The sequence below is a fragment of the Urocampus carinirostris genome, chromosome 6 (assembly GCF_059441175.1).
Source record: "Urocampus carinirostris isolate Australia breed hairy pipefish chromosome 6, RoL_Ucar_1.0, whole genome shotgun sequence".
Taxonomy (NCBI): domain Eukaryota; kingdom Metazoa; phylum Chordata; class Actinopteri; order Syngnathiformes; family Syngnathidae; genus Urocampus; species Urocampus carinirostris.
The window spans coordinates 21,165,397-21,703,822 of record NC_142354.1 but is presented as its reverse complement, the minus strand read 5'-3'; the positions used below and the strand labels follow the sequence as shown (position 1 = coordinate 21,703,822).

The window sequence follows — 538,426 nt, the reverse complement described above, 5'->3', positions numbered from 1 at the left end:
CACATGTTAAACTACATAAAGAAAATGTTTGAAAAAAATATGGTGTAAGATCATTTTGTATTTTGTAAGGGAAACTACGACAGTTTGTAAGAGCATGGAGCCGTGGAGGTTGACAGGTATGTTATTTTTCATTCCCTGGGTTTTTGTCTCCACCTATCACCTTTCTGCCCTCCATCGTACCTTACTTAAATACCGCCGCTCAGAAGTGTTTGGGAAATAAATCCATCACGAACACTCTATTTCATAGAAAATCTCTACCACAAATGCAAATGTCATGATAGTTGTCGTTATCAGTGTCCAGAATTGGATTCTGCTCCTGAATGTCACCTCAACGAATCAATTTGCAGACGCACTCCTTAAAGCAATGGCCTAAATATATATGATCACGATGCTGTTGTAGCATTTATGTTCCTACAGTGTGACTGAGGCTGCATTTACACGCTCAGTTGTGTACAAGTTGGAAGAATGCACAGTGAGACTGCTGAGGTTATTGCACTTGAGAGAAGGGGTTGGGGTGGAAGGGCGGGTGGCGGAACCCTTCGCTTATAGTGACGGGTCGATCGTGAACGAAACGGCTTCATAAGCTGTCTCTTTTAAGTGAGCCATGAGAGCCGGCTCCCCATTAGTCTCTCCTCTCGGTTTCTTTTCCGGTCCCGCTCTTTCTCTCCCCCTCTCTTTCTTTCTTGCTCTGTCTTTCTGTCCTTCTCTTTCCATTCTTTCTCCCCTCCTGTCTCTTTATCCCTCCCTCTATCTTTAGCTCTTCTCTTTGTCTCTCGTTGTCTCCCTCTTTCCCCTTTTTTCTCTGTCTTTCTTCCTCCCTTTCTCTCTCTTTCTCTCTTTCACTTATCTCTTAGTCTCTCCTTTCGCTATCTAATTCTATCTTCCTCTTTCTCTCTCTTCCTCTCTCTCATTTTCTCTCTCTTTCCCTCTATCTTTTTCTTTATTTCTCTATCTTTCTCTCCCTCTCTTTCTCATCCCTCCCATCTCTCTGTTAATCTCTCTTTTTTTCTGTCTCTCTGTCTCACTCCTTGTCTCACCCTCTCTCTCTTTGTCTCTCTTTCTCAATCTCTGAATGTGTCTTCATTCCTCTCTTTATTTCTTCTCTTTTTAACCATCTTTTTCTATCTCTTTTTTTGTTCTTTGTTTTTTTTCCTCTCTTTTTTTATCTTTCTTTTTCCCATTCTCTATTTATTTCTCCCTTTCTCTCTTTCTCTCCCTATTACTTATCTCCTTTCATTATTTATCTCCCATTACTTCTCCCATTCTCTCATTATTTCTCTCGCTTTCCTCTCTCTATTTTTCTGTTTCTCTTCTGTCCCCCTTTCTGTCCCTCTATCCCTCTTTCTATCTCTTACTCTCTTCATCTCTCTCTTTCTCCATTTTTTCTTTGTCACACTCTTTCCTTCAACTGCTTTCTCCTCCCTTTTCTCTCTCTCTCTCTCTGTCGTTCTTTCTCACCGTCTTTTTTATCCGTCTCTATTCATCTCTCCTTTTCTCTCTTTTTTTTCTCTCTCTCTCACTCTTGCTTTCAGTTTCTCTTTCTTTTTTGTCCCTTTTTCTTTCTCTTACTCTGTCTCTCTATTTTATTTCCCTTTCGCTCTTTCCCTCGCTCATGACTGCTGTATATCAAGAGTGTTATTTCTGTGTTGTTTACTTAGTCTAAACAATTTGAGATTTTATTTTATGTATAAGTTCATTGTATACCGCAACAATGAAGGTTATTGTAATTCAGTAGCCCGGTGTATTTTTAAATGTATTGGTTTGGTACATAAGATTTTATTATTATTGGTAAATAATATACAGGGTGCCCTGCGACTGGCTGGCAACCAGTTCAGGGTGTCCCCTGCCTACTGCCCGAAGATAGCTGGGATGGGCTCCACCACCCCCGCGACCCTACTGAGGATAAGCGGTGCAGATAATGGATGGATGGATATACAGGGTCGGGTAGGGTTACTTTAACTTGATTACTTTCAATTACTTTTGGATTACTCCAATACCAAATATCCTAATAAAAGACAAAATAAACTAAATATGAATAAAATTATGACTCACAACACTTAAGCTTTCTCTCCTGGCTTTGATCTCTTTGATCTCCGGTAAAACTAACATAAAATGCGACAGAGACAAAATGAAAATAAATCCAAACAGCTTGCCAACATCATTTTTGCCGTTCCATGTATTCCATTACTCCCCAAGCGTGCACAACATTTTGTAATTTTATTCATATTTAGTTTCTTTTGCCCTTTATTAGTATGTTTGGTATTGGAGTAATCCAAAAGTAATTGAAAGTAATCCAGTTAAAGTAACCCTACCAAACCCCGATAATATATCATTGAAAACAAAACACAAATCGGAAGAACCGTTTGGGAACCAAAAGAGCACTCACTTTTCAGTGAGCCGAGCCGAAAAAGCCAGTTCTTGAAAAAGAGCCGGAACTCCCATCACTATTCGCTACAGCGCCTCCATTTTGAATAGCCATGTAATAAGGGATTGGCATTGCTGTGTATGCGCGTGAGGGCTTGTGCACGCGCGCGGCTGTCGCCCCGCTGAGCTGCGTAGTGTCAACAAGCCACAGCCGAACATTCGTCGACATGGACGACCTGTTCAGCCCGCGGAGGTAAATAACTTGCTATTTCATTTTTGTCCAACCATTTCCACTATGTTTTAACTGCATTCGCTTCGTGCTTTTGCTACGCTAGCGCTCACTTTGCACGGAGCTCTCGGAGTGTCGGCAGTCACGAAGTTGTGGCTAACCAGCTAGCCAAAATAACAGCGCAAATGTCAGCGGCTAGCTCGACGTTGTTTTGATGCCATATTGCGAGGCAAATGGCGACATAGTGCAGTTGGGTAGCGTCGTGCGGCTTTGCGTTTTGCTTGCGGGCGTGTTTGGCTACGCCGCGGTTGTAAACGCCATTTGCTGCCGTGTATTTACATACAGGGGGTCGTCACATACAGTTACATTAGAGGTGTTAAAGTGCTCGGATGACGAAGAGAACGCTCGCGAGATTTGGGATGAGGGGACGATGGCTTCGGGGTTTGGTAGCAAACTACAATGGTGACTCCCGTTCTAGTGCAAGAATTAACAGGCTGTGTGCTCGCGTGATTGATTGACGGGCCTTCGCGGCCGCCGGCGTCAGGTTTCGCCTGGCCTAATGTCAGCGAACGTCAGCGGGGCGAGGCTCTCATTGGCTGACGCTGACGTGTGGGCGGGGCGATGCCTTTTAACGAGATCAGTGAGCAGATGAAGCAGATCTAATCAGCTGAGAGCGGCGATCGCACGATTGCCGCCCTTAATTCCTGTGATTTTCCTCATATGACATGAATGGGTGATTGATTGATTCACTTGTTATTTGTTTTTTTCATGGCTTCCAGGAGTTTGAACAACACTCAAGGCGAGATACGAGTTGGGCCAAGTCACCAGGTATTGCTGTGTTACAACTCCATTTACTACTATGTTGTAGAACAGCTTTCTATTGTGGCCAAGAGGTACAAAACACTTTTAAATCGTGTAAAACACTTTTACGAATCATAAAACAAAATTTAAAAAATTAAAACAAATTTACATTTCAGATAACTACTTGACAAGACACAAAACACTATTACAAATCCCAAAACACTTTTACATCTCAATTGACCGTAAAGGGAATGTCCCAACTCGCGGGCTGAACCGGAAGCGACGACGAGAAGCGGCTTATGCGAGGAGCTAATGTTGATGCTGAGACACGAGCAGCGAGGACATGCTCAGTGAACGCGTTGAGTTTTGCCCGTTTTGCGGCGAACACATGAGTCGCGGTTTTGCTTTTCGTGTGGTTGGTCCTTGGAGGTTTTAAATACTGTCACAGATCGGAGTGAGAAACTGGACATGATACAGCAGTGCAGAACCCATGTTCCGGTCCGGAGCCTTCGCTCTGAAAATGTTGGTCTACTACTGTTCCTAAGAGCCAAGAAAAGATCTGCAGCTTCGAGAGCGTTCTCCATTCGGGCCCCGGTGCTGCGGAATGCTCTTCCCCCCCGAGATTCGATCTGCGACCTCAGTGGAAATGTTTAAATCTAAGCTTAATACACACTTCTATTGTATAGCATGTGAATAACTTATATTTTATTTTGGCAATATTTGTGTATTATTTGCCCTCATATAGGTTTTAGATCAGGGGATGGTGTCATAGTAGTCTGTGGTTTGCAATAATCTGTAGTCCGTGACGCCCTTTGAAACTCTTGTGATTAAGGGCATCACAAATAATCTTGACTTGACTTAACCAAAATTATTATAAAATGACACTGAACAGTATGTTTAATTTCTATATAATTTATAAAACCCCCAGTTTATACTGCACAGACACTTGACAATGACATACTATTTGCAGAAAATGATTCCTAAATGTTTTATAAAATTTTAAATTTTAAAAAGTGACATTGGATAATTTCTCACGGCACACCTGACGATCTCTCTGCACACTAGTGTATCACGGCACAGTGGTTGAAAATCACTGCATTAGAAAGGTTAATTGGCAGACCACCAAATGCACACATACCTACTTCTGAATAGTAGTTCATTTTAAAGACATCAAAATACTTACTGCGCATTATACTTGTGATTGTGTTTAATAATTTACTCCACCCCATTATGTTGAACAAATCTTAGCAACATATTGTAAACACTACAGAGAAGGAATAGGTTGGAATATTCTCTTTTGGTTATTTGTTTGAAGGCAAAGCTTCCTGAGCTCCAGCCTCGACCCGCGCCAGCTTCCCATTCTCCGACCGAGAGTGAGGAGCTTATGTGGGCACCTGGCGTCAATGACTGTGACCTCCTCATGTACCTGAGAGCAGCCAGGTCAGTGTCTCTGAAGCACTTGCGTTAAATGAGAAGTCTCAACTTAGTGTATTTACATTTCATTGTCTCATCAAAAAGGAAAATGTTTTATTGAATTAAAAACATGATTTTTAAAACGCCATTACTTTTTATTTTCCTAGGAGCATGGCGGCGTTCGCTGGTATGTGTGATGGAGGCTCCACAGAAGACGGATGTTTAGCTGCTTCTCGTGACGATACAACACTCAACGCTCTTAACATGGTAGTGTGCCCATCTTGATTCTTTGTTATAATCATGAATTACTAAAATGTGGCAAATTCTTGTGTTCCACATCCCTATCAGTTGCATGCAAGCCATTACGATGCTGCAAAAGCGCTCCAGCGTCTTGTGAAGAAGCCTTTGCCACGGCTTATTGAGAAGTGCTGGTCTGAGGATGATGTGGTGAGTACTTACTCTGCATTTTCTCCAAAGTTGAATTATGTCTTTTCATATATGTAGGTAACATTATTAGAGGGTATTTCTAAAATCCATTATATTTATAACATTCTTTATATGATTTTCATTTTTCAGAAACGCTTCATTAAAGGACTAAGACAGTATGGAAAGAATTTTTTCCGGATCCGAAAAGACTTTTTGCCTAACAAAAAAACGGTAGGGAATACCTATACTTAAAGTAGATAAAGTTCTCAGGTTCAGTCTGGCAAATAACATACCATGGTAACAAAATGGTTCTGGATTCATCAGGGAGAACTGATCACGTTCTACTACCATTGGAAAAAGACTCCAGAGGCCGCAGGAACACGCGCTTATAGACAACAACGCAGGCAGCCATCGTCTCGGAAGGCAAAGACTCGCTCTGCTGCTCCTCCTGTGAGCGCCCCATCTCGAAATTACTCTGGTAAGTGTGTGCATTACAGCTCTCTGTCTCCATGCTTGGAAAAGTGGGAGTTTACATTTTGGCTTTTCTCCTGCAGTGGATGCAAGTTCAGCCAGTGAGGATGAACTTGACAGTGAAGACAGTGAACAGGAGGCTAAGAGCTGTAGCCACTGCGGTACAACACGTGCGTATGACTCATGTTTGGACGGAGTGCAGTGTTAATTTATATGTATGTTTTTTTAAAATTCATTTTTTTAATAACAGGTTCTAAGGATTGGCATCAAGGAGGAAGATACAACCCTTTGTTATGCACAACCTGCCGCATGTATGAAAACAAGCACGGCTGCTTGCCACCAGCACATAAGTCTTCAGGCACGTCATTCATGTTCAAACCTGTAAAAGAGGAAGAGGAGGGGAACAATAAACATGGCATGAGGACACGGCGAAGCAGGGCCCCTGTAAGCACGACATTATCATCAAATTTGATGAACATTTGTGCTCAGGCAGCGGTGGTAATGAACTGCTAATGTGTGGTCTTTTGGTAAAGTAACCAGATTTTTTCGTTTTGTAAATATAGCAGTTGTCATCGCTACGAAGCGGCCACAGAAGACTCACTGGTTCTCCCACAAGTGAGGATCAGCAGCCCATCACCCAGAATTCCCAGACTGGGACCAGAGCATCTACCGCAGACAGTAAGAATGAATCCGCAAAGAAGAATAAGGTAAAATGTTTCCTGTACTTCTGAGTTAAATCAGCACTTTTAGTTAAAATGCTTTTGAACTTCACACCACCAGAATTTCCACTTTTCAGGCATTTTTTTTTCTGAGTGTTGTTAAATATGAAAAAGAAAATAACCTTTGGAACCCTGTAGAAAACTCATCAATATACCACTATATTTGGTATCACTTGCATGACTTATTTTAAAAAGGATTTACAATAAGGAAGCAGTAGCTATTGTAACCCAAGCTTATTACATAGCCACAATGCTGGCGTTTCATTGTGATAACTAAAAATGGTTATTGTTTAATGCACAGAAGAGACTGCATGATTGTAATCAGGTTCTGATATGAACACATTTTCAAACACTCAATATTAAATTGATTCTGCAGAAGGTCAAGGAAGAGGCAGCCGCACCAAAGACGATGAAGCGGGTTAGGGAGAGTCCTCCTCAGGAGCAAAACGAGCCTGAAAAGATAAAACCCAAAAGGTCAAAGACTCGGGTAAGAATCAGGGAGAAGTTGTTTAAACCCTGAGCCGTTTCATAGCAAAGTATCAATCTCAAAAATGAGTTTATCAACCGTTACAGGAGCTGCAGGATTCTCGTTCCGAGGTGGAGGCTGAAGTGGAGGAGGAGAGCTCTTCCGAAAGCCGTAGCGCTCAGGACGACGGCAGCAGCGACACCAAAGACATTGATCAGGACAACCGCAGCTCCTCTCCCAGCATTCCCAGCCCTCAGCAGGCAAACGAGAGCGACTCTGACTCGTCCGCCCAACCCGGCGCTGCACCCACGGAGCCTGCAGCCCCGCCGCCTGTCCAGCCTGACGAAGCGACCCCGCTGGCCCCTTCGGCCTCTCCCACTCAGTGCTCAGCTGTCATTCTGCCTCAAAGCATTCCCACCGCTGGCTCGCCTCCTAGCCTGCCCCCTACATCTCCAGAACCGCCTCAGCCAGCTGCCAGCGAGCCTGCTGCCAATTTGGGCCCCAGCGGCCGTCTGCCGCCCGCCCCTCATTCGCTCTGTGGCGCCCCGCCGCTTCCGCCCGCAGTGCCGCTAGATTCTCCGCTCTCGTCTGCATTTCAGGTGCCACCTGCTCTCAGCTCAGCATCTTCCCAAATGCCACCTACCCAGAGACCCCTACCCTTTTTTCGAGAGTCACAGCTGCCCCAGCCTTCTCTTCCTGGCCCCCAAATTAAGCCTCCACCCACCACCCCGATTCAACCTTCACACAAGCAGATACAACAACAGCCTGCTCCACCCTTCCCGCAGATGCCCTCTAACCTTCCTCCTCCACCTGCTCTAAAACCTCTCAACTCTCTACCCAATCAGCATCCTCCAGGCGCACCCCCTCCACCTCTTCAGCTCATGCCCCAGCCTTTGGCAGCACAGACACTTCCAAGCCAGCTTCCGGTGATTTCTCAGGCTCAACCGCACTCTGGAAAGGGTACAAGTACCTCCTATCCATCCGCCGCATCTTCGCAGTCTCTCCCCTCCACCACGTCGCCCTCGGTCGGCCCCGTCCCTAGCCTGCAGCCGTCGTTCCCTCCGAGTGGACTGAGACCATCGCCTAGTGTCCCAGTGGGAGGGCCTCAAGTTCAAATCAAAGAGGAGCCATTGGATGATCTGGAGGAAGCCGAGAGCCCGCCGTCACCACCACGCAGCCCCTCCCCAGAGCCTACCGTCATCAATATGGCAAGCCACGCCAGCCAATCTGCAAGGTGTGTGTTTTGTTTTTCTCAGCAGTTCTTAAATCAAAGCTGAAATGGACATGGAACCCAAAGGAAACTAGTTTTAACAAATGCACCGTTGTCGTTTATTCTAGGTTCATTAAGCACCTGGATCGCGGTTACAACTCCTGTGCTCGGACAGACCTATTCTTCACACCACTCGCCTCCTCTAAGCTGGCCAAAAAAAGGGAAGAAGCTCTCGAGAAGTCTCGTAGAGAGGCGGAGCTCAGTGCCCGGCAAGAGCGGGAACGGGAGAAAGATCGAGAACGTGATAGGGAGTTTGATAGAAACGCTGTAAGTGGAAAACAGTGCATTCATTTTACTGCTGCTGTCAGTCCGTCACCAGGCTGAAAAGTAGCCCTGTCTGTTGTTAATTGAATTTTTACGTGTTTTAGTTATCTATACTTAAGTACTTAGTTTTCTAGCAACTCTTATCTAAAGATCCCTGAAGTAGAAAACATGAGGTTACTTGGTCTTCAAAATAAGCTTTTTTTTTTTTTATTACCGTATCCAGACCATGACATAATTTAGGACACTCAAACAGTTTGGAGCTTGATGAATTGAGATTTTAGTGTCCTAGTATGTGATAAACCAAGAGTAACAGCAACAAAGAAGGATGCAAATGACAACAGCATGGTCTCATCTTTTCATTTTTTAAGAGTTGTACAGTTACCAGGCCATTATTAATCTGTAGAAATTGACCAACTATTATTATTTAAATATTATTATGTTTATTATCGATTGTCGACAATTTCCAGAGTAGTATGTGCTGTACTGTGGATTATTTTCCTAACAGTATTGTTTTATGGGCCCCTACTAGTATAAACATGACATATTGTTTGTAGTATGTCACTTAAGCCGCTGGAAAGTGGTGGCCATTTTGACACCTGCTGTCCACGGACGATGACATCAGTGTTGCTCAGATTTGCGTTACAAACCCAACATAGCTTTGCTTAGGAAAAATGGCTTTCAATGAGTGGGTGTTAATTGAGCCCTGGGCAACTTGGTGTAATTTTCACTTGGCAGCAAGTCTCAGAACAGCCCCCCCCGCCCTTGTTCGAAAAAACCTTAGTAGTTTCTTACCTCCTCAACAATCCAAATACTTGGTCCATAGTTGTAGGGGCCAACGTTTCATGTAGGGAAATTATTTGGGTTAAATTACACGTAATGCACGACGGTTAAAGTCAAAACTTTGAAATTATATTCCTCTTGCCGACTTTGTTTGGTCAAATTATTTGCGTTATTGTCTGCATTCTTTGTCTGCAGCGAGCATCAGGCTCCTCCCATGACATCCGCATGAGTGAGGTTCAGTTGACTGCTCACGGGCGGTCCCTGTACGAGCATCCACCAACCACTGTTGCTGCCGTGCCGCCCTACATCGGCCCCGATACGCCGGCCCTGCGCACCTTGAGCGAATATGCCCGGCCCCATGTCATGTCTCCCACCAACCGTAACCACCCGTTCTACGTTTCCCTTAGTCCTGGTGACCCCATGCTCGCCTACCACATGCCAGGCCTTTACAGCGCCGATCCTGGCCTGAGAGAGCGCGAGCTGAGGAACCTCAGAGAGAGGGAGCTGCGCGAGAGGATGAAGCCGGGCTTCGAGGTCAAGCCCCCTGACCTAGAAACCTTGCATCCCTCTGCTAACCCCATGGAGCATTACGTCAGACATGGGGCCCTAGCTCTCCCCCACATGCCCGGACCTCCTCACCACTTTGCGCCCTTTCACCCGGGCCTCAACCACCTGGAACGGGAGAGGATGGTGCTAGCCGGCACTCAGCTACGCCCAGAGCTGAGCTACGCTGAGCGCCTCACCGCTGAGCGGCTGCATGCCGAGAGGATGGCTTCCGTGGCACCAGATTCTGCGGCCAGGCTGCAGATGCTCAATGTGACGCCACACCATCACCAACACTCGCACATCCACTCTCACCTCCACCTGCACCAACAGGACCCCCTCGGGCAAGGTGAGCATTTTCACGGTTTCCATATGATTCTTAGCGTGCTTCTGGTTGGTTGAGACTTTGATGTTGTCAACCTTTTTCATAGACTGCTGCTTACCGTATTTAATTATGTCCAATGTGCACTTGTTTATTAAGCACACCCCTAATTCTTTTAATGAAGAAACTTTATAAAACTTTGTTAACTTTCTCAGCTTAACTAAGAATTGTAGGTCACCAATCAGATTTGAACCCGGGTTGTGGTATTGAGAGTGCCGATTCTTGACATGACATTTAATTTCATCTCATCATCACACTATTTTATTATTTTGCTCACAGTTCCACGTTGCTGAATGCGTGGGGCCATGATTAAAATCTTTTATTGAAACTGAAACAAACTTACTTAAAATACATGAAATAGATTGTACGAACGTTGTACCATGAGTAAAAATAGTGGGATGATGAGATAAAAACCTAAAGCCTTTTCCTATCTATGACCCTTGTGGTCAACCAGTGTTTAGGAATTGGTGCTCTCACCGCTACGAGTTCAAATCCCTTTGCATCAAATGTTGTGCAAATGTGCTCAGCAGTATTTATCAATTAATCAATCATTGGTCGAATACGATAATGTACAAGTGTTTAACCTCTCACCTGAACCCAAGTTATTTTTTTAGGGTACAAAAAATGTTCGTTATAACAAATATATGAATACGGTAATTTAAATTATTTTGAAGGATGGTCGGAGTGGTTTTGGATCTGCTTAGCCAAATTTAATACTATTTATGTCAGCTTAAAGTTTTGCACCTACAATGCCATGGGTAAGGCAATTTCAAAATGTTATTTACATTTCCCCAGGCTCAAGCCCTCATCCTCTGGTGGACCCACTAGCAAACGGACCGCGCCTGGCCCGCTTCCCCTTCCCTGGAGGTCCTCTTCCTAATCCTTTGCTAGCTGATTTTCCGCATGACCACGAGATGCTACGCCACCCTTTGTTTGGTATGTCTTAGACTGCCATTAACGGTTTTAGTTTGTTTACCTTCTCTCAAATTGTTATCTTATTTTATATGTAAACTACAAGAGTAGATAGGAGTATCAAACTCATTTTAGCTCAGGGGCCATATGGTAGAAAAACAATTCTTACAGGGGCCGGACTAGAAAATCAACAGCATAAAAGTGTACCATAGCTGGGTGGGGGTCTTTACTATTAAATTATGATTCAGGGATGTAAGATTTGACTATACAACGATGATTGAGGCTGTTTTTTTCCCCTCATTTCTTTTTCCTTCACTTAGATTCAATCTTCTGTAGTGTTTATCAAATGTGCATTGGAAAACAAGAGTGCAATTGCACTTCTACTACACTTGGGGGCAGTGGTGCTCGTATTGGCAGTGTTTTGCTTACATTTAACTTCCATGCATATAGCAGAGAGTTATGACTATGATATTTATATACGAAGTGGAGCAGACCCTCAAGTGACCCCATGGAAAAATAATTCACCCGAATGACGAGACTGATTTCTGGGGGGTGCGATCGGACTACTTCTTCCGAGGGGAAGCGTGACAGAAAATAATTGAGAAGCTCTGCCTTAAACAGTGCGTCCGTGACTTTTTATTTAAAGTGTAATAACAAAAGGAGGGATTTCCTCAATATTCTCTGGTTAGTTAATCGTAAATTTGAAGCACATGGTAAAGCGCTTTGGGAGGTCTTCAGTGACTTGAAAAGCGCTATTTAAATGCAACCCATTGACATTTACATTCAGTCAGTCAGTTGCATTTTGACCGCTGACCATGAGTTTGACACATGTGAAATAGATATAATGTATACCATTTCTAATTGAGTGCCAGGGCACTACTACTACCTGCACGTCATTTTTTATTTTGCACTGGAGCTTGTTCATTTGTTTCCAAAGTAAAGCAAGCTGTTGTGGCCTACAGTTATATGAACTGATTACTCATAAAGTCCACATTCAGCGCCAAAGAAAGCTTTTGAATATTTTTGAATTGGGAATTGGGGGCTGCATACAGAAATGGTTATATAAATCAATAAAATTTCTATCAAACAGTTTTGTGTCAGAGTTGATGATGTATATAGTTTTGGATTTTAAATATGTTGTCCTCTGGCCATAATAAATCAGATTCCAGTGTAAAATGTTCACTGGCTGGGACTTATCCACCTGTGCTTTGTTCTTTCAATAGGTGCTGCATATCCCCGAGAGCTCCAGGGACCAATTCCTCAGATGTCCGCCGCACATCAGCTCCAGGCCATGCAGGTTCAATCAGCAGAGCTGCAGAGGATGGCCATGGAACAGCAGTGGCTTCACGGCCATCACCTGCATGGAGGCCCACTGCCCAGCCAAGAAGATTATTACAGGTAAGAACTGTAAATACAGTGGTACCTTTGCATACGAGTTTCATTTTTTTCCAGGATCGTGCCCCTACTTTGAATTACTCATTTAACAAGCCAATCTTCCCGATATGAAATAATTAAACAAATTAATCTGTTCCAGCCAAATTAACATTAAATAGCCTTAAAACACTTCTTGATGATTACTAAAACCACATTCAACTAATGATTAAACATAAAAAAACACTTATAATATAGATACTTTATTCATCCCGGCAGGGAAATTCCCATTTCCAGCAGCATCCCTGCGCTGAGAACAGTACAATATAAGATAAATAAGGTGATATTAACTTAAGAAAATGCGAGTGTATTATGAGACCCTCCCACAGAGGGAGTCAGCAGTGGTGCAGGGTAATGGGAATTGGTGCGGGAATAGTGAGGGACACGAGAGATTGTGGATGATTGTAAGTACTTAACGTACACTTGGAATTAAAGTTACTGTAAATTTAAAAGAACATACAATCATTTTACACCATGCATATACACTCAATATGACATAATTCCAAACTACAGAGTCACATAGCCTCCTCTTGAATTTCTCAAACTCCTCTTTGCCAATTATTTCCCTCTTAATTGAAAGAGACATCATCCTCTTTTTCTCCTCATATAAGTTCTTATTTTATTTTCTAGAACTCACGGTTAGGTTAAAAAAAACCATAAAAAGGAGATGAAATAGGATAAAAAAGCTTGCGCAAAGGGGGACGAGCTGATGAGCGGTATTGAGCGGTCTCTAGTGGTAGCCCCTGGAAATGCCCTCAATTTGTATTTTTCTTCATATTTTGAGAAAGGTTCCAAATAAATCTCGATTTTCTCTTGTCAAGAGGTAATCGTATATAGAAGTATGACTGTACCAGGTATTCTTTGTTCATCAAAGCTCCAGATAAGTTGGTGAATTAAAACCAAAACATTGGTGTAGTTTGTATACCTGGCTACCACTGAACAGCACTTAATTCATATTGTACCCTGTCATTTCCCTGTTTTTGCACAGCCGTCTGAAAAAAGAAGGTGACAAGCCATCGTGAGATCCATGTGGCACAAAAGTATATAAACCTGAACGTAACACCCAGTAGAATACTGTAAGAGAATATTTGTGTCTTTGTTTTCTTATATTTTACAAAAAAATGTGTATTAATAAGCGCATTCCTACTTCAGCACTTCACAGTTCTGCAAAAGTCTGGTTAGGGTTTTCACAACACTTTCTACTCCTTTTATGCGCCCTTTCGCACTTTTATTACGCTCGAGTAAGAGATCTAAAGTGATGGACTTTCACCAACTGAACTGTTTAACAGTTTCATATGCAACACAACTTTGCTAAAACACAGCGCTGAAAAGATTGAGAAGCGGACTTTGGCGTGAACTTAAAGTATATTATCGTGTATAAATACAGATTCCTTGTACAGAATTGCATTCAAATCCGTGTTTGAAAGCGTGTTAACGACAAGAGCATGACTCAATCTAGAGTAGCCAGTGGCATTGTCTTGTTTAGAATGGAAACAAATAGTAGAGGTTGGTTTAACTCTAATTATTCAAAATATTTGTCTAAATTTGAAAGTTTTATATATCAATATATCTTTTCACTGTATGACCTAAGCTTTATTCACTCCTCTTTGAGCCTGTAATGATTACATGTTCACGATATACTATATGAATGAGTATTATTAGTTTTAGATGTAACCCTTGTTTAAGCAAGAAACCATAAGCTGTAAAACTAATATTCTGAATGATATAATCATTGATAGGAACAGGATTTACACAAATAGGAGAATTGGGGACTAAATATTGACCATTTAAAAAGCTGCCTATTTATGTGTATCCATACTGTTTGTTTATTGAATATTTAAATAAATATTCTGCAGTGACACATCATCTTGAGTTTTTTGTGCGTGTGTGTGGGAATGGAACAACCTGCAGCTACTCAAAGTACTTATGGCTTACTAACTCCTTTATGTGTGTGCCCTTTACATTACTTTCTTATTTATTTTAAACGATTTAGCCTTTACTTAGGTGAGATTGTTCTTTTGGTCATCATTTGGTACTTAAACTTACTTCAACATGGTTAAATGGCATTGACGTGCAAAAACGTGCCAGATAAAACATTTTATATATATATATATATATATATATTGGCTAAACTGGGGAATGGGCAAACCAACAGTTCTTTGGTGCTCCTTAATGGCTCACTAGCACTTTTTCAAAAATATTTGATAATGGAAAATTATATGGTTTCTGTAGGACAAGCGTGACGCAAACATTCTCAACATTTTCCAATTGTATGTAATATATATAATCAGTATTGCCTTCCTTACAAGGCTTATATAAAGCTTTTCTTTTTTGTTGCTACAAACATTTTTGTCTGTGTTTTGGTCCAATGTGGCCCTTTCAACAGTTTGGGTTCCCTTTGCTAAACTAAGCTGCAATATTGAAGAATCCACGTGCAGTCTGAATTGAACTGTTTGATAATGCTCAGCGTGTACCTTTTCTATTCCAGGGTGAATAATGACAATATCAGAATCACAATTTTATTTTATTCCTGTAATCTTTCAAACTTAGGTCTTCTAACCATTCATCCATCTTCAATAGAACCCAAATACATCCACTCAATAATGGTCCAGTAGATGAAAAAAAAACAACACTCAGACAACCATTTCAACATTCCCTCAAATTCCTGTCACACTGCTATGATTTAAAATATGTGGAATAAATACATCTAATGAATGCTGTGTTGATTCTTCATCTTCACTTGATCTGCCGCAGGTACTGGATCGCTGATAGTGCGCTCACGTTTGCAAGGAGAGCTAGAAAAAAAATTGATCTCAATTGAGTATCTTGTCACTTAATCTTTCGCATTAACTCATTCAATGACATAACGTATAAATATGTGGTCAGAAGTGTTGTGTTTGAGTGCCAAAACATAAAAATGTGTTTATCCGGTTTTATTAAAAAAAAAAAAAATTGAAATAGTTTGGCGCAGCTGCTCATCAGTAAGTATCAAGCCTCTGGGAATTACACTTTTAGGAAGCAGCCACTTCCTCGTCTTGCTCCCTGTATCCAGCAATTGGGAGTGTATAGGCCTCCCAAGTAGGCATAGTGAAACAGCGTGGTGAGAGTAGGAAGTATATGAGTATACAGACAAGGCTTCAACAAAGAGGTGACTTATTCAATTCGTCATCGTCTGGGTAGAGAGGAACAGACATGGGGACTTGAGACTTAGTGACTTGGACTCGAGTCGACTCGAGTCGCTGTTTTTATGACTTGTGACTTGACTTGGACTTGGCAATCTAAGACTCGGGACTTGACTTGTGACTTGACTTGCCCAAGAAAAAAATACTTGGGACTTACTTGGGACTTGAAGGTGAAGACTTGAGACTTACTTGAGACTTGCACATGTGTGACTTGGTCCCATGTCTGGAGAGGAATGGCGTTTCATGCATGTTCGGAGTAATGCGAGCTTCATGGTGATCACGATGGAAGCAAACTTCATGCCTGAGTTCAGTATTTTTGAAAGAAAATTTTGTTTTATAAGCGAAAAGCCTTTGTGCTCTTGGAAAAAATGCGAAAAGAAAAGAACCGACGTGAAAGTTCTGCTTGAAATGCATCCTTTCACAAAAAGCAGTTTATCTCAGAAGTGTTCTTGGAAATGAGTCATTTGACATCATAGGTGCCACAGCCTTTCCAGCAGCTCCGTGTTATTTCGCTTTTTTGTGATTTATTGTTTTAAGTGTCTGCTTCTATCCTCTGTGTTTTTCGTCCCGTTCGACAACTACACTTTGGATTACTTTCTATCCTATCGTTATGGGTTTTAACGCACACAAATGCGTTTATTTGAGCAATCAACTCCTTGCCCTGAAGAATTCTTGTGCCGGCGTGATGAGGGGGCCCTATTGTGGATGCAGAGCCGGAGCTAAGGTGAAGTCTAAGCGGCTAGCGGCGTAATAAGCCTTCAGTTCCGTCCGTAATCATGGTAAATGTGAACTCTCTACCAAATAAAACCGCCAAACTGGCTGTGCTGGTGAAAAACATCAACTCGTACGGGGAGTGCAGTTTGCTGTGTTTTACGGAAACATGGCTCACGTCTAGCATTCCGGACGCTAACGTGGAGCTACCCGGCTTCAGTGCTGTTAGGAAAGATAGAAACACAAAAGCCTGTGGGAGGCGGAGAGGAGGTGGACTCGCTATCTACGTGAATCGAGGTGGTGTGACCCTGTGCACAAAGATTTCCATCTACTGCAGGGAAGTCGAACCTTTGGCCTAGTCTGTGACGTCATCCACTCCGCTGTTGCTAAACTACAACACAGCACCCCGAGGCCATCCTGTTAATCTGTTAATAAACAACAAAATGATACTGCTGGAAGTGTGACTTTCCCTACGGGGATGAATAAAGTATCTGTATCTATTTCAATAAACACAGCAACGTTTAACTGTTGTTTACTAAAACATTGGTAAAACATAAAAACAACCATTATTTTCTAATAAAGGATGAGAATTCATGCTTTCTTTTGATATGTCCTCCACCTATATGACTATAAATCTACATTTTCTGTTGGCCTTCAAGAATGAGTCAAAATGGCAAAAACTGGCCTGCATCAACTCTTCCCATTTGAGAGAATCGTCTGGCATTGAATGAGTTGATCACACGAATGGCCTTTTCTTTTCATCGTACCCAATAAAGTGAAAAGAATCATTTTTTACCTGCTTTCCAGGCATCAGCAGACTCTGGATTTGACGACGTCAGTATCCAGGATGCAAATGCGATACAAGCCAAACACATGTCAGACTGCTGTAGCACAGACAACACGCCCTCTCGCACTAGAGGAAACATTCATTATTTATATGATCGCTACATTTGTTTTCACTCTCTGCTATAATTACCTGGTGTTAGTACTGTACCCACAATCCTTTGCTGTTGCTGTTCAGGTGCCATGGGAACCATGACACCCTCCCCACTTTGGGTCAGAATCTCCATATTAACAGACCTCCCGCACAAGAATTTGTCTTTATCTTGGACTATTTTCCCGAAAGAGTGTAAGCTCCTCATATTTTGCGATTTCACCACCTGCAGAGCTTGCGAGGCAATTCGGATAGGGGAAATGGAATCCTTTTCTAACATATTCCATCTGGGGAGTGGGAGTTCAACGGTCGGATGCGAGCAGGAGAAGATGGGGATCGGTTTCCATTTGTGGCTCTGGGTCGCGAATAACATCTCATTCTCACACTCATAAAATATATCGCATGCATGAGGCAATGAGATACCTTTGGGCTCATAGACACAAATGATGGTCTTTTGACTCATTCCCTGTGTAATGAGGGAGTCAGGAAAATATTCCTGTGCATCTTCTTGGTCAAGTTCTGTGACTATAGATCTCAGATTGCATCTCTTGGTCACATCGTGTACGTTTGACTGCAAAGACCAACAATCTGTGTTGAGAGCCTGAACATTCTGCAAACTTTTGCTTTTCGTCATCCTTTTTGGAATTGGGCTTCGAGTTCCATAGTCCATTGGTACTGGAGTCTGGTTCCCAGTACCTCCTTCCCCCTCGTTCTCCACTTGCTGGCTTTTACAGCTAATATCAGGACTAGGGTTTCTGCTAATACCCAAAAATTGCCAGTAGTCTTCTTCAAAGTCGCCAACAGAGAAATCCCAACTAAATCTGTCTGTTTTGGAGTCATCTGTCTGTGTGTAATAATCCGAGTCGGCAGTGTCGGATACATCTGTGAGGCCACCATCCGTGGAATGAAGCTCCTCGGGGTCCACCAAGGAGCTTTTTAGTGACGCGGCGTCAGATATTTCTGTGGGTGACGGGCTTTTTGCCATCTTTAGCTGTAAAATGTCATTAATTGTTAATTTTTCCATTTCATCCCAGAAAGCCGAAATGGCGTAGACGCACGGTGCTTGACCTGCAGCTTTTGCATACGCTTCTGGGCCATCCGGAGCGGGTGTGACAATGACATCGGGAACCGACGCAGGATCGTCACCATCACTTGGTGTTAAGAGCGGTTCTGTTTGGACTTTGGTCGGTTCTGCTTCATGCAGGACGGAGATTTTGAGGGGAGATACAATATCTGTTTGGGAAATCGGCTCAACAAAAGCTTGGTTACCAATAACCTCACAATCGGGATCTGATTCTGGTGTCTGCAAGCTCTCAACAGGAGAACTTTGAATTGCCTCACAGTTGCAAGATGAGTATGATAGACACTCTTGTATTTGTTTTTCTATTAAATCCTTCTCAATGAGATCTTGATCCATCGATTCTGCCGCAGAGAGATCGACTTCGGAACCATAACACTGAAGGGTGAAGAATTGAACATTGTCCTCAAACTGATCTGAGACCACTTTTTCCAAATTAAGGACTTCATGGGGGTGGCCTTTTTTGTCTTCTGTTGTATTCGCCATTTCAGCAGTTCCTGCATTGCTTTTTGGTATCTTACCCTCAACCAGTATGCTTCCTTCATTTAGCATGTTCTCATCCACACCCGGGGTTCTCTCTATTTTTCCTTGCTGTATGGTATTCACTCCATGTAAGGTTTGTTTACCATTGTTCTGCATTACATCATTATGCAAGATTCTTTCTGAAACGTTTTCAAGCTTTCCCTTACAACATACTGGAACATCACACTCCATTGTTGTTCCTCTTTTACAATCATTCTGAGATCCTTCTTTCTGCTTTATCATTTTACTACTGTCATACGGTGTTCTTTCTACATCGTCCCAGGTTCTGTCATAGTTTTTCTTTATATTTTCATCCATGATTGCTTCTTCAAGCTGTTGCTCTATAGCTTCACCATTCAGGGCTCCTTGTGTCTGGGTTTTTACCGTGGTGTCTTCAAGACTGGTTTCACAGCGTGTTTTCATATCAAAAACTTTCCGGCCTTTTTCTTTACGTCTTTTTTGCTTTGGATTCTTAATCACCTCGTTTTCCTCATTCTGAGGACTCCACCTGTGCCTGGAAGGGTTTTCTCGCAGTTGAGTCTTTTTTTTCCAAGCCCGGCGACGCATCGGACACAGTGAGAGGGTCACAAACCAGCGCTCTTTCTCCTTTTTCTGTGGAACTTTGATGCAATCGTCAGGCTCATGTCTTACATTTGTTTCATGCTCTCTTGACAGTGACCTTGCCCCGTCATGGACTGTGCTTTCCAGTGTATGTATGGTGCTTTTTTTGGTCTCCTCTGGGATATGTACTTCCGTCTGAAGAAAGGATTCTGTGTCATTCCATAAATTGGCCTCATCTTCATTTTTATTTTTTTGTCTTTCTATGACACTATGAATGACCTCTAATTCATCTGTAACATTGCCATTATTGCTCTGCGGGGTTGGATTGGATGAATTCAAACGGTTCGGAAGACGGAATCCCTCAAAGCAGGCGAGTACAGGTAGCGGCAGACAACACTCCTCACTCTCCCGGCAGAAGTTGGACCAGTCTTCTGCTGCAATTTCAAAGCTGTGATCCAAGTCATCCATTCTGACACCTCACATGCTTTCCTGTGAGTAGAAATGGCAAAACAAAGGTCAATGTGCACGTGTTTATTGTGTATCTGTCCTCTTTTTATCCTTCATAGCTTTGAGCTGTCTGGGCCACAACCTGTCTGTGCTAAATATAGTGCACTTGTATCGCGGTCTTGGAGGCAATATTGTAAAAGGGTTTAAAGGTAAGCCATATTTCCAGGGAAGTGGACAAATTATATACTTAAGTTACGTTTTTTTGTTTATTCAACCTAAATTACAGTGTTTTAGGGTCAAGTGCTAGACATTTGCCATTGTCTCCCAGTTCTGTTGTGGATTTCACAATGACAAACCCAACATGATCAAGTGAATCATAGAATATTATGCATTTTATGTGTGTTCCTCCAAGGCATGGAATGCAATAATAACTTAAAAGGTTGTGATTAATTATTGGAGTATCTTTTTTCGCTACAGCAGTGTCTTCCAACCTTTTTGATTTTCATTTTTTAATGAAAGATTTCCAGACACACTGTTGAAAACATTTGGAAATGAATCCCCAGAACTAGTTTCGTGCTGTTTTTTTTAAAAAAAAACTCTTGTTGTTTAATTTGATAGGATAAAGATTTTTGTTACCATTTGTGGTTCTCCAGGGTTAGGAGGTAATACACGTTATTTATTTTGGGTATGAATTTTACTTTGATTTTGGATTTTACAATATTTTTAACCTGTTTCACGATATTTTCATCTTGTTTTTCAAAGTAAAACAACAATAATAATTATGGTGAGCAAAATATCTATGAGTACTACACATTCTGTGACTATTGATCTCTAAAATTCAATTACTACATTCAAAATCTTTTTTTTTTTTCATTTTTTGTATAACAGCAAAAAGATAAAATGTGAAGAGTTAAGAGCAAGATTTTTCTATCAAGAAATATACAATACTAAATATATTTTTCCGGTACTACCTCATGAGTAGATAGATTTTTATAAAAATTAAAACAAAACAGTAATCCGCTGCCACATGGATGAATATTACAGTTATTCATCTGATCACGGGAAAAAAGAAAGTATATTAAAAATAGTATGCTTTTTTTGCAAAGATAAAATTTCCTGTGGCACACTCAACAAAGTCTCACGGCACACTGGTTGCATTGAAGAATAAATATTCCTTCCTTTATTTTATACTCTTGTTTATCAACTAACATGTTACTGTTCCTGAACAAAAACCTGTAAATTCGTTGTCATATGACAACAGAACCAATCCTGTTGTTTTTTATTGTCAATTGTTTTGTTTTACTTTTTTGTTTCTCTCTCTCTGTCACCTTATTTTCTCTCTACTTCTCACTCTTACTCTTTTTCTCTTTTCTCTCTTGATGTTTCTCTCTTTCTTTTCTCTCTCTCATTTTCTCTCCCTTCTCTTTCCATCCTCTCTCTCTCTCTCTCGCTCAATCTCTTTACTGTTATTTCTCTCTATCTCTCTGTTTATTTTTATTTCTCTTTATCATTATTTCTCTTTATTATTTCTCCTTATCTTTGTCTCCCTTTATCTCTCTTTATCTTTATCTCTCCCTTTATCTTTATTTAGCTTTATCTATTTATCACTTTTTCCTTGCCCTCATGTAGGTTTTAAATCAGGGGATAGTCTAATAATAGTCTGTGGTTTACAATAATCTGTGGTCTGTGCAGCCCTTTGAGAATACTTGTGATTAAGGGCATCACAAATAAACATGACTTATTTGGGAACTTTTGTTGCTGCTAAATCTTATTGCACAACTTTTCATTGCACTATTATTACAACTCGGGCCATTTTGTGAGCATTAGTATTGATCCTGACATTCTTTTATCTTATTTTTGTCTCTTAAATCTTTACTGGGTGTTTACCCTGTAGTGCCATGTCTAATCTCATTACAAGCCATTTTCACTATGCTGTGAACAATGACAACAAAGACAATTCAATTCACTGGTTGAAAAACACTGCACTGGAGGATATACAAAATAAGGTTTGCACAATATCATGGACGAATGGCCGGCAGGGCTATCAAAGTCTCCGTCGCAGACCACCAATCTTCACAATCAGGCTGGTTAATGTGAGGTCAAATGACCGCACAATCTCAGATTACAAAACAAAGTCACATGATGTGAATACATAAATTGAGTAAATCAAACATTTCTGATGCATTACGTTAGTACTCTACAATCTTGAAGTACTGTATAGTCAACATATTCAACCAATGTAATATTGTATTCCAAAACCACACATTAGTTCTTTGGCATTCACCAGTTTCTTGTAGTAATCTGCCATTTGAATCGCCCAACTGGGGATAGGACGCATACCTGCATGAAGACAATGCCAAATGTTCCAGCCTGAAGGTTTCTGCAAGAAAAAGTTCCCTTCTCTGGCGACCTTACATATGTCAGCCTGGCGTGCCTGCTTTTTATAAATAGATGTTCAGTCACATGGAGCTGCAGCTTGTGGACAAACGTGTCCTGTCCTCCAAGACCAGAGGTGTAATGTTTCAGTACTTTCAATCATATGACATTGAACAAAAATATTACACTACAGTTCAAAAGTTTGGGGTCACTCAGATAATTTTGTGTTTTGCTTTAAAAAGGTCACACATTTATTTATGAAACAAGTTGTCCAATGTTTGTGTTCTTTTGCCCATTGTAATTGCTTTCTTTTGTTGGCCAGTCTCAGGTAAGTCTTTTCTTTTTTTTTTTTTACCACTCTGCCATGAAGGCCAGCTTGCATCTTCACTGTAGATGTGGACACTGGTGTTTTGTGGTTACTGCTTAACCAAGTTGAGAAGTTGTAAGGAAAATGATAGACTCTAATGTATTTGTCCTCTTGCTTGGTTGTACTTTCCAATTCTCTTTCTACTCTGGTTAGAGCCTGTTCTGTTCTACGAAGGGAGTAGTATACACCATTGTAGGACATATTCAGTGTCTTTTTAATTTCTTAGAACAAGGGCAGAGTGTCGGGTTTCACGTGAAAGTTTTCTTTTTCTGGCCATTTTGAGCTTTTAATTACACCCTCAAATGTGATGCTTCAGATACCTGACGACCTTAACAGAAAGTCTGTTTTTTAGCTACTTATAATAAATGAACAGATATTTCTATTTTTACAATTTGCACAAGGGCTTTCTAATAATCTATAGCTTACTAACACAATTAGCAAATAATGTACTCAAAAAACACTGAAGTGCTGATTGCTGGAAAGGGGACACCTTTGTAGATGTTGCATTAAAAAACGGACATTTCCCACTTAAATAGTCAATCACCACGTTAACAATGTATGGGGTGTGTTTCTAATTAGTTTCATGTTATCTCCGTTGAAATAAACAGTGCTTTGCATTTAAAAACAAGTCAATATCTAAAAGACACCAAACCTTTGAACGGTTGTGTGAGTGCTTCGCTAATTACACGATGACCCAGACATCAGATGAGAAAACATTCATGAGTTTTAACAGTACACCTTACAAGAGTTACATAAGGTATTCCGTTTTTTTCAGAATACAAAAAATAAAAAACATTTGGCAAAAAAAGGAAATTTTGTTTTTGAAAAATTGACCTATACCACATGTCAAAATCGAGGCCCACAGGACACCCTTTATCTCCCCCTGAGGTTTTCTTTGGCCCCTGAGATGATTTTCATTCATTATTCTATCATACATTTGTTTTCACTGTACTTTTCTTCTTGCACTTTTATATAGAAGCTTAATGGTTGATAGAAAATATGCGATCATTATTTTTTTCCTTTGAAGTTTTAACCCATTTTTGCTCAAATTTAAGCTACTGATGGCCCCTGAATAATATTGGCTTTCTACAATGTTAACGTTCCTCCGTTCTCCATTTGGGCCCCCGGGCTGTGGAATGCTCTTCCCCCTGAGATTCGATCTGCAACCTCTGTGGAACTGCTTAAATCTAGGCTTAAAACACATTTCTATTCTATAGCATATGAATAACCTATAACTGACGTTGACAATATCTGTGTAAGATTTGTTATTGCAACATCCATTGCAGCCTGGTCATCCTGGAAGGGGGATGACCTCATGTGCGGTCCCTTCTCAAGGTTTCTTCATTTACCTCTTGTTGAAGTTTGAGTTTTTCCTTGCCCTCATGTAGGTTTTAGATCAGGGGATGGTGTAATAGTAGTCTGCAGTTTCCAATAATCTGTTGTCTGTGCAGCCCTTTGAGACTCCTAGTGATTAAGGGTGTCACAAATAAACATGACATGTGATGGGGATTTAATATCAAGGAAACTTCAATTACTGTAGGTTCATTAGACGGTAGGAGTCATTAAAAAAAAAAAATCAGCATTTGATCGGTCAGGCCCTTGGCGTGAAGCTTAATTTTTATTTGTCCTCTCCATTAGTCTGATTTACGTGATGGGCCGGACATTGTTCATGAGAAAACAGACTACTTAGAAGAAAAATACATTTTAATTTTAAGAAAACATACAATTTTGAAATTAACATTTATAGCTACTGAATTGGAATTAATATGGCTGGCAACCAGTTCAGTGTGTCCCCTGCCACTGCCCCAAGATGGCTGGGATGGGCTCCAGTACCCCCGCGACCTTACTCAGGATAAGCGGTGCAGATAATGGCTGGATGGATGGAAAAATGTGTATTTTAAATTGGATAATTTTTTAAATGCACATTTTAAAAACACTTTTTACATAGTATATAAGAGTAAATCCTAATTTGGGGCTATTTTGGAACCTTATTAATCCAACATCAACACAAATCTATTTGTATGTGGCATGATGTAACAGGACAGGATATTTATGCAATTGTAGCACACAGTTACAGCATTGAACTGCTGTTGAATTTCCGGACTGTCACAAAAAATAATATTGTGCGAATGTTATTTTCTGTAACGTTATTTTTAAAAAGTCATCCATCCTGGATTTATAAAAAAATCTAAACTCTTGCAATTAATTTTGTTTAATAGTGTTATGACTTACGGGCAGCACGGCGGCTGACTAGTTAGTAAGTCATGAGAACGAACCTTCCAGTGTGGTGTTTGCATGTTCTCCCCATGACTACGTGGGTTTACTCCAGGCACTCTGGTTTCCTTCCACATTCCAAAAACATGCAGGTCAGGTTAATTGTCTGGTCCGAATTGTCCCTAGGTGTGAATGAGTGAGTGAGTTGTCTGTCTCTGTGTGCCCTGCGACAGTTCAGGATGATGACTTACAGCCGACTAGTATAATTTTTAATTTTATTCTAATATTTTCAGATGGGATGCTTTAGTTTTAGCTATAATCAGCAATATTGAAACAATAAAATACTTGTAATACTCTAGGGAAACTGTAATGAATCCATAATAATCATTATTTTAATTGAAAGAAAGAGAAAGCAACTTCATCAAAATATTCTAATTATCTGAGACTGCTGTGTATGCAAAAAAACCTGTACCCCTCTAAAAGTGAATAGTCAACAATTCTGATCAAGCAAATAAAAACAGTGCAATGCTTACTAGAAGGTGCTTTATTCCCTGCAAACATTCGTTGCACCGTCCCCACAATCTTCATCACAAGTACACAGTTATAAAAACAATATCATTTGTATAAAACCTGCACATGTCTTTATTAAGCTACGCATCAAGCACACCAGGCAACATGGAAAACTGCTTGATTGCTTCTGGTTTAAAAAGATATACACTTTGCTTGCACCACATATGCGCTTTCAAATCTGGAGTCATCCTGCAAATAACTTGAAGGGCAGGCTGCTCTTTAAATAAAAGGCCACTGTATTATGCGGGAGCTCAGAATCCAGCATTTTTACCTCTCAATGGCACAGTTTGGTTCACATTCGATTCATAATATAATTCATGGTAAATGAGAATACAGGATGTGAATTCATTATCATTGTGTGATATTGAACTGAAAACATAGCAAGATCTTCTCCGGAAGAATTTGGCATGACATTTCTAAAGTGCACAAAGATTCCACTCCAAATTCAACATCGCTTAACTTCAAACTTGTTTTTTTTTTGGGCTCTAGGACCACAAATAAATATATACCAAACCAGAATCCACTCGGAAGTCAACCCAGATAAATGTTCTTTACCAAAATATGTTGTGCAGGACCTCTAGCGATTGTAACTATTGTGTTTGATGAGTTAAGAAAAAATATCCAAATCTATCTCTAGAGGCGGACATTTTGACACTCGCTGTAGAGATACATCTGCTCACGACTTTGAATCATTCGGGTGAGCTACTATCGATTGTTACCTGGATTCTGGAATTTGATGTCATTTTCAGGAAATAACAGCCAACACCACAGCTGCCATTCATGGAAACACAGGTGGATATTGCATTTTAACACACATTCTACACAATTTTCCTCAAAACACTGTGTTTACACTAGTGGTCCACACAACATAATATCGGCAGGGCATTGATTTCTAATTAAATACAACCCAGAATCAAAAGGGAAAAGGTAGCAATTTTCCACTTTTCTGTTCATGATTCAACCTTACATTTAAAATGTGACCATGGTAAAATAGTTTTATGCTACACGCTGCATACACTTAACTGTGCCGTGTGGCTTGTACAACGCACATACATTCACTTTGCCCAATTGGATACGAATAATGAATACAAAATATTACTCGTACAGTCACCCAGTATAGACATAAGTCCAGTTGACAAAATCAAATGATATAATGAACCCGCCCATTTGTTTCCTAAAAATGTGATTACTGGAACATTGACGTCACAATGAGGTTGTTATCATAATATATGTTGTTTCGGAATGATAGTCTCGCCCTAAAAATCGGGGTAACAAATAATAGCAATGTGTCAGTGCCAAAAGTACCTGAAAATGCAGTAAAAAAAGAACCCCAAACTGCACAAGTCTCAAACCATGAACTGACCAACACCCGTGTGACTGTGGACACCGTTTGGTCCTGAGGCGACACGGAATAATGAGTCAAATGCAGCTTCCCAAAAAGTCCAAAGTTAACATTGTTCCATGAGGAAGTCCCACGTGGCCCCTTTATTTGTTTCTACACGTTAAAGGCCCTCGCAGTGGATGTGGCATTGCTACTTGATGCTGCGGAGGGACGCTCCCGTCTGACGTATCGCTGCTTTCTCGCTTCAAAAACAAATCGCATTGTATTACGAGACTTCATTCGACAGTTAAACCTGTTTGGCGATACGAAAACAGACGCTTACCTGTCGAGGAGGGAATCATGACGGCCTAGAAGAATAAAATGTTGCCAGGGTGACACAGTTTGCGTACGGAATGTGACTAATTAGATTCAGGCAAATGAGCACACTTACCGTCTCGCTGGGTTGGAAAATGAAAGCTGCAAGAAGACAAAGCAATTGTGTTTTTTGCCAGTTAAATTTATAAAAGAGTACAGATGCAGTTTATCATAAATAGTATTTGAATGCAGTTGAAAGGACTTCACAATTGCAGTGCAATATTATAGGGGGCCCAAGTCAGGTTATGCACCAATTTTAATGACCGTATTTTCCGGACTATAAGGCACACCTAAAAAACACAATTTGGCCAGAAATTCGGACGAGCGCCTTATGATCATTTGCACCTTATACACCACAGAATACAGACACTCCCCTACTTACGATCGTTCGTAAGTTGAATTTGTTTGTAAGTTGCTTCAGTTCCATATTTTGTATGTTTAAGGTTTATATAAGTATGTTTATAAGTAACCTGTGTTGTTGGTTTTTTTATACTAAAAAATAAACATTTAATAAAATAATATGATTTATAAAGATAAAGTGAAGTTTAACCGACTTTCGCAAGATGGGATTCAAGAGTTAGGCGACTTCCTCCTCCGTGGTGATAGTGGCCGAAAAAAAAAAAAGCCATCCGACCATTTTCTCAACCGCATCAAACTTTCTTATTCTACTTTCATTTCAAAAGAAACGGCTCACCTCTTCTTTACACTTTACACCAACCATATTGAATGGTTGCACGAGATATTAAACAATAAAAATGTCAAAGTTGGAGATACAGTACACGTAGTATGTTAACACTAGGAAGTAGAAGCCTGATTTCTTCTTCGGGGTGGATTCTGGGTGAGCTCTCACAGCGCCACCACACCCTGGTAGCAGCAAAAAAAAAGCACTACAGTACTGTCCTCTACTCGGTTAAAGGTGCACAATACAAAATCGAACTTACAACAATGTCCGGATATTTTTCACATCCCGAAAAATATGTTCGCATCTACCGTTTTTCGTAACTTGAACGTAGCAGGGGGAGCGTCTGTATAGGGCAATTGTAGGTATGTGTTACCATACAACAATATTTGAGTAATGATTGTGCAATGACTGATCAAATCAATAAACATAGCTGACCTAAACAGCAAAACATGGAACGGGAATCGATCCTGAGTAGTGGCGGTGAGAGCGCCGTCACTTTACCACTAGACAGCAATCGAAAATGTTTAAAGAACCATATTGGGCCAAAAATACAAAAATTCTAACAGAAAGCTTTACATAAGCCTTATATTGGGGCAAACCTACAAGCCACCTGCCTGGCTTGTGACGCTGCCCCTTTAAAATGGGTGGGGCTTAGGCTACACAGCTCTTCTAATATGTGTCAGTGGAGAGAGAAAGAGGAGCAATGCACTGTACTTTAGCATTGTAGCCCGTGAACTCGTACCAGCTCTTAGTTGAAATGTTAAATTTATTCTAAACATTTTACAGCATTGGAAAACGTTAAAAGTGTTTGTGTCATGTTTACCCTCCAACAGAAACCTTTTTAAAACAAAATTATATTTCCCCATCTTAGCTTTTTCAATCTGCAAACATTTTTGGAAAAGCGCCAGGGAGCCACAGCTGCATGAGGCTCCTGAGCCGCGGGTTGCCGCCCCCTCAGACTACCAGAGGTACAGATAAACTTCAATGCCTTTTCAAATGTTATTTAATTATCACACCATTTTTACTCGCGAGAAACCATGTGTAATCTCCACTTCTTCATAATCAAATGTTCAAGAACGGAGAAAACAAAGTCATTAAAATACAATACAAGCTCTTTCATGTACGTATATGGTACGTATTGAACCACAACCTTGTTGATGCTTAGTTGAAGTGGAGAGATTGTTGAACCTATCAAAGTGCAGAACAAAGCATTTGGATGTTGATTGAATGAACCTTCTGTTTGTCACTGCTCACACATAAGCCACTCACATGTAGACTTGCTACTGTTACACAACCCTAATAGAGACCATTCCTGCTACTGTGTGCAGTACTTTCTATTAGGACCCAATAATGTGGAGTTATCTTTTATGCTGATGCCTGTATTTGTAAGAAAATGACCAATGATGAAATGTAGGAGTCTAAACACAGGATTCCGATTAATATTGTGTTAGAAATTAGATCAGTGGTGTCAAACATGCGGCCATCGAGTCGGATCCGGCCCACCAAAGGATTGAATTCAGCCCAAAATACAATGCTGAAAGAAGAGCAAGAGAAGGTTGAAGGTTGTTGCAAAAGCCAGGTGTCACTTGTAAAGACGATGTAGTTGTATTGCTTTCTCTCTCCCTCTTTCTTTCTTGTCTCTCTCTCTCTCTTTCAGTTTAATTTTTATTCCTCTCATTCTCTCGTTCTCAATTGCTCTCTCTCTCACTTTCTATATTCCTCTTTCTCTATTTCTATATTTTTGTCTCTCTCCCTTTTTCTTTTTTCTTCCTCCCCTTAACTACTAGCCCAGCCCCTGAAAGAATGATTTTTTTTCACCATGTTGCCCCCGTGCTAAAATGGGCTTGACGCACGTAAATTAGACTAATTTTTGCTTTTAGTTTACATTCAAGAGACAAAATGAAAAATAAGTTGTAATAAGTGATTCAAAAATGCAAAAAAATGGAATGTGAAGTGTAAGAACAGGCTTACCCTTGTTGCGGCGGTAGAATATATTTGGGAGTCGGTGGGAGCGTTTGAGGTAGAAGAAGGAGGCGACGGAGAGGATCAGGAACAGGCTTATCAATAGCGTTCCAAAAAGAAGCGAGGCCGCCACGCCTGCACCTCCTGCTCACAGACGGAACCAGAAACATAACTAACTGAGCTGCAACCTGCACCATAAAGGCTGATGCCAATAATAAAAATATATATAATTTACTCTCGCTGTCTCGCGGTTTACTATTGGCTGTTTCGATACTCCACAGATTTTCATTGTGCATCGTTTTCTGCAGCAGACAACACACAGCAAATGCTATCACGGGGAGTGTATGTTTGTGTGTTGCATGGGTGTGACTGTGAGGGCGACTGTGATAGGTTTATGCTGTCAGTCAAGTCATAGAGTCCACGCACCCAAAACAAACTTCAAAGCACGGCTACAGCTAGTCTCTTAGAGGCTTGTTCCATTGAAAATAAATTAATAAAAATAAAACACTCATGGTACAAAAAATAACTTTTTTGGTTCCAATCGATCCTATGCACATTGAGATGGAGAAGCGGCTAGTATGCCATGTGTTGTGTGTGAGAGAAAAAACAGCGCCTTTGGATCCTTTAATTAGTTCTGCAGGACCCTGAGGCATAACATACACGGAGATCACAATTAGAGAAAAACTGCTGTAAATGACTTCAGCACATCTGCAGCCACAGGATAGCACTAATCTTTCACACCTTTCAGGTGTGATTTTGGTCCATTCTTCTTCCAGCCTCTTTCACAGTTTGGAGATTGTAAAGGGTTTTTTGACTATAATTTTGACACCAAGGATTTTCCAGAGGTTCTCTATTGGGATGAGATCAGGACTCTGGGTAGGCCATGCCATTAATTTAATGTTTTCATCTTCAAGGAAATTCTTTACCTGTTTTGCTGTGTGACATACAGTATTGTCCTGCATAAATACTGCAGGCTTATTGGGTGATCAACGCAAGTACGGAACCATGTGCTGTCGAGGTAGGTTCTTATACACATTTGCATTCACTCGGCCATGTTGCTGTACAGAAGACACAACTCCTGCTGCAGCAAACATGCCCCAAACCATGACACTTTTCTCACACTTTGGGTTTAGTCTTTTTCCAATCTGTCGAAGAACATCATGCTTCCCATAAGACCTAAATAAATTACATTTGCTTTTATCACTGAAGTGAACTCTGGACCAGTTCTCCTCTGTCCACACAACATGTTCCTCAGCAAAGCTCAGTCTAGCCTTATGATTTTTTTTTGCTAGTGAGAGGTTTGGTCACTGCAGTGTGGGGCTGCAGTCCAAATGCTCTTAAACATCGAGTATGGCAGCATATGTTCAGCACTGAAATGGCGAGCAATTCCAGCTGCAGTGTGGAAACGATTACCCATTGACATCCTCCGCACTGACTTGTCCTCTCTTGCATTTGTCTTCCATGGATGACCAGCCTTGCTGGGCGACTTGAATGAGTGTGACGTTTTGTAAAGATTCAATATTCTTGAAAACATAGATTTAAAATGATCAACTTGCTCTGGCTGATAGGGTCATCCGTTTTGTTTTCATCTGGACAACCTGCTGCCGGAGGCTTTCAGTCAATTTAGAACGACCCACCATCTAGCAAAATCAGTGGAACTGGCAGTTAGAATGCCAGTTAAAATCGGGGTTGATATCCAAGGAAAGTTGCACCATCAACTAGATTAAGTGGAAAACACTTGAAAGTGTGCTTTAATTTTGATCAGTGCATTTAAAAAAAAAATAAAAAATTTTGTTGAAAAGCCTTATCCATGTTGTGACATTGTTGTAGAACCATGGTATGGACACAACTAAATGTCCTTAACGTGTTGAGCAGTGACAATGGCATTTTTTTCAGAATGATTCAACTGTTTGTAAATTGTTCTCCAATTTTGATCCCCAGTGAAAGTGTGGATCAAACGGTTAGTTTAGCCAATCAGATTTCAGGCGTGAGGAAACGTCAGCGGTTTCTCCAAACTGATTGGCGTAGTAATGCAAGTATCACAACAAAAAGGTGAAGAAAAATAAGGTATCCACGTGTATACTGTTTGTCGAAAGTTGATTTTCAGTCAAAATCAAATAAAAAAAATGATGCCAGAAATTTGACAGGAAAGACTCGACTTTTAGCATTAGCTTCGATGGTCTTGATAAGTCTGAAACGCATAGATAATCTGTACAACAGAGTAATTGGAATCTCCTTGAGGAAAAATATGAGGATGGATTTTGTGTAGAAATAAGAATGAGTTTTGGTGAGTAAAATGTGGCCAAAGGATAACTTACCAATTTTAGGCATGACGCTTGTGACTGTAGTATGGTTTCTTCTGTCCAGAGTGGAGTCTAATGGTAAAGACACAGGCGTAATATATGAATCAAAATACTTTGCCCGCAAAAAAAAAAAGTACAAAATTACTCAAAATTGCCTACTGTAGGTGCAAGTTGTCAAGTTCAGCGAGTCAACAGCGGCAGGCTCACACATTATGCAAACAAGGTTGCTGTTCTCAAGGACACGGAGGAAACATCCTAAACAAAATAATATGAATTAAGAACATTTTCACCACAAAGGTCTAATTGACAATCTGGATTGATCTGACATTCATAAACATTTGACGTCACTGAGATGAGAAACTGGGCGAGACGTTTTAGCCCTCATCGCCATAGCAACACTGGATGACCTACTTTGTAGTCTATAAAATATGTTGTCCAGTCCGGAAGCCTTTCATGATGTGATAAGTTGATAGTGTGCATCAAAACAAAGAAGGAAAGAGAAAAAAAACAGCACGACTCTGCTTATCTTTTCATGTCTATGGCTTTTCTTCGTATGTTATCTTTGTTTGCTGCCGGTGTTTTGAACCAGAAGGGCTTCAAAGTAAATTACGAAACATCTTACTTACGGAAAACGGGTCATGTGAATCTCATACAATTTCTGATTTTTTTTCCTTTTTAGGTAAAAAGTCCTTCATTGTCATTGGCAAGATGAACGAATGACACTTTTATTTCAAACATGACAAAAGCAAAAACAAAACGACAAATTGAAGAAAAAAAAACACAAACCATGGCAACGTACATGTTCAACAGGAAGTGGGAAGAGTGTAGGAAAGGAGTAGGAAGAATTGATGGCAACATAGTGTATGTTATTTACAAGCAGATCAGATATGGCACTCTAGGATAAACACAGAATACAAAATTAAAAGAGTAAAATAAGACAAAAAGAATGTCAGGATAAATAGGCAAACAAATTTACTCTGGCCGAATTGATTAGTAGACAAAAATTGATAATAGAAAGAAGTCAAGAATGATTTCCATTGTCGACTATTCTCAATAAGATTCGAGTAACAATAAAGTTTGGATGACATGCATTTACATTTTATATTCATATATATCACGATAGGGCAGCACGGTGGAGCTGTGGTTAGCACGTGTGCGGCACAGATCTGAGGTCATGAGATCGAACCACCTGTGTGGAGTTTGCATGTTCTCCCCATGCTTGCGTGGGTTTCCTCCGGGCACTCCGGTTTCCTCCCACATTCCAAAAACATGCATGTCAGGTTAATTGGCCGGTGTGAATTGTCCCTAGGTATAAATGAGCAAGTGAGTTGTCTGTCTCCGTGTGCCCTGCGACTGGCTGGCAACCAGTTCAGGGTGTCCCCTGCCCGATGATTGCTGGGATGGGCTCCAGCACTCCTGCGACCCTACTGAGGATAAGCGGTGCAGATAATGGATGGATATTTCACTATAAAATAGAGCTCAATCATTATGCAACAAATGCATTTGAAATTAAATGTGTGCAGTTCTAAAAACAAATATCAGTTGTTAAACGTTAAAAAGAACACATGTCAGTTTTTAAAACTGATTTCAAACTGTTCAGAAATGTTTAGTACTTTTGTTACAGACTTTGCGCTTGACTATTGACTGTACTTCACAAAATGGACATCATATTTGTTTTATTTACTGTTCTACTGCCGCTAATGTCCCTCCTATTGGTTTACAGGGATAAAACATGTTTACATCATTTAAATTTATTTGCATCTCCTTAAAGGTTTAATTATGTATTTATGTCTACTGAAAAAGCAAAGTGCCTGGTTTTAGATGGGGCTCAGGAGGAAAAGTGCTCGTCTTGGGATCAAGAGGTCGCAGGTTCAATTCCCGGCTCCAATGTGTTATATGTCGAAGTGTCCTTAGGCAAGACACTGAATCCCTAATGCCCCCGATAGCAGGTAGTTGCCTGGCTGACGCTGCTATCGGTTAGTTAGTGTGCATACCTGTCAAGCTCAAAAGCTCCATGCCCTTACAAACTGTCGCATTTTCCCTTACAAAATACAAAATAATCTTACACAATATTTTTTTTTTTCAAACGTGTTTATTTATGTAGTTTAACATGTTATACTGTACATGTATGTCGTTATATTATATATATTGTTAATTAACATTTTGTTGTGAGATACGGAGTTGCTCGACATGAATGAGGTTTATTGTAAAAAAAGTTCAATAATTAAGTAGTTTGGACGTTCACTGTAGAAGGAAAAACTACATGCAAATATAATTAAGTAGGATAATACATTTTCTTATTCAAACTATTAATTCATCAAATTACTGTTGGTAATATACCGATTAAAGGGATCATCACAGACCTGTCTTTTTTCATTTTCTCTTTTTATACTTCCTTTTTTCCTTAACTTCTTTATACAACATCATATTTCGTAATATAATGCATCAAAGCAAGTGAGCCGTTTGAGGGCTGGGTCTCTTTAATGAGTTAAGCCGAAAAAGCTGGTTCTCTAAAAAGAGACGGACTTCCTTTCACTACACAACTACCACGTAATGATGCATGATGGGAAATCCCCAGGCGGCAGACGCATGCGCACAGTAGCATCAAACGCTCGCTTTGTTTGCGACGAAAAAAAACGATACAGAGATAGAACTCGTTTGACTTTATTGATTTGCTGTTTCGTGATAGTCGGTGTATACCGGATTGTACCCATAATTGACAAATTTGCATTTTTCCGTACAGATCTGCTTGTTCGTTGTACAGGTCTTCAAATGCATAATAAACGTACTTTGTACTGCAAAAACGTACGGGTTGACAGATATGAGTGTGTAAAAGGGAAAAAGTGTGAAGCACATTGTAAAGCGCTTTGGGAGGTCTTCATTGACTTTAAAAGTGCTATGTAAATGCAGACCATTAATATTTAGATGCATTTTTCACTGTACCCATCTTTCTTGTGTATCATTTGCTACATAGTTAAATCAGCGTCATGCTGGATTTAAGAATATAACAATATTTCGATTATTCGACTAAACGTTTCAATAGTTGGTGACTAGACAACTATTAAAAAAGTTGTTAATTGCAGCCCTAATATTTACAATGTAGTGCTAGGAGACTGGCCTAAATTGTGAGTTCATCAGAATTTAAAAAGCACAAAGAAAATAGTGCAATGACATTCGGCAGCAACATAATCCCAAAATATAAGATACGAATACCCATTTTTCTGTTAAAAGGGTGGCTGACCGCAAAACAATCAAACCAAAACATCATGAAAACATCTCACACATCACATGCTACCTGGTTCACAGCGAGTATCGTTAGAACACGAGCCGTTTATCTTCTGTTTCTCACTGCAGCACTCAAGTGAGTTTTGATGTAAGGCCTGCGGACAGACAACATCCTTTCTCGTGAGGTAATCGGCCAAAGGTGAACAAAGCACGGAGTAACTTTCTACCTTGGTTACAGGTGTTTCCGGTCTGATAAGAATAACAATTGCTGCCAAGACCAGAAGGAATGACAGGGCCATGTCGCAGCCCTTGAGATAAAGAGACAAAAAAAGAAATCAAACAAGGGCTGGCACAAGGGTGCCATGAGGTCTAGTAGGGAAGTTGTCCTTGTTCGTAAATTTTATAACCCCTAAAAATAGATCATTATTCACTTATGTGTGGTGTTTAGTAACTATTGCTATATTCCAGTGATCAGCAGTTAATGTAAACCATTTCAATATCAGTAGGTAGCATCATATGTAGGATCCTTACACCTTTTTCATGGCCAAATTCAAGTACTTTTTAAGGACTTTCAAAGCCAATTTCCCAATTTTTCAAGTACCATTAAAAGAAGAAATTCAGTGCCTATCAAAAGAATTTTTTTGTTGATGACTTTGAACACAAAAGTAAAGTCGCTATGTTGTTTTGTGCTTTTTTGGGATGCTACCATCTATGATCTACAATCTTTTTGTGTCAATGGGGCGGGTATAAAGTGACATAAATTACGCGCTGCCTCAATAACGCGTGTGCAGCTTGACTACGTCACACTTATTGACAGACACAGAAAGTGTTCTCGGATAAAATTGAGTTGACTACCGAGGACAACAAAGAAAGAAAGTATTGTACATATAAAAGGCAGGATAGTAGGCCAAGTTTGGACTGATTTTAAGTATGTTGATGGCTCCAAAGTAGAGTGCATTCAATCTTCCATAGAGACTGCCGATCTTATAATTTAAAAAAATATATATATTAATTTATATATTTTCAGCTTTTTTTATTTTATCATGTATCTATAGTAATGTAAAGTTCATTTATATTTTTATATTTCATTGTTTTTGTAGCCCAAACACCAGCTCCTAGCCCTACACCTAACTAGCTGTAACCCTAGCCCTAACCCAGTTTCAAACCGTAACCCTAGCTCTACCTATTTTGGAACCCTACATTCAGTTATGAAATCCTATTTGGAGCTAAAACCCAAGCTCCTAACCCTAAACCTACACTTATCTGTAACCCTAACCTTTTCTAGAACCCTAAATTAGGTTTAATACATGAATAAGGAGTATAAACTTTAGTTTCTTGGGCAGTTGGCAGGGGACACCCTGAAATGGTTGCCAGCCAGTCGCAGGGCACACAGAGACGGACAACTCACTCGCTCATTCACACCTAGGGACAATTTGGACCGGCCAATTAACCTAACATGCATGGGGTTTTTTTTAATGTGGGAGGAAACCGGAATGTCCGGAGGAAACCCACGCAAGCACAGGGAGAACATGCAAACTCCACACAGCAGGTTCGGTCATGACCTCAGAACGGTGCCACACACGTGCTAACCACTGCGCTGCCCTGTTATTATTATCAATTATTTTTAATATTATACAGTAATCATGAATTGTCTACTCATAATGTAGTACTGTATAGGGAAATACCTTAAATAACATATCTCCTTTATGAAGCAGTTTAAGACTAGACTACAAAAAAAAAAATAGAGTAAGGTCAAAATACTGAAAGTAACTTTGCTTGTTCAGATTATTTTTTCATTTTACAAAGAAACACTAGTTAGAAACTAGGAAAACATATTGTTGCATTGGCAGATAATACTTAAAATCAGCTAAAATAATTTTGATTACGTTTCAAGAAAAGACAGGATGAATGTTAATGATAAAGTAGAATCCCAAATAACAGCAACATTATTGACACAAAATGAATAACCTAAGTTGCTTCCTGAGCCATGGTGACCACAAAAACCTCTACTGCCAATTTAGGTAACAGGATAATTGAAGCATTAAAAAAACAAAATGATGAAACTAGTGTCATGAATTAATTTCTAAACATTTGACCGATGGAGTGCCTTGATATTTCGAAAACAAGTGTGCCTTGGTTCAAAAAATGTTGGGAAACACCTATATAAATCACAAAGAGACTTAATTTTACTGTCAATGCAACAATGTGGAACCAAACCAGTATTACAAAGTCTCTTGATCAATAAAGGGACAGTGTGTGATTTTTGACCACTAGATTTGGCTGTATGTGTAGTGACACGAAAAAAGAAACGAGTTCTGAAAAGCATGAGGTAAAATACAAACTACGGAGACTCAAAGTGACCAAAACGCACCGCTTATCTTTGTTATTTTTTTTCTATCCGAGTCTTTGTAAATGAAAGAGAAAAAAGAAAAGGATAAAAAACATTAAGGAAAACATGGAATAAAATAAAATAAACAAAACAGCAGACATGGGACCAAGTCACACATGTGCAAGTCTCAAGTAAGTCTCAAGTCTTCACCTTCAAGTCCCAAGTAAGTCCCAAGTATTTTTTTCTTGGGCAAGTCAAGTCACAAGTCAAGTCCCGAGTCTTAGATTGCCAAGTCCAAGTCAAGTCACAAGTCATAAAAACAGCGACTCGAGTCGACTCGAGTCCAAGTCACTAAGTCTCAAGTCCCCATGTCTGCAAAACAGTACAAACAGTAAAGAGTAAAGTGGAAAATGAGAAAGGAGACAGAAGAGAGAAAAAAAAGGAAAGGAACACAGAAAACAGAGAAAAATGAAGAAACAACAAATTTAAAAGAAAAAAAAAGAAAAGAGAAGAGAAGAAAAAAGGTTAAAAAGTGACAATTGGAGAAAAAAGTGAGGGTAACATTAATAATGAAGATGAGGAATAGAAATAGTCATAAAAGAAAGTGAGTAGTGGGGGTAGTACATTTAGCAACAAGATAACTGACCAATATGTCAGCTCCATGTAGGTGATCTTCATTTTATGTTGAATAAAAACACCTTTGAGTATTGAAAAAAAAATATTATGATAGTTTATGTATGTTTAAATACATTACGTTTTGTACAAGAAGGAGGCGCTAAATAATACTCGGTCCCTTTAAGAAATTATCAAAATGTAAACAAAAACAATTGTATGTTCTCCCACTAGGGGGCAGAGAGTACAGCTACTTTGGCCACCTGTTGTCATTCAATTCCCATTACATTCATTCATTCATCTAATTATGGAGATTTTAAATCGAGGAAGGCCATTTAAATCGAGACATATTTATATTACTTTAATAGTACTTTTTCAGTCTTTTATTATGTGCTGAAATGCACCACAGCTCAAAATTTGCAGCTTCGAAGCTTGGAGCACATAACTCCTGTCGGTCATATTCCGTTTTAATTCGCATTTTAGTTGATCAACATGTGCCAATTGATCGCCATGCGTCAATGCAATTGGGCGACATCAACTGCATGACTGAGCTACCGGTCTGTCGATGTAGCACAAAACAGCTACTGCTTGCTTAATTCGAGAGAGGAGTTCACTCACCGGCGAAACTGAAAAATTTGTCCGATTCAGCCGACGTCAGACGTCATTTGTCAGGAAATTCGAGCTAGTCTTTTTTATTATCGACACACCTCCGCCTGTCGAAAGAGAAGCACTTTGCTGCTCCATTTCAATCACTGAACATCCGTTGATAACTTTCAAAATAAAAGTAGAAGGTGGTCAACATCCGACTGATTACGTCAAAATAAAGGTTACACAGTCAGTTGCCAGTGTTGATACCGTTGTTGAAACGCAACCGCCTATTTTTCGATATTCTTGGATTTCATACCTGTTAAACTCCAGGGCCCCATGCCCTTACAAACTGTCGTATTTTCGTCGTAATACAAAATAATCTAACACCGTATTTTTTTTCAAACGTGTTTTTTATGTAGTTTAACATGTTATATTGTACATGTGTTTCGTTATATCAGATAGATAGATAGATAGATAGATAGATAGATAGATAGATAGATAGATAGATAGATAGATAGATAGATAGATAGATAGATAGATAGATAGATAGATAGATAGATAGATAGATAGATAGATAGATAGATAGATAGATAGATAGATAGATAGATAGATAGATAGATAGATAGATAGATAGATAGATAGATACTCTATTCATCCCCGTAGGGAAATTCACAGATATTAATTATAACTATATATATTCATGTACAGTATATTGTTAATTGACATTGTGTTGTGAGATACTGAGTTGCTCGACATGAATGAGGTTTATTATAGAAAAAAGTTCAAAAATTATGTAGCTATGACATTCACTGTAGGAGTGCAGTTGTTTTAGTGCAGTGTTACTGTAGTTTTATGTTTCTAGTATTTTTGTGATATCTCCGTAAGAAATTATTTGTAGTATCATTTTAGGTGTAGTTTGCAGTATTTCTGTTGTAAACCCCTTGTTGTAGTATTTTTGTAGTAATAATTCTGGAGTAGTTTTTTGTATTATATTCATTTGTATTGGTATTTTTTTAGTATTTCAGTAGAAGTACGATTGATGTATTTCCAAAGTAGTATTTTAATAGTATTTTTGTAGTATTTCCATAGCAGTATTTTTATCATATTTCTTTAGTATTTTTGTAATATTACCGTATTTGTCTTTTTGTAGTATTTTTGAAGTGAATAATTCTGTAGAAGTATTTGGCATTATGGTATTACTGTAGTAGTATTTTTGTAGTAATTCTGTACTATTTTTTATTTTCAGAATGAAAGCAAAGTAATATATGAGGCATTATATTTGATATTTAGTTTTGTAGTTATTGTGTAGTATTTTGGTTCTATTTCTGTAGAAGTATTTTTGAGTGGACACACAAAGTGACAATGGGGACAATGTGGGCACCAAAAGAGATAACAACTCTTGGGGGCCTCCTTGTGGTTGCGGGGCTCTAAGCAGCTGCTTAGCTCGCTTATGCCTTGGGCCTGCCCTATTCGGAGGCCCAGAATGGTATATTAACAGCATGAAAAGTGTGCCTTAGCTGGAGGGCTGGGGGTCTTTTCAGAGTCTCCCAATTAAATTAGGATTATGATTCAGGGGTGTTATAAAATGATTATTGAGTTTTTTTTCCTCAGTATATTTTTTCTTCACTCAGAATTAATCACTTTTAGTGTTTATCAATATGAAAACCAAACAAGCGAAACAACTATTGAACTCATCGTCACGACAGTTTAACTCGGGGAAACTCAAGCAGAGTGGAAACTGACCAAATAGCGTACAAAATTTAAATGATTGATTGAATTATTTAAAAGTCTTTCTGCTTTTTATAACTTATAAAAATATTTACCAGAATATGGGAACTTATCTGTTAGATTTCATATCTATTATTGAACAGAGCCTGAGAGACATTCAGGTGCTATTCTTTTGTTTTCTGTATATTGCCTTTAACAGTGGGTCCGTGACTTTTATTCGAAGTAAAAGGGTACTGGGATGGGTTTTCTTAGTGTTCTCTGGTTGATTAACAGCAGTCAGCAAATACACCTTTAGGAGTGGCGCTTAGATTCCAGTCATTGTTGACCCATTTTTTTTTTTTGGTGCTACTCTCAGCATTGTCTCGCAGGCCACATAAAATGTTCTGCTCGCAGATCATAAGTTTGAAATGTGCGATCTGAGGGTCATCCAAAAGCCATTGTGCCACGTAAAAAGGTAATTACATTTTTGAATTATTTTCTTGATGTTTTTAAAAAGGTCCATATGTTTTATTAATATTCATTAAACACACCAAACAAATATACTATGTATATTTTTGATACATATGCTAAGGGGAATTAATATCTTTAAACCTCATGCGAAAAAGGTATTACTGACAATAACTGGTTTTCGAGATTTTTTAAAAACAATAGTTGCACTTAACTAGCGACACGGCAGCTGAGTTGTTAGCACATCAGCGACACAGTTCTGAGGTCATGGGATCAAATCAAGCTACCATCCTTCCTGTGCAGGGTTTGCATGTTCTCCCCGTGCTTGCATGGGTTTCCTCCGGGCACTTCGGTTTCCTGCTTCATTCTAAAAACATGCATGTCAGGTTTATTGGCCGGTCCAAATTGTCCCGAGGTGTGAATGAGCGAGTGAGTTGTCAGTCTCTGTGTGCCCTGCGACTGGCTGATGACGAGTCCAGGGTGTCCCCTGCCCACTGCCTGAAGATGCCTGGGATGGGCTCCAGCACCCCTGCGATCCTACTGAGGATAAGCGGTGCAAATAATGGATGGATGGATGGATGGATAGTTGCACTTACTTAGTCTTATTTTTTGAAATCACAGCTTAATTAGTATTGCAACCACGTAATGAGTTTGTTGAAACAATCATTATATTAGTAAATAATTAACTAAAACACATTTTATGCGATCGTGGCCTCACTGTTTACAGATTCCTCAGGCGATAATGGCCTTATAACATCTAATGAGTTTCTAGGACACAGAAACGAAAAAAATACTAGATCTCAAAGTAATGAATGATATATTGTGCGATAACGGCCTTACGTCAGTGCAGCCATTATCACTTACTAGGTATGTAAGTAGTTAAGGCCATTATCGGATGCCAACAGTTAATTTAAGGATTTAAGATATTTTTAACTCCGATATTGAAAAGTTAATTAAAGTAATAATCATTGAGGTCTTGTTACATCGCATGCACAAGACAAATATCAGAAAAACATTCAGTTGTGAATTTTTGCAAGTGGGTACCGAAATTGTTTGATGTTATAGGAGTCACTAGCGGTATATTTGCAGGCCTGAAAATTATTTTTTTTTCCTTTTGATGGTAGGAGCTTGTTTTTTTTTCTTCTTATTTTCATTTTGAATATGTCTTACCTGTAGGACAGAAATAGAATAAGGTTAGGCACTTAAAAGCTTCTGAATCAACCTTCTCTACTTGGGCACGTACTTATGTATATTATTGTATTGTATAGCCGTGTGTGTGTGTGTGTGTGTGTGTGTGTGTGTGTGTGTGTGTGTGTGTGTGTGTGTGTGTGTGTGTGCGTGCGTGTGTGCGTGCGTGCGTGCGTGTGTGCGTGCGTGCGTGTGTGTGTGTGTGTGTGTGCAAATATGTTTTTGTTCCCTATTACTAAGTATTGGTTGATGTTGTTTTTGTGCTGTGCCTGAATAACAAAACACACACACAAATAAACAAAGAAACAAATAAATAAATGGATAAATAAATAATTACATAAATAAATACATAAATAAACAAAGACACAAAGAAAAGAAGAAAGAAACAAAGATTAAAAAATAAACACACAAACACACTGACGAACAAACAAAGAAACAAACACACCCGATAAACAAATAAGCAACAAAAAGCAAATAGCAAAACAAACACACAAACGTTTGCTGGTAGATTTACACAACTTTTATATTTCTTTACGAATTGCATTTCGGGTACCTATCTCTTTTCCGAGGACACTTGAATGCACCTCGTCTACGCCATTACAATGACGAAATAGGGGCGGCAGATTTAAATATCTTTATCGAGTTTTCCCGAAAAATATGCTCAATGTGAGTCTTTTTAACATTACTGTCAAGTGTGTAAGCATGTGAAACGATTTAAAAAAAAAAGACCACAATGTGACATGTTTGATGTTGTTCCCTGTAAACAACAATATTACCTAATTAAATATGGCTAAACCGATGCTAACAAAATGTTTAGCTAAAGCACCAAATGCAAATTCTGAGCTTAATTTTATACATATAATTGTTATTTAAATTGAGAAAAATCAACGCGATACGGTACGTGTCATGTTTTATAGTGTTTCCTGAACACAATAACGTTACCTGATAGATATTGATAAACCAATGCTAACTAAATGTTTAGCTAAACCACCAAATGTCAATTCTTAGCTTAATTATACACATATAATTGTACTCTTAATGGAAAAAAAAATGAGCACGAATATTACCTGGCATGCTTTATATGGTTTCCTGTAAACAATAATGTTACCTGATAAATACTGAAAACACAATGCTAGCAAAATGTTGAGCTGAACCACCATATGCCAATTCTTAGCTTGATTATACATGGCATGCTTGGTAATGACTCCTGAAAACAACAATAGCCCTGATAAATGCTGCTTAGTCAACGCTAACCGAATGTTTAGCCGAAGCACAAAATGCCCTGTCTTAAAGGGATAATGTGTATTTTTTAGTGGTGTGTGTGTGTGTGTTGTTAAAAAAAAAACAATTCGTTGAAGTAAAAAAAAACAACATAGTTTTACTATTGATTGAAATGATAAGCAAATAATCATGAACTACCATCTCATCTCATTAGCCGTACCGCTTATCCTCATTAGGGTCACGGAGGGGCTGGAGCCCATCCCAGCCATCTCCGGGCAGTGGGCAGGGGACACCCTGAACTGGTTGCCAGCCAATCGCAGGGCACACAGGGACAGACAACTCATTCGCTCATTCACACCTAGGGACAATTTGGACCGGCCAATTCACCTGAAATGCATGTTTTTGGAACGTGGGAGGAAACCGGAGTGCCCGGAGGAAACCCACGCAAGCACGGGGAGAACATACAAACTCCGCACAGGAAGTCTGGAGCTGGATTTGAAACCACGACTGGTTCCCATGACATGAACTGTGCCGCACAAGCGCTAACCACTGCTCCTCCGTGCTGCCCATGAACTACCATATTAACATATATTTTCTTAGTGGGTCGATAAATGCTTATCTATTTAACATATCATGACCCTTACCTAAAGAGAGCTGACATGATTTTCTGGCACTTTGCTGCTGCAAGTACCCAAAGACGCTCAAAACACGGCAATGCGGTTTGAATGTTGGAAAAGATTGCGGCACAACTTTCGATTTTTCACAGGATTAATTAATACGTGTAAAACAAAAGTGGTGGACTTACTTTATCACTTGAGGGAATGCTGAAAGTTAAATGAGATGACATGCTGTGTGATGGAGAAGTCATACAAGGCTCGGCAAGTTTCTGTTGGTTGTGACCTACCTTGTTCTTTGTATCACTCGTTTTCGGTTTGCTACGGCAATATCTAGGAGTCAAATATTACACAGTGTTCTTTTAACTTAAATTCTACATATACATTTTTACATTTCGTCTTTAGGAACAACTGATGCAATGAATCACAAGGTGAACTTGAGGGAAATGCTGAATACACAGTCAATTGGAGCCAGGTAATAAGTTAACACAAAGATAGCTTCCCCCACTCTTCTTTTTCTTTTTTTATTTTAATGGAGTGATAATGTTACACTTAGACATTAATTTGAAGTGCCTGTGATCTTGCGTGCCATAATCATACCTGTCAACTCATACATTTCCCCTGTATTTTATACGTTTTGATAGTTTTAAATTGTATGAGCAATATAACATTTTTTGTATGGAAAAAAATATATAGAAAAATGTTTTTGTTCTACGAATCTCGTCTTGGCCGCTTAGGCTTTAATCCGAATCATCTTGGTTACTGTCGGTCACTGTCGGTCACTCGGTCATCGTTGTTTGCTAATGTTGTCGCGGTATTCTTCATAGTCTGTCTTGCTATGAGTAAATAGTTCCATTCAAGTCATGATTATTTGTGTAGCCCTTATCATAAGAGGTCTCAAATGGCTGTACAGACTACAATTATTTTTTTACACCATCCCCTCATCTAAAACCTACATGAGGGCAAGAAAAAAATCAAAAACTTCAGCATATGGTAATTAATTAACTTGGAGAAGGTGCCGCACATGAGGTCTTCCCCCTTGCAGGATGACCAGGCTGCAATGGATGTTGCAAGAGCATCAACAAACAATATACAGACATCTTCAACATGAAACATAGGTCATTCAAAAAATATAGAATTTAAATGTGTTTTACGCCTGGATTTAAACAGTTCCACTGAGGTTCAAGATCAAATCTCATAGTGCACAGTATTCCACAGCACCGAGGCCCAAAGGGAGAACCCTCTCAAATTGGATTTCTTCTCGGCTAGTGGGATTACAGCTAGACCTGCATTTTCCAAGCGAAGGCTCAGCGCAAGAAAGTAGTAGGAAAATAAATTTGAAAGTCATGGGGGGGGCAGGTCCATGCACAATTTTGAATAATAATCACATATTTGCCTGATAGGGAGCCAATGCAGGTTTGCTAAAATCAGGGTAATGTGATAAAACTTTCTTTTTTAAATCAAAAGCCTCGCTACAGCGTTTTGTACCAACTGCAGGCTCTTGTTGCTAGACTTCGGGAGACTGGAGAGTAGTAATAATCTCATCATTAGACTGGGACTGCATAGGGCAAATTTTTCCAATGTTGCAAAGATGGAAAAAAAGTGGTTTTAGTAATCTTATTAACGTGTTACTGGAAAGACGGATTCTGGTCAAATCTGACACAGAAATGTTTGTCAGAGTCACTCTGGGTGATATTACATTTGTCTATGTTAAGAGCAGTGTTTGAGAACAAGTCGCGACATTTAGATGGATCAATAATTAACATCAGGCTTGTGGCGTAAGAAGTTTAGTAACATCCATTTTTTTATTTCAGTGAGGCAGGCCTCCAAATTTCCACAATTATACTTGCAAATAATAACACCTAACGGAAGCATATCAATGCTGAAAAGAAGGTGCCCAAGTACTGAGCCTTACGGAACGCCACAGGTTACACTAAAGGGCTCAGAAATTATATTGCATTACCCAACACAATGCAAATGCGTTCTATCTGAGAAGTACGATCCAAACCATGAGAGGACAGTTCTTGAGATACCTAACAATTTTTCCAGCCGATCTCGTAAGATACTATGGTCCACAGTTTCAAAGGCAGCACTGAGATCCAGCAGCAGCAACAGTGAGGAATCTGCAGAGTCCATTGCCAGGAGAAAATTGTTGGTTACCTTAACCAGGGCTAACTCAGATGGTGCTACATTGTGTTTATAAGGTTTATCATTGCTTAATAAGGGGAATTACAATCATTAATAAGTGGTACAATTGGATGAAGTTGACAGGTAAGCATAATGAGCACAGTATTTAGACAACCATTCTCCACTGAGTCGTTTTATGTTTTTGATACAACCAACAGAAATACAGCTACCAACTTTACAGATTCCCAGTTTTTCTTTGGGTCACAATTTTGGCGGGAAAATTCCCAAAGCCTTTCTCAGGATGTGAATTTGTCAGCTAAGACCTCCCAGCAAAGTTCACAAGAGGTAAGATGATTCAGTAAATAACCTGTTATATGTGACACGAGAATTGCGTGTAAAATGTCTACTAATAGGATAGAGGACCACTAAATTATGTATCGGTAAGTCATTCCTAGAATCGGGAATCTTAGATTTACCCCTAAACACATAATAACCAAATTCAAGCAAATTACTGAGCAATGTACTATATGTGCGACAAGATAAATTACATTTCCTAATAAATACTTTTAGACAATTGGACCTTGAGCTTTCCTTTTTTTTTTTTTTTTTTTAGTGCAGTGATCCAAAATTTTCTACCCGTTACCAGTCCAAACCTCTTTTATTTGGAGACCCAAAAAACACTCAACCATTCCTTGACTCTTTCGAGGAGGCAAAGAAGAAAGCAAAAGAAAAAAATGACAGGTAAGTTTAAGGAAAACACAGAGCTTGGCTGTAGTTCATCATTCTTTTATTTTTAGTAAGATGTTTGCAAACGAATGCCTTCAAATTCGCGAAACTCTAACAAATGTAAGTAAAAATTTCACTTCCTATGTTTGGCTTTTTTTTAATAATCACTAATAACAACACAATATTTCAGATCCAGGAACTTGTTTCAAACAAAGAAGATAACACATCTCTATGCGAAACCATCGTTCACAAGTTAAGCAATTTGTCTTCAACATGTATGTTGTTCCTAGTGAACACAATGTTTAACTTTTTGTTTTAAGTGTGCGACAACAGTCTAGCATTTTTTACCATTAGATGGTGCTGCTTGTTCACTACTAAACACGTAGCAAACATCATCCACCTTCCCTACTTGTTCATGTGTTATTTTAATCAGACATTTGTTACCTAGATAACATTGTTGTAGTCTTCTCATGCTACTATACCTCTCATCCATTCAGTGCAAAATCTAAGCAGTATGCAAAGCAACTTATCTCAACAATTTGAAACATTACTGAACACAGTCAACTCCCAGAAAGAGCTGATGACTGAACTAGGGGAACATGTGCAAAAGGTGAAGCCCATGTTGTCAGCTTACATTGCAATGCTAAATAACATATCTGTACAAGCTGATGTTACTCTTTGTGTGATTTTCATCAGAATGGAGACAGCGGCGCAGATCTTGGCACAAATGTGCAAAAAGACTTTGAGTGTCTCAGACGGGAACAGAATGATGTCAATTTGAAGCAACAAAACATGCTGGGGGAGGCTTTGCAACTGCTTAATACATTAGTGTCTGAGCACCCGGGTAAGCTCTGTCCTGTTAAAGTTACTGACAAAGCCATACAGACATCTCCCGGAGAGGACAAAGCAGTCCAAACGGCACATGATACACCAGACAGACCAGATTCAGCTCTGGACTGTGTAGTCAGAAAGATTAAAACGAAACCCACAGGAAGGTACAGAAGGAGACCTCTGGTACGCCAAAGATCTAAGCCCACAGTCAGGAAAGAAAAGAGTCCACCTCAAGGTGACTGCAGAGGACAACCAAGTGTCTTTACAACTTCTGAAAATTCTTCAGGCATCGGAAAAGCGAGCAGTTCTAATCTAGAGATTTTGCTGCATCCTAACACAAAGAGAAAAGGCAGTATAACAGCAGGATGTTTTATCAATCCTTTCAGCTGCTGGTCTCAGGAGAGTAACAGACCCGAAAGCCCAAAAAATATCAATCCTGCTTCAGAGATTGTGATAATTGATTCCAGTCCTCCTGATGTCCTTTGGAGGCTGTTTGAAATGAATTAGTTGTAAAAAACAGTTTTGTATAAAAATAAGTCATTGACGTTTAGTTCCTCCTTTGTTGTCAAACGCATTTTGTTACGTTGTGTTGACTTTTCATGTTTAAATTATACTATTAGTTTTCCATTGTTTGGAAAACAGTAATGAATCTTCACTTTTCTCATCAAGTTTGAATTTAATATATTCTGGACTCTGGTACAAAATAAAAAATGTCAAGTCAGCTACAAATTTGTGATTTTTCAAAGGTTAGGCGATTGTAGCGTTATATACTCTCTGCTGAATATTAGCTACAGTATTCATGAATCCGTAATAAATTGTTAAAAAATTGCTCATCGAGAATATTGATCTCCATTTTGTTGGTATATATATTTTTAGTGTAAAAAAAGGGTCCATTGATAACCTGAAGAGGTTAAAAATAAAAAAGGAGATAAATGGCATTCAGAATATGTGTGTCAACATTAACATGAACATCACTCATTTTTTTCTCATCGAAATAGCTTTAACAACATTTATAATGTGTTATATCTCCCATGTTGCAAAAAGCATGCATAGATAAAGTGCAGACATATTCATTTGTGAGTTTGAAAATGTGGCAAAAGTGCTTAACAGTTGCATACATTCAAAAAAAACCTTCCTGTATTTCGTCTTTTACTGCAATAGGTCTGCAGGTGGAGAAACGAGTCCCCTTGGATTTAGACTTGCCACTAAGCAAACGTCATAGTTGTCATGCATCAAGGCGCGCCGAGCAACAACCGTCCATCTGTTCTCCCAGGCGTCTAGTTCCAAAATGTCTTTTGTTATATCATCATGACGATCTAATAGTTTAAAAACAGAAATAAATAATCTACTTTAAAACATTCTGCACACATTTTGTATTCAGTAAGTCGTTTTCAGAAAAGCTCTAGGACCGTAACTCACCTGCTCCTTTGTAGTACCCACACACATAAATCTTTCCTCCAACCACACCAGCGTTTGAGGCGTTAGTGCGCAGTGACAGTTGAGAGCACGGTAGAGGAGGTCCATCCCTCCAATAATCCCCATCCGGGTTGTAGATTTCCACAGCATCGAGACAGCGCCGAGACTGCCCCCGGTCTACACCATGACAGCCAATCCCTCCTACAGAAGCAACATCCCAATTAATAGATTCGACAGTGCTTGTTCTCAGCACATCAGAATGTGAGCATGACGACAGCAGGTGGCCTTATACGCCTTAAAAAAATCCGGAATGGGTCCGTTCTGTCGTAGGTTATAAACTTTTAAGGTTATCTGCAAAGACATCCGAAAGAAAACCTTATAGCATTAGATGCGCCAAGAAATAACAATGAGGTGACATATCTAATACTCATACAGGTCTGTTAGAAGGGAAAACAATAAGTGTACATACCCTGCCATTAATAATTGAGACCCTTTCTTACTGTCTTTACATTTTGTCTTTTTAACCCACCAACTGGCTGTGCTGGTGAAAAACATCAAAGCGTACAGGGAGTGCAACTTGCTGTGTTTTACGGAAACGTGGCTCACGTCTAGCATCCCGGACGCTAACGTGGAGCTACCCGGCTTCAGCGCTGTTAGACAGAGACGCAAAAGCCTGCGGGAAGTGGAGAGGAGGTGGACTCGCTATCTACGTGAACACGTGGTGTTGTAACCCTGGGCACAAAGATTTCCATCTGCTGCAGGGACACGTCGAACTTTTGGACTAGCGTGTGACGTCATCCACTCCGCTGTTGCTAAACTACAACAAAGCACCCCGAGCCGATCCTGTTAATCTGTTAATAAACAACAAAAGGATAAAGTTGGAAGTGTGAATTTCCCTATGGGAATGAATACAGCATCTCTCTCTCTCTCTCTCTCTATCTCTAGCTCTCTATCTATAAATTTGCAAAATAAGAAAGAAATGATACGGCTATGCTATCAGGAAAAGCGACCAAAGAGTCGATTGCTGTAGTTTCGGCTGCTCGATTTTCTCTGTGTGTTATACACGGATACCATATCTATGGTGGCCGTAGCTTAGCGCTATCTATCGAATCTATTAATTGCATTTTGGAATTGTCAAGGATTTTTCTTTTTGTCTGTTACTTACACTTTCCTCTTGGTATACTTACCGATGACAAATATTTCTCCATTAAGCACAACCGCACTACATCTGTACTTTGAATACTTCATTGGACCCAGCTCTGTCCACTTGTTTGTGTTTGGATTATACTCCAGAAGACGATTGCTAAGACGGTCCGGCTCGTCATCCGTTCGGTATGACTCCTTGGTCCAGAGGGCGGAGAGGGAATGACAAATCAGAGCAGGTGCATGTTTATAACAGATTCAAAGGCCTAATACAAAAATGTATTTTTTTTTCAACGTTCAAAATATTGTTGCACTATTGCTAACTTTTACAGATTGATCTGTAGTTAAGACAATTAATTATGTTTGATTTTTACATGTTTCTTTTATCATTTGTAAACTGTACTGAGGTTCCATTCAACCTGGACTTTTCCTCCTAAAGTATAAAATGATTCAAGGGCAAGTGGGATTAAAATTTAATCTGATATAGATCAGCTCTGTTGAGGAAGGTATGATGCAATACTTTTTAAAGTCAATTTTCATAAATTCAAGTTAATATATCAGTGAGGTAAACATTAAATTCCTTTTGAAGATATGTCTCATGGATAAAGGATGTTTACGTCTGCATCTCGATACATTTCAAGTGAAACTAAAGTCTTTTCAATGTGATGCACTCGCACTTTTTAAAGAAACATTTTTTTCTGTTGAAACAGGGAGTTTACCTGTAAAGTTTTACCACCAATGACGTACAGGCGATCTTTTAATCTGACTACGCTGTGATAAGCCAGTGGAATTGGTAAAGGTGCAGCACTGCGCCAAGGTCCTCCTTGGAGGGACCATCGATCAACGCAGTTCGTGATGAGAAGCTGATTCTTCAGCTTCATCAGCCCGCCAATCAAGTATAAGGTGTCACCTAAAGAGCCTAGCCCATAAGAATCACGGTACTCTGCTGATGCCAGGCGTTCCCAAGTACCTTGGGCTTCGACTTTGTACCTGTCAAACCAAACAACATTCAATGCTTGCCATTGTTGTTGAGTCAATGTAATACAATACTTTCATCAACCCTACCTGTAGAGCTCTACATCCATTTCCTTTTGTCGGGACATCCTGCGGGCACCAGCCTCTCCTGAGACTATAATGTTATTGTCTTCTGTTACTATCCCTGCGCATACATACCCTAAAGCATCGCCGTATCGTGGAGAGGTGATAAAGTAAGTTCGACCTGTCGTGGGGGCGTAACAAAAGCTGCGTTCACTGTAATTTCCGTATCGTGACCGAATCCCACTACCATCATTACCCAAACAGAGCAACAAATCTGTGGTTTCCATCCCGTACCGCAACTTTAGCTTGCGGGGTACAGCAGAGGGATGCATTTCTAAAACCTCCAAAGCTTGCCTCATAATCATCTGACATTCTGTGTCAGCAAGCAAGACTGCATTTCTCTTCATTGTCTCTTTTAAATAGTTTGGGTTAATTAAAGGTAGTCGAACCTTTCTAAGGAGCTCGGGGAGGTGCTTGCTACGGACTCCTTCTGCACAAAAACTGTGATTGGCCCAGCGAAGAACCACATCCAAAATAGTTTCTTCTCTTGAAATATTGAGGTCATCTGAACTGATCAACCTTTCTAGTTGATGCGCCTCAAGATCTAATACTTCTTCATTCTGGCACACCTGGACAAAATACTGTCCCAGAAAGCGCTGGGCTTGATCGGCAAGCTCTTCGGCACCGAGATCTCGGGCAAAGTAAAACACACCCAGGCAGTTGGAGGCATCCATGTTGTCGGTCATGTGTTGTTGGCATTGATTGAAAACATCATCCATCTGAAAGAGAGAAGCTGCAATCGAGATCCCTTGCACGTTGTTGTTTGTGAGAGGAAGATCTGACGTATACATATAGTTCAGGAGAAAAGCTAAGCTCTCAGCTGGGGTGTCTTGAAGGAATATTTCTCTATTGTTGCACTCTCGGAGGCCGCACGTAAACATAACATGGAAATAGGGGCTGAAGGCAGACAGGACAAGACGATGACAGGGAAAGCTTATGCCCTCGGCAACCAGCACAACATCAATCAGGTGCTCTGTTTCTCTCATCTTGTTTAATTGCTCAAGCAGAACCAGTCCGTGTTTTGCTGTGAAATCCATTTTTTGCTTCAAAGTGGAAGTGTGCAAAAAAATAAAAAATACACACACAGAAATTTGTCTTGTGATGGGGATTTCACTAAAACAGAGAGGAAATAAGAGAAATAATCAAGGGTCGGTTTTAACAATAGTTAATCGCATGTTCTGAGTGAGCATTGAATTCTCATGTTTCATTATTATACTATTCAGCAAAAACATTTAGCATGACAACAGTCGTCACACTCAATGATTTCCGTGGCAAAGAGAAAGGTTTTTAAATGATCTATAAAATGTATGCTTCCTCTTCATCTTGTAACTAGTAGCATGTGAAAACAAAGAAAACCTTACCTATATCCTCAGCTTCCCTCGCTGCCTGCCATCTCAGGAGATCAATAAAATCCTGTTTTTCTTATATGCGAACACATGTTGTTGTGATTATTCGAGAGAGGGTCTGAGTACAGGAGGCAAAAATATGTAACCCCTCAATGCTCTGGGCCTCTGAGCTACTGACCCCTAAAATAGATTTGTGTTTGAGTGCTGTATATCTTGAAAGGTAAAGTTTGTTAGTTTGGTCTGTGCAAAGATCACATTTTAAAAGCATACTTTACTTAGTTTTCATTTATAATTCAATTTGGATACATAATTCATTTTGGTGAAGATTATTTGTTCGAATTTGAAAGATTGCTTCAGTCACATGCACTCTGCTCTGGAATGACCGCAATGAAAAGCTCACGGCTCGGATTCAGATTTCATGTTTGCACTTTTTTAAAGGCCCAGTACATTGGATGTGCGCATGTGTACAAAAAACATTGCATACTACTTTTTCCAATTCCGTTCACTTTTTTGGGTGCAATCTCATATTACATTTTGAAAATATTTGTGAGGTTCAATGTTTGTTAATTTACTTAAGTTAAAAAAAATGAATATGTTGTTTGAATGATTCATGGCAGGGACATGATCCTAATATGTTTCACTTCATACTACTCCATTTTAAACTAGCAGCCGATGGCCACTTGAAAAACTTAAATTCCTTTTGTTGTATGATTATTTTATCCCTTCTTTCATATCTATTTTTAATTTGCAACTTGTTCTAGTATATCACGATAAATTGGTTAAAATACATTTCAAACGTTATTTGTTAATTTAATCTTTATTATCATGTCATACAGATAATTTGCAATACCCACCTGGTTACCTACGGTGATTAAAAACCCACATGTATATTGTAAAACATTACCCCTCTAAATAGTCTGCCGTACTAGTCTAAACTTAAAAATTACATTTAACAGGTCATTAGCCTAAATCAGGGGTCGGCAACCTATGGCACGCGTGCATGCAGTGGCACGCATGGGGTTAACCAGTGGCACGCGAGCACACGGCAAAGTAATAATGATTTTTTTAAATGCGCATTTTTTCCTAAAATTTTGACATTTTCATTGCGCGCTTTCATTGTTTACGGTGAGCGTGTGTCTGCGCGGTGCCTCGCAGAGGAGGAGAGATCTGTTTTAACCCTCCCACAGAAACACCAGCGCGCGATAAATGAACAAATCACGACAGCCAAATCATGACGGCTCGTCAAGCGGAAAAATCTCGTTCTTTCCGGCCAGCGTGGACAGAGGAATGGGCCTTTGTGCAAAAAATGACTGTTCTGTTTGTGCATTACGCCTCGAGATTGTTGTACCTCGCACGTCAATATGAACATGTATTCAAGGACCAGTCTGAAAAGCCAGATACATTAAAAAAGTCCTCCTCCCCCCACGTGAACGTGCATTCTGCTGTGCTTCCGACAAAAGCGTTCGCATTCTCTATAATAAGTTTATTAAAACAATAAAGCTAGCTAACTAAAACAATTAAGCGATCGTATTCTATATAACGCGTTTATTAAACCATTTAAGCGTGATCGTTTTATACAAAATGCGTTTGTTAACGTGGAAGAAAAAGTCACCAACACCGGAGACGAATCAATGTAAGCTATGATATCCACGATTACAACTGATTGTACACAAATAGCCTTTATTTGATGTACTATAATAGACATATGTAATGTATTTTATTGTGAATGAAACCCTGGTTGCATTGGAACAAATGTTTTGGGGTTTTTTTCATTTAAAATCGGACTTCTCTGCCTATTCTATTTGCAAAGTAAGACACATTTTAAACCTATTATGTTTTTTTGGCTTTGGGATCCAACCACAGAGGAATACCTCCACCTTGTAATGTGTTACTGAATGGGTGTTCGACAAATCTAGTTCGTTTTATTACTACTACTGTATTATTAATATTATTAATAATAGTAATATTATGAGAAACGTTCTAAAGCTCTTCAAAATCATTGTGCTGACATATTTATGTCACAGAAAGTTACCCTAGAAGGTACAAGTGTATATCTCAAACAGGGTCCATATTAGCAGGTAAAATGCCTGTGGATTTCGGTTCATTTGAATTGCAGGTGTACAATCCCCAAATGCAAGCATGGCGTTTTGAGTATGTTTCCTCTGTTCTATTGGCTTGGCAAATACTCAGTCTGGGACAATGGGATGTCAGGTCTCATCTCTGGAACTAGTGTTTGTATAATTCACCCGCGACAAGATTGAATGTTCATTCCTTTTTTTAGACTTCTGTCCAACCACACATTTGACCTCAAGTATGGCGTAGGCAACAGTTCCTCCTGTGTTTGGTCCCTAAACTTCTCCTCTATCCAGCGTCATTATACTTCTTTTCGGAACATCACGTCATATTTCATTTGGTTGGTTGATAAAAAAAATCAACATACTGTAATGGCCAATAGTGATTGAAATTGCACCCGTTTGTCTTGTAAGTTCATTCACTGTGCTCAGTGTCATGATGGGCAGCTTTACTAAAACTCTCCAGTGTGCCAATTTCCTGAAAGTTAACAAGACCAACATCACAAGAGAAGTGGACACTGCTGCTCGGGATTCAAACAGTGTGCAAGTGGCTGCCACTATCACTGTTCTTGGGGGCCTAATTCGGGTAAAGAAAACACTACACGGCAAATACTCTTATACCGTTTAACAGTTTAGACATACAGGCATACTGTAATACACATACGTTTGTACTCAGCTTGTGCTGGGTTTGGTTTTGTGGGAACATACTTGCCGGAACCTCTTGTGCAGGAATACACTTCAGCTGTGGCAGTGGTGGCACTAACATGCTCCAATGGCCCATTGAGACTAGTAAATGTAAATAAGATGTATTTGGGCATCAGTCTATTCATTCAAAAGTGATTTTGAGACTGTTTTTTGAAGGTTCTCTTCGATGAGCAACTGGAAGCCTACCACACAGATGGGAGAAGGGATTTATTGTAAAAGTAATTTAAACTGCCTTTTATACATACTGTATCCTTCCTTTAATCTTAAAATGATATTAAAAAGGTTGTGTTTTTTTTCCTTATCCCTTTTCATGAAGACTCTGAAGGATGTTTGCCCCCTGCTGCCGCAGACACATCTACCCACACTCGGTTTGAGTGTTGTATCCCTGGTGTTTCTGAATGCGGAAAGCTCAACTCCTCTCTGAGCCCAGGGCTGCCAGATCCCATCCCAGTAGAGCTCATCACAGTCGGTTGACACAAGGACACACTTTCTGGAGTGTTCATGTTGGCACATCAGCGGTTTCGCTTGGTGCTGATCTTGCAGTGGAAACATGCAGAGTCAGCCATTGAGATGGGGTTCTCTGGATTTGCGCATTAGACAAGAAAAAAAAGTTTTACAATAATTCACTTAACATGTTATGTAAAACATGTATTATATTGATAGTATTCTGACATTTTTGTGTTAAAATGTATTACCGCAGCAACACTAATATCAAATTATGGTCACATAAATAGAAAATACACAATTGCAGTTGTTGGAGCAATCCCAAGTGGGTAAGCAAAAATGCTTATTCCCTTAATTTTTTTATTGGTCACGATTCCCTTTTGGTTATTTTTGACTGTGTCTCTCTTTTAAGTTTCCTTTTGTGTTAGCTATATTAATATCTCCAATAGCACCAGACGTGAAAATCTTTGAACAAGTTATTGCATATGCTTTTGCATTGGCTCTTGTAGGCTATGTCATATCAATTTCTCTTGGAAAAACATTTGCACTAAAGCATGGATACAATGGATCAACCCGATTTCTGAGCAAAATGTATATATGGTGTATTCAAATGGTTTTGCGTGTATTAAGGGATGATGTCATTGTAAACATTATTATGACTAAGGACCAATAATTTATGGCCCACTGTTGCGTCACTTTAGTTGTTGATTACATTTTGGGAAGTTATATTTTCCCTCTGATAATGGTGATGTAGGCTTTGTAGCGTATTATGAACTGACCGATAACGGATAATGGATAATGAATAACGAAGATAGATCAATAACCCTTAAAAACCCCAAAACCCCAGAAAACACAGAGTGACACAGACACTTGATTTACTTTTATTATTCATGGGAAATATATAGTGCAGATTATAGAAAAAATACGACTAAAATAGAAGATCTGATCAATACATTATGTATTACAATCGAAAAAAAATAAAGTATCGCAGGAACCGAGACAAGGCATCATGCGTCACACTTTTTTTGGTCATGGCAGCAATAAAGAGGTATAATAAAACGTTTTAGTTTCAAACAAGTGCAGTTGTATAGCAACATTAAATTACGTGTAGCTAGTTCATGCAAAAGGATCTTGCAGCTCCTTTGGATGACTTTTAGTGCAACATTCTCAAACTAGGAAGTCTAACTAACAACACACAGTCAATTCAATAAATAGAAGGATAACATTATCAAGCAAAATTTCATAAAAGTGCCTTAAAAGTTGCATAAAACCACTGTGACCTCATTCCCTGATTACATCTTGTGGTCACCAAACATTTCGTGTGCAAGAGAGGAGGGGTTGGGGGGTTGAGGCTGGATACTGAGCTACAATTCTTGATGAATATCGGAATTCAATGTCAGATCTTCATCATCCTCATCCTCTGGCTGATGGGACACTAGCTGCTCGTAGCGAGCCTGCCGCTGGTAATCTGGATCAATATTGATCCATTTATTGGCAACCCACTTAGTGCCGTGGGTGACCACACAGCCTCCGTGCAGAGCGTATTCATCCTGCTCTCCAACCCATCCTGCAGGGGAAGAATGACATGAAACTAAAGAGTTCGGACAAAATGACTCAGTACCTGCAGGATGACACCTTTACATGTAAACATAATGAAAGAATGTTTTCCCCAAAAAGTAGCAATTGAGAATTATTTTTTTGGAAAAAACATATATAGTTAAATGTCGGTTCTGTATTTTTATGTTTATTATCAGTTCCTTCATAATACAAAGTACTAGAATGTTGCAGCGTCAGCGTTTCAGGAAAACTGAACTTAGATTGTGGCGCAAAGGCAAGAAGTAGCGTCGTACCTTTCCCATCAGAAAGGTAGTTGTACCAGAAGACAGCTTTCCCTTTGGTCGGTTTTACCCTAAGGTTACTCTTGTCGCAGTTCCTTCTGGTGTCCAGGAGATCGACATTGTTCTGAATGAGAGACTTAAAAAAAAACACATGCTTCAAGAAAGTAGTGGGAATGAATTTGAATGTTTTCTAACAAATGCACAGTTGATAAACACAAGAGTTAATTAAATCTGTGTGTTCACATTTACAGACTCATAGACATTACTCACCACTTCATCAAAGGTCCTGTTGTCTGCCACAGGAAATGCAGTCTCCCCACCCCCGTCAACAGAGTTCAGGTAAAAGAGAACAGTGATGTACCTGAATGTGCGAGGCACAAATTTCAAAACAACACAGGTGGGTGATTCAAACACACATTTACGTACTCCTACTACTGAGCGCATGTGAAGTCATACAAAACAACATGCGAGTTGTTGCAAAAGAATACAAAAAGCAGACTTTTGACAACAAAAGGATGCATGTGATTCAAGTGGCCTCACCTGCAGGATGTCTCAAAAGGGGTGGAGGCGTTGGCTGCAAGACGCGTATGAGTGCAAGCGGTTTCTGGGTAAAAGGGACCGCTGTCGTGATGGGCGTGGTAGTGCCCGCCCTCCTCATAGCGTACCACCTGCAGCGGCTCACTAAGGTCCACCAATGTGGTTGGCAGGCCGGTGAGGAGAGTCACCCTTAACATTCACAAATTTGGTATACCCTCAGATCAGAACATTTAAAAGTTAGAAGTGAATCTGAATGTGGGCTTAACTGCAGGTCTGTAGTTCAGTACAGACATTGCAACAAATCCCTATTGCAACTAGAGAAGGCCTCACCTATTCTTAATATCTTGAAGGACCTGATGGGCTCCTTTTCCTTGGTATAACCAAGTGTGCCTACTGTTTCTCACCAGCTGGCTCCTTTTAACTCCCTGTTGCAACAGAAAGCGCTGGAATGCATCAGGACTCAGGAGCCTGAACTCTTCTAAACTCAGCAAACCTTCAACACATAAAAATCATGTTTCATTTCATTTTTTAGATACACTTGCAGCATGAGAGTCAATATAAGGGCTTTGTTTTTAAAGTAGTCTCTCATTACTCTTATTCAGTTATTTCCACGATGTCATAATTCTTGGTTTAATATACATGGTATTTTCTTAAGGCTAAAAAATGAAACAATTTTTTTACACATATGTCTGATTTTTTTTTATGTGACAGTGGATGTTAAGTCAGTTTTTTAATGTTATTTTCAGAATACATCTCCTTAAACCACATTATTTGGCACCTTGTCATGCATTCTAAGAACAATTGGAGAGAAAATAACCCAATTCGTGTAAAAGTGGGAATTATATACATAACATGAGTTTATTGACCCACCTTCCTGGTTTTTATCTCAAACACCTGAAATTGAGTTCAACCTCTCAAAATAGACAGTTTTTTTTTCCAACCAGAATTTAAGTTATTTTAGTATAAACCCCCAGAGAACGTGTTTTAAAATGTATTTAAAAATAAAGTAAATTTATTTAAAAACAAAACAAAACAAAACATTGGAATGTCAAAATGCAGGGAATAGTCCGATTACGATCAGAATTCTTCTAATATTTGTATTATGATAAGGCATGTAAATGGACACAAGAATCTGATCCTGGTTTTATGCTGTATTCCAGAAAAGTGGCAGTTATCCAACCTCCGACTAGGATAATATCGATAAAATGACACTCGAAGTGGGAGGTCCTAGTCGCAAAGTTCGGAGAAAAAAATATGCACCCCGACTTCATCGAGTACTTCAACCTGACTTCACTCTACAAAATGGTGATGCCAATGGACAAACACACCGTGGTAAAAGATGATTAACACGATGACAGTGTGCGCTATTGACCTCAACCGCTGTTTTTCCTTTTCCTTTAATGAACAAAATACTAACAACTTTTCGCGATCAGCCATCTTGATGTTTACATTCACGTGGAACGCTTTGAGTTCGGATCTGGTACCATCCGACTTCCCACTTTTCTTAAAGCAGCAATGCAGCATAAGTCTGCAAATAGTCCGTTAAAAATGTTTGTTAAGTCCTTTCATTTTTTTGATTAATCATGGAAATAAAAATATTTCACTGATCGAATACTTGTGCATGTTACTGCGCATAATCAGTTCCTCTATTTGGCCTGCCTCACTGAGATAAAAGAATTGATGTCACTCAACTTCATGCGCCTTAACTCTGCAAAGACCGAAGTGTTAGTTATGGGTCCATCTAAATGCCGTGACTTGTTCTCAAAAACTGCTCTGAACATTGACAAGAGAGTGACTCAGTCAAAAATGTAGATGACACATTTGACCCCGATCTGTCCAAACATACGTTAAGGATATTACTAGAACAGCTTTCTTCCATCTTCGCAACATTGCTAAAATTCACCCGATGCTGTCTCAGTCGGATGCGGAGATTATAATTCACGCGTTTGTTACCCTCCGTCTCGATTACTGTAATGCACTACTCTCCGGTCTCTCGAAGTCCAAAATCAAGAGCCTTCAGCTGGTACAAAATGCTGCAGGGAGGCTTTTAACTAAGATAGAAAGTTTGATCACATTACTCCTATTTTAGCTAACCTGCATTGGCTCCCTGTTAGCTTAAGATGTAATTTTAAGGTTCTGTTGGTAGTATACAAAATCATGCTTGGACTTGCTCCCTCATATCTTTCAGATTTAGCGGGGAAATTACATCTATCGGTATAATTACGACACTCGTGCTCCACACATTCCATACAGATTATTCACAAATACAATGTAAACAGGGTTGTTCATCTGCCACCGGTCAAGTAAACCAGTGGTCCTCAACCTTTTCTGAGCCACGGACCGTTTTAATGTATAACAAACTCCTCGTGATAATGATAATTTGCCCAAATCCACTGTGTAATCACTTGTTGTTATGGCTGAAATCTTTTCCATAAGCCCCATCACATGGTTGTAAAAACTTGAGTCAAAATAGTGTAATGATGAGATAAAATCTAATGGTCATCCTAAGTTAACTACAATCCTAGTTGTCAAGTGGTTAGAATTGTATTGATTGCATCCAATGATGAGAAAATGTGGTCGGAGGTAATTGTCAAATGATCTATCATTCCGTAAATCGATAATGTACTAAAAAATGCAGACCATTTACTACCATAAAACTTATGATGCGTATGCAAACATGTACACATAGATCCGGTATAAACACAAAAATATAAGACAACATTTTTTTTCTTTCTGTTCGGCTTGGTACTGGTGCACGCCCGAGGGTTGCTGACCACAGATGCAAAAGACTTATTCGGATTGGCACAAAAATCTAAATTCTGATTTCAGTCGGTCTATTCCCTGCATGTGTGATCAAATTCATCCAAGAAGGAATCGGTCCATTTGTGACCTCATTTGGCTTTTTTTTTTTTTTTGCATTATCCAACAGTGTATTTACTCATGATTAGTGTGACACTAAACAAATCAAATTTACTGGAAAACTTCTTACCATTCCCATCTCTGTCTGCATTGAGCCCAGTATAGATATCTTGCAAATTCTCTGGAGTAAGCCAAATGCCCTCCCTCACTCGGGAATGAGTCAGTATCTGTCAATGTTAAATCACAGAACATGTTTATCGAGCCAGGATGGAGATATTTAGAGGCTTGTGTCCTCCCCACCCCACACATTGACATGCACCTCATGGAGCTGCAGCTGTCCATCCTGGTTGAGATCAAGAAGGTTGAAGATCTCCTCCGGGCTGAGGTTGAGCTCATTGGCTAACTCCTCCTGGCCATCATGCACCATTAACTGACTTTCCATCAGACCCTTTAGCTGTGCCAGCTGCATCACAATACGACACTCATCTTCTGACAAGAACCCAGGGATCTCTGCACAATGACGCACACATTTGTAGCAAAAAAATAGTTAAAAATTAATATATTAGAGAAACTTTACAACAATAGACTAGAACGATTTGTAGATTAACATAAATTGATTAAGGAAAGTCAATATGGTTTTAGAACAAACAGATCAGCAACAATAGCTATTATTGATGCAGTAGAAGAAATCACCCATAGCATAGAAATAAAGAGATATGCAATCGGGGTATTTATTGACTTAAAAAAAAGCATTTGATACCATTAATCGCAATATACTAATAAATAAACTGGAAGGATATGGCATCAGGGGCGTGGCTTTGCAATGGATTCAACGTTATTTGACAGGGAGGAAGCAATATGTGAAAATGGGAGAGTTGTCATCTAAATACTTGGACATCTGTTGTGGAGTACCACAGGGTTCTATCCTGGGTCCAAAGTTATTTAATTTATATATTAACGATATTTTTAATGTTTCAAAACTATTAAAAATAGTAATATTTGCAGACAACACTAACATTTCTATTCATATTTCTATTCAAATTATAACTACATTGATTTGGTAACCTGTATTAATCGTGAATTAATTAACCTAAAAGTATGGATGGATATAAATAAATTATCTTTAAATTTGAATAAAACCAAAGTAATGTTCTTTGGTAATCACAAGGCAAATCAAATTTTAGAGGTAAAAATGGATGGTGCTGCAATAAACGCTGTATCAGAAATTAAGTTTTTAGGGGTCATAATAGACAATAAATTTAGCTGGAAAACACAATTTAGACACATACAAACTAAAGTATCTAAAAGTATTTCAATAATTAATAAAGCCAAATTCATTTTAAACTATAATGCATTGTATTTATTATATTGTTCTCTAGTTCTGCCATACTTAACATATTGTGCAAAAGTCTGGGGCAATAATTACAAAAGTTCACTACAGCCCCTTTTTATCCTCCAAAAACGTGCAATTAGAACCATACACAGGGTAGGATATTGAGATCATACTAATATTTTATTCCTGCAGTCCAAATTATTAAAATTGGATGATAGTAAAAATTTTCACTGCACAACTGCTATTTAAGTTCAACAAAAACATAGTGCCAGAAAACATCCATAAATTATTCATTTGGAAAGAGGGAAATTATAATTTAAGGGACTGTAATAAATTCATAATCCCAAAGGTGAGAACCACCCGGAAAAGTATGTGTGTGTCTGTGTGTGGAGTCAAACTTTGGAAGAATTAACAAGACAAGATCAAACAATGTCCAACTATTCACTTGTTCGAATTCAAATGCAAAAAAACATTCCTAGCGGAATACAGAGATGAAGAAAATTGGGTATGAGTGATACGAGAGATTGGGAATAGTGCGTCTAGAACTATGGTTAACTTTGTGATATTGTTGCTATTGTTATATCATAACTGTTATTATTAATATTAATACTATTGTTGTTATATCATTGGTGTATTTAAGGGAAGGTGAAGGGTAGGGAATATATGCATTTGCTTCTTACTACCCCTTTTCAAACATATTATGTAACATTATTTTGTTATTGTTTTTGTTCTGTTTTTATTTTAATGTTCGAATAAAGTTTTCATTCATTCACTCAAAAGTGTGCTTCAAGAACCATGATGGGAAAAAAATTGTCCACATTTTTAATAGATTACCCCCCCTCCAAGATATCTAATTTTATTTTCATTTTGTTCTAAATCTTGTTCTGCATCTCATTTTTAAGCTCCAATGTGGAGAATTATCTAACTAAAGAAGCGCTGGTCCATCTTTGCTCCAGGACAACTGACCCACTTGACTATTTACTCACGCATTGCTGCTTCTGTTCCTTCAACAGATGCACTTATGTCATCTGGGTACCTAAATTGGGTCAGATGTACAAAGAAAGTGTTTTTTTATATGACTGGGACAGTTACATTGCAATTTGAGATGGCGAATAAAAAGTACATATTTACTGTTATGTCAAATAAAAACATGAATGAGTGCTGTCATGTAAAATGTGAACCCTATATTTCTGGACAACAGAGTCAGGGCAACCATACTGAAAACAGTACCTGATTGCAACACAATGGAAGTGGTTTTTTTTTTGTGTTGTCACTGCTCATTGTTGCGGTAATGGCCCAAATTCCGTTCATTTGTTATCGTTCCTTGAGGATTCAAGGAAAATTCAGCGCCCGGATATTTACACCGATGATACGGAAAGAGAAGTGTAGCGTTTTTGATAAACATGGATTGAACTGCTGTTCAATTCAGATGTTATATTGGGGACTTGATTTGTGTCTGAAAAAGTTTAAATATAGTGGCTTGCAAAACTATTGGCCCCCTTGAACTTTGTGACCCTTTTCCACATTTCAGATTTCAAACATAAAGATATAAAACTATAATTTCTTGTAAAGCATCCACAATAAGTGGGACACAATTATTAAGTGGAACACACTTTATTGGATATTTTAAACTTTTTTGACAGACAAAAAACAAAAAAGTGGGTGTGCAAAATTATTCAGCCCCTTTACTTTCAGTGCAGCAAACTCTGTCCAGAAGTTCAGTGAGGATCTCTGAATGATTCAATGTTGATCTAAATGACTAACGATGATAAATGGAATCCACCTGTGTGTAATCAAGTCTCTGTATGAATGCACCTGCACTTTGATAGTCTCAGAGGTCTGTTTAAAGCGCAGAGAGCATCGGGGAGAATGAGGAACACATCAGGCAGGTCCGAGATACTCTTGTGGAGAAGTTTAAAGCTGGTTTTACCCACTTTTTTGTTTTTTATTTGTTAAAAAAGTTTCATATCTCCAATAAAGTGTGTTCCACCTTATGAATGTGTCCCACTTATTGCTGATGCTTCACAAGAAATTACAGTTTTGTAGCTTTATGTTTGAAGTCTGACATGTGGCAAAAGGTCACAAAGTTCAAGGGGGCCAAATAGTTTCGCAAGCCACTGTTTAATGAGTATAGTGTTGATATTATCTAAAAGTACTGTCAAACTTCCCATTTAAAAAAAACTCTGTCTAGTTTCTCTCCAAGCTGGTCATAAATGTTTACAGACCTCCCCGCGGTGTTTTGTATTTAAAGCATGTGCGTTGTGGAAAAGAGCAGCTCGCTGTTTTCCTCGTTGTGGCCACAAAAAAAAGGAAACCGCACAGTACTTAAAGCCGCAGTGTTTAAAAGGTACAATAAAGTAGCAGCACGTAGGCCGGAATTTGCAATAGTCAAAAGATTAGTCTTTGCACTTCTACTTATAATGCTTTTTTGCACGCGCCATTCCAATAACTACTGTATCGTGCAAATGCATTCCCCAAATTGTGGATCATGAACATTGCTATTATTCCAAAAACAGAGTCTGTTGGTACTGCCCTTGCATTTGCTTACCAAAGAGCAGAGGTTTCATACTCAAAGTTCTCATTTCATGGACTTTGAAAGGTACCAATGACACCTTGTGAACGTGTCCCACCTGTCAGATAAATAAAGCAGTGCTGTTTTAGAGTTTCACATTACACATTGGTAAAAAAATACATACCGGTCAACTGAGGTAGACGTCCGCAAGTTCTTCTCCTATGTTCTGTAGTATTTCCATAGTAGAATTTTTAAAAAGTATTTCTGTGGTATTCTTTAAGTATTTCTGCTGTTTATAATATTGTAGTATTTCATCAGGGGTATTTTTGTAGTATAATTTTTGTCGGATTTCTGTCCTATTTTTGTAGTATTTCTGCAGTAGTATTTCCGTAGTAGTATTTTTGTAGTATTACGGTCGTAGGATTTTTACATACATTTTGGTACTATTTATGTATCAGGATTTTTGAAGTATTTCTGCAGTAGTATTTTTTGGTAGTATTTCCGTAGTAAAAAACGAAGAAGGGTGTTGAAATAACTGTTTGTGTTGTTTGTCTGGTAAATAAACTTGTTTATACAAATGATCTTAGTTTTTATTCTGCATAGTCTGTCTTGCTGTGAGTAAATAGGTGCCGCTTTGTGTTTGTAAGCCTCATTATCGTTTCATATGGTGAATTGCAGTCATTAATGATGAAGACATTAGCGTATTCTTGTTGTATTTCTGCAGGAGTATTTTTGTAGTATGTTTTGTAGTATTCCCATAGTAGGATTTTTGAAGTATTTCTGTGGTATTGTTGTTGTATTTCTCTAGTAATATTTTTGTATTGGAAATTTTGAAGTAATTCCACAACAGGATTTTTAAAGTATTTCTTATGTATTGTTTAGTATTTCTTTAGTAGTATTTTCTAGTTTTCTTAGAATATTTTGTCGGTAGTATTTTTATTGTAGTATTTTTATAGTGTTTGTGTCGTTAGATTTTTGTCGTAATTCTGTAGTAGGATTTTGATAGTAGTTTTTGTACTTTTATGTAATAATAATTTTGTGGTATTTTTGCAGTAGTATTTCCTTAGTATGATTTTTGTATCATTTCAGCAGTAATATTTTGAAGGATTCTTGTAGTATTACTGCAGTAGTATTTTTGTAGTATTTCCATAGTAAAGAACTAAGGAAGATGCTGAAGAACTTTGTGTATTTAGCTTGGTAGATAAATTTCTTTACACAAATAATCTTTTTTATTCTACATAGTATGTCTTGATGTGAGTAAATATGTGCTACGTTGTGTTTGTAATTATTGAAAAAGTATTTTTACAGGATTCTTGTAGACTTTTTGCTGTAGTATTTTGTAGTACTGTACAGTATTTTCATAGTGAAGAACTAAGAAGGATGCTCAAAGAAATGTTTGTGTTGTTTACATGGTGAATACACTTGTATACACAAATTAGCTTTGTTTTCTTGTTCTACATAGTCTCTCTTGCTGTGAGTAAATAGGTGCCGTGTTGTGTTTGTAGGCTTTTTTATTGCTTAATAAAGAAAATTAAATACGTATTTTTCTATGATACTTGTAGTACGTAAAGTATTCTGCATTTTTTTAGTACTGTACTGTATTTTTGCAGTAAAGAACTGAGAATAATGCTGAAATAACTATTTGTGTTGTTTACTTGGTAAATGAACTTGTTTATACAAATGATCCTTCTTTTTATTCAACATTATCTTTGTTGCTGTGAGTAAATAGGTACCACGTTGTGTTTGTAAGTATTGTAATCAGGGTTGGGTAGGGTTACTTTAACTGGATTACTTTCAATTACTTTTGGATTACTCCAATACCAAATATGCTAATAAAAGACAAAAGAAACTAAATATGAATAAAATTACTACATTTTGTGCAGGCTTGGGGATTAACGGAATACATGGAACGGCAAAAATGATGTTGGCAAGCAGTTTGGATTTATTTTCATTTTGTTTCTGTCACATTTTATGTTAGTTTTGCCAGAGATCAAAGAGATCAAAGCCAGGAGAGAAAACTTACCACTTGTTGTGAGTCATAATTTTATTCATATTTAGTTTATTTGTATTTTATTAGCATATTTGGTATTGGAGTAATCCAAAAGTAATTGAAAGTAATCCAGTTAAAGTACCGGTAACCCTACCCAACCCTGATTGTAATGGCTTAATAAGAGCAACTGGCATGATTAATAAGGGGAACAATTGGCCGTGGTTGACAGGTATGAGATGAAGCGAGAACTCACTCGGATGCCCTCCACGCGTGGAAGAGAGAAGTCGCGCGGCAAAGGTTCCTTGCTCGGCGGACGCAGCGAGCGTGTATTCTGTTGCTCCCCGCTCGGAGGAGGAACCGGCCTGGCGTCCTCCTGTTCATTGCTATAGTGCACGTACAAGAGCAGGGCGATCACGTTGATTATATAGACGTGGAAGAACACCATCACCACCACGAAGTAGGAGCGGGAGCACACACTGGTCTTCGGACCGGGGATGAGGCGTTCGTCGGGCGGCCGGCCAAGCCGCGAAGGCGAGGGCGCGCTTGTGTTGGTGCCCTCCTTCTCCTCGGTCATCGCGGCACTCAAGTGGTCCTTAACGTGCCCATCGAACGGAGGGAATTGACTTTTTGGCGACCCCAAATCCGTTACCGATCTTAAAGCTAGAGCTCATAGTTAGTTTCTTGCGCATTCGGTTTGTTTACACTGCACCAATTCCCTTTGGTGGAGAGCGTAATGCGCATCCTCAGCACCGTTATGGATGAGTGCACTCCCCACCCCATCCCGTACACCGATAAAATAATTGGCACCCAATGCGGAATAAACTGAGGTCTCGGATTGTTCTAAAGGATTGGACACACAACAGGCTTGTCCATGTGCGAATATGTAGTAAATCGTTGGAAATGTAATCGCGAGTGCGACAGTCCGAACACGATGCAATGCTGCCCTCTTGTGAAACGAAAAGGAATCAACGAATGGCCTTTTTTGTCGTTATACAAGGACAGTGGGAGTAGCTTCGACACCTGAAAACCTTATTATTTTAAAAGTGAAAGCGCTAAGCCCCGCAAAAGTACAGTACATATTTTTTAATAAATCATAAAAGAGCATCAGAACACGAAACAAATGGGTTAAAATTTGATGACCGCACAAAAAACTAAATGAGAGGCACATAATATAAAAAACAACAAAAAAAGAAATAAAAAAATATTCATTTATCTTTTTCTTTGCGTTTCTTGTAAAAAAACCCAGATCCAAATACCTCTGCTTTTGCCAGCTTTTGACAATCAGGCAAAAATGCACAAGGCAGAAGTAGCGATAGCCCAACTTGTCAACATTTTTTCTGGATGATTCCTTTCCACATATTAACTTAATGGAATTTTTTTCGAACGTCTTTAATTTTGGCTGATTGAATGATGGCTACGTCCACATCCCCGCTATCTTGCCCGGACCACTCCTCTTCCTCGTCTCTGAACTCGGCACTGTGATGGTGACACGAAGAGCATGCTGGGAGCGTGTATGCACGCCGGGTTTCCTGGCAGCTTTTATGAGATAGACAGTTTTTTACGTTCTGCGAATTCTCAGGGCGGCTGATAGCAGCGTGTACATACCTGTATTTTTTGACTTTGTATCCTGGAACGCCTTTATAACTTGAGGCAATATTTTCCCATTCACGTGCTTCGTAACCTGAAACTTTCGTATGTAGAGACATTCGTAAGAAGAGGTACCACTGTATAGCAGAATTGGAGGGCTTCTGCATTCATCTATCCATTATCTGTACCGCTTATCCTCAGTAGGGTCGCGGGGTTGCTGGAGCCCATCCCAGCCATCTTCGGGCACCCTGAACCGGTTGCCAGCCAGTCGCAGGGCACACAGGGACAGACAATTCGCTCGCTCATTCACACCTAGGGACAATTTGGACCGGCAATTTACCTGACATGCATGTTTTCGGAATGTGGGAGGAAACCCACGCAAGCACGGGGAGAGCTGGATTTGAAGCCATGATCTCAGAACTGTGCTGCACACGCGCTAACCACTTTTTTTTTAACTTGTTAAAAAAAAACAATATATTAACTCATTCAATGACGTATGTTTTTCTCAAATGGAAAGAAAGAACTGGTGCCAACTAAATTTTGACATTTTCACTCATTTTAGAAGGCCTACAGAAAATTTTGTGTTGTAGCTATAAAGGCATTGAAAGCTTCAACCCTCATCTTTCATTAGAAAAAAACGTATGTCACTAGCTTTTACCGTTGTTTGTTTAACAACAATTGAATATCGCTACGTTTCTTGAAAATACTCGTTTCCAAGGAAACTTCTGAGAAAACAGCTTTTTGTGAAAGGTTGCATTTCAAGCAGAACTTTCACTTTAGTGCATTTTTTTTGTATTCGTGATACCTTCGATATTTAAACCATGGGTCTCCAAACTTTTTCAAAAGAGCTACATTTTGTTATACTTACCGATAAGCTGCACTGAACCTTCTCTAAAAATCTTTTTAAATAACACAAGAAAAACGTTTTTTTTTTAGATTTTGGCACCCAATGCCTCTTAACATAAACATATCACTGAATGAGTTAATAATATATTTAATTTTTGCATATTCACAGTGGTAGTTGTAAGAACATTATGCTCATGAAGGCTGTAGATGGAAGTTCAGGGTGGTATTGGCTTTCAGGAAGAAGCTTTTTCTCATTTTGTTGCAGAGAGCAGCAGTTCAAACAGCCGGGCACCTGGATTTACTGTAACATGATATTTTGGGCTTTGCTAAGGAACTAAACCATCACGGAGAGGAGAGGAAGTGATGCACCGTGCTGCTTTCACTGTCCTCTGCAGACTACCTCTATCTGCCTCAGTGCAGCTCCCGAACCATGTGGAAATGTTCTAGCTCAGCAGGATCTCGATGGATGTGCGATCAAAGTCCAGCCTTTTTATAATGACTGTGGTGTTTGCTGTTTAGGACAGACTATTGAAAACTATGACGACCGGGAACCTGAATGCGCGGACTCTACTTTTGGTAGATGTAGAAGGGGAACAGGTCACTCCTGTTCCTTCGGAAGTCCATAATGATTTCCTTTTGTTATGTGTTCAGGTTTAGTGCACCAGGTCGTTAGCCTCCACATCTCCTGTCTGTGGGTTGCTTTGAGAGATCAGCCCCGCCTCTTTGACATCAGTGAACTTGATGAGGTTGTCCTCACAGGACAAACTGTTGTCGTACATATTGAGGAAGTGCAATTATAGCGCAGTTTGTAATGATTTTGCTGTCACATACTTGCTTCTGCATCCCTGTGTGCAGGTTTTTCCTCACTGCATGTTTGCCAAGTGCACTACTAAGCCCTATTTTTAACTGCTGGATTCCCACTAAGTCATGTGGCAGGAAAAAAATGTTGCATAACAAATGACCTCTTATCTCAAGGAACGTTTTCCATCCTCCGCACTAAGATGTATAAAGTCATTTTCAATAGAAGCCACAAGATGGCTGTAACGCAACACTCTTGCTGTTGCATAAGTCTTTAAAGATTCCACAAGATGACACCAAAGCGCAAACATTTTCAATTTGTGGCGTCTTTTACCAGTGCAGCTCAAAGTAAATATTTTTAGCTTATTAAATGGCACTGCCCAGTATTATGATTTGTCATTTTTATTTTTGTTGATAAACATATTTGAGTATTGAATGGCATGATTTCTGAATTTTGTTAACTGTCTTCAATAGTTGGTTGGTTGGTCTGTTGGTTGGTCGGTCGGTTGGTTTGATCCATTAACCACACGGGTGGTAAGGGCACCATTTCTTGTGGTGTGTCTTGGGCAAGAACAGCCTGGTGGTGCCCATACTGGCCTTTATTTTTTTCTCACTCTACACCGTAGAGTGAAAAAAAAAAGGCTACTATGGAGAGTGTACAGTGAACTTTAAAATAATTTCAACTATTTTATATTAAGCGACTTGAAAGTCAAGCAACACAAAATCCCTGTAAATCAAACTACACAACAAAATGAAATTTATAATTATTAACTATTCAGTGTTATTAAAAAAAAACATTTGAAAACAACAACTTTTAACTACCGGTATTTACAATTCAACCTCTAACCAATGTTGACTGAAACAACACAGAACCCCTGAAAAACATGTAAAAATTTGGCATTAGGGAACAAAAAGTGCAAAGCTTTGAGGGACTGATTCAGATTGTTCTGTCAGTGATTGTCAACGTTAAAACTTGAGATTGTAGTAGAAAGAAGACAAGAACACACTCTGAATCGGAAACCTTTTGATAGCCCCTTCCATCGGAGGTACACGCTTCCAGAATCTGCTCAAGGAAGAACACCCTACTCCTTTTTCAGGAAGCTCATTTGTTTTAAAACACAAGAAAGAAATTACACATCTGATTGGTTTATATGAACACAGAAAATGAATCTGATTGGTTTAGACCAGGGGTGTCAAAGATGCGGCCCGGGGGCCAGATCAGGCCCGCTAAGGGATTGAATCCAGCCCGCGAGACAACGCTCAGAGAAGCGCAAGAGAAAAAAACGAGCTGCAGGTCTAAATATGTCCACTTGATGATGCCAAAGACAGGTGCCTCTCACAAAGACGGTGTACTTGTATTTATTTCTCTCTCTCTCTCTCTCTCTCTCTCTCTCTCTCTCTCTCTCTCTCTCTCTCTCTCTCTCTCTCTCCCTCTCTCTTTCTTTCTTTCTCTTCCTCCCTTTTTCTCTCACTCTACGTGTCTCTCTCTTTCACTTTCTGTGTCTCTCTCTTTCTTTGTTTCTCTTTGTCTCTTTCTCTCTCTGTGTCTTTTTACCTTCTTTTGCTCTCTCTTCCATTTTTCCTTTTCTCTCTTTCGCTCTCTCCTGCTTTCCCCTTCTCTCTTTCTCCCATTCTCTCTTTCTCTCCTTCTCTTCTCTCTCCTTCCACCTTTCTCTCTTTCTATTTCTCTTTGGATATCATTCTTTCTCTCTATTTCTTTCCCCCTCTCTCACTATTTGTCTTTATATCTTTTTTGTTTCTCACATTCTCTCTCCCTCTCTCTTCTCTCTTTCTCTCTTTCTCCCTTCCTCTCTTTCATTGTCCCACCCTCTCTCTTTTCTCTCCTTCGCTTTGTCTTATTTTTCTCTCTCTTTTTCTTTCTCTCTAATATACTAGTCCGGCCCCCGAGAGAATGTTTGTTCTATCGTGTGGCCCCCGAGGTAAAATGAGTTTGACACCCCTGGTTTAGACAGAATCACCTATTTAAATGCAGTGTTAATGTTGGTCGCTAGACAACGTGAGAGTAAAATAAATGATATATCATAGCAGTTCATTGTTTGAAAATAGATAGGACACTTGAGAAAATTGCCAGTGGCCTTGAAGTTGTAGATGGGTTAGCAAAAGGAGTTTGTGCACCTGTTTGATAACAGATAGGAGTCTACCAGTGGCCTCCAAATTGTAGAGACAAAGTTTGTCTGGCTTGGTAAACGTTTGCTCTTGATCTTGAAGGTGCTCGCTCCCGAAAACAACTCAAAAATGTAACTACACACTTTTTGAGTAAATATATATAAACGTATAAAGATATAAAAGTCTAGAATATGGTATAAAAGGCACACTTAGACCATAATTTCCCTCACAGTGATAGAAATGCATAAATACATGTTCCTTTCCTTCTGTACTCTGTGTTGCAATCTCTCTTGAACCGTTCCTGTGCTCAAAGTGCAGGGTAACCTCCGAAATAAACGGATAAAAACGGATACAATACGGGGAAAATGTATAATTTGACAGCGATTTTGATTTAACAGAAATATTTCACATACGGTTCATGGATCCCTTACACATTTAAGCCTCTTGGCCCCTTAACAACACCTGAGTAGTCTGCTGACCAGATATGAAAATAGTTCAGCAGTAATGACTTACTGTGTTATCTTAGAAAATATGATGTATAGCTGAGAAAATGTTAACACAATCAGTTTCTTGAAATACATGATGAGTTTTTATCAAAATTAGCCCGCAATGTATGCATACTTCCGCAAGGCAGATCTTTTAGTCTTTGACTGAGCCTATTTAAATCCTACTTCTAATGATTACACCTAGTAATGCTAGCGCTGCTCTCAGTCCATGTTGTGGTACTGTTCATCTTTCAAGAGGAGGACGCTTTACACCAATAACAACGGCAACCAAATGATGTAGGTGCTGTATTTGAGCTACTTCAGGAGAAGCATCTACCCAAAAAATTTGCGAACTATAGGTTTAGCAAACTGTTGTTCACTTAACCATCTTCATTATGGTCAAGTATTTTGTTGGTGGAAAAGTGAGAGGCATTTGAGGAATGGTTGCAGAGTGATGATCAGGAAGTATATATAAAATGTAAGGAAATTGTTTAAAGTGAGTGGTTTGAGATGCAAAAAAGGATGCGAAGGATGGATGGGGAGGAAGTTTATAGCGAAGGGAAGAGAGGTGTATTGGGCATTTATGGATTTAAAGCACATGACAGGAAGGATGGGGAGGCTTTGTGGCAAGTGTTGAGGATATATAGGGTGAGTGGCAGGTTGCTGGTTGGTGTGCAAAGCTTGTATGAGGACAGTAGAGCTTGTGTGAGAGTGGAAAGTGAAGTGAGTGAGTAGTTTCTGGTAAAAGTGGGTCATGTCAGCTTGGCTGTTCAATTTGTATTTGGATGGGGTGGTGCGTGTAAGAGCAGGTATAGTGTGTGAGCGTGGGTTGCATGTAAGTCAGCTGTTTTTTGAAGATGACACTGATGTAGTGGCTGACTCTGCAGCAGGACTGCGTGCCTTAGTAGTGGAGTTTGATAGTGTGTAAGAGAAGGAAGCTTAATGTGAATGCAGAATGTACATTTGTAAGAGGTAGATGTTTTTAAGTATTTGGGTTTGTATGTGGCAGCAGTTGTTGGGTTGGAGGAGGATATAAAAAAACAGGGTGGGCAAAGGGTGCAAGGAAATGGGTATGCTGAACAGATTGTTAAACTGTAGAGATCTGCGAATTGATGTAAAGTGAAGATTTTATGATGTATAGGTGTGGTGCTAACAACAGTGATATGTGGCTCAGAGGCATAGGTTTTAAGAGTAAATGACCGTATTAGGTTAAATGTCTTTGAAATGAGATGTTTGCGTAGTATGTGTGGAGTGACACGACTTGATAGGTTTAGGAATGAGAAAGTAAGGAAAAGAACTGGTGTGGTGAGAGACCTTTCTGAGAAGGGTTGATGAAAATGTTCGGAGATGGTTTGGACTTTTGGAAAGAATGGAGAATGGAAGAAGGTTGTTTGACTAAAAGAGTATGTAGCTCAGAAGTGTTGGGAAATAGAATGAGAGGAAGGCCCAAAAATGGTTTAACATGCTGGAAAATGATAGGGAGGAATGATTTTGCCGCATTTGGTGCGGAGGGGGTAAACCAGTGTATGCTGTCAGACCTTTCTCCTGATGAAAGGTTGCATGGCACAGCAACTCACCCCTTGTTGTGCTGTGGGCTTATTGTTTGGTATCAGGTTGGAAAGAGCAAAAGGGAAGAAATATTTGGTCAATGTGTGTGTGTTTTTGACTCTAGCCACCTCCCACTAGAAGAATATGGCTTCGGAATATTGATTGATTGATTGATTGATTGATTTTAAAAGCAAAGTTACAGGTGTTTTTGCATAGTTATACCATGCTAGTACAAACACTTGAACGAGTTATTATTAACAATAAATTAATGAATAAATAAATAATGACATGCATATAAGGTGAGTTGCAGAGGGGCTGAAATTAAATATAATTAGTGAGTCTTGTCTGAGTAAGATTTAAAATTTATCCTCATGACTTGACTTGCCTGTTGACTTTTTCAATGATAATTGAGACTTGTTGAAACATTTGATTAAGATTCGGAATACAGCTCTGATTTAAGATTTAAGATACAGCTCTGACTTTACCATATAGCGACATCTTCCACTCATGGAGTACAGGCACTCATGGCTGCAACTTTATCATTAAGAGAGGTAAAGTGTATATTGAACTAATGTTTGGGTACTTGAGGGTATGCTAAAAGATGTTTGACTCACCACTCAAATTTGTGTAAGGAAGCAAAACGGACAATGACAACTGAGAATTTTCTTCAAGCCATCTTTTATTGACAGAGTCACAACATGTAATGGGTATTACAATGTGGCAACAAGAAAAATGATTCTTGCTGCGTCAAGTTGATTCCCTGCTTACTCTTCAGCATCCTTACCCTGAAATTATAGTTGCAGAAACTGGTCAGATACTGAGATGAGATTTTGACAAATAATTTGTTATTACCTTCACCATTTCACGGCTCTTGGCCCTCAGCTTGTTGACCTGGGACTCAGCAATGTCAGCTCTCTCCTGAGCCTCCTCCATCTCGTGCTGAACCTTCCTGTACCTGGTCAAGTGAGAGTTGGCCTGCTCCTCCTGTAGCAGATTCCGCAGTTGGGTTATAAAATTGCTAATTGATTAATGATCAAATTACTTTGAGAGAATCCTTGGCGATACTTACAGCCTCCTCTGACTGCCTCTTGTAGACCTTAACCTTTAGCTGCAGCTTGTCCACCAGATCCTGGAGTCTGTGAACATTCTTCTTGTCCTCCTCAGTCTATATTAGTTGACAAGGCTAATATTAAAACCACTTTCACCTCGAGATCTACTGTATTTAGACTTGAGGGACTTGAGACCAACCTGATAGGTAAGCTCCTTAACTCTTCTCTCATATTTGCGCACACCCTTGATAGCCTCAGCACCACGCCTCTGCTCAGCATCAACCTCGTTCTCCAATTCGCGAACCTTTTGGTCAAAGAGGTTTAATTTGGTCAAATCGCAAAACTTTGAAAACAAAGGTAAGACATGTTTAGTTTTTTAGGACAACTTACGCGAGCCTCCAGTTTCTGGAGCTGCTTCTTGCCACCCTTCATGGCCAAGCTCTCAGCCTCATCCAGGCGGTGCTGCAGGTCTTTGACTGTGACCTCAAGGTTCTTCTTCATCCTCTCCAAGTGAGAGCTTGTGTCCTGCTCCTTCTTCAGCTCCTCGGCCATCATGGCAGCCTACGAGGCAACAACAATTAGCTCACCAAGAGCTTTTCTTTCTAATGAACTGAATGCCTGGGGTAAAACTCACATCAGTGATGGCCTTCTTGGCCTTCTCATCAGCATTTCTTGATTCCTGAACAGCATCTTCAACTTCACCCTGGACCTGGACAAGGTCGGTTTCCAGCTTCTTCTTGGTGTTGATCAGGCTGGTATTCTGGGTAAGGAGTACGATTTGCATAAGGAATGGTTCCCATCTATTAAAGTTTTAGTTTTAGCTTGTATTTATTGCAGATTTACCTGCGAATGCAGAAGTGTCACACGCTCACTGGCATCAACCAGCTCAGCTTCAGCCACTTTGCGGCTCCTCTCTGTCTGCTCCAGAGCAGCTCTGAGCTCCTCGATCTCAGCAAGCATCAGGTTGTTCCTGCGCTCAACCATAGCGACCTGCTCTCTCATTTCCTCCTGACCTCTAATTGCGTCATCAAGGTGAAGTTGGGCATCCTAAATGATTATTAAAGGCAAAGTTTCTATCTAGTTTGAACTTTTTTAAAGTAAATATCAAAGAACAAAGGATGTATGTACCTTGAGTTGTCCCTGAACGTTCCTCAGCTGTTTCTGCGCTTCAGCTGCCTGGCGATTGGCGTGGCTCAGCTGAATCTCCATCTCATTCAGGTCTCCCTCCATCTTCTTCTTGAGTCTCAGGGCATCATTCCTGCTCCTGATCTCAGCATCCAAAGTGGTCTGCATGGACTCGATGACACGCTGGCTGTTCCTCTTGATCTGCTCCATCTCTTCATCCTTCTCTGCCAGCTTCCTGTCAATCTCTCCCTTGACTTGGGTCAGTTCAAGCTGAACACGAAGGATCTTGGACTCCTCATGCTCAAGCGTTGCCTTGACAAATGCAAACAGGATTTTTTGCTGTGGCCCCTTGAACTAATTTTTATCGTTATATTTCTATGAACAATACCTCTGCCTCTTCAAGAGATGACTGCAGTTCAGATTTCTCTGTCTCCACAATCTTTTTGCCCTTTTCCAGTTCGTGGATGGTCTTTCCAGTCTGACCGATTTGTTCCGTAAGGTCGGAGATCTCCTCTGTAATAAAAAGGTACAATACCGTTTTTTGGTTCTTTTGGAGTGCATCCTTCGATTTGGTTCACTGTGTTTTTGGCTTACGTTGAAGGTTCTTGTTCTCCCTCTTCAGGGTCTCCAGATGGTCCAGAGCTTCTTCATAAGAGTTCTTCATCTTAAACATTTCAGTGCTGAGAGAGCGTGCCTCCTTTTGAGCGCCCTCCAGTTCTGCCTGGCTCTCTTCAAACTTCTGCTTCCACTCAGCAAGAACCTAATTATAATTCATAGACACGTTTGTTAATTGCTTGTTTTGAATGCATTCTGCATAATTTATACAAACCTTGTCAAAGTTCCTCTGCTTCTTGTCGAGGTTTGCAGCCAGAGCGTTGGCTCTCTCAACATCAATCATCAGATCCTCCACTTCGCAGTGAAGTCTCTGTTTGGTCTTTTCCAGGGAGGCGCATTTAGCATTCACTGCCTCAATGGACTCCTCTGCATCCTGGAGACGCTGAGCAAGCTTTTTCCTGTACAAAACGTCCGATGCAAATTTCATGAAAATGGAACATTTTAAGTGATTCCTCATAACTTACTTGGCCTCCTCAAGCTCCTCAGTGCGCTGGATAGCATCAGTCTCGTATTTTGTCCTCCACTGCGCGACCTCGCTGTTGGCTTTGGACATGGCTCTCTGGAGCTCAGCTTTGGCCTCCAGTTCTTCCTCATACTGCTCTCTGAGCAGGTCACAGTCGTGACGAGAAGATTGAACAGCATGGGCCAGGGCGTTCTTGGACTTTTTTAAAAATAAACATTTTAATCAAATGTTAGAACACACAGAACGTGTCGTTTCATGAAGCTATAGTTGAACAGTAAACTGAAATGGTCACATACTTTGACTTCCTCTTCAACATGCCTCTTGAGTTCTTCGATCTGCTGGATGTGAGCCTGCTTGCTTCTTGTCAGCTGAGAGATGAGGGCTTCTTTCTCCTCCAGTTGGCGACTGATTTCACCTGAGGGAAAACATTGGCTCTCATTTAAATCTGACATATTTGAAACGCAAAGAACCATGGATGTAGATACTGTAGTTGTTTCTCACCATGTTCAGTTTGAAGTCTTGCCCTCTGGACACCGACGTCATTGAGCTGTCTTACATGCTCATCATTTTTGGTCTTCAATTCACTCAATTGATCCTCTAGTGAACGGCACATTTTCTCCAGATTTGTCTAAGATTATAATACAGAGGAAAATTTGGAGTCTTTAGCGAACTAAAAAAATTATATTTTTTTCTGAACCGCTGTCAAATATATACAAGTTCTCAACCTTAGCTTTGGAGACATTTTCCATGTTGCTGCTGAGGTCGTCAATCTCCATCTTGTATTCACTCTTCTCCTTCTCCAGCTTCTGTTTCACACGCTGAAGATTGTCGATCTGCTCACCAAGCTCAGCCACGCTGTCGGCCTGCTTCTTGCGGAGAGCAGCGGCAGTAGCTTCATGCTGCAGGGTGGACTCTTCAAGGTCACGACGCAGCTTCTGGAATTCAGCCTCACGCTTCTTATTCATCTCAATCTGGACAGCTGTGGCCCCACCGGCCTCCTCCAGGCGCTCACTGATCTCCTCAAGTTCTCTGGAGAGATCAGACCTCTGCTTCTCCACCTTGGCGCGGGCTGCCCGCTCAGCTTCAATCTCCTCCTCAAGTTCTTCAATACGGGCCTGTGATCACAAAATGATACCGAAACCCATTTAATCCTATGTTGTCACCCCTATGGCAAGTTTCTACCCCTTAACTAACCTGAAGTTCCTTGATTTTCTTCTGATGCTGAGCACTGAGGGATTGTTCATCCTCAATCTTGGCAAGAAGCTGGCTTGATTCAAAGTCCTTCCTGAGAACAAATTCACAGAGTTAGGTTACGCTAATCCGTAGATTACTAGAGCAAACTATATTTTTTCCTAACACAATCCAAACAGTTTTTGGAGTCTATTTGACTTCAGACAAAAATTCTTGATCAATAATTAAGTAGCCTAATGTTTCATTCTTAGACATTCTCATCTCATGGTTTGTTATGAAATTTAACATCTCCTTACTTCTTGATTTTCTCATCAGACTGCTGCTTGTCATTTTCCAGATCCATGATGGTCTCATGGGCCAGTTTGAGGTCTCCCTCCAGCTTTCTCTTGGATCGTTCAAGATCCATACGAAGCTTCTTTTCCTGCTCCAGGGATCCTTCAAGCTGTTTTGAATACGGTGTTTTATTAGTACTATTGTTATTAAAATATATATTCGGTTGGGAAACTTCTTCTTGACTCACATCATCCACTTGTTGCTCCAGCTTGGTCTTGGCCTTTGTCAGAGTGTTGACTTTATCTTCCTCTGCCTGAAGGTCATCCAGGGTCTGCTGATGGGCTTCCTGTAGGGCTTTCTTTTCCTTGCTCAACTTGGCAATGGATTCATCGAGAGTGGCCATTTCCTCTGTCAGGTTTTTGACCTGCACAATGCAATTTATGTTTGTTCAAATGAAGATAGTGTTCTAAACACAGTGCAGTGGTGAAGTTTAAGAGCTTGAAAAGAGCAAACCTTGTTCTCGGTGGCATGCTTCTCCTTCTCAACTTTAGCCAGAGTCAGTTCCAAGTCATCAATGTCTTTTTTCAATTCAGAACACTCGTCCTCCAGCTTCCTCTTTTTTGCTGTCAGCTCAGCGTTCACCTCTTCCTCATCTTCTAGCCTCTCAGAGGCCTCTTTGACTTTAGCCTCGAGCTGGATTTTGGCTTTGATGAGCCCCTCGCACCTTTCCTCTGCATCGGAAAGGGTTTCACCATCCTGGAGTCACAATAATTAATACATTTTCATTATGAAGTAACTACAAAAATAAACAATTTTCTGTTTGACATACGGATTGAATCTGCAGCTGCAAGTCATTCTTCTCCTGCAGGAGGGAAACCATTTTTTCCTCCAGTTCCTTCTTCTTGGCCAAGGCCTTTGAGAGATCATCCTTTGTTTTCTCAAAGTCTTCCTTCATGGTGGCCATTTCCTTTTCAGCTTCTGCACTCTTCAGCAGGGGCTTGATCTTGAAGTACAGCTTCATCCATGGCCAGTGTTTGACATTGGTGAATGAACGGATGTTATACTGGATGGAATAGATTGCCTCTCTGAGAACAACAAGCAAAATCAAACAAACTGTTAGAATTATGCCGTTTACCAATCACTGCTATAAATAATTTAAATATTTTGTACCTCCTCTCCATCATCTTAACAAACTCCTTCCTCATGACGTAGCCTCTGCAGAGAGCTTGTGTCATGGTGACCAGGATAGCAAGTTTTTCATCTCGCATCTCCTCAAGGGTACCCAGAAGACCGGCTTTGAAGAACACCTAAAATATAGTGGCCTTGCATTTAAGAACATCTTAGCCTGAGTACTGGGTTTACACCTTCACGTCTGTCACTGAGAAACAAATTACCTTGGTGTGTCCAAACTTGTACTGGGTATGGTCAACATCAATAGAGCCCAAAAGTTTCTCTGAAGCCTTCTTGTTGTCAATGAATTGTCCCTCAGGAATTACACTGGCATTTAGCACTTTGTATCTGATTAAACGAAACTCAATGGTAATTATCATTATTTGATTTTTCATGTTAATACAATCCTTTATATGTTACCTCTGTTTGAAGTCACCATAGAGGATTCTGCTGGGGAATCCCTTCCTGCAAATCCTGATACCCTCCAGCACACCATTACACCTCAGCTGGTGGATAACCAGGAAGTTTTCCATCAAACCTTGAAAAAGAGTCAAATTCAACTGAATTTTGCTTGCGCATTGCAGTTTCGACCAAATAATAATAGTACAGATACTATACCTGGAGTCTTGGATTCATTTGGAATCAAGCAACGCACGAAATGCGGGTGGGTGCTCCTCAAGTTTGTCATCAGCTTGCCCAAATTCTCCTGAAATGTGAAAAATTTATTTTTGAAACGTAAGTGGTAAAATTCACAATTTTCAATCGACATCCTCATTGTCATAGTGATGCTTACTCTGAAAAGAGCAGACACCGTCTGGAAAGAGCCACCCTTCTTCTTGCCCTTTTTGCCACCAGCTTCAGCTGTAATGTGAATTTGACATATGAGTTTTGATTGTGGGTGAAATCCATGCAAGTCTAACAGTGTTATCTAAACTAAATACGCAACATGTACAATTTGATGACATCTTCTTACCTTCAGCTCCTGCATGTGCAGCGTAGAGGAGAGCCAAAAGCTTCACAGAAGACTTCTGGTAGAGCTGAACAACTGTGTCGTTCAGGGGGTCCTTGTTCTTGTCAAGCCAGCCAGAGACATTGTAGTCAACAGTGCCAGCATAGTGCACCAAGGAGAAGTGGGCCTCTGCCTTGCCTTTGGCCGGCTTCGGCTTCTCAAATGATTTGTTTTTACCAAGGTGCTGGTCGTACAGTTTGTTCTTGAAGGTTGTGTCGGAAGCCTTGGGGAACATGCACTCCTCTTCAAGGATGGAGAAGATGCCCATTGGCTGTAATAACATTTTGCTCTTATTATTTTGTAACATATAACATAAATCACAGTTGTTGTGTTTTTAATTTACCTTCTCAATTAGCTCAATGCAAGCAGCCAAGTCCATGCCGAAGTCAATGAACTCCCATTCGATTCCTTCTTTTTTGTACTCCTCTTGCTCCAGGACGAACATGTGGTGGTTGAAAAACTGTTGCAGTTTCTCATTGGTGAAGTTGATGCAAAGCTGTTCCAAACTGTTGAACTGATAAAATAAGAAAACATAAACGATAGTTTAAATGTGAACTGAATTTTGACTCAACTTTTGAATGTATCACAATTCGGACTTACATCAAAGATTTCAAAACCAGCAATGTCCAAGACACCAATGAAGAAGCTTCTGGGCTGCTTTGTGTCAAGCATCTCATTGATTCTGACCACCATCCACAAAAACATTTTCTCATAGACTGATTTGCTAAGGGCTGACACGGCATTGTTAACCTGTGGCACAGTCTGGCCCTTAGTCACATATTCATTTCCGACCTTCACCCTGGGATAGCACAGAGCCTTCAACAAGTCAGCAGAGTTCAGACCCATGAGATAGGCAATTTTATCAGCCACTGAAAGTCAAAAACAATAATGTTTAAAAATGTTAATAAAATCAAATGTGTAGATTTTGATAGGAGGTATTATATTTCCTACCCTCAGTGCCATCAGGCTCAGCCTGCTCCTCTCTCTGCTTTTGCTTGAACTTCATGTTGCCATGATGCATGACAGCTCCAGTCAGTTTATACATGGCTGCCTTTTCATCGGCGTTGAATCCCAGAATGTCAATGGCAGTCTGCAGAGAATACACATTCAAATTGGAACACGAACTCCTGAGATATTTTGATGCCAACCTTTAAAGTTGTTACTCAACTCAGAATGTTGTTTACATTTGTGAATTGGAATGCAATCTAACACTGTAACTCTCACATTGAACTACACCGATAAACTTTGGAATTGAAAGTTTCCATTGTCCACTTTAGAAACTTTAATTTGTTGCGGGAATTACTCCAACACAATGGTTTTAAACATCGCTCTTTAGATGAATTAATACACTTACATCAGTCGCGATGAATTCTTCAACGTCATCGATACTCTTGACAGTGATTTCACCCTGACTGACCATTGGGAAGTCGTATGGGTTTTTGGTGATCAACAGTCCCTCTGTAATAATAATTTTTGTTTGTTTATGCAAGGATAGAGTTAATGACAAATAATCACTAATCAAATGCACTAATCCATACCAATAAGTTCGGGTTTGTGGCCAGTCATGAGCTGGTAGAAGATGTGATAGCTCCTCTCAGCAGACAGTTGGAAGGTCACACGAGACTTCTCCAGCAGGTCTATACAAAGTAAGAGTATTATTCCCTGACATCACCTCTAGTCAACACAGCAGAGTTTTGAAAAGGTAGCTTACATGTTTCAATATCAGCTGAAGCCAGCTTGCCAGTGGTTGCGAAATGAATCCTGATAAATTTACCCTATGCATGAAGAAATTCACAATTTCTTTAGTGATACAAATGTTAACAAAATTTAGTTGATAATTTTAATATAAACTGAATATTCATCAAACAAACAAAACTTACAAAACGGGATGAGTTGTCATTCCTCACTGTCTTGGCATTACCATAAGCTTCCAGCAAAGGGTTGGCTGCAATAATTTGATCTTCCAGGGAACCCTAGAAAATAAACCGTAGTTGGCGGTCACATACAAAATAATCAGTGACAGCCAGTGTTATGTTGCATAGGGAATGGCTCTTCACCTGCATTTTGCTGGCGGATTTTTCTTCCTTCTTTCCTCCAGACACTGCAATTGTTGCAAAGTACTGAATGACACGTTTGGTGTTCACAGTCTTTCCGGCACCAGATTCTCCGCTGGGTTCCAAAAATAGATTCAGAAGAATTTCATTCAAAAGAGGATAAGTAACTGTAGTTTCTATTCAAATAAATCAATTTCACTTACGTAATTAGAATTGACTGGTTTTCCTTATCTGAAAGATATAAAAAAATACATCAGTTGACCTGCTTTGTTTGCACTCTAATTAATATGAGTCTTATTAATCACTTTTACTGTTGAGCAGAGCAGATTTACAAATGTGCACTAATTTGACCGCCCAAGAAATGATCAGTGGTAAGATTACAAGAACAAAAAACAGCTTTTTAAATCTACAATGCAAAACTGCTTAAGCAATTAAAGCAATTGAAAAAAGCTATTATTTGTTTCATTGAAATATACCTTGGAGCATAAACTGATAGGCATTATCCGAGATGGAGAAGATGTGGGGTGGAGCCTCAATCCTCTTTTTGCCTCTGTACCCAGAAACGACAACTGCGTCGTACACTGGAAGCCATTTGTAGGGGTTCACAGTGACGCAGAACAGCCCGGAATAGGTCTGCAAAATCATGCCAAAAATTGAAAAACGATGAATCTCAGATAATTTATCAACCGTGATCCATTGTTCCTATAAACTAAACTCACGTAGATCATCCATGCTGCGTAACGCTCTTTGAGGTTATACAGCACAGCGGGCTCACTGAGGTGGGTCATCATGGCCATGTCCTCAATTTTGTCGAACTTGGGTGGATTCATAGGGAAGATTTCATCCTCCTTCACGGTGAGAGTCTGCCAAATAGATGCAAGTGCACAGAAATGAAATACTAGGCAGGAAATACAAATTTGGACTTAATGAAACGTATGTTAATATCTGAAATTTAGGTTTTTAATGGAATAGTATTAATGCACTTTCTTTGCCTGATGGGAACCAAGGAGTTTTTCTCTGAGTTTAGAGTTTTTGTGATCTCACCTTCCCAGTGATTGTTTCCACAGTAGCTTTACCACCCTCTTTCTTCGTCAGTTTTCCCTTGAGGTACATTTCAGCGGGCTCCGTCACAAAGTAGGCTGTTTTGGCATCAAATGGCGTGTTTTGAGCTTCAATACGCTCACGTTCTGTCTTCCGGAGGTAAAGGGCCGCCGGTCCAAAACACTCCATATCTGGGTCGCCCATGATGACCTTTTACTGTAATCAGACAAAACAAATAAAAGTCATTCATGTCTGTTAGCGAAGTAGTTTTATCTTCAACAAGGATTTCCATTATTCAAGCAATACTAGTACTCAATAGAGACATTACAAAAGCAATTGTGAAAACACATTTAACAACATAAAGCGAGTTGGTAAATTTTTATATTACTGCATACTCCACATCAGGGATCTCCAACGAGGTGCCTCCCTAAGGACACCTGAATAACTCGCAGACCGTTTCAGAAATTAGCTTACGCGTGTTGTGTTATTTTCATTTTCTTACAAATGATTTATTTAGTGGTTAACTGAGTCTATTTAACCATACTTCCAATAAATAACCTGATAATAACATAGTGACAACATAGTAAGAACATAACAAGTTGTGATTTTAGGATTTCTATTGTTCAAGCAACAGTGGTACTTAATAGAGACATTAAGAAAGCAGTTGTGTTACAACATAAAGGTAGATGTTAGATTTTTATGTTACTGCATACCCCAGACCAGAGGTCTCCAAAATACTACCCCTAAGGACACCTAAGTAGCACGCGGACCAGTTCTGAAAATAGCTCACCAGTGATGCGTCATTTTGATTTTCTTGTAAAACAATTTTTGGGATGTTTAACTCAAGTCTAATTAACCATAGTCCCAATAATAAACATGGTAATAACATAGTGACCACATAGAAATAACATGGTAAGTTGTAAATTTAGAAATGCATATCAAACTAGTAGCCTTTTGCACTAATTAGTCACAACAAATAGCTCTCAGCTTCAAAAGGTTTGCAGACCTCTGCTTCAGATGTTTAGCTAATTTACCTTTGAGGACACCACCACGTATGAAGAAATTCAGAGAGGCTTCAGAGCAGACTGTGAAAACAATGGAAGAATGGTGAGACTCACAGAGCCTTTTGCAATACAATACACAATTAACGTCGATAATGACAAGTGGAATTAATGTAATCATTTATTTAAACTTAATTTTGTATGCATTCTTTTCCACTTAACACAATTATGTGATGTACATAATTGGTAACTGGAGATTTTACAGGGCTCTTGTAACATAATGGCTGTAGCTTAGTTTTTGTGCAACCTACCTTCGATGGACGTCTGTAATGAATGGTTCCTTAGGCTGCCTTTTATACTGTAGGCTAGAACGCCTTACATGCACCTTTCTCTATTTGGTCATGCTGCTTGGCATGCTACTTGAGAAGTACTTCCTACATCTTGCTGCCGTAGGAAATCTGTATATGTCTTCCTTGTTGGAACCATGTCAGCATTTGGGTTCACCTAAAAGGTGTGCGTGGTTGCAAATGATCAAATTATCATACTGTTATGATAACAATAATGGTGTCCCATTTCATCTTGAGGGACGAAAGCATGACCAACTTGGGTGCCGAGGTGCCTAACTTCTTGCTTGTCTTGCTGTCGGTCACCCCTCTTGAGGGATATGACCAAGGTAGATAGATGGATAGATAGTTATGTACCTTTTTTTGCTATATAATTTACTACACATCTTTCCCGAGAAGTGCTTGCAATTGTGTTTAGTTAAAACAAATGAGTTATTTCGAGTGAAATGTGTTCATTTTTTAATCGGAAATAAAGTGCATGTAGACTGGTGAAAAATGCTGTATCTGCAGCTCAACAACATGAATAACAGAGCATGTGTAGATTCTGCTTGGGGTTAAGTGAGCAGGTGCAGACAGACCATAGGTGTGACTGATAGCTCTGTTTAACGCTCCCTGGCACAGCAGTCGCTCCTTGGTATGCTTTGGTGTAGCTACAAAATATAACCCATATACTGTTTCAGAGTCCATACAAGTCGGGAATTTTTCAAAATGAATCTGTGTCATCGAGCTTTGAAAAAAGGGGAGGATTGCCAAGGGATCCATTCTAATGGCAGTGCCAGTAGCTATTCTCGTTGCTTCCTCTTAAGGTTTGCACAAGGCAGTCCCTGACAATCCCTGACAATCCCTAAATTTACCTAACCAAGTGCCCTTTCCTCTTGTGCTCCCTAAAGACAGGTGTTATATGTTAGCTTTTGCAAGTATCAACTTATTTCCTTCAACATACCGTAATAACGGGGGATGCTGTCAAATGTAAGTGCTTAGTGTGGCATTTAGCCAGCACAATTGAAAAAGCTTTAGAGACACACTAGGGATGGCTGCCATTGGAAAGTGGATCAGCTTACAGCAGTGAAAATCAAGAAGAGATTCTAAAGAGGTTACCCACAAGATATACTGAGCTTCTGTCTCCAATAAATGTGTCACGCGATACCCACTCCAAAATCTTGCTTCTTATTAGGGCAAAACCCAAATATAGCACCAGGCCCATGTTGCTGCTCAAGCCAAAGCCACATTCCCAAGACGGGTATTGTGTTTTTATGGCCTTTCGATCTTTGTCCGACAGTTTCTTTATTTGTCAACAACTGGGTTAAGTTTAACGAACCAAGATGAGCATTGAGCAACATTCCACCTGATTTGCCTGCGTCATCCTCTTTTAAGTTTGAGTGGAAGACACTCCAATTTGGCCACAATTTAGAAAATATGGTTATTCGGAAACATTTGAAAATCATATTAGAGAGAGAGAGAGAGAGAGAAAGAGAGAGAGAGAGAGAGAGAGAGAGAGAGAGAGCAGACAATCCTAACTCCGGGTGACCTATTATGTTCAAGAATACTAAAAGTTTGTCTTTGGATACGGACAACGGCTGGATGCCCACCTTCTGGCAGTTCTTTTAGGATTAGAGTGTGAAAAGACAGGAGCTTAAGGGGTGAGGAGGTGTGGTCTTACTTGATACTCTGAAGGCTGCTGCTTGATTTAGATGGCAACTGGCCTCAGAGTGCGACTGGCGTGTTTAAAATAACGACGATTGCCCATAAGACAGTTTAAACAATGTCACTCAATAGAAGTTGTTCCTAAGAATAAAAACAACTTCTAATGATCACACTAATAGCAATATGGTTTGGTGTCAATCACAGACGAACCGTGTGTGTCTGTGTGTGTTTGAGTTCAGGGTCAGTGGCATCTTTATAAACACCAGAAGGGCGTCAAATGGGAGAAGTGCAAACACGCTTCTAATGTTACCAGCTTCAGTTATTGAAATGCTGCGGCGCCATAAGATTGCACCTTAACACTCAGTGAGACTGTGTATTAAGAAGTCACACTTGCTACTGTCAAGACATTTTTACAAACCAGGCACTTATACTTTAAGGACTGTTGGATCATGTGTTTTCTTGTTACATTTTGTTGTTAAAGAGGTGCTGCGGTTAGCCCCCATAATGACTTGCAAATGTGTGAACATTCATGTTCATGATAATGATGAACCGCTTCTTGAATCTGTGCAACCTAACTCTAAAAATGACTTTTGCATCCATACTTTTTACGCATTAAATGAGATTTCTTCAGACATGCATTACCTGGATTGCAATTTTTATTTTTCTAAAACTACAGGCCATTATTTTCCCCTCCATCCATCCATCCATCCATAATCTACACCGCTTATTCTCACTAGGGTCGCGGGGGTGCTGTAGCCCATCCCAGCTATCTTCGGGCAGTGGGAAGGGGACATCCTGAACTGGGTGCCAGCCAGTCGCAGGGCACACAAAGACAGACAAGTCACTCGCTCATTCACACCCAGGGACAATTTGGACCGGCCAATTAACCTAACATGCAGGTTTTCGGAATTTGTGAGGAAACCGGAGTGGCCGGAAAAAACCCACGCAAGCATCGTGAGAACATGCAAACTCCGCACAAAAAGGCCGGTACCCAGATTTGATCCCATGATTTTGGAACTGTGCCACTCTCCCGCAGTGCTGCGCCAATATTTTTATTTCACTAAAAACAATAATAGAACTTTATATGCAGTATGAGCAAACTGTAAACTTAAGTTCCTGCTTCATACCAACCGAATGAATGACATAAGGCCAGCACGGCGGCTGAGTGGTTAGCGCATCCGCGGAACAGTTTTGAGGTAATGGGATCAAATCCAGCAACCGTTCTTCCGGTGTGGAGTTTGCATGTTCTCACCGTGTTTGCCTGGGTTTCCTCCCACATTCACAAAAACGTGCATGTTAGGTAAATATGCCGTTCCAGAAAGGTGTGAACGAGCGAGTGAGTTGTCTGTCTCTATGTGCACTGTGACTGGCTGGCAACCAGTTCAGGGTGTACCCTTCCCACTGCCCGAAGATAGCTGGGATGGGCTCCAGCACCCCCGCGACCCTATTGAGGATAAGCGGTACAGATAATCGATAGATGGATGACATAAGGCTGTTAATTGCTACTCCCAGGTTAAGTTTATTTTCAAAATAACAAAGTGAATAGTATTTTCCAAACAGTAAAATTTAATGGGAGTTAATATAATTTAATACATAATATTTGGTTTCAAAGGATACTTTTTAATTGAGTTTTAATCATTGAGTTAAAGCAGATTTAAAGCTTTAACACAACATTACTTAAAAACTCTAAAGTTTTAACATATTACTTTAAAAAAATGTAACTTCCTCTGTCATTACGCAAAGGTTGAGATTTTGTTGCTTTCCTTTTTTCCAACATCTAAATTCAGACCAGAGTGTTTTTTTTCACTCCCTTCCTTTGTTGTTTATTGCTTCTCACTGCGGCACTTGTAAAGCCCGCAGATGTCTTTGGAGCTGTTGCAGAATGTGTGTCTTGTGGTAAAGATGTCGACTGTGATAAATGGGGGATAGGTGGTCAGATAAAGTTAGTGCACTTGTAAAATATTATTACAACCTCCTCCTGGTTTTGGAAATAAAGATATTCAAGTGGAAATTTTTTCTTACTCTGCCAATGGAATACATTTGCTTGTACCTTTAACAGGAGATAAAGTAAAATAATGTTTATGGAATTGTGTTGAATGTGCATGGATATTATTTGTTGTTATTGGAGGATGTAGGCTACAGCTCTGCACTCTCCTGCGACAGTTTGAGTAAGGATCACTCACTGCTCAAGTACTACTCCGACAAAAATGTCATTGTTTCGACAAAGAAAGCTTAAAACAAATCTTAACACAAAATTGTGACATATTCAACCATTTATGGAAAGGAGAAGGGGTTGGATAAAATAAGGCATATAGAATTACATTTGTGTTAGAGACAATTAATATCTATCTGTAAATTATGTTCTACAAAGAAAATAAATGAGAAAAAAATCTTACCACAAAATGGTGAGATGGTCAAACCTGTTTGTGCAGAAAAAATGGGTTTGTCTGAAAAAAACATACAGAATTACTATTGTGTTTAAGACAATAAATAGAGATTTATTATGTTCTACAAAGAAAGCAAAAAGAACATCTTACCACAAAATGGTGACATATTCATCCCTGTTTGGACAGAACAATAGGTTGGATGGAAAAAGCATATGGAATAACAATTTTGTTTGAGACAATGAATAGTTATAAATAGTGTTTACATACATGAAAAAAAAAACTATTTTAGAAAGATTTCATATTTTGATTTGACTTCAAAACAGCTTCTCCCTTGCCCACAAGCGAATAGCAGTTGCACTACTTTTCTCCGCATACTATTTTAACAGGATACTTTGTCACAGATAGTTAAGCATCTCAACTGACCGCAACCAGTATAAACAGCCCAGCATGAAGGACCGCAACCTACCTTTTGTCCCGATTTGCATCTTCTCCAATGATCTGTAGAAGTCTATGCACTTCTTGCACTGATTATATTGAGGACTGAAGGAAAACATTGCTGATTTGACTACTTTACCTCTCACTCATTATTTTCTACTCCTGAAGATGTTCGTTCAAACAGAGACTCAAAATGGATAACCTGTACCAAGAATAGGAGGCTTCACCGACTGGACCCTTGTCAAGTGGGGTCCGCGGTGCTGGAATACAGCTGGCGTGTAATTAGGCAAAGCCTTCAATGAATTCATAAACAATTGGAAGAGTAACCTCTCGGGCATTTGTAAATTGTGGACGCTATTTGCGTTAAATCCCAATAAGACCCTATAGAGAGTCCAGACATATAGAATATCAAAATTTATTGCAACCTAATCGCAGCACATGGGAATATTTGTGCAGTCTTTTGGGTGTCCTCTTTCTTTTGGAGGGAAAGCACAACAGCATAATGTACCATAATGGGATCCTAAATTAGCCATGACAGAGCGCTTGGCTGTGCTCGGTAAAGGGATGTCTGAAACAATGTCACAGCCAAATGTCTGTTTGATGAGATAGCCAGCACTTTGATAATCACAATGAACAATGCAATGTGAACAATGGAAATGTTGTCATGTAATCTGATTTCAGGGATAGCAAATATATGATTTTATGCATTGACACTCGCAAAAAATGTTTCGTAAATGATGTAAAATGGTTAAAATTCTTCAGTTAAAACGTGCAAGAAATTGCATTGTATCATTTATCACAGTCTGTTGATCCTAGTGCATACTTTTTCCTGGACAGGAATTTGCAGTTTTGTTTTCCTTTCAGATGGTTTACCCTCCTCATCATCACAACTGGTGCGATGATGAGGTGGGGTAGCCATATGATACCATTCTTCCAAGACAAGCTCATTGACCTAAACAGGAGAGCTGCTCCTCCTTGGTGGCCACAGATAACAGTATAAAAGTCCAACGCCTAGGCTTGTTTAGACGTTTGGACTGATAGGCTGCCAACCCAAGGTGAGAGCTCCATTATTTTATCCCAATTCATTTTGACGGATGATGCAAATATCGCAACCTTATCTGATTTGTTCTTTAACAGTACTTTACTATCTATAGTACCCAGCAGCTGCATCACTGCAGGATAAAGGTGGGTTAGCGATGATTTGTTCTTAAATATATACATATTTGTTCATCTGTATTTCCTTTTTCTCAAAGAGGCACCATGAGTGGGGACCCTGAAATGGAGTGTTTTGGCGAGGCAGCCATTTACCTGCGCAAGCCTGAACGGGAGAGATTGGAGGCTCAGAACACTCCGTTTGATGCTAAAACAGCCTATTTTGTGGCTGAACCTGCTGAGATGTATGTGAAGGGCAAGCTGCTGAAAAAGGAGGGGGGCAAAGCTACAGTTGAAATGAAGGGAGGGAAGGTAAGCGGATAATTGCCTGATATCAGCTTATTTTGATATTGCATTTGTATTCTTGTACTATTTTTCGGATGTAATGCTTTCTGACAGAATATCACCGTCAAAGATGATGACATCTTCCCCATGAATCCACCCAAGTTTGACAAAATTGAGGACATGGCCATGATGACCCACCTCAGTGAGCCTGCTGTGCTGTATAACCTCAAAGAGCGCTATGCAGCGTGGATGATCTATGTGAGTTGCAACTATTTGATACCCCGGTTGGTGAAGGATGCACTGGTGGTAATAATCCCTCGTCTTTCAACAGACCTACTCCGGGTTGTTCTGTGTCACTGTCAACCCCTACAAGTGGCTCCCGGTGTATGACACAATTGTTGTCTCAGGATACAGAGGCAAAAAGAGGATTGAGGCCCCACCCCATATCTTTTCCATCTCTGACAACGCCTATCAGTTCATGCTCCAAGGTTTTATCTAGCATTTATTCATTTTTGTATTGTTTACACGGACACACAGATACACGCATACATAAACTGTATGTCAGGGGTCGCCAACCTTTTTGAACCCGAGAGTAACTTTTTTGTTTTTGATCAGTACGAAAGGCTATCAATTTTAAATTCATTTCCAAAATACTAAGTTATGTTTAGAACTATGTTATTGCAAAGGTATTATTATGTTATTACCAGGTTGTAATTATTATAGATAGTGTTACGATAAGCACAGCCAACCACTAAAACATTGTTTGTGAAGACAATGATCATGTGAAAATATTCTCTTGATAGTTAGAAATCAAATTTCCCTGAAAATCATTATGGTGTGGTATTTTGAGGACCAGTCCACAAGTTACTCAGGTGCTCTTAGGGCGCTACCCGGTTGGGGACCAGGTTGGAGACCCATGCTGTGTAATATGCATATTTACACATACACGCACGCACACACACTAACATACACACACACACACACACACACACACACACACACACATATATATATATATATATATATATATATATATATATATATATATATATATATATATATATATATATATATATATATATATATAAATATAGATTTTTTTTAACTGTATTGTCTAAACAGCAACAATATGTAACAATGGCACAATTCTCACAGATTTTTGAACAAAATAACGTATTTAATTTCATTCTTTCAACAGATCGCGAGAACCAGTCAATTCTGATTACGTAAGTGGCTTTTACTACAAGTAATCCCATTTGCTTTGAAATTGAACATAAAACTAAAATATATGTACGCACCGTTCACTGTATTTAAAACAACCCCTCTACATTGTGTTCAGAGTGACTTGCTACCTTAAACTTGTTAGGATGTAAACTTTGGGAGAAAGATGTAAAGCCCCTAATATTTTATGTATTAATAGTTTTGCTTCTATCTCATCTTATCTTCGTACCTTATCATCCATCTCAGCGGAGAATCCGGTGCAGGAAAGACCGTCAACACTAAACGTGTCATCCAGTACTTTGCAACAATTGCAGTGGCTGGAGGAAAGAAGCAAGAGCAATCCGCCAGCAAAATGCAGGTATTTGTTTGTGTGTGGATACATTAACTAATGCAAGATGAATATTACTTAAATTAAATGCTATATTAAGGGCTCGCTGGAGGATCAAATCATTGCAGCGAATCCCCTGCTGGAGGCATATGGTAATGCCAAAACCGTGAGGAATGACAATTCATCCCGCTTTGTAAGCGTTTGTCTCCAAATTTTATACATCTTTAAAAATGTGTTTTAATCTTCTTGCTTGAATGTATTTCTATTATCCTGTAGGGTAAATTTATCAGAATTCATTTTGGAACCACTGGAAAGTTGGCTTCTGCAGATATTGAAACATGTGAGGTTCCTTCATTTACTATCCTATGTGATTGATCACACAATTGAACTATTTGGAATGGTCTTTCTTCTCTTCTTGTTATGTAGACCTGCTGGAGAAGTCGCGAGTGACTTTCCAGCTGTCTGCTGAGAGAAGTTACCACATCTTCTACCAGCTGACAACAGGCCATAAACCAGAACTGTTGGGTTAGTGGAACTTGAAATATTTCTTCAATTGTGCCATCCAAAAAGGGACTCATGCTTAGTATAAATTCCAAATATTTTTAGAGGCTCTGCTCATCACCACCAACCCTTTTGACTATCCCATGATCAGTCAGGGTGAAATTACTGTCAAGAGCATCAATGATGTTGAGGAGTTCATCGCCACTGACGTGAGCATTATGAATATTCTAAAGTCCTCACATTGAAGACATTGGGTATCATTTTACAGTTTGAGGGATTGACACTTTCTGTGTGTTTGATTGTTCTGCAGACTGCCATTGACATTCTGGGCTTTACTGCTGAAGAGAAAATGAGCATTTACAAGCTTACTGGAGCAGTTATGCATCACGGAAATATGAAGTTCAAGCAAAAGCAGCGAGAGGAGCAAGCCGAGCCTGACGGCACTGAAGGTAACAATTGAATTTCACATACAGGTATGTGCGTTGGCTGTTCATCAAAGTAACAATGAGCAGATAATAGCCCAAAATATCTTGTGACACCCTAAATCATGTCAGTATATCGATTGTCATTGTAAAAACTTTATAAGGGTTTGTCCAAACATTTGACGCCTACTGTATTTTCCATTCCTGTTGTCAAATTACGTTTAGTATGAAGTTGGGTCTTTGCATAGTCTGCAGCCCTGTGGCAGTCAGCCAAATATCACCTTATGATCCTTGGCACATTATATGATAATCTTTTGCACTCTCTATTTTCATCAGTTGCAGATAAAATCGCCTACCTCATGGGCCTAAACTCAGCTGATATGCTCAAAGCTTTGTGCTACCCAAGAGTCAAGGTCGGCAATGAAATGGTGGTTAAAGGTCAAACCGTGCCCCAGGTAATTTGGAAATTAGAACTACTAAAAATAATCTGAAAGGACCCTTTCACCAACGTTTCTTGACTTCTAGGTCCACAATGCTGTAATGGCTCTCAGCAAATCAGTCTATGAGAAAATGTTCTTGTGGATGGTGGTCAGAATCAATGAGATGCTTGATACAAAACAGCCCCGGAACTTTTTCATTGGTGTGCTGGATATTGCTGGATTTGAAATTTTTGATGTAAGTGCTCATCAAACAACTTCATCTTTCTTTCAGGGAGAATATAAAAAACATTGTTCCGTTTGTCTTTCACAGTTCAACAGCTTGGAGCAGCTTTGCATCAACTTCACCAATGAAAAACTGCAACAGTTTTTCAACCACCACATGTTCGTCCTGGAACAGGAGGAATACAAGAAAGAAGGAATCGAATGGGAGTTCATCGATTTCGGCATGGACTTGGCTGCCTGCATTGAGCTTATTGAGAAGGTACACAAGAAAACCGCCATTACATGTATGTAATATCTTAATAAAAAATGAACGTCTCTGCAGCCAATGGGCATCTTCTCCATCCTTGAAGAGGAGTGCATGTTCCCCAAAGCTTCAGACACAACCTTCAAGAACAAACTGTATGACCAGCATCTTGGCAAGAGTGCCCCCTTCCAGAAGCCGAAGCCAACCAAAGGAAAAGCCGAGGCCCACTTTGCTCTCGTTCACTATGCTGGCACTGTTGACTATAATGTCAATGGCTGGCTAGACAAGAACAAGGATCCTTTGAATGACTCCGTCGTTCAGCTCTATCAGAAGTCCTCAATGAAGTTGCTGGCCTTGCTGTATGCTTCACATGGAGCCGACGGTACAGTTGGTCTTAATTTACTAATAAAGTCACATGCTTTCATTAGAAAATCAATTCCATGTAACATTTACCAGAGTATGTTCTTGCTTCGTATGGGCATCAAGAGTAATGTGTGTTGTCGTTTATATCCGTTACAGATCCTAAAGGTGCAAAGAAAGGTGGCAAAAAGAAGGGAGGTTCATTCCAGACCGTGTCAGCTCTCTTTAGGGTAAGTCAACTCAGGAAGTGACATCTCTCTGTGGTATATAATTGAAATATATTATGTGTTTCTTGATTACCTTTTTAGGAAAATTTAGGAAAGCTGATGACCAACTTGAGGAGCACTCACCCACATTTTGTGCGCTGCCTAATTCCAAATGAGACAAAAACACCAGGTGGAACATCTCAAAACAGTAGCACTGCTTTGTCATTTGGGCTTTGTTATAAAATCATGATGGTTGTTTAAGGTCTGATGGAGAACAGCCTGGTCATCCATCAGCTTCGCTGTAACGGAGTGCTGGAAGGCATCAGGATCTGCAGGAAAGGGTTCCCCAGCAGAATCCTCTACGGTGACTTCAAGCAGAGGTACTGTAGTTGGCAGTGTGCTGTAAACATGTTTTAGCAATGTTGAGTATGTTTTGAAAATCCTCAAAATTGCATTCTTGCAGATACAAAGTATTGAATGCCAGTGTCATCCCAGAGGGACACTTCATTGACAATAAGAAGGCCTCAGAGAAACTTCTTGGCTCCATCAATGTGGATCACTCACAGTACAAATTTGGCCATACCAAGGTGAACTGAAATTGCTTTGTTGAACTTTGCAGTAGAATGAAGTGTACCCTGAGAGTATTTAGATTTGAATTTCACACCACTCAACAGGTGTTCTTCAAGGCTGGACTACTGGGTTTGCTTGAGGAAATGAGAGATGAGAAACTGGTTGAGCTTGTAACCATGACTCAGGCTTTATGCAGAGGTTACGTCATGAGGTGTGAATTTGCAAAGATGATGGAGAGGAGGTATGCCATGCAGTTTATTTAAAAGCTCATTGCTTTTATCAAACAGTCACTGCCCAATAAGTATCATTTTTCATGATTTTCTGTTATCTATAATCTTAATTATTTTTTCTCAAAAAAAGGGAATCGATTTACTCCATCCAGTACAACATCCGCTCATTTATGAATGTCAAACATTGGCCATGGATGAAACTGTACTTCAAGATTAAGCCTCTGCTGAAGAGTGCAGAGACTGAGAAAGAGATGGCTCAAATGAAAGAGGACTTTGAAAAAACCAAAGACGAGCTTTCAAAAGCTTTGTCCAAGAAGAAGGAACTGGAGGAGAAGATGGTTTCCCTCCTTCAGGAGAAGAATGACTTGCAGCTTCAGATTCAGTCTGTATGTAAATAGGAGAAATACATATTTATTTAACCTTACAGCAAAAATGATTCACATTTGTTTTAAATGCAATTACAGGAGGGTGAAACTCTTGCTGATGCTGAGGAAAGGTGTGAGGGGCTCATCAAAGCCAAAATCCAGCTTGAGGCTAAAGTTAAAGAGGCCTCTGAGAGGCTAGAAGATGAGGAGGAGGTGAACGCTGAGTTGACAGCAAAGAAGAGGAAGCTGGAGGATGAGTGCTCTGAGTTGAAGAAAGACATTGATGACTTGGAGCTTACCTTGGCTAAAGTTGAGAAGGAGAAGCATGCCACCGAGAACAAGGTTGGTGTTTATTTTGAATGAAATTAGATGCCACCTTTTATGTATACAAATATGACTGAAAGTGATATTAAAAATATACAACAAAACAAAAAGAAAGACAACTTATTCCAAAAACTATCTTCATATGTGACAGTTAAAAATGGTGTGAGCAAAGATGCACTAGTAATTCAAACACATTACAAATATGCAAAATTAAAATGTTTTAGGTCAAAAACCTTGTTGAGGAGATGGCTTCTCAAGATGAGTCCATTGCCAAATTGTCCAAAGAGAAGAAAGCTCTCCAAGAGGCCCATCAGCAAACTCTTGATGACCTTCAGGCAGAGGAAGACAAAGTCAACACTCTGACAAAGGCGAATTCCAAGCTGGAACAGCAAGTGGATGATGTAAGGGATGAAAATGTTCCGATATTTGAAATAAGTTGATATGTTTCAAAATGTTTCTGGCACACTAGCTCGAGGGATCCTTGGAGCAAGAAAAGAAGCTCCGTATGGATCTTGAGCGATCTAAGAGAAAGCTGGAAGGAGATCTCAAGCTGGCCCAGGAGACGATCATGGATTTAGAAAATGACAAGCAGCAGTCTGATGAGAAAATCAAAAAGTATTTGACAATCACATCAGTTGTACTTGTTTTCATATTCAACACAAAGTTTATTGTACTTCAAAAATGTTACTCAGGAGGGACTTTGAGATGAGCCAGCTTCTTGGCAGAATTGAAGATGAACAGTCAATCGGAATTCAGCTTCATAAGAAAATTAAAGAACTGCAGGTAAATTAAATCCTAGCCAGAATTCAACAGCTTAGATTCAAAACAGAGACATCATACATGACTCCGATTCCAGGCCCGTATTGAGGAGTTAGAAGAGGAGATCGAAGCTGAGCGGGCTGCTCGCGCTAAGGTGGAGAAACAGAGGTCTGATCTCGCCAGGGAACTCGAGGAGATCAGCGAGCGTCTCGAAGAGGCCGGCGGTGCTACTTCGGTCCAGATTGAGATGAACAAGAAGCGCGAGGCCGAGTTCCAAAAGCTGCGTCGTGACCTAGAAGAGTCCACCCTGCAGCACGAAGCCACTTCTGCGGCTTTGCGCAAGAAACAGGCCGACAGCGTTGCCGAGCTTGGCGAGCAGATAGACAACCTCCAGCGGGTAAAACAGAAACTGGAGAAGGAGAAGAGTGAGTACAAGATGGAGATTGATGACCTCAGCAGCAACATGGAGTCCATTGCCAAATCCAAAGTAAAGTCAATAGCTAGGCCAAGGAACACTTAAAGATTTTCGTTGTTTCTAATACAATATGAGAAGTTGATAACTTATTGTATTTTTTTTTTGTAGGGAAACCTGGAGAAAATGTGCCGTTCGCTGGAAGATCAATTAAGCGAATTCAAGTGCAAGCATGATGAGCATGTGCGGCAATTTAATGACATCAATGTTCAGAGAGCAAGACTGACCACTGAAAATGGTGAGTCAGAATCGAATACAATAATGTCATTTTTGCTGGAAAATGGAAAAAAGTTTAGCTTCCATCTTTTTAGCACTTCATCATAAAGAGAAGTAGAAAATCACACACACTTACATTTATTACAAACCGTCAATAAGTATTGTACGTATTTTTAATTGCAACTTCTCATTTTTCTTTTTTGTTACTTTTGTACAATCCTCCAACACCAAAAAAAATCCTAGCATTGGCCAAAGGCTGACAAGTGTTACAGTTACAAGCAAATATCTATATGCAAGAGCCACAATTAATTATTCAAAGAGCCCATATTTTATCTCTTTCAGGGGAAATGGGCCGTCAGTTGGAGGAAAAGGAATCTCTTGTTTCTCAGCTTACGAGGGGCAAGCAGGCCTTCATTCATCAGATAGAGGAGCTTAAAAGGGCCCTTGAGGAAGAAACAAAGGTTTATTGTTTTGCCATTATCTTAAATGTGTCACCGATTGTTGTTTTTTTTTTTCTCTTGACTTTTCTGTTTATTTTGTAAAAAGTCCAAGAATGCCCTGGCCCACGCCGTGCAGTCCTCACGTCATGACTGCGATCTGCTCAGAGAGCAGTATGAGGAAGAACTGGAGGCAAAGGCTGAAATGCAGAGAGCCATGTCTAAGGCCAATAGTGAGGTGGCTCAGTGGAGAACCAAATATGAGACAGACGCTATTCAGCGCACTGAGGAGCTCGAGGAGGCAAAGTAAGCCATGGCAACTACAGCTTTTAATCGTTTAATTGTATTTGGAATGAAGTTAGGCACATCCTCCTAATAGTTCCCCAAGAAATAATGGCCGAATTGTCTTTGCAGGAAAAAGCTCGCTCAACGTCTCCAGGATGCTGAGGAGTCCATCGAGGCAGTCAACTCAAAGTGTGCCTCTCTGGAAAAGACAAAGCAGAGGCTGCTTGGTGAAGTAGAAGATCTAATGATTGATGTGGAGCGAGCCAATGCTGTTGCCGCCACCTTGGACAAGAAGCAGAGGAATTTTGATAAGGTTAGCTTTAATTTAATTCAAAACAGAAAGTTGATTTTTTTTTTGTTTAACATGATGTAATTGAAGGCACTACTTTGGTTTTAGGTTCTTGCTGAGTGGAAGCAGAAGTATGAGGAGAGCCAAGCCGAACTGGAGGGAGCTCTCAAGGAAGCTCGTTCACTCAGCACGGAGATGTTTAAGCTGAAGAACTCGTATGAGGAATCTCTGGACCACTTGGAGACCCTGAAGAGGGAGAACAAGAACCTTCAACGTAGGATTATTTTAATGCTTTCTTATTCTTTTAATTACAAATATATATCATACTGTTTTGAATTTAAAAATGTATTTGCATTTTTATTCAAAAATGAATCACTCTCTCATTTCCCAACAGAGGAAATATCCGATTTGACCGAGCAGATTGGAGAGACATCAAAGACAATTCATGAGCTGGAAAAAGGCAAAAAGCTCGCAGAGAGCGAAAAAGCCGAAGTCCAAACCGCTCTTGAGGAAGCAGAGGTACTCAAAACTTAAAACACGTTTTAACATCATCATCATCCATCTCACTCGTGATAAACAATTTCTTAAACGATAACAGGCCACACTGGAGCACGAAGAATCCAAGATCATCCGCATCCAGCTGGAGCTCACCCAAGTCAAGGGTGAGATCGACAGAAAGCTGGCAGAGAAGGATGAAGAGATTGAGCAAATCAAAAGGAACAGTCAGCGCGTGATCGAGGCCATGCAGACCACTTTGGATGCTGAGATTAGGAGCAGGAACGACGCCCTGAGAATCAAGAAGAAAATGGAGGGAGACCTGAACGAGATGGAGATTCAGCTGAGCCACGCCAACAGACAGGCTGCTGAAGCCCAGAAACAGCTGAGGAATGTTCAGGGACAACTCAAGGTACGGCAAAGGAGGACTTGCTTAATAATCCTCTTTATACCACAACTGCCACTTTGTAATCAAAGACCATCAAGTGAAGTGAAAAAAATCATGCAAAATGTGTTCCTGTTAAATTACATTCCTGAATTCCTGTTAAAAAAGTAAGCCCGTGCTTCTGATCCTATTTAGGCACAAAACAATAACCAAAAAAACGTTTTGGATGCATCAATAATGAGCCATCTCTTTTTATTAAATATTAAAATTTACAAGATCAGCCATAAGAGGTTTAAAACTAAAATAACAGCAACATGATTGGCCAATAGTGACAATGATGTAACAGTCAAAACAACGAACACCAGTGTGCAAATATCGTCACAGTAAGGTACTGGCATTCTCTAAGATCGCTTTTGCAACAAACTTATCATTTCCCCCATTTTTATAAACAGAAACCAAAAATTAAATAAAGCATTACTGGATGCCAGTAAGACAGAATACATAGCTACAACAGCACGATGAGGAAACAGCCTTCCTTATTAACAGTCCCTAATCTTATACAGGCTGCCCACCACAGCAGTGGGGGGCGACTTAGCCTCACCAATGTGCCAATTTGTGACCCAATGGTCTTAAGTGGTCCCGGATAATGTGTGTGAGAGTGCTTCAAGATCAAAGCCAAGCAAGGACAAGCAACACCAACCTAGGGGAACAGCTCAAGTCTTATCTCATATCTGATAGACCTAAGCTAAGAATCTCCCTGATTGAGTGGCATTAAGAGTCATTCAACTAAACTTGAGCTTTTTATTAAAAGTTTGTAAGTCCCAGCTTATTCCACCTTACTGTTTATGTATGCATAAACCTGTGCCTGTGATACCCTACAATACAATATTGCTTGAAAACATTTTTTAAAATTGAATCCAGGATGCTCAGCTTCACCTTGACGAGGCTCTGAGGGCTCATGCCGAGATGAAGGAACAGGTTGCCATGGTGGAGCGCAGGAACAACCTGATGTTGGCTGAGATCGAGGAACTGAGAGTTGCACTGGAGCAGACAGACAGAAGCCGCAAGGTCGCAGAACAGGAGCTCATCGATGCCAGCGAGCGCGTAACACTGCTGCACTCTCAGGTGCCGATTGCTTTTTGTTTTTTAGAATGCAGCCGAAGCCTTTTTAGTATAACGTTTGCTTTCATTCTTACAGAATACCAATCTCATTAACACTAAAAGGAAGCTGGAGGCAGACCTTGTTCAAGTTCAGGGTGAAGTGGAGGATTCAGTCCAGGAGGCAAGAAACGCTGAGGAAAAGGCTAAGAAGGCCATCACCGATGTAAGCACCCGCTCACAGTTGTGTCGAAATGATGTAATCGAATGCTTGCTAAGAATTGTCGACGATAGAGAAAACGCTCAGAGAATTCATTTGAAATTATACATTTGAAATTAGAATACTGCAAAAAAAGTAATTGCTTTAACTAAAAAACTTCATTCAGCTTTAAAGCTTTAACTCGCATAGATAGATAGATAGATAGATAGATAGATAGATAGATAGATAGATAGATAGATAGATAGATAGATAGATAGATAGATAGATAGATAGATAGATAGATAGATAGATAGATAGATAGATAGATAGATAGATAGATAGATAGATAGATAGATAGATAGATAGATAGATAGATAGATAGATAGATGCAATGTGGGGTAGTGGTTTAATGTGGGGCTTTTACTCCCCCGGGTGAAGTTAAAGAGCCTCATGGCATGAAGAAGAAATTATCTCCTCAGTCTGTCCGTGGAACAAGACTGTGACAGCAGTCTGTCGCTGAAGTTGCTCTTCCGTTGCGAAGCCTGCAGGTCAAATCTGGCCCCCGAGATGGTTTTCTTTGTCCCCTGATATGATATTGATTCATTACACCATACCCCAGAAATTGTGTATTTTTTCACTTGACGTTACTTCTCCTCCCACTTCTATTCTAGCTTCGGGAATAATAGAAAAGTGCAATTGTTGTTTTCTTTTAAGTGATTTTAGCCCACTTTTTTCTAAATTAGAAAATATAGGCTTCTAATAGTGCCTGAATATTTCATTCAGTTAATGTTCAACTAATGTTTATAGATCGTGAAAATGTGTCTTTTTGCTTATTGATAATGAAAGTCTACCCACAGAGCCACCAAAAAATATTGCTTTATTTATCTGATCATATTTGAATATATTTATTAACTTTTCAGTTGGTTCAATTAGGTCCAACAGACCATGTGCGTTATTTTGAAATATTTAAATATTTGATCAGTCCGGACCTCGGCTTGTAGCCTTTATTTTCCTGGCCCTTCCGGCCGTTTGAAACCCCTGCTTTGACTTGTCAATGGTCAAAGTTAATCACAAGCAGTTTTTAAGGGTTAATTACAATTAAAATTTTTGTGTTGAGAGAAGTAAATAAAAGTAATAATGATTTAAAATCAAATCAGCATCAAAGCTTGAACTTCAATTTCAAGTTGTTTAAATGCTCCATTTTGAGTTAACTCAAATTAAAGATTTAATTTGGATAGCAATATATGTCCGTAGCCATAATTTTGATTTCATAATACTGCATCCCTGTCAATATCACTATGTCGAATGTTGTTACTCATTCGCATATAAATCTTACTCCCTTTGTAGGCCGCCATGATGGCAGAGGAGCTGAAAAAGGAGCAGGACACCAGCTCTCATTTGGAGAGGATGAAGAAGAACATGGAATTGACAGTCAAAGACCTGCAGCACCGTCTGGATGAGGCTGAGACGCTGGCACTCAAGGGGGGCAAAAAGCAGCTCCAAAAATTGGAGGCTCGGGTAAGTCTTGCACTCTTCTCTGTTGGAAATCCTTTTAAATTTGCAAACAAAATAATTTCACATCATAAATTCTCTTGAGGTGTCCTCTTTTGTACTTGTTTATAAGTGGAATCTAGATCTTAGTCAGGCATGTCACCTTCTTGTGAATTACTCCAGTCAGCATTTTAATCGTTTTGAAATCTGAATTGCTGAATCATTTACGTAACTCAACCATTTTCTATGGAATTTGAAACAAGTTCTCACGACCACACTTCTCCTAAACCAGGGGTGTCAAACTCATTTTAACTCAGCGGGCCATACGACAGAAGAAACATTCTCTCAGGGGCCGGACTAGTAGATTAAGAAGAAATGAAAAATAGAAAGAAATAAGAGAGAGTGTTGGACAAGGAAAGAAAGAAAAGGAGGAAGAGAGAAGGAGGGACGGATAAAATAAAGAGAGAGAGAGAACATGAGAAAAAAAAAGAGATAAAAAGAGAAATAGTGAGAGACGGGGAAGAAAGAGAGAGAAAGAAAATAATTCAAAGAGACTATTTCTCTTTGAATTTGAATCAACAAGAAAAGGAGAAAAAGGAGGAGAGAAAGTGAAAAGGGTAGAAAGAGAGAAGTGGAAAGCAAGAGAGAGAGAGAGGGAAAGAGAGAAAAGAGAGAGAAAGGAAAATAAAGAAGAGAGCAAAAGAAGGTAAAAAGACAGAGAGAAGAGAAAGAGAAAAAGAGGAACAAAAGAAAAAGAGACAGAGAGTGCAGGAGAGATAGATAGATAGATAGATAGATAGAGAGAGAGAGAGAGAGAGAGAGAGAGAGAGAGAGAGAGAGAGAGAGAGAGAGAGAGAGAGAGAGAGAGAGAGAGAGAGAGAGAGAGAGAGAGAGAGAGAGAGAGAGAGCGAGAGAGAAAAAGAAATATACCCACAGCGTCATTGTGAGAGGCACCTGGCTTTGGCAACATCAAGTGGACATATCTAAACCTGCAGCTCGTTTTTCTCTTGCGCTCCCCTCAGTGTTATCTTGCGGGCCGGACTCCATCCCTTAGCGGGCCTGATCCGGCCTGCGGGCCGCCTGTGTGACACCCCTGTCCTAGACAGTTCTCGCTCTCCTCTGTTTCTCTGGCACCACCTCGCATGCTAATTTCAGGTGTGATATTTAAAGAAGCAAAAAATCAGACGCTGTCTTTGTCTCAGTTTTGATAAATCACATGGCAGATAGTTCTCCCATAGCCATATTGAGTCAATTCAGAGAATCTGCTTCCACTGTTGTTTGTTCACATTGAGTCAATCAGGTCCATAAGAATATTAACCAGGACTGACACAGGAACTACACTTGCAACTTGAGCCAACTGTTTAATTCGAATGTCACACGACCACCCACCAGCCCCCGCCTCTTGAATACGTGCCACGGAGTCACACTGCAAAAAACGTCTTGCCTGAATATGTATGACGTGGAGAAGATTTTGAGCAAAAAAAAATAATTTAAGTTTCAGTTGAGTTTTTGTCAAATCTGCCTGTCAACTTATAAGTTTTCCTTATATTATATATATATGATTTTTTTTTGGATCATTTTAAATGCGATGGCGGATAGAAATTTTATGGGAATTCTTTTTTATTGTTATTATTTTTTTTTAACTCTTTTTCTTTTTAATTACACCCATTGCCCATTTCAGCTCCAATCCGTATCGTTTTGGTCACTGGTAACTGACAACAATGTGTCATGAACCGGAACAGGATCAGGACCCAAATGCGTGACGTTTCTCACACAAGCCTTTTATTTTACGGGAAATGGGGAGTCTAGCTTGGAATGACAGGAAGCCAGAGGCCGACGAGATCGATACCAATTGCCTGAGCATGTATCGGACGGATGGGGTTGATACCAGACAGGACTGGAAAGACAGGATTGATATCAAAACAGGATATCAAAATTAAACAGGACAAACTAGACGGGAACAAAACTGGAAACCGATATTAAACAGGACAAAATAAATGGGAACAATACCGGACAGGAAATACCAACAGGAAACAGAACCGAGTCAAAACCCACGTCTTGTGGGGCAGAGGTTTGTTGACGGACTGACCAAAGGTTAGTAAGAGCACTGAGCTTCAATGGAAGGAAAGCCAATCTGTCAACAAGCCGCAGCTGGCGCCACATGGGCGGGGCCAATTGGGCGCCCTGGCAACTGTGACACAATGTCATTGTAAATTGCTTAAATCGTGGTACACTTCCAAATGTTATCCTCGATCAAGCATTTACCTTTTGCTTGAACTGATGAAAATAAGCCATGTGGCAGAAGTACAGAAGTACATACAGGGTATAGGAAGACAATGGGAACTGATATTCTGACATCTTTGTTTCAAATGAAACTAAATTGTTACAGAGTTAAACCATTTCCAGAACAAATGACTTTGAAATCCTCTACTCCTATATATAACGAGCAACACTAAACTTACTGTAAATGGGAAAAGAACTAAGAAAGATAGTAATAATTATCTGTGTTGTGTATTTGGTTGAAATTAATAAACTTGTTTACACAATTTTTTTTCAATTTAACAGTCCGTCTTGCTGTGAGTAAATAAGTGCTGACTTGTGTAAGTTTTATTATCACTTAACAAGTGGAATTGCAATCATTATTAAGCAGAGCAATTGGCTGAGGTCGGCAGGTATCAACAAACATTGTTCTCATTTTCTTTTCTTCTCTTTTACTGCTGAAGGTGAGGGAGCTGGAATCAGAGGTTGATGCTGAGCAGAAAAGAGGAGCAGAAGCTATAAAGGGCGTCCGCAAGTACGAACGACGAGTGAAGGAGCTGACATATCAGGTAACAATGGACAGTACAACAGATTGTATGTAGAGCTTTGTTCGAACCTCTAGAGGGCATAAAACACCTCTGTGTCTCAAGGACCTTGTCAACCATCGCTAAATATAAATCTATAAATAACCACATGAAATCAGAAGAGCGTACATGTTGAAGGTCTGAATTTGGTATGCTTATGTCTGCATTCCTCTGTTTGAGGTGTCAAACTAGAACAAACTATCATTAGTGTTAAAATGTTGTCTTAAATATGCCTCCTTTAGACTGAAGAAGACAAGAAGAACATTGCAAGGCTTCAGGATCTGGTGGACAAGCTGCAGCTGAAAGTCAAGGCCTACAAGCGTCAATGCGAGGACTCTGTAAGTGCTCTTTTTTCCATCGTAAGGTCAAATAGGAGAATTTGGTTCCGTATTTTCCGCACTACAACGCGCACCGGATTTTAAGGCGCACCCAAAAGAAATATTTTGTGATATATGCTGCAGAACGCCAACAGCGGCGTGTCCCCCTTGGCACACCTGACGCGGTTTTCATCGGTGCGGTTTTTCGCGATCCTCCGGGTTGTTTATGTCACGTCTTTTTGGATCATGTCACCATTCAAAATACCGACTACCATACAGTTAGATAGAAATTACCAATACAACATCTACTACTGAAACAAAAGAAAAGGCTAAATGGTGAATGTGACAACGTCGCAAAGGAAATGGCTACCCACCAATCGAGAGCCCGTTCCCTTTGAGACGCTATTTTTGTCTTCTGTTTGGTCTAAATGCATTTTTTTCAGGGATTCTAGCTATTGACTTCAAAATTATTGCGTATAAAAAAGGTTATATTGTTTTAGTTTATCCTTTTCTTTATAGATTTAGAGATATTTTTCTTTGTTTCCTGTGTTTTAGTGTTAATGTTTAAGTGTTATTTTGGCTTTATTTTTCCCCCTTTTAAAAGCTTTTATATTAATACATAATAAATGGTAATATATGGATTAAACAAAAAACAACAACCTGAAGAGCAATTTGGAAGCCGAAAGAGCTGACTCTTTTTAGTGAGCCAAGACGAAAAAGACAGTTCACTAAAAGGAGTTGCAATTCCTATCCCTACAATGAAAAATTCGAGTTAGATTTAAATACTGTACACACTTTATATCGTTTGCCACTGAATGTTATTTTATTATATTGTTTACTTTTTCTTTTTTTGTATTTCAAGTTTTTGATAAATCTGTTCCTAGTGAGGGGCAATAAATATTTCATGGTTCTATAACTATATACCTGTTCTTTCTTCAACCGACTCGAATACTGCTCAGAAAATTTCAAATTCTTTGACCTACAACTTCTTCTTAAATTAACGGAAATAGTTACTCTCCCCAGTAATTAGTTACTTTTACTATAGAGTAACTCAGTTACTAACTCAGGTACTTTTTAGTGACTAAATACAACTAATTAATGTTTTAAAGTAACCTTCCCAACACTGTATATAAGGTGCATGGTATTAAAACTACAGTTAAATCTAGTGTTGCATAAAAAAAACCAATTTAAATTAAAATAATTGATTTTAAACTATATAAACAACATTATGGCATCTGGTTTCACCTGTAAATTCATTTTAGCAACAAACAATTGACATATTAACCACAAGAAGGTACTTGTAGACCACTCTTTATGTTTTTTAAAGGCAGAACAGTTACTGTATGCAGTGTCAGTCAACAAACATAAAATTTGTACAAAATGTTACCTTCATTCAAATAATCACAATAAGTTTGATAGACAGAACAGTTACCATATGCAGTATCATTTAATTATAACTATGCATTTCCAATTTTATCCACTGTATTTTGTGGTATATATAGTGTACCGCATTATAAGGCGTGCTATCACATTTGTGGCAAATTGGTGTTTTTTTCGGTGCACCTCATAGTCAGAAAAATACGGCAGTTTACGCGCTCTGTTTTGGCAGTACTTCGCCCTTATTGTAAAAATTATCCGAATTTAATTTAGGTTAGGTGGTGAATGGGTAGGATTAGTCATTTGTGTGATTTGCTGAAAACTATATAAAGGTAGACCTGCCACTGGTCTTGAGGAAGTTTGGATTTCTTTTCAGCTCCAGAGGTAGTGGGGAAATAAATGCAAAAAAATAACAAAAAATAGTAAATATTTGACTAAATATTTTTTCAAATGCATTTTAATTGTCTATTGCTGGCTTTTGAACTCCAATGTTCCTTTTTCTTTTTTTTTTTTAATCTGGATGGATTGTTACTTGTGTCAGTCACATATCCCCTTGCCTTCAATGCACTTGTGAAACATGTGATCTGCAGGAGGAGCAAGCCAATTCCCACCTTACCAGGTACAGGAGGGTTCAACATGAGATGGAAGAGGCCCAGGAACGAGCTGACATTGCTGAGTCGCAGGTTAACAAGCTGAGGGCCAAAAGTCGTGATTTTGCCAGGGTAAGTTTGATGACTACCTTCATCTTGCAGTAAATTCTTATTTCATCAGCATCTTCATCTTCATTATCATCAGAAATGATTCAATTCAAGTAGCGATACAATGTACAGATACTGTACCTGCAGTCGATTTGGAACATACAGGGTCTCCCTAAAACAATACAGACTATGTTAAATAAAGACTTATAAATCCAAGTGTTAAGTTAGGTTCCAGGTTTGGATTCGTCTTGTAAGACAAAATGATAAGTTTAAACTTTAGTAGGCATTCAAAATAAGGAGAGAACACATCAATGGATTTTGAACTTGCAAGGAGGGCAGGGACAGAAGTCTGAAGATGAGGAATTCCTTCCCTGCGCTGAACCCCCTCTTTTTTATTAAATCTTCAAGGTTACAAATAAAAAAAGCCGTGCGAAAATCAAAGGACAGCAACATGATTGGCCGATAGCGACAATGATATTATAGTCCGGACAATAAACAACCGTGCACAGAAATAGTTAAAATAAGGATCAGGTTTCCTATGACATCTCCTTTGCATTCATCCAATACCCCAAAACAGAATAAACTCATCACTCAGTCTTAAAGTTTCCCTATAAAATGCATTATGTAAATGAAATGAAATGATCTGTATTTATATGGCGCTTTTCAAGTCAAGACTTCCCAAAGCGCTTTACAGTGTGCTTCACATTTCCCAATAGCGCTAACCTGCTTATTGGGGGTATTAAGGGTTCAGTGTCTTACCCAAGGACACTTCGACATGTAACACGGAGGAGCTGGGATTCGAACTGCGATCTCTTGATCCCAAGACGAGCGCTCTACCTCCTGAGCCACTTCTGCCCCAATGTGTATCTTTAGTTCTATTTCTCTATTTCCTGAACATAAACCACAAGTGCCAGAACCTAAAACGAGGCCTTGGTAATGTACGTACACCCGTTGCCAGTACTCGCCTACCCCGAATTTCCATCACCGTCATTATCATCTTCATCATCCTTTACAAATGACTTTAATGGCCGGGTCTCATTATCTCCTCTCTGTTGTTCCGAAGGGAAAGGATGCTGAAGAATGAACATCAGTTGCAATAAGACACTACGAGAAATCATACAATATGATATCTTTGTCAAATGTATCAAGTGTGTAACTAAATAAATTTGCCAGCAAGTGACTTTTGTTCAGTTTGTTGTGTTTGATGTAGTAAAACTTAATATTTTAATTGATCATCAGCGAGCTTTTTGAATTCCACGTCATATATGATATTTTGTTGTATAATATGTTGTCATAGTTTTTGACATTCTCCAGCAACATAGATGAGACTTAATAGGAGAATCAAATCTAAATTGAACAGCAGATCGTACTCAGCACATACATCTAATTAAGTAGGCGAGCCCCCAAGTTATAAGGTGATATATACTGTGTCAAAGTGTGAGCTGTACGTAACAAGCCTCGAAAATAACATACCCAACAAGTGTTGCCTGTTACCACGTAAGAGACGTCCAGGTCAATGCAACCGTAAATCTTGCCTGTGTGGTGTTAATGTTAGTGACAGTCAAGTAACCCGACAGTTTGCCTCCGATAATGTCAAGGGCCTTTAACGAAAATAGACACATTAGACACAGAAGCATGTATTTATTCGAGTTATTTATTTTATTGGTTTTGAAAGAAAAAAAACGTGTTTTTTTTAATAAACAAATAGCATTTGATGTAATTTCAAACCATCCAATGAGAGTGGAATTGAAGGTAAATTGCCAATAAACAAACTTATTGTCACCAAATCTTTAATCGTAATATGTCAACTGCAAATAAGTTACTCCCCAAAAACTTCTGTTCTGTATTTATGATACATTGTGTGCTCAGAAATAGTGATTGTACTCATGGTTAGAAGTGTGTGGGAATTAATAATGGCCTAATAGATGTGTAATTCTCTCCGAAGTAAGGTAAATATAAAAGTTGCTTGGTACATCATGTAAATTATCACCAGAAAGTAAGGAGGGAGGAAATTCTATACTATAAACTCACTCAAGAAGACTCCATTATATAACCCTGTATAACGCCGTCCCATACACATACACACAGCTCCAAAGTGATATCTCCTCATCGACTTTTGGACATTTCGGTCATCAAGATTGGAGATGTTTACTCTTACATATATAACTTCTGAGGCAGGGGTCCTGTCTTAGCATAAGCCCTTTTATGAAACAAGATCCGTCTGCGGGTCTCATGGCGAAGGCCGTTTCCACAAAAAGAGCCGAGACGGGAACAAATGTCTGAGCTCACTGATGAACGCTCAAGGCTGGCGAGCATTGCTGAGGAGACATCTATATTTGAACTTCCTCCATATAAGCGCCGCCAGGCAACAGAACAGATCGAGTGTCACATTTTTATTTAAAATATCGAACTATTTTCTAGGGTGTGAAGCCCGTAGCCTTCATCCCCAAAGCCCCCTCTTCGGCCCTTTGTCACTTGAGGGTCATCTTCCAACAAGGAAAGAATGCAAACTACCAAATGTCGTATAACACGATCCCCTCCTTGCCTCGTATGGGGAACAAAGGCTCGACTTGGGAGAAGGTCAACGGCCAGTGTGGCCTTGTCTTCACTTCATCTGTCAGCCAAGCGATGCAACGAGACCATTTAGAGGAAGGGTCCAAAAATAAACCTAAGCCCTCAAGACCACCTTACTCAGTGCCTTACTAAGAACCGAGCAGATGTCAAGTCACTTGTCGACCTCAGATTTCAAAATCGGACGATGGGGATTCGCTTGCCTAGCTGTGATTGTATTGATTTTAATAGATTATCTGACTTTGATTATGACAGTGGAGGTGGGTCGTCAGGGTCTGCAAGGCCTTCTCATCTGACCTTGAAAATAACTGATTTATGTGATGTTAATCATATTTTTTCCATGAATACATATTATTCATTTCCAAATTGTCGGTCAGCTTCCGTTCATTGCTTTTCCACAGGTTGCTTTCAGATGTGTGTTTTCACATTCAAGCATTTAACCAATCACGTTTTAGCCATTTTTTGTTGCCAGTGTCAGAATTAGTTTGCAGGCTTCCCGCGGATTTGAAGGCATTAAATTAATTGATAAGTTGTTACTTGGAGCTAAGCAGTGTTTGGACTGTCAAGGGTTTCGTCAGCCCTTTCTTTCTTTCTTTCGTTCTTTCTTTTGTTCTTTCTTTCTTTCTTTCTTTCTTTCTTTTTCTTTCTGTGTTTCCCTCTTTCTTTCTGTCTGTCTGTCTGTCAGTCCTTTCTTTTCTTTCTTTTTCTTCTTTTCTTTCTTTTCTTTTCTTTCTTTTGCTTCCTTTTCTTTCTCTCCCCCTTTCTTTCTTTTTTCTTCAGTTTTTCTTTCAGTCTTTTTTTCTTTAACCCTATTTATTTCTGTCTTTCTTTTTCCTTTCTTACTTCCTTTCTTCATTATCTTTTCTATCTTTCTGTGTTTCCCTCTTTCTTTCTTTCTCTCTTTCTTTCTTTCTTTCTTTCTTTCTTTCTTTCTTCCCTTCTTCCCTTCTTCCTTTCTTTCTTTCTTTCTTTCTTTATTTATTTATCTATTTCTCAATTATTTCATGAACCTGTTCATTTTGTTTTCATTGCAGCTTTCTATTTGGATGAACAGAGTAAAAATTGGAAAATATCAAGACATATTTAAAGCCAACACTAATTTTTGGAGTTGTGTTTACTGGAGCTGTACAGTAACATAAATATCCACAAAAATAAAGACACACATAAAACAACTGTATTGTTGATATTTTATTTGCGTGTGAGTTTGTGTACATTTTTGTTTTTGTATTCATTTTTTATACCCCCCCCAAAAAAAAATTTACCCCAATTTTGATCCTTTTTTTCTTATATTTGTATATTTTTGAGTTTAACATCATTTTTAAAAATTATTTATCTATTCCATATGTGATTTTCTGATGTTAGTATGCAACTTTATATAATATTCTGCCATCTGGTATTCCTATATATTTGATAACTTGGAGCCACACTATAATATTACAAGCCGACACTCATTATTGGAGACATTTTTATCAGACCTGCTCAGTGTTGCTGTAAATGTTTACAAAAAATAAAGACACATGATGATATTTTGTGTTAGTAGGTGTGGACATGTGTTTGTGAAATCATGTATTTTTTAATATACTGAAAAACAAATTAATCCCAATGGCAGAACATGTTCATTTTACAGGGTTTGTATAGGTGCTTAAAATCCTTAAAAAGGTTGAATTTTACTAATGTATTTTCAAGGGTCGAAAAGTGCTTGAATTTTGGATGAAGTGCTTGTAAACGCTTGAAACTGTTGCCATGTTTCTCAACAACTCCGATTAAAAACGACGCAGACACTGCTCTCTAGTGGCTTTGCCATTGGATTTCTTCTTCACTCGTGATTAATGGCATTTGTTTGTGTGGGGTTGTCTTATAATGCGTCATCGCTCCCTACAGAGCAGGTGAATGCTACACATAACAGGGTACTATGAAGTGTATATTAGTGCAAGAATGACATATCATTTAAGACAATTTATTATGGGCCATGCAAAAAGTCAAGGTAGCGTTTCCCAGGGAAGAACTTCCTGCAACTGAAAATGTAAGCTATAGACTATAACTTTTACCAATATGGGTAGAGATTTGTCTCAACAACAAATATATATTTGCGATTTACTCAAGATTTACTCAAAATCATATGTCTCGATAAATGCACATGCAAGATTAAAAATCACATATATAAATCACAGATATATTTGCGGCTCTGCAAAATACATGATTCACAACATGTATTTTTCTGTTAATGGTACTGGAGAAATTCGAAAATTGGCTTTGAAAGTCCTTAAAAAGTTTTCGGATATGGCCATTTAAAGGTGTACAAACCCTGATTTTAAGGATCGAGTCAAGTCAGATCATATAGCCCTTAATCACAAAAAGTCTTAAAGCCCTGCACAGACCACCATTAAAAACTCAAAAACCTCAGTATGAGGAAATTTAAAAAACCTTTAGAAGGAGTTGCACTTTTTATTACATTATATATTTAATTGATTCTCTTTGTTTTTCACCCACTTCTCTTGTAAAATTGGTTAATACATTTTTCATATTTTGCCTTTTAATACGTCGTTAAATTCTGTTATGATTTTTAGGTGTAGTATATTCCTATTGGCCAGGAGAAGAAGGACTTTAACAGTTGGGGAAAGAACAGTTAATCTTATTTCTCAACCAGGAGGGAGAAGAGTCTATCTGAAAACAAACAAAAATAAGTAAATGGTACTCAAAAAGTGAAGAGAAAAGTACTCAAAACAGATTCCCGCTTTATTGATCAGTCAACAACCTTCAGAGTATTATTATTTCAGTAATATGTACAGTATTGAACCTTATTCATTGATAATTTCTCCAGGATGAGTATAGACATGAGCTGTTCCTTTCTATTTTATGGCAAGGATGCAGAATTAGCACTGGGGTGTGACTTATGCCTTATTTCAAGATGGTGTCATGTGTTTGGGCATCTAGACTAGCACGTCCCCAAAAACACAAGAACAACACAAGTCAGTCATCATGTCTGAGCAAAATATGATAGGGACACTGTGTATTATTAGATCGATAGATGTCGCGGTATTGTGTAATGGAGACTCAACATGACCAACCCATATCATGTTTCTCATTTTTCTGCCCAGCCTTTCACAGTTTTTGGTTCTTCCCATACCAGCAACATGGCGAAAAATCGTGTCAGCTCCCTCTAGATGAGTTTCATGTTAAGTTAAACAAATGCAAATTTCTTGACCGACGAGTATTTTGAAAAATGCATCTTTAGATGAGAGTTCATGTATTTTTGCTTAATATTTAAATCAATATCGTTTTTTTGCCGCTGGGAGGCATTAAATAATGCACAATATTTACATTTTCATTTAAACAAGTTGCCCACTCGTGGAAACGTACTCCCGCTTATTGCATCATCCAAGTAGATGTCAACGAAAATAAACATGACATATCACTCCCACTAATAAAACAATGGCATGAAATGACAGCAAAAGGAAACCAGAATAAACCCCAAAATGCTCAAAGCAAGGCAAACCCTGCAATGACAGATACTTAGAGGTAGAGTGCGTCATTTGAGGAGGCATTAAATAGTTGAAAGTTAAATATTTTCTCCATTAAGTATGTGTTATCAATCCCCAAATGAGTTCAAAGAGCCCTTATGCTTTGTTTCCCGCTTCGGGTATCTGCTTTTATCTTACTTATATGAGAGCTGTTTAGGGTGGGACACATTAGATTGAGGAAAGGGGGCTGGGGGGAGTGCTGGAGGGTGGCATCATGCCCGTACTCACAAAATGTTCTTATTTTTTTATTTGTAAGTCTAGTATGAAAATGGTGAAAGTAGTAAGAGGCCTTCTTTAAGGACAGTCCAAGCACCAACCCAAATCCCCAAAAAGATGAAAAAGCACGTTCAAGAAATGCACGCAGTTGCACGCGCATCATAAATGAGCTGACTAAATCTGCAATCATGACTAAAAGAGATGGCGGCATTTATTATCATAGATCCAATTTCCTGGGAAACTCCCCAAAATCAGTAAGTTATTGGCATGTTTTTGGATTGCAACTGTTCTAATTACATTTTTGCTCAACTAATCCAAATTGGAAAATCAATTACAATGACACTCCTAGGAGCTTCATTATCACTACATTGTTTGGAAGAATGTCCTCCAGTATATCATCCCATAATCCTTTGACCGGATGCTCTTCTATTAATACGAGCATTGTTACATTCCCTTTTGTCTCCTAACAAATCCTATTAAGTTTGGGATTTGATCAAGCCCAGCTCGCCACACCATTGTTTTTGCAAGTTCCTCATTTTGCTCTTTTGTCACAGGAAAGACGTGCAAGGCTTCTGTAACAGAATACCGGGGACACATGAGCGCTAAAGTTGGATGCTCTTCAGTGCCAAAGGTGTATTAAGGAGATTACCGTAAAGACCCAAACAATGTCGGAGCTTAAGGGACACAACATGCGTGCCAGAAAAAATAGTTACATGAGGTAGGCAAAAAAAGAAAGTTTTTCTCTATGGCACCTTATTTATTCCAGTCAAATTTACAACCTTTACATGTCAAGTATTTAGAATTAACCATGCTTTGGGAGGTTTTGTAAGTTTCTATTTAAAACTAATTCATTAAATGAGATGATTTGAATTTCTGAGCAAAACCCTCCAAGCCTGTTTAATCCCCTGCTGACAGCAACAGTGTCCATCCATAAAGCTTAAATGAACAATTAACATTGTTGTCATATAAACTTTATTCTATTTGTTCAGCTATCATAATATTCCCCTCGAGGATCCTTAAGTCATCAGGCTGCGATCGGCTATTGATCGGCAATGAAAGGTGATACCGGACAAAAGGCGCCTAAGAACATGCCCAAACAGAGCAAGTCACGAAAGGCCCAACTCTATAAAAGAAGACTGGCTGGCTGCCCTCAAGGAAAGACGGCCAACGGGTCAAGGTGAGGTTCTCCCTGTCTTATTTGAGGCAAGCCGACGGCTTCTAAAACAATGCAGAGCATGACCGCCCACTGCCAGACATCGTAAAGTCTCAGCACAATTCGGCAGGCATTCGGGAGGAACGCTGGCTCCTTTCTTTGTGGGCTTCTTAGGAATTTGTTCAATTGTTTGTGCTTACTTTGCTCCATCTTTTCAGAATCATCATCCTCTACCAGCATTCACTGCTCATTCTACTGAGGGAGGGACAAGAGTAAGTTGCCGCTGTTATTATCATACGTCGCCCTTCATTTCACTTATCCGTTGTTGGATATTTGATGTCGATTTGAAGTGACATTTAACATTTGTTCTTCTTCAGACACCATGGATCAATATTCGTCATGTTTTCCATCAATCACATGATCCATCCATCCATACACCCATCCATCTATCTATCCATTGATCTGCCCATCCACCAACTTTTTTAATATCTATCTATCTATCTATCTATCTATCTATCTATCTATCTATCTATCTATCTATCTATCTATCTATCTATCTATCTATCTATCTATCTATCTATCTATCTATCTATCTATCTATCTATCTATCTATCTATCTATCTATCTATCTATCTATCTATCTATCTATCTATCTATCTATCTATCTATCTATCTATCTATCTATCTATCTATCTATCTATCTATCTATCTATCTCACCATACACAAATAGTACGCAGAAAAAATATAGTAAGATAATTAAAATGATATTTAAAATAAGCAACAATATCTTCCATGAGCGCAAATAATTCTATGTGGAAATGGCTTTTGTTTTACTTTTTTTCACCTGCATTTTTTTCAGTTTAAAAAGAAATGTTACTGAAAGATAAGAGCTATTTATGGTATGTGTTCATCCATCATTTTAGAATACTATAAGCATCCATACTTCCATATTTTATTATAATCTACACAATGTATAAAATATTGATCTACTGTGTAGATTATACATCCAACTACACAGTAGTCTAGCATATTCTGTACATCATATATCCATCAATCCATCCAACTATAAAAGGGGTGCAAAAATTATTTTCGCTGTCCTCATAGGGCCTGATTTCTTATAAATGTAACTACTCCTTAACGTAAAATAACATTTATTGCGTATTCATATCACAAACATTCCAGTTGTATAAAAGAAACTATAGCTATACCTATACAATAGGTTAGTAAATAAAAATAACAAAACCTACTTGAATTTCTCAATTCCACGTGGTATTGAGATGGAAACGTTGCAGTGTAGTGGCACTGAGCCATCAGATCGTAGGTATCATAGTCGACGGACATTGTTGGAAATTCAGTTTTTGGTCAAAGAAGTCTTGAACCATTAAATGTTTTTGAGATTAAATGTTTGAGGAGTATGTTAGGAGTGACAAGATTGGCTAGATTAAGAAATCAAATTGTGAGAGACAGAACTGGAGTAGCCGTAGAACTGAGCAGGTGTGTGGATGAGAGTACTCGGTTGGTTTGGACACATGGAGAGGATGGATGAGGAGCAAATGTTGAAGAGGATCTACAGAGCTGAAGTCAATGGAAGGAGACCAAGAGGAAGGCCGCGGTTGACGTGGATGGATGGTGTTATGAGTGCACTGCAGGAAAGAGGTCTAAATATAGTGGAAGCTAGAGCTCTTGTTAGTGTTATTAATGAGTGGAGAGGTGTTGTAAAAGGATAGTGGGGTATTTGGACGCATTCTAAGGGATGGGCAGGGCACCTGTTTGATGCGGCAGGGGTAAACCAGTGAAAACTGTCGGGACCTGCTGTTAAACAGAAGAGTATGTTGGGTCCCCCTGACCCGGGTGACATGGCCGCTTTCTTGTGTCCCGTTTCATCTGGAGGGACGAAAGCATGACCAACTTGGGTGCCGAGGTGCTTAACTTGTTTGGGTGTTTGGGCATTTGGGTTGGCCATGGTCCAAAGATTTTTGTGTGTGTTTTTTTCTACTTTTTCCCTTTTTTATTTTCTTTGTTTTTGTATGTGTTTGGGATACGACCAGGGTAGATAGATAGATAGTCTTGAACCATTTATTCCTTGATGCTCAGACATTGTATGCCCCTGTGGGCCCTGTAGAATGATGTTGCGGGTCAGATGTGCCCCACAGTCCATGAGTTTGAGATTTGTGAACTATACAGTTTTCAAAATAATATTTAGACAGCATTTATCGATTCATCCATCGGTCTGCTCATGCATCTATCCATCCATCAAGTTACGTCTTTAACCATGTATTTAGCTATCTAGCTATTTTTGTGTGTGTTTGGTGTAATTATCCATTCCTCCGCCAATCCATAAAAGCATCATTTACAAAATATCAGAAATTACATCAGAGTTCATTATCACTCAAGCTAACAAATGTGGGCCGGTTGCTTTCCAGTAAAACATCATCATGAGTGGGGACGCAGAGATGGAGTGCTTCGGCCCTGCGGCCATTTATCTCCGTAAGCCAGAGAAAGAGCGCATCGAAGCCCAGAACACACCATTCGACGCCAAGACCTCTTACTTTGTGACCGAAGCCAGCGAGATGTACCTCAAGGGCAAGCTGTTGAAGAGAGAGGGTGGTAAAGCCACCGTGGAAACTCGATGCGGAAAGGTCGGAACTGTGGTATTATGAATGAGGAGAACTATGTTTATTCAAAAGAAGAGTAATTTCATTAGATTTGCACATTTTTGTCATGTGCTCTTATTTAAATTATATTTAAAAGATCACTTTTCTTGTTCTGTGATTGACAGGGTTAATAAAAGCTCTTGCTGTGTGACATGTTCACATAAAAGTGCCTCAACTTTTTCCAAATCACATTTGCCAGAGACAATCATCCACCATTGAAAAGGCATTTTAAAAATGTGCTCCTTGCCTTCAATTTCGCATTTACTTTTGCTAGACTCTGACGGTGAAGGAGGATGAAATCTTCCCCATGAATCCACCCAAGTTCGATAAGATTGAGGACATGGCCATGATGACGCATCTCAGCGAGCCCGCTGTGCTGTATAACCTCAAAGAGCGTTACGCAGCATGGATGATCTACGTGAGTTTGGTTCAAATTGGACAATGAATCCAAAGTGTTAAATAACTTGAGATTTCTCAACAGCTTGAATCGTTTTTCAGACCTATTCCGGGCTGTTCTGTGTCACTGTGAACCCCTATAAGTGGCTCCCAGTGTATGACTCCAAGGTTGTGTCTGGATACAGAGGCAAAAAGAGGATTGAGGCTCCTCCTCATATCTTCTCCATCTCCGACAACGCCTATCAGTTCATGCTCCAAGGTATCATTTAGCTGCATACAGTCTTCATTTACCTCGTTTACACTGGAGTGGCATGTCTAATCGCGTTGCAAACAGTGTTGACTATCTGGTTATCAATGACTATTATTTTCTAGTCTTACTATTAAAAATGCATTTCATTGCTTTTTTGCAGATAGAGAAAATCAGTCGGTTTTAATCACGTATGTGTGCCTCATTACTTCTAAAGAAATGATCTTATTAACAATGAGTAAACCATTGATAATTGTTATTAATTCTTCAGCGGAGAATCTGGTGCAGGAAAGACTGTCAACACTAAACGTGTCATCCAGTACTTTGCAACAATTGCAGTGGCTGGAGGAAAGAAGCAAGAGCACACTACTGGCAAAATGCAGGTACAAAAATAAAGAAAATCAAATGTATAAAATAAAGGATGTAATTTCTCAGGGAATTCCTCAAGAAGTCAATAAGACTGAATTGAAAAAAGGTATTATACAATGAAAATTATACACACGATGCATTGAATTAAAACAATGGCAGTTTTTTTTTCAAAATGATTTAATATTGGCCATCTGGTTTCTCATTAAAAATATTATTTTAGCAGCATATGATTTTTTTATTTTATTTTGTAAAGATGGGTAGCTTCATTTGAGGTTTCATTAAGAAAGTTAAATATTTTCTATTAAATAAATGCCCAACTGAGCTTAAAGAGCCATATGCGTTATTTTCCACTGCACTTATATGTTTCTATCTTACTTGTAGCTAATCTGTTTGGGGCGTAACCCCATAGGTAGGAAGAATAGGGGTTGGGGGGGAATTCCTGGGACTGACGTCATGCTCGTCCCCACAGGTTTTTCTTCTTCCCGTTTGTTAGTGTAGCTTGAAAATGGTGAAAGTAACAGAAGGCCTGCTTTGAGTAGAGTCCAAACAAGAACACAAACCCCAAGAAGGATGAAAAAAGAGTTTATTCAAGTGCATCTAAGAAATGCACGTACTTGCACGCCCATCATGAATGAGCTGAACAAGGCTGCAATAATGTCAAAAGCCAGTAGATGGCAGCAGCAAGTAGTAAAGTTCCAAATTCTGTACAGCTCCTTTAACTCCAGTGATTTGCTTTTTTACTTGAAAATGCTTCATTTACCAATAGATATGAGTGGGATTTTACAATTAAAGTAGTATAACCTTGCTGTAATTTATGTTTACTTGTCAAACACACAGATTTAGATATTTTTTCTTCTTGTAGGGATCACTGGAAGATCAAATCATCGCAGCAAATCCCCTCTTAGAGGCTTATGGTAACGCCAAAACTGTGAGGAATGACAACTCATCCCGCTTTGTGAGTGTTTATGTTTCTTCACACGATGATTTCTCAAGCTGCTGAAAGCCTAACTAGCTCTTCCTTGACAGGGAAAATTCATTCGAATCCACTTTGGCACCACAGGAAAGCTGGCTTCTGCAGATATTGAAACATGTAAGTCTTGGCACAATGGCCGAGTTGCTTGTGGGATGTTTTCTAAAATCATTGAACTTCAGACCTGCTGGAGAAATCCCGTGTTACCTTTCAACTGAGTGCTGAGAGGAGCTACCACATCTTTTATCAGATCATGACGGGACACAAACCCGAGTTGCTTGGTATGAAGACATTTGGACTTTTGAACTTTGCAGTTGGAATTTACACCGCGTTTTGTTTTCACAGAGGCTTTGCTTATCACAACCAACCCTTACGACTATCCCATGATCAGTCAGGGAGAAATTACTGTCAAGAGCATCAATGATATTGAGGAGTTCATTGCCACTGATGTAAAACAATCTATTTTTCCCCATTGGTGATTGCTATTTTGCTATGAAATCAATTCATTTTCCAGACAGCCATTGACATCCTGGGCTTTACTGCTGAGGAGAAGGTCAGCATGTACAAACTAACCGGGGCTGTAATGCAACACGGAAATATGAAGTTCAAGCAAAAGCAGCGAGAGGAGCAAGCCGAGCCCGACGGCACTGAGGGTGAGATGCAGATCGCTTCACCTTACCATATTTGATGCACATGATGACCAAAATTTTCTTAAATAGGCTAGAAGTGAATGACTTGTTCCCACTTTTAAGTCAAAATTTGTATCAATGTGTTACAGTCGCTGATAAAATCTCCTACCTCATGGGCCTGAACTCTGCTGATCTCTTGAAGGCCTTGTGCTACCCGAGGGTCAAAGTTGGAAATGAGTTTGTAACGAAGGGTCAGACAGTGCCACAGGTATCAAGGAGAAGTTTAGCATGCTGGTTCAATATAACGTCTTGAAATCTTTCCTTATTCATGTTTAATCGTCTCAACAGGTAAACAACTCAGTTTCTGCCCTTTGCAAATCAGTCTATGAGAAAATGTTCTTGTGGATGGTGGTCAGAATAAATGAGATGCTGGACACCAAGCAGCCTAGAAGCTTCTTCATCGGTGTTTTGGATATCGCTGGTTTTGAAATCTTTGATGTAAGCAGGCGGTACTGTATAAGCTTCATTCATTTTCGAACTGTACTCGATGATTTTTTTTTGTTTGGCAGTTCAACAGCTTGGAGCAGCTTTGCATCAACTTCACCAATGAAAAACTGCAACAGTTTTTCAACCACCATATGTTCGTCCTGGAACAGGAGGAATACAAGAAAGAAGGAATCGAATGGGAGTTCATCGATTTCGGCATGGACTTGGCTGCCTGCATTGAGCTTATTGAGAAGGTAGACAAAAAAACCTTTGTCACTTTGAATACTGAAATTTGATACTAACGGTATGTCAAATGTTGTTGCAGCCAATGGGAATATTCTCCATCCTCGAAGAGGAGTGCATGTTCCCTAAAGCTTCAGACACAACCTTCAAGAACAAACTGTACGACCAGCACCTTGGTAAAAACAAATCATTTGAGAAGCCGAAGCCGACCAAAGGCAAGGCAGAGGCCCACTTCTCCTTGGTGCACTATGCGGGCACCGTGGACTACAACATTGTCGGCTGGCTGGACAAGAACAAGGATCCGCTGAACGATTCTGTTGTTCAACTCTACCAGAAGTCTTCAACCAAGTTGTTGTCCTTCCTGTATGCAACTCACGCCTCAGGAGAAGGTATAAAGTGTTTGACAGCACATATAGAACTGAAATAAATCTGAGTGATGAGATTATAATGCACCGACAGCTGAGGGAGCAGGTGGAAAGAAAGCTGGCAAGAAGAAGGGTGGCTCTTTCCAAACGGTTTCAGCTTTGTTCAGGGTAAGATGAAGAAGCTTGATTGGAGGTTCATATATTATTTCATTTATCTGCATCTGGAAATGTGATGTCTTCCCAGGAGAATCTTGGTAAACTGATGACAAACTTGAGGAGCACGCATCCTCATTTTGTGCGCTGCCTAATTCCTAATGAATCCAAGACACCAGGTATGGCCCTTTTAAAATTATTTTGTATTTTTAAAATAAAATCAGTCTATCTATCTAAGCCAAAGATTTCTTACTTACTACTCAATTTTGAAAAAAAGCTTACAATATTTCCTATTCTTAATAATAAATATTAGGTCTGATGGAGAACTTCCTGGTTATCCACCAGCTGCGCTGTAATGGTGTGCTGGAAGGTATCAGGATCTGCAGGAAAGGGTTCCCCAGCAGAATTCTCTATGGTGACTTCAAGCAGAGGTGGTTAGCCAGATACTACTGGTGACACTTGTCTTTTAATACAAATCCTCCAATGAATGACGAATTTGCTTTCAGATACAAGGTGTTGAATGCCAGTGTGATTCCTGACGGTCAGTTTATAGATAACAAAAAAGCCTCAGAGAAACTTTTGGGCTCCATAGATGTGGATCACACGCAGTATAAATTTGGCCATACCAAGGTGGAGTACGATTTACTCTTTTCTTAGGGACTGTGAACAAAGTTGAGGCAAAAGACAATCATTGTCGTTGTTTTCAGGTTTTCTTCAAAGCTGGCCTGCTTGGTACACTTGAGGAGATGCGAGATGAGAAACTGGCTGAGCTGGTAACAATGACTCAGGCTCTGTGCAGAGGTTACCTGATGAGACGAGAGTTTGTCAAGATGATGGCGAGAAGGTGTTTACTCTGTCCTGATTTTTCTGAAGCCCTCCATTTTCGTTATACTTTTATAGTGACGATAAAGGCCATTCATTCATAAAAGACATTTATTCATAAAAAAATCATCCTTGATTCCATTTTCTTTAGGGAGGCCATTTTCACTGTCCAGTACAATGTCCGTTCATTCATGAATGTCAAACACTGGCCATGGATGAAACTCTACTTCAAGATCAAGCCTCTGCTAAAGAGTGCTGAGACAGAGAAAGAAATGGCTCAAATGAAAGAGGACTTTGAAAAAACCAAGGAGGATCTTGTCAAGGCATTAGCCAAGAAGAAAGAACTAGAGGAGAAGATGGTTTCCCTCTTGCAGGAGAAGAATGACTTGCAGCTGCAGATTCAGTCTGTATGTGAATAAGATAGAAATGTATGTCTGAAAAGGCACGATGAAAATACTCTACACTTTATTCAATTTTAACTACAGGAGGGTGAAACCCTTGCTGATGCAGAGGAAAGGTGTGAGGGTCTGATCAAAGCCAAAATCCAGCTTGAAGCAAAACTCAAAGAGACAACTGAAAGGCTGGAAGATGAAGAGGAAATCAACGCAGAGCTGACGGCAAAAAAGAGAAAGCTGGAGGACGAGTGCTCTGAGTTGAAGAAAGACATAGACGATTTGGAGCTGACCCTCGCTAAAGTTGAGAAGGAGAAGCATGCCACTGAAAACAAGGTTTGCTTTTATTTTATATCTCCACATTCACCTAAACCACGGTTTCACTGAAAGGTATGAATGATTCCGCAGGTCAAAAACCTGACCGAGGAGATGACTTCTCAAGATGAGACCATTGCCAAATTGAGCAAAGAGAAGAAAGCCCTCCAGGAGGCCCATCAGCAGACCTTGGATGACCTTCAAGCAGAGGAAGATAAAGTCAACATTCTCACAAAGGCCAAGTCCAAGCTGGAGCAACAAGTGGATGATGTGAGTGGTCCCAATGGTGAAAATAACAAAGTGAATGTGAAATGTTGAACATATTAATTCCTCACAGCTCGAAGGATCTCTGGAACAAGAAAAGAAGCTCCGCATGGATCTTGAGAGAGTTAAAAGAAAGTTGGAGGGTGATCTGAAGCTGGCTCAGGAATCTATAATGGATCTTGAGAATGACAAGCAGCAGTCTGATGAAAAAATAAAGAAGTATGTTGATATATTTATTGTACTTAGCAATTGAGATAATGAATTTAATACATTCGTTCGGCCAATGACAACTTTCAGGAAAGACTTTGAGGTCAACCAATTGCTATGCAAGATTGAAGATGAGCAATCTCTTGGAGTTCAATTACAGAAAAAGATCAAAGAACTTCAGGTGTGACACAAAAAATACATTTCAATATTTTGAGATGATAAAAATTCACTTTTGTTTCTGTCAGGCACGCATTGAGGAACTTGAAGAGGAGATTGAAGCTGAGCGGGCTGCTCGCGCCAAGGTAGAGAAGCAGAGGTCTGATCTCTCCAGGGAACTTGAGGAGATCAGTGAGCGCCTGGAAGAGGCCGGAGGGGCAACCTCCGCTCAGATTGAGATGAACAAGAAGCGTGAGGCCGAGTTCCAGAAGCTGCGTCGTGACCTGGAAGAGTCCACCCTGCAGCATGAAGCCACTGCCGCTGCTCTGCGCAAAAAGCAGGCCGACAGCGTGGCTGAACTGGGTGAGCAGATTGACAATCTTCAGCGGGTCAAACAGAAACTGGAGAAGGAGAAAAGCGAATACAAGATGGAGATTGATGACCTCACCTGCAATATGGAGGGAATTGCCAAATCAAAGGTGAGAGATTTTCAATGACCTTCAACTGACTGATAGTCTTGCTCATTTTCACTTTTATTTATCTTGAATTACCATATATTAAACCTGTTTTTGCAATGGGTTAAGAAAAAATAACGACTATTAATAAAATTATCTCATAAACTTTCCTCATGTTGAGGTTTATGAGTTTTTCCTTGCCTTCATGTTGGTTCCAGATCAGGGGATGGTGTAATAATAGTCTGAAAAAATAGTCTGTGTAACAACCTGTGAAGCCCTTTGAGACTCTTTGTGATCAAGGGCTATATAAATAAAAATAACTTGACTTGACTTGTCATAAAGCCAATGGTAGACCAGTTGGACTGATTTGAAAAAAAATATTTGTTATAAGTCCAGATGGCAGATGAGCAGTCAGCGCGACTGCAGAACAGTTTTGAGGTCATGGGTTCAAATCCAGCCTTCCTGTGCAGAGTTCGCATGTTCCGGGGACCCCAGTCTCTACCCCCATTCCAAAATCATGCATATCAGGTTAATTGGCTGGTCCAAATTGTCCCTAGGTGTGAATGAGCGAGTAAGTTGTCTGTCCCTATGTGCACTGTGACTGGCTGGCTACCAGTTCAGGGAGTCCCTGTGACCTTACTGAGGATAAACGTTGCAGATAATGATATACAAACGTTATAATTATTCATATTGCTCCTTATTTTTTGTAGTTTATGATAAATCTTTCTTAGATAAATAATAGCAAACATACTTATTTATAAAAAGTTTGACATGAGTCTTAAAATTCATGTGTATTTGTGTTCATTTTGAGTGTTTTTATTTTACTATTTTTTTGTATACTAAGTAATTTAAAAAATGAGAAATATAATTTATTTAGGAATTACATTTTGGGGAAAAAGAAGAAAAAAAATAAAAAATAAATTAGCAAATCATCTGCCAGTGGAACAAGAACATTTTACATGAAATGTTATTTTATAACCCTTCCCTGACTCTATGCAGTCTAGTTGAACCAAGAATGTCAAATATGATCGGCCCTTACTTAAAATGTGTTTGTCCTTTTCTAGGCTAATCTTGAAAAGATGTGCAGGACATTGGAAGACCAACTGAGCGAGCTTAAGTCCAAGAACGAGGAAAATGTGCGTCAACTCAATGACACCAGCGTCCAAAAAGCGAGACTTCAAACAGAGCATGGTAGTCGTGATCTTACAACCACACAAACTTCTGTTATTGCCTGAATTTAAACAAAACATCAATCCACACAACATACTATGTCGATCTGATCAGGTGAACTTGCACGCCAACTGGAGGAGAAAGAAGCTCTGGTGTCTCAGCTGACTAGAGGAAAAATGGGCTACACACAGCAGATTGAGGAGCTCAAGAGGCACATGGAGGAGGAATTGAAGGTATGCAGGAAAAAAATCAACCTGACGAACGGCGCAAAATTTTCACTTTTGACTCCTTCTGAATGGCAGGCCAAAAATGCCCTTGCCCATGGCCTCCAATCCTCCCGTCATGACTGCGACCTTCTCCGGGAACAGTATGAGGAGGAGCAGGAGGCAAAAGCTGAGCTGCAGAGAGCCATGTCCAAGGCCAACAGTGAGGTGGCTCAGTGGAGAACCAAATATGAGACCGATGCTATTCAGCGAACTGAGGAACTCGAAGAGGCAAAGTAAGTTTTGGCTTTTTCGGTATAGACGTTATTGGAAATTACAGTAATTGGGTGATTGCTCGTTAGGAAAAAGCTTGCCCAGCGTCTCCAGGATGCTGAGGAGTCCATTGAGGCAGTCAACTCAAAGTGTGCCTCTCTGGAAAAGACCAAACAGAGGTTGCAAGGTGAAGTGGAAGATCTGATGATCGATGTGGAGCGAGCCAACGCTCTGGCTGCCAACCTTGACAAGAAGCAGAGAAACTTTGACAAAGTATTTTAGCAAACACCTACTAGTTTGTTTTTCCATCTCTAAACATGCTCTATTATTATCTTGTTTAGATTCTTGCAGAGTGGAAGCAGAAGTATGAGGAAAGCCAGGCTGAACTGGAGGGTGCTCTGAAGGAGTCCCGCTCACTTAGTACTGAGATGTTTAAATTGAAGAACTCCTATGAAGAAGCTCTGGATCACCTGGAGACTCTCAAGAGGGAGAACAAGAACCTTCAACGTAAGACCCGTATCCTGAGTCTCACAATAATCATTTTAATTAGCAAAACCAACTTTCCTCTGCTCCTTTCAGAGGAGATTTCTGACCTGAGTGAGCAAATTGGTGAGACTGGAAAGACAATCCATGAGCTTGAGAAGGGAAAGAAGACCGTGGAAAGTGAGAAGTGTGAAATTCAAACAGCGCTGGAAGAAGCAGAGGTAACAAATAACTTATTCCATACCTAGCCCTACTCTTGAATTTTTGAAAATACACAATACGGTTCGAAATGTTTGGGGTCATCCAGCATTTTTGCGTTTTCCGTGAAAAGTCACACTTTTATTTATCATAGAAGTTGTCCATTGTCTGTGTTGCTGGAAATGGGCCTTGATGTACCTATGAAGATATTGCGATAAAAAGCAGACATTTGCTGCTAGAATATTCATTCACCATGTAACAATGCGTGGGCTGTATTTCTAATTAGTTTCATGTTATCTTCATTCAAATATAAGGAAATTTCGACCCCAAACTTTTGAACGGTAGTGTATTTAGGTACATAAGTTAAGTTATAAGATTTTATAAGTTTCACATGTCTTGGGCAAAACCTAAGCCAAGTCTTGCTTCTACCCAAGGCTACTCTGGAGCACGAAGAGTCCAAGATTCTTCGTGTTCATCTGGAACTAACCCAAGTCAAGGGCGAGATCGACCGAAAGCTGGCAGAGAAGGATGAGGAGATGGAGCAGATCAAGAGGAACAGCCAGCGCGTGATCGAGTCCATGCAGAGCACTTTGGATGCTGAGGTCAGGAGCAGGAACGATGCCCTAAGGATCAAGAAAAAGATGGAAGGAGACCTGAACGAGATGGAGATTCAGCTTGGCCACGCCAACAGGCAGGCTGCTGAAGCCCAGAAACAGCTGAGGAGCGTTCAGGGACAGCTTAAGGTTAGACAGACACAGACAGACAGACAGACAGACAAACAGACAGACAGACAGACAGACAGATACTTTTTCAGCTCAAGGTTGAGATGCTATGAGAGATTTCACAGCAAAATAGGAAAAATATATCGATTTGTTTTTGTTTCCTTCATAAAGGATGCCCAAATTCACCTGGATGAAGCCATAAGAGGTCAAGAAGACATGAAGGAGCAGGTTGCCATTGTGGAGCGGAGAAACAACCTAATGTTGACTGAGATCGAGGAGCTGAGAGCAGCTTTGGAGCAGACGGAGCGTGGCCGCAAAGTGGCCGAAGCTGAGTTGATTGATGCCAGCGAACGTGTTGGTCTGCTGCACTCTCAGGTACTCGGGTTTTAATCTCTGGTACAGGATACCAGTGTTTGGCACGTTACAGAAAAAAAATTAGTTACAGGTACTACCATAACTACTCCATTCAAAGAATAGTTCAGTAGTTCATTACTCTGAAAGTAGCTATCTAGTTACAATTACCGTGTATACTCGCAGAAAAGCTTAAAGATCTATTCCTCCGTTTCTGGGTACTGTCCAAGACCGTTTTCTTTTTTTCTCCACCTATAACGAATTGCAAAAATAATTTTAGAAATTAAAAAAAAAAAAATTCTGCACACTTTTACAGTAAATTCTGTGCTCACATTTGCCCCATTGATTTCCCGTAAGTTTGTGGTTCCTCTATAAGCCATGGCCCCCCTTTCCATGCACTACCTAGCATCCGCTATGGTGACACACAACCAAATATGTGCATATACACTGACTTCCTGATTTGAATAGTTTATTTTATAGTTGTAAGTTTGGCTTAATTGAGAGCAAGAGAATATCTACAAATTCAGCATTCTCGTAATCTGTGCTTGAAACGGCGCTACCATAACTAACCAGGTGTATTTTGGAGTTAAATATAAACACCCTTCAGGGACCGCTTGATCAGATCAAGGAATGTATGTGACATTTTTAGTGGAACAAGTACTCAACAATCAGAGGGCACCATAATTGAGGACCTGGGTTTAAAAAACCCACTGACAGTAATAGATCACTTCCTTCAACAGAACACCAGTCTGATCAACACCAAAAAGAAGCTGGAAGCAGACCTTGTCCAGATCCAGAGTGAAGTGGAAGATGCTGTGCAAGAATCAAGAAATGCTGAAGAAAAAGCCAAGAAGGCAATCACGGATGTGAGTTTCAGTTATCCACCTCATTGAAAATGTTTTTAGTGAGCTCACGGCCGTTGCCTCCTAGGCTGCAATGATGGCAGAGGAGCTAAAGAAGGAGCAGGACACCAGCGCTCACCTGGAGAGAATGAAGAAGAACCTGGAGGTGACAGTCAAAGACTTGCAGCTTCGCCTGGATGAGGCTGAGAGTCTGGCCATGAAGGGTGGCAAGAAGCAGCTCCAGAAACTGGAAGCTCGGGTAAAGATGGCTTCACACGTACATACATTATCATTTGGTAAACCATTTTGTTTCAGGTGCGAGAGCTTGAGGCGGAGGTGGAACTTGAGCAGAGACGAGGGTCCGACGCTATCAAAGGCGTCCGCAAATTCGAGAGACGTGTGAAGGAACTCTCCTACCAGGTTGGTGTAAAAATACACTGCAGTGGAAACATGTGAAAGAGCCACAAGAAGACCAGAAAAAAATCAGTTTCCAGGTGGCCCTGATTTGGAAGAGTTGTAGAAGTCTACCACGAAGTAGGGGTCGGCGGAAAAAAAACACATGAAAAATAAATTAAATATTCACAGATCAAAACATTGAAAATTACAACAAAAAGTTAGCTTTTTAAAAAATGAACAGATTTAACGTAAAAAAAACAACATAAAATTCCTGAAAATTTTAACTCTGCAGTGCAATGAATAAATGATAAAATGGACAAACACAAAAAGCTATTTACAATTCTATTTTAACCAGGTCAGACACAGATCCTCTGAAAAAACACGCAAAAAATATAAATTAAAATTAATAAAACAAAAAGCAACAGATCAGCAGTCTCTAATATTGAAAGATTGAATACATTCTGCTTTGGAGCAATCTATAGAATTAAACAAAGAACAAATTTGGCTCATCAACAAGATGGCGGAAAATTATGTTACCGCCCTCTCCAAATACACAAAGTATTTGTTTGCAGCAAGATAACAACTTTATTTTAAACATTATTTTGATCGGAGCTGGATTTCTTCCTTATTACTGAACTAGAAACATTGAAAAATGCCTTGAAAGTGCTTGAAAAGTGCTTGAATTTGGCCATGAAAAAGGTGTACAAATCCTGGCAAAAGAACCAAAAGGGCTTCCTACTGACTTTATTTTAAAATGATTGTGCAATCGAAGATATTTTACTTGACTTCTTGACATTCTTATAAAGTATTTGTATTTTCATTACATTGCTGCTCTTTTTGATTTGAATCTCTTGTCACTTGTTGTGAAACAGATTTAATAGGATTATTGATATGATTTATTTAGACTTGTTCTAGTTATTTGATAAAGAAATTAGCCTTTTAGTGCCTAGGAATGTCGTGTTTGTGGTCATTTTAAATTAACTTAAGTGGGAAAGGGTTCTTCTGTTCAGTGATCATGATGTTTGGTAGCAAAAAGTATCGGTATTGTGTCGGTATGGATCGGTTCTAACCTGTAATTACTTGGATCGGATCGATACCAAAATTCCCGGTATCGCCCACTCCTACCTGGAAGAAAAGGATCAGATTTAGCTGCTGGTTAAGGTCACACCTTGACAAAATGTCTTGTTTATTCCTCCAAAGAAAGACCTGACTTTGGTTATTTGTTGCCTGGGAACTGTTGGGAATTATTTATCAAAATGTATCGTTTACCAAATTGTTCGAATTAGTTATCTGATTCCATCAACCAAACACAACCTACATTCACCCAACAATGTACACACGCTCGTTTCTTGATGGAAAAGATGAACAAGAAGGCCGACATTTTCACTTGGGGGCAGATTTAATTTCATTAACAATTTAACTAAGTGTACTCCATCGAAAACCGGCCGAATTAGTGTCGTTGGAGTCTCTGGGAAGCCTTCTTCTCAAGTCCTTTAGCTCTCTCTTCTTGGCCGACGTCTCCCCGCAAGATGGCGTCTCGACTCCTCCCATTGGCGTGCCAAGGAAGCCACCCCTGGGCGTCACGATGTCTGGAAAACTCAAAACAATACCGAGCATTTCTACGTCATCCGGACCTTGTTCTCAAAAGTCTTGTTATCAAATTTCCCTAGTAAAAATATTCTGCATTTGGAACAGCGTGACCTGAGGCCTACTCAGTGTAAATCTTCATTGCATTATAAGTCAATTTTATAAAATCCTTTATAGTCCAATGTATAAAATGCTTTACAGTCAAATGTAGAAAATCCTTCAGATCACTCTGGTTTAAACTCAAAACCCAAATTGGATGAAAAATAAATGGGCCGATCCGCAACTTTAACAAATTCAGTTCAAATATCTGGATTGTTTTGTGTAAAGCTACCCAATATTTTGGGATTTTTAAAACACAAAGATCCCATTTTGCGTTTTTTTTTTTATTGGCCCATTTTCCGATGTTTCCTTTTCCTATCGGGACAAATTGAGCCAAGTTGTGGTTTAGTCCACACTTAACTCCAAATCTTTGATTTTTTTTTTGGAACAACCAAATGACCTTGCTAATTGAAGTATGGATAGGGTTTCCTTTTCCTATCAGGTGAGCCGTGCAAAAAAAACATGTGTAACTCTTTTTTTCCATCAGACTGAAGAGGACAAGAAAAATGTCAACAGGCTTCAGGATTTGGTAGACAAGCTGCAGCTGAAGGTGAAGGCCTACAAAAGGCAATCAGAAGAGGCGGTAAGTATTTCGTGCCCCTAAAATGCTTATGCAACAATCTAATTGCCGGCAAGTGTGTAATCCACATCATGGTAAAGAGTTTACACAAAAATCTATTGGAATCGCCTTGAAGGAGGAACAGGCCAACACACACATGTCCAGGCTGCGTAAGGTTCAGCACGAGCTGGAGGAGGCTCAGGAGCGCGCCGACATTGCGGAGTCGCAGGTCAACAAGCTCAGGGCCAAAAGTCGGGAAATCGGAAAGGTGAGCATCGTTTTCCGAATCAGAAAACTTGCTGTCCGTGACGTTTACATGCAGGTGATGTTCCAATTTTAATATCTGGAGCTATGTAAACGAATCGTTTGAATACCTAGAAATGTCACAGGATTACCAGAACAGAGCAAGAGACCCCAGAGCGTTCGTACAATTCTTTATTTGGGGAAGCGTAAGGGTTAGCGGGAGACGTGATCAATCGTAGCGTGGGACGAAGGCAGGTCGAGTTTACCAGGACTGAAGAGAAGATCGTAGCGTGGACGGAAGCAGGTCGGATCGAAGGCAGACGGGCAGAATCAAGTAAACAACAAGGCAGGTAATCGGGAGTGTCTTACGAATACAGGAGTAATCCTCAGACACCCATGTCTCGGTGTAGAATGCTTAAATAGCGAACATTACCCAATCAGAAGGCGCACTCCAGCGCGCCAGATGATTACCCCAGGTGGCTCCACTTAGGTATTCATGACAAGAAATAAGCAAATAATCCTGTATTCAAGGTGTTTGGGAGCGATGTCATTCCACAAAAAGACGCTGTTTCCACATTTAACTTCTGAAAATCAGTAAAGGGTAGCAGTAATTTCATTCGTAGCACATCAAATTCAACATAGTGCCTTGTTTGTTTCCTTAACGCTCCGAAAGTGAGGCCCTTTTCTGCGTCTCGAATGTGTACAAGAAGTATTCGTACATGGCTAGCCAAAAACATAGACTTACACCATATGTTAATGGATAAAACTGTAACATCCACAATATACAAATGGCATGTTTGTCATGGGGGAAGAAATACAAAAATTAATAAATGAAAATGTCCAATACACATGAGGCTTTTTTTAGAGAGTAAGCCCGAGTTTACATGTATCATTCATCTCTGTACTACAAGTCCCACATTGCTTTGGGGCATGAAATATACCGGGTGAGAGATTATGAAAATAAAAAGATTAACCCACGGGTCAGCAACCCAAGTGTCATTTTAAGAAGCCTTTTAAAACAAAATAAAAGGGATTCCAACCTTACAAAACCTTAATAATATTTGTTTTGTCTGTCCTACAGAAACCAGATTTAAAAATCAATATTTCACTCCCTCTTCTTTTTCAGTTTCCAAGTATTTTTTTTAAAAAAAGCTCAGAGAGCCACCAGTGTGGCGCTAAAGAGCCACATGAGGCTGGAGACTCGCGCTCTAACCCAACTATTGCAATCGGAATACTGAAAGTCAGCATACAACCTTAATCGATATATTGTGTGTCTTTCCATGGTTATACATAATGGGAATACTGGCAATATATCGTTTCCAATCAGAATTCAGCCCGCATGTAAACGTACCCACTGTCTCGTAAAGTGAAACTAACTTCATCTTTTCCGTGCAGACAAAGGACGCAGAATGATGAAATACAAGCTCAGTGAGTTTGAAATGAAAATCATAAAATATGATATTTCATTGGAAAGCTCTCCTTATATATTGTAGATGTAAAGTCAATAAATCTATTTTGCAAATTGGAATATTTTTGTTGTCTTTGTTGATATACATCTTTGTTCTTGATCATGCACAGGAAGTAAGTGTGATTAAATTAGAATAAGAATTGTATTTATTGTCACTGATGACAATATAATTAACATTTTTTATAACGAGATTAGACATAGCACTCATGCCAAAAGTGTATCATAGCATTGGTCCAAAAAAATGTGATTAACAATTAAAGTGTAATTAACAATAGCACAGTGAAACATATTGCAATAACTTAAACAGCAAAACACTTCCAAAAATAAGTCAAAAATAGGCACAAAAAAAAGGCAAGATACATATTTTTACAGTCTTGTGTGCTTGTTAAGGGTGGTGATGGCTCTAAGAAATAATCTGTCGCTAAGCTCTCTAGTCCTTGTTTAAAGGGACTTGTAGCGCCCACCAGGAAGCAGAAGGTCATAAAAGATGGTGACCTGCCTGACAGTCCTCTCTAATGTTTTTGGCTTTGCTGCAGTATCGCAAGACGGGGATGTACTCCAGTCTGGGCAGACAGCAGCCATTGATTTTCTGGGCTGTGATGATGAATATGTTTGTAGTTACTGAACGTGCAATATGTCTGCTTCAACCTCGGGATTGGAATCCAGGAAGTGACACTGTCCATAAAGTTTACTTAAAATAAATATTAATAGTACAATTTTAAAAAAGCAAGTCCTTCCTTTGTTCCTGCCTTCCTTCCTTCCTTCCTTCCTCCCTTCCTTCCTTCCTTCCTTCCTTCCTTCCTTCCTTCCTTCCTTCCTTCCTTCCTTCCTTCCATCTCAAAAACCTCAAAATGAGGAAAATGAAGAAACCTTAAGAAGGGACTGCACATGAGGTATTCCCCCTTCAGAATGACCAGGCTGCAACGGATGTTGCAATCACAAATAATACACAGATATTGTCAACATAAGATATAGGTTATTCATATGATATAGAATAGAATTGTGTTTTAAGCTTAGATTTAAATATTTCCACTGAGGTCGAATCTCAGGGGGAAGAGCATTCCACAGCACCGGGCCTGGATGGAGAATGCTCTAGAACCCACGGATCTCTTCTTGGCTCTTGGGATCACTAGTAGACCAGCGGTTTCAACGAAAGCTCCGGACCGGAACATAGGGGGAAATTAAATCTGAAAGCTATGAGGGAGCAAGTACATGCATGATTTTTTTACAATACCAACAGAACCTTGTAATCACATCTTAAGCTAACAGGGAGCCAATGCAGGTTATAAGTTCCTACCGACTATAGGTATTATTGGCCATCCATGTGTCCAGAAAAGAAAGCAAAAAAGACAGGAGGATGGTAATAAATAGCTGTAGAGCTGTGAGCCGCTGCGTCCATGCGCGCCGCCATCATCATCAAAGAGGAAAAGTAACACTGTACAGAAATATCCAGTCAGCGAAAAAACGGGAAAATGCGAGAAGCCTTTAAAAAAACAACACCCAAGCTATGGAAGAAGCAAGTTATAAATAAAGTTGTCAAGCAGAAGATGGAACGTCGCCATCTGAAGGGGCGAGCGACACATGCTCCGATTGACGGCGGGCGACATAGCGAAGGTTGGCTATTTTTTCCATTCCTCCTCAGGGATCGTGTTCGAGTGACTAAGTGACAAACGAGAGCTGGCCTTTGCTCCCTGCCCTGCCCTTCCTATGGCACCTGTTCGCACTTGAACGGTAGGCATGCCGAATATTCCCCCCAGTCCAACGCGGTTGACCCCAACACACCGTGACGCGTTACGTCTCTAGACGTCGTCGGTTCAAGTTTTGTCACCGGATTGAGTTTTTCCCCGAGCAAGGAACATAAAACCATCCGTTCCTTTCACGGTAGTTTAGCTGATACTTTGCTATTAACAGTACAGTAATCGCTCATTTTTAAACTTAAACTTCCCACGATGGTCGAAACCTGAGAAGTGGAAACCTTTATTTATGAAAAACTTTTTTATTCATAGAAAGGAATTAACAAACTCAGTTTACTGACTCAAGCAGTGTTGGTAGTACACTAGATTACTCTCTGGGCAGGACCCCCTCCAAGCACTCCCCTCAGGCTTCTTCCCCACCTAAAACATTACCAAAACACATTTTTAACACAAATAAAAGAGGTAAATATATTTGTCAATTGCACAAATGCTTAAACAGTGTCTGAAACTCATGAGAAAAAGTTACCGGACACCAGAGCAGACAACTCTGAAAAGTTGCCTTCCCAGCCATAAAGTTGCCTGCCCCATTTTTCACAACTTGAAACACAATAAGACGACTAATCGCGAAAAAAACATTGTTGCAATGTATTAAGGATTGATAATAAGAACATGTAACAGAACAACGCTTTAAAATTAAGTATGTTATAAATCTACGTATAACATTCATTGCATGGATATGACATCACTGTTTTCCATCTGCCATCAGTATGTACCTGTATTTACTCCTCTTCACTCATGCAATGTTTGCTTTCGTCGTCTGCTACAAGCCCCGTGAACTCCTCTTTCCACGATGCTTTTAATGTACGTTTACGTTTTGTAGCGTCATAAATTTTGTTTGCTTCTTTCGAATCTTTCTTCTGTGGCCGAGGTTTTGGCTTGATTCCTAACCACTTATCCATTTTTCTTGTGTCCTCTGTGCGTCTACTTTGGAAAATGATATGCAAATGCGCAACCTTATAACGCTCGGGAGAGTCCGGAAGCACAAAGTAATTCAATGCAGGCTTCTGATTGGCTGCCGAGTATGCAAATTGCCAAACAAACCAAAATCCCGAAATTTCCAAGCTGAACGAACATTTCGAAATCGGAATAAAGAAAATGTTTGATTTGAAAAAAATAAACAAAAAACAACAACAACAAAAAAGAACCCGGGCGGAGACGTTTTGTAATTTGTTCACCCGGCTTAAAAGATGCACGCCCTGGGCCTCCGGGAAGACGTTATTTCAGACACTGGCTTAAATAAAAATACAAATACACTATATAAATAAAAATGGCAAATATAAAAAAAAGCTTGAGTAATAAATAAGAATACACTTTAAACATAAAAATTGCTAATATCTATCAAAAAATGCGTAAATAATAAATGCAACTACACTATAAACATAAATATGGCAAATACTTATCAAAACATGAGAAGAGAACAATAATATAAAATAATAAAAATGTACTTACCGTAATTCTTATACAGCAAATCACACACATTTGAAAACGCACTGTAGTTGTTTAATCAAGAGGTCACAGGTTCGATTCCTGGCTCCTCTGTGTTATATGTCGAAGTGTCCTTGGGCAAGACACTGAATCCCCAATCCCTGAGATAAGCCGGTAGGTGCCTTTCCAGCCTGACGCTGCTATCGGTATGTGTGTGTGAGTGAATGGGTAAGTGTGAAGCACATTGTAAAGTGGAGGTCCTAGTGGTCTTGAAAAGCGCTTTATAAATGGGATTTTAAAGACAGACTTACCAAAGTGAATTTAAAAAATGTTTACTTTCTATTTTTAAGTTGATGCTTTCTTCATTTTACCCTAAAAGTTACCCCAGTACTTCTACTTTTATCAGAGTGGTTCTTGTTTTTCCACAAATATTTTTCTGTCACACCCGACTGGAAGAAATAACGACAAAGGGCTACAAATGGAAAAATATCAAGAGCATTTATTCACCAAAGATATAAACATTGAAATACTCGTTTTTTTCTGTAAGGTGACTGACAAAAATGTTTACAAAGTTAAGCTCGCTGTAATCTGCAGACCGCCTTGCGTACAGGGGGGAAAAAGCTAGGCAAGGCGACGGGAGGTTGGCACAAAGAGCGAGACGACATACATCATCCCAAGATGACAGAAGCCAAATGAAAAGTAACAGTAGTGCAAAAAACAGGAAAACATTCTTCATACTTCTTGTGAAGGGCTTGCTGTGCCTAGTTAAGCATCACACACATTCCAAACGGTTCAGCTTTAAAGATAAATGCGCAGGTAAATAAATAAGCAATAGAAATCAGCAACACATATATACCTTTCATTTAAAAGAAATGAAATACCTTAAATGTCCCTGCTTTATTATAATCTTGTAACTTTTTTTGTCGAAGGGACAGTGTGCAATATTTAGCACCTCCCAGTGGTAAAAAAAACCTGTCAGTCATTAAAAACAAAATATAATAAAGAAATAAGCATTTTTTTTAATACTGGTAGGTTTAAATTTAGCATTAATTTAACATACAAGAGCCTCACTTGGAGGGAGCTGACGTGGTTGTCCGCCATCTTGCTGCTAAGGGTACCCTCAAAAACAAAAACCTAACAAAAGGCTGACAAAAAACAAAAGAAAACGAGAAGCATATTTGTGCCTTTTGGCCACTTTGAGTCGCACCCCGCGACCCTACTGAGGATAAGCGGTGCAGATAATGGATGGATGGATGGATGGAGTAACCGCAGTTTGTATTCTTCCTTAGGCTTTTTGGTGGTGATGTGTAGTTTGCAAATGTAATGGCTCTATGAGCCGACTCTTTGAACTAAACTCTGTATGTATATTTTGTGTGTTATTCAGGGATCCTGTTATTTACCGTACTTTGAATGTGTTATAAAAATCTAAAACTTGGTTAGTGTGTGTCTTGCCACAATCGTATTTTATTTGTATTACAGTTATTTTGTTTTTATTGTATTTAACCATTTCGTGTTTCAAGTTGATTGGTGGGGATAAAAGAAGGTATTTTATTGTTTTATCGTCTTATTGTACACTTGATGTCATAATACTGCACTTTGAGTGGCAAGTTGTTGCCTGAAAAGAGTAGTTTATTTGTTGTTGCACTGAGAGTGGATTTTAACATACATTATTTTTGTTGCGTATTTTTTAGGGATTCAACATTGCTTGACTCTTAAGTTGAAAGTTTACAATAGGTACAAGTTCATTGTAGATTGAAAAACAAGTCTAATATATTGTAATAGTACAATACTGTTTTAATATTAATTACAAATCTATTTTGTGCATATTGTTTTAGTATTATAGGTAATATATTGATTAAAGAGCCGTTTGGTAGACGGCTAATTTTAGTGAGCCAAGCTGGAAGAGCCGGTTCTCTAAAAAGAGTCGGAATTCCCATCACTGATTTTTAAAACTTGATTGTTCCCCACAATACATCTTGTGGTCAAATATTACACAATGTCCCTGTGAGGTGAGGAGTGAAAAGTTGAATGTAGAGTATTTTTTCTCTTAAGTATATGTTAACAATGCCCAGCTTAGTTTAAGGAGCCTTTATTAAAAAAAAACACTGCACCTATCTGGTTTTAGCTTACTTTGAGCAATGCTGCTCCCGGATTCGGACAACATTAGTAAGCAGGAAAGGGGGAAAGAGGGGTGGAGAGTCATTTCATGCTTGTTCCTGTGTTTGTTTGTTTTTTAGTGTTGCCTGAAAATGACGAAAGTAAGAAAATGACTGACTGTTTTTAAATACAGGTTGAACGCAGATTCAAACCCCAAAAAGGAAACGTTTTTTAGTACTTAAGGAATGAGCCTACTGAGGCTACGCTCATGACTTTAGGCCAGGAGATGGCAGCAGAGAGTAGTAAAATTTCAAGTTGTGGACACCACCTTTAAGGAATTTGGTTGTATTTTTATTTTCTTGGATCCAAATCCTTAAAATGAACTGATTTAGCAGATGAAAGATAATTCTTCCCAAATAAAACACACTGTCCTTTAAAACGAACCGATTTAACAGACGAAAGATAACCGTTCTCAAATAACACACACTGTCCCTTTAATAACTGCGATCTGTGCTTCAAACTTGCAGCACAAGACAAAAAATTCTCATCAACTTCACTGAAGTCAATCATCGTTCCTCATTCCAAGATATTTGCCGAGAGGAATGTTGCGAAAAATATGTACAGTACACAAAACCTGTTTGAAAAACATGCAAGTAAATACAGCTGCTTGAAAACAAAACCACAACACTGAACTTTATACTTTGCGGCTAATCGTTTGCTCACATTTACAGCCGTGTTGTTGTATTATATTTTGAAAGCGACGCTTGGCCAACAAACCCCACCTGACCATGCTGGGGGGGTCAAAGATGCACATTAATCGAGTGCATCCAAACAAGTTCAATAGGTTCAGTCATTCAGGGCAGTAAAGACGCCCTAAAAAGGGGCTCGGGTCTCTGTGTTTTTGGGGGGATCCCCTTAGAAACGATGTCATGTCCAAAGGAGTGCCAAAAGGCACCGCGGGCTGAAAAAGGAGGTGGACTCGGGAAGAAGTTAAGAGCATCACAAGTAGTATTTTTTTCTATTAATACTTCCAAAAATACTATAAGTGGTTCATCAAATTATAAAGGAACAAAAAATCATGACTTGAGACTAGTATTTTAGTCTACTGCTGCTTTTTTTGAAGTCAGACTAAGTCTTTATGCGTGAAAAAAAAAACGCTCCAACGTTCACATTAGATTCCCGTTTTGGTCAAATTTTGCCAATTCTGGTTTTAACCCTCTTCTTGTGTTAGCATGTCGGTGACAATGATTAACTGAAACTAGCTGAAAAATGTTCTAAAAACGATAAAACATCGCCCAATATTTTTTCAGATCTGTTGGTTACCTTGTTAGGCTTCCTTATCCATGAAAATATTGCTTTATCTATTTTTGTTGTCAGCCTCTAGGCCTTTTTTCCATAAGTGTACCCCTTAATTTAGATTTTTGTCAAATGATGAAATGAACATGAAGATAATAATCTAATTAAATAAAAAAGGTTTTCTGTAACCTGATATTTATTGAGGGGTATTACAACACGTCTGCTAGACACTTTTGTTTTTTTAAATAATTTTAATAATATAAAATATACGTTAGTATACATTATTATTAACACAGTGATGGCAGCTACAGTTTAACCCATATAATTTAAGCTTATCCTATCCTTTATTATGGAAAAGAGAGTTTTAAAAATGCTATAATTTTCGGGGGTGCATGGGCTCCCCAAAAAACGAGCTGGTTACGCCCATGGTGTACGCCATATAAAAATCTGTGTACCGGAAAAAACACAAATTAAAGCTTGTTTTTTGGTTTGTTTGTTTGTTAGACCGATCTCGTTTTGCAAAATTTCGGCTCTAATCCGATTCGTTTCGGTTACAGGGAGGAGACGACGAAATAATCAAGTATAGGAAGACAACAGGAACTGATACTCTGACATCTTTGTTGCAGATTAAACTAAATTGAAACCGTTTCTGGGGGGCCTGGTGGTTAGCACACAGCCCCAGGGTGCAGAGGTTCAGGGTTTATGTCCAGTTACCACAGCCTCCCTGTGTGGAGTTTGCATGTTCTCCCCGTGCCTGCACAGGTTTCTTCCTGGCACTCTGGTTTCCTCCAAAATCCCAAAAACATGCATGTCAGGTCGATTGGCCGGTCCAAATTGTCCCTAGGTGTGAATGAGCGAATGAATTGTCTCTCTCTGTGTGCCCTGCGACTGGCTGGCAACCAGTTCAGGGTGTCCCCTGCCCACTGCCCGAGGATGGCTGGGATGGGCTCCAGCACCCCCGCGACCCTACTGAAGATAAACAATGCAAGTAATGGATGGATGTAACCGTTTCTGTTAAGAGTAAAGCCATCAGTAGAACAGTTGACATATATGTTTATGAAGTTACTTATGCTTTTGTCAGAGAATATTAAAAAAAAACAAAAAACGATTTCCTATATATTGCCTGAAATTGTGCAAGCATAACCAAAATAACATTTTTTGACAACATTTGTAGCAAAGAAATTGGATTGTAAACGGCATTTTTTTCTTTCCTGAAATTTAAAACTACAACTAGGTATTGTAGTGTAAATTACCGTGTGGTATTAAGGGGGGAAATGCAAACATTTTGCATCAGACCTACAAACATATATTACACCATTTTTTTCACTTTCAGTGAATGCAGCAAAGCGAGTTGCCACGCCAGGCAGTGTATTTTGGGTCCATTTGCAAGCTGATCTGTATATCAGCGACACCCAGCGGATGAAAATAGAAAGGTTCCAATTTATAAAAATTCCTCTGCTGCTTTAATTCCTCAGTTTGCTACGGTATTGTTATTTTTAGTTGAAACTTGCTTGTGACTTGTATACATGTAATAATCTAATACAGAAAAATCTTGCCTTAGGGACGAGTCGCATTAAAATAGATAGAATGAAACTCATTAAATAAAATGGTAAGAAATTCCATTTGAAATGAAATACAAATACTTCTTTATGGTTATCTTGAATTTTGGTCTTGGAAAATCAGTTGAATCAGGCGACCAATGCATTGAAGTTTAACTAAATTGTGAATCAAAAGTCACAAATGATTACAGCGTTACTGTATTCCAATGAAGTTTATCATCACTCCTACTTTTTTAAGGGACATCGTGTATTATCTAGCGCCTCCTTGTGGTAAAATTAACTTCATTCGTTACAAGAATAATATTGATTTGAATAATAAGCGAAAATACATAAATTATCACACAAACGTGCTTTTTCTTGTGTTCAATACTCGAAGGTTGAGAAATTTGTATGTATTTGCCGTATCATAGGGCTCACCTAGAGCAGTGTTTCTTAACTGGGTAACGGACCTTTTTTTGTGGGTCGCAAAATATGATAAAAAGAAAAAAATGAGGTACAATTACACTCCTGAACAGTAGATCCCGATAATGCTTCTTCTTCCTGATTAATCAATCCTCGCTGTCCCGTTTGTGTTCGAGAGGGACCACATCTCATTTTAATGTGATTTTGTAGGTATTTTTCCCTTTTTCTGTGTATGATAATGGATCCAAGAAAATTAGTGGTACGGGTGAAGGAAATGTGGAAAACAGTGACGCCAAGGATTGAATCGAAGGACCTTTTGAGAAATATGCGTGTCTGGCATTAAAGCACTGCTAGGAGGTACAGTAAATGGTTTACAAAATTTATATTTTTAGCTTTTTACCGGTATATTAATCTTTATTGTTTACAGAATTAGAAAGTTGTTTTTTGGGTACACACTTTTTTGATATTGTGAGTTTCTCTCAGTACGTGGCTGTTTAAAAGCAGTTTTAGGGGTCGGCTTATTTGCGATGTAGGCTTATATGTGAGTATATACGGTACTTGAAGTCATATTAGTTTTGCGGGTCGTTTTGATTTTTGAAAAAGGTAAAAATATTCGACAATCTCTGCTTTGAACTGCACAATCCTTTCATTTGATAAATTTAAGAAGTGGACTTTTTTTCTTTATCTGGCTTTCGGCTTGTAATTAGGGTTGTTGTGGGTCTTGAAGTCAGACCAGTTGAGAACCACAATTTAGAGAGAGCTGGCAAAATTTGGCCGCCATCTTGATGCTAAAGGTACCCTCAAAAACCCTAAACCTTGTGAGCGGCTGGACAAAAGAATTTGAGAAAAAGTTACGGTTTGGTCACTGTGAGTCTACATACTTTGGGTTGTTTCGTGTGCTTTTTGCACTCGTTTTCGGTTGCACTACACAAAACATCTAGTAGTCAAATATTACACAGCGTCTCTTTAATTGATTTCAGATAGAAACCTGTGCTTAAAATCTAAAATTTGATGCTAAATATTTGGTCACTAATGCACGTGGTCCTTCCGAAACGGTAAACCGTTGTTGCTTTTAAAGCGTTTAAAATATCACCAGGAAATTGTAAACAGGCCATCATGTGACCAAATATCATATTTGGAGGTCCGGTTGGTAAAAGATTCTAAACGAAAATGCTCCGTTTTTGTCAAAATTGAGCTGCAAAGTCTTGTTAACTTTTTCCCATTGAGACATCACAACGTGAGGATAAAGAAGGGAAGGGTTGACGTTATCTCGTTTGGCCCCAAATTAGCGAATCAGGTTCCTGTAAAACAGTCCGTTCTCCACTTGAAGATTTCGACCTGCCAGCGGGGACCCTAAAAATTGATCCAGGAGATACTTGCTTTGGGTGGCACGCGTCAGTGGTGGACGAAAGGCAAAATGAGCTGAAGGACGACAAGGATTCCCGTGCAGGGCCGCACAAAATGCGCCCGTCCACACTCGGAAGTATTTTCCTGCAATTGTTGAAATATTTGAGTGATGTCCTTTTTCTCATCGTGTGTTGTTTTCTACTCACTAAGGCACTGAAGTCAAGGCAGGTCGTCGGACCTCTCCGATATCGTGCGTTGCTCAGTACCTCGCAGGGATTCTCCTCTTGGACTGAGTATTGTTTTAATCAAGGAAACCATTGCTAATGCTAACATGTACCATATTTTTCAGGATATAAGGCACGCATAAAAACCCCAAATTGACCAATCGACCAAAGATTATGTTAAATAAAATTGGAAATGCACAGTTACAGTGCCCTTACAAAATACAAAATAATCTTGCACCATAATTTTTTTTCAAAACGTGTTTATTTATGTAGTTTAACATGTTATATTGTACATGTGTTTCGTTATATCATATGTATTGTTAATAAACATTTTGTTGTGAGATACTGAGTTGCTCGACATGAATGAGGCTTGTTATAAAAAAAAGTTCAAAAATGAAGTAACTTGGACGTTCACTGTAGAAGGAAAAAATACATCCAAATATAATTAAGTAGAATAATTTTTTTTTCAAATTATGAATTCATTTTCTGCATTAAATTATTGTTGGTAATATACTGATTAAAGGGATAACCACAAACCTGTCTTTTTTCATTTTCTTCTTTTATACTTCCTTTTTTTCTTAACTTATTTATACAACATAATAATTCGTAATATAATGCTTCAAAGCAAGTGAGCCATTTGAGAGCCGGCTCTCTTTAGTGAGTTGAGCCAAAAATGCCAGTTCTCTAAAAAGAGACGGACTTCATTTCACTGCACAACTACCACGTGAAATCCGATGTTTTTTAAGACCACATGTATTTCAAATTTACTCAATCAACCCCGCCTGATGTTTTCCGATCAAAATGACTTACGGTGTTTTAATTCAGGTTCGGCCATTGCGACTTGATGATTGTATCCAAAGAAAATTCAAAACAATGTTGTAATGTAGGCCTACTGCTCTGCTTTCGCTTTGTTCACGTGTGATCAGAATGATGCATGATGGGAAATCCCCAGGCGGCAGACGCATGCGCAAAGTAGCATCAAACAGCTTAATTTGCAACGGAAAAAACAATTACAGAGATAGAGGCTACCGCGGCCAACTCGTTTGACTTGATTGATTTGCTGTTTCGTGATAGTCGGAGTATACCGGATAATACCCATAATTGACAAAATTGCGTTTTTCCGTACAGATTTTCTTGTACGTCGTACACGTCTTAAAATGCATAATAAACGTACTTTGTACGGCAAAAACGTACAGGTTGACAGGTATGAGTTCTTTCTTGTGGTTAACATGTTATAAAAGGAAACAAAAGAGAAGTGTAGAATTTCGACAAGAGCTCATGTCAAAATGTTAATTTATTTTTTATGAAAAAAAAGATCTTAATATAAATGTATCTATTCATTTTTTATGCAACCCTACCACTCGGTGTAGTTTTAATGCTATGCGCCTTGAGGTCCAGTGCGCTTTAAACATCCAAAATATTTCGCAAAAGATTTTTCAGGAGTTGCGCCTAAGAATCCGGTGCGCCCTATGGTGTGCAAAATACGGTACAATTGTCAGTGAGAGCCAGTGTTGGGGCTGATGTGTTACAATGAAATGTGTTCCCTGAATGCAATTACTTTATTCAGTAACGAGAACTGTTACGCGTTAATAATACAATTTAGTAACTCAACAGTTACTACATGGATCATTACTGCCTTACTCATTTAATGCAGATTAAGAATTGCTGCTAAATGATACTGCATCTCTCTTATTATCAAATACAACGCTCGATCCAGTCAGAAGTGTGGGTGGGCCTGTTATACCTAGAAAGTACAAGTGAAAACATTTATATTGGGGTTGTCTCAAGCACAAAGACAGAGAATTTCTCCTCACACAGATATTCTCCCTACCGTACCTACTCGCATCTAAGCAAAATTTACAACTACTCAATAGAATACTCAAATTAAAGGGTCTGCTCATATGCGCATATTTGGTTGTGTGTCACGGGTAGCAAACGGTAGGCCGTGCTTGGAGAGGGGGGCGTGGCTTATACAGGAACAACAAACCTACTCAATTCATGGGGCCAACATGAGCACCTAATTTACAGCAAAAGTGCGCTAAAGTTTGATCTTTTTGTTTCAAAAATTTTGGGGGGAGAGGGAGATCTTCAAGTGGTTTGAAGCCCAGAGACAAAATGGATATGGAGTGTTTCGGCTAAGTAACCTCTCAAGATTGTGCAAGCCAAGAAATATGGAGGGTTCACTGCTTCCACAGGTTGATGCACGTTTCATTCTATTTCTTTTATTATGTGGCTATTAGGAAGCAGTTTTAGGGGGTTGGCTTCTATGCAGGTATAGACGTTACTAAATAGTTACTTTCGGAGTAACGCGGTATTTTGGGGGTTCAGTCATTTGGGGGGTAAGGCAATTTCATTAGAAATGAAGTAACTGCTAACTCTGACTAATTGCTGTTGACTGACCAAAGGATACACTCGGTCCTGACTTGGCTCAATCGCTCTATCGCGCAGGAGCTGCAGGGGAGCGTCTCGGCCACCACGAAGAGGAGGTTGGTGTTTTCTATGCGCTTGGCGTGAAAAAGCCTGGAGAAAGGAAATGGACGGGGTTCATTAGTTGCAGCAGATATGTTGATCAGTGGCGTGAGAAACATAAAAGGAAAGGGACGGTTAAGACACAGTATGTAAGTAGCGATGCCATTAGGTGACGGGAAAAACACACCGCGAGCAGTTGCCGCAATCCTGCAGCACGTTGTAGGAGTTGGTGGTGTTTGTAAAAAAGAACTGGCTTTGGATGGTCACGCAGCTGCTCGTCTTGAGCTCGAATCCTTCGGTCATGATGTCGCCTGTAAATGAGAACTCATTGTAACGCCATTATAAATGATACTTCTTGATATACGATAAGGACGTTCGCACAAAAGAGAAACCCACCATGTTGGAGCCAGCTAATGTGAGCCATTCCGTACAGCAGCTGTTGGATTAAAGACCTGAAGAAGAAATCAACACAATAAAAAGCCTTGTTGAATAATAAGGATTTTAAAAAAACCCTCAGTAAAGCATTTTGTGAAATAGAACAGTTTCCTCCGACATTCCTAAAACAAGCATTTCAGGTTAATTGGCCGGTCCAAATCGTCCCTAGGTGTGAATAAGCGAATATTTTGTCTGTCTCCGTGTGCCCTGCGACTGGCTTGCAACCAGTTCAGGGTGTCCACTGCCCACTGCCCGAAGATGGCTGGGCTGGGCTCCAGCACTCCTGTGACCCTACTGAGGATAAGCAGTGTGGGTAAAAGATGGATGGAGATACATGAACATAACCCAAAAGAGTAAGTTGTTGTTTTTGTCGTTTATTCTGAATATGTATTATAAGTACTGCAAGGCTTCTGTTACAGGCCTCACACGGAATAACCTGTACCTTGAAGATTGTTTTATCTGTTTTTATTTTAGGGCGAGGAAAAGACAAGAGTCGTGTCTTGCTTGTGGGATGGCATCTTATAATTGCCCGAAGAAGTCGTTACACCGCATACCGTACACAGGCGACACGCTTCCTCTAGTGGTCAGGTTTGCAACCTGCACTCTCCAAACCGAATTTGGCTTCTTTTCCATATCAACAACAGAAAAAAAACCTTCAAACTTGTGAACATAAATATGAATATTTTATGCGTTACACTTCCTGATTATCGTCAAACGATTTCTCTAAACAAAAACATGTAAAATAAAAAGAAATGAGAAAGCTTCAGGGCAGCGCGGCGGCGCAGTGGTTAGCGCGTGGGCGGCACAGTTCTGAGGTCATGAGATCGAACCTCCTGTGTGGAGTTTGCATGTTCTCCCCGTGCTTGCGTGAGTTTCCTCCAGGCACTCCGGTTTCCTCCCACATTTCAAAAACATGTATGTTAGGTTAATTGGCCGGTCCAAATTGTCCCTGGGTGTGAATGAGTGAACGAATTGTGTGCCCTGTGACTGGCTGGCAACCAGTTCAGGGTGTCCCAGGACCACTGCCTGAAGAAAGTTGGGATGGGCTCCAGCACCCCCGCGACCCTAATGAGGATAAGCGGTGCAGATAATTGCTGGATGGATGGAGAAAGCATCATAAACCAAAAAACAAAGGAAGTGAAAACAAGTAGCATGCTAAATACTTCATGAATGCAGTAGAGAGAAGCAGTCGCTTAAATTTAAGGCTTGGGAAATTCTGTCGTTTCAGTAAAAAAAGAACAAAAAAGGAAGTCTTACCACGCTGCTGCAGACGTCCACCAAGCTAAACTGAGGATGTCAGCAACAGACGGCTGCAAAAATCAGCAAATAGTTAAATGTGGAAATAATCTTCATCGATGCGTAAATCAATGCTTGCAAAAATCATGATTTCACGTTGACAACACATCAGAGGTTTTTTTAATAGTTATGTACCTAAAAATGGGCAGCAAGACTGTATTTCAATAAAGACATGTACTGTAAACAATTGTCTAAAAGATGCTCATAATTGTCAATATTTGTCGATTCAAATAAAAAATATATATAATTCCAAAACACTATACGTTACCTGTGAAAAATGAAAAGCTGAAACGTATTTAGCTTACAGGCATTTTTAGCCAAACACAAACATATTAAGTCCGTTTAAATGAGTGATGTGTCGTTCGTAAAAGGAACAGCTTTATTAGCCGACTCTTTCAAGTAAATAGCATGGGCCGACTCCCCACCAATCAGAAACTCAATCTGTTAAGTGTCTAAAAACCTCAAATTGTTTAGTATTTTGTCATTTATTTTTGTAGATCTGTAAATATTTCAAATTGTGTTTTTTGTGGTTTTCAGGAATCCTGTGCATTATTTTGATATGTGTAAAAAAAAGCTAACATTTATCCATGCATCTTAGAATTTATTTGTTTTTATTTACACTGAAAAGTCAATATCTTCAACTCATATTTTGTTTTGTTGTGTTTTCCAGGGATTTTGTGTTGCTTGACTTTAAAACTGCTCAATTTAAAAATGTTGAAAGTGTATACAGTGGGATCTCGCTACTTCGCGTTTCGATGTTCGCGGCTTCAGAGCTTCGCAGATTTTCACTTTTTGCAGGTTTTTTCGGCGGAACGTCAGCGGACGCGGGATAAGGCGGCCGGCTGGATGGGACGGGGGAGGGCGGGGGGCAGTCGCGGAAGTCACTCCCGGGCCGCGCGACGGAGCGAGTTCAGCGGACGCACCGTCACCCTAATAAGGATAAGCGGTGCAGATAATGAGATGAGATTTTTTTTTTTTTTTTTTTGAAAGGGCGTCGCTACTTCGCAGATTTTCACTTTTAGCGGGTGGTTTTGGTCCCTATTAACCGTGTCTAAAAAACTAATAATTAAAAAAAATAATAAAAACTTTTTTTTTTTTGAAGGTGCGCCACTACTTAGCGGATTTTCACGTATCGCGGGTGGTTTTGTTCCCCATTAACCGCGATAACCGAGGTCTTACTGTATTAGTTAAAAGTTAACTGTAGATAGAAACAAAGGCTGTTGTAATAGGATACATTTTCAAACAAAACCGAATTAATTTTGCATTATATTTCATCATTTATGATCATTTATGGATTAAAGCAAGAAAAAAAAACTCTAGAGCCGTTTAAAAACCGCAAGAAACAGCCCGACTTTCCATCCCATGTTAAGATAAATGACGTCAATTCGTCTTCTCTAATTGATGGCACTTAATTATTTAGAAAGAACTTTGGCGTTATCTTGTGGTAAAAAAAGGGTATTACAAAAGGCACACAAAATCATACATACTCCCCAAAACAATCGTTTTATGCGCTAGATTACTTTCTTTCCTTGAAAACGCCAACCAAATAATTTTTTTTTTAACTGTTTTTTTTTAAAGTTAAACAAAAATAATACTCGACTCGAGACTAGTACTTTATTCTTTAGACTGCTTTATTTTGAAGTAAGACAGTGTCTTAGTGCATGAATAAACCGATCCAATGATCAAATTGTTGCCTGATAAGTTTATTAAGTGTTAACAAAAATCCTGGGGGCTTGAATCTGTTCTTCCCTCAGTTATCTCACCTGAGCAGACAGGATTTAAATTCCTTCTTCAACTTACGATGTTTGTTTAATGTCTTATAAAATCCACAGGGAAATGAAACCTTTGAAGCGCTGATTTCACTAGATGCAGAGAGCGTTCGATTGATTTACTTCAGAACCCGGCTGAAAGTGAACGATTGTAACTCGAAAGTTTGTCCAATATGCTTCACAAGGCTGTAGTGTCAAGGTCAAAATAAATGCGTGGTTGTGTTTGAAGCTAAAATAAAGCTAAAATAAAATGGATTGAATTGCCATATTCAGCCCCCAAGCTGCAATTAGGACAAACACTACTCTGACTACTTTCTCTTACATATGTCAACACGTACTGTCAGCTTTGGCTATTGAGCCTCTCACGGTCTTCACTCTGCTCACAAACTCTGATTAATGGAATATTTAGGTACAATTTTGAAGACAGTGTCGTTATATGCTGATGATATGTTGTTATATGCTGCTGACCTTCCCATGTCGATGCCTGTCATTCTAACCACACTGGCATGATTTGGTCGACTATCAAGTTACAAATTGAATTTTGATAAGAGTACACGTATGCCATTTAAGAATGCTGCAAAAACATGCCCTTTGGGAACCTTTCCATTTGAAATCATAGACACAGATACATTTGGATCTTTGTTTTGGGAAAATTTCCTTCCTCTAATGAACCTGACGATCTGGTGTGCTAGGCTGAGCTAAAGCTTTGACCGACTGCTAGACTTTATTCAATTAAGATGAATACTCTCCCATGTATCTATCTTTACAGTGTCTCCCATTTTTTCTAACTCAAGCCTCCTTTGGCAGGTTGGATTGACTGATAATGCCTTTTATTCGGGACAAGAAGACCGTGAGAATACGAAAAAAATTACTGCAGAGTACTAAAACTGCAGCGGTCTCGGGCTCCAAAATTTTCTATTTTTGGGCAGCAAGTCAAAAAGTTATTCAGTATTGGTTTCAATGAGCACAAATGACTTCCCCTCCAATGTGGCTATGGGTGGAAGCAACTGCTGTCAAGCCAGCATCACTTAGTTCTCGACTGAACTCCCCCATTTCGAATCTTGATGCATCTTATACAAAAAACACATCAGTTAAAATGACACTCGAATTTGGAATCAATTCAGATGCATTTTGGTCTTCAGGGAATCCCATTTCCAACACCAATATCATCAAACCCTAGCTTTCAACCAACCATAGATGACAATACCTTCTCTCTAATAAAAGCAGACTTAAGGATCTTTATACAGATAACGTATTTGCAGATTTTGAGCAATGTATGGCCAAATTCAACATACTTCATAATAACATTTTTTTATTCCATCAGATCCGTCTGGAATATTAATACCCGTTTCCCAACTATTGTGTTTTTTCATGTGAAAAAAAGATAAAATATGTCTGTTTTTATTGTCAAAAGGTTGGCATATAGTCAAGTCAGGTCATGTTTATTTGTGACGCCCTTAATCACAAGGAGTCTCAAAGGGCTGCACAGAAACCTAACCATTGCAAACCACAGACTGTTATTACACCATCCCCTGGTCTAAAACCTACATGAGGGCAAGGAGAAACTCAAAATGTCAATATGAGAATCTATCCATCCAACCATCCATCCATCCATCTATCCATCCATCTATCTATGTATCTATAAAAATACATTAACACAAGATTCTCTTGTAAACTAAATGTAGATGCTTTTTTACAAAAAAGGAAAAATATAATACTAAAATGTGTGTATTTTAATTATTTTCCGCACAATAAAAGCCGAAGTCTCACCACAAAGAAGCGTCGGGGCGCCGCTCCAGTGTGGCTGCTGCTGATTGGCTCACATGCCGACTGGAAATGAAACGTTTGTCGGCGGTGGAAGATGGAGTTGTTATACAGAGCGTGCATCAAAAAGGGGTCCACATCTCCGAAAAATAGCCCAATCTGTCAGAAAGTAAAAGGATTCCTCACTACATTTTATTTCGGTATTCATTTATCCGTTAATTTTTACAAATACCGACCTTCTTCCAGTGATCCCTTTGATTGGACATAACCAGGAATCCACCGTCATCTATGAGATAGCAGAGAAGGTCCTGGAGACCGAAGACACCTTGTCATGATTAAAACTTTGTTTTCATGATGATTTCATCATAGTTCGTTATGAGACCCTCAATTCAAGGTTTTGATGATGCTTACATCAGTGTTGACTTCGCAGTCCATTTCACAGCTCCTGGATGGTCCGCACTGCGATGTAACAACGATTATTGAGAGGTCGGGTCTGAAGAAAAATGCAAAAAAATGTTGGAGATATCGTACTTTGTTCGAGCCTTGTCGGCTGTCTGACACGTTGCTGGCCAAGATCTTGAACTTGTCCACCCATGCTTCCAGGTCCAGCTTTACTCCCACCACTGACAAATGCAAGCCAAGTAAGTTTAAAAAATATATAAAAATATAATGTGGTTTTTAACATCATTTTGATTTACCTGCAGGTTTGAGAAGCTTGCCTCCTAAATTCACCTCTACAGCAGAGCTGACCAGGATTCCGATGGTGCCATTTTCTGGTACGAGCATGTCATCTAAAGCTGTTCAGAACAACCGTGCATAAAATTATTATACCATGGACACAATTAGAAATGATCAAAAAACATACAAAGTACAGGGAAACATATATGTTTAAAGGTATGGACTTATAAAGTGCCATTGTTGGCTACAACCATCAAAAAATCGATTTTTTAACTTTTGGCTGGCAGGGAACTTGACGCAAACTCCTCAAAAATGTTCTACTTGATCACATATGACTTAAATTCATGTTTTTTCTGCAAGGGGGCAGTAGGCATAAGATCACCTTGAAGAATGAGGATTTTTGAAGACAAGCTATTGTTGCCACACGAGGAAAAATACATATAATGTATAAATAAATTAGCCATAATACATTATTAAAGAATCATTGTCACTTTTCTACATAATAATTATTACCGGTACATTACAGCATGAAGCATCCAAACGATCATTCCAGTAAAACGTATTTATGATCAGATAATAGGATGATTAAATAAGTAGTCATTTTCATGTTTATATTTAAAACCCAAAAAATTCTCGCACAATTTGTTTTGATCATGTGCAAGGCTGCACAGCTGCATACAGGAAAACCTTACAGAAAGTAATCAACACAGCCCAGAAAATCATCGGCTGCTTTCTGCTCAGTCTGGTGGATATTGCCGGCTCATAAGCCAACAACATTATAAAGGGCTCCTCTTACCCAGGCCACCACCTCTAAATAAATGTGTTTTTTCATGATACATTTCATTTTTTTGCATACGTTTTTACAAGCTCAAAAGTAGGGTGCATGGTTTTGAGGTGTCCTTAAAAGGTTTAAAGTAGAACATTTATTAAGTATGTGTTACCAACCAGTGTTGGGAACGTACAAAAAAGTAATTTGTTATTGTTACTTCCTAAAAGTTTAGTCACTGAATTACTCTATAGAAAATGTAATTAGTTATCAGGGAAAGTAACTATTTTCATTAGTTTAAAAAGATGTCAAGAGCCAAGAATAGATCCGCAGGTTTGAGAGCATTCTCCATTTTGGCCCTGGGGCTGTGGAATGCTCTGCCCCCTGAGATTCGATCTACAACCTCAGTGTAACTGTTTACATCTAGGCTTAAAACACACTTCTATTCTATAGCTTATGAATGACCTTTAGTTCATGTTGACAATATCTGTGCATTATTTGTTATTGCAACATCTGTAGCAGCCTGGTCATCCTGAAGGGGGGTTACCTCATGTGCGGTCCCTTTTCAAGGTTTCTTCATTTTCCTCATGTTGCGGCTTTTGAGTTTTTCCTTGCCCTCATGTAGGTTTTAGATCAGGGGATGGTGTAATAATAGTACCAGTTGTTGATTGGTACTTTCAATAGACGTTTCTTAAGCAAACCACACGAGTCGGGTGCTGTCAAAACTCAGCCCCTCATCGCATTACTAAATACTGTATTTGTAATCGCTATCTAACGATATGGTTGTCACTATTTTCAATGGTGAAATGATCTAAAAAGACGTGACGTTAACAACTTGGTGGAGAGCAAAAAAACACGCAAATGAACATGGCATCAGGTTTGCGAGGGAACACCGCCAAATTAACGCACCGCTTTTGACCGTCAGTAACGGTAACGGCGTTGTAACCGCAGATAATATAATTAGTTAGATTACCTCATTACTGAAAAAAATAGCGTTATTCCCAACCATGGTTGATAATGCCTAACTGAGTTCAAGGAGCCTTTATAAAAAAATAAATTCCACTGCGCCTATCTGCTTTTAACCCTACTTTTACCAATACTGCTCCGGGACTTGCAACACATTCGCTGGCAGGAAAGGAAGGTGACTTTCTGCTTGTCATCGCAGTTTTTTGTTAGTGTAGCAATAAAATGGTAAAAGTAAGAAAAAGCCTGTGTCAATTATTTTAATTTGGGGGCGGCAGTAGCTCAGGAGGTAGAGCGCTTGGGATCAAAGGATCCCAGTTCGAATCCCGGCTTGTCCGTGTTACATGTCGAAGTGTCCTTGGGTAAGACACTGAACCCCTAATACCCCCAATAAGCAGGTTAGCGTCTTACATGGCTGCAATACAAGGCCGCTATTGGGAAATGTGCAGCACACTGTAAAGCGCTTTGGGAAGTCATTGACTTGAAAAGCGCTATATAAATGCAGATCATTTCATTTCATTTCAAATACAGTACAAACGCCAACCCAAACCCCGAAAAAGATGAAAAAAGGTTTATTTGAGCGCGTCTAATAAATGCACAAACTCATGAATGATCTGACTAAGGCTGGGATCATGACTTTAAGCCAGTAGAAGGTGGCAGAGAATAACACATTTTCCAATTTAGGACAGCAAATTATTGCTAGATGATATCACGTTTTTTACCTGAAAACTAAGAAGTTTTACATGATGAATATTACTTTTGATGTGACAATTCTTTCATGCAAATGACAAAATAATTGAGCAGATTTTGAATTTGTTATTCAAAAATGTGAATGCTTTTGTACTAAACATTCTTTTTTTGAGATTCATTCATTTCATTATTGCTCCAGCGAAGGTCGGGGGGTCCCGTCCCTGTGCGTTGAGCCGACCAGATGAACCAGGTTTTTCCAATGCTGGCGGTCTTGTGCCAGCTGTTCTGCATCCTCTACGGCAACTCCGTGTTGTTGGAGGTCGCCCGCAACGACGTCGAGCCATCGAGTGCGGGGTTTCCCTCGTGGTCGTCTCCAGCCTGCGGCCTTTGGGTCAAACTGGAGAATGGCTCGTGTCGGATGGTTTGGTGGTAGACGAAGGACATGGCCAAACCAGCGGGTGCGGCGTTGTGCGACCAAGGAAGATGCTTGGGGCTGGCACGTGCGGGCTCTGAGCTCTTTATTGGAGACTCGCTGGGGCCACCTGATGTTCTCGATGGTTCTGAGAGCCCTGCTATCAAAACCGTCGATTCTTGTGGCCAGGGTGTCGTTCAGGGGCCATGTTTCTGAGCCATAAAGCAGGATAGGGAGTACGGCGAGGTTGTAAATGCGGAGCTTCGTCTTGCGTGCGATGGTCTGGTGCCGCCAGAGTGGTTTCCAGAGAGACTGCAGAGCAGATGCTGCCAGGGCTCTTCTGCGGAGAATCTCTGGTTTTAGGTCCCCATTGTCTGTCACCATGGACCCCAGATATACAAAGCTCTTGACAGGCTCTACAATGTCGCTACCAATTTGGATGGGAGGTGGATCTGGTCCATCACCGACATACATGAACTTGGTTTTCGTCCAACTCACTTGCAGGCCAAGCCTCTTCACTGTAAATGCCCAGAGCGTCTCTCAGCTGGCTGTAGGAAGTGCTGAGAATGATGGTGTCGTCAGCATACTCCAGGTCAGTCAGGTGGTAGTTGCCGAAAGACACTCCGGGGATGCGCTCACTAACCCTGAACATCAGATGGTCGATGATGCAATTAAAAAGGTCGGGAGCAGCCACGCAGCCTTGGCGAACGCCGCTGGAGATAGCAAACCAGTCGGAGTCAATGCCGTTGATACGGACACAGCTCTCTGCGTTGCTGTAGAGCAGCTTGAACAGGGCTATGATCTTGGGTGGTGCTCTGAGAGCTTGGAGGATGTTCCACAGTGAAGAGTGGCAGACAGTGTCAAAGGCGGCCTTCAGATCAATGAATCCGATATATAGATGGCGATCTTTACGGAATTCACGGGTCTTTTCTATCAGCAAACGGACGGCAGAGATGTGGTCCGTTGTGGAGCGGTTGGGCATAAAGCCAGCCTGCTGGGGACGGCGGCAGCTTCTGATTGCTGGAAGGGCACGGCTGAGCAAGATCCTGGTAAAGACCTTGCCCGGGATGGAGAGTAAGGTTATGCCTCTGTGGTTTCCACAGACAAGCCTGTCGCCCTTGCATTTCCAGAAGGGCAAGATGACTCCTCTGGTCCAGTCGGTGGGCAGCTGCTCCGATTCCCACACCTGGTTGAATAGGCGGGTTAGCCACTCCACCATGCCATCACCGCCGGCCTTGAGCATCTCGCCGGTAATGGCACAGATGCCGGGGGCTTTCTTGGTGTTCAGCTTCTTCAGAGCAGCTCTCACTTCCTCGGGTGTTACAGGGTCTGTGCAGCAGGTGTCGTTAGGAGGTGCTGTGCTCGCAGCCCCTAGGAGGGTGGGATCAGCCGGGATGGTGCTGTGCTGCAAGAGGAGGCTAAAGTGCTCCTTCCAGCGCTCGAGGCAGTTGGCTTCTGTCATGATGAGGTTGCCGTCTGAGTCCTTTACCAGGGCTGTCTTTATGTGTGGGCCGCTACGGGCTTGGCGTAGTAGACTGAATACGCGGCTCATGTTGTTGTTGGCCGCGGACTCAAGCTGTTGGGCTTCTGCCTGCCAAAACCTCTCCCTATCTTCAGCAATGGCCACATTGCGCAGGCGATTCAGTCTCCGATACTCTGTGAGGTCGCCTCGGAGTCGGGCCTCACGCCGCTGGTCTATGATGTTTAGTGTCCTCTCTGATATCCAGGGCTTCCTCGGGGAGGATCGCGGGCGTCCGAGGACATTGTGAGCAGACTGGAGGACACTTTCCTTGAAGGCCGCCCAGTCTGTCAGCTTGTCAGGAGCCAGGGTATCAAGAGAGCGGCGGATGGAGCAACTGAAGTCTCTGGCAATGTTGGGGTCGCTGAGTCGGGAGGAGTCGAGGCGAGGCAGAGTCTTGTGCTGGTTGGCTCGGAGCTTTAGCTTGAGCTGGGCCACCAGCAGACGATGGTCTGTGTTGCCAAGCTGTGCTCCTCTGAACACCCGGCAGTTGGTTACAAACGACTTCCAGCGTCGTGATATCAGGATGTGGTCCAATGCCTTCCTGGTTCTGCCATCTGGGCTGTACCACGTCCAGTGATGGATGCATTTCCGGGGAAACCAGGTGTCAGCAACACAAAGGTTGTTTTGGTGGCAGAGGAGGAGGAGGCGGTTGCCATTGTCGTTTGTTGTGCTGTCAACGAAGGTGGTGCCGACAGGTGAGCCGGGGGACCGATCATTGCTGGATAGAGTGGCGTTGGCATCAGTGAGGATGATGGTGACGTCGTGTGGTGGGGCTTGGTTGACAGCCTGGTGGAGTTGGTCAAAGAACGCGTCCTTCGCATCCTCATCAGCGACATCGGTGGGGGCGTAGGCAACGATCACTGTCATCTTGCCGTGATGGTGGAGGAATCGAGCAGACAGTAGTCTGTCGCTTATTGGTGTTCAGCTGATGAGGGACCTCCGGAGGGCTTTTGGAATGGCAAGAGCCACACCGTAAAGGCCGGTCCGACTCTCGGGGCCACTCCAGATGTAGCAATGGTTGCCAGCTGTTGTTTCACCATTGCCTTGCCATCGTACTTCACAGAGCCCTGCCATGGTGATGTTATAGCGACAGAGCTCTCGGGACAGCAGGGTGGCAGCTCCGGGGCGAAGGAGTGTCTGGACATTCCAGGTGGCGACACGGGTCTTATGACGAAGATCGATCCGTACTCGTTGGTCGGGGGCAGGCTGGGGTCCGTTACCGTGTTGGTCAGTCCGGCTTCTTTCTCTGGTCAGTTTCGTAACAAAGTGTGTTTCTCCTGGGTGAGTTGTTAGCCCTCCGCAGGATAGTCGGTTGGTGGGGCTGCCACCTCACAGCGTACCGACACGCTGGGGTCTTTGTTTGTCTGGAACCTACCCCTTTTTTTGAGATGCAATCGTGTTTTCTTCATGTATGTTTCCCCCTTTCTTTTTAATACATGTTTGAAACAAATACGTTTTAAAGGAATCAGTTAATGTTCTTACAGTCTCGGGGTGGAGCTCGGAACATGTAGCCTTTGTTGTCAAGGCTCCTTCGGTAGTAGTTTGAATGGAAGGGTTCCGGGTCCTCGTCCCACAACTCAGCAGCCCTTTAGAACAAAAAAATACATTATATATGTGTATATATATATATATATATATATATATATATATATATATATATATATATATATATATATATATATATATATGTGGTCAATCTATTTGAAAGATAATGATAAAATGTATTTTTTAAACATAGAAACACTTTAAAATGTTGGTTGCAACACAGTAATCCCTAGTGTTTCATGAAGGTTGCATTTTAAAAAGGTTCCACGGTGGTCAAATCCAGCCAAATAGAAAAAAAAAGATTCATTATTTTTTAATTATATATTATTCATTGAAAAAAAAAAACAGTTTACAGGAAACTATTTGATGAACAGATCAAAGTATCGTGCTTTATTAAAGTTCTTTTTTTTCAGTGTAATTACAACCTGTGCAGTTATTTGAAACATTTTGTGATTAAGAGATATACAAATTAGCGCGCCTTTAATTCTAGGATGAAAATGGTGAAAGTGAGAAATGGACTGTTTCAAATACAGCGCATTTGAAAGAGACACATACATGCATGCACCATACGAGCAGCTTGACAGAAGCTGCAATGTTGATTTTAGCCAGAAGATGGCGTCAGCTAGTAGAATAATATGAAGTTACGGACACCACCTTTAAATAAGTAATAACAGGTATTTTATAGTAAGGAGTAGTTATATTTATGACTTACATTAGGCCCTTTAAAAAACTAGTTTGACACCCCTGCTTAAGGGTTTCGAAAAATCCCCGGCCGTAAAAGGTCCAGAGCATTTTGTTGACATGATGTCTTTTAGAGAAACTTGAAATTGAAAAAGATTTATGCCTACGTAATGTAGGTTAACTTATTCTACATAAGTGTACAGCTTAGATCTCAACGGCAAAAAAGGGGCGTGGTGACAGCTCAGCCAATCAGAATGCAGAACACAATACACGATCAAAATCCACAAAGTGGCAAAACAGCGAAAAGTAAACTGCGAAACAGCGAGGGATTACTAAAACCATGGACAATTATATTTTTGCACCGTTCAGGGTTCAAATCCAGCTACCGCGCCCCCCCCCCCCTCCCCGTGTGGAGTTTGCATGTTCTCCCCATGCATTTGTGCGTTTCCCCTGGGCACTCTGGTTTCCTCCCACATTCCCGAAAACATGCATTTTAGGTTAATTAGCCGGTCTAAATTGTCCCTAGGTGTGAATGAGCGAGTAAGTTGACCGTCTCTGTGTCCTGCGACTGGCTGGCAACCAGTTCTGGGTGTCCCTTGCCCACTGCCCGAAGATGGCTGGGATGGGCTCTAACAACCCCACGACCCTACTGAAGATAAGCGGTGCAGATAATGGATGGATGGGCAAATACATTTAACACTCCGTTTGTTGAACTCACAAATTTGGGAAGACTCTCGTTACGCCTCCATCGGTGGAAGCAAACACGGCCAGGAGCCCGTACCTGGGGCACAGTGCATCATCATAACTCAGGAAAATTTAGAATCCTGCACCAGATTCAGCATGCAAATTCCTCCATCACTCACGAATGGAGATCTTTGTTCTTCCACACACGTGAGGCAAGCTGCCCGATGATCCTGGAGTCCAGTATCAGGTTGTGAATGAGCCCTTTGTCGCCTACAATTTCCAAAACAAACACTGACATCCTCCCCGTATTGACCGCCGTCCCCACCACAAATTGCGCCACCTACACTCATCCGATTCCGGAGATATTTCCAGCATGAGCGAGAGGAAGTTCTGCAAAAACTGGGTGTTGTTGTCCGAAAGTTGCAGACGCTTGCAGAACTCCCTGCACCCAGGACGGAAGATGTTAGCGTCTATTTTTCATGTTCCAAACCCCAAAAACCAGAAGGTCACCTTGGTGCGAGGAAAACGTGTCCTGAAGATTCAAAGGAGCTTGGCAGTAACGACTGCATGTCTGTGAAGCACAAAACGTGTTGGAAAAAAACATTTTTAAGGGATAGTGTGTATTACTTGAACACTAGATGTCACTATGACGTGTCCTGCAACCCATCCAAATACAGTAATCCCTTTACTTTACTTTTCCCGGTTTAGCTACTTTGGGTCCTTTTTGGAACACAACCCCCGCAAAAAAAGAGGGATTACTGTACTTAAAAGCACTCTGAATTATACAAACTACGGAGACTAAAAGGGACCAAACCTCACCATTTTGTCCTTATTTTCTTTGTGCAGCCTTTCACAAGGTTTTTGGTTTTTTTCGGCGTACCCTTATCAGTAATATGAAGGACTCTCATGTCAGCTCCTTCAAGGTGAGGCTTATGTTATGTAAATAAAATAATAAAAAATACAAATTTATATGAATATATTAAAAAATGAAGTTTATATAGTAGCTCATGATTTTTTTTGCTTGTAATTTAAATCATTATTCCAATTATTTTACCAATATAAGGCATTAAATGCACGGGTGGACAAAGATTTTGAGTGGTGGGCCACGTTGGGTTTAAACGTTTGGCAAAAGGAACGGGGGGAAAAATAATTGATTTTATTTTTTTTATCTACCGATAATCTTCACTCCAATACCTCAATTCATGAGGAAAGACAGTAATGTAGGCCTATCCAAAAAACATACTTATATTTTGGGGCTTTTGTTCCCATGTTTTTGCAAATTCCATGTAGCATATACTGTGTAAAACATGACAAATCTGTCAGAACCAGAACAGGATCAGGACCCAAACGCGTGACGTTTTTCACACACCCTTTTACTTTATGGGAAAAGGGGAGTCATGCACGTTACGCAGCAGTCTGCCGTGAAATGATAAGAAGCCAGAGACCAACAAGATCGATACCAATTGCCCGAGTAGATATCGGACGGATGGGGTCGATACCAGACAGGACGGGACAGACAGGATTGATAATGAAACAGGATATCGAAAATAAACAGGAAAAACTAGACTGGAACGAAAACTGGGGAGAATAATAAACAGGAAGAAAATTGACGGGAACGAAACTGGAAACTGATATTAAACAGGAAAAACAAACACTACTGTAGTGCTTCTTTCCGCCGCTACTGGCGTGTGGCGCTGTGAGAGGTCACCCAGCATCCACCCCAAAGAAGAAATCTGGCATCTACTTCCTAGTTCGTGTGTAAAATTACTCGCTGGAGTTTCAGTACATGTAGTACTGAATCTCCAACGAGCTCATAACTTTGACATTTTTATTGTTTAATATCTCGTGCATCCATTCAATATGGTTGGTGTAAAGTGTAAAGAAGAGGCGAGCTGTTTCTTTTGAAATGAAAGTGGAATAAGAAAGCTTGATGCCGTTGAGAAAATGGTCGGATCGCTTTGTTTTTTTGTCCATTTTTTACCACAGAGGAGAAAGTCGCCTAACTGTTGAAGCTTATCTTCCAAAAGTAAGTTACATTTTACTTTATTTATCTTTATAGAGCATATTTGTTTATGTCATGTTTATTTTTTAGTACAAAACAATACAGGTTACTTACACAAGCCTTAAATATACTTATATAAACCTTAAACATACATTCCATACAAAATATAGCACTGAAGCAATTTACGAACACATCCAACTAACAAACGAATGTCCGGAACATATTTCGTTTGTAAGTAAGTAGGGCAGCATCTGTAAAGTGAGTTTAATAAAATCTATCTTACTCAAACGGTTTGTTGTTGAGCTGGGAATTCCGATTCTTTTTCGTGAACCATCTTTTTCTTCTTGGCTCTTTCGATTCCCAAATGGCTCTTAAGGTTGTTTTTGTTGTTTACTCTAAATAACACAATTTATTATGTCTTATTATGAACCACTTTTAAAAGGGGGAAAAAAGCTAAATTAACACTTAAATGGTAACAATGATAAACATAATATTTCAATTTATAAATTCACAAATAGAGACATAAAGTACCAAACGTTTTTTTTTTAATACTTAACAAATTCAAGGTCAACAGCACAGAATACCTGAAAAAAGGCATTTTGACCAATCACAAGAGAAAAATATCCTCTCGAAGGGAACCGACTCTCGATTGGTGGTTAGCCGGCTCCCACTTACAAAAGAAGGCTCATAGAGCCCTTTCGTTCGTGATCAACATGAGTTGGTTGCAGTGTTCACCAATTTGCCTTTTCTTTCGGTGCATTAGTAAGTACTGCATTCGTGATCATTATCTAACCATATTATAAAATTCGTGCACATAAAATTGGCGCCAGGTGTGCGGGGACACTCCTTTGTTGGCATTCCGCAGCCAAAGTAACGCACGACCTTTGACCGTCAGTCCGGGAACGGTGTTGTAACCGCGGAAAGAATAATGAGTTTGATTACCTTGTTACTGAAAAAATAACACCGCTACGTACAGCTTTTTTTTTAATTACTGTTGATAAAAATCTTTATAAATAAAATAAAGACATGCGAAAAATAGCAAGTGAAGAAAAATCTAGCCAGCTATGTGGATGTAAAGAACACTGGGGACAAGAGTAGCACCAGCTCAATACTTATTAGTAGTACTTTTTTTAATCATTTTATAAATATTATCATTAAATATAAACATTTTTATTTGGCAGGCCGGATGAAAAAGCCCAATGGGATGCGTGTGGCCCGCAGGCTGTCGTATGCCCACCCCTGGGTTAGTTGCGTTCAGGGACTTACACTGAAGTTGAAGCATCACATCGCTGAGGTCCGCCTGGATGTAGTACTCATTGTAGGGAGGGAGAACAAGCCCCAGGCTTCAAGTAGTGAGGAAATGGAGACACACATGTGTGGACATCAATTGTTATCACCTGAAAATCCAAACCGAAAAACTAACCTGTAATCCGTTCCATTGATAGGAGTCCAGGTGTAACTTCTATACACCTGGTCGATGTATTGCTGCAGCAAAAGAATATAATTGAATCAGTCTGGCGCTGAAATTTTTACTCAAGTACCAGTACTGTATTAAAGAGGTAGAAATCAAAAGTTGTCATCCAAATAATTACTTAAGTAAAAGATAAAAAGTACTTGGTGAAAAAATTACTTGTTAAGTACTGAGTAACTGTCGTCAAATGATCAAAATCCATCTAATCAACTATAAATTACATTCAAGACATGTCAAGTCACATTTATTTGCATAGCCATTAATCAAAAGATGTCTCAAAGGACAGTACCGTTTATCTTTACAAATCCACTCAAGTAAAAGTAAAAACTATAATGATTTCAAAATACTTCTTAAAATACAAAATGTCCCAAGACTTACTCAAGTAAACGTAGCACGTTACTACCCACCTCTGGTTAGACGTACAAATAATTTACTTACGTCATCGACTGACTTGATGAGCGTTTTAATCCGCATTTCTCCCGGTCGGCCGTCAATCATCTGTCGCCGGATCTGTGCAGACATAAAACACAATAACGCACAGCTAAAATTTGCTAGCCAAAGAGAACACGCAACAACACGCGGACAAGATGCTCTCGCAGCTAAAACATGAGTTGAATGGGGGCTTTTTGGGGTCGCTCACCTCTTCCTTATTGCTGTCCTCCACTTCAGCATCCAAGAAGTCCAGTGTGACCGGTTCTGGTAAATGCACCAGCTGAAAGGTATATAAATGCCTAAATTCCAGATGACAAGGTAACAGTTTTTTTGCTACATTGCGAACACCGCATCTTTAAATACGAGGCGGCTTGTTGTTTTTCTTTAACGGGGCGCCGTTAAGGAAAAAAACGAGCTGATCTTTTCCACAACTCATGTGCTCGCGATACAAAACACCGCAGTGTTGGTGGTAACATTTTGGATGCCCTTCTAGAGGAGAAATAGTAAAGTAGATGTTTTTGACAAACTTACAGACGCTCCCCTACTTACGACTATTCGGCTAATGAAAACGGCGGATATGAACATTTTTTTTCGGGATGCCGAAAAATATCCGGACATTGTAGTAAGTTTGAAGCGCAGTGGTTAGCGCGTGTGCGGCACAGTTCTGAGGTCATGGGATCGAACCTCCTGTGTGGAGTTTGCATGTTCTCCCCGTGCTAGCCTGGGTTTCCTCCGGGCACTCCGGTTTCCTCCCACATTCCAAAAACATGCATGTCAGGTTAATTGGCCGGTCCAAATTGTCCCTAGGTGTAAATGAGCAAGTGAGTTGTCTGTCTCTGTGTGCCCTGCGACTGGCTTGCAACCAGTTCAGGGTGTCCCCTGCCCACTGCTTGAAGATAGCTGGGGTGGGCTCCATCACCTCTGCCACCCTACTGGGGATAATCAGTGCAGATAATGGATGGATGGATGCACCTTTTTCAGAGTACAGGACGTTACTGTAGTGCTTCTTTTTCACCGCTACCGGGGTTCAGCGCTATTAGAGGTCACCCAGCATCCACCCCAAAGAAGAAATCCGGCTTCTACTTCCTAGTTCGTGTGTAAACACACCGCACTGTTTCTCTAGTGCGCTAAGAACTTTTTTATTGTTTAATATCTCGTGCATCTATTCAATATTGTTGGTGTAAAGCGTAAAGAGGCGAGCCGTTTCTTTAGAAATGAAAGTGGAATAAGAAAGCTTGATGCGGTTGAGAAAATGGTTGGATTACTTTTTCGGCCACTAGGAAGTCGCCTAACTCTTGAAGCTCATCTCCCAAAAGTAAGTTAAACTTAACTTTATTTATCGTTATAGAGCATATTATTTTATGAAATGTTTATTCTTTTAGTACAAAACAGTACAGGTTACTTATACAAGCCTTAAACATATTAATATAAACCATCCATCCATCCATCCATTAGCTGTACCGCTTACCCTCATTAGGGTCGCGGGGAATATAAACCATAAACATACAAAATATAGCACTGAAGCAACTTAGGAACAAATTTAACTTACGAACGATCGCATTAGTATTTATAGTATTTGCTCCAGTATTTATACAGTATTTATACAATACATAACAGGAGAAGAAAATAAGGTTTGACAGTACTGTATTGACTATTTACAATGTACTCACGATATTTCAACTTTTTTCCCACTAATCAAGTCCTCAATTCATACATCCGAATTTAGGTGGAGTCAAAGTTATCTACAGGGTTCGTACACCTTTTTCATATCCACATTCAAGCGCTTTTTAAGTACTTTTAAAAGGCAATTTTCCAATTCCTCCGGTAGATTTAAAAGAAAATATCCGGTGTGAAAAATATATTTTGCAGAGTCACAAATATAGCTGTGACTTACATATGCAATTTTTAATCTTGCGTGTGCATTTATCACCACATATGATTTTTAGATCTTAAGTAAAGCATGAATATTCTAATGGATCTCAACAATATGTGTGTAAATGTTTTTTGAGACAATTCCCTCTCCATTTCGGTTTTGGCTAAAAATAATGGTATCATGTAGCTTACATTCTCAGGTGCAGGAATATCTTCCCATTACTATTTACCAGTGGAAAACGCTATCTTCATTTTATTTCAATGGCCCATAAAAATGTCCATCACGGATACGTACTCCTTGCATTAATATACAGCACATTTCATAGTGACCTGTTTAGATGCAGCATGAACCTGTCGTCTCGGGTGTGACCAATAGAGGGCAATGACGCTTCATAGGACAATGCCATAATATTTAAGGTCAGCTGCCATTAATCACGAGTAGAGGTAAGATCTTGGGCCTGGTCCAGAACCCGACCCGAACCTGGCCCGGATTACGGGCTTAAAATAGCAATCATTAATTCGGGCCGGCTGGGGGTCTCTCTCTCTCTGTTTTTTTTTTTTTTTGTATTTTTTCCTTCGTGGAGGATCTGAACAGCATGTACTTACTGTTACTTAAGAAATTGTTTAGATAAAGAACATGCTTTCCAAACCATCAGCTTAACTCCAATTTAGTTAATCCAAAGAAATTTTCATCCTCGGTGTTAGGGTAAAAGTTGCGCCGCTTCCTCCTTTCACCTCCCTCATGTCAGACGTCATTTCCGCTTCTCGCCAATAGCTTACAAGCTTGACAAACTTTCTTTCTGCTTTAGGGCCAAATGTTTAAGTATTTGCATCTTGTAATCTGTAGATTATTATTTACTTTTCAGTGCCAATTCGTTTAGTTTCACTTTCACTTTCATTCACTGCGCCTTGTCGAAATGAACGGTTCGGCGCTGAAGTACGGACGGCCGAAGTAAAGATTGGTGTTTACTTTGGCGGAAAAGATTAAAGCTTTGAGTTTATTTTAGGCTCGGTTATCAAATCAAGGTATTCTGTCGAGTTCGGGTTTATATACCCATGACTTGAGTCAGGTTGGGCTGATTTTTTGAAGAAGAAATGCAATACCAAAGCGAAGCCCCCAGAGAGCAGTGTCAGAGTCAATTTTAAGCAGACTTGTTTTATTTTTCATCATTTAACACGCGGTCTATGGAGTTAATGGATGGATAAAACGACATATTCAGGCACCAGGTGGGCGGTGGCTTTGAAATATTTAACAATGGATGTGAACTAATCAATTTTTATGTCTGTTTAATCCTGCGGCTTCAAATCCGGTGCGGCTCGTACAAAGACAAAATTGAGTATTCTTAAATTTGAGCATGCAGCTTCTAATCAGATGTGCTCTTTAGTACGGAGTTTATAGTAGTAAATTAACAGCAAAAAAAAATGAGGTCCGCCTGGAGTATTCCCCGGCATTTGCCTCACCTTGGGCAACAGATTGGGATGGAGCAGAAGATATCCATTCAGGTCTATGGCGAAGATGTAACCGTTGGCGCCGAGCTGATAAGAAAACCAAATTATCAGAAATTTTACAGAAGGGAACAAATACAAACAAGAGGAAATCAAATAGTCTAACCGTGTACTGTGGTGTCAGGCGCTTGATCTCATCGAGATGCACATCTACTCCCATCACGCCTAAAATCAGCTGGTTCTGAAAACACAATTTACATTATTTGCAGCGATTGAACATTTTTATTTCTGCCATGTGGGACTATCAACACTGCAAGTCCCAAGAAAAAAATGGTAAAATGAGTCTAAGTGAAGTACTGCATCTGTTTTGCTGGCACAAGCGTAGGAAAACTTTGGGAGTCACAGGCCGCATAAGGTAAAAATCTGTTTTTTCTCATTCCAAGTAAAGCAGGAAAGAGTTTAGATATGACCACGATCTTTCATAGGCAGTCAGGTAGGTTACCCTAGATGTGAAAAAAAGCTGAATCAGCTAGTTTTGTTGACTCAGCATTTTTCCCAGAAGGAAGTTCCACTTTCAGACCCGAACAACATTTAATATCAACGCCATCTTTTACAGGTAATCAGGTAGGTTGCCATAGATGTAAAAAAAATTCAAAAAACATTTGGTTTTGTTGACTTAGCATTTTCCCCCAGAATGGCATTTAATATTGACACCAATTTTCACTGAAAGTCAGGTAGTTTACCTTAGATGTGAAAAATACCTAACAAGCTGACTCAACACTTTTGTTCCTGTTGACTCTTCATTTCTTCAGCAAAAAAGAGCAAGAGGATGACTGAGCAGCTACGTTTCAACGTTTAGTCTCCAGTTTTCTTTTGTCCCATCCTTGAAATTTTTGCATCTTGAGGTTAGACAAATACACATGTGGGCTGTGTGTTCCCAGATTTCAGGATTTTAGTCTCCATCTGGACTCAATCTCACTCTTTGGGTTTTCCATTGTCATGTGCCAATGACCGTGCCATCCAAAAACGGTTTCTCGTCTTAACACGGGTGATTCCTCTTTTGGCACACAGTAATTCTAGCTTGCTATTATAAACATTGCCATGGTAAGTTTACCATTTTTGTTCAGTGGGCCAGATTATAAAGTCTGTTGGGTGGCATGTGGCTTGCGGGCTGTTGTTTGCCCACCCTCGTGCTGACAGATATGTACCGGTATGTTCTTTTTAATATATTTTTTCCCTATTCTTATTACTTATTAGATTAAACAAGTAAAAAATAGTAGTGTTGTTAATAGTGAATAATTGCAGTAAAATTGTTGAATGAACGCATTCTTTTGTTTACATGTATTAATTAGATTAATTAATTCACAGTTAAAATATGAAATAAATATGTCTTGTTGTTAAGAATGTTATTACCTGTAGTTCTCCATCCATGGTGCGATTAAAAACGGGCAAGGTCCCAGTTACCACCATCCCAAGACCCTGCATAAAGACACAACCATTTGGGAAATTTGGGGGAAAAACACTTAATATACAAAGTTAAACCTAGAAACTACTTAATGTAAATATTTTGTTGAGATATATACAGTGCATCCGGAAAGTATTCACAGTGCTTCACTTTTTCCACATTTTGTTATGTTACAGCCTCATTCCAAATTGTATTAATTTAATCTCTTATCTCAAAATTATACACAAAATACTCCATCATGACAACGTGAAAACGTTTTTTTTTTACTTTTTTTGAATTTATTAAAAATAGAAAACTAAGAAATCACATTTACATAAGTATTCACAGCCTTTGCTTAATACTTTGTTGATCCACCTTTGGCAGCAAATACAGCCTCAAGTCTTTTTGAATATGATCCCACAAGTTTAGCACACCTATCTTTAGGCAGTTTTGCCCATTCTTCTTTGCAATAAGTCTCAAGCTCAATCAGGTTGGATGGGAGACGTTTGTGCATAGCCATTTTCAGATCTCTCCAGAGATGTTCGATCGGATTCAAGTCTGGACTCTGGCTGGGCCACTCCAGGACATTCACGGAGTGGTTCTGAGGCCAATCTTTTGAGATCTTGGCTGTGTGCTTTGGGTCGTTGTCCTGCTGAAAAATGAACCTTCGCCCCAGCCTGAGGTCAAGAGCGCTTTGGAGCAGGTTTTCATCCAGGATATCTCTATATATTGCTGCATTCATTTTTCCTTCTATCCTGACTAGTCTGCCAGTTCCTGCTGCTGAAAAACATCCCCAAAGCATGATGCTGCCACCACCATGCTTCACTGTAGGGATGATATTGGCCTGGTGATGAGCGGTGCCTGGTTTCCTCCAAACATGGCGCCTGGCATTCACACCAAAGAGTTCAATCTTTGTCTCATCAGACCTGAGAATTGTTTCTCATGGTCTGAGAGTCATTCAGGTGCTTTTTGGCAAATTCCAGATGGGCTTCCATGTTCCTTTTACTAAGGAGTGGCTTTCGTCTGACCACTCTACCATACAGGCCTGATTGGTGGATTGCTGCAGAGATGGTTGTCCTTCTGGAAGGCTCTCTTCTCTCCACAGAGGAACGCTGGAGCTCTGACAGAGTGACCGTCGGGTTCCTGGTCACCTCCCTGACTAAGGCCCTTCTTCCCCGATCGCTCAGTTTAGAAGGCCGGCCGGCTCTAGGAAGAGTCCTGGTGGTTCCAAATGTCTTCCATTTACGAATAATAGAGGCCACTGCGCTCATTGGGACCTTCAAAGCAGCAGAAATTTTTCTGTATCCTTCCCCAGATTTGTGCCTCAAGACAATCCTGTCTCGCAGGTCTACAGACAGTTCTTTTGACTTCATGCTTGGTGTTTGTGCTCAGTCATGCACACTCAACTGTGGGACCTTATATAGACAGGTGTGTACCTTTCCAAATCATGTCCAATCAACTGAATTTACTGCAGGTGGACTCCAATTAAGCTGTAGAAAGATCTCAAGGATGATCAGTGGAAAAAAGATGCACCTGAGCTCAATTTTGAGCTTCATGGCAAAGGCTGTGAATACTTATGTAAATGTCATTTCTTAGTTTTCTATTTTTAATAAATTCAAAAAAAGTAAAAAAACTTTTTCACATCGTCATAATGGAGTATTTTGTGTAGAATTTTGAGATAAGAGATTAAATTAATACAATTTGGAATGAGGCTGTAACATAACAAAATGTGGAAAAAGTGAAGCGCTGTGAATACTTTCCGGATATATATATATATATATATATATATATATATATATATATATATATATATATATATATATATATATATATATATATATATATAGAGAGAGAGAGAGAGAGAGAGAGAGAGAGAGAGAGAGAGAGAGAGAGAGAGAGAGAGAGAGAGAGAGAGAGAGAGAGAGAGAGAGAGAGAGAGAGAGAGAGAGAGAGATAGATAGATAGTTGTGGTCAAAAGTTTATGTTTGGAGGAGAAAAGGTGAGACCTTTAACCCCAAGTACACCATGCCTACCGTCAAGCACGGTGGTGGTAGTATTATGTTGTGGGGCTGTTTTGCTGCCAATGGAACTGGTGCTTTACATAGAGTAAATGGGATAATGAAAAAGGAGGCATCAGCCCGAAGATTGGGTATTGGGCACAGTTAAGTGTTCCAACAGGACAATGACCCCAAACATACATTAAAAGTGGTAAAGGAATGACTAAAACAGGCTAGAATTGAGGTTTTGGAATGTCCTGACTTCAGCTTCATTGAGAACTTGTGGACAATGCTGAAGAAACAAGTCCATGTCAAAAAGCCATCAAATTGAACTGAACTGCACCAATTCTATCAAGAGGAGTGGTGAAAGATTCAACCAGAAGCTTGCCAGAAGCTTGTGGATGGCTACCAGAAGCGCATAATTAAAGTGAAAATAGCAAAAGGACATGTTACCAAATAATAGCGCTGCTGTATGTATAATTTTGACCCAGCAGATATGATCACTTTTTCTCTTAACCCCTAATAAAGTCATAAAAGAACCAAACCTCATGAATGTTTTTTTGTGACAAAGAACTATCTGTTCCAATCACTCTATCAGAGAAAAATCTGAGTAGTAGAAATAACTGGAAACTCAAGAGAACCATGACATTATGTTCTTCACAAGTAAATGTAATCTTTTGACCACAACTGTATACTAGAAATCACTTTTGTTATGGGCTCACCAAGGCATCCTGGTACACATTGGTCCACTGTACTTGCTTGGCCTCATTGCCTGCTAGAACCATGGGACGTCCCAATACATCCAAGTACTCCTGACATAGCACACACATACATAAGAAAAATAAATTCGCATGTGACCGGCTGCAAGTGTGTGCGTGTATAATGTGTGAGTCACAAGTAAGAGGTGCCACGTTGAGGGAGCTACCTGCGTGTTAATCCGAATGGCGCACAGGGAACGGATCTCAAAATAGTAACCTGGCAAGAGGAAGAGTAATACCATGTGTAAAAGAGTTAGACTCCACATCATCAAATGGAGATGCTCCACCCACCTTTATTTGTGCATGCGATCCACTGCAAGGGCGTGACGTCGTAGTTGTGTTGGCCCACGGAAAAGGTGAAGACTCGAACCTTCATGAGAACGGAGAGCGTTAAGATTTAAGATTGGGATCACGGCGGCGAGTCAACGGACCGTTTTCTTTGGCCAGTTGTAGAGCACAAAAACATCCTGAGCTCTGTCCTCGCCTCCGTCCGTGAAAAGCATGATGATTTTATTGCAGTTGGCCCGGGGTACGTTGGTTTTCTGAGGGTGGAGTCAAAAACAATTTGAACAAAACGTTATTTCGTTGTGATGTTAGCGGGTCACTTACATTGAGCAGCTGGTTGAAGGCAAAATGAAATCCGGACTTGTAGTCGGTGGTGCCTTTGGCCTGCATCTGCTGCACGGCTTCTTTGAAGATCTTCTTGTTGCGCACGTTGGCCTGGACCAGATGTTTGAAGCAAGGGACCACAGCCTCGGCCTTTTCGCTGAACTAAAACACAGTAGGCATAATACGTGAACCTGTAAGAATGATGAAGATAATAATAATAATAATAATAATACATTCTACTTCAAAGCGTCTTTCAGGACACCCAAGGTCTCTGTACATATAGTGACAAACAACAATTAAGCAAGAATATAACAAGAATAAAACAAGCAAGTAATATATAGCAACCCTAGAGTTAAAAGGGGGCAGTATGTTAGGCGGATGATCAAGAAAAGGCAAGTCTGAAGAGGTGAGTCTTGAGTCTGGATTTGAAGGAGTATAGGGTGGCAGAATTCTGGAGGTCAGGCGGCAATGAGTTCCAGAGCTGGGGGCAGAGCGGCTGAGAGCTCTGCTCCCCATAGAGCTGAGACGGGCAGCGGGTATAGTGAGAGGAAGGGAGGAAGATTATCTGTGGGCACAGGATGGTGTGGCAGTGTGAAGGAGGTCGGGGAGGTAGGGAGGGGCAAGGTAATGACTGGCCATTGAGGTGTAGAGAAAGAATTTTCTAGGTGATTCTATTGTTGATTGGGAGACAGTGGAGTTGCTGAAGGACAGAGGTGATGTGATGGCAGGAGGCGGGTGTGGTTATGATGCGTAATGCAGAGTTAGGGACCAACTGAAGTTTATGGAGGGACTTTTGAGAAAAACCGGAGAGGAGGGAATTGCAGTAAGACAAGGCTATGGACGAGGATGGCAGTGGTGTGGGTGGTGAGGGAGGAGTGGAGACGGTTGATAGAGAGCAGGTAATTACAGACGTAATTGGATTACAAAGGAATGCGTTGACTGAACACAATTACTTTTCTCAGTAACGAGTACTCTAACGGATTATTCATCAAAATGTTACTAAATAGTGTGTTACAGTGTTATTTTAGCGACTTATTTTAATCCGATCATTAATTGTAGTGTCATAAACCCCCGATGTACTAGCCACGTGGTCTGTGATGTGGGTGTTTCTATGTTGTTTATGTTGTTTATGAGGTTCAACAGTTTTGGCAGCGCTGGTTCCCTACTGAATATAGTCACATATAAGCCAAATTTAGACATATGAAACAAAATACTCACATCAAGGGGGCAGCTCATACGCACATATTTGGTTTTGTGTCTCTAGTAGAAAACCATAGGCAGCATGTGGAAGGGGGCTTGGCTTACAGGGAACAATAAACCAATGGGAAACCAAAGGGGCAGACGTGAGCACGGTTGAATTCTGATCATTTTATTTGAAAAATTATCTTTTTAATACACCATGCAACCTAGAGGTAGCAAGAAAATTTGGCCTGGTAGAATATATTAAATGTCTATTTGTTTCACTATAAGGCTTTTTAAAAGCAGTTTTAGATGGTTGGCTTATATGTGCTGTAGGCTTATATGCAAATTTATATGATAATCTGTTTCTATATACTTTCAGAGTAATGCATGACTTTTGGGTTCAGTACTCAGGGGGTAAACAAATTACTTTTTAAATAAAGTAACTACTAACTGTGACGAATTACTGTTTGAAGTAACCCAAAACTGCAGATACCCACCCGGGCCACGTTAACATAGTCGTCATCCGATAGAGTGTCCAGCATCTCCATCACGGATGCCTTGATTAGCTTCAGTGTGAGTCCGCTAACGCTGCCGCTCCTGGTGGGTGCGAGGTGAGGGGATTGACAAAAAAAAGAAGATTAGTTTTTGTTCTTTTACATACCAAACAGGAGCATACCGTATTTGCACGTTTTCTTTTACATATTAAGATTTGACATACTCATGGCTTACATGTCTGGAAGAAAATAGCTTATTGTACAAAATATATGTGTGTGTTTTGGGGGAAGTTAAAGATATTGTGGGAAGAGATCACATGCAAGTAAATAAATCTTCACCAAAGGAGGTTTGAAACTGGCAAGGGCCTTATCAAGGTGACAGGCCAATCATCCAAAAATGTCCAACAATGTCATGACTTTGTTGTTTGTTATCTTCAAAGTAGCACATAATAAAAGCAGCATCGAGAGCCTTAAATGCGATGAAGAAAATTGGGGGATCTTGCTCCATTATTTTGCTCAAGTGTGATTTATCTCATTTTACTATTATCGTAAGTTTTTGATGCTGGGATTATAATTCATGCGTTTGTTACCTCCCGCCTCGATTACTGTAATGTAATACTCTCCAGTCTCCCAAAGTCCAAAGAGCCTGCAGCTGGTACAAAATGCTGCAGCGAGTATTTAAACTAAGACAAGAAGGTTTGATAGCAATACCCCGATTTTAGCTGACGAGCATTGGCTCCATGTTAACTTAAGATGTGATTTTAAGGCTCTGTTGGCCGTACTTGGTGCCCCTATGACTGCCTGGCCGGTGGTGATATGAGGGAGAAGAACTGTTTTGAGATGAGTCAGCGGACCAGCGTCTGGACCTGAAGCATGTCAACGCCTGCATCAACCAACTGGCAGAGATGGGAAGCTGCGCCGTTGCTGTTATGGACTTTTTGGACTATGTTACAGGCTTGAGGCGTTGTTGCTGTCATGCACTTTGCGGACAAATTTCAATTTGTTACCTACTGTTCTCTTTTATTGATGTTCACTCTGTTTATGTACTGCTACCCAAAGCTAAATCTATTCCACCCTGGTCATCCTGGAAGGAGGATTACCAATTGTGAGGCCCCTTCTCAAGGTTTCTTTTTTCCTCACGCTGAAGTTTTGAGTTTTTCCTTGCCTGCATGTTGGGTTAAGATCAGGGGACGGTGTAATTGTAATCTTTGCCCGTCCGTTGAGACATTTTGTGATTAAGGGGTATACAAATAAATATGAGTTGATAAATGTGACATGACCCAGGTGGTTAAGGGATCCATGAATCCTGAACTCTGAAAAAGCATTTTATGGTAAAAAATAGTAAGTAATGGGAGATACCTACTACTTGTGCAGCCACGGGCATAACCAGACAATACCACAGTCATTGTTATATGACTTAAATGTGCATTTTGAGGAAGAATAACTAACAAAGAAGTTTACTGACACACTTACTGTCGTTGTAAAATTCTTCTTTGTCTGTGTTGGCATGAATATATCATCCTGCCAACTGGTAGCCAAGCTTATGCACAAACTGTTTGAATTCTATTAATTCGTGTATGTACATATGATTTCAATTATTTACACTTTATAATGTTATTGACATGGATTTACTGATTACAAAAACATATTAATGGTATTTAAATTGATTTCAAAAGGAAAAAGATCATTTGCAATACCACCCTGCTCCTTTCGCATTAATAGGAAGAAACTCACACATCGACTAGAATGACCATGTCTTTGGGGGAAGAAGCACCCTGGATGTACCTGTGGCAGAGAAAAATGGAAGGTCTGTAACTCTGAGCTGCTTAAAGCATTTCCAACGTCAGAGATGACTCACCAGGGCCTCCTCCTGACGTCGTACAGGTCGATTTTATCTGGAGCTTTCCACGGGGAGGCTTCAAACGAAAAAGCCAGAAAGCATGAATGGCTGGCTCAAGAATCGCACAGAGTAGTACCTCTTAATATGAGTACCTATTGATACGGGAATTTCACTATACGAGTTTTATTCAGAATAAAAATGTTGTTCCAAATACCACGGAAAATCCCGGTCACGAGCATTCCCAGAAGCCACCACTAGAGACAGCATTCAAACTGTGCAGTAAAAACCTTTTGTGTGTACGTTAGTTTAAAGTTACAGTTACTTTTACGTCATTCAATGCCATAACATGTAAATACGTTTTCAGAAAAATTGTCCCTGTGTGACAGTTGTAAAAATAAGTTGTTTTTGTTTTATATTAAAAGTCTGTTACAAAGGGTTTCGTGTTGCTCATTTGTAACTATGAAGCCTCTGGGAAGGTTTTCAGTATGATAAATCAATATTAGATGGCAGGAGTGGCTTTGATCAGATCTTTGTCCACACATTGAGTAAGCCCAACTTCCTAGTATTGCTTCCTGTATCCAGCGAATGAATGTGTGTGTGCAGCCCTATACGGCGGGGAGGCTGAGAGAAGCAGCATAGAGAGAGTTGCGAGATATGGACAAATAATAACAGAAAGTTAACTCTTCAACATATCTTATTTTTTTTTAAAAAAGTCCTCAGCCTTATAGCAGCTGAAACAGAATTAAGCATCTGTGCCTCTTCCTTTTGCTATTTTATGGTATAAAATGTCTTAATAAACCTGACACCTAATTGGTCCTTTGAGCCGGTTTCCAATATACCCGAGATTTCTGAGCTAACTTTCAGGAACGACAGTGGCTACGGCGACTGAAACAGGGTCATATTGGGAAAATGTGCTCATTACACGCTTGTAGCTGCAAGCACGATACTGGAACAAATTAAGCTCGTATGAAGAGGTACCACTGTATTCCAGACCTACCCGGGTAATAACGGGTCACCCCGGTGGCGCTGCCAAACGCTTGCCACAGCAGCGAGGGATCTTCCCGACTGTTCTCCATGAAAACTTTCTCCAGCGCCTGCGTCCAGTTCAGTTCGTTGAGGATGACCGGGGCTGATGGGAAAAAACTGAGTCATCCTCATGAGGGTTGCGCACACTTTAGAATACAAAAGAAACTTCAATGTAGTGCTGATGCGCAGTCAACTCTGCTTGCCTCCTTTATAAATGTCCGTGGGAATCTGGACGGCAGTGTAGGAGTAGTTGACGTTGTTTTTGAAGTTGGGGTCATAAACAAACTCCAATTTCAAGTGTGAAGGGTTTTCTTCTTCACTCTCTCCATCCATGGAATACTGAATAAAACGTAAATATAATTTCAGTTACAATACTGTTTTATGTCAAACTAAATCAACAAAACTGCACACGTCGAATAGAAAACAATACATTCTCTACTTACATGATCCAGCTCTGCCTTTGAGTCATAATAGGCCATGTCCAGCTCCTAATAAGACATAAATAAATGCATGAAAATGGACTGAAAATAGTATAATTCTAACACATATATCGCATTACATAAACAAAGTTGATCTTTGTGAAACAATAGCGACAAAATCCTGTAATGGAAATCATTCGAAAAGTGTTCGGCACTTGCCATCTGTTAGTGTCGTCTTTTTAAACTTTACAATAAGCTTGGCAGAGTCTCAGAGGCTGATCCGTTTCTATTTTCGGACCACATCTGAGATCTGAAGATATTTTCATCTCTCTCTCCCTCTTTTAAAAAAGAAATCCTGAGGCTTTTGGCATTGAAGAATGTTCTCATTACTGGAAATACTTTAGTATACTTGGAGAGCTGTATATCCCTCTTACCAGTAGTCACTGTAAAAGGTTTTGTGGACGAGCTTATGGAAGATGAATTAAACTCATTTTTATAATTTGTATGTATATGGAATTAAGTACCTTGATACCATCTTGCCAAGGGTGCTCTAGCTGCAGTCGTTCTGCCTCATTGGCTAACCTCTGTGGAAACAAACAAATGATTAGTGATAGATAGATAGATAGATAGATAGATAGATAGATAGATAGATAGATAGATAGATAGATAGATAGATAGATAGATAGATAGATAGATAGATACTTTGTTCATCCCCGAAGGGAAATTCACATTTCCAGCAGCATCCCTGAGCTGAGAACAATCGAGAACAATTGAAAATAACACGGGAGCTGCTGGGAGTGGCTGCCATTCGTGACGATGTCCGACACTATATTTTTTCAGACAGAAAACTGATACTTTGAACAGTCGTTAATATTTATAACACTAGTACAAAGGTTTCCTCCTGTTTCTCCCACAATGACTGAAAACTTTGAAGAAAAAGACTTTATATATATATATATATATGTATATTTAAAAAATAAATATATGGATAGTGTCACTACTCGCCCATCCTGACATGACAATCATACCCATACAATTATTAAATGTACTCGTATATGAGCCACCTCTAGAACTACAAAATATAATACTGAAATAAGGGCGTCGCCTTATACGCGCAAGAAAAACACTAAAAGGCACACCACCCAAGACAGGCTGTCGGTTTAGCTCCGGCTGGCCCCCGTATTGCAACCTCCATCTTGTGTGCACAACTGTCCGTGGTGTTCTCATGCTCCCTTTCACCTGATCGCTTCTTCTTGTTTAGTCAATCCGCGCCCATTATTACGGACAAAAAAGCAAAAATAAAACACACAAAATCACAATAAAATAAGATGTGGTCCCACACAAACATAATCAGGATGGGTCAGATTGACTAAACAGCAAGAAGAGATCAAGCAGAACATTAGTCGCATCTACTGTTGCGGAGTGTAATTGACCCTCAAGTTTTATTTTTCATCTTACCATTATTATGTCAAGGCCAAAGCCCCCGACCCACTGAAAAGAAGTTCTCACCCACTTTTGGGTGTCGACCCACGAGTTAAGAAACACAAGTTTAGAAAATATACAGGCAATCAAACAGGCAACAGAATCCTAAAAAAGCACATATTGTATACAAGGAAACCAAATCGACTTACCTCAAGAGCTTTGCGTTTTTTAGCCAGAAGCTTCTCAATATCTGAGGCCACTTTCTCCACAATGGTCCGGGGTTGATTTTTCAACAAGTTGAAGCGCCGTCTTTCTTCATTGTAAATCTGCGAAGCGTTTTCAAAGGAGACACTTGAAATGTTCCATTATTTAAAAAGACATCCACTTCAATATCCAAGCGTGCTGATTTGCATCACAAAGTCACCTTAGATATTAAATGATAAAGCCAAAGGGGAAAATATGCGATTTTTCATGTCATCTTCGCACAAATTCTTTTAGGCGGTCGGAAAGAGGATTTGCCCTCCTGAGTGTGAATTTAGACTACACGGCAAAGATTCCAGTTTTTGATTTTTTTTTATGCTTTTTTTTTTTAAATTCTAATTACTATTTTAAAAGTATTCATTAATAAGATAAATCATATTTATTAAGTCATTGTGCAAACGCTTATTCTCACGAGGGTCGCGGCGGAATTGTATTCGAAATTCTGTAGAGGACTACACTGCAACAGTGCACACAAGAGCATGCACACCAGGGCCCCTTCACTCACAGGACCAGTGACCAGACACTCAAGCTGTATAATAGTTTTGAACCCCCAGAGTGTTCATTTGTAATCAAAAGAATAATGGTTTACTGTATATATGTGTGTCATGTTTCATGCCAGAGTTTTATTTCATTGCGTTTCCTAACAAAATGTTGCCTATTATCATTCAAACAACCAATTGGAGAACTTTGAAAAGCATCAGCAGGAACTGGTCACAGGACACAACTCCGGTGACTGAAGACATCAGCAGCATTTAAAAGGCTAATGCCTGCTCCCCTATTTTTTTTCACTCTTGCTGCCAGGACCGCGACCATCGGCGAGGAGGCCTGGCGCACTCCAGCCACGAGGCTGTGTTTGCCTATGTCTATTTTTCTCCTCTTGATCAGCAGAAAAAGTCACGATGGAATTCAACCAAGGGATAGAGAGATTTTTCTGTGGAGGGGGGTGGAGCGGGTTATGCGGCAATCCCCCACTTTCACCCCCACGTGATGCTCGAGCTGGACAAGGTACTCAAAGAAAAAATTTTGCAACAAACTGTCTTGGTGCTGGGTACAAATATTACATTCTGACATGCTATAAAATAATTCCTGATTATTTAAATGATTTGATTACCTTATAACCAGGCTAATTTAATCAGTACTTCCAACCGCTATTGAATTTCTTCCCCCCTCTCACCTTTTTAACACCGCAATGTCTTGTGTCAACAATGTCCTTTGTTCTTCCCTTGGATTTTATTTTCCTTGCCATGTAAACAAATCATAGTTTGTTTAGAATCAAACTACAATGATTATTTATTTGTGTGTCAATATATTTTCCCTCAAGACTGATCAATAATGATCAATATCAATTAACTGCAAAATTGATAATGTAAAGGCAAAATTCAATATGTTTGGAGTGTTGCTTCCTTCATGATAGAGACAAAAGGAGGCTATTTTGGGAACTAATTCGGGTGGGAATCGTGAGCACCATCTGCTGGTCGAATTGGTAACTACCAAATAAGATTCCAGACCAAATACATTTGATTTCAAGTGTTTCCCTTCTACAATACGCAAAATGATCTTCCAACTGTGGAATCAGATACGTTTTCTCATTTTAAGATTTTTTTTCATATCGTATTAAAAAAGTTAAAGATAAATGAAAAAAATAAAACTTAACATTCAATTACGACTATTTTAGTAACGAAATTTAAAGTACCTTTTTACCACAGTTTATTTGTTTCATTAGTTATAACACTAATCTTCTGCAAAAAAACAGAGCTTCAGCAGCAATCCTGACGAGAAAGTACTTATAACAGCAAACTGCATTATTTATTACCATTTTGTCTGGGATAAAAGATCAAGCGCAGTCTCGTGAGTATGTCTGTATCAATTTTGGGACTAATGCATTGGATAGCAACATTTTGTTCGACTACTTGTTAAATGGATCATGGATTACAGTTCCCTATAATTGCTTATCATCCACAAATCACAAACGTACGATCCTCGATCCGCCAGCATCATTCTCTGGAGGGTGGGCATGTTTTTATTTACCTACTAAAACAACAGAATACAGTTATGGTGGTGCCGTCTGAAGCGCAGAATACGAGGGGTAAATTTCTCCTCATGGAGATATTCTCCCAACTGTATGTACTCATATCTAAGCTGAATTGACAACTATAAAATAAAACACTGAAATCAGGGCATATTTCATTGTGTATCACCAGTTGCCAATGGTAGACAGCGCATGGCTTACATAAGAAAAAAAAAAAAAACTGATGGAAAATTAATGGGGCAAAGGGGAGCACAGAACTTACGGTAAAAGTGTGCTGAATTATGTTTTGGTTTTTCTTTGTAAAATTATTTTTGCGATACCTCATGCCTGGAGAAAAAAAGAAAAGGTTTTGGACCGTACGCAGATATGGAGAAGGAGATCTTCGAGTGGTGTTAAGTCCAGGGGCAAAATGGTATTGGAGTGTCCCGGCTTAATGTTTGTTTGCAACCTCTCAAGATTGCTCAAGCCAGTAATCTGGGGATTTACTGAGTTACTTTTAATAAGAAGCAAAGAGCAACTGAAAGTAGTTACTGTTTTTCATTAGCGATTATTTGATCATTTATTAGTTTTTTTGAGGATGATCAAAGGCAGTTCTGTGTGTAAGTTTATAATATCTATGTACATGTGTTTTAGTTTATAAACTCAGTGTTTTGCTATGGCGTTTTTTATTAGTCCATCTGTAGCCTTCTTGCTTTTTTGTTACTATCTTGTCTTGGTATTGCATTATGGCATTGATGAAAACACGCTCGATTCTGATTTGAAGTCTCGTTCATAATCGGACGAATGATTAAAAATGGGCTTCTAGCCTTCATTTTTGTCCGCGCAAGGAAGGCAGTCCCAGGGAGCGAGAGAATTTCGCGTCGGGCCCGGGTACAGGCTGCAGGCTTACCATCTGCTCTCCGTGACACGAAGTGGCCGTGCACCCACGCAACTTCCCCCCAGCATGCCTGGTTTGCTACCGCGCCGGCCGCTTCCAGCCAACACTTAATCACAATATAACAAGCCATTCGCACGGATTCAGCCGGCAAATACGAGCTAAGAAATTGCTGAAAGAAATCATGCAAGCGTTGAAAATGGGAATGTCATTGCTTTGAGTTGGGATTTTTTCCCCTTGACTACATTTATTGCTGATGAAAGACTTCAATATAAAACAAGCAGCATTTCGGGATTAATGCGTTACAAAAGAACGCCATTGCTTTTCTCGGTGGGAAAGACAGAATAGTGGTGTTCCAGCTGGGCATTTTTGCCTGACGCGCCTTTGGAATGCTAGTGTACCCTGAACACTTGGACCTGACTGGGACATCAGCTGGAGACTACTGGTCATTGATGTTTCGCTCCTTTAACCCCAGGACATCTCCTGGTGGCGAAGCGATGTCTCGGAAGTCTCCCTGCCAACCTTACTGATGCCCTAGGTGTTTCTTGAAGGCCCCCAGCCCCTATTACTCCTCCGCAACCACAGCCAGAAACTGCCTTTTTCGCATCTTCTGACAGCTCTTTTGTTGCTCTCCGGTTGCTAAGTCCTGTGCATCCAAGGTCTCTGAGTAGGAGGGAGCTTGACGAGCCCACAGAACCCATTCACCCCACTTCAAGTGGGCGTACTCTGGTTTTCCAGCCCAACTCGGCTGCCAGGTCTTCATACTACGTCCGTCTCCTCGTATGTTGCCTCTATTCTCTCCTCCCAAAGGACAGTGAGCTCCACCAGGACGACCGCATTGCTGGCTACAGACCATAGCACGATGTTTGGCTTCAATGATTTTTCGCCGATCTCCCTGGGGAACTGCAACTGCCTTCTGAGGTCGACTTTCATTTTAAATTAACTGGTGGGGAGTCTTCCATAGTTTGATGGGCAAGGGGCATTAGTGTTTTTGCCAGAGTTTTCGCAAGCACTTGTAAACTGGATGATGTTTCCTGATGGAGGAGCTGGGAGACTGTTTGCTTCCTGCCTGCAAACTCAGACTATCTCTGCCAGCTTCTTCAGGACAGCATCATGCAAGCATCTGTGGCGGCTTTGTGACAGTGCCGTCTCACAGCCCGAGAGGATGTGCTGAAGGCTGGCATCGATGATACTGAGGAGGGGGCAGCTCTCATCAGTGCCAAACCACAAGTGGAGATTTGGGGGGCAGGGTAATGTATGGTAGGTTGCCTGGATCAAGAACCTGAGCGTGGCTTGAGGGATCTTCCACAGGTCGGGCCAAAACATAGGCCTGTCTATGACCCCATCCCTTGTTGTCCTGCTTCCCTGTCTGCTCTGGAAAATTGCTTTAATGGTTTGACGAATACTGTAACGCGTTATTAATACAATTCTTGCTACGCTACTCATTTAGTGTAGACTATACAGAGATCCCTCGCTACTTCGCACTTCGTTCGTCTCTGGATTTTGAATCAAATTGTCTTTGTCATTGATAGCAATGTATTACACATTGTTATCTGACCAAATAGCACACAGCAAATGATATCACGGTGGCAGATTAGGGAGGTCTTTGTGTGTTGGGTGGGTGTAACTGTCTGTGTGTGCTCCTGTACTCGTCTGGTGTATGCTGTCAGTTAAACAGAGTCAAATTGGCCGCCAAAACAATACGCCAATGCTGGGCTACAGATAGCGACTGAAATTCTGTGCTCTGTGTGATTTAAATTGTTTGACTTTAGTTATTTTGTTACAGTTGTATACTCTCAGTTGGTAATGACGTCATCTTGAGGTAAGTTTGCCGCTTGGGGGCTTTTATCAAGGTGTGACGCTACTTTGTGGATTTTCCCTTTTTGCCGGGGTTTTGGTCCCCATTAACCACTGATTGCTAAACACTACTATAAATCTTACGTTGTCACATACAACCCATAATCCGCCGGCAGCAGTGTTTATATTACCTACAAAGTACAACTGAATACAGTAAGAGTGGAGCCATCTCAAGCGCAGTTTGGAAATTCTGAATTTGTCATCATGGAGATATTCTCCATAACCTATATACTCGCATCCAATGAAACAACAAATTTACATTTAAAGTAAAATACTCCAATCAAGGGGGTCAGCATACATGTGCATATTTGGTTGTGTGTCACCAGTAGCAAATGGTAGGCAGCATGTGGGGAAGGGGGCGTGGCTTATACAGGAACAACAAACTGATGAAAAATCAATGGTGCGAACGAAAGCACAGAATTTAGGGTAAACGTCCGCTGAAGTTTAGTCCTTTTGGTTAAAAACATTTTTTCCAATACATATGCCTGTAGAAAAAAAGAACACGTCTTGGACAGTACCCAGAAATGGAGAAGAGCTCTTTGAGTCGTTTGAAGTTCAGGGATAAAATGGATATGGAGTGTCTCAGCCAAGTATTTGTTGCAAGCATTCAAGATTGCACAAGCCAAGAAATATGAACACATCACTGTTTCCGCAGTTTGGTTTACAAGTTTTCTTCTATTTCTTTTATCAAGTACTCTCGGAGTGACGCACTACATTTCATGTCAGTGGGAGGTGACGGAGTTAGTTTTTAAAGAAAGTAACTGGTAACTGTGACTAATTACTATATTTCAGTAACACATCCAACACTGAAAACAAGTAATCTGTAAAAATATATATATATATATATTTTTTACCATTATCGTCTTATTTCTTTAGTTTTTTTACCTAAATATTATGCTATCAATTAACAAATATTTTGTTCAACAACAAAACAATCAAATCTGGGCCCAAGGGCTACATGCGGCCCGCTCCATTTTTTTATATATATATAAATATATACAGTGCATGATTGAACGAAAGTCCTTCAAAACTTGTTTCCTTCATTTGAAAGACATGGATTTATTTTGATTGTTTTAGTTTGTTTGATTTAATAATGTATTTCATTTTAATCATAACATATATGTATTAACTTACCCTATATTTTTACAAATATTTTGATTGAATTTGTCAGACATTTGGTAATTCGCAATTTTCTTATTCATATTTTTACAATTTTCATTTTAAGTTTTTTTAATTTAATAATGTATTACATTTGAACCAAAATACATCTGTATTAATTTACCGTATATTTTTATTAATTGAATATGTGATTTGATTTTGTCAGATCTTTAAAATCTCAATGTCATATTTTTACATTTTTATAATGTATTTCATAAATTTATATTTGATACATTTTGTATATTTTATTTTTGATTAAATGTATTTATAATATTTGTCAATTCTAAGTGTCGAAATGTTCTTTTTATATTTTTCTATATTTTTTACATAAAATTCAAACAAAAAGTGTTGGGAATGTCATCTATTTTAAACGCTTGCATTTCCTCATAATAACAAATAAATTGTTTATAAATTATGATTAAATAAGAAAATCAATAGCCCTACGACTGGCTGGCAACCAGTTCAGGTTGTCCCCTGCCCACTGCCCGAAGACAGCTGGGATGGGCTCCAGCACCCCCGCGACCCCCCTGTGGATAATGGTTGCAGATAATGGATGGATGGATGGATAGAACATCAATATAACAAGGATAGAATGATCAATATTAAAAAATCCAAAGATTGAAATAAAAACCAAGTGAGTCAAACTGTCCCATAAATTCACTTTTGGAAATTAAAAAAACTCAATTGAACAGTTCAATTCAGGGTTATCACATCGATCTTTTTCCTGTTTTTGTCGTAGAAAAGGCTATGCAAAATTAATGTAACATTGCATTTTCTTAAAACACTACATTTTTAAGCTTCCACAAAGGATGTATGCTTGTTCAGGCAAAGTGCTACATCATTTCATTAATAGGTGTTTTTTTTGCACTGCAAAGAACATCCGAAAGGAAAGAGACTAAAAGGTTGCCATCATGAGACATGCACCTGTGATTTGCACTTATTACACTCGCGGCTTTGGCGCACATCTTGTGGACTTAATGCATCTTGAATGAGCACGAGCAGAATCTTAAAATAAGAAAAACGCTGGAGTAGGCGACTTACTCCTTTCAGCTGCTGAGCTCCACTGATATGCTGAAAGACTCTGTCGATCTCCTGCTCGATGCGCCACGCCCAGTGCATTATCCTGCAGAGAGACAACACACACTGAGTGCAACCTCAATGCTTGTAATTCTATAAACTGTGCAAGCAGGGCCAACCCCAGGTAAAAATGGGACACTTTTTTTTTAATGAATATTTTGTTATACTATAGAGCCTTCTACATACGAGCTACTCTGGTTACGAGAGGTTCAAGATACAAGATGTTTTTCAAACAAAAATCCGTCTCGGCCTACGAGGGAAAGTTCAAGTTACGAGAATTTTTAAATAATGTTTCTAGAAAACGCTCACCGCCAGCATTAGCTTATTAGCATGTGAGTCCAATTGATGTTGCACTCTTGTGTCGTGTTTTTTTATTGCATTTATCATTTCTCGTGCTCCTTCACTCCTCTTCTCTTTTTTACTACTTTACAACCACGGATACACTTCCGTTAGCAACCGCCGACTTCCTCCATGGAAAGTACTGATAATAGATTTGCATTTCAATTCATTAACTCATTGAGTGCCATAAGATTTAAATATGTTTTCAGAAGTATCTTCCCAGAGTGCTAAAACATTAAAAGTTTTTTTCGATTTAATTTTTAAAAAACTATTATAAAGGGTTTGGCGCAGCTCATCATTTCAGTCAATCACCATTAGATGGAAGAAGTGGCTTTGATCAGCTCTTTGTCCACACATCGTGGCAGCCCTCACTTTCTAGTTTTGCTTCTTATATCCAACAATAGTGTCTAGGTGGCACATATGGCGAGTAGGTGCTGTGAAGCAGTATTGTGAGAAAAGCGGAGCAATAAGTACAGTTATTGCAGCATAAAATATTTATTTTTTCTAAAAAAAGATGACAAAGTCCATTGGTCATTGGTCAAGTTGAAAGTCCATTGGTAAACTTTCAACCTATTGTCAAATATGCAATATGCACAACATCTGAAAAAAATATGATTAAATTATTCACTTTCCTTCATGCAAACATAAAATAAATATGAAACGTTACAAATCATACGTAACAGAAAAATATATAAAGATAAGGTTTAGAATAGAAAAAGTATAGCCTGAATCTAAGTAGAGCAGTTTTGCAATGATTTGGTTGAGGTGTGTGAGGGAGTACAGCAGGGAGGGAGTTCAGAATCCAGACAGCCTGATAGAAAGAGCTGTCCTTGAGCCTGTTGGTTCTGGCTGTGTCTGATAGTAAGAAGTGAGATTTCGATCCACAGCTCCCGGCGAAATGGCAACCATAACACAGCGTCTAAGACCGCTTGGCCATCCTGACTACAGGATAATGACTATCATTCGTAAACAGGGCTCTATTCAACCGTGGAACCCATTTAATGTTTCCCTTTGTAACAGATTTGGTTGGTTGGTTGGTTGGATCCCTTAACGACCAGAGTCATAGAGGCACCATTTCCTACGGTTCGTCTTGGGCAAGTAGAGCCTGGTGGCTCCCACCCGATCTCGAACCAGGGACCTTTTGTTTGTAAAGCAAATGCACAAACCACTGCACTACAGAAACAGAAGCTTAGAGACTGACATGTTTCAATAAGAATCATAATAAACGACCTCAGTATTTACATTTGTGAATTCCTACGGCCATTGCCTGTAGCTCATTTAAGCCTAGATATTCTCTTATAAAACCCTCGCAAGAAAAGCGCATCTCCCACTCTTTTTTTCCCTAACTCATTCTCATTCCTTGGATATAAGAACAAACACGCAGAGGAAGAAAAGCTATTCCTAAACATGCACTAAAGGTTTTTCTCCTCTTGCTCACATTTCAAAAACTTCTGCCAAACGTGCTTGATGATTCCCCTCTATTAACCAATACAAGTGTGAAGTACAAACGCCACTAACACGGCATCTGGCCCTTTTTGCATTCTTCACTTTTCTCCGTTGGGTTGCAAAATGCCATACTTTTGTGGGAGCAGCGTTATAATGATAAGAAGAAAATTAATTCAATTTATGTGGTCCCCTTAGGGAAATTCATTTTCACTGACTGTACCGAAGGTGTTCAGTCAGTGCTGTCGCAGCACAGCGTGCGCCAAATGACCTATTCACAGCATCTGGTATTCCTAAGCGGTCTCTCATCTGAATACTAATCAGGGCCGACTCTGCTAAGCTCCCCGAGAGTGGGCGTTTTTTCAGGGTGGTATGGCCGTAAACAGGTCATTCAGGTGTGTTACGATAACAACAGCCATTAGTTCACTAGTGGGTGTTCAAGACCAGCAAAAGAACTGTTTGTGATAATGGAAGCCTGACAGCACAAGCGCTGTTTGAAAACGGAAGACATTTACGTAAGGCGTTATTTAACAAATGAGCATCTAAGGGCATCGGTGGCTCTAAAATTAGAGACGTTTATCAAAGTATCTCTTCGGTTGAATGTCAGCATAGAAATTCAGAAACCCGCACGAGTCTCAAAACATTTATCAAATCTAAACCTGAGTAAAAAGGCTTCCAATTGCAAAATTTAGCCGAGAGGGAAAAAGATAAATCCCAAACTATGTTTTGTCTGTCCGCATGCAACGCATGATTGCATACCTGTCAACCTGTATGTTTTTGCCGTACAAAGTACCTTTATTATGCATTTTGAGATGTGTACGACATACAAGATAATCTGTACGGAAAAATGCAAATTTGTCAATTATGGGTACCATCTGGTCTACACCGACTATCACAAAACGGCAAATCAATCAAGTCAAACGAGTTCGCTGCGAAAGCCTCTATCTCGGTATAGATGTTTCCGTTGCAAACGAAGCGAGTGGTTTGATGTAGTGAAAGGAAGTCAGTCTCTTTTTAGAGAACCGGCTTTTTTGGCTCAACTCATCAAAAAGAGCCGCCTCTCAAACGGCTCACTTGCTTTAATGCATTATATTACGAATTATTATGTTGTATAAAGAAGTTAAAAAAATAGGAAGTATAAAAGGGGAAAATGAAAAAAGACAAGTTTGTGGTTATCCCTTTAATCAGTATATTACCAACAATAATTTCATGCAGAAAATGAATGAATAATTTGAATAAGGAAATGTATTATTCTACTTAATTATATTTGCATGATTTTTTCTTTCTACGATGAACATCCAAGCTATTTCATTTTTTAACCTTTTTTATAATAAACCTCATTCATGTCGAGCAACTCAGGATCTCACAACAAAATATTAATTAAAAATATATATGATATAACGAAACACATGTACAATATAACATGTTAAACTACATAAATAAACATGTTTGAAAAAAAAATATGGTGTGAGATTATTTTGTATTTTGGAAGGGAAAATACGACATATTGTAAGGGCATGGAGCCCTGGAGCTTGACAGGTATGTGATTGCTTATTTTTAGAAAATAAAAGCCATAAAAAGAGAAGGAAAATGACTAGCTCAATGACTGCTTCCTGATCATCTTCTTAAAGGTCAGGAAGTATCGAAACAATCCCAAAGTGAAGAGTGTCGTGTTTATTTAATCACAAATACATAAAAGATTAGTTACTGTTCAGTGCCTCAATTAGTAATAAATGACATGGCGCACAATCAGCGGTCGATCGCCAGATATTGATGAACTAATCTGAGACTAACGATTCGTTAATTAAGCCGAGTCGTGCTCTCATGTAAAATAGTATTGTTCACTACAGCGCCCACGATTCTGCACTTGAAGAAATAAAAGGTCCCTGTCTGGCTGATGGGTGTTGTAATTTATCACTAGGGCTAATTATTGGACTCCAATGCAACGATTTGTACCGCTTCGGCTCCTTTCCAAGGTGCACGTATGCCTCAGAGCAGTGAATGTGTCAGCGAACAGAAGAAGAATTGGTAGTTGTAATTCGGAAAGTGCAGGAGAGAGCTGTTGCTGGTTTGAATGAGTCACACAGGAAATAATAAAGACGCTGCAAAAAAGGAATTCATTACTCCGTGTTGAAAACATTTGCTCAAAAAAATGTGTAGGATGCTTCTTCGTCCATAGTAGGTGCAAAGTAAGGAGTAAAGCGGGATGAGGGTGTTTAATCACTCTGACTTCGTAGCCAAAATCCATCCATTCATTATATGCATCACTTATTCCCAGTAGGGTCGCGCGAGGTGCTGGAGCCCATCCCAGCTATTTTGGGGCAGTGGGCAGGGGACACCCTGAACTGGTTGCTAGCCAAGGAGACGAACAACCATTCACACGCCCATGTCATGATATGCATCACCTGTGCTCGCTCCTTTAGCACCAACTGCCTCATACTCTGATTGGCTCCCTGTCCCTATTTAAACCCACTCCTATATGTCCCCTTTGGTCAGTCCATCTACGGACCTCAGTTAACACTAGGCAAGCCTTTTTTGACCCTGACTCCCACCTGTTTTTTGCTCTCGTCTGTCACCTGGCTTCGACCCGTTTTTGATCCTGACCACGTCTACTCTCACGTCCCGGCTTTCGACCTCTTTTTGTCCCCGACCACGTCTACTCACTTTCCTGGGTAACGATTTGCTTCCGACCCGACCACGTTTTTGCTCTCCTGTCCCGGCTACTGACCCGTTTTTCCGTTCCTGACACCTCCATCACTCGCAACGGAAGATCCACTTCCCCGTTCAGAGCGACCTGCTTCCCGCGCCTAGCAAACACTGGATCGTAGGCGCAGCCCCCTCCTTTCCTTTAATAAAACTTGAGATAAACGTAATGCAATTGGGTCTGGTCCTGACAGCTCATTCACACTTAGAGACAATTTGGACCGGCCATTATAGCCAATATGTTAACCAAATATTGAGAGTGTCATTGTTTACTGTGAGTGCATGCATGTCATATAAAGAAACTAGGGTGAGTAAGAGGGACTGGTTTGGCTATTTTAGAGCACCTCATTCTCATGCAAACCTCTATAAGATTGAAAAGTGAGTTTAAAAAAACAAATCCGCTGTTAAGTCAGAGTTTGATATGTCGTCTCTAAATACTGTATTAGAGTGCCTTATTGTTGAACCCAGGAGTATTTACGTCAGAAAGAGATGTGGGATTAATAACAGAAGGGGAAAAATACACTTAGAACTCTTGATTATAGACAGAGTGTTGAACTTTGGCATCCCATGGCTGCTTTAGAGGGCCTCATTGTTGACCACAAGTGTATTTGTGTTACACAGAGAAAGATGGAGGAGCAAAGGGGCAATTGGTAATAAATAAATCAAGACTAACTCCAGGCCCACATCCTGTAGTGGAATGGTGCTCCACACAGCTGATTTTAGAGCGCCTCATTGTCCGCCCAAGAAGCACGCATGTCAAAGTGAAAAAAGCAATTGGTGATAAATTATTTTATTTGGTAACTTTACTGCCCATATATTGACAGCAACTTTGCAATTGTATTGACCACTAGTGTATGCACATCACGCAGATAAATACAACAAAAAAAACATACAAAACATGAATTCAAAAGTCTGCCTATGGCTGATGAAAACAGGGTTTCAGTTCATCCTGGACGCTTTAGAGCAAAGAGGTAGAAGCGCAGGAAGGAAAAAAAACTCACGCGTGTTTACTTATGCTTTAGAGTGCCTCGTTGTCTAGGTCCAGAAAAAAAAACATGTGACAACCTGGTATGATTCCTCTTTTGTAGTGGGCCATACTGAGTTAAAAACTATGGGGCAGGAGGATAAAAAATGATTTATTGACTCGATTTATTTCATATGGCGATTCAGAGTCTTGATCCGATATAATGGCAATGCATTAGGAAAAAAGATCAAATTTTTCTAATGTGTATGTATACAATAGGTACACACGGCATTGGCCTGTTCTTACCCAAGGCACACAGGAAATGCTGCCTGTACGACCCTAGTGGTTAAGGGATACCCAAACGTAACCAATTTATGAATAAATATGCATGCAGGCATATGTAAATGTTATATTTAGCTTTATACACTTAATATGTATTTATCAATAAACCATTTCATCAAATTTGTCATCCAGAATTAAAACATAGTAAATATGTTTCCACCTTTTAAGCATTAAATGTAATAATCCGAATAAAAAACTCAAAACGCAAAAGTGCTTTCTTTGATAACTATCTTGTTAGATAAAATATGTACGTGATTTAAAATAGCATTGCAAAATGAGACAAATTAACTAACCAAAACATTTCATAGAAAATCACAATAACCCATCAATGATAAGATATTTTCATAAGTTATTTAAATTATTTGAATGTATGCAATGCAGGACACAATGTTTTATGAAAAACATGGATTTACGAAGGAGAGCCACAAAGGGAAACTGGGGACAAGTCCTTTTTGTTCAGCGGGCCAGATTAAAAAGCCTGGTGGGTTGTACATGGCCTGCGGGCTGTAGTTTGCCTACCACTGTTCTAGAATCTTCACCGTATAAAGGTCTACAGTGTTCACAAAACTGAAGCTACGTTTTTACGGAAATGGTCATTGATTTTTATTTTTTTCTCAGTACGGAATAATTTTTTCTTTCAGTTTGTGAATTTAATAATTTGTTAAAGGAACTGTACGAAATGCAGAACTCTGTAACTCGCTACCGGCATCTCCTGGTTTATGTCATCATCGCAGCCTCAGTCATTCATGATGCGTGTGCAAGTTTGTTCATTTCTTTGACACGCTCAAATAAACTAATCTTTTATTAATCTTTCTTGGGATTTGGGTTGGCATTTGCGGCTGTACTTGAAGATGGCCTTTCCCTACTTTTACAATTTACATGTCACTGTTGCAATGGTGCCCAATTGGCCCCGTCCGTGTGGCGCCAGCCGCGGCTCGTTGACAGATTGGCTTTCCGTCTATAAAAGCTCAGTGCTCGCACTCTTCCTTTGTCAGTCCGTCAACGAAACTCTGCCCAGCAAGACGTGGGTTTTTACTCGGTCCTGTTCCTGTTGGTATTTCCTGTCCGGTATTGTTCCAGTTTATTTTGTCCTGTTTAATATCGGTTTCTAGTTTCGTTGCCATCTATTTTGTCCTGTTTATTTTCGATAACCTGTTTTCATATCAATCCTGTCTGTCCCGTCCTGTCCGGTATCGACCCCATCTGTCCGATATCTGCTCGGGCCATTGGTATCGATCTCGTCAGCCTCTGGCTTCTTATCATTTCACACCAGACTGCTGCCTAACCTGCGTGACTCCCCATTTCCCGTAAAATAAAAGGCTTGTGTGAGAAACGTGACGCATTTGGGTCCTGATCCTGTTCCGGTTCTCAAAATTACATGCTACGCTAACAAATAAAACTGAAACCAAAAACCTGTGGGGACAAGTTTAACGTCACTCTCCAGCACACACCATAGCCCCATTCCTGGGACCTAAGATGTTCTTCCCCGAACAGCTCAGATAAAAGTGATGAAAATCGGCGCAGTGGAAAATAAAGCATAAGGGCTCTTTGGACTCAGTTGGTAATTGTGTAACACATACCCAAAAGAGAAAATACAGTAAAACTCGGTACTCTGGATGATTTCTAACGTATGTTTTACAAAAAAATCTATGCATGTTCCAGATTTTATAACCCGGATCTTTAGCTATTCCGGTTCAAAATCCTAATCTTTTCTATCCATTCCTATGCATATTTCCATGTCTATTCCGGAGTCGTATTCCAAGTCGACATGGCGTCTTTGAAAACTTCCCCGGAAGAGGCTGGATGACACAACTTTCCCGGAAAGTGTATGCCATCCTTTTCTCCATTGACAAATAATTTCTTTATGCATTTTTCTTCGTGGGACGTCTGCCCGGTTATCACTGACTGACTCTATCTGCCTGTGCTTCGATTCAAGTTGTGATCTATTTGTGCAAAACAACACTGAAAGAGACTACGCTGAGTGTCACATCATGGCATCAGTGAAAAAGAGGAATCGAGAGTACCTGACATTAGAAGAAAAACTAAAGATCATACAATACTGTAACGATCACGCTGGTATAAGGAAGAAAGATATCGCAGTTTATTTTCAAATGAAACCTCAAACATTGTCAGATCTTCTAAAGAACGTGGTATGTATGTTTCATTAATATTCTGGAGTGGGTTTACATAATTCACCCACCGAACACTATTGTTAAGAAGAGTTCCAGTGGGACAGGTTAGGAAGATGCGCTGTCCCTCATTCCGGTTAGAGAGATAGCAACATGCGATTGTTGTTGTGCCCTGTTTTGAAGAGCTATGTCAATAAAGCTCCCATTTGCTCCTATATTTATTACTCCGCCTCAGGCTCCCATTCTTAAACGCAACAATTCTTATCTTATCTGTGTGAATATAAACGCGTCAATTAATGTTCAATCGAAACCAGATGAACTGGACATCGGCTAATCCGGATACTCGTATAATCCGGGAAATTTTCCCGGTCCGTTTGAATCCGGATGAAGCGAGTTTAACTGTATTCTATTATTGAAGGACACCTGAAACAACACACGCAGTATCCAAAACATCCAATTGGCGTGAAAACTACAAAAATGTCCGACCCTAATGATTTTCACGGCCTAAACTTCAGCGCTGAATTATCCTTTCCTAATTGGAAAGGGACGTTGTCATTCTTAAGCCGAGCCGCTTGACTTGAGCAGGCTTAAAAGCAAGGGGAGATCCGGCCTCCAGGGCGACTCTAACACATTAGCTTAGCAAAAAAATCCGCACTGAGAGGAAAAGGTTAATCGCGAAGAATCAATTGATCGAGCAATCGGCCTAAAGCTCAAACGAGTGTATGACGGATATGTGTCTGCTCTCCAGCTGCGCCTGGTCAGGAGATGAGAGGGATGAGAGGACCATCTGGCCTTTCTCTCTTAGAAGGGCCTGATTGTTGATCGCTGGGGTGGGGGTATCATAGCTTTCATGCTCGAGTTGGAGACCAGCTGGACTGGACCACGAGAGGTAAAAGGTTACAAGTTCAAAGCCCACATAGGGCCGTCATCACGCTAAAAGAGCATGTAAAACTGTGAAAAAAGATATATTGTGACTTAATTGTGCTGCTAATGTTATTGAACTACTTTTCATCACACTATTGTGACAATGCACTATGTTTAAATTACATAACTATTATAACTTGGGCCAGTTTCTAAGCAATACGTTGTAAATATTTTTTGCCTATGTATTCTGACAGTCTTTAATTCTGAGGTGGGTAAAGTAGCCAAAAGTTTTTCTCAAGTATAAGTGCTGTTACATTAGAACAATATTACTCAAGTAGAAGTAAAAGTAGTCATCCAAATACTTACTTGAGTAAAAGTAAAAAAGTACTTGGTGAAAAAATGACCCAAGTAACTTTAGCAAAGTATTGATGTTTTTAAAACAACCAATCAGATCATCAAATTATCAAAGTACATCCTATCAACAAAAAATACATTTAATTTAAAAGTAGATCAATTAAAAACAACAACTATATATACATATGTATCATATGTACGCATGTATATATATATATATATATATATATATATATAACGTATTTTCCGCACTATAGGGCGCACCGGGTTATAGGGCGCACCCCCAAAAAATAGTTTTTGGTCCAATATCTTCCATAGATAAGCCGCACCGGATTATAAGGCGCTACAATGGGAACGTCGACAAAACAGTCAGATGATTCAGTCAAACTGATTACCCCCTTAACATTCCCAAAGCTTGCAAAGAAGCAAATACGTGCCTGGTTGCTGGTGATACGAGGTAGAAGAACCATTTGAGAAGAGTCAGCGGACCAGCATGCCCCTTCTCAAGGTTTCTTACTTTCCACATACTGAGGTTTTTGAGTTTTACCTTATTTGCATGTTGGTTTAAGATCAGGGGATGGTGTAGCTGGAACCTGTGCAGTCCTCTAGGACGTTTTGGGATTTAGGGATATGACCTAAATTTCACATTTACAATATCTGAATATTATTTGATATTGTAACATCCATTGCAGCCTGTTCATCCTGGAAAGGGGATTAGCTGGGGATTTGGGGCGGCAGTAGCTCAGGAGGTAGAGCGCTCGTCTTGGGATCAAAGGGATCCCAGTTCGAATCCCGGCTTGTCCGTGTTACATGTCGAAGTGTCCTTGGGTAAGACACTGAACCCCTAATGTATATAACCCCAATAAGCAGGTTAGCGTCTTACATGGCTGCAATACAAGGCCGCTATTGGGAAATGTGAAGCACACTGTAAAGCGCTTTGGGAAGTCATTGACTTGAAAAGCGCTATATAAATGCAGATCATTTCATTACTCCAAAGCACATTTCAAGTCACCCAAGTTCGCTGTACACAGAATATCAAACAAGAATAAAACAAGCAATTAATAAAAAGCAAATAAAACCAAAGTGAAGTTAAAATTTGAATTTAGGAAACTGGCCACTACATGTTTACTCAAGTTTAATGTTGAATTCTAGAATGAAGAAATCTCCATTTGTTCCGGCAGATCAAAGGAAACATTGCATATTGTAGCTGGTGTTTGCTACCCTTTTTAAGGGGAACATGCTTTTGATGTGAAGCCAGGGTGCTCCTCCTCTTCTGTGTTTTCATAGTCAGTATTGCTAGGTGACATTATCGATCTGTTTCATCCAAAAACAATTTATCCCCCGCTAAAGTTGAATATAGTCACGTGACAAGGCTGCTACGTTTGATTGGTTGAACATGGTAGAGCCTGCCTGAGTTCCTTGTCAAAATAAATGCGCCTTACCAGCAGGGTTGGGTAGGGTTACTTTTACTTGATTACTTTCAATTACTTTTGGATTACTCCAATACCAAATATGCTAATAAAAGACAAAATAAACTAAATATGAATAAAATGATGACTCACAACACGTGGTAAGCTTTCTCTCCTGGCTTTGATCTCTTTGATCTCCGGCAAAACTAACATAAAATGCGACAGAAACAAAATTAAAATAAATCCAAACAGATTGCCAACATCATATTTGCCGTTCCATGTATTCCGTTACTCCCCAAGCCTGCACAAAATTTTGTAATTTTATTCATATTTAGTTTCTTTTGTCTTTTATTAGCATATTTGGTATTGGAGTAATCCAAAAGTTATTGAAAGTAATCAAGTTAAAGCAACCCTACCCAACCCTGCTTACCGGAGACAGACAGACGCGCACTTACGTGGAGGGGATTTATTAAGTAACGAGGTAACAACTTGAATGATGCCTAATACCTGTATAACGGAGTAAATGTACATTTTTTTTTCTTCACAGATTTACTCAGGTAAAAGTAAAGGTATAGGGATTTTAAAGTACTCCTAGAAGTACAACATTTTCCAAAACTTGCCTCTTGAATGTTTTTGTTACATGTTTTCCAAGGAGTGTCATGTCTACTAATCTCATTGGATACAATGTTTCACCACATGGATATCAATGGCAATAAAGACTACAGGCTGTATTCTATTCTATCCAATCCCATCCCATTTCTATTCTATTCTATTCTATTCTATTCTATTTTGTTCTATTCTATTCCATCCAAATTCTATCCTATCCTATCCACAAGCATTGTGAAGAAAAAAAGAAACATATTCAGCAACGAGTGTTTTCCAACTACATTTTTGGTTGATGTCTTTCTAGCCCCTTAAGACTAAGTCAAGTTGTTCAGATCCAAATCAGGGCCTCACTTTGAAAGCACTCGGGTCAAAAACAGCACAAAATGGGTCAGAAATGGACAGGTCCGCTACTTTAAACTTTGGGGTTCAATCCGGAAACATTTTTCAGGGGTTTTTATAAACAAAAGAAATACCATTGTAGGGCGTTTCTATATCTAAAAAATAACAATAACAATGTGTTACTTTTTTGCCTACGGGTTTTCATGTTTTAAATGGATTCAAAAACGTTTCAAATTTTGATTTTGTCTTTTTTTGTCACGGTCGCCATGACGACCAGTATGCCACGCCCCCGAACTCAAGCTGAAGCAGATCAGCTGATTGCTGTTCTGCTATTTAAGGCTGGATTTTGGGTTTGGCGGGTGCTGGTTCATTACTCATTATTCACAATCCCGGTCTGTTATGCCTTGTCCTGTTTTAGTCTGTTATGCCTTGTCCTGTTGAGTTCGTGCCGGAGGAACTCTGTATTGTTCTGTTTTGCCTCGGAGTATTGGGCGACTTTTATTTTATTAAATAAAACCTATGGATCGTCAACGCATTTGAGTTCTCCCTTCATGCCTCCTGCCTCCGTTCTGGTCCGGTCACCTTCCACGCCACCACGCCTCGTGACAGAATGAACCAGCCAACAAATAGAACTCAGCGAACGATCCCAGCGCGACTTGGGAGAGCTGGAGAGCGCAGTTCGGCAGGCGCCTACTGAGTTGGCCTTCCCTGCCCGTTCGAACCACGGCCCCGCCCGTCGTGGCCCTTGCTGTGCCTCGAATGGGGTCCCGGGAAGAATTGACGCCTGCCTGTTCGACTCTCATGCCTGCCTGCCCGACTCCCGTTCCGATTGCCTGCTATTCCGTCTCCCCTGCGTGCCAGCCCGACTCCGACTCTGCTGCCCGTCGGGCCGACTCCGACTCCGCTGCCCGTCGGGCCGACTCCGACTCCGCTGCCTGCCAGCCCGACTCCGCTCCTCCTGTTTTGCCGGTTCTGATTTTGACTCTCTCATGTCTTGTCTGTTCTGATTTTGACTCTCTCATGTCTTGTCTGTTCTGATTTTGACTCTCTTATGTCTTGTCTGTTTTGATTTTGACCCTCTCATGTCTTGCCTGTTCTGATTCCGCCTGTCCTGTCTGAATCGCCACTTCTGAACCTGAACCCCTGAGCCTGACTCTTCTGAATCTGACCCCCCTGAGTGCGACTCTTCTGAATCTGACCCCCCTGAGTGCGACGCTTCTGAATCTGACCCCCCTGAGTGCGACTCTTCTGCATCGGCCTGTCCTGAGTGCGACTCTTCTGCATCGGCCTGACCTGAGTGCGACTCTTCTGCATCGGCCTGACCTGAGTGCGACTCTTCTGCATCGGCCTGTCCTGAGTGCGACTCTTCTGCATCGGCCTGACCTGAGTGCGACTCTTCTGCATCGGCCTGTCCTGAGTGCGACTCTTCTGCATCGGCCTGTCCTGAGTGCGACTCTTCTGCATCGGCCTGTCCTGAGTGCGACTCTTCTGCATCGGCCTGTCCTGAGTGCGACTCTTCTGCATCGGCCTGTCCTGTTTATCTGTCCTGTTCTCGTCGGTTCTGCCTGTCTGTCATCCCCTGTCCAGTTGGCCACCAGACCCCCCCCTGCCGAGCGCCGATTCCGATCCGCCCGACGCAGATGGCGCCTGCCTCTCCCCGTTCCTGCGTGTTCGGAGGAGGGAGCAGGGTTGCCCCAATCGCGATCGTCAACATTCCGGGGCGCGAGGTAGTAATTTTTTCTTTTTTGGGACCTCGGGAGCTGTCCCTTAAGAGGGGGGCTCTGTCACTGTCGCCATGACGACCAGTATGCCACGCCCCCGAACTCAAGCTGAAGCAGATCAGCTGATTGCTGTTCTGCTATTTAAGGCTGGATTTTGGGTTTGGCGGGTGCTGGTTCATTACTCATTATTCACAATCCCGGTCTGTTATGCCTTGTCCTGTTTTAGTCTGTTATGCCTTGTCCTGTTGAGTTCGTGCCGGAGGAACTCTGTATTGTTCTGTTTTGCCTCGGAGTATTGGGCGACTTTTATTTTATTAAATAAAACCTATGGATCGTCAACGCATTTGAGTTCTCCCTTCATGCCTCCTGCCTCCGTTCTGGTCCGGTCACCTTCCACGCCACCACGCCTCGTGACATTTTTTTACAGAACTGTTTAAAACAAATGACACATTTTGAGAGGGGTTACAAAGGTGGGGCCGTGTTTGTTTTTTACAAACAATCCAATTTTAGAGGTTGAGATTTTTTTTTTTTAAATTTAAGAATTGCCATATATAAATGTGTGTGTTTTCTAAGAGCATTAATAATACCAATATAACCAATTGGATTTTTTTCTTTGTTCCGAAGAAATTAGGCCTTTTTCTTTCTCCATGTGTTTCTCCATGTAATTTTCCAAAGTAAGAAAGGGTTCTTGGGTTCTCCAGGGTTAAACAGAAACTGCTGGGTCACAAAGTAAAAAGCACATAAATAAAGGTTGAGAAAAACAACAAAAAGCATCCCATTGATCCAAAAATGTCCATCAGCCCTGGATTCAAAATCCAGGTCTTGGTAACTTACTTTAGTCTATCCAAATGTCTGCAACCTTCAACCAATTAAACTTCATTACACTTTCCAAAATGGCAGCCCTAATCAAACTTGGGTGGGTTGGAAACAGTTAACTCAATCTTCTGAAAATCTGCAGCTATAAAACAACGCAACTCAAATGTTGCCCCCTGGCAGATTAAGCTAGCTGCAATCCTCAAGTGAGGAAATCAACTGTCAAGTTAAGAGGAGCTTTATGGAATTTGGAACTTTCTTACTCGCTGATGCCATCTCCTGATTGTGTCATCATTGCAGCCTTAGTCAGCTATCTCACTATGCGCGTCCAAGTAGGTGCATTTCTTAGATGCGCTTGAATCAACTCTTCTTTTCTTCATCGTTCTTGGGGATTGGGTGGGCGTTTGGACTCTACTTGAAGCAGGCCCTTTCTTACTTTCACCATTTTCATGCCACACTTTCAAATTGAAAGAAAATATACCCACGGGGACGAGCATGACAACAGTTTCCATCAACCCGCCACACTCCCCTCCCTCCATTTCACATACCTAATGTGTTCCGCCCCATACATTTTTGCTAAAAGGGAGATCAAAGTAGTTAGGCGCAGTGGAAAATAAAGCATAAAGGCTATTTAAACTTAGTTGGGCATTGTTTACACATACCTAATATAGAAAATATTCTTCTCTCATGCTTTTTTAAGGACACCTTCCACGCCACCGTTCACCAGAGGGTGCCTACAGACAATTGGACTGGAGAATTTCCAACGCGCCTCTATTCTTCCACACTTGACTCTCATTATGGACCCAGTATAAATGTACTGCACCAACAGCTTCCTTTATCAGGTCATCAGCAATTATCAACATCCTTACCATCACACTGTTTCCAGTTCCACCCTGATTTCTGAGTTTTTTTTTTGTTTTCTTGTTAGGACAGCTTTGCTAATTGTTAATTGAGAATTTGTGTGTTACTTTGTTGATTATTTTATTAGAATAACAAATTTCTAAACACCTTGCCATGGTTGCTGCTTCCCTGCCAGAGTTCCTAAGGCTTGAGGCAAGTTAAATTCAAGACTTTTTAAGACTTTTTTGATGCATTTTGAATTTAAAAAAAAAACACACAATTGAAACGGACTAAACAAAAAAAAAAACACGAATACTTCTTGCACACAATTGATTGTGCCTTGTACACATTACCTGGCAAAGCTTTTAGCCATAGCGAGTAACGATTTTTTTTGGACAGCCACTGCTCATTGAATTTACGCTTTTCCATGGTTCAACGTAAACGTCTCCGTCCAAAGATACTACGTGTATTGTGGGTAGGACCTAAGACATGCGTCTGTTCTGAAAGGTCGGACTAAAACCGCATCAGCTTTTTAATAGTTATGTTATTATGGTCGCGCAATGTTGCCACAAAAGTAAATCGGTGAATAATTAAAAAAGACAATAAATAAATGTAAGTAAAACTTTTTAAATCAAACAAATATAAATCTTACGAATATGTTTACATTTTTAAGACTTTTGAAAATTGGATTCAAGACATTTTAATGCCAATTAAGGCCTTATTTTTAGACTAGCGAATTCAATGCCTTTTAAGACTTTTCAAGGATCAGACGCAAATGACAACATGGCTTACAGCCCCTTTGAGACTTCTTCTGATTAAGGGCTATACAAATAAACATGACTTGACTTCAAACGTTGCATCCCATGCAGCTTTAAACTAAACTGGCGAGTGACAAAATAAATCGTCCCAAATGAAATGAAGTCGCCAAAATAAATAAAAACACATTACATTGATCCCGAAAGATGCCTGGTCCATTGGCACTGGATCCCAGATTTAAAGCCCATCCACATCTGCGTGACCTTCAACCAATTCAACTTCAGTACACTTCCTAAAATGTCAGTCCTAATCCAACCTTTAATAAAACCGAATGGGTCCGGGAACAGTTAAGTCCATCTTGTCAAAATCCGTAGCTGGAAAACAACGAGCGCTTGAATCAAGTGTTGCCCCGTGGGAGCTTAAGCTGGCTGCGATCCTCAAGTGTGGAAAACAACTGTCAAGTTGAATGACGTAAAACTTCAAACTGTGAAATGCAAAAGGGGTTTTAAAACGCTGCAATCTTTAAAAAGTAATAGGAAGGAAGCAAAAAAAAAACACTCGAACGTGTTTCAAATACCCCCCCAAAAAAACGTGCAAGCAAGTCTCTCACCACGCACAATCATCATAATCAGCACCAGAACACATTGCATAACATGGTAACGACATTGCCAGGATTTGGGTTTTGGCCCGGCCGAGACCCGAAGTTGCTCCGTGGCGACTTACGTGTACTGCTGCGGGAAAGTGAGCCCTTCGCAACCGGGCCAAGCGGCGCCGCCGAGCATCAAGATGATCTGCAGTGATAACAAACGGACGCCGCCGAATCGCCGAGCGCTCCTCGCCATCTTCCATTCAAATGTGGCTAGCAAAATGAATGAATGCGAACAAGAAGGAGGAGGGGAAAAAAGAGAAAGGGATGGCAGCGAGTCCGAGCTTGACCGGTGACCCGCGGCTCAGTAGTCGGGCGAGTTCATAATCATCTCCGCGTCTGCACGAGCGGACACGGGGGAGGAGCTGGAAGCCTTCGGCCGTGAAGGCATCACGGGCGGTGCGAGATGCACTACGGTAGAATGCTGCTGCCAAGACACTGATGGAGTGTCGTTCGAGAACCAAACGGCTCTTTGAGACGGATCTTTGAAGTGAGCGACGAGATCTGGTTTACGGAGCATTTTTAACTCTCTCTCTCTCTCTCTCTTTTTTTCTATCCTTTTCCTTTTCTCTGTCTATCTTTATCCAGTTCACTATCTCTTCCTCTAGCTTTCTCTTTCTCACATTCTTTCTTATTTCTCTCTCTTTATCTTTTCTATTCGTCTCTCTCTTTCTATTTTCCTTTCTCTATATCTCTCTATTAATTTCTTTACCCCCTCTTTCTCTCCCTCTCATTCTCTCTCTATTTTACCTTTTCTTTCTCGTATTCTCTATTTCCCCTTTTCCCTCTATCCTTTCTCTCTCCTTTCCCATTATCTTTCACTCACTTTTTTATCTCTCTTTCTGTTGCTCTTGTTCTCTTTCTCACTATCTCTTTTTGTCTCACTTCCTCTTTTTTCTATTTTTCTCTCGCGCTATCTCTCTTTTCTCTCTCTCTTGGTCTCCTTTTTCTATTGGTCTCTCTTTGTTTTTCACTATCTCAGTCTTTGTTCTTCTTTCTCTTTCTCTCCCTCTCCCTCTCCCTCGCTCACTTTCTCTGTCTTCCTCTCTTTTTCATTCTCTCTCCTGTTTTCTCGGTATCAATCTCTCCTTCCCTCTTTATTACTCTATATTATCCCTTCTCTATTAACCTGTCTCTCTCTCTCTCTCCCTCTCTCTCGAAGGTGCTTGTGACTGGTCAATATGACTGGCATCATCACGGTGTTGTCTGCTTACTACTGTATAAACAAATTTGAGAGTTCAAATTAGGTAAAAGATTACCCAGCCATCTTCGGGCAGTGGGCAGGGGACAACCTGAATTGGTTGTCAACCAGTCTCAGTATAATGAAACAATAAAAGTTATTACAAACTAGTAGCATAATACATTCTCAGATGGGATTAATTTGGTTGACAATCTTTTATTATTATTGATAACTGTTTGGGAGCCAAAAGAGATGGCTCTTTTTTTGTGAGCCGCAAGAGCCGTTTCTTTAAAATAGCAGGAATTCCCATTACTACAAGACACTGCAGAGTCTTTGCTCCCGTTCCCACATAAATAGCACCTCCTCCTTCACCTCCTCCTTCTGCTTCTCCTCCTCCTCCTGCTACACCTCCCTCTCCTCCTCCTCCTCTTCCCCATCCTCATTAGATTCCTCCAACACGCTTGCGCGTGCACGTCGCCCGCTCTCTTCTCTCTGGACAGAGAAAAGCGCGTTCACGCTCACCAGGCAACAGCGAAGCATCAAGTTGAGGTTTTATTTTTAACAACATGGCCACGTGGGGTTTGCATAAATTGAGGGGTTTTTTTTCCACGCAAAAAGCTGCAAGGAGCTGCTTTGTCAGTGTCAAAAGTCCGTGCAGGCAGCGTGAATAAATGCTATTAGAAGGAGCTGAAACAATACTCCCTACGTTCAGTTCATTTTTTTACACCAGAATATATTACAGTGGAGTACCTGTACTTACGAATGTCTCTACTTATGAAAGTTTTAGGTTACAAAGTACCTGAACGAGAAAACATGGCCTCTAGTTAAAGTCAAAAACACAGCACAGTTCGCGCTGCTATTCGCCGCTTCCAGAGTTTAGCGAACATAAACAAACAGGCTATCGCTTAAAAACTCCCTGACAACCCAGTGCGCGTGCATGTTCCCAGCATTCTCTTTGTTTCACCATCACAGTTTAGAGTTCCAAGGCGAGGAGGGGGAGGCTTTCCAGCAAGATGGCATGGAGGACACAGCCGTTATTCAACCAGCCTTGTCTTTCATTTGGGCAAAATCTGATGAAGTCTCGGAATTTGTGGGAAGGAATCACTCGGAAGAGTGTTGATGGGTCAGGCTATTGCTACGTCTGCCTAGTTGAAAGCCAGAAAAAGCAGACGTCATTGGATAACTTTTTCAACAAACATGAGGCAAAAAGATACATGAATGTTTCTATTATTTCCTTTATTCTTAGTTTTTTAACATTATGTACCTCTCATTGTATGTTTATTTGTCAGAGACGGGACCCACTTGTTTAGTTTACTCAGCTTTATTTAGAAGGAGGAAAGGGCTTGCACCCCGATCCGGTGATCGTCGGTCACAGGTAGCAGATTGCTCGGAACGCGGAAGTGGCACATTCTGTGGCGAGTGAAGACAGTGTCGAGAGCGGGGGACGAACAGGTCGATGGCCGGGACGGAGGAGCAGAAACGTAATCAAGTTCAGAAAAGAGGTCGGCGCCAGGAATCAAACGGGAAACGGGACAGGATTGAGTCAGGGGTCAAAAAGTGCTTGCCTAGCGTGGGGCTGAGGTTCGCAGATGAACTGACAATCGTCGACAGGAAGACAGGGGTTTAAAAAGAGTTCAGGAACCAATCACCGTCCGAGGCCGTTAGCGCCAATGGATCAGACCGAGGTGCCCCACATCAGTAATCATGACATTGGAGGGTCACCGACGGCTTTCCAACTGCCAGGAAAAATGCCAAACCGGTTTGTGCCATCCCGAGGGGGATACCTCCCACCATCTCAACGCCTTCACCTATCCAACTTCATTACGAATTGAAGGTAAGCCGGACCTGTGGATAGGATTGGATGTGCTTGTTGGTTTTGATGTACCTGCTACCAGGCCTTTTCTTACTTTCACCGTTTTCGTGCTAGACTAACAAAACTGGAACATGAATTAAACATCATGCACTCTCCCCCCATTCCTACTGATAAGTACCAAACAGAAACAAAACAAAACAAAAAAACGCAGGGCTGAGCATGACCACATTCTCCACCAATCTCTCTGTTCCTCCATTCCTCTTACCTAATGTGTTCCGCCCAAACAGCTTTGCTAAATGTAAGACAGAAACAGATTGGTGCTGTGTTGTGATTTTCCCGGTGGACCCAAACGCAGGTAAGCAGGAACCTCACAGTGCTCAAAAATGACTGTGTTTAATCACAAAGATGCTTGATAAAGTAACAAACGGTCAGAATCAATAAACAATAAAACAAATCTCAGAAAGCAGGATGAACTGGAAAATTGTAATGGGAAAAACAAAAGCGAAAATGAAAATCACCCAACACTGAATGCTGTCCCAAAATGTCTATATAAAGGTTGAGGCTAATCGGGTGCAATCACCCCACACCTCCCAATTACAAACAAATTAGGCGCCCTCTTGTGGACAGAGGCACGCCAGACCCTAACAATAAGAACTCTTCAAACTCAGTTCAGCATATTTAACACATACTCAACAGAGAAAATAATGACATTTCAGCTCTTTTAAGGACACCTCAACCGATGCACCTCACCTTTAAACATCCACCTTACTGCATAGAAATGTTTTAGGAAACATCAGGAGATCTCACAACTCACTGTCATTGTACCCGAGTGAGACCTTGTCTAGAGAAGGGACTGCACAATACACAAAGAGGTAAGTATTAGTTTCAGGAGCGAGCAGCAGCAAGTCAACTGCAGGAGAGAGAGTGGGAAAGGTGAGAGGAGAGAGAGTGGGAAAGGTGAGATGGCACAACATTCATTTGGACAGGTAACTTAAAATTAGTTTTACCTGGTTATATCAGTATTATTTTCCCCCCATTTTATTAACACTCCACTTATTGAAACATGAATATTTTGTTTGTTTGTTTGTTTGTACATGATTCAATTGTTTGTTTGTTTGTACATGATTCAAATTGAATCTTTTCTTCCGGCGCCGTCACGAATGGCAGCCACTCCAGCAGCTCCCGTGTTATTTTCGATTGTTCTCGATTGTTCTCAGCTCAGGGATGCTGCTGGAAATGTGAATTTCCCTTCGGGGATGAACAAAGTATCTATCTATCTATCTATCTATCTATCTTATTATGGGTAATCTAATTTTAACCTGTGTTTGTTTCATGTTCTGATGCTCTTTCATGGTTCATTAAAAAACAATACTGTACTTTTGAAGGGGATGGAACGGATTAGTGCAATTACATACAAAATGCGTCTCTACTGTTGGGTTTTAAATATTAAAATTTATCGTTTACCAAATTGTTTGAATAAGTTATCTGTCTCCATTAACCAAACACAACCTACATACACCCAACAATGCGCGCTCGTTTCTTGATGGAAAAGAGTAACAAGGATAGCTGACATTTTATCACGGGGTCAGATTTAATTTCTTTAACAATTTAGCTAAGTGTACTCCATCGAAAATGGCCGAATTAGTCAAATTAGTCGAATTAGTGTCGCTCGAGTCTCTTTCAAGCCTCCTCTGAAGTTCTCAGCCTTTCTTCTCTTGGCCCACGTCTTTCCGCAAGTTGGTGTGCCGGCTCCTCCAACCACTGCACTGCCGTGCTGCCCCATCACCCACCAATTGAAGTCAATTTTGACCTATTTGGGTTTTGGTTGAGGCTACAGTGCCATGAAAAAGTATTTGCCCCTTTCCTTATTTCAGCGTTTTTTTTGCACATTTATCACTCTCAAAGGTTTTAATTTAAGTACAGTTCTGTATCTGCCATCATGTACAAGCTTGGTTAACGTCAGTTAAAAAATATTTCAAGTCCGGTGTTTATTTGTGACACCCTTAATCACAAGGAGTCTCAAAGGGCTGCACGGACCACAGACTATTGCAAACTACAGACTATTATTATCCCTTGATCTAAAACCGACATGAGGGCAAGGACAAACTCAAATAACTCAACATGAGGAAAATGAAGAAACCTTGAGAAGGGACCGCACATGAGTTAATCCCTCTTCCAGGATTACCAGTCCAAAATGGATGTAGCATTGACAAACAATACAGAAATATTGTCAACATAAATTATAGGTCATTCAATAAGCTTTAAAATATACGTGTATTTTAAGCTTAGATTTTAACAGTTCCACTGAGGTTGCAGATTGAATCTCAGAGGGAAGAGCATTCCACCACACAGAACGCTCTCGAATCCGCAGATTTTTTTCTTGGCCCTTGGAATCACGAGTAGACCAGCAGTTAAAAAGAAAAGGCTCCGGTTAGGAACACAGGGGGAAATTAAATCTTAAAGATATGAGGGAGCGAGTCCATGCATGGTTTTGTATAATACCAACAGAATTTCTGTGTTTACAATCATCAACTTAACTCTTTTTGTTGAACTGAGCTGAAGACAAACTTTTGACCATGTATGCAGGATTATTTTCAATAATTCATATCTGTTTTGGTTCACCGCCAAAAAAACATGTTGAAAACATGTGGCATCGCTTGTATTCATGAATTTTGTATTGAATAGAGGATATTTAGAAGTCTCGCCAGTGTTCATTAATTTAGATTAAATGGCAGCAACTGCCTTGACGGGTTGATTAATGCAACAGGGAAATATTGCGGCGCAGGGGTTGGGATTTCTTGCGCTTTGCGCAATGGACTCCAAAGAAACCTGCAAGGATTTGTTGTGCAGAGACGTGCCGTCCGAGGAGCCAGTTCAGGTTGTGCCTCACTTTTCATCATGGAATTACATTTGAACCTACCTCAAAACTCACCTTTTCAGTCTTGTCTGTATATTATAAGCTAGTCACAAGGTCCACCCTTTTTTACTGTACTTTGTTTTTCTTTTTTTTGTATTTATTGTCTGTTTTTATTGATATCACTGTTTTTATTCACTGTACAGTGACCTTGTTCTTCCTGAAAGCTTACTTTAAATTATATGTATTTGTCATGATTACTCATCACACTCACGTGTGCTCGCTCGTTTGGCACCAGCTGCTGCTGGTTACCTGATTGATTCCCCCTCCTATTTAGGCTCTTTGAGTCCTTTCACTTACCTGTTGTCAGTCCGTCAGCGAACCTCTGTTTTCACAAGGCAAGCATTTTTGACTCTGACTCCCGTCGATCCCGTTTTGTCACCTATTTTCCACTCGTCCGTTCCTGATTTCCCCGTTTGTCTGCTGCACGACCTGTTTTTTGACCCCGACCACATTCTGATCTCCCGTCCTGGCTAACGACCCATTTTTGACCCTACCACGTTCTGATAGCCCGTTCCCAGCTAACAACCTGTTTTTCCTGTCTAAGCATGCTACGATCACCCGCTCCGGAAGATCCACCTCCGCATTCGGAACACACTCCGATCCAGTGAGAAGCTTGCATCCCGCGTCCAGCGAGCACTGGATCGCTGGCGCTGATTTTCCTCTATATCTCAATAAACTTGTGAGTAACGTTACGCATCTGGGTCCTCCTTCTGTTCTGGTCCTCACAGTATCAACATAATTGTTATCATTAAGTGGTTATATTTATTCACTGTTGAAGTTCATCCTTACTTAACTTCACAATTTTGGACTTTTCCTTTTCAAAAGAATATTGACAGTGTGAGTTGTATTAATACAATGAGTATGTAACATATTAGTGTGCTGAGGCATGCAATTCTCTTGCTTAATATTAGAGGATGATAGTAAAACCAAGGATGGTATTAGCGCCCACTGCATCCCCTAGCAAGTTAATAGCAAGTCAAGCTGATAAGTTCATAATTTTGTACAGTGCTTCTCAGCCGGTCTGACTTCGGGACCCATTCCACACAAATTACAAGCTGCGACACAAACCAGAAAACTTGTGTCCAGTGAAAGGATTGAGCCGTTTAAATCAGAAGTATTAAAACATATCCATCTTTAAAAAGATGACTATCAAACCAATATGACTTGAAGTACCATATATACTCGCATATAAGCCTATGTCCGATATAAGTGACCCCCTAGAACTGCTTTAATAAAGCCGCATGCTAAAATAAATTCTAAATATTGTGTGTACCCAAACATAATACCTAAACATTACTATAATTTAATCAATAAAGAGTAATATACTGGTAACAATTTAAAAATTTAACATTTGAAAACCATTGACTGTACCTTTCAGCACAGCTTCTATAAAACACACTTACAACATCACTTCATTCTTTACCTCAATCGTTGTTGTCGTTATTTTCCACTTCTCCTTTCCCTAATCACTAATATTCTAATCAGGTCACTGACGCCTGTTTTGAAAATGATATTTCTGTCAGAATAAGGAAATAAAACCAACAAAATCGAAATAAAATGAGATGTTGTCCCTCTCAAACGCACCGATTGACTGAACAGGTGGAAGGAATCGAGAAAAACACATTTACAATGCCAAAATCTGTTCTAAAAGCCCTTCCATGTGCCCCTTATTTTTATCAAAACTCCTAGGTTAGGAGAAAGCAAATACGCCTCAAAGAATGTGCACCTCAAAGAACAGCAACATTATTGTCCGACAGAGACACCAATGTAAACAATGCGTACTAGTCAGAATAACAAACAACAGGATATACTAGTCAAAATCCCTAACTGACATATTATGCAATCTTTACAGGTGTCCAATATTAAAGACATCTGGTATTTTCTTTTTCCATAATGGAGATTTAGCTATTTATTGGTGCTTTAATTCAAAGGAGGAGCAAATAGACTTATTGTCAAGAAGCCGGACCGAGGAGGCAGGAAGGGTGAACTCAATTGCGTAACGATCAGTTACTTTTATTTAGAAAATAAAAGTTGTCCAACACGCAGGGCCAAAAACAAAACAAAAACAGGCTTAGAGGCAAACAGGAACTCAGAGTAGGTAATACTCACAAAACAGGCTTAAAGGTACTAACTCAGACAAACGGGCGTGACAGGTCTTCTTCGAGTCAAACAAAACAGAACAGAGCCAAACAGAACAATGCAGAACAGAAAAATGATCTCGCAACCGGCAGTCCCAAAACGAGCCCTTATGAATCACACACGTCATTAAGACAATCTGTGTCAGCCGGTGTCAAGGGGCGGGACCAGATGGTTGTCATATATTTTTGCTTATAATTCAAATCAATGTTTTTCTTTTACTAAATGAAGTTTTTTTTTGCACCACTAAGAGGCAGTAAATACAACACACTTTCCCTTTAAGGTTAAAAATCAGGCAGAGGGAGTAACGGAATACATGCAACGGTGTTAATTGGGATTGAAAAAAAGAAAATCGAATTAAAAGTACGTTTTGGAAAAATAAGGATTGCTTTGCAGGATTACAATTTGATTTCAAAGCAATTTTATGCTACACACAACAGGGGACAATATTAAAGTCCGGTGTCACAATAGCAGTTTGCTCCCCTCTGTCTCTGCAGTCTCAATCCAACACACACTCGCAAGTAATACACAAAAGTAATCTAGTAAAATTACTTGAATTTTATAGTCTTCAGATTTTGTTACTGATTACATTTTAATTTGTAACTGTATTACATTTTCAAAGTAATCCTCCCGAGTCCCAACTCTGAAGACAATAAAACATTTTCTTCTATTGAAAATGCTGGTCTACTAGTGATCCCAAGAGCCACGAAGAAACCCGCAGGTTCTAGAGCACAGGTGTCAACATCAGGCCCGCTAAGGGATTAAATCTGGCCCGCGAGACAACACACAGAGAAGCGCAAGAGAAAAACAAGCTTCAGGTTAAAATATGTCAACTTGATGTTGCCTAAGCCAGGAAAGACAAAGACATTGTACTTGTTTCTCTCTCTCTCTACCTCTTTCTCCCTCTCTCTCTCTCACCCCCTTTCTCCCACTCTCTGTCTCTTTCACTCTCTGTGTCTCTATTTTTCTCTTCCTTTGTTGCTCTTTGTCTCTTTCTCTCTCTGTGTCTTTTTAACTTCATTTGCTCTAACTTCTTTTTTTCCTTTTCTCTTTCTCTCTTCCTATCCTTTGCACTTTCTTTTCTCTTCTTCTGTCTTTCTATTGCTCTTTGGATTTCTTTATTCCTCTCATTTCTTTCCCCCTCTCTCACGACTTCTTTTTTATCTCTTTTGTTTCTCACGCTCTCTCCCTCTCTCTCTTTCTTTCTCTGTCTCACCCTCTCTCCTTTTCCCTCCCTCTTTCTCTTATTTCTTTATCTCTCTTTTTCTTTCTCTTTAATCTACTAGTCCGGCCCCCGACAGAATGTTTGTTCCATCGTGTGGCCCCTGGGTTAACATGAGTTTGACATCCCTGTAGAGCAATCCCCAATGCTGTAGAATGATCTGCTCTCTGAGATTCAACCTGCAACCTTAGTGGAATTGTCCAGATCTGGGCTTATAATACGATCATATTCTATAGCTGATGTTTTCCTCATACTGAGGTTTTTGAGTTTTTCCTTGCCCGCATGTCAGTTTCAGATCATGGGATGGTGTCAGGGTAGTCTGTAGTCTATACAGACCTTTGAGACTTCCTGTGATGAAAGGCTATACAAATAAAGATGACTTGGCTTGACTAAGCTACAGTTTACATATTGCTTTCTTGCTCTGCCAATCAAATGATGAATCAAATGTAGTTTCATTAATAAATATGACTCACGAGACACGTTGTTATGACGTGGCACTTTGGACTACCGTACCGGGCAGAGGTTCGTATGAAACGGAGGAAGGAAAATAAAATAAAAACATTTGCTCCAGTTCCAAACCCACGGAGGACACAGGAATAAAATACCGCAATGTTTTTTAATGGATGGTCGGTAGAAATTGTCTCTTTACCCCCTTCAACATCGTGGCTGATCTCGTCTCTAGCAACCTTTATCACAAATAACGTTCAATGTGTGCAATTTTTAAGTTTCAATTTTGCAAGCCGATGCAAATGTCGAAGCAAAGCAGAAGTCGAGAGAGTTGTTGCAGCAAGTGCCTGACATTTCATGGGAAACATTAAGGCAATTGTAAGCGACGACGCCCAGCGAGGCCTAGGAGGGGAAGAAATTCTGCTCAGTGGGACGACTGGTACATGCGCGTAATCTCCTAAGCTTCATTTTATGTAAACTTTCTCACATATTTATTGTCTTATCTCATTACTTAAAATTAGTGTAATCCATGTCGATTTTTTCTTTATTCCTCAAAAACAAGTGCAAAAGTACAGCCTGGAATACACACAAAAGTAGGGTGAACTTGGAAATACAAGGGTTTGTTTTCTATCGTGTGCCACAACTTCATGAAATTGTTATTTCAAATCAAAATGTATTTGTAGAACTTTTCAGAGAGTGAAATAAAACTCAATGTGCTTTACATTTATACAAAAAAATCCAAAGTACAATGCTCAACTTGTCACAGTTGCCATGGCGCAAAATTGGCCCCGCCCGTGTGGCGCCAGCTGCGGCTAGTTAACAGATTGGCTTTCTGTCTATTTAAGCTCAGTGCTCTCACTCTTCCTTTGACAGTCCGTCAACAAACCTCTGCCCCGCAAGGCGTGGGTTTTGACTCGGTCTTGTTTCCTGTTGGTATTTCCTGTCCGGTACTGTTCCCGTTTATTTTGTCCTGTTAAATTTCAGTTTCCACTTTTGTTCCAGTCTAGTTTGTCCTGTTTAATTTCGATATCCTGTTTTGATATATACCCCGTCTGTCTGGTATCGACCCCATCTGTCTGATATCTGCTGGGGCAATTGGGATCGATCTTGTCGGCCTCTGGCTTCCTATCGTTCCACGCCAGACTGCTGCCTAACGTGCATAACTCCCCATTTCCCGTAAAATAAATGGCTTGTGTGATAAACGTCACACATTTGGGTCCTCATCCTGTTCCGGTTCTTGACACAACTTATGATTAGTGACTGATTCAGATACCAGATACTGAGACATATTTCTACCCAACTTTAAAAATGTGGGCCTAAAAAATTACAATAATGTAAAATTTCCATTCTTATAATTGTTCATTCACAATACCTGATCTTATCAGCCAAAAGGAAGTTACAGCAGTCAAGTCAAGTCAAGTCATTTTTATTTGTATAGCCCTAAATCACGAAGAGTCTCAAAGGGCTTCACAGATTATTACACTATATTACACAGACTATTTTTTCAGCCGACGAGAAGAGTAGGTTATTCATATGCTATGGAGTAGAAGTGAGTTTTAAGTTTAGATTTAAACATTTCCACTGAGGTTGCAGATCGGATCTCAGGGGGAAGAGCATTCCACAGCACCGGTGCCCGGATGGAGAACGCTCTCGAACCAGCAGAACACTTCTTTGCTCTTGGGATCACCAGAAGACCGGAACTCTCAGATCGTAGGCTTCGGACCGGGACGTAGGGGCAAATCAGATCTGAAAGATAAGAGGGAGCAAGTCCATGTATGACTTTGTACAATACTAAGAGAACCTTGAAATCACATCTATGGCTAACTGGGAGCCAATGCAGGTTAGCCAAAATCGGTGTTATGTGATCGTACTTTTTTGTCCTAGTTAAAAGCCTCGCTGCGGCATTTTGTACCAGCTGAAGCACTTATATCCTTTATATAAAGGTGAGTTTAGTACTGTTTTCCAACAGTGCGACACTAGGTGAGAACTCATTAAGAAACAAAGCAGCCTTTAAGGAGCAGCCAAGTATTGAGCAGCCAACAAGAAAATTAGTAAGAGCTTAAGAGAAGCAAAGAAGGAATGGATCTGCAGAACACACTGGTGACAGGAAGCAGCACTACAGAACAGATTTTTTATCCGCGCATCCTTTGTGAGAAGTTTCACCAACACCAGAGAAACCTTTAATAGCATCTTCGTGGATTTAAAGAACAGAGAATCGCAAGCCTCCTTGTGGGCCACCATTCGTACGTACAATATGGGTCAGAAACTAGTTCAGATCATTCAATAGCTGTGCGCCACTGGCACCAGTGGAGCATGGTTCCAAACCACAGTCCATGTAAAACAAGGCTGCATTCTCTCTCAGACTTTATTTAATAGTTTCCTGGAGAAGATCATGACCGAAGGCCTGGACCAACATGAAGGTACAGTCAGCCTAGGGGGATATAACTTCGCAAATGTCTGTTTTGCTGATGATTTTGCCAGAACAGGGACTCCGATCTGGTCAAACAACCAATCCACTTGGGATGGAAATCAGCACATAAAAAAGCACAAGTAATGACCAAAACCCCCTAAGGTATCACAATAAACATCACCATTAACCACTAGAACCACAAATTTATGGCCACAATAGTTGAAACCACAGCCCCACATGGCAGATTTACAGTATGTCAGAAAAGTGTTTACACTCGACACATTTCTGCAGAGATCTCATTACAGACGCTTCCCTACTTACAAAGGAGATCGTTCGTAGGTTGAATTTCTTCGTGAGTTGCTTCAGTGCTATATTTTGTGTGTTTAAGGTTTATATAAGTATGTTTAAGGCTTGTAGAAGTAACCTGTATTGTTTTGTACTAAAAAAATAAACATTTCATAAAATAATATGCTCTATAAAGATAAAAAAAGTTGAGTTTAACTTACTTTTGGAAGATGAGCTCCAAAAGGTCCTTCTCCGTGGTAAAAAGTATCCGAGAAAAAGCGTTACGACCATTTTCTCAACTGCATCAAGCTTTCTTGGTCCACTTTCATTTATACTTTACACTAACCATATTGAATGAATGCACAAGATATTAAACAATAAAACCGAAAAAGAATAGACAACAGATATGGACTGGTGCCAACTTTGCTACAACCAAACCTCAGGCCAGGAACCATATTCAAGAGCTGTCCAGAGTTGTGTCATCAGTGGTGCCCTGACGACCCAGGCAATTAAGGGACTGGCTGGCAAAAAGTCTATGGCACACTGCTGTCCTCTGCCCACTGCCCGGAGATGGCTGGGATGGGTTCCAGCCCCCCCCGCGACCCTACTGAGGATAAGCGGTGTAGATAATGGATGGATGGATGGATGGATGAACAGTACAGTACATAAAATTATCTTTCCGCTTCAAAACGTCTATTGTGATATTTTAATATTGACGTTTAAATAATGACAATATTGCTCTGATCTGTTGCTCTTGATCGGGAAACCGCCACGAGAGGGCAGCTGTCCATATTACCAATACCTTGAAGAAAAGGATGCTACTAATACAGATATGGTGGCTAATATCGGTACTCACCCGTCCTCCCAAAACCCTAGAGAACTAAATTACAAATTCAAGACAAAAGGCTAACACTATCATTATGGAGCCTCGGGTAAGCAGATAGCTTAACAGTGATGGGAATATATTTTGCCAATTTAAAAAAACAGTTGGTCATGATCATTAACATATATAATCTATCATGTCACAAAAGCAAAGGACGTAATGTCGTCTCCACAAACTTTATATTGCAATAAAAATATGAAATCCCCAAAATAATGCAATGCGTAGTGTACTATGTGATACACAAAATATCTGTACCAAACAGTTTTACCCAAGTGATTTAGAATCTCGGGTCGGTATTGTCAAACAAACACAGCCAGTTATTGCCAAGGTCTAGCTCATTTTTGAAAAGCAAAATGATGCTGTACACCCAAAAACAAAAGTGACCAGATGATGAAGGTGCTGTAACAGAGTCAGATCAGGAGGATTCTCCTGCTACTGGTAACCTCAGAAACCAGTACTGTTTCATGTGGGGGGAGAGCAAAACCCAACCTCCCAAAAACGCCTGGTTAGGGATGGGCGCTGCCAGGCTGTACTTGCCCAAGACACACCACTTGTGGTGCACTTATAGCCTTGGCAGTTACTGTGAGCCCTGTGCAAATGTGATTATACTTTTTCTTATTCATTCCATTGTTTTTAGAAGGTTGTATAAGAGTGGTATCATTTTCACGAATCAATGTAGTAGTTCTAATAAAAAACGCGGCAGACCTGTGTATTGCACCATTAATATCGCAGTGACATTTCCTCTTTAAGCCAATAGCTGCACCTATGTTTTGCCCGCTCGGTCACGTCCCTGCCGGCTTCCCCGGTTGTTAAGGCAGCTGTCATGTCCTGGGGCGAGCCAAGACTAATTACTGACTGCGAAGCTCTCCCGCCAGTTTCCCTCGGAGAGGCAAACACTGTTAATTGGACCACATCTCCAAAGGGAGCTGAACTGTGAAGGAGAACTTAAACGTCACGTAAACAGCCGTACTGATAAAATAAGAGAACATTTCTCACTCACATATCATTACCATACATCACATTTTGTGGTTTATCTTATAGTAGTGGGTGTTCCAAAAACAGTGAGTTAACTTCAATTCCTGTAACTGTAAAAGCATTTTTTTTCTTAATTTGAATTAAACTAGTTTTCAAAGGACACTGTAATTTTTGACCACCAGATGTCACTGTATTGGGTAGTGTAGTGCAACCTAAAACGGGTCCTAAAAAAAAGTGCAGGGAGGATTATAAACTAGGGCGACTCGACATGCCCAGCCTCTGACGTTTTAGGTAGGTGGTGACACGGCGGCTGGTTGTCCAGCCTCCCCGTGTGGAGTTTGCATGTTCTCCCCATGCTTGCGTGGATTTCCTCCGGGCACTCCGGTTTCCTCCCACATTCCCAAGAACATGCATGTCAGGTCGATTGGCCGGTCCAAATTGTCCCTAGCTGTGAATGAGCGAGTGAGTTGTCTATCTCTGTGCCCTGTGACTGGCTGGCAACCAGTTCAGGGTGTTCCCTGCCCTCTGCCCGAGGATTTCTGGGATGGGCTCAGCACCCTCACGACCCTACTGGGGAGAAGCGGAGCAGATAATGGATGGATGGAGGTATCGTAGGCAGCAGCAAGATGGCTGACAATTTAGTTTGCTCCCTTTAGGTGAAGATCATGTTGAAGGCTGCAACAACTTATTGCCAGAATAGATTGAGATTGATTATCAAAAGAGTTGGCGACAAACTTTATTATCAATTCGTTGTGTCATGCGACTTATGTGCCACTAAGCATGTTAATTCAATGGAAAAAAAATAAAAAAATAAAAAGAGAGTAGTGTTGAGGGGACATGCTTGTAGAAACACTTTGTTCTGGCAGGGGGCACCATGAGACGTTTTTTAAAAGATTGTATCTTACTTGTTTGCAAATGTATAGCATATATTTGTATGCATTGTTTATTGTTAAGCTATTAGACAAACACTTGGATTTTCTTTTGTTTTATATCACAGAATACTTTGTTTTGTGCACCTTTTTTTCTTTCTGTCTAAAACTTAAATGTCTAAATAAAGTGGAGGAAATTAAAAATATGTTTAAAAAATAGATTTATCGATGAAATAATTGACTGGTTCATTGATTATTAGAATATTCGTTAGTTGCAGCCCTAATCATGTTATGTAAAAGAAATGCATGTTTATGTAATAGTTCATACATTTTTGCCAATTATTTGAATCAACACTGTTATTTTTGTTTGTTACCAATCTGAGGAGCCAACTGACCCCTTAAAAATACCTATGTGTTATAATGGGCGGAGAAGATCCAAATTCAGACAGGCATGTCAAGTTGCCAGTTTTCAGTGGGGACAAGGGAAGTAACAAAAGACGCTGCTTTTACATATTAGAGAAAGGAATTGAATAACGGGTAACAAAAACAAAGTACAAAAAATGCAGTCACAAAGTCTTACTATTCATAAAAGAGATGTCCAGGGTTCTTAGAGAGTGGTGCAGACGTTGGAGTACAGTTTGTTACGTCATTAAATCCTTCAGTTTAATGCACATCAGGTGCACCCAATCAGGTAATCAGTCCCCCAGCGCCATCTAGTGGTGTTGGCACGCCACAGATTGAGAGATATATACTTTATTGATCCCCGCAGGGAAATTCACATAGATTGGGCCTTTTTTCTGCAACTTTTAGGTAAGATTAAACAAAGAAATGAAACAAAAACAAAACACAATTATTTTATTGTTTGTAAACCTGACAGAACTAATAACAAGTGGTCATTGATGTTTACAAACCCTGTTATTTGTGTTTATTTGAGTTATAAACATCTGCCATTTAAGATTATTTTTCAAAGGGAATATATCTTTAAAGTTCTAACTGATCGAAAACATATCAATAACTTGCAAACAGGGAATTAAGAAAACGGCATTAATACCTTAAAATGCTTTAAATGTAACAATGAGAAGAGTATTGATACCAGCCCTGTTTTATGTTCATGCAATTTTAAGGAAAATTGTCACATTGTTGGTTTGCCATTAAAAATTCATTTTTGGAGGGAGGCTACTTTACAAGACATTGGTTTAATTTTGATCACAACTCATGACCATTGCAAAAAAATGGTTTGCACAGGGAAACTTTGGGATAAGTTTGGCAATCGGTCTGGTATTTAAACCAGCTCAATTTTCTCTGGATAACTTATATTCGTAATTTAATCAACTAACTTTTCAAGATGTCACAGGTCGTTTCTTGGTCAGGCAGAAGGGAGTCGATCCAGAGGAGGTGGGTCAGGGAAACGTACTTGTGGAAAACAAAACAAGCACAGGAGACAGTCTCAAGCTGGAAAAATTACCTTTCGAGGCATAAGATTGAAGGTAGCAATAATAGAGTCCCATTGACTCGCTGGAACCAGAACCACAACGTTGGACAACAAGACCAAACTAGAGGCGAGGAAGTGGTAGGTCTTATTCATTTTCTTTTTTTTTTACCCAATGGTGGACTTCTGGCAGCATGCATTAGCCTTTCAGTCTACAACCCTGTCAAAGCAAACTGCATAAGCAGTACGCAGACTGCTTAGGATTAATAAAATAATAATAATAAAAATGGCTAGCTTGTGCCCGAGAAGCTATTTGGCACCCAACAAAACTGAGTTAGCAAGGTAAGGTCTACTTGAGCATCAGCTAGGCAACGCCCGTAGCAACCGCTTTTCAACCTTTGTAAAGTTCGGCTCCAGTAGTAAATAAGTATTTTTATCAGGTATAGTTTTCTGGTTGGCAGCACGGCGGCGCAGTGGTTAGCGCTTGTACGGCACAGTTCATGTCATGGGAACCTGTCGTGGGTTCAAATCCAGCTCCAGACTTCCTGTGCGGAGTTTGTAAGTTCTCCCCGTGCTTGCGTGGGTTTTCATCCGGGCACTCCGCTTTCCTCCCACGTTCCAAAAACATGCATTTCAGGTGAATTGGCTGGTCCAAATTGTCCCTAGGTGTGAATGAGCGAATGAGTTGTCTGTCCCTGTGTGCCCTGCGATTGGCTGGCAACCAGTTCAGGGTGTCCCCTGCCCACTGCCCGGAGATGGCTGGGATGGGCTCCAGCCCCCCGCGACCCTAATGAGGATAAGCGGTACGGCTGATGAGATGAGATAGTTTTCTGGTTAGAATACTCGCTTAAAATTGAATCATTAGGCACAATTCTGAAGGCAAATGTTATGACGTCATTCATTATTTTGACAGATTAACAGATCAGACCTAAAACATTTATTAAATTTCTGTCCTTTTCATGTCCTCTGGAATCCAGTAAGCAAGAGAAGAGAAAAAGGATACAATGCAAAAGTTAAAGTTTTCTAAAGTGGTATCAAACATTCTTTCATATTCTGGTCAGGGGGTGGTGGGCAGGGTTCCCACAGCTTTAACCAAGTTAAATTAAAGACTCTTAAAATAATTTGTTAATACCTTTTTAAATGAAATTCAGGATCTAGACAAAAAAAAAGACAAATGAAACACACAAAACAAAAACAAAAAAGTATTTCTTGCGCACATGTTTTGTGCCTCGTACACATTACCAGGCACAGCTTATGGCTATAGCAAGAAACGGTAATGGAACAGCCCCTTCTTTCTAAAACAGACTTTTCCAATGTCCAAAGTAAACGTCTCTGTCCTAAGTTACTATGTCTATTGTGGGCAGACACAAGATGCGTCTGCGCTAAAAGGCCCGACTGAAACTACATAACCCTTTTGATAGTTCTGTTATAGTTGACACGCCATGCTGCCACAAAATTAAATCAGTGTATTATTAAAGAAGACAATTGATACATGTTATTTAATCTTTTGAGTTCAAACAAATGTACATCTTGTGTTCACATTTTTAGGACTTTTGAAAATTAGATTCAAGACATTTTTAATGCCAATTAAGGCCTCATTTTTAGAATAATGAATTCAATTTCTTTTAAGACTTTTCAAAGATCTGCGGGAACCCTGCTGGGGCTCAGCTCGGGTGACTTTGGGTTGTCAGTCAATTGAAGAGCATGTTATCAAACATTCTTATCAAAATGATAAACTACCAGTCTTGACATTTTCTATATATCACCAATTGACTGCTTGTCTTAAGCAGATAGATGGCTGCAGGTTAAACATCAAATCTGCAATTCGCCATGAAACCTGCTCAAAGTTAATGTCAGTGTGAACAATAAATTGCAAACATTTGACTGTTGTGATCAAATATATTTAATAAATTATACAATCTTAAATGAATCTTAATGATGAGAAGTTCATTAACTTATTCACCCCTAGTAAAAATGTTACATCTATAACAGTCTTTGGCAATAGATAAGTTTAAAAAACCTTGCCCTCGGATCAATGCCAAAACGAATGCCTTTTTAAGACAAAGCACACACAAATTAACTGTGGAAACTCTTTAAAAAAGAAAATTACCGTAAATTCTGTTACTTTTTAACTGTACCTTTTAAACATTGAAGCTTATAGTACGATATAGCTTATTCTTTATGTTTTTGTGTGGCGAATGTTAGTGAGGAACTGCAACTTCTAATGCCCGCCCTTCCTGAGGATCTTCCCAACTAAGGTGACATCAGGGCCCCGCGTCAGCGCTCCCTGTGTGGCAGCCTGTTCCTGGCAGGCAGGTGGCAGAATCAGCGGGGAAATGTCCAGTACAGAAAATTAACACATTATGCCTTTCCTAATCCACTAGCGCAGCAGTCAATTTTTAATTAAATTGGGATTGCGACAAAAACAGTCTAAATACAAAACTCAATGTCCTGTACCGACTAAAATTAGAAGCCTTTACAATCACGACTGCCTGTACACATGAGCCATGCAACTGATCTTAAACTCTCCCATCCCTTGCGCACATAACAAATTGACAGAAAGGAGACCAAGTATTGATACTAGCTGTACTACCATATAAAAAAAACGTTACCTATGCCAACACTAGTTACGAACTAAGGAGGCGGACACAATATTTATCAGGCTGACAGTTATTGGACTGATATCTCAATATTGCGTCAGTTTTCGGCTCGTTAAGAAAAATATACGCAATAATTTGTCACCTATTGCCAGGCTAAAATATTGTCAACCGGTAGTACTTTTTAAAAAAAGATTCCATGCACCTATGTATAACAATTTTTATGTAGTAGTAGTAGCAGCAATACTTTGTCTCGTCTCTATCACCTTATCATTTGCGTAAGGAATGGGAGAACTTGAAATCTGTCGCATCACTTAGCTTGTGTACATCCTGGTGTGATCGTACAGTGTTCGGAATTTTAGTCAGTAGAGTACATCAAGTTTTGTTTATAAGAGGTTTTTGTCACACATACTTGCGTATTTGTTAATGCCAATTTAATTCATATTGTAAGATGCGGGACTTGATTCAAATGGACAGCTGCAGACAAGAGTATGCAAACGAGTGTCTTAATCGCAGCAACCTGTGTTGTTTTTCTGTACTAGACATTTCCCCGGCGATTTATTTTTAGAATTCAAGAAATGGCCATGAATGAGTTCATTGTTATGGCTTCACTGCATCAAGAACATAAATAAAGTTGAGTCTCTTCTTTAAATTTGAGCATGAGTTGTTTTTGTTGTGTGAGCCGTCGTTCGGAATTACCTGAGAATTAGGAAAACAATCAAAATAGCCAAGGCCTGATTTATGGTCCTCATTATTCTTTGGTATTTGTAAAATATGAGAATTTAATCCTCATTCGGAAAAGCAGCTACATTGGCGAGAGCTGGGATGAGCTTCTTGTACACGTCAATGCCCCTCAGGAAGACGCTTTCGTTCAGAAACTCATTGTGGTCGTGCAGCAGGATGGGAGTGTTGTTCATCGGGGAGAAGCCGATGGCGGGAATTCCCACCTGGAGGGACATGAAATGGGGAGGGAGAAGAAAAGAAATCACAGACTTGCTAGAAAACCAGACGGAAGCTGGAGAAATACTCACAGCACGGATGAAACGGCTGTCAGTGGCAGCAGGAAATATTTCCTTCTCCAGAGTCATATTCCTGCAACAGGCCATTTTTAATACAAAATATAATGGGCCGAATTTCACCAAGCACATAAATACAATCAATATTGTCACCTAGTTAAGATGAGCACAACAAACTGTAAAAACTACTACTGTGAATATGCACATACATATCATTCAACATTAACATATATATATATATATATATATATATATATATATATATGTATCTTTTTTTTAACGTTTTTTCCTTTGTACATTTATTTTACATGCACTTAAATTTTGTTATACTATTGTGTAATGACAACAAAGCCATTCATTCAATATGGATTTGTGAAAATGAAACATACAAAAGGTATTAGGCAACATTGATAATTATCTAATTGAACTTTAAAAAAGTAGAAGCAGGTGAGGATGTCCCTAACCTGTAATCATGGAAAAATCAAATCAATATATATTAAATGGTTATATTCATTTGATGCGAGTTGTTTCTCATTTAACTTTTGTGTCAAAAAAAATCTGATTTTGTTTTTTAAGAATCTATCAATTTAGAATTATAAATATCATTAATACAATCGCCATAAATTCCGGACTATAAGCCACGACTTTACAATGATGCGGCTTATTTATGAATTGGTTTCTAAAGGCCGCAGTAAAAATGAGATTTAGACATGTGGAAAGTATGTGTCAAGGAAGACGCAAGTTTAATGTTACTTCGGGCTTTGTGCATGAATAAAATGAGCATGAGCAGACTCTCATCATGGAAAAGGTGTCAATCAAAAGGGGAATGCTAACTATCATATTGGGATTAATTTTACCAGTCTTTTTATTTGTAAACAGAAATAATTCGGCAAAACGAGTGGATTACAAGAAGCGGCCCACTGGCGGGCCATTACGGGGTTGTTGTTTTCCCTGGGTGCAGCTTATAATCAGGTGCGCTCTATAGTCCGGAATTTATGGTAGTATCTTGAGCATCTACAGATGCAGAGTGAGACACGCAACTTTCTTGCCTCATGGCAGAGGGCGATGGTGAGACCAAGGATTCTGATGTGGCTCACACCTCAACATTTGATTTTGGACAATGGGAGTAAGATTTCTCCCTTTGTCACTGTTGTTTTATTCGTTTTCTGGGTGTAACTTGGCTAACAGAGGGCAAAAAAAACAATTTTACAAAAAAATGGTTTGACTGCTTTTGCTTAGCTGCAAAGAGATAGAGTTCCTCATATGACGCCTCTTTCTAGCTCAAAGTGGATGGTCATGCTGAAATTCAGGGAAATTCAGCAGTGTGCCAGAGATGTTAGAAAATGGGGAAAGAAAAAAAACAGTCGTCCTGAAAGACAAATAATGCCAAATACAGCATGACCAGGAAAACAACTCTTTGGTGTATCTGATGATGAATAGGACTTTGAAGGACATGAAATGAATATTGTGAATGTTATTTTGGTGTTGTGTTCATAGTTTACGATGTCAACAATGTTTGCCACATACAATGCTTAGTTTGAAGAAGGAAAAACTAAAACAAAACTTCATACAGATTTCTCATCTAAAATTAGGGGTGTGCGTTACACACAATCAAATACGGAATTTATAAATCTGACTCTGCCTCCCCAGACATCAACCTCACCGAACTGGTTAAAAGTGTTGATCTTGCCTACCAAATTTTACATATTGGGGCGGCAATAGCTCAGGAGGTAGAGCGATCGTTTTAGGATTAAGGGATCCCAGTTCGAATCCCGGCTTGTCCGTGTTACATGCCAAAGTGTCCTTGGGTAAGACACTGAACCCCCAATACCCCCAATAAGCAGGTTAGCGCCTTACATGGCTGCACAGATCACGGCCGTTATTGGGAAATGTGAAGCACAATGTAAAGCGCTTTGGGAAGTCATTGACTTGAAAAGCGCTATATAAATGCAGATCATTTCATTTCATAGTGTCACACAGGTTTTGTCCTAGGTTGAACATGCACCTTACATTTCTCTGCAGGCTTGACTAAATGCACGCCACCAGGGGTCGCTCTCTTCAGTGGATGTGATGTTCTGGTTCATGTGTTTCTGCAAAAAAAAAAAAATTAGATTCCGGCAGATTATAAAGCTTTTACACAATAGCGATCACAAATTTAAGAGGCAGCGTATTCACCTGAGCGAACTTGTATGTGACATCATCGCCTGCTTCTTTACACCAACCTTTAATCACTTCCTCAAACTCCTGATGACATAAAACGTGTTAGGTTGAAGTAAAGAATTACTAAACCCCTGAGAATGTGCGAAAAAAACCTCGATACTTTGTGCTTCAGTTGTCCCTTGTTCACTGTTTCATAGATTTTAAATTGAATTGTTTTTATTGTCATTAATAGGAACGTATTGTGCATTTTACTCTGAGCAGACAGCAAACAGCAAATGCTATCATGGAGGCAGGTTAGGGAGGGCTATGTGTGTTGGGTGGTGGTGACAGTCTGCTTGGGTGACTGTGATAGGCTGTTGCACACTGTCAGTCAAACAGGTGCATGAGTCAATGTGTTTATCCAAAAAAGACTAGGAAGCATGGCGACCACTAGCTTTTAGCGACTTGTTAAAACGAAAAGAAATTCAGCAATCAAATCGAACTTATAGGAAAGTCAGAAGATCGCAAAGTAATGGTTATCACCAGCATGTCCGTGACTCTGGGACTGAAGCAGCGTCGGGAGAGAAGGCTGCAGGTCCAACCTACTGATATGTAAATAGTCAGCCCTACTGAGCCTGTGTCTTACCAACGCCAGACCCATTACCCATGAAACGGATGACCTAGGGCTACAAATCATAGGGAACTGCTAAGTTCGGGACGGTTGTATTTTAATCATAGCGGAGACCTTGCTCATCTTGACGTTAACTGATGCTAGCGTGAAGCTAGCCAGCTGCTTTCTAAATCACTTTCTTGCATAGAAAGGAAAAGCACTCCAGTTTTGTTGTACTTTTGTATAATTGCAATAAAGACCAATAATTTAACAGCAATCCTGAAATTTGTATTTGAAGATCTATATTATTTTGTTACAGTTGTATACACTGGCTTTTATGAAGGTGCTACGTTACTTAGCGGATTTTTGCTTATCGCGGGTGGTTCTGGTCCCCATTCACCACAATAACCGAGGGATTACTGTCAACACTCACCTGTAGATTTACAGTCGGTGGGATCCGCAGGTCAAAGCTAACGTCCATTTCCGCTGGAATGACGTTATAGGCCACGCCACCTTTCACCATGGTCATATTCACCGTGGTGACATCACCGAGTGTGAAACACTGGCTTGTGTTGAGCCTGGAATCGACATACACACGATGAAAATAGTATATCCTTAGCAACAAACACAATTGTATTTTGGGCGATAGGAGTAAGGCTTTCCCCTTTTGTGTCACTGTTGTCCCATTCGTTTTCATTTAGCACACCTGAACTATAATACACCACAGGAAATGGTTCCCCAAGGACACTAGAGTTGAAAAGATCCAACCAACCAACTATACATCATTTAACATGTTATTTTCACACTAAAACCCAAGGGGGTGCTCTAAGCCTGTGATGACAATTTCATCCTTCACTTGTTGTGTGTGGGACAATTTTCAAAGTGGATGCAGGAAACAGATTATCATTTACCTCCCAAATTGGAGTTGTATACCGGTAAAAGTGACAGAGAGGATGAAAATTTCACTAAGATATGCACTTACGTATAACTTTAGATTACCAATTTGGACCGGCCAATTAACCTGACACGCATGTTTTTGAAATGTGGGAGGAAACCGGAGTGCCCGGAAGAAACCCACGCAAGCACGGGAGAACATGCAAACTCCACACAGGAAGGTTCGATCTCAAGACGTCAGATCTTTGCCGCGAACGCGCTAACCACTGCGCTGCTGTGCTGCCCAGTCTAAACCAATTGAATACAATAGTCTGTAATATTAGTTTGCAATAGTCTTTGATCTGTGCAGCCCTTTGAGACTCTTTCTGAATAATGGGTATACAAATAAACATGACTTGACAACTTATATAAAAATGAGCTTCATACGAAAACGTCAACTCTTACCTGTGTTTCTCCTTTTCTCTGAAACCCAAGAAAGAGTTGATGATATGGCGCTGCAAAAGAGACAACCTGAGTTTTTTATGTCAGCTCGGACAAAAGCAAACACAAAACTCGGGACCTCACCAGCTTCTCAGCTGCTGTATTCTCCACAAATCTTGATCCATGACCGGGACTCCCTGGACAGTGGATTGTAATCCCTGCAAAATTGTCAAAAGATGCACTCTTTTGATTTAATATCAAGTTCACTGATTTCTATTTAATTTGAATTAACATTTTTTACTCACACCATGGATTCCTTTCTCCGTAAAAGACAGTGAAAGCATTGCCGGGGTTTGCTAGACCTAGGGAACACATGCGGAATATACAGGGTGTTTAAAAAAATGTTATATCCTGCGAGATGTCAATATCACCGTAAGTATATGATAAAGGCAAATGAAATTAAAAGGTATTAATGTTGAAGATCATTACATTTATTCTTCCAAATCTAAATGAGATATTCAAAAGCATATGTATTATCCTGCCAAACACTCTCAAGCATATCTTGAGTAAGTCTCCAGCAGATTACCCTTTTTTATTTCTGTATACAAATGATCTGCTCGTGAGATAGTACATCAAAACATTTATGTATCCATCCATCCATCCACCGCTTATCCTCAGTAGGGTCGCGGGGGTGCTGGAGCTATCTTCAGGCAGTGGGCAGGGGACACAGACAGACAACTTACTCGCTCATTCACACCTAGGGACCGGCCAATTATGCATGTCTTTGGAATGTGGGAGGAAACTGGAGTGCCCGGAGGAAACCCACACAAGCATGGGGAGAACATGTAAACTCCACACAGAAAGGTTTGATCTCATGACCTCAGAACTGTGCACGCACGCACTAACTGCTGTGCCGCCCTGCTGCCCAAAAAAAACCATATGTATAATGGTAATTATTAGTAATCAAAGGCTATCATTCTATTAAATGGCCTGTAGAGTAAACTATAAGAATGGGGGGTATTTCCACAGAAATTGATGCAACAATGATAAATATCTATATTCTATCTCTTAACTTACACAACATTTGTGCATTTTTGGCAGCACCAAGTATCAAAAGTGTTGAAATTATTTTATGGAAAATTATAGAAGTCAAATACAATTCGGTTAAAAAAATAAAAGTATTTTAAAGATTATAAAGAGTACCTAATCATAAGGTGGACTTCCAAAAGATTTTCTTATATTAATTGCACCCGTTGATAAGGTGCACCTGCAAAAACAGTCTTCCATGGAATTTTTGTATAAAGTTTTTACTCAACACCTAACTGTAAGGTGAATTAAATAAAAACTGATTTAAGAATTATAATTGCATCCCAAAAATATTCTTCGGGATATTAAAATATCTTTTTTTATATAACAAAAACCAACATAAAAAACCTGTTTTGACTGCTAAAATGATTTCTTCATAAATGGTTACGTATGTGAGCATTTCATTGTAATTATGAATTTCCAATTTATTTCACCTCTTTCTAAAATATAAGAGTTATAATGCACACTGGCCAATTTCCAGCAAATTTCTAGTTTGTGTTTTATGTGCGCCTCGAGGTACTACAATAGAATGGGCCTTCCTGCCAGTGATGACAACGTAGTGAACATTGTTTTCGACGATAAAACACATAAGACTCCAGCATAAACAATCTAATCACGTAATACAGACTGAAAAGGGAAAAAGAGAATATGCAAAAATATTTATGAGACAGTGCTTGGAAGCCTGGCCTAAATTGTAATTGCAATTTTCTTTCGTAATAATAGTGCAACGAGAAGCAGTGTAGCATAACAACAGTGCAATTAAAAGGAGTGAAATTATATTAAGCAGAATACCCATTTTTCAATACAACCGGCAAGATATGGCCTCGGGGAAGAAACTAAATTTGCAACTAGGATAATTATGTGAAATGATTAGAGGAGCAAAGGGACGCATGACAAATTTAGCACCCTGGTGACACATTAACCATTTTTATTTCCCTATAATATGTAACCAATCATGCTCAGGGGTGTTTCCTTTAAATGTCAGCTATTTACCTTCATCTAGGGCAAAGCCAATGTTTAGTTTCTGGAATTCGGGATGAGTCACAAATGTTTCCATGCCTTTCTCGCCTCCAATTTCCTCGTCTGCAAGACAAAAAAACAAAATGAAGTTCTTAGAAATCTTAAAACCACATCCGAGGAAAGCCACAATGGAATCACCTACCGGGAACGAACGTTAAGTGCACGGTGCGCATGAATCTTTGCCCCTCGGCCTTCAGCCGTCTCACAGCCTGGATATACCTGCATGTACAATGCAAGGAGAAGACATCTGCAGGGGATTTTGTTATTACAGTGGTACGGAAACTGAAGAAGAGTAATCATTAAGTGTTGTCTGTAAAAAAGTTTACTGTGATGTCTCTACCCACTGTATTGTCACACATTTCATGTCCTGTGAGCCGCGGCCATAAATATTGCCTTCAGCATCTTTGATTGCGCTGAAAGCGTCGTACTTCCAGTGTTCCTGCGGAAAACAATGACGGATCTGCTTTTGGCTAGTCTTTAACAAAAAGGCCAATCAATGATTTATACGTGTATTCAGTGTATCCTCAATTGGGACTTTGTAAGGGATCAGACACTAAACAAAATGCAAAAGATGACACAAACAGTAAGCGGTTATCATCGTAGTCACTATTGAACAGGGTAATACCTGGAAAACTGGAACAACGTCGGTGTGGGAATTCAATAAAACAGATTTCAAATTTGGGTTGGTCCCTTGCCAAGTTAAGATGGACACCACTTTGCCTGGACAGACCTGTCACGAAAAAAAGAATTGTGCTTGCATAAACAATGTCATTGACAATTACAAGGGGGATTTACAAATAACACATTTGTAGGGGTGTCCTGCTCGGATAAAGATATCAGATATTGGCCTTAAACTAGGGCAAAAAACAACTAATCTCTGATATTGGCCCTTACAGACGCCGCCCTACTTACGAATAGGATGATTGTAAGTTGGATTTTGTTCTTAAGTTGCTTTAGTGATATACTTTGAATGTTTAAGGTTTATATAAGTATGTTTAAGGCTTGCATAAGTAACCTGCATTGCTTTGTATTAAAAAAATAAAATAATATATTCTATGAAGACAAAGTTGAGTTTAACTTACTTTTGGAAGATGAGCTTCAAGAGGTCCTCCTTTGTGGTAAAAAGTGGCTGAATAAAAGCAATCCAACCATTTTCTCAACCACATCAATCTTACTTATTCCACTTTCATTTCTAAAGAAACGGCTCGCCTCTTCTTTACGCTTTACACCAACCATATTGAATGGATGCACGAGATATTGAACAATAAAAATGTCAAAGTTCTTAGCGCGCTATAGATAGTATAGACATAGACAGTATAGAATGTTTACACACGAACTAGGAAGAGGAAGCGGATTTTTTTTCCCGGGTGGATGCTGGGTGACGTCTCACAGCGTCACACGCTCGTAGCGGCGGAAAGAAGCACTACAGTAATGTCCTCTACATGGAAAAATGTGCACACAATGCAAAGTCTAACTTACAGCAATGTCGGGATATTTTTCGACATCCCGAAGTAAATGTTCGTATCGTTTTACGTAGGTCGAATGGTTGTAAGTAGGGTAGCGTCCGTATATACAAGCAGCCCATTCGCTTTATGACTGGGCGAAGTTTAGTAGGGGACTAAAAATCTTGTTGATAATGTTACGTGAACAGGATCATCCAAATGGAACAAATCATCCAGATTCAAACTACAGTACTTTGCGGCCAACTTTGAATTTAGGAAAAAAAACAAAAAAAAATTATCGGGTTAATCCTACTCAATAGTTAACTTTTTGTATTAAGTTAAGTTTTAGGAAAATGTCAAAATGACGTAAAAAATTTCAGTTAATCCAGCAGCTGAAAATATTGAAGCGCACCTTAGTTAGGCACATACAAATGAATTCAAAATTTTACTCTCAACCCGTTTGCTATGTCTTTATAGTAATATATGAAATCAACACAGCATGATTCATTTTCTGAACGTGCAACTGACAAAATGTGAGATTCTATAAACACACCTCAATCTTCTTGATCGGCAGTCCAAGTTCCCCTGCGATCCGGTCCAGAAAGCTTAGTGCACCGTCTATAAATAAGTCCAAACGAACACAGTCAAGATCAGGTTTGTTCTTGCACTTGCTGTTATCATTTTACTTAACATTTTCTCTCAACTGGGGTGCTCTTTAAGCAGGGTTCGAAATGTATATGAGTTTTTTTTCTCAAAGTTTCTTCATTCTTCTCATGTTGAGTTTTTTGAGTTTTTCCTTGCCTTCATGTAGGTTTTAGATCAGGTGTAATAATAGTCTGCAGTTTGCAATAATCTCTGGTCTGTGCAGCCCTTTGTGATTAAGGGGTATACAGATAAGAAAAACTTGACTTGACTTTACCAGTACCGCATTGTTTTAAAATCATCATCAAGCTGACATCAGGTCAAGTCATCTAGTATTTTTTTCGTTGCATGTTTTTTTCTTCACAATGGAGGATTACCTATCTATTGATGTTTTTATTTAAAAGGAGCAGTGCATAGGCTTTGTTTATAAATGAGGACAGTAAAATATGTATGCTTTGGTCTGTATATTTGTTTCTTGCTCTGCCAATCAAATAACAAATACGATGTAGGTTCATTTTCTTACAAAATTACACAAACCTCTCCGCACGTCACTGATATTAAGTTATCAGATCTCCTGATGGTAGCCAATACCAGTATTGGCTGGCTTCTCGTGTCCTTTTAACAGTGGCGGGGCATAAATTACACACCTAGACCTTCAGTGGGATCAATCAACTAAACCTTGAATAACTATTTTATGGCCAAAAAACAATAACTGCAGCTACAGACACAAAACAAAAACATAATCAATAATAACCTTTAAAAAAATTGCAATATTATTTTGGAATATATCCTAATTTTACTCACCAAAAATAATTCTTATTTGCACAAAATCTACCCTCCTTTCTTTTCTCAAGATTTCAATGACTTGTTCATATTATGTGAGTTTCATTTCGATCAAGAAGTCATTTTCTATCGCTACCAAAGCTAATGCTGAAAGTCCAGCCTGTCTTATTGTATTTCTGACATCGTTTTTTTTCTGATTTAAGGCAAAAAAAGTCTATTTGACAGAAGTAGTGGACACAGGGATTTGTCTTCATGTTTTCGCTTTAATACATCTCTTACTACCCACTAGCCAATTTTATTTTCTGAGACCGGTGACGTTTCCCAAAGCCCTCCAGCAGGCGCAGGGACCACCAACTGGAAATCTGATTGGCTAACCCAACAGATTTATAGGACACTGCAGTTATCAATCAGGGCCTTTAGAAGTCTTTGTGAAGGATTCTGGGTTGTGAAGGATTCTGAGCAGATTACTGACCTATTTAATAAGTATTTATGGATAAAATTAAAAAAGATCACGATTCTGACATTTTTTACGCCAGCGGAAAAGTATTTAACAAACAGGAATGGTAAGTTGTCATAAAAAAGTACAATATTTTGGAAGAATATTATTTAAGTTAGATTTTGTATTGTGTGCAACTTTTTCCGGGTACAGAAATTTTCTGTACCCGGAAAATTTCTGTAGTACTTCTTTCCACCACTACGGCGTGTGGTGGCGCTGTGAGAGGTCACCCAGCGTCTAACCTGAAGTAAAAAATAAAAATCTGCTTCCTCTTCCTAGTTTGTGTGTAAACATTCTATACTGTATCTCCAGCTTGCTAAGAACTTTGACATTTTGTTGTTTAATAAATATCTCGTGCATCCAATATGGCCAGTGTGAAGTGTAAAGAAGAGGCGAGTCGTTTCTTTTGAAATGAAAGTGGAATAAGAAAGCTTGATGCGGTTGAGAAAATGGTTGTAACGCTTTTTCTCGGCCACTTTTTACCACGGAGGAGCTCATCTTCCAAAAGTAAGCTAAACTCAACTTTATCTTTATAGAGCATATCATTTTATGATTTTTAATATTTTAGTACAAAACAATACTGGTTACTTATTCAAGCCTTAAACATACTTATATAAACCTTAAACATACAAAAAATAGCACTGAAACAACTTAAGAACAAATTTAACTAACGATCGTCCGGAACCGAACTCGTTCGTAAGTAGGGCAGCGTCTGTACATTGTAACTATTCATTTATATATATATATAATTATATTTTGACCATTTTTGAAATGTCCCCCCGAGCGCAAACTTCACTAAAACGACTTCGAATTTAGTTTTTGGAGGAAAGGAGCAGAAAAGCACGTAGCATTTGTATAACTTTGAAGAAACCACTTGTGGGCAAGTTGAAATATTGGAAATATTATCATTGCCCGGCATTGAATGACACCCTCCTCACTGAAACGTCTATAAAACGACTTCGCCTTTTCTTATGAATTGATAGACACGCAAACGAGCTGATTTAATTGCGATTAACCAATGATTCAAAACATGAATCTCCTGACTATCAAATGTATTGACAACTTTTATGCACTCACCATAAAGCTGAATGACCTCAACAATTTCTTTGGTAGGTTCGAGGCACAAAACAGCACCCCTGCAGTGAAAGCGGCTCCAAATCAGGACGAAAGAGCACTCCACCTGGACTCATCTGACGTGAGGAAGACCCTGAGAAGGGTCAACACAAGGAAGGCTCCAGGCCCGGACAACATTCCGGGGCGGGTACTTAGGGAGTGCGCCGATCAGCTGGCTTGTGTACTAACAGACATTTTCAACACCTCGCTAGACCAAGCCAAAGTACCATCATGCTTCAAATTTGCCAACATCATCCCAGTGCCAAAGAAAACCCAGATCTTATCACTCAACGATTACCGGCCCGTTGCACTGACTCCTATCATAATGAAGTGCTTCGAGAGACTGGTTAAAGAGCACATCACCTCCAGTCTCCCCTCTTCATTCGACCCCTTTCAGTTTGCCTACAGGACAAACCGCTCCACCAGGGATGCCATCTCCTCTGCGCTTCACCTGAGCCTGACACACCTAGAGGAGAAGAACACCCATGTGCGGATGCTGTTCCTGGACTTCAGTTCAGCATTCAACACCATCATCCCACAACATCTGGTAGACAAAATGGGGCTTCTGGGTTTCAACACCCCCCTGCGGAACTGGCTGCTGGACTTCCTCTGTGACAGACCCCAATCTGTGCGGATAGGTCAGAACAGTTCAGATGTCATCTACCTCAGCACGGGCTCCCCCCAAGGCTGCGTCCTAAGCCCCTTGCTGTTCACCTTGATGACACACGACTGCGTCCCTAGGTCCGCCACAAACCACATCGTGAAGTATGCTGACGACACAACGGTGGTGGGCCTCATCAGGGATGACAACGACCTGGCCTACAGAGAGGAAGTGGAGCAGTTGGTGGGCTGGTGCAAGGACAACAGCCTGGTCCTGAATGTTGACAAGACTAAAGAGATCATTGTCGACTTTAGGAAAAACCAGCCCAACCATGCCCCACTTTGCATCAACAACAAGGCTGTGGAGGTTGTCAGCAGTATCAAGTTCCTAGGGGTGCACATCACAAACAAACTCACCTGGTCCGTGAACACTGCATCTCTGGTTAAGAGGGCACAGCAGCGCCTGTACTTCCTGCGGAGGATGAGGAGAGCCCACCTGCCCCCACCATCCCTCATCACTTTCTACAGGGGCACCATAGAGAGTATCCTGACCAGCTGTATCTCTGTGTGGTGTGGAGGCTGCAGCGCTACCGACTGGGGTAGTGTGAGGAGGGTAACGAGGACAGCGGAGAAAATAATCGGGACTACACTTCCCTCCATTCAGGACATTGGCCAGAAGCGCTGCTTATCCCATGCTAAGAACATTACCGGGGACCCCTCTCACCCCCATCATTCACTCTGCTAGCCTCTGGGAAGAGGTACTGCAGTGTGCGGTGCAGGACCACCAGGCTCCGCAATAGTCTAGTCCCCCTGGCCATTAGACTGTTAAATGGTCAATCTAACATATAGTTAACTTAAATCTAAACGGCTGCTAATTTGACTTTTGCACTAGTGGCAGTTTTTTTTTTTTTTTTTTTTTTTTTTTTTTTTTTTTTATAGCTTGCCACTCCTTGCACATTTGATCTCTGCACTATTGTTACTTACAGTGTTATTACTTACAGTGTTATTGTTTACAATATAATGGTACTGTGTACCTGACTTGTTAACCTGACTGCCCATCTTGCACATCTGGTTAGCGTCTCTTCTTGCACTATCGGCACTATGGTAAATAACACAATACAGCTTTATTTATATCTGTACACTGAAGGACACTGAGGGAAACTGTGGGAGTCAGATCCATCGACATTTCGTTCTGTATACACGTGTACTAGAATGACAATAAAGTAGATCTGAATCTGAATCTGAATCTGAATAAAGGAGAAATTAACTGTCAACTTGTCAATATGTATAAAATGGGAGAAAAACGTTCACATTGTAAGGTGTCATTTCGCCAAAGTCAATGTTTTCAACTCGCTCAAATGGATTAATATAGAAGGTGCAATATCTCTGTGCTTTATGGTTCTATTACATTCCCCAAAATTTGAGATACGGAGTTGTTTTAATAATGTTTGTGCGAGGGGGGACATTTCCTGCTAGGGGGACAAATTTCAGCACAACACCAACTGTAGTTTGCCCACCCTGGATCGGGGTGCTCAGCACCCCCAAGCTCTGAATCTTAAATCGCCCCTGCTCATGATTTAAGTATGTCATATCATTATCGATGCGGGTGGCACGGCGGATGAGTGGTTAGTGCGTCAGCGGCACAGTTCTGATGTCATGGGATTAAAACCAGTTACCAGCCTCCCTGTACGGAGTTTGCATGTTTCCTCCAACATTCCAAAAACATGCATGTCAGGTTAAGTGTCCGGTCCAAATGGTCCCTAGGTGTGAATGAGCGAGTGTGCCCTGCGACTGGCTGGTAACCAGTTCATGGTGTCCCCTGCCCACTGCCCGAAGATAGCTGGGATGGGCTCCATCACCTCCGCCACCCTAATGGGGATAATTGGTGCAGATAATGGATGGATATCATTATTGATGATTACTCAACATAGCTATTTGTCCCTGTCTGAAAACAATCTACCGATAATGCCTTCTGGTGTCTGTTGGGTGAGATATTCCCATTTTCGGGTTCCAAACTGACCATAATCTGGTTCTGGATGAACAGTCCTGAGGCAGAGGTACTCTCTGAACAGGCTGACGGAAGGATCTTCTCCTTGGGGGGACTTTGGTCCACCTGCTAGCCCGGGACCCTCGTCTTTGTCAGGTAGCATCGTGACGTCCTGATTGACTGACACCTTGAAATACACAAACGTGCAACGCGGAAGCTAGTTTATGCTAAAGCTGATAGCCGTGCAGTTAACACTTGACAGAAAGAGTGAAACAACGAGTTGTGATTCATTCTTAGTTTTTTTCCTGCTGTTGTTTGGAAGTCTAAACAAGTACTCACCTCACAGCCTGATTGCCAATTCACAACAGAGTGTCTTTTCGGAGCAGGAGGAGAAAAAAGTTGGCACTTCTCGTGTAATGTTCATTCCAGAAGTACTATTGTGAACGGTGTTCTGCCGAAACCTCCTACCGTAGGCTAATCTGACAGCGATATTTTTTCTTATTAAATGAAAGTAGCAACTTTGAAATTCAGTTTTTTTCGCGAACTGAAATTTTACTCTTGATTTATGATCAAGTTTAGCATGCAAACATACAGTGCGTAATAACCGTAGTTAACAAACACCATAATAAAAAGCTACCGCAGAAAAACACGCCAGGCTTAAGAGCTACGTCACAACACGGTATTTTGAAGCAGTTAAAAAGCCGAATAAGACTAAATCAAAACGAAAATTGTAAGTGCCCTCCGTAGGAAATCGCAACGAGCTCTGTGCGCCTGCGCACGAGGCATTGGTAGGACGTCTCGGCAAGGTAGGACGTTTCGGCAGAACACCACACCGGGCATGCATTTCAAAATAAAACAAGTATGGTTTATTTCCAAATACAAATTCTATAAAGAAAAAAGAAGAGACAAAAAATAAAATTAAAAGGGCTTAACGTATCTTGTTAGTTCTGAATTAAAAAAACAAAACAATAAATAATGATAAAACGTGATTACATTTTCTTGTGAATATTGTATGAAACTAGTACCGGGCCACCACCCTGTTGTGTGTCTTGGTCAGGTACAGCTTGGTGGATCCCATTCCTCACCAGGCTTTTTTTATTGGAGTTTGCTCCCGGGCATAAAACAAATAGTACAGGTTTCCATGGTTACTATTAACAGGAGGAGCCTCCTGATCTGACTCAGATTCAGCACCTTCATCATCTGGTTCTGTTGTTTTTCGGTGTAAAGCGCTCTTTAGCTTTATTATTATATAATGTTTTATTATATCAAATAGAGAACTTTTGAACTGTATCAGAAATGTAATTGTCCAATTTTCCGAATTTTCTATACTTGCACAGACCTGTGAGATTTATGTTTGTAGGGATTTACTTCCAAATCCTCCAGAAGAGGGGTGTCCAAACTTTTCAGAACGCAAGCCAGATTTGGTAAGATGAAAATGTGTAAGGGATGACTATGCAGCCTGGCATTCTTTGAACCATTAACTAACACTGACACCCAAAACATGAATGAGAAGCTAATTGGACATTGTAAATTGTCAGTAGGTGTGAATATGAGAGTGAATGGTTGTCTGTCTCTATGTGGCCCCTCGGTGAACTGGCAAATCAACCAGTGTACTCCGTGTTCGCCCAAAGATTAATAGGAAACGCTTCAGCAGACCTCGTGACGCTGAGCTCAAGAATAAACAGATAAAGAAAATGAACACAGTATTACTTTTATTGCAAATGGCACACTTTTTATTTATAGTTTTTATTTTAAATTACAAAGCGAACACAAAACCTGTCTGAGAAAACAATATTTATTTCACTCATAATTTAAGTTGCTTCACCTTTTCGTTTCCAGTTAGCTTGTCATACACAGTCAGCATTTTTTGTCTGGCAGTGCCTCTTGATATTATCCATCCATCCTTTATCTGCACTGCTTATCCTAAGTAGGGTTGCGGGGGTGCTGGAGCCCATCTTAGGGCAGTGGGCCTAGTTGGCAGCCAGTCGCAGGGCACACAGTGACAGACAACTCACTCGCTCATTCACACCTTGGGACACACCTAACATGCATGTTTTTGAAATTTGGGAGGAAACCGGAGTGCCCAGAGGAAACCCACGCAGGTACGGGGAGAACATCAAGACTCCACACAGAAAGTTTCGATCTTGACATTATATATGTTTTTTTAAATTGGCAAATTAGGCAAACGCAAGTGTGTCGGTTTTCGGTGAAAAAAAAAATACTCCGATTTCCACTTGGCAGCCCTCACAGTCAACTTTCCTTTTTTTATTTACATCGAGAATGTCGGGAGTGGGGTGGGCTAAAATTATCCTCCTTTTTTGTACAAATGTATCTTAGACTGCAGTCAACATTACTTGCGGGCCACATTTTATTGATTTTCTGACAGAGGCCAGTAAAGATTTGATCACCAGCCATAACTGGCCCCCAGGCCAGACTTTAAAGAGACCTGCTATAAAATTTCTCCAGTTGTAGTGTCCTATAAAGATTGGAGATTTACTCTCAATAGATTTCAAGTTCTGTGAATCCTTGTCTTAAATGTGGTCATCTGCATCTTTAAAATCACCTTTTGTGTCTTAAATTAAACTTTATATGGTCTATAAGTCTGCTGCACGCATCATCACCAAAAAGCCCTCTCGCATCACATCATCCCTGTCTTTCTGCAACTCCACTGGCTCCCAATCAACCATAGAATCAACTGAAAAATCTTTCTCTACACCTACATGGCCATTCAAAACCTTGCCCTTCCCTACTTCTCCGACCTGCTGCACTGCCACGCCATCCCGCATCCTCAGATCATCTTCCTCCCTCCATCTCACAATACCCCCTGCCCGCCTCAGCTCCGTGGGGAGCAGAGCTTTCAGCTGCTCTGCCCCCCAGCTCTGGAACTCATTTCCGCCTGACCTCCAAAATTCTGCGACCCTGTCCACCTTCAAATCCAGATTCAAAACTCACGTCTTCAGGCTTGCCTTTTCTTGACCATGTGTCCTACTATATGTACAGCGACCTTGGGTGTGCTGAAAGGCGCTTCGAAATACGATGTATAATTATTATTATTATAAATTCCTGGAGAACAGGGAAAACATTAAATCTGCAGGGTTGGGTAGGGTTACTTTAACTGGATTACTTTCAATTACTTTTGGATTACTCCAATACCAAATGTGCTAATAAAGGACAAAAGAAACTAAATATGAATACAAATTACTAAATTTTGTGCAGGCTTGGGGAGTAACGGAATACATGGAACGGCAAAAATGATGTTGGCAAGCTGTTTAGATTTATTTTCATTTTGTTTCTGTCGCATTTTATGTTAGTTTTGCCGGAGATCAAAGCCAGGGGAGAAAGCTTACCACATGTTGTGAGTCATAATTTTATTCATATTTAGTTTCTTTTGTCTTTTATTAGCATATTTGGTATTAGATTAATCCAAAAGTAATTGAAAGTAATCAAGTTAAAGTAACCCTACCCAACCCAGTAAATCTGTCTTTAACTTACGTAATGTGAGACTCCCACTGTGTAATTATAGTATTGCATTTGACTAATGGGTTGAATTCATACTGTGTGATATGTGCAACGTTTGAATCAATGGTAATGTAATTGAACTATTGGTTCAAATTTGTTATGCAACGTCTGCTGACACCAGCAACCTCTCAACTGAGGTTACCTTCAGTAAAAGTGTTGTATCAGTGGAAAATTGCTGTTAATTATTTATCCAGTTCTTGTTTACAGCCACACTTGACCCAAGCATACCATGTAGGTTTCTCCTTGAGGAAAAGCTAAATCTTAATTAGGCCAGTTTTTGCAGGCAAAGACAGGAACATTTATTTTTATGCTTATCACAAGATATAAAAGCCATGTTGCAATCAATATGATCTTACTCTTATGTCAGCCAAATACTTAGCAACCTGCAATACAAAGTTTAAAAGGACAGTGTGTAATATTTACTGCCTCCTAGTGGTATTTTTTTTAATTCATTACAAAAAAACAATATGGATTTAAATAATAATACATTGATTAGAATATAAACCACATTCTTACATTAGTTGTAGAAGTATTTAGTCTTTTTTAGTTTTCTTTCTTTTTCCTTTTTCTCTTTGCCTCTTTTTTCTTATTGCTTTTCTACCTTTTCTTTTTTTTCTATATTTTTTCTCTTTTTACTTTTTTTACTTTTTTGTTTTCTTTTTGCCTTTTCATTGATTTTTATGAAATTTTTTTTTTGCATTTTTACTTTTTTTGTTCTTCTTTCGTTTTCCTTTTTCTCCATCCTTTCCTTATTCATTTCTTTGTTTTTTCTTTCATTTTTCCTTTCCTTGTAAAAGGCTGGCCAAAAAACGACAAGACATATGTGACGTTTTGGTCTCTTCGAGTCTTGCAGTTTGAATTCTACCTTGTGCTTTGTGGCACTCGTTTTCAGTTACACTACCTGATGAGTGATATCTAGTGGTCAAATAATACACACTGTCCCTTTAAGGAAACATACCGTATTTTCGCACTATAAGGCGCACCTAAAAGCCTTTTTTTTTTTTTTTCAAAAGCTGACCATGCACCTTATAATACAGTGCGCCTTATATATGGATCAATAATAAGTCGCAAAGTCTTGCAACTAAAGCAAGCCGCCGCCGACTAGATTTTCCCCCGAAGGCGAAGTCGTCCGCGGTGTATGCTGGGATTTATATACCGCCGTTTCATTTCCTAACCAATGTGTCAATCATCATTTGAATCAGTCACTATTGGCTAAAGTTATTCGGAGGTAAAGGAGGCTAATCCTTTTTATCATTTACAGGCTCGCATAGGCTAAAGGGGCGAAACAAAGCCTGCAATTGGCCGAAAAAGATGAATGTGAATCACATATTGGGTTGCACTACGGCATAGAAAAAACATGTTTTAATATTCTGTATTTGTAAATATTTTGCTCTCCTGGATTTACTACACTCACGGTTGTAAGAAGACCATGGTTACGTATCATTAATGAACGTGAAGGCTGCAAGAGAACTTAGGTGAGCTATGCGGATTTATATTTTCCCGGTATCTTGTTTTAGAACGATCTTGATGTTTCTGTGATGAGTCTATTTTTAAACTAAATTCAATTCAAAGTGTTTATTGTCATATGCACAGTAAAGATGTTAGACAGGACGAAAGGAAGACTGAGATCACTTGCGCTCGTTTCTTGGTTTTATTGAAAGGAAGGAAATGACAAGGTGGGATTCTTCGATCCGTTGGTTGGCCGATTGACGGAACTTGACAGGCGGGTGAAGGCTTGGCGGGAATGGTCGCGGACAGGCGTAATCGTAGTGTTGTTGGCCGGGGCTGGAGAAGAAGGGCGTCGTAGTATTCGGAAAAGAGTTCAGGAGTCAGACGGGCAGGGCAGGTCGTAGGCAATTACAGAAACGGGTCGTTAAAGGAGATCAATCAGAAGAAAACAGGCCGCAGGCAAAGAGTCAGAGGTACGGGCTTACTGAGCTGAAGGCAACAGGTAGCGTGAGTACAATCAGACAACTTGATTCCGGAAGCTGAGAAGTTAAATGGACAGGGTGCGCCAATCAGCTGTCCTGGCTGTTGGCGCCAAAACCTGAGCACAGGTGTTCCCAATCCAGGTGATTGTGACAAAAGAACCCCGTTTCCCTGCACAATAAAATTCTTACTTTGCTGTCCACACAGTTGCCAGCAAAAAAAATAAAAGGGAAACTAAGAAATGTTTGTTTGGTGACATCGTACGGACACCGCATCCGCACGTGTCTACGACACGTATTTTCTTCTTTGCAAGCTTTCCGAATGTTAAGGGGGTAATGAGTTTGACTGAACTATCTGACTGTTTTGTCGACGTTCCCATTGTAGCGCCTTATAATCCGGTGCGCCTTATGCAAGGAAAATATCGGACAAAAGACTATTTTTTGGGGGTGCGCCCTATAACCCGGTGCGCCTTAAAGTACGGAAAATACAGTACTTACCTCACACTCAAAAGGAAATCCTTAGTCGGCTTTCTAACCACATGTTTTAGTACCAAACGAGAAAAAAATTGAAACTTTTGATCGACAAAAAAACGCTTTTAGAAACGTAGTGCAAAAACTGGACCTCAGACGTTACTTTATTATCACCCATATCCAGTACATAGACACCCTTTTAAACATGAAGTTCCTCAAATTTTCAATGGCAAACATACATTTTTTTTCTTAAGCTACTTTTTGTTCTCATTTGGAATGAGTGTAATAAATAATGAAGTGAAACAAATAATAAACATTAGCGTTCTGCCTGGACACATGCCTCTGCTGCTGCTGCTGCTTCTGCTACATTTTGCACACTTTACAACAATCAAATCGCATGTCACCTACAAAAATGGCAACACTGATGCACACTTCTTTTTTGCATGCAAAAAGCAATATCACTTTACCGAGTGTACAAGTGGGGTATTCATATTGCACATATCGTTTAAGGGTGAATAAATTCCACCTTGAAAAATATGATCTTTGTAGAGTTGTGACAATGACTCCATTTTGCAAGAGAAAGCTCAGTAAACTCACACCAGTGGAAAAAAAGTCCCTCCTTATTTCAGCTTGCCCAGGAAGTCGATCAGGCCTTGGTGAAAAGCTCCTGGTTTGTCCATGTAGCAGGCGTGGCGAGCTCCTTCCAGCTTGAGTACAGTGTGGTGAGGTAGCTGAGCCAAATTCTTGTGGGACTGCGCTCCCAGGTTCGTGTCCAGGGCTCCAAACACAATCAAAGTGGGCGTCTGAAGGGTCAATATATAGTTAGCGTATTTAAGTATGACGCAAAAAAAAAACTGGGTTTTCATGGCCAAAATTCAAGCACTTTTCAAGGCCAGTTTTTAAACATTTGCAGTACCTTTAAAGTAAAAAATCCAGCACCGATCAAAAAAACATTTAGTTGTTGTTGATCTTGCTGCAAGCACATAACATTGTGAGCAGTTCCTATCTATGATCTTTTTGTGTCAATAGGGTGCTATAAACGGACATGAATTCTGCCATTATGCTTCAACAATGCATGTGCAACTTGGCTATGTCACACGTGTTTATAAACCGGGTAAGTGTTGGGTAATAATGGAGTTCAATAAGGAAAACAAAAAAAAGTACTGTGGGACTGCGCTCCCAGGTTAGTGTCCAAGGCTCCAAACACAATCCAAGTGGGGGTCTGAAGGTTACATTAAATGATCAATATATAGTTAGCATGGCCAACTTCAAGCACTTTTCAATCATTTTCTAGGCCAGTTTTTGAAAATGCCCAGTTCCTTTATGGTAAAAAATCCAGCAGCGATCAAGCACATACATTATGAGCAGTTCCTATCTATCCACGATCATTTTCTGTCAATGGGCTGCTATAAACTGACATGAATTCTGCCATTATGCTTCAACAATACATGTGCAACCTGACTTTGTCATACTTGTTTGGAAACAGGGTAGGTGTTTGGTAATAATGGAGTTCAATACGGAAGATAAAAAAAGAGTAATGTACTGTATCTATAAATAGCAGAAAAAAATCTAAATTTGGACTCATTTATTGATATTGATTGCTGTGAAGCAGAGTGCATTCAATCTACGGGGATGAATAAAGTATCTATCTATCTTTCAATCTTCAAGAATGAGGATATTTTGCTTTTTGTTTCACGTATTTTATCTTTTTTTGTGTTTTTTAGAGGATCTGTGTCGAAATTGTTTAACATAGAATCGTTAACACTTAATTTTGGGGGAATTTAACATTTATTTATAGCATTTATATTAGCAAATTATATAGTAATTAATTTTTATTTTATTGTTATACATTTTCAGGGATTTTGTGTTGTTGTTCGACTTTAAATCTGTTCAGCGTGTAAAAAGCTAATCAGGTTTTGTATTTTACCATTGTTTTTTTTTTTTGGTAGAGCTGTGATTATTTCCACTAAATTTCATGTGTTGTTCAGGGATCCCCTGCAAAACAATTTGAAATTACTAATAACTAAATAATTTGGTGCATAAAGTTTTACTATTATTGATATATATATATATATATATATATATATACTGGACTGTCTCAGAAAATTAGAATATTGTGATAAAGTTCTTTATTTTCTGTAATGCAATTAAAAAAACAAAAATGTCATACATTCTGGATTCATTACACATCAACTGAACTATTTCAAGCCTTTTATTATTTGAATATTGCTGATTTTGGCTTACAGCTGAAAAAAACTCAAAAATCCTATCTCAAAATATTAGAATACTTCCTCAGACCAAGTAAAAAAATAATTTTATAACAGCAAAACTAAATCAAACATTTGAAAATGTCCATTGATGCACTCAGTACTTGGTTGGGAATCCTTTTGCACGGATTACTGCATCAATCCGGCGTGGCATGGAGGCAATCAGCCTGTGGCATTGCTGAGGTGTTATTGATGCCCAGGATGCTTCGATAGCGGCCTTCAGCTCATTTGCATTTGTAGGTCTGGTGTCTTTCATCTTCTTCTTAACTATACCCCACAAATTCTCGATGGGGTTCAGGTCAGGGGAATTAGCAGGCCAATCAAGGACAGTGATGCCATGGTCAGTGCACCAGTTACTGGTGGTTTTGGCACTGTGGGCAGGTGCCAGATCATGCTGGAAAATGAAATACTCATCTCCATAGAGCTTTTCAGCAGATGGAAGCATGTAGTGCTCTAAAATCTCTTGGTACACAGTTGCATTTACTCTGGACTTGATGAAACACAGTGGACCAACACCAGCAGCTGACATGGCTCCCCAAACCATTACTGACTGTGGGAACTTCACACTGGATTTCAAGCAACTTGGATTTTGCTCCTCTCCAGCCTTTCTCCAGACTCTGGCGCCTTGACTTCCAAATGAAATTCAAAACTTGCTTTGTCTGAAAAGAGGACTTTGGACCACTCTGCAACTGTCCAGTGCTTCTTCTCCATAGCCCAAGTCAGACGCTTTTTCCGTTGTCTTGAGTTCAGAAGTGGCTTGACCATGGGAATACGGCTATTGTAGCCCACTTCCTGGACACGTCTGTGAACTGTGGCTTTTGATACCTGGACTCCAGCTTCAGCCCACTGTCTTTGAAGCTCCCCCAAATTCTGGAAGCGGCTCTTCGTCACAATTTTGTTAAGGCTGCGGTCATCTCTCTTGGTTGTGCAGCGTTTCCGGCCACATTTTTCCCTTCCAACAGACTTTTTGTGGATATGCTTTGAAACTGCACTCTGTGAACAGCCTGCTCTTTGAGAATTTTCCTTTTGTGTCTTACCCTCCTGATGGAGGGTATCAATGATGGTCCTCTGGACAGCAGTCTTCCCCATACTTGTGATTTAGTTTACTGAACCAAGCTGAGTGTTTTTAAGGCTCAGGAAACCCTCGCAAGGTGTTTCGAGTTAATTAGATGATTCAGGTGATTAGTTGAATAGCCTACTTGTATACTTTTTCATGATATTCTAATATTTTAAGATAGGATTTTTGAGTTTTCTTAAGCTGTAAGCCAAATTCAGCAATATTAAAATAATAAAAGGCTTGAAATAGTTCAGTTGATGTGTAATGAATCCAGAATGTATGACATTTTTGTTTTTTTAATTGCATTACAGAAAATAAAGAACTTTATCACAATATTCTAATTTTCTGAGACAGTCCAGTATATACCACAGCCATATCCCCCTAGTGGGAGGTGGCTCGAGTCATTTCTGACTCTTTTTGGGAGATTGATTTAGAGGAGGGGATTCCCAGCCCCCTCGCTCAACCCAACTGAGGTGTTGGGAGTCATTAGGTGACCAAACCCCCAAATTCCAACCCCTAATGCTGAACACCAAGCAGGGAGGCAACGGGTACCAATGTTTAAGTCTTAGGTATGACTCGGCCGAGGGTTGAACCACAACCTCCCAGTGTCGGGGCGGGCGCCATACCCCCAAGGCCACCGAGCTTATTAATAATATATCATTAAAAAAAACAAAAATCAGAGGAGCTGTTTGGAAGCCGAAAGAGCTGGCTCTTCTCAGTGAGCCGAGCCAAAAAAGCCGCATTTTTTTAAATGGAGCTGTCCTCTTAGGTGTGACCAGTAGGGGGGCAGTGATGCGTCATTTAACAACACCATAATGACATCACCAGAGCATGTGTGTCGGGTTTGTTTTAACACACTTTTAAAAAAAATGTTTTCTTTATTTATTGTGTGGTCTATCGAGCCAGACTACCAAGAAACAAGGCAATGGCAATATTTTCAAGCATTTTGACGCATTTCTTGCAAAATTTAAGCATTTTCCCAACCATAAAAACATAACGTTAAAATTTAAGCATTTTTAAGGATTTCAAGCACCCGTATGAACCCTTTAAAGAAAAATCAAAGTTTGTGTGTGTGTTACAAATGAGGTTAGATGTAATAGTATCGTATTTTCCAGACTACAAAGCGAACCTTAAACTCAGATTTGGCCAGAAATTCGCCTCATAACCTAGTGCGACTTTTATACTGTTGATAAGATTGAAAATGCATATACTTGTGAGCACGCTATACTCGAATAAATAAAGTAGCTTGGATTTGAGAAAAATAAGAAACAATTCATCGGAAACAAACCGGTGAATGTATTATTATTGACTGGATTATAGTGGCAGAATTTCTTAATGGATCTCTTACTCCATGTGGTGGCATCTTTCCTCACCTGGATATTCTGATATTGTTGTGCCGTGTAACTGCGAGTCCCAACTGGCGCAATAGGAATGAAGCCCCGCAGTTGTGCGTTGTTCTTCATGAGGAACGGAATGGAGTAATGGCCGCTCATGGAAGGACTCACAAGCACCGCTGCCCTCACACCTAAAGACTCCATGAATCTGGAAAGTAGGTCCACTCGACTCTGATCTGTTTTCAAAGCCTCCGAGTCGGGTGATTTACCATAACCTGGGGGTAAAAGGTGTTGAATTATTACAATTAGGGATGCGATAACCGATAAAACCCAACATCTGGAGACCAATACCGCTAACTGATAAGTTATGCTACAATGCTACAATGACCCCCTCAAAACACCCACACATGAAAATCATAATTACATTATACAGTTCTAGTAAACAAGTCTCCAAAAAAGTAGCATTGGAGAGACTAGAGAGTGACTTTATTGATCAATGAATCGATCAATACTGTAGAAGCCAGAAAGTGTGTGTGTCTTTGATGGAAATTTTGTTTTATCCATAAGGTGGCGCAATATCATTTATAGGCGCATAACCCCGTTGATGTCAGACAGGTGTCTTACCCGGAAGCGCTAACGGTATTGACCGCAAAGATAAATTCGTGAGCTGGCTTACTGTTGGATCGATGTATCAATTGTACTCTGCATATTTTAAAAGTCTTAAGCGACATAAATAGGATCGTCTTTTTTCAAGATAGACCGTTTGTAGGCGTGTGTCTTTCGATTACAGTTAAGTCAACAGACTAAGTAGCTTAACTGACTTCATGTAACACCAAGTGCGTGTGCCAAGCTCCGCCAGCGTAAGGACACTCGAGTGGTTCTGTTTTGGACAGAACTCCTTTAAGAAGTACTTATTTTGTCAATTTATCATCTGCAAATTTTGTTCACAAATTTGTGGCATGAATACCAAAGCGTGGTTAGCGTGTCAGTTCTGAGGTAATGGGATCAAATCCAGCTACCAGCCTTCCTGCGCGGAGTTTGCATGTTCTCCCCGTGCTTGCATGGGTTTCCTACGGGCACTCCGGTTTCCTCCCACATTCCAAAAACATGCATGTCAGATTAATTGGCCGGTCCAAATTGTCCCTAGGTGTGAATGAGAGAGTAAGCTGTCTGTCCCTATGTGTCCTGCGACTGGCTGGCAACCAGTTCAGGGTGTCCCCTGCCCACTGCCCGAAGACAGCTAGGTTGGGCTCCAGCACCCCTGCGACCCTACTGAGGATAAGCGGTGCAGATAATGGATGGATGATACCAAAAGGGGGGGGCATAAGGGAGCAAGAGGTCGCAGGTTGGATTCCCGGCTCCTCCATGTTATATGCCGTAAGTGTCCTTGGGCAATACACTGAATACCTAATGCCCCCGATAGCAGGTAGTTGCTTTGCATGGCTGATGTGCTTTCGGTTAGTTAGTGCGTAAAAGGGAAAAGTGTGAAGCACATTGTAAAGCGTTATATAAATGCAGACCATTTACATTTACAAAGCAAAACAAAACAGAATATGTAAACATACGTATGCTCATATTTTTGGCAGCTTTATACCAGGGTTCCTAGAGCTTAAGGCAGGTTAAATTCAAGACTATATAAGACCCGTTTTAATGCCTTTTGAAATAAAGTTAAGACCAAGTTGACAAAAAACCCTCACCAAATTTGAAGCTAACAAAACAACACATGATTTAGAGGCAATTTTATGAAATGTTTATTTTTTAGATCAAAACAATACAGGTTACTTATACAAACTTTAAACATACTTATATAAACCTTAAACATACAAAATATGGCACCGAAGCAACTTACGAACAAATTCAACTAACGAACGATCGTTCGTAAGTAGGGCAGCGTCTGTATATCTGTGTTAAAACCCAATCGGACAGGAAGAAGTGACAAAACAATTACCGTATACAAATAAAACAAAACTCACTCAAATCTTTCTAACAAATAGTGGTGGCTGATTGAATGTGATAGCGTAACTGTGCCCATTCATTGGGTTTATTTTACGCAAATTTTGCTGTTATCCATCCAATAACTGTCATGCTTCCGAACTACATTCATTTTTAAACAAGTCTTGTTAAATCTGCTTTTTAAATCGGGGCACACCTTTATTGCTGAGCCAATAGGAGGCTGGGAACTCATAATAATCAGATTATTGCAGAGGTTAATGTTGTAATAACAGTCATATTCATATTGACGAGGTAATGACTGTAAAAAGCTCTGTCAAGCTATTATTTTAACTCTGAAATTCTAATTGAGCACTTACAGCACAATGAACTTTTTAAATTTTGATCTATGTCTGAGCGCTGTACCTGGCAGGTCCATGGCCAAGGCCTGGTATCCATTAGTCGCAAGTAGGGCCATGGTACCAAGTTCTTCCCATGTTTTCGATGTGAAGGCCTGCCCATGAAGAAGCACCACTTGTAACCTGTAAAGAGTATTGCACGTGAGAATTGTCCTTCTTAATAAGCATCTAGTGGTACGTTCATTTAAAATATTTATGGTCTTGCTCACACTAGCTTCTGCTCATCAGTTCAAAAATAATTTGTGGGAACATACCTGACAACCTCAGCCAATCGATTCCCTAATTAGTTGTGATGGCTTCTATGCCAGCCCAACTCATCACCGACAGTGTTTATGGCTAGTATGAGCAACCAACTGCCACTAGTGCTGTAAGTATTAGCTAAGATGGGCTGATGCTATGCTTACTCATGCAAGCTGTAAACGCTGTCAGCAATGAGCTAATGAAAGGATCTGCATTTCGAGCAGCTAACGAGTCATAATAACAGCTAAATCCTAACAGCTTCATTCTAACAAATTATGCTAACGAATACAAGTTAACAAGTAATACTTACAGCTACAAGATTACTGCTTCATGCTAACAAATTATGCTGCTCACGACTAAATGCCAAAGGCTAGAAGCTAACAAATAAGGCTAATGACTACATGCTAACGAGTCATGCTAAAGGCTAAATGATAAATGATTCATGCTACTAAATTATGCTAATGGAAACATGCTAACTGCTTTTTGCTTACAAATTATGATAACAGCTACTTGCTAAAAGTTAAATATTAACAAATTATGCTAACAGCTGCATCCTTAAAAATTATGCTAAAGTCTAAATGTTAACGCTCCATGCTAACAGCCACATGCTAACAAATTATGCTGACAGCTACATTCTAACGGGTTATGCTAATCGCTATATGCTAAGTACTTTATGCTAACAAATCATTCTAACAGCTACATGCTAACAGGTTAGGCTAAAGGCTGCATGCGAACGACCAAATGCAAAAAAGTTATGCAAACGCTACAGGCTAACGATTTCATGCTAACAAAGTATGCTAACGGAGACATGCTACATTCTAACAAGTTATGCCAGGGGCTAAATGTTAAATGACACGCCAACTACTCCTCCGCTGGGCACTGTAGTACCACTGCTTAAAAATGGATACAGTCTCTCGGTTTGGCACTAGATGGCGCCGATTATCATAAAATGTAACTTTAGATTCAAACGGACACCTATTGAGACGTCGGTGGATGGTCATCAGCAGTGTTAAGATGATCTGACCTGGGAAGTATCTGTCGGCCAGCTCCGTCAATGGGTAAGGCCTCTCGGAAAAACAGCGGAGGGTCCCCGGGCAGCTGTCCCGTGCGGACAGACACGTTGACGTTGAGAAGCGGAGGCGGCGATGTGGCCGAAATTCCAAGTCTTTGCACGTGTAGAGAGGGCTCCATCCTACCATTACGTATGGAAGGCAGCAACAGGTACAGCAGCAAGGTGGCCAACAACACCATGCCCAGGACCACAATGCGATTACGCAGGAAATTCATTTAGGCGAGGAGAACCACCTTGCTGTTTGACAAGCAAAACAAATAGTCATTTAAGTCATTCAGTTATCGATGACATATTTACCAAAATGTTAACTTGAACCTGTGGTTGACCGCAGTGAAAATGTATTATTTGACCAGTAGTTGTCACTGTGTGGTGTAGTGCAACTGAAAACAAGTGCTAAAAAGAACAAGGAAGAATACACACTTGAGGAGAGTGACCGAAACACACTAGTCAAGTCAAGTCATGTTTCTTTGTATGGCCCTTAATCACAAAGAGTCTCAAAGAGCTGCACAGATCAAAGACTATTGCAAACTACAGACTATTATGACACCATCCCTATTTTACTTTTCCTCTTTTGCCCAGCCTTTTAGAGGTTTTTGGGTAACCGTAGCAGCAAGATGACGGACAATTACTACATATCAGCTGCCTTTAGATGAGGCTCATGTTATATTCAAAAATGGACCTATGAGTATGCTTGTATGATCGGGTTTTTATGCATATTTTTAAATCAACATTGTTGTTATTTTCCTAAAATAAAAACTGACCACTAGGGGGTGCTAAATGAAACACAGTCCTTTTAAAATTGGATGTAACAAATGGCTGCTAGAAGGGAGCCAATAATGCAACCAGAGCACTCTAAAACAGGGGTCTCAAACTAAATTGAGTTGAGGGCCGCCGGAGCTCGGGTCTGGATGAGATTGGGCCAAATCGAGTTTCCACAAATAAAATTCTGATAAAAATATTCCACTGTTCTCATGTATAGTGTTTTTTTTTAATTTCCAATTTCCAGTTCTAAAAAAATAACATTGGGAATTAATATTGAAATCAGTCAGTTATAAATTATTCCATAATCCGCTAGGACATTGTGCATTATTTAAGGCCTCCTTGAAGTAAAAAAAATTGATTCATTAAAAAAATTATTGATTTTAAAAAATTGCAAAAATAAATCTATCATACAAATGTGCTTCTTTTAAATACATGCAATTTTATATTTTTTTACATAATGTGAGCCTCACCTATATATATATATATATATATATATATATATATATATATATATATATATATATATATAAATACATGTATAAATACATATATATATATATATATATATGTGAATACATAATGTAATGTCCTTTTGCGACATATTAAAAGCTCTTTGTTTTGTATATTTTTGAATTTTGTATTTCATATCTATGTTCAAATCATTTATGTTCTTAAATGAAAAAATAACTAGATTAAGGAATAAATGATTTAAGAAAAGTTATATACATTTTGAAATAGGTTTCTTTCATACATAAATAATCCAATAGGAACCTTCAAAAATACATAAAATATAAATATGTGAAATTAAAACATATTTACCGAGCTACTTTACAGCAACACAGAGAAAAGGAAAAACATGTTACTAACCCTGCTCACTAGTGTCACCTAGTGGTTGTTTGGGTCACTGGAAAATCTAAAAAAAAAATAATAATAATAATAAAATGCACCTTAGCAGAGACTCTCGCATAATTACGTGGAGGGGATTTATATAACTGCTTCAATGTCGTCTAAAGTAGCGGAGTACACTTTCTTCTTCACAGATTTACTCAAGTAAAAAGTACATTGATTTAAAAGTATTCCTAGAAGTATAAAATGTCCCAAAACTTACTCAAGTAAATATAATAGAGTAAATTGAACTCTTTACTACGCAACTCTCCACAAAGACAATACATAATTTTGAAAAAACATGAATTTATTAGATTCATCAATGAATCAATCAATGAATTTGAAAATTAACACCAAAAAAGCCAACACTTTTAATAATCGAATTTGAATTGATTTTAAAGATTAGTTGTTGCAGCCCTACTACAATCAGAGTAAATTCTTTAGAATTAATTTATCCTGCATAAATATCAGTGTGTCCTATGGTAGACTGCAGTACAAGGGTATCTTTGAAAGCTCATTTTTACACAAAATCATTTTGTGTCACTAGGACACAAACGCCACTGTGACTAACTTACAGTGTATTGGAAATGACCGTATTCTTGTTTTGTAGTATATCAATAGAGTATAAAGTATTTATTTAAATGTATGTTTGTATGTTATGTCATGTATTTTTACTTCGATACTGTTTTTAGCACTAAGAGTATGTAAATAATACACATTGTCCCTTTAACAATGCATTGTAAGGAATTGGAAACCAGCACATTGATCCCAAGAGCCAAGAAGAAATCCACAGGTTCGAGGGCTTCCTCCATTTGGCCCCCGGTGCTGTGGAATGCTCTTACCTCTGAGATTCAAACTGCGACGTCAGTAGAACTGTTTAAATCTAAGATTAAAAAACAGGTATAATCTATATCAGGGGTGGAGAACACGCGTCTCTAGAGCCGCATGCGGCTCTTGGCCAATAAGAATGTGGCTCTTTGCCTCATCATATTTTCTATATACTGTGGCTCTTTGCCTTGTTTCATGTTTAGTTTTTTTGTGTGTATTGAGGGTGGACACTTTCCATGAAATCAACACACAAACAATACTTGTTGTATTAAAAGGAGAGTAGTGTGTTATGGGAAATAATATGTTTTTAATTGTGTGTGTCTGTCTGTCATGGCAGGTCAGTGCGTGGTGTGGCTCTTTGACAGTTAAAAAATTCAGCTCTTTGTGGTAAACCTGTTCGCCACCCCTGATCTATAGCTTATGAATGACCTATATTCAATTTTGATTATGTCTTTTTATTAAGTGTGAAGCACATTGTAAAGCGCTTTGGGAGGTCTTCATTGACTTGAAAAGCGCTATATAAATGCAGACTATTGTATTGTTTGTTAATGCATTTGAACTTCCATTGCAGCCTGGTCATCCCGTAACTCATGCGAGTCCCCTTTCTCAAGGTTTTTTAATTTCCTCATGCTTAGGTTTTTGAGTTTTTCCTTGCCCTCATGTAGGTTTTAGATCAGGGGATGGTGTAATAATAATCTGTCATAGTGTGTGGTCTGTGCAGCCCTTTGAGACTCGTTGTGATTAAAGGCTATACAAATAAACTTGACTTAACTGTGTTCCAGTGCGATGGAGTGCACTTAACACTAAACAGCAATGGAGACTAAACCCATAATAGATACACCATCCACACCACCATCGTGCTAACATAGCTACACATGTTAATCGGTTCAGTGGGATGCTGAAGAGTCATTAGTAAGATGACATGAGTAAAACCTACCAAAAGAGAAGAAACCGCAGGACACTCACTGACGAAAAGACGATGCAGTCTTCCTTACCGTCATTTCACCATGCTCGGGTAAATTGATCTCTTTATAAGAAGCTTGGCACAGATTGACGTATTACTATATCCTTATCAAGACCACGAAATGAATCGAGTGCAGCCGTACGTCTGGTGCACAGTTTCAAAAGTTGAGCTCCTATTCAATAATTTACTTTGTAAAAAATGATAAATGCGTTTGTGGAAGATAATGCCGCACACGAAGGATGTATCATTTTAAAACGCTTTAAACCTTTGTTGCTTGACGGACTACTTTACGAGTAACACATAACAAAACAGGGAACGTCATATCCGGTAACGCTGCCTCCCCGATACGCGTTAGAAGTCATGGGGGCTGCAGGAGCTATGGTCTAAGTCACAGGTGTCAGACATGTGGCCCGCGGGCCAGATCAAGCCCGCCAAGGGTTTTAATCTGGCCCGCGAGACAACGCATAAAATACTTTTCCATGTAGGTTTTTGTTTTTTAATACAGCTTTTTAGCCCAAATGAGTTTTCTCTCTCCCTTTATCTCTTATTTTCTTTGTTGGTTTCCATTGGCTTCCTCTTTCTTTTTATTATTCCATTTATTTTTCTCTTTTTCTCACGCTCGGTTTTTCATTTCTCTCTTTTTCTATTTGTCTATATTTTGTTATCTCACTCTTTCCCCCATTTTTTCTCTTTCTCCCTCTTTTCTTAATTTCTTTCTCATCTTCTCTCCCTTTCTCTCTCTTTCTCAGTCTCCCTTTTCTGTCTTTCTCTTTTACTCAGTCTTTCTCATTCTTTTTTTTCTCTCTTTCCCTTTAACCTACAAGTGTGGCCCCCCGTGAGATTTTTTTTTCCAGCACATGGCCCCGACAAAATTGAGTTTGACACCCCTGGCTTAAGTGAAGTTGACTTTTTTTTTTAAACACAAAATAAGATCTAAAACAAAACATTAAAAAATAATATGAAAATCAATCAATCAATCAGTGAAAAAAATCTCCTAGGGTTGCTCATAAAGGGACAGTGTCTGTTATTCAGTCGTAGTAGTAGTAGATGAAATAAAATTAAAAAGAATATTGATTTAAACCATCGACATTTTTTTTTACAAAATAAGATCTAAAACAAAACATGAAATTTTAATACGAAAAAAATCAATTGGTTAAAAATGTATCCGTTATCAGCGAGGGTTGCTCATAAAGGGACAGTTGTATTATGCAATAGCTCGTAGTGGTAAAAATGTCCCAAAAACTCCAAATCGATTTCAACAATTAGCTTTTTTTTTACACGAAATAAGATCTAAAACAAAGAAAAAATTAAGGAAATTAATATGAAAACAAATGAATCAATCCAGATGGATCCATACTCAGTGAGAAATGCTCATAAAGGGACAGTCTGTATTCTTCAGTAGCTCGTAGTGGTAAAACATGTCCAAAAAAAGAAAATAAAACAACATACAAACAAAATAAGACCTTAAACAAAACGTTAAAAATAAAATGAAAAAAACCCAACTATCAATCAGTGAAAATCAGTGCTCATAAAGGGACAGTGTGTATTAGTCAATAGCTCGTAGTGGTAAGAAATCGCAAACAAAATAATATTGATTGAAACAATTTGCATTTTTTTTTACACAAAATAAGATCCAAAACAAAACTAAACATTAAGAACTAATCAATCAGTAAATAATTGATCCATAACCTGCTAAGGTTTTTTGTACAGGGACAGTGTGTATTATTCAGTAGCTTGTAGTGGTGAAAAAATGTGTTTAAAAAAAAAAAGAAAACTGATTTAAACAATTAGCATTTATATACAAAATACGATCCAAAACATTAAGAAATTAATATGAAGAAAAATCAATCAATCAGTGAAAAATTGATCCATAATCCGTGAGGGTTGCCCATAAAGGGACAGTATTTATTATTCAGTAGCTCGTAGTGGTGAAAAAAATGTCACCCCAGAAAAAAAGATTGAAATAATTACCTTTTTTTCACAAAATAAGATTTAAAACAAACCAAAACTTTAATTAATATGAAAAAAATAACAATTCAGTGAAAAAAATGGATTCAGGAATACTGTATTTATTCATGTATAATGCACGTTATCTTTCATTTCATGAACACTCTATTTTTATTCACGGTACCAGAGACAAATAATAGAGAATGGAGAAAACAAAGTTGTCCTGAAAGATATAAAAGCAAAAAAGCTTGATGGAAAAAAAACAGCTCTGAGTATCTGATGATGAATTGGACTTTGGAGGACATTAATCAAATACATTGTATATTTTATGTTGGTATTGATTTCATAATCTACATTCACAATAAATGATTTATTTCATACACACATTTTATAATTCATTGATCATTGATCGCTGCTATCTTAGTGGCTGCCGCCTGTTTTTTTTTATATTGTGTTCTCCAATTTATATATATCATATTGGTAATTGTACGATTTGTACTTTTTAAATTAAAGGTTTCTTTTTAACAAATATGTGCAATATAAGGGGCAGCTTTGAATTTCCTCAATACTTTGTGTGATGACAATAAAGGTGTTCTATTCTATTCAACTTTTGTGACTTACAATGCTTAATTTGAGCTGAGAAAAAGTGAAACTAAATTTTACAACAATTTTTAATCAAAAATTATTGGTGCGGCACGAGTGTGTGTTGTACATGAATGCATGTATTGCCTTAATGGAGAGTTGGGTAATAATGAGTTCAATTTGTTCTGTTACATTAACTTTAGTAAGTTTTGGGACATTTTATACTTCTATGAATATTTTTAAATCACTGTACTTTTTACTTGAGTAGATTTGTGAAGAAAGTGTACTCTTACTCCGCTATGTAAGACGACATTGAAACAGTTATTTAAATTCCTTCCATGTAATTATGCGTTAGTCTGTGAGGTGCATTATTTATCTATTTAGTTTATTTTATTTTTAGATTTTACCAGCTTCACACCCCTCTCACCGATTTAACCCCCGACGCCTGTATTACAAAGTCTTACGACACGTCGGTTGGGTAACAGGATTACAAAAATCTAAAGGAATAAAGACACAAACACGAAAAGGTTTACCTGCTTACAATTGTTTATGTAAAAAAAGAACCAGTACCTGATACAATGAGGTAAATAAAAACGTGTTATAAAACGTTCTATTCCTGGTTATGTTGCAAACTACAACACTAATGGATATGAGCAATACTTATCCCGCAAACGCACATTAAGGTATGTGACCAATTCTTATCTTGAAAAGAACACGCCCGCCCAAAGATTAGTATGCATACCATACATACACCAATGCACTGTTGGTCCCCATAGAAACTTAACACAGCAGCCTTTTGCTTATCAGAAAACGTGTTAAAGTGCAGAATTCCATAAAGTTAGCAGTACTGTAAACATTCCGTTGCAAAATAGCATTTTTTAATATATCCATTTTACTGCTGATACATTAAGATAGCCAAATGCACTTTATCCAACTGAAATGAAAAATAAATAAGAAAACCTATTGCATGAAAGTCCAGCTAGCGCCAGCTAGGAATTGAGAAACCAAAATATTGAGAGACGTCTCGAGGCATTATCAGGAACTCGGGCAGGAAACATGCAAGCACATTCATCAAAATGGATCGCAATTGAAATATGAATAATCATTTCAAAACATTACTCCTTAAAGTTTTTCTCTTGAAGTAGGACATTAGTATTCATTACTATCACAATTCCACAAAAAAGATATATTCTTCATTAAACATACTCAACAATACTGGTACCAGTTTCCTATGACAAATTGAAGGTTATTTAGACAATAAAAGGCTGAGATGAAGACTGCATTTAAAACTTAAGATAGTGTCAGTAAACAAATACATCAGGCAACATTGGTTAGGAACCTTGTTAATAAACCACTCATACAGGCAGTTCATGCACATTTTATCGTTAGCCGTTTTTGCAACACTGGTAGAAATAGAAACAAAAAGATCATTTCATGAATAATCAAAAATCGATATCGGCTGTAGTAGAAAAATAGTTTGTAGTTGAACAGATGTGAAAAAATGAGGCACATTAAGGTAGGAGGTTCAGGTTTCCATACAGGACAAAATGAAATTGCAGATGTGCTACGTGAAACTGTATATATTATATAAGGACGCTTCTCACACTTGCTCTGGAATTTTCCCTTCGCTCCCTTGCGCTATCGCAGTTTAAATCAATAAAAACCTGGCCAGAAAGAAAATTCACATGAGAAAATGCCCTTTTGTCTGAAGTTTTACAAATTGTATCATTGTAATGAGAAGTTTCCCGAAAAAACTCACAAATTGTCCATTTATAGTGAAATAAACAATGCGATCATTTCTGATTGGAATATCAAATAGTTGTTATGATGATGTAAGATATAATTTGTTTAAATGATTGGTCGAAGCATCCAAAGTTAGTTAATTTATCTTGTAAGCCTTTAGCTTCAACCTGTCATCCATCACTTTTGTTCATTTTGTAATGCGAAACATGCAAATTTGCTTCATATGGAAGATAACACTGTCAAGTAATCTCTAGGTTTGATATACATGTTCCAGAGGTCTTGGGCACATTTTGACATTAAATATTTCAGAAACTTTTGAGGATAGAAAAAACAATCTGGTACATTTAAAAGTCTTGTAATCTCAATGTTTATATGGCATGTTCAATGTAAACACCGTCTCATGACCACACAGCAAGCTGATAATTCAATGCTGGGACGCGAAGATTTGACTGTCAATTGTTGCAACAGCTTCTGCTTTACTGTTTTGTGCCATGTTGAAGAAATCAGTCTGTGGACCATTCTTCAATGAATGAGCAACAGTTAATGGTGAGACGTACCCAGACATGGTGGAAAACCGTTTAATGGATAAGTTGCTCGAGAACGAGTATAGTGACTTCCATTTTCAAACAGGATGGGGCACCACTACACTGGGTCCTTAGGGTTAGACAGTTTCTGACCACAACACTGCCACAGTGTTAAAGGGCATTCAATTCATTTTTTACAAATATAAGGCCTAAATTGGTGTTTAAATGTCTTGAATCCAATATTTGAAAGTCTTAAAAATGTGAACACATTAGATTTATCTTTGTTTGAACTAAAAAGATTGAGTAACATTTATCACTTGTCTTTTTTAATAATTCATTGATTTTGTGGCAACATCACGTGACCACAATAACGGAACTATCAAAATGGTGTTGTGGTTTCAGTCGGGCCTTTCAGAGCAGACGCATGCCTTAGGTCTCTCCACAATACATATAGCAACTTCGGACAGAAACTTTTACTTTGGACCAAGGTAAGGTGTAAATTTAATGAGAAGTGGCTGTTTGACGAACGTTTTTGGCCATGGCTAAAAGCTGTGACTGGTAATGTGTACAAGGCACAACTTATTATGAGCAAGAAATAGTTGTGTATTATTATTCCTTTTTTTGTTCAATTGTGTGTTTTTCTGGTTGACTTTGTCTGAAATTTGATTTCAAAAGGCATTCAAAAAGTGTGAAAAAGTCTTGAATTCAACTTGCCTTAAGCTTTAGGAACTCTGTGCCAGACAAATGGATTGGACGTTCTGGGCAGAATGATCATGATCTCATGTCCTGGCCACCAAGGCCTGACACCGTGCCATTACTTTTTGTGCGGATATGTGAAAGGACTGGTCTATGTGCCCCTTACTCCAAGAGACGTGGATAAGCTGAAGGCACGAATGACAGAAACTGTTGCAACCATTGGCTGGAACGCGTTTGGCAACCAATTGACTCTCGGCTTGACGTGTGTCGTGTGACCAATGGTGCTCACGTTGAAAATTTATGAACATTCCATGTAACATTGAGAATACAAGCTTTCTGGATTTACCAGATGTGTTGTTTTTAATAGTTTCCGAGATATTCGGTCAAAATGTGGCCAAGACCTTTGGAACACCCCGGCAATCACAGCTTTCTGGCATAATGAAATGTTTAGATTTAACCAAATTCAAAAAGACATGTAAATGACTTTGAGCAGCAATTGCAAAATAAACAAACATAAAAACATTCTTACATTTAAAAAAAAAAAAAGAAGAGTCAGATCTCAAACAAACTGCGCTCGATATAACTTCTCCATCTGGAGATCAAGGACAGCATGGAGCATGCATCAAAGATGCACCACTGAACAAAATTGGGAACAGTTGCAAAATAAATGGCTGAGGAATGTGTTATGGAATTTGAAGAGGGGAAATGAAAACAGGGACCTTATTTGGAAAATAGTGATCTACTGAATATGCAGCAGGGTAGTTGGTAATCAGGAATTTGTACCACTTTAATGCACAACAGCCCAACGTGTTTTCCTCTGGTTTGGCACGTGCAATGAATTTTTAAAGGTATTCCCAAACACATTTTTTTTTAAATTAGGCACAGAAAATGTAGTGTTCCTCCCCACAAAAATGCAAATATAGTGCAAAAATATTCCACGCTGGTGAACTTTAGAAATTTAGTCTCAAAGTTGACCCATTAACACAATATGTTAGGCAGCTCTGAAACAGACAGCATTGTAGTGAAAAGCTATTGCATACCGCTCATTTCTGCTTGGAGATATTGGAACTTTGCTTACCCTGTCGCTTGGGGACGTGTGACTGTTTTGTCGGAGTTGAATGCTTGGACCATTAAAGGCTGTGTGGGGTAAGTTTACCTGCCGCTGTTACAGCGCGTGTTCCCCATTTGCCTTTGCCTCTTTTTAGCTAGGCAATTGTGGCTTTTCATTTGTTTTTTACCGCATGTCACAGTTGGTATGATTTTTTTAGGCTAGCTGTCCGTTAGCATTGGGGCTGCCGAGGGTTTTCCTGTTTTGTTAGCACCTGGTTGGCACTTACTGGCTGCCCACCATGTGTGGTTTAGCTGGCTGTCTGGCCTAGCGTTAGCGCCTGGTTTTCCATGTTCTTTGGCTCATTCCTTGCCGGCTTTGTGTTTGTCGCTATCGCCCTTTTCTTTGTTGGTCAAATGTCAGAATGGCTGTCCACTGTTTTTTAGTCGGCAAGCAACGCGTTTTAATGCCAAGGCTGCAGCCTCTTTTTGAAGATCAGTCACGTTAGCCCCCTGTTGGCAGGTCTTTGTATTTTTTTTGCCACTTAGCCCCTTTTTGGCTGCTTTCCCATTGTTGTACGATAACTTAATTCACTTGCAACTTAACACAGATGCATTCTCCACAAAAACTACCTAAACTTAGCTTAAAACACTTATAAACCTGTTCGACTAAGTAACACATAAAACACTGTGACCGGCTTGCTAGGGTGCTGGTGTTGGTCCGATGACATCACAACTCAGGATGACAAAGACAAGACACGCGGTCTTTAAAATGCTTTCGGAAAATAATTGGAATATACAGATAAAATATATTGACTTTATGTAGAGACCATGTACCATTTCCTCAATTTAGCATGTTCAAGAATTTGGGAATACCTTTAAGGTTGCTTCATTTCTTCACTGCAACAGAGTGAGGAGTCCAAGCGGGAGTACAAAATAAAGCGACAATGTTCCCAAAACAGAGGGGGCTTTATTCTGCCCTGCGGCTCTCAAAGCACAAGCCTCCCCGTGGTAGCCCGTATAGCATTGGCACTGAAAGTGTTGCTGGAAAAGAGCCAGCTCGGCCTCGCCGGGCCCGCCGCTCACCTTCAGACCTCCGTCCTGGTGAATAATTTTGTGCGTTGTCGGGTTAAGATGCAAGTACACGTCAGTGTCCGGTTTGCTGCGCAGGCAGCGGCCGTGCAGGTTGCAGCGGGCCCGGCTGCATTGCTCCGCCGCCGTGGATACGTTGAGCAGGTAGCGGCCCAGCGCTCCGCTCAGAAAACTTTTGAGGGCCAAGCAGCTGCTTTGACTTGAGTAGGAAGAGTCACCCCAGAAGATAACTCCAGCTGCTCCTAGGGCTATACTCTCGCCGATGGTGGACACCAGATCTACCTGTAAAAAAGCAACCACAAATGGATCACAATTTGGTTATTGAACAGTTGGTTGAACAGAAAACTCAACACAATGCAGATGGAACCGCTAAACCAGGGGTCTCAAACTTAGTTCACTGGGGGCACGATAGTCAAGATATGGGTGAGGTTAGGTCAAGTCAGGTTTTTCACAAGACAAGCTCCGATAAAAACATTAGTTTATGTATAGAATTTTAAGTGTAGTCGACACTCAAAATCGAGGAGAAGATATCAATGGATTTTAAACTTGCAAGGAGAACAGTTGGATAAGCCAAACCTTAGATAAGAGATCCCAGCCTGTTCTAAAGGCCCTCCCCAGAGCCCTTTCATTTTATTGAATCTCCTAGTTTACAAAAGCAGACCCACCCTAAAGGGTGTGTATATCAAAGAACAGCAATATGATCGGCCAATAGAGACAATAATCTAAACAATTCACAAGTCAAAACAACAAACAGCAGTGCACAATAATACCAGTGGGATGATTTTATCAGAGCTTTTCTTGTGTTAAAAACATAATTTAGCCCCCCATCAACTAACCCCTAGCTCTGGTGACCCCGAGTAATTTGAGTCTGAGACCCCAGCTGGTAAGGTTTTACTGTATGGAGACCATTTTGAACAGAAGGTTGTGAATCTAATTTAACTTGGTAAATAAAAATATTTCATTTCGCTCAGAGGAACAATGGGTATGATATTTAGTGCCTTCTAGTGTTAGAAAAAATGTTGTTGTTTTTTTTTAATAAAAAACAAAAATAATATTAATTCAAAAAATATTAAAAAAAAAATCCTTGAACCAAGCATATAAACATGCATTTTTTAGAAAATGCCCTCCGGCATAACATAGGGCTCACCTACAAGGGACTGACATAATTGTCCACCATCTTACTGCAACAGGTACCAGAAAAAAAATTTGCAAAAGGCTGGGCAATAAATTAAGAAAATTGGTGTGGTTTGGACATTTTTGAGTTCCCGCAGTTTTTATTAATCGTATTTTAAGAAGATGTTTTCAGTTACACAAACAAATCAGTGACATATTTGTTAAAATAATACACATTGTCCCTTTAACAAAACAAAGAAGCTCAATGATATTTTGAATGTCATAACACACGGCTACTGTACGTTTCTAACTTTAATACCTTAATGTTAAGGTAATTTAAGTGTTTTTATTCTATAGACTTTTTATAAACTGGTGACTAGACATAAAAGTTACTAAAATGTACAAGATTGTAAAGTGACAAACTCAACAACTATGGATGCCACAACATTCTCTAAATTTGTTGTAATGAGGTTACATCAGCTCGGTGAGATCATCTCCATAAAAGTGCCCAAAAGACCCAACAAGTATGCTGCTTTGGGACTATTTGTGATGTCAGTGGTAAACAGTGTGTAAGTGACAAAAACAGAAAATATGTATTTTTTTTCTTGCAAGTTAGGCAACAAATAGGACTACCATTAGTCTAAATACACCAAATTTATTAAAATTTGGGTTCAGTTATGTCATTTTAGCTGCACATTCAAACTGCTTGCGGCCCTTTGGCAACTCTCTCGACTAGATGAATCCCATTCTCAGGCAAAAACCAAATCAGGACTCACTTACTTGCTCAAGCTGAACCCTGATTGGTCCGTAACCGAGCCCAAAATGTTGTCATTTTCCGTCAACATCAGCTTTTCCTTCAAACTTGCTTGTCTCAGATTCCACAAATGCAATTTTAAAACAGAAATTTGTGCATAGCCGAGTGTCTTACATGTCAGTGGGTTGCATTGGACTTGGAAGATGTTTGGATTTGTCATAAGAATCCAACTCGGTTTTACAATACATTGAAAAGGGAATCTGTAGGTGTGTGTGTGTGTATATATATATATATATATCTAATCTCTGGTTTATGGTAGCCAGTATCTTCCATTTTTGCAATATTTTCTTTTTTGACAGTGGATTGATTAAAAGTGTCATGTAAAAAGAACCGATCCTGCCATTTGTCGAATTGTATGAATAAATATATTCCACATACTTAAATGAACACATAAAAACATAAGTGTATTCTGCTTTTAATATCAGACACCAGCAAAGGAGATTTTGTAGAATGTCGGTTTGTTATTTTGACTATTATTGCACACTGTTTTTTGTTGTTTTGACTATTACATAATTATTGCCATTGGAAAATTATGTTGCTGTTCTTTGATTCCACACCCTTTATGGCGGATCTGCTTTTGTAGCCAAGGAGATTCAACAAAAAAGAAAGGGCTCATTTATTTATTTTGTATTACTGTATTTACTTGGATATGTACTTTATGGGGCACCAATCTTTAATCAACCAGCCAGTTCGACCAATGACAAAATGCAAAAAAGTATAAATTGCATGAGTGTCACATATTTACAGTAGGTATTATGGGATTTTTTTATATGACATATATTATTAGGTATTTATCTTTTAGTTTGTTTTTACAGATGATGGGATTGGTCCTCTCCTTAGTCATGGTATTCATATAAGATTCTAATTTGAGTAAATCATTGCAATTGACTTTTTGAACTCGTATGCACTGCATTCACGAGAGTGTTACTTAAAACGCTGATATCGATTTATGATGGTGCACACCTGACTGATATGTGATCATAACTCTAAGCCTTGAGTCCTGATAACCGTAACAGTCCACTGACCTCAGTGAGGAGGGCCATCTGACCGCTATACGTCGGTCGAGTGTAAACAAAAACCGGACGGGCCAATCCATCCCCAACGGACGCCAGCCGCAGAGCTTCCTTCACCCTGTTCCTCACAAAGAGGCGGCCGTGATGTGTGGAGCGCAGCACGGATGCCATGTATATGGAAGGGAAAAGCGCCGTGCATTCCATCCAAAGCCAGTTGAGCTGATCGTTCCGTTCAGTCTCCAACTGGGGGCAGCGCCCTGTATAGTTCTTTAAACCATTCCTGTAGTCGTGGTTGTAGCAATCTGGGAATAAGTAAAATCCCCAGAGTTGATTGGGCCTCAAATTCTTTGCAAGTTTCAGAGTCTCCAGCATGAATTTACGCGCGGACAGCTCAAATTCTTGCTGGGCCACTTTTGCAACCTGCTCCTGGCTCCATGCCGGGTTCTTCTCTTGTAACAGCTGTCGGGATTTACTTCGATAGATGTCCTTGGAATCCCAGTTCCTGATCCATAGTGGGCGCCACTCTTCCCAATCAATAACAGCCAAACCTTTGGCCTTGGGTTCCCGGATGTATTTCTGCACACCTTCTGGCATCTTTTCAGAGTGTTTAACCAGACTGGCAAGCTGTGGAAGGCCGCCGTTCACTGCAATGCCATCATGATAATAAGGATAAAGGCCAAGGCGCTCTTTGTAGAATATGGTCAGGTTTTGTCGGACAAAGCCCTCATTGGGAGAAGCCACAATGTCAAACTGGCCCAATGGTAAAGTGACACCGTGCCTTGGGACACAGTCTTGCGTCGGGGCATTCCAAGCCAGGAGAACCGGTGTCTGGGAATATAAAGGCCATCTTGTTTGCTTTGCATGTGTCGCACACACACATGTCCATGTTGTTGTCACTGTCAGGATCAAGAAGCGAAGCCAGACAGCCTCCATAGCCAGCACTCACCTTTTCTCCGATTCTGCCAAAAATGAAACATCAATTATGCAATATAGTTTTTGGGGTGTGCATTGTACCCCCGCATGATGGTAGTTTGCGGTATGCTGAATATAAAGGGTGTTCCGAAAGCCTTGGAGACATTTTGACATTGGATATCTGAAACTTATTAGGATCTAAAAACACATTTGGTTAATTCAGAAAGCTTGTAATGTTCAAAGATGTTCAATGTGAGCACCATCGGCCAAACGACATCAACATATCAAACCAAGTATCTACAGATTGTTCCAAAATGTTAGAGCCCAATTTGTCGTCCAATAATTTTGACATTTTCTGTTGGAATTACCTCAATTTTCACAGGTTGTGTAGAAACGTTTCAAGTTCTGGTGTGTAAAATTTGGCATTTCTGTCTTTTCCAGTTGAGAAATGCCATTCACTTAAAAAGAAGGCATTTTGCATGTTAAAGTATGCTCAGTTTCAGTCGCCGAAGACCGTGCAGCGTGCTTTCTTCCCTCATCTTCCAGCTAACAGAACTGAAACAGTTACAGAAGCAGTGGAAACTGTTACCGAAGACATGCTGCAAGGAATTTGGCACAAGCTCGAACACCGACTTTACATGTGCAGAGTCACACACGCATATTTGCACTTTTCTTTGGAATTTTAAACTATACAAGTTATCACCTTCAAGACAAAGTGTATAGTATTTAGTTTCATTTAGATCCAGCAAGCATTTTGTGGGGGTATAAGCATTTGGAATGGAGTCAACCTTTATATTTGTCCAGGGCATCAACTGCTTGTGTTGCAGATGCTACTCAAAGTCCACTTGTATCTTTGAGTGATAATGTAGTTATTGTATTTATTCTTCTTTTAAAAAAATCTAATTAGATGATGAATGTTTTGAAAGCTGCAGTTGTCTTTCGATCAGATTAATTCAGGACTGTCTCAGGACATAGAATATTTTGGTAAACTTCTTAGTTTTCTGTAATTTGACAACAAATGTCATATTCTCTGGAGTCACTGAAATATGAATGGCCTTTATTATGTAATTATTGCTTACTAGTTGAATAACCTAGTATAGTATTGCGATATTGTAATATTTGAGATAAGGTTTGAATGAATGCCATAACCAGCAATCTTAAAATAATAATAGTATTGTAATAGTCCAGTTGATAATTAATGTTTATTACTTGCATTGCAGAAAATAAGGAACTTTATCCAAATATTTTAATTTACCGAAAGGTACTGTATTTAAATGAAATGGGAAAATCTTGAAATGTCATGAAACACGCTCGACCAAACACAATATTAGATGCCCGAGAGCTCCTCATTTGCATTTTAGAGTAGGTCGCGGTTTTTCACTTAGATGTTGAAAAATAATGCAAAAAATAAAAAGTTCGATAACGTAATTAAAAAAAAACAATGTACATTTGCAGTTCCGTTTGTTTATAAATAACAGACCACTTAAGGCGGAATCTCAGAATTGTGCTGAGTTCGCTCAACGTGTCCTCTTCACCCCCGCAGATATGATAAAATTCATTTTACTCACCGAACGATAAATGAGTTTTCCACGGGCCTGCCATGAGAAAATAAATCGTCATAGTTCTTCAGTTCTTGGCGTTCATTTTAATAAAGATCGCACTTGGTTCGCGGAGATGGAGACCGCAGCAGGAGACACGACAGGAATGTTAACGTTCATTAACAAACGAGATATTCGATCTCAGTCTAGGTGGGGGATGCATTGAGAGGAAAATTAACATTAGTAAAATGTCCTCTCTATTCTTGACCATAAAATACATTTTTATTCTTTACTTCAACATGATATTTAATGAGCGTATATTCCCATGTTCACAAACGTTATTTTAGTCTCAAATATAGATAGTGCGGTGTTAAAACTCCCCCTTCAAAATATAGCCAGTCGTCGGTTCCTCAATTGCTGCTGTCCAGCGACTCGGTGTAAACTACTTCCGGTGACGGAAAAAAACACCAGCTGGTGAATGGTTCCTACAATGCGCACACTGACTGAGTTTACGAGGGAATTTTTATTTCTAATGTTTAGCAGTTTTTGTTTGTTAGAATTTAAATGTTATGCTGTGTACTATATACTCTTAATTCAGGGTTCGCATGCCTTTATTTATACACGAATTCAAGCATTTTTTAAGGACTTTCACGGCCAAATTTCTTATTACTCCAGTATCATTAAAATTGAAAAATCCAGTGTGAATCGTGTATTTTGCAGATCCACAAATATATCTACGATTCATGTATCCGATTTTTAATCTTTCCCATGCATTTATCGGGACAAGATTTTTAGATCTTGAGTACATAGCAAATATATATATTTTTTATCTGAACAATATGCATGTAAATATTTTTAAAAGTGACTGTGATATGTAGCATACATTTTCTGTTGCAGGAAGTTCTTCCAGTTACAATTCAGCATTGGGAAGCACTACTTAATTTTTTTTTAGCATGGCCTATAATAAATGTCCATTGATTCGTAATCCTTGCAATATTACATATTTCACAGTACACTGTTCCAATTCATAGGACAATGCCATACATACTGATGCCAGCTGCCATTAAACAGGAGGGAAGAACAAATCCAATGGCTGTCATTTTTAAGCAGACTAGTTGAGAAACTTGCCAACAATTTCAAGCATCTTCCAAGCAATTCATGCTGTTTTTAATCATTCAAAACACCACATAAATATTAAAGCACTTTCAAGGACTTCAAGCACCCGTACGAACCCTGTTTATTATGCAGCACATCAACCGATGCATGTTTTAAGATTATCAACCTCTCTCTAGGAATAGTCAGTTATCTCCAAATGGGTCATCTTACCTTTTAGTCTCAAAATAATATGGTAATAGTAATACAGAAGTTGAATAGTTCCTTGAGGTTTTTCTTTTAAGGTTCTCGTCACCACCGAAGGGATGAAAAAGTTGTCATCTACCTTTGGCTTTTGTTGCAATATCCAGCAGACTCCTCCTCTAAGTGCCGTTTATCTGCTGCTATAACGTCTCAACAGCTGGGCGTCAGCTGTAAAGAAATTATGACTATTTTCTAAAGACTCGGTTAATCATCAACATCCCAGAGCATGCACATGATTGATTTGTTGAGAAAGAAAACTGCTCAGATACCAATATCCTTTGAAACCAGGGGGAAGGGTTCATTGATGTATCTTGGCCATAGACACTTCAGAAATTGCAGTGACTGCACATATGCTGACAATTTCCACAAGATAAAAAACCCTAAGTGATACAAGACCACTAAGAAAAAGTAATATATTTGAATTGGATTATAATCCAACTCTAATTCATTTCCTTATCCGTTAAAGGTAATATTATTGGCCAGCTTTACAAGCAAGTACTTTCCCACGTATACACCTTTAAGGACCTTTACAGAACTCATCCTCAACTTTGGTACCCTCCCTGCCCTGAAGAAAAATAGTTTGATTTTGCAATTTCCTTTTCAGGTGGATAAGGTTGGCGTGCGATTAGATTTGAGGCTGTGTCAGTTTAATAACTGTCAAATTGTTCATTTAAGACACTTAAGCCAGTTTTTCCAGAAGAATGTTGATTTTTCTTCTCAAACTAGATCTCATTTGAAAGACAGCAACTTTAAAACTCAATCGAAAATTTTAGTACCCCTTTTCCATGGCCAAATTCAAGCACTTTCAAAGCCAGTTTTCCATTTTCGCCAGTGTCGGAAAAGAAGATATCTGGTGTGAAACAATTTTACAGAGCCACAAATAAATCTGAGATTTACCTATAAGATTTTTCAATTTTAGTCTGCATTTATCAAGAAATATGATTTTTAGATATTGAGTAATCTGCGATATTTGTGGATCTGAACAATACGTGTGATAATGTTTTTGAGACGTATCTGTCCCCATATTAGGTGTTGGGTAAAAACAGTAATGTGAAGCTTAATGTTTCAGTTGCAGGAAGCCCATCCCTTTACAGTTGGCCACTTTTTTGCATGGCCCACAGTGAAAATCCACAATTGATTTGCAATCTAAGCACTAATTCACATTTCATTTTGCCCTATTTAAGTGTAAAATGCACCAGTGCTCTTGGGAATAACCTGTAGGGGGCGATAACACTTCATAGGACAATGCCTTACAAACTAAAACCAGCCACCGTTAATAACAAAGAAATGCAATGGCAAAGTGAAGCCATCAGAGAGCAATGACGGCGTTTTTTGTTTTTTTTAGCAGACTTGTTGAGAAACACGGCAACAATTTAAATGTAAATGTTCTGCATTTATAAAGCGCTTTTCAAGTCAATGAAAACCTCCCCGCTTTAAAATGTGCTTCACACTTTCCCTTTTACACACACTAACTAACCGATGGCAACGTCAGCCATGCAAGGCAACTAACTACCTGCTCACCGGGGGGATTAGGGATTTAGTGCCTTCGACATATAACTCGGGGTAGCCGGGAATTGAACCTGTGAACCCTTGATCCCAAGACGAGCACTTTACCCCCTGAGATAACACTTCACCCAAATTTCAAGTACTTTTCAAAGCTTGAAAAGACATTAAAATTCAAGCATTTCTGAGGATTTCAGACACCCATATGAACCTCTCCACAAATAACTGACGAAAACACAGGCAAGACATTTCAAAGTGTATTTAAAAAAAGACATTATAAATTAAAGATGAAAAAGAAGCAACACACTCAGATCATCTCTACCAATGTCCTGACTCGTGTTTGACACCTAACCAAAATCATTGACGCATTTCCATGGAATTGGAGGGCTACTGATTGTCAACTGTCAAATTACAAACAATCGTCCCATCCTTTTCTCCCCATGCATAGCTAAGTTAAAAAGAAAAAATAAGCAATGCTTAAGTGTACTTTCCTTCTCATGACAATACATGTAGGGTGGTTCTGAGACTCAAACCTGAAAATAATCCACAGCAATTGATTCAGGAGTCTAACACATCCTGTGTCAGAAAAAAAAAACATTTACATGCATATGTGCGATGTAAACAGACTACATTTTCCCAACGTGGCGCCATCCTACATCTCTCACATTCTTGATCTATAAAGCCTCGCCAACAACAGATCACATGCAGAGGCGCAGCTCACGAGACATCATCTTGACCGCAGATGCACTTCAAATACATCAAGAGATGTCTTGTCGGAACATTTCTGGTCCCCAGATTGCAGGGGGTAGAGGAAGTCATGAGGGGCATGGGACGGAGCTGACACAGCGTGTTTGTCTAGTGACGATTCGTGAATATCGTCAGACTTCACAAAGGACGACAGGAAAATCTACATGGATGCATGGTAGGTCCAACTTGATGATTCCCTGCAAAAGACAAAAAGTGTGAGCGTGTAATATTTGCGTAGGTCAAACGACTTGATTGTAACCAGGAGTGTTTTTATCAGTTCACCCTCAACTTTATGTGAGCTGGCCCAGCTATTGCAAGGTACACACATTCCACAGGCTCTGCCAAACTCTATTGACTACATGCACAAAGACTGGCAATAACAAATTCAGAAGATCTGTAACCTGGGTGGAGGAGTATTACAAAGGGGTCTGAATGATAAATTACATTTGTTTCCCATTCATTAATGGGATTTTTTGGTATTAGAATCTCAATTACATTTGGAAGACACTATTATTGTTCTACTGATATCTTTAAAGTGCAATGCTCTATTACAAAAAACAGGGTGGACAACTTGTAAAATCCATTAAATTTTTTGACACTAATCATTTTACAATTTTAAAAATGTCTCCATGAACATGAATCATTTCGAATCATGTCGGGAAGGCGCAGTTGAGTGAACATGTGTGAAATTTGTCAGTGGTTGGTTATTCAAAGAGCGCAATGGAGAAAATATTATTGCATGGGTTAAATTATATGAATGTATCAAGACTGACCAAATGATGAAGGTGCTGTATTAGAATCAGACGGGGAGGGTTATTTTTGCTACTGACAACCATGGAAACCAGTACTGTTTTATGTGGGGAGCAAACTCCCAGAGGGATGGGCACCACATACGTTTGTTTTGTTTGGTTTCTGTGGGAGGACAAACATGACACTAACTTTTGACGTTTTCCAGTGCTGTAAAGGTACGTAGACACATATTACACTTCAACTAAGGGTGTAACTGTGAGATGGTACGAGCACATTACTCCTTTACTTGTCTTTTTCTCTCCCATATGCCCTGTGTGAGAGCAGAGCTGTGTAGCCCAATCCTGGCCCCTGATAAAGGAGCTGTGTGACGAGCCAGGAAGGTAGCAAACCAGCGTGTGCGATCAACTTGGACACTGCACAGAAATCAAAATCTAACTGGGTTAATGTGATTTTGTTTACTTTTACTTTGTCAAAAGGTTGCTATTTAATTTTATGAATGCATGCTGCGTTTTATTGCACAAGTTTTTTGTTGTTTTTTTTCAATCCTCAAATTAAAATGACGCAAAAAATTTGATTTCCTAGTTGATGTTTTGTGATTTTATCGAAACAATTAGACATACTGTAAATCATTAGTATAGTTATGAAGTTAAACTAGGAGCAATATCCTACAATAGAGTAATCATGTGGTGCATCGTTCTCCACAGAATGTACTGCACCCAACTTAGTCATTTTGATAGCAGGTTAATATAGATACATATAGCAAGTTTCGCCCGTTATAAGGCTTATTTATATAAGGTCCTAAAAAAAATACATTTTTTTTTTTAAAAAGCGTAGCATTTACACTGTTACCAGTTTGAAAAACGACCATTAGAATCCCATACAATTCCTACTGATGAGTCATTGAACCAATTAATTTGTGTGGATACACTTGAATCATATAGGTGCTAAATTTGACTAATAATCTCAATGGGAAACGTTGAAATGTGCGTTGCCAATTTAAGGGCACAAGTTCATCACCTGAGGTGTCAAGTTTTTGTAAATCCTCCTCAGTTTGGCTCTTTTGCGACCATTTTTTGTCACAATCGTCTCCTCGTAGAACTCATGAGCCAAGTCGCCATCTTCGTCCAAGTACAAAGAGCTGAAAACAGGAGAGCAAAACAAGGGAGAACGGTTTAAGAGGGTCAGAGAAATTCTAAAAGGAACCGATTCAAAGGCTTCAAGTGTGTTTATCATTCGTGGGGGGGTAACGCAAAGTAACTTTCTCTGTTTGACCTCTGGATGGCCTGACTGAGGAAGATGATCCCCCTGAGCCCCAGATCAAGTGTGCTAGGGGCCCTAAAGCTTCACTTGTACTTATTAAAAAAATAATATACAACAGTTTATAAAAGGGTAAGAGGACCTAGAGTGTCTTGTTGGATGTTGCAGGTTTTGGCTTTCCTCTTCAATTCACTAAAAAGTGGCCCAAATATGTTAACCACAAACATGTACTTGTGAGGCAAAAGTGTAGGCGCCTCTTACCTCCGCCTGGTAAACACAAAAGGTGTAGCGCCAGGAAAACTTCGGGCTCTCGCCAGCGATCGCTCGTTCCCATCTCTGGCTTGGTCGTCACCACTGCCAGAGCCAGAGAAAGGCCAAAATCCTTTGGATTTGGAGCCGCTACCACCCATCTTCAGCTGCAGCACATAGTTTACTCGGGTGTTGCTCTTATCAGATGAATGCCAAGCCACAAGGTGTGATCAGGGAAACTAATACATAGAAAAGAGAATCCTACATTATTTTGATGAATAATAGATTTAAAAGAAAATGTAGTTGACAGGTACAGAACATTCCTCCTTTTGTCATGAAAATTGTAAAGTATCCTACATTCCCTTTCACATGACCATCAGAGTAGTACTCCATGAATGTACACTGGTTTAGCATAGACAGTAAATACATTGAACGAAGTGTAGCTACAGAATATATTTACAGTGTCTGAAATAACGTCTGCCCGGACCCCAGGGCGTGCATCTTTTACGTCAGGCTTAACACTTACAAAACATCTCCGCCCGGGTGGCCGACATCTTTTTCAAGAAAGAAAAAAAAATCTTTTGTTTTTATTTTTTTTCAAATCCAACATTTGCTTTATTTCGATTTCGGTTTGGAAATTTGGGAATTTCGGTTCGTTTGGCAATTTGCGTATTCTGGAGCCAATGAGAAGCCTGCATCGTATAACTTAGTGCTTCCGGACTTTCAAGAGCGTTATAAGGTTGTGCATTTGCATATCATTTTCCAAAATAGATGCAAGAACACAGGAAAAATTGATAAGTGGTTAGGAATCAAGCCAAAACCTCAGCCCCAGAAGAAAGATTCAAAAAAAGCTAAAAAATGGATGACGCTACAAAACATAAACGTACAGTAAATGCATCGTGGAAAGAGGAGTTCATGTGGCTTGTAGCAGACGACGCAACGCAAACATTGCATGAATGAATTTTCTTTATCCCTGTATTTCGCCAGTAATGCTTTTTTTGTATTTAAATTTGAACACATGGATAGTTGGACATTGTTTGATCTCATTTTGCAAATTATTCCAAAGTCTGACTCCACACACAGACACACACATACTTTTCCTGGTGGTTCTCACCATTGGGATTTTGAATTCACCACAGCCCCTCAAGTTATAATTTCCCTCTTTCCGAGTGAATAATTTGTGTATGTTTTCTGGCACTATGTTTTTGTTGACCTTAAATAACAGTTGTGAAGTGAAAAATGTTATTAAATCATCCAATTTCAATAATTTGGACTGCATGAATAAAATATTGGTATGATCCTGATATCCTACCCTGTGTATGGTTCTTATTGCACGTTTTTGAAGGATAAAAAGTGAACTTTTGTAATTATTGCCCCAGACTTCTGCACAATATGTTAAATATGGCAGAACGAGAGTGTAATCTTGAGTAGTCACCAATCCTAATATCACACCCTCATACCATTAATCCGTAAAATTCCATTTTGTCTGAAAAAGAAAGCATATTTTTAAAGAAATATATGTATATCTTAACTGACTAATTTTCTTATGATTGCAATGATTCAAAAGCAATTCACCATTCCTTTAATTTCAGAATCCTGCTTGATAAATAACCACCAATACGTAGCTGATAGCTAAATAGTCTAGTATCGTCACTAGCACGGCATCTGTACTTTCCCTGATCTCTACGGCTAAGTACGCGACTGGATTTAGATTCATAATTAACATTGCATTCGACTGTATTTAGATTCCAAATATTCACCTTCAGAGAGCCTGTGGAAATTGATATTTGAAATTGTATAATTTTGCAGTTATCTCGTGAGATGGGAAAAAAAACACTGCAGTGAAAAAGAAAAGCTCAGAGAGTGATCATTTTTATGGGGGAGATTTTGATTTCATATGTTGAATACAGGTGGGCCGATTGATCAAAATATCTACATCATTGGAATCAAACAAGTACTTGGATTGTAATAATATTATTGTCCTGGGATCGATAATTCGCTCCTCCACCAATTTCCCTACTGCGCTGCTTCTATATTTTATTTTGACAATATCTGTGTAGTATTTGGCCTCATGTAGGTGTTAGATCAGGGGAGGGTGTCATAATAGTCTGTAGTTTGCAATAATCTGTGGTCTGTGCAGCCCTTTGAGATTTTTTGTGATTAAGGGATATACAAATAAACATGACTTGAATTGATTTCTTGATGTAGATAGCGAGTCATGACTGAGCGCCACACTTTTAGCACCTCTCCCTGCCTGGCGCATCCTGCCTGCCAGGCGAAGGAGATGGTCAATTACATGTGCCACACCTACCAGAAGTTGAAAATGTCAGAGGGAAAAAGGAAGTGCAATGCTGTGTGAACTTTTTTTTCAACTAAAGGAGAGGACAATGACTTGTGTAATTTGGGTTGTAAAGTTGTCTGGTACTGTGGCAACACCACCAATTTAAATAAAGTCATGAAAAAGCTCACCCTGCAGAGGACAAAAAGCTGTAGCCAAAAGTGTAAACATGTTACTGTTCCTGAACAAAAACCTGTATATCGTGTCACCATGGCAACAGAGTCGTTGAGAGACAATTTACAATTTCATTGCATTTCTGAGTTAATGTTCAAAATATTGAGCAATTAAAAGGTATTTTTGTTTCTTTAATTGACGTTGTCATACAGTATTTGTTGAATTGCTGTTTTTTGGGGTTTAACTCATTTCTTTTTTTTTCCTTTTTTTAAAAACATTTAAAGTTTTCAATGTAGTTATTTAATAAAGAATGAAAACTTGTTGGTGCCTAAAATGTCTGCACTATGTTTATTGTAATTATGAAATAATTCAAGGGGAAGGAAATAAGTTTTTCATTGGTCATTATATTTACACAAAAAAGTATCGGTATCAAATTGATACCAATGTGATATCAAATCAATATTACACTGCATTTCCTTGGATTGGATCGATACCAATATTCCCGGTATCGCCCATCCCTAAAGTTGATGCAAAAGAGACATAGGTTTTTTGCATCAGGACATTATTCAGACTACATAAGTTCTATCCAAAGTGCAGGGCAGAGAACCGAGATTTATGCGAAGGGGAGTCACACATTTCTCAAGCTACCCAAACATACTCAAAAAGTTAGAACCCCCCTTTATATTTATAAAAGGCAGGACGGCAGCAGAGTGGTTAGCGAATCTGCGGCAGAGTTCTGTGGTCATGGAATCACATCCAGCTATTAGCCTTCCTTTGCGGAGTTTGCATGTTCTCCTTGTGCATGCAGGGTTTCCTCCGGGCACCCCGGTTTCCTCCAACATTCCAAAGATATGCATTTAAGGTTAATTGGCCGGTCCAAATTGTCCCTAGGTGTGAATAAGCAAGTGAGTTGTCTGTCTCTGTGAGCCCTGCGACTGGCTGGCAACCAGTTCAGGTTGTCCCCTGCCCGGAGACAGCTGGGATATGCTCCATCACCGCCGCGACCCTATTGAGGATTAGCGGTGCAGAAAATGGATGGATGGGTGGATATTTACAACAAAACAGTATACTTTCGTCAAGATAAATTCCATAAGACGCAATGGACCGTTATAACACGTAGCTGGGACTTGTCAAAACAAAACGTATCGACACAGGTGAGTGTAGCGACGATATCTTAAAACACAAAACCCCTTAGCTGAGATATCAGCACAGCAGGTGAGGCGAAGCTAACCAAGCTAGCTGAACTTGACTAAAATTTAGGACAGAAAGTTGCCCAGGAGTAAACACACCATACGACTGCCAAATAGCAACAGCATGACATTAGAACTCAGGTCGGATTGCTCTTAAGTGGTTTACAGAATGACGCTGTCAAAAATCGACGTTTTAGAATAAATGACAGTAATGGAAATTGGCTTTGTCGTGAACGTACCGGGCGTGACTTGTGAAAGTTTGTGAAGAAGTGACGTTTTTCTTGACGAACTCGACTTAATAGCTGTTTAAAAACTGCCTGTCCGGAATAGAGCTAGCACGGGCAAAAGCTAGCAAAAAAAAGCTCTTTGATGTTTTTCTTCGCCCTTTGAGGTCCGAAATGTATCGCCCTCTGTAGGACAGGAGTTAAAGGGCATTTTGTGTACCGTTCCTGAACTGTTTATTTCTCAACCGTTTCGAAGTCATTGCACACTTTTTTCATCGTAAAAACCTCGAAGCACACTGTCTGTCGAAAATCTTAAAGAAAACAAATTCCAGTCGGTTTTAGGTTCAGAGCTTCGGGGGTGTATGAACTCACATTTATTTGTCAAGTTGTTTGTTTGTGATGCCGTTAATCACAAGGAGTCTCAAAGGACTGCACAGAGCACAGGTTATTGCAAACTACATACTATTATTACACCATCCCCTGATCTACAACCTACATTAGGGCAAGGAAAAACTCAAAAACGTCAACATGAGGAAAATGACGAAAGCTTCAGAAGTGGCCGCACATCAGCTGAAATGAAATTAAATTAAATGATCTGCATTTATATAGCGCGTTTCAAGTGTAACCGCGGTGTACCTGTCCCACCAAAGATCCACATTCACGCTGGACTGGATGATGAGGTTTTTATTAATACAGTTTCTGCAGATGAAATGAGTCACAACATTAGATCTTCTGCTGGCTTTGATCTCTTTGATCTCGTTAGCATCTCTCTCTGTAGACTGCCCAACAAAGCATATCAAAGAGCTTTCTTTTCAATTTACATGAAATACATTTTAGAATATCACAATACATTTTTACATCCATTTTAACAAGATACTTTTAACAAGAGGTCGTATAGTGGATTTTTTACGTTTACAATGAATTCAACATATTTTTCTTTAGTCTGAATTTTAACCAACATCATCCTTTTTAATATATATGAGAAAATAGAAATAAGAACAATAATGAGTATAAAAACGGATACAATTTACCTGCAGATGAAATGAGTCACAACATTAGCTGGCTTTGATCTCTTTGATCTTTACAAGGGGGAATTAAAATTTTAGTAAAACAGAAAAAAAACGAAAATAAATCCAAACAGCTTGACAACATCAATCACATTACTGTGCATGTTAAGCTATTTGTCAGCTGGGGTTATAATGTTTAAAATTAACTTCTTTTGTGGAGCACCAAAAGATGTGTCTTACCGTTAGCAGCTCTCTCTGTAGACTGCCAACAAACCCCGCCTTTCGGTCACATGACCAAAGCCAAAACCAAACCCCACCCCATACCAGCAGGTGGCACTGTTGGACTCATCATTGCAGGACACTTACCAAAAACTATACACATATTTCAGCAGGAATTTCAATGAAACAAAATTTATTATTACACCCGTTACACAAGGCAATGACTTCCCAAAGCGCTTTACAATGTGCTCCACATTTCCCAATAGCGGCCTTGTATTGCAGCCATGTAAGACGCTAACCTGCTTAGTGGGGGTATTAGGGGTTCAGTGTCTTACCCAAGGACACTTCGACATGTAACACTGATGAGCTGGGATTTGAAATTTGATCCTTGATCCCAAGACAAGGGCAGGGCATTCGAGCCTTTAGACTTCTTGGCTCTTTGAGTGACAAGTCACAAGCCTATTCGATTTGGCAGATTGCAGATCAATTTGTCCCACGTTTTAAGATATATTTTATATATATATATATATATATATATATATATATATATATATATATATATATATATATATATATATATATATATATATATATATATATATATATATATATATATATATATATATATATATATATATATATATATATATATATATATATATATATATATAGGGCAGCACGGCGGCGCAGTGGTTAGTGCGTGTGCGGTACAGTTCTGAGGTCGTGGGAATCTCCTGCGTGGTTTCAAATCCAGCTCCCGACCTAACTGTGCGGAGTTTGTATGTTCTCCCCGTGCTTGCGTGGGTTTCCTCCGGGCACTCCGGTTTCCTCCCACATTCCAAAAAACATGCATTTCAGGTGAATTGGCCAGTCCAAATTGTCCCTAGGTGTGAATGAGCGAATGAGTTGTCTGTCCCCATGTGCCCTGCGATTGGCTGGAAACCAGTTCAGGGTGTCCCCTGCCCACTACCCGAAGATGGCTGGGATGGGCTCCAACCCCCCCGCGACCCTAATGAGGATAAGCGGTACGGCTAATGAGATGAGATATATATATATATATATATATATATATATATATATATATATATATATATATATATATATATACAATTTTAACCTGTTTTTAATGTTGTTTTATATTCTTTCCTTATTTTTTTCATAAAATGAAATACCAAAAAATTCTTAAAATGAGCAAAAATTATCTGCCAGTTGAAGATTTATTTTTACTACATCATAACTTTTCCCCTTTTATGTAAAATAAGAAAATTATTACTATCAAAAATAGCAATATGTGGAACATATTTCCTAATTTGGTTTTATAATTTCTGCTGGGCAATATAAAACAGCTTCATCACACAAACTAAGTTATGAAATATATTTCCCTGTACTACATCATGAGCAGTTAATTTGTCTCATCTCATTACCGCTTATCCTCAGTAGGGTCGCGGGGGTGCTGGAGCCCATCCCAGCAATCATCGGGCAGTGGGCAGGGGACACCCTGAACTGGTTGCCAGCTAGTCGCAGGGCACACAAACAGAGACAACTCGCTCGCTCATTCACACCTAGGGACAATTTGGACCGGCCAATCCACCTGAAATGCATGTCTTTGGAACGGTAGGAGGAAACCGGAGTGCCCGGAGGAAACCCACGCAAGCACGGGGAGAGCATACAAACTCTGCACTCCGTCAATTTGTATATTAAAATAATAGAAAACAATAAAAAATAAACAAATAAAGAAAATGATCATCTGCTGCCACCTACTGATATGGATGAATGTTAGTTACCTGGCTGATCACCTGGAAGAAGGCAAAGATGCTGAACAATGGCATGTAACTTGTATTGATAAAACTTTATATATAACTTTGGGTGCATGTAATAAAACATGCATAAACATACATCATCTATATAAAATTAAACACCAACTAGTTTTCACCAACCAACATGCATGAGCCCCCAAAACACCAAACATCAGATAAGTTATTATCATGTTTATTCATTAATAATGGTACAATATTAACACAAATATCTACAAAAGTTCTCTAAAGTGCCACTTTGAAAAGAGTGTTGTAAAGAATCTAAACAAAACAAGATAAAATATTTGTATTAAATGTGCTTTACATCTCACGTTAAATAGTCTAAACAAAGCAGCATCATTCACAAAAAATCCAGGGATCCCAAAAACTATCCCCCCCGGCATTTAGGTATGTTATATAAACCAGTGTTTCTCAACTGGTGGGGCGTGACCTAAAGGTGGGCAAACACCTTTGCAGGGGGTTGTCGGCCTTTTCCCTGTCAAAATAATGCTAGGAAGAAAACAAACGGATAGTCAATAATACCCTGCTCGATCTCTTCTTCAGTTCAGTCTATTGTCGCTGTTCTAATTGTGTTTCAGAGGGACATCATCTCATATTATTGTAATTTTGTCGGTTTTATTGCCTTTTTCTGAGAAAGCTAGTGAGCAGGTCAAGGAAAAGTTGAATGGGTCCAAGAAGGAAATGATTGCCAAACACCAAAAATGGTGTGTGAGTGTCTGCTATCGCCGCGCTGCTCGAAAATACATCTATCCATCCATTATCGGCACCGCTTATTCTCAGGAGGTTCGCGGGGGTGCTGGAGCCCATCCCAGCTATCAGTGGGCGGGGGACACCCTGAACTGGTTGCCAGCTAGTCGCAGGGCACACAAACACAGACAACTCACTCGCTCATTCACACCTAGGGACAATTTGGACAATTAACCTTAAATTAATGTCTTTGGAATGTTAGATGAAACCGGAGTGCCCGGGGGAAACCCACGCAAGCACGGGGAGATCATGCAAACGGCTGCGGTAGCTGGATTTGAACCCTGAACCCCCGAACGGTGCAGCTGTGCGCTAACCACCCAGTTGCTGTGCCGCCAGGAAAAAAACAGTAAATGGTAAATATAAATATTCTAAAGAAGTTTTAAGGGTCGGCTTATATGCGATATAGACATATTTACCAATATATGTGGTACTTGAAGTCGTTTCGATTGTGCTGGTCTTTTTGTTTTTTGGAAAAAAAAGGAGAATATGTTGTCGTATATCTGCTTCAAACCGCACAATCCTTTCATTGGATACATTTGTGAAATGGAATTTTATCTTGATTTGGATCGCGGCTTTTCATTATGGTGGAGTGGTGGGTCCTCAAGTCAGACCAGTTAAGAACCACTGATATAAACAACACATAACATCGTTTTAAAAGTAAGTGTCTGTGCCCTTCTAGTCAACTTTATACAATTATTTCTGAATCTGATAAGTTTCCCTTTTTTCATCAAGAAGGAGCAGTAATCCTCGCCATGGCCTGCTTCATTACGTCCTTGGTGCGAGCGTAGCGCATCACTATCTGCCTGACGTGTTCCTCTTCCTCTCGTTGCAGAATACGCAGGAAGTTGCAGAGCTCAGGAAAACTGAACGCATCCCACTGGGAAGAAAAACACCATTTGAGCTCCATCCAGTGTGACTGTAACAATCGTATAATATGTTTTGATTAAAGAGACAAATGCAATTTGGATATTGACTGAAGTGGCAGTCATGAGAACATCATCAAGAAGGAAAATAACCTTTATCTTAGCTGTAGTTAGACTTTGTTGTGTGCTGATTAAACCTCTACATGAAGTTGTTTTCATGAAGCAAATTTTTGGTGTGACCTTACATTGACGTCCCCAGTCTCATTCTCTTTGAGGACCAGGCTTAAGATTTTTTCACTTGGTCCTGCACACAAGCGCAGTTGGAGGGGATGCTCCTCGTCGCTCAGTTTCCGCATGGACACTAGCAAATCAAAGCACATCACACACAACAGTTGTCATCTAATAGTCATATTTTTGCCCATCCTTGGAGTAAGATCTGCTTAAAGAGAAAGTGTGTTATTTAGCGCATCCTAGTGGTTAAAAAAAATCATTAAAAACAGTATGATTCAAATAGTAGGCAAAAATACAGGACCTATCATATAAACATGATTTTTTTGGTATTCCTGTAGGTAAAAAAATGCCAATATTTTACATAACATAAACCTAACCTAGAAGACATAGTTTACTTTTTTCATATTTATATAGATTAGTTTGATTTCTAATGTAAAATAACATATAACAATAAAGCAACAATAATAATCAGAAAATATTACTATTTTTAAGCATTACATTTCATATTGTAATAACCCCTTTTACATGGTTTTTGGTAAAATCTTTTAATACCTAAAATGAGCCAAATTATTTGATTTGGCAAATTATAGATACGTTTGCTCATTTTTGATCAAGTTTTAATATATCTATATTATTTTCTCAAATATGTGAAATATGGTCAACAATATTTAAAAGTATCTGAACTTTTTAGTCTTTTTGACTCTTTCTGGGAGATTGATACAGAGGAGTGGATTCCCAGACCCCTCACTCAACCCAACTGATGTGTTGGAACATCTCGTTGGGAGTCATTAGGCGACCAAACACCCCGCCCAATTCCAACCCTTAATTCCGAGCGCCAAGCAGGGAGGCAATGGCCACCAATGTTGTAAGTCTTAGGAATGAGCCGGCCGAGGCTCGAACCAGAAATCTCACAGTCTACCCACAATAACTAAGAGGGACAATATGATCTTTTAGTCCAGCTACTGCAGTCTCCCCGTGTGGAGTTTGCATGTTCTCCCTGTGCCTGTTTGGGTTTCTTTCTACATTCATAAAACATGCATTGTCACGTTAATTGGCTGGTCTAAATTGTCCCTAAGTGTGGATGAGGTAGTTAGTTATATGTCTACGTGTGCCCCGCGACTGAGGATAAGCGATGCCGATAATGGATGGATGAAATGTGATCTTTTAGTCAAACAATAAAATGTTCCGAAAGCCACAAAAAAAGCCTACCCAAAAACTTCTGAAACAAAGTCGAGTAGTCTTTTCCCTTTGTGATCGTAAAAAAAGAACAGTTTTCTGAAGTGCCTTAGGTTCTGGTATCAGTATCGGCATACCCCTGCCAGAAGGCCTTCGGGGCAAAATGCGCTTTAAGGTCTCTGAAGAGTACTCTGAAGCGTAGGATGATTATTCACAGCGACTGCAACGGCGAGCAAAAGATGAAGGGGATGCATCTGAGTCATCTCAGGAGGGTTTTCCTGCTTTTGGTAACTATGGAAACCAGTTTCATGTGGGGGAGAAAACCTTAACCCCCCAAAAAACTGGCATGGAATGGGATGGGAGCCACCAAGCTGTAGTTACCTAAGACACACTACAGGAAGTGGTGCCCCAACGACCAAGGCAGTTGAACCGAGATAGCTAAGACAATTACTCTATTCATTTTTTTACCTTTTCTCCCTGAACCTTTAGCACTGTACCTTGATTATGCCTGTCGGTGCGCTCAAATAGGGCAAACTTTGCTGGGTTGTCGACAACTGTGAACTTATTGAGCAAGGCTTCGATGACTTCCCGGACCCGTGTTTGGGAGCTTATGTGCAGGTGCTTTGCGGCATCTTTGGGGAGGTAGAATGACGTCCGTTGTGCCAGCCGGCCGTTGTGCTCGTACTTTTCCCGTGTCGGGCTCAGCGGAGGAGGCAACGTGATCGGGCGGACAAGCTGAAAGTGGACTTTAATGAAACCAGTGTAGGACCCATCTTCATTCTGAAAATACATCCGATGAGATTCATGAATTGGGTTATGTGTTAAAAGGTTGACCAAAGTGGTTAAAAGGTTCGGGGTAGGAGAAGCCTAAGCAGGATAATTAACTTGTCTCAGTACTGGATCAGAATGATAGCCAATGGATTAAGTGGTACCCTTGGGCACTATGTAGACCTCCTAAGAACACCTAAGTACCCTGTGGACAGGTTCTGAAAATAGCCCATCAGTAATGGGTCGTTGATATGATGTATTAGGAGTTAGATGACAACGCACGTATGAATTATAATCTTAGCATCATATTGAGACAGCGAATCTTTATAATCTTGGGAAGATGGAAATAAGCTATTTAAGAGATTTTTCACATAACTGAAACAACAGACTAGGGTTTTGTCTTTATGCGCCTACTGTTTTTTTAGTCATTCCCTTGTCCTCATAAGCGAGTTTAGCGGCTGCTTAGGGCCCCGCAACCACTAGGAGGGCCCCCTAGAGTGATTAACCTTTTGGTGCCAACATTGTCACTTTGTGTGTCACTCAAAAATACTTCTACAGAATTACAACAAAAATACTACAGAATAACTACAAAACTAGATATCAAATATAGTGCTTAAAACAAGGACTTCATATATTATTTTGCTTTCATTCTGAAAAGAAAAAAATAGTATAGAATCACTACAAAAATCCGACTAGTAATACTATATTACAAAATGCTACTACAGAATTATTTAATCAAAAAATATTACAAAAAGACATCTACAGTAATATTACAAAAATACTGTGGCAATACTACAAAAAAATTACCAAAACACTACTTTAATACTGCTTTGGAAATATAACAGTTATACTTCTACTGAAATACTAAAAAAATACCTATCCATAATACTATAATATAAAAAAACTACTAAAGAATTATCACTACAAAAATACTACTACAAGAGGTTTACAACAGAAATACTGCAAATTACACCTATAGCAATACTACAAAAAATATCCTATGGAAATATCACAAAAATACTCCAGAAATAAAACTACAGTAACACTGTACTACAAAAATACTACAGAAATGCAGCAGATATACAGCAAACATTCTTATATAGAAGTTTTACAAAATACATCAGAGATAATACAAAAATACTAAAAAAATATAATACTACAGTAAAATTACCATATATTATACTGTAATGATAAAACTACTGTGATAATACAAAAATACTAGAAAAAACTAGAGATATTCAATTAAAAAATCTACTTTCAAAATACAACAAAAGTACTAAAAAAATACTACCATGGAAATACTACATCAAAATTACTTCAGAAATACTACGAAAATAGTACTAAAATAAAACTAGAGTAACACTACAAAAAACTACAGAACTTGAAATAAAATCCGACTTCAAAATAATTAAAAAAAAAACCTACAGTAATACTTCAAAAGGATATATTTTGCTCTAATTGTGGTCATTTCAAAACAAATTTGATGAAACTAATTTATTTCAAAACAAGCTGATAATACCACAGTAATAATTATTTTAGAAATGTATATCAAAAGTGTATCCCTTTGTGCCAATCAGTAACAAAAAAGTAGCTCTCAGCTTAAAAAATGTAAAGGGTTTTACTGAAAAGAAAAGAAAATTATACTATGGACTAACAAACTGGCTCATTCAACATATTAATTTTAAATATTAAACTTGTTTCCACAGTAAAAAATAGTTTTGATGGCAGGGGTGTATATATTTTCTAATTTTAAGTATACTTTTATTCACCTTAGAAAGAAATGCTTCAAATAAAAGAAAAATATTTGAAGTTAGCAACATTTTCTGTAGGCAGGTGGTGTATATGTTTGCTTATTTTAAATATACTTTTACTCACCTGAAAAATATGCTTTAAATTACTCAATTATATCTTTAAAATACACCTTATTTGAATGTTTTCATTTTGAGTATTATTGTTCTTATTAAACCAGTTTTGACTTGTTTGGATATTTTCAAATATTGAATTAACTTACTTTATTTTAACTTGTTTCTCCAGCAAAATGGGAAAAAAAATCATCTGGAAAATTAACAAAATGACATTATCATTATTTTTTTGTTAATTTGGATATTTATTTATGCATTTGTTATTTTATATTTTATTGTTTTTATTTAAAAAAATAGCAACATTGTCTGATACAGTATGTGGCAGAAAAACATGCTAATTTAGGTAATGAAATGAAATGATCTGCATTTATATAGCGCTTTTCAAGTCAATGACTTCCCAAAGCGCTTTACAGTGTGCTTCACATTTCCCAATAGCGGCCGTGATCTGTGCAGCCATGTAAGGCGCTAACCTGCTTATTGGGGGTAATTGGGGGTTCAATGTCTTACCCAAGGACACTTCGACATGTAACACGGACAAGCCGGGATTCGAACTGGGATCCCTTAATCCTAAAACGATCGCTCTACCTCCTGAGCTACTGCCGCCCAGGTATTATTTTTGTCATTTTAATATGTATATGTAGTACTTTTTCCCTAGTAAAATACTTACAATTATTTGCTATCAGCCACAACACACATTTAGCTTATCATGAGTGTTTTTATTATGGTTTTTTTAAACTTTACAAACAAGTTAAAATGCAGTAAATTAAGAATAATGCCGAAATAATAATAATAAACTTTTTTTTCTCTTATTTCATCAGCAAGTTTCGATTGAGAATCTGGAAGATTAGTCACACAAAAGCTCAGAATTGGACATCCCTGGAAACTATTGACTATTTAAGATTTGTGGAAGTAAAAGATTAACAAATCAAAATACATAAAATATATCTTCACATCATCTGCGAGGTAAATATTCCCACCTTTTGTTAAGTAGCGTAATAATTTTTATAGTGGGTAGGATTTACATACATACAAAGCAAATTCTGCCAGGCGACAAAACCAACATGCAGACGCTGCCCTACTTACAATCGAGGTTCCGATCGATCGTTTGTAAGTTGAATTTATTCATAAGTTGCTTCAGTGCTATATTTTGTATGTTTAAGGTTTATATAAATATGTTTAAGGCTTGTTTAAGTAACCTGTATTGTTTTGTACTAAAAAATAAACATTTCATAAAATAATATGCTCTATAAAGATAAATAAAGTTGAGTTTAACTTACTTTTGGAAGATGCACTTCAAGAGGTCCTCCACTGTGGTTGAGTGGCCGAAAAGAAGCATTTAGACCATTTTCTCAATCGCATCAAGCTTTCTTATTCCACTTTAATTTGAAAAGAAACGGCCCGCTCCTTTTTACACTTTACACCAACCATATCGAATGGATGTATGAGATATTAAGAAATTAAAAAGTTCTTAGCGTGCTAGAGTTACAGTGCAGTGCGTTTACACACGAACTAGGAATTAGAAGCCAGATTTGTTCTTCCGGGTGGATGCTGGGTGACCTCTCAGAGTGCCACCACACGCCGATAGCGGTGGAAAGAAGCACCACAGTAATGGCCTGTACTCAGAAAAAGGTGCACACAATACAAAATCTAGTATTTTTCGAAATCCCGAAAAAAATGTTCGAATCTAAGGCTTTACCTAAATCGAATAGTCGTAAGTAGGGGAGCGTCTGTGTGAATAAATGCAGAATTATTCTTGTTGTTTCTTTAAAAAACACACGATGATTACATTTATTTTATGAAAAAACCTCAACAGACAGAAAATGAATTCCTATGAGAAAAAATATAGAAAGGATCTCACCACCAACATGAAGAGATTGCTGTTAATCTGAGCATTGTACTCGTTGACCTTCTGATGAACCTCGCCAATACTCAACTCTTGTTTGCGCCAGTCGGTCGGCTCATCCTAATAAGAAACCAGTAGCTCCAGTTTAGTTAAAGAACACGAATGAAAAAGCACATCTTAGGTGGGTACTTAAAAAAATTCACAAAGCTTACTATTTTTACTCTGAGATTGAAACATTTACATGTAGTAGAATGCAGCTTTGCCCGAAAATCACTGAGCGCTTCTCTGATTATTGGAGTCATCACAAAGACTCATGTGCATGGTCTCATACAAAAAGGGGATGACGCGACCCCCTTTTCTGTTCTGTTTTGTGTACCACATTTACATTTGCTCCGCCCTGACCATAAAAATCCACCATAAAAAAAAAGCCTATTAAGCAGTTTGCTGTTGTCTATTGTGTGAGAAAAGCGTGATAATGGATCCTTTAATTTAAATGGAGAGCTTTGTTTCATTGCAGCCTCAATTATTTATGCAGATTACATACACCTGTACAATTTGATCTCGCAATGAAACAATTGTATTAAGTTTTTTCTTGGAACAAGTGAATAACACTTGAAATTGACAATTTAACACTCTTCGGTTGTTGAGTGGTTGGATAATGTCTGCAAATTTCTGTTCAAATGCTAGGTTATATGAGAAAAATATCCATCCATCCATTATCAGCACCGCTTATCCTCAGTAGTGTCACGGGGGTGCTGGAGGCCATCCCAGCTATCTTTGGGCAGTGGGCAGGGGACACCCTGAACTGGTTGCCAGCCAGTCGCAGGGCACACAGACAATTCGCTCGCTCATTCACACCTAGGGACAATTTGGACCGGCCAATAAACCTGATAATGCATGTTTTCGGAATGTGGGAGGAAACCGGAGTGCCCTGAGGAAACCCACGGAAGCACGGGGAAAACATGCAAACCCCACACAGTAAGGCTGGTAGCTGGATTTGAACCCCTGACCTCAGAACTGCGCTGCACACGCACTAACCACGGCGCCGCCGTGCCGCCCGATCATTAATCAGTTCGTACAAATTCAAGGAAAAATTGAAAAATTATGATCTATTGGTCTTTGCTTTGGGGGCCTAAAAAATAATAATGATAAAATCTAAAAAAATAATAATAATAAATAAATTAAAAAAAAAATATATATATATATATATATATATATATATATATATTTATTATTAATTTTTTTTAAAGTATTTTTGAGGGGTTGTCGCTACTTCGTGGTTCCACGTTCGCGGGTTCAGAGCTTCGCACGTCTAAAAAATAATGATAATAGAATAAAATAATTGATAAAAAATAAAAAATACGTCTGTTTTTTTAAGCCTTTTTGAAGGGGCGTCGCTACTTCGCTGATTTTCAGTTTTCGCGGGTGGTTTTGGTCCCCATTAACCGCGTCTAAAAAAATAATAATAATAAAATGTATTTTATTTTTGATAAAAGTGTCCCCAAAACAAAGACCAATAGATCATAATTTTTCAAATCTTCCTTGAATTTGTACGAACTGATTGATAACCGGGCAGCACGGCACCGCAGTGGTTAGCGCGTGTGCAGCACAGTTCAAATCATGGGAACCTCCTGCGTGGGTTCAAATCCAGCTCCAGACTACCTGTGCGGAGTTTGTATCTTCTCCCCGTGCTTGCATGGGTTTCCTCCGGGTACTCCGGTTTCCTCCCACATTCCAAAAACATGCATTTCAGGTTAATTGGCCGGTCTGAATTGTCCCTAGGTGTGAATGAGCGAGTGAGTTGTCTGTCCCCGTGTGCCCTGCGATTGGCTGGCAACCAATTCAGGGTGTCACCTGCCTACTGCCCGATGATTGCTGGGATGGGGTCCAGCACCCCCGCGACCCTACTGAGGATAAGCGGTGCAGCTAATGAGATGAGATAAGAAATATGTTTTTTTTTTAAGCCTTTTTGAAGGGGCTACTTCGCTGATTTTCACTTTCCGCGGGTGGTTTTGGTCCCCATAATGTCAATCGGGGTTGAGTAGGGTTACTTTAACTGGATTACTTTCAATTACTTTTGGATTACTCCAATACCAAATATGCTAATAAAAGATAAAAGAAACTACCGGTAAATATGAATAAAATGATGACTCACAACACGTGGTAAGCTTTCTCTCCTGGCTTTGATCTCTTTGATCTCCGGCAAAACTAACATAAAATGCGACAGAAACAAAATGAAAATAAATCCAAACAGCTTGCCAACATCATTTTTGCCGTTCCATGTATTCTGTTACTCCCCAAGCCTGCACAACATTTTGTAATTTTATTCATATTTAGTTTCTGTTGTCTTCCATTAGCATATTTGGTATTGGAGTAATCCAAAAGTAATTGAAAGTAATCAAGTTAAAGTAACCCTACCCAACCCTGATGTCAATAGCAATTTTGACACTGACCTGCTAAGTAGTGGGTTTTCCTTTGATGAACATTACGTTTGTCTTTGTCTCCACCCCATGTCAGCCTCGCATGAGATTTCTCATGTATTTTCTCAGAGTTCTGCCTTCTTTAATGTCAAAAAGACAATTGTTTTTTTGTTCGTTTCTTTGTCTCTGGATTTCAGTTTTTTGTGTTTCTATTTTTTGACATATCCAGGGCTCTGTATAATCTGTCTATTTCAGAGGAGTCATAAACGACGACCCTGCTTTCCCGTTGCCATGGTGACGCATTGGATCAGGGCCCCCTTAACGCTGTATTTTTAAATTCTAATGACACTACACTGACTTCATTTAACTCACTCAAATCTGTGGTCATGAAACTGGAAATTCGGTGTGCTTTTTTTCATCTCAGGGTAAAACAACTCAGAAGTCAAGGTTAGATTCAGTGCTTTTTGGAGCATCCTTTGTGAAATAGATACGGATGTCTATCTTGAGTACTTTCAACAACAAAATAGCTGTTCTTTTGTAGTGTAATAAATAGTTTCTCATCAGCACTCCCCTTGATAACTCACTATAGATGCTGGGAGGGTAAAAAGAGGACCATTAAGGACACAGAATCAATTTATATTTCGCAGTGGTTGGCCGTCAGGATCTGCAAGACCTTCTCTTCTGGCCTATAAATGTCTGATTCATGTTATGTTACATATATTTTGTCAATGGGTAATTATTAAATAATTCCAAATTGTCAGTCATCTTCCTTTCACTGATTTTTCCCTGGTTGTGCTGCTGCCAGATGTGTGCTTTCATATTTAACTATTTAACCAATCACATTTCAGCCAGTTCTTGCTGCCAGGGTCAGAAATTTACCCAGAGGCCTTCACAATCAGTTCTGATGGCCCTGAGGCATAAAATAAGTGTCAATAAAGCTGTTTGCTTAGCAAATCAGATTTTGAGTTGGCAAAGCCAGGGCCTTCAAGCTGGCCTAGGGAATCCTCAGCGGCTTCACAAATTATGACTGGCGAGGGGGGTGGTAACGGTAGTATCACAGTGAAAAGGTGAAGAAAAATATCACAGTGTCAACTACTTCCATCAAATTTTCAGGCCTAAATCGATTTAAAACATATGCCAGAAATACAACAGGACAGGCTCCACTTTCAGCATTAGCTTCGATGGCAATATAAAGTACTTCTTGACGGAACTAAAACACACAGATAATCTGTACGACACAGTAATTTAAATCTTCTTGAAAAAAGAAAGGAGGATGGATTTTGTGCACAAATAAAAATGATTTTTGGTGAGTAAATGTGGCTATAAAGTAGTCCTAAATAATATTTCAATTTGATGAGCTTAATATTGATGCTTTTTATATGTGTTACAGCTGTAGCTGCAGTGAAGGTTTTATAGCAATAAAATAGTAATTGGAGGTTGGATTGATTCGGACGTAACACTACTAAAGAGCTAGGTGTGAAATTCACGGCCCTCCACTGATAGTTAGTGACAGATGCTTCAATGAAATGATATCGAGACCTTATTCCTCACCACGTTTGTGTCCGTCTCAAATCCATGGACTGAGAAATCCACCTGCCCTTTTGGCAAACTTCGGTCCACGCTGCAGTCCAGCTGGATGAGAGGTCGACATCTGTGGTGACAAGTGTAGCTGCAATCTGCAGAAAGGTTTAGGTATCGGCTCATACAAGTCAGACGGATATTTTGATGCTTCAGGTTATACCGTAACGAAATCCTGTAACCAAGGGTGGGTATTAACGAGTTATGTTTACTCCGTTACATTTATTTGAGTAAGTTTTGGGACATTTTGTGCTCCCAGGAGTATTCTTAAATCAGATTTGTGAAGAAAAAACTGCACTCTTACTCCGCTTCATTAGGCTACGTTGAACCCGTTACTTAATCCCCTTTATGTAAGTACATGTCTGTCTCTTCTAAGGCGCATTTATTTTGTCAGAGATCTTCTTTCTTTTATATAGGCCAGTGACCTAAAAAAACACCTGGTTGGAATTATAAGCGGTTAGGAATGTTTTTTTTTTATTGTGCTGTATGCGCAGTATATATAGCTGTAGCCTCACATGTATACGTACATATTTTAATCCAAAGAGGGTTCACAAGTCCGAGTACACAGACTTAGAATTTCAAAAAACTTGTAATCTATTGTTGATTGGATGAACTTTCATGAGTTGATGATCTGATTGAATGGTTGATTTAAAAAAAAATCAATGAATAAGACGTTGCTACAGTTACTCAGTACTTGAGTAGTACTTCTTATACTTTTACTATTTGGATAACCACTTTTTACTTCTACTTGAGTAATATAATTCTGAAGTAACAGTACTTTTACTTGAGTAAAATTCTTGGCTACTCCATCCGCCTCTGCCTATTTTAAATGCTGAAAATCAGCCCACATTTATTCTCCTTATGATTCGACGTCATCAACATCACAGCTTCCGTTTGCAGGAACACGATGACTCAACGCACGCTGACAAACTGGCCTGTCATCCTGCGCACTTTCATGCAGATTTAGTGCTTCTGCGTTTTATAGGTCATCGCCTCCGGTGCACAACATGCTAACTATTGACACACATGATTTATAAGCTGGAATGATTTTTTTTTCCTGTCAACTAAATAACATTGAAACATTAAACACAAACCGTTTTTTGAAGCTCTTTAGTAGCTAATAGTACAATCTTTGGACTACATTTATGCTTATTTTCCTCTTCTACTAATTTGCTATGGTTGTAGGATTGAAATGTGTCACTGCTTATGTGGTTGTATAAGTTTTCATCTTTAACCTTTCTCATTATTTTAGTCACCTGCTTCATTTATTTAGTCGTAGTTGCAACTTAATGCTCATCCATAAATTCGAATGTAGTTATTTATTTCTTGTTTGATTCACTTGACGCCTCAATTTATCTGTTCATCCAGTCGTTATACAGTTTCTACATTGTTCTAAGTGGTGTTCAGATTTACTTTGGAAGGGGAAGCCTTGAGTCTTGCCTTGATTCTTTTAAACCACTTGCAGGATTCAATCTGGACAAAGACTGGTGTGAAGCTGTGAATTTCCACTGATTTATCTTTTGTTTTGTCATAGCCCGTCGTGTTCCGCCCCTCTGGTATACAAATGATTCTGTCATCTTGACTGCGCACTTTAAAGCTTTGTTCTGTACTCCCCAACCCAGAATATTCTGCTTTACCAGTTTTTATTTGTTTGTTGTAAAAAAACAAAAAACAACAACACTTGTTTTACCTATCGCGTCACACAACATGGATGTTAAACAAACACACGGAGGAAAAAAACAGCAACTAGATCATTACTTTCCAGGATTCGGGTTAAACAGCCAAAGACAAAATCAGCATTTTTCAGTCGGATGACACTAGCAAATATAATGGATTCCGTGTAAGGCTGGAAAAGCAAAATAGTGCATGCTTATTCTGGTTTTAAAGTTGGATTATAATAATCTATCATTTATTCCCTGGCAGCTAGGCTCTCCAACAGATTTAAAATGCTGCTTCTCAAGTACAGATTTGAACTAGAAGAGATTATCACTCACTATTCTTTGTTCATTTATTATTGTTATAACTTGGGCCAGTCTCCAAGCACTTAGTTGTAAACATTTATTGACTATTTATTCTATATACTATTTATCCTTTTTCTCTTTACAGTCTTTATTACATGTTTACCCTGAAGTGCGATGTCTCATGTAGTTACATATAAAGTTTTCAAAATGTTGATATCAATGACTATAAACTCAATTAATTTATCTGATTATCACATTACCGGTACTTTTAGTCACAGTGCCAGAGACAAATGTTAGAGAAATGAGAAAACAGAAAGTGATTAAAAAACGTTATGAACTTTTGTTTAAGTTTCTCTTCGCTTAAACAAAGCGTGGTAAGTGACAAATGTGTGACCATAAATGTATCTATATCTTTCAGGACGAACTGAATTACTTCCCACAATGCCTCTCTCTTTATTCAGTTTTGAATCTGGAGCGCTTTGTAATGACGAGTCGGCAATACAATACTGTATTTTATTAGTCCCCGACCTTTTCTGTACCACCACCCGGTTTAATCCCTGACAATATTCTCACTGCCCGGCCCAATAAGAACATCAACAACCTGACCAATAATAGTGTGATGGTGATATAAAATCGAAAGCCTTTTTGTGTGTCATCTGTATTTTTGGTGTTATGCATTATAGTGTGAAAAGTATAGTACTTTGTATCTGTAACTGTCCATCCAAGTCAAGTCAAGTCGTGTTCATTTGTATAGCCCTTTATCACAAGAAGTCTCAAAGGGCTGTACAGAATACAGACTATTATTACACCACACCCTGATCTAAGACTTACACGAGGGCAAGGAAAAGACAGGTGTCATTTATCAAGACATATTATTTTTAGATCCTGAGTAAATCACAATTTTATTTGTTTTTAAGACAAATTGCTACCCATATAGGTGAGTTAACATTTTCAGTTGCAGGAAGGTCTTCCCATTACAAATTACCACTGGGGAACGATACCTTTATTTTTTGCATGGCCCAAAATAAATGTCCATAATCTATATGTCTTCTACTAAACACATTTTATAGTGCCCAGATTAGGCGTAGCATGCGCCTCTAATTTTGGGCACAGCCCATAGGGGGCGATGATGCAAGTTGTTTCTAAATAGCAACAAGATCACACGATAGATGTACTCACTAATGCAGCGTAACGCCTGCTTATAGAGACCCCAGATGAATTCCCCGCAGAGGTCACACCAGGTAAGGTGTGTGTGACCGTAGGGCTGGAAATCATGACCTGCGCCCAGTCGCCCAGATGGTTCTTCGATGCTGACTGTGTCCCCGACCAGACGGACGACATGGAAATGACCGACGGGACGTCGATCGGCGAGTGTTCGGGGTTCTGCCAACTCGATGGGGTCATCGGGAATACTGAGGTCCTGCAGCTCGATAAACTCCCATTTCGACATCCTGCTCCAGACCCGATCACTGACATGTCAGGCGATGCGTCACCTCGCGTGTGGTTCCCAATCCAGTGCTGAGACCACATCCGTGTTTGAGGACTCTGCCTGTCACATCGGTGTATTTATTTGGGTGGAAAATGCAAAAGTTTCGGCTCGGATGGCTTGCCAGCTACATGTGCAACTGCGGCCAAGCACAGGTCACTACCAGCCCTGAGGAGATGTAACAAAGCAACTGCTTAGAATCAAACAAGTTCACGCTGGAGTGCACTCGTAAATGCTTCAACGGCAACATCATCTTCCAGTCTGGAACATTTCCTGCAGAGACGTTTGTAGTTTATGTTCCACAATAATGTAAGCGTCACATGTCCAAAACACAATTACCGTATTTTCCGGACTAAATGTCGCAACCAAGAACCCCAAATTACCCAGAAATTTGAAAGTGTGCCTTACAACCTGGTGCGCCTTATACACTGCAAAATACTGGTGGGCACGTTTGGAAATGCATACAGTATTTATTTGTGTTTTATGTTTGTGCAATGATTGATCAAACGATAAACATCGCCAACCAAAATTACAAAACATTTTATGCAATGAAAATCATACCTGGTTGCGACAGTGAGAGCTCCAAAACCTAACCATTTGACCACCAGTGACACAGATATCGGATGAAAAACCCCATTTTGGTTTGTTGTTTTAAATTTTATTTTAACTATTTTATATTTTATTTTTCACTCTGTTGTTTGTTAATGCAACATCCACTGCAGCCTAGTCATGCTGGAAGGAGGATTACCTCATGTGCAGTCCCTTCTCAAGGTTTCTTCATTTTCCTCATGTTGAGATTTTTGAGTTTTTCCTTGCCCTCATGTCGGTTTTAGATCAGAGGATGGTGTAATAATAGTCTGTAGTGCAATAGTCTGTGATCTGTGCATCCCTTTGAGATTCATTGTGATTAAGGGCTATACAAAAAAATGACTTGACTTGATTTTATTCCATTATCACACTATTTTTACTCACAATACCAGAAACAAATGTTACCAAATGGGAAAAAAAAACAGAAAGTCGTCCTGAAATGTATCAACAAACATAAAGTCTGATTCATCAGATACACCAAAGAGTTTCCCCACATTGAGTTTTTTTGCATTGATTCATATCTTTTAGGACAACTTTCCCTTAATCCATTTACTAACATTCATTTCAGGCACCTTGAGCAAAAATTGTGCGATAATGAGACAAGTCTATTGCCTTTTCATGCGTCATCTGTATCGTTCGTGGTCTAGTGGTTAAGTTCTGGCACACTGACCGCAAAGCCCCTGGTCGGCTTTTCGTTCCCTAAAATGATTTGCGATTTTGCTCAGGGACAATAACGATCAATCATTGCACTTATATATACCGTAAGTGTACACAAGAATGTTTACGGTTTGTACTGTAGTTTAAATTACATGTGCCTCATAGTCCAGTGCGCCTTATGTATGAAAAATATCTGGTATCAGGATTCATTTGACAACATTAAAAGCAAGTGGGACAAGATTAGATAGATAATTCTGGACAACATAAACATGGATAAGTAGAAAATCAGATTGTGGAAAAGCAGGTCAAAAAACAGACCTCTTTGTAAACAAAAAAACAGCCTCATCTTAAAAGGGGGATATTGGTAATTCTTTCCTGTATCGGGGACTAATATTATTATATTTTAATCTGTTTAGCACTTCTGGGGAAACTGCCAATGTTCTCTCCCCCCCAAACATATGCACAAATGAATTTAACAACACATCCATAATTTTAAATGTAGCACATTATCTTTGTAGATAGCTAAATCGGTCATATTCATTTGAGTGGCGTATGGTCACATAAATCTCCAAATCTTCCCTGAATGACCCCACCTTTAGTACAGACCATCTCTAAATAAATTAGGTCAGAAGATGCAGAACATCACGATAATTTGCAGCATGTCAGAAGTCCCTATCGTTGTTGACCCTCTGAACGCAACTGTCTGAACCTGAACAGACGGTGGACCCAGACGCGTAATGTTTTCACACAAGCTTTCTCATCTCATCTCATCTCATTAGCTGCACCGCTTATCCTCAGTAGGGTCGCGGGGTGCTGGAGCCCATCCCAGCAATCATCGGGCAGTGGGCAGGGGACACCCTGAACTGGTTGCCAGCCAATCGCAGGGCAAACAGGGACAGACGGAAATGGGGCAGTCATGGGCGTGAACACAAACCCCAGTGATTCGGCGTTCGCTGGGCGGAAGAAGTGAGACAGAGAAGTCAGCCTACACGAGGAAGATACCGGACAGGACGGGACATACGGATTGATACCGGATACTGAATACACGAGCAAGATACCGGACAGGACGGGACAGATGGGATGGATACCGGATACTGGATACACGAGCAAGATAGTGGACAAGACGGGACGGACGGGATTGATACCGGATACTGGATACACAAGCACGATACCGGACAGAGTCAAAATACACGTCTTGCAAGTGCAGAGGTTCGTTGACGGACTGACAAGGAGTGAATGGGAGCACTGAGTTTAAATAGGAGGGGAGCCTATCAGAGAACGAGCAGCAGCTGGCGCCAAACGAGCGGGCACAGGTGAAGGCAAAGGGCAATTGTGACAGCAGCACACCTCCGTGTAGAGTAGACCAAAAGTCTTTCAACATATCTCAGTAGTTAAATGTAAAATTAAATGGTCTGCATTTATACAGCGCTTTTCAAGTCAATGAAGACCTCCCAAAGCGCTTTTCAATGTACTTTACACTTTTCCCTTTTACACACTAACTAACCGATAGCAGTGTCAGCCATGCAAGGCAAATACCTGCTATTTGGGGCATTGGGGATTCAGTGTATTGATACTTCAACATATAACACGGAGGAGCCGGGAATCGAACCTGCAAGTTCTTGATCCCAAGTTGAGCGCTTTTCAAGATGATGGGCTTTCACTTAACAGAATATAGTTTTTCAGCGGTCGCAGGCTTAGTGCGAGGAATCAAATGGACTGAACCATTTCAAGGCAGTGGGGTATTTCAGACACTGCGTTGTTCACATTTTTGTCTCGTTTAACTTTCTTTTATCTTTTTAAGCATGCAATAATCTTTGGGGGTGCTTGGATTGAATTGGATTGAAAACCGGCTGGTTACGCCCATGCCCAGTGGCGGTTTTAGGCACGGGCATGAAATAATTAGTTGGTGGCTTCTGTTTTCCAAAAAGGGCACGTTATTCATCCCTTTGAAAATACAGGCTGCACATTTTTCTGAACCGTGTGGAATGGATCAAATATGGGATACACAATCGTTTATAAGGTGACTGGCCTCGCTGTAAACAGTATTAGTCACGAAATAGGGGAGCAGATTGCTCATGACGAAAAATATCGATGATTTTGCACCAAGGTAAGCCAGAAAGATAAGGTTGTTTTCTTTACATTATACAACTACATTTTCTTGAGTGTGTTCTCAATTGTTTAAGAGCGTGTGTTTTGCTGTATAAGAATAAGATTTTATAGTTCTACAGTAGTATTAGTTAGCGCGAAGCCCACGGTGCGGAGGTTTAGGGTTGAAGTCCAGCTACCGCAGCCTCCCCGTGTAGAGTTTGCATATTCTCTGCATGCCTGTGTGGGTTTACTCCGGGCACTCCGGTTTCCTCCCACATTCAAAAAAAACATGCATGTTAGGTTAAATGGCCGGTCCAAACTGTCCCTAGGTGTGAATGAGCGAGCGAGTTGTCTGTCTCTGTGTGCCCTGCAACTGGCTGGCAACCGGTTCAGGATGTCCCCTGCCCACTGCCCGAAGACGGCTGGGATGGGCTCCAGCACCCCCGTGACCCTACTGAGGATAAGCGGTACAAATAATGGATGGATAGAACTACATTTTCTTTACTGTGTTTTCAAATGTGTGTGATCGTCTGATTTGCTGTATAAGAATATACTGTAAGTCAATTTTATTAATCTATATTCTTGTTTTCTTAACAGTTTTTGATAAATATTTTCAATGTTTATGCATGCAGTTTATTTGTATTTTTGACAAATTTTTGCCACTTTAATGTATACAGTGTATTTTTATTTTTTATCCAAACATTTTGATAAATATTTGCCATTTTTATGTATATGGTGAATTTGTATTTATTATTTAAGCATTTTTGATAAACATTTGCCACTGTCATGTATAGAGTTTATTTACATTTTTTTCTTTTTGAGCATTTGTGCAATTTACAAATAATATATTGCTCTTGTATTCGTGCTAAATATGTGTCTTGCCAATTTTTTGGTGGGGAAGGGAGGATGGGAGCTGGGAGCTGCTTGGAGGTGGTTTCGCCCAGAGAGTTTAGTCGAGAACCGCCACTGCCTATGCCCTGCACACTGCTTTTAAAACACTGCGCTATCACGTGTTCCCTCTATTTAAACAACCGTGCACATTCATAAATTCTCAGCGAAGTGCAACATGTGAAACTTACTGGCACAGTTTGTCAGTGGAGCTGAATTGTGAGTTGCATTTGAACAACCTGGGAACTCGCACAGCCAAGTGGGTCACCGCACAGTGCATTTAAACCAAACAATAAGGGAACATTGTGATCCTATTCTAAATTGGGGGATGCAAAAAAAAAGAGTTAGAATTCTTATATTATCTCGATAAAAAGTTGAAAATGTCCCATTAATTCGTGAGTGGTTTGCAGACGCTTAACGGTTTAATACCCCGGATTAAGATGGAAACGATCGTGACGGTGACCATCGCATCATCCAACTGTTCCAATAGAATCTGAAAAACCTTACCTTGATCAGTTCGATCCCGAAGGGCTTTTGCGCGAAATTTTGTCGAGAGTTAACTGCAGACGGTGTCTTTGCGATGCTCACTCGCCTCACTATTGCGCATGCACAATGCGAGTATGTGGGATTACTTTCTAATCCCGCATGGCAATGGGTGTCCGTCATCCAATATAGAGAGGAATCCCCTTCTGTTAGAAATCCCTGCAAAAATACTGCACAGTATTTTGTATTCTGCTACTTGTTTTCTGCAATAGCAAATGCAACCCACTAATAAAACAAATGCACACAAATTCAAATTCTGGAGGGGAGGGGGGTGTCTGTTAAATATTGTATTTCGCCCCATTTGGACATCACTCCGGGAAGAAAAACCCCAAGGCGCCAATATGGAGATTGTATTTGCAAAGAATTTGTATACATTGTAGAAAAACTGCATTCGATAAATAACATATAACATTGTTTTCCATGTTTTATACGATTTGACTCCAATTCCCTTTCTGATGCTTACTAATTTTACTGATTTGCAAATAAATAATCCTAATGCTTTAAACCATGCCAAGAAAAATTGGTGGACTGGTAAAGATACCAATGATCGACGGAAGTGCTGTTACCAGTGCTTTTATTAAAGGGACAGTGGGTATTTTTCAAGGGCGTAGGTTTGGTTTTAGTGGGGACATGGCGCATATTTTAAAGCGATTACAAAATATCAATGGGGACAAAATAAGGATTGCTCGATATTGGTGGGGGTACATCGGAGACTCCATGCCAAAATTAAGCCCTTGGTATTATTTGACCACTAGATGTTGCAGTATTTTTCCGTGCAACCAAAAAAATGAGTGCTAGAAAGCATAAGGAAGCATTCAAACTACATTGACTCAAAGTGACCTCACCAAGAGACACATTTTGAATTTAAATGCGCAAGTTCTTTCCAAGCCCTAAAAAAGTACAGTATGATATTTTTTTAATAAATCATAAACGAGCACCAGAACTTGAAACAAATACACGTTTAAATTAAATTATCGCATAATAAACATGAAATGAGAGGCACAAAATGTAGAAAGGCAAATAATAAAAAATATCATGAAAACATTTAAGGCGCAGTGGTTAGCGCGTGTGCAGCACAGTTCTAAGGTCTCGGGAACCTCCTGTGTGGGTTCAAATCCAGCTACCGGACTTCCTGTGCGGAGTTTGTATGTTCTTCCCGTGCTTGCGTGGGTTTCCTCCGGGCACTCCAGTTTCCTCCCACATTCCAAAGACATGCATTTCAGGTGGATTGGCCGGTCCAAATTGTCCCTAGGTGTGAATGAGCGAGCGAGTTGTCTGTCCATGTGTGCCCTGCGATTGGCTGGCAACCACTTCAGGGTGTCCCCTGCACACTGCCCAATGATTGCTGGGATGGGCTCCAGCCCCCCCGCGACCCTACTGAGGGTAAGCGGTGCAGCTAATGAGATGAGATGAGATGAAAACATTTACCTTTTTGCCTCGCATATTTTGAAAAACTGATCCAATGACGTCTGCTTTTGTCGGCTTTTGACAATCCGTCGGAAACTTGCGAGGCAGATTTCATTAAAATGAGCAATAGCCCAACTTGTCAACACTTTTTCGGGGTGATTCCTTTCCACAAATTTCGAGACTTCGTAGAATTTTGCTAAAATGTCTTTAATTTGGGCTTATTGAATGATAGATGCGTCCTCCTTCCCGCGATCTTGCCGGACTCCCTCCTCCTCCTTGTCTCTGAGCTTTGAACTGTGACAGAAACACAAAGAGCATGCTGTGATAACATGCATGCCCACTAGGTTGCCAGGCAGATTTGAAGCGATAGCCAGTTTGTTTACGTTCGGGAAACTCTGGGATTGGCTAATAGCAGCTGGTATTGTAATGTATTTTTGACTTCGTATCCTGAAACGCCTTTGTAACAAGAGGCAATATTTTCCCGCTCAGGTACTTCATAACCTTAAACTTTCGTATGAAGAGACATTTGCAAGTAGAGCCACCAGTGTTTTTTTCCAAGCATTTTTTGTTTTGGGGGTAGCAGTTATAATTATGTCAGAACCCTCTAGATGAGGCTCATTTTATGTAAAAGAAATGCAAATTTCGTGTCTTATGAGTATTTTACAAAAGACACATACATATGATAGTTAATGTTTTTATGCTTTATATTTAAATCAGTATATATAGATTCTTTTTTTAAATAAATGAAATTTTTTAACCACTCGGAGGCCCTAAATTATACACACTTCTTTCAAGCCTTTAAGTATAATCTCGCGGTCTAGCCTAATAATAACATAAATATTAATAACAACAAATACAATAATAAAAAGATCAATAATTAATAAATAAATAAACAGATTAATACTACTACTACTACTACTACTACTGATAATAATAGTAATAATAATAATAAGCCTAAATCTACTGCGTAATCATCAATCACTTGGGATCTGGATAACAGAGCAAAAGGCATTCTGTTTGATTATCACGCTATTTTTACTCACGGTATGACATTGTACAACGTTGCTTTGGCTGAATTATTTTCCATAATGCTCCATTACAACGTGGCACCGTGAGTAAAAATAATGTGATGATGGGACGAAACCCAATGTTTATTCCTATTTCACCTACATTCTTAGTGATGAAGTAGTTAGGACTTGACACTCTCAATATTACGATCTGGGTTTGATTCCTGTCACATCCAATGCTTAGCTGATTTGGTCACTGGTACTTGTTGACTGATTAATCATCACTGAAATACCTCAAATAACTACAGGTAATTGCACTCACCCAAATTGAGTTTTCTTGGGGGTAAACAAAATGCTTGTATACATGAATAAATATGGTATAAACATAAATTTCCTTCTGTGCAGCCCAGTACCAAACTAACCACGGCCGGGCACCGGTCCGCGGCCCCAAGGTTGCTGACCATGGCTTTAAAGTATCAGTCCAGTCCTCACAATGGTATCTGAGAGCAGTATCACTTAACCTCTAGTTGCCATTTAAAAATACGGAACTTGGTTTATGAGAATGCTAAATTGCCATTATGTGAACGTGTAATGCACTACTAAGAAATATTTTGATACGAGTTTAAATTAGTTTTGAAATATAGGTCGTCTTTTTCCAGAGGAAGGTGAATTTTATATATTAACAATACTGGTATTGAGGACCAATCATAATTTGAATTTCAGTCTGTAAATGTGTGGAATCTAACAAGGAAGAATTTCTCAATATAGAAGCTATATATTCATTTGGGGTCTGAGTTAAAAAATGGAGTAAAATGTGATAGTTCCAGACATTTAGTTGCTCACCACATTGCAATTTGTTGACTGTTAATTCAAGTGTGTGCACTGTGCAGGCAATGAACAGTCACAGGTTTATGTCACAGTAATTGGAGCACAATAAGCAGAGGACAACTGACCAGTGATGGACCATTGAGTGCTTGCTTGTGCAATGGGCAGTGTTGGTCACGTTATTTTAAAAAAGGTAGTTACAGTTACTCACCACTTCTTCCAAAAAGTAACAGATCTACTTTATGGAAACGAATGAGTTACCAGGGAAAGTAGCTGTTTCTGTTGATCTTTTTAAAAGTTGTATGTCAAAGAATTTCTGGGCAAATCCAAAACACGGTGGTGAGATGGGAATTGCAACTATTTTTAGATAACCCTTTTTTTTTTGTCCGGCTCACTAAAAAGAGCCGTTCTTTCTGGTCCCAAACAGCTGTTCGGTTGTTTTTGTCGCTTTCATCCCTACATTACCAATTATTATACAACATTATGCACGGAATGACTTAAAAAGGTGGCACGGTGGACGAGTGGTTAACATTTTTAGCACGCAGCCCCACGGTGCAGAAGTTCAGGGTTCAAGTCCAGCTACCGCGGTCTACCCTTTTGGAGTTTGCATGTTCTCCCTGTGCCTGCATGGGTTTCCTCAGGGCACTGCAGTTTCATCGCTCATTCCAAAGAACATGCATGTCAGGTTAATTGTTCTGTCTAAATTGTCCCTAGGTGTGAATGAGTGAGTGAGTTGTCTGTCTCTGTGTGCCCTGTGACTGGTTGGCAACCAGATCAGGGTGTGCCCTGCCCACTGCCCGAAGATAGTTGAGATGGGCTCCAGCACCCCCGCGACCCTACTGAGGATAAGCGGTGCAGATAATAGATGGATGGATGACTTAAAAAGGGGCAACAATAAATTGAAAAAAAAAAAGACAAAAATGGAAAAAAGAAACCCTAAAAAAACAAGAGAATAAAACAGAATACACAACAGAACAAAAAGAAAAACAGAAATAAAGAAACTTGATGAAGAAACTTAACTTTACATTTATATGGTAGGTGGGTGGATCCCTTTACCACTAGGGTCGCAGGTGCACCATTTCCCATGGTGTGCCTTGAGCAATTACAGCCTGGTGACACCCATTCAGGCGAACATGCTAACCACAATACCGCACATCAATACTTAAAAACACAGGAAGTATAATTAAAATATTGCACAAGTAACAAAAGTAACAGAAATTACACTATTTATAAATCTACAAAAAAATATGGGGCTCACATTTTTCGATAATCAGCCCTTATTTGTTTTTTCTTTCAGCGCATTGGTAAATACTATATTTTTAATCGCTATCTAACTGTAAAGTATTCGCTATTTCAAATGGTGACATGATCCGAAAATATGTGACGTAAACAACTCGAGGATAGCGCAAACAGTAACGGCGGAAAAAGGAATTAGTTTGATTGCCGTTACTGAAAAAAAAAAGCGTTACATAAAGGCGTTATTTAAAATGGAGTTTCTCCAAACACTGCGATCAGCGGCCATTAGTCTGAGAAATTGTATCAAACATGTAGTATTTTTATTGAAATGTATTGATAGTATTGTTAAAAGGGAATTGTGTATTATGTCGTGGATTGTACAGCTGTTGTTTCGTGCAAATATTTGGTTGTCTCCTTTTGTAAATTAGTTGTTGATGTTGTTTTTTCATGCTATGCTAAAAAAGAAGCCACAAACAAACCTGACATGCATGTTTTTGGAATGTGGGAGGAAACCGGAGTGCCCGGAGGAAACCCACACAGGCATGGGGAGAACATGCAAACTCTGCACAGGAGGGTTTGATCCCATGACCTCAGAACTGTGCCGCACACGTGTTAAACGCTGCAACGGCAGTAAAAAGAGAAAAAACATGGTGCAGTCTGGTTACTTTGAGTCTCTATCTATCTATCTATCTATCTATCTATCTATCTATCTATCTATCTATCTATCTATCTATCTATCTATCTATCTATCTATCTATCTATCTATCTATCTATCTATCTATCTATCTATCTATCTATCCATCCTTCCATCCATCCATCTATCGATCTACCCTGGTCATATCCCTCGATAGGGGTGACCGACAGCAAGACAACACATACAAAAATTAAGAAAATTAAAGAAAATTCAAAAATAAAAAGGGAAAAAGTAGCAAAAAAACACACTCAAAATTTTTTGGACCATGGCCAACCCAAATGCCCAAACACCCAAACAAGTTAAGCACCTTGGCATCCAAGTTGGTCATGCTTTCGTCCCTCCAGATGAAATGGGACACAAGAAAGCGACCATGTCACCCGGGTCAGGGTGACACAACACACTCTTCTGTTCAACAGCAGGGCCCGACAGCTTTCACTGGTTTACCCCTGCCGCATCATACGGTTGTCCTGCCATCCCTTAGAAAGCGTCTAAACATACCACTATCCTTTCACAACACCTCTCTACTCATTCCTATCACCAACAAGAGCTCTGGCTTCCACTCTATTTAGACCTCTTTCCAGCAGTGCACTCATAACACCATCCATCCACGTCAATCGCGGCCTTCCTCTTGGTCTCCTTCCATTGACTTCTGCTCTGTAGATCCTCTTCAACATTCGCTCCTCATCCATCCTCTCCATGTGTCCAAACCAACCGAGTGCTCTCTTATCAACACGCTTGCTCAGTTCCACGACTACTCCAGTTCTGTCTTTCACAATTCCATTTCTCAATCTATCCAATCTTGTCACTCCTAACATACTTCTCAAACATTTCATCTCAAAAACATTTAATTTCCTTCTCAAATCTGCGTTCAGGCTCCAAGTCTCTGCACCATACAACAAAGTCGGCACAATCACACTCTCATACAGTCCCCTCTTAACATCCATACTCATACTCTTGTTGCTCATCACTCTCCTTAGAGCACCCAAAACCTTGCTTCCTTGATTCACTCAGTGCAATACCTCGCACTACATTCCATCAACTGCAGCCACATCACAACCCAAGTACCTAAAGCTTTCAACTTCTTCCAGCACCTGTGCATGCAACCTTATTTCTAACGCCATGCCCACTCCATCACGTGAACACTTAATCACCTTACTCTTCCCAACATTCACACATAACTTATCACACACTCTCTCAAACTCCATGACCAACGTTCTCAATTTTTCCTCAGAATCAGCAACAAGCGCTGTGTCATCTGCAAACAACAACTGACTTACCTGACTCAACATTACCAGTAACTTTGAGTCTGAGTAGTTTAAATTCTTCCTCGTGCTTTAATGACTTGTTTTCCGTTGCACAAAACAATATATCGAAAACTAACACTGTACCTTTATAATGCGAACCTGAACTCTGAAGTATTTCAAGAAAAACAAAAATATTTAGTACAATACTCATCTTGGCTAACTAGCCAAATCATACAAATAAAGGAATCATTATCATAGTTTAAAAAAGAGAACATCAAGCCAACTAAAGGATTTTTTTTTTAATTTTGGAGAAAGAAACCAAACCAAAACACAATCGGAAGATCGTCTTGTATGTTATTGTGAAAACAAAAACATAGATTTTCGGAAATGACGTCAAAATAGACTATTTTATTATGAAAAGCTTAACTTAAGTAACCGGATGTTAGGCTCTCACGACATGGCGGTGCCAACACACCACACCAGACACTTTCATTACTCATCAATATTGATCTTTTTTGATTTGTTTGAACAACCGGCTTATTTAATTGTTGGGAAGTGCTTTTCCTTTAGTTACTTTTGATCCCGTTTCTTTTTTCGGGGCGACTTTAGGTGACACGGTGTCGTACGAGCATCTCACAAAATCCGTCAATAGCGAACACTTAGTAGTATTTAATTGTCAAACATGGCCCAAAGCAAAGAAGCAGACGCGGAACCTCGATTGTTCGCGTTCACCCGAGTCGCTACCGCAGTGGTGATACACTTTCTCAGCTTAACTTTTACTGTCTTCGTCGCGGTTCTCGCTCGACCTGGTACAAGTGAGTCAACCATTTGTTATTGTTACTTTTTGTTTTATTATTAATGTGAACGTAATATGTTTATGTGGCTTCTTCCAGGTTGGTTTTCCTGGCATCCCTTCCTCATGACACTAGCAGTAAGTTGTGATTTTTCAAAATAAAGCTCCCAACACGTGACATATTCATGCTTCTCTGATTGGTCGATTTGTATTTGGTGCACCTGACCATAATCATTAGATGCGTATATATTTTTGTTTAAAATGATAACATTAACAGTTTAGAGCTCAATTTATACTTAAAAAATGATAATTTTTTTAAAATCAAGCATGAAATTTAAAACGTTAAACTCTCATTTTATATGTTCTGTTGTGAAATTAAAATTTTAAACATTTTGAAAATAAAAAACATTTCGTACATACATAAGCCGCACCTGACTACAAGCCGCACGTGCCTACATTATTTACAAAGAAAGACGGTACACAGAAAGTTTTTAGAATATATGGCACCTTAACGTTCCAACGTTTGGCAGGCATTAGCTAACTAGCCCACATGATAAACATATACATGTCTGCATAATGAAATGATCTGCATTTATATAGTGCTTTTCAAGTCAATGACTTCCCAAAGCGCATTACAATGTGCTCAAAGACACTTCGACATGTAACACGGACGAGTCAGGAATCGAACTGGGATCCCTTGATCCCAAGACGAGCGCTCTACCTCCTGAGCTACTGCCTCCCCCGTCACTGAAATATGTCATGCCACATTTCATTGGAAAGCTTAAACTCTTGCGATTCAAGATATTATGATATACTTATCAGTTCAAACCTCACATTGTGTTTGCTGTTAAACGTCATATTGAAATATAATATTGTGAATGTGCTTGATTGCTGTTGAGATTGTCAAGAGGGGTTGTTCAAACCTCACACTGTTAGTTTTCTGTTATTAGTGTCAATAAATTTGTTCAAACCAAAAAAACTATCACTATCAGTTTGAAACAAGATACCCAGAAACTATAAAGCCGGTGTAACTCACCATTACGTCCCCTGGCTGTCTTCAACTGGCTTTGTTACATCAAGGACAAACAATAGAATCCATTTCTGTAAAATTTTAATTCGAAAACACACGATAATGTCGACAGATCGGTGGAAATCAGATTAAAACATCTTTGCTTCGTTTGACGTTGCTTCTTGTAATCCGTTCGTTTCGCCACATTATTTCCGTTTGCAAATAAACAGACTCTTAGAAGTATTCCTAAAATGGTTATTGTAATTAGCCCCGAATAAAACTAGCATGAAGCCTTGTTCATGCTAGTTTTATTCCTGCACAAAGTGCTAAGTTACATTGAATTAATTTCTTCTTCAACACATTTATTCCACCTGTCTCACTCCTACCCTTACTTACCTGCTAAAAAAAAAAAAATCCACATATTAGCCGCATCATTGGATAAGCCGCATGGTTGAAAGCTTGGGGAAAAGTCGGTCCGAATTGTTACGGTAGTTGTTGTGAATAGCCCGAGTGTAAAACGCAGTTTCAAAACATAAATATTTTTGTTGGACTCCATCAGTTCTCCTTCATGACGGAAGCCATCCTGCTCTTCTCGCCGCACGGCTCCCCCTTGAGGAAATGTTCGCACAAAGTCAAAGCTCGCGTGCATTGGATTCTGCAGTGCGCCTGCGTGACGTGCGCCACGCTGGGCCTGGCAGCCATCTTTTACAACAAACATCTTAAAGGCAAGCCTCATTTCACCTCGTGGCACGGCCTGCTGGGCATGGTCACGGTGTGCACGACGGCCGTTCAATCTTTAGCCGCCGTGCCGCTTATCTATCACTCTCTGGCCAAGGGCTGGTCCCTAGCCAAGCTGAAACGGTACCACGCCGCGTCGGGTTTGGTCACCTACCTGCTGGGGAGCGTCAGCCTGCTCCTCGGCCTGTCTTCCGTGTGGTTCGCCAAGTCTGTCAGTGATGCTACGTGGTACCTGACCACGTTTTGTCCAGTTATCAGCGCTCTCATCATCATGAATCAAGTTACTAGCGCTTACGTGGCTAAGAAACGTTTGCAGTCATAATGGGTTATGAGGAACAGAATCAAAATCCATTTCTTTTTTAACTCATTCAATGCCAGACACTTTTCTCAATTTGGGCGAGCTGGTTCCAGACAATATTTACCATTTTGATTCCTACAGTAAACGTAGTGCTGTAGCTATATAGTCATAGGATCAGTGTTTCCCCTAGAATTTTATGTGACCCTGGCGGGTGGAGAGTACGGGGACATTCTACACCGGGAAAACACACTGTTCATTTTTAATTCAACTGACAGGTATGTAGCACAAATACACACCATGGCCTTTGCAATCATTTCTGTATTGAGAAATCTAAAAGTGATTTTAGTAACTTCTTATTCATTTACATGTATATTTAAAAATATTGTATATTTTTAATTAAAAACGTTTATGAGACGCTGGTGGAGCCAACGAAACCTTGGTGGCCCACCAGAATCTTCCTATGGTATACGAATTACTGAGGTGATATCAAAAGAAAGCTTGCGCCCTCATCTTTATTTAAAAAAAATCAAATCAAATCAAAAGAATGTTTTTAGCTTGTATCATTGTTTAGTAAATCACAATTGAACATTGCTAAGTTTCTTAAAAACACTCATTTGCAAGAAAACGTCTGAGGAAAATGGCTTTTTGTGAAAAGGACTCATTTGAAGTTTCACCTCAGGGTTTTTTCTTTCGCATTTGTGACACATCCAATTTCTAAACAATGCTTTCTGTAAACACAAGGGCACCTTGATTGCAAAATAAAATCGTATTGCAAGAATGAACTATGCTTGAACTTGGCAAGAACTACTCAGCGCCCGATCTTTTCAGTGATCACACTATTTCGGTCACCATGGTGATCGCGTACCCTTGGGCGTGAATGAAACATCATTCCTCCTCGACGATGACGAGGAAATCCCAATGACGATGGGATTTTGTGATCTTTTTAAAAGGAATAAGCTCTGTTGAAGAGTTAACTGCCTATAACCATTTGTCCATATATTTCGACTTTCACCACAATGCTTCACGACTCTCATTTGCTGGATACAGAAAGCAACATTAGGAAGTTGGGTTTCCTCAATGTGTGGACAAAGATCTGATCCAAGCCACTCCTGCCATCTAATGGTGATTTATCATACTGAAATAATTCCCAGAGGTTTGATACATACTGATTAGATAGATAGATAGATAGATACTTTGTTCATCCCCGAAGGGAAATTCACATTTCCAGCAGCATCCCTGAGCTGAGAACAATCGAGAACAATCGAAAATAACACGGGAGCTGCTGGAGTGACTGCCATTCGTGACGGCGCCGGAAGAAAAGATTCAATTTGAATCATGTACAAACAAACAAACAATTGAATCATGTACAAACAAACAAACAAACAAAATATTCATGTTTCAATAAGTGGAGTGTTAATAAAATTGGGGGAAAATAATTTCTGATACTGATATAACCAGGTAAAACTAATTTTAAGTTACCTGTCCAAATGAATGTTGTGCCATCTCACCTTTCCCACTCTCTCTCCTGCAGTTGACTTGCTGCTGCTCGCTCCTGAAACTAATACTTACCTCTTTGTGTATTGTGCAGTCCCTTCTCAAGTTTCTTCATATTCTTCATTTAATGCTTGGTCTATCTGAAACCCAGATAGAGAGACGCATTCTCCTTCTTCACGTTGTCATCCAGATTAGCTGCATCAAACTTTTTACAATATATATATTTTTAGATAAAACAATTTTTTGGGGTTATGTTTTGGCACTCAGGGACAATGCTTCTGAAAACATTTATACGTTATGGCATTGAATGAGTTAAGTTGATTTTAACTTCATTTGAGTGAGATATTTATTTATATTTAGTCATTGTTAAATCCCCTAGATTTGAATAATTTTTACTTCTTTCTAAACTTTAGAGGAGGGGTTGGGTTCCTATGGCTCACGTGTAAGATATGGCTCTATAAGAAAGTCAGTCTCGAAAGATAAAATATGGATAGTGCAAGTCCTATGTGTATCTTTCCAATTTTATTACATGCGACGCCGGAGCAGACATGTTTCGGTTCAAAAGATATATGGCACAGCCTCAACTACCGATTAGTCACATTGTCACACCAACAGACCTTGTTTTTGCTTTACATCTCTCTGGAAAGGAAGATGCTGAGACAATGATGAAAAACCCACAGAAAAAACCGCAAACACCTGAATACAACAGCCAGGCACCCAAAGCAATTTGATTGGGTAATTGGTAAGGGGTGGGCGGAGCGCTGCAGACAGAACACAATCCTCTCTTCCTCTCTCTTTGTCTGCCTCTCTCTCTCTCTGTCTGCCTCTCTCGCCCAGCAGCCTTTGCGCAGAAGGTAAATACTGCATACCCGCTAACTTCCTGTTTGCCCTATTTTGTGACTTTTTACAAAAGAACTGCTCGCACCTTGTGAAAACATTTAGAAAAATGACGGTCAACATGAGGCTAAACAATCTTCGTTGTTATAGTTGTTGATATGGGCCACAGGTTCTGGCATTATTATTATTTTGTACATTTAAGTGGGCTTTGGTGGCTTTTTTTTTTACAACTGTCCAAAGTGTTAGCACACAAAACACGTGTACCAAAATTACTTTAGCTATTTAACATACAATTAACAATTAGACTTTTAAATAAAATGTTTTCCAGCTTAGTAAAGCTTAAAGGGATACTGTACTATTTGAAGTACCAAGCACAAATAATTCAAACTGCACCATTTAGTTGCCCAACCTTGTCCGACTTCTCCAGCACAGAAGCATAAGGTTTTTGGGTCTTTGGCTACCCGTAGCAGCAAGATGGCGGACAATCATGTCAGATCCCTCTAAGAGAGCCTCTAGTTATGTAAAATAAACATTTCTCCACCTATTTGTGTCTAAAAATGCATGTGTATATAATAGCGAATGCATTTTTGCTTATTTGAGTCATTCACTAGGATATTTTTTAAAGAATTACGTTCTTTTAACCATTAGATGGCGCTTAATAATACACAATGTATTCAATTTGATCATTTTTTTTTTTTATGTAACATCTCAGGGAAAACTGCTTTTTCGCCTGTGGGCTGAAGTAACAACCGATCTTGGCTCGGTTGAATTTCGCTGCCTAACCATTACTCCACCTATATGACATTGTTCAAAATTTTGGTCTTTTATATTGAAGCTGCTTCCAAGAGATTCTAGACCAGGGGTCTCAAACTCAATTGGGTTGGGGGCCACTAAAGCTAGGGTCTGGGTGAGGTTGGGCCCAATTGTTTTTTTTTTTTTTCACAAAAACAGCGCTGATATAAAAACTTTTCGCTGTTCTTAAAGGGACAGTGTTTTATATTTGTCCAGTAGATGTTGCTGTAATGTTGTGCAAGCAAAAATTAGTTTAGGAAGGGTACAAACTAGTTTTACCTAAATTTCACAAATAAAGATAAAAATTGTAAAGGAATAAAAAAATGAAAAAAGAGGTAAACAAGGAAAATGGGAGTTAAAAAAAGTAGGGGAAAGAAATCCCCAAAAATTGGAGAACAAGAAAGGAAAAAGGAAAACAAAAAAAAGATGGAAAGTTAAAAAGACAAAAAAAGCTTTTTTCTCTTCATGTTTTTTTTCCCCATTTCTTTTACATTTTGTCTGTTTTTCTTTCTCTTATTTTGTATTTCCTTCTACTTATTTTCCTTCTTTTCAAAAGCAATATGGTACATTTTGGTCACTTACAGACTCATTTTGTCTTCTTTCATTGTGCTCTCAGCAATTGTTTTTGTTGACACAACAGGATACAGCAACATCTAATGGGCAAATAGTACACACTTGTCCCTTTAACTTTCATGTTAAGGCAAGGGCCTCAAATCATCATCCTGGGGGCGGCAATTGTCCCCCGGGCCACGAGGTTGAGACACCCGTTTTAGACTATATTTTTGGGTCAACCTCACCATTTGCTGTACACTTTTACCTATTATTTTGCAGTATACATTTATGTATGCCATGATATACTTTCAAAGTGTGCTTGGAAGTGTGAATCTTATGTCCTCTATTACAGCAATAGCAGTTCTTGAATACTAACTTTAGCCACATCTACTGCAAATGAAGGCTGTAATGTGTACATGTACTTAAAGCTTATGTTACTGTTTTACTAATAAGGCTATCAGTTAGATGTATCGAAGTAACATTTTTTCAATATATGCACAGTTACATTCCATGCATTTATGAAATTCCTTTGTTTTTTGTATTTTTCTGACCAAAAATGAACAATAATAATGAACAGAATCAGTTGTAAAATTGACTTGTCTATCCACCGAAGCTGAATAAATAAAAAGAAAGTGTATTCACACAATCAACACGTGTTTTATTTTGAAAATAACATCGACAATACATTTTCGCTTTTGTCCACTTCAGGGGTGGTCAACTTGTTCGAGAGCTGCACGTCCTGCATGTTTTTGGAGTTTCTCTTCCCCAGTAGAGGCCATTCCAATCAAGCTGAACATTTGCATCACCTCAGTTGGAGAAGAGAAACCTCCCCCCAAAAATGCAGGACCTGGGGCTCTCCAGGACCGGGTTGACCACCCCTTGGTCTACTTGGCGCGGATCAGCCATCTAGTAAGGAGAAATAAAAAACAATAAATACATTTCAGACACTAAAAACACGGGAATAGGGGAGCTACGATTACAGGAAAGATATGGAATTATAAAAGTAAAAAAAAAAAAAAAAAAAAAAGAAATACTCGTAAAAATGAGCCTACTTGACAGATTTAAACAGAGTGATGACATTTTCATATTCTAATAAGAGTACAAATATAGAGAAGCGAGTCCCCCGTTAATAAAATTCACTTTTCAAAGCCACTTTACAAGAATCCGAGACAAATCATGATGAGAGGGGGTCTGTACTCCCAGTCTGTTTAAAAAAAAAAAAAAAAAAAAAATTATTTGTCTTATTTCTTCCAGACTCATTTAATATAACCACTGTGTCTACCAGTTTGCAAACAGATCCTAAATCTAAACACGAGTGGCGATGCCATCGCAAGAGAAAAGACAATTCAAGAGGCAGTAGAGACCAAAACACACCACGAGCAAAATACTGCCGCATTCACCGGCAAATGTGAGGGAGAATTTTGTGCTGCAGATGTTGACAAAAATCTACTTCTTTAAAGGGAAACATCGCAACACAAATAAGCTTCCATTTGTAAGTAAGAGAAGAACATGTTTAACTTTTACAATGGTTCCCCAAAAAAAAACCCACAACACTCGAGTCCTAAGTGTTGTTTAAGGCAAAATATGACAACACTTGGGTGTGTTACTGAAGTTGAGATACATTCATCTGAGCGTGAAGAAGAGTGGAAAATGAAAGGGACCCGTCCCCAAAAGCATAACTAAAGATTGCAATGGTTATCTTTATAAATGCTGTATTAACACACTCCCCACTGCACATTAATCAGTTTGAACTATAAACAGTGACAGTAGCTGCTTTGTACACATGATGAGTCATAGAAAATCTTTCTCTTTAACCAGGGGATGCTACACATTTTTAAAGCAAAGGGTGTTTTTTTTTTCTTTCTAATTATTATTAAAATATCGGGGTTGTAAAAAATGTAATGCGGTCGCACCTAGATCAATGAATTTTAGGTGATGTGAAAAATTGTAGAAATTTGTCTAGAGTGCTACTACAAACACATGCTCAATTTCCCGTGTTATGAAGGAACATGTTACTTTTCTTACTAATGAGTACTGTAATGTATTATTAATTATATTTTATAACTCGACTGTTTACTCGCGTTACCTCGCAACGTATTAAAAGCGGTTCAGTCCTGATTCATTCACGTTGTCACATCTTAATCAACATAAAATGAGGTTGGGTTGTTTATATTTACCTACAAAACACAACTTAATACAGTCGGGGTGGCGCCGTCTCAAGCACAGAGTACGAGAGTGCTAAATTTCTCCTCGTGGAGATATTCTCCCTACCTATGAACTTGCATCTAAGCCAGGCAGGTCCACCTAGTCCGGCCTTGGGCCCTAGTTATAAAATAACGTGGCTTGCCAGTAATGTCCCCCGCAGTATAAAATAAACTCGTATAAAAAAAAAGAGAAAAAAAATTAACCATTTCACCAGATGATGGCAGTAGCCCTTTGGGCACCTTGCCCCTTGGCTTTCTGTGAGAATTTTAGCCCACGCAATTTCCAACATGGCGACTGTAAATAAAAAAGCAAAGGTGACTATGAGGGACGTATTTTTTTTCATTAAAATCCGAAACAACTGCATCTGCCTAATTTGCCAAGAGAGTGTGGCTGTTTTATAAGAATATAACATCAAGAGGCTCTGCCAGACGAAACAGGCCAACAACGATAAGCTAACTGGAAATGAACATTATGAAAAGGTAAAGCAACTGAAAGTTGTTTTAACGGCACAGCAGCAATTTTCACGAGACTGTGAGTCAAATGAAAAGGCTACAAAGGTGAGCTATGTGTTGTGGCTTATACAGCAACCACAAACAAATAGGAATAAAATTGAGCAAACGTGAGCACAGAATTTACGGTAAAAAAATTTTGGTCACTTTATTTCTAAAATTATTTTAGCAATACACTTTGCCTGGAAACAAAAAACGTCTTGAAAATGGGGAAGGAGATCTTCGAGTGGTTCGAAACCCAGAGACAAAATATATATGGAGTGTCTCGGGTAAGTGTTTTTGAACAAGCTTTCAAGATTACAAGCCAAGAAATATGAAGGCTTCACAGGTTGGTGTGTAGGTTATTTTGTATTTTTCTTATATTATGTGGCTATTTTGAAGCAGTTTGAGGGGATTGGCTTCTATGCGAGTAATTTGTAACTAGATACTCATTAGTGTCGGTAATCTGGCGGGGAAGGGACGTGAAATTACTTTTTAAATGAAGTACAGTAATTAATAACTGTTTTTCAGTAACACGATAACACAGTCGATTTTACAGTGAATTAACAGTTTTACTTTGAACGGTGCGATAATTAAACAAATATTATAAAGAATTTTGAATACTACTTAAGAATTCTCCGTTTAGATGATGGCTCTACAGCTAGTTTTTTGATTTCTTCCCTCTCTCATCAATTTACCTGATTATTTTGTCTTTTTTTTAATCAATGTAGTAATTTAAATAAATAGATATTTGAAATTTACAATTAATTTCCAAACGGCACATAATGTCAAGTGACCAAGGCAGAAACTATAAATGAATTTAGTGTGAACCACGGTACGGGCAAAAAAAATGTTTCCGTCTTGTTAAACTGGGGCAAAGGTTTTCATTTTTAATTTAAAGCAATAATGTGGCTAAACAGATTTAACCTAATTTGATTTTTACAACTTTTTTCTTTTTTTTGTTAAAAGGCGGAGTATTGTGAAATTATCTGACGATAAAGTGACTAAATAAATACATTCTAGAAAAAAAAAAAGGAATTCACTCACTAACGGCCATTGACGGAAGTTCCATTTTATTGTAAATGGGCTGGGAATTGAAAATAAGAGGTTTGACGTCGATAGCTGTCAATGGCGCTGTGCGTAGTTATAACTGGTAAATCGTTGCACCTTTAATTTAATTATTTTTTTATTGGAAACAACAAAAGCATATGACACGTAATAAGGGTCTTTTTTAAACAAGTGAGTATTAGTCGTCAAATTATTTCCCATTCCGAATTACTGTCCGCACCCAACTGCACCTGCTTGAGTCTTCAGTGTCCCGTCACCTCAATGACATCATCGTCTGAACTATCGCCACCGTTCTCCGTGCTGCGATACCTGTCTGGTTGGGTCAGGGCTGCCCCCAGCAGGCTGGACGTGGGATTGCTGAAATGGGAGAGGAAGCCGGATGAATTTGAAGCATTGTTGGCCGCGGAGAACCCGGATGCTCCAGAAAGGAGTGGGCTGGAGAACATCCGGGCTTCAGGGAGTAAAGACTGGCTGTAGTTGAGAGGGAAGCCTGACGAAAGCAAGCCCGCCACGTTGGGGCTCATCAAATAAGGAGGCAAAGAAGCCGACGTCACGGATGAGGATGCGGATGGCGATGACGATATGGGAATGGTGTTGGAGGGTGTAGAGAGGGCGGTGGAGAAAGCTGAGGAGGACGGGGCGGGAAGTTGTCCGTTCCCAGCTGCGGAAGGGAACATGGTCTGTAGGTCTGCTAGCGTCTGTGCAGGTGCTTGTAGGAATGAAGATCCACTTCCACCCATCAGAAGAGGGTGATTCATATGCCCCAACCTCCCCAACAGCGAAGACGAGCTCAGGCCCACTGGTGGAAAACTGAGCCCGGAGGAATTCAAAGAATATCCAGGAAAATGCGACGCCGTCCGTTTGGTTGAGGAGCTTTGACTTCCGCCGTGTTTGCGTTTTGCCCCTTGCGTCTCCAGACTCTGTCTCAGGAGGTTGTCGTCCAGCGGGGGGCGCAAGTCGGGGATCATGCCGCTGTCTACCGCCACCGGGATAGAGCCGTCCAAGTGGGAGGAAAGTTCATTGTCTGCGCCAGCACTAGTAGATCCTGCATAGTGGCTGAGTTCCTGGAGAATCTCTGAGCTCAGCGGAGAGGACGACTGCTGCTCCTCGTCTGGGGAATGTTGCAGTTGCTCCCCTGGAGAGGCGCAGCCGTTGCCGAGTGGATGGATCGCTGTGCGCTGACTACCTGCAAAGTGGAAAAGTAGGGCCTTGGTTTTAAAAAATGGGAAAGAAAAAAATGATCTGACAAAGAAAAATCCACTTGGAAATAATTTTCAGTACATAATCAAGTCATGTTTTTTTTTATTGTCCTCATCACAAGGTGTCTCAAAGGGCTGCAAAGACAACAGATTATTGCAAACTACAGACTGTTATTACAACATCCCCTGATCTAAAACCTACATGAGGGCAAGGAAAAACTCAAAAACCTCAACATGAGGAAAATGAAGAAACCTTGAACACATGAGGTAATCCCCCTTCCAGGCTGACCAGGCTGCAACGGATGTTGAATAACAAACAATACAGAGATTTTGTCAATACGAGATATAGTTCATTCATAAAATGTAGAATATAAATGTGTTTTAAACCTAGATTTAAACAGTTTCACTGAGGTTGCAGATCAAATCTCAGTGGGCAGAGCATTCCAAAGAACCTGGGCCCGAATAGAGAACACTCTCAGGTCTACTGTACGCTATATTCTAAAGTCATTAAACAAATATCGGTGGCCCTCGAGAGACCGTTTTAAAATTTGTCACCGAAAATAGAGGATTATGACATTGCGTTAGGCTTAGTACAAATGTGTAACTGTGAAAAAAAAGTAATACTAATAAACCTTGACAACACACATCATATACACATCTAGAAAAGCATTAAGAAGTGGATACGTTTATTCTGTTTTCATGCCAGCTTGTTATTTTGAATATTATACCTCACTGTTGTTTGAACTATTATGCACCGTTCACATCAAAGGATAGGGGAACCTTTTTGACCCAAAGAGCCATGAAAGCAAAATATTTAAGCAACCCATAGGTTCTCAACCCCTGGTTTACGTCATTGTCACTTTCTTCCAATCATTGGTCATCGATTCCCACAATCCTAAAGGATTCCATTTTGTAACCTAGGAGATTTCATGAAAGGGAAGGGGTCAGGGGAGTGTTTTTATAAAAGGTTTACATTTCTTATCCGAGTTATGGGTTCCCTCCCGTTCTAAATCCATGATATGTTTTCTCCTTATGTTGAACATATACTTCAAACTTATCAGAAGTGCAAATTTTACCTCCTCTTTATTACTTCAAGTGACAGTAAATACTGCAGGTTTATATGATCTAGTGTAAAATGTATCTCAATTTCCAATATCGCCTTTTCTCTTCCTTGCAACCGTTCCTTGTACTTTGAAATTTTCATGAACTAAATGGTACTTTGTCACATATTTGTCTCAGTCGTTCATCAATACTTCATAGTGGTTAAAATGGGTTTCCTAAACTTTAGTAAATCTCCTTTCTTAGTTTACAGTTTCTGATCTTTACAGTCTGTCTTTAGAGGACACCTGAAATGGGTATCGCCCACTGTTGCAAGGACTGAAACCAAAAGGTTGGTCTGGCCTCGTAGTCCCTTTTTTTCTAGTCTATCTCTCTATCTACACTGGTCTTATCCCTCGAGAGACCAAGACAAACACATACATAAAATAAGAAAATAAAAAAGGAAAAAGTAGCAACAAACACATACAAAAATTTTTGGACCATGGCCAACCCAAATGCCCAAACACCCAAACAAGTTAAGCACCTTGGCACCCAAGTCGGTCATGCTTTTGTCCCTCCAGATGAAACGGGACACGAGAAAGCGGCCATGTCACCCGGGTCAGGGTGACACAACACACTCTTTTCTTCAACAGCAGGGCCCGACAGCTTCCACTGGTTTACCCCTGCTGCATCATACAGGTGCCCCCACCCATCCCTTAGAACGCGTCCAAACATCCCACTATCCTTTCACAACACCTCTCCACTCATTCCTATCACCAACAGGAGCTCTAGCTTCCACTCTATTTAGACCTCTTTCCTGCAGTGCACTCATAACACCATCCATCCACATCAATCGCGGCCTTCCTCTTGGTCTCCTTCCATTTACTTCTGCTCTGTAGATCCTCTTCAACATTCGCTCCTCATCCATCCTCTCCATGTGTCCAAAGCAACCGAGTACTCTCTTACCCACACGCTTGCTCAGTTCCACTACGACTCAAGTACTATCTCTCACAATTTCATTTCTCAATCTATCCAATTGTGTCACTCCTAACATACTCCTCAAACACTTCATCCCAAAAACATTTAATTTTCTTCTCAAATCTGCGCTCAGGCTCCAAGTTAACATCCATACTCATAGATGTTAAGACACATACTCGTAGATGTTAAGAGGGGAGTGTATGAGAGTGTGATTGTGCCGACTGTGTTGTATGGTGCAGAGACTTGGAGCCTAAACGCAGATTTGAGAGGGAAATTAAATGTTTTTGAGATGAAGTTTTTAAGGAGTATTTTAGTATGTTTTTCTAGTAATAATAAAAAAATAAAAAACATTTAACAGCAATTGCTAGGCTATTTCTACTAATTAATAGTCACGATAAAAACAATAGTATTGATAATTCTCATCATTATGGGAGCACGCAACAAAACCCAGACAATAAGGACCAATTTTATGCAATCTGCTGTGCACAAAAGTTATTTCCTATGGTAAATATTGTGTCGACTTGGAAGTATGCCCAGCTTCATTGTCAGGGTTGTCATGACTTAGGAAGTGTTCCTTTGGGAATGCCTCAATCCTAACGCTCCATTTCTAGGGGAAGAAAAATAATCCTAAAGCCTGATGCTGCCACCACCATGCATAACTGTGGCTGTGGTGCAATTCAGAACCTACAGTTTGCAAAATATCAATCCCATACGTAAACATGAGGGAAAACGTGCTCTCGTCTGATAATATGAAGCTATATTATTCAGCCGCCGGCGTGAAAACAATCCCTCTCACCTCCCTCCACTCAGAATGATGACAGATGGAACCCGTTGTTTAATTACAACAATAAATCAAGATGCATTTGTACCTCTGGACAGAGCAGCGCTGATGGCGGATGGTCTGCTGATTTTTCCAGATCTAATTGCAAAAATTCTTCCATCATTCGTTCTTATGTAGGTACCTGTGGGCATAAAAAAGGAAAAACTCAGAACACACATTGTGAATGCAGATAGAAAAAAAAAAAAAGGCTGCATCTACCTTTCGATCCTCTGATTACATGGATGCTCTCTCCAGCGCGAATTCGAGCTTGGACATCTGTTGTGCTGTTGGCTCCTGGGATTACAATGTCTACGATTTGCAGACAGTGAACATGAATATGCATACTGTAATACAAATCAATTACAGGCTGCTCACGTGAAAATATACCAAGAGTTACACTCTCCCAACTGGCTCCAACGTTAGTGACCTGGCTAAGCCCTACCTTGCAAGGTACACATACTCAATGTTGAAGATAAATGGTGACTCATCATGGACAACAAAAAAGTTGCACCTTTTGGTGTTAATGACTATTTTTATCAGACGATAAGACGCACCTAAAACACAAATTTGGACAGAAATTTGAAAGTGTGCCTTATAACCCGGTGTGCCTTATATATTGCAGAATACGGTGGAAAAGTTTGGTAATACATACAGAAATTATAGGCAAGCGTTACCATATATCTCATTGTTACACTATTTTACTCACTGTGGCAGAAACACCGATTTGCGTAGTTCATTCTGATAAGTTAAGCGGTCTCTCCAGTTCTTCAACAAATGTTAGAGAATGGTGAAAACTGAAAATCTTTCAGCAAATTAATAAACAACTTTTACACACACACACACACACACACACACACACACACACACACACACACACACACACACACACACACACACAATAATGTGACCTTATTGATGCAGAAGTGGAGAGACTGATGAACCAATCCGAATGCATTATGGTGCAGTGTTTTTGGCACCTTCAGTAAAAATAGTGTGATAATGAAATAAGCTAAGATGCATATTCATTTGTCACCTGTACAATTGGTGGCTAGTGGTAAAGTTTTGGCTCTCTCAACTGTGATTCGATTCCATGAATACAATTATGGTTAACGACACTTGTAGACTGATCAATCTTTGCATTCATATATTCCTTAAAGGTATAAAGAGCGCAACGGTTATACACGAATGCACATGGTAGCTCTTACTGTAGTTTTAATTCAATGCGCCTTATAGTTCGGTGCGCCTTGTGTATGGAAATCTGTGACAAATAAATATATTTTGGGGGTGCGCCTTATAGTACTTGAATTGATTACAATATTGTATCGGATTCCCAAAAACGTCAATACCTGCAGCAATAATTATCAAAAATATCACGACTGTAAATGAACAATACGAATGAAAACAAGTTGTTGGTACCGGTTGTGGTGACAATCCGCTGAACGTAGACCCCAGCCTTCTGTAGGAAATTGACGGGTAAACTGCCAGGAGAGCTAGCTCCCGCCATGCCCATGACAACCTGGCGAGGCATCATGGGAATCGGGGTCGACTGGATAGGCCTGACGCTCGCTATTGGCTTCTCGTCAGGCCGCACCATTGGACGCCTGCAAATAGCGATTGATGAGCTGATCAGCTGAATACGACTGCACAATGCACCGCAAAGGATACTTCAACCTTGTGCAATATTCAATCAACAAAAATTCTCTTGAAACTTACCAACCACGCTGACTGAATGCCGGTATATTAGCGAGTGCGTGGTTGCTGGTCGGGTAATAAGGGGCATAGGAGGGCCGAGAGTAGGGAACAGAGGCCCGTTTTTCATCCTCGTAGCTTTTTTTGGCTGCTCGCTTCTCCGCTTTGGTCAGTTTGGATTCCTTCCGGTCCACTAACAGAGACTCGTGTTGGAAAGGTTGCTAGAGGCACAAATGAAAAAAAGGAAAACTTTTAAAAGCAGCCAAACTACTATCAGCTCGATATGAGGATAGGTTAGTACCGGAGGAGTAATGTTCGATTTGATTGATACAATTCGATAATATGATCGATCACTTTTTTGCTAAGATATTAGGATACGATTGTTTTTATTATATTTTTTTGTACAGTTTGACATCACTAAAGCTTATTGGTTGAAAAAATAAAGTTGTATGTATTGGAGACAACTTTAATTAAAGGGGCACAGGGTAATTTTCGACCACTAGATGTCACTGTGTTAAGTAACGCAACCGAAGACAAGTGCTTCAAACTACGGAGACCCAAAGGCACTGATTTTTGTTTTTTGCCCAGCCTTTTGCAATATTTTTGTTTTTTTAGGGTAAACTTAGCAGAACGATGACAGACAACAATGTCAGCTCGCTCCAGGTTGTTTGTATGCAAAATAATAACAAATTTCTTGACCTTTGAGTATTTTAGTATGCGTCTAAATGATAGTTCATGTATTTTTGCCTATTATTCAAATCACTTGTTTTATTTTTAATTAAGGAAGTTTTTTTTTTTTTAGATTTTACCACTAAATAATACACAACGTCCCTTTAAAATGGTAATCATGAAGGAATCAAAAGGAATCACATTGGGAAAAACTGTGTGCCACTTAAAAATCAGGAACTACATATTTCAACAGTGGCAATAATTTCAAGCAATAAAAAAAAAAAAAAAAGGTCATTTTAATAACCCGTTATTGCTGTTATTGGCCCAAAATTTGAAGGTGCACCTCATAATCCAGTGCGCCTTATATAATGGAAAATACTGTGGAAAGAATTGGAAATGCATAGTTAAGATTAAATGATATCCAGAAGTTAAGTGTGCTGCCTTTGCGTATCATCTAGAGTGGTCTTCGAGTGCCATCTTATGATCAACATGTTAGTAGTTGCTAAAAGGAAACTACGGAAAAGCGCAGAACTTCGACAGCAGCTTGGACGAACTTTCAGACGCTCATTGCAAATCCTCTTTTGTCTTCAATTTGTACAATAACTGTATGTAAGTGTGATAGATTTTTGTTTGTGGTACTGTTTTGTACAAAATGACGTACTCTTGTTTATAATGGAGTTAAAATGTCTTAGCTTGGTCTAAAATGTATCTCTATAGTAAGCAAGCAAACTGGATTTTTTTGTACTTTGTTTAAAGTTCTACTGCGACCTTATAAGGGTCATGGTAAGGGCCATTGTCCTAATAAATGACAACAAAATAAAAGTCTGGATATTCAGGACGTCGTTTAAGAGCTGTCAAAAAAGGGGATACTTTGGAGTGAGGATTATTGAAATAAATCATTTGAGTGGTAAAACTAGAGGTCGTAATTTTAATATGTTTTATGAAATTTATCATTTTAAATTGGTTGTATTCCGTTTCATGCTCTTACAGTAGTTTTAATTCCATGCGCCTTATAGCCTAGTGCACTCACATGTCACCAAGAGTGTTTTTGGGGGGGTGAAACTTAATAAGGCGCGCCTTATTCTTATTGGTAACCTATAAAATAAACGTCATACTTTGGTGATGAGGCGCGGGTAAAGCTGACAGGCTAGACGGATGACAGGTTCATCCTCCAAAGCCTTCATATTGATCTTGTTTGCTTCAGGCTCCTCCTCAACAAAATGCAACAGTGACTCCACTTCTTTTCGAGTGAAGTTGAGCGCAGGGTTGAGGTCATCCACTACGCGGTCTGCAATTAGGGAATTGCTTGTTGAGCAATGTGTTTTGACCAGTTACTTATCAAGTACGCAAAGCGAGAATCGTTTCTTACCGGACATGACCTGTTTGGAGACTTGTCTGTCGTAGATCTTTTTCTCTAATGTGAAGTCGCAAACCAGGCGGTAAATGTAGCAGGGTTTCTTCTGACCGTAACGGTACACCCGGCACACCGCTTGGGCGTCGTGACATGGATTCCAGGAGGCATCGAACACCACAACGCGATTAGCTCCGATGAGATTCACGCCCAAGCAACCCGCTCTGGCAAGAAAACAAAATACAGACAAAAGATTTTAGTGGGTGCTAGTAGATGGAAGGGGGGGAGGAGGTAGTTTCATGAAATAATGCAGGGAAGTATGACTCACCTTGTCGACAGCAGGAAAAGCAACGATTTGGTGTTCTCGGGGTCGTTGAATTGATTGATTAGGCGCTCTCTTTCTGAGGAAGAAGTACTCCCGTCCAGTCCTACACAAAAGCACATTGTTTTACATTCTAAAGAGTTAATCAATTTTTTTTCAGTGTTTCCGAGTGCTTAAGTGGTGTCAAATGAATGACACAAGAGTATTCCCATTACAATGTACCCCCTCAGAAACACTACCTTAATTTTTTGCATGGCCCATAATAAATGTCCATTGTTGATATGTAATCCTTGCACTAATGAGCCCTGTTTAGGTGTGCATAAACTTGTCCTCTTGGGCATAGGGGACGATGACACTTTATAAGACTATGCCATACAAACTAATGCCAGCTGCCGTTACCTCCACACAAGTGACCAGAGTGTGATGATGTTAGGCTATTAAGCATGAAAAAACAGTATATTTTAACACAAATTGATTTCACCTGACGTTAAGTTCACATGAAGATAAAGTTCCCCACCTTCAATTATCTCAAAAAAAACTTTCAAACTTAAGTAAAATGGGTAAAAAATACATTGTAAGAAGAACACTACTTTTGAAGAGCACAGAACTTACGATAATAACTGAGATTTCGAACCCATGTAGGGTTCTGAGTCTCTGCAGCAGGATCTTTTGACGGAATGGGTCGCCTTGACAAAAAGTCCTCAATGACTGTCAGAGTAGACAAGCTTTGACTGGTAAGAGAGGATATACAAAATAACGTCATTGCCATCCATTCTTTAAAGCTTGCTGTACAATTTCTGCTTTTTAAAGAAACAAGAGTTGGATTGAAGTATTGAATATTACTGAATAAAAGCAGAAATATATTATAATACTAGAAAGTCAGTGAGTCTCCCCTATGGAATTCTTAGTGGTTGATTTGTGTTGAATGTATGACCGCTGATCGACTCACCTGAAGACCAAAATTTTGTCACCCCTCTTGACACTCTCATCAATCAAGTGAAAGAGCAGTACCATTTTGGCAGAGTTCTCCAGAAGTCCCATTTGGTAGTTTGACATGACTTCCTTTGCCTGTGACATGAATAAGATTAATAGAGATTAGGGATAAACTGATATGGGTTTTTAGGACCAATGTCAATATCTACGATTCATATTATCGATGGTATGATCAATATTTGAAAAGTGTAGGCACTTCTCTTTTAAAGACAGAATGACGAACTAATGTGATGGTAACAGCTTATTTCCACTTTAGCGTGTTCTTTATCAAACACTTGGTTGACGAACTAATGTTATGATAAGAGGTAATATATCAAACACCACCTGAACGTGTCTCTCTCAAACAAGTTAACAACACTTTTTATGCTATCTCTTGAACACGCTTTTCTATCACGGAAGCAGGCATTTGGCTGAGCTACAGCTGTAACGTTTTTGGTCCTGCTTCAGTTGCTCCTCGGTCTTTAATCTAATCAGAAGAAGCGGGCTGGGAAGAGAGGAGAAGGGGAGGGTAGGAGTAGGAGCAAGACAGAGAGTCTCGGGCGGCTGTATCTGAGACTTATAATAATTGGCCTTTCGAATACATGAAAAAGCTGATAATTCCCATATATCGGTGCCAAAAATCTGCCCGCCCGATAATCAGTCAACCTCTAATAGAGCCCTTACAAATGATAGTAACTTTTGGTTATAAGCAGTCACTGTAATAACAAATGGTAATAAGTTTCACTTTAATTCATACCCATTCATAAGTGATGATTTGATTGCTCCGATCCTGTGAGGGATTGATCTGGATGTTATTTGCTTTGCTGTTGCTGGAGTCTGATGCTTTTCCTTTGGCGCCGCCGGCAATGTCATCAAGATCTAAGTCCTGTTCGTTAGCCTGATTCTCTTTTTGCACCGCTTCGTAAAGCACGTCTGGGTGATTCCAGATCTAAAGATGAAAAATGGTTTTGTTGATCAAACGTGTACGTTGCAGTCCAGACAAGTCGCATTAGGAAAAACATATTCGAAAGTCGTACCTTGCAGCAAACACAGAAGGCCTTTAGCGGGTTTAGACCAAGCCAACCATTGTTTCCTGCCTCTCTAAAGCGATTCATAAACTCAGTGTAGAGCGCTTTTTGTATAGGTGACAGCCGTACCAAGATCACATGCTCCATTTTGAAGGGAAGCTGATGTTGCAGAACATCATGGCCGCGTCTGTGAAGCACAACAAGATAAAAGCACTGAGTACAACTTACGTTTTTTTTTTCTCTTAAATATTGAGATTCTACTCACCTCTGAACAAAACCTTCCAATAAACTATGCAGCACATGGCTCCGGTACCGCATCAAGCGGACATCTTGAGGCGTGCTGTCCATACATTGCCCGTTTAGAATTGGACGCTCAAACATATTGCTAAACTCCTGCCGGGTGCCTAAGAAGTCAGGCCGAACAAAATCCACCATGCACCAATATTCGATGAGATTGTTCTGTAACGGGTAACCCGTCAGGACCACTCTGCGCCTCGAACGGATATTCTTCAGGGCTTGTGACGTGCTGGCGTGATAGTTCTTAATGCGATGGCCCTCGTCGCAGATCACCACGTCCGGACCAGGTCGGAGAATGGACTTTTCAATACCTTTTTTCAATGAAATTTGGCACTTAACCAACACATCAATGAGACTATTACTACAACTCAGGGGTCGAGAACACATGGCTCGCAAAACAGGTGTGTCTCTTTTCGAAGAGTACACTTAACTCTGAGATTAAATTTGCTTTTTAAACGCATTTAGGCTGAGGGTGCAACACTATGTTTCTACCACTAGTGGCTTGAGCGCTGTAAGAAGAAATGCCATTACAATTTCTTCTGTGTCTCTTAGCGACACAGAATACACATGTCAGTCTGAGTTCTACCATTTCCTGGATATTTTTGATAAAATATTTATGAAAAAATGATGGATGTTCAAAAATATTCGCGAGGACTTTTTTGATGAATGTCTGTAGATGTAAAAGATATAGAACAGAATGGAGGACATATAGTGACAATTTAATTCTGAAAGTATGTCACGTATCTGAAGGTAACTACATCGGTATCCTTCTCATTTGCAGTATTTTGAGACATTTTTAAGAAAGAACTCTGATCACACCTTGTTTTGAATGCATTATACAAAACAACAGCTATGATCAAAATGAACCTAAGGCATCTTAAGTAAATGCGGGTTACCAAATTCAAGTGGGATGTTTGTTGATATGGTACACAGGTTCTGGCATTATCATTTGATATATTTTATGAAATCATCAAATGGTAAAATAAAATGCACCAAATAATTAGCTTTTGTCTGAATATCAGGTTTAATGTATTTATTTGATTTTTTTTCTTAAAATATGTGCCGTGGCTCTTACTGGAAAAAATAAAATATAAATATTTTGCTTTCATGGCTCTTTAAGCTATCAAAGTTCCCGACCCCTGCTTTAGAGGAGTTCTACTCACCTTTCATGAGTTCTTGCTGTCTATCTTCCTCATCTAGATCAATAATGACAGGGCCCACAGGCTTCTTCGATTTTTTCTTCTTGCCCGTAACGAAACTCTTCTTCATTGTCAGGAGTCGGTACATCTCATAGCCCATCAGCAACACACCTCCATTTTGGCTCCAGTCCTCTACCACCTTGGCACGGGCTATCGTGGTTCTGTCAGGAACACACCCAAGGGGAAAACTTCAAACACTAGATGCAGAAGGATTACTGAGCTGTGGTGCACGTCATACTTGTGCTCATCGTTCAAAATCTGGACTTTGAAATTGCGTCCTGTGAGCATATTTGGGTCGGTGTCGGGAGGAAGTGCTTCCTGAGGTGGGAGCCACAGGTTAAATTCTGCCAGCCAGTTCTGAAGTGTATTCACCTGAAACAAGGGAAATGAAGATGAGAGATGAGTTAATGTCTGTGTGTGGTTGTTATTGGATTTTATAAAATAAGCGTTACAAGAATCGGTTAAATTATTTCTTGGTTATTGTGTTCCCTATATAACATATTATTTGGGGATATTGGGAAAAGCATACCTCACTTACACAAAAGCAATATTCATTTTACAATAAACTCAACGGATAATACCAAAGTCATATTATACAAGACCAATATATTGCACATTATTAAATCAGTGGTTCTTAACTATTCTGACTTCAGGCCCCACCATATCACCCTTACTACAAGCCATGACCCATATCAAGAAAAAAAAAATCCGCTACTTAAATTATTGAAAGGATATATGAAAGGATTGTGCAGTTTGAACTATGGATAATGTAATATAGTTACATTTTTAAAAAACAAAGCGACCAGCAAAACCAAAATGACTCCAACGCATAATATTTCCTTCAATGCTTAATTGGCAACATTTTTAATGAAATCCTAAGCGCTTTACTTTAGTGGCTTTGACTTCAAGATAATAAAATCCATATTTAATATATCATTCACTTTATCTATGTTTGGTCATGCTCAACATGTGTAAACACTTCATATGTCTATTTATGTGGTGTGGAATGGCGGATGGCAACCTTCATTTGTGATTGTCATCTCCTGTTAGGGAGTTTAAAAAGTATTATTTTGCCAAAGCAATGGCCCGCGACCCAATGAAAACAGGTCATGACCAGACAAAAGTCAAGTCAATTCATGTTTATTTGTATAGCCCTTAATAAAAACCCTAAAAAATTGAGAATTTGGTCAATTATAAAATGTCACGGGTACTGTATGACAAGTATTATAGACTGCATCGACATACAGAAAAGATGTGCAAGAATATAAGTATCATCTTCTAGGAAAGAAAATTACATGAGAATACAAATAAAAGTGTTTCTAATAAATTACCACTTAATGCTGTATTATTGATGAGTTATCTACAATCATTTTTGCACATTCAAGTAGGTGTGATGACAAGTTTTTTTTTCTGCAAGGTGACTGTATTTAGGGACAAATATTTGGCTCGACAACGACACATATACAAAGAGTTGAATGTAGAATTAACATTGAAGAGACAATATACACTGCAATTACTTACAGGAACAATGGCCAAGACGGTGTGCGCCTCAGTGTTCCGCAGCAGGATATCAATGAAGGAAATGACCTGCAGTGTCTTGCCAAGTCCCATACTGTGAGCGAGGATGCAACCAAAGCCAGTACTGTTCTTGTAACGATCCAGAGACTCAATCAGGTTATCGTACAGAAACCTTATACCACCGATCTGGAGGGGGGTGAAAAAAGTTTAAGATGTAGCATCCAGAGGAGAGGTATCAAACATTTTGCCTTATGACAAATAAAACAAACTGTGGAGACACCTGGTGAGGTTTGACAGCCCTGGCCAGCTGTGGTGCAAGATAAATGTCTTTCTCCTCCGCAGGGTGGTTGATATTAACCATCACGCGGCCCTGGGCATCAGGCAAGTTCAGAGCGTCATTGATGTGCGCTCCACTGCTTTCCTCTGTGCCGGCGGGGCTACCATCGTCTTCCTCATCACCCGAGCCGCTGCTTATCGGCATGGTGTCCTCGTCCCCTGAGCTTAGTTCAATTATATCTGTGCCATCAATAAACAGAGCATAAGGGCTTGCAACATAACACAAATCAGATCCCACCTTATAGTTGCTAAGGGCATTTGTACATTCAAATGTGAACCGCGTCATTAAAATCACTGCATTTGTTCATTATCATTTTATAGGCACGCATCAACTGGGATATGTTAACAAACTGAAACTATGCACTTGATTACCATCTCTTATAGCATGCTCAGGGAGTTTGGGTTCCATGTTTTCCTCTTCATCACTATCCAGACAAATAACATCCTGCTTTGAGAGAAGGCCAGGGACCAAGTGAGACATCCCTCCTAAAAGGGAAGTTGGGTCCACTGTTGGAAAGATAGAGAAAACACAGTTTTTTAAATTTGCTGATTTAAGTGCTCTTAAAACCACTGAAATAGTACTCGATGACAAAGAAAGAAGCACTAACGTAGTTGGGCCTCAAGTAAACTTGGAGCTGGTGTTTGATAGTCTTTCCTCTGTTGCTCAAGACGCTTCCGCCTTTCCATCTCTTCCTGCTGGGCAGCCTTGGTTCCAGCCTCCAGTTGGTCCTCATTTAGCACCTTTCTGTTTACAAAAAAAAATAATAATGAAACTCCCTAACAAGGACAGAATTTTATTTCATTTTTCTCAATTTTAAAGTTTACTTCAAAAATGGCAGAATATTAGTTATGCCCCACAAACCCCTGGCGCAATCCCCGAGTGTTGCCACTGTTGATCGGTGTTTTGCATTTGGTGGCAGGTGTGAGGGCACATTTTAGAAGAAAATCGTGTTTGATCATTTTAGCACCGAGTCACAAAATTGTTCTGATGTGCAGGGCAGAGGAAAACTTCATACAGCTCTTTTCCAAAATACATGAGCTCGATGTACAAAACACTGCAGTGAAGTCTGAAAATATTTCAGACGCCCTTGTAGAGCAAATAAGCCCAGCACAAAATTGACTTCCAAGTAACTCAAAACTTTGGAATGTATGGAATGACGTCCTCTTTTGGACAGTTCAAGAGTGTACCAATTCACCATGTACCATAATGAAATCTGATAAAATAATGAAATTAAAACATCCAAGGCTATGTATTGATAAAATAATGATCTCACCGTATGTAATTATTATGGGCATTCTCAAGTACAGAACATTACGCAAATTTCTCACTTCTTTGGCTTTCTAACAAGTTTAGCAACTCTAAAGACCGTTACCCGATACTGCAAGTATCACATATCTAAGACCGCGCCCACAGAGGCATGATCTGGTGAAGCGTCCCTGGTCCACATAAAAAGAGGAACTGATCAATAACTCGTTCTCTCTTTTCTACTGCCCCGCATGACGGGTACTTGATGCGGCCGTGCAGGCCTGCACTACGGCCTTGAGTTCAGCACGTGGGCCATACATTGCGATCAAGAGGAGCGAGAGACCAAATCTCTCTGCAACAACAAGTAAGAAGACGGTTTCAAATTTAACACCATGTTTGATGGTTCTTGGGAATGAGCATTTTTTCTGTACAAGGGAATCTCCCCAAATCGGCAAGCATTATATCTGGAAACTTATTTTTGAGGTAGTAACTTTCGGCGATCGAAAACAACCATAATCTCAGACGCCCCTCTCCTCACTTCTTTTAGAACTCAAAAGAACTCAAGAAATAACAATTTAATTTTTATCAGTGTAGGAAATTCGGGCATCCTTCAGGAAAACAAAAGAATTATGCTGGAGCACAAGCAACACCTTGAGGCAAATTTGTTTACTAACTGCAGTAAAGAATAATTCGTTTCAATCCTAACAATTTTCAAAATTAAAGCTGGAAAAATCCATACACCTCCTTTTGGTTGATAAATTTGTTGAAATTTTTGCCAACATTTTAAATAAGTTAAATAAGAGGTTTGATGATAAGTTATGAAATCTTACTATAAACTCACGCTATTTCATTTTTTTCAGACTTAAATCAAGCAAAGCGCTCAACATACATCCGAATTGAACAGCAGGAAAAGCTATTTATCAAACACGCTGCAGTTCCCTTCCAGTACCATCATTGTAAAGTAGCAAGATTTACCTTTCATTTTAAAGGAAAAATGACATGCAATTTGGTTTGTTACTGTGGCAACAAACCTTGACAACAACTTAAAAAAAGGTAACGTCTTACATCTCTGGTGCAATATGGCCCTCTTGTCCACAGTATTGTTCTTTATTGGGATGTCAAAAGTGCCCTGATGCGGTCGCCAGAAATATAGAGGTTACACCAGATTTTGCGCGACAAAGCCTTTATTTGTCACGTGGAAACCCAAATTTGAATTTTCCTTAGCCACGGTACTACATGGCAGTGATTTTCAACCACTATGCCGCGGCACACTAGTGTGCCGTAAGCAGGGATCAGAATGGAGATTTTCATTTTCAGCTGAAATAGCCAGCGTCCAGGAATAAACCAGGGCGGAGCTTCCCCCCCCCCCCCCAAACCTGGGTTTTAGGCAATTTACTTGTCCAAAACCATGCTTATATTTATCATTTAAGTAACATTTTTAGAAGATTAAAATAATTTGCCCACATAACTGATTTTTTTGTAAATACTGCAAGATAAGTTCAAATGCAGTTCAGTCCCTGCAGCTTGTGCGACAATGCGGCCAATTTTTCTAACGGCCGCCAGGGTGCGCCAGAGCAATAAAGGAAAGAGTGAGACAGTCGGATTTTGAATTTGTTTGCTACGCAAGAGAAAAAGTGAAAAAGTCGGAATGCCTTTGGGGTTCAAAAACAGCGGAAATCCGCGGATCTGCGGAAAATTCTGATCCCTGCGTAAGAGATCGTCAGGTGTGCTGTGAGAAATTATCCAATGTCACTTTTTTAAATTTAAAATGTTATAAAACATTTGTGAATCGTTTTCTGCAAATATTATGTCATTGTCAAGTGTCTGTGCTGTAAAAACTGGGGCTATTATGAATTCTATTGTAATTAAACATACTGTTCAGTGTAATTTTATAACATTTTTGGTTAGTGGTGTGCCGCAAAACTTTTCCAATGTAAAAAGATGTGCCCGGGCTCAAAAAAGGTTGAAAAACACTGCTATACGGGACCAAACCATGTGCTTTTTTTCTAAATAGCTATGTGACTCTGATAGTCCTCATCTTGAAAGCAGGGTTCGTACACGTTTTTCATGGGAAATTTCAATCACTCTTAAAGACTTTGAAAGCTAAGTTTCATGTTCGTCCAGTGCCATTAAACAAAGAAAACCATTAAGAATCATGTATTTTGCAAAGCCATTAATATATCTGCGATTTACATATGCGATTTATAATCTTGCATGTGCATTTTTCAAGACCTGTCTTTAAGATCTAGAGTAAATTGTGAATATATTTGTTTTTTGAGACAAAGCTCTCTCCATTTAGGTGTTGGGTAAAAATGACAGTAATATGTAACTTACATTTTGAGTTTCAGGAAATTATTCTCATTACAATTTACCACTAGGAAAGTCCATCTAAATTATTTGCATGTACCATAACAATTGTCCATAATTGATATGTAATCCTTGCACTTTGACACAATTAATAGTGCAGCATGCACCTGTCCTCTTGGGCGCGAGCCGTAGGGGTCGACTATGCTTCATAAAATAATGCCATACAAATTAATGTCAGATGCCGTTAATCACGAGGGAGAAGAAATCTAATGATCCAGGGAGCAGTGTCAGTGTCATAATCGAGCAGACTTGTTGAGGAACCTGGCAACAATTCAATTCAAGCATTTAAAAGCACTTACAAAGCATTTTTAATCCTTGGAAAGTCATTAAAATTCAAGGATTTCAGGCACCCGTACCAGCCTTGTGAATGGTCAAATGATCCAAAAACATGTAACCTGGACAATTTGAAGTAGAGCAGATAAGCAGGTAGGCGCCTTGCATGGCTGACTTCCAATTGGTGTGTGAGTGTGTGTTTGAATAGGTAAGTGTGAAGCACATTGTAAAGCGCTTTGGGAGGTCTTCATTGACTTGAAAAGCGCTATATAAATGTAGACCATTTACCATAACAGCGGAGCTGAAAACAGAACTTGATGTGTGGAGAACAGCGCCATCAGCTCTCTGCAGCTAATACCCTTAATCTCCATATTTTTATGCTAATAGCAGCAAATACGTGTGGGGCTTTTAGAATTTAGCATTAATACCTATATAATTTTATTTTTCATTTATTTTTAATTTTGTGTTCACGTTACAAGGTCATCTAGACTGCCCAAGAATATTCTACAAGGCACATTCCAAGGGGGCAGGAGAGGGAGACCAAAAAATAACTGGGCTGACAACAGCAAAGAATGGACTAGTGCCAACTTTACCCTAAAACAGGACAGAAATCGTCAGCAGGAGAAAGCTGTCCAGAGTTGCGTCCTCGGAGGTGCCCCAACGACCCACAAGGTGAAGGAACATTAATTTTGTTTATGTTTAATTACTCTGGAACAATAGTCCTAAAATATGAATTGAAATGCAGAGTTTCTCTTGGTTTATCGGAGTCAATACAAACCAAACGGCTCAGTCGGTATCACAGGTTCATTAGTGGTCAAGAAACAAAGTCTATAGGTATGTTCCTATTTTTGCAAGAAAATCCTGTTTTAGGGTGGACTTTAGTTTAAAAAACGAAGTCAAAAAGAATATAAATAGTGAGTGACATTGGAAAAGGTCAGCCTAGCATAATTTCCACACTGCAAACATTACTGGGACACCGTGTATATTGAGTAGATTAGTGGACCAAAACTTTTTGTACACTGATCAACCAAGTATATGGGTATTTATTTTGACCCTTAGAATAGGTGTGTTAAGAATTATAGTGACCCGTTTTAAGGTTATAAAATGGAATAACTGATGTGTCTCAGGGGGCCATAAAATGTAATTACAATGAGAATATATTGTTATGCATATGATCTTTGTTATAATGTTGTATTAACTATATTGATTACACTTCTTTTCGGTGGAGAGGACCGAGTTAGACGCAGGGTCAAAATTGAGCCGCTAACAATGGTTAGAGGTGCGAATTCATAACAGAACACGAGGGTTCAATTTGAAAGAAAGGGGACACTTTCCCACTACAAATGTCTTGTTGAATGCACATTTAAGCCTTTTGGGCCACAAACTAGGTTAAAAATTATGTTTAAATTATGTTTTGATTCAACTTCTGTGTTTAAGTCATCATCTTATTAAAAATGCTCAATCAAATTAGGGAACACGTCAAAAAAATTTTGACAGTAAATTTAAAAACACATACACACCTGATATTTTTCCTCATGTTTAGAGGCTTTGGAGGCTCGGGAGGCTTGGACCGTTTTGAGGGCTTGGGGGATTTGGTTGGCTTAGAAGTTTTTTGTTTCTTTGATTTGCTGGATGGCTTCTTGCGCCGACTTGATTTTCCCGGGCTGACCGGAAGTTGGGAGCGAGAATTCGGACCGGAGGATGACCTGGAGGATGGCCGTGACGTAGGCGCGGAGGTAGGATCTCCAGATGTAACCGAATTGGAGTCACGATTTTGAGCTTTTTCATTTGAGCTTTGAGGACAAGAAGGTTTTTCTTAAAGAGAAGAAAATAATAATTTAACAATGTCAGTCTTCTTTCCTAGATTCATGTTACGGTGAAATCAATAGAAATGGAAGCACTCACCCAAACTGTCTTCCTCATCATCGCTACTGTTTTCATCCTCCCCCTCCTCCTCATCGTCGTCGTCGTCATCATCTTCATCCTCATCTTCTCCATCCTCCATGTCCCCATTGTCTTCCCCCTCATCATTTTCTTGATAATCGTCTTCACTGTTAAGGCTCCCCTCCAGGTCACTTTCTGAAAAGACCTCTTCAGACATGGTCTCTGTCTTATAGCCCTCTCAACGTATTACCTGCGTACCATCATCAGAGGTCCTAATTAAGAAAGAGCGAGGGGGAGCAATGAGTTGGAGGAACATTTTAGTGTATGCATAGTTGTTGGATAACAAAAGGAATTCAGTTATTATAAAATGTTTCTGTTACAAGTGACAAAATCATTCTCCTCCTAAATATTACAGTTACTGGATAATGGATACGTGAAGTGAAGTTATTTGAAATGTGGTCTGGACCTAACTCCAAGACACACACACCTAAACGGTAACATAACTTTAACCTTTGTCTTGGTCACATTTTGACATTAAATATCTCAGAAATTATTACAGATATACAATTCAAAAAATTTGCATTAGCAATTTTAGCACCAAAGGTCATACATCAGGCAGTTAGTCAAATTCTTTAACGATGTCAGACTTCTGTCCCAGATTCATGTCATGGTGAAATTAATAGAAATGGAAACAGGGTTATATTGTCATTAAGTTATTTGTCCTTTCAGCTCATATACGGCTTTTAGAATAGGGGACACAGGGAACAATCCTTTCACAAATCCCGATAAAAATTAATCGCATAATGTGAGCTCTGGGTGGCCATGACATGAGATCGTGATCATTCTGCCCAATCCATCTGTTTAGCAGTGTTATGTTCGAAAACTTTTTAACCGTGAAGCTAGCGTGGTGGCGCCCCATCCTGTTGGAAAATGAAATCACCATACTATTTCGCACTCATTTTAGCCATTAACCAGTTTTCCAGCATGGGGAGGTACGTCTCACCATTGATTGTTAAAAATGATTTATCATTTATTATTATTCGACATAGCACAAAACAGTAAAGCACGAATAAGAGAAGCTGTTGCAACCATTGACAATGCAATGCTGGGACGCATTTGGCAATAGTTTGAAGATGGGCTTTATGTGTTTGTGGTGTGACCGGTGGTGCTCACATTGAACATCTTTAAACATTCCTTGTAGAATTTTAGATTAAAAAATTTTGAATTTACTAGATGTGTTTCTATACCCTTAATAATCTTCGAGAAATTCAATGTCACAAAGTGCCCAGCACTATATTGTATACTGTGTTTGAATTTTAAAGTTCACACGAATCGCCAAATTATTCACGGATTATCAAGAACCTAAGTCGCTAGTTTAAATGCAAATCTACAGCAGCTATAAGTAACTGTAGATCACCAGCATCATTGGTTCTTACCTCCCGGTGTTACTATTGTTTCTTGCCTCAGACATGAACAAACCAAGCTAGGTAGTTATAAAACAACACGCAATTGCGACTCCCGCCCCCAACTATTCGTGCTCATTTGAGAAGCACTAAATTTGCTATCATTTTAAGTGAAAATGTGTTTCATGAACTGACGAGATTTGTATTTAATTGTAACAGTGATTGTGCCCTTGTGCAACGCTACGCTCGAGCAAGCTAACGTAATTCAAAATTAAACACATGCTAGCATACTCGGCTAGCCCTCTGCGCTAACCATCTCAATCATCGCATATTTTAGCTACGTACCGTTGGGGCATGTGGGCTGCACGCTTCTGTAAATGTCGGTGTTGATGCACACAACGCTCGACGATCAATTCGTTGGGAGCATAATTAAGATAATAAATCGAGAAATGCTTTTTGTCATTTCCAGCTTTTTTTCTTAGTGTTACAGTGTATTCCTTCCTCCGAATGTGACAGCCAACGAAGGGGTGTTCCATCGGTAAACTAACAGCATGAATGAAATTGAGGTATTTTGTTATTTGCACTTATTGTCATTTGAAAACACGTGATTATATATTTTCCACATTGATGTCACATTTTTTATCGTGCGTGACAGCTAAATTTCCGTAAAAGTGAGGTTGGAATTCATTTGGGGGCGGTAGTTCGTCGATCGTTGATGACGTATTTATTACGAGACGGATTTTTGCCTTTTGTGTTTATCTTCAGATCGCAATGTATGATACTGCCGAGATCGGTAATTCCTTTGTCAGCTGCCATGGAAAATAAAACCGCTTAAATGGTGGCGTGTATTGAATGGAAGCGCAAACATGAACAAAGGGTGGCTGGAGCTCGAGAGCGACCCTGGTGAGTGAGAATCAGATACGCTGCGACAAGCTAACATTGATCATTCATAAATCCTCGTCTTCTTCCATTTGTATGAAGCCTTTGCACCAGCATTCTATTTTTTGCAATTTGTTAACAAAACGTACGAGGAGAAATCTGTCTTCATTTTTGATCAAACAGCATCAATGTACAGCAGTATGACTGATCGTTTTGTTTTCTGTCAGAAGATGTTTTCTGTCAGAAGATAAAATATTAATTCATCCGTACTTTTGTCCCATCTATTAGGATTGTTCAGTTTGCTAGTTGAAGATTTTGGTGAGTAATCTAACTTGTATTTGATTAAAAATGTAATAAAGCCAAAGTGATGAAAAAAAAACATTTTTCATGAACCCTCGCTGAAGATTATTAAGATGGGGTTTCACGTCTCCTCAGGTGTTAAAGGCGTGCAGGTTGAGGAAATCTATGACCTTCAAAGCAAGTGTCCAAGGTACGTGTTGAAAAAACATGGGTGAATTAGTTTATAAAGCAAGAGTAGCTATCCTAAATGCATAGAATATGAGCGAAATCTGCAGAAATGTGAAACAAATAATTTCACAGGCATTATAAAAGTTTCAGGACTACTGGCGCAAAGGCCGACGAAATCTCTTGTGGTCCAAAGCAATTTATTAGCAGCCTTTGCATGTCTTCATTTAGCCTGATAATCCGTCTGCTGCACAGTCAACATAACTAACTTGACGTTGTCCATATGTTGCTATTTGAGTACAACATTGAACTTCTTAGAAGACAAAGCAATCACAAATCCCCTGCCTTTTGTTTTTATGTTGTATGTTATGTCTTGCGCAGTGATTGATGATGGGCACTTGGGACAGCTTAAGCAGGTTATGATATGTTCTTTCTGCTATCAATCTGTTGAAAAAGAACACAATAGTCTGATCACAATATGCAATCAAATGTATGCATCAATTTCAGAAGGATGGGCTAAATATATGGTTATTTGAGCCCGGTCACTTTATTTTTTTTCTACTTCAACTTCCAAAGCATGTTTATATTGACCACCAAAGTACATCTATTTCAGCAGAAAATGATCATATTGGAGCTTCCGCAACATCTGGTTCTTTTCTTAATTAAGGGGAAAAAGACTCCGTGGTCAATTTGCTGTCTAACATCACAGGATCTAATTCATATTATTCTGGTCTTTGAATACTCCAACATTCTTTTTGGAACCTTTTTAACACATTTTGTATAATTACTGTGTACTAGATGTAAGATCTTAGACCCGGACCCAACCCCAGCCAGAATTTCCTTTTTACTCAAGTAATTATTGGGATGACTACTTTTTACTTCTACTTGAGTGATATTTTTCGGAAGTACCTGTACTTAACTAGAGTAACACACTTCTGGCACTGCACCTAAGCGATGCGCGCTTAGGGGCTTAAGTGTGCACATCGGCGCTATTTTGGCGCGAAGTGCACTTTTGATTTGAAGGACCTAGCCCATAGTAAACCCGAAGCTGCAGCTCGGCGCAGCATTTTGTCACCGCGCGTACTTCAGCCTAAGAAGGCACTTCGGTGCCAAATAGCACACTTCAGCGCTGAAGTACGCACGGCGCCGAAATGCAACTTGGGCTTAATTTTAGGCCCGGTCCCTCAAATCAAGTCAATTGGTCGGGTTCGGGCTTGTTCAGACTTCAATACCCGGGCTGTATTTTTTTTTTTTTTTACGCCCAATCTTGTGTACCCATGTATCATTTAAGTTCTGTAAGCCTGAGCAACAATTGGGAAGACTTCATTTTCTTTTTCAGCCCAGTCTATGGCTTCATCTTCCTGTTTAAGTGGATTGAGGAGCGGCGATCTAGGAGAAAAGTTAATACTTTGGTGGATGAAACCTCGGTCATTGATGAAGAGATCGTCAATGATATGTTCTTTGCACATCAGGTTGGATCATGGAACTCAAAAAGATAATATTCATGATGACATTATAGGAAAATAACATTTCAATGCTTACTAATCTTTTCCCCCTTTAGCTAATACCAAACTCCTGTGCCACTCATGCCTTGCTGAGTGTGCTTCTGAATTGCAGTGGTGTGGAGCTTGGCACCACTCTGAGTCGCATGAAAACGTTCACAAAAGGCTTCAGTCCGGAGGTAAGTATTCTAATATAAGCTTTTCTTAAAATTGGTTGTATTTTCTTTTGATTGGTTGTGCAAGGCTCTGTGTGAATGAGAAAAATGATGAAATAAATGTTTTCAATCATGGTTTTACCAATTATGACATCCCCACTTAAATTTTTTTAATGTGATCATTTAATACAAAGAAGTCATGTGTGTGTTGTAGATGTAAATGAAATCTGAGGCATTGCAAATGTATTCCTTGTTTAAAAAGTCTTTTAACATTAGTTGATCTCTTGAATGAATCTATTTTGTTCTTACAAGTCCTTTAAAAGGAATCAGGAAAATCCATGCAGCCCAATTATAGTCAATCTTAGAAGATAACTGATAAAACCATGTGAACACGATGAGCTACATTTGTTTGTGTAATTCCTCTGGTTGATGTCCTGTACAAGTCTTAAACGGCATGTATTTCACAGAGCAAAGGCTATGCTATAGGGAATGCGCCTGAGCTGGCCAGAGCACACAACAGCCATGCCAGGTAAGGTACTATTACATTTTGTAAATTATTTCTGCCGATGTTGGAATCATTTTTCCTTGAGATCACACTACCTCTCTGTTTCTATGGAGACCGGAGCCGAGGCACCTGCCGGAGAAACAGAATGGTATTAGTGCAGTGCGAACTATGGAAGCTTTCCACTTTGTGAGCTATGTCCCCATCAAAGATCGCCTCTTTGAGCTTGATGGCCTCAAGGCCTACCCTATTGACCATGGTAAGACAGGATGTGGCAGCACATGTGACTTCTCTCAATAATTTTGGTATTTCATTGCCATAAACAAGAATGCGTATTAATGTTTAATGAAAACCCATAGGCCCTTGGGGAGAGGAAGAGGAATGGACCGATAAAGCTCGTAGGGTTATCATGGAGAGGATTGGTTTGGCCACTGCAGGGTGAGTGTTTAACAAGTCCTGCCTCATAGTGCCTCCCTTTCCCCAACTTCACTCTCAGCGATTCTGTCCTCTTGTTCTTAGTGAGCCATATCACGACATCCGCTTCAACTTGATGGCAGTGGTGCCTGACCGTAGGATGAAGTACGAGTCCAAGCTGGAAGTTCTAAAGAAGAATCGACAGACCATTCTGGAAGGTCTACAGAAGGTTGGAAATTAAAATTTCGGGCCCAACTAGGGTTTTGAGGACGTTGTATCGCTGCTGAACATCACACTACTTAAAGACACAACCTTGTTTCCAGTTTAAAATATTCCACAGGGTTAACTTTCAATCTGGATAATGTGCTAGTTAACATTAAAGTATTTATTTGTTGCCCGAAATGAGATGCAATATATTTTTCTTTACTACTCGTCTTCCAACAGAGGCTCATTAAGATAGATTTTGACAACTGTCAAAGCGAGTTCCATTCAACTGTGTGAGGAGAGAACACAAGAGGAAAGGAAGAAAACCTATAAGCAGCTAGCATGACTAATATCCCTGAAATCGTTGACCCGCGTGACTTCTCCCACAGCGCTCATTTAAGTCAGACGTTCGGGAGCATTGCGTTAAAATGCTTCAAAGAACCTCCCCAAGTCACGATGAGCATGCTAATGCACCATCAAAGACTTCATCCCAAAATACATTTTAAATTTGGGCACCGTGGAAACCAGTTCACAGGCCGTTTTTCCTCTGTATGTAAAATTAAAATCTAATATTATAATAGGAAATTCATATTATTTTAATCAAATTGCTATAATTAATATGATTGTACATATAATCAGGGTTCCCCCAAGGTCTTGAAAAGTGGAAATAATCGTTAATTAGTTTGACCCTCTGTCTTAAATTTTTTCTGTTTTCTCTGTATGATAGAGCAATATCTGTATAATAAGTAAACCAACAAAAGTATGGAACGTTATGTCGTAAAATTATTTTTCATTTTCTCCGACTTTATTGATCTCCCACTGATAGATGCAATGTGTTGGTCGGAAAATCCAGATTTCCGCGTTTTGGAAAATGCAGCATTACATTGGAGCTTTACATAGTCAGTTGTTGGAGTAACTTTAGGATTGGAAGGCTAGGTTTAACCCGTTGTGGTTGAGCGATTTAAAGCATAACTGGGTTCTGGCTGTACCAGGAAATGAGTGGGAGGGGTCGACCACCTGATGCCTGAAGCCTTTGCTGTGTAGCGGGCCAATTCCAGTACGGCCAAGTAACTAACGGCAGCAGTTGGGCGGGGACCTCAGTCATGGGGTCAAGCAGCTGATGCCCCTCTGCCCTAAAATTATAATATGTGGCCCACCAGTAATGTTGAGCGTAGTGTAAAATAAATAAAATAAAAACATTAAAAAATCACCATTTCACCAGATGATGGCAGTAGCCCTTCGGCCCCACCTTGCCCTTGGCTTTTCGTGAGAATTTTAGCAGACTTCGTTTCAGAAATGGCGACTGTCAATAAAAAACGGAAAGTTAAGGACAAGTGGAAATTGAAGTACTTGTTCACCGAAATTGGAAAAAACTTTGTCTGCCTAATTTGCCAAGAGACAGTAGCAGTTTTCAAAGAATATAATATCAAAATGCACTGCCAGACACAAAAAGCTAACTGGAAAGGAACACTGTGAAAAGGTGAAGCAACTAGAAGCTGTCTCAATAGCACAGCAACGGTTTTTCACAAGACCGTGATTCAAATGAAAATGCTACAAAGGCTAGCTATAAGGTCAGGATTGCCAAGCACCTTAAACCTTTGAGGGAGGGTACCGTATTTTCCGCACTATAAGGCGCACCTAAAAGCTTTTATTTTTTTCAAAAGCTGACCATGCGCCTTATAATACAGTGCGCCTTATTTATGGATCAATTTTAAAATTGCAAAGTTTTCCAACTAACTTGCAGCCGCCGACTAGATTTTCCCCCGAACGCCAAGTAGTACGCGGTGTATGCTGGGATTTATTTACCGGCGTTTCATTGGCTAACCAATGTGTCAATCATCATTTGAATCGATCACTATTGGCTAAAGTTATTCGGAGGTCAAGGGACGGATCCTTTTTATCATTTACAGGCTGGCATTGGCTTAAACGGCAAAACAAAGCCTGCAATTGGCCGAAAAAGATGAATGTGTATAGCACGTGGCTGACGGCATAGAGAAAGCATTTTTTTCTATTCTGTATTTGTAAATATTTTATTCTCCTGGATTTACTACCCTCACGGATATAACAGGACATTTGGCTGCACATTATTATGAACACAACGACTTCGGTGAGCTACTCCGGGTTTTATATCGTCCCTGTATCTTGTTTCAGACTGAACTCGATGTTTCTGTGATAAGCGGTGCAGATAATGGATGGAATGGAGTGTCTATTTTTAAATTAAACTCAATTCCAAGTGTTTATTGTCCTATGCACAGTAAAGTTGCGAGCGAAAAAGAAAATAGATTCTAAGGAATGGTTGGCATTTCTTGAATCCCAAGACTTTAACCTTCCGAACGATGGAACGATGCATCTGAGTGACATCGTACGGACCCCGCATCCGCACGTGTTCTCGACACGTATTTGCGTCTTTGCAAGCTTTGGGAATGTTAAGGGGGTAATAAGTTTGACTGAACTATCTGACTGTTTTGTCGACGTTCCCATTGTAGCGCCTTATAATCCGGTGCGTCTTATGTATGTCAAAAATAGGACCAAAAACTATTTTTTCGGGGTGCGCCCTATAACATCACACTACTTGCCAACTTATTTTAGAGTGTTCAGAAAAAGGCCAGGCTGAATATTCGCCCCTCACACATTTTCATCTTACCCAATCCGTCCCACTTACTGAAAAGTTTGGACACCCCTGTCTCAGATCTACCCATAATACACCCAGCAACTCAGGACAGATATTTACTTTGGATCATAGGAAAGTGTACATTTAATGAGACGTGGCTGTCTAACAGACGTTTTTGGCCATGGCTAAAAGCTGTGCCAGGTAATGTGTAATAGGCACAATGTGTGCAAAAAATATATATATTTTTTGTTTCGTTTGTTTCAATTGTGTTTTTTTGTTAATTCGGTCTTGAATTTAACTTGCCTTTAGCTGTAGGTACCCTGATGCCAGAATCAGTGCAAAATTGGTCTCACATTTTATTGGATGTGGTCTTAAAAAGGTCTTCAATTTGAATGGAAAAATCCTGGGGGAAACCTGATAATGTATACATATCATATGCATTTACTTACTGTTTCCATTTTTGTTATTGACTAACTAATTTTCTACAATTGATGACTGAACAAGTCAGAGTTAAATTTGTTTATACCGCGCTTTAAGCGAGTAAACATAAAACTGAAGTCTAGTATCAAACCATTAATCAAACCTCAAACTCCGCCAACAAAAGATTAAGCACAATACGAAGATATGCACACAACATAATTAAACTCAGATCTGTTAGCGACTGTGTACATGGATTGTACTCCTTTGTTGGCATTTGGAAAACAGCATTCGTAATGGGCCGTATGGATGTCTGAAGCAGTGTGATATTAATCTAAAATCTAAAGCGTGATCCATTTTTATATACCCGGGAGCCAAAAGATGGTATGTCTAAGCAGATGTAGCAAATTTGGAGTGTTTGTAAATCATTGCGATTTCTAATTATAAGAGAGTAACCCTTTGTGGCAGTAATTCCACATCAAAAATACACGCCAACAGCTTATGGTTTGTTATTATAAGTAAACAGAATTGAATGAGATTGTTGCGCTGTACAGATGATCCGACTCAGCCAGCCTGAGCATGCCCATGACAAGAAGCAGCAGGACTCTTCCACGCTCGACAGCAACAGCAATTCAATCAAGAAAGAAGCAGACGCTGAGCCTGTAACATCCCAAGGGGCTGATCAAACTTCCCCGGGTGCGTATTCCTCTGTTGTTGCAGATAGCTCTGTGGAAGAAAAACGACAGGATTTTGGGGGAAAAAAAAGATCTCTTTCACAGAAGCCGTTACAGAGTCAGGAGGGAAATCGAAAGCTGCATCTGGTCCTTCAGGTAATGGTAAAGCCGCGGGAAAAGCACCTGGGGGAGCCTCACAGCAAGTCACCAACCCCGTCGTTTCGCGTTTGCCTGCCTTCCTCGACAATCACAACTATGCCAAGTCACCAATGCAGGTGAGAGGATTTAAGATTCTTGAATCTCAAATGCATACTCATCTTTTGCCAGTATAGAAAAACACGTTTATATGATAATCTCCAGAACAATTTTTAGAGGGACATTACAGTAAATTTTTCATCATTTCGTTGTGTTTAATATATTTCTCTCTCTAGCGCTCTATCTGTAGCTATAGATCTCCATAGTTTTATTACTCCATCTCTATCCATATCTCCTGTTCTCTACCCCTAGTTCTCTATCTATATATAGCTCTAGATCTCTAGCTACAGCCTTAGCTCTCTATATATAGCTCTAACTCTCTCTCTTTACCTAACTCTAGTTTTCTATATCTATAGCTCTTTATTTTTTAGCTTTACATAGCTCTAACTCTCACTATAGCTCTAGCTTTCTTTATAGCTCTTACACTCTAGCTCTCTTACTACAGCTTGCTAGCTATACCCCTATTTCTATCCATAGCTATACATCTCTACTCCTAGCGCTCTATCTTTAGTGTCTTTGTACATAGCTCTAGCTCTTTACCCCTAGTTCTCTATCTATTATAGCTCTAGCCCTCTACCCCTAGCTCTCTATCCATAGCTCTAACCCTCTATCTATACCTCTGGCTCTCTATCTTTATATGTTGCTCTCCATCCCTAGCTCTCTATCCACAATGCTAGCTTTCTTTACCCATCTATGAATGAAAAATGACAATCACCATAAGCCAATTTAAATTTAAAAGGCAGATCAGGTATAGACAATGTTGGTAATATAATAATAATAATAATAATAATTTCCTTGTATTGTCATTCTGTGTAACAATGTACACAGAACGAAATGTCGATTGCACCTGACCCGTTGTAGCGAGCCGATGCAGCCGCAGCCAACAGAGGGCGCCGCCGACCACTTTTTAAGTCTTAGGAATGACTCGGCCGGGGCGCGAACCCGAACCTCCCAGTCTCAAAGCGGGCGCCTTACCATCTAGGCTACTGAGCTGGTATATTCAGTTCATTGAACATGGGACAAGCCCAGCATCTCTTTTTACAGGACTCAACCAAAGGATATACTGGCACTAATATTGTTGTAGAGTATGAGTTTAAAATCAACATTCGCCTTTTCTTTTAAACAGTTTTTTGGTAAATGCTATCATAGTTGCCCAGACCTCTGTAAACGACCACTCACAGTTAATCTTTGTTCTGAATCTGAGCTCTTGATTGGCCTTCATTCTGAGAATGTGACTTCATTTGTCGTTGAAAAGTGGGTAGGCTTTGGACATAACATTTTAAAAAACTCTCCAGCTCTCCCCCAAACCTATATTCCTCCTACCTAATGGCTCCGCCCCGAACAGCTTAGCTGAAGTAAAATAAAAGCAGTTTGGCGCTGTGGAAAATAAAGCATATGGGCTCTTTGGACTTAGTTGGGCATTGTTAACTTATATTTTATAGAAAAATACTTTTTTAAGGACAATTTAAACAACACACCCAACCTTTAAAATAAAGATACTTTGGTTGGCAGGAAGAGGAGGATCTTGCTGCCGGCGTAGGTCGTTCTCGAGTGCTGGGACCTTCACGGCCAGCGTACTCTGAGGATGAAGACGATTTTGAGGATGAAGAGGAAGAAGTTGCAGGAGCATCAACCAGGTTAGTGTCCTGGAAATTGCTATTTTCTTTTCGTCTTCTTCCCAAACGGTAGTTATGTGCCTTGATTCAAACCATTCACATATGAGAGATTTACCCCTTAAATGTACTTTCTTTTCCAAGATTCAGACGGAAGGCAAGCCTGCGGTCTAGAACAGGGAGGGTATCAACCGGAATGGAGAGCCAGATCGCCCTCAGCGTTTTGGCTGAGAAACTGAAGAAGGAAGTCCAAAAAAAAGATGCCCTCAACACCCCGCTGTCTGTTCGCACCGAAGGCCGGACCGGCGGAATTAGCATCACGTCGGCATCGCAGCCCTCACCCACGCCCAGCAACGAAAGCACTGACACGGCCTCGGAGATTGGCAGTGCCTTCAACTCGCCGCTTCGCTCGCCAGCACGCTCGCAAGCCGCCACGAGGCCGTCTAGTCCCGTAGCATCCCATCTGTCGCGCGTTTTGTTCGGAGAAGACGAGTTACTTCGACTAGACTCCCGACATAATCGAGCTGTCAGAGAACTCGGTCCGTCTGTCAGTGTGGCGCTGCTACACTTGCTGGCGGATGGAGTCATGTATTCTCTTCCACCTTCCGGTGAGTATCAAAGAATGCTCTATATGATTTAAGTTATATCCATCAATTATCTTTATTCCGTTCTGCCCATTAATGCTGTGGTCAGCAATCGTAGGGCTGTTGGTCGAATGGTACCGGGCTGCACAGAAATAAATCAACCTTATAAAGTTGCCTTACTTTTTTCTTATTTCGTACATACCGGTAATATTTACCCGCAAGAGAACTCTAAGTTTGGTTTCATGTTTTAAACAAGGTTTAACCAAATATTACAGAGGGTTTGTACAGATGCTTGAAATCCTTGAAAAGGCTTGAATTTTAATCCTTTTCTAAGTTTGAAAAGGGCTTCAATTTTGGGTCGAGTTGTTGTAAATGCTTGAAATTGTCTGCATGTTTCTCAACAAGTCTACTTAAAAATGCTGCTGACACTGCTCTCTGGTGGCTCGGCTTTGCGATTGCATTTCTTCTTCCCCAGTGATTAACGACAGCTGGCATTAATTCGTACAGAATGGCATTGTCCTATGAAGCGTTGTTACGCGTTGTGGATTTTGGATTATTATTGGTATTATTACTAATGTTATTATTGGGCCAGGCCGTGAGATTGTCAGACATTAAACCTGTCCGTGGTACCGAAAAAGATGTGGACTGCTATATTAAAGCATACCTACAAGTAGAATAATAATAATGCAATTTTTACTAGGGCTGCATAGAAATATTTTTTTTTTTGTTTGCTTTCCTCCTAATAGGGACAGTATCTAGAATTTAGGGCCTCCTGGTGCCAAAAAATAGAATTCATTAAGAAAAACTATTGAATTAAATATTAAGAAAAATACATTAACAATAATAAAAACCTGCACTCTTAAAATACTCATCGGTCAAGAAATGTGCATTCTTTTTACATAACATCAGCATAACCCTAAAGGGAGCTGAAATAGTTGTCCGACTTCTTGCTCCAACAGGTACCCACAAACTTCAAAAAGTCTGGGGAAAAAACGAGGAGTAAAATGGGGTATTTGGTCAAATTGAGATTTGGTAGTGTGTATTCTTCCTTGTCCTTTTTAGCACACATTTTTGATTGCAGTACACCATACAGTGGCATCTAGTGGTCAAATAATAAACACTGTCACCTTAAAGTGGAAGTCAATCAAAGGGATTAAATCCAAACACAGCATTTTCATTAATATTATTTGTAGAATATGAATTTACAGGCAGAATCCATCTGGTTTTAGCTCTCTCTGGCCATGGCCATTCAGAGAGTAGATGTCGCATGAACAAATCACGTTTCACCTTTGCACTGAAGCAGAGCTATGATTGGTCATTAGCTGTAGCTTAACAACAATTATATAATCATCCCTTGACACCACATCTTAAAATGACCATGTACAGAACTGTATAAAATCAGGAGAAATATTGTTTCTCAAGTCATGTTTATTTGTATGGCCCTTAATCACAAGGAGTCTTAAAGTGCTGCACTGACCACAGATTATTGCAAACTACTGACTATTATTACACCATCCCCTGATCTAAAACCTACACAAGGGCAAGGAAACACTCAAAAACCTCAACATGAGGAAAATGAAGAAACCTTGAAGGGACCACACATGAGGTGATCCCCCTTCCAGGATGACCAAGCTGTAAAAGATGTTGTAATAACAAATTCTACACAGACATTGTCGACACGAAATATAGGTCATTCATAAGCTATAGAATATAAGTTTGTTAAGCTATAGAGTAAAAGTGTGTATTAAGCCTAGATTTAAACAGTTCCCCTGAGGTTGCAGATCGAATCTCGGGGGGGAAAAGCATTCAACACCGGGGCCCGAATGGAGAACACTCTCAAACCTGCGGGTTTCTTCTTGGTTCTTGGAATCACTAAGTATACAAATGCAGTGTTTTAAACTCGTGACACATATAAGATATTTGGGAGATCCATGAAGTTCGCTCCAGCTTAAATGTTATCTATAATTGGCATGCGTGCTACAGTAATTACTAGCCCTCAAACAGTTGCTACAGAACACCCGGTGCAGCAAAACACTCTTTCGATACCTCTTCATTTAGTTTCTCAATTACCTGGCATCTTTAGACTATTTTTTTAAGAAATGTGTGTGTCTTCAGGAGATTTGGCGGCAGATGTCGTTAAGCCACCTTGTAGTCCTGAGAAGATAAAGGACAAAGAGCAAGAGGAGACAGAAACTGCATCCAAGAAGGATAAGGGACCACTCATGGAAGTGAAAAAAGAGGAAGAGAAGGAGACCACCTATGGAGAAGATGTAAAACCTAATGAGGAAAAGCTCAATGTGCTCGAACCTGCTGCAGACAGGAAACCCCCTGGGGATAAGTATTCACCTAAAGTAAGTCCAAAAAGCAACATTTCTGGCGTGTGTGTGGAATTGAGTAACATAATTAATGAAGACACCATTCTGTCAATCACAGGAGTTGCTTGCGCTGCTCAAGTGCGTTGAGGCAGACATTGCCAATTACGAAGTGTACCTTAAAGAGGAAGTCGAAAAAAGAAAGAAATACAAAGTGGGTTTAATATATTCACAATTGCGTGAGTGTAATTTGGCAGTCGGTATTGGATTTTTGTCAAAGTGTTTGTCTTCCTGGGTGCAGATTGACGACCAAAGGAGGACCCATAATTACGATGAGTTCATTTGCACCTTTATTTCAATGCTGGCCCAAGAAGGTAAATATAGTACATTGCCCTCTTTTATTTTGTCAATACACGTTTAAAGCATTGGTGACCCCAAAATCTTAACGCATCTGATGTTGATGTTTCGAAGAAACATGTATCCTATTTTCCAGACTATAAAGCACACCTAAAAACCCAAAATTGGCAAGAAATTTTAAAGTGAGCCTTATATAACTTAGAATACAGTGAATAAGATTGGGAATTTATACAGTATTTATAGGTGTGCATTACTACTCAAGGTTTTACGATTGAAAGGTTTGCCTGAACCTCATCCTGGTTCTTTTATCTTATATGCTTGCCTTACTATAAATAACCAGGTGACTGTGTATTCTCTTTTAACTATCGACTGGATGTCAGAAAGATTGAATACAAAGCTGTGGAGCCTTTTTCAGCATCTGTCTTATCTTAGATAGTGCCTAGTCTTCTACTGTCTTGGCCATTCATCCTCACGGGTGGTTCAAACACGATAATGTGTGCAAGAGTGCTTTTAATTAGTTAGTCACCAAAGCAAGGACAAGTCAGACAAACAGCGCGTCAGCTTACATTTTATATCTAATATCTGAGAGGCCTAATCTAACCATACGCCTCTGTATTTGAGCAATAATTGATCAAACAATAACCATAGCTGGCCCAAATTGCAAGACGTTGTATGCAACAGGATCTGAACCCTGGTCGTGGCAGTGTGGGCCTTGAAATTTTATCACTAGATCTCCAGTGGTACAGATGACTTATGAAAAGGCATTACAAATTATGTCCTCATCAGACTATTTTTGCTCACTGTGCCAGAAACACTGATTTGCATAGTGCATTTGGTTCTGCATTCAACTGTGCGTCAAAAATGTTGTGAAAGACTGAAAGAAAATGTCTTTCAACAGAAAATTATACATACTTTTATGTAAATATACATATTAAACCAAGAGATTATTGATGCACAGTTGAAGAAGTGGAGAGACTGTTTAACCTATTAGAAAGCACTAGGCAAATCAATCTTTCTGGCACAATGAGTAAAAACTGTGCAATAATGAAATACGCTTGACTGCCTTTTCGTAGTTAATCTCTGCCACTGGTGGTAAAGTGTCGGCGTCCTCGCTGTCACAATACAGGTTCGATTCCTGTCACAAATAATGTGCGATTTTAACCAGCAATGCTTATTGACTATTAATTGCAGTAAATGTATACAGAGTCCAGCAATTATTATGGTAGCTCTGACTGCGGTCTCAATCTATGAGTCTTATAGTCGATGTACCTTGTGTCTGGAAAATATGACAAAAGACTATTTTTTGGAGGTGCAACTTATAGTGCGGAAAATACAGTCATTATCAGAACTTGCATGCTAAAAACAGTAAACAAATGAGTTGTACAGTCTAGCAGGCTTCTGCTGTTTATTTTATTTTTAAGTGGGTTAATCTATTATATGCAGGGATGCTAGCCAGCCTCGTGGAGCAGAACATCTCCGTGCGTCGTCGGCAAGGAGTGAGTATCGGCCGCCTGCACAAACAAAGGAAGCCTGATCGCAGGAAACGCTCCCGACCTTACAAGGCCAAGCGGCAGTAATTTTAAGCAGTCACTAAGTAACATTGAGCTCCAAAGGTCGATGGTCATCATCATGGTCAAAAAGACATCACCACATTTGCGAAGGTCATCATGGTGCCGGTCCATTGTGCCGTTTTAGACCCAGCCTTGTTTTCTACATTAAACGGACCAAACGGTCTGCTCAGTTTTTTTAATCACTTGTTTATAATACTGTATGTAGTATCATTTTTAGTGCTGTTGTATACTGATGTTTACAATTTGTAAATAAAGTGAATGTGTTTGGTGGAAAAAAATGCAAATTCAGCACGGAAATTTGTCCGTGTTTTTTTTATACACATCTTCAGATTTGTAATTAGCATATTCGGAGTTTTTTTTGCCCATCCAGAAAAAAAATTCTTAGTGCTTTTTGCTTCAACATTTTGGGTTTTTGTAAGCTAATGATAAAGTATAGCTAAGTTACTCTCCATTTTAAAAAGAAAAATATTTTAAATTGGTATTTTAGGCTTTTTAAATATTCACAATGCAGCATTTGTTTGAGGCGGTCACATTCAGTTTTATTCCGTTACCTGTCTGAGTGGATATTTATTGCATAAAAGGTACACAAAAATGTTTATCAACTCTCTATTACTCTTGCGCATTACATATTGACATTGTTTCTTTTAAAGCAGTTCTAGCTATTACTAGGTAAATATTTGGGATTGTCATTGTTTTCAAATAAATAAACACAGAAAAATATATTTCATAGTATGTGTTAAATGCATTGGATAATTTTAAGAACTGTTCAACACAGTGCCTTGCAAAAGTATCCCTCCCACGAACGTTTTGACATATTGCCATATTTCAGGATTGAAACTTAAAATGTTTTTCATGAATCAACAACATGTGAGACACAATCGTGGAAATAAACCAAATTTATTTAACATTTTGTATTGTGATTACAAATAAAACAAAGAAATATAGGCATTGCAAAAATATTGGTCCCTTTTGAGTTGATACTTTGTACAACCTCAATTTGCTGTGATCTCAGCCACAAGTCTGTGTATGTATTTATACGTTTTGCACATCTTGAAACTGAAAAAATTGGCCCATTCTTTCTGACAAAACAGCTCGTGGTTCTTAAGGTTTGATGCTGATCATTTGTGCACAGCATTTGTTATTCACTTTGGACTTGCACTCTGTTATTGTTAGTTATTTAGGTCGACATTGGATCGTTCAGAAGTCTTAAGGGAACTTATGGAATCAGTTGGATGAGCTCAGAACAGGGGGTTACTATTTTTGCAACTCTGGCTTTTCAGTTTTTTCATTGTACATATAAGATGTTGGAATGATTGCATTCAACCTTGTATCACACATGTTTTTGGTTCTTGCTAAATATTTACTGTTTTAAGCCTAAAATGTGACAGCAAGTTCTCGCCAATGCTTTCGCCAGGCACTGTAAGTTGTATATCTTGCAAGTTTTTCATCGTAAAGTGTCCCGTATATTAATGCCTACCTGGACTGTGTCCGTTACTGTGATCTTATTTTACTCATTCATCGCCAGGCTCATCAATAAAAGCGGTTGTATATATATAGTGTGAATTTCACATTCACTTAGTCATGAAAAGTCCAAGTTGGAACGCAACAGTAATTACATTTTCGTCACACTTGGGCAGAAAAACTATTAACTTTTAAATGGCCATAAAATATTTGAAGTTTTGCTTTAGTGTTCAGTTTTTGCATGGCTTGGAGGATATTATAATGTTTATGAATGCTGTATCGCACCACTCCAACAGAAAGTCTTATGTGCGATGAAGTACACTGATTTCGACTAATTCATTCAGGTTGCTGTATAAGGCCCCTGACCCACACACTTCAGTCTTCTATAAACCCAAGCAATCATTTTTTTACCCAAACTAAATCTCAGAGTGGCATACTAATTCATATGCATGTGTGTACATGTGTTTCTTGTACATATTTATATGTTACTCCGCTCAGCAGGAACTTCCTGAGCTCAAGTGTTATTACCATGGTGCTTGCCTTTTCATGCTGTAATAAAGTGCATTCAAGCGGTGTGTTTGTTTCCAGATGTTCTTGTGTTATATGAAACCGGCAGGTGCTCCTTTTAATTAGAATTTGATTTGACTTTTCATTCCAATTCGACTCTTGCATTGTGCCATTCCTCGGTAGGATCTTGGATTATCAATGTTAGTATTTGGTTTAACATTTTATAAATGCTTCGTAGTTTGAATTCTCTTGTATGCTGTATGTGGACCACAGTATGTCACACTACTGGGGTCGTATGGGTGCTTGATATCCTTGAAAATACTTGAATTGTATTGTTGTGTTTTCAAGGTTTGAAAAGTGCTTGAGTTATTGGTTAGGTGCTTGTAACTGCTTGAAATTGTTGCCCTGTCTCTCGGCAGTCTGACTCAATACACCACTCATTCAATGCTTTGTAGATTAAATGCTCTTGTTTGCGGTATGTCGGCTGCAATCTGTAACATTACAGAGTTTGTACAGGTTCTTGATATCCTTGAAAATACTTGAATTGTAATATTGTGTTTTCAAGGTTTGAAAAAAATGCTTTTATTATTGGTTAGGTGCTTGTAAATGCTTGAAATTGTTGCCATGCCCCTCAGCAGTCTGACTCAATACACCACCTCAATCAATGCATTATAGATTGAATAGTCGTGCGGTATTTGGACCACAAACTGTCACATTACAGGGTTTATACAGATGCTTGATATCCTTGAAAATGCTTTAATTTTAATGTTGGGTTTTAAGGTGGTAAAGGTTATTGAATTATGGGTTGGGTGCTTGTAAATGCCTGAAATTGATGCCATGTCTTTCGACAGTCTGATTCAATACATCACTCATTCAATGAAGAAAAATAAAACAAGTCTGCTTGAAAACTATGCTGACACGCCTGCTCTGGTGGTTTGGTTGTGCCATTGTATTTCTTCTTCCTTCGTGATTAACTCATTCAGTGCCTATAACTGCTATAAATGTCATAGATTAGTATAAGGTTGTTCACTGGCATTGATGAGAGAACAGATGTCCAATGGTTGTTTTAGCCTCCCTCTACAAAATTAAATAAATACAAAAATAAATACTTGTAAGCTTGATAAAAAAATCTTTTTCGGCTGATAAATTCTGCCCATTTTAAGTATTATTTATTCTTGTTCTATATATATTTAATCTTGGTATTTTTTGAGTGAAAATGAAAATATGAATAAAAAACAATATATTAAATTAAAGTTATTTAGTTTGCAGAGTTTAAACTTATAAATGTATTTTATGGTAATTATATTTCAAATGTTAACCGCTCGGTGGCCATGGGGTAGGGCGCCCGCTCCGAGACTGGCAGGTCGCTGGTTCAAGCCTCGGCCGAGTCATACCTAAGACTTACAACATTGGTACTCATTGCCTCCCTGCTTGGCGCTCGGCATAAGGGGTTGGCATCAGTTGGGTTGGCATCAGTTGGGTTGAACGAGAGGGCTGGGAATCCCCTCCTCTGTATCAATCTCCCAGAAAGAGTCAGGAATGTGTTCTTGACTCTAGCCACCTCCGACTAGGGGGATATAGCTCCAGTATATTTATATATATATATATATATATATATTTTTTTTTTTTAAATAAGCAAACATTTTAATATATTTATTTCTTGTAAAATACAAAAATATATTTAAAACAAAAGAAGCAAAATTGTTGATGGGAGATGGCAGATATCTTTTCTTGTAATAAAAAATCTAAAAAAATTGTCCAACATAGGAGACATTTTTTTTCTCATTTTAGGATTTTTTTTTTGATAAAATGTTCTCAAATGAACCCCCCCCCCCCAAAAAAAATGGTATCTGCTAAATCAGAAACATCTGTTTGAATACTTTCCTTATTTCAATTGTTTGTGAATGTATGTTGTAATTGGTTAAATAAAGGTCAGAAAAATAAATTGAAATATATATTAAGATAGAGCACATTTTTTCATTAATAACATAAACTGGTTTTGAAAGAGTTGACGGCAGCTGGCATTAGTTTGTACGATGTTGTCGTGTGAAGTGTCATTTCACCCTACACGTCACCCCAAGAGGACAGGTGCATCATATCATGATGCCGAGGGCTGCCGTTTTTATGAACGATGGCTTGAAAATGGAAAATACTAAGAATGGCTAAAACATGGAACAAATCTATGCACAGTGTTCCAGAAAATATGCTAGAAAGTGATCCAACTCTTCACAATGGGAGGGTAAGCTCTTTTCAGTCAGATTAAAAATAATTCATGGAGATGACTACCTCAACCAGGATTTTCTTGCTGCAGGCTACATGCTACACCTAAACAGGGCACCATTAGTTGATGAAATGTATCGGTGCAAGAATAAAATATCAATTATGGGCATTTATTATCGGTCATGCGTTTCCCAGTGGTACATGTCTTCTTTTAATAGTACTGGAGAAAGTGGAAAATTGGCTTTTAAATCTTTAAAAAGTGCTTGAATTTGGCCATGAAAAAGATGTACGAATCCTAACATTAGCTCTTTTGTTATTATCCGATAGATGTACAATTACCAGAAATGTGTTTCATGTTAAAATTCCAGTGTTTATTCTGATTTAATTGTGCTTGAACAATACTCCTTTTGCTAACCTTTCACGCACCAGCACAATCCTCTCCTATAAATTTAATCAGGCAGCTGCACTTAAGATCATGTGTGATGTTTTCAGTGCAACAGATTTGTGTGTTTGTGTGTGCTCAGCAAAGTGCACTGTTACATCACTTGTTTGTGATAATAATCAGCATAAAAATATGGTTAACAGAAACCGATGAATAAAGACAGTAAGGCTTTTCATACAATCTCCCTCCTACAGACACAGCCCAGAAAATGTATTGGAACGATTTCAAAAAAACAAAACATGTCCAACTCAAGCCTTGTTTTCTTTTGTGAATTAATTTTAAAGGGACAGTGCGTTTTATTCAGCGCCTCCTCCCAAAAGCCACCCTGAACTCCCATTTTAAGCATTCATCAGCATAATGATCTGTACAACTGCCACTGTGGATAAGTGCATATTTATTATATATAATTAATATATATATTACCTTTTCAATTTGTTTTACCAACACTGAAACGAGAAGCCCTTCAGTTCAATTGTACTTGTATAATGACAATAAAGACCATTCATTAAGTCTTTCATCATTAGTTGTAAAACAAGATCATTCATTAAAAAAACAAAAACATACATAATATTTCTGCAGTGGTATTTTTGCAGTATTTCTGGCGATTTTTGGTTGTATTTCTGTAATATTCTTAAAGTATTTCTACAGTCGCATTTTTGTAGGATTCCTGTAGTATTTCTGCAGTCGTATTTTTCAAGTATAGTTGCGATAAATCCATAATATTCTTGTAGTAATACTGAAGTTGCATTTTTTGAGTATTTCTGCAGTAGAATTTTTGTACTAATTTTTGTCCTATTCCTATTGTAGGATTTATGTAGTATTTAGGTGGGGTTCTTGTAGTATTTCTGCAGTAGTATTATCTGCTATCCTTGCAGGGTTATATTTGCAGTATTTCAGTAGTAAGAATTTTGTAGTATTTCTGTAGCATCCTTATAGTATTTCTGCAGTTGTATGTTTATAAGATTTTTGAAGTAATTCTACTGTAATATTTTGTAGTATTTCCGCAGTAAAGAACTAGGATATATGCTGTTTAAACAAATGATCTTTATTTTTACTTTACATAGTCTGTCTTGATGTGAGCAAATAGGCACCGTGTTGTATTTGTAAGGTTTATTATTGAGGGGAATCGCAATCATTAATAAGGGTAGCAAGTGGCTGACGGTGTCAGGTATGCACTCTGACGGGCTGAAGTCTCTCAGGACTCAGCTCATGTGCCACGAAAAGCTCAAGAGCTATTTGCGTGCGGCCTAAAATAAGCCAGTCTCGGGAACGCGCACGTACGAGTCCCTCACGTTCCCACCCATTGCGTCAGCGCGCCCCCGCGCCCCGACCGCCACAGCGCGTGCTCCGTGCGGGATGCTGAATTGTAGGCGATAATGGCGGAAGGGGAGAACCGCTGACTTTTATACGAGTTCTTCTTGTGAGAACCGTCCACCACAACGTTTCTCTCCAGCCCGAAGCTTTCCCAAAACGATGGGGAACGAGGCGAGCATGGAAGGAGAGGGACAGGCGGGACAAGGCGGCCCGTGCGCCCCCGTACCCGCGGCCGGTGCTCCGGCTTCCATTTCAGCACCACCGGGCTCTGGACAGCACATCAAGCCGAGCAATGGAGCACCAGCCGGGGGAAGTGGAACTGGACCCGGGCCGGGGATTAACAGGTAGCCGATCGAGCTAGTAAAGTGTGGCCGGAAAAAAAAGGCTACGGCGTGGGTCGGCTTGCGTCGATGTACTACCGGGCGAGTGTGTGCGGAGATAGACTTGAATGGTTGCTTAATTATTTATGTCGATATGCTTGTCAACAACGCTGCCCCTTTTGACATCAAAATTACCATTTCTTGACCAAATTCACCGATCACACATTACTCGCAATCGCTAATACGTTAGCATCTCTCGATTTAAACGCCAACGTAAACACGGCAAGGCGTTCATACGGGCATTGCTACGCCCCTTTCCCCGGGCTTGGGCAGTATCATGAATGAACGAGCCACATTCGTCCAGGTGATCTCAGCGACGATACAATTGTGAAGCGTATCTTCAGTTTTCTTCATTTCACGGCGACACCGTGTCTATTAGATGTCAAAGTCATTTCGAGAACTCCAATCGCCCGGTGAGACAACGTCTGGATCTTGGTGTCACTGCTGTGTAAGATGACAAATGTAGAAGTCTGACAGCATCATTGCTAAATACGAGCCAAGGGTGCCTAATCTTCCAGCTCACACTCCAAATGAATATGCATCCATTGGGAATTCTTTATCACCCTTGCGCATGAACAAGGAGGAATAGTTCATGTCTACACAGTGCTTCTTAAAGATATTCCCAAATTCTTGAACCTGCAAAATGTGGGGGAATGGTACATGATGTTCACATAAAATGTGTATACATTTCATCGGTATATTCCAATCATTTTCTGAGATAATCCAGTTTGAAGACAGCATGTTGAGTTTAAAATGCCTTTTCAAAGCCTTACTTTACGAAATGAACTCAAATCTGATTTGAACCAACGTTGATACCCTGCTTCTAACTTCAAACTTCGGACCCCTAACTATAGTCTAAAGACAACAATTCTGACCCGACTTGAAGTTTAAGTTACTTTGGAACCCTAAACTACAACTAAATGTAATTTAAACAAAAATCCGAAAGCTTGAGTTGAAAGCTTAAACCTTAATTTATACTTTGAAAACCATGGTTGAATAGATTATATGGGAACCCTAAATCTGAATTCTGCTTTGAAAACTGAAACCGTGATTTGAAACCTTAATCGCAGCTACATTTTGGCTTTATATATTTTCATACTTACAATACTTTATTACCTATATTTGTCAGTTTCACGTTAGAGAATGTTGTAATGGTTATCTGTGCAGCCCTTTAAGACTGTTTATGATTTAAGGATATACAAATAAACATGAACTGACTAGTCTTTGTCATGACCTGGGACGTCATCGGGGGAACACCATGTCAAGTCAAGTCATGTTTATTTGTATAGCCCTTAATCACAAAGAGTCTCAAAGGGCTGCACAGATCAAAGACTATTTCAAACTATTATTACTGACTATTATGACACCATCCTCTCATCTAAAACCTACATGAGGGCCAATAATACACATATTCTCATCTCATCTCATTAGCTACACCGCTTATCCTCAGTAGGGTCGCGGGGGTGCTGGAGCCAATCCCAGCAATCATCGGGCAGTGGGCAGGGGACACCCTGAACTGGTTGCCGGCCAATCGCAGGGCACATGGGGACAGACAACTCACTCGCTCAATCACACCTAGGGACAATTTGGACTGGCCAATTCACCTGACATGCATGTTTTTGGAATGTGGGAGGGATTATCAACATAAAATATAGATTATTCATATGCTACAGAGTGGAAGTGTGTTTTAAGTTTAGATTTAAATATTTCCACTGAGGTTGCAGATCGAATCTTAGGGGGAAGAGCATTCCACATCACCGGGGCCCGGATGGAGAAAGCTCTCGAACCTGCGGATCTCTTCTTGGCTCTTGGGATCACTAATAGACCAGCGTTTTCAGAACGAAGGCTCCGGACCGGAACATAGGGGGAAATTAAATCTGAAAGATATGAGGGCGCAAGTCCATGCATGATTTTGTATAATACAAAGAGAACCTTAAAATCACATCTTAAGCTAACAGGTAGCCAATGCAGGTTAGGTAAAATCGGGGTAATGTGATCAAACTTTCCTGTCTTAGTTAAAAGTCCTTCGGCTCGTGGAATATTAGCATAATTATGGGGAGGAACCCTACATGTTTTGTGCATTATTGAAAAAAAAATCTTCTTGGGAATACCTTTAAGCATGCCTTTTATTATTTTTAATTGATCACGCATAGTGTCCTAATTTTGTGTGACTGTGCTGGAAAGATAACTCTCGCTTACAAAATGTGATATTACCTAACCTGTATGATCCGAGACGGCAATGACACTGATGCATCTCATGCATTGAGATGACGTGCACGCCCCTTGTAGTTCAGAGATGTGAACAGCTTGATTGGTGTGATTACACTTAGTGAGGTGTAGCATCATCATGCCTATCATGGTGTTCATACCCCGGATACCTTAAAAAATCGGGTATCGGCACCAATTCCAATGTTTGGTATTCGTACTGTTTTTTTACTTGTTGATTAACACTCACCCAATCCCATTACTTATACTGTTCCTTCTGCGACAAAAAACAGTTTATGGTCTTGCAGTCATTTGTTTAAGTGTGCTTTTCCCGGTATGTGAAAATGAGTCACCAATTGTATTTTTTTTTCTTGTCACGTTTAGCCACGTCACTCAGTGTGCTTTTGAGCTCACAAAAACCACCGTGCTTGTTTCTGTTCTTAATTGTATCTACTTATAGGCACTCTTTGTGTCAAGCCATCAGAGTGAAGTGCAGACAATCACTTGTAGGAGGAAAGGATCAGAGATAGAGTAGATCGAAGATTGCGTAAACATTATACTTCTCCTAAAAGGGCCATTTCATAGCATGCACAATGCATAGCTCCAAAGTGAAATTCAACAAAATAGATACGTCAAAAAATCCAAAAGTCATACTTTGGGATTCAAACAATGCGTTCAGAACAATTACCTTAGAACAAAAACAAAATGTATTGAACAAATGAATAGTCTAAATAACACACTTGATATGTCCCAGTTAATGAACCACAATTTTAATGAGGTTTTCTGAAGCACCGCTAACTACGTCAGAGAGTGAAGTCAACATTTTCTTTATTATGTTTTTAGTTACAAATTAAAATCATTTTGTAGTATACCAGAGATATTTCAAGATATTCTTGTTAAAGACCCAATGTTTAAACAGGGCAGTCTCATATTTAATTGACCTCCCAAAACAAAAGCCTACTCCTCAAGCCAAATGGTAGTCACAGCTCTAAGAAATAATGCAAATCTCTTAGAGTAGTTATTCATCATGAAGATTGGGGACAGAGAATCAATGTATGGCAATGAGACAAAGAACTTTATGTGATGTCTTCAAAACAAGCTCGGTATTATTTCTGAATATTTTGCGCTTAAAACGCCACCCCTTTTAAAATGTGTACCTAATACTCTTAGATTCCAGATGTTTCCGTTTATATAGTTGTAACAATTTTCTTTCTCCCAGCAGTTCCCTGCTAAATGTGACTTTTTTGACTAGACCAGTGGTGTCAAACAGGCGGCCCATGTCTCTCTTTTTCTGTTTCTTTGTTCCTCTTTGTCTCTTTCTCTCTCGTGTCATTTGACCTTATTTTGTGCTCTCCTTTTTTCCTTTTCTCTCTCTTTTCTAACCTTCTCTGTCTCCTTTGCTATTCCCTTCTCTTTCTTCCCTTCTCTCTTACTATCTTTCTCTTTTCTCTCCTCTCTTTTTATTTCTCTTTGGATTTCTTTCTTTCTCTCTCTTTCTTTCCCCTTCTCACTATTTCTCTTTTTATCTCTTTTGTTTCTCACGTTCTCCCTCTCTCTATTCTCTCCCTCTCTTTCTCTCATTCCTTTCTCTCTCTTTTTCTTTCTCTATAATCTACTGGCCTCATTCACTGTTAACTACGGGTTACTACCGTCCGTCATGGTGTCATCACTTTGTTGGGTCATGTGTGTGCAAAGAATAAACAAGTCAACCAGCGAATTTGAAACAGAAAACATGTGAAGTAAAAGAGAAAGAAACGTTAACACTGAAAAAATATGATAATCATATATATTTTTTTCACCTGCCTCCCATGACTGCATGTTGCTGGTTATAAGCTAACAACAGTTAGGTTAGCTTTGCTAAATTTAAGATAGTTTAAAGAACTTTTTCTTTTCATTGACTCAGGTGGGACTTCATTGTCAAAAGTGGTGGCTCCTGAAGGAAATCACGTTAGAATCAGAGATTTTGGTTTTGTGATATATCTTGCTTACCTCCATTCAAAACATTTTTGTGTGAAGCATGGCTAGGATAAGGACATCAACCTTAATTATGTCTAAAAATACAGCATGGTTAGAACCTAAAACATTTGATTTCGGGTTTTGGTCTGTATGATAAGTGGCGGGTATTGAACTAAATGTAAGAATGTGATTAGTGAAAGGTTTGATATACTATATCTGGAATATGTTGTGCTCTAAAACAATATGCATTTTTAGGGTTTTATAGCAATCTGTACAGTATTCTGTGAAAATTACTGTGCACTGATTATGTTTTGAACTCCACCAATGTTTTGAACTCCAAGTGATGGTGGGCTATAATTCTGGCTACTTTTGTCCTTTCAATTGAATATAATGGTTCTTTCTCTGCACAAACACCACATAATACTTTATGTAGGTGTAAAGATATGAGTTTGGAAATAATTTGAATGTATTTCCCTAGACAGATACTGTACGTTAGTCTGCTTTATCAAGTCCATTTGAGGGCTTTGAGTGTTTTTAATTGCTAATTCACCCATTGTAGCCTCAACCACTCAAGCAACTTGTAAATATTTTATCATTGTACCTGCGTTTGCTATGTAGTGTAATATTTTATAACATTTATAAAAACGTATGTGAAGGATAGTTGAAAAAACATACCTCACTCTGCTTCCAAAAAATAGAATGTTTTATTAACAGGTCCCATTATAAGAGTGGCAGTTTACAAACCTCTGAGTAAGCACTTTGTGATGAAGCAATTGGTCAAACCATAGACATAAAACTTTGGACATAAAAAGTAGTGTTTTCCTCGGTGGATTCGCATTTGCTGATAGATGGAAGGGATATTTTCATTGCCTCATTCCATTTATAGTGTAGGGTACTACGCTGCTACAAATGCATTTCCCCTAACCTTTTCAGAACACCGACTCTGCCAACAGGTCGAAAGACCCACAATTAGTTCACAAGACCCTTCCGAAGAGGGTCGCACAAGAGCACACACAACAGGGCCCACGGACAAACATTGCATTCATATACAGGAAGTGACCAGACTCTCCAGCTGTAAAATAAAGTTTTGAACCCCCATTCCGTGTCCGAATGATATTTTGCCCATCATTAAGAATTATTATAATCGACCAATTGGAGAGCTTTGTTCTGAAGGGCATAAACATTAAATCCCATCGGTTACAGCACCCGCCTCTAGTAAGCGCGACTTCATCACTTTAAAACGGGAATCACAAACAACTTTCTGTTTTTCCCCACACGCACCGTCTTGAAAGGGGGGCCTGATTGGCCTTTGCCCCCTGCGGCCATGCAGACAAAGATGGCCAGGATCCAGCGCAGGTCCCTTAGCGAGGAAGCCTTCCGCATGCCAATTACGAGGCCTAGTTGGCCCGCAGATCGGCTCCTACCTGTAAAGCCGCCACAAAGTCTGCAAGATCAGTCTTGAAAAATGGGTAGAAAGTTACGGCCTACTCCAGGACCAAGAGAGCGCTGCACGAAATACATTACGATGGGGACATTACTTAACGTACGGCATTGGCTCAGGAGGTTTAGCGCTCATCTTGGGATCAAGAGGTCGCAGGTTCGATTCTCCGTGTTATATGTCGAAGTGGCCTTGGGCAAGACACTGAATCCCTAATGCCCCTGATAGCAGGTAGTTGTCTTGCATGGCTGACGCTGCTATTGGTTAGTTAGTGTGTAAAAGGGAAAAGTGTGAAGCACATTGTAAAGCGCTTTGGCAGGTCTTAATCGACTTGAAAAGTGCTATATAAATGCAGACCATTTACATTCACGTGCATTTGATTGTTGGGAGTTATACTCTACTGATCATACCTTTTGTTTTTTATATTTACAAATATTTTACCTAATAGTATTAGCTCCTTCAGACTCCTATTAAATTAATTTTTGACACGTCTCTGCTAGGGGAACGTCCATAACAGCTTTGTTGGATTTTTAACCACAGCCCTCAAAATATTCAACATATTTGGGAGGGACAACTTGTCGATGATGAAAATACAAACCACACATATTCGTGAACAAAATATACATGTCATTTTCCCTCCTTATATTTGAATGTTCACGCATTGGAGCCTTTTTTCCCCTCTCTTGTCCAGCATTGCTCAGAGCAGAGATAAGATTGGTGGTCACCCTGTCAGTTTGAAATGTAACAGAGCAGTGATGGTTTGCAAAGAGTTCCAGTTGTGCAGCGGCCCAAGTCGGTGGCTGTGACTCACAATGGCTAACACGCTTTATTTTAATTCCCTTATTCCTGCCTTATCTCCCTGACCATGGAGGCTGAACTGATCCTGAAAAATGTCTTTGAAGATGACGGCCATGACAATATCATATCTGAGTTGTTATGACAAGCAAATTTCCTCATACTTGTTCGAAAATTCTGTTATTGCCTGAAGGTCGGACAAAGAAAGTCAACAAACATTAACAGTGAGTCACTGCTGTGTTTACCTTTGTTGCACTAAAATACATTCTTTGTATTCAGACAGGTTGATAAAAGCCATGCTAGCCTAATCATTCTCTAACTATTGTGAAAACTGTTGAAAACATCTCCGTTGTGGTGTCACAAAAACAAGTACATTTGATTGTTGAAAATTCAGACATCTAACTGCTCTCTGCAAAATGTCATTAGTCATCTTGTAACATTATATATTTGGCTTATTCTTTGGCTTTTTTACAAGGTTTTCTTTGGTGAACCCAACATAAGTTACCAGTATGAGCCAAAAATTGGACTGTGACAAATTTTTAGTGACATAAGACAGCAGTATCTTGTTTGTTGCATGGCTGCTCACTATATTATGTCAAAAGTTATTACAAATAACAGGTAGGAATCGGTGCACACTGATATCAGGCCTTATTTCAAGGTTTATATACTCATACTCAGTGTTCCCTCTAAGCTGAGCGCGTGCGCAATTGCGCACTGCTCGCACATTCTCAGCGCACAAGAAAATCTAGCCAGCGCACAAAAATTAGGGCTCAAAATTACTAATTAAGTAGCTACTTAAATCAAAGTTACAGTGCATGAAGGTAAAAATACAAGGGTTCCCCTGACGTTGTGTCCTAAATGCGGTATTTTGAAGTCGAGTCGAAGTAGAACGAAGTTGAGTAAAGTTAGTAGAGAACCGGCTTCTTCGGCTCAGCTCACTAAAAGGAACCGTCTCTTTCGGGTACTAAACGGCTCTTCAGGTTGTTTTTGCTTCTTTAATCCCAACATGACCAAATATTATGTAAAATTATGCACAGCATGACTTAAAGGAAGGGGGGAATAGAACAAAAAAGAAAAAAATACCAAAATGAAAAAGTAGTGAAAAGCTGAGAAAAAAAGAAACAAAAGGAAGGGAAAAAAAGAAGGAAAATTTTAGAAAAAAAGCCAGAAAAAAAGAAAAGAAAGAAATGTTGGAAAAAAAGTAAATAGAGAACAAAAATAAAAAAGTAACAAAAAAGTAGAAAAAAAACATGGAAAAAAAGAAGAAAAGGTTTGTGTTGCATTCAAATAATTTCCAATTACATCAAGTGAATCTTGTTGCCAACATTGTACTTCCACTAAAAATGTGATTAAGTACAGTTCTGTATCTTACAACCGACTAAATAAGCCCCCAACAACGTTAATATTATGCGACAAAATATATCAGGAAATAAACAGAAATGGATATCTTGTGAAAGAATTGTAAGAACAAACGACGTTTCTAGGCCGTACAACCTTTGCAATCATACATTAGTCAATTCATTCAAAAGAGAAAAATAATTCTGCATTGCCGGAAACTCAGCAAAATGTAACTTGATGTCAAGTTTTGGACATGTTTGATAATTAATTATCTTTCCACACTTGGGATTATGGTTGCTCACTGTCGTTTCAAGCGTTGCTCACCGACTTTGTGTGAACGCTCAGACCCGTGGAAAATTAGAGGGAACATTGCTCATACTGCAACTGATATTGCTGTAGGTCAAACTGGACATTTTAAGGATTTTCTTACTTGATTTTTTTTAAACTTTTTAAATATGAACATTGTTTTGTGGGAAAGTTATACAGAAGAAGTATATTGTTGGTGTTGGTATCGGTGACATTTCAGAAGACGAGGACTCAACTGTTATTTTTTTGACGTCCAGACTCTATATAAAATTGTATTTAACCTCCCATTAGCATAAAAATCATAGCAAAACTGAAAGGAATAAATTAATCAAGCGAACATCTTCGCTGCACTTTAATTACTGTGTCACACTAAAGTTGGGACATCACATCACAAAGTATTGTTTGTAAGCTTCTTATCGCTAATTCCTAGCAATAGAAACGTTGTGTTCCCAAGAGCTAGTCCTGATTGAAAGTGTATTCAAAAATGGCAACTTGCCACAGTGTGTGAACATTAAACTATTTGCTGTATATCTTAACACGGAATAGAAATGTAGAAGCATTTAATCACAAATAATTAGCACAGAGAAATAAATATCTTCCCTTCATATGGTTGTGACTGTATTGAGTGAGTACCTTTAAAAGCAAATTTTAAAAATATTTGAATGTCCAAAAAATCAATTATTATACAGTCCCAAAACCTGAACTGTGATTAATCCAAGCTCAATTGCCATCAATCAAACAACCAGAATTAATTCAATTTTACATTGACACATCCTTAACTCGATCATACCTCTTTTAGGTAAAACAACCACACCAATTAAGTATTTTAAAGAAAGTTTTTGTTTAATGTAAAATCCCACTCTAAATCTTGTATGTTCTCTTTCAGGCCACCTGCATCAGACCAGGGACCCATAACAGGAGTCCACAGCGGTCATGGTACAGGGGACAGGCTAGCCTCTCATGATACACCCCAGTCCTATGGTGAGCAGGGCCATGGTCACGTGTCCAGGAAAAACCTACACGTGGACGTAGGCAGCGGCCGGACTGGAAGGTCCCCTTCGGTATCCCCGGACCGGGGGAGCGTACCTACCTCTCCTTATTCTGTGCCTCAAATAGCACCAATGCCCAGCAGCAAGCTGTGCCCCGTCTGTAAAACGGCCGACTTGACTGGCACTGGCGATGACAGGCCAAGCTTCAACACCTGCACACAGTGCCGCTCAATGGTGTGCAACCAGTGTGGATTCAACCCCAACCCTCACCTCACTGAGGTAAGACCTCACATCCTACTTATAAGAGATGGTTTTATTTGAGACAATCAGCGGTAGAGTCTATAACTGCAGGTGTCATAAGCTCAAGGCCTTAGAGCATGACTCTTAACCTTGTTGGAGCTACTGAAACCCACAGTTTCATATGCGCATTTACCGAACCCTACTTTAGTGTAAAATGATATATATATATAATTTTTTTTCTTCCAAATTCAATACTTTGTTTTTCTACTTGTGCACTAAATGAACCGTGCAGGAAAAATTGCATTAACTCACAATGAACTGCAAATCTGTGTGACTTCTGCGTTTGCCTTTGACAAGTTCAGGTATGTATTGCTTCACCTTGGGAAGTGCTACTCTTATCTCATTTTAAGAGCAGAGTTTGTTATATTTTCATTGACAATGGTGTATGGCTTGCCCTGCTTTGCGTTCATTATGCAACTTCATACATTGCTGTGAGGATCTGTTTGTTGAAGCGTGGGTACGAGTCCAAGAGCAGGCCTTATCATTGAATCGGACTCTCTTCACCTTAAATTCGGCAAGTTTTGTGTTTTCATATTCCCCATCTCATTGCAGCTTCTTGAGGTGTTCCTTTAGTTTTGCAGATGCACGGTTAGAGTTCCTCAAATTGGCATTGCAAATCATTACTCCCATCCTGTTCCGTGATACATAAGAATCCATATTGTTCAGATTCGCTCAACAACTATCTTTTTTGTTCGACATTGTATGAATTCAAATATGAAGAAACTAATTACATAACGTACTTTGATGACATTCACATGATGGAGAACTCCTGAATTTGGCAATTTCCGTGCAGAACTGATTGGCCAAGCAATACCACGTGGTCCTCTGCAGCTATTGATGACAGAGCGGGTCGTTGCATAGAGAAATGATGAGTCCTCTGTCTTGACTTCTACGGCAGAGGTTCCACCAAACCCCTGAGACTGTCTAACCGAACCTCAAGGATTCCATAAAACCGGGTTAAGAACCATTGCCTTAGGGCAAATCTGGCCTGTCAAATAATTCTACATTGCCCCTCAATCACTGTCAGACAAATTTAGACATTGAAAGCTGTTTTTACCGCCATCTCTCCTAAGGATTGTTGTTGTCGGCGATTGAAGTTGACTAATATTATTGTTATGTTTTTTTAAAAATTGGAATTCATGGAGAAATACTTTTGCTGGCGGTTCTTATAATTTCGCGCTGATAGGGTACTTTATAGCAATGATCTTTTATGAAAAGATCAAATTGAAAGAAATAGATAGTACAAAATCTCATACTTTTGCCATTTTTGTGATCAGCAGTCTAAATAGTATTTACAAGAAAGACATTACAAAACAAAAACTGTATTTCAGTTAAGCATTAAATTCTAGTAAAAATATGATTCAATGTCGATTCTCAGTGTGCATACATGTACATTACTACCACTATGACGTTGATGCAAGAAAATAATGCCACATGAAAATCAAATGAAGGCAGCCTGTCCGTTATCTGAATTATTCTGTTGTATGACTCAAGTGAGGCCAACAAGTTATACATAATAAAAGAGGTGTAGTTGACGTTCCTAGTGAAGGTCATATTTACTGGTATGTATAGGTTACATATAGATATTGTAAATGAGTCACCTTGTGCAGTATACTCTAAGCATCCGGAGCGGTGCATTGCACAATGTAGATTCTGATATGTTTCACCCTTTGCAGAAGTCCAGTGGTGGGTCGTAAGGGCCAGCAAGGGCTTTTCTGCTGGCCTAACATTAACCAGACATCATAATCACAATTGTAACAAAAGTCAATTTCAATTCAAATTTATTTTGCTTAGAGTATACACGTTTATAACTATTCTATATTTTTGTACTTTTTACATATATTGTATCCATTTGGTTACAATCCTTCCAGTAGTTTTATGTCAGAGTTTTTATACAATCAGAATTGAGCTTGCATGTGTTTTCAGGCTAAGGCCTTCAGAATTAGCAGTTCTGGCATCTCAGCACTGTGAGTGAATGGCACATGAAGCTGATCGTCGCCATAGCCAATCAGATCCAAAATAGCCACAGTACGGCCAGTTAGTAGGCCATATTTGAATGTTAAAGGGGGCGGTAATGCACATAAACTTGAATTTTATATTTTACGATATAATTGCCATGTTTGCGCTTCAGTATTGCCCAAAATATTATGAGGATTAAGATGAGTTGGCCTACAAACACAGCTATAGTTTGACCTCTGATCGACTGACCTTTGACATTCTTTATTTGCAAAGTTTGACTGTGTAAATATACTTGGGCGTGTAAATCTTCCCAGAATCAAAAAATCTGTGTCTGCAATGCCTCAGTTTTAGGTGCCATTACAATGTAAAAATAGTGTACTGTAATAACACTCTGAATTTCCAACTACTGTATTTCCTTCCTGAGAGACACTAATGAGCATCAAACTGATTTTCTGAGCTTTGAACAAATAAAGCTTTTTATATGGCCTCACTGACAGCTCCCGAGCAATTTCTCATCACCGAAATGCATCTTAAGCGTCATTCCTGTCAACAGGTAGAGGAGAAAGACTTCTGCCGTCATCCCAAAAATAAATCACTTGGCTAATTTGAATTAGGCTATGCTTCACTGTGACTCTGAGTCGAGTTGGGCTCCGTCATCCGTCTCAAAGTTTCACATCATCTCCAGTGATTCATGTTGAAAATTACAGCCAAGACGCGGCATCACTTAAGCTGACCTGAAGGCTTGTGGAGCAGCTGCAGGTTGAATAAATACTTGATGTGAGGTGTGAGAGGTTGGGTTCTCAAAGGGTAGATGTACAATATGAAATTCTAATGACTAACATAATCATTATTGCATAAATGTTATTGTGATAGTACAAGGGCATGCACTCTATATTTGCATGAATTGGCAATGAGGATTTATTTGAATCCTACGCGAAACTATCTCGATGGCCTTGGTAGGGCGCCCACCCCAAGACTGGGAGGTTGCTGGTTCGAGCCTGGGCCGAGTCATACGTAAGACTTACAACATTGGTAGCCATTGGCGCTCGGCATTAGGGGTTGGACTTGGGGGTGGGGGTTTGGTCACCTAATGACTCCCAACAACAGGTGTTTTGACACATCAGTTGGGTAGAACTATCGTCAGTCAAGTCAAGTCACATTTATTTATAAAGCCCTTAATCACAAAAATGTCTTAAAGGACTGCACAGGATTACAATGACACAATTACCAGATCCCAAACCAGCATGCGGGCAAGGAACAACCCAAAAACCCCAGTGTGAGGAGAAAAGAGAAACCCTGAGAAAGGACCTCACACGTGGCAATCCCCCCTCCAGGATTGACCAGGGTGAATCACAATTAGCATTACTGTACACAGAATAGTAAACACTAGGTAGGATGTTGAAAATGTCCGGAAAGAGCATGACACCAACGACGCTCCCAGCGGGAAAGTCTATGACGGCCACGACGCAGCTTCCCATCTCTGCCAGCTGGTAAATGCAGGGGTTGACATGCTTCAGGTCAGACGCTGGTCCGCTGACTCATCTCCAATCGTCCTTCTCCTTCGTATCAGCCATGCAGGCAATCGGAAAAAGACAGGACAATACAGAATATTGTGGGCTACCTATCGTCGCATAATTTACTGTGCACAGTCGTATGAAGTGCATATGGGAGCCGACCCCTGGTAAGATTGTATAAGGTGGGGTAAAAGAAGATTTGAATTCGATGCAAATAAAGTAGTTATCATATGCATTCATTCTTTTTATTTAAAGCACATACAAAAATCAATTTTTCGTGTGTATAAAATATATAAAGATGAACATATAAAAATGAAGTTAGTACTGTAAAACTAAAATCTTTAATTGTGTCTTTTTTTTTTTTTATCAAAAAGACTCAAGGCACACCGATTGCCAAAATCTTTAAAAATTCACTCCAGTCACCATTTTGTTTTAAACTGAAAGGATTATGCTGCCTTAATTGACAACAAACAGTTTTGTCTTATCATTTTTGGTCACCATGGCTCAAGAGGTAACACTGTAATTTGGTATTTTACTATATTCTTTTACCTGTTTTACCGCATTTATAAATATTTTTTCTAAAAAAAGAAAAATACTTAAAGTGAGCAGAAATGATCTGCCAGTTTTTCCATGTTCCAATCTAAAAATAATAATAATAAATATAATAATAATAATAATTAAAATAAGTAGATTTATGTGCAATATTTTTTACTTCATTTCATTTATTTTATATATTTTTGTGCAAACCTCATCAGGTAATTAGCATATAAAAAGAGCTGCCACCTACTGATATAGATGAGTGTTACAGCTACTCGATTGAACATTTTCATTTTTTTTTCGTAAAGATGAAATTGGGCATTTTCCTGCCACAGACTAGACACGGTGTCATGGCAAAATAGTGTGCCCAGGGACGGCGGTTGAATGACACTGATACAAAGTACGACACAATCCCTATACTATTACAGCGGACACGTACCGTATCTCCAGTTTTAGCATGCTGCTTATATGCAAGGTCTCAATCATTCATTTTTGTTTATGCATCAATTTTGCAAATGACATGCCTAAACCCTGGTGAAGGTTGTCCGCACTCTGCATGCTTTGTATGGGTTGATGGTGTGCAGCAGTTGAAGAGAATTGTGTGAAGCACTGCTGAGGGGACAGTAAAGAATATCTCATGGCAGGCAGAGGAGGAGAACGAGGCAACATAGAGGACTGCGGAGGTGGATGTTATAGTTCAGCCTTAGTGAGCTTGTCAGATTCTGAGAGAGCAACACAGTGAAAGCGGTCTGCCCATGAGATCTGAAGATTTACTACCCTAACCTACTTAGAACGGATTTGACTTTTCCCTTACAACAAAATATCTTTGTAGCCTGATCATTTGTCAATGAAAATGACCACATTCCTAATGTCAATGTGATGGACCGATTTATGTAGGTAATGAAGACTGCAGTTTTTTTAAGGAGGAACTGAAATAAAATCTGGAATCCACCCATTCTCTTTTAACCTTATCCTTCCTAGAGTCCCAGGTGAATTGGGTCTATCCCAGCAGACCTGGGTAAAAGCTGGGGCAATAGATTGCAGGGAAATTTGTGCTTCGACAACTGCTCATACCCCTCTAGTTTTCTGATATCAATGGACATGCTATCTGTAGGAGTATCCCCTACAATCTAATTCCCTGAAGTCACCCGAATGAAAACTGATTAGTTTGTTTAATTGTTTCCATTTTATTAAGTAAAACGCTACAATAATTCTCTTGTGATTCACGATATTCACTTATCACGTTAAAATCTAGGCTTAAGGAATCAATGACAATGGTACTCAAACAACTTATTTTAACTGTCTAACTTTAGTTTGGGATATTTGTTTTCAATTTTGATTTTACTTTTTAAGGCACTTTTTACGTAATGCTGGTTGTCTTTAAGTGCTAAACATGTATACCGTATTTATTCAAGTGTACTGCATACACGAATATAACACGCACCCCTAATTTCTGATTAAAACTCGAGATTTAATGTTTTGCGATTGTGGTGATATCTTCGACTGATAAATTATTGCACAAATAATATACTAATACTTTAAGCGTGTCTCCCCAATCCTTGTTTATAACATAGTTTTTTAGGTAAAAAAAAAGCACTGGAGAATGATCTTGGTCAGTCCTAATGATCTTGTGATGTGACCATACAACTGAAGTTTCCGTCTGCGCACAGTTGACAACAGTTTTTCGTAGGATCCAAGGTGCCCTCTGATGGTGTTGCACACCGTTTCGTCACATGCGCTAAGTAGCTGATACCTAGAAGTTTCCTGTTTCATCGCATCTCTATGGCCTGTGAGAGTCTATGTCTCGCAAGCATAGAGGAAGATGGAAGTAACCAGCGCTTGCATGAGTCTTTCTTTTAATTCACTGCTATGTTTTTGTCCCTCCAGATGGGTTTAGTTCTGGCAAGTGTGGCTGTGGTTGTAGCTATCTTGGCTATGATTTCTGGTTCTGGACCCTCTTCTGATATGACAGCTCCAAGATGTTTACAGTTGGTGACAGGTTCTTGATCTCTGTGGTTGATGGTGATGTTTGTGGTGATGCATTGGGCATTGTATGTCATTACTTTTGTTTTGTCTGTGCTGATATCCATCCCATACTGGGTTAATACTTTGTCCAGGCAATTGACCAGACCTCTGAGTTCCTGTTCGTCTCCTGTTGGATATAGTTGGACTGAAATGTTTGCCAGAATTTCCATGCTCTTTGATTGGAGAAAAAGAGAGATATTTTGTTTTGAGGCCAATACCATACTGGATTTCTGCTGTCAAGAAAGCCATTCACAAACATTAGAACTGGTATTTCTTCGTGCAGCACAGCCAATAATTGGTCCAACTCTACATTTGATTACAGATCCATTATATATTCATTTCTGTGATGAAGATGATCTTTATTTTACTAAAAGATCGTACTGATATTATAGGCACAATGTTTTTCTTTTTTTTTGGTATGGTTAAAAACAAAACAAACTTTAATATCTGTTAACATGTCAATAATACAGCTATACCACTATTGTTGTTATTCAGGAATGAATAATTTAAACTCTGGGGTAAAATAGACGGTTTCTCTAGAGTCCAGAGTCCAGAGTAAGTCTTTATTTTCTTTAAATCAAACTATCTTCATAAACACCTAGTGAACACAAAAACCAGGGACCGATAGGAGTTCATCTCAAAGATAATTTATAAAATGTTAATACTATAGCAAATCAGTTTCAGGTCTGCTTGTTATAGTGATAACAGTGTGACTATATATCTAAGATGTCACACACATGTTTGAGTCATAGCTTTATTTACAGTATATTACATATAGATGCGCAGTACTTGTATAAATCCAGCAATTTGCAAGATGGTGATTTAGGATTAGTGAAAAGTTGGTCATCTAGTATTGTAAATATAATGCAGAGTTGAGAAAAAATGAGACAGTGGAAAAAACAATCATAAATCAAAGCTTGGGCAGTTAAAGTAGCTCAGAAGGTCCCCAATGACAATGTTCCCCCACCATAATACAGGGAAACATGTTCTTCATAATTGGTCCACTTTCTATTAATAGCCCCTACCTTGCGATGGTGGCCTGCTCACAAGGTTCTGCGGCAAAATTGTGCAAATGGCAAAAGGTGAAAGAAAAAGAAGGACGACTAAGTATCCACATACATTAAAACACCTTTCGTTCTATGAATTGCTTTCTACATTTAAATTCTTCTTTTGTCCTATATATGTGCACATCAACTCACTTAAAAGCCAAAATCTCTTAGGACTTCAGTATTGCTATTTCCCAGGAGGTGCCACAAGGATACCTGCCTTCTGCAAAATAAATTCGCACGGTCATGACTTTATAATAAATCTTTTTGAAGGTTGTCTTGGAATTGCCTCTTACAATCAATCTTTATTTTAATCAATAATCTCAATAGCTGTGAGATCATAATGATAATAGGAATGAGAAAAAAATATTTACATTAGTAAAAAAAAAAAAAAGGTCAGAACTGATGATCATCCATATCAAACTGCAGGGTGTGATGAAAAGGGTTGGCAGGTCTTGAAGAAGGCATGTAGGGAACCTTTAAGGGATAATCTGATTTTCTCAATCTTCACGTTTTGCAATATTTCTTGAATCCATCTGTTGTGTGTTGGAGAGGATGTATGTGTCCATTTAAGGAGGATGAGGCTCCTTGCAAGTAGGATGAAAAAGGAAATGATAGTTTGTGATGGTTTAGATTGGCGAGGGTTTGGGGGTACATTGAAAAAGGCAATGAGTGGGCCTGTGTCTATTGGAAAACCGAGGACTTTACCTAATATTTGAAAAATTGAAAAATGAAATTTATTACGTTTGGGAAAATACCAAAACATATGTACGTAATTGGTCGGTGACTGTTTGCATCTGAAGAGTCTGGCCTGTCCGGGAAAATGTTTTTCTAGTTCCGCATTCGTATGGACTTTCTGGACTAGTTTACAGGCTGGGGGCGTTGTTGCTGTCATACATTTTCCGGACAAATTTCAACATGTTACCTAGTGTTCTCTTTTATTGATGTTTACTATTGTTTGTGTACTGTAACTTAATGCTAAATCTATTCCACCCTGGTCATCCTGGAAGGGGGATTACCACTTGTGAGGCCCCTTCTCAATGTTTCTTTTTTCCTAACGTTGAGGTTTTGAGTTTTTCCTAGCCCGCATGTTGGTTTAAGATCAGGTAATGGTGTAATTGTAATCCTGTGCAGTCCTTTGAGACATTTTTGTGATTAAGGGCTATATAAATAAATGTGACTTGACTTGACTTGTATGATGGCTTCTGTGCGGGATCTTAAATTGGAGGAGTCAGTGTCTCGCGTAAATAGATGAAAAGTGTATAAGATTGAGAATTTGGTCCCATTGCTTATAAGAAATTGTGATTACAATTAAGTGATTTTTAGATTGAATTTAAAAATAGATTTATACATTTTTAAGTTTAGAGATTTTTGTGTTTGTTTCCTCCCGTCTTGATTACTGTAATGTACTACTCTCCGGTCTCCGAAGTCCAAAATCAAGAGCCTTCAGCTGGTCCAAAATGCTGCAGTGAGGCTTTTAACTAAGACAAGAAAGTTTGATCACATTACCCTGATGCTCCCTGTTAGCTTAAAATGTGATTTTAAGGTTCTCTTGGTAAGTATACAAAATCATGCAATGACTTGCTCCCTCATATCTTTGAGATTTTATTTCCCCCTATTTCCCCTTCGCTCTGAAAATGCTGGTCTACTAGTGATCCCAAGAGCCAAGAAGAGATCCGCAGGTTCGAGAGCGTTCTCCATTCAGGCCCCGATGTTGTGGAATGCTCTTACCCCTGATATTCAATCTGCAACCTCAGTGGAAATGTTTAAATCTAAGCTTAAAATGCACTTCTATTCTATAGCTTATGAATAACCTATATTTCATGTTGACAATATCCGTGTATTATTTGCCTTCATGTAGGTTTTAGATCAGGGGATGGTGTAATAATAGTCTGTGGTTTGCAATAATCTGTGGTCTGTGCACCCCTTTGAGACTCTGTGATTAAGGGCTAAACAAATAAACATGAATTGACTTGACTTTGTGTTGAGTCTAGTGATAATAGGGAGTTCATCAAGGTCTCTGGAGGTTAGTTTGGGAAGTGAGGAAATTGGTTTTGGATTAAATACAGAGTCTGAAAGTAAAAAAACAAATGAGAGCACATGCATTTGTTGGTTTTCAGTTTTTTTTTTGTCTTTTTGGGGGGAGGACTTGAAATACATGATGGATTAATGAATGATGAAGCCAAAGAAAGAATTGAAGAATTGTTGGTTAACTATAAATGTCGTGTCATAGGGTGGTAGGGCATCTCAGCTCCTCTAACTCATTTCAATGTTGAGCTTCATGCCTCTCCAGTAAACGATGAATGCTTGTGTTATTCTGCCCGGAGATGAATGAGAAAAACGATTGTGTAACGGAAAATTTAGTTTATGTGTACAGTAATTTATCGATTTTTTTGGACGTTTTCGTTTCTCTTTCTGTGTGTCACAACAAGAAGAGAATGTATTGGGATCCGAAAGATCATTCTAAGCTTTATAATGTGTCTTAAATGTGATTTGCCAAATCCTTTCTTATAACACATGAGAATAGAACACCTTAAGAAAATGAACATTTATTATTTATGACTATGAGCCAATGTTATGGGTCACTATGTAGCAAATACCAATGTTTATCATATTCCTGTAATGTCAAGGTAGAGCTTTAAGTGGACAAACAAACAGTGTGAAGTGGGTCAAGAATCCATCTGAGACACTATTTGCATATTCTATTATATGTTGCAGAGAGAACTTCCAGAAAGTAAATCTGGGACGGTTTAACTATTATCCCTAGACTCACCTAATTTTACAATTAGAGCGGCGGGTGTTTTGAACAAGGATATGTTTTACTTCATTATGGTAATATATAATTTTTTTCATTTTCTTCCCCTTTGGTGACTTTTTTCGACATGACTGTTGAAAACGTTTATTGTCGATGAACCATTTATTTCTATCTTTGAAGTTTTATTTTTACATTCAAAAATAAGTTAAGGTGCGTCAACATCTCGCTGTAGTGAGCCTATTGAGTGAAAACATTTTGAAAATCGAAGAAGATAAATTGGCTAGTCAGTAAATTGTCGCACGCACAGTTATTTTTCCTTATTTTTAGAAAAAAGATAACAGCTTACCTACTCTGCAAAGTAATTTCCTTACTGCATCTGTTGTATAACTGCTGTGCCAATTTTCACACATTAATCAGGACTGTTTAGTTCAGCAATAGAGATTTACAAAGACGAGGAGTGAAGAAGCATCAGGAAGAATACAAATGTGTTTTGGCCCAATTTGCTAGAGACTAATGGGCTGTATTCTGATGGCATTGTGACTGTGAATTTTGTAGTGTTTTAGTTTGCTAGCCAACTGGCTTCCAAAACAAGGACTTTGTTCAAGTTTTTTTACATCTTACTTGAAATGGCGCTGAATTAAAAGTTCAAACCATTCTGTAATTATGAATGTGAATCAATTTCATACTAATTCGCTCCCTTTGATGGGGCACTATTAAAATTGCTCGACTTGAATTGGTGTTGAACTGGTTGGTCGTAGAGAACACAATTTGGTCGCATATATGTTGTGGCGGTACCGTGGGAGACATCCAATTTCAAGTACTGTGTTTAAAGAAAACTTCAGAGGGAACGTATCAAACTTGTTTTGTGCGACCTGGAATTAAGCCACATCTGTGGATAAAATGGTCGCACCATTGATCATTCAGCTACATATTTATGACAAAATTGCATTTCAATGTAACTGATTGGACTCTGAGTTAGTTTATTAGTTAGGAAAAGGAACTACAGTAGAGCAAACCTACGTTTCCGAAACCCGGTCACATCCACATCTAAATAATCTTTTACAACTAATGTAAAACAAAATGTATTTAAATTTGAATTCCCCATATCTGTCAACCTCAGTTAATTGCACCTCTTATTGATGATTGCAATTCCGCTTATTAAGTGATAATAAACCTAACAAACACAACGCAGCAACTATTTATCTACAGCGAGAACGACTATGTACAATAAAAACAAAGACAATGTGTGTAAACGAGTTTATTTTATAAATGTTTGATCGAGGATAACATTTGACAGTGTTCCGCGGGAAATTTAGCGATCGACGATGACCTTGTCATACGCTACCTGTGACGGAGAAAATCTTGATTAAAGCAAAATAGGCAAGAAGAAATCAGTCGAACAAAAAACAAGTTTTACGAATTTAATTTAAAAAATAAATAATAAAATTCCCGTACAAAAATTGTTGTACAGCATACACAATTTGAAGTGATACAAAAAAAAAGTATAAACATATAAAATACGGGGGAAACAACATTAAAAGGTGACAAGTATGATTCTGTCATGATTACTGATGTGATGCACCTGTGCCCGCTCATTTGGCGCCAACCGCCGCGGGTTCTGATTGGCCCCCTGTCCTGACTTGAATCCAGTCCTGTCAGTCCCCTGTTGTCCGTCCATCTGCGAACCTCTGTTTTTCAAGGCAAGCCTTTTTTGACCCCTGACTCCTGCCTGTCCCGTTTTTGCTCCCGTTTGTCTCTGGCTATGGCCCGTTTTTATCCCGACCACGTCTACTCTCCTGTTCTGGCTTACGAGTTGTTTCCGACCCCGACCACGTCTTGCTCTCCCAGTCCTTGCCACCGACCAGTTTTCCGCCCCTCACACCGCCATTGCTTGCTACGGGAGATCCACTTCCGTGTTGGGATCACAATCCGAGTACGAGAGCGACTTGCTTCCTGCGCCCAGTGAACCCCGGATCGTGGGCGCAGCCCTTCCTCTCTCTTTCAATAAAACTTGTGGTAAGCGTCACGCAAGTGGGTCCTGTTTCCGTTCTGGTCCTGACAGGTTCCGATTTTTAAAAAAGGAGTCCCTTTGATATCAGAAAGACAACATACACAAAATGTACTGCAGAAAAAAGGTTAAATATTAAAAATTACTGCAATTGCAGCAGAGATAGCGCCACCATTTCCTGGTCAAAGTAGTTAATTTTATTTTCCTAGTCCCGCAACGCCAAACAATCTTTGTTTGGACCGGCAATAACTTATACATTTGTATAGGCTCCTCTGTCTGAAAACGGCTGAACGTAGAGTCAACATTTTATTAGTATCAAATCTAAGATTAACTTTCCCAAAAACAGACATTGTTGTTGCTTGGGTACCAAAAAAACCTAAAGAAATTTGAAGTTGTGCCTTATAATATATACACACACACACCGGTATGTTCCTTATATACAGCAGAAAACGGTGGAAAAGATTGGAAGTATTTATAGGTGTGCGTTACTACACAAGGTTTTATGGTACATTTCCATACCTAATGATTAATCGACTATCATCACTGGTCAAAATCACAATACATTTGTGCAACTTAATTCAAAACCAGGTTGTGACGGTTAGGGCGCTGAATTTACCACTAGACCATGTGGTATGGATGACATTTGAAAAGGCATTAGAGTCTCATAATCATACTATCACTCATGGTGCCAGAAACACTGATTTTGTTCTGCGTTCTGACAGGTGAAATTGTCTCTCCACTTTTTCCTCCGTGCATCAATAATGTTTCGAAAGACAGAAAACGGAAAGTCTATCAACGAAATACAATGTAAGCTCTTTTACGTATGTATACATATTAAACGGAAAGCTTATTGATGCACAGGTGAAAAAGTGGAGAGAATGTTTCACCTATAAAAATGTACTATCCAAAACAGTGTTTTTGGCACTGTGAGGAAAAATAGTGTGACAATGCCTTTTTGAATGTCACCTGAATGTGTGTGGTAAAATGTCGGCAACCTCACAGCTGTGACCTGGTTTTGATTCCTGTTGCAAACAATGTTTTGTAGTTTTAGGCATCCGCTACAGGTCCCTTAAACAAGGACTAACTGGCTCGGAGACAGTTTTTTCCAAAGGGGCCATCACCACCAGAAACAAATGCACAAAAACTGTGAAAACATAACTTGTGACTTATTCTTGAGTTTTTTTTTTACCCTGGAGTGCCATTTCCATTATTGTTGCATACAATGTTTCTCAACGTTGATATCAATGACAATAAAGTCAGTTCAATTTAACCAGCGATATTTATCAACCGATTAATCATTGCGTTATACGGATCTCAACAGTTACACACAAATTAAACAGTAAATGGTAAATGGTCTGCATTTATATACCTCTTTTCAAGTCAATGAAGCTCTCCCAAAGCACTTTACAATGTGCTTCACACCTACCCATTCACACACACACTTACACACTAATAGGAGTAATGTAGTCTCAATTTTATGCACCTTATTGTTCGGTGCGCCTTATGGATGAAATACATATGACAAAAGACTATTTGTTGGGGGTGCGCCTTATAATCCGATCCGTCTCATAGTGCGGAAAATACGGTAAATCTTTTTTAAAAACAAGTAACATGTGCCCAATTAATGCAGATAAAGTTGTGGAAAAAGGCCGGACTAAGTGAGTTAGGAAAAGAGACTTTTAGACGAAAAAAAGAGGCTAAAGGAGAAAAAAGCCTCTATGCTCAGAGTGCTCTTTTTTCCTTCAGATAGAGATCAGATTTCATAAAGATCCACATGATTGCCTCATAACAAGTGGGACGCCGAGAGAAATGAAATGGGGAGACGAGGTGGATAGAAAAGGAGCGCCACGATGAAAATGATAAATAGTTGCTCTGTCTCCCTGTAGCTGAAGTCTTTGTTTTCCCGTATTTTTCTTCCCCAATCAGCTTAATTTACTTTATTATCCCAATTGTAATTTGAATAGGAAAATTATACACAATGACCGAGACAAAAAGAGGATTTTCTGTTTGTGAATATCTGATTGGATGATGTTTTCTTGCTCCATATTCTGTTGACAGCGCTTGCCAGACTTAACAGTTTTGGTGTTGACAGACAGAGAGAGACACACGTGACCTCATCACTCTTTGTGTTAGGGATTGGCAGGAGACCAGATAGGGGCTCAGATGCTGCTGTGCGTGTGACTTACCCTGTCTATTCTGACCTACTGAATGACTGAGTGAGAATGACTGAAACATAGCAATATTCATGTTCAATATTACGCCATTAACATATCACGCACATTGCAGAGCAAAGGTAGTTCCCCTCCCAGAACCTTTGGTCATTTGGCCACATTTCAGGCTTCAAATTGAAAGCTAAAAAACAAAGAAATAATTTCTAAGGATTAACATGTGAGACACAATCGCAAAGAGGAACCAAATTATTTCAACATTTTATATCATATTTACAACAAAAAAGCTGAAAAGAAGGTGTTGCCAAAAAAATTGTACCCCTGATCTCTCAGTTCAGCCAACTGAGTCCAGGAATTCCCTTATGAGTTCTGAATGATACAATGTCGACCTAAATGACGAACAATGCATTGAGTCTCATTTTAAATGCATCTGCTCTGGGATGGGCTCAGAGGTATGTGAAAGCAGACACTGGAGAACAGACAGCATTTTACAGATCAAAGAACACATTAGGCAGGCCTGGGATAAAGTTTTAGAAAAGTTCAAAGCAGGAATTGTATAGAAGAAGATTTTGCAAAATTTACATATTCCAGAGAACCTTTCGAGCAATAATATTGAAATGGAAAAAGCATAAATCCACGGAAAACCTAACAAGACCTGGACGTACCTCTAAACCTTCGAGCCAAAAATAAAACTAATCAGAAAAGGCATACACAGCTTAGGTGTGATCTGTGCATAAGACAACTACTAGTCATACTCTGCATAAATCTAACCATTGTGGAAGATTGGTAAGAAGTAAGCCCTTTCTGAAGAATATTACAAAAAGGCCTGTGAAGCGACACGGGAGACTCAACAAACATGTAGAACAATGTGCTCTGGTCAGATATGACCAAAACTGAACTTTTTAGGCTAAATGCAAAGCATTACGTTTGGCGTACGAATAACACTGCACATCACCAAGAAACCACCATCCACACTTTGTAATATGGTGGTGGAAGAATCACGCTCTAGGGTTGCTTTTCTTCAGCAGAGACTAGGTAGATCATTATAGTTGATGGGAAGATGGATGGAGCCAGATACAGGGAGATACGGGCAGGAATCTGTTGGAGTCTGCAGGAGACTCAAAAATATGGTGCAGGTATACCTTCCCACAGGACAATGAACCCAAACATAAAGCAAATTCTACTAGCCAAAGTCCAGACCTTAATCCTGTAAAGCATTTATGGAAATATCTAAAAAATTCTGTGCATAAACGATCACCATCAAAACTTAAGGAATTGTTTTTAAAGGAAGAATAATGTTTATATAGCATATATATATATATATATATATATATATATATATATATATATATATATATATATATATATATATATATATATATATATATATATATATACAGAAAGACTTGTGGCTGTGATCACAGCAAAATAAATTTGTAAAAAGTATAGATTCAAAGGGGGTCACGGTTTTTGCAACGCTTACATTACTATTTTTTATTGCAACATATTGGATAAACTTCACATATTGAGTTTTTTATCTATACGTTTGAAGCCTGAAATATGGCCATATGTTGAAAGGTTCTTGGGAAGCCAATACTTTTGCAAGGTACTGTAACACAAAATGACTTCGTTATCTGTGAGGCACAGCTTTTCTTACCTGTCTGTGTCAGATGTACTCGTCTCTTCAACTGTCTTTATTCTGTTAGCCCTTACTTTGCTAAGTGATCAGTGCGCCTGACACAGTGCCACTCCCAAGCGTGCCAAATGTCATTTCAGTCGATTCAGAGTTTCTAGGAGTGGTAAGGAGGGATCGCGTTTCATCAGGATTAGTGAAACGTGGCAGATCTAGAGTCAGTTCCACCATTTTCATTTTACATTTGTTGTTATTGTAGGGGAACCATCTGTTTAGCCCAAATTTTGAAAGCTGGGCAGAACTGTTTCCGAACAGTTGCAAACAGCATAAATGACTAGATGAAAATAAACACACACCCTGAGTCAAATGATCATATTTGATAATTTACCCAATTAACTGGTATTAAAAGACTTTGAGTGTCTTTCATTAAACGTTCTTCTGGCACATGAAACTAGTGATTGAAATGAAAATCCCTGCTATGGTTGATTGCTTTGTCAAACTCATCCAAAATATACTACAGGGTTCATACGTTTACTTGAATTTGAATGTTGTATTAGAAAAGTGCTTGAAATTTGGGTGAAGGGCTTGTAAATGCTTGAAATTGTTGTACTGTTTTTAAAACAAAACTTTAAAATGACCCTGAAACTGCTCTCTGGTGGCCTCACATTGTCATTGTGTTTCTTTCTCTGTTGAGATTCACAGCAGCTGGCATTAGATTGCATTAAAGTGTCATCGCCCCCTACGGGTCGCACCCAAGAGGACAGGTGCATGCTAGACCTAAACAGGGGGCTAACATTTATTATAAGCCATGCAAAAAACAAAGGTAGCGTTTCCCTGTGGTAAACTGTAGTGTACACATATTCTTAAGATCCACAAATTTTATAACTGATTTACTCAAGAACTCAAGATAAATGCACACCCAAGATTACAAATCACGTTGTAAATGGAAGATATATTTGTGGGTCCCCCCTCGGATGGGTCTGGCCTTGATGCGGCGAGGGGGCTTGCGTGTTCCAGTGACCCTGGAGAGCGATACCGTCGGGAGCTTGCTCCTGGTAGGGTCACCCATGGCGGGCCGGTCTCCGGGGTAGGTTCCAGACAAACAAAGACCCCAGCGTGTCGGTACGCTGTGAGGTGGCAGCCCCACCAACCGACTATCCTGCGGAGGGCTAACAACTCACCCAGGAGAAACACACTTTGTTACGAAACTGACCAGAGAAAGAAGCCGGACTGACCAACACGGTAACGGACCCCAGCCTGCCCCCGACCAACGAGTACGGATCGATCTTCGTCATAAGACCCGTGTCGCCACCTGGAATGTCCAGACACTCCTTCGCCCCGGAGCTGCCACCCTGCTGTCCCGAGAGCTCTGTCGCTATAACATCACCATGGCAGGGCTCTGTGAAGTACGATGGCAAGGCAATGGTGAAACAACAGCTGGCAACCATTGCTACATCTGGAGTGGCCCCGAGAGTCGGACCGGCCTTTACGGTGTGGCTCTTGCCATTCCAAAAGCCCTCCGGAGGTCCCTCATCAGCTGGACACCAATAAGTGACAGACTACTGTCTGCTCGATTCCTCCACCATCACGGCAAGATGACAGTGATCGTCGCCTACGCCCCCACCGATGTCGCTGATGAGGATGCGAAGGACGCGTTCTTTGACCAACTCCACCAGGCTGTCAACCAAGCCCCACCACACGACGTCACCATCATCCTCACTGATGCCAACGCCACTCTATCCAGCATTGATCGGTCCCCCGGCTCACCTGTCGGCACCACCTTCGTTGACAGCACAACAAACGACAATGGCAACCGCCTCCTCCTCCTCTGCCACCAAAACAACCTTTGTGTTGCTGACACCTGGTTTCCCCGGAAATGCATCCATCACTGGACGTGGTACAGCCCAGATGGCAGAACCAGGAAGGGATTGGACCACATCCTGATATCACGACGCTGGAAGTCGTTTGTAACCAACTGCCGGGTGTTCAGAGGAGCACAGCTTGGCAACACAGACCATCGTCTGCTGGTGGCCCAGCTCAAGCTAAAGCTCCGAGCCAACCAGCACAAGACTCTGCCTCGCCCCGACTCCTCCCGACTCAGCGACCCCAACATCGCCAGAGACTTCAGTTGCTCCATCCGCCGCTCTCTTGATACCCTGGCTCCTGACAAGCTGACAGACTGGGCGGCCTTCAAGGAAAGTGTCCTCCAGTCTGCTCACAATGTCCTCGGACGCCCGCGATCCTCCCCGAGAAAGCCCTGGATATCAGAGAGGACACTAAACATCATAGACCAGCGGCGTGAGGCCCGACTCCGAGGCGACCTCACAGAGTATCGGAGACTGAATCGCCTGCGCAATGTGGCCATTGCTGAAGATAGGGAGAGGTTTTGGCAGGCAGAAGCCCAACAGCTTGAGTCCGCGGCCAACAACAACAACATGAGCCGCGTATTCAGTCTACTACGCCAAGCCCGTAGCGGCCCACACATAAAGACAGCCCTGGTAAAGGACTCAGACGGCAACCTCATCATGACAGAAGCCAACTGCCTCGAGCGCTGGAAGGAGCACTTTAGCCTCCTCTTGCAGCACAGCACCATCCCGGCTGATCCCACCCTCCTACGGGCTGCGAGCACAGCACCTCCTAACGACACCTGCTGCACAGACCCCGTAACACCCGAGGAAGTGAGAGCTGCTCTGAAGAAGCTGAACACCAAGAAAGCCCCCGGCATCTGTGCCATTACCGGCGAGATGCTCAAGGCCGGCGGTGATGGCATGGTGGAGTGGCTAACCCGCCTATTCAACCAGGTGTGGGAATCGGAGCAGCTGCCCACCGACTGGACCAGAGGAGTCATCTTGCCCTTCTGGAAATGCAAGGGCGACAGGCTTGTCTGTGGAAACCACAGAGGCATAACCTTACTCTCCATCCCGGGCAAGGTCTTTACCAGGATCTTGCTCAGCCGTGCCCTTCCAGCAATCAGAAGCTGCCGCCGTCCCCAGCAGGCTGGCTTTATGCCCAACCGCTCCACAACGGACCACATCTCTGCCGTCCGTTTGCTGATAGAAAAGACCCGTGAATTCCGTAAAGATCGCCATCTATATATCGGATTCATTGATCTGAAGGCCGCCTTTGACACCGTCTGCCACTCTTCACTGTGGAACATCCTCCAAGCTCTCAGAGCACCACCCAAGATCATAGCCCTGTTCAAGCTGCTCTACAGCAACACAGAGAGCTGTGTCCGTATCAACGGCATTGACTCCGACTGGTTTGCTATCTCCAGCGGCGTTCGCCAAGGCTGTGTGGCTGCTCCCGACCTTTTTAATTGCATCATCGACCATCTGATGTTCAGGGTTAGTGAGCGCATCCCCGGAGTGTCTTTCGGCAACTACCACCTGACTGACCTGGAGTATGCTGACGACACCATCATTCTCAGCACTTCCTACAGCCAGCTGAGAGACGCTCTGGGCATTTACAGCGAAGAGGCAGCGCGGCTTGGCCTGCAAGTGAGTTGGACGAAAACCAAGTTCATGTATGTCGGTGATGGACCAGATCCACCTCCCATCCAAATTGGTAGCGACATCGTAGAGCCTGTCAAGAGCTTTGTATATCTGGGGTCCATGGTGACAGACAATGGGGACCTAAAACCAGAGATTCTCCGCAGAAGAGCCCTGGCAGCATCTGCTCTGCAGTCTCTCTGGAAACCACTCTGGCGGCACCAGACCATCGCACGCAAGACGAAGCTCCGCATTTACAACCTCGCCGTACTCCCTATCCTGCTTTATGGCTCAGAAACATGGCCCCTGAACGACACCCTGGCCACAAGAATCGATGGTTTTGATAGCAGGGCTCTCAGAACCATCGAGAACATCAGGTGGCCCCAGCGAGTCTCCAATAAAGAGCTCAGAGCCCGCACGTGCCAGCCCCAAGCATCTTCCTTGGTCGCACAACGCCGCACCCGCTGGTTTGGCCATGTCCTTCGTCTACCACCAGACCATCCGACACGAGCCATTCTCCAGTTTGACCCAAAGGCCGCAGGCTGGAGACGACCACGAGGGAAACCCCGCACTCGATGGCTCGACGTCGTTGCGGGCGACCTCCAACAACACGGAGTTGCCGTAGAGGATGCAGAACAGCTGGCACAAGACCGCCAGCATTGGAAAAACCTGGTTCATCTGGTCGGCTCAACGCACAGGGACGGGACCCCCCGACCTTCGCTGGAGCAATAAGGAAAGGTGGGTCTGCAAAATACATGATTCATCATGGATTTCTTCTTTTAATCGTACTTGAGAAATTGGAAAATAGGCTTTGACAGTCCTTGAAAAGTGCTTGAATTTGGCCATGAAAAAAAGGTGTAAAAACCCAGACACTAGAATCTTTTCACTAAATGCATTATTTAGAGAAAACAAATCTTGTCTGTTGTTCGAAGTTTCTGCTAAATCTAAGGGTCAAATTTGTTCCAGTTTTCCTCATTTGATTGGAATAAACACTTCCATTAAACATTTATTAATATTATTGGAATGTCAAGTAAAAGTACCATTACTTCAGAATAATATTACTCAAGTAGAAGTAAAAGTAGGCATCCAAATACATACTTGAGTAAAAGTAAAAAAAGTACTTGGTGAAAAATACTCAAGTCAACGTCGTATTCATTTTTTAGAACAACCCATCGGATCATCAAAGTCCATCCAATCAGTAAAAAAATGCATTTAATTTAAAAGGTAGATTAAAATAAGCTACCTAAATTCAAGTGCTTTAATAAACAATAATTTATAAATACTATGAATCAAATAAATAAATTGAGCCCATATAGCACCAAGCAGCACATTTAAAGCCCCATACTTATCTTATTTGGCTCTGCAAGCAGTACAACAAGGGAGCCCATGAACTTGAACAAAGGAGACATTGCATATTGGAGCTGTTGTTTCGCTCCCTTTTTAAGGGGAACATGCCTTTGATGTGAGGCCAGGGATTTTCCTCCTCGTCTGTATTTTCATAGCCCGTAAACAACTTTCCCCCTGCTGAAGTTGAATATGGTCACATGACGAGTATGCGACATTTGATTGATTAAACGTGGTAGCGCCTGACTAAGATCTGCTTCAAAATAAATGCGCCTTAGCAGAGACAGACAGGCGTGCTCTTACGTGGATGGGATTTATTAAGGAACGAAGTAACGACTTCAAAGTTGCCTAATGTAGCGGAGTAAAAGTACCTTTTTTTCCTGCACAAATTTACTCAAGTAATAGTCAAAGTATAGGAATTTAAAAATACTCCTAGAAGTACAAAACTTCCCAAAACGTACTCAAGTAAATGTACTCTGTTACTACCCACCTGCAAATTGGCAAATACATTCTCAATCAGTTAAACAATTTACATCACTCCTCATATATATCAGTGCTCTTCCATACAAAATATTGGAGAGTCAGAGACTGTTGGAGCCTCTCCCTAGAGTAGGATAAAGAGAGAGTTAGAAATTTTGCATGTCACATCGAAAGATTTTGAAACCGGTGACTCGTTTTAAAAAAAAAGAAAAGAAAAAAAAAGAAAAACTCAGGAATAGTGTAATCTAGAAAAATGTGTGGCCTTCCTTGTACTAAATCTGCAGAAACTCAATTCTGGCATGTTTTTCTTTGTTTTTATTCAAGGTGCAGGAGTGGCTATGCCTAAACTGTCAGATGCAGAGAGCTTTGGGGATGGATATGACCACACCACGTTCCAAGAGTCAACAACAGATACAACAGAACTCTTCTTCTCTTGCTGCCAAACCAGAACCCAAACCTGATGTTTCTTCACAACCTGCTCCCCAAGCTCAGATGACCCCCCAGTCTCAGTCAAGACAGACACATCCAGCTTCAGGCCCTTCGAAACAGACTGGTCCAGCTGGCCCAGGTCAGCAACCAATAAAGTTGCCTCCAGGGGCGGTGCCTCTCCCTGGCATGGCCAAAGCCCCGTCCCAGCCTGATTTGTCTCGAAACTCTCCCGCCCACCAACCCCACCCTCCCCGTCAGGACCAGACTCGCAGCGCAGGCAGCTCTCCTTCACGACAGCCCCCACCCCCAGAGCAGACTTTTGGGAAGCTGTTTGGTTTTGGTGCTTCGCTCCTTAACCAAGCAAGTACACTTATATCTGAGACCACTCAACCCCAGCAACCACCTCCAAAACAGACCCCTAAACCTGGTGGACCTCACGGTCAAGGGCCTGCCACACCTAAACACTCAGGACCTCCGTCTGCACAACAAGGGTCTCGAGCGGCACCTCAACATCAACCTGTTCCTTCAGAGTCCTCTAAACCCAAAGCTTGTTGTCCTCTTTGCAAGACGGTTCTTAACGTAGGCAGCACCAATGAACAACCTAACTATAACACATGTACCCAATGTCACTCCAAAGTGTGCAACATGTGCGGATTCAACCCCACTCCACATCTAGTTGAGGTAAGGTCCAATTATGGCCGGTGTGCATTAGTTCAATAATAATTAAATACCGCTTCAAACAGTAGGTTTTTGAGCTAAGCTTATGTTTTTTCTATTTTGCTTGACTTCCATGAACTAATTTAGAGCAACATCCTGCAAACTGTTTCTCTTTTTTTGTTTCCTGATCTATCGATAAACCTCCGTAAAAGATCCCGTGGGGTATTACTGCCAAGGGGTGTTTGTAGTTACGAATTTGCAGCTGTCCGTTGTCAGTGAGAAAATACCTGTGCGAATGATGGAGTGTTGTGCTTCAGGTGCCGTAAAATACCATCAATCGCATCTTTTCACCCGCCTTTACTTTGGATTGTGTTTTACTCCTTTGTAGGGTTGATTGTGGAAATTCTTGAGTTATGTTTTTGAATCCTACACATTTTCAATATAAATCAAAAGGTTGTGATCACATTGGACATTATACACACACACATATCATATATGTGTGTATATATTGTTTGTTTGTTTGTACATGATTCAGATTGAATCGTTTCTTGTACATGATTCAATTGTTTGTTTGTTTGTACATGATTCAAATTGAATCGTTTCTCCGGCGCCGTCACGAATGGCAGCCACTCCAGCAGCTCCCGTGTTATTTTCGATTGTTCTCAGTTATTTTCGATTGTTCTCAGCTTAGGGATGCTGCTGGAAAAGTGAATTTCCCTTTGGGGATGAATAAAGTATCTATCTATCTATCTATCTATCTATCTATCTATCTATCTATCTATCTATCTATCTATCTATCTATCTATCTATCTATCTATCTATCTATCTATCTATCTATCTATCTATCTATATATATATATATATATACATATATATATATATATATATGTATATACAGTGCATCCGGAAAGTATTCACAGCGCTTCACTTTTTCCACATTTTGTTATGTTACAGCCTCATTCCAAATTGTATTCATTTAATCTCTTATCTCAAAATTCTACACAAAATACTCCATTATGATAATGTGAAAAAGTTTTATTTTTTTTTACTTTTTTTGAATTTATTAAAAATGGAAAACTAAGAAATCATATTTACATAAGTATTCACAGCCTTTGCTTAATACTTTGTTGATCCACCTTTGGCAGCAAATACAGCCTCAAGTCTTTTTGAATATGATCCCACAAGTTTAGCACACCTATCTTTAGGCAGTTTTGCCCATTCTTCTTTGCAATAAGTCTCAAGCTCAATCAGGTTGGATGGGAGACATTTATGCACAGCCATTTTCAGATCTCTCTAGAGATGTTCGATCGGATTCAAGTCTGGACTCTGGCTGGGCCACTCCAGGACCTTCACGGAGTGGTTCTGAAGCCAATCTTTTGAGATCTTGGCTGTGTGCTTTGGGTCGTTGTCCTGCTGAAAAATGAACCTTCGCCCCAGCCTGAGGTCAAGAGCGCTCTGGAGCAGGTTTTCATCCAGGATATCTCTCTATATTGCTGCATTCATTTTTCCTTCTATCATGACTAGTCTGCCAATTCCTGCTGCTGAAAAACAACCCCACAGCATGATGCTGCCACCACCATGCTTCACTGTAGGGATAGTATTGGCCTGGTGATGAGCGGTGCCTGGTTTCCTCCAAACATGGCGCCTGGCATTTACACCAAAGAGTTCAATCTTTGTCTCATCAGACCAGATAATTTTGTTTCTCATGGTCTGTGAGTCATTCAGGTGCTTTTTGGCAAATTCCAGACGGGCTTCCATGTTCCTTTTACTAAGGAGTGGCTTTCGTCTGGCCACTCTACCATACAGGCCTGATTGGTGGATTGCTGCAGAGATGGTTGTCCTTCTGGAAGGCTCTCCTCTCTCCACAGAGGAACGCTGGAGCTCTGACAGAGTGACCATCGGGTTCTTGGTCACCTCCCTGACTAAGGCCCTTCTTCCCCGATCGCTCAGTTTAGAAGGCCGGCCAGCTCTAGGAAGAGTCCTGGTGGTTCCAAATGTCTTCCATTTAGGAATAATGGAGGCCACTGTGCTCATTGTTACCTTCAAAGCAGCAGAAATTTTTCTGTATCCTTCCCCAGATTTGTGCCTCAAGACAATCCTGTCTCGCAAGTCTACAGACAGTTCTTTTGACTTCATGCTTGGTGTTTGTGCTCTGACATGCACACTCAACTGTGGGACCTTATATAGACAGGTGTGTGCCTTTCCAAATCATTTCCAATCAACTGAATTTACTGCAGGTGGACTCCAATTAAGCTGTAGAAAGATCTCAAGGATGATCAGTGGAAAAAAGATGCACCTGAGCTCAATTTTGAGCTTCTTGGCAAAGGCTGTGAATACTTATGTAAATGTGATTTCTTAGTTTTCTGTTTTTAATAAATTAAAAAAAAGTTAAAAAAAAAACTTTTTCACATTGTCATAATGGAGTTTTTTGTGTAGAATTTTGAGATAAGAGATTAAATTAATACAATTTGGAATGAGGCTGTAACATAACAAAATGTGGAAAAAGTTAAGCGCTGTGAATACTTTCCGGATGCACTGTATATATATGTATATATATATATATATATATATATATATACTGGACTGTCTCAGAAAATTAGAATATTGTGATAAAGTTCTTTATTTTCTGTAATGCAATTAAAAAAACAAAAATGTCATACATTCTGGATTCATTACACATCAACTGAACTATTTCAAGCCTTTTATTATTTGAATATTGCTGATTTTGGCTTACAGCTGAAAAAAACTCAAAAATCCTATCTCAAAATATTAGAATACTTCCTCAGACCAAGTAAAAAAATAATTTTATAACAGCAAAACTAAATCAAACATTTGAAAATGTCCATTGATGCACTCAGTACTTGGTTGGGAATCCTTTTGCACGGATTACTGCATCAATCCGGCGTGGCATGGAGGCAATCAGCCTGTGGCATTGCTGAGGTGTTATTGATGCCCAGGATGCTTCGATAGCGGCCTTCAGCTCATTTGCATTTGTAGGTCTGGTGTCTTTCATCTTCTTCTTAACTATACCCCACAAATTCTCGATGGGGTTCAGGTCAGGGGAATTAGCAGGCCAATCAAGGACAGTGATGCCATGGTCAGTGCACCAGTTACTGGTGGTTTTGGCACTGTGGGCAGGTGCCAGATCATGCTGGAAAATGAAATCCTCATCTCCATAGAGCTTTTCAGCAGATGGAAGCATGTAGTGCTCTAAAATCTCTTGGTACACAGTTGCATTTACTCTGGACTTGATGAAACACAGTGGACCAACACCAGCAGCTGACATGGCTCCCCAAACCATTGCTGACTGTCGGAACTTCACACTGGATTTCAAGCAACTTGGATTTTGCTCTTCTCCAGCCTTTCTCCAGACTCTGGCGCCTTGACTTCCAAATGAAATGCAAAACTTGCTTTCGTCTGAAAAGAGGACTTTGGACCACTCTGCAACTGTCCAGTGCTTCTTCTCCATAGCCCAAGTCAGACGCTTCTTCCGTTGTCTTGAGTTCAGAAGTGGCTTGACCATGGGAATACGGCTATTGTAGCCCATTTCCCGGACACGTCTGTGAACTGTGGCTTTTGATACCTGGACTCCAGCTTCAGCCCACTGTCTTTGAAGCTCCCTCAAATTCTGGAAGCGGCTCTTCTTCACAATTTTGTTAAGGCTGCGGTCATCTCTCTTGGTTGTGCAGCGTTTCCGGCCACATTTTTCCCTTCCGACAGACTTTTTGTGGATATGCTTTGAAACTGCACTCTGTGAACAGCCTGCTCTTTGAGAAATTTCTTTTTGTGTCTTACCCTCCTGATGGAGGGTATCAATGATGGTCCTCTGGACAGCAGTCAGATCAGCAGTGATTTAGTTTACTGAACCAAGCTGAGTGTTTTTAAGGCTCAGGAAACCCTCGCAAGGTGTTTCGAGTTAATTAGATGATTCAGGTGATTAGTTGAATAGCCTACTTGTATACTTTTTCATGATATTCTAATATTTTGAGATAGGATTTTTGAGTTTTCTTAAGCTGTAAGCCAAATTCAGCAATATTAAAATAATAAAAGGCTTGAAATAGTTCAGTTGATGTGTAATGAATCCAGAATGTATGACATTTTTGTTTTTTTAATTGCATTACAGAAAATAAAGAACTTTATCACAATATTCTAATTTTCTGAGACAGTCCAGTATATATATTACGTTCGAGGAGCAGAGCTCACAAATACTAACATTGTACGTTTCTACTTAATTTTTTCAAAGGAGATTTATCAATGCCAATTATTGTCTATCTCTTTTTTAGCTATGCCATTGACAAGGCCCTTTGTTTGATCGCAGAAGGTAGAATAAAGGTTTTCCACCTGTTATTAATAGACCCTTGCTGACAGGGGATCAAGTTTTGTTTAAAAAAATTGGCACAGATTTCACAATTCAAGATTTTTCGGGGAGTAAATGCAAACGTTCAGATTTTAAATGTAAATGCATTGGTTCAATAATATTTAGATTCTACTGCTTTAATAAGTAGGTTTTTGAGCTAGGCTTTTAGTTTTCATTTTCTCCTTTTGCTTTAGTTTCCCTTCTATTTTACGAGACATATTGACATCACAATTTGAGTTGTAAAGCTTACATCATTAGTATTTTCTTTGTTTGTTATTTAAGAATTTGACTTCTGGATCATAAAGCAAGCTTGAATGGAAGGATTACATACTCCTGTTTTTCTTTTTCTTCTGTAGAACTGTAGTATGTTAACATCAGCAATTTAACACGTGTACTATTTTCCTTGTATGATTTTGGATTAAAAAGTAATACACCTATACAATAGAAGCTTTAGCTAGAATGAGGAAGATACGTCATGATACAGTCTTCACACAAGTCAAACATCTCTCTCTTCCTAACTGCATGTGAAGACAAATAGAAATAAAACCATAACAGTTAGGCTTAATGGCCCAGAATAGTTGACAGCTCGGCTTATTTCAGGTCAAAGTGAAATTTCACTTCTGAGCCTCAAGGTTGGATGTTGTTGACATGGAGAGAGTTGTCTGCCTTTTAGAGGGAATCAAACAATGGAATACATCTACAAAATCTGCGCAAATAATGATTTTATAAATCAGTGTAACCAAGGGGTGTAAACGTTGAAAATGGAGTTATACATAATGAGATCTGTCAACTCTTCCCCCTTTCTAGCTTTTATCTTTATTGTTGCAGACAAACACCAGGCAGTAATTCACCATTTTTTAGATTGGCGGTCAAGTTTTCTATTGGAACATTCAGTAGGCGATCAAATTGAAAATTGTGTAAACCTTTAATATGTGTTCTGGGTGTGTCCGAATGTTGGGAGTGGGTGAATTTGGGGATTTTCGTATTGATCCGATTTAAGTAAATACATGTTATTTTCAATACCGATAATTTTTGCTTTGAAATTTCATAAATCAATAAATAATAAAACTTTCCTCCTTGAGTTAGTTTTTATTAATGACAAACACAGCACAAAGATTTTAGGGACTAAAATGTTCTATTTTTTACCATATAATAACTATGATTCAAACTTTAACAGTACACAAAACAACTGTTTCAGGACAAAAGCTAAGCAAGTTAGATACAAAAACAGCAATGTAACAAAAATTCAAAGATAAGAATTTCAACATCAACTATACCTTCCATTAGAAAAAAAGTCAAAGTTCAAATTGTGTAAACGATACGATCTAAAACACTTTAACAGTATAAAAAAATGAAATACTTATACTAAAGCAACTGTTACCGAGCAAAACGACAAGCCCTTTTGGCTCTGTTGCCACAGCGACAACGAGTTTCCAGGTTTTTGTTCAGGAACAGCAACAAGTTTACATTTTTTGGATCCTTGCTCTCGAGGGTGAACTTTCATGTGTTAGTGTAAACCACTGTATCACACAAATGAGCGGCATTGTCCTTTTCTGTTGCCACGTTTCCAGTTTGCATCTTTCGTATTTAGCTTCTGATAAGGGTGCGTTTGTGGATTTGGCCCTTTCTTCTGCCTGGCAGGCCAGAAGCAGCAGCAGGACAGGTAGGGAGAGGTGCTAAAAGTGTGCCTGACAGTCACCCACTCGGGCTTAAACATAGAGTGGTCGAGGGCGCTGGGTGAGAGGGATAAAGAAATGTGCTATCAACATATAGAAGTGGCGCTTTTAGGAAATTGGTGGAAGCGTGAGGTATCGAACCCAGGACAATAGTCTCGAACTGATCCTAGTACTTACCGATATTTGGATCGGTCTGTTTACTTTTTGTCGAGCTTGCTGACCCGAACGTTTTGCAGTTCCACATGTTCATGCTTTGGCTATTATTCTTGCACATAATGTTCATCTGGAACCAAGCTAAGCCCCATCCTTTTGGCAATTTTTCAAAGCTTTTTTTTGTTCATTCTCCAATTTGTAACATACAGAGCTGTGCTAGCACCCTTCAACAAGTCTAATTATGCAAATGAATTCCAAATGAATGACAGAAATAATCACAGGCATTCAGTAAGACATTGCTATTTTTCATGGCCACAACTTGTTCTCCTTGGTCTCTGCTTGTCACACAAGCTACAGTACAGGCCATTCATGGATCACTATGGAAACAGCGAGGTGGTTTTGTGTTTTCCAGATTTGCCTTTCATGCTTCACAGTGTTTGGAGCGACCAATCTACCGAACTTTTAAATGACTTTTACTCTGTTATTATGTGGCTTGTTTTTCTACTTCATCTGTCACAATCCAAAGCTCATAGCAGAAAAGGGTGCATTCATTTATAGGGCTCTGCACACAGTTTGTGTCAGTTCCGATTCTAACTGGCGGGTAGTATGTTGCTAAATGCGTTAGGAAGATAACGTTTCGAATTTGGAATCAAAATTGATATATATCGTATGTTAGACTCAGTTGTCATCCGCTTTCAATCCATGACAACTTGACTGTTCTCTACCCTCGTTTTCCAAGCCCCCACTGGTCTGTAGGATTCAGCTGGCTGTCTCACTAGGCCAGGTGACAAAACTCAAAAGTGCTCCGTCACCACACCTTTCCACTAGACTCTAGTGACTAGAGGCATCTTGTCTACTTCAAATATATACACCTCATTCTTATTCATATCCACATCTGCTAGCACAGATAGCGGCATCATATTCTTCTGTAGATGACATTTTACTTTTCTTTACCAGATAAAACCTTTTTTTTCTGATAAAGACAAACATCTCTTAGTGTCAGCAATGTAAGATAAATGTCTCTATAGATTGTTTTGGGGTAATAATCCCTTTTGGAAGGTGTACTCTATGCAATCATCTACTTTCTTGATTTTGTTCGTTACAAAAGACGAAACTGCCAATATTCAAATTTCTTTCCATGCACGTGTATATTGCCTTTATCCATTCATCCATTTTCTGCACCGCTTATCCTCAGTAAGGTCGTAAGCGTGCTGGAGCCCATCCCAGCTATCTTCAGGCAGTGGGCAGGAGACACCCTGAACTGATATTGATATTGCCTTTATGTTGCATGAAAAATGTGTTTATCATACTGTCAGCATAGTAAGAGAAGTTTCTCTTTATTTTACCAGAAGTTTTTGTGTTTGAAAAAAGATAACACCCAACACGTAATCACCAAAAAGGATACTGTATTTTTAGATTGAACCACTCTCCAAAAAAATGGTCTGGAAAGGGATGGGCGCCGCAATGATTTACTTGCCCAGGAAACACCACAGAAAGTAGTTAACAGATACGTGAGCTGCGAGAGCATACTATCTACAGTACGGGTGGGCAATACTTGGAATTTTTGTATTGATTCAATACAAGTAAATACAGGGCAGCATTAATCAATACTATTTTAAGAGTGATCTGATAATTTTTGCTTGGAAATGTCAGAATTGTTGAATTATTCGCTCCTTGTGTGTTTATGTAATTTTGTGCCGTTGCCACAGTAGCTGACTACACTGCGCTGTGCTTCCTATTTACTTCTGTCATTTACTTCTGGTAAGGCTGGGAGGATAAAGCTGCATGCGCTTTCACTCTCCTGTTTTCCTCTTTATTGCCTGGCAGGCAAGATGTAGCAGCATAGCCAGTGGCCAGGTAGTGTAAGGGGCACTGGAGGAGAGAGGGCAGACATGGGACCAAGTCACACATGTGCAAGTCTCAAGTAAGTCTCAAGTCTTCACCTTCAAGTCCCAAGTAAGTCCCAAGTATTTTTTTCTTGGGCAAGTCAAGTCACAAGTCAAGTCCCGAGTCTTAGATTGCCAAGTCCAAGTCAAGTCACAAGTCATAAAAACAGCGACTCGAGTCGACTCGAGTCCAAGTCACTAAGTCTCAAGTCCCCATGTCTGAGAGAGGGGGTGCGCTATCCAAGTAGAAAAATGGCGCTTTGAGGAAATTGGTAACCGGGCTAAGTATCGATCCCAGTAAAATAGTATTAATCCCTTCCAAGTACTTGCTTAGTATTGATTATATCAATAATTTGATCTGCCCAACCCAAACATACAGTCCTATTTCTCCATGTAAACATTTTTTTTGTTCTTCTGGCTCAAAATATTAATAATTTAAGTAAAATTATTCCAGAAAATTAGCAAACTTACCTATGATTTTATGATGCAGTGCAGTGATGAAAATATTGAGCTACTGCCTAGGACCGTACGGGTGCTTGAACTTTAATGTTGTGTCATTAAGGATTTAAAACCGTTTGAGTTTTGTGTGAAGTGCTTTAAACGCTTGAAATTGTTTCTCCACAGGTCTGCTTAAAAATGACGCAGACATTGGTTCGCTTTGCCATTGCATTTCTTCTTCCCTCGTGATTAACGGCAGCTGGTATGAGTTTGTATTGCATTGTCTTATAAAGCTTCATCAACCCCTGCCCAAGAGGGCAAATGCATGCTATAAATAAAGAGTGCACTTTATGTTTATGAGTGCATGAATTACGTATAAATTAGGGACATTTATTATGGGCCATGCAAAAAATTTGAGTTGGGTTTCCCAGTCATAAATTGTCATAGGAAGAACTTCCTGCAACTGAAAGTTTAGGCTACATATTACCAACAATTCTACTACGGGGAAAGATTTGCCTGAAAAATATTTACACAGATATTGCTCAAATCCCTAAATATATTCGCAATTTACTCAAGATTTAAAAATCTAATTTCTCTATAAATGCACAAGCAAGATTAAAATGGCATGTGTAAATCACTGATATATTTGTGGCCCTGCAAAATTGAATGGTACTGGAAACATTGGAAAAATTGGCTTTGAAAGTCCTTAAAAACATTTTGAATCTGGCCATGAAAAAGGTGTACAAGCCCTGTACTGCCGACATGTATGTTTCCATATTATCAACTTTGGTACACACTAAAATAAGAAATTCTATTGGTAGTGAAGGTTATACAATAAAATATTTTCGCAAAGTGAAAATATTGAGGCCAATATAGTTCCTTCCAAACGACAAGATGTATAATTCATTTTGTCATCCCCACTCTTCTCAAATCTGTAATGAGACGATGAGCACCAGCGTCTGTGTGAAAACGAGGAGGCGAGACGCGATCGAATGTGATAAATGAAGAAAGGAGAGTGAAAATCCGAGATAGTGATTGCACGGACGCCATTATTGTTGCCCATCAATTAGTGCCCAAAGTCATGTGCAGCTCATATATGAAATGCCCTTGAGCTGGGCGGCTCCTCCATTACGCCTCTCAAGGAGATTAAGAGCAACCTTGTCTCGTTTTTCTTTACCCCAGCATTTACAGTGTACAACATGCATCTTCATCCCTCACAGGAGAAGGGAGCAGATGTAACATAGTGCATGCTAAACCTTGGTACTCGCTTGAATGTAAATATATAGAAATGCTTGTTGGACAGAATTCATAACATTCAAGTTGACCTCACCATTTTGCTAACATTCTTTTTAACCATACACAGACACGATGTGGTCATAGCTTTTAAGCTATAGACCCAGAGGCAAACACACTTAAAACGTCATTAGTAAAAATATACAGAATATGCACAGCACTAGAAAATACGTAGAGAAACACAGCCCATCAATAATTCAATGAGGGAGAATATTATAAATAGTTCATGGAGTGTGGAGCTGCGAGAGAGCTGTGTTTGATTTTTGATGCTACATCAGGTCAATACGTGGGTGCACGTGCATGGGAAGAAAATTGAACATTGATAGTTTGCTGCTCCATAACATAGAAAATCAAGAAATAAAATGATTACTTTGAGCACACTTTCCAAAAGTGATAATTATCCCAGAACAGTTTGTATAATGTTTGAGATTTATCAGTATATTTTATTTCATCCACAAGATGCTTTCCTCAAAAACGCATTTGCTCCCCTGAGAACACACTGGGGATTTAGCCGTCCATTCATTTTCTCTCCTGCTTATCCTGCTCAAGGTCACTGGGAGCTGGAGTCTATCCCAGTTGACAAACAGAATGTTTAAAGGCACATGACTCAATGGTTAAATTGCTGTTCGGTCTCAATAGGCAGAATGTTTCTTTTTAACATCTTTTCAGCCACCACTCGGATTTTCCATTGTCTCTTCACCCTGTAAGACCGAGCGTTGTAAAATTTCAACATTTTGATTTGTTTCCAAAAGTGAACGAAATGTTGTGTTGTTGACTTTTTTCACATTAACAGTCATTAAGTGTTATCGACCAGACTCCAAATGACTCTGGGTGGAGTCTGCAAAACTTTGGCTGAGTAATAAATACACTGTGTTACCTTGGACTGGATTTTTCATATAGAAGTGAATATGTTTTGAATATGTTGAATATGTTTCATAGTTCCCTTAACTGTCTGGGTAATTGGGGAACCACTGAAGAAGTAACTGACTGTTCCTGACCTGTTTTTATCTCATGGCAAAGTTGGCACCAGCTAATTCCTTTATGTAGTCAGCCGAGTTATTTTTTGGTCTTCCTCTTCCTCCTGCCCCTTTGGACTGTAACCTGGAGAATATTCTTGACCAGTCATTAAAGTTTTGTGACGTGACCATACCACTGCAGTTTTCATCTGCACACAGTTGAAAACAGGTCTTCGTAGAGTCCAATGTACCCTCTGATGGTGTGGTGCACCATGTCATTTGTCACATGGGCTATAAAGCTGATGCGTATACGTTTCCTGTTGCATTTTGATGGCCTGGATTTTCTTTTCCAGTTTTGCTGTGAGAATCCTTGTCTCGCATTTGTTGAGTAAGATGGAGCTTGTATGAGTCTTATCTTTGATTTCACTGGTATGGATTTGTGGCTATGTTTTGAGGTAACCTGGCCACGATTTCTGGTTCAAGGTCTTGGTTGATGGTGATGTTCGTGGTGATAACTTAGAGAACTTGTTTTTCTTTACTTTTGTGTTTTTCTGTGCTGATTTTCATGAAAAACTGCTTGTTTTTTTCAGGTGATTGGCCATATCCTTGAGTTCCTACAAAATGTTGTTACAAAATAGTTTTCCCCCAGTGATTTAGGATCTGGTATCAGGATTGTCACTGCCCGTCATTGCCGAGAAACGGCTCATCTCTGAAGAGCGGCATGGCGCTTTACTCTGAAAAACAACGGTGACCAGATGATAAAGGTGCTATATATGAGTCGGCTTAAGAATTTTTTTCCTGCTATTGGTAACCATGGAAACCTATGCTATCTGTCTCATGTGGGGCAGCGAACCCTTACCCTAAAAAACAGGCCTTGAAAGGGATGGACGCCCCTAGGATATACTTGCCCAAGACACTCCACATTAAGGGCTTTACCTTAACAGTGGCGGTTGAGATATCCGAGATCCTGATCAATATCGCAACCATTTGAAAATGATATGATTTAGTGTTTACCTTGCAAATGTGTCATGGCCAAACCCCCAAAAAAACAATAGCGAATATTCAGAATTGGCTTCCTCTTTAAAAGGCTTGCTGTCATGTTGACGCTAATGAGACGGACATAATGATGCTCAACCCATACAGATCTGACCTTCAGTTGTGGTCTCATAACACCGGTTTTCTGATGGACTCCCTTTTAGTTCTATTCTTTAATATTCTCGGCTGTGACAAAGCAATTACAGTGTACACAAGGGCACTTTTTATCATTTGCAACACCCTCTGCAATAACTACGCTTCAGCTGATTTTGTGTGCCTACAAGTCGGGATGCAGTAAAACTAAACGTTTAGCATGTGATGAAATGTTAAAAGGAATTGCCTATAAACTATTGTGTGGAAGACTTTTTACCCTCCAAACTCAATATTTATTTCAGCACAATGCTTCTTTGTCTATTGATGCTGTTTTTCCAGCTAATGATTTGTTTGTTTCGGAAACCCTATATACCCGTAAAACAACATAGCAAGCCTAATCCTTTTATCCATATTTCAGTTTCCCATTCACGCCAACGCAGTCGTCAGTGGCCTTGTATGTGCAGTGCAGTGAATATAAAAGGCATACATTGTGCATATATTACTGCGGGAATGCAGCATCTAGTCCCAGAGTATTGATGAACATGTCATTCTAATTCTCAAACATTCTGGAAGTGTTTTCTGAAGGTTGGCACTGGCCCACATCTCCCTCAGGAGTTCCTTCCAAAGCCAGATGGCTGGCGGCATCACGCATCCAAGCCTGCCGTGCGCAGCCTGGCGGCTCCCAATGTGACAATTCAAACAGCCATCCACGGTCAGCTGCTTGATGCCTTTTAATACTTCTATATTCCTTTTTTGCTGCTTGTCATGCATGGTGACATTCGCAGAGATCACATCGGTAACCAGTAATTGAAGAAACCCGCATGCGTTTAAGAAAGCTTACAGTTGGAAGTGAATGAAGTTTAGCGGTGGTTTGCATGAAGCAGAACACGAGGTCTATGAGTTTACAGTTATTGCTCAGTTTTTGTGGTTAATGGGCACAAAAAGTCTTCAAGTGTTCAAACTTACCTATAGATGACGTCCATACTGACTGAAAGTATTAGACTGTAACGGAATAACAACCATGATCTACAAATAATAACACGTAACACAGAATTGCAGTTGAATGAATGCTGTGTAGACAAAAGTACAATAAAATTGGGGGACTTCTCCTTTCAGAGTAAGAAAGCGATTGAGAGAGAGGCTAGCTAGCTGCTTGCTAGCATTGGGTATCCTTGCATAATGCCAGGTCTCTTTGACAATTAGAATGCAATGGATATACGAATGTAGCGGTTTGCCACGAGTTGTAGCTCTAGGTCATCAGTTTCATGGATAATGCATCTGGCGTTGGTTAGACACAGGCTCGGCAGGGGTAGCTTGTGAGGTTTGCTGTGTAACTGAACAGTTAGCACTAGGACGGACCTGCAGCCTCGCTATTTCCCTCCCTTCCGACGCCGCCTCGGTCGCTTCTCGAACCCAATAATAATCCACGGAGCACCCGATGGTGATCAACATTTCTTTGCGCTCTTCTGACTTTTCTCAAAGTCCTATTTAATTGATGAATATCTATTCAATGTAATGGGCCTATCTGGCGCCATGATTCGCTGTTTGTTTTGGTGGCAACTTGTGCGCCCTTCCGGCTGTGTGACTGACAGCATACACCAGTCTATCACAATCACGCACACAGACAATTATGCCCACCCAACACAAAAAAACCACCCTATCCTGCCCCTGTGGTAGCATTTGCTGTGTACTGTCTGCTCTAACCTAATACGATACGTTGATATCTATGACAATCAAGACAATTCCATTCAAAATCCGCGACACAGTAAACCAGCGATAACGTTTTATTCTTTTCTTACTGTGATCAATGGTAGATTTCAGTTTTTATTGTAATCTTGGAATGATCAAGTCCTTAGGTCGCTGGTTTGAATGCCGCTTAAGGGACCAAAAGATATGTTTTAAGTTAGTTGACACTCAAACTAAGGAGATACACATCTATGGATTTTAAATTCTCAAGAACAGGAGAACGGGCCTTAAGATAACAAATTCCAACCTGTTTTGAAGCCCCTTCCGAGTCCTTTTTAAAAAAAAAAACTTAAATAACCTTGGTTATAAAAGCAGATCAGCCCTAAAGGTACAGGGGGTTAAAGAACATGATTGGCCCACAGTGACAAACAACAATGCACAATGTTTGAAATAACAAACTGGTGTGCAATACAATCTCCTTCGCTCGGGTCCAATATTAAAAACCGTAAGCTTATCAATATAGAACAAATTATTTTTGTTCTCTTATTCTATATCTCAATTACAAAGCAATACAATCATTTACAACGTCATCTTCATGAATAAAACCTTTTTTAATTCAAAACTCGCCACAAATATAAAATTTTTTAGGAGTTTCGACGGTCGAGTGATATTCTTTTTAAATTTTTTTGTAATCTCAGTTTGTTGTTTAGTTGTAGATATTTTTCAAAGGTAACGTTAATGTCATAATTATTGAAGTTGATGTATATCACATTTCTTAAATATCCTCAGTAGGGTCGTGGGGGTCCTGGAGCCTATCCCAGCTATTTTCGGGCAGTGGGCAGGGGACTCCATGAACTGGTTGCCAGCCAGTCGCAGGGCACACAGGGACAGACAACCCACTCTCTAATTCACACCTAGGGACAATTTAAACCGGCCTATCAACCTGACATGTATGTTTTTAGAATGTGGGAGGAAACCGGAGTGCCCGGAGGAAACCCAAGCAAGGACGGGGAGAACATGCAAACTCTGAACTGGAAGGCTGCATATGTAACCCATGACCTCAGAACTCAGCCGCCCTACTAATATTATGTTTCTGTACTGCTCCATACGTTCCATTACTTTATCCCCGACCTGCCTGGTGTGTTTTTTTAGTCTTCATAACGCCATCTATTCTCCAGTGTTTGCTTTCAGACATCTGAGGTTGTCACAGAGCAGGTGCATTTAAAATTGAGAATTCATTTACATCTCCATGGTATATCATTGTAAGTCATTTAGGTTGATATTGTGTAATTCAGAAGTCATCAGGGAATTTCTAGAGTCTGTTGGCTTAGCTGGGAGAACAGAGGAAAACTGTTTTTCTAACACCTACCTTTCATTTTTTTTCATTGTCAATATTTAAAAGGTTGAAAACATTTGGTTCCACTTCACGATTGTCCCTCACATGTTCTTGATTCTTAGAATTGTTTTCATTTTTTTAGCTTCAAGGTCAAAGGCTGAAATGTGGCAATATGTCAATAAGATCTTGGGGCGGCGAATACTTTTGCAAGGCACTGTTTATTCTCCTATCTTTACACCGATGTTGTTGCAATGCAGTTGTTCACTCCCATCCTGCCTCTCAATTGTCGACATATGCACATGCACTCACCCCCTCTACTCAGCACTCTTCTCCCTCCAATCACATTCCTTACTTGAAGACTGCTTTCAGATGACATTGATTGAGTCGGCAATTACTTGTGGCTGGATTGCACTCTGTTGACATTGCAACATTGATGTCTTCTTGTTTCGTTCTCCGTCGTGTTTTATGTTTTATTTTGCCCCAACAGGGAGAGCATTTTTAGACCTTTTGCACATAGTATGATAACAGTGAAGGGGGTGGTTTGGTTTTAATAGAAATAAAAAGAGGCTGTGACTAATGTATGTGTATGTACGTGAGCGGGGGGGATTTTTGATGAGGGAGCTAATAGCCGAGTCTTTCTAATCTGTGGTGAGGGAGCACACCGATCCCCTCGAGTACGGTACTTAACCCCCCCACACAACGTTGTAATGCTCCACCTACACAAACGAGTGCCATTTGAGAATAGTGTGCCTTGTTGTGTGATTACATTAATACAAAGTCAAGTAAATATTTGTAAGTGGAAAAGATTGGAATGGGAAAACAAATGTTACATATATTTCTTGCATTTTAGATTTTAGTTTGCGGTTCACGGATCGCTTAACTCCTTGGGTTGTCGGGGCACCCATCATGTTGCAACTCTGGGCAGGTTTCTTCACGTTGACGGTTCCTGGCCTGTTTTTGTGTAGTGGCAAAGTTGGCACCATTTCATTCCTTGATGTTGTTGGCCCGGTTCTTCTTTGGTCTTCTTCTCATTCTGCCATCTTTGACTGTGCCCTGAAGTATAATCTTGGCCAGTCCCTATGATCTTGTGACATGATCATACCACTGCAGTTTTCGTCTGCGTAGTTTACAAAAATTCTTTGTCAAATCCAATGTGCCATCTGATGGTGTTGTGAACTGTTTTGTTTGTCACATGGGCTGAGTAGTTAATGCATAGAAGTTTACCGCAGCATCACATCTCCATGGCCTGGATTTTCCTTTCAAGCTTTGTTAGCAAGCGCAGAGGACGGTGAAAGTAAGCAGCGCCTACATGAGTCTGATCTGTGATTTTACTGCTATCTCCCTGTCCCTCCACGTGGGTATAAGTATGGCGAGTGTGGCTGTGGTTTGAGCTATCCTGTCAATAATTTCTGGTTGTGAACCATCTTCTGATATGCTAACTCCAAGATACTCTTACATTCGGCGAGAAGGCCCAAACTCTTGGTTTGCTGCTTATACCTTGAGAGTTGTTAGTCCTTAGTTTTTTTTCTGTGCTCATTTCCATCCCACGCTGGGCTGTGCCTAGTCCAGATGACTGACTAGATCTCTGAATTTTTTTACTTCTCCTGCCAGTTCGGGAATATCTTCAGCAAAACGAAGTCAAGTGACATTGTGTCCCCCAATGCTGACTGTACCGTCATGTTGGTCCAGGGCTTTGGTCATGATCTTCTCATGGAGGATGTGAAGGAAGTTGGAAAGTGAATGTAGCCTTGTCTCACACAGACTAAAATTTGAAACCATCGACCAATGGTACATATTCAATAACTATGTTAATGGAATATTTAATCTGCAGACATCTATGATAGCTGCAGACAAGAAGTGGAGTAGAGTGACTTTTTTTTATTGAGATTACAGAATGTGGCACCCAGCACTGATGGCATGCTGGTTGTTGTCTTAGTTAACAGTCATTCTCGTTTTTTTCCATGTCAGCAGTTGGCACTAAAGTAACAGTGATTTTATTTTAACAGTTTTACCTGTTCAACTCTTTGGGGGTTCTTAAGTTAATTTTTTTCTCCATTAAGTATGTGTTAACAATGTCCTACTGCGTTGCCAGGCATTCTCCTTTGGCGAGGTTGTTGGGGCTGTGGTTTGTTGAAATGGCATAGGAGTGCCAAAGAGCCTTATGGCCACAGGCCCCTCCATAGCTGTTTGATTCCCCATTGTTTACAAAGGCAGGTTTTACACACCCATGAGACAGCTTTCCAGATTCTAACACAAGGAGGTTTATTGACTACTACAAAACAGTTCGAGTAAATGAGGGATGAGGTCTGATTGGAGGTAAGCTTCCTGTGATACGAGTCGAAAAATCAAATCAGGCCTGCCTTTCAGCGCTCCCCGAAAGGTCAGGGTTCTGTCCACTCCTGACTTCTTCTCGCGCTTAACCAAACGGAATTCCACGTCTTAATTTCCCCCAAAAAATTTTGAGCACTCGCCTCTTACCCCAGAATTTTGGAGAAACTAGTGCTCTGTCTTCCCCAGCTTGGTTATCTCTTCTTCTCTCTGGGCAGCTGTCCTTAAATACAGCTCCCTGGGTAATTAGCAGATTGTCCTCAGATGTGACCACTCCAGAGAGCCAATTGATTCCTGTGTAGTTCGAGATAACGGTGGTTCACAACCTCGCCCTATAAAAAGGGCGTGTCAGCCCACCCAGTACAGCCTGCCTTGTAGGGTGGGACCATGGGTTGCCGTAACGAACATACATGTTTATTGATTGTGTTGGTATCAATTGGGAGTGCCTTGACACAATACATAATTACAAACACTCCCAGTGGCCTAAAGTATAGTATGGTTGAGCTGTTTTGCTGCCTTTAAGCCACATAGGTATACACACACCCACACACACAGACACATTGGGATTTCTAAATAAGTCCTGATTAGATAGATTTACCACTGCGCCTATCTGCTCTTATCACTTTTTTTTGGCAAAGCTGTTCGGGGCAGAACACATTAGGTGGGAGGAATGAGGGGGGGGCTGGAGAGTCATGCCTTTCTCCGCTGTTTTTTAATTCTTATATTTGTGAGTCAAGCATTAAAATGGTGAATGTAAGAAGAGGCCTGTTTCGAGTACAGGCCAAACACCAACCCAAACCCCAAGAAAGATAAAAAAAGAAGAGTTTTTGAGCGCATCTAAGAAATGCTCGTATTTACACATGCATCATGACAAGGTGACAGAGGCTGCATTAATTGAAAAAGTCAGAAGATGGTTGCCGTGGATATAAAAGTTCCAAATTCCTTTCAAATTACCTACATTTATTAAAGTGATCTTATAATATCGTAATAGCTTATATGAATTGTAACTTTTTTTATTGCCCTTTGTCTTCTTTATTGGAAACCTGGGAATTAATCTAAGTTGAAAATATACAATTTAGAACATTTTGCCACAACAAATGCATTTTTATGTGTGATTCTTCTAAGCCCCATGTAGCATGCAATCCATTTTTCACATGTCTCTGAAGTCGGCCTCCACCTGTTCCCGGTTTTGGCTGAAATTGCTGCTCTTATGATGAATGACTATCCGGGAAGCATGTCGAACTTAAATTACCAGCTATCTCCCCACATAGTTTGCCCTGGTGTTTTATACCTCTGTCAAGTAAGGGTGGGCGGATCGATCCAATTATCGATATAATTGATACTGAGTGAGTAACCAGATCGTATCGATACTATTGTCTTAAAATCAATACTGTCTTCCCATTTTAACCAGGGTTGGGTAGGGTTACTTTAACTGCATTACTTTCAATTACTTTTGGATTACTCCAATACCAAATATGCTAATAAAAGACAAAATAAACTAACTATAAATAAGATTACTAAATTTTGTGCAGGCTTGGGGAGTAACGGAATACATGGAACGGCAAAAATAACTTTGGCAAGCTGTTTGGATTGATTTTCATTTTGTTTCTGTCGCATTTTATGTTCGTTTTGCCGGAGATCAAAGAGATCAAAGCCAGGTGAGAAAGCTTACCACGTGTTGTGAGTCATCATTTGATTCATATTTAGTTTCTTTTGTCTTTTATTAGCATATTTGGTATTGGAGTCATCCAAAAGTAATTGAAAGTAATCAAGTTAAAGTTACCCTACCCAACCCCGATTTTAACTGTCACTATGTTAAAATGTTGTAACATGTTGTCAGTGAGTCAGAAGATTATACTGGACATACATTATAACTTTGGTTACACTTTGTTTGTACTACTGATTGTATTTAAAACAAATTGTGCAACAGTCCAGAAAATATGATGAGTTACGAAAAACGATAGATATGAACATTTTTTTCGGGACTGTACTGTAGTGCTTCTTTCCGCCGCTACCGGCGTGTGGTGCTGTGAGAGCTCGCCCAGCATCCACCCTGAAGAAGAAATCCGGCTTCCTCTTCCCAGTTCGTGTGTAAATATACTACACTGTATCTCCAGTGCGCTAAGACATTTTTATTGTCTATTATCTCGTGCATCCATTCAATATTGTTGGTGTAAAGTGTAAAGAAGAGGCGAGCCGTTTCTTTTGAAACAAAAGTGGAATAAGAAAGCTTGATGCCGTTGAGAAAATGGTTGGATCGCTTTTTTCAGCCACTTTTTACCACAGAGGAGGAAGTCGCCTAACTGTTGAAGCTCATCTTCCAAAAGTAAGTTAAACTTCACTTTATTTATCTTTAATGAGCATATTATTTAATTAAACTTTAATTTTGTTAGTACAAAACAATACAGGTTACTTATAGAAATGTAAAACATACTTATATAAACCTTAAACATACATAATATAGCACTGAAGCAACTTACTAACAAATTCAACTTACGAATGATGGTCCGGAACGTATCTCATTCATAAGTAGGGCAGCATTTGTACACAATAAAATACAACATAAGCGAAAAATAAGCAAATTGTTTTTCTTTCTGTTCGGCCCTGTACCAAACGAAGCGCGGCCCATACCAGTCCATGGCCTGGTGGTTTCCGACCATTGTCTTACCTTATGAGAGAATATGTGCAAGGCCTACAAAGAACCTCAGCTTTGGCTTAATCACCTTTTCATACATCATCATCTTCAAGGCCTGGTGGCTATGCTAACTAGCTACAGCGATGCTCCCGGGGCTCCTGGCTGCGCCGTTTCTATTTTTGCTGCCAGAACCACGGAGGTGGGCCGAAGCCCGCCTCCCATCATTTCTTCTGGGTCTTCCTGTCTCAACTCATCATTTCACCCGCCTGATGGGTGAACCCGCTCCCTACTCTCTATAGGCCCCCGGGCAAGCAACTCCTCCCTAATGTTCGCATTAGGGACGAAAAGGGGGGATCGGTTTGAGTGTTCTCTGTGCTCTTAGCTCGGAGGCTGCAAACACTAAAAGGCATGTGACACAAATTTGAGATTATGGAAAGAAGGAGCGTGGTTTTTATGTCAGGGCATAGCCAGACAGCGGGAGATTTCTGATGAAAGGGTCAGGAGATTGACAGACAAAATGAAAGAGATAAAGCTCACTGATCGCTCACATATTACATTTAACCCCTTGCTAATCTCTCTGTGCTGCAGCTGTCGGGCTTCTGACCAAATCGGTTAGCGTCGCTCTTGGCTGTGGTCTGACAGTAATAACATGGCATGCAAAAAGTTAGATGAGGACATCTTGCCCCAGCTAGTGATGGCCAACCCATCCAAGTCCATGTAGCGGAAACACTGTCTGTAAAGTTTAGTGCCAAATGCAAATGAAATGTACTTAACTGGAGCTTTGTTTGGTCTAAATAAGTGGTTCTAAACTGGTGTTATTTCAAGACCCACCATTTCACCCTAATAACAAGCTCCGACCCAAATCAAGAAAATGTATTCCACATATAAATATATATATATATATATATATATATATATATATATTTTAGTGTCTGAAATAATGTTTGCCCGGGGCGTGCATCTTTTACGTCAGGCGGACAACTTACAAAACGCCCGGGTGGCCAACAACTTTTTCAAGAAAAAAAAAAACAATTTTTTTTTTCAAATCAAACCTTTGCTTTATTCTGATTTCGAAATCTTAGTTCGGTTTGGAAATATTGGAATTTCGGTTGGTTTGGCAATTTGCATACTAGGCGGCCAATCAGAAGCCTGCATCGAATAACTTCCTGTTTCCGGACTTTCCCGAGCGTTCTTCGGTCGTGCATTTGCATATCATTTTCCAAAGTAGATGCACAGAGAACACAAGAAAAATGGTTCAGAATCAAGCCAAAACCTCAAAAGAAGCGAACAAATTCTATGATGCTACAAAACATAAACGTACATTAATAGCATTGTGAAAAGAGGAGTTCACGTGGCTTGTAGCAGACGACACAACACAAACATTGCATATATTCTGTTTATTAATCCTTAATACTTTGCAACGTTTTTTTTTTTTTGCGATTAGTCATCTTATTGTGTTTCAAGTTGTGAAAAATGGGGCAGGCAACTATGGCTGGGCAGGGAACTTTGAGTTGTCTGCCCTGGTGTCCGGTAACTTTTTGTCATGAGTTTCAGACACTGATACAAAAAGCCACAATCACCTACGTCCAAGCAGAATTGAGCAGTATGCAATTGCTGTTCACTACAATCGCTGTCTATTTCGAAAGTCGCCTCACGTTTTCTATTAATAGGATTCACCAGTTTGAAAGTGTCTTGTTACTTCAATGACGTCACATCTCTACAGGAAATGAGCTGGATTTGAGACTAAATTTCTTGAGTCCACTGGCGCAGGGAATAGTTTTCAAACATACTGGAATAATTGTGGAGTGGAGCACTACACTTTCGGTGCCCGATTAAAAGAAAACCTTTACTACCTTTAACAATTGTAGAAATTTAATTGAAGGACTTGTGTTAGTCGGAAGTTAGTTTTAGATGCTTGTTTAATGTATGACAAGGGTACAGGAGACAGGCTTATTAATATGTCCTGGGGGTGCACACATGTGCCAGACGGCGCTTGTTTGGACACATCTGCGAAGCACAGCATTATATTGGTCTGTAGCTTTAATAACATTTCTTGAACAAGATAACCGGATACAGGTTTTGCCTTTTGTTTATAAAAGAGCAAATTTGAGTTTTCATGCAGGAAAACAAAGGCTCGAATGCTACTGACTAAGTACACCATTATTGACGGTTGTGTATTTCTCATTTATTCAGCTACATTCTCTTATCACGCTGCCATTTAGCTGGAATTCTAATTAAGGCTGCAAAGGTGGAAAGCAGAGAATGACTCATGAAATGTGACGCATGATCAATGAAATATTGAGGATACAGTACTGTACAATATGATTTCGAAAAGACTGCAGAGGAGCAAAGCATTATTCAGATATTTGATGCATTATGTGTTTTCTATGCTAAACACATACATCAGACCTGGTTTGAACATAATAGTAAATAAGGCACTGTCATTTGTCACTGTTTTGCACTTTCCCCTTCTTCTCACTCACTTTCTTGGGACTCAGACAAAGGTAATTAAACCAACAATCTCACAAAAAAATGAGATGTGGTCACTCTTAAACGTGGCTACTGGCTGAACAGGAGGAAAAAAAACAACCAGGGCAGTATAGACATCTACTGTTAACGATTGTAATTGTCAATCAATTTTTTTTCTTATTCTTAGCATTATCTTGCTAAAACAAAGGCACACAACCCACTGAAAACAGGTTCGTGAACCACTTTTGAGTCCTGACCCACCGGTGGAAAAACACTGATCTCAATGACAGGTACAGGCTTTGGGTTTTACCTCATCATAACTCTATTTTTATTCACTGTACTATGATGTACAACAGTATTTTGGGTAAAGTCTTTCCCGTAATGCTCCGTTACAACCTTGTACAACGTTGCACCGTAAATGAAAATAGCGTGATGACGAGATCAAAACGTTATGCATTATATCTAAATTATATCTAAAGTTCATTTTCACTCTTAGGGAAACCTCAGATGTAATTTCGCATTGTACACCAAAAATAGTGCAAAATGTACTAAGCTGAATGAAATGTCTTGGCAATTGTGTCCATTACTGTGGCAACCACAAGTTTCAGCAAGGATAAAATAGAATAGAAGAGAATAGTCTTTCTTGTCATTGATATCAACATGGTGAAACCTTGTATGCTATGAGATTAGACATTGAACTCGAGGGTAGACATGTCATGAAGACGTTAAAAAGGAACATTTTATTAATAGGCAAAAAATAATTGTAAATTGTAAATAGGACAATTGTCCAACGTAGCAATGTCAATTTATGTTATTCCTTTTTAATGACATACCATATATTCCTGGCTTCAGAGCGCACCTGAATCAAAGATACATGCTTTTGACCTATTCACGTCCATTATTTACTATTCAGGCTGTTTTCAGCCTTATCGCTTTTCAGTTCTGCTCCGATTTGTTTATGTACCGTGTCTTTGGATCATGTGACCACTCAAGATGGCGATTACAAAGACGAGCTTATATTTACTACTGAACGCAAAGAAAACGCATGAAATGAGACCCTTGTATTTCTTTGCAATAGCGCCAGTGGAACCAGACTGTCAAGAATAGTGCCAGATTGCAACACGGATGTGTCTTTTTGTATTGTTGTTAATTGTGGTTGCCGTGGTAATGGACCAAAATAGTAAGATTTATTATTCAGCTTTGCACATTTTGCATGTATTTTGGTTTATCATGTTAAATTAGGATAGGACTGGGGCCAACATATTAAAAACCTTTTTTCTTTTGCAAAAACTGACTGAAAGACGGTAAGATAGTATTAGTGAAAATTTTTTGGGGTTTCGTGATTTTTGATTGTTTAATTCTAGTCATACACCATCTAAGAAGACCATGCGACTCTCGGGATATGGCCCTTAGCCGAAAATATTGCATAATTACAGAATTACAAATTCACATTTTAATTAATGGGTAAAGATTAATCATATTTTTTTATTGTTTACAGTTTTAACATACTGTATTTAACTGGTGTCAAGGACCCACTCGGGGTGGCGTGGAAGAACAATACAGAAAACTCAGAATGTTCAATGGTTTTTATTTCAAGCAGGGTTCGGCTCACAGGGAATCCGACATTATTTGGGGCAGCAGTATCTTGATCACCTCAGGCAGCAGTCATGGTCGAGAAAGGAGGCAACGGGTACAATGGAAATTGACAAAGCTATGAACAAAAGGCTTGGAACGTGATACAAATGGCCACAAAATAGCACGGCTTCCAAAAACATGATAAAACCAACATTTTGTTTGGTATAAAAAAATTCTGTGGTGACAATAATTTAGAGTTTAATGAAATACTCATGACTCCTCTGACCTCATCAATTACCATCGAGATAAATGTAAATCAAGCATCATTTGCATTTTATTTGATTTATACTGATAAATTATACTGAACAAGAATGATGAGATTTTTTATCAGACATTAGAAAAATAGAAAGAATGAAAAATTGAGGTTTACGTGATGGTAATTCGTTTCACAGACCCACATTTTTCAAGTGTATTCAGAATCTGCACATGAATCCCCTTTCGGGACTGGAAGTGATTTTTTTTTTCAAAAGGTTTGTTACTTAAAGACAATTCTCATTTGTCAGATTTATGTGTCAAGTTTTATGTATCTTTCTTGTCCCTACTGGGACAAAGCAGAACAGGTTAGGAATATTTTTCTGGTCTTTGTTTTTTCATTTTGCTTGAGGAAAAGTCAACAAGTGCCTTGTTTCTGCATGCAGCCCAAACAGAGTGTTTTGGCGGTGGCATCTTGGCAGGGGGCATTTATCATCATTACACAAGGGATGGATTTAGAAATCAAAAATGCACACTGGGTTTTCCAGCTAGGGAGTGTCATGCAGCGAGAAATGCTAGAAGTTAAATTACTGGACTACAAGCCACTACTTTTTGGTACATTTTAAACACTGCAGATTTAAATATGGTACAGTTTATTCTTTTTATTTTATTTTTGATGCTGCTACCACCATGTTTGACAGTATAAATGGTATTTTCATGTTGATGTGCAGTGTTACTCTAACACCAATCACAGCCCAAAAATATACATTTTGGTCTCATCTGACCAGAGCACCTTGTTTCACAGGTTATTTTTGTCTCCCATGTGGCTTCTTGCAAACGTCAAAGGGGCCTTTTTATTGTATTCTTTTATAAAGGACTTTCTTCATGTCACTCTTCCATTAAGGGAAGATTTATGTCGAGTACAACCAATATATGTCTTATGCATAAATTGTTCAACCTCAGCTGTGTATGCCTGCATGCCTTCCAATGCGATTACGGATCTCTTGGTTGCTTCTCTTAGTTTTCTCCTGGTTTGGGCCAAAAGACGGCCAGGACTTGGTTGTTTTGTAATCTTTTTGTACTCTCTTCCATTTGATATTAGTGCTCACACAGTGCTCCGGGAGATATGTAAATGTTATGAAATCTTCTTGTATCCCATTCCTGCTTTGAACTTTTCCATATGTGGAATCTCAAGGGAACACCTGGGGTCGGGTGGCTGAGCTGAGAGCACAAGGTGGTCGATATATTTGCAACACCTACTTTTGGTTCTTTTTATTTTCTTGATGCTGAAAATATTATATTAATTGGTTTCACTTCACCATTGTGTCTCACATGATTCTCATAAAATACTTTCAGTTTTTTAGCTTTTAATTCGAAGCCTGAAATGTGGCAATATGACACATTGTAGCCATTGGTATCAATGAAGCCAAGTGCCTAAGGTTTACGTTATTTCTGTAAACCCCAATTGCATAAGCGTCCCAATACAGCTTCTTCTTCTTCACGTCTCCTATTTTATCTTCACCTGTAGTAAACCCGACCACCCTACCTAGACGTTACTGTGACTGTGACTCGAGTGGCGCTCGCTCTGTGGATGATCCTTCATTTCCGCTCTAATCCACCGGCCTGACCACGTGTTCCCATTGAAGGAGTCGCGGGGGATTGACCTATATACCTGCTGACTACGGCCGACGTGTCACAGCTGTGGCGTAGAGTGGCGTGCTGGCACTCTCCCGCAACATGCGCCTGCTCATGCTTCGTACTGTGCGCTTGCCAATTGTACTTTAAACTGCTGTTCATTCGAGCCGTTTTAGTGGGTTTACAATGCTTTAAAGCAGTGTTCCGCAACCACTGGGTTGCGGACCGGTATAGGGTAGTGAAACTTTTGGCACTGGGTTGCACACAAAAAAAAGCCTTATCTTTTGCTTATACCATATTTATTTGTGTATACGAGGGGTAGGCAACTCTTTGGGAGTCGGTGGCCACATTGGCTTAAAAAATGTGACCAGAGGGTTGATCCTGGAGACCTATCCAAAATTTTCATCCATCCATTATTTGCTCCGCTGATCCTCAGTAGAGTCGCATGGATGCTGGAGCCCATCCCGGCTACCTTGGGCCAGTGGGCAGGGGACACCCTGAACTAGTTGCCAGCCAGTCACAGGGCACACAGAGACAGACGACACACTGGCTCATTCACACCTAGGAAAAATTTGAACCAGCCAATTAACCTGACATGCATGTTTTTGGGAATGTGGTAAGAAACCGGAGTGACCAGAGGAAACCCACGCAGGCCCAGGGAGAACATGCAAACTCCACACGGAAAGGCTGCGGTAGCTGGACTTGAACCCTGAACTTTCACACCGTGGGGCCGCGCGCTATGCCGCTCAATATTTCATTATGAATAAATATTCATACTTGTTATAAATCTCATCTCATCTCATTAGCCATACCGCTTATCCTCATTAGGGTCGCGGGGGGGCTGGAGCCCATCCCAGCCATCTCCGGGCAGTGGGCAGGGGACACCCTGAACTGGTTGCCGGCCAATCACAGGGACAGACAACTCATTCGCTCATTCACACCTAGGGACAATTTGGACCGGCCAATTCACCTGAAATGCATGTTTTTGGAACGTGGGAGGAAACCGGAGTGCCCGGAGAAAACCCACGCAAGCACGGGGAGAACATACAAACTCCGCACAGGAAGTCTGGAGCTGGATTTGAACCCACGACAGGTTCCCATGACATGAACTGTGCCGCACAAGCGCTAACCACTGCGCCGCCGTATTTTTCATTTTGTAGTATTTCTGAAGTCTCAATTTTGTCGTATTTTGTATTCTTTTTAACACTCTCTTTCCTTTTGTGATTGTATCATTTCTTTCTTTCTCTTTTTCTTAAATTTTTTTTTCTTTATTTTTCCCTCTTTTAAGTCATTCTGTGCATAATGTTGCGTAATAATTTGTATATTAGTGGAAAATGCAGCAAAAACAACCTGAAGACCTGTTTGGGACCAGAAAGAGCTGTATCTTTTTAGTGAGCAGAGCAAAAAAAACCCAAAAGGTTTTCTAAAAATAGTCGGAATTCCCATCCCTTAAAGTAAGCTCAAATATGTCACCGTGGTGTTTTGTATTTTTCCCAGAAAATATCAAATTATTCAACATACAAATTATTTTTAACTAGTTATTTTTACTATTGAGAATTCAGTTACTACCTCAGTTACTTTTTTGAAGAAGTAGTGAGTAACCATAACTAATTCTATTTTTAAAGTAAAGTGACCAACACTGATTATACACAAGGTTTCACAGTAATATATTACTGCATTTTAGCACAAATTGATAAGTCAACAAACTCAGCTGACTATATTTCCTCAGCATTGAATGCAAAGGGAATCTAACCCGACATGCGGCATTGAGAGCACCGACTTCTAACCACTAGGGTTGTAAGATTACATAGGAAAAGGCATAACTTTTAATCTCATTATCACACTATTTTTACTCACGGTGCCACGTTCTACAATACTGTAACAGAGCATTATGGAAAACAGTTCACCTAAAACACTGTTGTACTTCGTGCGATCGTGAAAATTGAATTATGATGAGATAAAACCTAAAGCCTGTTTGTTTCTATGTCATCTAGATCAGTGTTTCTCAACTGGTGGGTCGGGACCCAAAGGTGGGTCACAAACCTGTTTTTAGTGGGTTGCAGGTCTTTGTTTGAGCAAGATAATGCTAAAAATAAGAAAAATAGCGTGTCAATTACAATCTTTAACAGTAGATGTCTGTAATGCCCTGCTTAATCTTTTGTTCCTGTTCAGTCGCCATGTTTGAGAGTGACCACATCTCGGTTTTTTTTTGTGAATTTGTGTGTTTTATTACCTTTGTCTGGGTCCCAAGAAAGTCTGTGAGAAGGAGGAGGGAAAGTTGAAAACAGTGACAACACCGATTGAGTGGAAGACGTAAACGATTGTGAATCATGAAAATATTGTACGAGTGTCTGCCATTGAAGCACTGCTGGAAGGTATGGTAAACGGTGTGAAAAGGTTGAATTTTATATTTATATTCATCTTTAACTACATAATTGAATAATTATAATTGTTTAGGTACATCATTTATTTATGTTTTAATTTCTTAACTATGTGGCTATTTTTAAGCAATTTTACGGAGTTGCTTGTATGTGATGTAAGCTTATATGAGACTTTATACAGTACTTGAAGCAGTTTTAGGTTTTGCTGGTCATTTGTTTTTTGAAAAAAAATTAATATACTCTACCACTTCTATTTTAAACTGCACAATCCTTTCTTTGGATACATGTGAGAAGTGATTTTTCTTTTCTGGATTTGTATCACAGCTTGTCATCATGGTGGAATGTTAGGTCCTGAAGTCAGACCAGTGGAGACCCACTGATCAGGTTCACTAGTGATCTAGTATTTACACAGTGGATTAAGGTTTATTATTATTATGATTGTCATCTTTATTATTATTAATGGTAATGTTGGGCCAGGCCGCGATATTATTGTAAGACATAACACCGGTACGTGGTACGGAAAATGTTGCAGACCACAGATTTAAAGGCCTGGATAGGAGTTTTTCTTGCTTGGCTGCTTTGCAAAGTATTGTTGTATTGAACTGAAAATCTAAAGCTGTAGTAGATTTTCTGCTTGGATTGCAATGTTATCTGCTTCACTCTGCTGTGTTGTTTTTCAGGGTTATTACATACCAAATCGGTGCAACCATATGCTTTTGTGCTGACCGAGCCAAACCTATTTCCACACTCACCTCGAGTACATCCAAAACTGACGTGTTCAATACTTGCCTTGGGCAATATGCCAAAGTCCATTCGTGAGTTGTAGTCGCCTCTTGCTTGCCTGACTTTCACTTTTTAAATGAATTATGACCTCCTATGTCACATAGCTTGTGGCTCATAATTCTCTTTTTACCCACAAGACATTTTTTTAAATGTAGCTAGAGTTACAAAAGACGTTATATTTGATATTCTGATAAATATTTTCCTGACAATTTGAGTCACATAAACTAAATATGTTTTGATTCCAAATGAATGTCCCCAGACAGAAAAAAACATTTAGAGTGTTACCCAGGGTCTTCTCCCTAAAGGACAAGAAGACAAGAGTATGAGGTCAACATTACTCATAAGCTATAGAATACAAGTGTGTTTTAAGTGTGTATTGAAACACTTACCCTGAGGATCCAGATCAAATCTCAGAGGTCAGAGCAATCAGATCATGGAAGGAGAATGCTCCTGAACCTGTGGATTTTTAGTAGACAAATAGCATTTTCAGTGTGAGGCAGGAGCATAGAGGGCAATTAAATCATGAAGATAAGAGGGGGCAAGTCCGTGCAAATTTTTGTATACGGGCAACAGAACCTCAATCCAGGTTAGCTAAAGTATGGGTAATATGATCAAATTTGAATGGCCTAGTCCAAATCCTTGTTGCAGCATTTTGCATAATCTGCAATTTTGATGCTAAACATTGGGAAACCAGAAAGTAGTACATAGCAGTGATCGAGACAGGAGGTAACAAACACATGAATTCTAATCTTGGCATCACACAGTCCAGGAAACCCATTAGCTCCTTTTTGCCTAGTCTGGAAGACATTACCTGCTTGGAAAACCGCAGCAGAGGCAACAACATTATAAAGGGCTTCTCTCTCCCCGGCAACCACCCCCTTTGACCTGCTGCCTTCTAGTAGGCGCTACTATTAAAACAAGGATTGACAGTCTCAGGGTCATCACCACCCTAAACAAGCACACAAGACTACTATATAATTTGCCTATGTATTGAAGTATGGGTATTCATATCTTATTTATTGACTTATTTTGCTTGATGCTCATTACCATATATTTCCAATGCACTTACAAATTAGGCCTGTCCAAAGCACTACTGTGTCAATATTTTTGTCTATGTATTTTTTTTAAACTTATTTTTCTTTATTCAGTCTTTATTCTGTTTATCCTTGCGTTTCAGGTAGTGCAAACTGTAAACAATCTACACTGTAAACAATCTACGATGTTATCAATGACAAAGAAGTACATTTTAGACAGAGCGATTGTTCAAATTGACCCCTTTTTTGAGACACATTAGTTAATGATACTGAACAGTCCTATAGCTTATCAGAAAATAGGCAAAAAGATTGATCATTAATTATTTTTCCGCAAAAGTCAATTTTGATCAAAGGCAAATATTGTGCATCGTTTGTAAATCATTTAAAAAAGTAATTCCCCTATATATGGGCTGACCAATCTGAAGGATTTATATATAATTATATACTATCTATCTATATCGATCTATCTATCTACCCTGGTCATATCCCTCGATAGGGGTGACCAACAGCAAGACACACATACACAAAAACAAAGAATATAAAAAATAAAAATAAAAGAAAATTAAAAAATAAAAATAAGAAAATGAAAATTATAAATAAAGATGATTTTTTTTTTTTAAAAAAGTAAAAGAAGAAGAAAAAAAAATTAAGATAATATAATAAAAAACAATTTTCTCTCAGCATTAGGTAGTCGCTTGCGCTTTCTACCTGATCGTGGCAGTGACAAAACAGTGCCATGCAATTTATACTTACAATTGTTTGCCCTGTTGCTCTTTGGACCTGCAGCTGCTTTTAAATGGCTCCAAGTGACTTTCCTGACTTTTTCAAGTTATGATTCGCTTTTTCAGATCCATGCTGAGCTCCTTTGGCTTTCCCATTGTAGCGTTTGTGGGCGTTTGCATCCCATGAGCCTCAGAGAAGTCACCAGCTGTAGTCACTCATAATCACTCAAAAAAAGTTAAGAGGCCATGCTATAAAGCTTATTTCACTGACACAACTTTACTAATTCGTGTGTCTGTATGTATATTTTTGACCCAGCAGATTTGATCACTTTTTCTGTTAACCTATAACAAAGTCATAAAAGAACCAAACCTCATGAATGTTTTTTGTTCCAATCACTCTATCAGAGAAAAATCAGAGTTGTAGAAATAACTGGAAACTCAAGAGAGCCATGGCATTATGTTCTTCACAAGTGTGTGTAAACTTTTGACCACAACTGTATTTTACTAAATTGTGACGTAAAGTTAAGTGTTTCATTTCAATTCAACTCAAAGAAACTCAGTCCTCACTCATCTAACTAAAAAAAATAAAACAATAATATTCTCAAGGATATGTACAATTTCTTACCCAAAAGTATATACAGTATTTTCCAGACAAAATATTCGTCTGTGCGCTATTTGTTTCATATAGAAGCAATCTGACTATACTACAGGGTTGCATTAAAAACAAACACATCCAAACATTTTAAGAAAGTGAATTTCATAAAAATCAGGAAATCTGATTCCACAACTAAATCAATTTAATTTTTCATACATGGTTACTGTATGCAGAAGCATTTTGTTGTACATGTTATGCGGGTCTGTAAGGCACACTTGTTAATTTCTGGAAATGTTTTGTTTCTTACGTTCGCCTTAAAGTCCAGAAGATACAAACATGAATTTCAAAAAAAGTTGCCAAGACATTTATAATTGATTACTTCAATTACTGTTATATCCAGACTATAAGCCTCAGCCAGCTATAGGTAGCACCCAAAACATTTCAAAAGAAGAAAAATAACATTTTAAGTACATAACCCGCACCTGACTATAAGCTGCATTTACCATGATGAGGGTCCGTTTACGCAAATTTTAGTTAAGGATAAAGTGCGTTTCCGTGAGTTCAACTTCTTTTTCTATGGTGTTTATTGGCTGCTTTATTCGCTGACTTGTGTTGACCTCGACACCACTTGTCTCGCACTTATCTTTTTTGATTGAGCGCCCGTGGCGTCCGTTAGAAAAATGCATACATTCATCGCATCCTTCCATAAGCCGCAGGGTTGAAATTGTGTGAGAAAAGTCGCAGTTTATAGCCCGGAAATTTTGGTATCTGTTGCACCTCTAGTGGGGTATGTTATGAAAGATTTAACTGCCATTTTCGACACGCAGTTTTCAATGCCTTCAAATTGAAAAATAAATAAATATGTACTGTTTTTGTATTTAGAAAACCATCCAGTATAAAGTGATCCAGATACGCACACCCACACTGTTGGGGGAAAGACCTAAAAATATGGATGCTACTTCATGTAGCATGTTGCGCCTACACATCTCTACAAAGCCCAGTGATAGCAGGAATACAATCTATTTAGATGCTGTGGGGCTTTGCGTGCCTCAGTCGGAGGTATTAGCCATTGATTAGCTTGAAGCTAATATACTTGCAGGGGCAAGAGAAATGCGGGATCATTCTGTATTTATTTCTGATCTCAAATTTTAATCTCTGTCTGAAACGTGTAAAAACAATAAACATGTCTTTCTGTTAGTGGTAGTTAAACGAGACAATATGAACATTTACATTTTTTATATTTCTGTGCCTTCAGAATTTACTTCAACTGACAATTTTCTATCATTGAAGGATTATTAAAAGAAGTTGAACAGAAACATTTTAAGGCCGTCTGTCATTTTGTTGGGTTGAAAATTGGGCCATAAACTACAGCATCAGTACACCCTTAAAAATCTAGTGTTGCACTTTAAAAGAGAGCCTGTCAGAGAGACACCCAAGAAAACTGTTCCATCTTTTTGAAATATGCAAGTATGTTCAAAGAGAGTAACTAATGATGATTTTAATAATCTGACGATTATTTTTCGATAAATCAATGAATGAGATTTAAAGAACTCATTAATTTCCTCTTCATTCAAATTTTGACATTTTGTGGACAAATAAGAAAACTGTGCACATACAAATGTATGCTATACACCTGCAAATATATACTTTTGTTATAAAGTGCAAAAAAAGGCATATTTGTTGTTTATGCGACATAAGCTTTTGGATCCAAAAAATCTTTGATAATCTGAAAACCCAGAGCCAAGTATCAGCATTCGCATTCCAAGTGCTTGTCAAATAACTTAACAATAAACAAAATACATACAAATCCATGGTGTACAACTGTAAACATATAAGAAAAGTGCCAATTTTTTTTGGTTGCTTAAAGGGACATGAGCTTTGAAACAAGAAAAAAATGCAAATGTGAAAACACAGTAACAGGATTTTCAACATTAACAAGCAAAAAAAAAACAATCACCTTTCCTCACTAACTCACTCACTTCCTTCTTTGAAAGTTTTGCATTGCAATTAAAAAATGTGAGCATGTCAATAAGGATCACTTTGAGGATGCTCTCAGTGATGACAGCTGCTTGCTGTGGCGTCCATGATGTCTCTTTCTCATCATGAATTTTGTCATTTTTTGCTGTTTTCTATTGAAATAAGAACATATAGTATGGATCTTGTTATGGCACAATATACTAGGACACAATAATCACTCAGACTTTGCCAGAATAGTGAAAATTGATGCTTAAAATTTAACTTATTAACACCATTGTGTGTAAGTTGAGCTTTCTTATAAAGCACAATTAAACACTGCTTCAGCCTGTTCCTTTTGGGCACACTTTTATGATAATATTGTATTGTTCAGCTGATCTTTTTCCACGTGTTTGGTGCAAATAATTTGTTGTTCGCTTTTTTTGTGGTTTGTAATGTTTTTGTGCTGTGCCCAAATGAGCTGCATTCTTTCATTTAACTGAAATACAAAGTATCTCGTTTTCACACACTCCGTCACTATTAAGCTAACAAACGCAAGCACATCAAGCGAGCGACCAGAGACTAATGTTGCGTTTCCTCACTTAATCACACAGACTCTGCCAGAAAATTAAAATATTAAAACTTGATGCTCAATCTTACCACCATTGTGTGAAAGTGGAGAGTTTTCTATGAGGCAGAATAAAACACTGCTTAAGATGATTTAACTGAAATAAAAAGTATCTCTCACTCACACACACACGCAGTCATTACAAACGAATAAAAACAAATAATGTAGTGGCTTTCCCTGCTACTGAGCTCCCTTCATCCTCGTCTGTGACTCCATGTTTTGGTTTTGATTGCTGCCTCCGAATCATGGTGTTCCCGTGCCTGCCATATCACTTTTTTATTTTGTGAAGTGTGGAGTGCTCCCACACTTTTGCGGACCTCGGTCAAACTGTTTTCTCTGTGTCGATAATGTTTCATGAATTGGATCTACCGTAGCCTTGAAAAATAGCGCCTTAGTTTGCGCGTGACTTTGCTCTGTTATGCCTATAAATCGCGTGAAAATAAAAAAAATGAATAAACTACTTTGTGCCAACGTTTTTAATCTTGGATTCTAATCCATTATATCGATTCGTTGTTGCATCTCTAGTTATTGGTAAGATTTTGGGCCCGGGCATTAAATGTCACTCATGAAGTCGGGCCGGGCTTCCCTCTCTGTCTTTTTTTTTTAAAATTATCCTCTCGTCACTTGGTCTATGTTTCTTTTTTCTTGTGGAGGTACTGCACAGCATGCACGCTACCCTGACAACTATGAAAGGGTGATTTTTGCTCTTTTTGACAAGCCGTTCAAATGTCAGTTTTTTTAGGTCATAGGGTAGCGTGCATACTGTGCACCTCGGTGCTAGGCTTTTCGTTGTCGGAGATTGCCAAAGTAACCTTTTTTCCCCCAAAATAGAATGTGATAATTCAGTTTTTCATCAGGTTTGGTCGCTCAAATCCAGTTAGTCTGTCGGGGTCTGGCTGGTTCGGGCTTTTATACCCTCGGGCCGGGTCGGGCTGGACTTTAGGCCCACCCTTACCTCTACCGCATGTGGTAGAGAGTGTGCTGTAACCTGGCACTTTGTGTGGATATATGATAATGAATGAATGGATTAGTGAGTGAATGAAACAAGATCCCGCTGAGGTGGAATGTTTAGCAGGTTTCTGGCTCAGGCGCTCTTGAATTTGTTCTTTTGCACTGTGCATTCATGTTACTGTGTGGGTGTTCCCATAGGGCTCCTCATCTCTGAACGGAATTTTACACTCTCTGGCACCCTCCATGGGCAGAAAGAGTAACGGCTTTCCAGTCTCCCTCAGCAGCATTTGTGAAATGCAATTTTTAGACCTGTTTTCCTCTCTTTTTAGTTGTCAAAAAAATGTCTAGCTTGTTCAGATGTGTTTGTCAATCTTGAGCTTGAATTAGCTTAAACGTTACTTTTTTGTCTGTGCTCTGCATTCAAGCTAATGTATCTGCATTGGAGCATTCCAAACACTGAGATTATCACCCACCAATAACTAACTTGCTTGTTTTATGTTGCCTGTTGTTTCTTAGGGTACAATCAGAATACAGGGTGTCTCCCCGAAAATCTATACACATTTTAGCAGCTGACAATTCAATGATTTATTCTTTCTTTGTAGACTGAACCTATTGAACCAAGAAATGCCATCCATACTTGACTTTGAAGGAAGGACATTCATTCAAAATGCGACTAAACGTATGAAAACTCTTGATTCCTTGTAATTTAACATGGTGGTCGACCATAAAATGGATTCTCAAGTCACTAATATGTACAATTGTGTCTGTTAATTGAACCTTATTATTTGAACATGACCTTATCATTTCACACAATCTTTGTGGGAAAGTGTGCACTTTTGTTGCAGCATTCCAAGTACCACTCGCTATTCTGTACTCCCCAGTCTGGATTGGGGCTGCAACTAATGATTTTTTTCAATAATCAAATAATTGGTGATTATTTTTTTGATTAATCGATGAATCACATTTTTAAAAATACCAGATTTTTAATATCCTCCACTTTATTCAAATAGTGAAGTCTTGGATGGATTGAAAAAAGGTGCACAAAACAGAATATTTTATAACATAAAACAATAAACAAAAATCCAAATGTTTGTCAAATATTTTAACAATGAACAAAAACTCAGCAGAAAAAATGCATGGTACCTTTTTATAAAGTGCAAAAAAGAGAGGCAACTTGAGGAAATTTCGAATACACCAAATTACGTTCTTGAGGCGCCCTCTGCTGGACCAAAGTGCTACTACAAGTTTGTCGCCGGATCAAAAGCACATTGCACAAAAAATTGTGATCTCAGTTCCCCCTCTATTGAACCAAAGTGCTACTACAAGCTTGGCCCCATAAAATGTGCTGAGTGAAGCAACAACGAATCAATGATGACATTTGTTGGAGATGCTTTTAATAACCGTTTTCAGTCGACTAACGATTCGTTGTCAGAGCCCTAGTCTGGCTCATCGTCATTAAAAGTATGGATTAATCTTGAAATTGAACTTCTCCATTAACAATGTTTCACGATGCATTGGGCTAATGTTATTGTAAATGCTGACCAAATGCCTGTGGAACAAACTTTGTTGATTTGGTTGAAATGTTTCCATAAATGTTTTCGTCTTTTGTGGAACTTGCTGATGTACTGTACGTGGTCTTCTTCCAAAGTTCCTGAACAGTTCAATGCGCTTCAAAATTACTCTAATTTGAGAGATGATAACTCATGTTGGTGGTTCTTTGTCAACCCCCCCTTCTAAATTATCTTTGCACTCCTACTGCCTTTTTATACCTCCATTAGCATATTAGAATACATTTTCTTTCTTTAAATCCAAGTCCTGGTGCCATCACTTAGTTTAATGAGTTCAGTCTATGACGAAAAAATACATAATTGAGTTATCAGCTACTAAAACTTGTATACATTTTTTAGGACACCCTGTACATAGAGTTTTTTGCATCCATATGTCGTTGTCACAGTGTGCTTCATTCCGCTGTGTTGATGAATACTGTATGTAGCAGCCCTTGGATTCCCAAAGAGAGTCTCGACTGATGCTTAAGGTGTTCTTTATTTTAGTTGTAGCAATCAGTTTTACCACAATGTTACATCCATCTATCCATTATCTGCACCGCTTATCCTCAGTAGGGTTGCAGGGATACTGGAGCCCAGCCAACCTATCTTCGGGCAGTGGGCAGGGGACACTCTGAACTGGTTGCCAGCCAGTCGCAGGGCACACAGAGACAGACAACTCACTCGCCTATTCAAACCTCGGGACAATTTGAATCGGTCAGTTAACCTGAAATGCATGTTTTTGGAATGGGGGAGGAAACCGGAGTGCCCGGAGGAAACCCACACAAGCACGGGGAGAACATGCAAACCCCACACAGGAGGTTCGATCTCATGACCTCAGAACTGTGCCGCAGACGCGCTAACCACTGCACCGCCATGCTGCCCACAATGGTACAAAGATACAATATTTCAAATAGACAAAAAAGCAAACAAACATTTCTGCGCTCACCAAGGACGCTTAATTGTTCATGTTCTATTCTGTCACAGTCCCTTTTTGTGCAAATGAAGTAAACGTTTAAGCTGGAGCCTAGAGAACAAACCTTTTGTGGCTCAGGTTTAAACAAAGCAGCTTCCTTATTACCAACACCTGTGGGTTCACCGTTACCTGTCTCCCTCTTCTAGAGCTACGGTGTCACTCAAGGACAAAATTCATTCAACACCCATACCGGTCCGAGTCCATGAACACAACAACCTTCGCAACTTCACAAAGCAATTATTTTAAGCACATATAAAGTACAAACATTTTAATCATTTAAACTTTGATTTTTCCTAAGACCTAAAACAAAGCAAATTTAGATAGTTTTACCCAAACAAAACAAACACAAGGACTAATGTTGTCCTTTACACTGTATATAACTGAACTGACATGCAGTCACCTCATTAGGCATTTGTACTCCTAATTACATGCATGCCTTCTTATAATGCTCATGAAAACAGACGCATAGATGCACACTGCCCTATCTGACTTCTTGGGGCCTCTGAAGCATCCGCTGTGAGCTGAAATCAATTTGTGAAACGGGATCAATCCCTCTGACCTTTTCCTTGCGATAACCTGCAGTGTTCAATCTCTCATTATTTCTACAATAAAAGGGCAGCTTTTCCGGCTGCGAGTCGCCTCTTGGTGGGGGTTCAGTTTCTACTTTTGTTTCTCATGCCAGTAACCACGTTCTGCTTTGTCAACTGAATTTCATAAAAGCTCCACTGAATTTACATTTACTCTTGCGTCACTATGGCGCCGCGGAATAAATGATGCTCCCCCAATTCAAGTCATAAATGAAGATCAGCCGGTATCTGCCTACAGCGATTTAGAACATTTTCTGGATATATAGCGTATTATCTGCAGGAAAGACTCTAGACAATGGAAATAAATGCAAAAGAAGACTAACAAAAACATTGTACTGATGTATTAGAAAAATTGCATCTTTGTTTAGGGAATAATGACATTGTTGTTACCCAGATTACAGCCAATAACCAATCACGGTTCACCTGCTTTCTAAAGCAGAGTCATGATTGGTCATTACCTGAAATATGAGCAAAAATATGTCATCATCCCTCAACACCAACTCACATAATAGCCGCCCCTGGAATGGATATTTCATCTTAATGGCATATTGTGTGTTATTCAGCACCCCCTAGTGTGAAAAAACTTCATTTATTAAAAAAAAAAAAACAATATTGATTTGAATAATAAGCAAAATGCATGAAATATCATGTATATATGCGTTCTTAAAATACTCGTAACATGAAGCTTGTCTAGAGAGTGTTGACATGTCCGCCATCCTGCTGCTGCCTCCAAACCAAAAAACCTTGTGAAAGTCTGAGCAAAAAAATTATGATAAATGGTGCGGTTTGGTTACTTTCTAGTCTCTGTAGTCTGTACTTTTCCATGTGCTTGTAGCACTTGTTTTGGGTTGCCTAACACCAGGTATGTCAAACTCTGGGCTCAGGGCCGGTCCAGACTTTATGTTCTCAGGAGGGCCAGATCAGTAAAAAAGTGTCAACACCAAATATTCAGTTTTGTTTTCCAGTACTATGTGTTATCTATCATACAGTCTACATTAGTAGCCTACCCTACAAATTATAACCACAGATTAAAAAGGGATCTTTTCCAGGCACAATACATTTATTCACAAACAATGGAAGAAAGTTATTTTCATGTATGGCATTGGATGTGTTATCAACTTATTTTGACAGTAGAATAAATGCAGCTTTACTTCTGAACCAACTCACCACACTAACAAACTCAAGTGGGCGATGGGAATACAAAAATATTGTCTCAATTGTCATAGTTTTTTAAAAAAAGAAATACAAAATGAGAGTTTTAGCAGTGAATGGGCAATGAAATTAGATATGACTACTGAAGTTGAGGAATTTGTCTTTAACATAAAACCAGATACTGTATATCTTATTTTTAATAATCCGTGCAAACAATTGCATGCCATTACACCTTTTCCTTTCTCTCCCATTGCACTCCTGCAGTCTGATTGGTGCTGCTGTCTCCTGAAACTGGGCATCCTTTTGCTTTAACAAGTGCATCAATATTGGGTGTCAAATCCTGAGTAGCAGCACATTTCACAATGTCATTGAAGTGGTTGTTGGTTAACCTTGTTTTATTATTGTTCATCACAGAAAACATGTTAACAAGGTTATGTAGTTCCAAACATGCCGGGCGTTAGCTCTTTTACACCTTTACTGCCCTCTAGCGACGACAAGCATTTGGTTTGTATTTAATTAAATACATCCTAACTTTTGATAGAAATGAGCTAGAGACCTGCCTCTTTTTTTGGAGATACTCAGGAATTTGTGGTAGGCCAGATCTCGCAGACAGGACATGCCTGTCTCACACAATACAGCGACATCTAGTGGTCAATATTTCACAGTGTCCAAGTTTAGTATTTCCTCCAAAAACAAAATACTTTGTTTAGATTAGTAGGGCACCATTCAACATGTTATTATCAGGAAATACTTTAGTATAATGGAATATTTAATTGTTTTCTACTCTTTCCTGGCTTTTTAAAATACTATATTATTACGTTAAACAGTGTTTCCAAACTATAATACAATTGCATTGAAATATTAACAGTAAAATTATCAGCTCGGTGGCCTTGGGGTAGGGCGCCCGCCCTGAGACTGGGAGGTCGCTGGTTCAAGCCTCGGCCGGGTCATACCTAAGACTTACAACATTGGTACTCACTGCCTCCCTGCCTGGCGCTCGGCTTTAGGGGTTGGAATTGGGGGGTTTGGTCACCTAATGACTCCCAAGACATCAGTTGGGTTGAGCGAGGGGGCTGGGAATCCCCTCTTCTTTATCGATTCAGAAAAGACTCTTGCCATCTCCAACTAGGGGTACATGACTTTGGTATACTACGTACATTATCCAAAAATACTGAAATTGTTCTGATACTGGCTTTTTTCTTGATTTAGTACATCTGATATCTCACTCTCTTTATTTTACGGAAAAAACAACACCAAATATTGTTCTGTTTTAGGCCTGGCAACAGGTGGCCAAACATGCTACTTTCTTTTTTTTTCTTTTTATGAATCAGCGAGAGATCAGGTTCAACCTTTAATACGCTGAGTGCCAAGCAAGGGTGCAATGTGTACCAATATTGTAATTCTTTCGTATGACTCAGTCAGAATTGAACCTGTGACCTTCCTGTCTTGAGCCGGTCACTCTATCGAAAGGCCACTGAGTTGATACCTTTTGCCATTTAATGGGGGGGAAAAATTGCCTTTTGTTATATACTGCTGACCTGCTGGTTAACATTAAGTTATAAATATACAATATGTATATTATTGCAAATACAGTACATATTGTTAGTAATCCCCACACAAATTAAATCCAGTTGCATAATTTCCTGTTAATCTTCCGCTGCACACTATAACAGCTTTTGAAAATAATTAATTTATTCTTTTTTTACAGTTTGAGTTTGGTAGTTATCGTCTGCCTTTCCAGGATTTTCAAACCTGAACAAATATTGAGTCTACCCACCGTATTTAAGTTTCACTATACAAGTGAACCCTTTTTCATCGTTGGGGTTATGTTCCATCAAAAACCCATGATGAACAAAATCCATGAAGTAGAAACCTTTTTTCCCCACAGTTATGATACAAGTGAATACTCTACTATACATTGAAACCAAAGAAAAACCTCGTATGGGCCCGAGCATTTGTTTACCAAAGGACTTACTGTATACCATACCTACTGTAGTTGTTAAGGCCATCAGAATGCAGAATACAATCCAAATCCTTGAAGCAGTGAAACAGTGAAAGGTGAACCACATTATAGCGAGGGATTACTGTACTGGATTTTGAGAAAATAAATGTAAGGGGTGACGTTTTACAATTGATTAAATTGAGATAACATACATTTTGCCATTCATTTAAGGTATTTCGGTTCATTTATTGGATGCAAAAGTGTGTGCTAGGAATATATATGAATATGGAGAAGGATAGTTAAGAATGACTGATAAGGATGACACAGCTAGAACCGGCTAAGATGGGCTCCTGGGTAGCCTGCCGGGCCAGCAAGGGGGCGAGGTGGGATTGAACCATGTGATGCCGAGGGGGTAAACCAGTGTATGCTTTGGGCCTTTCTGCTGATGAAGAGTTGCATGGCACAAAACCCTTGGCGCGCTGTGGGCTTAATGTTCGGTATCAGGTTGGGAAGAGCCAAGTAGAATTAATGTTTGGTGAATGTTAGTGCTCTTGACTCTAGCCACCTCCCTTTAGGAGAATATGGCTTTGGTATATACATAAATAGATAGTTAGATAGTGAAATACGGTATTTTCCGCACTATAAGGCGCACCGGGTTATAGGGCGCACTCCGAAAAAATAGTTTTTGGTCCTATATTTGACCTACATAAGACGCACCGGATCATAAGGCGCTACAATGGGAACGTCGACAAAACAGTCAGATAGTTCAGTCAAACTTATTACCCCCTTAACATTCCGAAAGCTTGCAAAGACGCAAATACGTGTCGAAAACACGTGCGGATGCGGTGTCCGTACGATGTCACTCAAATGCATCGTTCCATCATTCGGAAGGTTAAAGTCTTGGGATTCAAGAAATGCCAACCATTCCTTAGTTTCTATTTTCTTTTTTGCTCGCAACTTTACTGTGCATATGACAATAAACACTTGGAATTGAGTTTAATTTAAAAATAGACACTCCATTCCATCCATTATCTGCACCGCTTATCACAGAAACATCGAGTATAGTCTGAAACAAGATACAGGGAAAATATATAGCCAGAGTAGCCCACCGAAGTCGTTGTGTTCAATAATAATGTGCAGCCATGGTCCTCTTATATCCGTGAGCGTAGTAAATCCAGGAGAATAAAATATTTACAAATACAGAATAGTAAAAAATGCTTTCTCTATGCCGTCAACCACGTGCTATACACATTCATCTTTTTCGGCCAATTGCAGGCTTTGTTTTGCCGCTTAAGCCTATGCGAGCCTGTAAATGATAAAAAGGATCCGCCCCTTGACCTCCAAATAACTTTAGCCAATAGTGATCGATTCAAATGATGATTGACACATTGGTTAGCCAATGAAACGCCGGTAAATAAATCCCAGCATACACCGCGGACCACTTGGCGTTCGGGGGAAAATCTAGTCGGCGGCTGCAAGTTAGTTGGAAGACTTTGCGACTTAATATTGATCCATAAATAAGGCGCACTGTGTTATAAGGCGCATGGTCAGCTTTTGAAAAAAATAAAGGCTTTTAGGTGCACCTTATAGTGCGGAAAATACGGTAGTTAAATAGGTAAATAAACTAAATTTTCATATTAAAATGTAATATGCTACCTCATTCAAAATGATAATTTTTTGTATCAAAACTACACTGAAAAAACATGTTGAATCCACTTAATTATATTTTGTCAAGTTGCTGTATGATATTTTCTTACTATGATGCTGATTTTTAGGATTTTAAAGTATACTAACTATTTCCATGAAATGTTCATTTTGATCTTGTAATCGTATGAGTGTTGATCTGAAAATTATGAGAGGCGGTTTGAGAAGTAAATCATACTTTCTCTCACATATAACATACTCTCACACATGCCGAACTGAACTCTCATACAGAAACATATGAATGCTTAAACACGACTATAATCTCTCATACATACTTCAATAGACACTCACACATACTAATACTAATACACACATTACTATACTTTCTCACACATATGTTGGTAAGAAAATCTCTCTCCTTTTGGAAAAAATCCCTGTTTTGAAGTAAAAAAGGGTGACCCAAAGTGTGTTGCAATGTTCGTAGTGATAACCTGTTAAGTTTAAAATGTAGTCAATACTCAAAATAAGGAGAGAAGACATCAATGGGTTACGAACTTGCAAAGACAGGGAGATTCCCTCCCCTGAGTCATTTCTTTTTGTTTAATCTCCAAGGTTACAAAAAGCAGGCTCTGCAGGGGTGTAGGTATCAAAGGACATTGGCCAATATGACAATGATGTAAATAGTGCATTATAATAAACCAAATGGCGAACCACAGTCGAATAAATAGTTCAAATCGAACTGTGAGCTAAATAAACAACTCTGTGCAATTATTATAGACATAATAACAAACAGCCATGGCATTTTAGCAAACTTATTCGCAGGTGTCTGATAGTAAATACAGGATGAATTATTTCACAAACTGATGCTGATGTTTCACTTCATGTTAACTGGCACGGATTAATTTGTCGTCTTGTCACCCGCATCTGAATTCCTGCTGAGAGCCAAGTTGAAGTACGCTCTCCAATGGACCGACAGTTAACCTCCTGCCATTTAACAAGGTTATCGATCTGCTAATGAGATGATCTAGCTAACAGGCTACTGCTTCTGACACACTGTGTCAGCGTCCCTCCCAATTCTCACATTAAACCCACTCACAAATGCAGACACAGTAATCCCTCGGTTATCGCCCTAAATGGGAACCAGAACCCATCGTGAAAAGTGAAAATCCACAAAGTAGCATCGCAACTTGTAAATAAGCCCCCAAGGGTCAAACTTACCTCGAGATGACATCTTTACTGACTGAAAGTATGTGACTGTAATTAAATAACAACTATATGTCTATAAAGAAATACACAGAAAAAAGAATTGCAGTTGAATGGATGCCCTTTCTTTGACATCAAACAAGATTACAACAAAATTGCAGGGCTTCTCCTTTCTATGCAAGAAAGCAATTTAGAGAGTGGCTGGCTAGCTGCATGCTGGCATCGGGTGACCTCGGGTTGAGCCAGGTACTGGCGATAATTATAAAAACAATTGTCCCGAATGTAGCAGTTTTCCATGAGGAATAGCTCCAGGTCATTTGTTTCATGGGTAATTGACCTGGCGTTGGTGAGATACAGGCTCAGCAGGGGTGGCTTAAGAGAGTTGTGATGTAGCCTAGCCGTAGACAGGACCTGCCACCTCCCTCTTGCTCTCTCTCCCGATGCTAATTCAGTTTTTTTCCTTGCCCCGTAAACAATCAATGGATCACCCTCTGGTAATCACCATTTCTTTGCGCTCTACTGACTTTCCTCATAGTATAAATGTATTTTCATTATAACGACCCGCTAATAGCTAGCGGTCGCCATGCATCTCAGTTTGTGTTAGATGGAGACATCGACTTGTGCGTCCCGCCCGCTGTTTTACTGACAGCATACGACAGCCCATCAAGGTCATGCACGCCCACCCAACACACAAAGCCCTCCCTCATTGGCCCCCGTGATAGCATTTGCTGTTTGCTGTCTGCTTAGAACCAAATTCTTGATACGTTGATATCATTACCAATAAAGGCAATTCAAAATCCGCAGTGTAGTAGCGATAATGGAAGTGCGAAGTAGCGAGGGGTCTCTGTATTTGCAAAAAGTCAATCAGATTACTGTTAAAGTGCAAAGTGATACATCGAACCGTCTGAGGTTAATTTCCAACCATGAGCTGTGTTGCATTATATGGGGAAATTCATAGAGAGGTGTTTGTTTTGTTCATTGCTATATCTGAAACAGAGTCTTCTTTACACAGCTAAATTTTCTGCACACAGCGTGGGAAGAGGTGGGAAGCGCAGCCCATATTCCGCACCTCCATTGCTAAAGCACTCAACATGAATAATTCGTCACTCTCAGATCCAGTTTTGTCTTCTCGTGTATCCATTTCACATTTGGGGGCAACGGAAGCATTTTGCAAACACAGTGCCTTGCAAAAGTATTGGCCCCTCAAGAACGTTTTCGACATTTTGCGATATTTTAAGCTTATTTTAAGTCTTATAGATTTAAAAAACTCAAAATATTTTATTTATTTTTTAAGTTAAGAGGAACAACCAGGTCTTGGTAGATTTGCAGTGATTTTTGCTCTCTGTTTTAATATTACTCCTTGCACAGTTGATTCATTTATGTGTGTTTTTTTTTTCAAAATATTTGTAGGTATTATTAAATAAATGTATTTATCTTTTGATATTTCATATATACATATTTATTTTTACATTTTGGCAGGATCCGTTCTTTATAAAGTTCAGTGTTTGGATGCTGTTGTAGTTCTCTTTTAAATATATTCGGCCTGAAATCAGGTTTTATATGAGATGAACTTGTGAGAGGGTGTGGTTTTGTGCCTTTACTTATCATAATCATCAGCTTATGTGAGACATAAAGCGGTAGTGGCTCACCAGCGTTTCTACACAGAATTATTATTATTATGATATGAAAATACTGGCACAGATGGCTAGTTCTGAGTGTGCACCTGTTTATATATAGCTTCTCAGTAGAGCACATGAGAGAGAAGAAAACAAAGCAAGTCTGTTAGTTACTCCATCATCATCATTAATGCTTCAGAACAGAGAAAAGATTCTTATGGAACTTGGTGAATGCAACAAAATGTGCACATGCATGCTAGAGTCTAAAACTAAAATATGAATCTCTGCAAAAGTATTGCCCCCAAGAACTTTATGAGACATTGTCATCACAAAGACCTTATCAATATAAAACTGTGGTGAATGTCCGGCACGTGGGTAGGAGGAACGGTTGGAAAAAAATACTTATATATTATCTAAAGGGAACAGGACTTCACTTTTGATAGGATTAATTTAGGATTCTCATTCGTATAGGCTATTCGGTTAAAGTTACCATGCCCATAGAACCGAATAATTTCTGAAAACCAAAGCCGTCACCTTGTTGAGGTCTTTTACACCTTGAAGTTTCAGTTAAGTCTCAGCCCTGACTCAGCGAGGATGGCAGTGAGATCGAACAGTCTTGCAGCGGGAAACCACATGCCGTAATAACGATTTTTCGTTTATATGGCCTTTTTGGCCTTTTGTGCCCCGGCAGGCAAGAGATAGTGAATCTTGTCAGTGGTTCCTTTTGTAAAGGACCATTAGTGTATTTACAAATCACACCCCTGGGCCCAGGGCAGTGGTTTGGGCGAAAGCTGACACTTTCCCAGTGTGTTTCAAGGGTGAAACGGTTCCGAGATTGGGGGGAAAATCTTAATCACAAATTGTTTTGAAGCCAGTAGGCTGCGGACGATTACAAATATAGCTGGCAAAGCGAATATCCCAACGCGACACACACATCTTTCATACGTAGTCATGAATTATTAAATTACAATCATAGAGTTCATGTTATCAGACTTGATTGTAATCCACTGTAGATTTGTGGTCTCTGTGGGGAGACCCTGGTATGCCGGGTACTGTCCATCAGGAGGTGCAGTCATTCCACCCATCCCAAGGGCCTAAGTTCTTTGAACTGGAGTGTAATGTGGATGTTCGTTCTGTCGTGGTAACGAAAAAGAAAAAAAAAACAATAGGGGAAAACGTTGTCTTGACGAAGCGAAGGTAAATGTAGTCCGATAATCTAGTGGAAACGAAAAGGAAAAAAAAAAAGACGAAAGGTTTTTTGGGCTTATTTGCCCGACAACGGCCTGGTCTTGTTAGGTTTGCAGTGTTTTATGCTCTCCCCATTTTTATATTGTTGCCCACACAGTTCTTTGCAAAATAGTCTTGTCTATAATTCCTCCTTTAAATGTTTTCATAAATTTATTCCGGAACTGCCTGGTGTGTTCTTTTCGGACCACTTTCGGTTTCAGCAGCGCATTTATTGGAGTCACGCATGCGCATTACATACAATGGAGTCACGCATCCGCATCACATTACATACAATGGAAAAAGACTGAAAAACGTGAATCTTTGAATGTGACTATGTGTGTGTGTGAATGATTACTAGTGTATTAAAAATAGAAAAACAGGTTAAACAAGTTAATTTCATAGCAAGTTAATTTGTAACATAGGAGTCTGAGAAATACACAATAACTAAAAGTAGCTTACTTTACAAAGTCTAAATTAGAAGCCTGAAATACTTTCGCTAGGCACTTTAGATTTGGCGCAGATGTGTGTTGCAAATCGAACACGTTTAAAACATTAGTCCTTTCAAAAATTAAACTGATGAGAAAAGAAACTAAAATCCTGTATCCCCACAATTCAGTGCTACATCAAGGTAAGCCTTTGTCCAGTTTTAGAGCAATTATCATCAAAAGAAAAAAAAAGAAATGATCATCAAACATATTACAATATCTAAGCTTGAACCACCACTAACGGCTGAATACGAAATTAGGTGACCCAGACAATCTCCATTAAGTATAAGACGGAAACTTTGCTCTATATTTTTATTACAACTTTCATTTAAAGGAACTATTCATCTTGATTTACTTTCAGACCTATAACTCGCCTTAGCCTTACAAATAACAATTTTGGATGATATTCATGGTCTTTGGTATCCATTCATATGCTAAGTAGTAGAACATTAATCAAATGCCAGTTTGTGTTATTTTTTTTCTAGAAATGTCATCACCACAAAGACCTTTTTTGTTATGTGTCTCAATACAAAGTCAAAAAAACGCATTTCTCAGGCACCCATTGACTGAAAAGCTATCAGCCTTGTTTTCCTTATCTTTAATTTAATATAGAACAAAAACTCTTTAATGGATTGTTATGTGATGAAAATGTATTAAATTCAAGCAAAAAGGGGCCTTTTTTCTTAACTGATATAAGATTGGATTTGACTACTTGGAGTTGTTAGAGGTTGGTAGCTGCAGTACCGAATTTGGCGACCAGAGGGCATTAGAGACCCCTCAAAAGCAGATATTTATCAATTTTGTAGGTATTTATTGGGGTTGCCTTGACTTGAAGCCAGGCTAAGGACACTCAGGAAGGGCCTAAAGTACAACTTCACAAAATCAGCTCACTTGTTTTGGAGCCTATAGTACTCACGCGCGCACACGTACACACACACACAGAAATTGGAACTTGTAAAGTAGTTTGGATTAGATAGATTAAATATTACAATTTCATGACTCATCAACCCAGTGTAAAATTTATTGTGTTGGAGTGCTTTGTTTTGTGCTGTTATGCAAGTCATGACAGACTGCCTCTTCAGACCTCAGGCAAAGATGATCATTTTAGAAATAGAGAGAAGGGTTACAAACAGTGCTGCCGCCTCTTATTTTATCTTTCATAACCTGTGATATTAACATCCCGTTTAACTGAGCTGCTACAATGATCTGATATTTAATAAGTGTTCAATTTACTGTCGAGGAACGTTTTTCGAGGCGGCATTCAGTCGTGTTGGTGTTCATATTTTCATATGAGATAATATTCAGTGCAAATGTCCTGCTGCTAGCAGATGTTTTATGCTCCACATACAGTATGTTGTATTGGCCAGTCGATAGAGACAGCAGTTCGAATTGTTATTCACACAGCATTTTTCATTTGCGTACTCGATTTGAATGTGTTTAACACTGTCAAATAGTTAGAGCATTTCAAAAAGATCAAAGGCCACATTTGGACTGAATCAATATAGGAAACCTTTAATATGAACTTCTGTTTCGCACAGTATTCCAACCCCCTTTTTTTCTATTTTTCCTCCAGAAAAAGGAATGGCTCTGCTTGAACTGCCAGACGCAGAGGGCTCTGTCTGGAAGTTTGGGAGATATTCCAGGTCCTGCCTCACATCCTGTGGTTTCCACCATGCAATCTGCAGGACCTAATCAGCAACCATCTCAACAGAACGAGTCTGATCATCAATCAGTGCCAAGGACCTCAGGTCCTCAGCAGCAACAGAAACAACTAGGTCCTCAAGTAAGTGGCCCTCCCTCTCCTATGAAACAGGCTGAGCATTCCACTCCAACTAAGGGGATGCGCCAAGCTTCCCCTCCAATCAAGGGTTCTACTCAGTCTGGTGCTCCAGCTAAAGGTTCTTTACCACCAGTTTCTCAAACCAAGGGTCCAGCTCAACTCCCAGTCCAGAGTAAACAATCTCAAAATAAAGGCTCCGCTCAAAGTAAGAGTCAAGCTCATTCTGGTAACCAAACAAAAAGTCAAGGTCAGGCTAAAGGGCAGCAGCTTCCAACAAAAGGATCGCTTCAGCCCTCTGCTCAGGTTAAGGGTCCTTCATCTGGTGCTAAGATTGCATCCACCCCTAAAGCAACAGCCAATTATTCCAAGACTTCTCCCCCCTTATCAAAAACAGCATCTGCCCAGACCAAAACCACAGGTACATCTCAGGTACGCAAGCAGACACCGGGCCAGGATAAGGCAAAAGTCCCACCTAAATCTTCAAAAGAAGATGTCAAGGCGTCACCAAAGAAAGCCTTGCCAGAGACGGTCACACCGAAAGATTCGAAGTTAGAAGAAGATGTGCAGAAGACAAGACGTCGAGAAGTGAGCTGCTTGAATCATCACCTTCTCTTCACTCCTGCAATTCATTATTTTTAATATTTTTGTTTGGTTTCTTGCATGCATCTTTTACCAATGTGTACTTCATATTGTTATCGTTGTCATCTGTCGTCACAATTCATTCCTGGTGGATTTTTACAGATACAAATACTTGATACCACTTATTTTCCTTATTTTACTTTGTCAATGTTTTTATATCCATCCATGTAGTGAATATAACATTAGCACATCTGGGCCTAAATACCAGGCAAAGACAAAGCTGCATTTATTTGATCTTTAACGTTTGTAAATACATCACGCAATACATTTTTGTTTCACATTATTGCAATTTTTTGTGTAGTCTATTTAAATCAATGGTATGAAATGTTTGCAAGTTTTTATGTTTGTATTATTTAACATCACAATACCTAGGAGGCATGGTCAGGCATGTGTGGAATTTATATTTATATTGTATCTGTTAATCCATCAAACAGTTTACTCAAACTCGTCATTTGGATTAATCTCTTTTTTGACTACTCCACTGATTTTATTATCCCGGCCATGCTATTGTTGCTGTGTCATACTCTAATATTGTCATGTATCTGTAATAATTTTGTTTTATTTGAGTTGTCATTTCCTGATATGATTCTCATAATTCATAACAGGAATAACCATATCCATAACAAACTTTAACATTATGGTCATTCCTAATATCAATTGTAATTTCAATTAGAAATTCAATTGTGATTTTGTTAATGGGTCAGTTTTCTCTTTTTATTTTCTCAAGTCTTTTGCTGAATGCTTATTATTCGCTTAATTTGCAAAAATATATTCAGCGTCCAAAGCATGATCATAATTGTTCACCATCTCAAAGAATATATAAGCGAATGTACCGTGATCGCCATCAAGCATGTAAAGGAATGAACAGTTTTGCTTTTATGACAAGTGTTTACAGTGTTAATTTGTCTGTATTTACCACTGAAAAGGCAAAACCAACCAAAATAGCATTTTATAAACAAATTATGGCCACTATTTGATCCAACTCATGAGCGCTACAGAACATTGCATTATATATTTCATATGTAATCTATTTTGGTTGATTTGGTCCTAGGACTTTACTGCTGGGATATTGCGACCCTGTTTAATGAAAGATATTTCTTTTTCATGATGTATTTAACACTTCAAGTTTTGACTCATCACTTTCTTTTTTACAGGATTACGTCAAATCGAGTACACAGAGTTTAAGTGACACTGGATATTCCTCAGATGGAATCTCAAGCTATCAAGGGGAGATTATTGGTCAGATTCACGAAGATGCAGTAAAACTCAATGAAAAGGGTGTGCCTATTTCCTCAGAAATCACAAAGTTAGAAACATCAATGAAACCTCTGTTGGAGTCAAAAACTACACTAGACCAGAAGCATAGACCCCATTCATTGTCTGTTGGACAGGGAAGGGATTTAAGTCCAGACGACGATCCAATACGAGATGAATCGGATGATGAGCTCAGCTGTAAACTTCGTCATGATTATGTGGAAGACAGTAGTGAAAGTGGGCTCTCGCCATTACCCGTAAGACAAAAGAAGTCACACAAAGATTTAACGGACGAAGACTTTATGAGGAGGCAAATAATGGAGATGAGTGCAGACGAGGATGAGTTGGAGGATTATGGGGACCAGAAAGCGAAAAAGGGACATAAAGTTAGTGGGGATTTGGACAAAGAGAGACGAAGACTCCAACACCATTCCAATAGCTTTGAGGAAGCAGCTAAAGAATCTGCAGGGGGATACAAGGCAGAAGAGGATGAAGATGTTGTCATGGCTGGGGGTCTTCGCCGGTTTAAGACAATTGAGTTAAATAATACCAACAGTTATAATAGAGAAATGGAACTCAATGCTGAGCATGAACTACGTGAACCAGAACTGGAGATGGAAAGTCTGACTGGTTCTCCAGAGGAGAGGTCAAAAGGAGAGTACTCATCCACATTACCTGCTACTACTCCTAGCTACACTTCTGGAACATCACCCACATCAGTATCATCCATGGAAGATGACAGTGACAGCAGCCCCAGTCGAAGAGCCAGATTAGAGGAAGCAAAACAGCAGAGGAAAGCTAGACATCGCTCACATGGCCCACTTCTTCCTACCATTGAGGACTCGTCTGAGGAGGATGAGCTGAGAGAGGAAGAAGAGCTGCTAAGAGAACAGGAGCAAATGAGAGATCTTGAGCAACAGAGAATACGAAGTACTGCTCGAAAAAACAAGAGGGATAAAGAAGAACTGCGAGCACAGAGACGGCGAGAAAGATCCAAAACTCCCCCCAGTAATCTTTCTCCCATAGAGGATGCTTCGCCAACTGAGGAGCTGAGACAAGCTGCAGAGATGGAAGAACTCCACAGGTCATCGTGTTCTGAATACTCACCATCAATGGACTCTGAAGCAGAAGGCTTTGAGATAATTGGCGGCAAGCTCTACAAATCAGGAAACGAATATAACCTTCCCACTTTTACATCATTATACTCTCCAACAGATAAGACACAGTGTATATCTTCTGCTGATAAAACACTAAAAAGTGCAGAGGAGGTGTATGAGGAGATGATGAAGAAAGCCCAACTCCTTCATAAAAAAGGGAAAAATGTTACGCAGCAGAGACACTCGCTTAATGAAAATACAAACCTTCAAACAGTTTCTGCCTTATCCCCTGGCCCAAGCCCAACCCAAAGTTCAGCACCTATGTCCTTCTCCGCAGCTGGAAATGAAGCACGGATTCCAGGAATCCATGCAGCTCATCTTTCAAAAGAAACTCAAAATAGGATGGTTTCGCAGAGTGCCAAGATTGAAGATGTAGTTGCAGGAGTTAGCACGACCAAAATGCAAGCTGGCCACAGTGTTACAGCTCGAAACACAGCTGGTACAGGCTCCCAACGTTCATCACAGGCCTCACCTGATTCTACAAACTCCTCTCTAACTTATAAGGTTTTCTCCCTTTTCAAAGGGTCAAGCCCGCAAACCTCCCCTAGCACTTCTCCTGTCCAAAGCCCGACGCATTCACCAACTGTGCGTCACACTGGAAGTGGTGGCAGGCAATTGCCTACACTGCCTGGTGCGCCATCCTCTACAGTGGCTTCCCATGGAGCTCAAAGGTCTAATTCACCGCGTCTTGTCAGGCAGCAGTCCTCTCAAGATGCACCGGGAACGGTAATCACACTGGGATCTACACCACCTAAACGTGACAAACCTATAACTGTAAATTCATCCACGTCCCCTTTATCATCACCAACACAGGTTAGTTATAAAACTCTCTATAGCTCCCAGAATCCATCTGCAAGTCCTCCAAATTCACCACAAATGCATTTATCCCAGCAGCCCCCAAAAAGGTATTCGCAAATTACTCAAAATCCTGAAAAATCACATGATCCTAGTACCACACAGACTCGTGGATCTATTTCTATGGACAATATATCACTATGTAAACTCTCAAATATTTCAGGCGCTTCGATGGTCATGGTTCAAAGCCAAACCCACCCAGCCAATATTGTGGATCTTAGAGCACCAATGAGATCTGCCCCAATTATAATGACAGACCAAGGAATGGATCTAACATCCTTAGCTTCTGACTCAAGAAAGTACGCTTTGGGGACGGAACAATCATCTGTTCGACACACAGCAGTACAGCCTCTTATCATTAACTTGAATGCACAAGAGCAACCTCATGTGTCTGTGTCAACACCAACAACAGTGAGTGTGACAGTGGCAAGTGCTATGTTCATATCACAAAGCAAACAGCCAATTATATATGGTGATCCTTTGCATAATCGTGTAGATTTGGGGCAAGGAGTGGGCTCCGCTGTGTGTTTATCCCAGAGTAAGACACCAGTCTCGGATCCATCTATTCCCAAAATTGATGCCTGCCTTGAGAACTTAGGTATACAACAGCAGCAACTGCAGTTACAACAACAAAAGCTCTTGCAGCAGCAGCAACTTCTTGAGCAGCAGCTCCAACAACATCATCAGATTTCTTCATTTGCTCGTTACAATTTAGCTAATCAAATTCAGCCGCTTGTGACAAAAAAGGATGTTGTAGTTACTCAGGCAACCAGTTCCCAGCCTATAGTTACTGCGAGAGTGGCTCCACTAGCTTCTCAATCTGCTTGTAATGCCCCACAAGAAATGTATGGTGGGGTTGCTCTAGAGCTACAAAATAAACCCACAGTAATTAACTTGTCCACAGGAAAGCCCCATGTTATGATGGTTCAGCTTGATGATAGCAAAACATCACAGACAGGAACAGTAACTCAGTTACTCAAAAAAGAAGATCCTCCTCCCACGCCACAAGTCATGGATTTAACTGGGACAATTAAACCAGAAAATCAGGTCGCTTGCTGCGATGTTGTGTACAATTTACCATTTGCTGGTTCTTGTGCAGGGTCATTGACTTCGAAGCCCACAACCGTATCACCAGATAAAAAAACTACCACTGAAACATCGAAAGCACCTCCTAATAATTTCCATTACAATATCAATCAACAACAGCAATCACAAGTAACAGAAGAACGTACAGGCTACCTCGGACAAATGGTTGCATCAGGGAGATTGCAACCGTCCATGTCTGATACTAATCTGCCTGGTATGACCGATTCTGGTCATTATCAGAGCAATAGTATGGCAGTAGATCTTAGCAACACAAATCAGACCCATGACAGTGTATACCTCGGCATGGGAGCTCAGTATGGCTCATACACAGATTTGCGTCACCAAGGAGAAATTGCGGGTCCTGCGTTACCAATTAGGCGTTATGGCTCAATGTCAAACATCAATTCTGACTATTGCTATGGGCCTAAGGAGTTAACAGGATCACATGGCTCTAATCTAACTCAATTTAGTGCAACCACTGCAAGGGAAATTAGTCAGATGTGTGCTGCTCTTAACACAGGGGATCAGTTTGCAACACGCTATGGGAGTAATCATGATCATTATGGAGTTGGAAGAGGTGCACATTTAGGTAGGCTAAATCTCCATCAAAGTTTAGCATCAATAAGAGCCAGTCTGCTGTATGGCCCAGATGGAAGACCTTTGTCAAATGGTCAGACGCTAACAAACCTAATAAACGCAAGACAAGCAAGTATACGTGCCTTGTATCCTGCTGCTATGAGAGGAGGTGATGGCATGATATATTCTACCATGAACACTCCAATAGCATCTACATTGCCAATTACTACCCAACCAGGCCCTGTACTACACCCCATGCCTAGAGGAATTTACCGGCCTTATCCTACAGGTGTTACTGCTGTACCATTAGCTAGTCTCACGAGATTGCCACAAGTGACTCCCAGAAATCCAATTGCCTCACCAGGAACATATACATATCCTCCTCCAAACCAGTATTCTGCTTCAGCCACAAACTCCGGCAGTATACCTACCACTTCACAGCATGAAACTCCTATGTATCTTGGAAAATCTTCAACGGCAGCCCCAATTACCCCACCTACCCAAGCTGATCAGTCCCAACATACTTCGCAGAAGACATCAGATTCACAAAGTCAAGGACAGCCTCCAGCTGTCAAGGCGGCACAAGCCCAAATGCATCAACAGCAACTACCTGCTCAAACTGAACCTTTATCATTAACCCAAGCCCATCCTCAAATGCTATCAATTAGTCAACCCCAATCTGCGATTTCTACACAAGGTCATATCACAGCCAATGTTACTGCTCCGACTTCCAAAATATCGACATGTGACACTCAGAAAGGGAAGGACGATGAGAGACTTAGTCAGCAACAAGAGCACATGCTGCAGATGGAGCGAGAGCGTGTTGAATTGGAAAAACTTCGGCAGCAGCGCCTTCATGAAGAGCTGGAGCGAGATCGTATGGAGCTTCAGCGTCACAGAGAAAAAGAGCAGTTGATTGTTCAGCGAGAAATTCAGGAATTGCAGACCATCAAGCAGCAGGTCCTACATCAACAGCAAGCAGAAAGAGAGACTCAGCTTATTATGCAGAGAGAGCAACTGGCCCAGCAGAGGATGCAGCTTGAACAAATCCAGTCTTTGCAGCAGCAACTCCAACTCCAACTAGAAGAGCAAAAAAGACAAAAGACAGCAGCAGTGGAGGCAGCGGCGGCTGCAGCAGCAGAAGCAGCAGCGGCAGTCGCTGCTGCAACATCGGCTCAGGGGGCTATACAAGGGGTGGTTGTCGGAGGGGGGGCTCCTCAAGGCTTTCTTATTTGTGACCAGAGTGGAAGGGTTATTCAACCAGATGGTCAAACTGTACAATTTTGGCAAGATGGCCAAGTGGTCCAGGCTGTGGTAGCTGCTAGACCTATTCATAGTTCTGTCTCTGAAATGTCTTTGAAAAGTACTGACAAACAGGCTGACTCTAAGGTTATTAAGAAACAAAATTCGATGCCCCGTCTTAGAGACAACACAGAAGATGACTCTGTAAAGAAGATCGCTGACAGTTGCATGCAAACAGATGATGAGGATGGAGAAGAACGATTCATAAACCGGCGCAGGAGAACGAGACGTATTGCTGACTGTTGTGTGCAGACCGATGAAGAGGACCAAGCTGACTGGGACCAGCAGCCAGTAAGGCGCAGACGATCACGTACATCAAAACACTCGGAATCCAGCGGTGACACGAAATCAGATGCTCCACCCAGAGCGGTATCTGCAAGTATAGCAATTCAAACTTTAAATGACACTTCATGCCAAACTGATTCGGATCAACTAGGTAGGGTTTCACCAGCTATTCATATCACTATGGCAGAGAGCTCAAAGGTTGACTTGTTACATTACATTGCAGCACCTGAAAGGACCCGAAAGGGAGAAAGTCTGGCCTGTCAGACTGAACCAGAATCTCAGTCTCAAGGTGTGGTGGCTCCTCAACTCAGTGTACCTACAACAATTAGTCCATACTCTACTAACCTACACATAGCTGGTGCAAATACATCTGACCCAAACTCCCAGAGACTCCAAGGAGTTGCTAAATTTGAGAGACGAAAACCAGACCCTCTGGAAATAGGTTATCAGCAGCAAGCAAACGAATCTACTCGTCAAGCCCCTAAAACCCCTCAGGTTTTGTACTCCCCAGTGTCTCCGTTGTCTCCCCATAGAATGTTGGAGACAACATTTGCCTCACAAGAAAAGCTTAACAAAGCTCATGTGACACCCCAGCAAAAAGCCTTTTCCGCGGAATCACCACAACGCAACCAGTCCCTACCAAGACCCATAAAAAGTGTGCAGCGCTCCATGTCGGATCCAAAGCCTTTAAGTCCAACATCTGAGGACCCTGCCAAGAACAGATTCTCCCCATATTATCAGCAAGCTGTTTCCAACAGTCAGGTAAGAACAATATTTTTGTGTTTGGTAACACAATGGGAAATTAGTCAATTACAATTATTGTATTTTGATTTATACGATTGTAACTGTGGGAGGACTCAATCTCATATTAAATCAAAAAGTTTCATAAACCAGTATATTTTATGCTCCGTATGGTCATGAATTTACCAGATCTAACATTACAGCAGAATATGTTAGCCAAGCCAGAAATGCTTTTACCTTCCGGCTGTTCCCCATCTTTCCTTACTTAGTATCCCCACCCCTTTTCCCTCTTATTTCTCTCTCTCTAACTCTCTCTGGCTATCAAGCGCTTCAGAATTGCCAGGAGGACACTATATGGATGTTTTTATGCTTACCTCCCCTTTTTAATTAGTCTTGAAAAGTAAAATAATATTGATTTGAAACTATCCAGTATAATAAAAGAGAAAAATGTAGAGCTTATTTATCCGGACTCGTTAATCATCAGCATGGATCAACCTTTTGCAACTAAATTGTAAGTAATAGTTTGCGTATATATACTGTATATTTTTTTTATCAACACTTTTCTTTTTTTCTGCATGCCCAAAAAATAAATAATTTGAAAATCCTGCAATGAACAAAACTTGACTTCATTTGAAAAAAACATTTAAATATGTTTTTCTCCTAGTCAGATTAACAAAAGTGTCTTACTATCGGATTGATTGATTATGTACTGAATGCATGCTTACCTTTCACAAACTCGCAATGTACTGTATGTGGCATTGTAATCATTATCAAGTTTAAAAATATATATTTATGTCAAATTCTGACATCAATAATGCCCCGACTCCATGTAGGTAAATATATGCATTGATTTACATGGATCTTAAATTAGTGTTTGCAGACCCTTCCTGCATACTGAGGTATATTAATGATCCTAATTTACATAAACACGTTCTGTTTATAGCTCATTCCGCTGATGTTTCTCTGCCTCTATTAGCAGATGGCCTCCCTGCAGCAGCAGCAGCAGAATGCTGTGATGAGGAAGGTAAAGAGGACTCTTCCCAGCCCTCCTCCGGAAGAGACACCGCTGCCCATAGTTACTCCAGCACAAATGTACAGTTCCCCTGGCATGCCACCGAGGGTTTTGCCTAGACCATCACAAGGAGTCACTAAGGCTGGCTTGCTGAGCGAACTGAAAGCTGTGGAGCAAGAATCATCTAAGCTCAGGAAGCAGCAAGCCGAACTGGAGGAAGAAGAGAAAGAGATTGATGCCAAATTACGTTACTTGGAATTAGGCATTACTCAACGTAAAGAAACCATGGTGAAAGAGCGGGAGAGGCGAGAGCTAGCTTACCTGCGCTGTATGGGTGATCCACGCGACTACATGTCAGACAGCGAGCTCAATAACCTCAGATTGGGAACGCCAACAGCAAATTTTGATGCCAATAGCTTGCTGACAAGGCCCAATACTGCACCTATGAGTCAGTTTACTAATGACCTAAATGCAACATCGCAATATTCCTCAACCTCCGTCTACATGTCTTATCCTTACACTCAAAATCAATCATCAGTACAGCAGCCCGTCTCCTCTTATCATCAGATTGGTTTCCAACCGCCTCAGTACCCGTCATCCTCTGCTCCCCAGCCGGGGACTTTCCAGCCCCATCCACCTCCAGGCCCTGGATACCAGAACCAGGGATCCTATTCCTCCTGTATGTATAGCCAATCATCTTACCAAACAGATCTCGGTATACATCAGCCTGGCCAACAGACATTCCATCCCCCGAATCAGCCAATGCCAGGCCAAAGCCTTCCATATCCTAGTCACAGCTCCTACCAGCCAGTATTGTCTTACCCTACCCAGGCAGATATCCTTACAGTACACCAAAGACCAAGACAAACCTCTCTGGCTGACCTTGAGCAGAAGATGCCCACCAACTATGAGGTCGTAAGCAACCCAGCAGTCTCTGTGACCACATCAGCTCCAGATGGGTCATATGGCTCGGCCTACAGCAATGCATATGGGCAATATCGCCCCTCTGACCCTGGTCTTACACACTCTGGTGACAGCCCAACATCTGCTTATGTTTCAGATGAACAATATTCCTCTAACTTAGAGCAGAACATTCCGAGGAATTATGTAATGATTGATGACATCAGCGAATTGACAAAAGACAACGTCATTCAACCAACTGATGCCCTTGGCCATCCAGCAGGAGGGCGATATCGTAGCGAGAATGGGCCAGGACGTGGTGGCACGTATTGTAGACCTGAAGATGAGCAAGTGGATGCATTTGCACGACCATCTAGCTCAATGGGTTACCACAGTACAGTGGATAATCGTACAAGCACCACAGTGAGTGGAGGATCTTATTATTACGATGACTACAAACACACATCACGGAGCAACTCCAGTGCGCACAAAGTCTCACCCAAAAATCTTGCACCCGCTGTAGTCTCTTCTAAACGTAGTAAGCACAGAAAACAAGGAATGGAACAAAAAATATCCAAGTTCTCTCCCATTGAGGAAGCTCGAGATGTGGAGGCAGACCTGGCCTCCTACACAATGACAACTTCAACTGGAGGCAGTTGTACCATAGTGTCCAGGTCTAAGAAGCAGGATGAAACCGCATACGGAATGAAGAGGAATTCCCATGAGCAACAGAAATATTACGGCAGCAGTCGCGAGGGTCTTGAAGAAGATGATCGCATGTATGGGTCTGGTAGGTCCCGGTCTACCGGATATGGCATGGATAAGATATCATCTCGAGACGCCTCAGGTCACAGAAGTAAATCATATGAGAGAGATGCCATGGAGCGTTGTCAGAGAGGTAGCCGCAGTGGAAGGCCACCCATACGCAATCAAAATTCTGAGGAAGAGAGTCCGAACAGTCCTGTTGGTAAACCTGTAGGCATTGGACGGAGCTCTGCTGTGGCAAATGCCCATGATGTGAGGAACCAGTACGGCTCAAGTCATTCGCTTCCAGATGTGCAGGACCACCACAAGAAGGATCTTCCAAGGAGTCATGTGTATAAACCAGATGACCCTTACCTTGTTGACGACATGCACTGTGCTGTTTCTGACAGTGAAGGTAACTGGTGCTGAATAATTTTTCTCGTCTTGCATGTCTGTTCCATCTTTAAAGTGCTGAAAAGAGACTGCGTGCCAGGGGAAAGGTTTTGGTCCCCTTTTCTTTTATGGAATGTCTCCTGGTAAAAAGCCTCTATGATTTTTTTTTTTTGTTCTGCATGCTTTGGTTTCCTGTCTTTATTCACTGGCTTCCTAAACTATACATGGCTGCACAAAGTGGAATTTATTTTGTCGCATGGCTACTATCAACAGACAACTTGTTAAGGATAAACTAATGCCTGATACTGTTTTTTCTGGTTTTACAAAAAGCCTATCATTTGGGCCAAGAGGAGACTGACTGGTTTGAAAAACCTCGGGAGGCTCGCTCAGAACGTTCACGACATCATAGAGGTGGAAGTCAGTCATCTTCAGGTAGGCGCTCAAAGCACACCTACCACGACTATGATGAGCCGCCGGAGGAATGTGGACCCCAGGACGACAACCATCAACGCCATTCCTCCTCGGCTTCATCGCGGGACCAGCGTTATCATAGCAACAGCTCTGGGAGGCACAACTCTTCCCGGCACAGTTCAGAGGACCCCAGATCTTCCCGTTCTACCAGGACGCACCCTAGAGAAACATCAGGGCGATCTGAAGGCAGGATAACTTCCTCTGGCCAGAGAAAGGGCGGCTCAGACTCCCGTTCTGCCCAAGGTAGCCCTCGGAACTCAGGAGATTTCTCTCGTGACTCGGCTGCCGGTCACCACCATGGCACAGGGGGACTAAGCCAGAGACAGTCAGGAGCACGCACAAGACGGCAAGATCCATCTGCTGCAGGGTTAAAGATGCAGCAGCAGGACCATGCTGGGCGACAGCGTTCAAGTGGTCAAAGTCAGTCTGGAAGACATCCAGGGTCTGAAGCTCTTGATGGTACCCATCAAGCGCAGCAGCAGCAAAATGTACAGCAACAACAGCAACAGCCTCAGCAGCACAGTCAACCCCCTCCTAGCAGCCAGGCAACAACTAATATGGGAGCCAGTCCACAGCAGCAGCAGCCAAAACCAAGCCATGCACCGACACAAGGACGACCATCAGCAGAAGGCCCTGCAATAGCGCAGCCAGCCGCTTCACCGGTTAGTAAATGCTCAAATAAATAAATATTTCTTTGCCTCTAAGAAAATGTTTAAGTACAGGCAGATTCAGACATCTTTACTGTGCGTAATTTGAGGAACTAATTTGAACAATGTTGCATGCTGAACAGTTAGAGAGGAACGCTGCCAATTATTGAAGAGTACAATTACTTTACATATACAAAGTAAACATTCTTGCCAGAGCTCCTGCGACGTTTTTAAAATAAAGGCCCCTAAAAATAGTAAATTCAAATTAAACTTGATGAGAGTTATTTCGATTTTAAGACAAAACTAAATTAAAACAACAACAATAGAAATTGAGTTTCGTGTGTGTGGCAAATAAAGTATTTTTTCAAACACAGTTTAGCCCTGTATGAATCGGGTTTTTTTTGTGTGTGTGTGAGACCCTCGGGGTAAGAAGTTCAGACACTTCAGCCTTAAGACAAACATCCAGAATATAAATACAACACTTGATAAAACAAGTGATGTTTTCAACTCTATCTTGTAGGAATTTGGTTTTAGATAAGATCAACGTCAGTGTTTGACATTATTAACTATTTCTTAGTGCTTCATCATACTTTACACCTGACTAAAACTGACTTTAAAAACTAAAACATTCAAATGGAAACGACTAAAATCTATTGCCATGGTGAAATATAAGTTAGCAGGTCTGCCTCAAAGTTCAGCAGTCCCATATTTAATTGCAGCGAGCAGCTTCTACGTGTGGTTAGCATTATCTCCTGAGTGGACTTTCTGCGGGGACTCTTGTTCGGGAAGTCCAAATTGTCCCGGAAATGTGTATGCGGGTGTGTGTGAATAGATTGTCCTTTTCAGTGTACCCTGTGACTGGATTGGAACCAGTTCAGCGTGTCCATCGACTGATGTTATACGCTCTGGCACACCCGTGACCTTTGTGAGGTTGATCAGTTGTTAAATGAATAAATGAAAACATAATCCAATTTTGACGACTCAAAAATGTACTGTACGTTATGCACCTTAAAGCAGATCTTGTGATATATTTTTCTATATACAGGGAGTACTGTATTATAAAGCGCATGGGATTAAACTACACTAAGACCTCGGGTTGCATAAAAAACCCCAATACATTTACATTAAAATTACTTATTTTATAGAACATGAAATAACATGATGACTGGGAGCACCTGTAAAACTAATTAATTAATTCATAAATGATGACTGTACTGTCACACCAAAGTATGCCCTTTTTCGCTATCTAGACAGCTAGTGAATGATGCCCCGAATTACCAGTCCTCTTTCCTTTAGTTGTTGGTGAATGGATGAATGAAAACTTTATTCGAACATTAAAATAAAAAGAGGACAAAAACAATAACTCAACAACAAAGTACTGTTACATAACATGTTCGAAAAGGGGTAGTAAGAAGCAAATGCTTATATTCCCTACCCCTTCATCTTCCCCATTAAATACACCAATGATATAACAACAATTGTAATAATATTAATAATAACAGTTATGATATAACCATAGCAACAATAACACAAAGTTAACCATAGTTCTAGACGCACTTTTTACAATCTCTAGTATCACTCATACTCCATTTTCTTCATCTCTGTATTCCGCCAGGAATGTTTTTTTGTATTTAAATTTGAACAAGTGAATAGTTGGACATTGTTTGATCTCGTTTTGTAAATTGTTCCAAAGTTTGACTCCACACACAGACACCCACATACTTTTCCTGGTGGTTCTCACCTTTGGGATTATGAATTTACTACAGCCCCTTAAGTTATAATTTCCCTATTTCCATTGTTTATTCGGACAGGGGCCTCAACCATTACCCTCATAAGGGCGCGGTAAATGTAATAACACGGTACAAAAAAGTCACGTTAGACTGCTAATTAAACAGATAAATTCGAAGCTAATCTTTGACATGCTAACAACAATTCATACAAAAGAACATTCAATGATTCACAATATGTTTCATACTTTCTAACAATCATTGTCCAAAAGACCAAAAAAGGATTTGTAATGAGCGTTCGAAAGTTGGCGTCTGAGGTACTGTCAAAGTTCCTCTTTTGTTTCCTTTTAACAACAAACAATTAACATGTTAACCACAAAATGGCACCCAAAGTCCACTGTTTATGTTTCTCAAAGACAGAACAGTTACCATATGCAGTGTAATCTATTTGTTTTTCCAATTTTACCCACCATATTTTGTGGTATGTAAGGCGCACTGGATTATAAAGCTCACTTTCAAATTTCTGGCCAATTTAGGGTTTACAGTTGCACCTTCTAGTCTGGAAAAAATGGTATACTACTGTGCCACAGTGATGGTGTAAATTGAGTCAATCTTACTGTCCCTGACATACTTTTGTTTTCAGGGGAAAACCGATGCAAGATCAGCAACTATTGGAATTAAGCCTACAATGACCGTCCCAACCATGCCACAAACAACCAAAACAACTCCACCTCCATTAACGGGTATCGGTAAGTCAATTAAGGTATTTTTACTACCAATTAGGGCTGCAACTAATGACTAATTTAACAGTCAACTTGTCATTGACTATTTAAACGATTAGTTGAATAATCAGATAAAAAATGTTTTTCCAAATTTAGCATGGATTTGATTCAACTATGTGGCAAATTTTAATAAAGACAGGAGAGAATGGTTACAATGAAAAATATATCTTTTGTTGAACATACTGCAGATTTGTACCCAAAATTAAATACAAATTTTGTACCTAGAAACAATAAAGCTCAGTGCTTGGTCAGTAGAGACATATACTGTCATTCCCTGAATAAACCTCCGACCGTTTTGTAGGGAAAGGCAAATAAATAATGCATTTGCATTAAGTAGTTTTATACCAAGAAGAAGCTCATTAGCTGCAGTAGAACAGTACATAAAACTAACATTGGGTGAATATTGTGAAGTACATTCATTGTCTAACTTCAAAATCCATAGAAACCAAAAACAACAGTTTCAATACAAGTGGTTTTAACACCTGACCTTGTCGTTGTTAAGGTTTTGTCATCTGTCAGGCGCAGTCCGACAAAACGCTGAAGCTCTATCTTAATGCGAAATATACGCGGATAAAAATGTACAATGCATTTCATTAAAACCGTATTGGGGTGAACGTTATTTGAATCTTACCATGGCAAGTCAGACCCAGTTTCTTCAACTGCCCGACGTGCTCTCTAAATGTTCATGCGTCACCAAGCTATTGCCATGAAACTTTGCAAGTAGTGTTTTTATTTGCCGTATGCAGGCTAAAATGCTCCCAAACTTAAGAAGTTTTGATACGAGTAGTTAATGTTGTCACCGTTATTTCTGTGTGTCACTGCTCAGGACAGACACAATTGCACATTGGCGTCTCTCATCAGAGATTAAATTCATTTTTGACTCTTTCCATTATCGTTTTCTGGCGACGACGTCAAAAAAATGGTTGCAGCCCTACTACCAATGCCAAATTGCACCAAAACTTATATTTGGTAGTTATATACATTTTTTCTATCTGGAGGCTCGAAAGCTGCCCCTGTTGGGATTGGTAGTAAAGCCGGTGGTATCGGCAGTGCTGCAGCAGGGCAGGCCCCTGCTGAAGGGGAAAACGTCTTGACCAAAATTCTGCAAGGAGGTGCAGCCGAGCAAGCGGGAAAACTGGGAGACGGTACAGAAGCTATGAACATACTACGAATTTTCTTAAGTTTTCTGTATCGTATGGAGTAAATGACGGCATTTTTGAGTTGTGATGTGTTGATCATTTGTTATTTTACCCGTTCTTGCAGCTCTGTCTGGACTTGGGAAGAAATTTACTTCATTCTTTTGAAAGAGGAGACGGTGAGTAAAAACCAAGACAAGCTCTTCTACATAAGATACAGTTCCTAGCGAAAGTATCCCCCGCCCAAGAACTTTTTGTCATATTGCCCTGTTTCAGGCTTCAAACTTAAGGCTTACAAACTGAAAATATTGTCAAAGAATCAACAAAAAGTTAGACACAATTGTGAAGTGGAACCAATTCATTTCAGCTCAGTCAACTCACACCAGAAGTTCCCTGATGACTTCTGAATGATCCAATATCTACATAAACGACTAACAATGACAAACAGAGTGTACTTGTGTGCCATTAAGTCTCAATTTAAATGCAGCTGAACAGATAATAAAGTATTATGACAGCATGATGAAGACCAAAGAACATACAAGAAAGGTCAGAGGTACAGTTGTGGAAAAGTTCCAAGCACAAATGTGATAAAAATAGATTTTGGCATAAAACGACTAAACTATTCCAGGAACTTTCATCCGAAACAAGGAGAAAACTAATCAGAGAAGCAACCAAGATGCCCATTTTAACACTAGATGACCTGCAGGCATACACAGCTGAGGTGGGACATTCTGTGCATAAGACAACTATTAGTCATACTTTGCATAAATCTGCCCTTGATGTAAGAATGGCAAGAAGAAAGCCCTCTCTAAAAGAACACCATAAAACGGGCCATGAGGCCACAAAGGAGACATCAACAACTTGTGGAACAAGGTGTTCCGGTCAGATGAGACCAAAATATAACATTTTGGGCTGACGTTTGGTGTAAGAGCAAGGCTACGCATCAACCTGAACACACCATTACCACTGTCAAACATGGTGGTGGCAGCATCATGCTCTGGGCTGCTTTTGTTCAGCAGGGACTGGGGAATCGTTAGAGTTGATGGATGGAGCCAAAAACAGGGCAAATTTCGAAGTCTGCAGGAGACCTACAAATGGGGTGCAGGTTCACCTCCCAAAACGACATTGACCATAAAAATAAAGCAAAATCTAATATAAAAGTGTTAGAATGGCCAAACCAAACTCCAGACCTTAATCCCATAGAACAATTTTGGAAAGATCTCTAAAATGCTGTGCAGAACCGATCACCATCAAACCTTAACCAACTTGAGCTCTTTTGTAAGGAAACATGGGCAAACATTTTAGAGACATACCCAAAATGAATTGTGGCTGTGATTGCAGCAAAAATAGGTTGACAAAAAGTATGAAATCAAAGGAAGCCAAAATTGATATGATTTTTAGCACAGTATAAAATCTTGAATAAATTTTGTTTGTGTCTCATATGTTGATTTTTGTTCTTGATATTTTGAGTTAATTATTATTAAGTTTGACGTGTGAAATATGGCAATATGTGGGGTGCAATATTTTTGCAAGCACTGTAAGACTGGGTTTATTTTGTGATGCCTGGCTTTGGCAGAAGATGGCAACGTACTTGCTAACTGACACGAATGATTGATCATTGTCATTTAGCAGTGTAGAATGGTCACACGAAGCAAATGTCTAATCAAATAATTTTCTTTCTATTTAGAATCTGCAGAGTCACAACGATAAAAAAATGAAGAGCCTTTGTACCAGAAAATCTTATGAAAACTGTCTTTATTACATTTTACCATCACGGAGGATATTAAGTGGGAGCGTGGGATTCTCGGAGGATCAGTAAGTGTCTGGTTTTCCTCTTTTTTTTGTTTGTTCGATCAAGCACCGAGTCACTGTCAACATCTCTGGAAGAAACTTGCCTCATAATCAGCACTAATAAATTGTAAAAACATTAAGTCTGCCTTAAAATGGCATTGGGAAGATTTTGTTGCTATAACAGATGCATTTACACACACGACCGATAGATGCGCCCTGCATACAAGAGCAGTATCATAACAAAAACAATATGTGCTTGTTTTGTGACAGGATCACACACGTATTTTTGTAGTTGTTGTTGTCGTAGTCATTTATTCTGAATATGCATTATAAGTACTGCAAGGCTTCCTGATTATTTTCAAACAATTCCTCAAAAAAGACACGTAAAATAGAAAAACTAATGAGGAAGCTACATAAACCACAACACAAAGGAAGAGAAAACAAAATACATATTCAAAAATGAGTGAGTAAAGGTGTAGCTTATTAGCTCTCACCTCTTTACAAACCAAAAACAAATATACCTGTATATATATATATATATACACATATATACATATACACATACATATACATACATACACATCTGTGTCATGATTACTGATGCGAATCACCTGTGCCCACTACTTTGTCGCCAACTGCTTCGGACTCTGATTGGCTCCCTGTACCTATTTAAACCCACTCCTATCTGCCCCCTTTGGTCAGTTCGTCTGCGAATCTCTGTTTTTACACAGCAAGCCCTTTTTCGACCCTGACTCACGTCTGTCCCGTTTTTTTGCTCCTGTTTGTCCCCCGCTGCGACCGGTTTTGATCTCGACCACGTATGCTCACCCGTGCCGGATTACGATCCGTTTTTGATCCCGACCACGTCTGCTCTCCCGTCACAGCTTACGACTCGTTTCCGACCCCGACCATGTCTTGCTCTCCCAGTCTCAGCTACTGACAAGTATTCCGCCCCCTGACACCGCGATTGCTCGCTACAGAAGATCCACTTGCGTGTTTGGATCACAAGCCGAGTACGAGAGCGAACACTGGATCGTGGGCGCACCCCTTCCTCGTTCCTTCAATTAAACTTGTGGTAAACGTTGCGCGAGTGTGTCCTGTTTCCGTTCTGGTCCTGACACATCTGTATATGTACACTGACATACATTTATAAACAGAGGCTACATACATGCATATAGACTCATCTAGAAGTTTAAAGCCTGATACATAGCAATATTCATAATTATACAGTGCCTAGTACCTCAAGGACCTTTTGTCAAATTGCCACATTTCAGGCTTCAAGCTAAAAAACGGAAAATATAATCTAAGAATCAACAATTTGTGAGACACAATTGTGAAGTGCAATGAAATTATTTTAAAAAGTAGGTGTTGCAAAAACATTGGCCCCTTGTTCTCTCAGCTCAGCCAACTGACTCCAGAATTTCCCTGATGACTTCTGAAAGATTCAAAGTTGACCAAACAGACTAACAACAACAGAATGAACCCGTGTGTTTCAGTGTAAATTCACCTGAAAGAAAGTATTATGACAGTTTTGGGAAGACTTAAAAACACACCAGGCATGTCCGGGATCTATCTATCTATCTATTTACCTTGGTCATATCCCTTAAGAGGGGTGACCGACAGCAAAACAACACATACAATAACAAAGAAAATAAAATTGAAAAAATAGCAAAAAACACACACAAACATTTTTGGACCATGGCCAACCCAATTGCCCAAACACCCAAACAAGTTAGGCACCTAAGTTGGTCATGCTTTCGTCCCTCCAGATGAAATGGCACACCAGAAAGCGGCCATGTCACTCGGGTCAGGGTGACATAACACACTCTTTTGTTCAACAGCAGGGCCCGACAGCTTTCACTGGTTTACCCCTGCCGCATCATACGGGTGCCCAGCCCATCCTTAAGAACGAGTCCACAATCCCACTGTCCGGTATAGCTGTGGAAAAAAGTCAAAGCATTAACGTGATACAAGAAGATTTTGTAACATTTACAAGTCTCCTGGAGCACTGTACGAACAATAATACCAAAATGGAGAGGGTATAAATCCACAGATTACCAGCTCGGTGGCCTTGGGGGTATGGCGAGACTGGGAGGTTGTGGTTCAAGCCTCGGCCGAGTCATACCTATGTGGTATATATATATATATATATATATATATATATATATATATATATATATATATATATATATATATATACAAAAAATAAAACCACAGCAAACATACCATGATCATGCCGCTTTTATGCGAGCCATTAAGCGCCCCGACGAGCGCACAGGCTGCGCTGCGTGAAAAGGAGACGGAATCTAATGCGCAGACCCTCCCAAGAAAATGAAACAAAGAACAATTACAGGTGGATTAAAAAAAAAAAAAACTCTGCTAAGAAGAGAGGCGGCCCAAACTCGGAAGTAATGATTGACATTTTAGGCCCGAATTTTCTGTTGGGCTCTGGCTGTCATCGGGCTTAAGATCTTACCTCTAGTTCAGGGTAAACGAAGAGCCACGAAATACTTTGTACATTGAGACTGATGTCGGCTGCCTCTGCTTTTTTGTTGAACAGAGTTGAATCAAAGGAGCGCCTTGTCAGCACTGAATTCCCCAGACTTGCATGTGATTGAAGTAAAGCTGAATGAGAAGGGGGACCTGAAAGTCAAGTGCATACCCTAAAAATGACAGAAATCCAGCGTGAACGGTTAGTAAAAGCTATACAAACACACTTGAGGATTGTATTAAGACGTCAGAGGTCCTTTTTGTTTGTCATTTATTGGGCTAATGGGATAAAGTAATCAACATACAATATAAATAAAGTCAATTTTAAGATCTGATGTTAATACTTTGTGTATGTGTTAAAGCATAAATGCAGAAAAAGGTCAGCGATTGCGCCTTTAGCTATTTGTTTTGCCTAAATACCATTTGTTTTTTGTTTTTTACTACTTGGTGTGCATATCTAATAATGCAGCTTTTTATCTCAGTACAATTTTTCGAACATTGGCAATTGTTAATGACCTCTGACCAAATTCTAACCTCAACCATTCAGAGTAGAGACATCTGGTTGGGACCTGTGGTACTGCAACTCCGAATATGCCTATTTTTCGGTCAGTTTGTTGTAGAATTTGAATTGTCTTTATTGCAATTGATTACAACGCAGTGAACGTTGTTTACAATGAGATTATACATGACACTCCAGCATAAACGCACTAAAAGAAGAAAATAAGATAAAAAGAATGTCAGGATAAATAGGCAAAAGATGGCTTAAGTTGTTCAAGCATCATAACGATAGTGCAGTGAAAAATAGTACAATATACACTTAAAAGGAAAAAATTCCAAGATTATTTGATAATAAGATAAAGATATAATTTATTCTATACATAGGAAAAATATATATTCTCACAGCTCTTTAGTTCTGCTGCTCCACATCATTTTATTGGGATTAACCATAGGTCTTGTTCTGTGGAATCAGAGTGGAGTCTAATATTTACCGCCACCTAAATAATGATGCTTCTCTCACAATTGTAAAAAACACAGTGAAGACTATTAGTCCTGATTTTTTTTTAATTCACTTATATATGTGTACTTAGTTATTGATTTTCATATAGTTTTCATACATAAGGCGCACCAGACTATAAGGCACATGAATTACCATATAGATAGATAGATAGATAGATAGATAGATAGATAGATAGATAGATAGATAGATAGATAGATACTTTATTCATCCCCGTAGTGAAATTCACACTTCCAGCAGTCTACCCCGTTGTTTATTAACAGATTAACATGATGCCCTATTGTAGCAGAGTGGATGATGTCACGCCAGTCCAAAAGTTCGACATCCCTGTGGCAGATGGAAAACTTTTCTTTGTGAAAATCCAGGGATACACCACCTCGTGTTAGCAAGTCCGCCTCCTCTCCGATTCCCCCCGGCTTTCGTGTCTCTGTTTAGCGGCGTTGAAGCCGGATAGCTCCGGGTAGCTCCACGTTAGCGTCCGGAATGCTAAACGTGAGCCACGTTTCCGCAAAACACAGCAACTGCGCTCCCTGTGCGCTTCGATGTTTTCCACCAGCACTCGATGATCTTATTTGGTCGTGAGTTTGCATTTACCATGATTACGGATGGTACAGAAGACTTATAACGTATATTCGTGTATAATACCTTCACCTGTGTATCAATAATGTTGCAGTTTAATATGTATAAATCAATTCAAGTCACATGTATTCGTATAGCCCTTAATCACAAAAGGTCTCAAAAGACTGCACAGACCACAAAACAGCAACCCCTGATCTGGAAGAGACATGTAAAATTAAAAAACTTAGCATGAGGAAAATAAGAAACATCGTGAAGGGGCCACACAAGTGATAATCCCCTTTCCAGGATGACCAGGCTGCAATAGCTACTGTATCTCATGGGGTAAAAATTCACAAAACGTACTCAACATCAATAAAAAAACAATGATAATAGGTAAAGTTGATCAAGAGGTCTATGACCACAACAACGAAGCTTCCCAACTCAGCTGGCTGCTCTATGCAGGTGCTGATCCGCTGAGTCATCACGATTCGTCCTTCTCCCTTATTTTGCCACCAACCAGGTAGCTGGAAAAGACAGGAAAGAAGGGCATTAGGTCGGCATCAATAATATGTTATAGAATAGAAATGTGTCTTAAGTCCAGATGAAAAAACTCCCACTGAGGTTGCAGGTTTTATCTCAGGAGGCAGAGGATTTCCACAGCTCCAGGGCTTGGATAGAAAGCGCTCTCGAGCCAGCAGATTTCTTCTTGGCTCTTGGAGTGACAAGTACACCAGTATTTTCTGAGCGGAGGCTCCATGCAGGAACATAGGTGGAAATGAAATCAGTAAGATAAGAGGGGGGAAAGTCCATGCAAGCATTTGTATGTTAATAAGAGACCATTAAAGTAAAATCTTAAGTGGACTGGGAGCCAGTGCAAGCAATTGAGTGATATGGTCACACTAAGTTCGTAATAGAATAATTATATTTCTAATTATATTTTTTTTGTTGACTTTCTGTTTTTTGTCTTTTGCAGCGCTATAGACGCACAGGTGAAGAAGTGGAGAGACTGTTTAAATGTTTAACCTATCAGAGTTCAGAACAAAACGCACAATGAAAAACAGTGTGAATAAGATAGTGTGATAATGGTTGGGTTGATGGGTTGGATCCCTTAAATACTAGGGTCGTAGGGGCACCATTTTCTGTAGTGTGGCTTGGGCAAGTACAGCCGGGTGGCACCCATCCCTCTCCAGGCCAACATACATTTCCACCCGGTCTCAAACCGGGAATAATGAGATAGGCTTTAGTGTCTTTTCATATGTAATTTGTACCTCTGTTGGTTTAGTTATATAGTGTCTGCGCCCCCTCCGTAATGACCTGTCTTGAATCCTGTTGCATATAATGTATTGCCGTTTGGGCCAGCAATGATCAATGATTGCTCAATAATTGCTTAAACATGGTAGTGTACCAAATCACACACCTATAAACACTGTAGGCGTTTTCATCTAATCCACCGTATTCTACGACCAGTTTGGGGTTTTTAGGTGCGCCTTTGAGTCATAAAAAATGGTAGGAAACATTCTTTGGTCTGGGTCTTCTGCAAGTTTTTACTGCCCAGAAATATCCCCCTCCCTTGTGTTTACAATCCCACTGAAATGGTCTATTGATTTTAGTCATTCTATTTCTTTGCGCTTTGATGAGTATTTTCAGTCTATTGACGTTTTTGTCTTCTTGCTGGCAAAATTAAGATCCATGGCGTCTGAGCTCTGGGATTGGTTAACCTTGTGGCTCCGCACACTTCCAATAATCTGGGCCAAGTAAACTGGGTTAAATTCAGCCCAAGAAAGCTAATTGTGGCCCGGGTTGAAGGTCACACACGCAAAGACGTACTAGAACAAGAGCACAAGCAGGCTCACGGATTCATGACTCACGCTTAGCAGTCCTCATTACACGCTGCAACAAACTAATGGGTTCTGCTCAGTCGCACAAAGACACCAAGTAGCAAATCAAGTGAATTAGAATTCATTTGATTTGAGCCTCTGTCCGAGCACCTCTTGGGACCCTCCCCGGGGTGGACTTGACAGGTTCTCTCATTCAGCTTTCCGCAAACGCTGCACTGACAAGTCCGTCAATTCCAGTCTATGACCTGTCCGAGGTTTCATTAGGAGATGTGACGATAAACCTGACTGGGTGCCAAGCAGCTCACCGTCCCAGTAGATTAACGCAAAGGCCAGCAGGCTTGAGCAGATGAGTTTAACTCATCGATTGGTTTCATTCTGATAGATTCGATTCATGTCAGGGGATCTAAAAGTGCAGGACCGCAAGAGTTTGCTTTTAAATGAGGATTTCATTTGGTTCGTTTTTAGCAGGGGGTGGGAATGTAAGGCTCAGAGTTGGGTGTGGCTCTTTTCATGAGTACATCTGGTTTGGAAAAAAAATTCCCTTTACTGCAACACTGTCTCTACCACTAGCGGCAGGAGTGTTCTGGAGTTTTTCTACCTTATAACCAGTGGTTCTTAACCTTGTTGGATCTACTGAACCCCACCAGTTTCATATGCGATTCACGGAAGCCAACTTTTATGTAAAGTAAAATGCACTGCAGGAAAGAGGTCTAAATCTAGTGGTGATAGGATTAAGCGGAGAGGTGTTGTGAAAGGATAGTGGGATGTTTGGACGCGTTCTAAGGGATGGGCACTTGTATGATGTGGCAGGGGTAAACCAGTAAAAGCTGTCGGGCCCTGCTGTTGAACAAAAGAGTGTGTTATGTCACCCTGACCCGAGTCACATGGCCGCTTTCTTGTGTCCCGTTTCATCTGGGGCGATAAAAGCATGACCATTTTGGATGCCGAGGTGCCTAACTTGTTTGGGTGTTTGGGCAATTGGGTTGGCCATGGTCCAAAAATGTTTGTGTGTGTTTTTTGCTATTTTTTCCCTTTTGTATTTTCTTTGTTATTGTGTGTGTTTGTCTTGCTGTCGGTCACCCCTCTTGAGGGATATGACCAAGGTAGATAGATAGATAGATAGATAGACAGATAGACAGCACAGAATGAACCGTGCTGGACAAATCAAAATAATCTGCAAATCAGTGTAACTTCTCCTCTTGACTTAGAGTACATTCACGCTTACTTATACAATGACCAAGTCAAAATTGATCTACCCACTAAATACCGGAGATACAACTATACTGCTGTTGTAGTCCAACACATTGAAAACACATTAAAATCAATACTCAAATTATGCAAGTACACACATTTGGACTAATCTGAAATATACATATACTTATAGTGAAATGAAAACTTTTAGCAGTGTTTGAAAATCACGACAAAAAGTTACCGGACACCAGGGCAGACAACTCTGAAACACAGCAGCTAAAATAAGCAGCCTACCTACACTCAACCTCTCAGACTTAAATAACCCATATTATGCATTATCCAACTGACAAACACAATAGTCCAGGACAACACTCACCCATTTCACCAATACTTCATCCTGCTTCCATCTGGGCGCAGATACAGAACAGTGAGATTTAGGAGGGCCCACCGCGGGAAAAGCCTGATCCCCTCTGCCATTACCTTTGCAAACAACAGGCCATGCTGACCCTTATAATCAGTCTGCCCCCATTGTAACCCGTGTCATGTATTTTTGGCATTGGGCTTAAAAAAAATAAAATAAAAATAAAAATATGTAATGTCTGTTTTTTACCCCCAGTACAGTCTAATTTTTTTAGAGGAGCATTACATTAAATCTAAATCTTTATACGCGCTGTAATGGCACATAAGCTCTGCAATTGTTATTACTTCATATATTTTATGACATTATCAAATGTTACTGAGAAATAAGCCTTTGTCTGGAGATTAGGTTTGGTAACCTTTTCAAATTTTGTTTTAAAATGTATGTTGTGTGGCACCCTTTTCAAAAAATAATCAAAATACTTTGCTTTGATGGCTTTTTGAGTCAAAAAAGGATCCAAACAGCTGGTCTATAGATTGTTAAATTATATGTGTTAACAGTTACGACGTATCCGTCTTCATTCCAGGAGGACGAAAGAGAGAGCAAAGGAGGACCTGTGTTCTCCTTGTACTTCTTCATCTCCTCCTTCTTCGAAAGCCTTTTGGGACTATAAAATGTTCAAGGTCCACTGATGAAAGAGCCTGGCTGTGCTCCAATTTAGAAAAGCCGAAGTATGCCCTCTACTGGAAGTTCTTCACGTCTGAGGATTTCATCACCTGGCAAGGATGTTTAATTCCATATTCATGTCAATTCATTTGAAATCGAATCGTAGGATTTTCTGGTACCAAAGAATCTCATAGACGACTCCTTTAAAAGACCCTAGCGCTCGGTTCATCCGTATCTCTACATTCCAGTCCGGGAACGTAACCCTGTCTTTGAATGTGTTCTTACTTCTCATTTTCTTTTCAGTGTCGCTACAGAATGCATTGTGTAAATGTGTACATGCACGCACAAGTATATGAAACAAAAGCTAGAAAATATATCCATATTTCTGTATATATTTTTTTCACCTCTAGTCATGTGTTGTATTTATTTGTTTATTTAAGGGAAGGAAATTTACTGCCAGTGTGCCCATAAGTGTGTGTGATTCACACAGATGAGAGGACCAAATGAAAGAGTGGCTCTTTATCTCGCCATCACCAAGCCATGGTTATAGTCCGCGTGGAGCTTGTGTGTCTCTGAGTTCATTTTTTTCAACTTGCCTCATACTCACCGATTGGACAGGCCTTATTCAGATTTGATTTTTTGATTTATATACCTCTTATGTTTTCAAATGTCCATATCATGGCGCATTTATTTTTACGCAGCTGTATACTACTGTATGTACATAATCTTTCAAGATGTCATAATGTAAATTTGTCATTTGTGTATTTATGGAAAAACATTTTTACCTTGTTTTATTTGGTACAACTTTATATTTGGAAGCTTTTTATTTTGTTAACCGTCTCGCATCGAATAATTTGCTTGGCAAGGTTAAAAATATATTTTAAAAAAAGCAATAGCATGCTGATAACGGTATATAGCACAACGGTATAAATGTCGTGTACGTCGGCGACGGGGAAATCCTCCGTCTGCTTTTCGTTGTACAGATCGTCGGACAGTTTACAGCTATCGTACCGGATGTCCTGACGTGCATGTGTGTTAGCATGCCGAGTGGTAGGAACACATCCAGACGCACATATTAGCCATCCCCAGGAGTTCCTTTCTGCTCTGCGGTTACGACGTCATCCACAATCTCTCGAACAAGCTGGGCCCACTGCCTTTATCCTAAGTGTAGAAGTACTATGCAAAGACTCCTTTTGAACCCGGTCGTGAAGTCATCGCCGGTCGGAACAACAATGATGCGGTCGCCAAGTAGAGCGGTAAAAGAAACCGGACGTACGTTTTTACAATCGTTTTCTTTTCTCTGTTGCATGTTTCTTGAGCTGTCGCTGCCCTGCATAGGGATTCGTTGCCAAAGGGTGGAGTGTGTCTACCGTCTTGTTTTTTTTGAATGTCCACCATCTTGTCGCTTGGTAGCATGGGTTTGCTTGGCCGCTTCCTTGGCTGTTTGTTAACCCTTTGAAGGTGTTGCCTGACCGAGGCTTGCTATGAAGCCGTGACACAAACACACTGCAGGCACTTCATTTGTGTAGATATAATCGTGTCCATTTTCTCTGGGTGTTACTTAAACCCTAACAGGGTGATTTGAATGCTTTTTTTCAATATTACTCACGTTTTATTCAAATCAATCAGCAGCCAAAGTGGTAAAGGTGCATGATTAGATCTTCTATGCTTCGATGCTGCGTTCGCATCCTAATGACGACGACCCGGCATGATTAAGACGGTTTGCGAATGAAAGCGATCAAAATAGTTCAGCCAGTCACTCACAAATCAGGGCATGTCTTTTTTGTTGAAAGCACAAACCTGGCTGGTAGCGAAACGCGGGACTAATGTCATAGTGCCTACGTCGAGATAGGCTCGACCCCAGGCACGGCAGATTTGAGTGCGGCCATCCTCCCCATCCAACTGTAAATACACTACCATTCGATTGTACAGCTTTTGTTTCCAGTACGGCCGTCATGTGCATCCCCGTGCCGTATTTGCTGCCAAGTTTTTGGGTGTATAAAAGAACATTTATTATCACTAACAAGGAAGGAAATTAGAAAAATTGCTTATGCATAGAAATGTGGCTGACTTGTTCTGTTTACAACAGTGGAACAAAAATGGAACACAAATTCCTGTCGAGAAACACACAGTCGATGTCAAGATTCTATCCTTGTTGTGTTTTAGAACCTCCGAAGCAACAAGTTGGCTTCAGTGTCCCACAATCAGGAGGTTTTAGTGGTTACGATCTAGAATGTGATGATATTTATTTTTTCAGAAGAAGAAAGCGTAAAAGAAGAAAAAAACAAAACATCTGGAAAATGTCATTCACTGTTGTAAGTGCAATGGGGAAAAACGTCAGTCGTATATCCATCGTGAAACCTCGTGCTCTACTCTGTGTATTCCTGTAAACTGATAAATTGGTTAGTACATTTTGGTGCATCATGTCCAGTAATGTGATTCAAAGAAAATATTGACCCTGCAATTTCCAAAAAGAGAAAAATAATAAAAATTAAAGGAATATAATGTTGTCTTGTACATGGGTCTCTGTGTCACTTTATTCTCGTATAAAGGGTCTTTTCTTTACAATGACCAGGGACCATATGATTTTTTTTAAGAAGCATACATAAATATTTCATATTGTCACTGTCATGTCGAAAAGGGCTATTTTCAAAATTGTTCAGGAGAATTTTTTTTTACCGAAGTACACATTATGTATATATATATATATGTATATATTTTTCAATACAAACTTATTTTCCCTGGCTAAAATGTCGAAAATGCACTCTAATCCAATACAAGCAGGAAAAATCCCTTTCTTTTTCGGCAGGTAGCAATCTTGGAGTCCCATGGATTCACTGAGACCAGAATCACAGATTTTTTCAGGCAAGGGGCAACACAGTTGTGGGTCTTTTTTTCTTTTCCCTGAAAGTCGACTTCTGTCTGCATGTGTTGGTGTTTTTTCAACAAGGACCCAAGGGAACTACATAAGCAGTACAAAGACTGTGATGATTTAACAAAAAAATAAAAGAGAAAGGTCTTACAAGGATGGTTATCTTGGCTAGCACGTGCACCAAGAAGCTGTGTTACTTTCCGGCTCCACACAGAACTTGAAAAAGTTAAATCTTGGACCTAGCGCGTTCCCCTTAGCGATACCCATAGTAACTGCTCCCTCACCTTTGCGTTGTGGGGGCGGGAGGAATAAATTGTAGATTGAAGATCTGCAGTCAGGATTCAGGGCTAATCACTCTACTGAGACAGCCCTGGTTAAGATAACCAATAATCTTCTCCTGGCAATTGAGATGTTGCCTGTGGCGTTCCGCACAGCTCAGTACTTGGTCAACTTCTTTTCAGCATGTATATACTTCTGTTCGGTGATATTATTCAAAAGTATCGTATCAGTTTCCATTGCTATGCAGATGACTCTCAACTGTAACTTCCAATGGAGGAATCTGCCCCACTTAATTGTGAAAGTTTGGAGACCTGCCTCACTGAAATAAAAAGTTTGACGCCACTTAACTTCCTGCGCCTCAACCCTGAAAAGACTGAAATGTTAATTATTGGTCCATCTAAATGCCATGACTTGTTCTCATACATGGTTCTTACCATTGACGAGTGTAATATCCCCCAGAGAGAATCAGTCAAAAATCTAGGTTTCACATTTGACCCTAATCGGACCTCCCAGTTACACGTTAAGAATATTACTGGAACAGCTCGTTTTGACAGGTAATTGGACCAGACAGAAAACATTCCTTAACTTCTGTGCTTCTGTCTTTTCATGTCCTCTGTAATCCAGCGGGAGAGGAGAGATTAGGGTGGAGAGGTGAGAGGCAGGACATTCTCATCCAGAGTTGCAAGGAACTCTACAAGGGTGTGGGTATGAAAGAACAGAGACATCATTATCACTACTGAAAAAAAATTCAATTTCATTTTAAATGTATTTTTGTGCACACATATCTAAAATTGTTCTCCATATTTTGTACTTTTTATGAAACGTTTAATCCATTTGGTGACACTCCTTTCAGAAGTTTTAGGTCAGAGTTTTAATCCAACCAGAACTCAGCTAGCCTGTTTTGTCACCCTGTATGAAATTAGCCCAAGGCCTTTCGGAATCAACAGTGCAGATATTTTTGCAAAGTCAGTTTCAAGATGGACCTTTCAATAGAAGATCTCGTGAGGAGGTAAAACTTTGAATACAATTCACTTTTAATACTCTTATTTTTAAATGGTTGCATTTTTATGTATAGTGATACATTTCAATTTCTGACTATGGTTTTTTTTTATATTCAAATGCTTTGGAAAATAGCCTGTGTCATACACGATTAGGACGATGTTGTGCGCAAGTATGCTTCTGTGTAGGATTTCTTGAACGATGATATCATAAATGATTCTATTTGTATTGAAATGTGTTCTATAAGGACTAGGTAGGACTTCACTGAAGTCCTTGGTGTGAAATGCACAGTCTGCCACAGAGTGACAACCCGAGCATCATATAAAATGTCCTTTACAGGTGTCCGATATTAAAAACAGAAGCAAGAAGAATAAAGTTATCAGTGCTGTTGTGGGCATGAGCACAGCTAACCTGTTCCCTGGCTATTAAAAGAACAATGCATGCAGGGTCGATTTATTTGGAACTGCAAGTGGCCAAAGCTGTGCTGTGTCCCAGAGGGAACAATTTTATAAATATAATGTGCTGAAAGTTCCCATCTGGTTGCCAGGAGACCTCTCTTCTCCGTCCATAGACGTAGGCTCCCCTCATCTGGTTTCCCCAAAATCAGTCGTCACCATTGTTCCGCTTCGGCCTCAGGCTCATGCAGACATTTACCAGTCCAAAGGTGTCTCAAGGGGAAAACAGGGCCTCAGCAGGGAAAATGTCATAAAATCTTTGGCTCAAGTCATTTTAATATTTCATGTTCTTAAGTGGATGTTGTGCCTAGTAGGAATTTCTGTCTGCTCCTGCTAAGATTTTTATTTTTATGAATAATTCTGACAGCCCCTCTGTCGGCCCAATCATCCATCTCATCTCATGCTGAGAGCCATTCAGTCTCTTTCTCTGCTGCCCTTTAAATATCAACTCACCTCTGCTGTTTTGCACCTGCTCCTCACTACCCAGCAGTCTCTTTCATTAAAAGCGCCCGCCGCCATCACCTGCATTTTGATCATCTTCAGTCATCCATTTCATGTCTCGTATATCTTTTGGGCTCTCTTGAAATTCAATATTTGAACCACTGAAAATGATCGCCGTTATGCTATTTGCAAGGCCTTTATTGTTTAACCGAATCAAATGTAATTTTCGAGATGCTGATCGACTAATAAGTCTATTACTTCCAAGTTGAAATAAAGCAAAAAATGGAATTTTAAAGACTTATAGTACGTGTTAGCTCTCATATTAATATGCATAACTGAACAGGAAGTCTTAAGTCTACAGACGCTGCCCAAATTACAAACAAGGTTCCGGACGATCGTTCGTAAGTTGAAGTTGTTAATAAGTTGCTTCAGTGCAATATTTTGTATGTTTAAGATGTATAACTCTGTTTAAGGCTTGTATAAGCGCTTAGAAATTCTGTCAATAAAAGTTGTTCCTGTATAAGCCACACCCCCTTCCCCACGCACTTCTGTTGATACATAACAAAATATGCACATATGACCTAACTCCCTGATTTGAGTATTTTATTTTGTACTTTTAGATTGGGTTTCGATGCGAGTATATACAATAGGGAGAATGTCTACATGAAGAGAAATTCAGTGAACCATTCAGTTTTTATTTGTATTATATTGTAGATGTGTCAATGGATCAGGGCATGCATGTAACAATGTAAGGGGAGCAGGGTACTCAACAATCCGAGAACACACTGTCATAAGGGGATGGTATAATAGTCTGTGGTTTGCAATAATCTGTGGTCTGTGCAGCCGTTTGAGACTCATTGTAATTAAGGGCTATACAAATAAACATGACTTGACTTATAAAGGATCTGCACTCTCTCAGCAGCAGCGTAAGATAGTTAGCATCAAATAGTAATGACAGCAAAGTTACAAAATTGTATTCTCACTTTACAGATAAAAGTAATCTACATGTTACACCGATCCCTCTCTCACCTGGATAGGGCTAAGGGGGCTGTGAGGATTACATTTTTGGACTTCTCCAGTGCCTTCAATACCATACAGCCTCTACTACTGGGTAGGAAACTGACAGAGATGGGTGTTAGCTCACACCTTGTAGAATGGATTACGGACTACCTGACAAGCAGACCCCAGTATGTGAAACGGGGGCTGTACATCGGACACTGTGGTTAGCAGCACAGGATCTCCGCAGGGGACCGTGCCAACTCCGTTCCTATTCACTCTTTATACTTCGGACTTTCAGTACAACTCTGAGTCCTGCCATGTGCAAAAGTTTGCTGATGACACTGCGATCGTGGGATGTATCAGAAGTGGGCAGGAGGAGGAGTACAGGAAATTGATTCAGGACTTTGTACAATGGAGCGACGCAAACCACCTGCACCTGAACACCACCAAGACCAGGGAGATGGTGGTGGACTTCAGGAGAACAAGAACTCACCCGGTTCCTGTAAACATCAAAGGAGAATGTGTAGAATTTGTCCAGACCTACAAATACCTGGGTGTGCAGCTGGACAACAAACTGGACTGGACTGCCAACACAGAAGCTTTATGTAGGAAAGGCCAAAGCCGACTTTACTTCCTCAGAAGGCTGGCCTCCTTCAACATTTGCAAAAAGCTCCTGAAAATATTCTATGAGACAGTTGTGGCAAGCGCCCTCTTCTATGCGGCAGCGTGTTGGGGAGGCAGCGTCATGAAGAAGGATGCCTCTCGTCTCAATAAACTGGCGAGGAAAGCGAGCTCTGTTGTGGGCACAGAGCTGGACAGCCTGACAACAGTAGCTGAGAGACGGGCACTGGAAAAGCTGCGGTCAATCATGGACAATCCATCGCATCCACTACACAGCATTATCTCCAGACAGAAGAGCAGTTTCAGCGACAGACTGCTGTCACTGTCTTGTACTACGGACAGACTGAAGACAGACTGACACATTTACACAAACTTTTCTTCCTCATGCCATGAAGCTCTTTAACTCTATCCGGCAGAGTAAAGGCCCACATTAAACCACACACCCCCAACATTGCATATTACTGTATTTTTTATTGCAATATGTATTCTGTGTAGCACTATCTAGACACTCTATATAACAGGCTACATTGGGTATTTGTATATTGTATTCTTTTTGCTTTATTATTGTATTGTTCTCAGCTCAGGGATGCTGCTGGAAATGTGAATTTCCCTGCGGGGATGAATAAAGTATCTATCCATTTATCTATCTATCTATCTATATCCATCCATCCATCCATCCAATTAATTGTATTTCAGGAACACCTTCCTTTGTAACACTTTAGTCCCAACCCTGAATATCACTAACTTCGTATCTTACATTTATTTAATGGACTACACTCTGTCGTAAAATGTATTTTCAGCAGAAACTCACAAAAAAAAAAAACACAGGAAACCCCCCTCTTGTGTCCTGAGCTTAAGTTGAATGTTGAAGAATTGACCGATGTTAAATCAGTTTCTTCAATGGACCCCTACAGTCTTGCGCTAATAGGGTGCCGCTGAGATTTAATTGCTTTCCCTGCGTAACTTGAAAACATCCTTGGATTCCCCATCGATATCTTCAAATGAGGCAAGAATGAAGTATGAATATAAACATCAGGAAGGAATAGAGATGCTTTTGGGTTAACACTTCCTATTAACTGATAGTCGGGATCAGAGATAGATATATGGGCGCAGCAGCAGACTTCAAAAAGCCCCCTCCAAATCGAGTGATGACACTCCGTACCGCCTTTTGAAGATGGGTTCTCTTTTCTTTCTGTCTGAAGGCCTCTCAATCACTTGACCTCCACGCCCTTTGAATATGGACACACAGTCGAGTCGTAAATTGTAGCCGCCAGCAATCTACAGCCTTTGCTTTCCCGGAAACCCGCCTTCTGTATTAACCCATCTTTTCCCCCAGCGTGACTCATCCACCACTGATGGTAAGTGTGACATCAATTATGAAAGGCAAACGAGAACTACTCAACATTATTTGTCACTCCCTTAAGATAAGGGATAAAAAGCTGGCCTGCGTCGAAATGACTCATTTCCAATTTCACAATTTCAATCTGAATACCATCGTCAGGATAACGTTTTTTAATTGAGCCTTTATGGAATTTAATAGTGAGACGTTCTAACAAGTTTAAATGGTGAGTCACACCCGCTAGAGGTCAGCAGAGAGCAATAATGATTATGTGTCGCATCATTTACAAGAACCAGTGGAATGACGGTTAGATAGTGTGACCACGTACTGGCAATTCTAGTGAGTCATTAACAGTTTCTTTAGCTAATATACTTGTTATGGTCTTTGGTGGCTTTCCCAGAGGAAAAAGAACGCAAATTATTTTTTTTATTCTTCCTTTTAGTAAATTTGGCAGCTCACACTGGCACAAAGAGATTCAAAGGAGTTCTTTTCAATTCTCTTATAGCACGCCCCCCAACGGAAGAATACATTCTCTCGCTTTTTCCCTCCCTTATGATAGTGTAGCATGAAACTCGTGAAAGTAAGGAATGACCCGTCTTAAGTATATCCAAACCCCAACCAAAACCACAAGTAAGATTTAAAAAAATATTTTATTCAAGCACGTACTTGCACTCAAAATTATTAGCTTGAAAGTGGCTGCAATGATAACATGAGCCAGGAGATGGCGGCTGTGAGTAAAAAAGTTCAGAGCTCTGTACAGCTCTTTTAAATACTCGTAGTTTAAAAGATTTTTATTTAATTTACATTACTTGAGGCTAACTTGGAAGGAGCTGACATGATTGTCCACTATATTGCTGCTACGGGTACCCGCCAAAACAAAAAACTTTCAAAAAACTGGGTAAAAAAATTTTTGAACAAAAATAGTGCAGTTTCGTCGATTTCAGTCTCCATAGTTCATATTCTTCCTTGTGCTCTGTAGCACTGTTTTTTTTAGTTGCACTACACAATACAGTGGCATCTAGTGGTCAAACATGATAAAATATCCTTTTGATATCATACTCTGACCCCTGATGCCACTCATAGGAGTAAAACAATCGTGTCGCCAGGGTGCCACTTATATTTTGCATGAATTTAACTGAGAGGCAGCGTTTGTGTAAGCAAGCGTGCATGCTTGTGTTTGTAGTTCACGACTCCGAATTGCTGATGCGTCTCCTTTGGGCACTGTCAAGCACGCTTAGCGTCAGCGTTTAGGATGCAACATGGAACCTTGACTACACAATTTCCGACGAGAGACGCAGGGAACCACAGGGAGGTTTTAGTTAGCACTTAGTGGAGGACACCATTAAACTCCTGGATGCGTTTTGGATAAGTAGTGGTGGTGTACTGTCAGTGGTCAGTGATGTATTTGCTTGATGAGTGAAATATATGACTCTTTTGCGCCTAAATCACTTCATTTTAGTTTCAGCAGTCCACTTGAGGTACTATGCTAAAGCACACTGGGAGTCGCCAGCTTCATTTTGGGATAAGGTGCTGTGGAATGAAAAACATGATGCTTCAACAAGACACTGACGCTAAACACCTGATGAGTGGATGAAATGGCCGGCTGTATAATCTACCGCTTGGTCATCGAGGTCTGTGTATTTAAATTTATGACAATAAAATAAAATATTATAACAACATAACATAGTGATTTGTGGCTGACCCAAATGCAGGAAAGCATGGCCCGGTGCTCAAAACGATGATATTTAATCACAAAATCCTCAACAAAGTATCAAACAAATGGTTATTGGCGGTGTCTCGCCGTGTGTTCAACTTCTGGGATTCGAACTGAGTACTTTGGACAAAAAAAAATATATATATATATATATATATATATATAAATAATAAATAAATGAAATAGAGCAAATCAGTTCAGGAACCTCCTGTGTGGGTTCAAATCCAGCTGCCGGACTTACTGTGCGGAGTTTGTATGTTCTCCCCGTGTTTGCGTGGGTTTCCTCCGGGCGCTCCGGTTTCCTCCCACATTCCAAAGGCATGCATTTCAGGTGGATTGGCCGGTCCAATAGGTGTGAATGAGCGAGCGAGTTGTCTGTCCCTGTGTGCCCTGCGATTGGCTGGCAACCAGTTCAGGGTGTCCCCTGCCCACTGCCCGATGATTGCTGGGATGGGCTCCGGCACCCCCGCGACCCTACTGAGGATAAGCGGTGCAGCTAATGAGATGAGATGAGATGAGAAATCAGTTCAGGACATTTATTACAAAGTTACAAAATAAAATAAAATGGACTGCACCAATTGTTCAGGAGAGCGTTCCCGTTCCAAAAGTCTTGTAATAATGTTTCTCCCGCTGTCTTATAGGAAAAAGGTATGGATTTTACAAAAAGGAACATGAAACGAAAACAGGAACTTTTGAGAACTTACATTACAAGGCAAAAGAAATAACTCCATGTACCGGAGATTAAAACTGCACACAGCTGTATTTTCAAGGTTGTATGATAAGATAAGGTTAGCATGTCGGAAGACCATTGCTGGGAAAATACGGGCATATAAGAATACACTTGTCAGGATCAGCACACAGGGAAGACCCAATAGCGTCACATTTTCTCACAATTTTATTGAAAGAAAGAGGAGGGGCAGCGCCCGCGATCCGACATTCGCTGGACGCGGAAAACAAGTGGCTCTCATACTCGGATTGTGATCCAAACACGGAAGTGGATATTCCGTAGCAAGCGATGGCGGTGTCAGGGATGGAAAAAAATGGGTCGGTAGCTGGGACTGGGAGAGCAAGGCGTGGTCAAGGTCAAAAACGAGTCAGAAGCCAGAACGGGAGAGTAGACGTAGACGGGGATAAAAAGAGGTCGTAAGCCGGGACGTGAGAGCAGACGTGGTCAGGAGCAAAACGGGTCATACCCGAAAACGGACGGGAGCAAAAAGGGGACAGGTGGGAGTCAGGGTCGAAAAAGCCTTGCCTAGTATACACTGAGGTTTGCAGACGGACAGACAACAGAAGAATAGAATAGAATATACCTTTATTGTCATTGTTACAAATGGGCTAACATATTGTGACAACGAAATTGGGCATGACACTCCAGTTTTACACATTCAAGTGAGGTATGAGCAAGAAGATAAAGGAACAGAGAAGATAATGTTATAAGACAAGGGGGATAAGGCTATAGTTATAATTTACATGGTATTTACACAAGAAATGTCGGCATGTGGGATGTTACATACAGGGTTGTCGTGATAACGTCGGTATCGTGACGGTTGTGCAATATTGCATTTGGTGCAAAGTCATCATAGTGCAAAAATAGTCAGCATGAAACAGGAAATGGTCAGACATTGTGCAATTTGAGCATTAAACGTAGTGCAGTCGACATGTGCAAGAAAAAGACATGAGTAACATTATATTCGTATGAGGTAGTGTTTGTTTTTTTTTTTTTTTTTGTGCGGTGTCTGTTTGAGCAGTGAACAGACATAGTGCAGACAGCATGTACGTGAGTACCATTTTACATACGTGTGAGGTAGTTTTTTTGCAACAGTTTTCAGTTTTTTGTGCGGTGTCTGTTTAGGGTGGTAATGGCTGTGGGGAAGAAACTGTCTCTGAGTCTGTTCGTTTTTGCTTTGTGTGACCTGTAGCGCTTGCCGGAAGGCAGCAGGTCGAAGAGATGGTGGCCGGGGTGAGAAAAGTCCTTGATGATGTTTTCTGCTCTGCTGAGGTAGCGAGAGCAGGCAATGTCCTCCAGACTGGGCAGAGAGCAGCCGACGATTCTCTGGGCTGTTTTGATGATCCTCTGGAGCTTTTTCCTGTCTGCTGCTGTGCACCCAGCATACCACACCGTGATGCAGTATGTTAGGATGCTCTCCACTGTGGCTTTGTAGAAGGACACCTGCAGCTGCTGTTTTAGGTTATTTTTCCTGAGCAATCTCAGGAAGTGCAGTCGCTGCTGGGCCTTCCCTACCACCGCTCTGGTGTTTGCAGACCAGGAGAGGTCGTCGGAGATGTGCACGCCCAGGAATTTGAACGAGTGGACTCTCTCTACACAGTCCCCTTTTATGATGAGTGGTGCTGGATTCCTGCCATTCCTTCTGAAATCCAGAATCAGTTCTTTTGTTTTTGTGGTGTTCAATATGAGGTGGTTTTCCGAACACCACGTTGAAAGTGACTCAACCTCATCCCTGTATGCCGCCTCGTCCCCTTCAGAAATGAGGCCGATCAAGGTGGTATCGTCAGCGAACTTAATGATAGTGTTTGTGGGGTGGGTCGGTGAGCAGTCGGAGCTGTAGAGGGTGAAAAGCAGGGGGCTCAGTGCACAACCTTGGGGGGAGCCAGTGTTCAGTGTTAGGGTGGGAGAGACGTGGGTACCGAGTTTCACCGACTGTGGGCGATTGGAGAGGAAGTCCATTAGCCAGTGGCAGATGGAGGGAGAGAGTCCTAGGTGTGCAAGTTTCTCCACCAGGATCTCCGGGATAATGGTGTTGAAGGCTGGGCTGAAGTCCAGGAAGAGCATTCTGGCGTAGCTCCCCCGGTGATCCAGGTGTTTCAGCACGGTGTGAAGTGCTGTGTTTATGGCGTCGTCAGTGGAGCGGTTTGCCCTGTAGGCAAACTGGTGGGGGTCCAGTGTGAGTGGCAGGGAGTTTTTGATGTGCCGGGACACTAACCTCTCGAAGCACTTCATGACCACAGGCGTAAGAGCTATAGGCCTGTAGTCGTTGAGGCTTTCCACTGCTGACTTTTTGGGGATGGGAATGATGGTGGAAGTTTTGAGGCAGGGTGGGACGGTCGCCTGTGACAGGGACCGGTTGAAGATGGTGGTGAAGACCCCAGCCAGCGGATTGGAACAGTCCCTGAGTACCCTCCCTGGTACTCCATCCGGACCAGTTGCCTTCCTGGGGTTTATGGTATTCAGCGCACGCCTAACTTCGTGCTCCTGAAATGTGAGGGAGTTGCTGCTGGGGATTGACAGGACTGGATTCAATTAGGGACAGGGAGCCAATCAGATAGGCCGTAGCGGCTGGCGCCAAATGAGCGGGTGCAGGTGATTCAAATCGGTAATCATGACAACACTCATATGAATACGGCAAGTAAATACTTTGTTGAAATATGTGGATATAAATATGATGTGTGTCTAAATAAATGATAAAACAAATATAGCTGAAAACTCATGCGATAGGGACAACATACTAATGACGCATTTTAACAATCTAACATGGTCTAAAATAACAATAAAACTCTCTGAACCAGAAAAAAAAACACCTCACAAACCAGGATAAAAACTAGAAAACAGTTATGACGTTATGGCTGGTTGATGGTAAAAATGATGACCTGACACTGCTGTCCATAGTGGCCTTAAGACCTTAAGAAGATTGGTGGACACACTTGTCCCCCAGGTGGATAGCGGTGCACCAGACTCATTATGTATGTTACACTTTGTTACATATGTATTGATTTGTTTTTTTGTTGTTTGGCATACAATTTTTTCTTTTAAATAAGCGTGTGTTCACAATTTTAACATCAACCTCAGGACTGTCTAGGCCTCTGTATTTCCCCTATCTAATTAACCACGTCAAATGCAACAGATGTTTCATTGCTTCGGTTGGAAGACAATGGAGCAAGAAATGCTAGTTAGTAGTCTTAATTTACCCTTTATGCCAGGCGGAGCTTTCGGAATCATCCCTCCTCCTTCACTAGGATTAGCAGCTTCCATGTCTAAGTAGTATGAAGCCATGAGCCATCTTTAAACGGCATGTTGAGGGCGGCGCATAGTATACTGTCGACATCACGAAAGGTGGATGCTTGTAGGACTGAATTCAGGGCACATGTTTATGTGTTGCTTTCGATTGTATTGAAATGATGAAGTGTGTCACATGCAGACACGGAAACGCTCACGTACACACACCTCTCTCCGAGCATGCAGTAGTGATGTACCGTTCGTGAACGAGACGGCATGCAACTGACACTAGTGATGGGAATTTCGGCTCTTTTTTCAAGAACCTGCTTTTTCAGCTCAGCTCACTTCAAAGAGACAGCTCTTTTGTGCCCCAAGCTGTTCTTTAGATTGTTTTTTGTTGAATCCAGGGGTCTGGATCCCATGACTCTAGCCACTTGTGGCTTTTTTTCATGAGTACATATGTCTCAGAGCTAAAATAGGAATTGTGAAATTTTTATTATATTGCTTTATGCTGAGCTGATTGTCATGCATGTGAAGCCGAGCCAGTCGTGATTTTCAATGGATTCGGTCCAGTACACAGACACTGCCCTACTTACAAACGAGATCGTTCGCAGGTTGAAGTTGTTTGTAATTTGCTTCAGTGCTATATTTTGTATGTTTAAGGTTTATATAAGTCTTGTAAAAGTTAAGGCTTGTATAAGTAACCTGTATTGTTTTGTACTAAAAAAAAAACATTGAAGAAATTATTATGTTCTATAAAGATAAATAAAGTTAAGTTTAACTTACTTTTGGACGATGAGCCTAAAGATTTAGGTGACTTCCTCCTCCGTGGTAGAAAACGTCCGAAAAAGAGCATTTTCTTGACCGCATCAAGCTTTCTTATTCCACTTTCATTTCGAAAGAAACGTCTCGCCTCTTCTTTACACGTTACACCAACCATGTTGAATGGATGCGCGAGATATTAAACTATAAAAATTTCAAAGTTCTTAGCGCATTGGAGATACAGTATGTTTACCCACGAACTGGGGCTGTGACAGGAAGAGCCTGTGGATGCTGGGTGAGCTCTCACAGCACCACATGCCGGTAGCGGCGGAAAGAACCACTACAGTACTGTACTCTACTCGGAAAAAGGTGCTCAAAATACAAAATCTAACTGACAGCAAAGTCCAAGTATTTTTCGACCTCCCGAAAAAAATGTTGGTATCTACCGTTTTTCGTAACTCAAATGTCCGTAAGTAGGGGAGCGTCTGTATATTATATATACCGTATTTTCCGCACTATAAGGCGCACCGGGTTATAGGGCGCACCCCGAAAAAAATAGTTTTTGGTCCTATTTTTGACATACATAAGACGCACCGGATTATAAGGCGCTACAATGGGAACGTGGACAAAACAGTCAGATAGTTCAGTCCAACTTATTACCCCCTTAACATTCCCAAAGCTTGCAAAGACGCAAATACGTGTCGAGAACACGTGCGGATACGGTGTCCGTAAGATGTCACTCAAATGCATCGTTCCATCATTCGGAAGGTTTAAGTCTTGGGATTCAAGAAATGATAACCATTCCTTAGTATCTATTTTCTTTTTTGCTCGCAACTTTACTGTGCATATGACAATCAACACTTGGAATTGAGTTTAATTTAAAAATAGACACTCCATTCCATCCATTATCTGCACCGCTTATAACAGAAACATCGAGTTCAGTCTGAAACAAGATACAGGGACAATATAAAACCCGGAATAGCTCACCGAAATCGTTGTGTTCATAATAATGTGCAGCCAATGTCCTCTTATATCCGTGAGGGTAGTAAATCCAGGAGAATACAATATTTACAAATACAGAATAGAAAAAAATGCTTTCTCTATGCCGTCAGCCACATGCTATACGCATTCATCTTTTTCGGCCAATTGCAGGCTTTGTTTCGCCATTTAAGCCAATGCCAGCCTGTAAATGATAAAAAGGATCCACCCCTTGACCTCCGAATAACTTAAGCCAATAGTGATCGATTCAACTGATGATTGACACTTCATTTTCGGCCAATTGCAGGCTTTGTTTGCCGTTTAAGCCAATGGCAGCCTGTAAATGATAAAAAGGATCCGCCCCTTGACCTCTGAATAACTTTAGCCAATAGTGATCGATTCAAATGATGATTGACACATTGGTTAGCCAATGAAACGCCGGTAAATAAATCCCAGCATCCACCGAGTACTACTTGGCGTTCGGGGGAAAATCTAGTCCGCGGCTGCAAGTTAGTTGGAAAACTTTGCAACTTTAAAATTGATACATAAATAAGGCGCACTGTATTATAAGGCGCATGATCAGCTTTTGAAAAAAATAAAGGCTTTTAGGTGCGCCTTATAGTGCGGAAAATACGGTACATATATATATACATATATCATCTCATCTCATTAGCTACACCGCTTATCCTCAGTAGGGTCGCGGGGGTGCTGGAGCCCATCCCAGCAATCATCGGGCAGTGGGCAGGGGACACCCTGAACTGGTTGCCAGCCAATCGCAGGGCACACGGGAACAGACAACTCACTCGCTCATTTACACCAAGGGACGATTTGGACCGACTTATTCACCTGAAATGCATGTTTTTGGAATGTGGGAGGAAACCGGAGTGCCCGGAGGAAACCCACGCAAGCACGGAAAGAACATACAAACTCCGCACAGGAAGTCTGGACCCACGCAGGAGGTTCCCAAGATATGAACTGTGCCGCACATGCGCTAACCACTGCGCTGCCGTGCTGCCCTATATATATATATATATATATATATATATATATTGCTTTATTTTCGGGTTTTTTTTTTCATTTTGTGTACAATGTAACACAATAATTGGTAATGAACGGATTGAAGCGACAAAACCCATCCGAAGAGTCGTATGGGAGACAAAAGTCGAGAGCCAGTTCTTGAAAGAAGTACTTCACATTACACACAAGCACGCGTACACGCACGCAACCTATGCGCTGTTTAGCCTGCCGTCAGTACTACATCTACTTATATTTGAGTGGGCAGAGCGTGTCCATGGGTGAGCCTTGCTGCCCCCTGTCCCTCCCTGGTAATTTCACTGTTACCAATTATTATCTAACAGTTTCTGTCACGGTTGCCATGGCGCCCAATTGGCCCCGCCCGTGTGGCACCAGCTGCGGCTCGTTGACAGATTGGCTTCCCCTCTATTTAAGCTCAGTGCTCTAACCCACCCTTTGTCAGTCCGTCAACAAACCTCTGCCCCGCAAGACGTGGGTTTTGAATCTGTCCGGTTCCCTGCCTGTGTTTCCTGTCCGGTATTGTTCCTGTCTATTTTGTCCCGTTTAATATCAATCTCCAGTTTCGTTCCCGTCTAGTTTGTCCCGTTTAATGTCGATATCCAGTTTTTATATCAATCCTGTCTGTCCTGTCCGGTATCACTCCATCTGTCCGATACCCGCTCGAGCAATTGGTATCGATCTCATCGGCCTATGGCTTCCTGTCATTCCACGCCAGACTGCTGCCTCACGTCTTCAGCCCAACAATCGCTGAATCACTGGCGTTTGGGTTAACGTGCATGACTGCCCCATTTCCCATAAAATTAAAGCTTGTGTGAGAAACGTGACGCATTTGGGTTCTCCTCCTGTTCCGGTTCTTGACAGTATCTACGAAATGACTTAAAAAGGAAGGAAAACAGCAACAAAAAAGGAAAAATTGAAAAGCGAAGCCAAAGGAGAAAAACAGAAGAAAAATGGGATGGAGAGAAAAAAAGCATGAAAAAAGAAGAAGGGGGATAAAGGAAGAAAAAGTAACTAGAAAAAAGTAAAAAAGAGAAACAAGTAAAAAAGAAAAATCCGAAATCAAAACTCATCTCTTGAGACTTGCCTTTTCTTGACCACCTGCCTCACATACCACCCCCATTTAACACGAGTTCATTTGCTTGTTTTACTCTTGTTTTATTCTTGCTTTGTGGTTTTTGTTACAATATGTACAGCGACCTTTGGTGTCCTGAAAGGCGCTTCGAAGTAACAATGTATTATTATTATTATTTATTATTATTATTATGAAAGACAAGGAAAAATAATTTAAAAAAAGAAAAATGTGTGTAAAAAGGAAGAAAAAGGCTCTAAAAAATACAAGAACCTCTTATATACTAAATAAATGTGCAGTCAACAACGACACACATGGGAAAAGAATGCACATTGACCAATCACAAGAGGGGAAAAAAGCGTCTTGAAGGGAACCGGCTCTTCATTGGCGGGGAGTTGGCTCCCGTCGCTCACTTCAAAGAGTTGGCACGGAAAGCCGTTTCGTCCGCAAACGACCCTTCACTAGCTTCTACTTGCACGAGTGACGACGAAAACGCTGGCGTGGAGAAGGAGAACCAATGAGAGCGCAGGATGCTGAAGGATGCTGCTCGGCTGAATGGAGGCGACGGGATGCCGTCCGCGTAACAGCTCAAGACAGGAATTAACATCGAAGGAGGTAAGTTTATTCCCGCACGTCCATCCCTCCTCAATCGTGTCTCTCGGACGCACTCGCGCGGTTGAACAAAACGTCCTTTTTCGTCTATCTTCCGTGTCAGGTAGAAGGCATCCTCGTTCGTTCTTGATGACTAAGATAGCGGTCTATTTGCGCTCTAACGCCGTCTTCGAACGATACGGCAGCTGTGGAATAAAAAAAGAAAGCTTTTGTTAGGTGTCTCTCGGTGGTGCGTTCAGGGGGTGGACGCTCACTATAAAACATGGAGGCCCAATGAGCTGTCAGTAGGTCCTTATGCTGCATCACGTGTAATGTATTCGGGGTGACATTCCCTCCTTCGAATCGTAATTAGGGAAAGCATCAATTTGGGATTTTGGACCACAAGCAATGCATTTCGATGCAGTTGAGTTCCTTTGACCCTGATTTTTAAAATGCTGTTGTAGTGAATGGGGAAGCATTTGGGGCGTTGAGGCTCAGTAGTAGAATACGTGATGAGGATGGGGGCTGCGTGGTTGCAGCGCTCTCCAAACGATTGGCGCTGCTTCTCCTATGTGAAATGACTCCCATCAACCCATATTGAGGGCTATTTTTAGATAAATGTCCTTCTTTGTCTGCCCGAGACTGACCTCAAAAAGAGAGAGCTATGGTTTTATTTCCACCACTTGTCTGTCTTCCCTTGATTTGAATGGAGGGAGGCAATTATGAGGACGGGGCCCACCTTTATCCAAAAAGTCCCAGACGGTGAAGTCTTTTTAGCATGTCATCTGTGTCCCCTCTGCTTCAATGCTCAAAAAAATTGCCGGAGACGATTCATCCCGCGTCACGAACCTGACTCATCCAGAAGTGTTCATATCTATTTTTTTCTTTAGTTGAACATTTATAGTTGGTCCCGTTAAAGGTAATCCCAAATTCCTAAACATGCAAAACGTGAGGATTTTTGTGTGTGCATAAAATCGATATATATTTCACCAGTATTTCCCTATTATTATCCAAGATCTTGTGTTTGTCATCCAGAGCTGTGATGTCATCGGAGGAACACCAGCACCCTAGCCAGTCAGTCACTGTATTGTTTTAGGTCTTAATTAGAAGAGATTACGGGAGTTTTAAGCAAAGTTTCAGCAGTGTTTGTGGAGAATACCTAGGCGTTGTGGATGCAGTAACAGTATATCAGCCTAAAATTGGCAAACTGGCAAAAAAAAATAATCACACAAAGCGCCACCAAGGGTGAAAAATAGGGGCTGGCTAACCCAAAAACACGCAGTGAGCAGCCAGATTAACGGGGAACCATCAATGAAAAGCAGCGTTGGCTACCGCAACAAATCCCCCAGGAATAAAGAGTATTATTACACCATCCCCTGATCTAAAACTTACACGAGGGCAAGGAAAAAGTCTAAAATCTCAGCATGAGAAAATTAAGAAACCTTGAGAAGGGGCCTCACATGAATAAAAGGAATGATTCGAAAGATCTACACAGGAATAAAGAAACCAAGGGACGGCAAAACCGGCGCTAACGTCAGGCCAGCCGGCCAAACAACACACAGTGGGCAGTCAACAGGTGGCAACTGGTGGCAAACAAAACAGGAAAGCCCTCAGCAGCCCTGACGCTAACGAAGAGCTAGCCGGACAAAACTATACAAACACGTAGCCACAATTGCCTACTTCCTAGCAAAAATGAGCAGTATACAAACACTGTGTACAACAATCACCATCTGATTCCGAGCTGGCCTCACATGTTGTGTTAATGGGATCCGACACTTTGAAAATGTTGTGTTTCTTCAATGACGTCACTGCTCTACAAGAAACAAGCTAGATGGTTCAACTTTAAGATTACATTTCTCGAGTCCCCCAGCGCTTGGAATATTTTACAACATATTTGCATAGTATATATTCTGTGCCCATAATTAAAAAAGGAAACCTGTTTGGGAAAACCTTTACAAAAGACTGGATTCATAAGGTGTATATACCTCACATGATTTCAGTCACCATGGCGATCGCGTTCCTACAGACGTGCACAAAACTTCGTTACTCTCTCTTTTTTTTTCCCCCCCCCCCCAAAAAAAACTTTGTTAAAGCCTGTATATTATTACACCACCTTGCCTACTTGACTTATGGGGAGTCCTCCACACACTCATTTGCCAGGAGAAGGAAGCAACACATGGAAGTGGGGGCTTCCTTGATGTGTGTACAAAGATCTGATCAAAGCCTCTCCTGCCATCTAATAATGATTTATCATACTGAAATGATTCCCAGAGGCTTCATACTTACTGGTTTTTACGTATTGGCTCTCTGGGACAATTCTTTCGAAAAACTATTTCTATGTTATGTCATTGAATGAATTAATGGAGAAGACAGTAAAGCGACACCCAGCAGCCTGTTGATCAATTTCTTTTAATCCCGTTTCACAATGGATAACGTTATGAGATTAATTTCTTCTCACCAGGCGTTTTTTTTGTCAATTCAAGGTGTGCCGATGATTTTGTCCGCACCGCCGATTTGTTGTCAACTGTCGAAAGCTGACAGCGAAGGATAAGGGCAGCTTGTTTTGCAGGCTCAAGCGTGTTAAATTGGAATTCAATATACCGCAGACTGTCAGCGGGACTCATCTGATGGCTCAAAAGCATTCCCGTTTTTCAGCAGATAATTTGGTCTTTCCGATCCGACCTCTTCTACTTGTTGGTGATGTCACAAATATCTTCAGTAACGGAGGCCTGGTGTTATCCATGTCCTCCAAAACTCTTTAATGCAAGGTCTTTCCCGGCCATCAATTTTTGAAAAAGATGCCCAGTAATCTTTGGCGTCACAGACATCATCGCCATGGCAACTGCAAATTCTTCCACAGAGAAAATACAGATGCTTGGGTCCATTTTTGATCACCGTTGGCCACTGGCGTAAACTAATGTGGCTCCCGTGGCTAGATTTTTTAATAGCATTCTTATTTTTTACATCGAGAATTTAGCAGCCTTCATTTTTTTTCCCGTCATGCCCCCCTAGGAAGAAGAAAACCTCTCACCCCCCGTGTTTTTAATGAGTCACTGCTACACTGCTTGTCTCCACTGCAATGTGCAATGCGCAAATGCTCAATGGAAATAAAAGCTCTGTCTACATCACTGACAGCACACTCAGCCAATGAGAGCGCCACTGCCCCCTAATGTAGTGGAGGTGCGGTTTCACTTTATTCTAAGACAGTAGAAAAAAAACCCACAATTTGAGAAAGCACTGACTCATAGCGAGATCTAAAACATTAATAATGTGAAAATAACCAGTGTAAATAAATAAATGAATACATGATTTGCATGGGCTGCACTTGAATTAAAGGGACAGTGTGTATTATTTGATGACTAGATGTCACTGTACGGTGTAGTGCAACCAAAAACAAGTGTTAAAAAGCACAAGAAAAAATACAAACAATCAAGACTCAAAGTGAACAAAACACACCATTCTAATTCTTTTTGACCAGCTTTTTTGAGGTTTTAAAGTACCTTTAGCAACAAGATGGCACACAACTATGTCAGCTCCCTTTAGGTTAGGCTAATGGTATATAAAATTGATTCTTAGTTCTCAACCAACAAATATTTAAAAACAGATGTTCATATGACGGTTTATGTATTTTTACTTATTATTTGAATCAATAGGGTTATTCATTTTTTAATTATTTTCACCACTATGAGGCGCTAAATGATACACACTGTCCCTTTTGAATACAAGATGCAGGTTGATTTATTTGTTAATCTGACTGTGCTTGTCATCTCCTGCACGGTTGTCGTGGTGCCCAGCTGGCCCCGCCCCTTGACACTGGCTGACCTGCATTTCCTGATTACTCCTATGTGTACTTAAACGTTCCTTTTGGAACTGCCCATTGCCAGATCGTTGTTTACCCTTGTTGAAAACCTGTTCATGCTTATTTGATACCTGTTTATTCTTGTTGTGCTTGTTGGACTTTGTTGCACTTCGGTGTAACATTCTGAGGGATTCCTGCAAGTTCTGTTTAATCCCTTTAAATGCCTAGTCTGTAGTTTTGCCTGCATTTGAGCCTGCTTTGTTTTGTTTTTGGTCCGTTTGTGTGTTGGACAACTTTTCTTTCTCAATTAAAGTGACATATCGTCTACGCAAATGAGTTCCAACTTCCTGCTTCCCGACCCGCTTCGTGACAGTGCTAGACCAAACCTCACTGAGTTGCATCTTTAGGAATTGTATATGAGGTGAACCCAGTGAAATGTCCTGAGCTTCCTATGAAATATTTATAAGATGTGAGGATTGCTCACCTCTAGTGCCATTTTAGTTTTCCCTCCTTGTTGCATTTGATTGCACGAGAGTTGGGATTCGTGCAACCCAATGTGTACGTCTGAGCTTTGATTTCGATGAATCCCTTTTTAGCGTGCATAAAGAAGCTAGTCAGGATGTCGACGGCCATCACGGTCGCACAATCGATGTGCTTTGATTCAACCTCTTTGCTCCCTGAACCAACACTTGCACCTGCAAACCGCTGAGGAGGTCAACTGATCACTTTGCAGATGAATTCACTTAATTGGAGCGCAAAAGAAACATTTAACATCTTTATTAATGGCCCACTGGCTATGATTGCCGCAAGTTGCTGTGTAATAAAAGTTATTATAGGATCCAGGCCTTCCGTTTGTCCATTAATTATCGTGTGCACCGACGCTTGTAAAGCTCTTCTGTCTGTAACAGGAGCTTTAAATGGATTTTGATGAATGGTGGCCAAATCCATCGCGATGCCACTTTGGATGCCGTCGCTGAGCATTTTGTTGCGTGCACCTGCACAAATTGAGAAATTCTTGACAAAGCGAATAAAATCAAAATAGTGTTGTATTAACAAATGTTATTCTGACAATAATAATAATAATAATAATAATAATTTCCTTTGTATTGTCATTCTTAATAAGAAGCACTCTAGTGTAATTGCACAGAAAGGCTCTCACTTTGACAGAGGTGGGTAGTAACAAAGTACATTTACTCCGTTACATTTACTTGAGTAAGTCTGGGGAAATTTTATACTTCAAGGAGTATTTTTAAATCCCTATACTTTTACTTTTATTTGAGAAAAACTTGTGAAGAAAAATGTCTGTCTCTCTCCGCTAAGGCGCATTTATTTTGACAAGGAACTCAGGCAGGCTCAACCATGTTTAACCAATCAAACGTAACAGCGTCGTCACGTGGCCATATTCAACTTCAGCGGGGGAACTTTAGTTAACGAATGAAACAGATCGAAAATGGTGCTTACCAATACTGACTATGAAAACACAGAAAAGGAAGAGCACCCCTGGCCTCACATGAAAAGCATGGGCCCCTTAAAAACGGTGCCAAACACCGGCTACAATATGCAATATCTCCTTTGTTTGCGTTCATAGGCTACCTATAAGTATTGGGGCTTTAAATGTGCTACTTGATGCTACATGTGCGTAATTTATTTATTTGATTTATACTATTTTTATTTTATTGTTTATTAGAGAGCTTGAATGTATGTGATTATTTCAATCCACCTTTAAATAAAGTGTATTTTTTTGTTGATTGGATGGAATTTGACAGTTTGATGATCTAAATGGTTGTTTTAAAAAATCAATAAATCCGATGAAAAAAGTGAAACAAAATTTATTACCAATTTTCAATCAAAAATTAGGGGTGCGTGTGAGTCATGGGTAAACGTTATACAAAAATAAAGGCTATAAAATTTTAAACTTTTCATCCATCTTTATTTTTTTTAATTCAATTCACTCTTTCTGTTACTCTTCCCCCCAGGCCCGCTCGTTGCGTCCTAGTTTGACCCGTCCACCTTCCAAGGCGGCAACCCAAGTCCCCCATGTGCGGTTCAGCCTACCTGTGCAGTATCATCGCTGCGTGCCCCCGTTAAGGACCCCCCTGGTGGCCGCACGACCGACTCACGGGACATGTACGGCAGTGCCAGAGCTGTAGGTCACTTAGAGAGCAGCCCCGCACGCTCCCCGCGCCTGCCTCGGTCCCCCAGACTGGGCCACCGCAGGGCTACCGGCGGGGGCGGGAGCGGCGCGGGGGGCAAAACGCTCTCAATGGAGAACATCCAGTCTCTCAACGCTGCCTACGCCACTTCAGGGCCCATGTACCTAAGTGACCACGAGGGCGTGGGCTCTACGGCCACATACCCCAAAGGCACTACCACTCTGGGTCGGGCCACCAGCCGGGCCATGTACGGGGGCCGCGTCACAGCCATGGGCAGTAGTCCCAACATCGCTTCGGTGGGGCTGCCCCATGCTGACCTTCTGTCTTACAGTGACCTGGGCTCCATCTCCATGCTGCATGCCCACCACCACCACCACCAGGGGGTGCCCTCTGCCCTGCTCAGGCAGGCAGTGCGCAGCAGTGGGGGGGAACTGCTGGAGATGCAGGCCCAGTTCAGGGACATGCAGAGGGAGAACGAGATGCTGCGCAGGGAGCTGGACCTGAAGGACAGTAAGCTGGGATCATCCACCAATAGTATCAAAAGCTTCTGGAGCCCCGAGCTCAAGAAGGAGCGCATTATGAGGAAGGAGGAGGCGGCTCGCACCTCCATCCTCAAGGAGCAGATGAGAGTCACGCACGAGGAAAACCAGGTGAGACACGTTCTGCTATTGTTTTGCAATGCTGTGTCTACTTTAGTGTATGTTTCATATTTTTTGACCTTTCTGGAAATAGTTACCATCATGCGTCATTACGTGGCACGATTATTTTATTATCATATATGTGTGATACATTTTTGGTTCCAAAATTTTAGGTAATGAAAAGATGGTGCATCCCTAGTATATATACTTTTGACCATTGGTATTATTACATTCCCGAACCTTTTTTGTTTATATGTACTTTTTAAGCATTACAACTCAACCTCCGGGATGCCATTTGTAAACCTGTGTATGTTGACACTCACTCCGGATGGTGCGGAAAAACAATACGAGTGCACGGATTAGTACAATTCAACTAGTCCTTGATTATACTTATACAAGCGCTGGTTACTCTTATCTTCTCTACGCTTGCGCGACATGGACTCTCACAGCAAAGCTAGAAAGCAGCGGGCTTCGGTGATGCAATGCGACAGAAAACTTCTAGGCATCAGCTGCAACACAACACAGTGCGCAACACCATCAGAGGGCACATTGGACCCTACGAAGAACTGTTGTCAACTGTTCTCACATGAAACTGCAGTGGTTTGGTCACATCACAAGATCATCAGGACTGGCCAAGATCACTCTCCAGGGCCCAGTCCAAGGAGGCAGAAGAAGAGCTTAGCCGTCAAAAACAAGTAATGGACTAGTACCAACTTTGACACAACCCAAACTCAGGCCAAGGACTATCAGCATTATATTGGGCTGTTCAAAGTTGCGTCCTCAGCCGGGCCCCGACGACCTCGTGGGTAAGATATCCGTTAACCGTCAACGTTTATTAGGGTTTGGTATAGGGAAAAACAGGCGGCGAGGTAACAGTAACCAGAACAGCAGAGGCAAATATGTGTATTCCGATAGACAAGTGAAAGGTTCGGGATCCAGTAAGTTCAAGCAGAAAAGTCAACAGTCCAATAGTTCATCAGGTACTCTCTACTCGTAATCCGGGTGGTCAGGCAGGGTTTAGGTACACTAAATAAAAAGAGTGTTGTGACATGGGTGCTTGGAATGTGATGAGACAACAAACTGGCAAGGAACCAAGGGAGAAGAGTACAGAAAAAGGGAGTGTCGTGATAGGAGGAAAAACTGCCAGGAAATCAAGACACCTGTGAGACGGAAAATAGAACCGATTAGTGAATGACCAAATAATGTGAGGGCAAGCAAGAGAGAAGAGAAAGAGAGCGCAGACCGAGTGCAAGGTTGTGGTAGTACATAGCAATTGATATGAATCAGCTTTGAGACCGTGGACTTTAAATTATTTTCGTCTTATATTCAGTTCCTCCTTGTTGATAGAGAATATTTATGTAAGATGTTCCACGTGGGTTCCTTCATTGGTCTCCACGGTGTGGGGGTGGAGACATGGCCCAGTTAGATCAGCCTCTGACAAGAGTGGGCATCTCGCCTAGAGACAGAAGATACTAAAAGCCTTCTGTCTTTTAATTCTTCTAATCATCTGTCCGCCTCCATTCATGTGGCCATTACAAAGTTTAACTTTGACTAAATGCAAAAAAATCCCCCTAAGCAATGTTCCCTCTAAGCTGCGCGCGTGCGCAATCGCGCACTGCCCGCACATTCTCAGCGCACAAGAAAATCTACCCAGCGCAATGTTCCCTCTAAGCTGCGTGTGTGCGCAATTGCGCACTGCCCAGAGCTTTTCCGCGCACAAGAAAATCTAGCCAGCTCACAAAAATCAGGGCTCGAAATTGCTAATTAAGAAGAGAATTAAGTCAAAGTTACAGTGCATGAAGGTAAAAAATACAAGGGTTCCCCTGACGTTGTGTTCTAAATGCGGTATTTGGAAGTCCAGGTCGAAGTTGGACAAAGTTAAGTAAAGTCAGTAGAGTTTTTCGAGAACCGGCTTCTTCGGCTCGGCTCACTAAAAGGAACCGGCTCTTTTGGGTCCTAAACGGCTCTTCAGGTTGTTTTTGCTTCTGTCATCCCTATATGACCAAATATTATGTAAAATTATGCACAAAATGACTCAAAGGAAGGGGGAATGGAAGAATTTCCAATTATACCAAGTCAATCTTGTTGCCAACATTGTACTTCCACTAAAAAATGTGATTAAATACAGTTGTTTATCGTGCAACCAACTAAATAAGTCCCCAAAAATGTTAGTATTATGCGACAAAAGATACCAGGAAAAAAAAGAAATGGAAATCTTGTGAAAGAATTGTTGTAAAAACAAATGACGTTTGTAGGCCGTACAACCTTTGCAATAATACATTAGTCAATTCATTCAAAAGTAAAAAAATGTTTTGTATATCCGGAAACTCAGCAAAATGTAACGTGATGTCAAGTTTTGGACATGTTTGATAATGATTTAGTTGCCACACTTGGGATTGCTGTTGCTCACTGTTGTTTCAAGCGTTGCTCACCGACTTTGTGTGAACGCTGAGACCCGTGGGAAATTAGAGGGAACATTGCCCCTGAGCGACATGTATTATTTAATTACTGCATCATACTCCCGAAAAAGAAGTTATCAAGGATTAAAAGTACTGTGAATTGTGATTTGAATAGCTAAAAAAGTCTAATATCTTATGCTCTAATTGGACATATGTTGTATATAGTTTTATATATTGTTTCTATTTAAGGCTGTTGCATGATATATGTTGTATCTATGCCAGGGGCGTTAAATATGCGTCCTGTGGGCCGGATTAGGCCGGCCGAAGGAAGTACAAGAGAAAAATAAGCTGCACTTTGAAATATGTTGACAAAGGCAGGTGGCAACCGCAAAGCAACTGGAGATATAGTATGTTCTTGCTCTCTTTCTCTCTTTTTTTCTTATTTTTCTCTAACTATCTCACTCTTTGTCACTCTCTCTTTCTCTCTCTCTCTCTCTCTCTCACTCTCTTTTTGCTAGTCCTGCCAAATTTCTATGACAATTCAAACGAATAACAAGAAGGTTCATCAAATAGGCAAAGAAAACATATTTTCAGGGAATCCCAGATCCATGGTTCTCACTTGTTCCTCAAAGTTCAGGATTCCACAGTCAAAAAAAAAAAAAAAGGAACAATTGCTTCCGCAACCTTGATGTAAATCAGATCCTTGATTTTGAGCTCTATGATGAATCAGAAAAGGAACGGTTTGGTTTCCCGATTCCAAGCAATCTCTTGCAAACGATTGCTACGTTAACCACAGGTTTTGTCTGTTGTCTACGCTGGCGTGCGTGTTCTACCCGCAGGGAGTAATCATGAAAGACTGGCTATGGGCACTCGCTATGATGTCTCTAATGTCTTTTATTTATTTCTAACTTACTTTTTGAAAGGGCTTACACGTTGCTGATTATTCAAGCCGATAAAAAGGTTAGAACTGCATTGATTGTGGTTTAGTGATCAGCTAAAGCAACAGGCAAACCTCCTTGCTTTAAGCCTGCTAAATATCTCACATTCAATTTGAAATCAAAAGCTGTTGTTTATGCTTCTGTGGCTTCCCTGGAGTTGAAGATGACGTTTTGCAGTCTTGCTTTCATCGTCGCTCACACTTTGATGCTTTCACCTGCCGCAGATCCCCGACAAGCACCACAGGGACTCGGATTCGTTCATTTTTATGGATGTTTGCTGTCGTTCAGCATCATTAAGCACTCACTGGGAATCCTTTTAAAATATGTATAGCAGGCTTGTATGTATTGCATTGAGTCAAATATGAAAAGCTGCACTCTTTGGAGGCAAAGCTTTTCTCGCATCCGGCCTTATCTCACACTCCGAGCTCAATTATTTGCACAGGCAGATGTGGATTCCTGCCGTAATTGCTCTTGGCTACTGTGATTTCTGGACTTTTTAAAAAGCACAGGCTTGGTTAATGTAATCACTTCATCATAATAATGCTCTTTTAAATTTTTACAATAATAAACTGATGATTTGTGTGACTTTAATGGAAACTGCATGGGCCTATTTCAGCTGCTATGACCTTCAACGGCATGAGATACAGTATGTATAAGAATCAATGCAGTGATTTGAATTTAACTATTGGTAGATGATAAGGACTTATGAGATAAAGCAGATGTGGGTATAGGTGTGCCTTATTGAAGTCAAGGGGTCTAAAATATCGGTGTACGGGGTTTTAGAGACGAAATGCAAATGCTTTCAAACTGTTTTGTGGTTAGGAATATTATCCATCCATCCATTATCCGCATTGATTATCCTCAGTAGGGGTTGGGGGGGTGCTGGTGCCCATCCCAGCTTTCTTCGGACACAACCTAAACGGGTTGCCAGTCAGTCGCAGAGACACAGAGCCAGAAAACTCACTCGCTCATTCACTATTAGGGACAATTTGGACCAGCCAATTAACCTGACATGCATGCTTTTGCCTTTGGAATGTGGGAGTTCCTGGAGGAAATCCACGCAAGCACGGGGAGAACATGAAAATTCCGCACATGAAGGCTGGAAGTTGGATTTGAACCTATGACCTCAGAACTGCAATACAGAAATCAAAAGACACCATAGAATCTATGGTGTCTTTTGATTTCTGTATTGCAATTACACAGTCTTTCAATAAATTGTAATAACTTAAAGTTTTAACTGAGCCTTGTCCAGTCTTGCAATCAATCTCCCACCATGGGCGTAACCAGACTGTTTTGGGGGGTTCTCAAGCATATTTAACCAAGTACCCCACAAATTTTAAAAATGTTTTTTCCTAAATGAAGGACAGGATAGGCTTAAATATGATGAAAAAGTCTAGATAGTAGAAAAATTAACAACAGAACAAAAATGTAAGAAATGCAGCTTAAAAAATATTCCACTGCCTTGAAATCGTCAATTTGATTCTTAGCACGGCTCTTGCCCCTTTCCCAGCTCTTTCGCCCGGCTAGTGCCACTTGCGGCATAGCGGCAGAGTCTGTGGAGGCTCCGCTGTATTACAACGAGAGTATATTATACAGTGGTTACAACTATGTTATCACCCAATTTGTTATCATCAAAATATATTAGTCTTTATTTTAGCTGCATTGAATTCAATGCATCATTGTCCAATACGTTCCATGGTTCTTCTTGTGTATGTGTATGTGTATGTACTCTCTGAGATATAAACGAGTAAAAACTGGGCATGGCGTGATATTTGTGTTTCTGCTAACCACACAGTGTAATATGATGTTTACAAACGGGAAGTGACACTCCTGAACAGTGTTAAATGATCCTAAATCAATAAGTGAAATTACATTTTTTTAACCACCCAGACACTCTGGGTGATCAGCAAACCCCTTAAACTGCTGGTCTTCTAGTGATCCCAAGAGCCAAGAAGAAATCTGTAGGTTCGAGAGCGTCTTCCATTCGGGCCCCAGTTCTGTGGAATGCTATGCCCACTCAGGTTTGATCTGCAACTTTGGTGGAACCGTTTAAATCTAGGCTTAAAACACACGTATATTTTATAGCTTATGAATGACCTATATTTAATGTTGACAATATCTCTGTATTGTTTGTTAATGCGACATCCATTTTGGCCTGGTCATCCTGGAACGGGGATTAATTGATGTGGGGTCCCTTCTCAAGGCTTCTTCATTTTCCTCATGCTGAAGTTTTTGAGCTTTCCCTTGCCTTTTTGTAGGTTTCAGATCAGGGGACGGTGTAATAATAGTCTGTATTTTGCAATAGTCTGTGGTCTGTGCTGCCCTTGAGATTTCTTGTGATTAAGGGCTATACAAATAAACCTGACTTGACTTAACTTGAATCTCATGTTGTATCAGGGCAGCAGAGAAATTTTATCGTTCTACAATATTGAGCACAATCTTTGAAGCTCGTCCTGGAGAGCCTGGATGGTCATCTGAAGATCCTGATGAGGTTCAGACACATACAGGACAGAACTCTTATTTCAGTCATTATTATGTACCAGTTTGTTCGTGTATGATGTCAGAATCGCTGCTTTGAAGAAGGTCATTAAAACAAGAAGGCAAGCGTCACGCTAATCACTCACAAATCACAATATGCGTGGTTGCACCTTTTACAAGCAGGTGCCTCGGGCGCCTGCGAGTTTGAGTAAATATTGTGCATAGTACTTTTGTTTAATAAGGTGAGGGAATAAGGGCTTGTGTTTGCCACGTCCAAACCGAGTCGCTGGCGCGCTTAAAACAAAACACCTTTGACTTCATTACATTGAGCTGCTGATGTCGGACACTATTCGCTGGCGGCAAAAATGGTACCTTGAATCGGTCGCGTCCGGTCTGAGCCACGACCAGCAGCGTCGCTTACACACTCGCCGTCTTATCAACATAAGGACCAAAATGAAGGGCGAGTTTCATGCATTGCAGCAATAAGTATGTTAGCCTGCATTTATGTGTGTCATACTCTGTGTTGAGCATGTTACTTTAAAAAAGTAACCAGTTATAGTTACTCACTACATCTTCTGAGTTGCTCCATTGTAAGAGTGACCAGTTACCAGGGAAAGTAACTATTTTCATAAATCAAAAGATAAGTTGTATGTCAAAGAGTCTGACATTTTCTGAGCAGCATTCAAGGGAGTTGAATAGAGAAGAACAGGTTGTTGTGTTATAGGACCTGTATTTCAACTGCAACTGATTTCTTCACATTTGTGAGTGCAACAAAAAGAAACAGTTAAGAATGTAGGCTGTCGATTAGGTCAAAGAAGTGGTAGCTGTGGTGAGAGGAGGAGTCGACAGTGAGTGGGTATGTGGCTACAGCCTCCCTGCAAGAGCTTTTGTAGAATATGCCTGTAGAAACACTGCCGTCTAGTGGTTTGAATTTACAGACAGAAAGAAGAATTGGCACTCAAAATGCTCACTGATGTTCAACTCCATACAGGATTAGCTAATTTATATTTGTTTACTATTTGTATGATTTTTTTAATGGAACCTGCATATATATATATATGCCGCCCTTGCAATGATAAGCACAGACCTAACTCAAGACATTATCATGGAGACCGGGTCGAGAGATTCCACTCCTTCAATCTCCTGGGCGTGCACATCTCTGATGTCCTCTCCTGGGCTATGTTGGGGAACGCCCCGAAGTGACTACACCTCCTGATAGGGCTCAGGAAGAACAACCTGGAACATAAGCCGCTGGGGTCACAGTGGAGCGCATACTAGCATACAGCGCCACGGTGTGGTATGCTGAGAGCACGGCACAGGATAGAAATATCATTCAGAGTCATCAACAAAGTCCAGTCTGGAGTACATTGCCTGCTTGTGATATCACAGCGTTATACAGGACTCCTCTCACCACAGCCACCACCTCTTTGAACTGTTGGTTTCTGGTAGCCACTAGAGCCCCCAAGGAACAGGCTCAGAGACAGTTTCTTCCCCAAGGCCATTACCACCTAAACAAGTGTGCAGGACTGTGAAAAATATATATCTTGCTTGTTGTATTGAAAAAGTGGGCATTCATATCTTATTCATTGACTTATTGACATGCCTCTTTCTTAAATGACTGTATATTGTTTTATTTGAAAAGGCATGGGATTTGTGTTTCAAAACCTGAACTCAGTTTTCGATCACTGTATTGAATTTATTACGTAAAATGTTGGAAGCAAGCCGTCAACCAGGCGAGCTAAGACGTGCTTAACTGCATATCGAAATAGAACAGCTGATAAGGGCAAAGACGAAAGACGATCATTTGACTCAACAGCAGTGCTAACCTGGATTTAAGTGACGAGAGCAGATAGAAAGACGACACGTGCACACCCGAAATGCTTTTGCTCTGTGAGTGCCTCATCTTGTTATTTACAGTGCCTTGCAAAAGTGTTGCCACCGCCCCAAGAACTTTTTGACATATCGCCATATTTCAGGATTCCAACTTATGGATAAAAAACTAGAAATATTTTCTAAAAATCCACAACGTGAGATAGAATTGTAAAGTGGAACCTTATTTAGTCAACATTTTATATTGTGAAATACAAAAACTTAAAAGTAGGCGTTGCAAAAATGTTCGCGCCTTGTAGGTTATTACTTTGTACAACCTCTTAATGCTCCAATCACAGCCATAAGTATTTCCGGTTATGTCTCTATAGGTTTTGCAATTATGGAAACAGAAATATTTGCCTCAAGTTCCTTAAGGTATGATGATGATTATTTATACACAGCATGTCTCAGATATTTCCACAAATGCTCTAGGATTGAGGTCTGGACTTTGGCTTGGTCATTGTGACACCTTTATATTGGTAGTTTCAAACCATTCCATTGCAGATTTTGTTTTATGCTTAGGGCGGTTGTCCTGTTCAAAGGTGAACCTGCGCCCCATTTTCAGTTCTCTTGCAACTTCTAACCGATTTTCTGCTTGAATCACCCTGTATTTGGCTCCATCCATCTTCCCATCAACGATTTTCCCTGGCCCTTCTGAAGAAAAGAAACACCAGAGCATGATGCTGCCAGCACCATGTTTGACAGTGGAGATGGTGTTTTCAGGGTTATGTGCAGTGTTACTTTTACGCCAAACGTAACGCTTTGCCCAAGTTCAATTTCGGTCTCATCTGCACCATGTTCGGCATGTTATTTTTGTCTTTCATGTGGCTTCTTGCAAACGCAAATCGGCCTTTTCATAGTATTCTCTCAGAAAGGGCTTTTATCTTTCCACTTTTCCGTCAAGGGCAGATTTATAGTTCTAATACTCTTATGCACTGATTGTCCAACCTCAGCTCTGTATGCCTGAGGGTAATCCAATGTGATCACGGGCTTCTTCTCTTCTTGTAGGTGGGGAAAGAGGAAGGTAAGGGGGTCCGTGGGGCTGAGTTGGGGCCAATCCTTTTTCCAAGCATTGTATCAACACTTATTGAGTATCATTCAGTCAAGATCCCTCGAAATTCTGTACGTGATGCTTTTTTGTTACTTTCCAGAAAGGTCAAAAACGTATTTTGTATGAAGGAATTTTCTGTTTAAGATATCAAAAAGCTGGACTCACTGAGCAGCAGCTTCTTTCTCCAAAATCTGCTGAAGTTTATGTTCCTCATCCGTCCGTGTTCCGCCACGCTCTGACACTGACTGTTTTATCATACATTTGTGTTTGTTTTTTTTCTGTTCATTCTGCCCATGCTGTGCAGCTGCTGGATGCCAGGAGAACAAAGGTTTGTCCCTATGTTTGCACCAAACGTGGTGTGCACAACATAGAGTCACCTTCGGTGTGATGTGTACTTGCAGAAACCTGGCAACCCCTTGACACCTCTTGTCCTTAAGAACCCCGAGATAAAATTCAAATATTCCCTCGATGGCCTTCTGAGTCATGCTGCCCCCGAAATAGGATCCTCAAATAGTATATAAGAGTAGTCGATCAATCTTTTAAATGTAATCTCCACAATTTGCAATTCCTGATTAAGGTGTCATCAGATTTGGAATCAAACTGTAATGCATGGTCATTCTTCACAGAGGTTGTTTTGTAGGGGAAACATAAGAGGTCCTAACTGGCACATTATCTAATTTTTTAAATCAAGTGAAGTTCCGTAAGGAGCGTGGTGAAGCTGTGCCTCACCTGTCATGGAACTATAAAATCAAATGGTTATATTAATTCAGTATTCAAGTAAATTCTCATTTGGCTACAAAATTGATGGGATTTTCTTTTTATGATTTTATTTTTATTGCTGAATTTTCACATAATACCTTGATTATTATTAACACAATTAGTATGTAACATATTTGATGCAGAGTGAGGCACAAAATTCTCTTACCTCACGACAGATAGTAAGATATTGAGACCAAGGATTCTGATTTGGCGCACACCTCTACCCTGAACAATATAATCGTTGATTGTATTAGCCTTTTAACTGCAAGTGGAGTCATCCATTATTATTTTTTCACGTTGCATGGATTTTACTCGCAATGAAGGATTATCTATCGATTGATGCTTTTTTTTCAAAAGGAGCAGCGCATAGACTTTATTTTTAATGTAAGCCAATTTATTTTTCTATGCTACAGTTTACAAATTGCTTTCTTGCTCTGCCATTTCAATAATGAATAACATGTAGCTTCGTTTATTTGTAAATCATACAGTGCCTCTCAAGACAAGGGCCTCACGGCAAGTTACCACACAAGAAAAATGTTTTTTTTTTTAACAAAACAAAGGATGAAAGTTATCATGTTGGCATCGCTGACCTGACTCCAATCTAAAGCTAAGCTGAACAAGCGTGTATGAAAGGAAAGAAAGAAGAACAATGACGGGTGGATAATTGAAAAAAGTCAGTGAGAGAGAAGCTCATAATGATTTATATTTTAGGCCTGACTGGCCCGAAATTCAGATCGGGCTCAAGATTTAAGCAATAGGTTGAAAGTGGTGGACATAAGTTTTTCCCACTTGTGAAAGGCTTGCTCGCTTCAAAGTTGTCTGACCTTTTTATATTAAATCAACACAACAACTATTTAATTATGCATATTAGTTTATTCAAGTTAAACGGCTATTGGTGTGGAAGGTTGGTGGATTATTACCCCGTAGATCATCATAGTTTGTGAAACTGGTGATTATTACCAACACCTGCTAGCAGGCACACAGACGCCAACTCACATTCCGATTGGCAAAACAAAAAACTTTCTCGAAGATTGATGTCCGGGTACACGGACTTCCTGATTTTTTGTGGATGCCTCTGGGTAGATTACTGAGCCAAGCAACAACTAATGGCTGAAACGTGATAAGTCAACTGCTAAAACGTGAAGTTGCATATCTGAAAGGAGCACACACAAGGAGAAGCGATAAAATGAAGTTGACAAAGAGTTTGGAATTATTTACTAGGTATTGATAGACAAAATATAATTAACATCACATGATTCGATATTTTTAGGCCAGACGACAAGGCTTTGCAGACCCTGACGGCCAACTTCTGCCACCTCACAAGCAACGCTTTTTGGAGCCAATTACGTGTATTTTGCCTGTACAATTTCAAGCTGATTTGAGGAACTGAACTGACAATCAATTCAAAATGTACTAATGTAGTCTTCACTAAAAACAGGTATATATATTACTTTTCTGGATTACAGCAGTTTTCCTAAAGCGTAATAATTTTCCATTGAAAGCTTTCCAAAGTAAGATCTCTTTCGATGTCGACGTGATTGACTGCGGTATTAAGCTTGTAAAGAAGGTGAGACCTGTGCCTCATGTTTATCCACCCTTGGTTGCTCCAACATTCCCGTAGTGTCTTCTACCTTTCCTGTCCATCGTACAACCGTAAACGCTTGTGCTGTTCCAACACGTGAGCCTGTATGTGTCTGAACCTCATCAGCATCTTCAGATGACCATCCAGGCTCTCCAGGACGAGCTTCGCACCCAACGTGACCTCAACCACCTGCTGCAGCAGGAGAGCGGCAACCGCTCGGCTGGCGATCACTTCACCACCATCGAGCTGACGGAGGAGAACTTCCGCCGGCTGCAGGCCGAGCACGACCGGCAGGCCAAGGAGCTCTTCCTACTTAGGAAAACCTTGGAGGAGATGGAGCTGAGGATCGAGACGCAGAAGCAGACGTTGGGAGCCAGGGACGAGTCCATCAAAAAGCTACTGGAGATGCTGCAGAGCAAAGGGCTGCCCTCTGGGCACGGCAGGGTGTCTGAAGAGGAGGAGCAGGAGAGGAACAGGCGCATCGCTGAGGCAGAGGCCCAGCTTGGACACTTGGAGGTCATACTGGACCAGAAGGAGAAGGAAAACATTCATCTGCGAGAGGTATGCCATCAAATTTTCTTTAGGTTACATCACGTGTTTATAGATCCAGTGACCATCCAAGACGGTGATTGCAAAGACGAGCACATGTTTACTACTGCACGGAAAGAAAATATGAATGAGGGCTGTGTCGCGTAAATTATGATCCCTGGATTTCTAGACAACAGAGCCAAGCAACCATGTGGAGAATAGTGCCAGATTGCAACACAGACATATATTTTTGTGTTGTCTCTGGAGATCGCCGCAGATGTGGATCGAATTGCGTTTGCTTCATATCGTTTCACGAGGATTTTTAAAAAAACGACCTGACATTAAGGTCGATGATACCAGATTTCTAAGTATTTATGCTGTATGTTCTCCGTTTTTTTAATACAACCCTCGCCTCCATTGCAGTTTTGATTTTCTGTGCCTAATAGACTGATGTGCCTTATCTACGAAAACAAATCTCAAAGAGAAATATTTGGAGGGTGCACCTGATGATCAAGCGTGGCTTATAGACCGGAAAATACCATAATTATATAAATATATATATATATATATATATATATATATGTATATATATATATATATATATATATATATATATATATATATATATATATATATATATATATACATGTATACACTAGAGCCATATCCCCCTGGTGGGAGGTGGCTAGAGTCAAGAACACATTTGCATTTCAGACTCTTTCTGGGAGATTGATACAGAGGAGGGGATTCCCAGCCCCCTCGCTCAACCCAACTGGAAAATACCATAATTAATAATCATAATGTATATTTGCTTTGATTCCACCAATTTCAAACAGCTGTTTTAACCCCTGTATCTTCACATGTAACTAACTAAAGACACAGCAAATGTTCTGTGGTTCATATTTTGTTAGACACTTTGAGTTTACATGTGGTTAAGGACACAAATACAGTGGGGAATATGTGGATTCTTTCTACAATTATCAACTTTATTTTGTCGTAAAGGGATAAATATCCACTGATATTAAAGCATTTCACAATAAATTATGAGCATTTGATAATTCTATCTTACCTTTGATGCAATTACGATACCTTTTCTTGTAAAATACACATAGAACACTATTCTCATTATTTTGGAGTAGACAATTCCCACCCGGAAGTCAGACGTTCAGTTGATGAAAACCGCGCCTCTGTAACGACCCTCAATCATGCGCGGCACAAGGTTTCACAGTCACTCGGTTTATTGCCTGCGTTCAGTAAACAAAACAAAACAAAAGTCAGGGCATCTGTTCAGGACTGCAATAATCTTCAGCGCGATGCAAATTAGCTGAAGCTACGGCAAGCAGACAACATGCGAGCACAATTTTAATAACAACAATGAACATAACTTTCCCACGTACCTGCATTCAGTAAACAAATCAATACAAAAGTCAGGACATCTGTTCACGACTGCAATAATCTAAAACATTAAAGATACAAAAAAACGGGTCATCACTCCACAGGCCGCACCTCGTGGCGTGTTTGCATCAAAACATGTTGCATCATCGTTTCAAGCTGTATTACTTTACTTCTTATTTAGTGCTTTTTTAATACACATCATTTAGCACAACTTATATATCTTTATATCCAAAAATAATTTGTGAAAGCAGCTCCTACATCTAGCAAAATATCCATTTTTCATCCAACTGATATTGGGCACATCTTACCTTCAGCGCGATGCAAATTGGCTGAAGCTACGGCAAGCGCTGAAGCCCATAAAGTGCCAAACGAAAAAGACAGTCGCAGACGCCCATGACTTAACAATTGAATGAGGTACCGGAACATTGACAGTAATACAACAAAAACACAGATTTTGTGAGAATTCAAAAAAACATTCAAAACAATCAAATCAACTCTGTTACACCTCTCCCAGGCAAAACAACCAATAGCGTTCTGAGCTGGGCTTGTGTTGCATTCGAGGACCAGACACTCAGTCCAAACTTTCACTGATTCAAGAGCCTTTTTTTAGCATTTGAATCAGAATTGTCTATATTTTCATCGATAACAACTTAGTGTAGATTATTGTTAACAAAAAATAACGTAGTACTCCAGAATAAACAAAAAGCGCTTACTAAACATTAATTTACCATTATCACAGGGATATCTGAGAAAGTAAAGAGATTGAGAGCAAGGAGGAATCAACACTGGAAGGTAATTGTTGTGCTGTGTTTTCAGTAAGGAATTGGAATTTTAACACCCCCAAAACAGTTTCATAATAATAGTAATAATGCTATGAAAGTTATGTATGAATTTACAAAGCTTTTGTTCCATTTTTTCCGAAAACTTGTACTGTACTCTTCGGTTTATTTAAGAGCCCTAGCTTAGACTTGAATGTTGTATTGTCAGCATGTAGTACACTAAATTGGCCACTAAGTAGAGCAGTTACACTGTATCCATCTTTAAAGCTGGTTGCTGTGGTGAAAATCAAGTACAGTACCTGTAATACATACACTATCCAATGTATTCGGGGCCGGTCTGAGCCTTTATGGGCCCCTAAGCAAAATGAGATTTGGGGCCCCTTATTACTTGATCATTTGCATCCCTACTGTAACTCATTCCATGTTCTAATCCACGGATGGGCAACTATTTGGAGTCGGGGGCTGCTTTGGGTCCAAAATGTTGGGCCGGGGCTGATCTTGGAAAAAGATCCAATATTTTGATCTGGGAATAAATATACATGCAGACATTTACACGGTATAGTTCTTTTGAACTACATTAGTTTTATCAAATTGGTTTTGAAACAATACATTTTTAAGTAAAATAATATGTAAGGTCCCTAATTTAAGCAAATTATTTGCTATTTAGTTTTCAAGCGTTACAGTAGTTGTACTTTTAAAAAAAATATGTTTTTAGTATTTTAGTGGTCAGATTTTTGTTTGGTAGTATTTTGTAGTATTACTGTAGTTTTATTTTTGTACTATTTCTGCAGTATTTTTCTTGGTAGTTTTTCCACAGTGCTAAATTTATAGTATTTCTGTAGTATTTTTGCTGTATTATTTTGTTGTATGTCTATGGTATTACAGTACTTTATTGATTTCTGTGTTTTTATATAAATACTCTATTATTATTTTTTGTATTTTTGTACTATTTCTGTTGTATTTTGTAGTATTCTACTGTAGAATTTTTGATGTACAGCTGTAGTATTTCTTTAGTAAAGTATAACTGTAGTTTTAATTTGTCGTATTTCCTTAGTAGAATTTTTGTAGTACCACTCTTGTTGTATTTTTGCTGTATTTCTATTGTAAGACTTCTGTTGTTTTAGTTCTGTAGTAATATTTTTCTGGTTTATTGTATTATAGTATTATGAAGTGGTATTTTTTTAAGTATTTTTGATGTTTTTCCAAAGCAGTATTTTAGTATAAATATTATAATTTTGTGACGTATTCAAATAGTATTGTTTTTGTCTTATTTTTTTCAGTATTTTTGTAATATTACCGTAGTTGTGTTTTTGTAGTAATTCTGAAGTCATATTTCTGTAGTATTTTGTATCATAGTATTTTTGTAGTATTTCTATGCTATTTTTTTTTCCAAATGAAAGCAAATTAATATAAGAGGTCCCTGTTTTAAGCACTATATTTGACATTATTTTTGTAGTGCTTTTGTAGTATTTCTGTAAGCAGCCTCTTTGTTTAGCGTATACCATGAGCTGGCTCTGAATGTACGGTACTTAGTGTACTCAACCATTATTTTTGTATTTAATTTATCAAGCAATAATTAATATGTATACCAATTTGGTTAAGAGGTTGGTATTAGATCTGTGTGGACGCTATTTTTCTGCAAAGATACGTTTTCAAAAATAGAAATTGTTGGTGTTTTACATGTTAACATAAAATATTGTGCTTCCAAAGCACAATAATGAAAATAAAATATTGAATATTTTAGTTTTCTTTCCAAACTTTACTTTTAAACCTCTTTTTAATGCATTTTTTTCAGGAACTGCACCGAAGAAATCAACTTCACCAGGATCCAAGCAAAACCAAGGCCCTGCAAACCATAATCGAGATGAAAGTAAGCACCGTTTACAGCCTAACATTTACATACCATAGAACATGTACTAAACAAGGAACTGGTTTTGATACATAGATCCAAATCTTAGCATTCCAGGTACATTCAAACGGTAATATAGTTGCTAATTCTCTAGTGTGATAATAATCAGGATTATTTCGTCTCAAACTCAATTTACAGTTGTTAGGGGCCGCCGGACCAGGCAAAATGGGGTTGCATCGAGTTTACCAGAAGATAAAAACATTACACTACAGTAAGACCTCGGTTATTGCGGTTAATGGGGATCAAAACCACCCGCGATAAGTGAAAATCGGCGAAGTAGCGGCGCACCTTCAAAAAAAAAAAATTTTTTTTATTTTTTTTTATTACTGTATTCTCTTTTTTTACACAAAATAAGATTTAAGATAAATAACTGTATTAAGATAATGGATCAATAATCTCTCTCTCTCTCTTTCTCTCTCACTCTCTCAGTCTAACGGTGTTTTTCTTTCTGTGTCTGTCTCTGTCCTTTTCTCTTTTTGTTTTTGTCTTATTCTCTTTCTCTCTCTCTCTCTCTCTCTCTCTCTCTCTCTCTCTCTCTCTCTCTCTCTCTCTCTCTCTCTCTCTCTCTCTCTCTCTCTCTCTCTCTCTCTTTGTCTACCCCTGTCTCTCATTTTCTCTATTTGATCATCTCTGTCTTTCTTTGTCGCTCTTTCTTTGTCACTCTTTCCTTATTTGTCTCTGCTTGTCTCTGTTTATTTCGTTTCGTCTCAGGCGGCCAGCCAAGTACACTGGCTTTCAAATACCATGTTTAAAACACAGTTCAGACCAATTTCACATTTTCCTACCAATGTTTGTTTATTTTTTTTAATTCTTAGGCACTGTATTTGTGGACGCATTTGCGAGTGAATCGTCCCCAATTTTGAGCCTTGCCTAGTTAGCACGGAGCTAGCATCCATATCAAACTCTCGCAGGCAGGAAGCAAAAAACTATGGTCGTTTCCGATTGTGAGCCGTGCCTAACTAACTAGCATGAAGCTAGCATCCGTATAAAAACTCACACGGGCAAGGGTCCTGAAACTATCACCAAGGAGCTGCAAATTCCCTGCTGGTTTTGAGATTGAGACCCCTTGATCTAAAATTCTGAATAATGGAGTGTGCGTTATTTTCAATTGCTGTGCATTTACCGTTCAAACGCGCTAGTTTACAATAAAATGTATTCATGGAAATCCTTTCTTGTTATCGTGATCGGTTCCTGAGTCAACACGTTTTCACGGAAACCATTGGAAGAGTGTTTGCTCCAAAGCAGCTGTGTAAACAATTTGATAACAGCATTCAAATGTCATGCTTGCTGAAGGTAGCAATCATAAAAGACAAAAAAAGTAGTCTCCACATAAGACGAGTAACTGAAGCAAGTATAGTTTCTTTAGGTTGGCAAAGCCCATTATCTGCCAGGTTTCAAATGTTCATAGTTTATACCAGGGGTCTCCCAAATTATTCAAGCTGAGAGTTATGTTTTGTTACATATTACTCCCTAAGGGCACCAGTTTGATGTGTATTTCTAAAATCAAAACTTATCATGTTAATACTATGTGGCACTGGTTCCTATGTTACTACAATGTTAATTGTTGGAAGTAGGGGTAAACAGACTCAGTCAACCACTGAAAAATTTTACTAAAAGTCAAAATGACCTGTTCTAATTTTAGAACAGGTCCGCGGGCATCTCATCTATCCACGTTGGAGACCCCTGGTTTATAGCAATGTGCATGCCTTAAAATGAGCGCAACTTCAAATTTTTATGCCGGGAAACTCAAATTCAGCTTGTTTGGCCATTTGTTGGAATTGTCACGCTGAAGGTTCTTAATTGCAGCTTCCACGCCTGTGCATGAACTCTTTGGATGTTTGTGGTAATCTGCTGCCACCTACTGATGTGGATGAGTATTACTCAGCTGATCATTGGAAGAAAGGGACAGATACTGAAAAATGGCATTCTTTTATAAGATAAAATTGAGACCTGGTCTCGCAGCACACTAGTCTGCCCCGGCACACTGCTTGAAAACACTGCTCTAGAGAGAATTGATGGATGGAATAAGCATGCACAAGAAACATTTTTTTAAGAGACCACACCCACAATTAAACCCCTCACTGTCTTAAATCGTATTTGCCGAGCATATACCTCCTAAATAAATCCCTAACCAGCATGAAACACATCTCCTACAATTTGAAAACCAGATTTGACAAGCAGAGATGATTGAAGCCATGCTAGAAGATCTCAGTTGACGGCGGCAGCCTCACTGCAGAGTCCTGACATCACTTCCTCAAAATAAATGATGACATCATCACTGAACAGAGGTGGCCGCCCCCTCCTTCCCCTTTGCACTCGACGCCTCTGTCGTCACGTGGGACTCGAACTGTGCCACGCTTGCAGATTAGAGCGACGGGCGAGGGGGAAGACCCGCCTCCTCTCGGAGGAAGACCCCTGCTCCGATGCCGATGAGAGCGTCGATAATCCTACCCCCTTCTGCCTCACGCCCTGTCCTCCTCGCCTTGCCGCGATGGTACAGCCCGCCTGCTGCCTGTGCTGCCATGGAAACAGGTGTGGTTGTTTATGACAGCAAGAGACCAGCATGCAAGCAGGCAGAGCGAAACGGAGCCAAGGAAAACATTTAGTCAGCAAACGGATGGCATGCGGACGGAACAAAATCTTCCGATCTTGAAGGTCTAGTCGATGGGCGTCCTATTGAGGTGAGCTCTAGATGCTCGAGATTGAGATTCGTACTTTGAAGGTTGCGTCAGCACTGTTCTGTTAAATCCGAGCTGGACGAAAAGAAGTGGCCAGGAGGGATGGAGTGTCAGACTGTGGCTAAAGATGTTTTATAAGCATATGACCTAATGATTGATCAGACGACAAATTACGCTGATTAATGTAGCAATGGGAATCGAATCCGGGTCACGGCGGTGAGGGTGCCGGCACTTTACCTCTAGATAAGTTAATCAGTCTCTCCACTTCCCCAGAGAATATAATATAGAATCCTTTCATTGTCAATACACACAGTGTCATGAAATTCAAATGTGTGTCAATAACTTTGCGGTTTAAGATGTATACGTTTATAAAAGAGCTCCTATAGTATTTTGTTGAAAGACTTTTGTGTTTCTGTTTCGGTCTTTCGTAATGTTATTAATGCACAAGTTGAAGAAGTGGAAAGACTGTTTTACCTTTCAGAATGCAGAACAAAATGCACTATGTAAGTGAGTGCTTCTGGCACCTTTAGTAAAAATACTGTGATAATGAGATAAGCTATAATGCCTTTACACAGGTCATTTCTACCACTGGTGGTCTAATGGTTAAATGTCGGCGTCATCACCGCCATTAGTTGGATCAGCGATAGGGTATAGTACAGAATACCATAAAACCTTGTGTAGGAACGCACATATTTAAAAACTGTATGCATTTGCAATAATATCCACCGTATTCTGCAGTATATAACGTGCACTTCCAAATTTCTGCCCAATTTGCGGTTTTAGGTGTGCCTTAAAGGCACAATAGGATATCTATTATTTAAAAAAACTGAGATGCACTCAGTTACATTCCAATCTGCATGAAGCACAATCTGCAGTGTGTTACTTTTTCCTCTTTATTCCGCCGCACGTTTCTCTCCTCTCTGCTGTTTGCGCAACATTTCCCAGTGGTGTTCGTTCCTCTGCAGCCAGAAAGCATCTCCGGCGCAATCCAGACAACTTCTTCCTTCTTATTTTGTGTTTTCCTTACCCTGAAACCTCTTTCAGTTCCCCTCAACGACGTGGATATTTTTTAAATGGTCTGGTCTGGATGTCTTCGTGCAGGACACCAAAATCGCCTCCCTGGAGCGCAACATTCGCGACCTGGAAGATGAGATCCAAATGCTGAAGGCAAACGGCTTGCTGAACACAGAGGACCGCGAGGAGGAGATCAAGCAGATGGAGGTCTACAAAAATCACTCCAAGTTTATGAAGACCAAGGTAGGCAGTGGGCTTGAGTTCCGTACTTCTGGAAGCGGGACAAGATTGGGCTGAATGCTCAGTAAGGCTGCCGGGTTTAGCATTTAGCGACGTCAGTCTTGTTGGCAACACGCCAAGACCTGGTTTTATTCCAGGGTATTGGTATTCACACGACAAATCAGTTTTATGAGCGTAACACAAGAGCACTCAATGTGTTTTACGCAATCAAATACACAACGTTTATAGCCATATGAAAAAATGCAACAGTTAATAGCAAGCAGGTCGGGAAAAACAGCAAAATTAGCTTCAGTCGTCCATTCATTTCCCGACCTGCTTAGCCTCACTAAGGTCGCGAGGGGGTGGAGCCTATTCAGGCAGTGTGCAGGTGACATCCTGGACTGGTTGCCAGCCAATCACAAAGCCAAAAGTAGCTCATCATCACTCATTTAAAAAAAGTAAAGAAGACAAAATGAAACAGATTGACGCCAAACAACTTAAAATAAACAGGACAAATGGGCTCTGAGATAATTGCTTTCCAAGGGCCATCACCACCCTAAAGAAGACTGTGAAACTGTGAAAATATATACCTTGCGACTTTTTTGGGCTGGGGAGGAAAAAAAGTTATCTGTAGGATTTTTTTTTCTATCTGTAAGTAGTCTACCTAAAACCTTGGCATGACATGAGGAACAAAGTAAAAGTAATATATTATGTCCCTTTTTGTAAAGCACTACATTTATGTAGAGTAGTAACCTTTTGTGTGAGGTCCAGCCGGCTAACGCCAGCCAGAGGGCACCATGGAACTGATGGCCTAATAGAGAACATCACACACTGTAGTATTCAATGGCAACGTTAACATTCACTGATTGTCAGAATGTTGAATGTCAAGCCCACCTGAACTGCGCTCAAGAAAGCCCTGGACGTCTCGCTGATTTTTAGTAGGACTTTTAATATTTCCATCCTTGCCGTTTTATGAGCTGTGTTTTTCTTTCCAGTTTTTCCATTCCCCCCTGGAGCGTCCTTTGTTGCTTCCTTCTCCCCATAAAAACTGTAAAATCGCAAGTGTTTCTGTATTTGAATCCTCTCTAAGCATCATACCACCTTGCTTCTTGGGTGTTCGAGTATCCAAGTAGCAAGGCAAGACACTACCCTTCATTTAATATGCATTGAAAATTTCCAAATGCAACTTGGCTGACTCATGTGTTGTTGTTTTTTTCCAAGGAAATTCAATAAATATTTTGACAAATAAAATAATACATGATAAAAAAAATATCAAGTACAGGAAAATATAACCAGCTAGTTGAAAGTTGGCCTAGAGCGCAAAACACATTAATGCTTTATAAAAGTCTTATTTCTCGCTGGGGGGAAGAGACAGAAAGGGCCTCTGGCGACAAAACAATTTTTCGTGAGAAGGACTACAATTTTATATACTGTGTACTGTAATCCCTTGCGGTTTACGTTTCGAGGTTTCGAAACTTTGTGGATTTTAACCGTGCATCGTGTCCTGCATTCGGATTGGCTAAACAATTGCCCAGCCCCTTTTCTGCCTCTGTCAGCCTGTCGCAGTCTAAGTTGCACCCAAACATCTTGGCAAACCTACATTATGTACATGCAAATCTTTTTTTGGTACATAAATAAAATTACTTTGCGGGTTTTGAGTATCCTGGGTCCTTTTTGGTACGCAACTACAGTGAAAAATGAGGGACTACTGTGATATATTTAACATTTTCATTGGGCGACCAGGGTTAAAAAGCCTGACGGGCTTTAGTCTGCCCAATAATGCAATACAGGTATCAGTTATACCTTTTCTATGTTGAAGGTGAAAGTTTCAACGTCTCGCCGCGTGTTCTTTTCCAGGACCAGACCGAGTATTCGGACTTTGAAGAAATAGAGCTGGAGAGAAGCATTTCAGTTGAGGACATTTATTAAAACGTTTTTAAATAGAGATTAAAGAGAGTACTCTGAGACGGTCTGATCAGGAGACAGTTCTTACAGTCAAAAGCGCATCGGAAATTGTTGACCACAGTTTTTGTAGGAACAGTGTGTGGATTTGCAAAATGGAACATGAAACTGGCAAAGAAAGGAACTCACATCTTATTCAAGAGACGTTTGTTAAAACTGGCCACAGCTGTATTTTGAAGGTTGTAAGATACTGGCCGACTCATTGGAAGATCATTGCTGGGAAAGCATTGATATAAAAGGATACGGCATGTAAATACTTCATTCGAAATATGTGTTTGAGCATAAATACGTTTGTAACAAACAAATAAGTAATGTTATTATTGATGTAATGCTGTGATGATTGAATAATAAACTTAATATAGCTGGAAAACTCATGTTATAGTGACAACATACTCAGTGACCTATTTTAATAATCTAACAATGTCCATTCCCCATCAATTTAAGACCTTAGAGATGTTTTTTACATCGTTTATTCCATGACTTAATGTACTGTATCAGAAGTTTCAATGGTGCGCAGTTGTTAGCACGTGTGCTGCACAGTTCTGAGGTCATGAGATCGAACCTTCCTGTGTGGAGTTTGCATGTTATCTCCGTGCTTGCGTGGGTTTCCTCTGGGCAGTTTCCTCCCACATTCCAAAAACATGCATTTTCAGGTTAACTGGCAAGTCCAAATTGTCCCTAGGTGTGAATGAGCGAGTGAGTTGTCTGGCTCTGTGTGCCCTGCGACTGGCTGGCAACTAGTTCAGGGTGTCCCCTGCCCACTGCTCGGAGATAGCTGGGATAGGCTCTAGCACCCCCGAGACCCTACTGAGGATAAGCGGTGCAGATAAGTTTTAATGGTGTCGGTACATATGGGATTCAGTCCAGGAAAAAAAAGCGTCCCTAATAATTGGGCTATCTAATTTAATGTTCAGCTGCAGAAATTGCAACACTAAAATCTCACTCATCTGCAATACATCACGCCAACTTATGCTCGTCTATCTTTCAGGGTCATGTTTGTCTACCAGGAGCATTGGCTTTCTGTTTACACACTGCCTCTTGTGTCAGTGGACTAGCCGCAGACCAGTACACACTTTTGTATGTCTATTTTTAGCTCTTTTTTCATCTATCATGTATAGGGGTCATGTTTAATACATGAGGAATGCAGGGGGTAGTTAGTGCTAAATGCATTTTAAATGCAAACTTGTGTAGCGTCAAAGCATTAGTAGCTTGAGCATTGAAATGTTATTCTTATGAGTGGATGTGTCTGCAGATTGACCAACTCAAGCAGGAGTTGTCCAAGAAGGAGTCAGAATTGCTGGCACTGCAGACAAAGTTGGAGACCCTCAACAACCAGAACTCGGACTGCAAACAGCACATTGAAGTGCTCAAAGAGTCTCTTACTGCCAAAGAGCAACGGGCGGCCATTTTGCAAACAGAGGTAACATGATACAAACATAAAGACTTCCAATAAGAGTGATAGAAGCACCTAACTGTTCTTGGGTGCGTTACAGAAAAAAAGTAATTTGTAACAATTACTCGTAACAGTGGTACCTCTTCATGCGAGCTTAATTCATTCCAGGATCTTGCTCGTAGCTTGAATTGCTCACGAAATGAGCGAATTTCCTTGATATGAAATAATGAAAAAATCAATTGGTGCGTTCCTGACCTCACAAATTCATCCACGTTCACCCTGAATAGCTGTAAAACACAGCTTCATGACCACTACAAACACATTGAATAGTAATTAAATATAAAAAAATGCAGTTATAAGATAAATAAGATGATATTATTGAAATGAAATGTGAGTTTATTAAGCGGGAGTAACTGTAAAGGAGGTGTGTGCGTGGTACGGGGATTGTGTGTTGGGTTAAAGTGACCAAAATGAAACTGTTAATGATACGTTAGCACTTGCTGTACACCTGAAATTAAAGTTACTGTTACTTTCGTTTTTTATTCATCACTTTCTTTTGCCCTTTTAGCGGTATGTTTTAACTTTCTAATTGTCTTTTAAAGAAAAACGTATCGAAGGGGAGTTGTCTCTGCCTTCCTTTCAAAATATTACGCAAATGTATATGGCAAGTGTAATTAAAACGAGCTGTAGCGTGACCAGAGTTTTTTTGAGCATCGAGCTGTCTCCTGCGGTCTCACGTAGTAGCTTCTGGGACTTGGATTTTCTGTCGTGTGTGGAGAAAGATTTTTGTTCTCGTATATAGAAATTCTTGTGTTTGGGGGTGCTTATCTATAGGAGGTTGACCTCCATTTAAATTGTAATTCAGGTTACCCCCCCAGATTACTGACCTTAAAAAGTAGCGCTTTACTCTGAAAGTACGTACTCTATGTATTCCCATAGAGGCCAACCCCCTAAACTGCTTTAAGAATAAATAATAAAAAAATAGAAGAAATAAGTACACCAACCTGTGGAAACAGTGAAGCCTATATTTTTCTTGGCTTGTTCAATGTTGAGAGCTTGCAAACAAACACTTTGCCAAGACATCCTATATCCATTTTGTGTCTTTGCTCAGAACCACTCAAACTTCTCCTCCTGCATTTATCTCCAGGCATGATAGCACTGGTTTTTATGGTTGCCAGTACCAGGAGCCTCCTGATCTGACTCACAATCAGCAACTTCATCATATGGTCACTGTTGTTTTTCGCCGGGCTGTGATTTATTAAGAAAAAAGGTTGAGAACCACTGCTGTCACGGATGACATCAGATTGCACTAGTGTGCCTAAGGTTGTAGTTTCAGGGTTTAAGGGGATTAAACAACGGCATTTGAATCCTCCTTTTTTCAACTTTTATGTTCTTTTGCTAGTGCATTATTTCAAGTCCTCTGTCGATGTCTTTTTTTTTCTTTAGGTGGATGCGCTACGTCTACGTTTGGAAGAAAAAGAATCCTTCCTCAACAAGAAAACCAAACAGCTGCAGGACCTGACGGAAGAGAAAGGCACTCTTGCGGGGGAAATCAGGGACATAAAGGACATGCTCGAAGTCAAAGAGAGAAAGATCAATGTCTTGCAGAAAAAGGTATTCATATGTCCTTGATTTTGCCTGATTTTTATCCTCAAGATCAATGCATCGATTTTCAGCGAACTTTTGCATTGTGTGGATTAAAACCGTTGTGGTTTGAAAGAGACTGAGTGGGAGACTGTCCATGGAAAGAAAGACTAGCAGATATTTCCACATCACTGCCTGTGGTGTGTTAGCTATAAATACTCCCAGTGATACACTTTCTCTCAGCTTGACCTGCTCATGCGTCTTTTATTGTTTCCCTCTCTTGTGCTTGCACTCATCCATCTGTTGTTGCTGTTTGTCCACATTAAAAGGAAGAACCTCATATTTCAGGGGGGTCAAACATACAGCCACGGGCCAGATCATGCCACACACTAAATCCAACCCATGAGACAATGTTGAGAGAAACACAAGTCAAGTCAAATTATGTTTATTGAATATGAATAGCCTTTAATCACAAGGAGTCTCAAAGGGCCACAGATTATTCCAAACCACAGGCTATTATTACACCATCCCCTGATTTAAAACCTACATTAGGCCAAGGAAACACTCAAAAACCTCAACATGAGGAAAATGAAGAAACCTTGAGAAACGACCGCACATGAGGTCATCCCCCTTTCAGGATGACCAGGCTGCAACGGGTGTTGCAATAACAAATAATACACAGATATTGTCAACGTGAAATATAGGTCATTCATAAGCTATAGAATAGAAGTGTGCTTTAAGCCTAGATTTGAACAGTTCCACTGAGGTTGCATATCGAATCTCAGGGGGAAGAGCCTTCCACAGTACCGGGGCCCAAATGGAAAACGCTCTTGAACCTGTGGTTCTCTTCTTGGCTCTTGGGATCAATAGTAGACCAGCATTTTCAGAGCAAAGGTTTCGGACCGGAACATAGGGGGAAATTAAATCTGAAAGATATGAGGGAGCAAGTCCATGCATGATTTTGTATAATACCAACAGAACTTAAATCACATCTTAAGCTAACAGGGAGCCAATGCAGGTTTGCTAAAATCGGGGTAACTTTCTTGTCTTATTTAAAAGCCTCGCTGCAGCATTTTGTACCATCTGCAGGCTCTTGATTTTGGACTTCGGGAGACCGGAGAGTAGTGCATTACAGTAATTGAGACGGGAGGTAACAAACGCATGAAATATAATTTCCGCATCGAACTGAGACAGCATAGAGCGAATTTTAGCAATGTTTCGAAGATGAAAAAGAAGCTGTTCTATAGTAATATTCTTAACGTGTGTTTGAAAGGACCGATTGGGGTCAAATGTGTCATCTACATTTTTGACTGAGTCACTCTGGGTGATATTACATTTGTCAATGTTCAAAGCAGTTTTTGAGAACAAGACATAGCATTTAGATGGACCAATAACTAACATTTTGGCCTTTCCAGAGTTAAGATAAAAGAAGTTCAGTGACATCCGTTCTTTTATCTCAGTGAGGCAGGCCTCCAAATTTGTTACTATTTTGACTCTTCCTGCTTTGCATTATGTTTCTTCTACTCCAGATTGAGAACTTACAGGAACAGCTGCGGGATAAAGACAAGCAGCTAAGCAACCTGAAGGACCGCGTCAAGTCTTTGCAGACCGACTCCACCAACACAGACACTGCCCTGGCTACTCTGGAGGAGGCGCTCTCAGAGAAGGTAGTTGTCACCCCAGGCCAAAAATGTTTAAAGAGTCACAATAAAATATTACTGATAAAAAAATTAAGCGCACAAAAGTCTATTACACAATTTTTCGGATACCATCAGGAAAGAATCATAGAGCGTCTGAAAGACCAAAGAGAGCGTGAAGACAGAGAACGTCTGGAGGAGGTGGATGCCTACAAAAAAGAAAACAAAGATCTCAAGGACAGAGTCAACTGCCTGCAGATAGAATTAACCGAAAAAGAGGTTTGTGAGCTGTGCGCTTGTATCTTATACTTTTTTTTCCGTATCTGAACACTCTCGTCGTCAATGTGCGCACATTTAGTCAAGCCTCATCGATCTCAAGGAGCATGCATCTTCTCTAGCGTCTTCTGGTCTCAAGAAGGACTCTAAACTCAAGTCCCTTGAAATCGCCATCGAGCAGAAAAAGGAAGAGTGCAGTAAGTTGGAGACGCAATTACAGAAGGTAGGTTGCTTTTGTTCTTGTTTGGCTTAGAGGAAGAATCTCAGCTACTTTTCATAGTATGTACTGATTCTGGACATTTTAGATAAACACCTAAATTCAGGAAACAGGAAATTACCCAAGAAAATGTAATTAGTTTAAAAGTTAATTTCGCTCAAAATAAATTGAGAAGACAGCAATTGACTTTGAACTTACAAGGACAACAGAAGGGGACCCAACTCTTAGATAAGAAATTCCAACCTGTTCTAAAAGCCCTCCTCCAAGCCCTTTCTTTGTCTTTAATCTCCTAGGTTACAAAAAGCAGATTAGCTCCGAAGGTTGTGAAATTCAAAGAATGGTATCATGATTGGCCAAGAGTGACATTGATGTAAACAGTTTATAATCGTCAAAATAAATAACAACCCTGGCATCCTAAGAAATTTACTTTTCAAGGGACCTATAACAACATAACCAAATTCTTCATTGCAACGGAATGGAAGACAAACAAATCTGAACAAATATTAAATGTCTGGGCTTCCTTCCAAATTCTGCACTTCACTATTGTTTCCTTTTAGCAACAAACAACATATAAACCACAAGAGGACACTTGAAGACCACAATATATATTTCTCAAAGGCAGAACAGTTACCGTTTGCAGTATCATTTATTGGTAATTATGCATTTACAATTGTATCCACGGCATTTTCTAGTATATAAAGTGCACGGGATTATAAGGCATCAGTCAAATGTTGGTGGGCCTCATAGTGCAGAAAATAAGGTACTTTAAAGGGTTTTGTAACGTTAATGCACAAAAAGAAACATCATATTTGATGTCAGTACATTTTCTCCGCCTCCCGCCACTGTCCCCTCGTCCGGTCCACTGCATCTGTCTGCACTGTCTCCAGATGTCAGCTTGTCAATAACAAAAGTGCTGTTGTTGTCTCCTGCCTCACACTGACTCCTAACACATCCTCTCCTATCCCCTGACTGCCCGTCCTCCCCTCCCGCCTCCCTTCGTCTTGCAACGTAGCAAGCTGAGCAACTTTTCAGCCACATGAACAATCCTGTAAGTTGCTCTCCTTGAGCTGTAGCACAAAACGCATGAGGAAGCTGAAATACGTCGGGATGTGACACTTGGTGCTGATGTTAGCCTTCCCCCCTTGGCCCTGCCCCCATACCAGATGCATGTAGCTCATTGCACTGTACATTGCGTTGAAGGAGCTTGACATTGGGCAGCGTTCTGCAAGTGTTTGTGCTTTCTGTGCCAAATCTAGTTTCTATTCCAAAATACAATATTCCCTCGGTTATCGTGGTTAATGGGACCAGAACACCCCGCAAAACATGTAAATCCACTAAGTAGTGACGCCCTGTAATAAAATTTCCGAAAGTTCAAACTTACCTTGAGATGACATCCTTTCCGACTGAGAGTTGAAACTGAAAGTAAATAACAATGATGGATCCACAAAACAAAAACAAGTTTTCAATTGAATAAATGGTCTTTTTTGACATTATACAAAAGGACAATGAAATCGGAATTGCTTCTCCTTTCAGTGTAAGAAAGCAATTCAGAAAACGGCTGGCTAGCTCCATGCTTGCGTCGGGTATCCTCGGATTGCCCCAGGTCTCCACAATGATTAAAATACTACCGTCCCAAATGTAGCGGTTTCCCATGAGTTGTACCTCCAGGTCATCCGTTTCATTGGTAATGGATCTGGCGTTGGAGAGATACAGGCTCGATATCTTGTGATAGTTGTTACGTAGCCTCTTCGTAGCAGTAGGCCACACCTGCAGCCTCGCTATTAGCTTCTCTCACGATGCAAACTCAATTGTTTCCCGAACCCGAATATAATCAACGGAGCATCCGCTGGTGAATACCTTTCTTGGCGCTCTTCTGACTTTCCCCAGAGTTTGATCAAATTGCTGAATTTATTTTCAATGTAACAAGCTGCCGTATGCCGGAGTTGATAGGGGTCACACTATTTCACTCATTTATTTAAGCTGTCATTATACAGGACTACATATATGTTCTTTAAATCCTCCAGAGGAATAACAACCTTGATTTGCAGAAATGTTACCCAGAAACATGTGTTTTTTTATTTGTTTTTCAGTTTTGAGTATCATACGCACCAAAACTACTACTTTACTCAATAGACAACCGCTTTTCCCCACATAAAAACGCCTACCGATTTTCCCAAAAAATCTGGTGCTTTTTCAAGTTCAAACAACAAAAAATCTTGAGTCGAGAATAATATTTCAGTCTACGGCTGTTTTATTTTTATTTTAGTCTTTGTGCGTGAATAAACCTCTCCAACGATCACATTATATGTCTGTTTTGGTATAAGTTTAACACTCCCGTTTTTAAACTAGCACATTTTGTTGTTTTTTGAAAATGGATTGTGTTTTGAGCGTTAAATGGAGTGCGTGATAAAATCGACCGCTTTTTAATGTCAAAAGGTTGGCATGTATGGAGTAGTGACTGGATGTGAAGGATGTGTGATGTGATACTCAAAATCGAGCTGTTTCTAGATCATTTTCAGTACTTAATAGCATATCTTGGTCCAGTGTTTTGAAACCGAGCTCTTTTAGTCACATGTGATGTTTGGATGTGCTTATTGTAATTGCATGGGTTAACTTCAGATATTTTTGTTTCATTCCACTCACCACGCAGCACGACAGACGAGTGGTTAGCTTGTTTTCCCCACAGTTCAGAGGTCCGGGACATATAATTCTCCTGCTTAATGGCAAGAGCCGATAATGAAACCAAGGATTCTGATTTTGCGCGCACCTCGGCCCCAAACAATAAAATCAGAGAAAGCATTAGCTTAGCTAACAGCAATTTAAGCCATCCATTATTTATTTTTTTTCGTTTGCCTGGACTTTTTTTCATAATGGAAATTACCTATCTATTGATGCTTTTATGTAAAAGGAGCAGCGCATGGACTTTAATAACGAGTGAAGCTAAGAGGGTAAAACATTTTGTCGCTGCTATAGTTTATATACTGCTTTTCTGCTGATGAACAAGATTCCTTAATCTGATCGTGTTGCACCAGGCACGAACCTCACCCCACGTTCCTGTAAAAAGTGTTCACACTTTTGCAGCAACCATGTTTCGTGTGTTTATTTAGTATCGTTTACAGATGTCCGCAGGTCATAGATTACATTAATAGTGGGAGAGAGTTCGAAAATACTACCTTAATAATACCCCAAAAAGTTAATATTTGTGAAGTTACCGTTTACTGGTGGGGTGCATTGTTTAAAGTGGCGTTAAACAGTTAAAGTCGAAGATTTTTTTCTACTAAGTATGTGTTTACAAAGCCCAAGTGAGTTCAAAGAGCCTATATATTTTTTCCATAGTGCCTACCTGATTTGATCTTACTTTTAGCACCGCTGTTCTGGGACTTGTGACACATTAGGAAGCAGGAAGGTGGGAAGAGGGGAGAAAGAGTGGAGAGAGATTTCATGCTCGTTCCCAGGTATTTTTTGTTAGTGTAGCCTGAAAATTGTAAATGTAAGGTCTGTTTCAAATATAGTCCAAATGCCAACCCATACTAAACAAAAGATGATAAAAAAGAGGGGTTTATCAGTACTTTAGGAATAAAAAGACTGAGGCTGCGATCATGACTTTGCGCCAAGAGATTGCGGCAGAGACTAGTAAAATTTCAAGTTGCATACACCAGCTTAACAAACTGGGGTGTGTAATGTGCAAATGAATTTAGCATAGGAATGAAAAGAAGCATCATAAAAGTACCTATTAAAACTCATACCATTTGCAAATTAATAGAAAAGGACTAAATCAACCATGCAGTTTACGTTCTGAAATGTCCAGGCAGTTTGATACTTTCCATTGTTTCCCTACTATATCAAGTATTGAGGTTTTATCCCTTATTCTTAGCAATACACAGATTGTGTTTTTTCAAGCGTCAGCCGCAAAGATTGTGAAGCTTCGATGGGTTTGCATGAGACAGCAGACCTCGTTGCACGTTGTCGTTCAGTGTTGCCAAGCTTCCCGATTGTGGCAGTGCGGTTAGTGTTAGCTCAAGCCTGGTGGACTTTTGCTGCAGTGGTTGGCTGGCGGCTGTTGTGATGCGTGGCGCGTCTTGAGATGTGTCTGTCTTCGTCCCGTCAAATGTGAGGAGTCATGCCGCTTTATGTTTGCATATTTATGCACAAACCCACACAGTGTTTATAGTAAGTGTGTTTGCAATGTGTCTGTAAGTGTCGTTAAGTTGTCCACCATTTAAAGTAATGACCCAAGTGACCAGTGACACACTTATTATTTTTCTCTGCATCTTTCAAGCAGATCATTGGAAGCCTAAGTATAACCAACTTTGTGTTTGCTGATTTTTGTGGAATGCAGAAAGCTCACGAAGTGGAGCATCAGACAGGCTCTAGAGGCAACACCGATTACATGGACCGAGTGAAACTTTTGGAGAAGGAGGTGGGCTACTTCAAGGACGAGGCCGGCAAGGCGCAGACGGAGGTGGAGAGGCTTCTTGACATCCTGCGGGAGGTTGAGACTGAAAAGAATGACAAGGACAAGAAGATTTTAGAGTTGGAAAGGTAACGGAATGGACATAAAAAAATGCTGGGAGTGTCACGAAGCGGAGCGGGAAACAGGAAAAAAGGACCCATTTGCATAGACGTACTCACAATTTATTGGGGGAAGGATGAGGAGGGTGCGCACACTCGATCCGGGGATCGATGGTCGCGGAGTGGATTAGAAATCCAAACAAAAGACAAGTTGTCAAAAACAAACAAACGGATCAGACCAAAAACAAAACAGGATCAAATACGGGCAGATTCACAGAACTAGGCAGGTTTTAACAGAAGTCTCATGGAGTTTAACCAGGTTTAACAAACGTTCCAGCCACGCACAGTACAAAGGACCGCGCTTAAGTACTCCAATAGCAATCAGTCCAATGCGTCTCAGCCGGTGTCAAGGGGCGGGGCCAGCTGGGCGCCATGACAACCGTGCAGGACATGACAGGGAGCCTACCGGCCTTATAAAACACTGAGGGAAACTTTGGGTATACTCTTGAAGGGGAACTCAAACCTATAAAGTCCTTTATAGTCAACAGTATACTGGACTGTCTCAGAAAATTAGAATATTGTGATAAAGTTCTTTATTTTCTGTAATGCAATTAAAAAAACAAAAATGTCATACATTCTGGATTCATTACACATCAACTGAACTATTTCAAGCCTTTTATTATTTGAATATTGCTGATTTTGGCTTACAGCTGAAAAAAACTCAAAAATCCTATCTCAAAATATTAGAATACTTCCTCAGACCAAGTAAAAAAAATAATTTTATAACAGCAAAACTAAATCAAACATTTGAAAATGTCCATTGATGCACTCAGTACTTGGTTGGGAATCCTTTTGCACGGATTACTGCATTAATCCGGCGTGGCATGGAGGCAATCAGCCTGTGGCATTGCTGAGGTGTTATTGATGCCCAGGATGCTTCGATAGCGGCCTTCAGCTCATTGCATTTGTAGGTCTGGTGTCTTTCATCTTCTTCTTAACTATACCCCACAAATTCTCGATGGGGTTCAGGTCAGGGGAATTAGCAGGCCAATCAAGGACAGTGATGCCATGGTCAGTGCACCAGTTACTGGTGGTTTTGGCACTGTGGGCAGGTGCCAGATCATGCTGGAAAATGAAATACTCATCTCCATAGAGCTTTTCAGCAGATGGAAGCATGTAGTGCTCTAAAATCTCTTGGTACACAGTTGCATTTACTCTGGACTTGATGAAACACAGTGGACCAACACCAGCAGCTGACATGGCTCCCCAAACCATTGCTGACTGTGGGAACTTCACACTGGATTTCAAGCAACTTGGATTTTGCTCCTCTCCAGCCTTTCTCCAGACTCTGGCGCCTTGACTTCCAAATGAAATGCAAAACTTGCTTTCGTCTGAAAAGAGGACTTTGGACCACTCTGCAACTGTCCAGTGCTTCTTCTCCATAGCCCAAGTCAGACGCTTCTTCCGTTGTCTTGAGTTCAGAAGTGGCTTGACCATGGGAATACGGCTATTGTAGCCCATTTCCCGGACACGTCTGTGAACTGTGGCTTTTGATACCTGGACTCCAGCTTCAGCCCACTGTCTTTGAAGCTCCCCCAAATTCTGGAAGCGGCTCTTCTTCACAATTTTGTTAAGGCTGCGGTCATCTCTCTTGGTTGTGCAGCGTTTCTGGCCACATTTTTCCCTTCCAACAGACTTTTTGTGGATATGCTTTGAAACTGCACTCTGTGAACAGCCTGCTCTTTGAGAAATTTCTTTTTGTGTCTTACCCTCCTGATGGAGGGTATCAATGATGGTCCTCTGGACAGCAGTCAGATCAGCAGTCATCCCCATACTTGTGATTTAGTTTACTGAACCAAGCTGAGTGTTTTTAAGGCTCAGGAAACCTCGCAAGGTGTTTTGAGTTAATTAGATGATTCAGGTGATTAGTTGAATAGCCTACTTGTATACTTTTTCATGATATTCTAATATTTTGAGATAGGATTTTTGAGTTTTTTTCAGCTGTAAGCCAAAATCAGCAATATTCAAATAATAAAAGGCTTGAAATAGTTCAGTTGATGTGTAATGAATCCAGAATGTATGACATTTTTGTTTTTTTAATTGCATTACAGAAAATAAAGAACTTTATCACAATATTCTAATTTTCTGAGACAGTCCAGTATGTTTTTGTGGCTTAACCCAAATTTCACCGACATAAAGTTAGAGGAGATAGCCTCATCTGTCATCAAAGAAATATTACAATAATATAGAATATCCTTATACTGTATTTATATAGTGTTGAAGTTCGTTCTAATTTAACTTGAGATTTTTTTTTATTTTATTTTTTTCAAAATCGTAGAATTTTCCCATTATCTTACGAACTATATTATTAGAATTAATATGTAATCTGTGACTGTGCTGTGCGTCTGCAGATACAGAGTAAGGCACGCAACTCTCTTGCCTCATGGCAGAGGGCAATAGTGAGACCAAGGATTCTAATTTTCCCGACTGGAACCTCATCACATATGACTGTATTTCGGAAAAAAAAAAAAACACATTAATCAAAATACAGTGTTTAAACTAGTGGGTTGATTTACCCAGTAAAACTAATCCAAAGCCATACAGATGTCAAATATCCATTTTTTAGTCTTTGCATTAAATAATCTCAAACTTGCTTTGCAAAAAGCAAACCTAAATCAATGAAATAGCCGATCCAGGTCTGTTTCCCAAAACACACTAGGTCGGTTTAAGAATCTGAATCTCTTTTGTGATTTGGGAGCGTATGAAAAAAAAGATGATAATAAATAACGACCCAGCATGTTTTGTGATATTTTAATCCAACAGGGTGTTAAAAACTACCCATGGTGATAATTAAAGGAATAAATAACCAGATTATTCATATGGCTGTTTAGATATATCGCACTACTGTTATTTACTACTGACATTTCCGCATTTTCAAATGGGTTTGAAGACCAACCCAACATTTTTAGTATTCTTTGTTCTTCTGAACCATCATAGAAAATATGTGTCGGACTGACCAGTGTCTAAAAACCCGTGTCGTTGACAAATGGTGTAGGTCATGGGTGGAAAATGAATGAACAAACAGAATTTTCACTTTTTGGATTAAGTAAAACAGATTGACTCATCTTGGAAAAAGTCAAGAATAGCTTCCAAGCTCCACTTTATTCCAAAACAGAGTCAAAGAGAAACATACAGTACAGTGAAAATACAATGAGTCTGACACCACACCACAAATGAGTGATGAAAACCATTAAGTCATTAGCAATTCCAGTGAAATACATTAAAAAATAGCTGTCAAAATAACTGTCGATGGTGATGGTGACGAGTGTGAAATGAGAACGTTTCAATACTGAACCTATTGTTTGGCATGGTTCTTCTATCGTAAATGCTCGCTATGTTAGCAATAAGCACCAGTATACTCCATATTCTCTTTTAACTACTGTATTTACTAGATGCCAGAAAGCCTGAATACACAACTTTAAGCATTAGCTTTGAAGGCAATCGAAAATAACTTTTTGGAGCGGCAGTAGCTCAGGAGGTAAAGTGCTTGCCTTGGGATCAAGAGGTCGCAGGTTCCCGGCTTTTCCGAGTTATATGTCGAAATATCCTTGGTCAAGACTCCCTAATGCCCCTGATGAGCTGCTAGTTAGTTAGTGTGTGTAAAAGGGAAAGTGTAAAGCTCTTTGTGAGGTCTTTATTGACTTGAAAAGCGCTATATAAATGCAGAACATTTACATTTATGGAACTGAAACGCATGGATTAAATAATTATTGAAGAAAGAAAGAAGGAAGTATGGATTTTGAGAACAAATAAAAATGATTTTTGGAGAGTTAAATGTAGCTATAAAGTATTCCTAAATACTATTGCAATTGTGTACTTGCTGTAGCTGCGTTAAATATTTATAGCCATAAACTAGTTATTTACGGTGGGATTGATTCGAATTTAGCACCATTAAAGGCCTAGGAGTGAAATGCACAGCCTACCACTCAATTGCCATCCAGACTGCAGTACCCAATATGACACAATTCTCTTGCATATTTTGCAGTGGATTAAATAATAAATTCCTCTGCTATATACACACACGTTTGGTGCTTGTCTAGTGTTGCAAAATAATTTTTCATTTTATTTTATTTTATTTTTTATTGATGACAATAATTGGACCACAACGGATTGACCACAACTTGTTGTTGCAATTGTCTCGTTAATAATTGGAGGCATTTGATTAATTACATTTTCTTCTTTACCACCTCTACCCACTTTTCTGCCCTGCTCCCTTTTCTATCTCCACACCTCCCTTGAACCTTTCTTGACCGCCCTTCCACAATTGATCGCTTCCATCTTCTCGACCCCTTCACCATGTCCAATAATTATCCTGATGGTCCTTGTTACGCTGTGTTGCAATACAACAAATCCCCGGTCCCTCACAACAAAGCCCCCCTCACTCCGGCCCACGACCTGGCCTTCGTCCCGGCGGCAGAGCCCCTTCTGACCCCCTTCCCTCGATGTCCGCCGCCCCCCAGCAGATAGGGGGCATGGTTTGGGACTTCCTGGGAAAGTGAGTGCTCTGGCCTCGTGCTCGAGCCCAGCGGTGTGGTCTGTGCAATGATTCGCGGATGCTCGCATCAGAGTGACAAAAGCATCCCTGTTTTTGCTTTTTTTGCTACTTTTTTGTGCTTATCTGCCTTGAATCCGTGTTTGGTTTCTTGGGAGGGGTTACTCTATGTTTTTTCCCTATTTAATCCACATCATAAATAGTTTTTATTTTGCTTCCTTTTTTTTGAATGTGGCTTCTGCGGATTAGTAAAAAAATGGGGTTAACCTAGTATCATGACATCCCATGAAACATTAATTTACAATATATGGGAAAAGGTCTTGGGACATGTCTCTTCAGTTCATTGAAAAAAAAAGTTTTACGTATTAAAGGAAAGGTGCATATCAACCACTCGCTTTGCATAGTAAATTAAAATTGTGCATTTGCAAAATGTTTTAATATTTACAAACATAATGAGCTAGGAGGATGGATAGATAAATGGACGGATAGAGTGATGGGATGGATGATGGTGTCCACATTACTATAGAATATTGTGGTGTCAAACACGATACCAGGATCAAAATAAGAACTTGGATACAAATGCAGAATTGATTTCATATGAAAGTGAGGTCTATACAATTTTCCACAACACTGTCTAGTTGTATGGATATATGTATGTATGTATATATGTATGTATGTACTGTACGTATGTATGTATGAACTTTTTTATTGGTATTTTATTGTATTTGATAAAATACTTTATACTACTTTTCACACTTATATGTAGCGTAAATTCCAGACTCTAGAGCGCACCCAGTACATTTTTAAAGAAAAATATATTTTTTGTACATACATAAGCCGCACCTGAATATAAGCCACATATGCCCACATTCAGGAGATATTGAAAAAGACAGACAGTACACACAAAGATTTGTATCAATACACGGTACCTTAACCCCTTAACGATCTGACAGCCCAACAAATACATGTCTGTACAAGGCCACCACTCTCTGAAATATGTCAAATATATCATTGGGAAGCTTAGGGGTTCAAGATACGATGATAATTTCAAGATATATTCATCAGAGAAACATCACAAACAGTCTGATACAAGACGTCCGAAAACTATAAAGCCGGCTTAACTCACCATTACATCATCTGGCCGTCTTTCACTTCTTTGAATGTCCGCAAAAATGGCTTAGTTCAATCGAGACAAACAATACAATAGTATCCAACCGTGTAGAATATTTACTCCAAAACAAACGATAATGCCAACAGATGAATATAAATCCGCCTTAAACGTTCCTGTTTTTTTTTTTTTGGATGTCGCTTCTTGTAATTTGTTCGTTTAGCCACATTATTTGCTTTTACAAATAAACAGACTCGTAAAATAATTCACAATCTGGTCGTTAGTCCTCCCCTTTTCCGCGATGAGGGTCTGTACATGCTAGTTTTCTTCATGCACAAAGCGCAAAGATACATTTAACTTGCATCTTCCTCGACGCATACATTCCACCTGTCTCACTCCGATCTTTACTGCCACTCGTGGCCATTAGAAAAAAATGCATCAATTAGCCGCATCATTGCATAAGCCGCACGGTTGAAAGCTTGTGTCAAAATATGCGGCTTATAGTCATTAATTTACGGTAACTATCCATCTGGTTGGCTAGTTGGGCATGTTGGGCTCCTCTGTGCTATTAGTACTATAATCAAAGTGGTGAAAGAACGTGTCCCAATACCTTTGTCCATATAGAATCACTTTTGTTCTGCCTGGAATCTGCATTTCTAGTGAGACAAACCCCGCTATGTTCTTTGCTAATGGTCTGGCTCTTCAATTATTTTTGTTTTCCTGCTACAACTTCCAAGTGGTGTTAGACCTGTTTTACAGTGTTTTCCGTTTGGATGTACAGTAACCTCTTAATTATTGCAATCAATGGGGGAAAGTGAAATAGCAAAGTAGCGATGCCCCTACATAAAATCTCGAAGGGTCAATCTTACCTCCAGATGACATCTTTACCATCCGAGTGTATATGACTGTGACAAAATAACAACTAAAGATCCACAAATAAAAAAAAAAATGCAGTTCAATAAATGGTCTTTATTGTTATTATACACAACTACAACAAAACTGGAGGGCTTTTCCTTTCAGTTTAAAAAAGTGATTTTGGGAGCGGCTGGCGAGCTGCACGCTATTATTGGGTATCCTCGAAATGAGACCTGTCTACATATACAACCTAAATATACAACCGTCCCGAATATAGCGGTTTCCCACTAGTTGTTACTCCAGGTCATGAGTGTCATCGGTATTGGATCTGCAGTCAACGACGTAGAAGCTGAGAAGGGTTAGCTTGTAAGAGTTTTTACGTAGCCTGGCCATAGGAGTAGGCCGGACCTGCAGCACCGCTATTGCCTTCTATTACGGTGATACCTCTACTTACGAATTGAATTAGTTCTGAGAGTAGATTTGTAACCTGAAACATTTGTAAGTAGAGGCGCTAATCCGTTCCCAGCCCCGCAAAAATATGACATTTCTTTTAATAAATCATAAAATGTTAAAATTAGATTACTGTACGATAAAGAAAATGTAATTTAAATAGATGAAGAATAAAGAAAATAATAAAAATATTCATTTACCTTTTAACTGGCCTCTTTGTTTACTGATTCTCAGCAGCCCATCACAGTTCACACATAGGTAGTCATGCCAACCCAACTTGACCCCGTTATAGCTTTTGGTGTCTGCTGTCCTCTGCAGAACACAACGCATCATACGTTGATATCAATGACAATATAGAGAATTAAATTCAAAACCGCGAAGCAATTAACTAGCGACAACCAAAGAGCAAAGAAGCAAGAGATTACTGTATTATCTGCAAATACACACTCATGCATGTGTCGTGTGTTTTTCCTGTACCATTGGATTTTGATATGCATGAACACCTGCCAAACCCCTATCCCTTTTATTTGGACTCTTGCACAGACATCCTCCTATTTTTTGCCCTCACCATCGTCCAATCCCTACTCCTGTTGTGCCCAACTTGCCACTTTCTTGTACCGGGTCTAACATACCCTTGAGATATGAAGTGCAATGCTTGCCGCTTCGGCCTGCATGCAAAGGGGCTGCTGTGAGCTGTGTGCTCATCAGTGAGGGTCTCTTATAGGTATGGTCCTTACTAATCGCCCAGTGACTGAAATATCAGATCAAACCTACCCTGCATCTCTTACTGATTCTCTCAGCACCCTCCACTCGCATTTTGCGTTGCACTCTTCTGCACTTTCCTTTCCATGTTATTGATCTTCACTGGCTGGTTGCATGTCTGCTACCCTTGGCAGCAGAAGCACACGAGTCCTCAAGTGAAATCCCATTATGTAATCGCCACTACAGTTGATGTCTTATCTGTCTCATGTGTTTTTTGACGATTAACTTAAGCAACTTTCTTCCAAGCAGCACATATTAGTTCATTTGTTCAATTATGGATTTGATCAAATTCCAAAGTGACTTTGAAAAATCTGGGTTTTTTTAAAGGGTCATTGTGTAATATTTAGCGTCATTCGTTGAAAAAAAAATATAATCATTTGAATAGCAAGCCAAAAAACCATGAACCATTATATAAAGTTGCATTTTTTTAAATACTCAAGTAATGTGTGTTTATTTTACAGAGACCTGACATAATTGTTCACCATATTGCTGCTAAGTGTGCCCCCTCCCAAAAAATATAAAAATCTTGTAATTTGCTAGGCAAAGAAATGAGAAAAAAATGGTGCCATTCAATCATGTCGGGTCACAGTAGTGTTTAGTCTTCCTTGTACTTTGTGGCACTCGTTTTCGGTTGCAGTACAAAATACAGCAACATCTAGCGGTCAAATATTATGCAGTGTCCCTTTAAGTTCTTTAATGTCTTGTTCTTTTTTCAAATTTATTTGACTGCTTCCACTGTGTTTTCTACGTTTCCTGTTGTACCATGTCGTCTACCATCCCTTTACCCCCTCTGCAGTATAGCTCCTAGGTAGGTAACATATTTACCCCTCACTTGCACCCCAGCCCTGTTCTAACTCTGGTGTTGCAACTTGTTAGTTGCTTCCCATTTCTAACATGAAGCCATTCAAAAATGTATGTATGTACCTGGATGTACCACATTTTCATGTCCCCCAATGCATTCCTAATAATAGTTTTTCATGACAGATAAATTATTGAAATATTTGAGATGTTTGGTAGCGCTTCTAATCAGGACTGCTTTTACAGACAAGGAGGCAAAGAGCCGACCAAGAAAGGCTCCAACATCAAACTGGGACCTCAAATGGATAAAAAAGGCATGGGACAAGACGGCCGCAAGGACAGCTCCTTGGAAGTCGGCCACCACTCAAAGGTCTGTTTCGCTTTTGTTATTTTTAGATAAACACATTTAAACATTTAACACAAAGTTAAAACCTGACACACAACTCATGCCATACGTGAGGAATTTGGCGCTAATGCATTTTGCTGCAAATAGCGATTATCATAGAGTCAGATAGAGATTACAAAGACGAGGACATATTTACTACTGCGCCGAAAAAAAAGCAAATGAGAGCTGTGTCGCATAGACCATACAGTAGAGACTTGTGCCAGATTGGAACACAGATGTTAAACGTCGTCTTTTTGTGTTGTCGTTGGTGGTTTCCACGGTAACAGAGCAAATTGCATATACCGTATTTTCCGCACTATAAGGCGCACCGGGTTATAGGGCGCACCCCAAAAAAATAGTTTTTGGTCCTATTTTTGACATACATAAGACGCACCGGATTATAAGGCGCTACAATGGGAACGTCGACAAAACAGTCAGATAGTTAAGTCAAACTTATTACCCCCTTAACATTCCGAAAGCTTGTAAAGACACAAATACGTGTCGAGAACACGTTCGGATGCGGTGTCGGTACGATGTCACTCAAATGCATCGTTCCATCATTCGGAAGGTTAAAGTCTTGGGACTCAAGAAATGCCAACCATTCCTTAGTTTCTATTTTGTTTTTCGCTCGCAACTTTACTGTACATATGACAATAAACACTTGGAATTGAGTTTAATTTAAAAATAGACACTCCATTCCATCCATTATGTGCACCGCTTATCACAAAAACATCGAGTTCAGTCTGAAACAAGATACAGGGATAATATATATAGCCGGAGTAGCTCACCGAAGTTGTTGTGTTCATAATAATGTGCAGCCGTGGTCCTCTTATATCCGTGGGTGTAGTAAATCCAGGAGAATAAAATATTTACAAATGCAGAATGGTAAAACATGTTTGCTCTATGCCGTAGACAACCAAAAATGCTATTCACATTCATCTTTTTCGGCCAATTGCAGGCTTTGTTTTGCCGTTTAAGCCTATGGCAGCCTGTAAATGATAAAAAGAATCCGCCCCTTGACCTCCGAATAACTTTAGCCAATAGTGATCGATTCAACTGATGATTGACACGTCTTTTTTGGCCAATTGCAGGCTTTGTTTTGCCGTTCAAGCCAATGCCAGCCTGTAAATGATAAAAAGGATCCTCCCCTTGACCTCCGAATAACTTTAGCCAATAGTGATCCATTCAAATGATTATTGACACATTGGTTAGCCAATGAAACGCCGGTAAATAAATCCCAGCATACACCGCGGACTACTTGGCGTTCGGGGGAAAATCTAGTCGGCGGCTGCAAGTTAGTTGCAAGACTTTGCGAATTAATATTGATCCATAAATAAGGTGCACTGTATTATAAGGCGCATGGTCAGCTTTCGAAAAAAATAAAGGCTTTTAGGTGCGCCTTATAGTGCGGAAAATACGGTACTTCTCATCATTAAAAGAAGCTCCATTGACCTGACAATGTTTCCGATAAAACAGAAAGAGAACTGTTGCGTTTTTGATAGATAACCTCGACTCCTGTTCAATTCAAATGTATAAATTGAGGACTTGATTTCTGGGCGTAAAAGTTGAATTGTTGTATTGTTGTATCAATATTGACTAAACTACCATAAACCTTCTGTTTTTCTCCTGTTAATTATTCATACCTGTATACCTCACCCAATTGCTTCCCTTATTAATCGGTTCCTCTTATTAAGCGTCAATAAACCTTACAAACCTCGACGCGGCACCTACTTACTAGCAGCAAGACAGATTTTAATAAAAACAAAGATAATTTGTGTGAACATTTTTTTATTTACCAAATAAACAACACAAACAATTCTTTCAGCATTTTCTTAGTTCTTTTCCCATTTGCAGTTAATTCGGTGTTAGACGTAGTATATTTTAAAACTATTTTTCCTTTAAAAAAATTGTTATACGCCGTACACAATTTGAGATCACCAAAAATTGTTTGCAATATGAGGGAAATGTATAACTTGGTAGGTATCTGTATTATATGAAAAATGTTGGCAAAACATACTCTCCTCTAAAAGGTTTTCAGATGTCACCGCGGTGTTTTGTATTGTGGAAAAGGACAGCATGCTGTTTTCTTCAGTGGTCCACACACTTTTTTTGCGACCGAGTGGCTAAATGATCAAAAAGTTTGGATATTCTATGTCATTGACACCGATCCAAAAAGTGCCCCCACACACCTGACGCCAAAAGCAAACTGCGATTACCGTGATATTGTGTGCGGTTGGGTTGGGTGTGCATGGTGCTTAATGAAACGTAAGGAGTCTAAGCATTGACCCCTGAGGGACGCCACATTACAATATATAAAGCTTGATTCACATTAATTGCTGCCCTGACATAGTCCTTGTTCCCACAATGATCTCCATCCGTCAGCTGGAGGACCTGATGAACACGCTGGAGAGGACGAGGCAGGAACTAGATTCTACCAAGCAGCGCCTCTCGTCTACGCAGCAGTCTCTGCAGGAGCGGGACAGCCACCTCACCAACATGAGGCAAGAGCGCAGGAAACAGCTGGAGGAGATTCTCGAGATGAAGTGAGCGTCATCTCCTCGCGCTCCTTACCTTGTGTCGGTCTGGGGAGTTGTTATACCAATTTGAACTCAAATAAACTCAGCTCACAGAGCTGTTCAGAAAAAAATGAATGTGTTCCCTGGATGATGGAAAAACACAAACATTTCCAGAGAACATATTTAGTTGCTAGGCAACCAACAGGCACTGAAAGGTTACTGCATTCAGGTAGATATATTTGAATTCTGTTACTCTATCAGATTCGACAATACAGTGTGAAAAATGTTAAAACATCCCTCTCATAATGGCCAGCTTCTGTATTTGCCCAAGCCCCATGTGAATCATTTTGTACTTAATAGTGAAATGAGAGATGTTGTTCTTTTGTCTGTTTGTTTTTGTTTCTTTCTCTTTTCTTCTAATATTCTTAGTTCTGATATTATTTTCAGAGAATGGTAGGAATGGAGGGAGGAAGGATGGAAGGAAGGAAAGAAAGAAGGAAGAAAGGAAGGAAGGAATGGATGGAGGTAGGGAAGGATGGAAGGAAGGAATGGACAGAAGTAGGGTAGGTAGAAAGGAAGGAAGGGGGAAGGGAGATAGCTAGGGAAGGAAGGAAGGACATTTTACGCACTGTGTATATACATATAAATTTCATATTATATATATATACATATATATATATATATATATATATATATATATATATATATATATATATATATATATATATATCCATTTTAATTGAATTTGAATGAAACCATTAGATTGACTGATCTTGATTTACGTTACCTTTTCCAGACAACAAGCCCTGCTAGCTGCCATCAGTGAGAAAGACGCTAACATTGCACTTCTGGAGCTGTCCGCCTCCAACAAAAAGAAGACCCAAGAGGAAGTGATGTCCCTGAAGCGGGAGCGGGACAAACTGATGCATCAACTTAAGCAGCATGTTTGTACTCCAACATACAATCGTGATAAATCTGCCAAATCATCATAAACGATAAGTCCTCCGTTTTTTTACCCTGTAGACTCAAAGTAGGATGAAGCTGATTGCCGACAACTATGAAGACGAACAATATCACCCCCACGGTCCTCACCACCCGCAGCCCCAGGCCCCCCACCCTCAGCCACAACCTCAGACACAGTATGCCCACCCACCCCACAGCCAACAGGTCCCGTATGGCCACACCCCTCACATGCAGCACCCCCAGGCCGCCCCGCAGCACCCTCACCCCCAGCAGCCGCAACTTCAGTACCCCCATGCTCAGCACCCGCAGCAGCACCCACAACACCCTCAGCAGCCCACCCAGCACTCACAGCACCCGCGACCCCCCCAGCAGCAACATCCCCACCAACAGCACCTGCAGCATCCTCCGCAGCACCCGCAACACCCGCAGCACCCCCAGCATCCTCAACACCCGCATGGCCCCCTTCAACAGGGGCCTCACCCTCAGCACCCGCATCCTCAGCACCCGCATCCTCAGCACCCGCATCCTCAGCATCCGCAGCATCAGCAGCATTCTCAGCATCCCCAGCATCCCCAGCATCCCCAGCATCCCCAGCATCCCCAGCATCCCCAGCATCCACAGCATCCCCAGCATCCCCAGCATCCCCAGCCTCAGCACCACGGGCAACATCCGCGCCACCCGTCGCCTCATCATCGTGGCGGTCCGGGCCGAGGACCGCCACACGCTGGGCACCGTCCTTCCCCGGACCAGGTTAGTTAGTTTTTCATTGAAAATTGGCATCAAATTTTGTTTCACTTTTTCTCAAACTTTGCTGTCGCAAGCAATGGAAATCAAACATGCAGGTCACTGCAGTGAGCGCCAAATATTAAACATTGGACCACCAGTGATAGAAATGGCATACATAAGGGCATTAGATCAGGCATGTGAAACATGTGGCCCTCTGGCCGGATCCAGCCAGTTGGATGATTTTATCTAGCTCGTTGCAAATTTCTGAGCATGTCCAAAAAACACAGAGTATCTGGCTTATTTCTATCAAATGTTTTTTTTTTTGTTTTTGTTTTTTTTAATACAAACCGAATGCTCCTTTCAGCCGCCAGAGGGCAGTAATGGTCTAAAAGAGCTGATGTCCAGTCTTGTTTCATGTTAAAGACAATATTGTGCAATATTTTCTCAGCTTCAATAGGTCCAGCCAAATAGTTGGATCATATGTTATTTCCTGTTCAATGCCAAAACTCTTATTTTGCAATTCTTTTTTATTTGTTCCAATTAAGGCAAACGTTTTATTGATAGCTACCAGTTGAGTTTATGTTTGTGATGATGATAAAATACATTTTAACATTCAATGCCACGAAACACGAAAATCACTTTTGTTTAATTGTTTGTGAATAGATATGTTGCGCTTAGAAAAGGTCCCTTTTTATCTGTGATTATAGAGTGTAGGGTAAGTTATTAGTGGAGATAAATATTAAAGCATAGTACTGAAAAGTTAATATTTGGCATTGACGTTTTTTTCTGATCCGGCCCGCATAGTCTTGATCCGGCCCCCGGGCCAAACTGAGTTTGATAGGCCTGCATTAGATTCGATCTCATCATCACATTTGTATTCACGGTAACAAAACGAATGTTAATTTTTTGTATTTCACATGTTGGCATTAAATGCTATTCAATTCTATTCTATTCTGTCCTATCCTTTTCTATTTTATTCTAAGCTCTGTACATGACAATTTTTGTTGAATACGTGCGGCCATGATTAAAATAATTTATTGGCAACTATGAACACAAAACCAATATAAATATTACAATGTATTTCAAAGTCTGATTCATGATCTGAGAGAATTCCTTACCACATTTTAGAGTTTATTCATATCTTTAAGGACAACTTTCTGTTTTCTCCAATCTTTAACATTCGTTGGGTACCGTGACTAAAAAACTGTGATAATGAGATAAAACCTAATGCCTTTCATATATTGCTTTCACCTCCGCGACTTGGGTTTGATTCCTGTTGCATCCAGTGTTTTGCGATTGTGGTCAGTGATATTTTTCGACAGATCAATTATTGCACAAATACGGTAAAGACTCGTGTATAACGCCTACCTAAACTGTGAATTCTTTTTTAGGGTAAAAAAAAAAATGTGTGTAATACACGAATGAATCTGGCATTATTTTAATAATAAGCTACCACGTTGAGGACAAAAAGAACAACAAATGTAATTAATCAATTATGTTTTTATCTTTTGCTTTCCCCTTGATGCAAACCAACCACTGCTCTAATAACAGGATGATGAGGAAGGCATATGGGCGTAATCGTTGCTATGACAACCAAAGTTTAAAAGTTTTTTTGAGGGGTGAGATTTTTATTTCTTTTTACAGTTTTTTGTTCTCGTATTATTGATCAAGTAAAAGTTTTGTTTTTCAGATGACTGCTACTACTGGTGGAAGAGCAGCCAGATGATGACGTTAAAATATGAGAATACCTGCAAAATAATTTGATTTTTATTTTATTTTTATTTTTATTTTTTTTTTACTGGAGAAACTGCTGCCCTGAGCTGTGCAAGTCAGGCGCTGGGAGACTGACAGTCAAACAGGTGGGTGATTCTTTGTTTTGGAGTCATGATTAAAAAAAAATGTATATATATTATTATTATTATTAATTTGTTTTTTGATTTAATTATAACACTTAAGCTCAGGGATGATACAATTATGATTCCAGCTTGTTTTCTTAAACTGCGTCTTTGAATGTTTTCCACCCTTTTAGGGACATTTAAGGTCAAGTGAAGTCAAGTCATGTTTATTTGTATTGCCCTTAATCACAAGGAGTCTCAAAGACCAAAGATTATTGCAAACCACAGACTATTTTTACATCATAAACCTACATGAGGGAAAGGAATAACTCAAGAACCTCTACATGAGGACAATTAAGAAACCTTGAGAAAGGGCCGCACTTGAGGTTCCCCCTTACAGAATGACCAGGCTTAACAAACAATTAAAAAAAAAGATATTTTTTAGGGTTTAATGATTGGAAACACTTAAATTGTATAATTAAAGTATATGTTATATACATTTTGCAGATTTTAGAGAGAAATCAGAGTAACTAAAAGATGTGTTCATGAAATGTTGCTACAAACAGAATCACCAGGTATGTTCGAACGATGATACAGTGTTGTATTTTCATCAAGAAGAACTTTGAAGTGGCAGTGCCTTGTGACAGGCAGATAGTGGATATTTTTTCTCATTTTATTTTTGGTAAAGTGACACCGTGTAATATTTGACCACTTGATGTCACTGCATTGTGTTCTGCAACCAAAAGCAACACGAAGCACACGAAGGAGGACAGACTACCAGAGAAAAACTGGCACATCTCATCTCATCTCATCAGCCGTACCGCTTATCCTCATTAGGGTCGCGGGGGGGCTGGAGCCCATCCCAGCCAAAACTGGCACATGTCTTTGCTAATTTTATTCATATAACACATAACAGGAGCAAAACAGGAGGTTTAAGGTATCCTTACTCATTATTTGCAGCGTGCTCACGATATTTCATCGTTTTCATCCACAAGTCCTCAATTTATACATTCAAATTGAACAGCAGTGGACGTTATCCCTCAAAAATCCATCCATCCATAGTCGCAGGGGCAGCAGCCTTACCAGGGAAGCCCAGACCTCCCTATCCCTAGCCACTTCTTCCAGCTCATCCGACAGGATCCCGAGGCGTTCCCAGGCCAGCCTAGAGTTTTAGTCTCAGCAGCGTGTCCTGGGTCGTCCCCGGGGCCTCCTGCCGGTTGGACATGCCCGGAACACCTGCCGAGAGAGGCGTCCAGGAGGAATCCTTGTCAAATGCCCGAGCCACCTCAACTGGCTCCTCTCAATGCGGAGAAGCAGTGGCTCTACGTAGAGTCCTTCCCCGATGACTGAGCTTCTCATGTGTTGATGCCAAATTTCATAGTTGTACACCGGGCTCAAGGGTGAAGACCGAGCTTATTAGGCTAAGCAATAAAGTATGGTAAAAAGAACAATGACTAAATACACTTTTAAATGAATCATTTAACATACTTTTATATGTTTCATCTGCCAAATGAGTGTATGTTTGTGCTTGATTCCTATGCCTTCTGTCTCTGCAGTTGACCTTGGAGCAGACCTTCTCAACTTCCCCAGGAGAGAAAACAAATGTACATTGTGGGGATAAAGTAGCCAAGGAAATAATCCACCCTCGCCTCCTGCTTCCTCCTTCCTCAATTGCCACGTGCAGCACACGAGGAGATCCTATTGACCTTCATTCCTAGCTTCTTCCTGGTTATTGCTTCAAGGTCACAACCGCTTTTGCTGTCTGCTTCCCTAAAGCCTGACTGACTCCCCTGGATACAGCTTTCTCCACCGTGTCTTCATCTTTACTATCACACAAAGACAGACCTCTTTTTTATGTTTTTTTCTTTCTTGTGGCGCATTCCTGGAGAATGCTCAACTTTGTGAGTTGAGTTGGCGCCACCCACAGATCACTTTTGGAACAGGTGCCCTCCAACAGAGACGAGGGTTTCTCCGTCATTTCCCCTCACATTTGCCAAACATCTTCATATCAGCTCGTTCCGATTTAACAAAAGTGGGAGGGAAAAAAATCAATCTATGCAGACGTCAGCGTTGCATGAATTAGATACACACAACATCTGTGTTCAAAGTGGCTGAGAAAGACAGGATCTTTGTCCAGAATATGAAAAAAAGACTATGCACCGCCTCTTGATGCAGGATTTTTCTTTCCTCAAACTAATGGTGCTCTTGCTGCAGGTGCTGGATAGAAAAAGTATCAGTGGGTCAAAAGAGTCAATGACCTCTTCTACACTACATACAAATTAGCAGTAGACAATTTTGTATATACATCACAAGGGGCACTTTGCAGGAGACTTAAGAATCCTTTAACGATTAAAAAGTCCCCCCGGGAGAGGTTTTTCCGCTCAACAATTCCCGTGAACGCATCTCATCCATCGGTCACCAACCCCTACATGTAGTGTGAGCCTGTTTCAACCCCCCTCAACAAGGTGGTCTCCTTAAAAAATGTACACATATATGATAGGTATGCATATATTATACATAGAGAGAATCTATAGAGTGTGTTTACATTGCAAAACTGTCATGGTTTGGGGTGGGGGGGAGACTTTTTCTTGACGGTTGTTTTTTTCTAAATGGGTGGAGGGTGTTAGGGTTGTGTTAAGTGTTTTTTTTTATATGTGAAGGGGAAAAAAATCCAGCCGCAGACAAATAACATTCTCGATGTGAAAATACAAAGTTGAAAAAAAACAACAACAGCAGAAAAAAAGATGACAGAATATGCTGGTCTCAGTATTTGTCGAAAACTACTTTACATTTTATTTACATTTACATTCATTTTAGTTTTGTCCGGAGGTTTTCAACGGGTGCAACAGTTTGTTTGTTGGTCTGTTTTGTTTTAATGGGACAATGCATATTATTTATTACCTTCTAGTGGTAAGAAAAGGGTAATTCTGGGAAAAAAAATTATTGCTTTCAATAATTAGCAAAAAAATCTTGGACTAGAATTTTTAAAATACTCATGGGTCCAGAAATTAGCATTTCGTTTACAAGAGCCTCACCTAAAAGGAACTGATATAATTGTCCGCCATCTTGCTGCTACAGGTACCCAAAAGCCTCAAAAAGGCTGGGCAAAAAACTGAAAAGTAAATTGGTACATTTTTGTCACTCTGAGTCCCTGCAATCTGTATTCTTCCTTGTGCTTTTTAGCACTGGGTTGCACTAAAGCATGTAAAGACATCTAGTAGTCATACTTTACACAGTGTCCCTTTAAAGAAAACAATATAACCAAATTAACAAAAGATAGCAATATACGTTCTCAAATAGATGTAAGAACACTTGTTTTTCCATGCAATTTTCCAAAGATATTCTTGGGTACCTATCAGCATGCTACTTAGCTAATGCCATGCTATATTTGTGCATGAACAATGAATGCTTTTAACACACTTATTTCAAATGCATATACATTACTAGAACAATATTTATACACACTGACCCTTTAAATTGTGATGCTAACCTCAGCTCCATCTTGAAGGATCTTTTTCCAATGTGTCATGAGAGATTAGACAAAACCAACAGTAAACTCTAAATTCTCGAGTGAGGCACTGCAAGCTTATTAACAAAAGCGATGGAAGAAAGAAAGCAATTGATCCACATTGGTGCTAATTGTGATATATTTGAATCTTTTAGTCAGAAAGGACAAGGAAAAATTTTTGTTGCCAGCTAGATTCAGAAAGTTTTTTTTTGTTTTGTTTTATGTTTAAAGGGATAAAAAACAAATTACGGAGAGTCAAAGTGCTGATTTATGCAACAGTTCATGTATTTTTGGCCATTATTCGAATCAATATTATTTTAATGAATGAAGTTGTTGATTATTACCACTAGGAGGTGCTAAATAAGACATAGATTCCGAAAAGTTCCTTACCAACGCCATGCCCCTCACAGTTCACATGCTAACATTAGCTAAACCTGCTACGTTGGTTATATGACATTCTTAGAATGGAATCTTTCTACCGTTTTGTTACTAGTTTTGGGGTTTTATTTTGTACGTTGGTGGCGTAGACACTCCATATCGTGCCACATTTTCAATTCAACTCCCTGGATTCCGACCAAGTATGTATACGAAGAAACAGGAGCTGGAGAGAACAGCTTTTCTACGTTTCTACAAAAGATAAAATAAGGAATGAACTGAATATTCTGGGCTAGTAAACATGACACAGTCCTCCCTAAACAAGCATCGACAAAAGGGCTGACCACTGGTTTCGTAGAAAAGGGATTTAACTGAAATGGGATTTTCCAGACAAAGTTAGGGAGTCACACTTAAACAACAGACATTTGTTAAGACTGGGTTTAACTGGATTTTCAGAACACCATCCCGTAGCAACATTGAAAAAATATAAACCCTTAATGGGTGAGCACATTGAAAGAAGTAAAGGAAGTAAAAACTTCATTCAAATGTATGGATAAGCATCTATTACAACTAAATGAATAATGTAATGATCAAAATAATGTTGTGATGATTAAGTGAAAATAAAATAGTGGAAAAGCTGGAAAATCAAATTATCACTACATATTCAGTGACACGTTTTAATAATCCTAAACTTTTAAGCTAGGAGCTAGCATCCATTTACAAAAATGCATTTCCCGTTTTATGTCATTCAGTGTTTATGAAGTTAGGGTAGGCTAATGTTATACTCTTTGAAAACCTCCCCGCCTATTTCATCACGAAACAAATCACATACAATAAAATAAAATCAAACCTCAGCATCTTCCATTTGAAACTCAAAACTTGCGATTGAGTTATCACAAGACAAACACGTGCTCGGAGTGCATTTTCTTTCTCGTGACCTTTCTTGTGCCGTCGTCTCGTAAACACAAGTGTGAACATATGCCGTGTTGCAGTTTAGTGGAAACTGAATTAGACTGTTACTCAACTTTGACATTACATCCCCTACCCTCCTTCCACGGTGTCTCCTCCGTATTGACCAAGTGTCGGTTGGTGCGTATATCGAATATATACCTATAATTGTATTTTTCCAATCTTCCACGACGGAGGCCATCGCCTGCCGCCGACCAAGATATTCCAGATTGTGTTTGTGTTTACGAGTATAAAACTACCAAACGCGATAGGTTGAATTTTTATTTGTAGAGGGGGAGACGATGCATTCGAGCACCGGGAAACGAAACGAAATCCTTCGACTTTACCATCAGGAGGGCTGAGTACGACCCCTCTCGTTTCAGGTCCTTATCCACGGAATACTTGAAGTAGGGGTTCTTCTCCTACGGAGAAATACCACATTTGCATTTCAAACGTGCTGATTTTGATTTAACGTTACGTGCCAATGGGAGCGTTGCTGTCGGAGGGATGCTCTGCTGTCCTCTATGCAGACAGAGGTCGAACAAAGCATGTTCACTTTGTTTTTATTTACTGTATAGAAATATTCTTCTATTGAACAAATCACTGTGACTTATGCCAGAAACATTGTTTTCTAATCATTTTTTTTTTGCATTGAGTTTGCTTTTTATTTTTCTATGCTTTCCGCAAGTCACAGTCGGAGGCCGTACTATTTGTCAATATTCTAGGCTGTACAGTACCGACTCAAGTCGGACGCGAGTGTCCAGCATG

At 39.9% G+C, this 538,426-nt stretch overlaps 20 protein-coding genes across 37 annotated transcripts; 8 read left to right on the top strand and 12 right to left on the bottom strand.

The window, feature by feature from the left end:
* The first annotated feature begins 2,454 nt into the window (after positions 1 to 2,454).
* On the top strand, positions 2,455 to 14,337 carry rereb (arginine-glutamic acid dipeptide (RE) repeats b). 3 transcript variants are annotated; one of them, XM_088338274.1, is made up of 18 exons: positions 2,456 to 2,617; positions 3,373 to 3,421; positions 4,710 to 4,834; positions 4,975 to 5,074; positions 5,156 to 5,254; positions 5,384 to 5,464; positions 5,558 to 5,711; positions 5,788 to 5,874; positions 5,955 to 6,148; positions 6,268 to 6,411; positions 6,800 to 6,910; positions 6,997 to 7,488; positions 7,735 to 8,123; positions 8,228 to 8,426; positions 9,399 to 10,095; positions 10,924 to 11,064; positions 12,264 to 12,438; positions 13,460 to 14,337. In XM_088338274.1, exons 1-18 carry the CDS (start codon positions 2,592 to 2,594, stop codon positions 13,491 to 13,493), a joined length of 3,297 nt encoding a protein of 1,098 aa, XP_088194400.1. In that variant the 5' UTR covers positions 2,456 to 2,591; the 3' UTR covers positions 13,494 to 14,337. The 3 variants fall into 3 exon arrangements, with proteins under 3 accessions (XP_088194399.1, XP_088194398.1, XP_088194400.1); XM_088338273.1 differs by having other exon boundaries at positions 2,455 to 2,617; positions 6,271 to 6,411; positions 6,997 to 8,123; XM_088338272.1 differs by having other exon boundaries at positions 2,455 to 2,617; positions 6,997 to 8,123.
* A 645-nt stretch (positions 14,338 to 14,982) lies between these two features.
* perm1b (PPARGC1 and ESRR induced regulator, muscle 1b) lies at positions 14,983 to 22,300 on the bottom strand. The gene is made up of 4 exons (XM_088338275.1): positions 22,247 to 22,300; positions 17,341 to 19,948; positions 17,161 to 17,277; positions 14,983 to 15,266 (listed from the first exon to the last, which is right to left on the bottom strand). Exons 2-4 carry the CDS (start codon positions 19,925 to 19,927, stop codon positions 15,208 to 15,210), a joined length of 2,763 nt encoding a protein of 920 aa, XP_088194401.1. The 5' UTR covers positions 19,928 to 19,948; positions 22,247 to 22,300; the 3' UTR covers positions 14,983 to 15,207.
* A 3,089-nt stretch (positions 22,301 to 25,389) lies between these two features.
* On the bottom strand, positions 25,390 to 39,008 carry c6h1orf159 (chromosome 6 C1orf159 homolog). The gene is made up of 9 exons (XM_088338271.1): positions 38,861 to 39,008; positions 35,529 to 35,609; positions 35,372 to 35,456; positions 32,236 to 32,331; positions 32,092 to 32,148; positions 29,783 to 29,917; positions 27,206 to 27,231; positions 27,098 to 27,122; positions 25,390 to 27,017 (listed from the first exon to the last, which is right to left on the bottom strand). The coding sequence occupies exons 2-9, from the start codon at positions 35,598 to 35,600 to the stop codon at positions 26,929 to 26,931; spliced, it is 585 nt and encodes a 194-aa protein (XP_088194397.1). The 5' UTR covers positions 35,601 to 35,609; positions 38,861 to 39,008; the 3' UTR covers positions 25,390 to 26,928.
* A 3,753-nt stretch (positions 39,009 to 42,761) lies between these two features.
* iho1 (interactor of HORMAD1 1) lies at positions 42,762 to 48,650 on the top strand. Its single transcript, XM_088338270.1, has 8 exons — positions 42,762 to 42,859; positions 44,434 to 44,503; positions 46,374 to 46,500; positions 46,769 to 46,896; positions 46,953 to 47,001; positions 47,072 to 47,156; positions 47,379 to 47,491; positions 47,578 to 48,650. Exons 2-8 carry the CDS (start codon positions 44,448 to 44,450, stop codon positions 48,217 to 48,219), a joined length of 1,200 nt encoding a protein of 399 aa, XP_088194396.1. The 5' UTR covers positions 42,762 to 42,859; positions 44,434 to 44,447; the 3' UTR covers positions 48,220 to 48,650.
* On the bottom strand, positions 46,990 to 52,870 carry kbtbd12 (kelch repeat and BTB (POZ) domain containing 12). Its single transcript, XM_088338269.1, has 6 exons — positions 52,731 to 52,870; positions 51,337 to 52,482; positions 50,991 to 51,261; positions 50,316 to 50,469; positions 49,132 to 49,329; positions 46,990 to 49,028 (listed from the first exon to the last, which is right to left on the bottom strand). Exons 2-6 carry the CDS (start codon positions 52,404 to 52,406, stop codon positions 48,862 to 48,864), a joined length of 1,860 nt encoding a protein of 619 aa, XP_088194395.1. The 5' UTR covers positions 52,407 to 52,482; positions 52,731 to 52,870; the 3' UTR covers positions 46,990 to 48,861.
* A 3,931-nt stretch (positions 52,871 to 56,801) lies between these two features.
* p4htmb (prolyl 4-hydroxylase, transmembrane b) lies at positions 56,802 to 67,910 on the bottom strand. The gene is made up of 9 exons (XM_088338268.1): positions 67,259 to 67,910; positions 65,052 to 65,133; positions 61,490 to 61,680; positions 61,301 to 61,397; positions 58,642 to 58,804; positions 58,315 to 58,500; positions 58,045 to 58,135; positions 57,787 to 57,910; positions 56,802 to 57,503 (listed from the first exon to the last, which is right to left on the bottom strand). The coding sequence occupies exons 1-9, from the start codon at positions 67,577 to 67,579 to the stop codon at positions 57,301 to 57,303; spliced, it is 1,458 nt and encodes a 485-aa protein (XP_088194394.1). The 5' UTR covers positions 67,580 to 67,910; the 3' UTR covers positions 56,802 to 57,300.
* Positions 67,911 to 75,057: 7,147 nt separating this feature from the next.
* On the bottom strand, positions 75,058 to 85,473 carry LOC148364149 (myosin heavy chain, fast skeletal muscle-like). Its single transcript, XM_088338267.1, has 39 exons — positions 85,421 to 85,473; positions 84,390 to 84,602; positions 84,065 to 84,208; positions 83,822 to 83,978; positions 83,549 to 83,576; positions 83,349 to 83,460; positions 83,172 to 83,264; positions 83,003 to 83,066; positions 82,830 to 82,928; positions 82,646 to 82,749; positions 82,243 to 82,381; positions 81,892 to 82,160; positions 81,635 to 81,805; positions 81,256 to 81,562; positions 81,076 to 81,143; positions 80,901 to 80,988; positions 80,703 to 80,820; positions 80,507 to 80,630; positions 80,283 to 80,419; positions 79,942 to 80,197; positions 79,626 to 79,868; positions 79,360 to 79,536; positions 79,136 to 79,281; positions 78,843 to 78,933; positions 78,374 to 78,763; positions 78,150 to 78,276; positions 77,945 to 78,063; positions 77,650 to 77,846; positions 77,400 to 77,583; positions 77,165 to 77,330; positions 76,959 to 77,083; positions 76,574 to 76,882; positions 76,289 to 76,492; positions 76,080 to 76,205; positions 75,836 to 76,006; positions 75,645 to 75,749; positions 75,466 to 75,561; positions 75,249 to 75,380; positions 75,058 to 75,181 (listed from the first exon to the last, which is right to left on the bottom strand). The coding sequence occupies exons 2-39, from the start codon at positions 84,588 to 84,590 to the stop codon at positions 75,161 to 75,163; spliced, it is 5,808 nt and encodes a 1,935-aa protein (XP_088194393.1). The 5' UTR covers positions 84,591 to 84,602; positions 85,421 to 85,473; the 3' UTR covers positions 75,058 to 75,160.
* A 5,759-nt stretch (positions 85,474 to 91,232) lies between these two features.
* Positions 91,233 to 109,608, top strand: LOC148364148 (myosin heavy chain, fast skeletal muscle-like). Its single transcript, XM_088338266.1, has 41 exons — positions 91,233 to 91,252; positions 91,335 to 91,382; positions 91,451 to 91,661; positions 91,749 to 91,892; positions 91,966 to 92,122; positions 92,833 to 92,860; positions 93,102 to 93,213; positions 93,284 to 93,376; positions 93,460 to 93,523; positions 93,610 to 93,708; positions 93,790 to 93,893; positions 93,995 to 94,133; positions 94,443 to 94,561; positions 94,632 to 94,781; positions 94,857 to 95,027; positions 95,091 to 95,394; positions 95,532 to 95,602; positions 95,681 to 95,768; positions 95,841 to 95,958; positions 96,042 to 96,165; positions 96,253 to 96,389; positions 96,509 to 96,764; positions 96,843 to 97,085; positions 97,292 to 97,468; positions 97,537 to 97,682; positions 97,760 to 97,850; positions 97,924 to 98,313; positions 98,410 to 98,536; positions 98,857 to 98,975; positions 99,061 to 99,257; positions 99,366 to 99,549; positions 99,634 to 99,799; positions 99,920 to 100,044; positions 100,124 to 100,432; positions 101,327 to 101,530; positions 101,604 to 101,729; positions 103,050 to 103,220; positions 105,917 to 106,021; positions 106,279 to 106,374; positions 108,321 to 108,452; positions 109,492 to 109,608. The coding sequence occupies exons 3-41, from the start codon at positions 91,458 to 91,460 to the stop codon at positions 109,510 to 109,512; spliced, it is 5,811 nt and encodes a 1,936-aa protein (XP_088194392.1). The 5' UTR covers positions 91,233 to 91,252; positions 91,335 to 91,382; positions 91,451 to 91,457; the 3' UTR covers positions 109,513 to 109,608.
* A 6,290-nt stretch (positions 109,609 to 115,898) lies between these two features.
* On the top strand, positions 115,899 to 133,667 carry LOC148364147 (myosin heavy chain, fast skeletal muscle-like). Of its 2 annotated transcripts, none has more exons than XM_088338263.1 (40): positions 115,899 to 115,913; positions 116,108 to 116,161; positions 118,314 to 118,529; positions 118,819 to 118,962; positions 119,043 to 119,199; positions 119,351 to 119,378; positions 119,459 to 119,570; positions 120,419 to 120,511; positions 120,583 to 120,646; positions 120,709 to 120,807; positions 120,872 to 120,975; positions 121,041 to 121,179; positions 121,305 to 121,423; positions 121,504 to 121,653; positions 121,725 to 121,895; positions 121,967 to 122,273; positions 122,344 to 122,417; positions 122,494 to 122,581; positions 122,716 to 122,833; positions 122,909 to 123,032; positions 123,110 to 123,246; positions 123,376 to 123,631; positions 123,710 to 123,952; positions 124,025 to 124,201; positions 124,269 to 124,414; positions 124,493 to 124,583; positions 124,648 to 125,037; positions 126,078 to 126,204; positions 126,298 to 126,416; positions 126,486 to 126,682; positions 126,749 to 126,932; positions 127,001 to 127,363; positions 127,775 to 128,083; positions 128,234 to 128,437; positions 129,154 to 129,279; positions 129,344 to 129,514; positions 129,571 to 129,675; positions 131,825 to 131,920; positions 132,033 to 132,164; positions 133,535 to 133,667. In XM_088338263.1, exons 3-40 carry the CDS (start codon positions 118,326 to 118,328, stop codon positions 133,550 to 133,552), a joined length of 5,886 nt encoding a protein of 1,961 aa, XP_088194389.1. In that variant the 5' UTR covers positions 115,899 to 115,913; positions 116,108 to 116,161; positions 118,314 to 118,325; the 3' UTR covers positions 133,553 to 133,667. The 2 variants fall into 2 exon arrangements, with proteins under 2 accessions (XP_088194389.1, XP_088194391.1); XM_088338265.1 differs by lacking the exon at positions 115,899 to 115,913 and having other exon boundaries at positions 116,013 to 116,161; positions 127,001 to 127,166; positions 127,239 to 127,363.
* A 6,834-nt stretch (positions 133,668 to 140,501) lies between these two features.
* On the bottom strand, positions 140,502 to 201,737 carry cacna2d2b (calcium voltage-gated channel auxiliary subunit alpha2delta 2b). Its single transcript, XM_088338262.1, has 38 exons — positions 201,401 to 201,737; positions 185,020 to 185,101; positions 178,009 to 178,125; positions 176,902 to 176,961; positions 176,402 to 176,446; positions 176,162 to 176,297; positions 175,930 to 176,061; positions 174,951 to 175,008; positions 174,827 to 174,877; positions 173,096 to 173,195; positions 171,417 to 171,578; positions 171,239 to 171,349; positions 171,099 to 171,177; positions 170,975 to 171,024; positions 170,772 to 170,861; positions 168,022 to 168,087; positions 166,775 to 166,849; positions 166,624 to 166,698; positions 163,499 to 163,570; positions 163,297 to 163,368; positions 162,811 to 162,872; positions 162,654 to 162,730; positions 159,896 to 159,956; positions 159,730 to 159,827; positions 159,565 to 159,655; positions 159,420 to 159,482; positions 157,958 to 158,061; positions 152,143 to 152,241; positions 151,976 to 152,067; positions 151,856 to 151,903; positions 151,681 to 151,752; positions 151,451 to 151,603; positions 147,873 to 147,925; positions 146,577 to 146,632; positions 146,368 to 146,491; positions 146,122 to 146,231; positions 143,694 to 143,776; positions 140,502 to 143,631 (listed from the first exon to the last, which is right to left on the bottom strand). Exons 1-38 carry the CDS (start codon positions 201,517 to 201,519, stop codon positions 143,536 to 143,538), a joined length of 3,294 nt encoding a protein of 1,097 aa, XP_088194388.1. The 5' UTR covers positions 201,520 to 201,737; the 3' UTR covers positions 140,502 to 143,535.
* Positions 201,738 to 219,768: 18,031 nt separating this feature from the next.
* LOC148364145 (aminoacylase-1A-like) lies at positions 219,769 to 235,509 on the bottom strand. 2 transcript variants are annotated; one of them, XM_088338259.1, is made up of 15 exons: positions 235,072 to 235,509; positions 234,768 to 234,915; positions 229,667 to 229,731; positions 228,297 to 228,401; positions 228,016 to 228,110; positions 227,814 to 227,890; positions 227,645 to 227,734; positions 225,871 to 225,927; positions 225,710 to 225,783; positions 225,590 to 225,639; positions 224,685 to 224,829; positions 223,678 to 223,746; positions 223,513 to 223,592; positions 221,518 to 221,578; positions 219,769 to 221,433 (listed from the first exon to the last, which is right to left on the bottom strand). In XM_088338259.1, exons 2-15 carry the CDS (start codon positions 234,895 to 234,897, stop codon positions 221,269 to 221,271), a joined length of 1,263 nt encoding a protein of 420 aa, XP_088194385.1. In that variant the 5' UTR covers positions 234,898 to 234,915; positions 235,072 to 235,509; the 3' UTR covers positions 219,769 to 221,268. The 2 variants fall into 2 exon arrangements, with proteins under 2 accessions (XP_088194385.1, XP_088194384.1); XM_088338258.1 differs by having other exon boundaries at positions 234,768 to 234,921; positions 235,074 to 235,507.
* A 5,280-nt stretch (positions 235,510 to 240,789) lies between these two features.
* abhd14a (abhydrolase domain containing 14A) lies at positions 240,790 to 252,710 on the bottom strand. Of its 2 annotated transcripts, none has more exons than XM_088338257.1 (5): positions 252,383 to 252,710; positions 248,923 to 249,207; positions 247,666 to 247,781; positions 245,350 to 245,585; positions 240,790 to 241,455 (listed from the first exon to the last, which is right to left on the bottom strand). In XM_088338257.1, exons 2-5 carry the CDS (start codon positions 249,183 to 249,185, stop codon positions 241,273 to 241,275), a joined length of 798 nt encoding a protein of 265 aa, XP_088194383.1. In that variant the 5' UTR covers positions 249,186 to 249,207; positions 252,383 to 252,710; the 3' UTR covers positions 240,790 to 241,272. The 2 variants fall into 2 exon arrangements, with proteins under 2 accessions (XP_088194383.1, XP_088194382.1); XM_088338256.1 differs by having other exon boundaries at positions 248,923 to 249,203; positions 252,383 to 252,708.
* A 4,372-nt stretch (positions 252,711 to 257,082) lies between these two features.
* LOC148364143 (hyaluronidase-2-like) lies at positions 257,083 to 266,943 on the bottom strand. Of its 2 annotated transcripts, XM_088338253.1 has the most exons (4): positions 265,724 to 265,835; positions 265,461 to 265,636; positions 262,993 to 263,939; positions 257,083 to 260,322 (listed from the first exon to the last, which is right to left on the bottom strand). In XM_088338253.1, exons 3-4 carry the CDS (start codon positions 263,911 to 263,913, stop codon positions 259,846 to 259,848), a joined length of 1,398 nt encoding a protein of 465 aa, XP_088194379.1. In that variant the 5' UTR covers positions 263,914 to 263,939; positions 265,461 to 265,636; positions 265,724 to 265,835; the 3' UTR covers positions 257,083 to 259,845. The 2 variants fall into 2 exon arrangements, with proteins under 2 accessions (XP_088194379.1, XP_088194380.1); XM_088338254.1 differs by lacking the exons at positions 265,461 to 265,636; positions 265,724 to 265,835 and adding an exon at positions 266,757 to 266,943.
* Positions 266,944 to 268,533: 1,590 nt separating this feature from the next.
* tusc2b (tumor suppressor 2, mitochondrial calcium regulator b) lies at positions 268,534 to 275,855 on the bottom strand. Of its 2 annotated transcripts, none has more exons than XM_088338252.1 (4): positions 275,795 to 275,855; positions 271,305 to 271,531; positions 270,804 to 270,924; positions 268,534 to 269,233 (listed from the first exon to the last, which is right to left on the bottom strand). In XM_088338252.1, the coding sequence occupies exons 2-4, from the start codon at positions 271,451 to 271,453 to the stop codon at positions 269,168 to 269,170; spliced, it is 336 nt and encodes a 111-aa protein (XP_088194378.1). In that variant the 5' UTR covers positions 271,454 to 271,531; positions 275,795 to 275,855; the 3' UTR covers positions 268,534 to 269,167. The 2 variants fall into 2 exon arrangements, with proteins under 2 accessions (XP_088194378.1, XP_088194377.1); XM_088338251.1 differs by lacking the exon at positions 275,795 to 275,855 and adding an exon at positions 275,174 to 275,338.
* A 2,502-nt stretch (positions 275,856 to 278,357) lies between these two features.
* Positions 278,358 to 298,143, bottom strand: rassf1 (Ras association domain family member 1). Its single transcript, XM_088338250.1, has 7 exons — positions 297,862 to 298,143; positions 292,827 to 293,301; positions 289,660 to 289,784; positions 285,704 to 285,808; positions 281,713 to 281,995; positions 280,054 to 280,169; positions 278,358 to 279,822 (listed from the first exon to the last, which is right to left on the bottom strand). The coding sequence occupies exons 2-7, from the start codon at positions 293,095 to 293,097 to the stop codon at positions 279,673 to 279,675; spliced, it is 1,050 nt and encodes a 349-aa protein (XP_088194376.1). The 5' UTR covers positions 293,098 to 293,301; positions 297,862 to 298,143; the 3' UTR covers positions 278,358 to 279,672.
* Positions 298,144 to 304,761: 6,618 nt separating this feature from the next.
* Positions 304,762 to 311,467, top strand: cyb561d2 (cytochrome b561 family, member D2). The gene is made up of 3 exons (XM_088338249.1): positions 304,762 to 305,125; positions 305,204 to 305,241; positions 306,672 to 311,467. The coding sequence occupies exons 1-3, from the start codon at positions 304,993 to 304,995 to the stop codon at positions 307,170 to 307,172; spliced, it is 672 nt and encodes a 223-aa protein (XP_088194375.1). The 5' UTR covers positions 304,762 to 304,992; the 3' UTR covers positions 307,173 to 311,467.
* rad54l2 (RAD54 like 2) lies at positions 311,457 to 335,818 on the bottom strand. 3 transcript variants are annotated; one of them, XM_088338248.1, is made up of 23 exons: positions 335,519 to 335,818; positions 333,792 to 334,042; positions 333,407 to 333,701; positions 328,609 to 328,745; positions 328,373 to 328,507; positions 327,945 to 328,180; positions 327,668 to 327,850; positions 326,385 to 326,518; positions 326,111 to 326,307; positions 324,916 to 325,258; positions 324,660 to 324,837; positions 324,380 to 324,571; positions 323,600 to 323,718; positions 323,263 to 323,381; positions 322,657 to 322,756; positions 322,347 to 322,552; positions 322,093 to 322,265; positions 320,333 to 320,529; positions 320,036 to 320,220; positions 318,839 to 318,928; positions 318,669 to 318,761; positions 314,815 to 315,770; positions 311,457 to 312,027 (listed from the first exon to the last, which is right to left on the bottom strand). In XM_088338248.1, the coding sequence occupies exons 2-22, from the start codon at positions 333,985 to 333,987 to the stop codon at positions 314,827 to 314,829; spliced, it is 4,452 nt and encodes a 1,483-aa protein (XP_088194374.1). In that variant the 5' UTR covers positions 333,988 to 334,042; positions 335,519 to 335,818; the 3' UTR covers positions 311,457 to 312,027; positions 314,815 to 314,826. The 3 variants fall into 3 exon arrangements, with proteins under 3 accessions (XP_088194374.1, XP_088194371.1, XP_088194373.1); XM_088338245.1 differs by having other exon boundaries at positions 311,457 to 315,770; XM_088338247.1 differs by having other exon boundaries at positions 311,457 to 315,770; positions 333,792 to 334,020.
* Positions 335,819 to 335,899: 81 nt separating this feature from the next.
* bap1 (BRCA1 associated deubiquitinase 1) lies at positions 335,900 to 352,567 on the top strand. Of its 2 annotated transcripts, none has more exons than XM_088338244.1 (17): positions 335,900 to 336,076; positions 336,341 to 336,370; positions 336,488 to 336,542; positions 337,857 to 337,989; positions 338,079 to 338,198; positions 338,642 to 338,703; positions 338,793 to 338,935; positions 339,036 to 339,114; positions 339,196 to 339,319; positions 342,877 to 343,018; positions 343,153 to 343,271; positions 344,764 to 344,888; positions 345,009 to 345,472; positions 347,564 to 347,799; positions 347,882 to 347,974; positions 348,062 to 348,134; positions 349,561 to 352,567. In XM_088338244.1, the coding sequence occupies exons 1-17, from the start codon at positions 336,040 to 336,042 to the stop codon at positions 349,692 to 349,694; spliced, it is 2,169 nt and encodes a 722-aa protein (XP_088194370.1). In that variant the 5' UTR covers positions 335,900 to 336,039; the 3' UTR covers positions 349,695 to 352,567. The 2 variants fall into 2 exon arrangements, with proteins under 2 accessions (XP_088194370.1, XP_088194369.1); XM_088338243.1 differs by having other exon boundaries at positions 343,102 to 343,271.
* A 3,105-nt stretch (positions 352,568 to 355,672) lies between these two features.
* Positions 355,673 to 464,519, top strand: bsnb (bassoon (presynaptic cytomatrix protein) b). Of its 2 annotated transcripts, XM_088338260.1 has the most exons (13): positions 355,673 to 355,976; positions 364,937 to 365,318; positions 386,621 to 387,406; positions 436,182 to 436,973; positions 438,182 to 444,304; positions 445,260 to 447,354; positions 447,663 to 448,465; positions 450,821 to 450,926; positions 451,958 to 452,104; positions 452,223 to 452,274; positions 453,783 to 453,910; positions 456,447 to 456,578; positions 461,923 to 464,519. In XM_088338260.1, exons 1-10 carry the CDS (start codon positions 355,792 to 355,794, stop codon positions 452,261 to 452,263), a joined length of 11,460 nt encoding a protein of 3,819 aa, XP_088194386.1. In that variant the 5' UTR covers positions 355,673 to 355,791; the 3' UTR covers positions 452,264 to 452,274; positions 453,783 to 453,910; positions 456,447 to 456,578; positions 461,923 to 464,519. The 2 variants fall into 2 exon arrangements, with proteins under 2 accessions (XP_088194386.1, XP_088194387.1); XM_088338261.1 differs by lacking the exon at positions 456,447 to 456,578.
* Positions 464,520 to 480,014: 15,495 nt separating this feature from the next.
* On the top strand, positions 480,015 to 532,827 carry erc2 (ELKS/RAB6-interacting/CAST family member 2). Of its 7 annotated transcripts, XM_088338242.1 has the most exons (21): positions 480,015 to 480,132; positions 485,884 to 485,946; positions 486,392 to 486,710; positions 495,738 to 495,761; positions 497,901 to 498,335; positions 502,272 to 502,346; positions 506,165 to 506,320; positions 509,511 to 509,678; positions 511,098 to 511,265; positions 512,765 to 512,902; positions 513,011 to 513,151; positions 513,231 to 513,371; positions 514,378 to 514,413; positions 517,705 to 517,907; positions 522,310 to 522,432; positions 526,649 to 526,772; positions 529,170 to 529,330; positions 530,100 to 530,247; positions 530,327 to 531,016; positions 532,544 to 532,611; positions 532,683 to 532,827. In XM_088338242.1, exons 3-20 carry the CDS (start codon positions 486,411 to 486,413, stop codon positions 532,568 to 532,570), a joined length of 3,258 nt encoding a protein of 1,085 aa, XP_088194368.1. In that variant the 5' UTR covers positions 480,015 to 480,132; positions 485,884 to 485,946; positions 486,392 to 486,410; the 3' UTR covers positions 532,571 to 532,611; positions 532,683 to 532,827. The 7 variants fall into 7 exon arrangements, with proteins under 7 accessions (XP_088194368.1, XP_088194365.1, XP_088194362.1 ...); XM_088338239.1 differs by having other exon boundaries at positions 485,884 to 486,710; positions 530,100 to 530,193; XM_088338236.1 differs by having other exon boundaries at positions 485,884 to 486,710.
* Positions 532,828 to 538,426: the final 5,599 nt, after the last annotated feature.

Excerpts from the sequence above, each read along its gene's own strand:
- rereb (XM_088338272.1), top strand. The coding sequence starts at position 2,592 with ATGGACGACCTGTTCAGCCCGCGGAG. Across the intron at positions 5,255-5,383 it reads GCTGGTCTGAGGATGATGTG|AAACGCTTCATTAAAGGACT; the intron begins GTGAGTACTTAC and ends TTCATTTTTCAG. Across the intron at positions 5,875-5,954 it reads TAGCCACTGCGGTACAACAC|GTTCTAAGGATTGGCATCAA; the intron begins GTGCGTATGACT and ends TTTTAATAACAG.
- perm1b (XM_088338275.1), bottom strand. The coding sequence starts at position 19,927 with ATGGATGACTTGGATCACAGCTTTGAAATTGCAGCAGAAGACTGGTCC. Across the intron at positions 17,278-17,340 it reads GGGTACAGTACTAACACCAG|TGCGAGAGGGCGTGTTGTCT; the intron begins GTAATTATAGCA and ends TGTTTCCTCTAG. Across the intron at positions 15,267-17,160 it reads TGCTGATGCCTGGAAAGCAG|CTCTCCTTGCAAACGTGAGC; the intron begins GTAAAAAATGAT and ends TTTTTTTTCTAG.
- c6h1orf159 (XM_088338271.1), bottom strand. The coding sequence starts at position 35,600 with ATGGCCCTGTCATTCCTTCTGGTCTTGGCAGCAATTGTTATTCTTATC. Across the intron at positions 27,232-29,782 it reads ATTCTACCGCCGCAACAAGG|CTTTCATTTTCCAACCCAGC; the intron begins GTAAGCCTGTTC and ends GTCTTCTTGCAG. Across the intron at positions 27,123-27,205 it reads TTTTCCAACCCAGCGAGACG|GCCGTCATGATTCCCTCCTC; the intron begins GTAAGTGTGCTC and ends TTATTCTTCTAG.
- iho1 (XM_088338270.1), top strand. The coding sequence starts at position 44,448 with ATGAATCACAAGGTGAACTTGAGGGAAATGCTGAATACACAGTCAATT. Across the intron at positions 46,897-46,952 it reads GCAAAAGAAAAAAATGACAG|TAAGATGTTTGCAAACGAAT; the intron begins GTAAGTTTAAGG and ends TTTTATTTTTAG. Across the intron at positions 47,002-47,071 it reads TTCGCGAAACTCTAACAAAT|ATCCAGGAACTTGTTTCAAA; the intron begins GTAAGTAAAAAT and ends ACAATATTTCAG.
- kbtbd12 (XM_088338269.1), bottom strand. The coding sequence starts at position 52,406 with ATGGATTTCACAGCAAAACACGGACTGGTTCTGCTTGAGCAATTAAAC. Across the intron at positions 50,470-50,990 it reads TTGGTGGTAAAACTTTACAG|GAGTCATACCGAACGGATGA; the intron begins GTAAACTCCCTG and ends CTCTGGACCAAG. Across the intron at positions 49,330-50,315 it reads TGGAGAAATATTTGTCATCG|GAGGGATTGGCTGTCATGGT; the intron begins GTAAGTATACCA and ends TTGCTTCTGTAG.
- p4htmb (XM_088338268.1), bottom strand. The coding sequence starts at position 67,579 with ATGACCGAGGAGAAGGAGGGCACCAACACAAGCGCGCCCTCGCCTTCG. Across the intron at positions 58,805-61,300 it reads TGCAGACAGAGATGGGAATG|GTTTGCTGAGTTTAGAAGAG; the intron begins GTAAGAAGTTTT and ends TATGTGTTGAAG. Across the intron at positions 57,911-58,044 it reads ACAGGACCTTTGATGAAGTG|TCTCTCATTCAGAACAATGT; the intron begins GTGAGTAATGTC and ends TTTTTTTTTAAG.
- LOC148364149 (XM_088338267.1), bottom strand. The coding sequence starts at position 84,590 with ATGGGCGACCCAGATATGGAGTGTTTTGGACCGGCGGCCCTTTACCTC. Across the intron at positions 81,806-81,891 it reads CTGGTTTTGAAATCTTTGAT|TTCAACAGTTTGGAACAGCT; the intron begins GTAAGTCCGAAT and ends TTATTTTATCAG. Across the intron at positions 76,883-76,958 it reads CATCTCTTGAAGAGGCAGAG|GCAACGCTTGAGCATGAGGA; the intron begins GTATTGTTCATA and ends GCATTTGTCAAG.
- LOC148364148 (XM_088338266.1), top strand. The coding sequence starts at position 91,458 with ATGAGTGGGGACCCTGAAATGGAGTGTTTTGGCGAGGCAGCCATTTAC. Across the intron at positions 91,893-91,965 it reads ATGCAGCGTGGATGATCTAT|ACCTACTCCGGGTTGTTCTG; the intron begins GTGAGTTGCAAC and ends GTCTTTCAACAG. Across the intron at positions 100,433-101,326 it reads ATGTTCAGGGACAACTCAAG|GATGCTCAGCTTCACCTTGA; the intron begins GTACGGCAAAGG and ends AATTGAATCCAG.
- LOC148364147 (XM_088338263.1), top strand. The coding sequence starts at position 118,326 with ATGAGTGGGGACGCAGAGATGGAGTGCTTCGGCCCTGCGGCCATTTAT. Across the intron at positions 118,530-118,818 it reads TGGAAACTCGATGCGGAAAG|ACTCTGACGGTGAAGGAGGA; the intron begins GTCGGAACTGTG and ends TACTTTTGCTAG. Across the intron at positions 119,571-120,418 it reads ACACTACTGGCAAAATGCAG|GGATCACTGGAAGATCAAAT; the intron begins GTACAAAAATAA and ends TTCTTCTTGTAG.
- cacna2d2b (XM_088338262.1), bottom strand. The coding sequence starts at position 201,519 with ATGGCGAGGAGCGCTCGGCGATTCGGCGGCGTCCGTTTGTTATCACTG. Across the intron at positions 176,962-178,008 it reads AAAAACGCAAAGCTCTTGAG|AGGTTAGCCAATGAGGCAGA; the intron begins GTAAGTCGATTT and ends TTGTTTCCACAG. Across the intron at positions 168,088-170,771 it reads ATGTGTACCAGGATGCCTTG|GGTCTTGGGATGGTGGTAAC; the intron begins GTGAGCCCATAA and ends GTCTTTATGCAG.
- LOC148364145 (XM_088338259.1), bottom strand. The coding sequence starts at position 234,897 with ATGCTACCTGACAAAGACGAGGGTCCCGGGCTAGCAGGTGGACCAAAG. Across the intron at positions 227,891-228,015 it reads ATGAAATGTGTGACAATACA|GTATATCCAGGCTGTGAGAC; the intron begins GTGGGTAGAGAC and ends TTGTACATGCAG. Across the intron at positions 221,434-221,517 it reads ACAGCCGTTTCATCCGTGCT|GTGGGAATTCCCGCCATCGG; the intron begins GTGAGTATTTCT and ends ATGTCCCTCCAG.
- abhd14a (XM_088338257.1), bottom strand. The coding sequence starts at position 249,185 with ATGAATTTCCTGCGTAATCGCATTGTGGTCCTGGGCATGGTGTTGTTG. Across the intron at positions 245,586-247,665 it reads CTTGGCCATGGACCTGCCAG|GTTATGGTAAATCACCCGAC; the intron begins GTACAGCGCTCA and ends TTTTACCCCCAG. Across the intron at positions 241,456-245,349 it reads AACAATATCAGAATATCCAG|ACGCCCACTTTGATTGTGTT; the intron begins GTGAGGAAAGAT and ends TTGACCCTTCAG.
- LOC148364143 (XM_088338254.1), bottom strand. The coding sequence starts at position 263,913 with ATGGAGGCTGTCTGGCTTCGCTTCTTGATCCTGACAGTGACAACAACA. Across the intron at positions 260,323-262,992 it reads AGATGGCCCTCCTCACTGAG|GTAGATCTGGTGTCCACCAT; the intron begins GTCAGTGGACTG and ends GCTTTTTTACAG.
- tusc2b (XM_088338252.1), bottom strand. The coding sequence starts at position 271,453 with ATGGGTGGTAGCGGCTCCAAATCCAAAGGATTTTGGCCTTTCTCTGGC. Across the intron at positions 270,925-271,304 it reads TTTGTGTTTACCAGGCGGAG|CTCTTTGTACTTGGACGAAG; the intron begins GTAAGAGGCGCC and ends TCCTGTTTTCAG. Across the intron at positions 269,234-270,803 it reads ACAAAAACTTGACACCTCAG|GGAATCATCAAGTTGGACCT; the intron begins GTGATGAACTTG and ends TGTCTTTTGCAG.
- rassf1 (XM_088338250.1), bottom strand. The coding sequence starts at position 293,097 with ATGTCGAAATGGGAGTTTATCGAGCTGCAGGACCTCAGTATTCCCGAT. Across the intron at positions 285,809-289,659 it reads TTGAGACGGACACAAACGTG|GATGAGCCGACCGACTGGCG; the intron begins GTGAGGAATAAG and ends GTTTCTTATTAG. Across the intron at positions 280,170-281,712 it reads CACCGACAGGCATAATCAAG|TGTCCATGCGGAAACTGAGC; the intron begins GTACAGTGCTAA and ends TTGATTTGCTAG.
- cyb561d2 (XM_088338249.1), top strand. The coding sequence starts at position 304,993 with ATGGCCCAAAGCAAAGAAGCAGACGCGGAACCTCGATTGTTCGCGTTC. Across the intron at positions 305,126-305,203 it reads TCTCGCTCGACCTGGTACAA|GTTGGTTTTCCTGGCATCCC; the intron begins GTGAGTCAACCA and ends GGCTTCTTCCAG. Across the intron at positions 305,242-306,671 it reads CCTTCCTCATGACACTAGCA|TTCTCCTTCATGACGGAAGC; the intron begins GTAAGTTGTGAT and ends GGACTCCATCAG.
- rad54l2 (XM_088338245.1), bottom strand. The coding sequence starts at position 333,987 with ATGTCTGAAGAGGTCTTTTCAGAAAGTGACCTGGAGGGGAGCCTTAAC. Across the intron at positions 320,221-320,332 it reads GCATTCAGTCAGCGTGGTTG|GCGTCCAATGGTGCGGCCTG; the intron begins GTAAGTTTCAAG and ends CGCTATTTGCAG. Across the intron at positions 315,771-318,668 it reads CAGCGCTGCTCTGTCCAGAG|GTAGTCAGCGCACAGCGATC; the intron begins GTACAAATGCAT and ends TCCACTTTGCAG.
- bap1 (XM_088338243.1), top strand. The coding sequence starts at position 336,040 with ATGAACAAAGGGTGGCTGGAGCTCGAGAGCGACCCTG. Across the intron at positions 338,199-338,641 it reads CAAAAGGCTTCAGTCCGGAG|AGCAAAGGCTATGCTATAGG; the intron begins GTAAGTATTCTA and ends TGTATTTCACAG. Across the intron at positions 343,019-343,101 it reads GGCTGATCAAACTTCCCCGG|AAGCCGTTACAGAGTCAGGA; the intron begins GTGCGTATTCCT and ends TCTCTTTCACAG.
- bsnb (XM_088338261.1), top strand. The coding sequence starts at position 355,792 with ATGGGGAACGAGGCGAGCATGGAAGGAGAGGGACAGGCGGGACAAGGC. Across the intron at positions 450,927-451,957 it reads ACCTCCATTAACGGGTATCG|GCTCGAAAGCTGCCCCTGTT; the intron begins GTAAGTCAATTA and ends TTCTATCTGGAG. Across the intron at positions 452,105-452,222 it reads AGCGGGAAAACTGGGAGACG|CTCTGTCTGGACTTGGGAAG; the intron begins GTACAGAAGCTA and ends CCGTTCTTGCAG.
- erc2 (XM_088338236.1), top strand. The coding sequence starts at position 486,033 with ATGTACGGCAGTGCCAGAGCTGTAGGTCACTTAGAGAGCAGCCCCGCA. Across the intron at positions 506,321-509,510 it reads CCAAGTTTATGAAGACCAAG|ATTGACCAACTCAAGCAGGA; the intron begins GTAGGCAGTGGG and ends ATGTGTCTGCAG. Across the intron at positions 511,266-512,764 it reads TCAATGTCTTGCAGAAAAAG|ATTGAGAACTTACAGGAACA; the intron begins GTATTCATATGT and ends CTTCTACTCCAG.